The following is a 576,716-nucleotide window of genomic DNA, read 5'->3' on the forward strand; positions in this document are numbered from 1 at the left end:
ACCCAGATATAGCGCGGTCCTCGGGACCCAAAAAATCTTACCACGTTATAGGTGAAACAGCATTATATCGAACTTGCTTTGGCCTCGAGCATTTCCGCTATTAATAGTCACTTCCCGCCCCCTGACTGACCCCTCAGAACCCCCGACCCATCCAACCCCCCCTCCCCTGACTGCCCCCACACCTATCCATACCCCCGCCCCCTGCCAGGCCCCCCAGGACTCCCATGCCCTACCCAACGCCCCCGTTCCCCGTCCCGCCCCCCAGAACCTCCGAAACATCCACCCCCCCACCCCCCCTCGAGACCCTCTGCCCCTTATCCAACCCCTCGGCCCCGGCCCGGGCACCCTTAACACGCCACTCAGAGCAGCGTGTCGGAGCCAGACATGCTCACGCGCTGATCCACCAGAGCACACAGCCCGCCCACCCCAGAGCACTGCTTTACCGCGTTATATCCAAATTCGTGTTATATCAGGTCGCGTTATATTGGGGTAGAGGTGTATGAAAAATTCTAAACATGACCAAACCCAGCTTTTCTGCATGCAAAACAAAAATCACAGTTTGAATGGTCCAATATATTAGGACCTTCCAGGCTAGGAATAAATCCTGTGTGCCCCACTAGCAAGCTAGTGCAAACCTCCGAAACATCCACCCCCCCACCCCCCCTCGAGACCCTCTGCCCCTTATCCAACCCCTCGGCCCCGGCCCGGGCACCCTTAACACCTGGTTTCCATCTGTAGTCATTAGGCACTTCCTATGTGCTTGTAAGACCTCCCCTGAGGCAGAGGATGAGAGAGTTAGCTACTCTGTGCAGTAACTGAGGTTTTTCGAGATGTGTCACCCTATGGGTGCTCCACTTTAGATGTGCTGGCATCCCCTGCACTCCTGTGCCTGGGACTGGAGCTCTTTGGTAGCAGCGTCCATTGGTCCGCATATGAGCTCCTCCGTCACACGCTGTGAACAGCATCTATACAGCATGGTGCAACCTAACCACACTGTTTCTTCGCCACTGCCGGGTCCATGTTTGAACTTCAAAGCAGAGCAGAGGAGGGCAGGTAGTGGCGCACTCACAGAGACAAACATCTCGAAGAAACTCAGTTACTGCACAAGGTGAGTAACCCTCTCTTCTTCTTCGAGTGGTGTCCCTATGGGTGCTTCACTTTAGCAGTGTTGGAAGGTTGAGGCTTCGGAGCAGTACAGAAGAGTAAGGATAGGACGGTGTGTCCTTGTAATGTACTGGATAGTGCGTCATGGGTGATCGCATAATGTTGGATGAATATGTCCGATGAAGCCCAAGTGGTAGCCTCACAAATGTCTATTATTCAGGAAGGCTATTGAGGTGGACAGCAATCAGGTATAATACGTTTGAGTTCCTGCTGAGGTCTGTAGATTACGTTGTCGATAACAAAAATGAATGCACTGAGACATCCATTTTGAAAATCTTTGCTTTGACATGGCAGATCCTTTTGACCTTTCAGTCGTAGAAAGGAATAAGCACAGTGATTGTCTGAATGATTCAGGTCATTTGAGGTAGAAGTCTAAGGCTCTCCTTACTTCCAGAGTGTGTAGCATTGCCTCATGTTAGTTTTCATATAGCTTGGGGAAGAATGATGAAAGGTGGAGCGGTTGGTTCAAGTGAAAGGACGATAAGACTTTGGGCAAGAATTTCAGGTTGGGTCGTAATGTGACCTTATCCTTGTAGAAGACTGCACATGGGAGGTGCGCCATGAGGGCACCTATCTCACCTACTCATTGAGCAGAGGTGATTGCTATGACAAAGGCATTTGCATGGACAAGTGGATATAGGACTGGGAGGCCATGAGTTCAAATGGGGAGTTGGTGAAGCAGCACAGGACTAAGCTAAGGTCCCAAGACAGGGTTGGATCTCGAACCTCAGGATATTTTGGAGGGCCTTAGAAATCATTTTGGCATGGGATGGTAAAAACAGAATAGTCTTTTGACTCTGCAGTGGAAGGTGGTGATGGCAGCCAGGTGTATGCAAATAGAGCTCAGAGATTGTCCGGACTTCTTGAGTTCGAGAATGTAGTCCAAAATGGGTGGCAGAGGAGCGTGAAGCGCTGAAGTATGCATAGTGTCACACTGGTCTAGAATCTTTTCCATTTGTGTAGGTAAGTCTGGCAAGTGGTTGGATTTCTTGTACGTCCATAAAGCAGGTCGTCTCAGGAGCTGAAACCAGGAAGGAGTCAGGCCTTCAGGTGAAGAATTTCCAGGTTGGGGTGGAGAATTGTGCCTGCATGCTGAGAGAGGTGTGGCTCTGGGTGAAGGGTTATAGGAGGACAGACTGCCATGCACAGGAGATAAGGGTACCATATCTGTCAGGGCCAGTTCGGAGCTATCAGAATGACTCTGCCCTGTTCTACTTGTATTTTGTGCAGTACCCTGAAAAGAAAGGGAAAGGGTGAAAAGGTACACAGAAGAGATGCGTTCCATGCAATAAGGTAGGTGTCTCCAAGGGATTGATGGCCAAGGCCCGCCCTCATGACAAAATGTGAGCATTTGGCATTGTCGGGTGTGGCGAACAGGTCTTGCTCGAAAACCCCCACTGGTTGAAAATCGGCTGCATCTCCTCATATCTTGTGAGGACTTCTCGCTTGGGGAGTCTGCTGTGGTGTTCTGGTGACCAAGTATGTACACGGCGAAGATATGGATACTGTGTCAGATACACCTGTTCCATAACCTTATGGCTTCAGTGCACAGAGTCTAAGACCTGGATCCCCCTTAACCTATTGATGTAAAACATGCAAGAGACATTTGTCCCTCAATACTCTGATGCGTGTGTTCTTGATTAATGGAAGAAAGCGGAGGCATGCACTGCATGCACTGCAGACTGCACGTAGCTCTAGAAGATTGATTGGGGCATAGATTCTGAAGGGACCATTCGCCCTGTATTGTGTGGTTCTGTAAATGTGCACCCCAACCAAGGAGGGAGCTGTCGTCAGGAGCAATTACAGAGGAGGCTGGAAAAAGGGGACTCCCCCCTGCAGACATTCTGGTGATTTGTCCACCATTCTTCTAATTACAGTTTGATCTTGAGTGGTACCAATAGCAATTTATTCAGGTTGTGTCTGTGCGGTAAGTAGATCGTTGGAAGCCAGTTCTGGAGGCTGTGCATAGGCAATCTAGAGTGTTTGACAATGAATGTAATTGCTGCCATATTACCTAGTAGTTGCCTGCGAGTTCTGGCAGAGATCTGTGGACTGGTTTGCACCTTGGAAATTAAACTGACAATTGAGTCGAATCTGTGAGTTGGAAGGAAGGCTTTGACCTCTATTGTGTCCAACTGTGCTCTGATACATTCCAGTTGTATTAGCGTCAGTACTGATTTTTGCGTGTTTGTTTCGAGGCCTAGACCGGAGGTTCATTGTCTCTCCTATGGCCTGGAGTGCATCATGTTGAAAGGAGGCCTTTATTAGGCAGTTGTTGAGATAAGGAAATATCATGACTCCTTATTGTTTGCAGAGGTGTATTCCCAGAGCTGCTAAAACCTTGGAAAAAATTCTGGGAGCCGTAGAGAGGCCAAAGGATAGTACCTTGTATTGATAATGGTCCAACTGTAGGGCAAATCTGAGAAACCGTCTGTCTAAAGGGTATATAGAGATGTGGAAATATGCATCTTGGAGATTGAGGGTTGAGAGCCAGTCCCTATGTTGCAAAGCTGGGATTATCAATTACTAATGCGACTATCTTGAAGCACTGGAGTTTGTTAACTTATTGAGGTACTTCAAATCGAGGATAGGTCTCCATCTGCTGTTTTTCTTTTTTATTATGAAGTAGTTGGAATAAAAGCCTTTCCCTCTGTGATGTAACGGGACTGGTTCTATGGCTCCCAGTTGCAGAAGGTGGCTTAATTCCTCCCATAAGAGATGGTTGTGAGAAAGGTGAAGACGGACGGAAAGGGGGATGGGTGTATGGGAGGGAGAGGAATGGAATTGAGTAACCCTTGTCTATAATTTCCAACCCCCACTTGTTGGAGGTGATTGTCTGCCATGCTGGGTAGAACGGGGTCAAATGGCTGCCAAACTGGTGAGATAATATGGATGGTTGCTGCATTTGATTCAGGGGGAGAGCTCTCAGGGTCTCGACGTAACTTTCAGAACTGCTGCTTGGAGGTGGAAGGATGAAGAGCAGTTGACTGAGCTGGGCCCTGCTTACGTTTAGGAGAGGGGTCTCTGGCATCTACGTTGTGTGTTGTAGTATCATTAGGGGCCAAAAAGTGGAGGACGAGAACTAGCAGTAGTTTGACATCTTCTTTGTTTTGGTGAATAAATGCTGAGGGAGCATAGTGTTGCCTTGAATTCTTCAGGGAATGAAGGGACTCATCAGTAAGCTTGGTGAAGAGTTTGGGGCCCCCAAACGGGCTATCCTCCAGTATGGTCTGAACTTCTTTGGGGAACCCCAACAGATGTAGCCACGATACGTGTCTCATGACCACAGCTGTGGCTATGGATTGGGCTGCAGTGTCGGGCGCACCCAGAGAGGCCAGTAGCACTGTCCGTCCCAACGGCTGTCCTTCAGTTATAAGCACCTGAAATTGCTCCTTCTTGTTGTCCAGGATATGTTGCAGTAAGTCAGTGAACTTAGAGTAGTTCAAATGGTTATATTTTATAGAAGCACCTCGTGATCCTGGACAGGAGTGTGGACCCGAAGAGATCTAGCCTCTTCCATTCTTTATTGCAGGGGCTGTCCGAGAATGACGTTTTCTCCCTCTCTCATTCACTGCATTAACTATGAGGGAATTAGGGGTTAGGTGGAAAAATAAAAAAAAACATCTTTTTTTTTTGGCAAGGATATATATATTTTTTGTCCACCCGCTTGCAGACTGGTGGCGTAGATGCAGCGGTCTCCCAGATTACCTTAACTAGGTGTAATAAGGCTTCGTTGACAGGAAGCGTGATTCTTGCCTATGTGAAGGCCTGTAAGATGTCTAACAACTTATGTTGTTGCTCACAGACTCTCATGGGATCTGTAGAGTGTCCGCTACACTTGTCTGTGTCGAAAGAGTTCTTGGAAGTGTCTGAAGTCATCCACAGTGGGAGGCGATGGCATGATTGCCTCATATAGAGAGAACAAGATGTTGGCCAGTGGTCTGCTTTCTTCCTCTCATTTCTCCTCTTGCTCCTCCAGAAATTCTAGCTTTGGCTCCAGGGACCTGGATACCGAGGAAGATGGAGAGCAGCTACATAAGGCCCTCCTGTGAGAGGATAGTTGAGTTAAGCATCATTGGCATCATGTGTTGAGATGTCCTAGAATGAGGCATCAGTGCAAAGCTTGTCAGTACCAGCAGACAGGGTGTAGCTTGCCGAATGTCCACCAGATGGTGTTGACAGCTTCATTGGTGCCGAGGGCCTCTGTGGTGCCGGTGGTTTCATCACTCAGAGCCATATGTTTCAGTATGGATGGTGGAGCCAACTTGGAGGTTTTCACATTACCCTTGTCAGTCTCACATGGTGTAATCCTTTCATGTGGTCCTGCCCTCTTGGGGTCTTTGGGCCTGCCAATAGTGCCAGTACCGGAGGTACTCATGTGACAGAACAGCTACATCTCAGTGAAGAAGACATGGCAGCCACAGATCTCACAGGGAGATGGGGTGGCTCCTTGGAGTGTGAACCCAGGACGCATTTTTTGTCTTCTGGACAGGAGAGAGCAAACTTTCTTAGCAGCGCGCGAGCAGTCGGGGTTGGCAGTTGAGGCGAATCAGTGCTGCAGAAAAGAGGTGTCAGGACAAGGATCTCAGGCGGGCCGTAATGTGTTCTCCATCATAATTAAACTTGAGTTTGAGGTCACAGTCTTTTCTGGCCTGTGCCTTTAAATTAAGGCAGCGGGAGCAACTGCTGATATATGTGCCCTTCTTCCAGGCACAAAATGCACCGGGAATCCCCATCGCTCATGGGAATGGCCTCATGGCAAGAGAGGCACCTCTTAAAGTCAGGGGATCTGGGCATAGTTCCGTGAGGGAAGAACTTCCCGATTGGGAAGGACTCTGGAATCTCTACTAGGAAATAACAGGGAGGAAAGACATTTTTTTTCCCAGGGAGAATAAGAGAGAGAAAAAAACTGCTAACAACTATCTAAAACGGAAACTTAAAACATCTAAAGGCACTACAACGAGCGACGAAGGGATCTGCTAGAGGCTCTGTCGCAGACCAAGGACAGTTGAGAAGGAACTGACGGATGCTGGGTCACACAGTGCTATATAGACACCCTTACAGTCTGTGATGGGGATGAGCCCAACAGAAACTGCTATTGAAGACCTCCACTCCCAGGCACACGTACACCAGCACACACAAAGTGAAGCACCTCTAGAGACACCACTCAACGAAGAATCTAATATTTAATCAGTGCCCTTTTTGACAGACAAATCCAAGTGCAATAGGATCCAGATAAGCTTCCTTTTGCTACCTCTTTTTAGGAGGTTGAAATTATTCAGGATGGTCTGCATGACATTCTCAGTCTAAAGCCACCTTGGCTATAGGTAAAAAACCAAAGAATTAAAACAGAGCAATAAAATGAGATTAAAAGAAGCTGTATGCCCAGCATATTTAGTCAAAACTCTGTAAAAGCTAATTCCAGATAAATACAATCCATGTTGTTGAAGTGAAAAAAGCAATATCCTAGATTTCTAGAACGGACTCCTCTCTGTACCAGTTTCTTTCTAGCCCTCTAAGCAGGCCACACGTCTGAGACTCAACCAACCAGGTACGTATCACCTTCCCTTCTCCCCAAGATCCAAGTCCTTTGTAATAGTTATCCTTTTTGTCATTAAAACTATGACAATCCATCAGGCACACAGCACTGGATTACATCAGCAATTCAACAATGAAATGGTTGATTAGGTGTGCCATTGGGAGGGGAGAGATGAGGAGAAGTGGAATAGTTTATTCTCTGTACAATAACTATTGTTACCTATATCTGCTTACTATCATCATTCCTGTCCATCTCTGGAGTTATTCAATTTTCTCTCACACAACCTAAAATTGTAAATGCTTTTTTATCTTGCTTGCACCTTAGTCACCCTAAAGTATAAAGGTGACTGGATCCTGGTATGTATAACAATTTTCTCTGGCTATACGTGTCAAATTGAATCTAGCTCACTGTGCACCTTTAGAGAGGCAGGGCTTATAATTTCTTATTACTCCCTTGTATCTTTATTCTGCTGTACCTCAAAAATGAACAACTGACAGGTAAACATGCGTCACACACCCCTTTTCAATAATTTGAAGTAGTTTTTTTTGCCCTGCAGAGTTGTGTAATATTGGACCTTAAAACGAGTCCCTGGTGCAGCAATGAACAAATACAGCCACCCTTGGGCAACGGATCAGCGGGTCTTCAGAGCAGGAGCAGAGATTCCATAACTTCGGACAAAAGGAACCAACATTTCTCTGCCTAGCAGGTAGCTTAAAGTAATAAACTATGTGTATTTGAAACTGCTCACATTCTGAATGTCAGAAATATTCCCAATGAGAGATGGATTAGTATATAGAGGGCAGTCAAAGGTGTATGACAAAACACAGAACTTTGTAATAATGTAATGTAATCATGACTCCACTATTTTATCACATAGTTGATACCACTGCATGTGCGCACACACAATATTTGAACATACATACACAATAAGTGTTAGTGTACACCCTGCCCCACATACACACACACACACTTTATGCCCACAATTTTCAAACATGGGTGCCTAAAGATCAACATCTGAATCCATATTTAGGCATCAAATCAGAAATGGGCATAATTTTAGAGGTTCTCAGAACCTACAACTGCTGTTCACTTCAATGACAGTTGAGGATGCTCAACATACCTGAAAATCCCACTTCTATTTAGGTACCTAACTTAAGGCATCCATATTTGAAAGTTTTATCATATATTTTGCTAAAACCCTTAAAACTGATTTAAACAGTAGAATTCATTCTTTATAAGATACCCTGCTAAGAATGAGTTCCAATACGGAGAGGAAGTCAATCAAGTATTTGCACTTTACATTGTTAGTGATAACTAACTTCAAAACTGTACCTCAGCACAAAGGAAACATGGTCCTTTCTCTGAAGAGATTAAAATCCAAGAAAGAAGGCACCATTTGAATGGTAGGGAGTGGGATGTAAGCAAAATATGCACAATTTTCATATACAGAGGGGGGTAGTAAGGGAAGAAGGTGGTAAGATGGTTGTGGGATCATTTAAAACCACATTAACTTGCACATTTCCAGTAACATGCACTCGGGTTATCTTACACTGGTAAGAAATGCAATAGAACACAGATTTTTCATTTGCAGGGCCAAATATAGAAGTGCATATAGCCTCATTTTAGTTTTCTCTGCACAAAACATGATGCCTACTCGCAGAAGTATTGTTTCTGGTAGTTTTAAACCGAGAGGAAAAAAGACACCAATGGTAAGTATTCTTTCCCTGAAATTTAATGAATCTTTGTGATGTGTGAAGTTCTCGTTCCCTTCTTCCTCCTCCCAGGTGTTTTTATTTTTGAAAAGTGAAACAAAACTGTAAATAAGCTTAAGAAACAACATTACCGTATGTGAATTATCTGTCCTTTTAAATCTTCTCCCACCTTCTCTGTTACTCCCAAATCTACTTTTTTCTAGTTAAGGGCCTCTTGGTTCCTTACATAGCAATGTGGCAGCAGCTTTGCTGCAGATGGTGGATAATTTAGTCACATTTAAAAAAAAAAAAAAATTGAGGCCTCCTCTTCCCCCTCCTTTACGGATATCTCTGGCAGCAACACAGAGACTTCTCTGGGCCTGGAAGTCATTAAGGTTCATTTCAAGCACCCTTGAATGACCAGCCTTCTTTCTGGCCTTCAATCAAGCTGCCTGAGAAACAGATGTTTAAATTGGACTTAAGTTCTTAAACACTGACTCAGTAATTTGTAACACAAAACACAGACACACTACAGGACCACAACATCACAATGTCAATGTCTGCACAAAATAAGAACTAAGTTTTCTTGCATCTAATTTAGATCTTTAACAATTCTCTGATGCCTGTAATGATTGATAAAGATGATAAAAAAACCCCATTTCTCTCAACTAAGGTAATACTAATTCCTGGTGTTCTGCTCAGGTTCAGCAACATAAAACAATTAAGATGAAAATTCCAAAATCAATTGAATAGCTAATGTGTATATCCTGTAAATATGAAACCGATCAAAACAATTAACTGAAGAGTTAAGGGACTAATCCTAAAATATTTTGCAACCACTAGAAAAGCATGAAATAAACTGCCTAAGCAAAATACGTTTATACTAACTTTGTAAGTCTATAGCCCTCAACTTATTTGTGTCACATCCAATTCAACATTAAATGCTCTGTTCTTGTGCACAAAAACATACAGAAGATAGCAGTAGTGTCTAAGTTTAATCACTTAAAAAATAAAAATTATTAAAGAGTTGAAATGTCAATAAAGGAGTTATCTGTCTGAAAACAAAAAGTTCTTGACCTTTTCGTGAAGCCTGAAGTTCACAAATAAATAGCTTGGACAGAACATTATTCATTTCCAACTACTCACAAAACCCACCAAACTAATCAACCCAGCTTTAGCAGGCAGTAATACCACTGTTTCAAATTAGAGTCAACTGTATGTGGACATTGCTCTCAGAAAAGAAGTAGAAATTCCAGTTGTAAAATAATAGAGAACCCACAGATTCCACAGTTGTTTTTGGAATTAATGAGGTCAAAGACTGCTTCTCTCCCTCATACACAAAGCTTAAATCACATTCGTAATGCCTGCAGTTCTATAAGTAGTTAGTACATAAAGTATATTTTTACACTTCTGTTTTACATTTGGAAATTTTTGCTAGTTTCCAACAGAAAACAAAGGGAGAAGAAAACCCACACCCTCTAGTTCCTTGAGACATACAGCTGCACACCAAGGGTTTTAAGTGTTGAAGCACACTACCTAATATGGACACAACACTTAAATACAGTATTATAGTTAACTATTTTATTACTAACCTGTTGAAAACACTTGGAGTTGGGCTGTGATCACGTTCCCTCTCTCTCTCTCTGGTACGTTCTCGTTCCCTATCACGATCCCGATCACGATCCCTCTCTCGGTCTCTCTCTCTCTCTCGTTCCCTATCTTTCTCTCTTCGTGCATAATAATCCCACTGTTTGCTTGTGTCCACAAGACTAGGCCACGAAGGAGCAGAACCTGCAAGGTGCGGAAAGGTGACTAAAGAAAAAAATGCTGGTATTAGCAAGAACAAAAGCTGGTAAAATATAATATGATTCGCTCTTGAAATGAGAGAGAGAGAGAGTTTTGTACATGTACAATTTTTCTTTCACAAGTCTATATATTACTTGAAACTAGGTACAGTATTTTATTACGATGGCAATCCAAGATCTCAGACACGCTTCTGTTGCATTTTAATTCTGAAGACGTACGGTTACCAGTGTACATTTTGTTTATTCAGATGTAGATTATGCAGAATGTCTAAATTCTACATCACTACAAATAAAACAGCCAAGCAAACACTTCCTAAGAAGGGTCAGATTTTTTTATGTGATTAGCTTAGTTTTACTTTTGCAAAACAAGCAAATAGGAAATAAAACAGCCAGAACAAACAGATCCTTTTAAATGTTGTGGCTCTGAAAGTATAATTAAAAAAGGGGGAGAAAAGAGTGTTTCCTACTTTGCTCAGTTTAATTATTTAAAAAAATCATTATGTAAGTTAAAAGGTGCACAAAATAAAAATAGTTGCAACTAAATGTACAATTTGACAGTTACATTCCATATTTTCTCTCAGGAGTTCATATTCCACAATAGTAAATGTGGAAGTCTCTTCTGTAAGTTAGCCTTGGGGAAGCTATTATAACTAGCTAAAGGAAATAATTCTATTGTTTATCTCATACAAACAATACCATTATAATAAACATTCACAAGAACCACTGTTACTACTAAAACATGTTACATTTTGAGAAAATTAAATACGTCCTTCAGTTTAAGACTCTTTGTAAAATACAATATACTTGTTTAGAGGAGAAAAATTTTAATCAGACTTCCTGATAAGAAAACATCCTCTTGCACTCAAGAATTTTCTGTAACCAGCAGTGGGATAGAAAGACTCTCCAGTATGTTCTGCTGCCAGGAAGACACCAAAATGACTAGAGACTAGGCTTAGTAGCCCAAAGATAATGCTCAAAGGGGCAACTGGAGTGCCTCATTCTACCCAACAGTGACTGCTTTATTTTACTGAGACACAGCACTCTCTAGTGGACTTAGGGTCTCAAAGTTAGGGATTCCTGAGTGCTGATATCTGCCTTGCGACCAACTCACTGCGTGGCCTTAGGTAAATCAGTTTAACAGCAGTGAGTTACCACTTTTCTCCATCTGTAAAATAGAATAATACTTATCTAACTCATGTGTTGTTATGAGGGCAAGTTAACAACTGTACAGAGCTTTCAAAAATATGAAGTGTTATATAGTGCACAAAGAGGCACCACTAATGGGTTCTGATAAGAGTCATGTTTGGTCTTCTTTGTTTAAGATGCCCGTGAATGTTCCTGCAGCAGCGTGCTTGAGCAGAAGTATAAAATACTGGGTTCACCAAGGGCTCCATAAACTAATACAAACGATCCTTTACAGAGGGGAGAGAAACTTCAGCATTAAAATACTATTTCCAGTGACAACCCACATAATGCATAACAGCAGCAGCAATACAGTGCTTTACATCTACAAAATGCTGAACAAACATTAGTTAATGTTTGAGTTTAGGAATATAGGGAAAATGAGGAGTTAAAAAAAAAAAATCCTAGAACAACAGTGTTTTGTTTATTATGCTGCCAAAACTGAAATTCTTCTATGTAAGGAAAGCAACCAGAAATAGAAAAACACAAAAAAACCAAACAACTTTAAGGACTGCTAATTTCCTTAACTTGCCATGATTTCAACAAGGTATGTATGGTCTTCAGGGATTGAATACACTGGATGATAGAGACTATTCTAATTTAAAAATATGAAATTATATTTACTTAATTCTATTGGTTACATTAAATGTAAGTTGCGAAACACAAACAGTAATGGTTTTTACTTATTATGGAATCTACATCCATGCTGATTCTGTCTGGTCCCTCCTACGCCGTAACTACAGTAATCTCCATATCCTGCCAGACAAATACACCAGAAAATTTATCTGACATAAGCAAAATATGTCATTTGCATCGCAGTGACCTAACGTGACCCAGTGCTCTGGCTTTATATAGCTCTGATTGCAGCTATTTGGATTTTATCTATAAGAGTTCTCAACATGCAAGAAATTAAAAAATAGAATTGCTTTCAAACATAATCAAGACTTGTATTTTGTGTCTTCTACTAGGAACAAATCTCAATATTTTGTTACCTCTTGATGGATTCGTACTAAACTTCACACTGAAATTGCGCTACTGATCATTTCTAGATTGGGAGAGAGGCACACCAAATAAGTTTGGTGATGGTGATTTCAGGTACAGGAAACTTTCAATTTATTCAATACATCTGGAGTCATTAACTCTGCTTTGGAGAACAGTTTCATACAAATAAGACTATACTGTGTCATGTACAACAGCAAAACATTAGCTGATCTTATTTGTGTTGTAGAAAAAGCTGTTTTTAGAATTGTTTTTTGCAATACTTGTACTAAATTTGTGATTCCATTTTAAACATTAGTCTGGGAAGAGTATCAGTACTCACAGACCTATGAATAAAAACCACCTCAAAACCCACAGTTAGGGGGAAGATCAGGGGCGCCAGATTAGAAATTCTGATCATGTCTACCTCATTTTTCCTTGAAGACCCTATGGACAACTGGAGACCTAACAGCATTATGACAGGGAAATTAAGTGATTTTAAACTGTTTAAAATTTTGTTTTTTGTTAATACTTATACAACTGCAACTTCCAAGAGAAAAGATGTGTTTGTTAAGGATTCAAACAACTCTGGCCCTTTCCATTAAGAACTAAGAGAGCTCACAATCCATATTTCAGACTTCTAGCAAAGGCTGAGAAGGCTAGACAACATTCCTGACATTCTAAGATAAAACACCAGCAGGAAAACAAAATCAAAAATAAAAAGCCCTTTATAACATTAATTTATAAAATAGATCTAGCAAGCATTTTTTATACATTATGAAGCAAAAAAACAGTCAATTTTTTGTGCTTTGAAGTCCCCTTTAAACATCTTCCTTTAAAATCTCCTTCATAAAATTCAATCTAAAAAATCTAGTATTTTCAAGCAACATTAATGAAGTTGATTATAGTAGGCCAACTTCTGCCATGCATTCAAAAACGTTCTTAAGGAGTAAAAATAGATATTTAGTTGGTAACGATTTAAGACAGAATCACCAAATCAAATTTAAGACAAAAGTGATATTTCTCCCATCTGAGTCCGCTAAGGTGTTTGCAATGACTGCTCCACAGTTGTGTATTATGGCAGTAATTTCTGAGTTGTGATCCCCAGATTAGATTATTTCAATACCCTTTTGGGAAGCTAGGGCCAACGCAGTATATAGCAGCATCCTACTTTATAATGTCACCCACAGGGAACATTTTGTTCTCTGAAAACTGCAAACTTCCGAATTGCACCTGAGTGCAAATGCAAGATATGATCTATAAAGCGCCGCATGGTTTTTGTCCATCTTAATCTCTCCTTATACACTACTGTAACAATTGAGATCAGGTGGGAACCTCTTGCTAACAGTCCCTACACATGAACATATGCAGGTAAGTAACAGAAGGTCTATGTGGCAGAAACTCGCTCTCCACATTTGCCTAACAAAGTCAAAGTCTACTGACCTTCAAGTTGCAGTGGGGGAGGTTTAGGTTGGATATTAGGAAAAACTTTTTCACTAGGAGGGTGGTGAAACACTGGAATGCGTTGCCTAGGGAGGTGGTGGAATCTCCTTCCTTAGAAGTTTTTAAGGTCAGGCTTGACAAAGCCCTGGCTGGGATGATTTAATTGGGTATGGGTCCTGCTTTTGAGCAGGGGGTTGGACTAGATGACCTCCTGAGGTCCCTTCCAACCCTGATATTCTATGATTCTATGAATGATTAAAAGCCATCTATTACCAAGCTTTCATCAGAGAGAGTTTGTTATGAAATACATACTGTATCGAAGGCAAATATATTCATTAAGAAAGCAGCTTATTTTTTCAATACTGTAGATATCCCCAGTGAAAACTGATGGCACATTTTAGACATTTAGTAAATAAAAATTTTATGTGCACTAAAAACCAGGAACTAAACCTAAAAGAATTATTAAAATGTACATAAAGAAATTGACTTAATAAATTATGAATTAATACTTAAACTTGAGTGCCTTTACTAAATGGGGTCAAGAACTAAGCCTCTCATTTTCTCTCAAGTTACAGCAATTCCGACAGACAGAAATAGAGAGAAGCCATCCACTTAAAACTTGTATCGTATTTTGATAATTGTAAAGTATTTTGCTTTTTAGAAAAGAAGTTGTGAGGCTTGAAAAATCATGTTCTGGATTTTCATGTTTTAAGGAGCCAATACATTCCTACTCTCTGACATAAAACGTGATGCTCAAAAGTTAGGGTTTCAAACTTGTTGCCGGCACCTGAGCCAGCTATGCGCTCAGAGGGGACAAAAAAAGGAGAGGAAGCACCCCATGTTCCTCTCTAGTTAACTTTTCCAACTGACTTAATGAGCAACATTCATAGGTTTCAGGAGGGAGCCATTTACAGCTTGCCTTCACTGGAGAGAGATTCACCACAATGGATCATGTTTGAGAGAATAAGAGAAGAGAATGGGAAAAAAATCGAGACACTATATTATTTAATGTACAAAAGACAGTTTAAAAAAATAAATACTCACATACATGCATTAATTAGATCACATCTGTCTTCTATTACAGAAGTCAATTTGACAAACATCTGTGATCAGTTACTAGAAAATAAAATTTTGGTATGCCCATTCACAACTAAATGTCCCTTCAACCTTCCATTTTTTTTTCTCACTTGCTGCTTGGTCCTCACAACCACATATATGTACTGCTCCTGCTTTTACTTTGCCCATGAGACAGGAAAATATTTATTGCGAGGATAATCATCTCTGTGACACTTTTTTTTTTTTTTTTTTTTTGAGTCAATCTCAGTATGACATTAGTATCAACCCTGAAGGCCAATCACAGCCTTCTAAAGTAGAAAGTGCTGAGCTGGTTCTACCACTACCTAGAGCAACAATAAAGATGGGCTGGAAATAGCTTAGCCCTTGTAACCAAAAAAATTCCCCAAAGTGAAATAAAGACTGCAACTGAAAGTAAAGCTCCAGCCCAAGAGCAAAAAAGCAAACTAAAGTGGATGGATGATTTTTTTTTCTTTATAGGCAGTGTATTTAGTAACATCTATAATTAATGTTCAGCACTTTCCATGGTAAGACTCTTTTCCATTTGCTTACAACTTTGCAAAACTTTAATATTTGAGTTCAAATTTTCCATGCTCGGTGTCTGCCTTAGACTGAATTTTTGGGGGAAATTTCCGGAAGTATGGTTCATCTATTTCTGAGAATAAAGTTATAGACAAATAGGGTGTTTTGCCCATATTCAAAAATTCTTCCATTTCACTAAGATGCTCCAAGCACTAGGAAGCATTAAGAAGATGCTCTGGAGCAAGGACTTAAACTTTGGTAGGGAGATTGCCCTGAGGTCAGGGACATGTCTTTTGCCACTCCTATGAAAATCCACCCTAATTTGAGCAAGTTATGAGCCTCTAAAAATTTCAGTTTGCAAATGCTCAGTAGAGATTCATTAGGAATTTGGCAGGTAAATTTTCTGAAGACGTAGTCTGTACTAAGCATACTCTGTGCCAGGTCTGCAGGGTCTGAGCAGCACTTTCTTTGAAATTGCTGCTTTCAGCACCCAGGAGGCCCTGTGACACAGTAATTGAAAGCAGGGACAACTGGAATGGGGGAGCAAAAGAAGAGACAGTCATGGAAAAGACAGAGTGGGAATGCAGGGACCGAAATGAGAAGCAGAGAGCAGAGATGGTGACCAGCAATGTGTGCATCTTATCTCACTCTAGTGGCTGGCTCACAGAGCACAACCACCTACTACTGTTATAATTTACTCTTAGTTCAAGTGGCAGATACTGTGCATCTTAAGTTTCTAATCCTGAAGATCAATCATTTGGGTATTAATATGATTACACAGGATGGAATTGTTGGTTTTTCAGTTTGCTTTTTTAAAAATCGAGGAAATTTTTTTAAAAACCACAAAGAATACATTGATAAATGTTTGCAAACTCAAAGACTCAGAAGTTAGAAATGACAGAGTTAAGGTTATCCATGTAACATTAGTAAGATTTACATTAATTATTTGCAGGGTACATAAAAATGTCTTTTTAATTTAAATTAAATACAGTTTTATTTTTTAAATAAACCTACTTCAGTTTAAATTTCAAATTGACAACCTATGTTGAGGAGGCCTAACCTTATTATAATCACTTCAATAAGCTATTAAATAATTTAAATTAAATACAAAAAATTAATATTAAGCAGTACATGTTTGTTGCCAAGTTTTAAAGGCAAACCACTGGACTGGTGGACGTTACTGGCTAAGCACCTATAACCAAAGTCTGCCGAAGTGCTAGACCAGCTTTTGACACCAATTGCCTCCCTTTTGCAGGTGCAGAAAAAAAATATGTCATTTCAGTTTATTCACTTAACTCAGTTAAGTTACTCATTCAAAGTTATTAAACCAATTTGGAGTTTAAAAAGGAGAGCTCATCTTCCTCTTCCAATCTACGAATAAAAACTAAGTGTGAGAGGCTGAGATCTACTAGTTCTAAAGCCTTTATGGACATGGTGACGTAGAAACAATCATCTTAAATAACTAACTATAGACAATACTTCCTTTCTTTAATAAATCAGTTAGCTTTAAAAGCAAAACATGTTTTGATACATTTGGGAATTTTTCTTATGTTTCCAGCACTTACAGTAGTTTTATTTAATAAAAAAGAACATGCTGTTGTGCATTTTTAATTGAATTTGAATTACCATCCAAACAGAACTTGAAACAAATCACAAGTAAAAAAATTAATCCTCATCTAATAAATAAGAAATGCATTATTCAGAATTTTCTAACGTAAAAATTAAGAAACTGAATAAATGTAAATTAAGTTATATAAACTGCTTAAGTAAAAGTGTAGAGATATAGTGTATCCTCCTGGTTAGCAAAAAAAAAAAAAAAAGAGTATCAAACTTAGTATAAAGACTGTACTGAGTTTCAAGTGAACATGTTTTAATGGTTACCAACCAATGAGAATCAATCTTTCTTTAGGAAAAGAATGAAAGTACAAATGCAAAACACAATTAAAACACATGGTTTAAATCAAGGATTCCTGCTTGCTGATTTAAATCATGATTACAATCTGTGATTTAAATCAATCCACCTTACCTTTTCAAAATAGTAAATGAAAAACTTGCTCTAGAAAGGGCAAACACACACACACACAAAATGGGAGTGTTGGAGTGTACCAGATTATCTAGTGCCCCACAGCACACACACATACCGAGAAAGTACTGAACTACCCAACTACTTGCCTTCTGTTGCCATCTGCAAGTTTACAGCATGCTGCAGGAAAAATAGCTTAACAAAAAAAGTTTGCATCTTTCCAATCACTGTTACAGATTTTGTTGGGTACAGTTTTGAAGGTACATGAAGAAAAAATTATGTCTGTCCACCTGCTAGTGATACACACTGAATTCTATTTGTGTTTGCATGGTTTTTAAAAAACAAACACATTAGCACTGAAGCAGAATGGAAGGGTGCCCATCATAGAAATGTCAATTTAGAGGACAGAAAAATGAATGAACAGGTAAGCAGGTATTTACCAGTAGTTGCTAATATGAGGTGTTAGGTATTCAGTCATGATAATAATCATTTTGATCTTTTGCACCATCTTATTTTGATTAGTGGATAGATTCTTGTTTACATTTAAACTGAAACAATGTAGCTATAGCTATTTTAAACAATTTTTAACAAAGCTTAAGTAAAATCCTCAAAGCTGATAACCATACTCACACGGAAATGCACGAGCAGAGCGGCTGTCATAGCCAGAGGAATGTCCACTGTTGAAAGGTAAATATACAAGTCAGGTTCCTGCAAATCAGGTTCTCTCTCTCTTGCTCGCCTGAGCATTTTTTATATATATATAAATATATATACATGTGTATATATATATGTATATATATAGAGAGAGAGAACCTGATTTTATTCTTCACAATTCTTAGAAGTATGTGACTAAAACAGTATATCTTTAAAGGGGATTACATTTAAATAATATGCCCTCCATCGTAAGCCTTCCTACTATAAAAAACAATTTAATCATCAATTGCACTGAACAAACACAGATGTCTAATATATAAATATTTTAATACTGATGTAGCAAGGAAGATTCATATTCTCCCTTAACGTTCCTAATTTTTTTAAACATTTCTTCCCAAAAATGTCTGAATATGTTTTATATTATATATAAACTATTCTGTCTTGTCCTCACTGGATTTTCTATTTCAATATGTTGCTTATATTCCAAAAACAGTTACAAATACTGGCAGAGAAATCATACTGCATGCCCAATTGCTTGGCAACAAGCAAATCTGTGAATGAAAGCTTCCTTATATCCTTCCTGTTAAATAAGTAGGTATGGAAGTGAATCTAATTTTTTCAAACACATATGCATATAAAAGCAGGTGGGCTTCAAATGGATTGTTCTATAAATATTCTTCTAAATCAACTTCATATTTTCTAGAGCTACTTCTTTCAATGGTAGCCAACTTAAATAGGTAAAATATAGAGGTTGAAAAGGATGATGTGCACATTGGGCTTAAATTCAATTTTCTATAACCTTTGATAAGTTTTATCGCTTCCTAGATAGCTTGAATTAATCATGTACACCTTATTTAACACATTTACTTAAGTGCTACTTTTGTTCTTGAAGACAGCCTCACACTATAAAAAGACTTTTGGATCAGTATGGTTTTAAAAATAGATTAATGAAAGCCTTATGCAATGTCTCAACATTTTAGGGTATTTGTCAGAGCTGGAGATGCAAGGTTTTAATATAAACTAGATAAAGAATTTTACAAGTTATACTATATTGAGGAACCTATACAATTTATTCTCATAAGTAAAAATAGCCATAAAAAACACAATGACCCAAAGAAACAAAGTCAAGCTAGCATATACTTCATGCCTTTTCAACATTCTCTGTATTGCTATGTCTTCTTTACTGGCAAAAGCTTAAGAAAAGTACTTCCTGTATATTTTATTTCCTTCAAATTTTAACATTCCAGTTGGTGGGAATGTAAATCTTTGGGTTGTGCATGACCTATGTTAAAAATAATTCTTTCAGCTGTTTCACTGAGAAGCTTTATCATCTCCATACTGTGGAGATGGGTCTCGAAATCTCGCAAAGGGACTCTCTGATGTCAAAAATGTGCCTTTTACCGTCTCTGTGAAATTCCACATAAATTTTGCCAAATTATAAACCACTGTAAATCTCATTTTGCACATGCTCACTAGAGGTTTGTTAGAGGCTGACAGTGGATAATAGCCTACTGATATTACCAGTTACCCCATAAATTCAAATGGTAGAGGTCTGCCCTATGAAACTAAAGGTTCTGATAGTGCTGCTGACCTATGTGAAGATTAATACGGTTCTATAGGATAGAATTTCTGTGGGTTTTTTTTTCATTTAAAAAAAATAAATTTAGGATATTACATACAAAAACAACTGTATTATAAGAATCTTACGGTTGCAAAGGCAAGTACGCAGAAGGAAGGAAATGCCAGAGTTGAGGTAGTCTGTGCAACTTTAATTTGGCTCCCTTGAGCATATGCATTATGAAATCAATAGGAGTTAGGTGCCTATGCACTTTTGAGAATCCCACTAGGTTCATTCCTGCATCTTGGCTAGATATCTTTAAAAATCTGGCCCACCATCTTTAATCACATGACTGCATACTATTTTTTCCACAGGACCCTTAATTATTCAGCATACAAGATGTTCAGGACCATCTTAACACTATGAGCACTCCAGGGGCAAAGCTGCAGCTCGGGGGCTGTAGCACCATAGCGCAGATACTTCCTACAGCAATGGAAGGGGTTCTTCCATCACAATAGGTAATCCAACTCCCTGAGTGGTGGTCGTTAGGTCAACAGAAAAATTCTTCCAATAACCTAGGTGCATCTACATTGGGAGTTAAGTAGGCTTAACTATGCAGTACAGGAGGTTTGAATTTTTCATATCCTTGTACACCTGGCTAGGCTGACCTATCTTTTAAGTGTAAACCAGGTCTGAATTAGTGTGTTGTGATTTAGGATGCTGCAGGCAGGACTTGATTTGTTGCAAAGCAGGAAGGTGTGTAGTAAATAAGGTTGGGGACTACAGGAAGAGAAAGGATGGTCTTGTGGTTTAAACATTTGAAATGCCTCCCTGGAGAAATGGATTCTATCCCTCCCTCTCTCACAAAATTCCTAAGTGATGCTGGGAAAGTAATTTAAACCAACTTTTCACAAGTGGCCACTGTGCACATTTCATTATCTAGGGACCCATCTTGAGACATTTTGGGCCTGATTTGCAGAAGTGATAAATACTCACAACTGCAACTGGAGTCAATGGGGCCTGAGTTTTGAACAACAAGTGCTACAAAAATGTTAAGTGTTTAACTTGAGATGTCTAGGGCCTGATTTTTTTTTAAATTCCCAGTATTTGTGGACATGACAATTTTGGCCTTAATATCTCTCTCTCTCAGATCCTCCTCTACAACATGGGGATAATTTTACATCTTACCTTATGGGACGTTGTGAAGCACTCTGATACTATGGCTATCAGTATCAACAGTTGCACAGACAACCTGATTTGCAGAATTTCCTAGGCTTTGAGTGCTTGACTTTGCAACCTTAACTTTTTTTTGTGCGTAATGTATATGCTGTTCCAGAGAAACACAGTAAGATTAAGTTAGATAATCCACTGAATAATCTGAGAATCTCTGAATAATCAGCACCCTAACTAATGCAAGAGCTGCTCTGTTCTTAAATCTTGCATCAATATAATGGGATAGATCTACAGGATGACAGATAGCAAAATACTTTATACACAAACAATGTTAGCTGTATTACAGCCTTTTGAAAATTTAGATGACAGTAACTCTTGGGAAAAACCAAGACAGAAAATGATGACAAAAGCAGAATTTTTTTCTATATAAGGAACATAAAAGTTATTATGCTTACTGTAAGGATTTGTTTTTTTTAAAAAAGCCCCATGTTGCAAAGGATGAAAATTAATAAATGATTTCAAACAAAATTTACCTTTCTATTGTTGGTATAAGAGAAGGTGGCGGACCTCCAGGTGGGGGAGGAAAACCTGAAATATTTAAATTGGAAAACATAAAAAATTGGGTTAGGTATACAATGGCAAACTAATTCCAGAGAAGCTGAGCTGAAGCAAAGAATGACCATCTACACAGTTAACGATTATGTAAGACTGCACAATACACAACTACTTAACGAAAATCAGGGTCAAGTCCTAAATATGTGTCTTAATTTCATCTGTCATCAGTTTCAAAACATTTACTTTAACTATTTTCTATTGTGCTGCAACTCTTGAGAGGTTATCAAGAATGCTTTGCACCAGCAACAAGTCTCTCACTAATTTTAATGAGCCTTGGAGGGGAGGGGGGGAGGAAGGAGTGTAGTTCTTAGGGAAGTGGCAGGTTGGTCCCATAATCAGGAACATTAAAACTGTTCCATCTCTACCTTGCATAAAATCAACCAGGCCTACATCTACACATATAGTTTTATGTTTATGAACTTTATCTTGCTATGAACAAGCAGATGTAGGGAACTGCGTGTTGCACATTCAAATTTAAGTTTCACATTTCTTAACAATGCTTCAGAAAATATCTAAATAAGTTACCTGGTGGTGGCACAGTTATTGGTATACCTAAGACATAAAAATATATGATACATACTAAGTCAATTTTAGCAATAACTTGTGTTCTTTATCAGCAGAACTAATTCAAGTTATGTTATCAATACAAAGAACAAAAGTATCTAATTTCCCTGTCCTTAGAGTAAGAATCATGGCAGTCTCAGTGTTATCAACGCTTCATTTTATCTCACGTCTCATGATATTTGAGCTTTTATTTAAAACTTCAGCTCCTGAGAATTGTTTTCAATTAATACAACAAAAACCCAAGTCAGTTTCAAGATTTCAAAGTTGCAAATACTACCTTGAAAATGTGACCCAAGCACACCCAAAACATTCAAAAACCAGAAAGCAAATAAAAAATTCCCCAAACTGTTTTTTTGTTGTTGTGTTGTCATTTTGTTTAGTGGGTTTTTAATGTGTCAGAAAAGGAACTTTTGGAAGCAAAGCTGAATTACATAAAATAAATGCCCTTCAAACTCTAAACTAGCCACAGGTACAATTGGGTTTAATAGAATATGTATCACAATACTTCACCAAGTACACGTACCTATTTTAGGCTCTGATCCAAAACCCACTGAAGTCAATGAAAAGACTGACCAATCCTGCATCTTAGTGCCCAATCCTGCAAACACTTATGAACATGCATAACTTTATGTACAAGAGTAGTCCCACTGAGTTTTAAAAGACAAGTTTTTGCAGGATCAGAAGCTAAAGTACTAAGATCAAAATTTTCAAACTTGGGTGCCTAAAGTTCAACACCTAAATGAGAGCACACATCCCACTAATTCATTTCAATGCAAATCTTTTCACTGATTTAAATTGGAATTATGGATGCTCACCACACCTCAAAGTAAAGATACTTTGCTTAGATGTCTAAATATGGATTTAAGTGTCTTACTTTTAGGCATCCAAATTTGAAAACTTTTGCCAGAGGATCTGTGCAGATTGTATTAATGATCTTTTTCAGTTCTATACACAGGTAAAATAATATGTTTAAGGTTTTGTTTAAAGCAATATTTCCTGTCTAAAATTATAACTACAGATAATATAAGATTTTCTGTTTGAATGGTGACAATTTGTTAATATTTACAGAAAGTTCCTTGAATTATCAAATCATATCAGCTTTAAACGTTCGACTCCAATATGAAAGCATCTGCTAATAATTTATTTTTCACAAGACTCCAGATATGTATATCTTCTAGAACGCCATAAAGGACATTTTTAAAATATAAAAATCTAAAGAAATCAGGGGTAATTTGAAGCAAGCATATTCCATTTAGACATATTTCAGTAACTGCACCAAGAAATTATTCAAATAACCAAATATATTTGAGTATTTATTTTGATATAAAATCGCTAGCAAGTTTGTCCCTTCCTTCTCCTTTGTGTATGGGTGAAACAATACAAAAACCCCACCTGGCATTAGCACTGAAGATGTAAAAGCACAAGAGCCATGAAAATGAAAAAATAAACCCCCCCAAGTAATATTAATGGGCCACAATGTACTCTAAAAGGGCATTTACATTAATGGAACAAATGACAATTCAAAATAGGTCACATGGCAGACTTAACAGCAACATAAGGGTCAACGTGGACAACAGTGATTCCACTAGGAAAGCCAGCATCTGTGGAGCCTGACAAGACTCAAATCTCTCCCTCATATTATTCAGAAAGAGTGGTTGGAAAGGTGCTTTCATCAGCTTTGTGAGGACTACTTTAATATGCACACCAAACAAAGTTCAGACCAATCACGGAGTCCATTCTCAGACTCTCTCATGACTTTCACTAAAATACTACACATCTATAGGTAAGAAACCTTCACCTTGCAGAGGTCAGCGTTAAGGTTTTGCTTTGGGCAAGATCGACAGAAACGAGATGTATATATTTGAGTGGTTCTGTTCTAGAATTGAAAGTGAATATACTGTGGAGCAGTGGAGTCTGAGCATATTATGGCATGAAACGGAAATATAGCTGTGTCAGCCACATTCTGCTGGCACTGCAGCCTGTACTGTCTTACCAAATTTCCCAATGACTTATGCATGATGGCAGGGTGTTTAATATACAAGCTGAGATAAAGTACTGGATAAGACTTATATTAACTGGTGATGTGCTTGCTTTTTAATGCCTGAATTGACATGTAATGCATTTAAACAACCTTACTTCTAAGGCAATTAAATTGTTTATTTTGTAAAATATAGCTGTTCAAAACCAAGAAATTTAAAAACTAATTTTCCACCTGAAATGGGAATCAGGAGATGGCAAGATCAAAAAACCTAGTGGCTTTGGAGCTAGAGGTAACAGAACTTCTGAACTCAAGCAACTCCTTGACATCTGGACTAAGGGGATTACAGGACCCTGGCAATTCCAGAAATCCATTAGTTCCAGAGATAAAAGCTGTCAAGATCTGCTAATGCAACTAGTAGATCTTATAAACTGTGCTGTCTGTTCTACCTTCTGGCTGTGGGGTTTCTACACCCACCCTTATTAATAATCTAGGAAATCTGATAGAAAAAAAGTTAGCTGGCATTAATGTGATGGTTGAGAGATCAAGCACCAAGAGAGTCAGAAAATACTTCACATGACGGGCAAGTGGGCAATATTAACTTAGTTAAGTTGAATACAGAGTATTTTCTATTCCTCTTTTCTTGGAGAATTGTTAACATGTTGCACTTTATCAACATACACCATTAAATATACCGAAAATGCAACATCTTAGAGATGTTACTCAAGCAATACTTTTAGAATTCCAACTTAAATGACTGACATTTCAAATTTAACACTGCATGAAAGTTGTTTTTTTGCATGTAATTTTCCCTACTGTACTAAAACAGTGTAATTTGTCAAGTTTCAGGATAAAATAAGTTTTTCTCCCCTATAGGTAATGTTACATTTTATTTAACTATGAAAATCATCAGTCAACACCTTCTACAAAATGAGTCCTTTCAACAATTTGTACAATCTCAAGAAAATATACATAAATATAAAGCACTATACTTGAGCCCAGGTAAAACTAAGACTTTCATTTTAAGATATGTACTCTACAGAGACATGTGTACAAAGATCAAAATTAGACCTAGTCGTGCTAATTTTTATATCTAGAGACCAATATTACTTATAGTAATTGTCTCAATACTGAAATTTATTTCCAAAGTTGGAAAAGTTAACAAAAAGTAAGTTAGGCTCACTAACAGGTCTTTATATTAAATCATCACATTTCAGATTCTTCAACCTCAAGCCTTTAACACTAGGAAAGGATTATTTGTTATGTCACTTTAAATAATGGATTGGAATCTATTTGGTGTTAGCATAGCAGTTCTTCTTTATTTCAAGGTAGCAAACACCAAGTGAAAAGATCTAGACCAGCAGTTCTCAAACTGTGGTCGGGACCCCAAAGCGGGTCGCGACCCTGTTTTAATGGAGCTTGTTGAGGTCCAGGGCCAAAACTGAAGCCCAGGCCCCCCTGCTCCAGGGCCGCAGCCTGAGGATTTCAGCCGTGGGAGTCAGGGCTCGAGTTACAGGCCCCATGCCTGGGGTTGAAGCCCTCGGGCTTCAGCTTTGCCCTCCCTGCTGCCCAGGGCAGTGGGGCTTAGGCTTTGGCCCTCCAACCCAGGGTGGCAGGGCTCAGGTTTAGGCCCCCCTCCAGGGGCCGTGTAGTAATTTTTGTCGTCAGAAGGGGGTCACTGTGCAACGAAGTTTGAGAACCCCGATCTAGACAGAAAGTTATCTCCTACCTTACCTTCCATAGTATAAGTGTCAAAAATGTGTAACATAATAACAGGAAAATCAGGTAATTAGCATGAGGGACACACTAGTCCCTTATCTCTGATAAACAATGTTTAAAAAGATACTTTTAGGACAAAATGGTTAGCCAATGATTTCTTTTTGAGAGAGGATAGCACTGAAGCATGGATTCATTCCTTGCAATGCTGGACTTGACCTGAAGGCTAGTCTGAAAAGATGACCTAATCTACTTTCAGCACTTTATTTTGGGACCCTGCCTTTAACCACCCCACACAGTCCAAGTGTGTAGAATCTTCACAAAATGTTACAGCTTTCACTAAAGGGGAGCAGGGCCACAATGTGCTGTCACTAAGATTCCGTGACACCCTTAAAATTATGTGGCATGCTTGAATGAGACTATAACAATGTAAAAATATTTTTGTAACATCATAAATGTATAAATGGCATCTTTTTAAAATGCAATATTAAAAAATAAAAAGGTAATAAGCTTTAAAACTATCACAATAGCACCTAAATATATTTCCTCCCAGATCTCAATTATCCTACCAAATTAAAAAACCACACCTTTTACCACAGCCAATTAGAGTGACTTTTCTAGGAGTATTTCATTGGTTTCCAGGTTCAGCTTTCCAAACAACACAAGTACTTTTTCCTGAAAAGGCATTTGCGTCACAAGAGAATAAGTGAATACAGTACAAGAGACAGAACTTCAAAGCAGGATCCTTTTTCAAAGGAGCTTCTGGAGGATGTTTTATATTTGGAGTACTTAAATTTCCTGGCAAGTAGTCCCAGTTAATATGAGGTAACAACAGTAGATTTTTTCCCCACTGAACCTAGGAGGGATGGCAGATTCTATTTTAGTAAAAGCTTTGAAGATAAAGAGCTGGCACCAGCACAATTAAAGCACAGGACTGGAGGAGCCAAAGCCACAGCTCTTAATGGTTATTTTCAAATTACTCGAAGCACGGAAGGATGTTGAAGGAGACTTTTTGAACAAGTGCATGTTATAAACCTGTCTGTAAAACGTAAGACTAAAGCCAAACCTGCTTGACAGATCTGCAACACGTGTGCATATTTCATTAAATGCCTATTCTCGACATGTGAAAGGCGTTATAAAAACATTACAGTACACCTACGTAACATTAACATCTCACTCAGCTGGGAAAAAAGGGAGATCAGCCTAACTTTTATAGTATGCAACTCTGATTCTTTCCACCATTATAAAGAAGATAATTATTTTCAAACTCCTTCCAATGAGTTGTACATATTATTTAATGAAAAGGTCACTTTAAAGTTGAAAGTTTGATTAGCTCCGTTTTAAAAAAAAAAAACATTACTTCTACAAAAGCTCCAGAGCAGTAGCATTCTCTCATCAAATTAATATTTCTACATTTTATTTTTACCTATAATTTCACACACACATACACACGGAAAGTGGCAGGGGAATGATTTTATTTTTAACTTTTTCTCCTCTATCTCCCCTAGGTTGCACCATTTCCTAGATGCAGGCCATTGAGAAGGACTTTGTTTTCCAGGCATAGGGAGCTTACAATCCTAAAGGTCACCAGCAGCAGCGGCACTGGCATCCTCTTCCAAGAGAGGGAACCAGACCATGAAAAAGCCAAAAACTACTGCAGAAAGGAAGGGTGCTACATCTACAGCAGGTATCCCCATCCAGTTCATGTGTGGAGAAGATTAGAAGGGAGGATTCTAGAAGAGCACCAGACGGCAGGGAAAACTATTAAGCAAAGGAGTGGCTGTGTGGGATCTCCGCAAGGCCATGGAAGGGAAGGGAAACTGCTCGGCAGTGGAGACGGTAAAGAGCAATGGGGAGGCTAATTAAAAAATGTGTGCGCTTCTCTGGCTCCACGATGAATCAGGCTCTCTCCCCATGAGTAGTATACCTTTCCAATCTTAATGAGCTCCCACTCAGCTGCTCCTCTGCTCAAGAACTTCCTGACCTGGCCCCACTGCACTTTTAGTATTATCCCCTCCAGTCCTTTTGCCATCCACAGCTCCTCTTTAAAACATACCTCTGCAATATTAACAATAGCAAAATATTAATCATAAAAGCATCTGACTTAAAAGGGCACTTTCAAGGATGGAAAACTCAAAATTTGATAATCTCCCTGTTTTAGCTATTTCTATAGTATCCAGGTCTGTCTTTTATAAGTACTGAGGATGTAAAACCAGATTTCAGTCTCAGCCTTCCCAGTTTAATTCTGAATGGGGGAAGAGAGGGAGCAGGAATGTTCCGAAAAATCTCTCTTAGGATTTCAAATACAAGTAATTTAGGATCTAACACATTTAAAAAAAATCATTTCAAACATCACATTCCTGTTTCAATCATTCTATAAAATGATTGAAACAATCATTCATACTGTATTTACCTGGTGGGGGAATCAGAGGAGGAGCAGTACTGACAGTTGGGGGGGGTGGGAGGAAAGGAGGGGGTGGAAGGTGGGTAGGTGGAGCTCCTGGAGGGAAAAATGGAGGTGGCTTGGTAAAACTGTCTACATCAGCACTGGATCTTTCTGAAAGAACCTGTAAGACATGAAACCTACAGTTACAATGGTTATGTAGAGACAGAGAAGAAAATTATATTTTCCAACCTTTCTAGTTCTTTCCAGGGAAGGAACATACATGCATACAAAATACCTTCTTAAATATCTATGTAAGGAATATACATTTTGCAAAAAAAAACAAAAAAAACCACACCCAACCACCTTTCTATGAACCAAACTAAATATTAAAAACAAAACAGGAACATTTTGAATTCCTAGATTAAAAAAAAAAACTACATGAAGCTGGAGTTACGGTTGAGGCTACATATCAGTAATTTAAGAGTAAAAAACATTACAAGAAAATTGTAATTATTACATTCAGAGTTAGGATTTCTTTTAAAATAACCTGAACATGTGAAAGCATAGGAATACAGCTAGAGCACCCAAAAAACCTTAATTCTGCCATATAGTGATGCCATGAGGGAAAAACTAGACTAAAAACCCTGATTACTTTCAAAAATCAATTTAATTTAATCAGGGACCACAAACACTAACATTTCTTATTACATAGTGAGAGTTAGTGGAACAGTGACACAAAAATTTATTTAAATGTCTCCCTTCATTACAAGCCATTTATGCCTTAAATCAGATTTTTATTTCTTAAATTGCATATTAAGAAAACTCTCCTCACTTCTTTTTAACATCAGTGTCATTTGGGGGGCAGGCATGCATGGCAGATGACTACTTTCAATATAACATTCAATATAACATGCCATAAAATTGACATTTATATTTATAATATATGTGTGTGTTTCCAGACACACACGCATACATACACCACCACCCCCGTACAGGCCCGATTAAGTCAACGTAGCAGCCTGGAGTGTAAGTCAGCAAAGAAGTTGGACCACTGCTGCTTTTTACTAGAAAATACATTACAATGTTTTCTTTTGAACTACATCAATTTGGATTTCACAGAGAAAAAAGTTTCTTGGAGTTAAATTCAACACATTAATTTTAAATGATATTTGTTCCTTTTCCTTGGTTGTTCATATTATCATTCATCCATGAAGTTTAGAATTATTTATTCAGATGATAAGGTGAAAGAAAAAAAAGCCCCTCTTTGGTCAGTGACAGAACTTGTGAAAATCTGAAATACGAAACCTGTATGTTGCTATTTTCATTGGCTCGCCGCCTTCCTTCCACTCTGCTGATAGTGATGGTCTGTCCAATCACATCTATTGTACCAGACAATCTCCTGCAACACAGGACAGAATGGAATAACCAAAAAGTACTAAAGGACTTTTACAAAGCTTAGAACAAGCAAATTAAACAGCCAAGGCAAATAATATATGAATCAATTAAAGTCCGTAAGCTCCTTCCTCTGTACAAAAGCTATTTACAAGTCGCATAAGGTTTCTGCAGAATGCTAGATGCTAAAAACATGTTTCATTTATTGAATCTTACAACCTCAGCTTTCTTGTTTCTTTAGAATTAAGGAAAGGAGCAGTACAGCCTTCTCAAGAATAAAGGATGAATGTTTCCACATTCTACTCCCACCTCCCTTCAGTAAACAGCCATGTTTTTCTGCCTATGTTAAAAGAAAACGATCAGCAATATTGCAATTAAAGAGTACTGGTAACATGTAACAAGAAAAGAGTATCCTCAGAGAAATTCTATAAAAATTAGCAAATGCAATTAAAAAAAGTGTTACAGGAAACTATCAAAACACAGGAAATTTAGACCTGAGACTGCAGAAACTATGCCTGTAGTGGTCCATGGAAGATGGAGAGAATGACTAGGTATATAATGAGGCACTGATAAAAACGGTTAGCCAGCCCTACTGTGCATACTGTAGATATTGCAGCACATATTGCATGAAATCACTCATTCTCCTCGGGGTTTTGCAACATCTAGACATAGCAACATACCAGTTAGTGGGTAACGTCAAATGGAACAGGGTACTAGAAGCCAAGAGACCTGGATTCTGTTCTTGGGTTGATAAGTCTGCCTGAAACTCAGAAGCCACTTAGACCAAGCCACTTATCCTTTGGTACCTCAGTTTCCCAAAATGTAGAAGTGAAATATGCAAGGAGCTGCCTTTCCCTAACTGCTGTAAAAACAAAGTACAGGCAAACACTTAACTCCTTCCTGGGTTTGCCTTCATTAACAAAGAAATTAATAGTAGAATAAAAGTTCAACTCAAGCCTCTCGCTAGACTTTATTTTCATTTTTGTTTTTGGCAGGGACCCCCAGTGTTTCTCAGCCTTTCTTCACCCAGGATCCAAAATCCATCCGTAATTTATTGCCCAAATATCAAATACTTATGATTCAAAGGACTGATTCAGAGCATAAACCCATAAATGGTTTTGAGTGCAGGTAGGTGGGGGGACTGGTGTAAGTACTTCTCCCTTTCCTGCCTCCACAACAGTCAGGTCCAACAGCACCGTTAAGCAGCTGTGGAACCAGTTACACAATTTCTTGAAGTGGTGCTGCCCCCAGAGCTGAAATGAAAGCAGAGGTGTGGAGTGGAATGGCAGTTTCAGTAGAAAGAGTAGTAGAAGGGAGCAGAGTTTCTACTACCATCAACTTCATTTGTTCCTGCTGGGCCTAGTGTCCAAGGGATTTTGCTGTTTCCACCCACTTCAATCTGAGAGGTGCAACCTAGTGGTCACCACCTCATGAATAAGGCTACGTTTTAGTCACAAGTATTTTTAGTAAAAGTCATGGACAGGTCATGAGCAATAAACAAAAATTCACAGCCCATGACCTGTCCATCAATTTTACTATATACCCCTAACTAAAACTTGGTGGGGGCAGCTCGGAGGAGGGCGGTGGCCCTGGGGGCACTGTGTATACTCAAAGGGTGGCAGGGGGTTGTGTATGGTTGCACTGCGGGTGCTCAAGGGGGTTGCAGCCCAGGGGGTGCCACGAGTGCTGGGGGAGGGGGTTGGCGGGGCTGGGGTAGGTTCCCTTCCTGGCTCCTGGGAAGCGGTGACCAACAGCTCCTAGCTCCACCTGCTGCCTTCACTCCGCCCCAAGCCCTGGTTCTGCAGCTCCCATTGGCTGGAAACCACGGCTAATGGGAGCTGTGTGGGTGGTTCCTGCTGGCAGCGGCAGCACATGGAGCTAGGAGCTGAGTTCCTGTCACCCTTCCGGGGAGCCCCCCCCGCAGGTAAGCACTGCCCCACACCCCAATCCCCAGGCCTGAGCCCTCCCACACCCAAACTCCTGCTGCTCGGGGGTGGGGGCCTGAGACTGCTCCAGCATCAGCCGGTGCGACTGGCCCAGGGGCTGGCCGAGCTGCTCAGGCAGCTCCCGGGCCAATGGCCTGGGCCGCTGCATAAGTCACGGAAAGGCACATAATCTGTGAGCTTTGTGACAAACATGGAGCTTTACTCATGAACCACCAGAGGGTCTTAACCAAAGTTCTACTCTACATCCACTCAGAGATCCTTGAGATTTTCTGCATTTTTTGTCACTTTATATTACTGAAGATCTCTCACCACCACAACCATCATCCTTCTTGTCATAGAGGAATGAATCACAATCACAGAGATTTGAGACAGAGATGGGACAATAGAATTGACAATCAGAATTCCACTGATTGACAAACTTTCCAAGTACCTTAAATATCAACACAAAGGTCACACACAGTAGCTTTGTCTGAAAAACCATTAGTTTAAGATTTTTTTTTAACACAACATAACAGAAAAAAGAGACATGGTTGTTAAAGAATCTGTGGCATTTGTGTTAGAGCAGAGGGTATAAATCTTGGTACCCAAAGCAAATTCTAGCTCCAATAACTGTACCCTGGCTACCTAATTCCTCCGGAAATTTTCACTTGGCTAGTCCAGTCCCTTCCAGTTCTCAGCTGTCATATACTATTTCTCTGTGCCAGTAAACAGTTTCCACACGTCACCACAGAGGTGGCCATACTTCAAGCACAGTTTAAATGTCCTACATATATCCCCTAACGACTTAACAATGCTTTGAGAGATGCAGTGTTTATAATGCTCTTTGAGATCCTCATAGGAAACTCACCCTATAAGTGTAAATTATTAATAAAACATGCAAGTTATGCCAGCAAACAGAATTTTCTTCACTGTCTCATGAAGTTAACTAATCTACTTTCAGCATCATACTTAATACTCCCCCTACCTCTGTACTCTTTCCTCAGATGTGTTTCACTACATGCTTTCAAATCTGAGACGTTTTAAAATGTTCTCACAAGGTATACTGCTCTGATAATGTAGGAGAGAGGTTTAGCCCTTCACAAAACCTGGACTACTCATCTTCATTGGGCTTCAAATAATTCCCAAAGGTCTGCATTTTGGAGAGGACCTCTAAAACTAAAGGATACTAGTTCTGAGGTAGGAGAAAGACAAGGTCTTCTAAAAGCACATTTAAAAGAGGCAAACACAGACTAAACAGAATATAGCAACTGCAGTCCCTTAGAAATGTTGAGACATTTTTCATTTTAGAAGCAAGAGTCCGAAGGGTCCGTGTTCCCATTTTTCTTCTCACCCACACTGTGGCAAGTGTCCTAGTCTCTCTCTTTCCCTTTATGAAGTGGTACAGCTGTGAAACAGCTTGAGAATTTTAACATTTTGTCTTTCAATATGTTGCGCTTATTTTACTCCAACCTAATTTTTTTGCATGTATTCTGTGAACTGGAAACAGGGAGTAGACGAGGCTGCCTCTTTTCTCTAGTTTATTCTCTTTGGTATTAGACTCTTTAATGACAGCAATAAGGAAAGAAAGTGTGTCACAAGGTATCAAATCATAGAGACCGAATGCAAGTCTTTACTATATACAGACAATTCTCTATTACTAGTTAAAGACCCACCTACTAGTAAACCAGACATGTAACAGAACACTGCAGTACTTAGAATAATATCAGGATGTAAAGTCCCTTGGGTTCAAATGGAAATTCTGCTACCTTTTACATTCTGCCATCCTTCTGTTTTTAAGGACTAGCAATTTATATGGGTCACAAAAAGCACGACTGATTTAAGGGTGACATTAAACAAAGCTTTGGAACATACTGAGAGAAAAACAGGTATAATTCAAAAATCAACACTATTAGACAGAGGACTTTTGGAGAGAGAGTCATAGATTCTAAGGCCTGAAGGGAGCACTGTGATCATTGACTCTGCCCTTCTGCATAACAGGCCACAGAACTTACTTTAATTAATTCCTGTTTGCACTACAGCATATCTCTTAGAAAAACATCCAGTTTTGATTTTAAAATTGCCGGTGATGGAGAATCCACCACAACCCTTAATAAGTTGTTCCAACAACTAACTGCCCTCATTGTTAGAGACGTGCATCTTATTTCAAGCATGAATTTGTCAAGTTTCAACTTCCAGACACTTTGTCTGCTAGATACCTTTGTCTGCCAGATTGAAGAGCCCTCTACCATCAAATTTCTGCTCCCCACATAGCTACTTACAGATCGTCTCTTATAGAAGTCTCTTTAGGTCTACTCAGCTTCACAATTCACAACTACTTTGTCCTCAAACTACTACTACTAACCAGCTGGAAAATTAACTTTTGGAACTAAAAGTATTTTTTTTTTTTTTTTTTTTTTAGTTTTAGAGGGCAGAAAAAGCATAGATTGAAACTGAAGAAACTATATGCTTCCATGAGGAAAGCAGACATTCATCTACCAAAAGCTAAGCTTTATCAGTCTTACACAAATTCATTAAATCAAATGGAAGAGAACATACCACCACAGGTGAAAATCAATTATTACTTACATACAGTAAATTGCAAGATTATGTCATAAAGCTGCCAGACTATATCATAAAACGTATCAACAGAATATGAAAGTTTTAGTGACATTAGTCAATACAGTACAGGAGATTGAAACATTTTGGGAACAAGTGGGTTGACGTCGGGTGAAAAGAATGGAGGACCTAGCTATTCAGGTCTGAAAATGCAGGCAACACAGAAACTACACCTCACACACAGAAGTTATTCGCTGATTTTTTAAGCCAAAAAACCAAACAATATATCACACCAGTGTTTCACACTCAATTTCTAAAAGGAGGTGAAGAGCAAAATACAACTGCTGAATGCTATGTGAATATAAACCATAGTGAATATATAGTGCTTAGACAAAAACAGAGGTCTATTTGTGTTGTGTGTACATGTGCATAAGGAAGAAAGGAGGTGGAGGGGAGAGGGAGAGTAATATCTACCAGTATTTACAATTAAAACACAATCTGATGAAAGGTCTTGGATTACCAACCCTTGCATCTAAAGATTGAAAAACTGGATAATCAGCTAAAAAAATCAGAGTTAAACAGGTTTTGACTACTTAAAGCATGCTCCTAGATTTTACAATTAAGTCACCTACATGCTAAAAGCAAATTTGGGAGGCAGAGTTTGGAAGCAGATTGGCCCAGTTAGAAGTCAGTCTCCATCCAGAGACTATGCTGAAATTCACGCAATTACGATCTTTACATGTTACACAAGACCCCCAAGTGAAAGCACACAACAGGTCCACGAGATAGCAGCTGACGTTGAATATCTGGCAAAGCGAGAGCTGGCATTTATCGCCACATTCTAGGAACGTCCATGCACAGGGTGGTTCTGGGATAGCATTCTGACAAAAATAAATGAACCAGAGAGTGGATCTCCAGATCACCTACTTTACACATACAACCACTGTCCAAAACAACATAGTGTAGATTTCTTGATACTGAAAGAGGGATATGAAGGCTCATGGACCTTGTTTTCCTTATCTCAGATTGTTAACTTTCTTCTCCCCTTCTCCATTCAGTAAACTTTATCTGTTTTCTGTAGGAGTGAGGTACACACGTAACTAATACATTGGAAGCTGCAAGAAGTGTTACTTGACAGAATGCTTTAATACAAATTGAACAGTTCAAAATCCTTCCTTTTTAAAATTTACTTTGTATTTTGTTGTCTACTTCCTGAAAAACAAAAAACAGTGAAGAGTTCTCTCCTAAGTTACTTACCTTATAGTAACTTGGATTCTTTGAGATATGTTATCTACATGGATTTCACTCCTGGTGAGCATATTCCCCATGCACGCAAGATTGGATTATTTTGGCGAGTAATGTCTGTTGGGGCCATGCTTGCGCTCTAGGCGCCCTCTGTTACAAGCCCAGAAGAATATATTTCTTCCAAAGAGGGAGCTACTCTGTCTAGTGTCATAGGGCATACCCAAATCCTATCCACAATCTGAACAGGAGAGCTCATTAGTATTGTGGTGGTATTTGTAGACGGTATCAAGGCAGATGCACCTCTAGCCACTGATGAGTCCAGCAAGGGTGACTCCAGTTATGTGGTCATCGTGAGATCACTTGGTACTGAGAACCTGGGCTAGAAACATCTGCACCATGGAGGTCAACATCAGAGTTATGGGCACCAAGGTTATCAGTACCAAGTGTGCTGTGCTGACATTGGTACCAAGTCAATAGTACTAGGGGGGAGTATGAACCTTGGTTTCAGATGGTACCACAGATATCTTAGTGACCAGCCAACATACTTTGATCCATCATACTTAGATCTAGCCTGTGAACTCCCTTTCCACTGAAGAGCAAGAGCCAATACAGAGGCATGATGGGCCTTCTGCCTCATTTTACGAAGCACCAGAGAAGATGACCTATGCCTACACTCGTCCTTGCAGTGATGTTCCTTCCTATCCCTTTCTGATGACTGGGTAAAGGAGGTCTTGACTGCTCTTCAATACTCAGTAGTCAAAGAGTTAAAACTCTTCAACGAAAAAATGAGCCCAGGAGCTCACAGCAGAGCCAGTGTTCACAGGAGCACTAGCTGAAAGTTCAGGCTTCAAAGGTTCTTTTTCCTCATACTTTGAAGAGGCACTTCACTGAGCACTCCAGCAGAAAGAGCCTGACGCAGGCCTTGCTTGCTTTCTGTGTCAGAGTCACGCCCCTCGCCAAGGCACAAGAGGCACCTAGAGCGTGCCCATCACTGAAAAGGAGAGCAACCTCACAAGACGGACAAATTTTAAATCCTAGTGACTTTAATTCAGTCATAGTGTCTTGAGTTCCAGTACTGGGGATATGTCCTAATCTACCATAAAAGGGTTTGCTTTTGTTTTTTTGCCAATGGGCATAAATAAAACTAACTACTACTAACTAGCCTAACGAGACCATGTGTAAGTATACACTAAAGGGGTTCCATCTTGCTGCCATGGGCAGTAAGAAGGAATTGAAGGACAATTTTGCTTGCTCCACCCTTTATGCCCTAAAGGCATGTAGGGTGCAGACACTGCCCCAAAGGACCCTGCGTGCCAAAAAGAATCTAGTCGTGTGGAAATGGGGCACATGCACACCAGAAGTATTATCCACATGGACAGTCACTCGAAAATGAATAATGTTTTAGTGAATGGTTCCATTCTAAGCAGAGAATGGTTATTTATAAACCATTCAAATTACACTATCCTTATTCTCCAAGAAAATCTAGTTCAAAAAGGTACTCTCTTATATGGCAGGCTAAACTTGTTTAGGTTTTATAAATGAAAAGGAAAAAAAATACAAATGCAACTCTGTTAAGAAATTCCAAGTTGATATAAACTGCTTCATACCTTCACCAGAAATGAGACTATGAACAATGAAATGTGTTTTAACACAAACTCAACTTTTTCCAAATGTATAAACTAATAAAATCTGAAAGATACTAATTATTGACTAGGCTACTCAGTATCAACTGTACATTTATATTTTGCTCTTCATCTTCATAGTGCTTTAGAAACCATTAACTAATAAAAGTAATGCTTTTCTTTGTTTCTTCTTATCCTACCTCCATATGTACATTTTGTTCCCCTGTATCTCCTTACGAGGACCAGGGATTTGTTGAGACAGTTTTACTTGCTGTTAATTGTTGGGCACAAGTAAGCAAACAAACGTAACAAAGTAATCCAGGTTCAATTCTGTACAACATTTATTGAACAGACATACTTCAACCCTAGTTGATATTTCCCCCTTTAATCTTGCAATGTTGATTCAGGGAATGTGAAATATTTATCTATTTAATTATGAACAAGCACAGATCAATGTTCTATGGCACTTACAGTGCTTTTTCTCTGAACCATGCAGAACTGAGAACATGACTGTCTAGGTGACAAGTCATTTTTCTCCTAATGAAAATATCCATTAGAAACATAAAATAATAAAATTAACAGAGCAGACAAGGGATAAACAACATAAAAATACTACCAAAAAAGTAATGGAGAGTTAGTTACACTACATATTACTAAAAATGTGCTGTATCAATTACAATATAGATGCAAGAAATGTTGCACTTCACTGTTCACGTTCATACCTAGACGGTTGGAAACATACCATTTTTATAAATGTTCCACTTTGACCTGTGAGAATAGAATAGCCTACAAAGACCTAAACCTTCTGTGTGCTGGCTGTTAAGCTAGTCTGAAATATACTTCATAAATGTTCGATCTGTTCACAATCTAGCTATCAATATGTTCAAAGAGGTTCCTTCATTGCTTTATATTTGTTGTAAATAGTGCAGGTGGTATTTTTATTAATATGATGTGTAAAACATCATAGTTTCCCTATTCAATTTTATATTGGTGTCTGACCAAATGCAGAGAGCTGCAAAGGGGTGTGACAGGGTGCTGAGTGAGAAGCACTTAATCAGCCCCTGCCACTCCCGCACCAATCAAGGAGAATGAATTGGGGCTGGTTGGATAGCCCTGTGTCTGCCTGGTAACGGGCAGCACCTGCCAGCCTCATGAACCAGGGCTATAAAGGTTCGGAGGAAGCAAAAGGCTAAGCACAGAGGGAGTTGGGAGCTTTCTGGTCTGTTGCTGGCCAGGCCTGTACTTGGCAAAGTTGGCTGTGAAACCTATACACAGGTGGAAAGTGGTGGTGGGAAAACAACTGTAAATAAAGAACACTGGTGTTGCATCAAGCTGAGGTGTTCCTGACTGACTGGAGAGGGCAACAGGGTCCAAAACCAGAGGGGCCCATGGTGCGCCTTGTTACAGGGGGCTTCTACAGATCTGAGCAGGAAAGGTAAAACAATAACAGATATAATTTAGCTTTAGGTACACGCCTTCAAAGCAGCTAAGCACACAATAGCTGGGCTATCAAATGAGGGAGCAGCAGCTACCTAGCTGGCTTCATCCAGGCTAGAACTTTTCGCTTTCTATCACTGAGATCAAAAGACCGGGATCATTTTAAAAAAGAACTGAAGAGGTTTTTGAGGTGAGCTGGTCTTGGATGCTGTCAGCGGTGGGTGGGGAAAATAAGCTGAAAAGAGGATGCACTCAAAGACAAAGGGAAAAGGCTACAAGCAGTGTAGGCTGGTTCTCCCAACTCAGAGATGGGGAAATAAGCCAGACCCACCTGAGCGGTGGATAGAGAGATTAAGTTTAGGCAAGGGAATATGTATGTACAGCCTCTTTTTTTATATCTACTAATCTAAGTATTGTGTACCCTTTGGGCAAAATAAATCATGTTTTGTTTTGAAGAAGCTGATTCTGTCTCACTGCAAGTATACGCTGTCACAAGCTCCGAAAGAGAAACCCTTGTGGGGTCATACCCCAGTAGGACCTGCCGCATTAGTTACGGTTGATACCCAAGGGATCCTGGTGTGACAATGGGCAAACTGTGGAATTCCACCCCAGAAATTGTAATGGCCAAAGGCCTGACACCTCTAGGTGGTGCTCTCACAGAGACCCCAAAGAACGGACAGAGGTACACCTAGCCTAGTGACAGAACAAGACTCACCCTGTAATTATATCTGTCTCTGTTAAGCTGCTAAAAAAATCTAACTAAATACTGTATTATTTAGACATCTATTAGATGACTTCCATAATGTTCTAGTTCTTTCAGAAGTACATATTGTTTATTCAATAATCTTTAACCTTGTACATGATTAAATTTATACTGCAGTTTCTAAATAAACTGAGCTATCACGAAAGATATTCAATCAAATGGAAGTCTTCCATTATACAGGAGTATTCATATGATGTACATTCATGATTTTTTTTTTTTTCAAATGAAACCTATTACCATCTGGCTAAAACTGCTTCTTAGCTTTTTAGTAGCCAATGATAGTTCTATTTGTATCATTTGAACAACAGTTTCCATGCTCCTGGCTGACCACTATTACTGATTTACATACTGGAGGAAAAGCTATTTGGGTATTAGGGTTTTCTAGCTGATAAGCCATTGGATGGGGGCAATTAACAGGCTCTAAATTCAAACACTAGAGAAAATATTTTTAAAATGAAATGCTTTTCAATTTTTGCTTCTCACACATATATTATGTGGTCAGACCACCACCTGTTTTCAGACTCCCAAATAAGGGAAAATATGTGCTGCAATATCTAGGCACAAGAGTATATCCAGGAAACCACATGGCGGCCCTGACTAGGTAGATTTCCAAAAATCTGTCTAAGGGGGACAATGTCCCACCAATGACCAAAAAAAAAAAAAAAAATTAAAAAAAAATGGGGAGACGGAGGGGGGAGGGAGGGATTAAAATGTTAAATAAGGATTGTGCCCTAATTTTTTGTTTTTCTTACCTTAGTTCAGGTGATTCGGCCCTCCCATATCGCTCCTGCCACTTCCCGATGCCTGAACTGGCTTTTCTGGAAGCAGTGCTTGTCTGTGACTGAGAAGAGGTGCTGTTTCTGGTGAGATAAATTTTCTAGGTCTTTCTTTTCTTGTCTCTATCTTTTCTGTTCTTTGAGCTCCTCTTCTCTTCCCTGCTCCCATTTCCACTGTCATTCTTCCACTCCCTCCACCCAGCATATCAACTACTGTTAAAAGCTAGCAGGAGTTCTTATGTAAGACAAGAAGCTTTACTAGCAAATTTACAAACAACACTACTGCTAGTGCCTCATACTACACTGGGAATTTTTAAACAAGTGACATCAGACTGGGATTGCAGTGCAATCCTACCACCTGAAATAAGCTGTACCTAGTTAAAATTCTCTTATTTTAAGGGATAAGCATCTACAATAGTTTTTCCACGTTTTTTCATTAACCCACTAATTTGCAATAAAAAAAGTCAGAGTAACCTTCCCTCATATACAAACAGGGTGCAGGGAAGGTGCTGGTGGTGATGAGCTTTGTACTGCTGTTACAGCATTCTACCAAAAATGTTTTAAGTAGAAGCATGCATTGCAAATGATCCAAGACTAAGTTGTTTATAATAACTTACAAATATTTTTCTTTCAAAGTCTCATCTGACCATTTATAAGAAACATTGTTTTTGGCATAGCAACTTATAACTCGGTGTATTATAAAATAGCAGACATCAAATACTAAAAAAAGTCAGCTTTGCCATTATAAGGACATGCAATTACAATGATTTAAGCAAAGTTTATATATAATACAGACACACAATATACACACCTATTCTAAATGTGTACTGATGGAGAAGAAACAGATAGAAATATAAATGCTGGCATGCTGATTTGTGCTCTCTGTTCCCATACAAGAGAACCAGGTTAGATTTCTAATCTCTACTCCCAAAGATATCAAAAGTTGGGGAGTAAACCTGGCTCTTTAAGAAAAGGAGTGCACCTCCAATTGCTCAAGAATAACTCCTCTAATTAATAACAATGTTTACTGACTTTAGTACCACTGGAAAATCAGAATATGGTAGCTGCAAGCTGAGACTCAAAGATAAGGGATGTGAGGGGAAATGAAAGTAGGCAGGGGAACACTGGGAAAGGGAAGAGGCATGGCATGAAATTTGAATTCCATCTGCAGTATGTCAAAGGGATTTTCCTTACAAAATAACATTCAATTTCAATACACACACACACACACAGTGCTTAAACTAAAATTGCACACTCCTATAATATACATCTACAGAATATGCAATCCATGTCTACACTACAAACGTTTTCCACATATTTTAAGCTAATATATTTAAAAATCTAATTTCATAGTAGTTCATTAACACTATCTAAAGTATTTAAAATACCAATGTAAAAATGGGCTGTGTTACACAAGGCATCATATCATGGAACAACAATGGTACTCTGCACAGTTCTAAAGCAATCACACCTGGAATACTGTGTTCAGTCTGGGAATCTCATTACCAATAGAGACAAACTACAGGTAATTCAGATGAGGGAAGTTTAAAAGTTATACGGTTTCTTGAATAAATAAAGGTTGGTGGAGGGACTTGAAAATAACTACCAACATCTGAACAGTGTAAGCCCCAAGCACAGAGAAGAACTATTTAGTTTAGTACAATGGAGTATAACTCAGAGCAACAGGCGGGGAACATTTTGGCTGAATATCAAGCAAGGATTTCTTTACAGAGAGATGTATTTGTCTGTTAAACAGCCTTTCAAAAATGTGATAGAAGCCCCCTTCTTTGGGATATTTAAAATTACTCCTGACATAGTACTAAAAAATGAATAGCAAAAAACCTTGAATTGGGGAAGAGTGGGACTGGATGACTCAATACATTTCCACTGCCATCATCTGTAACGTCTACGATACTATGATAAAATGCCTTCAGGTTTTTTGAGTTGCCAGCAGAATTGCTCTTCAGGACCATTTGATAACTAGAACAAAGTAGAGTCATGAACTCCAAAGACAGCCAAGTTCACAATCACAAACACAGTAAAGCTTAGAGTTGAAGGGAGGACACAAGCAGTACATATTAAAGCCAGGGAGGTTGGAACAATACTACAGTAATGAAGTTATTTCCTCCACTTTTAAGAAAAGTATGCTAAGTGTCAACCAAGTGCAAGAAAGCAAGAGATACCTTGTAGGGCGGGGACTAGATCCCAGGAGCCCGGAGTTGTTTTTATTCTAGCTTTCCAACTCTGAATTTTGTTTATTTTGAAAAAATGTATGTGTTCGTGCCAGTAGTGCAGTATTAACAGGAGACATTCTGGTGGCTATTCTACTCTTTGGCAGCCAAATTAACTACATAGAAAATACCATATGAGATACCAACACTGGGATTTTCATTGTTGTCCTGTTTGGTCCTATCATTTTTTCCTGGTCTGTCATGCTACCACTTCTTTTAGGAACATCACAGGAGTCGCATTGCATGCACAAAGAGAAACGCTTCACTGAGAGCTGGTTACAAACTGAAACTGAGTAAGATCATGCTTCCTTGCATATTTTTAACTAGTCACATTTTTTTATTTCTACAACAGATCAAAACCTTTAAAAAGAAAACTCTTTATGACAAGTTATAAAATTACGACTGTCCAACTGACCTGTTTGTCGGGATTCCTGATTTGAACAGTGGGGGAGGAGACGTAAACTCAGCTTTGGTCAATTGCACTGCCACCTCCTTCTCCATATTTCCAGTTCTGCCCTGCTGTACCTTCAAGATAATGTTTTCCTCATTAGCTCAGCCTCAGAAGTTTAACAGCACCATCACTCAATACAACAATACACACTGGTAAGACAGACCACATGATTGTGGGGATTGGTCCTGCTTTGAGCAGGGGGTTGGACTAGATGACCTCCTGAGGTCCCTTCCAACCCTGATATTCTATGATTCACAACTTCAATAATATTAAAACTATTATTCTTGCACAGTTAATAAAATCCCACATTTTACAAGGAAGAGTTACTTGCAAGAAATTGTTTTTAACAATAAAAAAGGAAACTAAAGAGCTTCACATTTATCTATGAAGATCAAAATTCCTAATTTTTTCAAGGCATATGACCAAGGACAATAAAATCTGGGTTAAATTAGTCTTCCTGCAGACTCTTATTTTATAAAATAACATTTTGATTTAAAATATCAAAGTTATTTTCAAAGACACTCCTCATCAAGAAAACTAATGGAATGTAAAGTCTTCACATCAAAAATAAACTGCAAAACAAGGTGAAAACATTCTTCATTTAATGAGACAGTAACTACAGCCTAATTAACTTATATACTCGTTCATTAGCCCATTCATTTATAAGCTGACCCCCCAAGATGGATAGGTAAAAACAGTAAAAACTGTATGACCCTTTCATAAGCCAACCCTATATTTCAGGGGTTGGCAAACTTTGGCTCCTGGACCGTCAGGGTTGGCAAACTTTGGCTCCCACTGGCTGGGAACGGCGAACCGCGGCCACAGGGAGCTGAGGGGCTCCGTGCCTATGAACGCTCCAGGTAAACAAAATGACAATGTATTAGATATTCAATTCAATGATTTCATAGAGTTTAAAATCATCAAATTTTGGTATAGACCTGTTTATAAGCCCACCCCCGCTCTTTGATGTATCACTTTTTTACCAAAAATATTCGGCTTATGAACGTGTATATACGGTAATTACCTCACTGTTGAAAGCCATACCAAGAATATTCAATTCTTGTACTTTAACCATGCAGCTACTGGCATTTTCAGTTTAGTAAGAAATACTAGAAATGTAGAAAAGTTTGTAAAGTAGTGCAAGATTTTGTAGCATTTCTATTTTAAGTACTTCTGGTGCAAATACCTCTAACACTATTTTTCCCCACAGATTTGGCAGCTGACAGTGGCACAGTTTATAAGCAAAATATCTGAAAGATTTTGTTAGGGAAATATGTGAGCACTATGAAAGAAACAGAAGTAATAGTAATTCAGTAGTGGAATGACACACATATGCCACCTCTTCAGAGACTCTCTTTGGAAAAGCAGTAGCAAAAGTGGAATTAGGAGCCAAAAAAACCTAAGACCTTTTCTAAGTATACTGTATGAGATATGCATTAGCCAATAAGGTAGATCAAGAACCAAAATTTTAAATGCAGAATTAGAAATATAATAACAAAGAGTTATACTTTCCTATGCTTTTTTAACAATACACACTCAACTTTCCAGTCCTTAACATCTGTAAAACAATTTCCATTTAACAACAACATTTATTGGATGATTGTTTGGATACCAATATCTCAAATTATTATATGGGAATTTAGCTAAATCATGGTATACTTCCATATAGGCTCTGATCTTGTAACTTTTCACATGACAATGGACTGCAGAGCCTTTGCACAGCCCCAATGCCTTAAACAGAGCTCCACACAGGCACAGTAGTCCAACCTTAGATGGTAAGTTGTCTAACGCAAGGATTGTGTCTTCCTTTACGAATTTATGTACAAACACTTCAGAGACTTTCAGTGCTTAAGTAATTAGTAATGATAATAAACAATCTTGGATTCTTTAACCTCACAGGATATCCAGCTTAAAGAGAAATCATTGTGGAGCTATTTCCATGTATAGTAAAGTAATTTTGTATTCAACATTTTGTTGCCATGGTCACACTGGAATTTTAACAAATTTCTAATCAAACATGCAAAAGAGTGGCATAATTGTTCAAGTTTTCCTTTTAACCAGAAATAAAAAGGCATAATAGCTAGAAAAACTGAACTACTAATTATTACAGACCCTTCAGGTGAAGGATAAAATCCCTAAAGATTTCTACTGGCCAATCAATTCTGGAAAATGTGAAAATACTGAGATTTATTTTTGTTAATTACTTCAGGGCTAGTCTAAACCTATAATATGAAGGCAAATAATATTTTCGTTTTTATAGTTCAATGGAGAATGAAAAGTGTTTAACAAAATGATAAAATAAGCATGTTCTTCATTACCCTGTTCAGCTTACTCTATTTTCTCATCCTAACCAAATGTATGCCCTTTTATGTTTTAGACCCTTCAAATGATCAGCCATAGAATGCTATTTCAAAAACTAAAACCATACATTTACAAAATTGTTTTGTCACATTCTAATTGTAATCATACCTCAAATATGAAGTCTGGAGTGGTTATGAACAAACTGTATTCAAATAAAATTCATTCATGGTTCTATTACGGGGAAATTAACAAGATTAATATTAAATGATAGGTTCTGTACTAACCCAGACAGAAGTTATATTCTTCAAAAGAAAAAATGTCTTTGTCCTCAGACATCTATAGGAGATATGTACATATCCTCCTCATTACCAGAAAAGGCACGTAAATTGGAAGACACGCATGGCCAACAATCTCTTGTGTTTAGACAATGAAAATACTTACCTAAACAGCGACATATCACTAGCTCTTGCCCCCAGGCTGTCTTCCTGTTAGAGCTTCAAACCTCAATCCCCAGACTCAAGTGAGGAAGCCTCTGAGTCGGATCACTTAAATCTCCCCTTACCAAGGCAAGCAGCAGGTCCAGAAGAGAGTCTGACCTTGTAATGGTTAGTTGCAATGGGAGACCACACTCCTTGCATTTTCTGAACTCTGCCATGATGAACATGGTGGAAAGAAAAGCTACAGAAGCTACTGTAAAGAATATCCTCACTGAGACAGAGAAGAAAACTAGTGGACACTGCAGCAATGTAGGAGTGAGAAATGGCGCACTCCCCCACAAACAAACAAAAAAACCCCACCCACCTGGCTACAATTGCTGTTTCTGTTGCTGTAGCATGGAATAGAGAAACAGCAATCATCTATTCTGAACTGGTTTTAATGAAGTTCAAGAATGAAATACTTACCATACATTACAACTCAACCACCAAAATAAAATGACTTTAGTATTGCAACTGAATCTACAGACTTATTTATATTAAAAGCAGTTTTAATATAAATTGAATGATTAAAGAGTGACTTTCAAAAAAAGAGAAAATTTAAGTCAATGCTTCACTCCAGTCTACTGAAAATAAAAACAAGTAGCTAGGTTGTGTTTCTGTTAAAATACTGATATTTTCTTATGGCAGTTTGTCCTCATTTAGACAAATATCAGATGGAAATAAAGCAGAGTACATCTAACCCACATTAGACAACAGAAGAACCTAAAAGAAAAGATATCTTCACATCTCAGACTCACTGAGGATGAAGGGTACAAAATAAAGTAAAATAACTACAAGGCTGTTGGGTAAAATATCATGCCATAACATCCTCCAATAGCTTCCAAAGCCTCTCCAGAACCACTGCAGGAATTCTTTAACCTGAATAACAAATGCACTATAACTAAAAAAATAAAACCACCACAGAAAGCAAGTATAGTTTCACTTAGCAATTGTTAGTGCACTAGGCCATTAACTCACATGCTTGTAGCAGTGATAACAAAACAAACTTTTTTTTTTTAATTCAGCAACTTTGGGAGATACACTGAAAGTCACTGATGTAAGATAAGAGCTTAGAAAAACAGCTATGTCCACTTCAATCTTGCCTCTATCACTTGAGAGTAGTATGGGAAGCAATACTCAACAAAAATGAGAGCAACCAAGGAAAGTTTACTAAAATTCACCTTAAAAAGATTGTATCTGCCATCTTGAATCTCTGCACCTGGTGTTACTTCCATAGAATTGTCTTCGGCCTAAGTTAAATAACACATTGCCCATTAAGATACCACACAACTTTGAATTGATGGGCTACATCATGACTAACACATGGTTACAGCCTAGCAGTGCCACTATCTGCACAAATAGTCAACGAAACAACAGAGAAAGATTCTGGGTGGCGGGAAAAGAAAAAGTATGAACTTATTAATAATGATATTGTACCAGACAGAAGAGGTTTCTAACACACAAACAGTGACACAGCACCGTAACAGCTTTATGGGGGGGAGGGAGGGACGGAGTGTTTACATATTATGGAATACCACAAAAATGTTATTAATTACCATAATTTTATTTGTAGTTGAGGTAACTGGTAAAATTTCGAGTCCCATTCGTATCCTCTTTTGTTTTTCACAGTAAGCTTTCCAGGTATCTTCATTAAACCCATAATTGAAATAATCTGAAAGATCAGCACCTTCAAACAGAAAAGCACAAATTCTAAGAATTAAGCATTATAACTCATCCTTCCTTTTCTATTTCTGCTTTGTTTATAGCAACAGAAAGAATCAGAAATCAGGGGAAAGTCCCAATGTTAAGAATTATAGATTTCTTACACTGAATAATATGCAACCTTCTACAGTTCAACATATTTGATGTCTATTCTGGTCATGCTATACATTCCAATTTTGCAGAGATCAGGCTTCAAATAATAAATCAAAAAGCAATATGCCTCTTACATCTTTGTAAAGACATCATTTCCATCTTCAAAGCAATTTATAAAATACTCCAATGAGCAGTTTAGAGGGATAAAAAGAATGCAAATACTGGCCAAATCTGGCTTTACCATATGTATTGGGAGAGAGGTAAGCAGAAAACAATGAACACATGCAGAGACCCTAAGAGTCAACCTTCTCCTCAAAGTCTGTGGGTGCCCTGCATGAATACAATATATCAGAGAGTTCCAAGAGCTAAGGGGTAATCATTCTATGTAGCTTTTACTGCTAGTAACATTACTTTCTGCTTTATCTCTGGTAGCACATTCAGGCATGGAGCCAATGGCAACAACCCTAGAGAACTTTGGATTTTCCACTCATGGATCTCTCAGGATGTCCATGAATTTAGCTGGGCATATACCATGACCCTTTCTCCCCACCACTTGTTGACAGGTGTTTGCAGTGGATACCCTGGAACTCCAGAATAATACATTCTCATCAGAGTAACTCATCTCCCTTTACAGGTTTTTCAAGAAGGACTGGATGATTTAGCTCATTAATTGTACAATTAAACATGAATACTACTGTGTATATTACTTCCATTTGTAGGGCGTTACCACTAAATTAATCTGCTGTGGGTAAAAACTCTCCAAAGTAATCTATTAAATATATTTGTATTTCAACTGATGTATACATTATTATGCAATAAGAATGTCATGCAGAAATATTACCTGGTTTTCGCCAAGGTTTATCCTCAAAAGAATCTAAATCTACTTCCAGCAGTGGAACACCATTAATACTTCCTGGTGCATCAAGATCAACTCCTTTGACTTTTGCACCTATAAAGAAAAGAAACAAAAATCGTAACTTAACTCTGTAAAAGGGATTTTAATAAATGCAACACTTTTCATGTGACTTTCCTAAAATTAAAATTTTATTTTTGACAAGTTATACAGCACTAGAGTGCTAGGCATTTTACAAACAAGTAAGAAGAAAGAATCCTTGCTCAAAGAGCTTATAATCTAAATGAAATTATTTTCTTTACTATCTTAAACACATTTTATCCTTCCAACTTACCTACAGTGAATTAATAGCAACTACATGGTCTGTAATTAATTTTTGTAGACTAACTACTGTACACCAAATGCTCATAAAACAATAGTTTTATACATGTTTTTGTTTTATCAGAAATTTCAGTTAACATAATTGGTGTTTTGAGGACTGGTTTTAGAGGCATCACAGTTATTTCTTGTTTCCAATAAACTTAAGTGGATGACATGAAAAAAATCCCTGTGAAACACAAATCCTCCTCTCAGGAAACCCCTGCCCCAGAACCAAAAGGTCAGGGTACAGACCATCTCAACAGCCACATGCTGAAACCCTTCTATTGTAATCTGAGCTGTGCTCTATGCATGCACTCACAGAGCAGTCTCCAATTATGGCTTCTCCGTGCTGTGCCCTGCCCTTGCCATGAAGTGGCACCACATCTTTTCCACTGCACTCAGGACATCACATGGCCCTTCCACATTCAAGAATATATCATCCAAAGCTTTACATATAGTAGTAGTTTTATAGCAAAATGCAAGCATTGTATATTGGATCTTAAATTATATATATATTTCTGCCACATACTTTGACTCATTAATTTGTGCAGATCTATCATCATTACTTTATAGTGCCATAGATATAAATGGTGCTTTACAGACAGTTAAAAAGAGTTTTCTTCTCCAAGCTGTATACCATCTAAATTAGACATATAGCAAGGGAAGACAACGGTCCAAGTCATGACACCTGTTATGCATCTTGTTAGCTCATATTATCTAAGCAGTTGTAGCTCATTCATCACTGCTGGAATGCAAACAGAATTTTTACGAGAGAGCTGAGAGAATGCAATAGTAGAAATCAGCAACAGAGGTTAACTAAGTGTTACCCTTTAAGTGCCTTATGGTATAGATGGTAAATACAAAGGCAAACATAAAAAGAAAAGGAGTACTTGTGGCACCTTAGAGACTAACCAATTTATTTGAGCATGAGCTTTCGTGAGCTACAGCTCACTTCATCGGATGCATACCGTGGAAACTGCAGCAGACTTTATATATACACAGAGAATATGAAACAATACCCCCTCCCACCCCACTGTCCTGCTGGTAATAGCTTATCTAAAGTGATCATCAGGTGGGCCATTTCCAGCACAAATCCAGGTTTTCTCACCCTCCACCCCCCCACACAAATTCACTCTCCTGCTGGTGATAGCCCATCCAAAGTGACAACTCTTTACAAATCCAGGTTTTCTCACCCTCCACCCCCCCACACAAATTCACTCTCCTGCTGGTGATAGCCCATCCAAAGTGACAACTCTTTACACAATGCATGCACATTGTGTAAAGAGTTGTCACTTTGGATGGGCTATCACCAGTAGGAGAGTGAATTTGTGTGGGGGGGTGGAGGGTGAGAAAACCTGGATTTGTGCTGGAAATGGCCCACCTGATGATCACTTTAGATAAGCTATTACCAGCAGGACAGTGGGGTGGGAGGGGGTATTGTTTCATATTCTCTGTGTATATATAAAGTCTGCTGCAGTTTCCACGGTATGCATCCGATGAAGTGAGCTGTAGCTCACGAAAGCTCATGCTCAAATAAATTGGTTAGTCTCTAAGGTGCCACAAGTACTCCTTTTCTTTTTGCGAATACAGACTAACACGGCTGTTACTCTGAAAGGCAAACATGTTTCTCCAGGGACTTCTGCTGTACAATTGATAATATGCTATTTATATTATTTTTCATTATTTGTATTACCTTAAATGTTAGGATTAAATTATACATAATGCAACTATACAATTTTTACGGCCCTAATTCTGAATATATCAGCAGATCTAATACACTATAGCATTGGTCTCAAAACTTTTCAGGGTCTCGCCCCCCCCTTGCACCTGTCCACCCCACTTCCCAGCCAGGGGCCGAGGCTAGAGGTGGGGCCAGCGCTGGAGCAAAGCTAAGAGCAGAGGGGGTCTGGGTGGCGCTCCCTCCCCACTCCCCATGGGAGCTGGCCCAGGCCCCGCCCCGCCAAACATTCCTCCGTGTCCCCCTAGGCGGGTGCACCCCTCAGTTTGGGGACCTCTGCACTAAAAGCTAATGGACTAAAATGTTAATTTTATATTTGTCTAATTCACCAACACTGTGCAGAAACTTTAGGCAAAAATTGTTACTAAAAACAGACTATGTGCTGCTACTACCACAGATTACTGCATTGGTTACATTTTTCTATTAATATAAATGTGCAAACATTTTTTTTTTTTTTTACCAGAAGATCCATAAACTCGACCTCCTGTCTTGATGTTGAGATTCACAGGAGCTGTTCCATAGCTTCAAGAAATTAACAAAACTGAATTAGGTAGAGAAAACTGACAAAAATGGTTAGCTATATCCAGAAACAAGAGGACCTAGACTTGATTATCATTCTCAATCTCTAGCTCTCCAAACTAACAACGCAGAAGTAGAGAGATGAGTCTAGGAGCAAGACAGTGCATCACTCCAACACTCAATAGCAATATCTCCAATTAATAAATGGCACTGAAGTCTCAATCACACTTTGGGTGCTGAAAGCATAGTGACCATGACAGAGCCTCAAGAATTAACAGGACCAAAAAAGAAATAAAAAAGGGCCCACTTAGGGATACAGAGGATGCCAGGGAACTAGAACTGGAGAATGCTTTTGATAAAGAGTCTTTGTTGTTTCATTATTATCATTTGATCTGTACTGAAGCAGGAAGAATAAGCATTTATCAAAACTGACTGAAAGGTTATTGTAGTTTCAATAAGTACATACCCTTGTGTCTTTTGCTGAAAATGCTATTTTGTACCACCTCAAATACTCCTCAGTAAATTAAACAAATCTCATATCTTTACACTAACTATACGTTACAAAAACAGCAAACAAAAATTAGGCCAATAGAACTTTCTTCACAGATACCAACAGATCTTGAACTTCCAGTGCAAATATATAAAAATACCTTAACTATAAACAAGACACAACACTGCTCTAATAATAGAGTGCTGTCACTTGAAAAGGCCCAGTAATGGTGTTGTAACTCAGGACACCACGGAACAAGTTCTACCCCAGGATGTGTGCAACTGGCTCATCCTCACAGGTAGTATCTGCCCCTAAATGTAGTGAAGACACTTTTATTATATAATCTTGGTAAGTAAAAGGCAGGGTTCAATTTATGGTGTAACTATCCTGCAACATCTTTCTCATTCCAGTTCTCTTCCTAAATAAAAGTAATTTGCATTGCAATAATGCAAGACTGGCAAATAGCACTTTTCTTCTGGTATGACATGCTACATCAGTATTTGACTTTGCTGAGAAAATTTTATAGTTCTCTTATCAATGGCCAAAACTAAATATTATACATGGAGATAATTTAAGCTTGTAAAATAACTTACTGTACTAAAGTTTATTTAAACTAAAACTGAATTAATTTTAAAATCTATTTTCCATTCATAAAAGCAAGAGTGGGTGACAAATTAATTGTATAACCTTGTTCTGGAAGGGCTTTTTAGAAAAAATGTTCACTTTATTTAAAATTCCTTGTACTCAGTTTAATAAGCTTTAGTATAATATGCTAATAATCCTAGGTAGTCAGAGTAAGAGGGGTACCCTGGCCATGAAAAATGTAATCCTAACCTTCCTCCCTATTCCCCACCCCCCCCTCCAGGTTCTCCTTATCCAAGAGTGACCAGCTCCAGAGCATGCAGTATGCTGTTGAAATGACAATCAATCACAAATACTGATGACAGAGTTTGCATTTTTTAATATTGCACAGTTTGGCAAATTTAGTTATTTTAAGATATGAAATACTAAAAGCTCTGGAATAGTGAACACTTTGCAAAACTGAAGAATATGCAACATAATTCTAAAGTTAAGACTGTGTACGTAAGACTGTTAAGATAGTGTACATAACCCAGTAAATTATGCCTAGAAAAATGTACTACTGCAGCACATACAGCATTAAACTCTACTAGTTCTATTCACGTAAATAGTCAACTGGACTACACATATGAGAAAGGCAAGCAGAATTTGGCTCAGTATTATCATAGGCATGAGATTAATAGAATTTTATTCTACACGTGAACAGCAACCCTAAAGTAGACTTTCATTCTTTAATGGTGCTGTTCCTTCAGAATCCTTGTAAATACATAATTCACTTGGAAAATTGTATTCCATAATTTTAAGTGAACTTAGTACTCTTTAAAGTTGTTGGGGTAGCAGAAAGTGAAAATGAAGTCCTCTATTCACAGGAAAAAAAATACAGGACAGTGATAATGCAAGTTTTTCTACACAGCCCAACCGTGTGCCTGAGCCCTAACTTTGAGGGACCATCTCTAAGGACTGCCAGTTCAACCCTGAAGTCCACTAAATCCTCTATGAACATCATAAAAATGCCAGGTATGATGGTGTTTTAATATGCACCTTGTCCACTAGAAACTATATTGAGAACAAACATATTTAATGTTCTCTTTGTGCATAATACTTTCCAGTTTGCAAAGGAAGTCAATATATCATAAATATTAACCTAAAATTCTAATTTGGTTATATTGCCACTTAATTAAAACTGTAAGTCTCAGCCACCGTAAGTTTCTGCAATGCAACTGTTCTTCCAGGGTGGATAAAAATCAATGATTTAAAAAAAAAATTGATTTTTTAAATAAAATGCTTTTTGAGGAAGAAACCTATCTAAAGATAGTTTTATTTAAGATACATTATAGCTCAAAGATATCTCATCATGGAATAGGGATTATAAATTCCAATTCTATAGTATGAGACAATATATTCATGTAATGTTTAAGAAAAGTTTTGTAAATGAGTTCCAATAGTTCATGAATTAGGGACCCAATCTTATGGGGTTCCAGGGGCTTCTGTATAGATTATTTAGGTTAATTTTTCTATCTACCCAATGAGACTCAGTGCTCAGTCTAGAAGATACCATCAGAGATGCTTAGTTTTGCAGTTCTCAAACTATGGATTTGTGTCTCCAGAGATAACATGCTTGTTAACAGCAAAAATGGTTTCAAATATATAAATAAGGGGTGGGGGGAGGGCGTGCTGAGAAATAACTGACCTCATCCCTGTTGTCCCTCTGCAAATTTGTGTACACAGAGTCATTCCCTTACCTCTCTCTAAAAGTGCAAAGTTTCAGGAAGTTCAATGAATAGAAAAGATTGTTGGGGGCGGCATAGCTCTGGACAAGGAGAAGAAGTCTGGAGATAAATGCGAGGAGGGAGGGACAGGCAATAGAAACAAAAGTGAAACTGTTTGAGCAGTATATTTCAGAAGTCTTGAGGCCTTTTTGAGTGTACCCTTCATTGATTTGAGAACTATTATACCATTCTCTCACTAGAAAGGAAAACCTGTAATGGCAACAGACTGTAAAAGAGACCCAGTTTGGGAACGTTTCAATGAAGTTCCTCTACCTGTGAGTAAGACAGGCATGCGTGCAACATACAAACAGTGCAACAAAGAAATGCAAGGCCTGGTTGCCCGAATGAAACAACATCATGAGAAGTGTTCCTTTTCAGGAGGAAGCTGCGTTAAAGATGATGAAAAGAACATGTCTGAAGATGCAGGATCTTCAGGTTGGTAAACTTTTTTATTTCATAGTTCTGTCTTAAGGACTGCCTGTCTTCCTTCTGAACTATTTTTAAATTCTCATGTTTGAGCAAAAAATATAGTTGTTACTCTATCATTTTAGATGCAGTTGTGATAAAAATAAATAGAAGAAATAGGCAGATCTTCCTTTTACAATTTCACCTTTAAAATAGTACTGAGTGTCAGTGAATGCAATGAGTAATACTAAATGAGCAGTATGGTAATAATAATTAAATAACTGCATTATCTTATTTTGTTTAGGAGAATCCATCCTCAACATACAGGATTCTCAAAACTATCCACCTTCAAGCTCACCATCATTTTCTATAGTTTCAGAGTTATCTGCCAATGATAGTGTTTCAGTCACATCATGTATGTCACATAGCCACAGTGAACTCAAACCTGTAGCAAAAAGAAAAAAAATTCTCCATCATCCAGAAACAACCATAACTAAGTTTGTGATAAGAACCAGCAGATTACAAAAAGAGGTAATTGATGAAAAAATTGCCCTGTTTGTTTATGCAACAAACTCTCCTTTCCGTATGACTGAGAACGCACACTTCATTAACACGGTTCAGTCATTAAGACCAGAATACAGTCCACCCAACAGAGCAGATGTCTCAGACAAATTGCCAGATGAAGTGTATGAAAGAGAAATTGAGCGGTGTGCAAAAGGTCTAGAGGGTGAAATTGTTAACCTGAGTCTTGATGGGTGGAGCAATGTCCACAATGATCCTGTTGTATGTGCTTGTGTGACAACAGAAAAAGGGAATGTCTTCCTTACAGAAAAAATTGATACAACAGGAAATGCACACACAGCAGAATACTTACAAGAAGTAGCAGTAAAAGCTAGAACTGAAAAAAAAATTCAAATGTCTAGTCACAGACAATGCTGCAAATGTATCCAAGATGAGAAGAAATTATTTAGCAGAGAGTCCCAAGCTAACAACATGCCTCTGCAGTGCTCATTCGATGTACCACCTAGCCAAAGGCTTCAGTGTTCCAGAAATAAAGGCTAATGTTGTTGAAACTGCAAAATACTTCTGTAACAATCACTTTGTAGCAGCTGCTCTGAAAAAAGTTGGAGGAACCAAGCTAACTCTCCCACAAGATGTACGATGGAACTCAGTAGTGGACCGTTTTGAGCACTAGATCAAGAACTTGCCTAATCTGATGACAGTTCATGAAAAAACAGATGGCACTGTCACAGCCAAAGTTCTTAGCATTGGGTTTAAGAGAAATGTTGAACACATGCCGAGTACCCTGAAGCCTATTTCTGTAGCCTTTAACAAAATGCAGGGAAATAGCTGTTTTATTGCTGATGCTGTTGAAATTTGGAAGGAACTGAGTGAGATCTTAAAAAGAGAAATATGCAATGACAGAGTTAAATTACAAGCACTAAAAAAAACAAATGGGACAAGGACTATCTCCAGGTCATTTTCTTCCAAATATTCTCAATACTTGGTACCAGGGTCAAACCTTAACTGCTGAAGAAGATGAGCTGGCTAGGACATGGACATCCAGCAAACATCCCTCCATAATGCCAACTATAATAAACTTCAGACCTAAGGGTGAACCATTCAAGAACTATGTGTTTGCTGATGATGTTTTAAAGAAAGTCACTCCAGTGAACTGGTAAGAAGTCATTCAAGCTCTTGGATTCAGAGACTGTTGAAGTGATAATCTCACTTTTAACAGCAATAGCTTCTTCTGCTTCCGTAGAAAGAATATTTTCTTCCTCTAAACTAAATCATTCCGAAGTGAGAAATTTTTTGGGACCTGAAAAAGCAGGAAAACTTGTTTTTCTTTTCCAGATTATGAACAAACAGGAAAATGAAGGTGAAGACGACTGAGTTAGCAGCAGAATATTTTAAGTTTCTCATGTTGACCTGGCTCACATAGTTGATTTAAATGAAATATTTAAAAAAAAAAAAAATTAACTATTTTAATTAAAAACAATTTTAAAAAACAAACCTGATTTTAAAAAACTTGAATGTTTAACTAAATTCAAAAATTCATATGCTTGTTTTGTTAAAATATTATATGTTTGCTGTTGAAGAAAAAAAATCCAGAATACAGAACGTTGTTGTTTTAGTTAAATAAAACAATTTAAATGTCTCTCTGGTGATGTTCTCCTCCTAATACAGCCTGGCAAGAAAATCCTCCAAATATTAATGATTAACCCGTTGAATTGGAGATAGTTCGCCTCCCAATGTCTTCATAAATATCTGCTTCAGTTACCTTTGGTAAATGTAATAACCAAACAATCATTCATTTTCTGGTATAACTCTAAAACGAATCTGAAAAGTTTTCAAAATAAATCACTTTAAAAATGTATAGTGTGTACCTTCTAAAAATGAAACCTACATCTATCTCTGAGTTGTGAAAAATATGTATTAAGGTTATAACGACCAACAAGAATGCACTTTTATGTAGCAATCCATGATGAGATCGAGTCTTCCTGACTAGCGATTTACATCATGATTTAAATCAAACCCACCCTGTGTTTTTCAGAAACTGAAAGTGAAAATGTAACCCATCTGCTGGTTCTTCCTTGCAGAAATTCTATTTTACAGTTTTCTGTTTTCAGATCAATTTGATAATTAAATTTTAATTGATTAACCAGATGAAAAGGCTAAATAGAAGCACACAGAACAAATAGTTGTCCTCTATTTTAAGCATTATACTTGCTGCAAGATCTGAGTCAAACACTTAATATTCAGGCACTGAAAATAACTTACCCATACTGTGGAGCTCCTGTTTTAATATCTCCTATGGTGACATGAACATCATCCTCATCATCATCGCTGTCACTGTCACTGTCATCCTCAGCCTCTGTCACCTTCTTCAACAAAAACAGACATAAAAGGTACAATCAGATATTTGCCTAAAATATCATAGACTTAAGCATCCATTCCAGAGAACTTTGATGGAAAAACAAAACAAGTTAATTTATACTTTTTGGCTTACAGCTGGCATCTACTGCTTAGCACAACAGGGTGCTACCAGGAAAACCAAACTTATCCATTGAGTCTACGTAAACATTGATGATATCTGGATGCAAAGGGGTGATAAGACTTATGTATCTTGAATGTCAATACACTATTTGTGAAATGCAACATTTTGCATAGCAAAGAAAAACTGGTTTTGGCTACCCAAGACCGCAGTTTGTCTACCTAGTCCATAACAGTTCAGCTCTTCCATCACCTGCTCAACATGGAAAGAATACAAAAATAAGAGAAAACAAGTTCTCTGCATCTTTATTTACACTTTCTCAGCAAATCAAATACTAATATATACAAATGCTGGTAAAAACAATGGTCAGGTACATGAAATTCAGCAAACATCAAAAATTTTCATTAAATAATTTACATAAACAATTTCTTTTTTCTACAGCTGGGTGAATACTACTCATCAAATAACCTATTCAATGTATACCAATAATAGTCCTTGAATAAATTATCTGATTTTTTCCTGTTACTCAGGAATTCATAAAATTAAGGCATACTGTTGATACAATATGTATACCCTTCCTATTCCTCCTTTTCCCTTAATAATCTTAATTTTATTAACATGTCTTAATATACAGTTCTTCTCTGTAGCATACAAGTTAATTGCCTGGAGATGCAAAAGGGGGAAGGGGCAGACGTTATTAGAAATGAATATTAACATGCATACACATTTAAAACATTGTACTAACTAGTTGGCTCCATGTGTCCAAAATATTAAAACCATTGTTCATTTACAAAATCAGAATTATCCCCCCAAAAAAACGTTTGCAGCACTAATAGTAATTAGCATTTTCACAGTGCTTTTAATCCGACAACCACAAAACACTTTCCAAACATTAGATAAGTTTCAACATTCCTATTATGTCACTGTTAGACCCATTTTAAAGGTAATTCTTAGTGAACGGTTAACCCACAAGAGACACAGAAGGTGACAGAAAAAGTACCGTTTCGGGTGTTAAGAAATTTCTGGCAAGCATTGCACATAAAAAATGAACTGAAAATTAGCCAAATAAAGTGACAACTTACAAACTAACATGTAAAGTCAGTTACTTTAGCGAAGTTCTTTAGTCACTGAAATTATCACTGCCCCATGTGAAAGCAAAGCGTATTAACTAATGTCTGTAATATATATTTAGAATTACCGTTTTCACTACACCATTTTCAGCAGCTTCCTCTTCATTTGCAGAAGGAGGTGGAGCACTTAAAAACAGAAAATGCAAGCTAGTTACTACGTGTACCTACATGTTACAGTGAAAAAGCACTGATACAGTATTTTGAAGTACAGTCAATGTCCCAGCAGTCTTTTATATGACTGCTAAGCAAAAATATTCTAAGAGATAGTGTAAAGTTGACATTAAGTTATCAGGTGACACAAATTATGTGAACTAGATATTTTTGAGTACTGTATTTTCAATTTTTCACCATGTTTGGATCCTATACCTATTGAAGTCATAAGGGAGCTTTTTCATTGAGTATAACAGGAGGAGGATTTGGTCCTTAGTATGCAAAATGAGGACTCAGATTTTACAATGACTAGGTTGTTTAGACACGTCTTCGATTAAAATGGTGAAAGACGTGTGCCTAAACATCCAAGAATGCTTCAAAAAAATCTCTATCAAGGTTTCTTTTTCTTTTTTTATCTGGCACAATAGTATAAGATATTTTAAATACAACATTTGATTGGCCTTTAAATTTGTTGTAACCTGATTTGTAATGTCCACCAGTTTTGAAAATTCTGTTTGTTTTTTAAGTCATTGTGGCACTCAAATTTATAAACAAGTTAACGCAATAGCCAGTGTTTTGTTGCTTCTGAGACAGCAAAAACTGACTACTAAACTAAATTTCTAACACTTTGTTGACATCCTTGTTTATGTTGCTTAACAAAACAAAACAAAACATACAAGAGCCACGCTGACCAATGCTCCTTAACTGAAAAAGAGAATACTGGTACTTAAAATTATTTCCTCAAGCCACTGGCTGGAGTCTAGTATCAGGGGGTAGCCGTATTAGTCTGTATCCACAAAAACAAGAAGGGGTCTGGTGGCACCTTAAAGACTAACAGATTTATTTGAGATGGGGTCTGTTGTCCCAGCTTCTTTCTGGATGGGTAATCAGTCAAAAAAACAAATTCAGTACTAACTTAAGTTGGCAACACTCCCAATGCTTCAATGAGAGTTGTATCTGCTCGTTACCAGGACTGAATCTGGTTTTGGGATTCAAACCTAGGTGTTTCACATCACTGTTGACACACTGGCTACTGGAATTACAAGAATGGAGACTAGAGCATTAGTAGTAGTACAACCTTCCCCACTCTGTCCAAACCTGAAATAAGCCAATTTAGGGGTTAGGAGGTAGTTTAGTATCCATTCTACACACTGCCAACAGTGATGCCAATTACTGTCAATCAGGACGGTTTGTTTTGTGGTCAGGTGTGGCACTATTGACTAAAAACTCCAGGAACCAACTCATTTAACAGCTGATCATTTTAACTACCACATAGTCAATACTCTAAAAAGAAAACAGATTTTCCAGTGTGACATTAATTATGAGATCATTACAAAGCCTTAAAAATAACCAATACATCAAACAACTAGTCCAGCACATTTTATTACTATGGCAAATACAATTTAAAGTTTATTTGCCACAGAGCTGGTTCAATAAGCATGAAAATATTTTTGATTAGACACGCTCAAGTACAGTGAATCTCGGAGAATGCAGGTACATTATTAACTTTCCATGGCTCTGTGTTCTTTCAGTATTTCTTTTCATCATCAGCTGTACTCAAATGTGACAAATCACTTTTACTGCACACCTAACTAAGCAAACTAGCACGATAGCCATTTTGACAAAAGTTGTTGAAATGGAGCTGATGGCAGCAAGATTAGGAAATCAAACAACTACACTGAAGGTTAGATTCCCAAGGGGGACTTAAGCCCTCTGCCACCTAGTGGAATTCACAACCCTGAGTTGGCTCCCCACACAATGCACAGGGAAAGTTAGGTGCCTAAAAATAAGGGATTCACAGACGTCAGCATGCTTGGTGGAGAGCTGCCTAAGCTAACCAGTACAAAATGATGAGAGAGTGAAGCCTAAATACTATCCTTTAAAGGTGATTAGGCAGCAGCTGAGCAGTAGTTTAGTGAATGCCAGTGGCACGTAAATGTTGGACTTTGTGAATCTAGCCCCAAGGGTCTGAAAACCTAGAAAAGAAGAAAGCCTCACGAGCATTTCAATGAAACACTATGGGGAAGAAGAATCTGGAGATTATTTAGAGAAGATATTAGAAAATCAGAAGGCAACAAGATAGTGTAATTTCCACCATCAATATCAGAAGACTCACCAATATGAAAGTAGTATTAGAAAACAGATTGAAACAAAAGGGATTATTTCATTATAAGAAATTTGTTTAAATTTTCATTGACTCCTGTCCACAAATATGACCCCGTGGATAGCAAAACTGGATTCAAATGTTTACGAGTAATAGATACAGTGGAACATGATCATAATCGATCATATATAATGATTCTACTTCCATATGAAGGGAGTATGCAAGTCCGAAATTGCCTGAGTGCATTTTAGTGGACTTTCATTCCTCTTATAGTGAAGCTTCACTCCATTAGAACTGAATCCACTGTGGAATACAGAAGTCATTACATAACAGACAGCTGTAAAGCACTGAATTTCAAATCTCTACCCCACCATTGCCCTCTGGAGGGAGGGGTAAAAAAAAATTCAGTCTTGATGCAGTTGCTCCAGAAAATTCAGAGAAGAAAGGCCAGTCTTGCAATAGTTGTTTCCAGCAGGGAATAAAGCACTTACTACAGCTACTCCACATTGTGGCCTTGATGACACTGAAAATTATTAGCAATTCTTCCACCATTGGTTAAACACCAATGCAGCCTCAGCATCAGTGTTTGCAAAGGTGGAAAAGGTTGAATATATTGGTTTAGTCCTTTAACATTGTCATCTAACCCTGCTCTGAGCTAGTTACTATGGGTGACTATAAGCAGGCTTCGAAGGATTAGATTTTTTAATTGGTACACGTGGATTTCTCGATACACACACACAAACCGAAATACATTTCCATAGATGATAACCAAAATTTACAGATAGGCAGAGTATAGAGTCAACATCCAGTGATTTAGACTTTTTACTATTCATTCATAGTGAATTTGTAACAACAGGTATAATTTGTTGATTTCAGGATATTCATTTGTATATTTTGACATGTGCTGCTGAAAAGTTGTGTTTTAATGGTTTATAAAGCTTTAACTTTTTGAATCTCAACATCTACTTTCATTCAATAATTTCCTGACTCCCATAATTTCCTCCAACTGTGCTAATTTTTAGCATTTTTCTATTTTTATCAATGTAAGCAACATTATCTGCTGAAATTATAAAAGAAGAAAATTATTGTCACGCTTATCTATAGGTTATAGTGAAAAAAAAACCCCACACTAAAACAGCATGTCTAGATGACACGGTAAAAATGCCAGATCTCTAATCTACTTTAGCGCTTCCATCAGCAACAGCAGAACTGCATTGCGCTAGACTAATGATGGGAAAACTTCTAAAAGGCTCAGATTTGTAAAGGTACTTCGGCATTGCTGAGCTCACTGTCACGACACCTGATTTAAGAACCTAAATCTTTTTTCAAAAGGGATTTAGGCACTTAGGAGTGTAAAACCATAGACTGTGGGGATCAGACTCTAAAACAATTAAGCTCTGCAAATCTGAGCACAGCAACACCTAAATACCTGGGCCAAAGTCTTCAGTGTAGTTTCAGCCTAGAAATGAAGATGCAGCCTTCCCGAGTTATATCTTTGCACGATCTCAGTCTCCACACCCTGCAGTTGCAGGGGATACTGGGCACAGCTGCAGTTGTGGGGACGTCTGGATGATCTCTGTCACCAAGTTAAACCAACGCTTGGCTCAGATATGCTCTTGGATGAAGGAAAGCTGGTTGACGTTAAACCACTGTAAGACTTAGGTTATACTGACAGGTAGAATAAAATGCCAAGAAGAGTTTGTAGGCACTGTGCAATTTAGGAGGCTTTCCTGGATTTCTTGCTGAAGCTAAACTCTCACATAGCAGCACATACAAGTAACATGTTCTACTATCTCTCGCTGGCCAGAAGGCATGTCCTATCCTTGTGAATAACAACCTGGCTTTGGTAATTCATGCCTTTGTCATCTCCTGCCTGAACTGTAACAATACAATCTACGTGGGCCTGACAGTTCCACTGCTGAGGAAATTAGAATGCAGCAGCACATCTCCTCACTAACACAAGATACTGTGAGCATATCACACCTGCCCTCTGCTCGCTACAGAAAATCATATCAAGTAGAAGATTTCAGTCCTTACCATCAAGGCACTAAGTAGCCTGGTCAAGGGATAACCAGAAAACACTTACTGCTCGGGAATCTCAGTCATTCTTGACAATTCCACTCCTCAGGAACAATTTTAAAAGGGTTAACTGAAATCTAACATGTACATCCCCAACAAGTCAATCCCCAGGAACATTCAGTATATGTTTCAACCCTAGAATCTGACTTTAGGAACACTCTAATCAAGTCAAACGAATAAAAACCAAGAACTAGCAAAAATTACTTGTTCCATGCTGATATTTTTAATGTCATATTTATCGTTCTGGATGCCTTTATTGGTCAATATCTTTTGTGTCACGTGCCCTCCAAAGAGAGCAGTAACCCCTGGAAAACAGAGCGAAATGTTCTTATTTCACTGTAGCTTCTATGCTGAAATTTTATATCTTTCATGTTCATTGCAAATACTGTAAATTACAGCAGATATCCCTATGCCTCCTATAACAATCCATTTAAGTGGGGTGGCGGGGGTCCCTCGTTCTACAGTAGTAGGCTCCCAATGTAACAAAAGCTATGTTAAAGAAATCTGTTAGTCCTTTCTATAGTGATATAGATCAGTGCCACTCAAAGTGGTGGTCCGTGGACCGGTGCCGGTCCGCAAGCCATCGGCTGCTGGTCTGTGCGCACATTGGAAAAAAAAACTGCCAGTCCCCCACATCAGATAGCTTGAGAAGCACCAATATAGATAACCCTGAACTAAAAGTGAACTTTCATATTTAAGACTGAACATCCCAAATTCATTTAAAGTTAGACTTACAAGTGGCTATCACTTCGCAAGAAACAGGTGTGAAATGATTTGTTCTGAATACACTTTTTGCAAAACTACATTAGAAGATTCACAACTGTCAAGACACTCATAGAATCATAGAATATCAGGGTTGGAAGGGACCTCAGGAGGTCATCTAGTCCAACCCCCTGCACAAAAGCAGGACCCATCCCCAGTTAAATCATCCCAGCCAGGGCTTTGTCAAACCTGACCGTAAAAACTTCTGAGGAAGGAGATTCCACCACCTCCCTAGGCAACACATTCCAGTGTTTCACCACCCTCCTAGTGAAAAAGTTTTTCCTAATATCCAACCTAAACCTCCCCCACTGCAACTTGAGACCATTACTCCTTGTCCTGTCCTCTTCTACCACTGAGAATAGTCTAGAACCATTCTCTCTGGAACTACCTCTCAGGTAGTTGAAAGCAGCTATCAAATCCCCCCTCATTCTTCTCTTCCGCAGACTGAACAATCCCAGTTCCCTCAGCCTCTCCTCATAAGTCATGTGTTCCAGACCCCTAATCATTTTTGTTGCCCTTCGCTGGACTCTTTCCAATTTATCCACATCCTTCTTGTAGTGTGGGGCCCAAAACTGGACACAGTACTCCAGATGAGGCCTCACCAATGTCGACTAGAGGGGGACGATCACGTCCCTTGATCTGCTCGTGTGCCCCTACTTATACATCCCAAAATGCCATTGGCCTTCTTGGCAACAATGGCCCACTGCTGACTCATATCCAGCTTCTCGTCCACTATCACCCTTAGGTCCTTTTCCGCAGAACTGCTGCCCAGCCATTCGGTCCCTAGTCTGTAGCTGTGCATTGGGTTCTTCCGTCCTAAGTGCAGGACCCTGCACTTATCCTTATTGAACCTCATCAGATTTCTTTTGGCCCAATCCTCCAATTTGTCTAGGTCCCTCTGTATCCTATCCCTGCCCTCCAGCGTATCTACCACTCCTCCCAGTTTAGTATCATCCGCAAAAAACTCACCTAGCTTTTTGTTCCTCTGGTCTCTCTGGTTCATTTTCATCTGTCAAAAGAAAAACACATTAGTTAAGAATTATGTATTAGAAACCATGGAGTCAAAAATAGCAGAGTATCTTGCAAGTTCTAATTCTGATCCTATACCAAATGACTTTATGTAAACAATGATCCCTTTTAAATATGCCACTAAATAAAACTGTGGACCCTCCAATCCTGAGTTGGATCTGTGTGGTGAGACATGTGAGCCAACACAGCACCCCACTTAAGCCAACAGAGCTCCACAAACAGACCCTTTGTGGTATCAGGGTTTTAGTTTGCAGGCAGCATTAATGTGGTTAGGGTAAATGGGTATGTCTACACTGCAGCTGGAAGCAAGCCTCCCAGTCAGGGAAAACAGACTCGTGCTTGTGAGGCTCAAGGTAGCATGCTAAAAACAGCAGTGTTGATGTTGTGGCTTGGGCTGAAGCTCAGGCTCTCAAGCCCACACAACACCTTAGGTTTGACAGTCCAAGCTCTGAGCCCAGGCCACAATGTCCACACGGCTATTTTTTAGTATGCTAGCTGAAGAGTCTGTCTACCCAGTCTAAGACACTCACTCCCAGTGGCAGTGTAGACATACCCAAGGAAGTCAAGCTCTACAAGTTTCAAACCAAAAAGAGAAAGAGCAATTACAGTATTTCAAACTTGTTTTCATTTTTAGGTCACTTATTTACTGTTATCATTATATTGAAATGTGAGTTATGTACATGAAACTTTAATTTACAACAAGAAGCGTCTAAGACAGTTTATTGGTGTTGAGAATTCAAAGAATTTTAAGACAATTTATATAAAAGGCATGACAGAAAATAAGGCTTTGATCTTGCTATCTTTATTCAGGCAAGCAACCCCATGGATTTTGGTGAAACTACTCAGGTGAATGAAAGCTGCAGTAATGGTCCCTAAATATGTATTCAGTACTCCCATACCAATCACACCCCAGGATTTACTGGAAGCATCTGAACCACTACTACCTCTCAGAAAACGAAACCCCTCTTAGCGCACATCTATTATGAGCAGTCATTATATTCTAAGCCTCCTTTCCAAAACGAGTGGATTTGGTACAGATTATAGACTGAAGCATTATATGAACCCAGTGTCCAAACAACCTTTTCCTCTTAGCTCTTCTACAGCCAATGGTACAGTCGCTATACAGAATAGGAAACTACACTTGAAAATACACATTTTAAATCTGTGGTATTTCAGAGGAGTCTAGATATAGGAAGTGCCTAAATAGGATGGTGATGGCGAGGTTACGAGACCAGAGAGGATCATGGACTTTTTAAAAGGGGTCGCACACAACAAGCAGCGGCCTCAGGCCCGAGGAGGAGGGGATAACGAGGGGAGCGCTGAAGACCCTCGGGCGGCCAGGCAGTAGGCGGGGACCAGGCCGAAATGGGGCGGAGGGGCCCAGGGCCGCAGATCACTATAATCATCTCACTAGTTATTAGGAGACCCGGGGTGGGCCATGCCCAGCCCCCAAGCCGGCCGCATTAGCAGGTGGTTCCAGCACCAGCAGGCCCCCGGAGCGGCTCCCGCGGGAGGTGGGCACGCGGGGAGCGGGGCGGGAGGGAGCCGGCCCGGCCCGGCCCAAGGAGCCGGCCTGGCCCGGCCCAAGGAGCCGGCCTAGCCGATGGGGACAGTGAGTGCTGCGCACGCCGGGGCCTAGCGCTCCCCTTCCGGCCTGTCCCCGTACCGCGGCGCCAGGGAGGGAGCCCGCGGCGGCCGGGCCAGGCCGGGGCCTAGGAAGGTCCGTACCGCCATAGAGCCACTCCTCCTCCTCATCCCCGCCGGTCCCGCTCAGGTCCGCCGCCAGCCGCTCCACCTCGCCGGTCGACATGGCCGCCGGCCCCTGCCGAGCGCAGACACAGGCGCCGGCTCCCCGCGCGGGCCCCGCAGGCGCTTCTAGCGGCAGCCGAGGAGCTCCGAGCGGCGGAGGCCGGTGTGTGCAGCGCCCGCCCCTCCCCCCCCCGAGGAGCCGCCGCTCGCTCGCTCGCTCAGCGCTTCCCCTCCCCCCGCCGAGTGACTGACACACACACAGGAAAGGGCCGGCCCCGCCGCCCCCGAAGCACTAGGACGCCGGGCCGGCCCCCGCTGGGGGCAGGACAACGGGGGTTGGGGCGGGGAAACGGGGCCTGCCCCCTCACCCGGAAGGGCCTAGTGCGGGAAGGAGTAAGGTGGCCTGGCCCTTGCGGCATAATGGGGAGAGAATCCCCTCTGGGGGGGCGCCCCGCGGAGAAGGCTACAGGGCCGGCCTGCCTTAGGCCCACAACTATCGTGTCGGGCCCTGGGCCCGGGTAACTGGTGCCACAGAAACGGGGGCTGCTCCCTGCAGCTAGGGGCGGGGGGAAGACACACTTGCCAGCCACAAGGGTTACAAGAAATCCTCAGTGAGACCCAGCCCCAAAACAGAAAGATTAAACCAAGTCAGGGGGAAGTGTTTGCGGTGGGAGTCTCTCGGGGTGAACCCTTCCCCAGCTGGAGCATGCTGCTCGTTGCAGCTTGGCGAATCCAGCCCTGAACAGGCCCACACGAATGGAGGCCTTTCCCAGGCTACTGGCACAGGGGGAAGGGTTTAGTCTCCCTTATCCTTAGGGTGGGAGGCTGCCATTCTGTCTCTTGCTACCCACTCACTAGCATTATCCTGCATTCCTCCACACGGCAGCCAGGATCCTGCCCTCACTGTTCTCCCCCTTGCTCCCGCAATCTCTGTATTTCCCCTCCCATCCCCTTCATCGGCCCAGCATCCTCACCTTCTCTTTTTCTGTCACACCCCTCCCTCATTCCCTTTAGGCGTCGCTACTGCTCCCTATGTTGGCATGTCCTCTTCCTGTCCATTGAGCATGGGAAGTGAGACCATTTTCCTTAATGGCAGCCTTGCCTGAGTCCTGAGTTTTCAAAAACAGTAGGCAATGGCTGCCATCTTTGTTACAGGAAGCCTCCCTTTCAGGTGCAGGAAATGCTGTGGAAAAATGGTGGCCATCTTTAATGTGGTTTCAGCCCCGCACCAACTAAGGGAACGTTTAATGATAAAATGTAAGAAGAGGGAGGTGTGGAAACAAATTTGGCCCACCTTCCTGGGTCCACTTCGGCCCAGGTGTGAGGATTTTCCTCATCCCACTGCAAACACTGAAAGAATCTCTCATGGCATCATCCACGCTCTGAAAATCAAAACAGAAGCCTATGCAAATATTAAAAGCTCCACTTTGTGGCAGGGAGCTCATTCTTTGAATCATCTGCATGGACAACCTTGTTTTACAGCTTTGTACTTGGCATAGATGTAGTCTTGAATGAAGAAATTTCCTTTCGAGATAAATGTTTGAAAATGGTGTGATGAGTATGAATGGAACATTACTTTTGTTAATTATTTAACCATGCAGTGAAGTCAGGTCATTTTCATTGCTACAATCAGTTCTAGTTTACTATGCAATCATAAATGGACTGAGAAAGGTGGTTTGATTGGGAAAGTTTTCAGACGTAGGTTTCCTATACAACAAGTTTATATATACCTTAAGAAACTTGTATCTTTTATTAAGGGTCAGTACAGTATTTCTCTTTCCCCACTCCTCCCCATTTGTTCACTTCCTATATTTGACAGTACTTTGACCTTGGTCATACGCGGAACTCCATGTAGACACAATGGTCCACCTGAGAAGAGTGCTTGAAGGATTGGGCCCTTAGTCTATGCCAGTTACACTGTTTTGCCTGTAGAGTCAGTCAGTTTTACTTGTTTGTTTGGACTTTCACGCAGATGAGAAAATAAAAAATTGAATTAAAAAAAAACTGATACTAAACCCACAGAAATTGACAGGACTCAAAGGCCAGGTGCAGAAAATGAAACTACTTTTAAATCATTTTTTAAAACTTACAAGATTTCCAGTTTACGGTGAGTCTTCAAATCAATACTGATTATTTTAATTTCTGGAATACTTAAGTATTTGCACAGATAATAATTAAAACATACTACAAATAACTACCAATATAAATTTCCTTGTTAATAGAGTCACTATGAACTTCCACTGGTTAATCTGATTTTGTACACTGGCTAGTAGTCTTCCTTTCAAACTGGCTTATAAAGAGAAAAAATTGCACTCTGGGGTGTGTTGTTTTTTTTTTAAACCCTCATGATTTCTTCACAGAACTTCCATTGCTTTGACTCTGCATAACTGTGAAAACCATGGAAGTTAAAACACTGAAAAATAAAAACAACACTGGAAAAGCAGAAGGCAACAAAAACAAAAATTTTCAGCATTTGTGATATGTAAAAAAAAATAAAACCTTCAGGATTTTTAGCCTCCAAGATAATTCAATCTGACAAGGAATTAATTCTGCATGGGCATAGGCCCAGCGGCTTGGTGATCAACTATCACCAATCCCTTTTGGCATTAATTGTTCATATCGAGTAGTTTTCCAGCCTAATTTTCATCTTTCATATTGTTCTGCACTGTAAAGTTTTACACCACAGCTAGTAGGTTAAAATAATAGGTCACAGCTGAAATAAACAAAGATACAAATAAGAGCAGAGAATAGAGAAAAAGATGGATCAGAGTGGGAAGAGGAGGGAGACACATCAGAGCTGAAAGAAAAGGAGTACTTGTGGCACCTTAGAGACTCACCAATTTATTTGAGCATAAGCTTCCGTGAGCTACAGCTCACTTCATCGGATGCATACTGTGGAAACTGCAGAAGACATTATATACACAGAGACCATGAAACAATACCTCCTCCCACCCCACTCTCCTGCTGGTAATAGCTTATCTAAAGTGACCACTCTCTTTACAATGTGTATGATAATCAAGGTGGGCCATTTCCAACACAAATCCAGGTTTTCTCACCCCCTCCACTTTTTTCCATAAACCACACACACAAACTCACTCTCCTGCTGGTAATAGCTTATCCAAAGTGACCACTCTCCTTACAGTGTGTATGAAAATCAAGGTGGGCCATTTCCAGCACAAATCCAGGTTTTCTCCCCCCTCCCCCCCGCCCCACACACACAAACTCACTCTCTTGCTGGTAATAGCTCATCCAAACTGACTACTCTCCTTACAATGTGTATGATAATCAAGGTGGGCCATTTCCAGCATAAATCCAAGTTTAACCAGAACGTCTGGGGGGAAGGGGGGTAGGAAAAAAACAAGGGGAAATAGGCTACCTTGCATAATGACTTAGCCACTCCCAGTCTCTATTTAAGCCTAAATTAATAGTATCCAATTTGCAAATGAATTCCAATTCAGCAGTTTCTCGCTGGAGTCTGGATTTGAAGTTTTTTTGTTTTAAGATAGCGACCTTCATGTCTGTAATTGCGTGACCAGAGAGATTGAAGTGTTCTCCGACTGGTTTATGAATGTTATAATTCTTGACATCTGATTTGTGTCCATTTATTCTTTTACGTAGAGACTGTCCAGTTTGACCAATGTACATGGCAGAGGGGCATTGATGGAATTAAAAGAACATTCCCCTGCCATTCACTACAGAAGATCAGGAGTGTTTATTGTCAGGTCTGAGAATTGAATGTCATTAGATGAAATATGGTAGTTTGTAGCTTTTTTCAAATAAAGTGATAGATATTTTTAAGAATTTTTTTTTTAAGGTGGCCTGTGGACAGAATTATTTTTGATGGTTTCTGTAGGACTGATTTTCAACTACTTTACAAATTCTAAGTATTTATTTCTTGTAATTGAGCAACATGTGGAATAATTTTTGAATGACTTACCTTTCAATAATTTATTGTGCAATATTAAGTTGCATGGTGTAAAAGAACAATAATCTGTTTTGAGATAAGGTATTGTGGTTATGGCTGCCATCAAACAGTGTCATTGATCTATAGGCAACCACAGCCCCTTTAAAACTCATGGTCATGCTAGCCACCTTCCATTCAGACTAAACAGAAGAAGTAATTAAGCTCTTTTATGGAATAAGATAGCTGGAGACAATAGAAGCCACCCCCAAGGCGTTAGGGCACATGCAGAGCAGATAAACAGCTAAGCCATGCAGGCTGAGGATTTTCCTTGGGGACTGATTGGAAACACAGGGACTGGAGCATTGAGTGGCTGCAAATGGTTTGTCCCTGTGAAAGCCATCAGAATGCCATCAGAAAAGCTGAGAAACAGTCCTGAGAGGTTTCAGAGTAACAGCCGTGTTAGTCTGTATTGTGAGCTGTAGCTCACGAAAGCTCATGCTCAAATAAATTGGTAAGTCTCTAAGGTGCCACAAGTACTCCTTTTCTTTTTGCAATGGGGGGAATGCGGCACGCCCGGCGGAGGAGGCGGGGCCGGGAATTTGGGGAAAGGGTTGGGAAGGGGCGGAGTTGGGGCGGGGATGGGGGGGCACGGAAAAAAAGCGGAGGCGGCCAAAAAATGTTTTGCTTGGGGTGGCAAAAATCCTAGAGCTGGCCCTGACCATACCATTTTCTCACTAGAAGGGAAAACCTATAATGGCAGTAGGCCGTAAAAGAGACCCAGTTTGGGAATAAGAACCATTCAAGAAATATATGTTTGCTGATGATGTTTTAAAGAAAGTCACTCCAGTGAACTGGTTGAAGTTGAGCACTTGGATTCAGAGACTGGTGAAGTGATAATCTCACTTTTAACAGCAGTAACTTCTTCTGCTGGTGTAGAAAGAATATTTTCTTCCTCTGGACTAATTCATTCCAAATTGAGAAATTGTTTAGGACCTGAAAAAGCAGGAAAACTTGTTTTTCTTTTCCAGATTATGAACAAACAGGAAAATGAAAGTGAAGATGACTGAGTTAGCAGCAAAAGCCAATATTTTAAGTTTCTCATGTTGACCTGGCTGACATAGTCAATTTAATTTAAAAAAAAAAATTCATTTAACTATTTTAGTAAAAAACAATGTTAACAAAAACAAACCTGATTTTAAAAAACTTGAATGCTTAACTAAACTCAAAAATTCATATGCTTGTTCTGTTAAAATATTATATATTTGCTGTTGAAGAAAAAAATGCAGAATACATAATGTTGTTGTTTTAATTAAATAAAACAATTTAAATGTCTCTCTGGTGATGTTCTCCTCCTAATACAGCATGGCAAGAAAATCCTCCAAATATTAATGATTAACCCGTTGAATTGGAGATAGTTCGCCTCCCAATGACTTCATAAATATCTGCTTCAGTTACCTTTGGTAAATGAAATAACCAAACAATCATTCATTTTCTGGTATAACTGTAAAACGAATCTGAAAAGTTTTCAAAATAAATCACTTTAAAAATGTATAGGGTGTATCTTCTAAATATGAAACCTACATCTGTCTCTGAGTTGTGAAGAATATGTATTAAGGTTATAACAACCAACAAGAATGCACTTTTATGTAGCAATCCATGATTAGATTGAGTCTTCCTGACTAGTGATTTAAATCATGATTTAAATCAATTTGATTTAAATCAAATCCACCCTGCATCAAATATTGGCTAACTACTTTGATCAAGGGGCAACGCTGTTAGTGGTGGGATAGCATTTCCAAGGAGAGAAATTGTGAGCTGGCATTCTTGTTGAGCCATAATGGAGATGCTCAGAGAATACAAAGATGCCCAAAACAGAATTAAGACAAGGTTTACAACATGAACCAGAGACTTCTCAAAATAATTTAAAACAGGAGCTGAGGATCTCGGAAAAGAAATTAAAGAAACATCTAGAGGTTTCCCAGAAAGGACTGAGAGACCTGTGGTTGGAGATACAAAACTTTGTCTGGACAGATGTGGAAACCCAGTTACAAAACTCCCAACCTGGAATGGCAAGATGGATTGATGAGGTAACCAGCAACTTGATTATCATGGATAAGCCTTTCCAGGAAATAGAAGAGAACAGGAAAACTTTGTCCAATTTGGAGCTTCCTAACAGAGGTGAGCTGCTGCAAAGACTTAAGGATCTTAAAAAAAAAAAAAAAAAATCAGCTTCAAAATAGATCAGAATGTCGTAGCCCAGAGTGGAAGTAATCCATTTGGTTGAGGAATTGGGCTAGTCAAAGCACTTGGATAAAACAAGACATTGCAAAACGTTTCTACCGCCCCTTTATAACGGAGGCTCAGAGGGGAAGAGATCTGATTGTTGCAACTCAAGTAATACAAAAGCCAACTTTTTTTGAAGGATTAATTTCTTGGGAGGCTTCTTTGGCTCAATTTAACATAGTCCAGATGAACAGAGAAGGGGGTTTCTAGCAGCCAACTTGAATGGAGCAGGTCTTCAGAACTTACCCCAAGAAAAGAGTCTAAATCAATCATCCAGATTTGGTACTAGGCGTTGATACACAGTTTGGGGTCATCCATCAATAAAAGCTGCACAGGATGCAGCTGAGAGCAAGGAGATGGAAAGAAGAGACCCCACCTGAACTGGTAGAAGCCCTGAGGAGATTTGTGCTCCTGGCATAACTAGATACCAATGATATATTAGCAATGGACCAATTTATAGATGATCAACTGGGCTTGCAGATCAAGATCAGTGAAAGGAGGCCAAGAATACTCTGAGAGGCTGTGGAATTTGCCACAGAACTTGAATCTTTCCTTGCAGCAGCTCACCAGAAAATGTAAAAGCGGCAAAGAGTCCTGTGGCACCTTATAGACTAACAGACATATTGGAGCATAAGCTTTCGTGGGTGAATACCCACTTTGTTGGATGCAGAAAATGTAGCAGATGCTAGTGAGGAAAATGCAAGCTGATCTCCATGAGCATTCAATCAGTCGTTGGACCTCACCCATAGTTCTGGCAAAAGAAGAAGATGGCAGCACCAGATTCTGTGTGGACTATAGAAAACTAAATGAAGTAACTTTGAAGGATTCTTATCAATTATCATGAATAGATGATACTCTGGATGCTGTAGCAGGTTCGGTCTGGTTTTCCACTTGGGATCCTATAAGTATTGGCAAGTGGAAAGCTATCCACTAGGACAGGGGAAAAATTGCTTTCACAGCAGGACAAGAGGAGGCAGGCTTCAAATTCAAATCCAAAGTCAGAGAGCTAATTTACAACTTCTTTTGCCCTCTGAGACTCATCCACTAATCAAGATTTAATAAATGACCCTTACCGTGGGCCTGATCTTGCTCCCACTGAATATTGGGAGCAAGGGTTGGCCCCATCTCTGAATTAATCAGTTGAGGGATTATCTACATGTGATGTTACTGCACAGCAAGCGAGGATGTAAATCTACACCACATTAGCTTGCTGTGCAGTAACATCCAATGCGGAAACTGGTACAGTACACTAAAAGTTTGATCATTAGTCATTTGACATACTTTCCACTCGCTATACCAGTGTCCATATGGGACATTACTATGCAACAAGCTACTGCTCTGTAGATTTGCACCCTACCATGCAGCTGTGTTCCTTGTAGGCAAGTCCTGAGTCTAAGAGAGTCTAGGATTGTTTAATTCAAGGTCAAGGGGTTGAGAGAAGTGTAGCAGAAAAAGCAATTAACAGGAGGGTGTTAGAATATGCAAGCCAAAATATGTCACCTATTACTTACACTTTCTGTCTCTTCAGCATCTGAGGGCACGTCTACACTGGCAAAGTTGCAGCACTGGCAGTTACAGTGCTACTCAGAGAGCGCAGAAGGGAAACTGCTGTTGTGTGTTCACACTGACAGCTGCCTGCGCAATAGCATGTTCACACTTGCAGCAGCATTCGGAGCAGTGCGCTCTGGGCAGCTATCCCACAGAGCACCTCTTTCTCTTTTACTGCTAAGACTTGTGGGAAGGTGTAGGGGGGTGTTGTAGGGCATCCTGGGTCCTGTCCCAATGCCCCATGATGCATTGCTTCACATCCCAGCAATCCCTCTGCTTCTATCTGCATTTGGCACCATCTTTCAATGGTTTGTGTGCTGCACACTCTGCATCTTTTGGGCAGCAGGAATAGATCCTGAACTGCTGACCAGTATGCTGCTTGCTCTGACCAACATGTCATGAGTGGCAGTGGAGTTATTCCTTAAACTACAAAGGCAAGAGGAGTGCGCCACATGTTGATCTCACCTCATGTAGTAGCTACGACACGAGATTGCTTGTGGCATTCAAGGAGGTGCTGACCACAGTGGAATGCCGCTTTTGGGCTTGGGAAACACGCACTGAGTGGTGGGATTACATCGCGATGCACGTCTGGATGACAAGCAATGGCTGCAGAACTTTCGTATGAGGAAAGCCACATTCATGGGACTGTGTGATGAGCTTGCCCCAGCCCTGCAGCGCAAGGACACGAGAATGAGAGCTGCCCTGTCACTGGAGAAGCGTGTGGCGATTGCACTGTGGAAGCTGGCTACTCCAGACTGCTACCGATCGGTCGCAAACCAGTTTGGAGTGGAAAAGTCGACTGTTGGAGTCGTGTTGATGGAAGTGTGCAGGGCCATTAATCACATCCTGCTCCGAAAAACCGTGACTCTGGGCAACGTGCATGACATTGTGGATGTTGGATCATATTAAAGAAGTTCTGTATTAAAATCACAAATGAGTTTGATTCCCCAGAGTTTAAATTCCAGGGTATTACTAATTAAGAGGTCTCTTGGTTTTTGGTACTGTTTCTCTCCCTCTATGTGTGAAACTTGCAAGCTGCTAATTGTGTTAGTACATTCTAAGACAGAGTCTATTCTCAAAGCAATTCACAAGAGAGAGAGACTCAAAGCAATACTCTAACAACAGAAACAGCACCCAGAGACTCCCCACCCTTTTGTTGTATTAACAATTGTGATTAAAATAGAGATAGAGGATGTATGTGGATGGATGCTTGGTGTGGATAATAACTGAATGATCACGGAGGTGCCAGCCTAAGAATCCAGTGTCCATCGGCTGAAGAAGGCGTCAAGTGGAAATAACCAGATGACCCCCCCCCCGGAGGGCAGACTGGAATCCACCCAACAGCCTCAAGGATGGGAGAACCAAAGAACAAGATAACATCTTGGAGCCGTCAGGAATGTGCTATCTGCTGATTGATTCAGCAACAGCATGATGAAGCAATTCCCATAGACTGGCATAGGAAGAAATTCCTATAAAAATAGACTCTAAAAAGTGAGAACTTTGGGGTCTGATTCTGCAAACCAACTTCCAGGAGCATCAGATGAGCATCTGACAAGGCCCTGCTCCCTCCTCATGTCCAGGCCACCTGGCCAGTGGCTTGGCATGAGCAACTCTAAGGCTGGTAACTATGATAACAACCTTGCAGAACCTCTGTGTGTGGGTGTGTATGTGTGTGTTTGTATGAATGAATGTGTGAATAAATATGAGATTGAATGGAATGTTATAGCTATAACTAACTGCTTACTATGATTCTTTCTGTATTCACAATAAATGTGGTATTTTGCCTTTTTCCCTTTAATAAGATCCTGCTGGTTTTTATTTTATTGGTATAACATGGATGGCTTTGCACAAATGGGCTTCCCTAACTGCGGAGGGGCGATAGATGGCATGCACATTCCAATTCTGGCACCAGACCACCTAGTCACCAAGTATATTAATCGCAAGGAACATTTCTCAGTGGTTCTCCAGGCACCTGTGGATCACCGCGGGTGTTTCACAGACATTAATGGAGGCTTGTCCGGAAAGGTGCATGACGCATGCATCTTTCGGAACACTGGCCTGTTCAAGAAGTTGCAAGCAGAGACTTTCTTCCCAGACCAGAAGATCACCATAGGGGAAGTCAAAATGCCCATTGTGATACTGGGAGAGCCTGCCTACCACTTAATGCCGTGGCTTATGAAGCCATACACAGGGCAACTTGACAGCAGCAAGGAGAGGTTCAGCAACAGGCTGAGCAAGTGCAGAATGACTGTTGAGTGTGCATTTGGCCATTTTAAAGCCCGCTGGTGATGCCTGTATGGGAAGCTGGACCTTGCAGATGACAATATTCCTATACTTATAGCAGCTGTACACTCCATAATATTTGTGAAGGGAAGAGTGAAAACTTCACTCAGGGCTGGACTACAGAGGCTCTGAGCCTGGAGGCTGAGTTTGAACAGCCAGAGACCAGGGCTATTAGGGGGGCACAGCGTGGGGCCATAAGGATCAGGGATGTCTTGAGGCAGCAATTTGAAGCGTGGGGCCATAAGGATCAGGGATGTCTTGAGGCAGCCATTTGAAGCTGAAAACCACTAATATTTGTTGCTATGCTTGGGATTGCAGTGTTTGCAATGCTAGGAGGTGACTGGTGCACATGATGCAAGAAGGAGACTTACCATAATTGTATGTTGCTTTACGGTGCCCTTTTTACTTTCACTTGGTAGAATAAAGATTGCTTTCAAACCAACACAATTCTTTTATTAAAAGACAACAACCGGAGGAGAGAGTTAAATGAAAAAATTCATCAGCAGGGAGGGGAAATGGGGGAAGGAAAGGTCTCAGGAGGAGGAGGAGTCCCGGGACAGCTACAGATTTGTATACGTCCAGGGATCATGCCCAACCTTCTCCTTTGGAGTACAATGCAAAGGGTGCTGTACTTCAGCAGGGCCAAACTGCAGAGGGATGGGTGTTGAGTACAGTGGGTACTGGGAGTCCACAGTGTTGGACTGTGACGAAGGAGGAGTGGAATGCTGCTGGTAGAGAATGGAGCCAGGAGTTGATAACCGTGTGTGGGCGGTGCATGGGAAAGAGTTTTGCGAAAGCGGCTGCAGGGGAGGGCAGGTGCGGAGCTGCTCGGTTTGAAGAGCTAGTATCACCTGGAGTGTATCCACTTGGCGATCCATAATGATTAAGAGCCGCTCCGTGGCTTCTTTCTGGTGTGCCATGTTCTCCTTTCTCAATGTCCCACCACTCCTTCAATTCCTGTTTCTTGGCGGAGGAGTGCTTCATAACCTCATGAAGAAAGTCCTCCCTAGTTCTTCTTGGCCGCTTTCTAATTCTGTGCAACCGTTCTGCCGCCGATAACAAAGAGGGAGGCTGGGCTCCCAAGGTCATCTCTGTGAAGTTTAAATGCAACATTTTACAGAAGCAGTATGTGGCTCGCCTGTGTTCAGCAATGGTCAGCTCCCCGCCCCCTCCCCGCTCCCTTCCCCCTCCCCCCGTGATGGCAAAGTGGCGCGGGAATGTTACCATTAATGGGCCAAGAAACAAACCAGCTCTGCAGAGGAACCTGTGGCAGCGGAATGCCCAGTATCTCCACAAGAGTTTCCTGTAGATCTCTGAGAGAGATCCCTGTGAAGTGAGGGAGTCTATCAACAGCCTGTTCTGCTGCTCAGGCTAGGCATACGGTGGGAGACAAGCCTGCTTTCTGCAACCCTCCTGCTCCCAACAACTTGCTTCAGCAATTCACAGAATGAGATCTACCTACCAGGGGCCTCCTCTCCTGTTTGCAGTTCGCCAAGTTCCGAATGCTGTGACTGGCTAGGCTCCTCCAGGGTAGAAAAGAGCTCCTGACTGCATGCATTTCTGGCCTCTGAGTCATCCTCTGCTTTTGGGTCTCCCTCCCCTTCTTCATCCAAGATTTCCTCCTCCTGGTTCAGTCCACTCTCGACTGGCACGTGAGCCAATGAAGTATCCACAGGGGCCGTCACCGAGTATTGCATCCTGCTCTTTGTAGAACCGGCAGCTTGTGGGCACAGCACTGGATCAGTGGTTTGCCTCCTGCGCCTTCTGGTAGGCGTTCCACAGCTTCTTCACTTTTACCCTACACTGCAATGTGTCCCGATCATGGCCCCTTTCTGTCATGCATCATGAAATCTGTCCATAGGTATTGTAATTCCTACAGCTGGACCACAGCTGGGACTGCACAGCCTCCTCTCCCCAAATGCTGATGAGGTCTAGCAGCTCAGCATTGATCCAAGTGGGGGATCACCTAGTGCATGGGCAGGCATGGACACCTGGAAAGATGCGCTGAGACCACTGCACGCATCACTGAGGAAACAGGAAGGGGACTGTCAAATTTGCAAAGGAATGTCTGGGGTGGGGATGACGCTTGGTCACCTGAGGGCAGGGCAGTAGAGTTCAAACCGATCACCAGAGAGAGGTGAGAACGGGCATTGTGGGACACCTCCCGGAGGCCAATCGCAGCGCTGTAATCACCACGGTGTCTACACTGGCACCGCAGCGCTGTAGCCCCAGTGCAGAAAACTCTAAACCTCTCGTTAGGGTGGTTTTTTCAGAGTGCTACAACTGTGCAGTTTCTGCGCACTAAGTGGCTTGGCAGTGTGTACACCTCGGGAGTTACAGCGCAGAAAGCTGCTTTACTGCACAAGAACTTGCCAGTGTAGACAAGGCCTAAGTTTACCAATTTAGGCTACCTTAAAGTCATTGTGACTCCCTTAGACCTACTTACATTCCAATAGGAATACTTGCATGTGTTGTGTTTGCAGTCTTGGGACCTTAATGGTAAATGTCAGGAACCAGGGCCTGCAGCAGAGCTAGTTTCCAGGCAGCCTTATCAGTACAGGCGGCCTGCAGCAGATTGGATGGAGGAACAAGTAGCAATAGTATCTCAATGGCTACACAATGCTCATGCCTACCACTGTGATTGCTTCTGTATTACCTTGTCCCTGTTGTTCCTGCCTTGTACCCAGCCTTGCCTCTGTCCTGCCCCCACCCTTAGACCCCTGTGACATTAAGCACCGCTGTATTCACACCTTACACACTATTGTAATAATCTTTGTACAAAATAGGCCTTGTGAGGTATCATTTGAAAACTAATAACTCATTGATCATTAATAATCTTCCATCATGGATGTATGTGGTGGGTATTAAGAGTAATGGATATATGCTGGAATGATAACTAAGATATGTTCAAACCAGGTATGTCAGGGGAATTGTTAAACAAATCTATCCTAAACAAAGGAATGTGTGTTTACCTCACTTTACATATAAGCAGTAAAGAGACCCATCAAGTTAATCAGGGGTGGAGGCAAACCTCATGCTAACAAGAAGAGAAGACAGCATGGCATCTACACCCAGCCAGGGAGAGAAGGTTGGTCTGGGTTTCATTTTTCAAAGAATCCATTTCAAAGGTTTAGTGGTCTATAAAGACAGGGGGGGCTGAACCTCAAGTGGTAAGCAACTGAATCAACTGTATTATAAAAGTGTATAGAGTGAGGTCTTTCTGAAAGCTAGTGACACACTGGTGATTAATATCATTGTGAAAAAGTATGTATTAACACTATGTAAGGAATTATAGATTCTTATTGATATTAGGGCTCTACGGTCTGCCCAGACAAGAGTGAACGTCACAGCTCTCTACCGGTCTCCTATATAAATTAAGCATGACGGAATCAAGCAAGGGAAGCCCCATTTACATAGAAATCATGCAGGGGATGGGAAGCCTACAGAAAGGGAAGAACAGCACAAAGTCATCCTGCCACTTGAAACAAGTTCATTGAACTTTAGGAGATATCAGCAAGAAAAGAAGCCATCTTTGGCATCTCTCACTAGACCAGGGGTCGGTGACCTTTCAAAGAAGAAGAGACACTTTTTTGTTTTTGTCTTTGACCAAAATATTTACAAAGCCACATCACATGCAAAGCTACTTGTAGAGTTAGAATTTATCAACTAATAATAATTGAAAATCATAAAGTTATTACTACTGACCAATACCTTTAATGCGACTTCTGCTATTGGATAGCTTTAGAGAGTTGCTCAATGTTCGGTGAATATGCTGTGATTTTCATTTTCAAGCAGGACTCAAGACTAACATCTTGCAGTTGGCTCTTCAGTTTGTTTTTGATTAAATTCATGTTGGAAAACACTTGTTCACAGAAGTACATTGAACCGAAGATTGAGAGAAGCCCAAATGTGTATTTCTTCGGCTGACTGTACGTATCTGGTGGACAATTCCAAACATGGAATATAATCTGGTCTTGCCATTTAAGGTTGTCCATTTCAGACCATTTGTGTTGTAGCCCCAGGGTGGATTTCTGGCTTTCCAGATTTTCAAGTTCAATGACAAGATCTTTCAATTTTGAATTCCATAAATCTTTGTCTTGCAAGTCCATTAATTCAAGTTCAAATTGCGCTCAATCGATTCCCGCAAATGCTGAAAAATTCAGTGCAGAAGTGTCAGCTTCAAGCAGTTTCAACAGAAATTACAAAGTGGCCTTTTCCATTCTGTACTCTTGAAATCGAACAACAAATGCAGCTTGCATTCTGATGACTGTTTCTGCAAGGAACCTAATGTCAATGTCACAGTCATTTGTTTGTTTTTATTGCTTCAGTGTTGGGAAATGCACTAACATGCCCGTCTCAATGTCCTTTACAAAGACAGCTTTCGTTTAAATGAAAGAACTTCTTCCAAAAGCGAAATTGCAGTATTTCCTTTTCCCTGTAGCTTCCAATTCAACACATTTAAATGAGAAGTTAAATCCACCAAAAAACTGAATTTCTGCAGCCAGTGAGGATCTGTTAACGCCACATATTTAAGGCTCTTTTCTCGGAGGAACACCCTAATTTCCTCAAGACATGATGCAAACCTCACCAGGACTGCACCTCTGGAAAGCCATCTTACCTTGTTATACATGAGAAGATCAGAATATTGGCTGTTAACTTCTTGAAGACTCTCGCAAAACTACGAATGATTGAGAGCACTTGCCATTATTTTGTTAACAATCTGCATGACCATTTCCATTACTTTTGAGATTTTCTCTGGAAAGGTTTGTGCACACAGCACCTCCTGGTGGATTACGCAGTGAAATGAAATTACATCATGCTCCATACTTATTTTAAGTAAAGAAACAAAACCTTTGTGCGCTCCCTTCATGCTTGGTGCTCCATCTGTAGTAATAGAAATTATTCTGTTGATGTCAATATCTTTTTGTTTCAGACATGCAGTGACAGCAGATGCAATATCTTCACCCTGAGATTGTGCTTTCAGTGGCAATAACGTGATCAACTCTTCTTGAAGACCTTGATCATTAAAGTATCTGCCGAGTAAGACAACCTGAGTGATGTCATCCACATCACATGTCTCATCGCAGGCAATAGAAAAACCTGGTGCTGATCTAATGTCACTAACCTCCTGGCTGGTTACGTCTGTGCCCATTGTAATAGTTCTGTCCTTTACGGTCTTGCAGATAATGGCATTTATCTTTTCTTAACGATTTCATCTTTGTTTTAAAATCGCCGAAGAGGTACTTAGATGTTTTAATGAAACATTCTTTCACATATTCTCCATCTGTGGATGGCTTCCCTCGTTTAACGATTTCTTGAGCTGCCACAAAACCAGCAGTAGTAGTTCCACTTGGCACCTTCATCAATTTAGCAAACGTACATCTTGTTTGCTCTGCTTTGCGTTGGAGCTCCTCTACTGCTTTTTTCCTCGCATCGCCAGCTGGATAGGTTTCAGCAAATCTCCAATGTTTCTTTTCAAAATGTCTTTCTAGGTTTGATTTCTTATTGTTGGATAGTTTCTCGTTGCAAATGAAGCACAACGGGAGTCCGGCTGAATATATAAAAGCGTAAGACTCACTCCAACCATTTTGAAATTCTCGATGTTCATCTTCTATCTTTCTCTTTTCGGTTGTTATTTTTTTGATTGAAGGTATTTATTTGATCTATTTTATTTCTGACTTTAGACTTTTTCAAACTGTTGGACATTGGAACATACTAATAAAGACAGAGCACATCCGCTTCCTTTTCACAAGAAATTCCAAGAGTTTTATTGGTAGACAACAGTTGCCTTGGTAATAAGCCAATTGAATTTGAATATAAACATGAGGCGGCTCTGGGCTGGGGCAGGGGATTGGGGTGCAGGAGAGGGTGCGGGGTCTGGGAGGGAGTTTGGGTGCAGGAGGGGGTTCTAACCTGGGGCAGGGGGTTGGGGTGCGGGAGGGGGTGCAAGGTGCAGGCTCTGGCTGGAAGGTGCTTACCACAGGAGGCTCCTAGCCAGCAGGGCAGCAGGGCTCAGGAAGACTGCCTGCCTGCCCTGGCCCCACACCGCTCCCGGAAGCGGTTGGCTGCTGGCACATTTCTGTGCGCCCCTGGTGGGGGGGGCGGCTCCACATACTGCCCCCACCCCCAGCACCATCCTCACAGCCAATGGGAGCTGAGGGGGCGGTGTTGCAGGGGCAGGCAGCACACGGCGACCTGCTGCCCCCCTACTCCCAAGCGGCACACAGAGACGTGCCAGCAGCCAGCCGCTTCTGGGAGTGGTGTGGGTCCATGGCAGGCAGGCAGCCTGCTGGAGCCCTGCTGTGCCACCGGCTGGGAGCCGTCTGTGGTAAGCACCTCCCGGACAGAGCCTGCACCTCACACCCCCTCAAAAAACGGCTGGTTGCCCCCTTGCAGGCAAAGAACCACATGCGGCTCCGGAGCCACAAGTTGCTAACCACTGCACTAAACAAACAAGAGGCCAGAGCTCTTGCAAGCTGAGAAAGATGGGTCCTTCAACCAAAGGGAGGTTGAAGTCTCTGGAACTGAATATAGGTGAGAAACCTGCTTAGGTAAAAATCTTTCACCTAAGAAGACAAGGGAAGCCTGCACCTTGTACTTTTGCGGAAGGTTCTCCATGAGGGAAAGTCAGCCATGGCTAGGAAAAAGAATGACTGGTAAGAAGAACTACCTTGAACAAATCCTGTGTCTTGCTGGATTAAGTTTTAGACTTTTAGATGCATGTTTTCACTTTTGTTTGCTTGTAACCCTTTCTAACTTTATTCCTGTTACTTACCATCACTTAACCTATGTCCTATTGTTAATAAATGTGTTTTATTTTACTGTAAATCAACTCAGTTCTGTGTTTAAAAGAAAGGGTGTATTCATTCCCAGTTAAGTTAATGTGCTGTGATGTGTTTTTGTGTCTTTAAAGGAGCAAATAAATCATATTATTTCTCTCAACTGACCAGGATAGGGCTGGACAGTGCAGAGCATGTAGTTTGGGGAAAATCTGGGACTGGGAGTGTGTTGGGGTCATCCTGCTAGTAGTAACTAAGGCTGGTAGAAGCCAGAGTAGTGTTGTGGGGCTGTACACAGATCACAGGGTCAGATCTGCTGAACCAGGGCTGTCTAGTACACAGACAATCAGGGTGTGACCTGCATGCTCATAGGCTGGTTGTCAGTGGCAAAGATTGGCAGCTGCAACAGCAAAGCATTGTGAGGCACTCATGATTATGGAGCTAATGGTGACACAACTCCTCACTGGTCTGGATTGCATCCCAGACTGTGACACCCTCCTTGCCTACAACCTGCTTGCTCTAGTTCCTCTGGTTTGACCCTTGACTTCAGCTTCCAACTACTGACTCTGGTTCTGATTCTAATCCATGCTTCCCAGTGCCTGTTCCAACCACTAGGCCTGATGCCTGCTCTGACCACTAGGCTAGATCGCCCTCATCCCAGTTGCCTGACAGATTGAGCAGCCTCAAAAAATTAAGGACAAGGGTCTTCAGAGCAAGGTCCCATCAGGACTGGTGGACACTGTCCAGAATCTGCGGGTGCAATTAACCATTCTGCAATCACAGAATGTAGCTCTGCAGGTGCAGGATGTTCTGCTGGCTTATCTGAACTCTGCCCCCACCCCTCCCAGAGCTGAAGATTCCACTGCTTGATTAATTTGATGGCGATCAGGACAAGTTTCAGGGGTTCTTGAACCAATGTTGGCTCCTGTCCTTACTATGCCTTAGATCATTCCCCCCAGAACAAGCCAATGTGGGGCTCATCTTAAGCTTTGTCCTGGAACAGTCCAGCCCGCTCTTGTAACAATTAGACAAATTCATTCAAGCCATATGCATTATCTTTGATGACCCCAACAATGCACAGGTGACCAAGACAATCCTTCAAGCCTTATGGCAGGGCCCTTCACCAAATACACCACTGAATTTCATTGTTTGGCTTCTGACACTGGGTGGAGTGAGATGGCAGAGCACCACTAGTTCTGCCTGGGGTTAACAAGATTATAAAGGATGAGCTCACATGGGTGGAGCCTCTGCCCAGTTTGAACAAGCTGATCAACTTGTACATCAAAATCAAATAACCCCTCAAGGAGCAGCACTGCAAGCATACCTTGATTCTCTGGCGGTTGCGAGCCATCCTGTCCGCAATACCCCATCCGTACGGGTCTTCCCTGGCATTTGAGCTCTTGCAAGCCAACTAGTTTGATTCTGTGACTCAAAGAAACATTGACATCTGGTGTTAGGTTTGTGCTTGTATTGTGGGTAACTTGGCCATCTTGCCTTGATGTGTTCAGCAAAGACTCAGGCGGAACTAGGGCCAGGAAATGCCAGCTCCTCAACCCCAAGGGCAGAGCTGGTCTTCCCCACTCCAGTAGTTCCCAGCACCGACGGGCCACAGTTGGCACAGCAGGACCCCCAAATCAGTTTCCTATGCAACTCCGAATACCTCTATTGATTCAACTTTTGGTAAGTGACAAGATTCATGTAGAGGCCCTATTCAACTCAAGGGGCTCTGTCAGGGATGATTCCCCACTCTGGGACTTTGAGTGCAGAAGGTGGGGGCTCGCAAGAATTCTAAAAATTAATACTGGCCCCTCCAGGCTGGTATTAAACTCCCAAGGACACAGCTTCTCTCTGACCTTGGATGGGCAGATGCTGCCACCACCCAAGTGCAAACCTCCCAGCATTTTGAGAACCCAGCAAGGAGCACTTGGGAATTCCTTCCTGTGGGGTACCCTCAAGCCCTTTCACCCCCCTTCTAGGGAAGAGCTGAGAAAGAAAACAAATGAAATCATCTGTTGCCAACAGCTAATTAAACAACATATGCACAAACCTCTTAGGACACCAAAAATCCAATCCTGTTCTTAAAAAAGGTAAATTTTATTAAAAACAAAAAGAAAGAAAATACATCTGGAACTTAGACTTTTGCTAGATTTTAAAAACCCACTTACAAAAATTAAATATCAAGAATAAGCTTCTTGAGGTCCAGCTTAAAGGTTACAAGCAAAACAAAAGCATTTGGGTTAGCACAGAGGAGTCTACAAGCCATAAGAAATAAACAAAATAAACCTAATCGCATCTTCCTACACATTTTCTGATCTACTTACATATCTGGGTTTCCAAATAAGCAATTTCTAGGTATGATTCTGATGATTTTCATACCTGGCCTTCAGCTTCTCAGAGCATAACTGCTGCCCTGTTCTCCTCTTCCCTGAACAACAACAACAGACAAAGGGAAGTTTTCATCCTCCTGTTGCTCTGTTACCAGCTTCCTGAGGGACTCCACCAACAAACACCTCTCACAGAAGGTGGTTCCCCCTGCCTGATTTTCATTGACAGAGACATGAAGGCCACATTCCCAGCAAGTCAAGACCAGGGTGGAAGCCTCCAAGGTCAGGATGCCTGGTTGATGGGAGCAGAGGGGGGTGGCGCACAGGTATAGTTAGCAGTGATGTTGTCATGTCATTTCCCTCCCATTGTCAGGTCTTCCTTGTAGGGTACCTCAAATTAAGGAAATTCAAAATCCTGTCTCTGTCTTCCTCCACTGGTGAACTCCATTGGTTAACTCCCTAAGACAGAGGTCCCCAAACTGTGGGGTGCACCCCTCTAGAGGGGCATGGAGGAAGCACCACACAGCTCCACTCCTGGCCATGGACCTGGCCCTGGCTGCTAGCCCTAGGGCTCTGCTCCCGGTCCCAGCTGCTGGCCCCAGGGGTCTGTTCCCAGCCCTGGCTGCCAGCCCCACACCCAGGGCTCTGCTCCCAGCCTTAGACCTGGGGCCCCACCTCCGGGACAAGGGCCCCGGCTCCTGGCCTTGGCTGGGGCTCTGTTCCTGGCCCTACCTCCAGCTGTGGCCTCAGTCTCAGCCCCCTTACCCCTGCCCATGTCCCTCTCCCCTTCATCCCAGTGCTGCGACCCCACTCCTGGCCCCAGCTTGGGGGGAGGATGTGGACAGGGATAAACAGGGGCGTGTCATGAAAACTTTGGGGACCACTGTCCTAAGGCCTGATCTATACTTAAAAATTATATTGAACTGGCTACATTGGTTGCTCAGAGCTGTTAAAAATTTCATGTCCTGAGCACTGTAGTTAGGTCACCCTAATCCCTGGTGTAGATGCAGCCCAGTTGACACAGTTCTTCCAGAGACCTAGCTACCACCTCTTGGAAAGATGGATTATCTGTGTGGACAGAAAAATCCCTTCTGTTGATGCAGTAAGTCCCCCCCTCGAGAGGCAGTAACTAGGTCAATGGAAGAATTCTTCCATTGACTTAGCAGTGTCTACGCTGCGGCTTAGGTTGATTTAATCACATCTCTCAGGGTTGTGAATTTTTTATCCCCATGAGTGACACAGCTATGTCAACCTAAGTTTTAGACCAAGGCTGAGTCTTTCAGCTGCTTTCATCTTACCAGCAACTGGGCATCTGCGTGCTTTTTAAAGTCTGGGCCCCACACACAGTTGGAATGGGTGACAAACTCTCTTACTCATTCTTCTCTAATCACTGGCCTATTTAAACAAAAACTGCACTGCTCAGACTTCAGAGTTCCCTGATAGAGCCCTTCAAAGAGCCCTGCTAACTCACCTAACCGCAGGACAATCAGCTATCAAAACTAAATTTCAAAACACAACACACACAGTAGCCAAACGTGTTCCACCAAACTTGATGGAAGACAGCTGCAAGTATTATGAGCATGTAGAGGGAAATGTATGCAATCCTATTCTCCCCATAGAATCATAGAAGATTAGGGTTGAAAGAGATCTCAGGAGGTCATCTAGTCCAACTAAATCATCCCAGCCAGGGCTTTGTCAAGTCAGGGCTTTAAAATCCTTGAAGGATGGAGATTCCACCATCTCCCTCGGTAACCAAATCCAGTGCTTCACCACCCTCCTAGTGAAATCGTTTTTCCTAATGTCCAACCTAGACCTTCCCCACTGCCACTTGAGACCATTTCTTCTTGTTCTGTCATCTGCTACCACTGAGAACAGCCTAGCTCCATCCTCTTTGGAACCCCCCTTCAGGTAGTTGAAAGCAGCTATCAAATCTCCCCTCATTCTTCTCTTCTGCAGACTAAATAAACCCAGTTCCCTCAGCCTCTCCTCGTAAGTCATGTGCCCCAGCCCCCTAACCATTTTTGTTGCTCTTCACTGGACTCTCTCCAATTTGTCCACATCCCTTCTGTAGTGGGGCCCCAAAACTGGATGCAATACTCCAAGTGTGGCCTCACGAGTGCCAAATAGAGTGCCAAATTTCCCTCGATCTGCTGGCAATACTCCTACTAATGCAGCCCAATATGCCATTAGCCTTCTTGGCAACAAGGTCACACTGTGCCCATGACAGAAGGGGATGAACGGGGGACTCAGATGCTTAGACCAGAATGAACTAGCTTGACCATCTAGTTGAAGCCCCTGCACATCATTATATCTTATTCTGCCTTTTATCACAAGTCTCACACTATTTAGGGTATGCCTGCACTGGAGCTGGAATGTGTAATTTCCAGCTTGAGTAGACATACCTGTGCTAGCTCTTATTAAGCTAGTGCACTAAAAAGAGAAGTGGAGCTGTGAGTCGCTAGCCACCCCAAGTACTCAGGCAGCACTGCTGAGGCTACACCTCTGTTTAGCACATTAACTCAATTACAGCTAGTGCCAATATGTCTATGGAGCTGCAAATTGCACCTTCCAGCTCCAGTGTAGACATACCCCCAAGCTGTTGACTGTGGCTAAGCTACAGGGTTATGTTGGCAGGGTTAAGGTAGTCCAAGTCACAAAGCAGCAGCTCTTGGAGTCCTGTGATTACACGTGCATGCCATGTTTTTTTTTAAAAACTCTCTTCCCCTTCCTGTTGCACAGAAACGCTTCCAAATGTGAACCCTACAGAGGACTGAAAACATGGGCAAAAGCAGTATATCTTCTTACTATATGTTCCATGCTATGTATCCGATGAAGTGGGCTGTAGCTCACGAAAGCTCACGCTCTAATAAATGTGTCAGTCTCCAGGCTGCCCCAAGTCCTCCTGTTCTTGTTGCTGTCCCATTGGGGCCCATACACATTAATATGGGGGCGAGGGGGGGCTCCACACACACAGCACACAATAAAAAGCCATATAGGGCCCCCTTAAGCGGCTCAGGGCTCGAAGCAAAGTCACCGCGAGGGCTCCGCCCCCCAGCACACACCCGCCTCTGCTTCCTCCCGAGCGCCGCTCGCGGCCCCAGCCGCGGCCACCGCCAGCCAGACGAGCTGGAGACTGGACCACGACGCCGGAACCGGCGCAGCGCATCGCATCGCATCGCCCCACCCCTCCCGCCTTCAAGCAGCCAATCAGCGCCCTTCGCCGGTTTGGTGCGTCACATTCCTGCGGCAAGCCGCTCCTCCCCGGGCACGTGTGCTGTGTTGTGCCTGTCACAGCCGCCCCGACAGTACCTGTCCCGCCGCGGCTCTTCCGGGGCCTGGCTCGCTCCGCGGGGACTGGGCTGCCCTCCGCCGCGCGTGCGCGCCCCCCTCGCCCCAGCATGTCCGGCTGCCCCGCCGCCGCCGCGCTCGCCGCCTGCCGCCAGGCCTGGGAGCAGGTGTTGGCCAAGGCCAAGCGGGCCGTGGTGTTCGTGGACGCGGCGTGCGCGGAGGGCCTGCACTGGGCGGGCGGCGGCGCGGGCAGGCTGCTGGACGCCGGCGCCCTCGCCGTCAAGGAGTTCTCCAGCTTCGAGGCGGGCGCGGCGGAGCAGCCCAAGGCGGTGTTCGTGGTGAGCAGCCTGCTGAAGGGCAGGGCGGTGGACATCATTCGCGACATCGTCAGCCTCAGCCGCTTCCAGTACTGCGTGGTGTTCACGGCCGTCAGCCACGCCGTGCACCTGCTGGCCCATGGGGCGCCCGGCGGCGCCGAGCCGGAGGGGGGCAGCCAGGCGGTCTTCGAGCAGTTCGAGGAGAAGCTCTGCCAGTGGATGGGCAACATGAACTACACCGCCGAGGTGCGGCATGCCCCCCTGCTCCTGGCGCCCATCTCGCCTCATCTCTTCGTGACCCCGGCCTTTGCCTCGCTCTTCCCCATGACGCCCCAGGACTTGGCTCGCATCAACTCCTCCAGGCCTGAGAAGAAAAAGTTTGGCAGCTTGAACGACCTGGACTTCTCCTCTCTGCCTCCTGAGCTGCAGCTTCAGATCAGAACCCTGGTGTCTGGCTTGAACTCCTTGTTTGAGTGCCTAAATGTGAGAGAGGAGTGCTTTGCAATTGGGACCCTGAGCAAGATTATTGCAGGGGATTTGGCGAACTACTCACAGGCCAAAAACAGGAGGAAGACCGCACAAAACCGAGCCTCTGTCATCTTCATAGACAGGACACTGGATCTGACAGGTAAGAAGCTTAATATCAATATTACAATTGTGAGCCACGCTTCATTTACATTATTATGGTGATCACTGGATTTCGAAGTGCCTGTGCAGATAGGCGCTCACATACAAATGTGGCTGTAGTGGCCCGTTGAGAGTGGTGGAAATAAGAGATGTGACTACAAAGGCATGGGCTAGTGTTTAAAGCAGGAGACTGATTCATAAGTTCTAGGTTCTGCCACTGACCCTGTGACCTAGAGAGAGTCTGTGTACATCTTTGTTGCTCACGGTTCTCAATCCTGGGAGAGGAGTGCAGAAGGGAGAGAGAAATGTGCGGTGAAGTTTATTTTATCAGGGTTTGTAAAGTACTTTCAAATGCCAACATAAGGGAAAACAGTTTTTTTTTTATAATGAGAGATGAACCTGAGTTGTATCTTATTTAACTTTTAGTTTTCAGGTTTTATATGTCAGTTGTCCTGATAGAAGCTATTTTAGCAAATACAGTAGCAAAACAAAACACTCAGCTTGGGGAGAGGACGAAATAATGAACCATACATGCTGTATGTTCGGCATGTCACTTAATGCACTCCTGGAAGGTGCTTAAATATTACAGTGATGAGGGCAGTATAAGAACCTGTATAGGAAAGAACAGAACAAGAATAAAATGCCCAGTGCTTGAAAAATTTACAAGACATTTTCGAGTGAGATGTTGGAAAAAATGATATTGATAGGCAGAAATGAAAGACTTGAGTAGGGGAGTCACCAGCAAGCTCTAGGGACAATGACCCGGGAGAATGCCAAACTTCCATCTTTTGTATCAGGATCTGCAGGTTGTGTGTCTGATAAGTTTGAATGCTTCCCACCAGTGATGGAAAGGGAAGGATGTTTCTCTTTTTCTCCCCCACTCCATTTTATCTCAAGGTTTTGGGATTGTTCTGGAGACGGACAGTGATACACTAGCCCTCACCCCTTGGGAGATGGAAAGGAAAATGAGGGTCGGGGGGAAGAAAGCTAGGAAAAGAGTAGGACCTATCCACCTCACAGCAGCCTGGCTGCTGGTGAGAATTTTCCTTCCCCATAAATAGCTTCAGTGGATCCCAGAACTTTCCCAAGAAGCAGCAGAGGATAAGCTGCCATATTGAATCTGATAAACATTCAGAATCATGTCTGTGACAGTAGCTGCCAGTACTAGTGGCTTTGGTGGAAGGTATATACAACCCACTCCCTTAACGGATATTTTTATGATAACATGTCTCTGAGGCGATGTTTCTTCCTATTTCCAGGCAGTTTGTGCTTGGTTTATGAGCTTAGGAGAACAAGTCCTAATTTGACTTCAATGGGACTCGTGTTCCTAAATCATTCAGGCACTTTTGAAAATCTGACCCTTAAATCCTAAGTATCATAACTATAAATGTTTAATTTTTTTAGTCCTGCTAAGATCTCTGGCGCAGTATGAGTTTCACAGATTAATTTTATGGGATCTTTAAAAAGGATTTTCTTTTATGTTTGACATTTACCTATTAATTTAATTGTCCTCTTACTCTTGTATTCTGAAGCGTACATAGAAGCACATAATTTACCTTCTATATGCTATTTATTATGTTGTAAACTTCTGAAGTCTACCCTTTTATTCATCGCTAAACTACATAACGCTGATCTTTCAAAGCTCTCCATTTATGGAGCTCTTTCTATGCTAGCAATAACTTTTCTTAGTCTTCTCTATACATCTTATTTCTGTTGTATCAAAACTTAATTCAGTATCCAAGGTGAGGGTACACCATAGATATACATTATGATATAATATTTTCAGTACAATTCTGTGTCCTTCTAAGTGTATCCTTGCTTGACTATGGTCAGTTTCATAGCTCTGTTCACAGTTGTGCTGAACAGCAAATGTGAAACTGACCTGAGTGATATTAATGTCATGCTGATGTTTGGGAAATCTGCAAGCAGTTCACTGGTTCACATTGAGTAGGTCATAGGCTTAACCATGTGCTAAACTTAATATTCTTTAATAAAAGTTTAGATGAAACTATCAATTTCTGTAGGAGTCCTGTACTTTCTAGGGAAAGTTTCCTACTTGCTGTTGAATTTTTGAAGCTCTGATGGATAACTTAAAAGACAGCAGGCATCCAAATACTTCATCTATATTTTTAATGTCTCAAAGAGAACTGCATGAGAGCACACTCAGAAAGAAAAAAGGAGCAATTGCTTATTACCACATTTTGAAACTGGCTAAGAAGAGAAAAGAACAAAGTTATGCAAGAGCAGCCCCATACACTCTAACCATGGTTCCCATTGCAACTCAGCAATATCTAATAATCAAAGGCAGTATACATATTTAACAATATTGGCATGGTACTTGATGTGCATCCATTGGCAGGAGAAAATCAACTACGAATGCAAACAGCTATGTCTGTGCCAGTTTAGCACCCTGCCTACCAAGCATCAAGGAGATTTGAGGCAACAAGGTACCAAGAGTTGTTTTGTCACCACCTTTTCGATAAGCTTAAAAAAAAAAGAAAGATATTGTCAAAGTCAAGTGATTTGTCAATGCTTTCTTGAGAGAGAGAGAGAGAGAGAGATTAGGGCTGCTCTTCTTTTTTTTTAATATTTTTTATAAAGTACATATGTGGCTGCTGCTCCAGAAACAAACTCCGCCAATGACGATTCTTCACTGTTTTTCCACGAGCCAGGTACAGCGTAGGTCACGGTCAGAAGTTGTCGAACAAAGTTCTCCTACCACCTCCAGTACTTCAGATAGCAGCAGTGGCTGACACAAAAGCAGAAGAATTGGCATTTGTCCCCTAAATACATTTCCTTATCTCCACAGAAGCAGACATGTCTGCCTCCATCTGAACAAAATCTGCAAAATAAGAATTCTCACAGTAGCAAGAACTTAAGATCAGCCACTGAACACAAGCAGGTTGATTAAACTATCCCAGCACACAAAACAAATCTGATGATCAGATCTCAGAAATCTGTGCAAAGTTGAAGCCTTGAATCAAGTCGTGCTGTTGTAATTTACTGACCACTGATCTTGCATTAATCAAAATGAACCAAAGGCCACTCAAAAGAATTCTTCAGGTGTGGGGCATCTCTTGCATCTGATGTGAGAGAAGGACAGGACCGCTATTTTGGATTGTTGAATATTTTCTGGTGTGAGCTGTCTTAACTCGTCTGTGGGGACTAACTGATTAGCAGAGGATTGGTGGTGCATTAAACCAGGTCTTGGTAACAAGCAAGGTCAGGTATCTTGCCCAAAGTATCATCCAAAATCCTATTTACTCATAGTCAACTTTGAACAAGCTGAGGAAGGTGATATCACAGTTGTCTGAAGGATAGTTGCCCTGCTAATTATGCTGATGGGGATTGGAGAGGGTGAGAGGGGCATGGTGGTTAGAATCAAGAGGAGAGTCTCAAAGCCAAGTAACATGCAGTGATGGCAACCTAAAGTGGCTTTCAGAGTTCCTTCTCCTTCCACCCCTTCACAACTCTTCCCCTTGTCTACTAGCAGTTAAGACAGGAAAAACATATTTATTAATATTATGTGGTTATGAATGATTTTTTGTTCCAAATTAGTTACTATTTTATTTTGAGCTTGCATCCTGGTCTCTTCTGTAATACATTTGAGGCCTGCTCCTCACTTGTATGTTTGAATTGAGAACACAGTGCTCATGCCTGAGGCATGTTTGTCATGGAGGTCACAGAAGTCACTGATTCTGTGACTTCTGCAGTGGCCCACGCAGTTGGCCCAGGAGCTACCTGAGCAGCTTGGGCAGCCCATGGGCGAGTCGCACCAGCTGTTGTTGGGGCAGTCTCAGGACCCCTCGCCCTCCAGCAGCAGGAGTTTGGGCATTGGGGGGCTCAGGGCTGGGGATTGGAGTGTGGGGTGGTGCTTACCTGTGCGGGGGCTCCCCGGAAGGGCAACAGAAACTCTCCTCCTTCAGCTCCTAGCTCCACGTGCTGCTTCCGCCTGCAGGCACCACCCCCGAAGCTCCCATTGGCCATGGTTCCCAGCCAATTGGTGCTGCAGAACTGGGGCTTGGGGTGGAGCAGAGGCAGCACATGGAGCTAGGAGCTGGAGGTTGCCACTTTCCAGGAGCCGGGTAGAGAACCTGCCCCAGCCCCACCAACCTCCCCCTCCCCCTCAAGCACCCCGGCCTCTCCCCTCTCAGCACCCATGGCGCACCCCAGGGCTGCGACTCCCCCATCTCCGAATACTCATGATGCCCCCTGAAGCAGCGTCCCCCCAAGTACCCATGCCCCCCACCCCCGAGTACTTGTGTGTGGGTGTGGGGAGGGGGTGGCCCAGGCCATCCAGCACCCGTGGTGCCCCCGGGTCCCCCCTCCGGAGGTACCCCTCCCCCAACTTGTAGTCAGGAGTATACAGGCAGCCCTTGGACTTACGACACAATTGGTTCCTGAACATTTTGTCATAAGTCGAAACGTTGTCACTTGGAACTGCAAGACACTCCATTGCAGGACCGAGTGTTGTAAAGTCAACACCAATGGTCGTAAGTTGAATCGGTGTCAATTCAGAAACGTCATAAGTGCTGTTCGTCTTAAGTCGAACCTTGGAAAGTCGAGGACTGCCTGTATAGTAAAAGTCATGGACAGGTCACAGGGAGTGAATGTTTGTTTACTGCCTGTGACCTGTCCATGACTTTTTAGTCACTGGTATTTTTAGTAAATGTAGCATTACTCAAAGAGAGAGGAGGTAGAACCAAGAAAATAGGGTCTGGTTATAAGCAGAAAAGAAAGCTAATGTATAGTCTGACATGAGATTCCCGCCATAATGATGCCACTTTTCTGCAAGGTAAGTTTGCTCCATTTTTTCATGGCTTGCCCTACGCTGGGAATGGTTACCATCTTCCTTATGCAACAAATCATCACCTTTTAAAAACACACATTTGTCCAGCAAAGTCTTTCCATAACAAACACAAATTATTGGGGCTCAATGCAAAGGTACCGGGGTGAAATTTAATGGCTTGTGGTGTACAGTCGGTCAGAATAGCTGATTTAATGATCCCTTCTGTCCTTAAAATCTATGATTACCCATGCAAGATGAACTATGCATTTTGTTTCAAAATAGTGTTCTTAACAGCTGTAGTCTCTTTTATATAAAAAGCCAGCAACTCTCCTTGTTTGTTTATATGGCATTGTGAGCTAGCAGTGTAGATCAAATATACAGTATGTTGGATGATGGGAAAGGTTTGAGCTATTATTTAAGTTTGCTTCCAAGCATGGGAATTGTCAAATCCCTGAGCTAAACTATCTGGGTGCTGCTTTCTTTTAAGCATCAAAAGAACATTCAAATTATTCCATCATATTTTGATGATCTCTCTGAAACTGCTATAGCACTTTGTAACTAACTGCTGAAGAATTCGCGAATGCCTCCATAAAGCTCTAAATATAGCAGCTTGCTTAATTAATAAGTGCCAGATTCCTCACAAACTATATCTGAACACAGCCCACATCTTGTCAGACAGTACTGTGTTTGATCCTGTCTGAAATATTTTCAGCTGCTGTCAATCCCTACAGTAGAAGTCTAAAACTACTACTAACTGTAATAATTTAACTGTGAGGTAGTTGCCATTCAAAGAGAAGCCATCTGTCAGAATAAGGGGATGATTACAATATTGAGTTACAAATCATAATTTGTATCACATGTCCAAGGAGATATGGTCCTTGCCCTTTCTATATGAAATTGTACATTTTCCCTCCAAATATGTACTAATATGTAGATGGTACTAAATTGAGAGATGCTACTAATACCAGAAAGAACACAAATAATCTGAAGGGAGGGGAAAAAAGAAAATTAGGAACCTGGCCAGGGAATAATAAAATGAGATTATTTCTGGACAAATGCAAGCTAATATAACTGGTCAGAAATAACCCAAGAAAAGACATTCAGAGCCACATTATGCCAGAAAGAGACAGGTCCACATTAGGAGTTATGCAAAGCCACACTCCTGGAGGAGGCATGTGGCCTGTATAAGAGGAGAAGTTTTAGTTTATCACTGTTCATTTAGGTAAGAAAAGTGTGGTGAGTGTTTTGGGGTTTTTTGTTTGTTTTTGTTTCTTAAATAGCCACTGGAAGTCTTCTTGTCCACTTTTTTCCTTAGATAAGGAATTTAGATTCTTGTTTGAAAAAAATCTCAAGCATCTCTAAAATCATAAAAGTCCATTTAAATCCTACTTTTTAAAATAAGTTCTTCAAAAAAGTATTGTTCTTTCTAATTTAACATTGGATATACCCCCAGATTCTTATAGCAAAGTAACTTTAAAAATGTGTGTGCTATCTTTTAAAACAAGACTAACAATCTCCTCTCCCCAGTAATCTAATGGGTTTTTGTTCTCAATACTCTGGTTTTTTTCCACGTTTGTATCTGATTCCTTATTTCCTTATCTTTTCCCAGGGGCAGTTGGTCATCATGGTGACAGTCTAGCAGAGAAGATATTCTCTGTGCTTCCCCGTCTTCCTGGCCACACAAACGATGTGATGGTTAATATGGTGGAACTCACTGCACTGCAGACTAAAGATGAAACTTGCAATATTGTAGCACCTGGCTGCTTGGCACAACCAAAGTAAAACTGCTTTTTTTCTTTTCTTTTTAAATTACAGACTTTTTTGTGTGGTACAGGAGAAGAGAACAATAACCTTATGCCCAGAAAAAAGGAAGATTATGGTTTTAGTGCTATTGAAATAAATTCTGAAATAATAATCCATACATACACATGTACAGCAGTGGGTGAGATAAGCTCCTGATAGAGGCAGGATTTCAGTTCTTCAGGTTAAGTTTATTTTTTAAACCTAAAACATTCCAAAATAAATCAGAACAGATAAGCCGGGTCCTGTGGCCTGCCCTTCCTAAAGCCTCTATTTCACAAGACTTCTGTCCCGCATAGTGAGTATCTCTAGCCAGGTGTTCCAGCTAGCTGGGGTGGAGAGCCTGCTTCCAGATTCTGTCTCCGACAGGAACCTTCCTGCTCCTGTAGGTCTCTCCCTAACTGAGCTGCTTGCTGGCCTTCTACCTGAGGACATGGTGACTTGCAGCCTATCACCATATCCCTGGCTTCAAACACCTCACTGGCAGAGGGAGCTAATTAGGCACAGGTGGGGCTAAGATCACCTTTCTTTAAAGGCCATCCCACTCTGTGATAACACATAAAAATAACAATGATATTTAAAAGAAATAACTTTGCTTTGCCTGTGTTTAATTCAGAACTAATATTTTATTTTTGTGTATACAGTGCACCTAACTTGAAATTTCAATTTTTAGATGTAGTTGTGTGTCTGTGAATTGCTGTGTTACGACAGCTTCCGTTACAGTGTGAAAACAGAACATAAAATATCTATCTAATCGTTCAAAAAAATAAAAATAAAAGCTCATTAACTGTTTTTATCTTACAGAGTTATACCAGTCTTGCTCAGCATAGTGCTCTGAAAGTTCTAGGGTAGGGAACCAGTATGTTAGGTTATTTCCTTTTCCACCACATCCCCAGCTCATATTGGAACATGATTTTCTGGGAGAGGCTATCAAGTGTGTTTTGTTCCTTCTGGGCTGACAACTTTTGGCTCCTGCCTCCCCCCGCCCCCGAGATTTTGCAGAAAATTTCTCGATCTCCTACGCTTCATCCTATAACCTTTATTTCATAGGGGTCCTCTGTGCCCATTACCCTCTCCCCACTCCCACCCCAGACTAGCTAGGTGCTGCTGGGTCCAGCTTCTGAAGCAATGTACAGCTGTATATTTCTTCAGTCTGTTCTTCTGGGCATGGGGGGGGGATACATGTGCTCAGCTAGGTGAACTTTACCTTTACTGCTCTGATGACTGGGTTAGCAAAAATAAACCATTTGTTGAATCTTCACCAACCGTTTTCCAAGGTGCTAATTGGTCTTTTGAGCCTCGCTTTAAGAATGTGGCCTCCTCAGACTCTAGGGGCTTGTCTACACTGGCACTTTACAGCGCTGCAACTTTCTCGCTCGGGGGTGTGAAAAAACACCCCCCTGAGCGCAACAAGTTTCAGCGCTGTAAAGTGCCAGTGTAGACAGTGCACTAGCGCTGGGAGCCACCCCCCTTGTGGAGATGGGTTTCTTTAGAGCTCTGGGAGAGCTCTCTCCCAGCACTCTGCCAGGACTACACAAGCCACGTTAAAGAGCTGCCACGGCAGTGCTTTAACGTTGCCAGTGTAGACAAGCCCTAGGAAACAGCTCCACTCTGCTGAGTTATTGTAAAGCAGATTCTAGAGTGGCTGTTAGCACCTTTCACACTGTCTTTGTTCTTTGGCTTGCTGGACGTGCTTGTGTTATTTGTACAGCCATGTTTATATCTCCACATCACTCACAACTGGAGAAGTACTATATGGCCTGAAAAAGTTCACATCCCCAAATCAGATTGCTGTTCTGGATCATTCAGGCCCAATTTATTTAATCATTTCTATAAACTATGAAATGTTTGAAAACAGTTTTCAATTACTGTTGGCATTTCCATTATGCTGAAAGTAGCAGAATCTGTGACATTATCAGAATGGAAGTCTAACTATTGTAAACCAGTTTCCATTCTTCTTCAACACAAGTCTGTTTTAACTGTCACATTACAAACATTGACCAGTGTGAAATGCCTAAATTCATTTGCAATACTGAAATTGATTTATAATCCCTACAATGAGCTTCCATACTGATAGTGCTGTGAGTGATCTCATGCTTCATCAAAATGGCTGTTGCCAGTGGTAGCAAGCTCAAAAATGCTAGTTGTAATTAAAAACTTTGGCATATAGATATAAAGTACAGTTTATGCATGGCAAGAAGTGTTTCTCTGCTTGTAAATTTTCCAGTTACTGTATGGAGTGAAGGTAGCAGGACCTCTGTCAGGGAAAGGACTAGTAATTTAATGTGGCACAGCGGCTCTTTATACAATGGCTTTGGAACGGTTGTGCCAAATGCAATGGCATTTCACAAATGCTGACTTCTATATTCAGAATATTTTCAAATACTTAAAAATATTTTTTTCCCCTGAGTTAATATTAATATTTATTGTGGTGGGGAGGAGGAGAAATGTCAGCTCTATCCACACAGCTTGCTGTCTTTAACGTTTTAAAGGAATGTTTCTCTAACAGAAACATCTGGGCTCAGTTACGGGGTTAGCAAACAGAATTAATGAATAATTTATGGCTGGTGTGGTGAAATAAAGCAGGGTTCTTTTCTTAAACCTAAGGAAATAATGGGCTTCTTTAAAGATTTAAATGAAAATTTAAATGCCATATGCTGCTTAAGTTGTTATACTTTGAAGGTGATCTCTTGATGAGGAAAAAAGTTCAAGAATTGCTTTTCTAGAATTTTCAATTTTAATAGTGTTAGCAGTACAAAAAAAAGTTGGAGGAACAATTGTTGCATTACTGTAATTACGGACACATTGCTGTTCCAGCATGAATGGCTGCTAATCAAGAAATATTTGAAAAGAGCCCAAGAGTCTGTTATGATTTAAAGAATGAAACCGTTTATGGAATGAGAACTAAAGACATCCATGTTGGATCAGTACTGTGTGCTTCTCCATATTTATTAAGCAGAAAAACCTTGCTCTTCCAAACAAAGAATGTATAATATGAGCGAAATAATGGTATGATGGAAACAGTTGTAGACACTTCTAAAAATGAATGGCTGATATTGATGGCACCTTGGTCTTGGCATTTAGATGAGTTGTAGACTTTCGGAGTCGAGTTTGTATTCAAATCATTTCAGTTACTTTTCTCATTAAAGACAATGGCAGTTCTTTGGGGGGCGCTTTATGCCCGCTTTGGATGAATATCTGGGATTCTGTTGACTTGTGAACCATTTGGCCACTTGATGGCAGAATTTGGCTATTTATCTCAATGAAAAAAAGGTGTCAGTCTGTCTGTGGCCCCCCATTACCGTAGTATCTGATCACCTCACAGTTTTACCTTTATTCATTCTCACATCATCATGAGCTGTATTCTGAGGCACAGAGATGCTCAGTGATTTGTTCAAGGTCACACGGAGTATGGGGGAAAGCAGGGACTTGCACCCAGGTCTCACAAGTCCTAGGCTAATGTCCTAATCACTGGATCATGATAAATAAGAACAAAGAATACTGACTAACATGGTGCTGAAATGTGGTAAATTTAAATGGTACCTTTTATTATTCAACCATATCTTATATCATGTGTTTTCAGTATCAAATTAGACAAATTGTAATCATGTTGGTCAGACATATATAAGTGACTTCCTGAATATAGCTTGTTTTTCTTATCCCTCCAAAACACTTGGGAGCTTGTAAATATCTCCTGTGTATACATTTTGGACCAGCTTTGTGGTAATATACAACTCAGTAAAGGGCCAGACATGTATGCAGAAGATAAACAGTTTTTATAAAACATGAAACGGGCCATTAGCTACTTACTGTAAACATTTTGTCCATGAAAATGCAAAACCATACTCTAATACATTTCACATTTGGGTTGCTGTGCCTACAGTAATTCAATTGGCAATAGTAGCTAAGGTGTCTAGACATTTTTGACAAAGCAATTAGAGTTATTAAATCATCTGGGTTTGCATTGGTAAAAATAACAAGCTGAAAATGTGGTTATCTTGTTCATTGGATTGTGATTCGGTAAACCTTGAAGTGCAGACCAGATGTTTAAAATACAATACACGACAAAACTTTCTATTATTTTCCCCCATATAAAACATTGGCAGTGGAAACTTAATCATCCATTGAGAAACTTTTGGTAGACTTTTTTTTTTTTTAGTCAGTGCCTCATACTGAAAGAATACGCTGAAGCTGAAAGCATGTCTCTTCCTCAGTCCTAAAAACAGTAATGCACCTGTTTAACTTTAGGCACATACTATCTTTGAATGGAGTGTGGGTGCACACATGCATGTTCATTTGGTCTTAAACAGTTAGCATTTTTGTTTGGCTATGTACTCTGATCTTACTGTAATTGTAAATCTTCACATTTCAGAAAATACTTCGTTACAATTTAAACTAGGAAGAAAAAAAATCCTAAAAAAATCCAGCTCTTCCATTATATTTACATCCTTGCAGCTGATGTGGTTATAAGAGTTATGCAGAATACATATGGAACTCCCCATAACCTCAGAGGCAGTTTGAGTGCAGATCTGGGGCAGAATGTGGCTCCAAAATATCTTAGAGGCTTATGGTCAGTATTGGTGGTGGTGGTGGTTTTTAAGTGTCTTGTTAAAAGCTTTGACCACAATAAGGATGATAGTCCTTGTCAATAGGATTCTGGTCTGGGCGTGAGGTGACCTGGGTACTACTTCCCAGTTGTGTCATCAACTTGTTAAGTGACCTTGGGCAAGTCACTTCATCTCTTTGTGCCTGTTTCCCCTCACTGTCTGTCTTGTCTGTTTGGATGGTAAGCTCTCTGGGACAGGGACTGTCTATGTGGTTGTCCAGTGCATAGCAAAAAGGGTGCCTGTTCTCAATTGGGGTTTAATAAATAATAGTACTAATGAACATAATTAACAGTAAGTTATTGAAACTCTCTTTGCCTATGTTTATTTTTTCCACTTCCTTTTAACATTGCATCACCTACAAAACCTGCAAATCTTAGTTGTGTGCTGTTTTTAATGCATTAGACTTCTTATTGTTGCTGGAAGGATGAAAGACTATGTTAGAGCTACAGTGATACTTAGATGTAAGCATCCAACAATCATACAGATGTAAGCAGAGTCAGGATGAGCTCCATCCTGACATCTGGTGGTGAGGTGTGGCAAGTTGTGTAAAAGAACTTCAGGGGCTGATCTCATTTGCATAGGCACGCCCACTCCTCCTAGAATGAGGCCATAGCTGCCCAAATGGTCACTTTAGGTGCTGTGGGATCCCCAGTGTCTCTGTTATTGGGGCAGGAAGAATAAATTGTTATTACCCTGATTATGGGAATCAAGGACAGTGGAACTGTACGTGGCCTTTTGTTATGATGGAGGGACTCACCATCAACTAAGTAGCAGTCGCTGGGCAAGGGACATGGGTTCCAAAACTGTGAATTGAGAGAGGCTGGGGACAGGTATTAATACTTGGTGGCATGGGCCCCCTGGTGAGGGCCTTACATGCTAATTGCACTTCCTTCTCTCTCCACTGTGGAATATCAGAGCTAATTTTGATTCCATTAGGAGTCTAGTTACAGGCTGCTGAGCTGAATTCACTTTGGGCTAATGGTACACCAGCACTGAGGCTCCCCTACTACAAGCTGAAATCACAAAAGAGTTAAACTTACTCAGAGCTGAAATCACTGAGTGTTGTGTTAAGTAGTGAGGGAGCCTGAAGATATACGGTGGAGCAGTTTGCGGGATGGCGAGCGGAGCGGCTGGTGGAGCAGAGCAGTTTGTTGGATGCCTAGAGTAGCTCATGGGGCAGCTGGCAGAGCGGAGCCCCATGGAGAGGTGGGGCCATCAGCTTTGGACTATGTAAGGTGCCCCTTAACACACCCACCCCCCCACCCCCCCCATCTCCACCCAGATTGGGAGGTAAAACTCTGCAGATAAACTTTTGAACTCTGGGGCTGCCCTGACCAGGGACAGAGACTTTTGGGACTTTGGGTGATTTTGGGTTGCTGGACTCAAGAACCAAAGGGAAAGGACACGCCCCAGTTTGCTTGGGGTGGATTTTTTGCTCATGGGTTGTGTTATGAATCCTGTTGAATGTGTTTCCCCAACATAATGCCACATTGTTTCTCTCTGGTATTAAAAGGCTTTTTGCTACACTCAGACTATGTGCTTGCGAGAGGGGAAGTATTGCCTCTTGAAGGCGCCCAGCGGGGGTGGTATATATTTGTCCCAGGTCACTGGGTGGGGGCTCGAGCCGGTTTTGCATTGTGTTATTGGAATGGAACCCCTAGATACTGAACCCGGCCCTTGTTGCTGCCAACTCTGACAGTACACATAATGCAAATTAATGAAGATAGGCTTAATTGTTCTTGCATGGTGAAGAAAAAGAGCAACCAGCACAACCATTAAAAGGAAAAAAAATTTTCTACCTGTATTGGAAAAATGAAATGGGGGTGGAGGGAAAGCTTATTTCCAGTGGCAGGGCATTGATTCAGATATTGTACATACATGCTTTGTCCTTTTGACATATGTTCTTGAACACAGTTTAAAAAATATGAAGCACTGTTTCTCTTTAATGCTGAATAAATATGACACACTGAACTATAATAGTCATATTGAATAATTCTTTTTGTATTTTTCTTTTTTGGCATGTGAGAGAGAACTTTGGTTTTTAGAAGGTAAATCAGAACGGTTGCGTTTTTGAATGAAAATTTGTGTTTCATAATTAGAATAACTAAATTACATCATTAGCAAGCTGATGATATCTTGTTTCCTTCGATGATAGTATAATAAAATCCAGATTGTGCTTAATTGAATAGTATTGTTGAAGGACTGGGGGAAAATATCCCAGGATGATGGAGGGTGAGGCTCCTTTAAATGTAAAATATATGTGTATGTGTATTCTTGTATCTCTCTCTGTATTGAGCTTTTCCTCTTTTATCCATTGTGCAGACTTGCACTTCATCAGTTCAGTGCTGCTTGGATTTTCTTCCTTTGTCCCATGCGTTGGCATGTTGAGATTCGTCTTGTGACTCTTTTTCAGCCCACCTGATGATCACTTTAGATAAGCTATTACCAGCAGGACAGTGGGGTGGGAGGAGGTATTTTTTCAGATTCTCTGTGTATAAATAAAGTCTGCTGCAGTTTCCACGGCATGCATCCGATGAAGTGAGCTGTAGCTCACGAAAGCTCATGCTTAAATAAATTGGTTAGTCTCTAAGGTGCCACAAGTACTCCTTTTCTTTTTGCGAATACAGACTAACACGGCTGTTACTCTGAAACCTCTTTTTCAGTTGTGTGACAGTTCCCCCTGCTGTAAGGTTTGAGGTACTGCACTCATGTTTGGAAACCAGCGTCCTGCCTCAACTTTAAGGTTTTTCTTGAGTTCAGGACTATCCTGATTCCAGACATGATAATGGGCTTTTTAGCCTCCCTGCCTATACTAGCTGAAAAACAGTTCTGGTGAGTGCATGTGGGTGTTTATTGAAGGATTGATAGAAAGCAGAAAATTCCCTTAGCTCTTTCTTCCTAGCAGTAGCAGAAATTGCAGCAGATCCAATACTTAAAATCAAAGGTGCTTGCCCTTTCAGATCTATGTTCCTGCAACTCCTTGCTCCCTCCTGCCTGCAGGAGGATGACTCTGTGGACCATTTGGGGTTCTTTTCCAGAGACCGGACTTGTTTTTTTAGGATTTCTCTGTCAACTTCTCCTGCCTCTCCAATTATCAGAAGTCAGATGCCTTCCACGAGGAATTATCTGGTCACTCTGAGGAAAGGGTGGTCCCTCGTTCCCCCGCATTTGATAAAATGCATGTCATGGAATTGCCTTTCTGACTTAAAATAAAGAAAAATTATGTCCCTCCTAAAAGCCTGTTTATTGTTCCATCCTCAAAGAAATGGTAAGCTTTTAAAGACTCTTCTTACTGTGTGTGGACTGTAGCAGCATTTCTTCTAGAGCTGTGGAAAAGATCTGTTCATCCATCTTTAACCAGACTCAACCTTGTTTATTACTAGTAAACCTGACTTGAAAATTCTGTTTCGTTTGTCAGTTCTTTAGGGTTCTTCCCTTAGATATTTTATATTTTCAGTCGTTACTCAGGTGTGGCAACGCTTTCCTTTACCGCTTCATAATTTTTAGGGAACAGGAGGGGTTCATATCCTTACAAAATTCCTCTAAGCAGCCAACATGGGCACTAGTGTTTGTGTAATGTTACTATCTGTGTAATTTTGGCTAATATTGTAAGGTACTCTTCAAAGACTAGTTTCCACTTTACTTTGTATGCTGCCTTCAGGTTGACATGAAAATTCCAAAATGCAGTTGTATATATCAGCCTTATTACACACTGTGGAATTGTTCCTTGGCTCTTCTGCTAGGTACCAGAATAGCCTGTGTATGAGTGGAAGTGTGATTCAGAAGCCAATACAGTAGAATAAACCTGCTTTCTCTCAAAAGAGAAAAAGATGATATAATAAACTAATGGGAAGAACACACAAAAGCTTCTTATTTTGAGGAGGGAGCAATATTTGGGAAGGAAAACAAGGGTCTTCCTCATGGTTGGCAACTCATTTTGTTGCAGTTTTTTGAAGTATGGTTAAGAGTCTGTCAAGGTGGTTTTTTTTTTTTTTTTGTTTGTTTGTTTACAAACCAAAGCTTCCGTGTCTGCTGTTGCAAATTATACAGGCTAAAACCTAAGTTCAAGGCATGAAACATTTATCTGGCACTTAGCGGTTTGAAAACTAAGTCTACTAGCCAGGCAGCAAAATACTGTAATGCCACAACTCCTACATTTAAAAAGAATTATTTAATTCCAAAGCATTGGCAATCCCTTTCTGTTTAATACATAGGTTACTACATCTCTCACGTTTTTGTTAGGTCTTCTTTCTCTCCGTAGCGTCACACCTTTTTTCTTTTTATGTTCCTGTAATATATCAAAGTGATGTTTTCAGTGTGCCTCATTTTTTTTCTTTTTCCTTCCATTCTTTTATCATCTTTACTCCCCATATTTTTTCTTCTGCCTCTTCCTTTGTATTTTCTGTCCCTCCACTGTTCTCCCTGAAAGCATTCATTTCTCCCTGCTTCCCATTTCTAATTTGTAAGACCCTTGTAAGGGGCAGGTACTTGTATGCTGTGAAGCGCTTAGCACACTAGCGGGTACTATAAAATACTTAATAATTGGTCTCTCTCTTTTTCTGCCTTCTCTGTACCTCATATCCTTTTTACTAGGCACCTAATTTAATCCTCTGTTTTATAAAATGAGGGGTCCCTCTGTCCAGTGACAAGTCAGGTCATTTCCCCATTCCCACCCTCTAGGAGTGGGCTGCATTGTGGGCTTCCTACTGGGAAGCTGCCCCTTGACATTTCTCAGGGATGCCATCTTTTGTAGCCTCTGGCTAGTAGGTTTTTGTTCAGTTTGAAACCCCCATCCCCTCTGGCTGCCGGAAGGGAGAAGGAACGTTTTCCCTCTCTTTCACCACATTCGCACCCCAGTTCGGTGAGAATGATGATGGCTGTGGACCTTTCTTTAACTGTCCTTCAGTCTCTGATGGGTTCTAATTCCCAGTCAGTAGCTCCACTGCCTGCTCTACTGGTGGTGCTGGTTGCCTTCCTAAGATATACCAGGGTGCCTGAGCTCTGGTCTACACTTGGGGGGTCAGGGGGATCGGTCTAAGTTATGCAACTTCAGCTACGTGAATAATGTAGCTGAAGTTGACGTACTTAGATTGACTCACCATGGTGTCTTCACCACGGTGAGTCGACTTCTGCCGCTCCCCCCGTCAACTCCACCTGTGCCTCTTGTGGAGCTGGAGTACAGGAGCCGTCGGGAGAGCACTCGGGGGTCGATTTATCGCGTCTAGTCTAGACGCGATAAATCGACCCCCGATAAATTGATCCCCGCTGGATTGATCGCTGCCCGCCGATCCAGTGGGTAGTGTAGACATACCCATTGACATGATTTTTGTCAATTTCATAGCTGCTCTGCCAGATCCCAGTAACAGCAGTGAAAATTAACAAAGTGGGTCAGTTTTCACTTGCTTGCAAAGCTCTGAGCAGCAGCAGAAATACAAGACCTGTCTGTCTTCAGATTTTGGAAGACAGCTTTGCATTGGTTTGTACTCAGTTCATGTTTGGAAGGTTTTAATTGGCTCCATGAAGAACAGAATTTTAGTCTCATAGACTTTAAGGCCAGATGAGACCATCAAGATAATCTAGTCTGACTTTCAGCACATGGCAGGCTGCAGAACATTACCCACTCACTCCTGTAATAGGCTGGGTTACTGAAGTCCTGAAATCTTGTTTTAAAGATTTACTTCACTATTTGCTCTAGTTCAAATCAGCAAATGACCCCTGCTCCACTCTGCGAGGAAGGCGAACCTTCCTCCCCCCCCCGCGACATCTGCCAATTTGACCTGGGGGAAAATGCCTTCTTCACCCCAAACAGGATGATCAGTTAGACTCTGAGCAAAAGGAGAGACTCATCAGCCAGACACCCAGGAAAGAATTCTGTGTAGTAGCTCAGATCCCTCCACATCCAGTGTTCCATCTCTGGATGATATTTGCTAATCTCTTCATTTTTTTTTTTTTAACATAGATTCTGGAGAAGTTTGATACTCAACCAGGAAAGATTCCAATTCACTGTGGGAAAGTGGATATTTCAGGCCTTACTTAAGTTGTTCCCCTAATGTATTTATTTAAAAAAAATAAGTGTTAAGCCATTTTTAATTATTAGAAACAGCAATAGAATATAAAATGTTGGTAGTTCAACTTTTAGTCCAAGCTGTAGATTTACCATTGAGAAGAAGGAAATGAAACTTGACAGTGAAACTTGTAGGTCATATTACTGACAAGGGGCCATGTCCTGGCTTCAAAAACTTCTTACAGAGGCTAGAAAATTCAAAAATGCTGATTAAAAGGAGCTATGCTTTAGTCATAGCAAGGAGATAGTGGATATGAGGCGAAGTAGCAACATCCCTCAGTTGTCTTTTTTGTGTGAAAGCCATTGCCTTTTCTTGTCTGTCTGTACATGCATGCAAGCACATATGCATGGGGGTGGCACAGGAGACAATTGCTCAAATAGGAAATATCTCCTCCAACATAGATTGCCAGTGTTGAAGACTTGCATAAACCCAAATAAAATCCAAATATCTTGGTGTAGGTCAAAATTCTGTGTTTTAGTCAACCTGTGGTAGGCACTATACATCTGGTCCTTTGTGATAGGAACTCCGGAATAGTGGATGATCTTGAGCAAGGTAGGAACGGTTACCTCTGTCTTGTTGGCAGATCACTCTGAGTATGGAAACAGAATCTGAAGTTAGTGCTTTAGGCTTTATTAAGTTTGGATGGGTACAATCAGCCAGATTAGGCTTGCATGAGGTCAAAAATAAGACCATGGTTTGCTTTGCAGTCCTAGTTTGTACTGAGGTAATGACATATACAACTTTGAAGTAGGAAAGAAAATAAATATCGCATGTTCTATGCCCAGAGGACCAGGTCCTCAACTGGTGTAAATCAGCGTAGCTCCATTGAAGTCAGTGGGGAGCTACACTGATACTTAACAAATTTAAAATAGTAGACCTTGCTAATGTGGAACCTGCCTTAGATTAATGCATCTATTTATTTAATTTTGGGGGCTCTAAGTCTCTATTACTAGAATAGTTGGATTTGCAGAAAAAGTGTTGTAACAGATCGGTATCATCAAAATTCATATAAAGTTTGTGGCTGCTGTGTCATTTAGTTAAAGGATCATTTCGCCTTCTGTGATGAAAAAACATCCCCTTGCATTTACACACACAGCAGCTTCACAGCCTACAGTGGAATGAATTCCTAGCTGGGAGGTTGCTTCGGTAACTGTATTTAAGGCCAGAGAACTAGAGAGAGGTCAGAGGATCATGTACCAAAAGGTGGCCTTGCAAATAGAAAACATTCAGAGGCAAGGGGATTCCTGGCATTCCATGTATCAGAATTTCCATTTCTTGTTTTATACAAATAGAAGGAAATACAATTTTAGTGTTTGATGAACATTTTCAGTCATATTATCCACGTCTCCTGCAAAAAGTGATCCAAAATATTATTTTTACATGTATCAAGGACATGTATTGAATAACTAGCTAGTGTATCTGTAAAAATGGATTTGGCACTCTGAATATAATCCCTGAATGTAGATTCAGTTGTCAGCACCTCATTATTAACTGCTCTTTCATTGGAATTGTTTTTATTAAAATAGCCTTCTGTGACAAGAACAGAGGTTATTTTAAATCATTATTATGTTACATGTAGAATTCCCAAGTAATACATATGTTGTAAGGATCAAAATTTATTTTTAGCATAATTCATTTGCTTTGTCCAAAAATCCCTGACAAGTGATTCTTTAATATGCACTTTGTGAAGAGTTACTTGGCAAGAGTTTTAATATGTCTTGTATTGTGCAAAATATCTGACTTGTTAGCTTTCGGTTAACTAGATTCCTACAATTATAACTCAGTCTGGTGTTCTCTATAAAATTCTCTCGCAGCTTGTATGAGTAAAATGTTTACAGAATAATTTAACTGGGATAAGAGGCAACTAGTTGAAACTTGGACAGGTCTGCAGCAATGCTTATGAGTAAAGGGTTTTGCTGACGTGCTCATGCATACTGTTTTTTAGGGAGTTTGGCCATAACTAGAGAAACAGGTGTGGCATTTTGGGGTTATGCTGGCATAATCTCTCAGTATTAAGGCCCATATTGTATTGTTATAGTGGGTAAGAGTGGCTATTATGTTCTGCTTATCTAGAAAATGTGCCCATTTCTCTTGCATGTGGACTTCACCATGCTCAGTCACATTGGGACTAGATTGCTTAATGTCTGTCAAATTGTAGCCTCCAGCCCAACTGTTGTAGAAAAAAGCTGCTCACTTGCTCCTCAGAGTAGGAGGAAGGGGAATCTGTTATGACTACTGTCACAGTATACGCTCATTGCCAATATGACATCGGAAAAAAAATCCGGTATGGGCAGGATATTCCATAATCATCCAGTGGGGGGTTTCTTGCATTCCCTCCTGAAGTATCTGGTACAGTCCACTGTTGAGAACAGAGAACTGGACTATTGATTTGGTGTGGCAATTTTTGTGTTTTTTGTTAACTCATTTAAAGGTGAACTGCAGTACTTAAACAATGATGATGATTTGTGCCCTTGGCTTTTTCTGCTCCATAGTGAATAAAGTAGGCTGTCCCAATTTCAGGGTATCCCCTCTCTGTGGTCCATTCCAGGAGAGGAGTTGCCTCTCAGGTCTCCAGCCGTTGCCTGTCTCTGGGCAGGGACCCTTGTCCTACTCCCTTCTGACTGGGGGCTTTAAGGCTGCACACAACAAGGCTTCCGGCCTTACACCGTGATATCCCCAGCAACCCAGTGACTGCCTAATGCCCAGTGCCTGTCCTTTGCTTTCCCTCCAAGGACTACGAACCGAGTGTATTGCCAGCAGTTACAAGTTACCACACAGCTCTTTTTGAGCAAGCACTACAAAGAAAACATAGTAAAAACAATGAACAGTTTTAAAACTATGCAGAACATACCAAGGGTCACCCATCAATTTTATGGGGCCTAGTAGGTCATAGTCAGTCTAACCCTTCCTCAACGGTTGGGGCCTCCCTTGGACAGAAAGTCCTATCCATTTGCTGGATCAGAAAGAAGGCCCTGAATCAGTTTAAACCCAATCTTTAAAAAATAAAAAAAAAATAAAAACCCCTTGCTTTATTGTTGGTCTCTGGAAAACCAAGTTTGAACCAATATATACAAGCATCTCCACAGGGTGGTACCTCTCGGGCGGTGTTTTACAATCTAAGTGATTCACCTTAACCCCCCATTAGTGTTTTTGATTTCTGGAGGAGCTGTGATAACCCTCCCTCCTGGAGTTGCATACAGTCGCTGTCCCACAGTGATAAATAAACATAATACCATATAGTCCTGAAAGATATTGCAAAGGTGGGGGAGTAGGGAGGGACTGCAATAGCTGTGTACTCTCTACTGAATAATGTAGGCCTCAGGATTTTTACAGTTTGTTTTTAAACATTAGAAATATCCTGTCTACGCTTCCTCTTTTTGAGGGAGAATTCCATGGCCTAGAGAACTAGTGGATTTTATGGCATCACAAGAGATTGACATCTAAGAGAAGAAGGAATTTTTAGTCTGATTTTTTTTAAGCTTTTTGTTCTATCCATTTTTGCTTATACCAATTTAATTCAGATGCCTGATGAACACCTGAGAGAAAAGCTTTCTTTGTTGAAGATTCAGTTGAGAGGTTAGAACGTTTCTCACTTTGCACTTCAGACCTCCAGTAGAAACAGGAAAGTCAATTAAAAAAATTATTAGTATGTCTGTACTGCCCATAACGTGGAAGGCACCTTCCCCTCACACAGGAAGACTTAGTCCCTGCCTGTGGTCAGTATACCATATAAGAAGACAAGCAGGGTATGAACATAACTTTTATATACATTATTAAAACAAATACACATCACCTGTACCTGAGTGCCCTTCAGTCCACTGGTTATTAGTTAATCAATTTCTTTTAGTTATCATAGAAGTGAGTCTTGAGGAAGAATTTGGAGGATGAGAAGGTAGTTTTGGAGGATGAGAAGGTAGTGGCTTTATGGATCAGTTCAGGAAAGGTGTTCCATGCATGAGGCAGCACAGAAGGAGGTGCAAAGATGGTTGTGGAAGAAGCAGATAAATCACAGTAAGCAATATTAGTAGAGCAGTGGATATGTGGGGAACAGACAAGATAAAAGAGAAGAATGGATAAGTAGGGAGGTGTCTCTCTAAAGTTAGACAATTTATTTTTAAAATCTCCAAGGCCATTTTTTTACATCCATAAAGGGTGCAAATTAAAAACCCTACTTCTTCCTTTGAAGTTCACTTTTAAATACCTCTGTGTACTGTCAAAGATGAGTTGTATCCTCCAACTGGTATTTTATACAAAAAGCATCTTAATGACTGGTTTCTACTGAAATTCCAAAAAAGGCCAACTAGCAGTATCTGTCAGGCTTCTCCAAGGAGTTTGCAGTGTGAGGTTCAGATGTGGAAAGCATTTCAGTCTCAAGTGAAGATCATTCCTTATTTCTAGCGTTTGTTGTTGTTGTTTCTTGCTACTCAATGAAGACTTACTTCTTGACTGCAGATGAAGAAAAGACACTCAGATATGTAAACAAAGCCCTTCCCTCTCCCTGTCTCCACTGAATATCACAAGATCCTAAAAGCCCTAATATTAAATGTTCCTAGGCTCCTGACATTGAAATTAGAGTTAAAGTATGATGTTTCCTTGTAATTGATACTTTTTTTATACTGTACTTTGTTTATATTACACTGTCGCCTTGAGGCCCCAACTGAGAAGGGAGTCCTGTTGTATTAGTCATGCACAAATGCATAATAAGAGACAGTCCCTGCCCTAGGGAGCTTACAATCTCTTTTGCAATCATTTAAAAATATGTACGCAGCCTTTGGTAAGCAGGAAGGTTCTTGTGACACTCGGTCCAGATTATTCTTTAAGCATAGCAATTTGTTCTTTTCAGCTGGAGGATTGTATTAATTACTGTTAGTAACGAACTACTGGTAGTACATTGGTCATTGTTGTTTGTTTGCTTGGCAGATCAACTTCATTGTTACTTGTATGGCGCTACAGCCAAATATGGTGTTTTGCATGCAAAAAATAAGAACATTCCTGCCCCATAGTACATATTTTCACTGTTGTTTCTATATTTCTTCCTGTAAAATATAGTTCTGTTGGTAGAATTCTTTAAGAACTATACCCATTTGCTCTGATATAAAACCACACTGAATAGTCTAATTTCTTTAGGGAGCTACTGTCATCTGTCTTAAAATGTACCTCTCTAAAAGGTGCCAGTAACACAGTCCAAATCCTCTGAATTACAAATTCTGCTTCAGTTACTGTATGCTGTCTTCTTCCTTGTCTCTCAACATTCCTGAAAGTGAAGAATATAGAGGACCACAAATACTGCCAAAATGGCTCATGTGTTAAGTGCTTCACATCATATGGTTTGCTTATGTTTCACCTTCGTTTGACCTTGAAGTTTACAGGTTCAAGTGAATATTAATGGCCTTGGGAACAGCTAAACTAAACAGAATAGAAAGGCGGCGAGAGCTCATAGCTCACTAAACTACTGTCTGACATATGGTGTCATTAAACTGTGCAATTTCATTTCTGTTTAACATAGTAAAATACTATATTGTCTACAGTGTTTCACCTTTTATTTAAGGAATTGCAAAAACTTGACCATGCCTCTTTAAAAAAAAAAAAAGAAGAAGAATTTGTATACAAATAAGTTTAGATACTCTTTAAGAAATATTTCAGACAGCATTCAGTGCGCGTTATGCATTTTTTTTAATATTTGTGGTTAGATTTGAACAATGAAGTGTTTTGCCTGAACAGAAATGCTTTATTTGTCTGTCCAAATAAAGAGGTTTATAATCCCAGATTTAGAACCAAATTCTAGCTTTTAGTTTGTGCCTGCCCTTTCTTTTTAGGAATAATATGCATTTTTGACTACTGTTAGAATGTATAATATGGTTCCAAAGATAATTTTTCTAGGATTCTTGGATATTTTTCTTGTTGTGGGTTAGCACAGATCAACTACATTGAGTCTCACACTGTTACTAGTGAAGTTGGAGGATACAGTGAGCTGAGTTGAAATATGTTGTTATTCCCTAGACAGCTGGGTTATATCTTGCACATACAGCGATTAACATGTAAAGTTGTTCCATGTCACAGAGACTAAAATACATCTTAAACTTTGACATTCTAAAGCCTAGGAACTTCATGTGTGTTTGTATGTCTGAGCACACTCTTCTAGATCAGCATTAAGTAGGACTGTGGTTAAGATGCTTGTCCTAGCAAACTTACAAGATGCTGGGTTGCAGGAAATGATTGATTAAAACTTCAGATACTGTTTTTGTTGGTGGTTTGGCAAGTTATGAACTCTCTTAGAATGTTGGTTGACCACAGCAGACGAGACGGCACACACGTTCTGCCTCATACGTGCATCTATCTGTAATACAGATTTGAGAGGCAGCTGATACAATCAGTTTTCTAAGAACTTGGTAAACCTTACCATGCTATGTGATATTTTTCTTCCCTCTGGGGTCATCTCTGATATGCACAGAATCATAGCCAATCTTTTTGTATAGTTAAAACTTCAGTTTTTTACTTTATTACATTCCAGTTCACTCTCTGGACAAAAATATGCCAAATGGAGTAAAATTACTTCAGTAATGGTTACCTGTAAAGCAAGAATTAAAGAAATTATTGGTGTTCTGCAGTGGGGTTTGTGTTAATCAGAGATGTTTCTAGGGCATTTCAGGATTTCTTGCTCTGCTGTGCTTGTAAGAACTTTTTGAATTCTGTTTGTTTTCAAGTTCTCCCACGCTCCATAGATGACAGGGAATGCATTTTTTTTGGAGTGCACTGGTCAGTTTTATTGGAACACAATATTTTACACAAAACAGAACAATCTTGTAACTTAATGTTATCTCAAAGTAACTTTAAAACAACACCATAACTCTTTGCATAGTCCTTATCTGGCTGAAAAACAATTATGGTTTTATGCATTCTCGGTATCACTTAAACGTTTTGAGAGTACCTCTGTGGAAAATGGATCTCCTCAGCTAGTATGAGTGGACTCTGGCTACTCTGCTTATAACAAGGTGGACCTAAGTCTTCTGTAGAGGATCCTCAACAAAGTGAGACAATATTTGCCTTTTACTTTATTAAAAAAAAAAAAAAGTCACTGGCCCCACCCATGGAGTGTGTGATCTTCCCCACTCTCCCTCCAATGATATTCAGCAGCCTATGTGATCTTCCTCTAACAGTAGAGATGATTTGGGGGAATTAACTTTCTTTATTTTCCATCAATCATCTTCGAGATGAGTGACTAAACATGCCAATATAACTAACTTAAGTAAGGCCCCCATCTTCACTATATATTGTACTGTATCTAGGAAAGGCATTTGAAGGCATTCTACCTAAAACGCTTTTTATGGCTATTTGGAAGGCTGTTGTCCTAACTAATCTAGAGCATAGTTTTAAAACTTTTTGACTCCATTCATATTTTCTGGCCAAACTGTGATAGAAACCATTTTAACTGGGTCTGTATTTAAGCCAATTTTAAAGATTATACAAAATAAATAAATTAGTACAATAATATATGCGGGGGAAGGGTGCCTTAGTGTTGGGCATACGCTACTTCTTCGAGCTGATCCTATGTGTATTATGCTGTGCAGTACACCTATGCTCTGTGCACCTCAGACAGGAAAATTCTTGCAAGCAGTGTCTGTTCGTCTGTGCCTGCACACTTGCTCTCCTTATGCTCTGCACTGAGGACATAAGGGGAGGAGCGGACCATTCCCCGCTCCTGTTCTTTCTTACCACCACACAGCCTGTGTTGGAACCTCCAGTGTCCAGGTCATCTCCCTTCTCTCCAGCCTTCTCACCCGTAAATATTTCAAAATTTTATCTTTAATTATATTGTTAATAGTTTTAGTGGTAAAGTTAGTGGTTAGTTAGATTTTTCACTCCGGGGAACCCCTCTCGTTCCAGATATGGGAATTAGATTATGCCCAGAACATCGGGCTTCAAAAACAGTCTTCTGCTCTTGCACCTTCTCGGTCAGTGCTGCTTATACTGCGTGGGAAAGTGCGTATCTCCAGCAGGTGCAGTATCTGTCACTCCTTCCTTAGCTGGAATTGACAGGCACAGGAATTCCTCCTTTAAAAAGCACCTCATGGAAAAGCTATCAGGCTTCAGTCAGAGCCAGGTTCTGTGTGATCTAATAGGGAGTCATACCATCTCTGCCCATCAAGAGAGCCACTAGAGCTTCCTCCTGACCCAACAGAAGAGGAAGACTATGCACTGGATCTGCCAATACCAACAAAGGTGTTTACATGTCCTAGACTCCACTTTAGAATGTAGAACTATCCAATGCTGTTGACTAAATACAATTTTCTAAACTACTCAAAATTCCAAAATTTTAAGAACAAGTTACCTCAGCAGGACAGGGCTCAATTTCAGACCTTTATCAATGAAGGCATGTTGGTGGCTAGACCTTCATTGCAGTCTGCAGCTGACACTGCATTGAGGTTGGTAGCAATGCCGTTAGCATTCGGGAGTTATGAACCACTGTTGATGCTGTTTCCACCCAATCTTCCCACATCGTTTTGTGTCTGTCTACTCTTTTCTCACAGCTGGATTGCAATAACAATGGACAAGTTGGTGTTGGATATAATTCATTCTGGTTATTCCATCAAGTTCCTCACCCTGTTCCCTCAAAAAACCCCTTCCACATTCTACTTCAGGGACATTCTCACAAGGAGATCCTTTTCCAAGAGGTGGAATCTATCCTCCAATGGGGAGCGATAGAGTGAGTGCCTCTTCAACATCAAGGAAAAGGGTTCTATACAAAATGTTTCCTACTTCCCAAGAAGTGAGGGTGGAGGCTTATTCTTCACCTGTGACAATTCAACTTTTTTTCTCCATAAATTAAAATTCTGTATGGTTACATTGTCATTGATAATACAATCCCTGGAGAAGAGCATATGGTTCACAGCTCTCAGTATGAAAGATACATACTTTCACATGGAGATTCACCCTGCCAACAGAAAATTCCTCAGATTTATGGTGGAGCCCAACCACTGTCAATACAGGGTGCATCCATTTGGTTTAGCAACTGTGGCCAGAGTCTTCACCAAAGCATTTCTAATAGTAGCAGCAGAATTCATATGGAGCAGCTTCACCATCTTCCTGTATTTAGATGGCTGGCTTCTCATGGGCAGGACATGCTTAGAAGCCCTTGCACTGTTGTTATTTCATCTTATATCATCCCTAGGAGTCTGTGGGTATGTCTACACTGCAATTAAAACCCACAGCTGACTCAGGCTTGGGCTGCAGCCAGAGCTCTGGAACCCTCCCACTTCACAAGATCCTAGAGCCTGGCTCCAGCTCAAGCCAAACATCTACACTGTAATGAAACGGCCCCTTAACCTGAGCCTCGCGAGCCTGAGTCAGTTGACATAGGCCAGCAATGGGCGTTTAATTGCAGTGTAGACATGCCCTGTTTGAACATGGAAAAGTCTACCTCAGTGGTCCACAAACTGTGCAGCGTTCCCCACTAGAGGGAGAATGTTCAGGAAGGAGTGGCGGGGCCCAGGCCTCCAACTGCAGCGCGGCTCCCTTACTCTCAAGAGGGCAGGTCTTTCCCTTAGTTCTGTAGAGGTTCACCTCGTGGCAATCAGCGTTTGTCACCCACTGTCAGACAGTCATTCGATCTTTACTTACCCAGGGACAGCCTGCTTCTTAAAAGGTTTGATCAGAACTTTTCTGCCAGTAAAGAAACCAACTCCCCCATTGCGAACCTTAAATGAGTGCTTTCAGCACTCATTAAGTCACCCTTTGAACCACAGGCTACATGTTCCATGTCCCTCTTGTCAGTGAAGGATGCCTTCCTCATTACTGTCACCTCAGCCAGACAAGTAGTGGACTCAGGGCCCTAATGGCTGAATGACCATACTCAATATTCCATAAGGACAAAGTCTCACTTTGCCTACACCTGAAATTCATGCCTAAGATAGTTTCGGAATTTCACATAAACCAGGCAAGTCACTTACCTGTATTTTTTCCAAAGCCCCATACCTCTAGTGAGGAGAGGAGACTTCATTTCCTTGACGTGTGACGAGCATTGACATTCTATCTGCAAAGAACAAAACCGATCAGAATGTCGCGTAGGTTTTTCATTGCTGTGGCAGAACATGTCTGAGGTTAGACTATCCCATCTCAGAGGATCTTTAAATGGATCTCTGGCTGTATCCTATACTGTTATCAGTTGACATGGCTTCCTCCCCTACATGGGGTGAGGGCTCGTGCTCTCTAAGGGCAGAAGCGGCTTCAGTGGTTTTACTTCAAGAGCTAACCCTGCTTGACATTTCCAGGGCAGCTACTTGAAGTTCATGGAGACATTAAGCCTTAGTTCAAGACTCCCTGCTGACGCATCCTTTGGGGCAGCGGTTTTACAAGTAGCTATACTATCTGCATCCTTGCACCTTCCTCCTCTTTGAGTATTGCTCGTCAGTCATCCACAGTAGAATAGATAGACATAGGAACCAGCACTCAAAGAAGAAAGGGAAGTTACTTATCTTTGTAACTGGAGTTTTTTGAGATGTATGTACCCTATGTGCGTTCCACTACCCGTTCTCCTTCCCCTCTGGTTTGGATCTTGGCTAGATTTGCATTAGAGAAGGAACTGAAGAAGCCATTGGTCCCCCTCACCCTTTGTATCCTCTGTGTAGAGTACAAGGAGAGCAGGGGGAAGGCACGGACCAACTGGCACTGCTTGCAAGAATTCCAGTCTCGAGAGCATGCATGCGTACCCCACACTGGAATATACATAGGGACCACGCATCTCAAAGAACTCCAGTTACAAAGGTAAATAACTTCCCCGTTTAAAAGACTCAAGATGAATCCTGGCTTAGTAGAAGTCATTGGCAAAACTTCCATTGACTTCAGCAGGGCCAGGATTTCACTCTCAATGCAGTTATCTTTAAGTACATCTTATGAAACTAAATATTTTTTCTTCGCTCCTAAGCAAATAATTTCCCCTTTATCATGCCTAATTCTTTTACGATTAAGTACATTGTATGTTTTAATGTACATGCTTCTCCATACATGTAAATTTTCACCATTGTGCTGTGCATGGCAGTTAGTTACAAAATTAACTCCTTCAAAACATTGATGTAATAAAACAATTAAAAAATGTGGTATAAATTACTTTAAACTTCAAATTCTCTGATGGTGGCTGGCACTTCCCAGTGTCTATAGGTTCTCTGAACATGCAGCTAAAGGTAATGCAAGCAGACCAGCCAAGAGAAAAGATGCTATTCTGTAGTCAAATGATGAAAGTCTGTCTGATTACCTGCATTCCTATACTCTCTTGGTATATGGAGAACAAGATTCTTACAAAAAGAAAAGGAGTACTTGTGGCACCTTAGACACTAACCAGTTTATTTGAGCATAAGCTTTCGCGAGCTACAGCTCACTTCATCGGATGCATAAAGGGGAAAATGCAGTGAGGATGTTTTATACACACAGACCATGAAAAAATGGGTGTTTATCACTTCAAAACGTTTTCTCTCCCCCCCACCCCACTCTCCTGCTAGGGTTGGGGGGAGAGAAAACGTTTTGAAGTGATAAACACCCATTTTTTCATGGTCTGTGTGTATAAAACATCCTCACTGCATTTTCCCCTTTATGCATCCGATGAAGTGAGCTGTAGCTCGCGAAAGCTTATGCTCAAATAAACTGGTTAGTCTCTAAGGTGCCACAAGTACTCCTTTTCTTTTTGCAAATACAGACTAACATGGCTGTTACTCTGAAACCTGTCAAGATTCTTACAGCAAATTACCACTACTGGTCATTTGAAAATTTGCTTGTTTATTCTTAACCAGCATACATTTGTAAATACTCCATTTCATTTGGGGAGAGTCACAGTGCAGACCTATGTGCAAGCTCATGTTTGACCATAATACAGAACTTTTTCTAAAAGGCTTCCTTGTTCTTTCAGCTACCTCTAAAGCTGTGGGTACCCAAGAGAGGCCTGACAGGCAGCCTGTATTATAATTTTTTGTATTTTATCCAGGGCTTTGGAGCAGAGCCCACGGAAGAGCTCCGGAGCAGTGGAGCTGCAGGTTTTTGCCTGGAGCTGGAGCGGAGCTGGAGCACAGCTCCAAAGCCCTGATTTTATCTACTAAATGCTATGAATACATTTTAAAGTAAATGATCTGTACTGGATCTTTAAGAATTCACTAATTCAGATCTTGGTTTGTCTTTCCAATGCTTTCTGGAACAGAAAGCTAAAATATTAGCTGGATCTTTTGTCTTGTTAAAGAATACTTGGAATAATATTTACTAATAATGAAGCTTGTGAACCCCAGGCTGGTAACAAATATATAGGTTTTTGTTTGGGGAAATTTGTAGCTGTTCTTTTGTGTTTAAAAAAAATGTATAGGTACCATTTACTCCTTGCACATAACTACTGTGTTAGTCATTCTCATCTGATTAAGAAGAGAAACTTATCTTGAATGGAACTGGCACCACTGGTGAGAGGAAGTGGTGGGTCTTCTGAGTGACTTTTCCTGTTTGCTTTAAGAGTGTGGTGTTTTGAAAAATGTTGTAGCATAACATATTTTGAAAACTATTAACACACTTTAGCTGATAGATTGTCTCCTTCCCCCCCCCCCCCAAAAGAAACCTTCTTCCATCATCAATTAACTGAATAAAACAATATTCTTACTAGTTGGTCTCAAACCTCCAAATCCTGGTCACCACTAGAATTTGGAAGAATTCCAGGAATGTTAAAGCCTTGGGTTATTCACAGCTGTTTCCAATTGAAAAACCACTGTCTCCAATACACCATGCCCCTGAAATGTATGCCTAAACCAGTTAATCCGTTTGTACCAAAAAACTTATTCTCTTAAAGAAATTGAGGCATATTTTTTCTTTTTTGGTCCCCTTCAGCCACACAGTGGTGCAGCAGTAAGAGGAGCTAAAATGCAAGGTCCTCCTTAAAGTCCTTCATCAAACTGATACGCTGGTGTGAGTCAGCTTATTATAGATCTGTTGTTATCTTCCTGGAAATAAGATTTATTGCATTTTTCTCAGTATAAGCTCTCTTTGCTACTATGGATAGTTAAACTGGAATTAAACTACACTAACCAATAGAGCCAGCATATTAGTTTAATTTTCAAATGATATTCTCATTTGACATATAACATAATGAATATAACCGAATCAAATAATAACATTACATTTATATAATGCCTTTAATATAAAAGGATATCAAAACATTCTAGAAACTAGAACTGCACAAAGACCATTTGCCCAACAACTCTGGCAATTCCTAATCACCTAATAAGTCTCTTCTGTATCTCATAGAAGCCAGTGTTGGAAAAGGTCTATGAGGTCATTTACATTAATTCACTCCCTGTCAATTCAAGAATGATCCTTTACTGTGTATTCACTAAAGTCTTAGGCAGTCTAGTTTTAAAAGATTCAAGCAAAAGATGCTTCGACCATTTCTCTTAAGAGACATTCCACAGTTTAATAGACCTCACTCTCAGGAAACTTTCTGGATATTCAGCATGAATTTTCTTTTTCTTTAATTTCATTCTATAACACATTGGCTGAAGATTCAGAACTATCGGACTTTCCACTTTAATCAAAGTCATCTTATAAAAGGCTCCTACTTTCAGATACATTTTCATTTAAAATAAAAAGACTATAGGGCTCATTTGCTGCTAATACCCATATTCATGGTTTGCATTGGCCTATGTTAAACCATTTTAGTTTTTTCATACAAAATCTGTTGCTGTTTTTCTGATGTGCTCCTATTTCATTTTGATTAAAAACAAACTTGTGATTTCTTCTTCTGAGTCTTACCTTCAGTCTTCTGCCATGTGATTATTGCTTAAACATTGCTTTTCACTCTGTAGAAAAATGCAAATTTAAGAAAAATGTTTCATGTGGTTCAGACACAGAAAAGTTATGTTTTTAACAAAGGCAAGAGCACTTTCAGTGACTTTCAGTGAATTGCTAGACTTATCAATCTAGTTATGCTAACAATAGGCTAATTGGATAACTTGATCTTGATGTGACACAGTCTTCCTTGAGTAAATGCAGAAAGCGGGTGAGGGGCAAGTCTGTCCAAATAGCCCATGTAAAGGCTGAAGCTAGCAGCCTGTCACTAGTTCTTTATCTGTGGACTTTTGGCACATAAATCAAACAATAACCTCAAAGTTTTGAGACTGTGCCAAAATACACAGGCACAGTTGAGTCTAGAGCAGATTACACCAACCAAGTGGCTTGAGGGTTTGGAATGACTGGGAAATAAGCTTAATTTATTCAGGAAAACATATATATTCTTTAATATTGGATATCTGTTGTTTTTTTTCCAAATATATCCATTTGCATGTGGTGATTTTAGAAAAATCCATGCATTGAGGGCGTTTAAACACAGTAAATCCAAATGAGGATAAAGTCCTGTACTATAATTCTATGATTGTGAGACAGATGTTGTTAATAAGTGTTACATGTTGTAGTTAATGGCTCAACTGAGCCTCTAACTACTAACTCTTCCTGTAATCAACAAGGTGAATCATCATGAGTGGACTTTTCCCTCAAGTTAAAAGTTCAGCCAACTAACATGAGCCATCTTAGTGGTTTTAAAAAGTTGTCTTCGATTATCTTAGAAATAGTCCCATTAGTATTACAAACCCTGGATTAGCCATTATGTTAGTTCAGGAATTAAATGTTTTGTTCTTATTTTTAGTTTCTTTAGGCGAAATCACTGCCATGCACTCAGTTAAATAAATCCTAGTTAATTGTATCTGGCAAAGTGTACATTTGTCCTCTTGATGCATATACAGTAATGCCAGGGATTTATTTTTGAAAAACAAAATCTAAAAACATTAACACTTGTCCCTTTCTGGAGCCAGTTACATTATATATGTATGAGAGCCACCTATTGTCACTTTCATAAAAATGAAATAAAGGAGTGCAGTTAAGTCAGGACCAAATTGTGACCTGGATAATGCAGTGACTCAGGACCCCCGTTACACTCCTGTGCTAACTACCAGCATCATGGCTGTCTGCATGATAAGGCAAGTGGGTTCTGCAGAGCTGATATGTTCTTACATCATGCACTTGGGAGGATGAGAGCCTTGCACAGGGTATTCACCCACGAAAGCTCATGCTCCAATACGTCTGCCACAGGACTCTTTGCTGCTTTTTTGGAATATATATACTACACTAGATTTAGATTGAGTACTGTTACTGCTCCCTGAAGTAGCAAGGGAACTAGGAGGGAAATTGTGACTCTCTGTGCACTGGCCCTTGATTAGGGCTTGTAGTCAAACTCTATACCTCCAGTCACAGTCTTGGGCTTATCACAGTTCATCAGGGTTCAAATGACACATTGTTGATCATAGAAGATAGTTACAGCAAGAAAAAAAATCTAACAATCACATTATTATTTTTTGAACTACTTAGCAATTAATGTGGAAGTTGTTTCCTCCTTTTTAAAACAAACTTGGGAGTTAATGCATCATTTCTGTGAAAGATACTCTGGCTACCTGGTCATTTTCTGAGCAATCACTCGGTCTTGGGCAGCGATGAAGAATTCATGAAGCTCTAATTTAATCCGTACTGACTTTTTTCCTTTTTGCAAAAATATACACAATTAACTGAGCTTCATAAACATCAAGTGAAGTAGTTCTGTTGACTTGGAAACCACAGAATCTGTGCAATATGTCTCATGGTCCTTCCATTTTTATATATAAAAGAAATGATTAAAAAAGTGGTAAATGGTTATATTCAGTTATATTGAAATGCAATTGTGTGAGCTAATCAGGGCAGGAATGCTGTACAGTTACTGACTCCCAATGGTTCAGATGTTTTCTCACTTATGCAAACCCCTATATTCCAGCTGTCACCTTCAGGATTCCAGGAGCAGACATGAGTGCCACATTCTTCCCCATCATTTTTCACTCATACTACTCCACATACCCTCTTCTCCACTTCTTGCTCCTGTGCATAATAAGCAATTTAAACAGTAAAAAAAAGAAAAAAAGTTAAAACTTCCCCTTCTTCTTCCACTTGAGTAACAAGAGCTCCGATGCGGAAGCAAGGGCCACGGGTACTGTCTCCTAATTTAGTTTTAAAAGAGCTCTCCGAGGAGCTGGCAGGACTGTTACTGTTGGTTTTCCAATAAGTCCTGGAACAGTGAGGAGGTTCCAGAGGACTGGAAGAAAGCTAATGTTGTGCCAACACTTAAAAAGGGTAAATGGGTTGACCTGGGTAATTATAGGCCTGTCCGCCTAATGTCGATACTGGGCAAAATTGATGAAACTGCTGATACAGAATGGATTAATAAAGGATTAAAGGAGGTTAATATAATTAATACCAGTCATCCTGGGTTTATGGAGAATAGATCCTGTCAAACTAACCTGATTATTTTTGATGAGACTACATGTTTGGTTGAGAAAGATCATGGTGTTGATATAATGTTATATACTTTGTCTTCTGTTAGGCATTTGACTTGGTACCACACAACATTTTGGTTAAGAAACTAGAAGTATACAAAATAAACATAAGACACATTCAATGGATTTAAAAACTGGCTAAATGATTGGTCTCAAAAGGCAATTGTAAATGGGGAATAATCACTGAGCAGGTGTGTTTATAGTGGGATCGCACAGAGGTTGGTTCTTAGTTGTATGCTATTTAACATTTTATTAATGACCTGGAAGAAAACAAAATCATCACTGCCAGAGTTTGCAGCTGACACAAAGATAGGAGGGCTGGTAAATAAAGATGAGGTCAGGTCACTGATACAGAGCGCTCGGGATTGTTTGGTAAGCTGGGCGCAAGCAAACTGTGTTTCACTATAGCCAAATGTAAAGTCATACATCTAGGAACAAAGAACGTAGGACATACTTATAGGATAGGGGAATCTATTCTGGGAAGTAGTGATTCTGAAAAGGATATAGGTGTTATGGTGTATTATAAACAGGGGAACACTGAGAAGGAATAGGAAGATTACATTACCGCTGTGTTAGATGCTAGGGCAGGGGTTCTCAAACTGGGGGTCAGGACCTCTTAGGGGGTTGCAAGGTTATTACATGGGGGGTCATGAGCTGTCAACCTCCACCACAGACCCCGCTTTGCCTCCAGCATTTATAATGGTGTTAAATATATAAAAAAGTGTTTTTAATTTATAAGGGGGGGGGTCGCACTCAGAGGCTTGCTGTGTGAAAGGGGTCACCAGTAAAAAAAAATTTGAGAGCCACTGCACTTGGGCAACTGCTGCTGGAATATTGTGTCCAGTTCTGCTGTCCACACTTGAAGAAGGATGTTGATAATTTGGAGAGGGTTGAGCGAAGAGCCACGAGGATGATTATAGAATTGGAAAACATGCTGTAAAGGGGCAAGTTCTACTTTTTGTTAACAGTTCTTTGAGTTTTATTTATATTACCTCCACCAAACCACAATCATTACCCTGTGCAGCAACGCTGCAGTTCTCTTTGGTCCACCCTTTCTCCAGGAAGGGAAAGAAAGAGATCTCACTGCCCTGAGCTCTTACTTCCTCTGGACTCTACAGCCTCTTCCAGGGCTTTCTAACTACCTTCTCAGGTAATGGATAATTAGCTCTGTAGTTCATCAGACCCCAATCCAATCTGGGGGTACTAATTAATGCTGAAGTGATCAGTGCTCAGTCAGCTCCTGGCTCTCAGTACTCTGTCACATAGGCCTTATAGTGATGGACTCAAGGAGCTCAATCTATCGGAAAGAATCTTTAGGAGTGACTTGATCACAATCTGTAAGTATCTGCATGGAGGACAGAAATTTGGTAATAGAGGGCTCTTCAATCTAGTTTACAAAGGTATAAGAACCAATGGCTGGAAGTGGATGATAGTCAAATTTAGGCTAGAAGTAAGGTGCAACTTTTAAAACAATGGGGGTAATGAGCCATTGAAACAATTTACCAAGGGTTGTGATGGATTCACCATCAATGGACATTTTTAAGTCGAGTGGATTTTTTTCTATAATATATACTGTGCATCCGATGAAGTGAGCTGTAGCTCACGAAAGCTTATGCTCAAATAAATTTGTTAGTCTCTAAGGTGCCACAAGTCCTCCTTTTCTTTTTATAGTTCAAACAGGAATTAATTTAGGGAAGCCTTATGTCCTGTGTTATGCAGGAGAGCAAACCAGAGTCATCAGATGATCACAGTGGTCCTATCTGGCCCTTCATAATCTAAGAACAGGGACAAATGCTCTTTCAAAGGGGAAAGGAATTTAAAAAAATATATATATGTAAATTTACATACAGGCCAATCCTTTCTAAGCAGGGGTAATCGGGATGAGGAAGAGTATGTTTCAGTACAATACCTTCTGTATATGCCCCCTGTTACCTTGGTAATAAGTTTCCTTGTCTAATTACATGTCAGCTTCTAAGTTCATGTTGCTACTTCAAATGTGCGGAGCCCCCAACTTAGAGGATAACAATAGCATCCTCTGGCATGAAGTATAAAAATTGCAGCTTAACTTCTGTTACAAACCACCCTGTTTTCAGGATATAGTGTCACATACAAGAGTTTTCTGATTTAAACAAAACTTGTTTACGTGTAAAATTACACTGGATAGGCAATCAAAAATTTAGAATACAGAATGATGTTTTCCCCTTCTCATTTTTATGAAATGTATGAAGCCCTTTACGAAAGAAAGAGGAATCTGCAGTAAATTGGGTGTCATTAAAAAAAAAAAAAAACTTATTCTACAAGGATCAAATGGCATCGCTCTTACTGAGAAGTCTTGTTATATATGTCTATCTTTCTTAACCTTAATGATGAATGTGATGTTACATACTTGTTGTGTGTACAATTTTTTTAAAAAGCACAAATGTGGAATAGTAGCACATTAGCGATAGCTGGTGGTTGTACTGGTTTATTAGGTAGTGAGACTACATGGTAAAAATAAGACGCAAGCCTTAAAAATGTCTGTGGTGAAATCCCTGGCAAAACACTGATAGATGTCAGAGGCGGCCAAGGTTTCAACCCTGAGTTCTATTCTTTGCTTTTGTCAGGCTCTCTTTCTGACCTTGGGCAAGTTGCTTAACTTCTGTTCCTCCCATTTTCCTCTGTGTAAAATATGTGTTGTAATACTTAAGGGTTGTTGTGAACGTTAATATTATTAAAGTGATTTAGGGTTCTTTGAATGTAAGGTTCTATGAGTGTAAAGAATTTTGTTAATTTTAAGAATATTAAAACGTAATGGTTTATATTTTGTTTTGCTTTTGTAATAAAAAATTAAAAGTAAAATCCACTGTAGCCACAGGTAAGTGCGTTGTGAATATTGTGGTTCACAAAATGCCTCTGATAACATATACAGATATGTAAAGCAGCAGGAGATGGCGGGAAAGAGGAGCTGGGGGAGAGAACTGTATTTAAGTCAGTAGAGGTACAGAAGTGTAAAATCAGTGTGTGTGTGATCAGAATAAACTACTTGGGGTGAGAGTACAGGAACCAAAGATGAAAAAGGAGGAGGGTAAGAGCACTATGGGAGGGAATAAGAAGACAGTGAGCGGAGAGGGACTTTCTCTTCCATTCTTTGCTTTGAATAATAGTGGCAAATAAGATGATCCTATCTCTGTGTTTCATTTAGTTTGGGATTCTAAAACACAACTTGGTAACTTTGTCCAAGTTACAAAGGGGACAGGCAGCAAAGAAACCCTTCTCCATGTTGTTCTAATACGTTTACTATTGTACTCATTACATGTATATTCACTGGACAAATTGTGGAGCTAATTCTTTTTTAAATTGAAACCATTCTCTGGAGCTGCAATGGGGGAGAGGAACTGCAAAAGGGTACATCTCAACATTTTTGTTTCAGAGGAACAGCCGTGTTAGTCTGTATTCGCAAAAAGAAAAGGAGTACTTGTGGCACCTTAGAGACTAACCAATTTATTTGAGCATGAGCTTTCGTGAGCTACAGCTCACTTCATCAGATGTTTACCGTGGAAACTGCAGCAGACTTTATATACACACAGAAATCATGAAACAATACCTCCTCCCACCCCACTGTCCTGCTGGTAATAGCTTATCTTACATAGCTTATTAACATTTTTGTGTTACTCTTTAAATCAATCAGCTGCTAGCACTTGCTGCAATATGATGCACAATGCAAAAACAGGCTATTTTTCAGTGGTTTTGGCAATTGCGACTGAGTTGTTCTGTTTAAATTATTTTAATAACTAGTTTGTCCTAACACTAGGACACTAGGTTGTGCTAACAAAAAGTGATGTGACCTACTAAAACATATGTGAGTAAATTGGTCTCATGCCATGAATAAACAATACGTATTAGCAGATTCATTTTGGAAGATCAGGTATTGGTGACCCATGGGATATGTTTTCTTTTCTCCCTCTACTCACTCCATTTTTCTACTTTGCACTTCATTGAGTCATTCCCATGATTCACTACTTAACAACCTTCTTATAAATGAAAACAGACTCACATTTTATCTTATGATTAGCATTTCCTGTTAGTTTCTAGCAAACTCCAGTTGACTTTTATTGCATGCCATAACTATTTCAAGTGCTTTATCCAGATTGAAGTAGCACTGGTGAAAGACAGGATTTACTCTTGGTGCCAGGCTGTTCACTGATAGAACATTCTTAATCTATAAAGGTCTAGTTTAAAATCTTGAGGAGCCTTTTGACATAGATTGGTAAAGCTATACATTCTGGGTGGAGTCCACTTTCCCAGGACGATGCCAGTCTGCTGGTATATCTATGGATTTTACAGCTGTAAGAGAACACTGTAAAAATGTAGTATTTCACTTTATGCAAAGTTGCCACAGAGCAATGCCCCGTATAGCTTTATGTATGGCTGAAGGGATGAGAGAGAGAGAGAGAGAAAATTCTTTTGCTGGCCATATAATTTTTAAAAACTGGCACATTTTTGCTGTGTGCACATTTGCCTCTGCTAGCTTTCCTGGTTAATTGTTTCATTAGCTTTTCAGCCATAAAGCATAGCACATAACTGTTCATTAGGAAAGCAGCACAGCGTACTCCAGTTTTCAGTAGCAAACATTACAGTTGCTTTTTTATCGTCCCAAAAATTTTCTAATCACAAAGACCCAGATCCTGAAAGTTTATTAGGCTCCTAACTTCTATTGATTTCACTGGAAGTAAGGAACCTAAATACCTTTGTGGATCTGGGCCAAAATCTCTCAAATCTGCTCAGTGTCGCCTCTGTCCCTCAAAGTTTTACTCTTGGATGCTGTTGTTTTGTTTTGTTTTGTTCCCTGTTTGGATATCAGGTAATATTTTAATCTCTCTTTAAGCGGGGAGAAAGAATACACTGCTCACCCTTAAAAATTTGCCAATTTTACCGTAAATAATTAAATTACTTTACCCCAGGTTTTGCAGTATTCTCTCTATATAGGGAAATATAGGGCCTACTGCAAATACTTGATTTCTTTTATTTAGCATCTCTAGATATGTAAATTGAATTATCCTGTTGGCTATCCAAAACACTGAGAGGTATTGGTTGAAACCAGGAGATTGAGTTGACCAGCCCAGAGAACTGGAATGGAAAAGACTCTGCCTTCCTGGTTTTGGTTTTGGTTTCACACATTTTGAGACGACTGATGATATCTCTTTGAGGTCTGACTGTTTCAACATACTCTGCATGAGGATGCACCTTAACGTCATTTGGAATTGTTAAGTTCATGCCGCATATATTTACCTACTTATTAAAGAGTGTTTAACCTGAAAAGCATGTTACATCAGTGATCCAAAATTCACGTCAGATCCAGGATAGCTTCCAAATGGAATTTAAGAAGTTCTTTTTGACATAGAAAGCCCTAACTGGTTGGAGGCCCTGAAAGACAGCCACTCACCATGTATAATATTAGGGCAGTTGTGATCAGCAGAGGTGCCTGAGCTAATTGCTGTTGGGTTAAAATGGAAGGGGCTGCTCGCTGAGGAGTTTTCTTTGCAGAAATCCTAGGGTCTGGAGCTGACTTCCCCCTGCACCCTTGGTCTCATAGGCTTTGTCAACACAGCCATGTAAGTCCAGGGTTAGTGGGACTCAAGTCAGCTGACCCGTGTTAGGGAACTCTGGGCTTGAATGTCTACCGTGCATTTTAACCCTAGGTTAAGAATTTTCTAACCTGTGCTCAAACCTAAGGCTCTGGCATCCACACTGCAGTGCATTGACCCAACTCTAAGTAAATGTATCCCAGAGTGCCTAGTGCCTCTTCCCATCCCCCAGTATCAACACTCTCACCCTAGGAATGTATTGCCACTGTGGGAAATCTCTACTGCCTTCCCTGTTTCCCAGCTGTGATGATGGTATTGATAGGACTCACGTGTCCATAAGGAGCACATGAATAGATGACCACATAATTAGCTCCTCTCGTGGCTGTCTCAGTAGAACAGCAGCTTGAGAAGGCTTTATACTGAACTATCATCTAATCTGAGAATTGGACTCCACACCTCTAGGCTGAATCACATTGGCAGGAAAATGCCCCTATTCTGAGGATAATTAGGACATCTGTCTCCAGGGCTGTCAAACTATTAAAGTGAAACTTTACTATTCTTAATGTTTAAGATGGAATGTGCAATGCAGGTGTGTTTGGTTGTTTTTTTATTAATTTTTTTCTGTTTGTTTTGAAGTTTGACATAAAATGAGGGCATCAGAGGAAAAACACTTCCCCCTCCCCAGCCTGGCTGCTGCCAGCTATGAAGTGGAGAAGTGCACCCCTGAGCTTAGGTTGCTGTGTGCTCCAGCACCCTCCAGGGATCCCTTATCCCTGCCCCTGCCACACCCTGGGAGGCAGGGATATGGGATCCCTGGGAGTCTATGGGGAAGTTTGGGAGCTGGTTCCCACTCACTGACCTCACAGTGCACACTGCCCAGGTGCCCCTTCAGATGCAGCCCCGGTGAGGGTAGGGGAGACCCAGGAGTAAGGAACAGAAAGTGGAGCAGGACCAGGCAGCAGCTCTGTATGGGTGGGGAGTGGCTGCGGTGTTGGGAGTCATCCCTCCCACAGCTGTATTGAGCTGGGAGCTCTGCTGCACCCTTTCCTGCAGGGCAGCCACTTGATCCCACCCTCTTTGGGCTGTGTGAACTGTGAGGACAGTGAGTGGGAGCCAGCTCCAAAACTTCCCTGCACTGAGGAGGTACCAGGGCCACTGCTGCAGGAGTCTGCATGGAAGTTTTGGGGATGGCTCCCACTCGCCAGTGTGACAGTGCACGCAACCCCATGGAAGGCAGGCAGGTCCCAGGAGTAAGGGCCAGAGAGCAGAGTGGGAACCAAGCACCACCCTGCAGGGATGGGGAGTGGCAGGGCTCCCGGCTCAGCATGCCCAGGAGATGGATGACCCTCCCCCAGCATCCCGCTGCCTGGGAGCCTCCTCCCACCTGTCAGCTCTGTTCCCTGCTTGGGGCAAACTCCACACAGCAGTGACGAGGAGCTGGGGCAGGAAAGGGTAGCGCTCTCAGCCAGGCAGTAATGGTACTCGGACACTGGGCTGGCTGCCTGCAGCACTGCTCCTTTGCTGCCAGGCATTCTGGGATACATCTGGAGGACTTTCAGGACCCATGTGAAGCTGGGGCTGTTTGCATACAGGAAAGCAATTGGGCTCAGACCTTAGATCCCAGCTTATCATGGGCTTGAACTCTCCAGCCCTGCAGGGTCCTGGGACCCGGGGTATGAGCCCGAGGTTAGCACATTTGCATGCGATTGTCTAAGTGGGGTTTGGCTTGAGCCTGGGCTCAGATCCAGGCTTATACCCATAGTGTCTATATTTGTTCACTGTCAGGGCATGCTGCACGGCTTATTTGCTTTCTCAGGCTTTTCAGGAAGGGGTAACATGAGGGATTGGGGATTGCTGCTTGTGGAGTATTATTGATGAGGCATTCTGAATTGTTAAGTGAATTATTTTTGAGAGCGTTGGCCTTGAGCAATCAAATATTTTGGATTATGGATTCTTATTTCATTTTTTGTATTTTAAAATAGTTGTATACAGAGACCTAGAGCTTGGGTATTTGTTTCTTGGTACATCTGCAGAAAGAAAAATATCATCTGTGGTATCTCCACTGTTATTTACCCTTCTTGCTGTTTTTCTTTCTCAAGCAACCAGAATTTTGTCTGGAAATACTCATTGTAATTTGTGCAAATCTCCAGGCACATGGGAATATGGCAGGCCCCAGTCAGCTCTAAGACTTCACCACACTTGTCTTTTTTTGCTGTTTTAGCACATTAAAACAACCCTCAGTCCCACAACGTAAGCCAGTAAGAGTAAAGAAAACCCACTGGGTCAAAAGCTATGAGAAATAGCTGAAAAAAAATAGAGTTTTTTGTTTTAGTACAACAGTCAGCCATAAGTCTGGGTGGTTTTTCTTTTTGTTTTGTTTTTTAAAAAAAAATCTGTTATTTAAGTAATAATATCTAGCTCTTATACTGCACTTTTCATCAGTAGATCTCAAAGCACTTTACAAAAGGAGGTCATTATAATTATCCCCATTTTTCAAATGAGGCAACTGAAACACAGAGAGGGGATGTGACTGGCCCAAGGTCACACATCAGGATAGCGCCTGAGCTGGGAATAGAACCAGGGGTCGGCAATGTGTCCATACACGAACACAAGTGTCCGTGGTAAAAATTTTGAGGTCTGTGGGGGTGCTCACCTCAGGCAGCTCCCTGTCTGTGCTGTTGCTTGCAGAGGCGCGGCCAGGCGGCTCTGCAGGCACGCTGCCTCTATCCTGCTTCCCCCAATGCTGACTCCATGGCTACCAACCCATTGGCCGGGAGCTGTGGCCAATGGGAGCTGCAGGGAATAGGGCAGCACGCAGAGCTGCCTGGCCGCGCCTCCCCATAGGAGCTGGAGCGGGGACATGCTGCTGTTTCCGGGAGCTGCTTGAGGTAGGCGCCGCCCAGAGCATGCACCCCTGACCCCCTCCTGTACCCCAACCTCAGCCATGATCCCCCTGCTGCCCTCCGAACCCCTTGGTCTCATCCCAGAGCAGCCTTCTGCACCCCAAACTCCCCCAACTTCCTGCTCCAGCCCAGAGCCCCTGCCCACACCCCGAACCCCTCATTTCTGGCCCCACCCCAGAACCCACACCTCCAGCCCAGAGCCTGAACACCCCTTCCCACACACCAACCCCTGCCTCAGCCCAGAGCTCCCTCCGCCAATGTCCGTCACTAAGTCCGGTAATTTTGTCAAGTGTCTGTCGTGCAACATGGTGGGGGCTGACCCCTGAATAGAACCCAGGTCTCCCGAGTTCCAGTCCTGTGCTCTATCCACTAGACCACACTGCTGTAAAGGTAGACAGAGGGTGAGGGAAAAACATATAACATACAAGTGGAACATAGAAGTTCCATGTTTTGCTGTTTTAATGTATATACTTTTTGGTGGGTTTTCTAAATTTGATTATTTAAGTTTAAATATAATATACTGTAGGCCCAGGGTGGGAGAGAAGGAAAGACAGCTGTTCTTCCAACTCTCACAATTTTGTCAGGAGCACTGCTATATTTAGTGCTTTTCGTCCCTTCAGACCTTTAATGTCTATGTATAAAGCCCCAGCTCCTGGAGGCATGTGTGTGAAAACCTCAGCTTACTTTCATTAAAAAAAAAAAAAAAGTTTCTAGCCTTGTGGTTGTGAAGAAAAGCAGGAAAATGAGAATTCTGCTTTCTCGAAAACCAGAAAGCCAAAAAGACCGTCAAAATTCATTGGCCAAACCGGACAGTCTCTACGTAAAAGAATAAATGGACACAAATCAGACGTCAAGAATTATAACATTCAAAAACCAGTCGGTGAACAGTTCAGCCTCTCTGATCACTCGATTACAGACCTAAAAGTGGCAATATTATAATAAAAAAACTTCAAAAACAGACTCCAATGAGAGACTGCTGAATTGGAATTAATTTGCAAACTGGACACCATTAAATTAGGCTTGAATAAAGACTGGGAGTGGATGTATCATTACACAAAGTAAAAACTATTTCTCCATGTTTATTTTTCCCCCCTACTGTTCCTCTCACGTTCTTGTTAACTGCTGGAAATGGCCCACCTTGATTCTCACTACAAAAGTTTTTTTTCCTCTCCTGCTGGTAATAGCTCACCTCACCTGATCACTCTCCTTGCAGTTTGTATGGTAACACCTATTGTTGCATGTTCTCTGTGTGTATAAAATCCCCCTACAGTATTTTCCACTGCATGCATCTGATGAAGTGAGCTGTAACTCTCAAAAGCTTATGCTCGAATAAATTTGTTAGTCTCTAAGGTGCTACAAGTACTCCTTTTCTTTTTGGGGATACAGACTAACACGGCTGCTACTCTGAAACCTGTCAAACTTTATTATCTTCTTTAAAAAATAGATGATCTTAAGGCAATTTCCTGATATTTTGAGCCAGATTAATAATATTTGCAAATTTGGGGTTGGTAATAGAGAGTCTGAAAGGGATTAGCTAAAAGAATAAAAACAAAGAAAGGGAGGTAAGAGAAAGGGGGACAAAGAATGGAAGAGCATGGGAGAGGGTGCTCCAGTGAAGAGACTGTGAGGATCGGGATTATTGGAGAAAATAGTCAATCAGCAGAAGAGAGAGAATGTTCAGAATAAAAATTGTGTAAAACCATCTGATGATGTACACTCTAGATGGGTCCATAGATAACTGAGGCATAAGGGAGAAACAGACATGAGAAAAAGCAGTGGCAGGGAGTGGGGTGGGGGACGGTGGGAAAACATTCAGAGGAGGGCCGGGAGAATGATGAGAGCCAACCAGGGCTACTCCTTCCCCCTCACCCTTGAAGCACCATTGTAAATTATCACCGCGGAAGATTCCCCATCATGCTATGTGTCAGGGACCCAGTTACAGCATGGTTTCATTGTGTAGTGTGATGGGGATACAGCTAAGGTCCAGACAGAGTCTTGAGCAAATCACGTCCAAGGCTATACCATGGTTTGGGAAGTTGGTTAGGATCCCATGTATGCTGCAGAGTGTACAAGCGTTGTAACTAGAACAAGGGATAACTATGTAGGAACCTAACCCTCAGACACATTTTAAAATGATAGTGTAGACAATGCCCTATAAGAGTGGTCTGAATAGGGTCAGATGTATGATGATGATGATGATGATAACTAGAAAGGAATTTAAGCAGTAAACCCAAACAATCCAAGATTCATAAGTGTAAAGTAACATAGCAGTGCATTAATTCAAGGAAGTTGTGTTGAAGCATACAGTTACTCTTGGAACCTCTGCTTTGTCTTGAATTCTAGTCCTTGTATCAAAAAGTACTCCATTTTATGTTACAAGAGATTAGTATGGTGCTGGCTGGCCATTATGACAGTGCACTCAGACCATCCTTGCAAGTGGAGTGACTTGTATTGCTTGTGGCTGCATCACAAGTGGGCTGGGTGGTCTCTGGAAGGAGCTGTCCCCCCAGACCTCATTGGCCTGAGAGAGATGTAATAAGTGTCCTAGAAATTAGAAATGAAGAGACGCTTTAGGTCATCTAGTCAGTTCCTCTGTTGATGCAGGATCGTGCTGTGCAGGATATTTTTCTAGTACTTTATCAAGGCTAATTTTTAAATATCTCAAGTGATGGGTCTCCTGCCATTTCCCTGAGGAGACTATTCCCCAATTTACTCCAATTTTTCTCTGCTATTTAGCTTGGATTGTCTTTCTCAGAGCACATTAATGGGATGAAATGCTTGCGCTCTCATTCATACACACATAAAATATACACTCCCTCCCCCAACCTTGGTTAGCTGAGGGAGGTGTTTAATTTCCTTCCCGTCCTCCACTTCTCCCCATGCCCCCTGCCAAATCCAAATAGAGATTATGGGATTCTTGGGCTACTAATAGAGGGGCTTATAAAGTACTCTGACCTGCACTGGAGGATGATATGGTGGACTTAACATAACCAGACCGTATCAGTGGAGACAGCACAACACAGGTATCAACTCAATTATGAGTATTTCATAAAACAAAACAATTATTTCTGGCATACAGTAAACTTGTGGTACGGGTCTCTAGAGGAAAAATAGGAGGAAAAAATCTCCTGAGAGAAAACAGAAGGAAGCTATTTTAAAAAAACAAACAAGCAAAAAACCAACCCAGTAAATAAAATATGCGTGGACTTAGCTTAAGGCAAGTTTGTTCCAGAGAAAACACTGGAGCCATTCATTATATAAACTACAGTATCTTGGGTGAGAGAGAATACTGATGAGGAAATGAATGCAGATGAGCCAAATAAAATACTAGGTGTCTTTTATTAAAAGCTAACTATAAATCATTTTTATGTTCTGTAGATACCAAAAACGTAAGAACTGTTAAGATTTATTGCAGATTGTTCATTTCTTATATGTAAATATGAGGACAATAAACAAAGCCCCAAGATACCCATTGTATCAAATCAGCACACCAGCTCCCAAATTTTAGGAATGTTTGCACCAAGATTCAGACCCAAACTTTGGAGTTCGAGCCTATCTGTACTTCAGTTGCAGTATTTGAAAAACTTCAGAGTATTGTTGATATTTCCGAAGTGAACAATAGTGGTTACATCTGGGCTGTCTTGTTTGTTTTAGTTTGTTAGTATCTGTGAAAATGTTGGTGTGTGACTTGTAATGCCAGTTTGTAACAAGCTAGTATGAGCTTTTAATATAGAATCACAGTAACCATTTTTAAAAGTTAACACTGAATGCATCCGATGAAGTGAGCTGGAGCTCACGAAAGCTAATGCTCAAATAAATTTATTAGTCTCTAAGGTGCCACAAGTCCTCCTTTTCTTTTTGCGAATACAGACTAACACGGCTGCTACTCTGAAACCAGTCTATATACTGTCCACCTCATAGAAGTTACTACATATGAACACGCAGTTTAAACTGTAAATGTTGCCTTAAACTTATTTCATTATGCAACAGATGTTTAGTGTAACCCTCTTGTTTTTTTTACAGTGATCCAGCTGCCAAAGCTCTCTGGGAGTCCTTAATGAATCTCAGACAAAAGGAAGCTGTGATGGAAGTTAGGAGACACCTAGTGGAGGCTGCAAGTAGAGAAAACTTGCCCATTAAGATGAACATGGGTAAGCGTTATAATATACCCTTCACCAGGGGGCTATAATGTGGAATATTTCAGCATCCATATTTCCTTCAGTCCCAAGCATTTAAAGCAGTGATGCCCAAACTTTTCCTCTCATGCCCCGCCTTAACAGTAATGGCATGTGTCCATGTCCCCCTTGGCCAGGAGTGGAATCAGCAGCCCGGGTGCCGGGAGCTGTGGCCTAGGGACTGGGGGCTGGCGGCCTAGGGCCAGGAGTGGAGCTGGGGCTGTAGTTGTGGCCAGGGGCTGGAGCTGGAGATGGAGCCAGAGCGGAGCTGTGGGCAGAGCAGGGTTGGGTGGTGCTCCTTCCCTGCTCCCCTGCGCAGGCTGGCCTGTGCCCCACTGCGCCCTCCCAGATGTTTCTCCACACCCACCCTCAAGGGGGCACGTCCCATGGTTTGGAGACCACTAATTTAAAGCATTTACATTATTCTCTAAATTCTTATCCCACCATAGTTGGCCTCTGGTGAACTTTGAGGCTGCATGAGAACAATTTCTGCTCAAGCATGATGCAGTTGTGTTTTTGGAGCTTGCTTTTTTTTTTTTTTTTTTAAAGATTCAAAAGCCTATAAAGTGGTAGAGTTACGTGGAGGATGATAAATATACTGATGCAAGTGCTTAGTGTTGCCTCTTTCCTTTGTACTATGAAGTATGACAGTTTGGGGCATGTTTACAGAGAGTAGTCTGCTGAGCTTCTGTTCTCGACAAGCAGACAGTCTGGCTAGGAGCGGGACTGTTGGAATCTGTGCTGCTCGCTCTCTCGCTCTCTCTCTCTCTCTCTTTTAACTGAGCTTTCTGTGAGGCAAGGCCACCGCACAAAAAGCTGAAAACAAAATTTAATATGAGTCAGAGTCCTTAGAAATATGCTAGCTGCGGGATATAGAGGTTTTACAGCTTTTTGAGTATGTTATTCTAATTGGACAAAAACAAAACAAAACAAAAATACATTGAAATTCAAGAAGTTAATGGTAGGCTTACATATTTAAACAAGTCATGAAATACAAAAAAAAACTAACGCACTCATCTTACCTATTATATTCTTTATGCACCTGATACACTTAAAGTCTACATTAATAGACTAGTAATCAGAAATACTACATTTATGTTGAGATGCAATGTTAATATGCAAATATTAACATTCTCACTTCATGTGTAATTTATGTTTAACATTTTACTAACATACTTAGTTGTGTGTGTTTCTTGTTTGTTTTTGTTTTAAAGAAAAGAAAAAGAGATTAGGGAAAAATAGAACAGGTGAAGACAGCAAATGGAGGAGACTGATTTAAGTCCTTTTCCAGTTCTTGGAGAGGTTGGGGAGCAACTAGAGATTCTTTACACACACCCCATTAATTCTGAACACATGGACATATTTTAGGGATGTTAAAGAAAACCTTCATGTCTTGAGGACTTCCTTAAAGATCCTGAAGATATGTAGGAGAAGCATCATTGGTAGCCATCTGACCTTTCTGTGGGAGGGGGAGGAAGGGCACTGGAATCTCCACCCTGTCTCTAGCCGGCCTAGGTGGGAAGGGGTTGGAACTTAGGTGGGGAGTTGGGGGGAACAGCTCCAGTGCGGAGGACAAGAGAAGATATTATCAGATCGTAGATCAAGGAGATGAAGAGCTATGGCAGTCCCCAAATCTTCCTCGAGGCTGGAGGGAAAGCACAGAATGAATGAAATATCTCAGGGCATCTGATCAATACATTAGATACTAGTGAGACTATAAAGTGTTAGACCTGTGTCTTTGCATGGCTTTATGCTGTTGCTGGGTGTTTCAGTTATAGAATAGGACTCTCCTGTTGTGTGTACCTGGCAGTGACACTTTTTTCAAATGTCTGATCGCTTCATTGTTTATATTCATATTTTCCAAAATGTTGACACTGAACCGTGTCTAAGGATGGATGTGATTTTTTTTTTCCGTTTTGATCTGACTAGAAGTTAAAACATTCCTGAACAACTTTTTAGTTTAAAAATGTGTGTTTTGCTTTTCAGTGAACTTAATGTATTTTGATCAGTGTGCTAATCAGAGATGGAAAAAACAGATCTCTTTCAATAGAAGTTGTTGGATGAGCCGTAATAACCATTAATGTATTTTTTTTTCTAATGTATCTTTTTTAGGGCCATGACACAGCTCTGCTCCAAGACATCCTGACATGCAATGTGCCGTTAACACAAGTAGATGCAAATGAAGCAGCAAACCTGTTTACAAGGAAAATATGTAGATTTTTTTCCCTCAGTGTTTGTTTTTAAAAAGCAAAATTTGTATTTTTATTTTACTCTCGTGTGTAAATCAAGAATAGAAAACACTGAATAGGGAATAAAAACGGACTTGCTTTACCCCTAAGCTTTCATGAGCTACAGCTCACTTCACGAAAGCTTATGCTCAAATAAATTTGTTAGTCTCTAAGGTGCCACAATTCCTCTTTTTCTTTTTGCGGATACAGACTAACATGGCTGCTACTCTGAACCCTTAAACAGAGTTACTGTTTGTGAGTGTTGGTGATACCAACAGTACACTGCAGTCTTGGATGTTTTGAAAGAGTGGGAAGTTGACAAGTGTTGCAGGGCTGTTGTCACAAATCTACCTAGAAGAAAAAGGGTACAGTAAATTGGGAATATTTGCTTAAATAACCTCAAATGATGTGTGTGAGAGCATCCCCCAGGATGACTTGTTCATTTTTGTGTGATAGAAAGTATTAATTTTTATAATGGATTTAATTTTTGCTTTTAAAAATGTTTTTTTGCTGCTTTGTATTGCTAATAAACCAATAACCCTCCATCCTGTGCTCCGTTCTCCATTCCCACGGTTTCAAATTAAGGGTCCTGTGCTGTAGACTCTTACTCAAGTGACCAGAAACTTCAATGAGACTAGCAGCAAGGAGAAGCATTTTCTGGATTTAGGCCAAAGTAGAGCCACAACAACTCTTCCTCCTTAAGGATTCATGTTAAAAGTGGTTTCTGTTGAGTCCATAGTATTTACTTTTATTGTTTGGGTTTTTTTGTTTTGTTTTGGCAGTGGAGGTGTGTGAAATGCTATTTGTGCTTGAAATAATGTTTGAAGCACGGATATAAATTACTATTATTTGTACATCTCTTATTTATTTTTTAAACTGTGGATTCATCAACCCATAACTAGAAGAGCAACAAAGAAAAGCTTTGGGACAATCTTGCAAATGAAAAAAACGAAGAAATAAGAAGCAAAAGCTAGAAATGAGGGCAGAAGTGTGTGTGTCTGGTTTTCTAGAAACCATAGCTTCTCATTGGCTAATAAATGCAGGAAACTGCTCCTCATGTCAGGAACTAAAATTGTTCAACGATGCATAACTGTTGAATGAAACTTTAAAACTATACTGTGTCTTTTGAGTGTGCAGTGCCAAATTATCACGCTACAGAACACTTAAAGCCCCTTAAGACAGCAAGAAATTAAGTAGCATGTTGCCTATCAGTTGCTTCCTTTGCCTGGGACAAAACAATTCTAGCTACCTCTTTTCTGACAGATGCCTTTATTTAGTCAAAAGGCCACCTGCTTCCAATATGATGGAGATATGGGGCAGTGAAGGCTGGAGAGAAGATGGAGGTGCTTTGAGTCTCCACACCCTCTGCCTAGGTTAACTTTGCACTGTCATAGTTTGGGCTCTACAGATATTGGTGTATTTCAGTGGATATTGCACTGTTTTCTGCTGCTTAGGAGTAGCACCTCGGTCTCTCCAATATTTAGAGGGAATGTTTTGAGGACTTTTAGGCCCTGCCTCATATTAAATATCATAGCATCATTTTCCAACATGAAGAAAATCTCTAACACTTTTACTAAAGTCAGCTGTCACTAGGTGAAAACTGTTTTTATGCTTGACATAAGGAGTGAAATGCATTTGGAAGCAAAGATTAAAATTCCAGTTGGTATTTCTGAGACCTCCTGTTGTGGGCAGCTGGCTGAAAAACTGCATCATGTTTGACAGTGGCAGCATGGGAGTCCTGTCTCAGAGTTTATAAACCATATTCTATCCTCCTGTAATATGTGTAAAGAAAGTAAAAAAACTTCTGCTTCTTTCAGTGTACTAAAATATCCTTAACCACTCACTGCAATGAATCAAATCGCTCTCCTGCCTTCCTCAATGTATGTGTGTGTGTGTGTGTGTGTGCGCGCGCGTGCGTGTGTGGTGCATGTTTTTCCCAGACAGACAAATACTAAGGACCAGCTTTTTCCTTTCTTTGATGGTCTTATGTAACAGGAGCAGAACACCTGTCATAGGAGCACAGCTTATTCAGTGTGACACCCGTGTATCCTGCAGGGTGCTCAGCACCTCTGCGGGGTGTTGAAGAATGCATAAGCTCTCCCACCCTGGGGTGGGAGGAGAGTGAGAGAGCTTATGATACCAGCTGTGGAAGAAGAAAAGTCGTCATTGTAACTGTTTTCCTCACATCTGCTGGCAGCTCCATTTTCTCCAGTCTTCAAGCTGCAAGGATGAACAGAGAGAGAGAATTCTGAGTAGCTGCCAGGAGAGATAGCGAGGGAACAGGTGCTCCTTGCCCTTCCAGCAGCCAAGAGGGGGTTGTGAGTAAGACAGAAGTCTGATCTCACCACTTGGGCACTGCCTTTGAACCTCACTGGTGCTGGGATCCGTTTCCGTGGTCAGCCTTCACTAGTATGCAACTTTGAGTTTCATTTTAATATTTAAACCCAAATGAAGTTTTAAGCATTAACACACTCAATGAATGGTAAAGAGGAAGATTGGTTAGGAGAAGCCCAGGAAGCAGCAGCATCATTTTAAGGCTACATACAAATCACAATTCATAAATAAATGTGGAATTGTATTCATGCCTTATTAACCACTGAATATCTTCCTGTTGGCTGTCAGGTAAACCCCTTCTTGCTAACCTTTCTGTGTTGCGCACCTACTGCATATCAATTCCCTGCTATTGGGGCGCCTTGGGCATTGGTGGGACTCAGTTCCTGATGTTCTCTGTCTGTGGCACACAATAGTGTAATCTGTGGGCTGTAATACTCTGGTCTAATTTCAGTTGTTTGGTTTATTGTGCAAGTGCTATGTGGTGTTGGTGTCTGGTTATATCCAGGAGGTCAGACTAGATTATCTGGTGGTCCCTTCTGTGTGACTCGTATTGGAGAACTTTGGAAACTATTTTTCAGTTGCAGACATAGGGCCCCTGTACTGCCAATGTCCCAAATGATGTCGTTTTTCAGCAAAAGTTTCACCAGCTGCAGGAGACTCATTACTGTCCCTTTAAGCTTTCATTTAAAAATTTGTGGTGACTTTTACCTTCTGAACTCTCAAAACTGGACTGAGCTAAATGGATGGTGCCTTACTGTTAAGGGCTTGACTGTGGTTCCATTACAAATCCCTAATTGTAGGGAATTATGATTCACCTGTACAAACTGCCTCCAGGCTTCAGCTGAGTGAATTACAGTGGTTTGTTAGTTGAAAGGAGTGGAGGGGTAGGTTAAATCCCCCCTCTGAACTCATCCGTTTTAACAGGACTGTAGGGACTAATGCTTTAGAGAAGTGGTGGGAAACAACTTTGAAGACATAATGCTGAGCTGAGTAGGCAAGGTGTGGAGTGTTGCTTGTAGGTTCTTTTAGGCTGTGTAACATTATTGCTGGCAAAACTATCATCAGATTTGATGAGAGAGCTTCTGGAACAGCTGGAGGCTGTTGTGAGAGGCCTGGATGTCAAGGAAAGTGTAGCAGGATGGGGAGAGCAGCACTGGCTGAATTTTCTGGGAGCTAAGAAATAAATACAATTCCAAGGTGGCAAGATCTCCCTGGTGTCTACTGAGGAGGAATTTTGCTGTAAGTGTGCTGTTTTCTCCTCTGAATTCTTCAGTCAGCTTGTGCTGTGGTTTCCAGGTGAGGATAAGAGTTCTGTGGAGTATGTGCCATTTTAAGATGATCCTCCCCCCCCCGAAAGATGACAAAAGGAAAATTGTCCTCTTTAAGCTGCTGGTAACAGCAACATGGTCAAAGACACAGGTGTTGTGCCATAATTTTACAATCTCAGTGTGAGATTCCTGTCCAGCTGACTTGCTTGAAAACACTTCAGAAATGTTTATCAAACATACTGGTGCTTCAAAGTAGCATCTGGATGAACTTGAAATAATATTGTCAACGGAAAACTTGAGGGCCTGGGGAACCATCTCAAAGAACTAGACAAAGAACTAAGACTAAACTCGAAGGCCTACTAGAGGCCAAAAGTATGAGTTGGCCTCCCTTCTCCATAGGGGAGCCAAATGTGTTTTTTAGGAACTGCTAGATCAGGGAAAAGGGATTTTCTTTTATCCACATGCTGCTGCTTATCCAGTCCTGACTTCCCCTCTGACTCTTTCTATTCTTGTGTATCTCTTAGTGATCCTCTGAATGTGACTGTCCCTGAGTCTGTTGTTGAAAGCTGTGCTATTAACATATTACCTGGCAGTAATAGAAACCTTGCTACACATAGCTTTCTGTTGTCTTAAAAACAGACTTGTTTGGCAGTTTTAACAGAGGATGGTAAATCTAGCTTGAGTCTGAATCCCTTTATTATGTTCCCTTATTGATGTAGTGAATGATCAAAGTTGAAACACCTGTACAGTAACAGAAACAAAGTGCTCTCTGCTGTTACTTTAATCCTCATTAATGGGAAGAAAGCCTTCTCGGTTTCTTCTATTAAAGTATACAAAATGCAGCTTGAAAGTCTTAGTCTTTAAATTTTTAAAGATCCCAGGAGAGACCTACCCTAACTACTTAGCCCAGCATCAGGCTTTGTAAAAGATGGTGGGGGTAAGAACACTGTAACTCCCCAGAGTAGTGTGGTAACTCCCTGAGTAAAGTTTGAACAGAACTTCCAAATTTTGGGTAGGAGCCGGGGTGTGCCTGGAGGTTTGGCCTGGCTTTAGGAAGCATGAAAGAATAGCCTGTGAAGTAATTTAGAGAAGGTTGGGGGTGGGCATTAGCCTGGAGGATTTTTTTCCTATGGAAAACTGATTTGGAATACTGTTTATAGAGAGAAGACCAACAACTTTTCCATATGCTTGGGCAATGCAGTATCTGAAATCGGAAGCAGATATAGAATAGGAAGCAGACTTTAAAAAAAAATCACTTGCATGATATTCTAAATAATAATACATTTATTAATGTGCTATTTCTAGAGACAGCATCAGTCCAAAAGTATTAAAGACTCAATACTATCAAGTGGAGGGATCAAATAAACTTCAGAAATATCTGTAATACTTTTCACAAAAATTACCTGACTACTGTATCATAGCATTACAACCCTATTGCAAATTATTCTTGTGAAGGGGAATTCTGGTTGCCTGGCACCCTTCTGCCTAAAATCTAAACCTTAACAGTGTTGACTTAGCTTTGCATGCAGTATATAACTGTTCACAAATACACCGCTCCTTGTCTGTTATTTCTTAGCATCAGCATTTATATTTAGCCTGAGTGGCCTTGTGCTAATTCGGCCCACAACAGTACCTTCTTTGGCACAGTTCTAGGGTGATTATGGCAGCCTTCTCCATGCATGTGGCTGGCGCCTTTCCTTGTTTCCTTTAAGGTGGCAAGCACACAACTATATTTAGGGTCAAATTGTTCCTTTCTGTGTTAAAATTCATTGAAGTGGACTCTGGGGCAAGAAATCTCCAAAAGGATCCCCTTGCAGAGATCCCTTTTGGAAGAGATTTACGAAAGATACAGTGTTCTTTGAGAATGTCAGTACATACGTGGAATCTTAGTCATAATCTCCTCCCATTTGAAGTTGGTGATTATATAAATATAAATAGTGCTTCCTTCCCAACCCAAGATACATATGGAAATAGAATTTAGAGAGCCTTACCCTTAATAATTCATTTTCCCAATCACTGGTAGATTTTGTCTATGTCTTCCTCTAAAGGCCTTTCCATACAAATCTTCTTCTATTTTTTTCAGTTGATCTTTTTCTTATGCTTCTGGTAGCCTTTGTACATAAGACTTCGTATATATTTCTTCACTAATGGTTTTCTTGTATAGCCGAAATATATATGGTCACACTTTCGTAGACATACGTTCATATACCTATAAATGTAGAGTTCTCCTGAGTAGCTCATCTGTATAAGGCAAACGAACAGCTCATTTCTTCAGTAAAGGACAGTTTAAAGTTGAAGTGCTTACTTTAAAGATTTGTAGAGAATAGAAAGTAAAAAGTATGGGAAGCAAAATGATGAAGTATTTTTTTAATCTGTTCTTTCGCATTAAGGTTACACGCACTGTCTCAAAGTCTACAATTTGTGAGGCTCACTTGGAGCTTAAAACACTAATCTTGGTCTGTCTTGCCCTGAAATGTAATTTTTTTCCTACTTAAAATGTCCCTGTTTTTTGTTTGTAATTTCACAGCCTGATCTGTGCAGGTCCTGTAGCAATGCTTACACTAAAGCAGCATCTGCTTTAGTTTGTTTGTTTGTTTGTGTTAAACAAAAGTCAAATGTACTAATGCATGCAGCCCAACAAGAATCTGCACAGCCTGGCTTCCCAAGTCCACTGTGCCCTTCCTATCCCACTGGCCCCGTCCTAGCAATTTAGTGAGGCTGTCCTTCTTTCTCACTGGTGTGGTTGGACTCTATTTTATTAATTTTAAAAACACAGAAATATTTATTTTTGTAAAGGTTTCCCTTGGTATGTGTGCCCTGTTTTGGTATGTATTCCAGTGACTTCTTATTGCATGTTGATAGTTGGCTTGATAAATTACCAGTGCCCTCTAGAGGAGCATAAGAACTAAAGTAATTTTTGCATATGTGTATAAAAGAAAATTATTGGTGCTTTTCAGAATCAGTGCATGATAATCTGTCAAAACTGATTTCAGGAATTTATACTGGATCTTTCAATTGCTTGAAATGTATTATTTTAATCGAGGCTTTATCAAAAATTGTGACAAGAAAAGCCCTACTATCAATTTCTTTTTAAAAGGTGGGTTTCTTAGAAACTTCAGGGTTTAAAAAAGGCAGAGGTCATTATGTCAGGCTTCTCTCTTAGCTTCATTCAGTTTCAAGCTGCTATTGTAATTTTTATTATATTTTCATGAAAAGCTTAGAAAAGTTCAGGTAGGGATGAAATTCAATAGTATGAAGTATAAGGTCATGCACATAGGATCTAATAATAAGAATTTCTGTTACAAACTCCAGGCTACTTAGTTGGAAATGACAGAGGAGGAAAGACCTGAGTGTGTTGGTCGATTGCAGGATGACGATGAGCCATCAATGTCATGTGGCTATGAAAAAGGCAACTGTAATCCAGGCAAGGCATTTCCAGTGAAGAGCTGTTTAAGCTAAAGGACAATGTTGGCGCAAGAACAAATGGGAATAAACTGTCCATGGACAAATTCAGGCTGGAAACCAAAAGGAGGTTTCTAATGATCAGAGGAGTGAGATTCTGGAATAGTCTCCCTATGGGAGTTGTGCGGGCAAACAGCGTAATTAGTTTTAAGACAAAACTGGACAAATTTATGAGTGGGATTATATGGTGGTATTGCTTGTGATGGTGGGGGCAGGGCTCAGCAGCCCTTGGGATCCCTTCCAGTTTGTCCTAAAGCTCATGCTTCCTGGCTTCGGGTGGTCATCTACAGGGGTCAGTAAAGAATTTCTCTCTTCTCCCCTCAGTGTATTCTAGAGTGAGAGGTTTTTTGGTCTCATTCGTCTGAAGCAGCAGAGATGGCCATGGTGGGAGATGGGTTTGGGCAGTGGTCTGAGTTGGCACTGAGCATTCTCTTTACCATGAACTTATCTGGCTGATTCCTGCTCATATACTCAATATCTAACTGATCACTGTACGTGGGGTTGGGAAGGAACTTTCCCCAGTTAGCTTGACAGTGACCTCAGGTTTTTTTTCATCTTCCACTGCAGTGTTGGGGACACTTGCGAGGATTACCTGGAGATATCTCACTTAATCATTTCCCTGCCATTGCAGGGGCCTTGCATATTGGTCTTTCCTGGTCTCCGAGTGTGGCATATAATAGTTTAGTCTCTTGTGGGCTGCAATACTTTGGTCTGATTTTGTTTGTTGGGTTTACTGGGCAGGAGTTGGATGTTGTTGGGGGCCTGTGATATGTGGGGGGTTGGAATGGATGAGCTGATGGTCCCTTCTGACCTTAAACTCTAGGTAGACATACATCACTATTTCTGTTAGTAGGTTACTTCATGTTTTGCTCCCTAGAGTTCCTATCAGAGGTGTCTGGAAATTGTAGATGTAGCTTTCCTGTTTTATGTCTTGTAGTCAGAGGCAGTGTGGGCTAGTGGGTTGAGCATAGGACTGAGAGACAAAGATCAACCAGTGATCCTGTCATAAAGACAACTGAAAAAGCAAAGACTTTGAACTTGATAATAAATTTGCAACCTTCCTTTATGATGACTGTCTTCAGTATAGCATAAAATGGGAAGTGTTAAAAAATTGGATTGAAACGTTTCATCTTGAATATACTACTTTAAATGGATTTAAACTCACAGGTCCCTTACTAGATGCTGCAAATGAAGAAACATAGGAAATATTAAAAGTACTAAAAGGATCAACAAGATGGTAGCTCAGACATGAGAAATGACCAGATAATAGCTGCAAACATCCAGACAGGGAAGAATGTGTTGATTCTACAGAATATTGTGTCCAAGAGGTAGAAGGTACCACTCAATAATGCAGAGAAAAATATAACAATAAAGACCTTGCTATTTGCTCAAACAGTGAAAATAAACAAAAAAGATGAGAGGATTTCTTGGGTGCAATTATATTTATTATTTACTGTTAATGTTTGTTATGGTGTTGCATAGATGCCAACCAGAAATTGGGGCCCCATTGTGATAGGCACTCTACAAACACAAAAAAATAGTAGCCTCGAAGAGTTTTTAGTCTAAATAACATTAGTATGGGTAGAGGTTTGGCACACTGTTCAAATGTCATGAAAAAAAAGCAATGCCTAATGCAATCTTAAAGCACATTGTGGAAGTTCAGAATTTTGTTTGCAGATCCCATCAGACTAATGGTCGGTTGGTTGGTTTGTTGATTTGATTCAAAAAGTTGGATTGGAAAACTGTCTTAAAATTTACTCTGATAGTAAGGACTTCAATCAGAACACAAAACACATTTTTACACTTCTATTACATAGCCAACATGGCTTCTTTCTTCTCCAAAGTTCATAGGTTGAGCCCAGAACAAGAGGAAGAGGCTGAAACATAGCTATTGGAACATGATTCTAAGATTCTTCCTTGTCTACGGGCATCTAAATATGAAGATTCAAATTTCTACTCCAAAGCTGTTTGTGAAGGAGATTGTCTCTTAGTTCTCTGCATCAAAAATGGTGGACAGTTGTGGTAGTTACAGAAGAAAGGAGAGTTGAATTCTAATTTTGACTAGCTAGCTCTCCCTCAATCAAGGCTTCAGCACATTGTAATTGGCTTGGTTGAAACTTGGTAATTGTCTTGATATTAAGAAAGCAAATCTGAATTGGAGGACTTAAAAATTGATAGATTTACTAAATTAAGGGATTTTTAGCAGGGGGTTCTTTAATTGGTCATTCACTAGGTTTTGTTCTCTTCCAGACCAGGGAAAAACAGCAACCCCAAATATTGGAAGCTTTTTGCAGGTAGGGTACCAATTTTGGTCCATACACAGCAGACCTTCCTCATTCAAAATTCCTGCTGAAGTCTATCATAGCTGATGTACAGCCTTGGACATTAAAGTCTGGTCTATTGATCAGACAATCTGCGTCATTACATACCCTATCTGAAAAGTGCCTTGAAATGTTTAACTTTTATGTGAACTGTCTTCAGAGCATGGTGGACCATGCCACTCTGACCCAGAAACCCCTTTGTGCCACCTGGCCGGGGGCACGGAGCAGGTGCACAGGGGTTACAGGAATCTCCTGAGTCTGGCATGCACATTCTGATTCACCAATGAATGTCATATGTGGTCTCAGATAAAAACTGGTGTCACAATTGTCATCACGCAACACGCATGTATAGATGTCGTGTAAAGAGATACGAAAAATATGTTCTTAAAGTCTGTGTCTAGGTACTGGTTACCAGCAAAGTTGAAAAACAAGTTTTGTGTCAGAGAAGAGATGTCTAGCCATCAACCTGTTTACATGTAAATTGAGTGTAGTCTCATTCACAGTGAATATCCTGTCACCACTCTGAACTGAATGCAAATGAAAGATTGTAAGAACTTCAGAAAAAAACTAAAATGAAGAGAGAAACAGTGGGAGGGGAGAACACTTCAAAGATTTGCTCTACTATGTTTGGGGGTAAAGATACCCTGGTATCGCTCACCTCAGAAGCAACTGGACAGCAAATTTGCTTCATGAAAGTGGCGTCTCCACCAGGGTTGGCTGGAAATGCTGTAGAGAACTTTGGGTGAGAAACTTCTTTAGACAGTAGGTTAACCGATTTAGTTGAGTTTCGTCTCTAGAAAATGTGTTATGATTTTGGTTTATGTGTAGTCATTTGTTTCCAATATTTTCACTCACTATCACTTGAATATTTATTCTTTGATAATAAATTTATTCTTGTTTTCATTATAATATTATCTAAGTGCTGTGGTGTTAAGCAGAGTGCTGGTCCTGAGTTGGCATCACAGCCACTGTGTTCTGTGGGGCAACAGATATAGGTCATATGGGAGGTGGTGGAAATAGTTCTGGAAATGTTCTCACTGATTTAAAAAAAAAAATTAACTACAGAGAAGAGGCTATTTAAGGAAATTTGCCCTACATAGCCGGGAGGCCAAAATAGGTAAAGGGAAAGTTTATTCATAATTGAATGAAATTATGTTAACCAGTGCAAGTTAGCAGGAACATTTTAGAAGAGGTGGTGATGAACCAAAGACTGAATGAATTCAGCCTGTTCAGAAAAGTATGTATCTTGAACATTTAAAATCTTTATAAAATCTTCATAGGCTAAATGTAATTGAAGACACATACGTGAGAGCAGAATTTGGCCCCTGATATTTTAGGATGATATTACTGTAGTGGGTAAATATTGGGGTTGCCTTTTTTCTTCGTCTTACGTAAGTATGTTTAATAGTTGCTTAACTGTGTTCATTTACCTTGGAAGAGGCGATATTAAGGTCCATTATAATTTATAAGAAAATAAGATACAAAAATTCAGTTTACAATAAAATTCCAGTTCTGTGCTTGTATTACAAGAAGTGCATACTATATATATAGCCTATATAATTTATTGTGCTGCTTCGTCTTTTGCAGAGCTCATAGGCTAAACTGTATTTCAGGGTTTCAGATAAACTATTTTAGTCCTGTCTTTACTCAGTGAATAACCTTACAGCATCTATAATCTCAGTGGTGTAAAATGGGTAACAGTTCAAGCCCTAATAAAATTGTAAGGCATATCATACTTGTGCCGCCTAGCTCACTTACTTTGCGCTTTATTGCTGTAAAACTGTTAGCAGATGGAAGTGAGACGTTATTGGAATCCAGTGCAGTGATGTGAAACAGCAATATACTGGTAGTATGTTATCTTTGATTAAATTATAGTTGGCACATGGAAACAGTACTATTTGGCTAACCTTACTGTTATTCCTTTTAACAAGGGAGTTTGCTGACAATAGCCTCTTTGTGAGTCTGGAGTTTTTGGATAAAGCTCTTGTATTTTTAATCTCATTTTTTGTTGTAGACAGAAAACTCAAAGTACTTGATTTGAATTCATGGGCAGGTCTCTTTATATGTCTGGTTGTTATTACAGCTTAAAGGTAATTCTAAAAATTTAAAAGAAAACAGAAGTTTGTTGATCTTGTAAGAATGCTACAATTAAATCCAGTTTTATTATGTTGTTGTTGTAAAATTGCAAATAATGAATATCAACTTCATCAGAGACTCATAGACTTTAAGGCCAGAAGTCTGTCTACTAATAAAATAAAATTGTATTAGCTCTTTATTAATTTGCTCTTACTTTACATAATTAGTGGCCTGTTTTGCTATGATCAGTTATGGTAAACATTAATGCACTGATGCATATTTATCACGTTTTAGCTTCAGGAAGTCCAAGGGTTTAAACTAAACTTGCATTATCTTTCACGTATTGTAAATCTTTTCATGTAATTCCTTTGAAACTTGGATTAGCTTTAAAACTGGGAGGATTATGATTTTGTGGTATGAGAAACTGACAAAAATAGTGTCTTAGACTGCTTATTTAAAAATAATGAAATATTTGGTTCTTGGTGATCAGAAATACATAGTTTCAACCCCTTATAATTAGGATGACACTTTCTAATGTTTAGGAGAGGGGTAATACATGACAATATCTGCAAGAGACTTCTGACCCCCCAGGTCGTCATATAACATGTTGAGGCCACATATCTTGAGATATAAGACAGGCAAGATGTGCTAAAAATACCTCCATCAGTCTTTACTGATTATCCACTAACCAATAGTAGATATAAAACTCTACTTGCGCTACATTGATGACATCTTCATCATCTGGACCCATGGAAAAGAAGCCCTTGAGGAATTCCACCATGATTTCAACCATTTCCATCCCATCATCAACCTCAGCCTGGACCAGTCCACACACGAGATCCACTTCCTGGACACTACGGTGCTAATAAGCGATGGTCACATAAACATCACCATACACCGGAAACCTACTGACTACTATGCCTACCTACATGCCTCCAGCTTTCATACAGACCACACCACACGATCCATTGTCTACAGCCAAGCTCTGCAGTACAACCGCATTTGCTCCAACCCCTCAGACAGAGACAAACACCTACAAGATCTCTATCAAGCATTCTTACAACTACAGTACCCACCTGCTGAAGTGAAGAAACAGATTGACAGAGCCAGAAGAGTACCCAGAAGTTACCTACTACAGGACAGGCCTAACAAAGAAAATAACAGAACGCCGCTAGCCGTCACCTTCAGCCCCCAACTAAAACCTCTCCAACGCATCATCAAGGATCTACAACCTATCCTGAAGGACAACCCATCACTCTCACGGATCTTGGGAGACAGGCCAGTCCTTGCTTACAGACAGCCCCCCAACCTGAAGCAAATACTCACCAGCACCCACACAACAGAACCACTAACCCAGGAACCTATCCTTGCAAAAAAGCCCGTTGCCAACTGTGTCCACATATCTATTCAGGGGACACCATCATAGGGCCTGATCGCATCAGCCATGCTATCAGAGGCTCATTCACCTGCACATCTACCAATGTGATATATGCCATCATGTGCCAGCAATGCCCCTCTGCCATGTACATTGGCCAGACTGGACAGTCTCTATGTAAAAGAATAATTGGACACAAATCAGACGTCAAGAATTATAACATTCAAAAACCAGTCGGAGAACACTTCAGTCTCTTTTTGGTCACTCGATTACAGACCTTAAAAGTGGCAATTCTTCAACAAAAAAACTTAAAAACAGACTCCAACAAGAGACTGCTGAATTGGAATTAATTTGCAAACTGGATACTATTAACTTAGGCTTGAATAAAGACTGGGAGTGGATGGGTCATTATACAAAGTAAAACTATTTCCCCATGTTTATTCCCCTACCTCCTCCCTGCGCTGTTCCTCAGATGTTCTTGTCAACTGCTGGAAATGGCCCACCTTGATTATCACTACAAAAGGTTCCCCCCCCCCACTCTCCGGCTGGTAATAGCTCACCTTACCTGATCACTCTCGTTACAGTGTGTATGGTAACACCCATTATTTCATGTTCTCTGTGTATATAAATCTCCCCACTGTATTTTCCACTGAACGCATCCGATGAAGTGAGTTGTAGCTCACGAAAGCTTATGCTCAAATAAATTGGTTAGTCTCTAAGGTGCCACAAGTACTCCTTTTCTTTTTGCCTACATTGGGGCACCACTGTGCCCTACCAAAAGGAAATGGGTGCATTGCCACTTTTTGGTCTCTACTGAAAGTGGCACAATGTCGTTACAAGTACACATGGATACTTATTTATTCATTGGATCAAGAAAAGTCCATTACATCTTTGTAGTAATTATTTTTATTTTACATTTTCTCACCAGAAGAAAAATCTTGTTATACAGCAAAAAAGGACAACGCACTGAAACAAATACCTCCATGTAGGTGGAGGCAGCTGAATTGTGGCATCGGTGGCTTGAAAATGTTGACTGCTACATAGCCACTGACAACACCAATGATGAGAGGATAGTGCACTGATCTTAAAAGCATAGTACTAAAGCTACATGAGGTAAATAACCTGCAAGAAGATACAGAGCAATCAAACATACTCAATGTAGAAAAGATTCGCTAAAAATTTTGCACCGAAATGTAACTTATGAAACAAAAACTGTGTCTTTAGATTTACGAAGCACCACAATAGATAGATGTTAACCCTCTGAAGGCTGTGCAAATTTGGTTTGGCTAGATTCCGTGTTCTAGATGAGTTGTACAATAAATAATAGTGTGACCTATATGTAGGTGACTATCAAGACATGCTTGAAGAAACAGAAATGGCTCCTATGGCACTCTTGCAACATGATAGAGGACTGGAAATATTTGCCTTATGTGCCCAAGAAATGGTGGCCTGTTCTAGTTGCCGATGTTTATTAAGTGTACGTACGCAGCAAAAGGAAGACACCTGCTAGTCAGAAGTGAGACAATATTGCCATAATTTTGCTTAACCATATCTTCACAAAGGGGACTATCCCACATGAGTTAAGGTCCTACCAAATTCACAGTCCATTTTGGTCAATTTCTCGGTCAGAGGATTTTAAAAATAGCAAATTACAGTGTTGTAATTGTCGGGGTCCTGACCCAAAAAGGTGTTGTGGGGGGTTGCAAGATTATTGTAAGGGGGGCTGCGGTACTGCTACCCTTGTTTCGGCGTTGCTGTGGGCCGCGGCTCTGCCTTCAGATCTGGGCAGCTGGAGAGTAGCGGCTGCTGGCTGGGAGTCCAGCTCTGAAAGCAGAGCCACCACCAGCAGAAGTAAGGAGGGCATGGTATGTTGTTGCCAGCTTTACTTCTGCCCTGCTGCCTGCAGAGCTGGGCCCTCAGACAGCAGCTGCCACTTTCTGGCCACCCAGCTCTGAAGGCAGCTGCAGAGAAGTAAGGATGGCTATACCACAGTGCCCCCCCCCCCCGAAAATAAACTTGTGACTCCCCTGCAACTCCCTTTTGGGTCAGGACCCCCAATTTGAGAAATTCTGGTCTCCCCTGTGAAATTGGTATAGTAGCAGGCAAAAGTACACAAAAGACCAGATTTCACGGTCTGTGATGCATTTTTCATGGCCATGAATTAGGTAGGGCCCTCCACATGAGAGTGAACCTGTAGCCTTTGTGGAAGGAAATGTTTTTCTGAGGGGCTACAAATGCTAGCCTGGTTTTCAAGAACTATTTGTAAATAACACCTGTTTAAAAACAACACAACAAAAAAACCCATAATGTAGATGCATTCTCACCATCGCTCCTCTGACATCTGCTTTTGATACATTCCATCCCATCCACTCCCCATTATCTATTCATTATCTATTTTTATTTTAAATCTTCAGGGTAAGAGGCTGTGTCTGCCTGTCTGCAATGTACAGTGCCTAGCAGAGAGAGAGAGCACACCTTGGGTCACTGTGTCACAGCAAGAAGCCAACTGACAGTCATGTCATCACAAATTTTCAAACTTCTGATTTTCACATAGGAGACACAGAGAAAATGGAGTTTCAGAAAAATTAACTATGTAGGGACTGACTTAAAGTCTGAAGAAGCAGCAGCTATCTTTGTGTTAACAGCCTACCAAGATCAAAGGGCTAATGTCCCAAAACAAATATGCAATTATTAGACACAAGCATGGAGTCACTGATAATCTGGGTCAACTGTAAATCTAATATAAGAAATGCATCATCTTTATCTGCAGAACAAAACCATACTAGTTACAAAGACAAAGATTTAACATGTTCTGCAGAGAGCTGCGTCCCATGTTGAGCTTGTTCAAAATAAGTGACAAAGGGGAGGATCAATTGCAAAACGTATACTCTACATCACCAAATGATCCTATGGAAACCTGCTTGGAAACAGTGATACCACTGTCAGGTTGTTCCTTATACATAATAAAAAGGGTGGCAAATACCTTTGTTGGCCAAAACACTATGGATGTTCGTATTAAGTCTCCTAGTAAAGTACCTCACCATGTTTCATAACTTGGGGAGAAAATAAAGGACTTCCAGATTTATTAACACAAAGGTAAGACAGCCACACCTGTAGCCCAGAACACAGAAGAATTCTCTTTCCCATGAGAGAACTATCTGAAAGGAACAAGAAAAGTACAAGAGCAGGACATTATTGAAAAGATCTACCCTGTGGGGTTCTAAAGCTGTAGATATCTTCAAAGCACAAAACGAAGATGCAATACACATTTGTGTGGTCATACATTCTCCAAACATAACATTTAAAGTGGACCATCGTATGACACTGAATCTAGGTGGACCTGCACACGGCATTTGTTAATAGAATTGGAATCAAGACCCTACTTCAAAAAGTGTTATAAGAACATAAACTGTACCCCTAATCCATATACATCATCATGATTTCCACTCATCTTGGATTGCAACATGCCCAAGGTGATCCTTTAAGTATACTCAGCTGTAGAAGTTGTCCAAAGCATTATCAGACAGATAATCAGTCCTGTGAATAATGTACTGACCTATTGCAATGACCTGCTTGTCTTTGGAACAACTTGCCAAGAACACGATGAAGCACTGAAGAATGTCTGAAAACACACGACTTAAAGCTAAATGAGGATGTGTACATTTTAAAAAGCCACCTGAAATCTTCTGGGCATATATTTTTTCAGACAGCTCATTTCTCTAGAGGTCAAAACAAGCTTAGAGATGGCTCAGCCAAGTAAAGTTGTAGATTGCCAGTCATTTTATAGACATAGGTAAGTACTTAATTTCACTTTAAATTTTGCAGCTCTGGCTCCTCCACTTCAGTTGCTTCTAAAACCATGATTAAAAACCACATGCGGAGGAAAGTGTAAAATTTTATTTATGTACATGTAACAGGACAGCCTCCTTCTGAATGTCTCTTCATGGCGAGGTGTGGCTCTGCAGCAGCCTGGTTCATTTCCCCTTGTTGGTTCCTTGAAAAAAGGCTTTCATAAGTCTAATAGCCTTTCTTAGGGTCTAGTTTTATTAACATAAAGTTCAAAATAAGCTCAGAAAGATCATCCATTCTCGTCTTAAAATGGGCACAGCCCCTCCTCCCTGAGGTACCGTGTATAACTGTTCTGTAAGCTGTTAAAGAAGATACAAGGTCTGCTCTGCCTTTTTTTGCCTTCTCCCCAGAAGGAAAACAAAACTTCCAGCTGTATCTTTCTACCTAGCCACAGTTGCCTTCCTCAGGGACCACTGCAGGAGACTTCCTCTAGCTTCACACTGCAATCACCCTTTGGCTATCCACACACCTATTTTGTTCCCCCTCCTCCTCCATCCTCTCCCAACAGAAGACTGGTTTAGTCACATGATTGTCTGGCACGTGATTTAATTCACTTGGGGAGGCAAACCAGCTGTATCAGAGGTAGGGTGAGACCTATCTCCCTTTAGAAGGGCCAGCCACCCTTCTTTGTGCCATACATAAATATCTGCTTTCCCCAAGTGCCCCTCAGCTGCTTGATGAAGATGCCCCTCAGCTTGCCCACTAAATGCATAAGAACATAAGGACAGCCATAATGGGTCAGACCAAAGATCCATCTAGTCAAGTATCCTGTCTTCCAACAGTGGCCAATGCCAGGTGCCCCAGAGGGAATGAACAGAACAGGTAAACATCGAGTGATCCATCCTGCGTCTCCCCAGCATCTTTCTTAACCATTTTTATGTTCTTAAGCTATACAACAGCCATATGGGGTAGCTAAGCTACTAACTTCATGTTACAAGTAAGGAAACAGAAGCCAATTGAGGGAAGATAACATGCAACTGAAATCACAGAGCAAGAATTAGCCAAGCTCAAAGTAGAACAGTTCTCTGTTCTACTAGAAATGAACCTGCAAACTCTGTAGCCTAACTGTTAATAACGTTCAGCGCTGTTCAGATCCAGAATCATACTTCTACACAGTTCACGGTTTGATGAGAACTCAACTGTAATAGCCACCTTCTCTCCCAAAATAATTGTCAGTTTGCATTCCTCCTCTTTTTTTTTTTCACAAGATGTCTTTGAAATTAAATGATAACAAAATAATACAGATTTTTTTTTTAGTGGAACTTGCTGGCAAAGAATATTTATTAAAGCTTCCTAAGATGCATGAAAGCATTTCATATTTACATAAATAAGAATAACATCTGGAAGTTACACTAGCTAGGATAAAAGAAGTAAGGGCCATCAGTACTAATATTTTCAGGCATAAATTTATCCCTCAGTTCACAAATTCTGCTCCCCCAGCAATGCCATTACACAATTGGCTAGATGAATTACGACACCTTCCTCAGAAGCATCCATCATTAGGCACAGTTACATGCAAGCTAGTGGATGAGGTAGGTCTATATTTCTAAGACACTGGTGGGAGAAACATTCTATTTGATATTCCACAGCATTGCAAAATCCTCCTTGTGAACATAAGTGATCCAAGACAACCACAAGAAATTCCTTTTTCTTGGTTCTGTCAAGTGAAATATGGACCTCAGCAAATGTTTACTAACACTAGTCAATAAAGTTCAGTTAGTTCCACTTTATGCAAGATAACAAAGTTCAAAGTTGCAGATATTTGGCAGAACCTGTATGTTCAGGAAAGTATACACTTATTTAGTCAATTCCTCCCAAAGCTTACTCCCGTAATAACTTGTTTGCTGGTTTCTGTAGAGATCATTAACAAGATGCTAGATGCAAAAATAAGTACTACTGTGTATGTATTTGGAACAATCTGTCAATATTTCTGATCTCTGCTGTTCAAACACCGCATTCATCCATACATTTTTGGTGTAAAAAATAACTTGCTCCTTTAGGAGCCTGAATTTTAAAAACCTGTCACTTCTGGCACTAAATCTCTCTTGAAAAATAATCACCCTCTTGAAGTGAAGCCTGCATAACAGCATGCATCACAGAAAAGACAAAACAACATTGCAGCTGTAACTTAAGAAGAAGAAAAAATTAAACTAGGCAACATGATTACAAATCTTTTGTGGAAATTAAGTTTCACTTTTAAGATAGGACTTTCTGTTAAATAACTCATTTGTATACTTTTAATATGATTGAAGACATGTGAGCTTCAGCTTCATGTCTCAGAATTTAAAGCTGTGTACTTATTGCCCATTAATGCATGCCCCTGTTTTACTTTGTATATCTCTCCATACTCCTGAATGGAGCAGTATAACTTGATTTTTTAAAAAATTTGTAAAGTTGCATCCTTTCCCACTCTGCCCTACCAATGTGCCTCAGCTCTGTGCTTCAGACACTCATCTGAGTGATAAGAAATAGTAGTACAGTCCCTCTGCCCTGTCACTTCGTGGTCTTTCTGCTGAGATGGCAGAACAAATGCCTGTTTTGATGGTGATTTTTGATATGCATGCCTTCTGCTAGGAATCACACTGAGATCCACTACAACTACACCAACTGAGATCAACTCTGTGTCCCATAGGCTCTGTCGCTATTGGGCCCATTGCTGTGTCTAGACAATTTGGATGATAGTTGTGGTGTACAGTGCTTCTTTTGATGGGACAAAACTTGTGACTGCCTTTTTCATGGGGACCTTGCCACTGGGCCATGTGTTTGTAACTTTAAGGCTAAATTGCTGCATTGCACTTTAAGGGGAACCCTTGAAGAGGATTCAGAATTGTCAGTCAGTGCAGATTGAGTAAGGCGTTCTGAGCAAGGAACATGAGTGCTCCATTTTCTGTACTGGATTCCTGCTAACTTGTGAGGGAACTTGGGGTTCTAGTTCTAATCCTCCATTTGGTATGGGAACATGTTATCCGAGGGATTGTCTCCCTTCCTGTGTTCCTGTATCCGATGGAACACTGTTGTTATGGGGGAAGAGAGAGATTTTCCTCAGCAGGAAAGTATTCTTAGGGACTTCAGAGTGAACTTCTCTGGAGCCTACTCCCGCCACAACTCTAGAAGAACCAGAGTTTGAGGGCAATATAAGAATTACTTGGGTATTTTTGATAGACCTTTAAGCAGAAATATAGAATAGGAGGGGGGTTTTAAGTGAGCAGAAGGGTTTGTTATATTTTGTTTAATTGATGGAAGGCTGATAAGCCGAGGTGCCTCTGTAGAGACCTGGTAGATATTTCTAGAATACATGAACTAACTTCACACAGACTATTCACAGAACAGCTAAGAAGTTACGACTTTCATTGTCGTTAAGCTGAACTGGATTCAAACTATTAACTTTGAAGTAAAAGTCTTTCTGTTCCATTATGAGTTCCCTGAATCATCTGCTACCCTTCCACTAGGCTTTCTTCACCATAAACTTTAGATCAAGCCTCCAACATTGTCATTACTTTATTTGTATTGCCCAAATATGTTTAATATAACGCTTTTAAAAAATTTGTACAAGGGTTTATTCCTGGAAGACAAGTCACTTCCCCCTTTTCACTCCACCTCAAGCTAATGTAGGTCGTTATTTGTGCATTTAATACTCTTATCTTTAATGTGTGTTCTTGCATCTGTAGTTTTCAAAGCTGTTATAAAGTTATTTGAACACAACTCTGATAAACGAAAAAATCAATTATTTCAACAGAAGTTATTGTTTGTCTACGAGGCTTGTATAACTTGTAGTTTGGGGATCTTTATTTGATGCCCAGTAATTTCCAGGTGGAATTCAAGGTGTTGGTTTTAGCCTGCATGGTCTTAAAAGTTTTGGGGCCCAGTTTTGTGGGAAATAGCTTCTTTTCTTTGGACATACAGCCAAAGCTGAGATCAGCAGAGGTTCTTGAGCTGATTCTCCTTCACTCCAAACAACAAAATTGCTGTTAAGATGTTCTTTGAGAGGGGTCCTCAGATTGGAATTCACTCCCCCTGTTCTGCCAGAGCTTGGATCTGTTAACATTTCAGACATATTGCAAACCCCTCCCCCCTTTTTTTTTTTTTCTTCCCAGGCATTTGGAAAGTGGGTGGGCTGAGGTTTGGAGGTATTGTCTTTGTTATTTTGCCTTCTGCAGAGACATTTTCATTTATTACCATGTTTACTAGGGCATGTTTGTATATTTATTGCTGGAGTGGGATTTAATCCGGTCTATTAATTTTCATAATAAATATCTGAATGTAGTGGCGGCCAGAGTCTGAGATGAGTGCTTGTTTGTTTTACAAACCTAAATAAATGGTTGCCTCCTGCTGTATCCCTTGTCAAAGTTCACTTCCTAATCTCTACTTAGTTTTTAACTCTTGTGCAAGAAAGGATATTCTTAACTTATTTGTATCCCTTAGAAAGACAGTATGGACTCTACCTCCATTGTATAGGAGGACTTTAGAATTAGGCAGCTACTTTGCTAGCCTAATATAGGCCCTGAACCTGCAATTCATTCCTTGTGGTCAGACCCCTGTGTCCATACAGAACCCCTTCAAAAAGCAGCGAGGTTCCGCGTAGGTCCAGTGTTCTGGAGCTGAGTATGGACAAAGAAGAGCGGAAAGGGAAGCGGGGGGAGGAGGAGTCAGAGGGGGATACACACACTTCAGGCAGGTATAGAGAAAAATGTATGGAAATTGTAAATATTACAGGTGAAATCCCAGCTCCGTTAAATTCAGTCGAACTCTTGCCATTGAGTTAATGGGGCCAGGATTTCACCCTACGATTTCATATGCCATGGAACTTTCCCTTTTTACTATTCTAGAGCTAACAGAGATATTATACATAACAAATGCTAAATGGATCGCAAAGGAACAGACCCAATAATGCATCTGGATTCATTTGTTATAAAGAATAGTATAAATAATAGAATGAGATGAAATTATTTTTTCTGACTTGAAATCAGAGGTCTTGATGATCCCCATATTTGACTATATTGTGGGGGAGGAGAGGAGGACTTGCAACTTCATGTTTTCTCAATTGTAGCAAGTTATCAGATTTTGAATGAGCTACTATATATCATGACTGCTAAAGGTAAAAATGCTTTCTTTATCAAAGGTATGTTGCAAAGCATCATGGAGTGACATTTTCCAATCACTATCTAAATCTGCCTGACACAGCTTTAAAAGAAATAAAACACAACTAAAAGTTCCAATGTTTAGTCTAAAAACACATATGGCTGAGGTTGCTGTTTTAGGCTATGTGAACTGAAGCTGTAGAAGTCTTGTCAGCTTTTCATCCCACTAAAGCCTTGTCAGCATGAGTAATGTGTTAATTTGCTGACTTTTTGTCTTGATGCTTTGAGTTAAGTTTCCTATAAAGAGTTTATATTTTTTTGTTTTAATGGCTTTCCATGTTTTAAAGATACATTTGGAGAGCTGTATCTCCAATGCTTGTTCTTTAGAATCACTGGGATTAAAAGATTGTATTTTTGTGAAGAAATCTGAGGCCTTGTCTGCACTACAGAGTTTTGTCAGCAAAAGTTATGCTGACATACAGTAACCGCTTTAATTAAACCACTGTCTACACTATGCTCCTTGTGCGGCAGAATGCATCCACTTTAGCAGCTCTTGCATCAACACAGAGAGCAGTGCACTGTGGGTAGCTATTCCACTGTGCAACTAGACGCAGGGAGCTTTGGGAAGGGTTTGCAATGCCTCATGGGGCAGGTTCAGCATCACATGATGCAGTTTTCTTAATCCCATCATTCCATAAGCCTCTTACTATATTGCCAGGTGCTTTTCAACTGAAGTGTAGGGGGTGAGTGGGGGGGAGTGTGTGACAGGGAGTGTGTGTGTGGGCGGGGGTGGGGGGGGAGACAGAATGTGTGTTGGGGGAGGAGGAGTGTGTCGGCATGCTGTCTCTTTAAATTTGGACAGCAGCTGGAAGCACACCCCCCACACGCGCAATCCCTGCCTACCTGCCACTGTGATCCTAGTGCCAGAGAGAGCAGGATTCCATGTTAACAATTTGCTGTTTGCTGCCACATGCTCAGCTGTCAGAACTTCCCAAAGCTTTGAAAGGGGAGGGGCACGTGCCTGTGTAGCTGGAATGCAGGGCAGCCAAGCTCAAAATAGTGAGCAGAGTGGGCATGGTGGGCATTGTGGGATACTGGGGGAAGCCAGTGATGTCGACCTAATGAATGGCAGCATCTACACAGACGCTTTGTTGCTTTAACTTCGTTGCTGAAAGATTTTGCCTCTCGTTGAGGTGGGATTTTTTTGTCAGCAAAACAGGAGTTTTGCTGACAAAAGTAACATTGTAGTGTGTACGCCTCCATTGTTTTGTCAACAAAAGCTGCCTTTTGCCAACAAAACTGTGCAGTGTAGATAAGGCCTTAGAGAGAATAAAAGAGATGAGGGGCCCTGTAAATTGGTGAAGTGGCCAAACCAGGAAAAAAAAATACAGTTGCCATCACTAGGGGCTTTTCTTAAGGAAAAGTATAGATTATAAAAAAAACCAAGATAACATAAATAATAATTAATAAGAGAAAACTCTTACCTTCGTTTCAGCTGACTACCATGATCCAGGGTGTGGAGCCGTACCTAACTATGACTATAATACCAATATTATACCAAAGTATTCTCCCAATTTGATCTTACATAGATCAAATAGATATGTGGGCACAATTGGCAACGGGCTTTGTTGCAAGGATAAGTGCCAATTGTGCCCACATATCTATTCAGGGGACACCATCACAGGGCCTAATAACATCAGCCACACTATCAGAGGCTCGTTCACCTGCACATCCACCAATGTGATCTATGCCATCATGTGCCAGCAATGCCCCTCTGCCATGTACATTGGTCAAACTGGACAGTCTCTACGTAAAAGAATAAATGGACACAAATCAGATGTCAAGAATTATAACATTCATAAACCAGTCGGAGAACACTTCAATCTCTCTGGTCACGCAATCACAGACATGAAGGTCGCTATCTTAAAACAAAAAAACTTCAAATCCAGACTCCAGCGAGAAACTGCTGAATTGGAATTCATTTGCAAATTGGATACTATTAATTTAGGCTTAAATAGAGACTGGGAGTGGCTAAGTCATTATGCAAGGTAGCCTGTTTCCTCTTGTTTTTTCCTACCCCCCCCCCCCCAGATGTTCTGGTTTAACTTGGATTATGGAGAATGGTCAGTTTAGATGAGCTATTACCAGCAGAAGAGTGAGTTTGTGTGTGTATGGGGGTGGGGGGGATGTGAGAAAACCTTGATCTATGCAGGAAATAGCCCGACTTGATTATGTAAAGAGTTGTCACTTTGGATGGGCTAGCACCAGCAGGAGAGTGAATTTGTGTGGGGGGGTGGAGGGTGAGAAAACCTGGATTTGTGCTGGAAATGGCCCACCTGTTGATCACTTTAGATAAGCTATTACCAGCAGGACAGTGGGGTGGGAGGAGGTATTGTTTCATGATTTCTGTGTGTATATAAAGTCTGCTGCAGTTTCCACGGTAAACATCTGATGAAGTGAGCTGTAGCTCACGAAAGCTCATGCTCAAATAAATTGGTTAGTCTCTAAGGTGCCACAAGTACTCCTTTTCTTTTTACCAACAGGAGAGTGGGTTTGTGTGTGTGTTGGGGGGGGGGGAGGGACAGAGAGAGAGAGAGAAAGAGAACCTGGATTTGTGCTGGAAATGGCCCACCTTGATTATCATACACATTGTAAGGAGAGTGATCACTTTAGATAAGCTATTACCAGCAGGAGAGTGGGGTGGGGGGAGAGAAAACCCTTTGTAGTGATAAACACCCATTTTTTCATGGTTTGTGTGTATAAAAACATCTTCTGTATTTTCCACAGTATGCATCCGATGAAGCGAGCTGTAGCTCACGAAAGCTTATGCTCAAATAAATTGATTAGTCTCTAAGGTGCCACAAGTACTCCTTTTCTTTTTGCAAACTTGCTGGTGTTAACATGCTGGGCAAAACTCCCATTGACTGCAATGGAATCAGGAACAGGCTCATAGTTGTGAAGCTTATTTTCTGAATGAAAAGCACTGCATAAATATAATCCATCGTTATTAAAAATGTTTGTTCAGATATTTGATTATTCACTGTTGTGAAATGTTGTTAATATGCCCTGTTTTTCTTTTAACAGGTAGAGTCACCCCAGAACAGCTCGGTTCTCACATCAAGCTTTTCAAAAACAATTTGAAAGCTCTCAGGAACCACTGTGGACTTCTACAGCTTGTGCTGGCCACAATCCAGGCTTTAAAACACCCCCAGAATGCCAAATGGGACAGCTTCTTAGCCTTTGAAAGGCTACTTTTGCAGGTACAATATTATATGAGCCTACTTAACTTTATACTAAGTAAACACTGTTATTTTTAAGTAGTTAGTTTTAAATATTTTTGTGCAATTTTATTTTGCATTGTTTGTTTGGGCTGTGTGATATTGTTAAAAAGCTACCTCCTGAACTTTTGTTTTTCATATGTTTCAAACTATTTAAAAGAATGGGAAACTACACAGTTAATATTTTTTGTATTTTTTAGTCTAATAATTTTAGACACAAAATTAAATATTACAGATGAAGGTACATAAAATCTGAATTGGGGTTGGAATATTTGCATACTAAATTGCAAGATGACCGCATAGATTCATGTCACTGGTTAGGATCACTATTAAGCTTTAAAATAATAATGATAAATAATAGGCTTCTGGAGCCAAGACATGGTCAAATTCAGAGATAACTTAAAGTGGTAAATTGTATATCTTTATGTGAGTGTAAGCTTGTCTGATTTACATATTGAATGGGTGAGATTTAATAGGGAAAGCCACCATTAGGAGCACGCGATATTAATTTTGTTCCCTCACACATTCATACGCTCACTGACAACTTCTTACAACTTCCTGTTGGAAGTGACACTCTAACCAACATGTAATTTATATTTTTATCTATGCTACCACTGAACTTTCAGAGTAGATGGTGTAGTGAACAGACTGTATCCTGCTTAGCTTAGATACAACAGGGGTTTTCAAAAGAGTTGGGAGTTCAAAATGGTGACAAAATCCCATTGAAATTCAGTGGGAGCTGGGCACTCACTCCTTTAGCTAAACACCTATTTTGACAGTGAAGACAGCCTACCTTTAAGAAGATGAGTTAGTTGTCTCACTGTAAAATCCTAGTTGAGACAAGGCTCTGTAGTTTTTATCTTAAAGTAGCTAGTCAAGATCAACCCTGGGTAGGGGAGGAAGCATACCGTGACCTCAGCTACCTGCATCAAAGTGAGAACTAACTGTGGCTTGTCTCTACTTCCCTTGCTATAAAAAAACAAACCAAATAAAACGTCACCTTTATTGGGTAGTGAAGATCTAGTCCTCAACTCATCTGAAAATCCAGGCCTATGCAGATTGCCATCATTTATACCAACAAATGTTTCCTGGAGGGTAGAAAGACAAAAAATAATTAGTGTAGGCAAGTATGTGCTAGCAGTTAACTGAACTATTCACTCTTCTTAACGTTTAATTATTTTTTACTAGTGCCCATTGTCTGAAGTATTCAATAACATATACTGACTGACATATACTCCCAATAAGTAACATGACTTGGGTAAAACAGTTGTGGCTATACGAATCAATATTTATAACCACTGTTTAAGCACGTTTTCTGCACTTCAAATAACAATCATTTTGAATTACACAATCCATAATGTGTGCACATCTGTACAGATCTTATATTCTGAAGTCAGAGACTGAGATGTGTAGTTTATTTTGGGGACAATTCTTATAGCTTCACAGCTATGCTCCTTCCCACTATCACTTACTGTTTCAGCTTCTGTGTTCTTAGAACATGCTGGTAAACACTGTAAATAGGCAGCCTACTTCCAGATCTTTATCAGGATTAAAATGAATTAACTACTGTTTTTAGATTTACAGTATCATGGCATTTTTTCTTATCGGTCTCTAGGCCACTTTCATCTTTGGTATGAGTTGCTGAATTCTGCTGAAATCAGTGCAGCTGTGTACTTTACTCCATGCTGCATTTGGCCTTCTTTATTTATGATGGCTTGGTGCTTTTAAATAATATAACAGAATTAGGGTCCAGTGGCATTCTTGGCAACTTTGCCCTTGACTTCAATGCAAAGAGGATCACACCCTTGATTCAGAATAGGGTAATGTTCCCGTATTATAAGTGTGACTCCTTTTACTGTGTTGTGTTGTGCTGCTTTTCCGACAGGTAGTGTGTTAAACAGAACTGAGAACTATCATTACTCAGGAGATGTGTTTAGTATGTGCTGTCAATTTAAACTACATATCCTATAAGCAAAGTGAAGAGAGAACACAGATCCTCAGAGGCTCCCCACCGTGTAAGTTCCCTCCTTCCTTTTATACCCCACCACCCTAAGGTGGATTGCTGGGATGGGAGGGAGTGCCAAGCACTGGTGTGCACTAAGCAGTCTCAGGCCTTGTCCATACTAGAAATTGTTTCTTGGTGTAGTTATACAGGCAAACAGGTGTACAGGAAACCCTCCTAGTGTAGACTCATTTTACACTGGTAAAAAAGTACTTTTGTTAATACGGCTTATGCCAGTTTTCTGAACAAAATAAAACATCCTGGCAAAAGGATTGTTTTAACTGCATCTCCACTATGACTTGTGCCACCATAGCTATGTCAGTTAAGGGTATGATTATTTTTCACACTCCTAATTGATATAGCTATGTGGACAAAACTTTTAAGTGTAGACCAGGCTTCAAACTCCCCACTGCTCCATACTCTGCCACCTCCTTTCCCTCCAAGTGAGGGCTTAAACATGCAGGGAGAGAGGGTGAAAAACAGTGTTGTGTGTGTCCCCAGTTTTCATCCTGGGTTCAGACATGTCCCAATTATGCCCATACCTAGAGGCTTTTCAAGCAGTAGAAGCAAAACACAGGAAAAAGAGCACTCGACAGAGCTTAAACAAAGTGTATTTTTTGGAAAACTGAAAGACAAAAACACTTCATGTGAAACTTAGGGCTTGTCTACACAGTATATTAGTGCCCATCAACTGGGGTGTAAATTTACTGTGCACCAGCCTGTTGTGCACTGACTTTCCATGTGGACCCTACTTGTGCACCATAAACATTTCCTAGTATGCATTGACATAGTCCCGTTTCAAACAATAGTATATCAAAGTGCTGTAGGGAAGTTTTAGTGTGCATCAACAGGGTCCATATGGACAATTAGTGCATGACATACTACAATTTACACCCCAGCTGGTGTGCACTAATGCACTATGTAGATGAGCCCTTAGCTTGTCTTTTTAAATGTATGTTTATAGGACAGGAATTTGTCTCTTAAATTCAGCATAAAAGTATCCAGCAACAGCAGGCAGTGTAAAGTGGGTGGCTTAACTCATACAGGCCCTCTGCAAATTATCACTCTCTGGAACACTGCAGAGTGAGCACACAATTAATGTCTTGGATAATGGAGTAGAAACTATGCTTATAAAATTTTCAGTTGAGGGGTTGGCAGCATCTGGGAGGACAGGATAAGAATTCAAAATGACTTTAACAAATTGGAGAATTGATCTGAAATCAACAAGATGAAAATCAATAAAGACAAGCACAAAATACTACACTTCAGAAGGAAAAATCAAATGTACAGCTACAAAATGGGAATAACTGGCTAGGTGGTAGGTAGTACTGCTGAAAAGGATGTGTGTGGGGGGAGTTATGGTGGATCACAAATTGAATATGAGTCAATAATGTGATGCAGTTGCTTAAGAGGCTAATATTGTTCTGAGGTGTAATTGTCCCAGTCTGCTCGGCACTGGAGACCTCAATTGGAGTACTGCGTCCAATTCCGGGTGCTTCACTTTAGAAAAGATGTGGATAAATTGGAGAGAGTCCAGAGGAGAGCCACAATAATGATAAAAGGTTTAGAAAACCTGACCTATGAGGAAAAGTTAACAAAGCTGGGTATGGTAGGTCTTGAGAAAAGAAGACTGAGTGGGGACCTGGTAACAGTCTTCCAATATGTTAAGGACTGTTTTAAAGAGGATGGTGATCAGTTGTTTTCCATGTCCACTGAGGGTAGGACAAGGAGTAATGGGCTTACTCTGCAGCAATGGACGTTTAGGTTAGAAGTTAGGACAAACTTTTAAATTATAAGGGTAGTTAAGCTCTGGAACAGGCTTCCAAGAGAGATTGTGGAATCTCCATCATTGCAGGATTTTAAGAATAGGTTGGACAATCATCTGTCAGGGATGGTCTAGGGTTTACTTGGTCCTGCCTCAGCACATGACTTCTCAATGTCCTTTTCAGCTCCACATTTCTTTGATTCTATTAATTCTTTCTGTGGGATGCCCCTGGGGCAGCAGAGCTAAACACTACCCCTTACTATGGACTGTGTTCATCTGGCACAATCTAGCCCAAAAGGTTCTAAAGTATATGTTAGTGGCCAGAATCTGCCACCCTTATTCACAGTGACTAGCACTTTTAATCATGAGTGGTCCCATCTGTTTCAATGAGATTGTTCTAGGGAAGGATTGTTCACAATGAGCAAGGGTTGCAGAAACTTGTTCTAAAATATCATAGGTGAATAAATACATTGAGACGGCTTAAAATATCTATTTTTTCCTGCAAAGAATACAGTCCTAGGATACAGTCCTGGTAGCATTTAAAATTTTACTGCTGTATTTAGAACAAAGTTTAGAAAAGGGCAGATGTAATTTGACCACAAATTAATATAGATTGGCTTGACAAATAAATTTTGTTGAGTCATAAAAATAGTTTTACTCCTACTGGCATAATTTCTGTCTAACAACAGGTTAAATGCATTTAATCTACTGACATTGTGTGACATATAGTTGTTCTTCACACTTTCTCCTGAGCCAGAAGTATCCAGTGCAGATTTTATTATGTAGATATATCTAGTAAATAAAGTGGATTTAAATTGATATCTATCTCACCTATGATTGTTTTCCCATATTTGGTCTCATACAGTGGAAAAGACAGATTGTCATCTATGATGTTTAAAAATATAATGCTTGGAAAATTATTTAAATTGGGAAAGCAAAGCTTCTTGTTTCTATAATATATCTCTGATATTTTTGTAAAAAGAAAAGGAGTACTTGTGGCACCTTAGAGACTAACCAATTTATTTGAGCATGAGCTTTCGTGACTCATGAAAGCTCATGCTCAAATAAATTGGTTAGTCTCTAAGGTGCCACAAGTACTCCTTTTCTTTTTGCGAATACAGACTAACACGGCTGTTACTCTGAAACCTGATATTTTTGTGTTACTCTTTGGAAGGAAACATTTTATTAGCGGGAGATTATTGAATTTTTTTTCAAAGATGGCAGACATAGATACTGAAAGCAAACAGCTGTTCTCACAATTTTTTTTGTTTTTTAAAGGAAGATCCCTCTTTAGTAGGAGGTTGTTCTTCTCTATTATAATAGCTTTGGGATAAACTCATGGTAAGAAGTGTAAAATTCAACATAACAAGACTGTTAAACTAAAACAATATTACATTTAGAGTTAAACTGCCCAAAACAAGGAAAGGAAGTTCCCTTAACCCAGTCCTTTTGTCTAAGAATCACTACATAATACTGGGCCTTGTTATATGCTTTATTCTATTGTAAAATGGGGAACAAAATAGTTAAAAGTGCAATAACGTTGTTTTGCAAAGCACTTGGAAAGTCAACATGGATTAGTAGGCTCAACCCTGGACTAGGGGGCCATTACTCCTGTGGTCTGATCTCAGTTCTGTCAGTGGTTTTGTTGTGTACTACTGTGTAAGTAATGTAATCTAAGGGTTTGTCTGCACTTAAAACATGACGTTATTTCAATATGTTAACAATTGTCATTCATTCATTACTCTGAAAATTCTAGCATAGCCAAGGACACAAGTGTTTTGGTTGGTTTGGCTAACCTTAGAATCCATGACCAACTAAAACTCCCCCAGCTTTTGTCTACCACCCGACTTAGGCTGCGAGCTCTTTGGGCTGGGATTGTGTCTTGCTGTATGTGGACATTACAGGGCATATTGTGAGTCCGCCATAATTCAATAACAATTAATAATAGATTCCTGGTGCCAGAACTGTTGGCCTCTCCCCACCTACCATTCACTGCTGGAAGTGACATCAGGGAGCTTGGAGCTTGCTTTTCTTCAAAATCTATCAATGCCAGTTATTTAGTTGGCAAGAGTGGGGCATCAGAGAGGCAAGGTACCTCCAGCCTCTGAGGACCAGGAACAGTGGACCAAGACTGTAACCAAAACTCTTATTCTGTATGTCTGACACTGTATTATGAGGCTGTTAAACTTCCCGGCCAACTCAGGAATTAGGTTATTTTAGTAGTGTTTTAGGGTTTAGTGTCTCCTGGTAATGTGAGTGAGTCAAATACTGTGGTGATGGGAGCTAGAGAAGTACCTAAACAGATAAATATTGGCAGAGTACAATATTTTCATGGTCTCAGTGTCCACAACATAATTAGTTGTTTTAACCTTTGTTTTATTTACTTTGTTCTTTATCTCACAAAATGTTTTGAAAGGCAGAATAGTGAGCTTTTTGTTCTGCCAAGCTTCTTGAAAAAATAAGATTTTATGCATATATATTTGAAAAAGGAAAAACAGAAACTTAATGCCAGCTGGTCATTCCAGTGTTTGTATTCCTCTCCTAAAGGAAAGTTATGAGGTTAATAAAATTACATCATTCTCTCTCCCATGAATGCCATAGTGCAAGCTAAGGAAAAAGGAGTGGAAAAAAAACTCTAATACAGATGAACATTTTACATTACAACTAGTGTTTAAATGCATGCTACACCATACTGTGTGTCCCTAGCCTCCATTTTGCCAGAAGCTGGGAGTGGACGACAGGGAGTGGATCACTTGATGATTGCCTGTTCTGTTGATTCCCTCTGAAGCACCTGGCATGGGCCATTGTCAGAAGACAGGATACTGGGGTAGATGGACCATTGGTCTAACCCAGTAGGGCTGTTCTTATGTTTCAGTAACAAATATAAGTTAACATTAAAGGTAATAACTTTGAAGTATGGGTATGCAGTGATTCCACCTGGTGCTGTGATTCTGTCCCATCTTGTAAGATGAAACAGGGTCTGGCTGTCTCAGTCCTTAAACAGGTGACATGGTTATTATTTGTTTGTGTAGGCAGCACATACACGTGAAAACACTGTTCCTGTACCAAGGAATTTGCAAACTAAGGGCATGATCCTGCCTGTTGTGCTGCATGGACATAGGACTCCACCTGTGTGCAGCTCACTATAAGATTGGGACCTACACACCTCTATTACAGTACATCCTGAAGGAAGTGGTATTCACCATTTGCTGGTGACAGTATTCACTCTGGATACCAGTCCAAAGCCTGAGCGCAGTGTTCAGGAGCACTATTTAGGGTGCAGAATTGTTGACATCCTTAAAGGGCCCATGGCACGTCTCATTAATCAATTATAGATACAAAGTTGCTGCTAACACATGAGAAAATAGTAACATGCAGAATCTGTTTGTTCTGTTAGTGAATGAAGTAGCTTGTAGGACTCAGATGCATTGAGGCAGGATTACATTTATTTGCCTTTCATTATTATTCTGTAGAATCAGTGTAAGGAGTTTATAATAATATAATAAAGTTCAGTGTGACAAGTTGCCTTTATGATAGCCTGCAATGTTTACCAATAAGTATCTTAAAAAATATTATATCGCTGCTAAAGGGAAAAAAAACCCATAACCTTTTATTGCACTTGACCTTTGGATTTATAAAAACCCGATATAAAATATATTTCCTAAGATTAAGAGAATTCAATATCCCAGATCCTTGCATTTGACAAGTACCTGATTGTCAATACTTACATCCTGGTTAAACATAGCAGTTTAGATTTCTGTTATTTGGGTCACTGACCCACTATGTCTTCTACACTTGTAATCACCATGAAGTTTTATCAAATGTAGCTTAACTAGTAATATCTCCATTCTAAAAAACACTTTAGAAAAATCCACTTTGTAGTTTTAATGTCTCAGCTATGTGAGATTTGACCTTGATTTTGAGAAGAGGAGAGTAGCCATTAGATCAATAATTTTTCAACCATGAAACTGCATATGGAATGAATCTGCTGTGCAGCAATATTACATTCTGTCATATTGATTATAAAGGTCCTTTTCTGGAGTTTGGCATGTTGCTGGCTAAACTGCAGACTGGGGCAATCAGATTAAGAAATAACATGCACTGATACTGACTCAGTCTAGTACTGGAGATAAAAAAAAAGTACAAGTTTGTCAAATTTGGCAATAGCTTCTGAAAAGAAAATAGTCCTTACAACAATCAGATACTTAAAGTTCCTTGCCATTTACTGTAAGTTCTTACCTCAGCTTCTTATATCTATAACTCTTATGTTGGTTTATGTTGTGAATTTTGCATACTTTTGTTAGACTTATTTAAACCATTTTGCATTCTGCCGCATTTCCAGTGTTGTTGGTTTCATTGATATCTATTCTTTTTATAGCTGGATTTTTAAAAAAACTTTGCAGTTTATGCAAATAACCAATGTACAGGACCCACACAATCCTGTCACTCTCTCATCTCCTGACACAGATTTCCTCTGCTTGTTTATTACACACACCTGTCATATCTTATGTTAATTTAGACTGTAAGCTCTTCGGGTCAAGAATCCTCTCTTACTATGTGTTTTTACAGCATCCAGCAAAACAGGGCCCTGAGTTAATTGTGACTACTTAAGTGCTTCTGTAACAGAGATAATAAAATAATGGCCTAAATTTTCAGAAGTCACTACATACTTGGAGTGCCTTTATTTTTGAGTGCCCAGCTATGCACACCAGAGCTCATACTCAGCACTTTCTGAAAATCAGAAATGTATTGATTCAGGGCATCTCAAGTTGGACATCCAGAAACTGAGGCACCCAAAATCACTAGTCGCTTTTGAAAATCTAAGCCATATATAGAATTTTATTAGGTATGAATTAATTTCCCACCTTTAGAAGAATTTGTTTTTCTCTCTTGCTAGATTTTTGAACTTGAAGAAAAAAAAATAGGAGTAGGAATTATAACTCCTCCATATTTAGTGCCAGCATAAGTGCAGCTGTTTCTATGGATAAAAGGGTTAAAGAAAACTGTTTTAAGGATTTCTAAAACTACTTGACAAAGGCTGAAAATATCTTTCATTATGCAGCATTAGAACAATCATAATGAGATGTTAGCAAGTCCTTTTATGCCCATGTAGCAGCAGCTTGTTTGTAATCCTCTCGAGAAAATGAAAAGTATTCTGGCTGTGACGCTCTTTTAAAAGAAGAAATGTTATGCAGCCAAATAAAATTCATACAAAGCCTTTAAAGCGAACACCTAGTGAAGAAACAACTTTGTTAAATGAACAATTGTTTACAGCAATAAAACTTAAAAAGCCTTGGGAAAAGAGCGCTGATTATACTAAGCGAACTGGAGCTGTTGCATGAATTTCCTGTGTACCAAAACACAGGACATGTACTCTGAAATATTACTATCTTACTAAATAAATGATTGTTAGGGGAGCTAACTGTTAAGAACAGTACATACATTATTTTAAGAACATAACATACATTATTTTATAATAAGAATAAGCATTTAACAGATTTTTCTTGTCAGTATTCCCCTGAATAACATAAGAAAATCATATTGCAATTGATATGGCTTGCTGTCTAGTAGTACCATATAAGATTCAGTTTTATAAGAGCATTAGTCACTTGAGATTTGTTGGAGACATTTATCAGCTTCATGGGAATGTCTATTGAGAGTTACAGGTCTATAAACTTCTGTCAATCACATGTCACTCTTGCTCTGTTTCCCCAACACCCCCAGATGTATTATTAACTGTTAACTTCTGATTAAATATTTCACTAATAGGGATCAAATGCTAAGTACTGTGATTGTGTGAAGTACAGGGGTAAGGAATATGGGAACACCAGTGATATTGGGAGCTAATTGCCATGTACCTTTTTAAAAACATTTGTTTTCTAAAATATAATCTGAAAATTTTTATAGAGATTAATTTACTCACAAAGACACAGATTCTGCAACCCTTACTCAGTGTCAGTAGTCTATTACTCTGTGAGTAATCCCACTGATGGCTCTATTTAATGAATAAAGTATTTCTCAATGTGAGTAAAGGTGGGAGAATCTGGTCCAAAATCCCTACCTTCTTAAACAGATTATTGTAAACTTCGGCACAGTTTTTCTTCGTATAAAATTAACGAATTCCACAAGTTGTAGTGAGTGGTCAAAAATACAGAAACTTTTCAGAAAACAGGAAAAATGAGTCCAATGTGCCACCCAGGTTTTTTGGCTTACCAAATGTACAGAAAAAGGAGTTGGATGTATTTCAGAGCTAACAAAGTGATGGATTCCAAACCCCTGGCCAGCTACATCTTGTAAATGTATAATATGGAAAAGAAATGGTGTCTTTAGATGTGGCCTTTGTGGTCCCATAAAAACAAACACAACTATAAAGTATTCCCTGTTGTTCCTTTTGCCTCCTGGTAACATAATGCCCAAAGGAAGACACCCGTTCTAATCTTCATTTTGAGTAGTACTCCTTTTCTTTTTGTCAAACAGTTATTTTGGAAAGTTTTTCACAGTATTGAGTTAACTGCAAGTAAAATCCTAGAGAAGACAAGGCAGTTTGTAATTTTCACATGAGTTAGGAAATCAAGATAAACCCTAGATTCTCCCATAGTTTTAAACTCGGCCTGCTGTGGGAGAGCCTTGGGTTTACCTTGACCTGCTAACTTGTGTGAAAACAGACTGCCTTGTCTTCACTAGAATTTATCGTGTTTTAGTTACCTCAGGTTAAGAACACACCTATCTTCCTAGTGAAGACACACCTAAAGAGGACTGGAAAGGCACACTTTCTGTGGAATGAGTTCTCTGAAGGAAAAAAAAAAAGAGTCCACACAAAGCAAAGGTAGCATAAAGAGAGTGACTGGCTTTCAGTCCTACTATGCCAGATTTCCATTCTTTGCAGTACTGTTCTTTGTGCACATTGCAACAGTCCTCCCAAAGATCCATCCCTTATGTTTGGGTGATGTTTCTCTGGAGGCCAAATTCATTCAAGTTGGATTCCTCAATTTGGCATCTCTAGACTAGGAAAATAGGTCTTGTTTTAATGCACTTTAGCTAACATGATTTTAAACAGGGCTTAATACAGTTAGTGTAGACAGGGCAAGTAGTGTTTCAAACTAAATTTGGCTGGCCAGAGTCCTATTTCTGGGGGAGCCAGGCTTCCACTTTCTGTTCCCCATGACAAATTACTGGAGGCTTCGCTGCTTAAACAAAAGAAAACCCTCTATCTCAGAGAGGGGTAACATGAGGATTTAAATAATCTGAATGGTGGCCAGGCACAAATGTATCTCTTGCTAGTACACGAATAATTGATATATATATATATATATATACACACACACATGCTAATACATAAAACAAGCCAAACAACATGCAGTGTTATGGATTGATTTCTAGATCTGCCAAAGTAGAGAATTTCTGAACTTCCTGGGGAAATGGAGAGAGGTTTCTTTGTTTCTGTCTGTCTGTCTGTCTTTTCCTGAGAGACTCTCCTGTCCTTGCAGCTTCCTTTGTTATAGTGAGTCAAGGCACTTTAAGGCATTCAGACTTTCTCTCTGAACTTTCCTGAGCTGTGCGAAAGACGCCTCTGCAGCCCTTCTGTGCCTGGCTTACTCCTGAGATGCATGAGAACTACATTAAGCACACTTCAGGGGGGACAAAGGTGGCTCTGTGTCTAAGGCTGACTGTGGGCCAGTGTGGTCTCAGTGCAACTTAGAACAATGTTAGGGCTGATCTAAGCTACTTGGTAACAGCCCCGGAGGGCACAAAGGGGAAGACTTAGCCTAGGCCTGGATATGACCTCTAATATTTAGGCTGATGCTACCTTACTGATATTTTCTTCACCTAACTTCATTGGGCCATTGTAGCTGCTTTTGAATTTGGCCTATTACCTTTCAATTCAGTTCTTTAGTAAGAATGAAAAATGAAACAAATTTGAAAGGGAAAAAAAATCAAATTTCCTCTTTGCAGGTTACCTCTAAAGGAATTGTGCTTAGTTTATTTTGTGCATTAGTACCTTTAGAACAAGTACAGTGTGCTTCCATGAGTGTTCGAAGATTCTGATTAGCCAGGTCGGCTCTGGAAATATAGTGACGCTCTGAGATGTAAAACTCATATATTCTAACGAAGTCTGACAGTAGTTCATTTGTGTAGCTGTATCTGTTAAATCATGAAGATAGTTGACTGGCATATATACCCTCATACTCACAGATTGGAGCGCATAGGAGTTGACAAAAGTTTACTCTTACGCAAACTACTTTTGTGAAAGGGTAGCTTGTTGATTACTCCTGTAATAATCTTGCTTCCTTAGAGTGAGTTTATATTCATTTCTAATTTAGACTACTAATGATAAGTCATTTTCTGACTGGTTAAAATGTATGGTTGTAGTGACAGTAGATAGATGAGTTAGTCCATAAAACACTACCATGCACCAGAAGCATCTAGTCGATGTTTGATTTATCCTTAATGGGAGTAAAACTTAGGTAAATGATGGTAGTAAAAAGCCTTTTGTCTGGGTCTCTGGCTAGGGAAGAAGAAAAAAGGGTTTCAGAATATCTTCAGTTAGGAATATTAGTAAGAGAATAGGAAAAGGCAATGTGCTAGAGATGAGAAACTCTCCAAATATAATTCTGTTCACGAAAGGTCAGAGCATGATAGTGTTAATTTCAACCATTATTTTCTTTTTCTAGCATGTCTATAGACTTATTTCTAAAAGGCTTGAGAAATTAACATAATTGTTAGGCCTTAGGTAGAAAGGCATTCAGACGTATAGTAGTGTTAACTCTGAAGAAAGTCTTCATCTGTCCACTTCTTTTTCAATATTGCTTGCTCTCCTTTAGAGAGGGAAGATACATATCAATAGAATCATTGTCTTGAAGCAATATTTTTTTTCTTTTATTTGTAGTAATGTCTCGAGAGCCTCTTCTGAACTTCTTAAGGCACCCTTTGAGATAGATTCCCCCCCCCGCCCCATGTATATTAGTGGGTAACATGTGCCTCAATTATTTCATCCCTGCAAAAACTGCATTCTATAATAGTTAAGAAAGACACAGGAGTAATACATTCTCATTGATTTAGAGGCTCTCCTACTGTGTGGGCGCTCCAACTACCTTGTTTCAGCTTGTCTTATTAAGAGCCTGTCTTGTTTACGGATTTGAAGGATGTGAGTTTCTGTTTTTCCACAGGAAAAGAACAGATTTTTTAAGAGCAACCCATTGGTTCACACTTGGTTGGTAGATATTCTAGTAAAAGTTGCTGAAAAAGTATCAGTTACTTTTCACTGCATCTATGGCAGCAGCAGCCTAAGGGGGAAAAAAGCTGCTAACTATTGAAGTGAACATCAGTGATTGAAATAGGTAAGGAAGTTGATACCATATTATTTTTGTTTCCCCTTTTGCTTATTTCAGGAGCAGAGATTTACCATTGTATTGATGGTGTACCTGTCTGGATTTAATTGGCAGAGGGTTTAATATACACATCAGCTATGAATTTATACCCCAGAGAGCTGCCGTGCATTTGTGGGGATTGGGTAGCTGAGAAAGTTAATAATGGGATACTGCACCTTTGGCTTCTGGGCCATAGGTTCAGATTTCAACCAGTTCTGTAGTAGTTGTGCTGACAGAAGTCCTTGTGAACTCCATGCAAATTCAGTCCACACAGGGCTATCACATTTGGACCAAAAATACTACTACCTGAAGATGGTTTGGAGTCCTGTGTGAAATTGGGGGTTTCCTACTGGACAGCTCTCCACAAAACAAAAGCTACTTCTGTTCTGCTGGCAATTTTGGCAGAGATGCTAAGGACAGATTGATCATGGAAACTGAACTACCTTTTCGCTTCCTGGTTGGGACGCATAGATGGAGCAGTGTGGGAAAGCTTGTACTGCTACTTCCCAGGCTGTACTTGTTCAGTAAATCAAAGGAGAACTATAATCTCCAGATTTGTTAGTCAAGCATCCTTCGTGAGTACTAAAGTTGCCTTGCTTTTTCTTCAGTGTTATCAGTATGTTCAGTGGGAAAGGGTTCCACTTGCATGAAAGTTGTTGGGGCAGATGATGATGACTTTCTTTAATACAGGTTTTGCTGTATATAATGAAGAAGGAATTCCATATTTTATAAAAGAGGTACATCATCTTAAACAGCTATCTCACTGAAGGAGTAATATATTTCGTGCGGATCAACTCTATAAGAAGGGTGGAAACTCAAACTTACGTATGAGCAGGTGACCTGTTTTTCTGGCCTGAAGAACTATAAAACAATTTACATATTTTTTGTTGTTTTTAAAACACTTGCATGTCATCTTTGTGCAATTACTATTACATATTGAATTGATTAGATTAAACTTCATTGTCGCATTATTCTCTTGAGTCCAAGTGCCATATGTGCTTCACATCTGGTGAACATTCAGGGCCTTCTGAAAAGCTCCACCACACTTTGCTTGGAAATGAGTACTACAAATATCGTGCTTTTTAATCTGCTTCTTCTGTTGGCTGCAAGCGGAGCACACTGAAGTCTAAAGCAACTATTGCGAAATTATAGTACCACCAAGGATAACCATAATAAATTCAAGAGATTAGCTGCTTCACTATTGGTCCTCCTTTCTTCCATCTGTGTATGATAATGCTTCTTTGAAGTTCCATTGAAATCACAATGGATTGTAATGACTATACTGGCATTTCAGGCAGCATTGGAGAAGTGGTCCTTCTGGCCACGTCTAGTAGGTTAGGCATGAGTTAAGTGGCTAAGAATGGAGGGAAAAAATCCTGCTATGTTTATAGCAATCTATGCTTTTCCCCCCTCATTTCAGTTTTGTTTTGTTTTGTTTGTTGTAAATCCTGTATTACTGATGCTAAATGAATTCTGATGGGAGTATTCCATTAAAACTGCTAGCACGGTATGAAATATTAAAAAAGAGAGATGGGCAAGGAAACTAAATAGATACAACTATTAACTATAAAATTTCAGTAACCTCAAAAAATAGGAACACTTAGTAATCAGTATGTTAAACTATCAACATTAGTGCTACATGGAGTTAGAAATGAAGAAAATTTTCCAAACTGAAAGGTTCTCTTACATATCTGTGTGGTACAATTCCATGCATTTTTATAATGTGGTTACATAAACATTTACCATATTGCATGATGATGACATTGAATTTATTGTGAACTTCTTGTGGCTGTAAATATTTCCAGAGTGAACACCATCTGTTGAGAATATTTGGTTCCCAATATCAAATCCATTGCATGTAAGTGGTATTGCACTGTACTTTTCGCAGATTATTTATTGTGTAGGGCAAAGTTCAGACTTGTGATCGGTATCTTCTTACATTTCACCCTTAGGTGCATATAAAATAAAATCTCATTTGGAGGTGCACAATGCCAAACCAAAACCTAAAACATGTTTAGTTGGGCTTAGAATGAAGAAGGAGAAAAAATGCTCCTGACTTAATAATGAACTTCATTTCTCTTTTGAGACTTGACTTTTGACATGGAGAGAAGGCCAAAATAAAAACCAGAGTGAGGGAGGGCCCTGACATAAACCTGCTTTTAATTAGGCTTTGTAAAGGAGCTTTTCTGCTAAAACTCTCAGGTTGAAGAGTTCATGCACAAAACCCCTCTGTGGCTTATAAGGAGCCAAACTTGGGACATTCAAGCAAACATTTCTGTATAGTGAAAAGGTCTATGTTTTTCACTTAAAAGGCCATTCCCCTTTCCAGTTATCATCCCCTCTTAGGATACTGTGTGTTTCAGTTTAAAACTTAATGCCAATTCAAAATGCTTTGATATTAATAAACATGAAAATTTAATTACTTTGGTTTCCCTTTTTCCTATTTTTCCTAATTGTATGTGAATCTGACCTATTTCAGCCGGACACAGTTAACATGTACCAGAAATGTATGCACATTTAAAGTCAGGATCTTTATACCTTACTGGCAAAGGCTAAAGTACTTTTCTTGAAAAAAGTGATTAAAGTAATTTTATTGCATGGAAAAATGAGCATGCCAGTTGCAAAACCTGAGCCTAAGTCTACATTTGTTGGAGGGTTGGGTACATTTCAGAAGTGAAGTACATGCTCTTTATATGTAAGGTGACTTCCATTGTGTTTACTCAGTGCCCTCTACTGGATGATTCACAGTGACACCAGCATCAATTTCAAACAAAGGTTTATACTTCTGCAAAATAAAGCTGTGGCTTCAGTGTCATGATGTAAAGAGAGAGGGGAAGGATAAAACTAAAACCAGCAAATTAGGGCTAAACATGAATAAACAGCTCCCTTTCCCATGGAACTAACAAATGCCCAGATCCTAAAACTTCCTTAATCATCCTACATGACCAAATGTGAGCATAAACTGAATAAGAAAAATAAACTTAAGCTAAATTAAAGTTATCACAGTAAAAATCAACTTTCAACAAAAATTTTATCCAGTACACATATTTTCTTCTTAAATAACCTTTCTAATGTTCTCTTCCCACCTCCATTCCAGTACATCTAAGAGCTGTTCACTAGTGATAGATGTATTCCTTTACTCTTCCTCATCTGTCCTAAAGCATGCTTTTAGTTTTGCAGGAACCAGATGTTGGCAAGTTTTGTTGAGAAGCTAATTGCTTTAGCCTTTGTCTCAAAACTTTGTTTAGTTATACAGCCTTTGTATTTAAACACCAAATATCCTTGGTATTCACAAACTTAAAACTTACAGGGTCATCAGCTGAACAATGTAGCAACCTTGCCCAGATTGTGAGAAGCATACTACATTTAGGCTATATACCAAGAAAACCATTCTAAAACAGAGATCTATTAGACTGTGGAATAGACTCCTGACTTCCATTTCTCAAGTCTTTTAAAAAGCTGACTAGCCCATGCACAAAATATGTACTTTAGGGAGTAATCCTATATTGACAGGGAAATTGATTAGAAATTCTAATTTCTGTAATGATTTAATTTATATCATGGGGATTCATCATCCATTAGCTGATTACTTTATATTTAAAAGATAGGTTCTTGGGAAGTTAGATGCCACGTAGTGGGACTAACATTGAACGCAAGAGTTCTGTCTACAAGTAGAAAGCATAGAATCATAGAATATCAGGGTTGGAAGGGACCCCAGAAGGTCATCTAGTCCAACCCCCTGCTCAAAGCAGGACCAATTCCCAGTTAAATCATCACATTGAAAAATCAGCTTAAGAAATGGCAAACCTTACTAGTCTATTTTCATCTTTTTGTAGACCATTGTAAAAGACAAAGCCTCATATTTTGAGTAAAGAGTTCTACTAACTGCTGGCCATTGTCTGAAAAACAGAGGTTATGATGGGTCAACAAGTAGCAGTCAAAAATTTGGTTTGCTCACAGAACTCTAACCAAAAAGACCAGAGGCGTTAAAACTTTAAATATTCCAAAAAGACATACAGGGCAGCTAACAACCATGAAACATTTCACTTCTAGGTGACTGCTTTGAATTCCACCCAGGCTGTTGTTGATTGAAAGTCATTATCATATCCCAACTGTGCTGTGGCCTGTGAGTTGCAGATATCAGTCCATTTCTTAGAGGTTTAATTGGAGCCAAATTGGCAGAGGCCAAGGATTGAATAGGAAGAGAGTTTGAAGTACCTTCTATCTAACCCCTAATACTTCTGCATGCTTCACAGTGCTACCAGTTTGGCTTTCATAAGCACTAAACATTTATTTCTAAAAACAGAGCCTGGACTGGAAGTGGGAGCTGACATTCCTAGATCCATTTCTACAGCCCCTCCCCCCCGCAATCCCTCCAGGTCTGTTAGTTGCAAAGGTGATGGTTCCTTTAAAGTGATCCCACAAGCTGGGAGTAGAGGTGGTGTGACTGGGGTTCCCAGGGGGAGCCATGCTGAGATTGCTTAATTAGAGCAAAGTGCAAAGAATGGAGCAGACAATCCCTCAAACTGGTGGATATTTCAATACTTAGATTTACCAAGTCAGCAACAAAACAGCTTCTACAATACTTTACTGGTTACCCAGAAGCCAAAACCACAGTTCCCTGTAGTAAGAGGCCCTGAAACATAAACCCTTATATCAGAGGTCTGGTCTGAGGCCTAAAGCCTGAACCAAAGTACTTCCAGGCATTGCTAAGCAAAACTGGGCTGTGAGCCAGAGGCAGGCCCTAATTGCAGAACTTGGGAAGAAAAGGGCTCCTAGAAAGCACACGCTAATGATATAAGTAGTAATAAGAGGAATGTGTGCCAAGATGGCACCTGGACATCCTGATACGAGGACACTTCACAGAGATAACAAGGAACAGCCAGGTCCATCCCAAAGACAGGGTCAAAAGGATAGTATGGTGGACAGATCTGTTTGTTTGAACCAACGTGATCAAAGGGGGAGACAGCACCCTAATGAGTCAAGGGGCTGTACCTCAATACGTCAGTAGGGATGAGTAATCTGTCCTGCAACTCTGTAAAAATAGGTCCCAGAGTGCATATCTTTGTCCAGACTAGGGGGCAATAGAGTGTCCCACCACTGACTGAGCTGTGTCCATTGCCAGGGGGCACATATTCGTAGTATGTCCTGTAGAGTCTATAGGAAACTTACTGTGCTTCGTTGGACAATAAACCTGACCGGGTGCCTTCATACCTTACTAGAGTCTGTGGTCTTTGGGGGTTTTCTGGGTCTGCTGTATCAGCTATCTGCGCAGAGCTGGGGCAGCACACAGAGGGAACATGCACGCAGCTGACTGTTATCGAACAAGAGCAGAGCACCACACCGGTAGCTACCGACAACACTCCCTTAAAGCAACTCAGCTTGGGCTTCCACCCAGACAGCCAAGTTAAATATAATAAAGATTACAGAAAATTTTGTTTATCATATAAAAAGTTCTACCAATCCCAAAGGATTGGACACATTACCCACCAAGTCAATGAATATTTCAGATCTTACCCATATACATGCTTACCACCAGTTCTTTTTAACTAAAGTAAAGTTTATTAAAAGAAGAAAAGAGAGAGAGTATTGGTTAAAAAAATCATTATACATACAGACATGAATACAGTTCTGAGATCAGTTTCATAGTAGAGATGGTGAGCTTTGGGGTTGCAAAGATTTCTTAGAGTTAGCCCACAGATTTAGTCCAATGTCCAATACCAGGGTGATCCAAATGAATTTGGAGACCTCAGACTTGCAGCTCCTGCTCCCCCTGAATGAAGCATAAGCAGATTTGAGATAAAGCGGATCAGGTCCCAAGAGCCCTTTATACAGTTCCTGGGCAGCATGCAGTCCTTGGGTGAACAATAGGCTTTTGAAGTAGCCTATTTCCTAAACATCACCAGTAATTAACTACCTCGATTAACATAAGGTAATTATTCATTAAGCAGTTCATAGACAGTTTACCACAAACTTTTAAGAGACATATAGACAATGGTATTATTACACCCAAGTTTCTTTTAAATGTTAATATCCCCTTTTGATCTCTGAATTAATAGAATACAGTGATAGGAATTGTCTGGTTACATTGTTAACCTCTAACAAGATACAGATAAACACAGACAAATAAAATTACTGTTTTTTCTAATTCTATAACAGTACAGGTTTGCACTTCAAAGCTCTAGTGCATCTAACATTGCTTTGCTAACTGCTTGTAAGGAACAGCCCTAATTACCACTTACATACTTTCCTAATATGTCTTCAGAGGTAGACTTTGGGTCATTTACCCTGCTAGTTGCTTAACCCTTTCTGGCCCAGCATAACACGTAGTTTGTGAGTTGCAGTGGGTATTAGCAGTTGAAATGGGAGATTGGTCAGGCTGATTTTTGTAAGGATATAAATGGTTGTTTCTCTGTACTACTGTGTTAATAAATTCAGCTTCAGTGGGAGAGGCTGGGAGAAAGTTCTTAAGGGGATGAGAGTTTTATTATGAATGAGTGTTTTTTGGCTTGCTGTTCACAGCAGTTTAGGATAAGGCAAGGAAACGTATTTTCCTTCTCTGTTTAAACCTGTACACTTCTCTAGTGTCTGTAGAGCAGGGTTGGATTTAAAAATACAAACCAATGGCAGGTGAGAATGACAAAGGGTTGAGAGATCTCTTGAAATAGGAAGGGAGTGATATTTGTTCCCCTAGATATAATCATGTTCAGATCTTATCTGTGGAGTCAGGAAGGTTGGGTTGGCATTAGAAATGTTCTCCTTTCACCTGGGGGAGTGAGAGCCTCACAGCACTTTGAGGATTTGTCTATTTCAGGACAGGGTCAATGTGGTCGGTGGGGGATGGGGAGGGAATCAAAAGGGCTGAGAGATCTTGGGGTATAGGAATGTGTGGAGAAGCATCTGGAGAAAGGAAAGACGGGAGGACTGGGGAAGGTAAGAGTACCTAATATGGGCATTTGAGATCCTAATTTGCGGGACGTAGATTATGAGAGTTTTCAGAGGCTTTTTTTAGAATTCTAGATAATTTGGGGTGTGACAAACAACTCACAGTCATTATTCAGGTGCTAGGTATGACAGTTGCAGCACTTGGAGGGACATCTTATGGTCTTCAAGAGGATAAAATGATCCTGCCGTATGTTGAGGATAGGGAGGCCTGGCAGGGCCTCAGGGTTAGCTGTGATGTTTTGGGTCCTTTGCTTCTTATGATAGTGGGCAGCAGGTGACCACACAGATAAGGGTGAAGTGTAGAGCTCAGCTGAAATGTCTAGTTTTAATTCTATCGCGGCTTGTCTGTCTTCTAATGACTTTTCAAGAGGACAGGGCACTGAGATTTGTTTTTTGTAATCTAGGTTGATGGCCAGTAAAATTTATGGCTTAATTAAAGGTGAGGCCTTACATATTATACACTGTGCATAGATCATGAATAATTGGTTGAATGATACTGCAGGGCTCAGTTTGGCTCAGTTTATTCAGTCCAGGAACGCACTGCAACATAAACCAAAAGGGATGGTTGAGAAAGTGGTGGTGCTGTGTTGTTACGTATGATGTAATGTTTTCAACCTAAGATTGATTGAATGCAGCTTTTGACATTTTCATTTTGACATTGACATTTTCAAGTCAATATCCATCTGACATTTGAGTCCCAAGATGGAGTTACATAGAGCTAGTTTTGGCATCCCAGTTGTCTCCCAAAGTCACTGCATGAACTGATGACATTTGTAACTACTATGTCTTTGGAGTCACCAAGGCTGTGTGGCTTCAATATCCATGAAGTGGATGAAGTGAGCTGTAGCTCACGAAAGCTCATGCTCAAATAAATTGGTTAGTCTCTAAGGTGCCACAAGTACTCCTTTTCTTTTTGCGAATATCCACATAGGTGTTGCTACTTCTGATTCTGCTCAGGATTTCATGGCCATCGTCATAAACATGGCACATTCTCAGGAGGCTTAGGGTAAATTCAGCTCATGCCAGTAAGCCATGCTCTTATTCTGGTGTTTCAGTTGGGGTTGGAAGCCTGGAAGTTTTGCTCTTGTCATGACCTGATCATTGCTTCCTGCATTTTGAGGTCAGGACTCTCTTTTTCTGATTTTGAGTTTCGACCTCAGAAGTTAATGAAACAAGATGATTTTCAGAAGGGCCTCATAGAAAATGTAATCCTTCCAATAGAGAAGATAATCTTTTATGGACCCCATCAAGTAGGTGGCTTTCGGGCAGCCTCACCATTTACACATCACTAGCAACAAATTAAACAAGACTGAAGACCCCTATAGTGGAAGAAGTCTCAGGATGAATTAAAAATCATATGTCATGGCCATATAGGAGGCAAATAAGAGGTCCTTGGCCCCCATTCTAACATCCATAAAATCAGCTATTCCAGAGTATGAAAGTTAAAATGTTGATTTTTGTGCTTTTGTGTTTCATAGTATGTAATGTAGTAATTTGGTCATGATCATTCCCTACGTAAATAGCTAAAAATTAAGATCAACTAGTAGCTCAAAGAAACGTATGGAATCTGTTATTCCTTCTGTTGTTGTTTTATTCCCCTGTGTCCTTTCAGCCTGTTCACATATACCAAAAGTTTGTGAAGATAAGATTGTTACTTTAATAGTTTAATCATCAGTCATTCTCCTTCCTGCTTCTTCAGTGACCTTCAGGGAATCAGATGTGACAAAAAGATTCCATCAGCCAGTTACTTCTACAGAAATGAAGAAGACTAAGAGTGACTGTTCCCAGTGTAACATATACTCTTTGTCCATTATAAAGACTCCTCAGTGGACTGATTCTAGTGTCAAGACCTGGCAAAGGATTGTATTTGGCTTACCCAAAGGAAATGGAAGCTATTGAAGGCACTGCATGTAATACAAGCAGTTTCAGTTTCCTTTCTGAACACTCCTGCCAAGGTCTTTTAAGACACACAAAAGTTCAGTTAAATAGAAGAAAATTGCTGCACTTGTCACAAATATTTGTCAGATATGAAGTATGCAGGGTGTTTTTTTAAGAGGAATTATATTTGTAATAAGAAACATCTGAAGTGTGTAAACCACTGGGAAATTCTGCATTTTAGAAGATGATTTCTGAATATTATCTATCAGCTCTGCTTTCATCATTCAGCCATATGTAATGTGAAAATGAAAATTATAATTTTTGTTCCAATTTTATAAAACATGCTTTTCTGTGTTGAGTTTTAAAGAGTTAATTGACATTTTCTTTCTATAAATTAAAAAGAACAAAATAAGTTCATACTAGTAACTCACCAGCAATTTTGTTGTGTGGGAAATTACTATGAAATGGCTGAAATGTAATGTTGAAGGCTATTACATCATTTCAGATGGCAGTTTGTTTTTGTGTCAACAAGCATAGTGCAATACTGCCACCTACTGTAGTGCTGTGTTTTGAGAGATCTCACTTCCTGCAGTATCGTCTGTGCACTATAAAACTTACACATGCAAAGTATGATTGTAAGAAGTTAATAATAGCTAGCAATGATTGTAACCATTACATGGGGTACTTAAGAGTCCCAGTATATGACTAATGTTTTTTTTTTAATTCATAATGATAGAGTAAGATACTGTGGCATCATCCTTGAATTTTTTTTTTGGTAGTCTGAAATTGAACAGTATTATTTGGGGAAACAATACAGGATATCATTTAGGGCTGGAAAAAGAATGATACTTTTGTCTCTCTCCTGTGCTGCTTTGATTTTAATAATAAGAACGAGTCCTATGGTACAGTGTATCTATGTAATAAAATGTTACCTTCCTTCCAAACCAAATGTAGGAGTCTGCAAACAACTGTCATTAGCACAAAGAAAACTAGGAATTCACTTGGAAAAACTCATAGTCCTGATTACTATATGGGAGTGATTTTCATGTGAAAGTATAACTCCTTGCATATTTTTTTTTCTTTTCTTTGAATCAGTATTTTTATTAAAGTGAAGTTGGTGGCAATTCTGTTGTATATTTTCTGATGTGGAAAAACAAATCAAAACCCACTTATCAAATGAATCATTGTTAAAGTCAGCAGTAATCCTCTGTGTCAAATCTACCCGTAAAAGCTGGGAAGATGGGGGATTAAACCTGGAGCACATTAAATTAGTTCCAGTCTATCCAGAGCAGGCTGTGCATTGCTTGCTTAGGCAGGCACAACGGAAACAGGCAGTTTATAACAAGCAGTCTGGTTTAAAAACTGTGGGGTTCATTGGAAAAAGATTTATATCCCCCACTTATATAAACATTACAAACGTGGGCTGCGAGCAGCAGACAAATCTTTATCGAAAACTCTTTAAGAGCTTTCTCATTGTGAATAAAATGGACCTTGTGTTTGAAAATTCGCCAGTATTTGTACAATAATTTTTTTTCAATGCTCTGACTAATTAAAGTACATCTTAGTGTGGAATAACCAGACCACCAGCCAGTAATTTATTTGGATGCTGAAAATATTGGCATTGATCAAGGTGAGGGAAAACATGCAAAGAAGGGAAAAAACTTATTGTTCTGAGACAAGTTTAGCTAATTGCTTTTCTGTAGAGATTACTGTAAAAATTGTGTACATTTTTTTAAAATAAAAAATAGCTGTGACCAAATTTATATCCTTCATTTCTTTGCTTTTACCTATTGATATTTTTAAATGCTGTTGTGGAAATCCTGCTGTTGTGACCAGAAGAACATGGATCAGAGCCTGACAGCTAGTTCTGGAAATTTTGCTCCAATAAAATAGCAGGCTTGGATATGAAGATCACAATTTAAGACTAGAGTAGCTACTCTGATAAGACATTTTCAAGTCAATAACTATTATGTGCTGATGTTGGTTTGTAAGTTTATTTTTGGAAGCATACAATAATACGTCAATCTAGCAGAATTTAATTTATTTTTCTTGTTTATTTAATATTAACAGGTAATATGCAGTCCTCTTTAGTAATGTCTAGTTGCTATTAGGTCATTTTATTTTGTTTATTTAATATATTTGTTGAACATGTTGTCTGGATCCTGGTTTTAACAAAGTCTTTTTAATATTTTGTTTCAATGTTGTTAAACTATGGTTCCTCAAAGCACATGAATATTACTAACTCGCTTTCCTGAATACAGGTGCTAAGCACATTTCAAATAAATGCTTCAAAGTATATTGTGTGTTGTAACATATAACTGAGATCCACTGGATTCTCCCAGACACCATATAGTGTTTCTTGCCTCTTCCTTATTGATGGTAATTGATCTCCACAGGGAGTATGGGTTACCCAAAAGATTTTGTTGTATCCTTGCATGGCACTAAAATCTGATTCTTCTGTCCTTAGAATGAGTTAAAATGGCCTGTTCAGGAGTCAGAAACTCACTAGTATGGGGCGAGCTGGGAGCTTACTAATGATTGCCAAGCAGAAGTAAATATTTAGGCAATGTTACACTATAGTTTATGTCGGCATAATTTATGTCATTCAGGGGTGTGAATAAATCACCCCCCTTACATAAGTTACACCAACATAAGTGTTAGGATATAGATATTGAGGTCTGTCTGTAAAGGCCTATACTTTAAGAATGTAGGTATATGTTTATTGTTTAGCTAGTTATAAAGGTATAAAAGAGAGAATCTGTGTAAAGGCTTTCTTTTACTGTGACAGTCTGCGGCCCTGTTCTTAAGCTAATGCCTTTGGCGAAGCCAAAGTCTAATCGCCTTTTATGATGAGATTACTGGTTCTGTGGATGAAGGGAAAGCAGTGGATGTATTGTTTCTTGACTTTAGCAAAGCTTTTGACACGGTCTCCCACAGTATTCTTGTCAGCAAGTTAAGGAAGTATGGGCTGGATGAATGCACTATAAGGTGGGTAGAAAGCTGGCTAGATTGTCGGGCTCAACGGGTAGTGATCAATGGCTCCATGTCTAGTTGGCAGCCGGTATCAAGTGGAGTACCCCAAGGGTCGGTCCTGGGGCCGGTTTTGTTCAATATCTTCATAAATGATCTGGAGGATGGTATGGATTGCACTCTCAGCAAATTTGCGGATGATACTAAACTGGGAGGAGTGGTAGATACGCTGGAGGGGAGGGATAGGATACAGAAGGACCTAGACAAATTGGAGGATTGGGCCAAAAGAAATCTGATGAGGTTCAATAAGGATAAGTGCAGGGTCCTGCTCTTAGGACGGAAGAACCCAATGCACAGCTACAGACTAGGGACTGAATGGCTAGGCAGCAGTTCTGCGGAAAAGGACCTAGGGGTGACAGTGGACGAGAAGCTGGATATGAGTCAGCAGTGTGCCCTTGTTGCCAAGAAGGCCAATGGCATTTTGGGATGTATAAGTAGGGGCATAGCGAGCAGATCGAGGGACGTGATCGTTCCCCTCTATTCGACATTGGTGAGGCCTCATCTGGAGTACTGTGTCCAGTTTTGGGCCCCACACTTCAAGAAGGATGTGGATAAATTGGAGGGAGTCCAGCGAAGGGCAACAAAAATGATTAGGGGACTGGAACACATGAGTTATGAGGAGAGGCTGAGGGAGCTGGGATTGTTTAGCCTGCAGAAGAGAAGAATGAGGGGGGATTTGATAGCTGCTTTCAACTACCTGAAAGGGTGTTCCAAAGAGGATGGCTCTAGACTGTTCTCAATGGTAGCAGATGACAGAACGAGGAGTAATGGTCTCAAGTTGCAGTGGGGGAAGTTTAGATTGGATATTAGGAAAAACTTTTTCACTAAGAGGGTGGTGAAACACTGGAATGCGTTACCTAGGGAGGTGGTAGAATCTCCTTCCTTAGAGGTTTTTAAGGTCAGGCTTCACAAAGCCCTGGCTGGGATGATTTAACTGGGAATTGGTCCTGCTTCGAGCAGGGGGTTGGACTAGATGACCTTCTGGGGTCCCTTCCAACCCTGATATTCTATGATTCTATGAAGCAGTAGGGGCAGCCATAAGCTGGGAGGCGTACGGTCACATCCTCACATTTCAAACTAGTTATATTGAAATAAGGCAATTCGGGGCTGTTAGGAAGGTGATCTGATCTACCACCTCCAGAGAAAGGGAAGAGCCTAGAAAGGAAATTTAGTTCGATAGTTTTCTATTTGGTAAGAACTCACTTATCAATAGACACAGCTGGGGAAACCCTTATGTCTTCATAGGTATAGTTGTAAAATCCTCACTTCTGTATTGTTTTGTCATTATAGTTCCCACTTTGCTATTGGTTTATTTGCATGGTCTCTGGTTCTGTGATTGTTTCTGTCTGCCGTATACTTAATTTTGCTGGGTGTAAACTAATTAAGATAGTGGGATATAATTGGTTAGCTAATCATGTTACAGTTGGGATTGGTTAGGTAAATTTCAGTAGAATGATTGGTTAAGGTATAGCTAAGAATATTACTATATAAATTAGGGGCAAACAGGAAGTAAGTTGGGATTCAAAAATAAGGAAAAAGGAGCTTGGATTTAAGTTTGCTGGAAGTTCACCCCCAATAAACATCAAATTGTTTGCACCTTTGGACTTCAGGTATTGTTGCTGTCTGTTCATGCAAGAAGGACCAGGGAAATGGGAGAGTAAAGAAATAAGCTCTCTAACAATAAGTTATGGTGTAGACAGTGCTATATCAGTGGGAGAGCTTCTTCCGCCAGCGTAGCTATGGCCACTTGCAGGGGCTGGAGTAGTTAAGCCAATGGGAGAGCTCTCTCCCATCGGCTTAGAGCAGCTATCTAAGGCCTGGTCTACACTCGGGGGGGTTCGAGCTAAGATACACAACTTCAGCTACGAGAATAGCGTAGCTGAAGTCGACGTATCTTAGATAGACTTAGAATCACTTACTTCACGTCCTCGTGGCTCGGGATTGACAGCGGCCGCTCCCCTTTTGCCCCCCCCCCCTTCCGCCTCTCACCATGGTGGAGTTCCAGAGTCGACGGCAGAGCAATCAGGGATCAATTTATCGCATCTACACTAGACACGATAAATCGATCCCCGATAGATCGATCACTACCCCTGATCTGACGGGTAGTGTAGACATGGCCTTAGAGAGTTTACTGCGGTGCAGCTCCACCATTGTAAACTCTCTAGTGTAGCTGTGCACTTATGTACATTTACCATTCTATGGTGTCTGAGGTAGAAATTACTGCACTAGCTACAGGTCATATTCATCTGGCCCTCATTGCCATAGTATCTGGGTGCCTCACAATCCTTAGTGCATTTGTCCTCACATCACTCCTACGAGCTGAGAAAGTAGTAATGTTCCTCTTTCACAGATGGGGAAATGAGGCACAGAGAGTTTAAGTGAGTTGCCCATGGTCAATAAGTTTGCAGCACAGCAGGGAATCACACCTAGGTCTCCTGTTTCCCAGGCAAGCACCCTAAACCACTGCACCGTCCTTCCGCACTTTCCCACCAAAAATATGGAAGAAATACTCTGGCATCTCAGAGTCCAGCATGTGGAAACGAAGGGTAAAAGTTGACTTTTTTTATGGAGCACACTGTACATGTGTGTTCATAAATGTTTGGTTATTCTTAAAAGTCTGAATACATAAATATTGTAATTCAGAACCATGTGGCTTAGGGACAGTTTTCACAAATCTGACACCATAAAGGACCATAATGCTGGCTTAAGTAGTCAGCTGAGTGTGAGGAAATTCCTAGGAGGCATAGAACCAGCATAATTGTATCTGTGTCATAGAATCATAGAAGATTAGGGTTGGAAGGGACCTCAGGAGGTCATCTAGTCCAACCCCCTGCTCAAAGCAGGACCAATCCCCAACTAAATCATCCCAGCCAGGGCTTAGTCAAGCCAGGCCTTAAAAACCTCTAAGGATGGAAATTCCACCACCTCCCTAGGTAACCCATTCCAGTGCTTCACCACCCTCCAAGTGAAATAGTGTTTCCTAATATCCAACCTAGACCTCCCCCACTGCAATTTGAGACCATCGCTCCTTGTTCTGTCATCTGCCACCACTGAGAACAGCCGAGCTCCATCCTCTTTGGAACCCCCCTTCAGATAGTTGAAGGCTGCTATCAAATCCCTCCTCACTCTTCTCTTCTGCAGACTAAATAAGCCCAGTTCCCTCAGCCTCTCCTCATAAGTCATGTGCCCCAGCCCCCTAATCATTTTTGTTGCCCTCCGCTGGACTCTCTCCAATTTGTCCACATCCCTTCTGTAGTGGGGTCCCAAAACTGAACGCAATACTCCAGATGTGACCTCACCAATGCTGAATAGAGGGGAACAATTGCTTCCCTCAATCTGCTGGCAATACTCCTGCTAACGCAGCCCAATATGCTGTTAGCCTTCTTGGCAACAAGGGCACACTGGTGACTCAGATTCAGCTTCTCATCCACTGTAATACCCGGGTCCTTTTCTGCAGAACTGCTGCTTAGCCAGTCAGTCCCCAGCCTGTAGCGGTACATGGGATTCTTCCATCCTAAGTGCAGAACTCTGCACTTGGCCTTGTTGAACCTCATCAGATTTCTTTTGGCCCAATCCTCCAATTTGCCTAGGTCACTTTGGACCCCATCCCTACCTTCCAGCACATCTACCTCTCCACCCCATCTTAGTGTCATTGGCGAACTTGCTGAGGGTGCAGTCAATCCCATCATCCAGATCATTAATAAAGATGTTGAAGAAAACCGGCCCCAGGACTGACCTTTGGGGCACTCCGCTTGATACCGGCTGTCAACTAGACATCGAGCCATTGATCACAACCCGCTGAGCCCGACAATCTAGCTAGTTTTCTATCCACCTTATAGTTCATTCATCCAATCCATACGTTTTTAACTTGCTGGCAAGTTACTGATAGAGCCATATCAAAAGCTTTGCTAAAGTCAAGATATATCATGTCCACTGCTTTCCTCATATCCACAGAGCCAGTTATCTCATTATAGAAAGTATCCCTTTTGCTGCTTATTGGAGACACGAACAGGGAAGGAGTGTGGCTGGAGAACAATGGCCTTCATTTACTTGCTGATTAAATAAGAAATTATTTTCTTAACCAAACGTAGGCTAACTTTAATTTTTATTGTCATTCTTGTCCTGTAGCCACATATAAAATATATGGAGGTGAGGATTTCTACTTTGTTAAACAATTAAACAAAATGTGTATTTGAACAAATTAATCTGTGCTAAGGAAAAGAGAGAATAATTAGCTCTCCTTGTCTAGAGAGAGTGTCACCATAATGGGGTGAGAAGTGAAAAAAATGGATGGTCTCAGGAGATTTAACCCCTGCCTCTAACATAAGTGCCACCTTGCAAAACGATAATTATTCTTTAAATACCTACATTTGTTTATATTCATAACTCAGTATCCTATTGTTCTTGTCATTTTCCTACTTTAATGTGAAAAAAGAATAATACTAGCACATTTGACATACCACTCTAGATTCCCTCACACTCCCAAAAAGATTACTAAACTGATCTTATTTTAGTGGTGGGGAATTTGGATCTTTAACTTAATACAAAGTACAGGATGAAATCTGATATGGACACATACTATAGGTGGTGTTATCTTTCCTAGCCTGGGGAAAGGGGAAGGAAAATATGCTCCCTGATGAAAATCATACTGGACTGGGCATCCACCAATAAAACATGTCCCACAGATGAAGGATCCTGTTGACAAAATATGAACTAGGTGCTCTTAAATTACTGACTACTGATACATACATAATCACACTGAAAGCCAAAGTCCTGTTTAAAGCATGGTGGATCTTATACAGAGGCTATGGATGTCAATATTTCTCTGTGATAACATTTACTTTGTTAATTAACTGGCTTGGCACTACACTGCAGATTGGTAATTTTAGATACAATTAAACACCCATGCTGCAAACACACTGCAATTAAACACCCATGGCTGGCCCATGTCAGTTGACTCAGGCTCATGAGGCTTGGGCTACACGGCTGTTTAATTGCGGAATAGACATTTGGGTGGGAGCCCGGGCCCTGGGACCCCTCCCCCTCTTGCAAGGGGAGGCTTCAACATGCCTTTGTATTGCCATTCTTTTTCCTTTCAGTGGTTTGAGCAGGGACTGTGGGAGAACTAGAATACTTTCCTGCACGCACAAATACAGTGTAGACTTTCTTTGTATTTTAGAAGATACACTGTGTAGACATGTAACAGTTTCTGCAAGTATTTAAAATATTTCAAAGTTGGTTAATATTAGTCAATACTTGTAAAATGTGGACACATCTATCCCACTGCATAGTGTTCTGTGATCATCTAATGAAAGCCCCTATCATAAAAATGCTTACTTTGAAAGATGCAGAGATTGGGTTGGTACAGGAAATAGATCCGTGAATTTCCTGAGTTCTGTGAATTTCAGTTCCCAAATGTAATGGTTCATTCTTACAGTTTCTGGTGGTGCATTTTTCTTGTTGGTTTTGTACTGAATTCATAGAATCATAGAATATCAGGGTTGGAAGGGACCTCAGGAGGTCATCTTGTCCAACCCCCTGCTCAAAGCAGGACCAGTCCCTGATTTTTGCCCCAGATCCCTAAATGGCCCCCTCAAGGATTGAACGCTCAACCCTGGGTTTAGCAGGGCAGTGCTCAAACCACTGAGCTATCCCTCCCCCCGAATTCCTTGGGGTATTGGTAAGGGGAATGGTAAGAATGATAAGACAAACCTTTCTACATATTCCTCAGGATATCTGTGTGCCATTTACAAAATTTACAGCTTGAAGTTGCAATGAGTATTAGTGCTAATACTATTGTCTATAGACAGCAACCTACTTGAAGGGCCAAATTCTGCTGTCAGATCCTGCACAGTTGTATCTTTGAGGAGTAATTTAAGGGAGGACTGTTTTGGGTTGTACCCTAACTGGTATAATTTGAGATTCCTCCATATTTCCCAAATCTGTTCTGATCCTGATCTGCCTGTATGCCTGCCAAGTTTCAGGTGGTAGAACTGGAGAGGGGTGTGAGTGAGTCAAAAATGGGCATTTATGGTATAATGCGCAACGTGTTCCGTCATGTCTGGGAAACTGCTGATGTTTATTTTGAAGTGTGTATTAGGCCCTGCCTTAGATAAAATGATCCTTTACACATTTCTCTGATGGGAATTGGCTAGTCACTGGTGTTTGTGGAAATATATAATATCTAGCAACATTAAACGTTCAGTGGTTGAAATATTAGTCTTGGGTATATTTGTTAAAAAGTTTGATAAGCAAAACATAGGTGAGTAAAACACAGCAGGCAAGCAAAACACAGCAGTTGAGTATTGCAAAGGAAAAGGAAGAATAATGCTTTTTTTTTTTAGTTTGAGAAATTGGGACCAAAATAATAACAGCAAATTAACCAAGACACCCTGTTGTTTTGGTATGATTGTGATCAAAACAGCATCCTGAGCTTCATTATGGTCCAAGCATACTTTCCTGTACAGGACAATTAGCTATTAAACAGCAGCTTATCTTCTGACAGCCCAAAAAAATGATCCTTCACTAACAAACTCCCCTTCTCTCCCCAGATCTAACCCCCACCAAACCCTTCTCCTCTCAGCAGCATGCACAAATAGGTAACCTGCTTTAATAAACCCAAAGAACCAAGTTTCAGAGTAGCAGCCGCGTTAGTCTGTATCCGCAAAAAGAAAAAGAGTACTTGTGGCACCTTAGAGACTAACCAATTTGTTAGTCTCTAAGGTGCCACAAGTACTCCTTTTCTTTTTCCAAAGAACCAAGGGACTCAAGACCTATTTTGTCTGCAGCCTGCCTGGAGAAGATACATCTTTCCATTCCTCTCTATTCTAATCAGCATCATTTTCCTATTTGTGGTGCCTGTGGCTCGGACAGTAATGACTGCCAAAAGTCTGGAGGTATTCCTGAGAGTTTGAGAAATCCCTCAAAAGCTAGAGGTTGGACAGGTGCAGAGGAGAGAGATTGTAGATAGGGAGTATTGGTGAGAGACAATGCAGTGGAGATGGCTGAGAAAGGAAGGACGGGGGGAGACAACACAGGGTGGCAGGAGGAAGAAATACAATGTAGGGCCAAAAGGTGGGGCCATTTGTATTTATGAATAGTCTCCCTTATAATTTATTAATGCATGACAACCCTAAGAGTCATTTCCAATATTTCAAAAGTGGCCTCCCTGGTCCTTTGTGCAGTTCCTAAGTGATTTCCCTTATGCAGTCCACAATTTTTGTTTTGTTCTCCCCCTCCCGCCCCCGCTATTAAGCACTGTAAAGGGTTTACAGTTTTATTCACCAGGTGCTTCTCCTGCTTAGTGTTGTATTGCATGTATTAGTGAGGTTATGCTCTCTTTTCTTGTTTCTGTCCTTAACCAACGGTAACCTGACAGTGCTGAATGCTGAATTGTATAAGCCTCTTAAAGTATCTTCCCATATGATAGAAATGGGAAAACATATGCTGAGTTCACAAGAGAGAAGCCTACATCACTACATGAGTTTGCTTGGGGAAGATTTCTTCAACTAACTCCAAATGGCAAGTTGCCCAAAACATAGTCCCATCTATATATTAAGGGAAAATTAAAAACAAAAACAAAAAACACAATCCACCTTAATAAACTGGGGAAGCAGTAGTGGATTCAAGATCTACCCTAAATTAAAATACATGTATGCAAAAATTCAGGGTCAGTGATGCAAACTCACAAAAGTTTTCTTAAAATTCTGCTTGTGAACTTGCAGGGCTATATTTTTTTCTTGTTTATATATTTAACAAATATTTCTAAGGTCTTTACTATTGTAGTTTCATAGATTTGTAGAGTTTAAGGCCAGTCAGGATCATAAGATCATCTAGTCTGATCTGTATATCATAGAATCATCATAGAATCATAGGACTGGAAGAGACCTTGAGGGGTCATCTAGTCCAGTCCCCTACACTCAAGTAAGGACTAAGTATTATCTAGACCATTCCTGATCTTCCTTAACTACCCTGACAGTTAGGAAGTTTTTCTGTTGTCCAACCTAAACCTCACTCACTCAATTTAAGCCCATTACTTCTAAATCATTGATGAAGATATTGAACAGAACTGGACCCAAAACTGATCGCTGCGGGACACCACTTGATATGCCCTTCCAGCTTGACTGTGAACTACTGATAACTACTCTCTGGGAATGGGTTTCTAACCAATTACACAACCACTGTATAGTAGCTCCATCTAGGTTATATTTCCCTAGTTTGTTTATGAAAAGGTCATACAAGACAGTATCAAAAGCCTTACTAAAATCAAGATATACCACATCTTTTGCTTCCCGCCATCCGCAAGGCTTGTTACCTTGTCAAGAAAGGTATTAGGTTGGTTTGACATGATTTGTTCTTGACAAATGCATGCTGACTGTTACTTATCTTCTTATCTTCTAGGTGTTCACAAATTGATTGCTTAATTATTTGCTTCATTACCTTTCCGAGTACTGAAGCTAAGCTGACTGGTCTGTAATTCCCTGGGTCATCCTTATTTCCCTTTTTATAGATTGGCACTATATTTGCCCTTTTCCGGTCCTCTGGATCTCTCCCGTCTTCCATGACTTTTTGAGGATAATCACTAATGACGCAGATATCTGCTCAGTCAGCTCCTTGAGTATTCTAGGATGTATTTCATCAGGCCCTGGTGACTTGAAGACATCTCACTTGTCTAAGTAATTTTTAATTTATTTCCCTAATTGAGCCTCTGATCCTACCTTCACTGACCGTCACTATGTTAGATGTCCAATCACTACTAACGTTTTTGGTGAAAACTGAAACAAAAAAAGTCATTTAGCATTTCTTCCATTTCTACATTTTCTGTTATTGCTTTTCCCCCTCATTGAGTAACAGGCCTACCCTGTTCTTCATCTTTCTCTTGCTTCTAATGTATTTGTGGAATGTTTTCTTGTTATCCTTTATGTCTGTAATTAGTTTAATCTCATTTTGTGCCTTAGCCTTTCTAATTTTGTCCTACATACTTATCTTATTTGTTTATATTCATCCTTTGTAATTTCCACTTTTTGTAGGACTCTTTTTTGAGTTTCAAATCATTGAAGATCTCCTGGTTAAGCCGGAGTGGTCTCTTGCCATACTTCCTATTTTTCTTACTCAGTGGGATAGTTTGCTCTTGTGCCCTTAATAATGTCTCTCTGAAAAACTGCCAACTCACTTGAATTGTTTTTCCCCTTAGACTGGCTTCCCATGGGATCTTAGCTACCAACTCCCTGAGTTCACAAAAGTCTGCCTTCTTGAAATCCTTTGTATTTATTGTGCTGTTTTCCCCATTACCATTCCTTAGAACCATGAACTCTTTCCAAAATATAGTCCCTCATTCTTTAAACGCAGCCTGCATTCCTTGTTCCTTAATAGATAACTTTGCATTTGGCTGTATTAAAACACATTTTGTTTAAAATGGCTGTTTACCATGCAATCCTATCTTCATGATTATCATCTTCATGAAACTCTGCCAATCTTTTTGTCATCCACAAATTTTATCAGCAGTGATAATTGGTTGAATGTCAATTGGTTGAAACTGTAGTAAAGAACACAATTATCAGACACATAGATGAATACAGTTTGTTGAGGAAGAGACAACACGCTTTTGTAAAGGGAAATCATGCCTCAACAATGTATGAGAATTCTTTGAGGGCGTCAACAAGCATGGACAAGGGGGGTCCAATGGATATATTGCACTTTGACTTTCAGAAAGCCTTTGACATGGTCTCTCACCAAAGGCTCTTAAGCAAACTAAGCAGTCATAGAGTAAGAGGGTAGGTCCTCTCATAGATCAGTTACTGATTAAAAGATAAGAAACAACGGATAGGAATAAATGGTAAGTTATCAGAATGGACAGAGGTAAATAGTGTTGCCCCAGGGATCTGTACTGGCACTTGTGTTGTTCAACGTAGTCATAAATAATCTTTAAAAAAGGGTAAACAGTGAGCTGGCAAAGTTTGCAGATGATACAAAATTACTCAAGATAGTTAAGCCTAAAGCTGACTGCAATGAGTTACTACAGGATCTCTCAGTAAACCTAGTGGCTGGACAACAAAATGGCAAATGACATTCAGTGTTGATAAGTGCAAAGTAATGCACATTGGAAAACATAATGCCAATGATACATACCAAACGATGGGGTCTAAATTTTCTTTTACCACTGAAGAAAGAGATCTTGGAGTCATTGTGGATAGTTTTCTGAAACCATCTGCTCACTGTGCAGTGGCAGTCTAAATGTTAGGAACTATTAGGAAAGGGATAGATAATAAGACAGAAAATATGATAATGCCACTATCTAAATCCGTGGTACACCCACACCTTGAATAACTGCATGCAGTTCTGGTCTCCCCATCTTAGAAAATATATATTAAAATTGGAAAAGGTATAGAGAAGGGCAACAAAAATGATAGAGGGGCATGGAACAACTTCCATATGAGAAGAGATTAAAAAGACTGGGACTGTTCATTTTACAAAAGAAACAACCAAGGGGGGATGTGATAGAGGTCAAAAAAATCATGAATGGTGTGGAGAAAGTATATATGAAAGTGTTATTTACCTATTTACCCCTTCACATAATGCAAGAACCCCTCCCCCCCACCCCCAGGTCACCTGATTAAATTGATAGGCAGCAGGTTTAAAGCAAACAAAAGGAAGTACTTCTTGACACAATGCAGTCAATCTGTGGAACTTGTTGCCAGAGGATGTTGTGAAGGACAAAACTATAACTGGATTCAAGATAGAATTAGATAAGTTCATGGCGGATAGGACCATCAGTGGCTATTAGCCAGTATGGTTAAGGACACAATCCCATGTGCTGGGTTTCCCTAAGCCTCTGACTGCTAGATGCTGGGGCTGGACAACAGAGAATGGAACACCTGATGATTGCCCTGTTCTGTTCATTCCCTTTGAAGCATCTGGCATTGGCTACTCTAGGAAGACAGAATACTGGGCTAGATGGACCATTGTTCTGACCCAGTATGGCCATTCTTATGTTTTATATTTAATTCAGGATCATCTGTGAAAATGTTGAATAGCATTGGGCCTAGTGTTGGACTGATCTCTGTAGAACCCGACTAGAAACACTCCCATTCAATTATAATTCCCCGTTGACACCTACTTTTTACAATTGGTCAGTTAGCCAGTTCTTAATGCATTTAATATGTGCTCTACTGATATTGTATAGTGCTAAATTTTTAATCAGAATGTCGTGAAGTACTAAGTCAAACACCTTATGCACCTTATACGCCCTAAGAATGTTTCATCTACGTAATTACTTTTTATCAACTGAAAGTGTAATCTCATCAAAGAATGAAATCAGGTTTGTTGAACAAGACCTATTTCCATAAAACCATGCTGACTGCCATTAACTATACTCCTATCCTTAAATTCTTTATCAGTTGAATACTGTATCAGCTTTTTCCATTATTTTGCCCGGGACTGATGTCAGACTTACTGGTCTATAGTGATCCAGGTCACCCCGCTTTACCTTTTTGATAATGGCACAACATTAGCATTCTTCAGTCATCTGGAGTTTCCCCGGTATTCCAAGATATATTAAAAATTAACTTTGTAGGCCAGAGATGCTCCTCAGTCAAATGTTTTAGGACTCTTGGGTACAAGTTACCTGGGGGTGATGATTTAAAAAATGATTATCCCTAATAGATGTTGTCTACCCTCCTCCTCAGTTACTAATGTACTGGAAAGTAATTAATTGTCCTCATGTGGTACAAGTACATCATCCTGTTTTTTTCCAAATACAAAACAGAAATATTTATGTAACTCTTCTTTCTCTTTTACCAGCTCTGTCTAATAATGAGCCTGTACTGTAGTATCTAAGCACCCATTACTCTTAGCCTAATGTTCCTTGGCTGCAGTTCACTGTTGGTCTCATATTCTCATCACGTAAATCTGTAGCCCCCTTGCAGCTGGTAGTTCACACGTTGCTTCCTCCAATATTTCTGACAGATTTGCTCACTTTGCTGATTCATGTTTATTCTAAGCATGCCCTATGGAGAGCCATCATGGCTAAAGGCTTTTGACCTAGCAGGGTTGGACTGAAGCCCACATTAACTGTTTCTTGGTCGGTGATTCTCTTCTGTTGGACATTCAGGGTATGTCTATGCTTCAATAAAACATCCATGGCTGGCCTCTGTCAGCTGACTTGGGCTTGTGGGGCTATAGTGTTGCAATGTAGACATCCAAGTTCGGGCTGGAGCCTGGGCTCTGGGACCCTCTCCCCTCATGGGATCCCAGAGCCCAGGCCCCAGCCTGCTCTGAGATGTCTCCACTGGAATTTTATAGCTTCACAGCCCGATCCCCACGAGCCCAAGTCAGCTGACACGGGCCAGCCATGCGTGTTTTATTGCAGTGTAGGCATACCCTCAGGGTTTTATGTAAAATTGTTCTTATGCTAGCAGAGATTTGCCTAATAAAATCCAGACTTATTTTATATCTCCTTTTTTTTAGCATCCTGTTGCTATTGGGCCCCCATGAACTCATTAAAATATCTTAACACAGCTGTAAACTTATATTGTTTTCCAAAGAGAGACCAAGAGAAACTGGACATTGTGATACAATGATACATTGCCAGACAGCATAACTCCCTGACGTGGATTGATTTTTGTACTGCGTCCACTAGCAGATTAGTTATTTGTAAGTTTATTATGAGCCTTTGTGTTGGACAACTAAGGGTATTTAATTTTTTATTAGAACACATGTTTAAGCCTTGCAGGTATGGTATAACAATTAACAACTGAATCTGACAGGCATATAACTAAAGAGAAACAAGAAATGATTGAAGATGATGTCAGTTTAATGAAAGCAGGAAATTGCCACTTAAACAATTGGGGAGTTCAGGAGAGTCAGGGAGAGCAAGGTGGGAGAGAAAGGAAGTAAAGGGCAGTATTAATTATACTGTTCAAAAAGGGTTTGGTATGGCCTCTGGAAATTAGGTAAATTGGTGTAGCTCCATAGAAGTCAATAGAAGTCAATAGAATTCCACTCATTTATCACCAGTTATGTCAGGTGGCAAACTCAGACGTGGCAGGGCAGGTTAAGAACAGAGTTTATTAGTAAAGCTGAATTTTTAAAAACTCTTTTGTTGCTTATATTAGACTCTGAGTGTTGTGCCTAGTAGGGCTGGCTGAAAATTTCCCACCAAAACAGTTTTTTGGCAGAAAATTGGGTCTTTGACCAAATACTTTTTTTTGCTAAAAGTTTTTGCTTTCCACATTATTTTTTAAAGAGAAACAAAACACTTGAAAACTGAAATATTTCAGCCAGAAACAAACTATTTGGATTTGACTATGCTGCTGCAGTGCCTCATGGGAGCTGTAATTCAGTTGCTTCATCTCCCCTTTCTTCTCTGTGGGCTGGGGCTCCCCAGCCAAGCTGCATGTTGCAAGAGTAACAAGAAGGGTTTCTTCAGGTATGTTGGCAACAAGAAGAAAGTTCTTCTTCCTTCTTCCCAAGGAAAGTGTGGGCCCCTTAATGAATGAGGGAGGCAACCTAGTGACGGAGGATGTGGAAAAAGCTAATGTACTCAATGCTTTTTTTGCCTCTGTCTTCATGAACAAGGTCAGATCCCAGACTGCTGTGCTGGGCATCACAACATGGGGAATAGATGGCCAGCCCTCTGTGGAGAAAGAGGTGGTTAGGGACTGTTTAGAAAAACTGGACGTGCACAAGTCCATGGGGCCGGATGAGTTGCATCCGAGAGTGCTAAAGGAACTGGCGGCTGTGATTGCAGAGCCATTGGCCATTATCTTTGAAAACTCGTGGCGAACGGGGGAAGTCCCGGATGACTGGAAAAAGGCTAATGTAGTGCCAATCTTTAAAAAAGGGAAGAAGGAGGATCCTGGGAACTACAGGCCAGTAAGCCTCACTTCAGTCCCCGGAAAAATCATGGAGCAGGTCCTCAAAGAATCAATCCTGAAGCACTTACATGAGAGGAAAGTGATCAGGAACAGTCAGCATGGATTCACCAAGGGAAGGTCATGCCTCACTAATCTAATCACCTTCTATGATGAGATTACTGGTTCTGTGGATGAAGGGAAAGCAGTGGATGTGTTGTTTCTTGACTTTAGCAAAGCTTTTGACACGGTCTCCCACAGTATTCTTGTCAGCAAGTTAAGGAAGTATGGGCTGGATGAATGCACTATAAAGTGGGTAGAAAATTGGCTAAATTGTCGGGCTCAACGGGTAGTGATCAATGGCTCCATGTCTAGTTGGCAGCCGGTGTCAAGTGGAGTGCCCCAGGGGTCGGTCCTGGGGCCGGTTTTGTTCAATATCTTCATAAATGATCTGGAGGATGGTGTGGATTGCACTCTCAGCAAATTTGCAGATGATACTAAACTGGGAGGAGTGGTAGATACGCTGGAGGGGAGGGATAGGATACAGAGAGACCTAGACAAATTGGAGGATTGGGCCAAAAGAAATCTGATGAGGTTCAATAAGGATAAGTGCAGGGTCCTGCACTTAGGATGGAAGAACCCAATGCACAGCTACAGACTAGGGACTGAATGGCTAGACAGCAGTTCTGCGGAAAAGGACCTAGGGGTGACAGTGGACGAGAAGCTGGATATGAGTCAGCAGTGTGCCCTTGTAGCCAAGAAGGCCAATAGGGGCATAGCGAGCAGATCGAGGGACGTGATTGTCCCCCTCTATTCGACATTGGTGAGGCCTCATCTAGAGTACTGTGTCCAGTTTTGGGCCCCACACTACAAGAAGGATGTGGATAAATTGGAGAGAGTCCAGCGAAGGGCAACAAAAATGATTAGGGGTCTGGAACACATGACTTATGAGGAGAGGCTGAGGGAATTGGGATTGTTTAGTCTGCAGAAGAGAAGAATGAGGGGGGATTTGATAGCTGCTTTCAACTACCTGAGAGGTAGTTCCAGAGAGGATGGTTCTAGACTATTCTCAGTGGTGGAAGAGGACAGGACAAGGAGTAATAGTCTCAAGTTGCAGTGGGGGAGGTTCAGGTTGGATATTAGGAAAAACTTTTTCACTAAGAGGGTGATGAAACACTGGAATGCGTTACCTAGGGAGGTGGTGGAATCTCCTTCCTTAGAAGTTTTTAAGGTCAGGCTTGACAAAGCCCTGGCTGGGATGATTTAATTGGGTATGGGTCCTGCTTTTGAGCAGGGGGTTGGACTAGATGACCTCCTGAGGTCCCTTCCAACCCTGATATTCTATGATTCTATGTGGAATCTGAAGCATATGGGACCAGATTTTCAAATCTTCTCAGCTCATATTTAGGTAATTAAAGAAGTGGCTGGATTTTCAGAAGTGCTCGTTGGGAGCTGCTGGCCCCTTCTGAAAATTCTGCCCAAATTAGTTTATTGACGTGCTCAATTTCGTATAGTACTGTGATTTAGTGGCAGAGCTGGGAATAGATCTCAGGAGTTATTGGCTTAGTACTAAAACCTCATTTTTACAGTGTGTCAACATTTTCTTTGTGCTCCAATCAACATTTCCCCTTCTTTAGTTAAACCTCCAATCGATGTGATTGTTTGCATTTTAAATGCCAGGTGCCAGTTTAATTTGAGATTGTGTGTAGGATTATCAGGGGTTGGGGTGACGTTGGGAAGAGATAACAGGAGAGAGACAGGGACCAGCATCTTTTGACAGGCAAGGCCCTAAACTATGCTGGAATGGGCAGCCCCCAGCAAAGTTTCACCATAGAGGAAATGATGAGAATGGGGAAACCAGAATCTCAGAAGTTTTGAGGATATGGCTACCGAATGCTAGCATTTAAAGGGATGAAATGGCCAGTAAGCAGCCAGCTTTAGGAGGGAAAGCAAGGCTGACAACTTAAGGAGCAGCCTCCAGGGGGAGAAGACAATAAGAGTAAAGACAGAGGAGTCAGGCTAAGCCTGAGGATCGTGCTAGAACCTTTGCCCTTCACCAGGAGCATTCTCTCTTTACTGGCTCCAAGAGCAGCAAGCCAATCAGTCACAACCCCAATCCTCTCCATAGCAGAATACAGTGCCATCTCTGCCTTCGCTCTTAGTTATTCCTGTCTTTCTATCTGGAAGTGGCCTTTTTCAGCAGCACCTACCACCCCGGTGTCCTCAAGCCACTGCAAGCTTGCTGGATGCCACACTAAAAGAATAAAATATTCTTTATATCTTAAATCAAAAATCACTTGCATAATAAAGCAGTTTATCTAAATAATATGCATCTATTTTTTACAGAAAATAGATGAAACTCTCGTCTCTGTGTTCACCCCTCCCAAATAATTTTAATGCTGTAGTGTGGTCTGTTGGTGAGCCCATGGACTTGGAATTCAGGCTCCTGAGTTCTCTTCTTAATTCTGTGACCTTGAGTAAGTCACTGAATCCCTCTGAACTTCAGCTTCCCAAACTATAAAAAGTGTGTAATGATACCTACTGAACAAGATTTACATAGGCTTAATTAATATTTACAATAATTGTCCTTGGTTGAAAGGTTCTACAGAAGGGCAAAATATTATTATTTTTATTATTTCTTATACTCCCTCTTCAATACTATAGATTCTTGAAGTCAGTTTTAAATGTAATTTTTGAAGCACAATATCGTGTTCACTCTTTACAAACTGAAAATTATATTTTTACTTTCTTCTGTATTCTCCAATCTTCCAAAAACAGACCCTTAGCAGAAGTGAGCAAACTGACATCAGTTCATTTGCCTTTAGGGACAGTATATTGTTGCTCAGCTCAAGTTTAAAAAAAGAAAGAAAGAGAAAGGAAGGGGTGACGGGAAAGGGAAAAAAAATCTATCACTAACTCACTCTCTCTGGAGTCTGAAGAATGTTCAATCATAGGCTTAAAATGTCCAAACAGTGCAATTGAGGAGGGGGTGGTAGAGTCTGATTCTACGTTGGTGCCGACTTGAACATTGTGAATGTTCTTTATGGAGGCTTTGGAAAGCTTAGGATTGACCTGTTTTTATTGGCTCCCTTGATGATAGACAAACAGGGCTAACCTGAGGCCAACATTGCCAGCAGGAAATCTGGGTCATGGGCAGTTGCATTTTTAAAACTTGTGTTTTAGGAGCTGTTCAATCAGCGTAATTGATTGATTGTAATGAGGCACAGAGAGCTCCTTAATCATTAGAGGTGGTTAGATAATGACAAACTGCTAAGGGTTTTGTTTGAGACAAATTTCCCATCTCCCTGTGGTATTCTGCTTGGAAAAGAGGTGGCTTGGCCCTTATTTCATGGAGGTAACAGTCCAACTGGCCTGTTTTCACAAAATAGCCGCTTAAGTTTGGCATTTAAATTTGAAATCCACTGTAACACTATTTCCCAAGAGATGAGAAAAACATTTCAAAATAGACCATAACCCAAAAATCCAAATGCATGTTTTTAACTTAACAGTTGATTGTAGCTGCTTAAGTTATTATTTTCTTTCCTTTTTCTTTGAAGACGTGTTGTTGTTTTAAATTTAATTTATACCCTTTCTTTAGTAAATGTTATGTAAATATAGGTGGAAAGGCTCAGGTTTTTAAACGCATTTAGTCATTGACAGTCAATGGGATTTAGGCCTCTCGGGACCTAAATCACATTTGAACATGAGACATAGGCTCCTAAATTAGTTAGCTGTTGCAATGCTGAGCACCGCAATGCCTAAATACCTTTAAAAGTCTGAGCCAAAATTTCAGTCAAGTTTATGTGCAACATTGCACACAAACTTATTTTCGGTTCCTCTGTGTGCTCTCAACTAGGAGGTGAGCATGCTCTATTTTGTATGTTCCCAAGCAACACATCCGTTTTAGAGGACATGTACACTTAAACAGGGTGTATGCAAAAAAGAACATATCCTGTTTGAGAATTTGTTCCTGATTTTTTTTATCGGTGTTTATGGGACCAATAAAAATTTGTTGTTGTTCACTGCAGATGGCTTCCTCCGTGCAGCTCTTTACAACTGTTTTTCTTCAGTTGTGTTGTCTTCAGTTTTAGGATCAATAGTGATCTGAAATAATAACAACAGTGTATACATCCATGTGAAATAATGTGTGTCACCAAAAACATACTGCTTTCTAAAACCACAGTGAATTATACAAAATTAAAGCTAAGCTGCTAATTAAAAAACACCATGGGCGAGATTCTTTCCAGGTACACTGCTGTGCCTGAACAGAGTCAGGCAGATCCAGCTTCACACATGTCCAAGTTATAAGTCTTTGAAAAATTGTAGTTTGCACACAGGTACTTCTTCAGTATTAGAAGCTGAAATCTCCAAAGAGTTTGTCCTTACTGAGCATGCCCCAACCTCTCCCGGTTCATAGTGCTGACCAGACAGCATATGAGTTATCCTCACAGGGCGACTGAACATGCTCCGGGGGACAGGGAGGAGGACTGTCATAACACTTACGCAACAGGAAGTCAGATTAAAGCAGCACAGGCAACTTCAATTCTGACATTTCCTAACTTTCGAGTACTTGACTTTGCAACCTTAATAAATGCTTCTTTAAGGTTTTGTGTGTGTATAATACATAGTAATTGTTTCTGAAAGAAACTCTCAATTGGAAAATATTCAGATAGGGTAACAGTGCGTAGACGGAAAAACTTCTAGGGCCCGAGTCCATCACCATTACTTATGCTGAGGAGTGTATTGCTCTGCAAGTACTCCCAAGAGCGTGCTAGGCTTCTCACAGTCCAGGTGAGAGGACACAATCCTTGCCACAAGGAGCTTACAAATTTGATGCAGTGAAGGGAATAACAGAAGGAGAGGGGCAACATTAATGAGATTATGCACTTGCTCCATAAAGGTTAGTCCATGGCATAATGGAGGAGACAGTGCTTGGATTTGTTTTAAATAAATTACTTGGTTTGTTTTTTGGTGGTAGTGTGGAAGAAGAGGTCTTCAGGAAGAATCTGAGAACAGATGGGCAGCCTTGCAGAAGAACTCAATAGAGCTGTTCCCACACATAGGTAGCAGTGTCTGTCTGATGGTGACAAAAATTACCTGTTTATATTAAACAAGATCTTCTCTTCTCTGTTTTCAGAATATTGGTGAGTCAGAAATACCCAGTGTTTTGAACCAGTTATTGCCTATGATCAAGTCTCATAATGAGAGGACAGCTAATGACTATACCTCTGAGGACTTCCTTGTCTTGCTGGTGTATATTTACTCTGTGGTTGGGGAAATCAAAGCTGGAAAAGAGCTGGATCAAGCTGAAGGAGAGGTGAAAAAGGCACTAGTCCGGACTTTTTGTGATGAACCAGAACTATCTTCCTTACTGCAAAAAATAACAGGTGAGTTTATATTTCAGTGCAATGAAAAAACAGTAGGTATGAAATTTGTACCTAAAAAAAGCATTGAAATAGCATGACTTGTCTGGGGTGGTTAGGGTTATGTGAGTAAGCATGAGGATTTCCTGTAGATTATTCCATCACTGATGTGCACAAAAGCCAAATGCTGACGGGTTATCCTGAATAGTGCCGAGTCTGGTGAAAGTTCTGTAATTTGTTCTTTTTGTTAAAGAGTAGTTAAGTTTGTATGTTTTCATAAAGTAATCCTTTCCCCAATTTTCTTACATTGATCAGTGTAAAGTTGACCTTGGAAAGTCAAAATTAATCGTGGAAACATGTTCAGCAAACCACAGGGTTGTGAATGCTAGAAACTGTCCAGTCTGTCATAAAAAAATAATTGTGTCTTAAACTAATATTGAATTTTTAACTGAAATAATAAGCATAGTGAGTCCTTTTTGGCCAACACTATAACTTATTAGTGCCTTCTGTAGAATAGCCAAGTAATAACTTGCAGTTGTCCTTGCCACATACTTAAAAATTGTTCAAAAAGATTGTAAACACTAGAACTGTAGCAGAAGAATAGTATTTCAGAATGGAAGGGGGGCTGTGTTGCCCATGTACCATGGGTTCATCTGCCTGTTTGCAGGTATAATTATTATTTGTACTGCATTAGTGCCTAGGAGCCTCAGTCATAGACCATTGTGCTAGGTGACACACAGAACAAAAAGCCAGTCCCTGCCCCAAAGTACTAACAGTCTAAGTTTCTGGCATAATTATACTACTATAGTTATACTAGTGTAGTTCTCCATGTTTAGCTTATGTTACTCTGGGAACAGTATAAATTAACCATAAAATGACACTCTTATTCTGGAATAAGCATGGCCACGCTGGGATTTATGTTGCTATAACTACAGCAGTATAATTATACCAATATAATTATGCCAGTACATTTCCACATGTATAGAAGCTTTTAAGATTATTTTTGTGAGTGCAGGAATGGGAGGTGCGTGTTCCACCTTAATGTACATCACAAGAATCACTTACTCACACACTGCTCCAAAGCCCAGTGAAGATGGTTAGAGCCTTTCCGTTGATTTCACTGGGACTTGGATTAGCGATGATATTGCTGTTAGTGGCGTACTGCTTGTAGTTTGTTCATTTTGCCCTTTAGTTTCTAAGTAGGTGTGTGTGTGTGACAGAGAGAGAATGTGTGTGTTCTATATTTCTTGCATTCCATTTCTATGACACTTTTTTCAGTGCATGCTGATTGTCTTGTGCTCATATAATGTTTCCAAATGACCTCAGTGGTATTCACTGTTGGATATTGTGCAGACCGAACCCTGCTGTGCAGAGCTCCATCTTCATGTTTAGATTTTTCTTCTGTTGATCAATGTTTCGAATCACTGTTTTATAATTTTCCTTAATTGTGACTAACAAAGAAAGAAAACGGGGAGGTGTTGAATTATTTAACATTTAATTTCATGAAGACTCAGCAGGGAAACTGCTTTCTGATTTTCACAGAAACTTTGTTCATTGCCCTCTACAGTCTCACAGTCCATCAAAGTTGCTAGTACAATTAGAGACTGGATTACATAGCTCACTGGACTGGAGTAAGGTCTTCACAGTATTCACCAAGTTAGGTTAAATTCTAACTTGTATGTATTTCCATATTTTATACATAGATTTCCTTACTTTTTTCCAGTGTTGTGTGTCTGTAGGTTTGCTAAGTAGAAGCAAATGTCAGGATCTTCAAGGAAACAAACAAATAAAAAATGGTAAATGAAAGTCTAAGTACAAATGAATTGTATTTTGAAAAAGCAATTTTTTGTTTTCACATTGCAGACGTAATCTTTGAACAGTGGAGTTTGAGATGTGCTCCTAATCATCTAAATATTTTTTTACTAGTATGGAGTTGGATCTCATAATTTAGGCACATTTGAAAACTGAGCTCTCTGTCTGCATAATATACCTTGACTAGTTTGGAGCGTTTTAACTGTTTACCAAAAGTTATGACAAGTTCATGCTGATGTATTATAAAGACTTTTGTTTTGGATAAAGGGTTTCATTCACAGTCAAGTTAATTGTGGATCGTGAAGGCCAGTTGCCCATGGAACTACTGATATGTAGGAAACATTACAAACACATCATTAGGAGACAAATTGTGAGTGTAAAAGTCTATTTTTAAAGAGGTGGCTGAACTGTTTCTTAGTAGACATATTAGTTATATTATGCTCCTGCAGTTTCTTAATTACCTGAAGAAATATGGATGAAATGCTGGTCAATCTGTGTGTATGTCTGTCTGTGACTTACTATATAATGTATTGTCTGCTTGCTGGCATGTTTTTTGACTTGGTGCAATTCTGTGGTTTGTATTTTATTTAAAAGTGTCAGTTCTGCTGCCCCAATCACAAAGAAAAACAAAACAACAAACTGTTGGTGACATTTTATTGGACTAACTAAAAAGAACAAAAATTGGCCTACAGACATAGAAGGATCTTGTGAAAGAGAATAGTGGGTCTAGATGCTTAGCTCTGTAAATTGGTATCTCTCCTTGAAGTCAGTGTAGCTGTGCTGGTTTACACCAACTGAGGATCTGGAATATTCCAATTATAATGTCTCATGATTTTCTTTTAAATTAAAAAGTATGTTTTGCTTTTGAGTGGCTGCAAAACTTAATTAAACTCCAACCAATAAATTGGTTTTCATTAGTAGAACAAAGGGAAAAACTCTTTTTATCTCTGATTTGAAAATTCCAGAAAAATAAATTGTTGGGAGAACATTAAAATTGCATAGTTAAATATTCAAGTCAGGAAAAGACAAAGTTAAGGTTGTTTGTACCTTACGCACACACACACATGGACCCAGCACATTGCGGTATTTATCCCCTTGGGAGTACCAGAAGGGGCTGGAATTCCTATGACTCCCAAGGTGGGGAGGTACAACCAGAACAGATTTCCCCCAACGGCCCCTTAAACCTGCCCCTCCCCCCCCCCAGTGCATCCACCTTCTGAGATAAGTCTTCTGCTGCTGCCAGCTACCAAAGTTAGTCCTGAAGCTCAAGTAGTAGCAGTGCTGAAGGTTCAGGATTCAGAGCCGGCTGATGATTCATGATCAGAGGCTTGTTACAATAACCCTAGGAAATTTCATACCGAACGGCTGTGTTAAAATAATGTTATTAAGTTTGCTAAGTGAAGCACTTGAAAGTTAGGGAATGCCAGTATTTAGGTTGCCTGTGCAAGCTTAATTCAGCTCCCTTGAGTATGAATTATGAGACAGTCTTTAATTACATGATCACATACTAGATTTTCCACAGGACACCGCCTCATTCAGTGCACAGGATGAATGCACAAAGGAGTTGGGAAGTGTAGAATTAATTATTTATATACAACATACTAACAATGAAGTATAACGTCATAAATAAATAGTGGTAATTAGGTGGTCTATATAGGCTGCCTAAGTTTGCAGCAAAGTTAGCTTTAAAGTTAAAGTAAGGCTATGTTTATGTCACGGAGGTCAGGGAATCCGTGACTTCCAGAGACCTCCATGACATTCTCTGCTTCAGCCCCACGGACTGCAGAACTCTGGAGCTGGCAGCCAGCCAGGCCCTGGCAGGGTTCCAGTGACTGGGGGCCCTCCTCAGGGTTCCAGCTACGGGCAACAGGTTTGTGCCACCACGGTGGCAGGGGAAACCATGGACCCGCAGCAGCAAAAGTCACAGCCAGGCCAAGGCTTCCATGAATTTTTGTTTGTTTATTTGTTTATAAATTATTTGTTTATATTCACCAGCGACCACACAACAGAACCACTAACCCAGGAACCTATCCTTGCAACAAAGCCCGTTGCCTACTGTGTTCACATATCTATTCAGGGGACACCATCATAGGGCCTAATCACATCAGCCACACTATCAGAGGCTCGTTCACCTACACATCTACCAATGTGATATATGCCGTCATGTGCCAGCAATGCCCCTCTGCCATGTACATTGGTCAAACTGGACAGTCTCTATGTAAAAGAATAAATGGACACAAATCAGATGTCAAGAATTATAACATTCAAAAACCAGTCAGAGAACACTTCAGTCTCTTTGGTCACTTGATTACAGACCTAAAAGTGGCAATTGTTCAACAAAAAAACTTCAAAAACAGACTCCAACGAGAGACTGCTGAATTGGAATTAATTTGCAAACTGGATACTATTAACTTAGGCTTGAATAGAGACTGGGAGTGGATGTGTCATTACACAAAGTAAAACTATTTCCCCGTGTTTATTCCCCCCGCCCCCGTTCCTCAGATGTTCTTGTCAACTGCTGGAAAAGTCCCACCTTGATTATCACTACAAAAGGTTCCCCTCCCTTCCCCCCACTCTCCTGCTGGTAATAGCTCACCTTACCTGATCACTCTTGTTACAATCTGTATGGTAACACCCATTGTTTCATGTTCTCTATGTATATAAATCTCCCCACTGTATTTTCCACTGAATGCATCCAATGAAGTGAGCTGTAGCTCACGAAAGCTTATGCTCAAATAAATTTGTTAGTCTCTAAGGTGCCACAAGTACTCCTTTTCTTTTTGCAAATACAGACTAACACGGCTGCTACTCTGAAACCTGTTTATTGTCTGTGACCTGGCTGTGACTTTTACTAAAAATAACCTTGACAAAATCTTAGTCTTACTTATAAGTAAAACAGGGCCAAAACTATGAACTAGAAGAGAAGCAGCATGTTCCAGTGAACAGAGCATGGCACTAGAGGTCAAGACTTATGTGTGCTCTTCCTGACTGCTACAGACTTACTGTGCGACCTTGTGTGAGTCACTTACTTTCTTTGTGTCTTAGCTTCCAGTGTGTAAAAGGAATTGATACCAATCTTTTGTGAATCACTTTGGGAGCTATAGATGAAAAACACTATATGAAGGCTAAGATTTGTTATATATTGCGTAAATCAGCATCTGTACCAGATTACTGGAGGACAGCTAACATAATGCCAATGTTTAAAAAAGGCTCCAGAGGTGATGCTGGCAATTACAGATCAGTTAGCCTGGCTTCAGTACCAAGAATTGTTTGAAACTAGTAAAGAACAGAATTATCAGACACATAAATGAGCATGGTATGCTGGGGAAGAGTCAACACAGCTTTTGTAAAGGGAAATAATCCCTCACCAATCTATTTGAATTCTTTGAGGCAGTCAGCAAGGGTGATTCAGTTGATATTGTGTACGTGGACTTTCATAAGGCTTTTGACAGGGTCCCACACCAAAGGCTCTTAAGCAAAGTGAGGAGTCATGAGATAAGATGGAAGGTCCTCTCAGGGGTCAGTAACTGGTTAAATGATCAGAAACAAGTGTTTGGACTAAAGGTAAAGATAAATAGTGGAGCCTCCAAGGATCTGTCCTGGCACCAGTGCTATTCAACATATTCATAAATGATCTAGAAAAGGGGGTGAACAGTGAGGTGGCAAAACTTGCAGATGATACAAAATTACTCAAAATTATGAAGTCTTAAGTTGACTGTGAAGAGTTACTAAGGGACCTCACTAAACTGGGTGACTGGGCAACAAAATGGCAGATGACATTCAGTGTTGATAAGTGCAAAGTAATACACATTGGAAAACATAATCCCAACTATATATACAAAATGATGGGGTCTAAATTAGCTGTCAGCACTCAAGAAAGAGATCTTGGAGTCATTGTGGATAATTTTCTGCAAGCATCTGTTCAATGTACAGCTGCAGTCAAAAAAAATCTAGAATGTTAGGAACGATTAGGAAAGGATAGATAATAAGACAGAAAATATGATAATACCCTATATAAATCCGTGGTACACCCACACCTTGAGTATTGCATGCAGTTCTGATCTCCCCATCTCAGAAAAAGATATATTAGAATTGGAAAAGGTACAGAGCAGGGCAACAAAAATGATTAAGGGTATGGAACAACTTCCACATGAGAAGAGATTAAAATGACTGGAACTGTGCATCTTACAAAAGAAATGACTAAGGGTTATATGGCAGAGGCCTGTAAAACATGACTGGTGTGGAGAAAGTGAATGAGGAAGTGTTATTTACCCCTTCACATAACACAAGAACAAAGAGTCACCCAATGAAATGAATAGGCAGCAGATTTAAAACAAACAAAAGGAAGTATTTTTTGACACAACACAGAGTCAACCTGTGGAACTCGTTGCCATGGGATGTTGTGAAGGCCAAAAGTATAACTGGATTCAAAAAAAAGATTAGATAAGTTCATGGAGGATAGGTGGATCAATGGCTATTAGCCAAGATGGTCAGGAATGCAACCCCATGCTCTGGGTGTCCCTAAACTTCTGACTGCTGGGACTGGATGACCAGGGTTGGATCACTCAATAATTGCCCTTAAGAATCTTAAGAATCATAGAATATCAGGGTTGGAAGGGACCTCAGGAGGTCATCTAGTCCAACCCCCTGTTCAAAGCAGGACCAATCCCCAATTTTTGCCCCAGATCCCTAAATGGCCCCCTCAAGGATTGAACTCTCAACCCTGGGTTTAGCAGGCCAATGCTCAAACCACTGAGCTATCCCTCCCCAAAACAACTGTCACACAGAATGGCCCCCTCAAGGATTGAACTCAAAACCCTGGGTTTAGCAGGCCAATGCTCAACCCACTGAGCTATCCCTCCCCACTGTTCTGTTCATTCCCTTTGAAGCATCTGGACTGTCAGAAAACAGGATTCTGGGCTAGATGGATCATTGGTCTGACATAATATGGCCATTCCTGTGTTCTTATTATTAATCAGAAGCCTTTGAATTTCAGGGGCATTGTGCTGTACTCCCCAGATACGAACTTTTACTAAGCTTATTTTCTGGTTCTAGTTTGGTTGAAGCTGAAATCATAACCCAGACCTTAACTGTGATTCTGAACCTTGGCAGATACCCAATTGCACCCTCCTTGGTTCACCCCTTCGCTTGCAGATCTTGTAAGATCTGCAAGCTGAAGAGAGCCACATTTTTCCTTTCTCTGTCTTCTCCCTGTCCTTCAAAGCACTAGGGAAATTAAATACCAGAACCTAGTGTTAAAGCATTTTGTTGATGTCCTTTATTTAGATTGCAAGGTCAAGTAATCAAAAATCTGGAATTCTCTCACAACAATAACTCTTGTCATTCTATTGTCTATTCCTGTTTTCCCTTTAAGGTGTAAATGTACATTTATTATATATTGTGAGGCCAAAATTTGTAATGGTATAACTGCATTGACGTAGTAAACCCCTAACAGATACATTGCACTGTACCAGTGTTTTCTTTTGGTCTGGTACTCCTTGGGGAATTCTGTGCCACTGCACAATGCAGAATTTGCACAGAAATTAATGTTCCGCACAGATTTTCCTTCTCTTCCCTCCCCCCCGCCCCCAGAAATGGGCTGTAGTTTCTGGCTGTCACTGGGGCCCACTGGACCTGACAGAGCCCAGCTTGCAAATAGAAGACATTGCTGGGAGGAGGGAGACAGAGCTAGAGGGTTCCGGGGAGCTGCAGTTCCTGGCATGCCCTGAAGGAAGGAGGTGGCGTGCAGGAAATTCTGTACATGCCTGGGACCCAGCATCAGGCTGTTTCTCCCTCTGCATCTCTGGGCTCTGGGAAGCTACAGGGTGCATGTGAGTGTCTGGGTGGGGGCATGGCCTGCAGCTGGGCTCTGGAGGGTAGCAGATGCAGGTATCTGGGCTGGGGGGCACCCCGCAGCTGGGCTCTGGGGGAGGAGTGAGAATGTCTGGGGTGCCCTGCAGCTGGACTCTGAGGGGTAGCGGATGCAGGTGTCTGGGTTAGGGGGCACCCCGTGGCTGGGCTCTGGGGGGTAGTGGGTCTGAGTGTGGAGTATGGGCTGGGAGGCATCCTGCTGCTGCTGGGCTCTGGGGGAAGAAGGGGTGTAAATTTATGGGCTGGGGGGGGCTGCAGCTGGGCTCTGGGCAGTGGATGTGAGTGTCTAAGCTGCGGGGGGGAAGAGCTGGGGCCTGAGGGGTAGGAGGTGTGGGTATCTGGGCTGGGGGGCACCCCGTGGCTGGGCTCTTGGGGGTAGAGGGTAGAGAAACAGGAACTGGTTGTTGTAGGGGTTTGCTTAACTCTTTTTACTCCTGGGGGGAAATTTTTTTTTGGCATCTGTATTGTTACAGACATAGTAGCTGACAGGTATTTTGAAATAAATTACCAAAATAATTGAAATTGGAGTGATTATATAGTGTTATTTTGGCAAATGTAATATGCAGAATTTTGCAGAATTTTAAAATAATTGTGGACAGAATTTTTATATTTTTGGTGCAGAATTCCCCTAGGAGTAGTATGTTACCAAATTAAAGTGCATTGGTATAAGCCTTTCTTTGCAGTTGTGCAGCATATTTACAATAGAGATTTGCATGGGTGTAACTGTACCCACATAGGTACATTGCAGTGGATTTCCTTAATGCGGACGGGCCTGAGTTATTAGTGTATACTGTAAAATATATTAGGCTGCACCACTTGTCTAAGTTTACATTGTGTGAGAAACTTCGACATGTGGAATTTCCTTACTTTTGAATGCTTAATTTTCCACCCTTAACATTGCATGAACACAACATTTTTCATGTAAAAATGCATGATAATAATATTTTGTATTTTTATAACATCCTATATCAGCGAAGCTCAAAACATGCTGAAATCATTAATTAAACTAAAAACATAATGGGATAATGCCTACCTAAATCAAACGGCAAATCTGATATGCTTGGTACATGATATCCATTTTAAACTGTGATACAATTATAGCGTGTTTTAATGTAGCTGTTCAATAATATGTGTGATTGTGGACTATTTTAATACCTTGTATAATAAAACTGAAGGTTACAGTTCCAATATTTTTCAGGGGTGTAATTTACAACAGACGTAAGTTCTTCATCACTGTTTCCTACAGAAATCTTGGAAATCAGGGGGGAAATGATTAGACCAAAACAGTGATTTAAACTATAATGGAAAATGATCCTTTTCAACAAATGGGTTTTCTTTGGCAGATGTAGACAAATGGGATATAAAATACGCTCTTTTATTTATTAATTTATTTGTTTGCTTGTTTAGGTTTTTAGCACCCATCCAGAGCTGTACACAGTAAAAATGTGCAAAAAATACCAATATGCCCACAAAACAATTCCAGAATATGTTTTCCAGTTTCCACAAACAAGTCTTCCATCCCCCGCTTCACAGTGCAACCCTGGAAGGGAAAGTCTTGGAGAACAGATGTGACTTTATGGTGTGCTCGGAAGACCAAAAGGCTGTAAGGTCTGTTGGACTGAAGGGCAAGCCAATTTAGATACACTAGTGTAGTAATTCTAAACTTGTGGGATATCACCTGTGATTGGGTTAACAAGGGTACCTAATGCATTTTCCTCCAACAGTCACATCAGCAGCTCTATTCCACAGCACCTAAAAACTTCCTATTGTGTCTCTCTGTGACCCAACTTCACAATTCTTTATAGCCACAAAAGACTGGGGTATGGTGGATTGCAGGACTATTTTCTGTCTTGCTGTCTTGTGTGTCGTGCAACATGGGACGTACCACACTGTATCATACTCATGGTCCCTTTAGTCCAGTATCCTTGTCTCTAACCAGAAGTGTTGGAGGAAGGTAGAAGAAACCCCAGAGTAGGCAGGTATAGGATATTCTGCCCCAGGAAGGCATCATCCTAACCCCTAACAATCAGAGATTATCATAAACCCTGAACCCATTAGCTTTTTACGATTAGCTATTTTATTCTTTTTAGCCGTATAACCATCCAAGGCTTCTTTGAATCTTGCTGAATTCTTGGCCTTACCACCAACCTGTAGCAATGAGCTCCAGTGCCTGATTATGCGTTGTGTAAGAAGGCATTTCCTTTTATCAGTTTTGAATTTGCTACCTTTCAATTTCATTGAATGTTCCCTCATCTTGTGTTAGGAGTAAGGCTTTGTGTTTGTCACAGAAGTCACAGATTCCGTGACTTTCTGTGGCCTCCGTGACTTCTGCAGCAGATGGTGCCCCTGGTCTGGGGGCAGCCTCAGCAGCTTGGGCAGCCCCTGGGCCAGGTGCACCGGCCACTGCTGGGGGAGTCTTGGGTCCCTCCGTCCTCCAGAACAGGAGTTTGGGTGCGGGGTGGTGCTTACCTTGAGGGGGAGGTCTGCCTAGAAGGGTGACAGCAACTCCCCTCCCTCAGCTCCTAGCTCCACGTGCTGCGGCTGCTTGTAGGCACTGCCCCCACAGCTCCCATTGGCTGCGGTTCCCAGCCAATGGGAGCTGCAGAACCAGGGCTTGGCGCAGAGCAGAAGCAGCATGTGGAGCTAGAAGCTGGGTATGGAGTCCGCCCTCCCACCCCCCGCCGTGAGCAACCGCGGCTCCCCCCTGGGCCGTGACACCCCCTCCCCAGCACCCATGGCGCCCCCGGGCTACCCTCCTGAGCCGCACCCCCCCCCCCCAGTTTTAGTCAGGGGTATATAGTAAAACTCATGGACAGGTCACAGGCTGTGAATTTTTGTTTTCTCTCCGTGAACTGTCCATGACTTTTACTAAAAATACCCGTGACTAAAACATAGCCTTAGTTATGAGACATAGAAAACCAGCCCAAAAAGATTGAGAACTACTGCTCTAGTGGATGAAACTTTTATTTCAATGCATTACTAAGTGAGAGTCATGAAAAGGCTAAACCATTTGGCATTGAATCTGGTTAGAGGTGAAGTATATTTTTAAGTTTTTACATTACACAGGAAGAAATTTGGGACACTAGAACAAATGCCTGTTGAAGTATTAAGTATTTAAGATTATAAACACACAGAAACCAGGAAATGTAAAGTTGTGATCCTTAGACTGTGCATTTGCATCTCATGGAATATCTTAACTAGGTCTTCTGCCCTCCAGTCCCTCCCCAAATGCTTCCACTTTGTCTGTCTACTCCTGGGGGCTTGGCTGTCCCCATTCACATTGTCTGCTTGGAAAAGTGAATATAAAAATAACTCATTAGACTATTGTCAGGGCAATTTGGAATGGCCAGGATGCAAGGGCCTGGTATTGAGGGTTGCTCCTTGATTTCAGGCATGTTTGGGGGACTGCCTATAGATGGGGTTATTAGATACAGATCTGATTCAAGCCAGAGCTAAGATTTATAAACTAAACTGTTTATTTTAAAAGTTCATAGTGTGGTTACAGGGGGTGGGATAATGCCTCAAAGCATCAAACAGCAAAACATTTTGAATTTCCAGGAGCACTGCTCTCTCAAATACAGATTAGCTTTCTCCAATCCCTGTTTTTAGAGTAAAAGATTACTTTTTTCTCTGATGTAAGCAAGACGATGGCACATCAATTTATATTGCTAAGAAGATCTCGTTCCACTGGGTTATGCTCCAAACATGCTCAGTTGCAGGTGGTATTGTTGCAGGAATCTACTCTATTGCACAAGCCTCTTGCTATAAATGTTCCTCTGTAATGATAGCTAATCTCTGAAGACTCCATTGGGCAGGGTCCGTGTAGACCACCCTGATGTGATTTGAATGGAAGGATGTCATTGTCATGGAGCCATGATGTCTCTGAATGTCATAATGCTTTTATTAAAATAGAAGAAAATGTTGGTTAGTGACTGGCCACAATCAAATTATAAACTGAAGCCCTTCATAGATTATAACAATTTTTTTTCAGTAGCTAAGAGATTGGTTCATGGTCAGCATAGACCCTATTTATGTCCTATAGAGATAACAGAGTTTATTGGCACGATTTCTCTTTTTATAGTTAATGTCAAAATATAGCCTTTGCTGATCTCGCTAATTAGTTGTGCTGCCACAGTGCTGAAATCATTACAGCAGGACCAAATAAAACCAGATTACTTTGTTCAAAGCTGCATTGAAATCCTTTTTAGGTGCAAAGACCCCAGTTCAGGATGCTGTTTTTTTCCTGCAACACCAGTTGATATTAGCAAAACTTAAAATGCTCCTTTCTCTGCCTTGCAATGTGTGCATATAAAACTAAGCATAAATAATGATCTTCTGTTACTTTTCAAGCATTTACCTGACACATTTTGGACAAAATTCAGCTGAAAATATTTGTGATCAAGAAGCCCCAGAAGATAGTGAATCTGACATAAAACAAAGCTGCTTCATGGCCAAGTTATGGTGCTAAATGAGAGGTGAAGAGCTCATGCAAATTAGCTGCCTGCCATTTTCAGTGACTGGGTGTTCCAGTCCATCTTCTCATGGCTGTGCAGCAACTGGGAGTTCATACTACCCCAAGTATCTCAAAATACTTGACAAGTTTTAATTTGCACCTCACACTGTATTGTAACTAAGTGTTATCATACCCACTGTTACAGATGGGGAAACTGAGGCAGTGAAGTGACTTACTTCAGTCAGTATCTGAGCCAGGAACAAAATGCAGGACTCCTGACGCCCAGTCTCCTGCCTTTTCTGCAGGAACATGCAGATTTCTAAGATCCCAGTAACTTTCACTATGGTCTTTTTAAGGGCTTGTTGGAAAAATTCCTTTTGACTTGGATGGTGCAGGATCAAACCGTGTGTCAGCTGTGGTAGAATCCAACCCCATAATGATATCTGGTTGGTTTCCCTGAGCATTCTTAGTAGTGAACCCAGACTGTGTTCCCTAGAACCTAGTTATACATGATAATCAGGAAATAATACTCTGCTCTTGAAAATGAGAGGGTGTGGAATGTCCTATTCAGATTTCTCTGGCTTCAGAATGGGAGAGTTTCTCAGCAGATTCAGAATTAACCTCTGCTTCTGTCTAATCAGGATACCTGGAGAATTTTTGTAGGGGACCACCAGGGAGACAGTTTTATCTGTATTTTTGTTCAGCCTAACTCAAAATTAGTGTTGAGAAATAATAAAGTATTTGTTTACAAACTTCTTGTTGGATGTCTTATAACAAAAGACTCAGCTGAAAAACTGGTCAGTATCAACAGTAAAAGAATTAGACTTCTTTGTCCAGGGCGGGGATATTTTAGTTCAGATTTCAAACTGACGTTTTAAATGTAGCATAGAACATAATCCCCATAGAAGCCCAACTTTCATTCTGCTTTCATATGTAACCTATTTATTTTCTCTACAGCACCTGGTCAGAGTTGGCTCCAAACTGGATGGTAATTTTCATTGAAGTGTTTATAACATGAGACTTTTTAACATGAGACATATGCCTGCAGCTCTGCAGGCCCCTGAATCACTGCCAACATAACAAGACAGCCAACTGGAACAGGAAACTGATATGGTGCAATATTCATTAACCATTTATATTATTTTTCGGCATGCAGATGCAGTAGCATATAGAGGACATTCTGACATCAAGTATTCCTGTTTAAGTAAGCTGTGGAATGGAAACTAAAGCTCCTTTTTAAAATTAGGTGACATTTTTTAAAAGGTACTTGTGAAAATATATGTGGTGAAGTTAAATCTTATTTTTTCTCTCCTTCTTTTCCATACAAGTCACTTCCTTGCGAAGGTTCCAAGTTTTGGTAGGATATATCTTACTAATTTTAAAAATATGAGTAAATTCTTGCTAGTTTGCAGTGCACACCAAGCCTGGCAAAACAAAAACAGGGAGATGTTAGATAATATGATTAAAAATGTTCTTTTAGTGGTCACCACCCATATAAAATAAATCTGGCACTTGTTTTTGTTTCTCTTTTGTACACCAAAACAAATTTTAGGATATTTGCTTATGATTATAGAAGTTCGCCTCTTTGTTTTGTGTCAGTAACCATCTTTCAAGAATTTCAAGGTACTAAACTATTCAGCAAATATCTTCTTCTTCTTTTACCATTCTTTCAAATTTAGTATATTTTTAGGAGCCAGGAAGCAGTGCTACCAGTACGTGCTAACCCTTATAGCACAAGCCTCTGAACGCCTCTGAACAATTGCACACAGTGTTCTTGATTGTTTCAGGTTGTTCTCAGTGGAAATGCACAAGTGTAGAAAACAATGCATCATCTGAGGCAAACAGGAATAATTACTGGACAGAACTGGACATTTATAATTACTGGGTCAAATTTACTCTAGTATTATTCCAGTGCCTTCAGTGGAGTTAAACCAGAGATTAATTTGAGCCTTTGAATTTAGGGCAATTTTTGAATTTATGGCAGTTACAGCAAGGTAGCAGTCTGTACAGATTTTACTATGGATACAGTATATTGAAATACAATATTTCAATGTACAGCTGGGCACAGATGTAAAAAAGAATCACAAGGGTCCATAATCACAGGGTTATGTGCAAAGCCAAATAAATGTCCTGAATTATTGATCATAATCATTTTTTTTGCATAAGCCCATTTGTGCCTTTAGAGTCTAATAGTATGTGTGGAGTTAAAATTTAAGAACCTGAAAATGACACACAAGAACCTTTCTTAAAGCTGGTATATATTTTGACTATCAATAATGTAATATGTTTTTATTTTTATTAATAATTTAGGACTCAAATAAGTGTAGTTTTGCAGATGCAGTGAGTGTTATGTGTTCCCCTCTGTGCTCTATCCATAGAGGGTCTGAGTCTCCTATAGACCCTTATGACAAAGCCCCTGGCTCTTTAGGTCAGGGTGTAGCCACTCATACTTTTAGCTCTGGAGGACTCCAGTTTAGTTCCCAGTGTTGGCCAAGATGGCTTCTGTCCCTCATAATTAAGGGCCAGTTTTGGATCCATATGCAAATATACATTTGATGAGGTGCTTCTTTATTTCAAAAAAAGGCTGAGATCAAATTTGGCCTTTCTGATATGGACTATAAACTTATTCAGACCTATGAGCATAAGCTGGCAGACTAGTACCTCAGCTGATCTCTGAAACTTGATGGTACAGCTCTGATATTTTACTACCTTTACTTAAAAACTGTTCTAAAAATGCAATAAATTAACAATTATCCCACACTTTAATATAGCATATGGTGTTCTGTATATACTACATAGTGTTGCTGTTGTTTTTTAGTACCATTTAAAATACTACTATCCATTTCCTAATCTATTACAAATGATCAAATAAACTACTCTTATTTGGATTTACTCAAATATTGTCCTGTAGACATCTTCGTATATACTCTCTTCCCTATTCCATACCCAAGACTGCAGAGCAGGAAATGTCTCTGGAGTATCTTTTGAGAGACATACTAAATTGTCTTGTATTTTAGTTCAATATGGACTAGGTGGCTCCTGCATTCCCTCCTTCCCTATTTGTTCTGTTTAGTTTTAGCTGTTGCATAAGTGTCACCTCTGGTAGTTAAAGTTCAGGTCAAGATACGTCTTGCTTTGACCCTTTTACTCTGGTTTATGGGCATGTGGGCTGGCGTCTGTCAAGATGTAAAAGTTCACAGACCACAGTGCAGGATTTCTTTCTTGGATTTTCTTTTGGCACTCATTGTGAGTGACAGTGTTGCACAGTTAGACAGAGGCAGTTCTCTTACGTAACATTTTCATGTGAATAACAGAGTGCAGTGTTTATACACTTCATAATTTTAGAAAGCAACATGCCTTATTTATGTAAGCAAATGTATGAGTCTTGTTTTAAAAATTAGTTTCCTTTTTCATGACAGTAACATTATTTTGGAAATGCTTGTCTGATGATCAGTGGCAGCAGCCAGTCATAACCGATTAGGCATGTTTATATAATGAAAAACAATACACTGATGTGGTTGACTAATGCGGAATTCTTTTAAAGTGAGAAAAAAGGGGGTAAAGATCACATAGACTCCTTGTTTTGTGCAGATCCCCTCCCCCCCTTCACACACGTATCTATCATGCTATCTGTGATTCTGGTGTGTCAGAGCATGCATTAGGAAACATTACTTTAGTGTTGTATAACTTCATTTTTAGTTTTCATAGCTTAGCAATGTTTTGTAAGTTAGAGGTACATTTTCCGTAGCAATTTTTGCAAATTATAATTAGATTAGGTTTCTGTTCAAAGTTAACATAGATTAATTTTGTGCATGGATTTAGCCACATGACCCTTAATACACTATATAGCCTTTGATAAATACTGATAAGCACACATCTCTGCTGCCTGTTCAGCAAGCAGAGTTATCCAGAGAATAACTTCTTTTCCCAGGTCAGTGTCAAGTGTCCACGCTTCTGTGCCAAGAATGGCATAGGTCTGAGGCCTCTTTCAGACATCTTTCAATGTCATTGGGAAAAAACATTCTTCCTTTCCTGTGCTGCCATAGGTGCCTTACAAGCCTTGTCTGGAGATTTTCATACAGTAATGCTTCTGTGGCCTCACCAGTTTTCTGGGATTCCAGTCTCTGGATTTGTCTTGATAGAGGCCTCTTTCTTTTGACAATCATGCTTGACCTTCTCTTTCAGACGGGGAAATGTGTTACACCCAGACCTGATTTCCCTTTGGTGTAGATTATGAATTCAGCTTGGAATTATCAGGTTGAAACTTATATGTTCTTCAAATCTCTCCTGAAAGTACACTTTTTAGCCTAACCTTCCATTGTTGATTGGCTTGGACTCCAATTGCTGTCCTACCTTAACATAGCATGCTTTAAATGTTTGTATTGCTGCGATGCAACTTACAAAATAGGCCAAACTATAGCCAGAAGTGTGCACACAGCTTCCACTGCAGTCTACCTGAGAAAAGAATATAACAATTGTGTGATGTATATAAACAAACAACATCTAAACTCCGTGAACATATGGAAAGTGATCTGACTAATTATGACTAATAAAAGATTCTGAATCTAATTCTATGTTTCCAGCCACCATTAGCAATCAAGTAACAAATCTTCTGCTCTTCTGCAACAGAGAATACGGTTTGGATTTAGGGTTTCAGTATTTATTTCAGGTAAACAATGCTCATTCTTGAAATAAAAATGATTTATTATTTTTAAGGGTTTTTATTGAATTATATTGAAAAATAATATTTGGATTATGTGTGTATTTGATACACATTAATTAGTGAAAAAGCAAAAAACCTAAAGCAAGTGTCCAAAAGAAATGTAATTACAAAAGAAAGACGAGTAGGCTGAAAGTTAATAAATCACCCTTGTTACTCTAAGCAACATCTATAGCAAGAAGAAAGGAGAAAAGATAAGCTGTTTAAAATAATGCAGTAATTCTTTAATAATCTTTTATGAAGAAGATTATTGTGGTAAGTACTTAGTGAATGAATGTATTCAACATAACATCAATTAATAACAATGTAATCCAGTCTAATTCCAAAATAACTGTATCAACTACAATAGCCCAAGAAAAGAAGAGAAAATCCCCATCAATCAAAAATACTCAGAATGAGTCAGTATTTAAGACAGGACAAACTGTATGCAGTATAACTAAACGTACACCGTCATTGGTACAGTTTATGTGATGAAGCTGTGAAACATATGCCACATAACATGTCTTACTACACTTTTATACAGGCAACATATAACACTGATATTCAGGAGTGACAGGAACAAGCAACTTCCGGATTGTCTTATGAGAAAAGTTTCAAATGGCAGTATTTTATCTATTATATTACAATTTGATGGGACTGTGCTTGCCTTTTTTGTAAGCATCACTTAAGAAAGTATTTCTAGAGAGTGAAAAACACAGAGAAATTATGAAGAGTCTGAACAGAAAGATGACACAAATAAGAATGGAAAGATCTTTACCAGAAAGTTTGAAAGTGTGGTAATATATAAACCCCAGCCAACCAACCAACTAACCAAAAAACCCTGCTCATTTGTGTAGTATGACAGCACAGTATCCAAGCTTGTGGAAGATGATAGTGGTTTTCCATTTGTTTGATGCTGCATTTTAGCCATGCAGCTGGGAGTAGCACGAGCTGCTCATTTAACATTATTAATTGGTAAAATATGAGCTGTTTTGTTGAATTATCAATAGAAAAATTTGAAACAGGAGTAGGAAACTCCAGCTGTGTGTGTCTATTTTCCAGTTTTGTTTTTATAATATGCTAAAACTATTTCCTTGACAAATAGGGCATAGCTTGTTATTTCTACATCAAACGTTTTGCAGTTCTTCAGCTCTTATGTTTGAGTTTCAATTAATAAAAACAAAGCTGCTGTTGAGGGGCAGAACTAGCTGTTCTTGCTTTTAAGTGCACAGAGACTCCCACCTCTATTACATCAGTTCTCCTTTGGTGTATGCTGTCACAGTTTCAGGGTAACTGCGCCTGTATTTCTACCTACTCCCCTCCCCCTCTATTGTCCACTCTGGGAGTATCCAATCTGATCTCAGACCTCCAGCTGTCACCTGTCTTTGGACAGGGACCTGTGACCCACTCCCTTCTGACTAGGGATTTTTAAGGCTGCACAGCTCCCTGCTTTGTACTGTGATAATCCCCACCAAGCCACTCTGCCTAATGGCCACTTTCTCTCCAAGGGCCCTGAGCAGTGTATAGCCAGCAGTTGCATGTTAGCACGTAGCTCCTTCTAAGCAATCCCATTTATTCTTAAGGTAAAAGCCTTACAGAGAAAGCACATAAAAACAATAAAAGTCCATATGTGCATGCTGAAGGCTTATCAGTGGTTGCCCATCAGTTTTATGGGGCCCGAGTAGGCCAAAGTCTTTCCATTGCTTCCTCAAGGGTTGGAGCCTCCTCTTGGATAGAAAGTCCTGTCCATTTGCTGGATCAGAAAAAAGGCCCTGAGTCAGTTTAAACCTAGCCTTTTTATACCAAAAGCCCCTTCTTTGTCTATTGATCTCTGGAAAACCCAGTTTGAACCAGTTTATACAAGCTTCCCCAGGGGGTGCTACCTCTCTGGAGCTGTTTACAGCCTGAGTGATTCACCTTAGTCATCCCTCACTGTTTTTCCACCCTTGAGCTGCATACAGTCCCTGCCCCTCAGTGAAATATATACACCATTCATAACCTTGTACAGTGTTCCCCCAAAGATACAGCATGTAGTTGAAATATCTTACTTTTGAGTGTACAAAAACTCCCACCTCTATTGCATCAGTTTTCCTTTGGAGTATACCAAACACAATAAATCACAGCAGGTGTAAGAGCGTGAAACTGGGTGTGATTGATGTGGAGTGTTTGCCAATGTATTGTTTAGATGAACTCCTTTAGCTATACATTGGACAGTGCAATGACAATGACATTTCTATGTTAAATCACAACTTGGTAGGTGATGTGTGTGAGATTAGCTTTATATGTTCAAAAGCGCTCAGCATATACCATCACCTTCAGTATGAGAGGAGAGCTTGGCCAATGTTGGGCACTTTGAAAATCCAGTTTTTTAATCATTGTCATGGTTTAGACAAGGGGCTCCCAAACTTTTTTCCCCAGAGGCCCATCTGTGCAGCTGCAATAAGCATTGTGGCCCACTATTAACACTTCTTGAGGAAAATTATTAATTTTAATTATTACGTACATATGAACGGTAATGCTGTAAATTAACAGTGTACTGTACCATGTTTCCTTTTCATTTTAATGTAAATAATTGTAATGCTAGAAATCCCTAGCAATATGCACTCAAAGAAATGCTTCAAGATCTTTGAAACCAAACAGTCTGACTGGAGAATGCAGTTGCACTGGTGGACCACCCGGGACTGTGTCGTGGCCCACCTTTGGGCCACGGCTCACAGTTTGAGAACCCCTGGTTTAGACAATGGAACCATTCCTCAGAAAGCTGAACCTGATACATTTGATACAACAAAAATCATTTAAAATTGAGGGCACTTCAATACAATTTGTAGTCCAATTCCATTGTGTGGAAAATACTCGCATATAATCACAGTATCAGTAGAAATTGCTGCTATGAAATTTTCCGTAAACAGCAGAAAATTTTAAATCAAGTTTCTGACTGCTTATTGTACTAGAACTAGGCTCAATATAGGCACCATGCATCTTCAAGAAAATGTACAGCTTTGACTTTTCAAAGAGAAAAGTTAATCTGCAAGGTATGTTCTTTACTCATTTGCGTCTGTACTGTGTGGAATGTCAGGCTCATGACCGGTGATTAAAGTGAAGAAGATGCATAAAATATAAATACCAGGTTTGCTTATCAACCCAGTTTATCAAAGAAGATGGTACTTTTTAAGAATAGTCTTTCCACCGAAGTGGGTGTTATGGGCTGGAAGTAATTATTATCTGAATTTTTGCATGGAAGGAAGAAGGGAAGGAGAGCATTTTCTTGAGCATTCATCTCTCTCACCATTTCCTCTACATGATCTGTTTGAATTCTTTAAATGTGAAGTTTATTCTTTTCTTTTTCCCACTTGAGGAACATGGAAGAAGTAGATGGCGTATTTCTCGAAGTCATTCATCCTGGAACATATTGTTTTTATTCTTTTTAAAATTTTCTTGATTACGGGCGTTTACATGGTTTCAAACAGTATGGGCCAGTTTCAAGTGACCTCTGAAATTATGCATGCAGACTTACAGCACATACTCTCATGTGTTTGTGCAAATATGATCATCAGACACAGAATTGCCCAGTTTGCTCAGCCAAATATGTGCACATATACAGTTTGTAAGTGCCATTATGCAGGTCAATTTGACAATTAGATCCTTAGACATTTATGAATAAATTAATGTGAAGTTCTGGCCTAATATTCTTAAACATTTTGTAACACCATATTTGGGGTCAGAAAGGTATTTTCCTCCAGGTCAGATTGGTAGAAACCCTGGAGAGTTTTCAACTCTTCTGTAGAGTGGGGCACAGGTCCCTTGCCGGTTTGAACTAGAATATATGGTGGATTCTCTTGAACTTGGAGTCTTTAAATCAAGAGTTGAGGACTTCAGTAACTCAGCCAGAGGTTATAGGCCTACTACAGGAGTGGGTGGGTGAGGTTCTGTGGCCTGCGCTGTGCAGGAGGACAGCCTCGATAACCATAATGGTCCCTTCTGCCCTTAAAGTCTATGAATTGCATAGAAAGCATTTCAGTATGTAATGTCATTCAGTGGAAAAAAGCTCTTTCTGAACATCACTGTAATGGTAAACAGTGAAAAAACTTGCTTGCTTTTTGGGCCACATTCAGAACATACCTAAGAAGTTATACCTATTTATGCCAAGTGAGAATCTGGCCCATAAGCTTTAATACAGGTGACTAGCACTTTATAAACAATGATAGCAGATCTCATGGCTTTTCCATTTTTAAAATAAATGGGCTACGTGCACATGGACACTTCTGTTTCTGCCTGTCCTCTCCCAAGTCATTAAACCCATTGGTGGAACAATGTATCAGACTACCCTCCCTGTGGCAGGGGAAATCAGTAGGGGAGTGCTGAATTTGGGTGCTTCAGTTACCCAGTTCCTGTCCTCACCACCCTGTGCATTTTACCTTCATTTAGTTTCATTATAAATGGTCAGTTATATGAAATGATTAACACTAAATCCCACTCCTTTTCCCATCTCCACATTTTCCCATTCTTCGATCAGTGCAATTGGTCTGCAAAAGCTCTTGATTGTATCATTTCACTCTCTGATTTATTTCACTTTAATCTTCTCCATCTTCCTACATCATTTTCCCTTTCTGCCTGCATGAGTGCCACTATGCAGCTTTCTTGAGTGGTGTCTCTCTAATGTACCTTTACAATAAAATCTTCTGTGTTGCTTTTTATGCAGTGTTTGTTGTCTAAAAACAAATTATGTTGTATTTTGTAATGTGAAACACTATATTGTACAATATATACACTCAGAAATACAGCATAGGATGACTAGTCACCTATGGTACACAAATAGACATTCCTTACAGTACTAGGAATTTGTCCGGTATCTACAAAATGCACCAATGTGACATGATATAATGTACTTCATATTTTGGGTTCAGGAGTTGAGGTTCCAGACGTGGATTCTTCTCTATTGCACTATGCTGTGGTGTTGGTCTGCCAGGCTGAGCCCTTGCCATATTGTCACAAGTTATTGTGACCAACTGTAGTTATTCACAGCTGAAGTACAGTCTGTAATTTCAAAGGCTTCTGTGGAGTGTATTTTATGAAATGTTATTAAATGACTTTGCTTCTTCTGTGAAGCAGTGTCTATGCTGGGAGTTTCTCTTGTGAATATTTTAACTAACATCAGGCTCTCTGTTTTATTTTTGATCTGTCTGAGGCACTGAGGTTTTGTGTTGTGTTCACAAGCAGTGCTGTGTCTCGCTTGGGGTTGCTCTTTACAGGTAGTGAAGGTGAGACAGAGGTATCCATAAAAGAGTTGATAAATCAGCTGGAGAAATGCAATTGCAGTAAATCACCAGGAATGGATGGCGTACATCCAAGATTCTGACAGGACTTAAGAATGAAGTAGAGTTACTAACAATACTATGTAACTTATTAAAAACAGCTACTCGAGCACAGAAATGGAGCGTGGCCAGTGTCACACACCCAGCTTCAAAAAACGGATGGAATTATAAATGTTACTTTACTACCAGGAAGAACAATATAGATAAGTATTGAAGACAAAAATAAAAACGTTGGGCTATGTGAATATAATCTGATAGGAGCCAACCAGCACAGCTTTCATAAGGGTTGAGCATCTTCTCAAGCTTTGTTATAATTCTTTGAAAGGTTGAATAGTGTAGAAGAAAAGAAAGAACTGTTGGATATTGTGAGCTGCTGCATTGTGGACTTTAAGCCTGGCCTCATGTTGGAGGGATGTAGAGAAACTCTGCTACGGTTGGAAGCCCCAGGGGAGCATGTGGTATAATGACAGCTCTGCTACCCTTCCAGCACATGCAGCATGCGCTCCACATCTATGCCTAGACAGCTCTGCTTCTCCATGCCACTCTTTGGGGAGCTAGCACTGCTAGAGGTGCCAGCAGAGACAGAGTCCTGCTCCCCTGTGGGGATGTTCTTGTTCCGTGTGCAGGCACGCAAATTGGGGAAGAAATGGGCATTTAGGCCTGGGCACAATTTAATCTAATGTAGTCTTCTGACAAAGTCTTTTTGAAGTCCCCTGTAAAAGATTGTTAAGAAAACTTGGTATCCAGGAGATGTAAAGTCTAGTCATGGATTAAAAGCTGGGGTTGAGAGATGAAGTCAGAAGTATAAATAAATTGCTCGTTCTTATTGTGGAAAAAGCTTAGGAATAGGTGCCCCAGGAATCCGTATCGGGTCATCTTAACATCCTAGAGGAGGGAATGAATAGTAGGGGTCTAAATATAATGACTACACAGAATTATTTATGTTGCCCAAGATGAGGGAGGATTGTGATGACTTCTAGAGGAATTTAACACAACTTAAACACTGGGTGACAAAATAACTTGTGAACTTCACTTTAAACTAGTGCAAAGTAGTATGCATGGGAAAGAACACTTAAAATTACTCATATACACTGGTAAGTTTAAAAATTATTTGTAACCTCTCAGGAGAAAGAACTAGAAGACAATGTGAACTGTCCATTGAAAATATCTGTTCTATGCTTGCACATCAGCAGTTAAAGAAATATTAGGTTATATTAAGAAGAGAATAGACAATCATGGGAGAAATATTATAGTACCTTTTTATAAACGGATGTAATGTGCTTACCTAGAATATTAAATTCAGTGTTGGTCACATTGGCTCAAAGAAAACACAATGGTAATAGAAAAGATCTAGAGAAGGAGTGAAAATGATTGAAGGAATGGAGTCCATGTAAAGAAACCAGGCCTATTCACAATAGTATAGAAAGGAAAAAGGAGATGAAATATGAATTGCACAGAGAAACCTAGTCAAATTTTCTTATTTATCCTTGGTATGGAGATGCCCTGTGAAATTAATATGCTACACATTTAATATGGGTTCTTATGGCGTGTATCACTGAAATAACCTTTTCATCAATTTTCTGATGTCAGACCAGAATTTTAGTTTGTTTTTTAGGATATACCGAGAAGGTATAGGCATGTTTCCCTTACACTCTACCAGAGCTAGAATCTGTTTTGGTGTAAAGGCATGAAATAAAGTTGAACTCCTTTCTCAGGCTTTTGCCTGAGGAAATTCTGAATGACTGGGACCCAAATACCCAAGGTTGCAGTGTATATGAAGCTTGTACATATTAGCTGCCCAGCCTCTTCCATTTTTAAAGGCAAAGTGAAAACCAAAAGCATCACTCAAAGAGCTGAAAATTGAAAGTAATAGTAATTGGATATGGGTGAGATATGATCTATTAGTAGTGGTGATGTGGTAGTGATAAACGGGAAATAAAATGCAATATATCACAATTAGACACTTCAAAGGATACCTCTCTGGTAGTAATCCTTAGCTCTGTTTTGTATCACAGGTCACCTTAGCAGTGTTTACAAATCTCCTCACTGAGGCACTTATTTAAGATTTAAGGTTTTGTAATTTTCAGATGTTAAAAGTTAAAGTGCACTGATATTTTACAGAACAGTACGTCATAATTAACTTTCATTTAGATTTATTTTTATAAATATGCCTCTTCACAATTTAAAATTTCATAGGATGTTCTCTTGAGACATTTTTGTTTACAGTTCTACTCTGAACATGGTCCAGTGAATAGGGATGAAGACTGGCAGTCAAAAAACCTTGGTTTTATGCCTGGGTCTGCCACTGACCTGCTGTGTGACCTTGAGCAAATCCCTTCACCTCTCTGAGTCTGTTTTGCCATCTATAAAATGGAGATAATTTTCTATTAACACCCCCTTTGGGAAGCACTTTGAGATCAATGGATGGAAAGCTCTGTAAAAAAGACAAGTATTATTTCCTTTAGATGTTTACTTTGCTGAAACAAATAAACAAACTCTGTTCTTTTTAATCCTGAAAATTATTCAGAACTAGCCAAGAGCTAAAAATGTCACTCACTAAGTAATAATGAAATTATGTGCTCAACACAAAGCTATTTTAATTTCTATCTTTCATGCAGAGGGGTGATACGGACGGAATGGAGCTTTCCTTTCTCTCAGCTGTCCCAGGAACATGGGACAAGAGATGGAGATTCTCTTTCCCTCACACTCAGCCTTGAAAAAGGGGAAAAGAGCTATTCAGACCCCCAGCACTCATGAGAGGAGAGGAATTGGGAGAGAAACTTCTCCAAAATTTACCCACAGCCAGGAGGGAATGATGTAGACGTTAGAGGCACATTCTCTCTCCTAGGAGGGATGGGAGATAGAGAAAATAAAACTTCTACGTCCTTGTTCCAGTTGTTATTAACCAAAAGACTAAACCTATGGTATTCATCCAACAATGAATTCTGACCACAGACCCCAATTCAGGCCCATATTGGGTATTATCCTTGGCTGTAGATAAATACATATTTTCAAGTGTTCTAGTAATAAAAAAGAGGTTTGCAATCTCTTATATTGGCCAGTCCAAACCCTTTCTTTAAATAAGATGAGCCCTGTACTACTTTACTCTTTCCAGAAATCCATCTTACCTATCTGAAAGAGTGATAGTTTTAACTGTCTCTGGACCACTTAAAGTTTTCTGTAAACTTTTGCCATAGCAGAACCACTTTGCACAGCCTAAAAACTGGGCATACTTGCAGGCACTGTAAAGATAATAAATGGCATGCTAAAAATACTGCATGCAGTGTTGTTGTAGCTGTTTCAGTCCTAGGATATTAGAGAGACAAGATGGGTTATTGCAGTGGCTCTCAGCCTTGCCAGACTACTATACCCCTTTCAGGAATCTGTTTTGTCTTGAGTACATCCAAGTTCCACCTCACTTAAAAACTACTTGCTTACAAAATCAGACATAAAAATACAAAAATATCCCAGCACACTATGACTGAAAAATTGTTTACTTTCTCATTTCTGCCATACAATTGTAAAATAAATCCACTGAAATATAAATATCGTACTTATATTTCAATGTATAGTATATAGAGCAGTATAAACAAGTCATTGTCAGTATGAAATTTTAGTTTGTACTGAGTTCGCTGGTGCTTTTTATGTAGCTTGTTGTAAAACTAGGCAAATATCTAGATGAGTTGATGTACCCCCAGATGACCTCTGCATATCCCTCCGAGTATGTACCCCTGGTTGAGAACCACTGTTTTAGTGAACCAACTTCTGGTGGTGAGAGAGAAGCTTGTCCCCCTCACCACCAGAAGTTGGTCTAATAGAAGATATTACCTCCCGCACCTTGTCTCTCTAAAAATTCTACATTCAGGATGAAAGGGCCAAAGTGAAATAAAACTTCTGCTTGGAAACCAGAACCACTCGGCTGTAATTCAGGCGCACTCTAAAGTGGGAATAATATAAGCTGCCCTGCAAGAGATTCTTCCTTGGATATCTAACTGAATGGAATGAGTTTATGTTGGAACAGAACTCATATTAAGTTTGTTATCGACCGCTATCTTCTAGTTTCTCTTTTAATGACTTTAACTTAAGAAGATAACTTTCTTTCATCTTTCTTAATAGCAGTCTGCTAGTTTATATCAGTTTCCAGAAATGTGGATTCCTTTCTGTTTGTTTTTACCATCCAGAGTACTATTGATTCTTTGGTATCTGCTAAGTAGATCTGTTTTGAGGACAGCTTCTTCATAGACATGTCTGTTCAGACTTGACTTATTTATGTGTGATTTTTGTTACACAACAAGCCAGTCAGAGAAAGTAGGTATCTGTACATGGTGTTTGAAAAAGAAAACACTGTGTTGTAGAAAACCAGTGTGATTTAAAAATACATTTTGTTGTAATAGTGTATTTTGAAGAGTTATATACTAATATACATTTGATACTTTATTTGAAGAGTTGCTACTGGAAAAATGTAGCTTGTCTTTTTGGAACTAAGGACATGGGCTAGATTTTTCAAGAGACTTTGAAGGAATTAGGTGCCCGGTTTCCATTTAACTTCAGTGGGAGTCAGGCAGCTAACTTTCTTAGGGTTTGTCTAAATGCAAACACTCCAGAAAATTAATCCAAATTAGTTTTTAAAGCAGATTAAACTACACTAAACCCCCGTGTGGACACTCTTATTCAGAATTAAAGTTACCTTAATTCAGTTTAGCTTAATTCACTTTCAAAGTGAATTCTGAACAAGAACATCCATTTAGACAGCTTTTGAAAATCACAGCCTTTGATGTCAGAGGTGATTAGAGCCCTAACTGGTAAACTATGAGGTAATCTGATGTGGGGCTCTCCATCTTTCTTGTTGAAATCATTCCACTTTGTAATTAATAATAAAATATTAAGTGGGTTGGAAAGAGTGAGAATGAATCTCTAGTTCAGTTGTTAGGGCATTCTCCGGAGAGGTGGGAGATCCCTATTCAAATTCTTTCTTCTCATCAGGCAGAGGAGGGAATTGAACCAGTGTCTCCCACATCCCGGGTGAGTTTACCCAAGCACTGAGTTATAAGGGTGGCTGCCTCTTCCCCATGCCAGCTCTGGCCCCCTCAGCTGTTTTGTGTGGAGTTAGGCAAGCACCTGAACCATTCTCTCAAGAAACAGCTAAGGCACCTGACTCTAGCAGTGGATTCCCTGCTGTGGATTGCAAGCAGAAATAGGCACTTCCCTGTAGCCCAGATTTAGGCATCTAAATCTGTAAGAGGCGGAGCTTAGAACACACCCCTCTCATTGTTTTATACCTTTGGCTAGCTTAGGTGTCTCCCACCTGTTGTGCTGGCTTTTGTGAATCCCATTTTCAGGTGCCTGTCTCTCCCCATGTTTTGTATATGGAGCATGGGTGCCTAACTCAGGGTTTGTAGATTCCAGTGATTTTCTAGGCACCTAAAAGTTAGATGTGGCAACATTCAACATGACAATGCCTAAAACCCATTGTGGGTCCAGGGCCTTTCTGTATCTCATTTCCCCATCTTTAAAATGTGGATAATGGTATTTCTCTATCTAACAGAGATGTTTGAGGATGAGTACATTAAAGACTGAGACGTGCTCACCTACTACAGTCAGAGTGTCATATAAGTACCTAAAATAGATTATGTACATTAGAAATTTGGTAGGCCTTTGGCAATAAATGCTTAGTCGTTTGGTCTTTTTCCTGTAGCACTAGTCACTCTATCTAGATGTAGAAATTGTCAGCAGAGACTATAGCTTAAGAGGCATGGTTTCATGTGTTTTATTACATGCGGCTTAAAGATATATAAGAAAATATATGACTGCTGAGATTCTCTGACTACAAAAACATTGGCTTTATATAAAACTATATGTGTTGGCTGAATATAAAAATAAATCAGAATATTCAGGTACCATTTGTGACAATCCATTAGATAAAGAATGATTTGTTCTCCTGTATGGTTTTCAGGTAACATAATTAATAAAAAAATACTTAGTCAAACTATTTCTCATACAGTAGTTTCTTCATATGCCATTGTATGTACAAGGTTGGTTTATTATTTTAAGTTTGGTCATGTTTACTACTCTACTGGTTGCTTGTTTTTCAGAGAGATACCCATGAAAGTATTTGGGGCAGCGGGGGAAGGCGTAAGGCACGGATAAAGAATTATTTGAAGTTTGCAAGCATGTATGACAAGAAAGGTTGGCCTGCAAACCATTTGTGAGCATGTTTGTAAGCTTGCATCATTGTCAATTGATCAGACATGATTTACAATAAGCACAATAAAATGTGTTTTATGTGAATAAATGAGGAGTAGCATGAACAAATCTTATGATAGATGTATTTGTTTTTTCCACTGAGCAGATTATCCATACAAACGTACACATTCCTAATGAATTCTCAAGTGCCCATGGTATTGAAGATTTCTGCCAGTTGAAAAGTGTTAGAATTCCAAGCGCATTATCTTTAGGGCTCCAGAAGAGCTATAAAATTCCTCTTGCTATCTCCTTGTGGACGTTTTTTAAAGCACTTTCTAATAGGTTTTCTTTTACAAAACTGTATTGGTCATTGGAAAAATATGATTTTGCAGTACCAAACCAAGTTTTGAAAGTGGCCATAGCAACACGTTGCTTCAAAAGGAGGGATCCCATGTTGGTGGCTACAAATTAATGTGACACGATTTGGGAAACCATGCTTCCACACTTACAAAGTGACAGCACTGCATGTACATAAAAGCTCCAGCAACAGGAGGGGGAAAGTATATCATGGATTATAACATTCCAAAAGGAGGGATTGCTCCAATACAAAAACACTGAGAAATTAATCACAAAAATGCATTTTCCCTTCGGGCTAGTAAAAAGGTGAGAATAGATGATTATATGAATTTCTGGTGATGGCAAATATCTGTACCACAAAATATCAGAAGAAATTTTAAATCCAGAAATCTCCATCTGGACAGACCATTATTATATGAATAGGCTCTGTCCACTCCCTGCTTTAAGATAAATAGCAGTTTGAAATATTATTTCAAGTGCAGATTTAGTGGTGGGTATAATTTCTGTTTCATAGGCAGTTAAACAGAGCATAGTCTTGCGCACATTATGTATCAAAGCTTTCCAATTAGTTCAGTAACAGATAGCATTTAATCAATGGACATGAAAGAATACTGCCGTAGGTATTTCCTTCACTTACAAACATAGCTAACTCATTCATCAGGGAGGAGAAAAGGGTTTCCCAGGTCTCTTGCTTGACACAGGGCCAGCTTTAATATACTCAGGAGAAATGTTTGCATTAAAAGATCATTGCCTAGATATGCCTTATGTAAGTTCATGTAGCGTGTTTGAAAACTGGACATTGATATATCTACTGACAATCAAAAATAGTTTCAGAGAGTTAAATGAGAGCTTCCCACATCCCTTTCCTGTTTTCTGAACATTCAATAACAGTTCCATTCCCTTTGCCTCAAGGGAAGAAGTAAGGACCATTGGAGTCCTCCTATGTCTTGTGGTTTTAGACTCTGTTAAATAAGTGCCTGCTTCCGAGCCCACTCTGGCCTAGTTTCAGTTTGGGCAATGAGAAATGCTAGGCCACAAAAGTTGATTATGTTCTGAAGGATACTAGCTAATTAAATTCTCCAAAGAAATATTGCCTCTGTTTAGTGGCTGTTTTTCTGAGAGATGGGTAGAAGCAATGTCTGGAATGACCAGGGTCCCCTCGTGTTTTCTCACTGATTGCCACAAGAATGTCTCTGCATGCGAACAGAACAGCTAAGGGGAATATGTCGTGCTTACACAGCAGAAAGAGAGGTTTCCAGATATATGGCAGACTAAGGAATTTCATTGTTAGAACTCTTGGGGCATGAAATTGCCAACTTACAAGGATAGGTGCTCATTAATATAAATATATAACATAATGCTGCAGTTTACAGTGGCTATATCAGTGTCATAAGCAAGTGTGGAAAAAAATATATCCTCTGGGTCAGTGCTGGAGATACACATGTGTTTTGAGATCCTATAGAGCATTTGCAAACATGCCCTGTGGCTGTCTTAAATTCTACAGAGATTGACTATGAGCTGCCTGTGACCTGTGCAGCAGCCTCTGTGGGCTGCTGCTCCCCCCCCTGCACAGATGGGCAGTGTGTAGCCCCAAACCGCCTCTCCCCATGCACCGATCAGTGCAGCTTGCGTGGCCTACCTCACTTTCCCCCAAGAGGAAGGGGAAGCAAGGGCTGAATTGTGATACTAGTCACAGCTTAGTCCCCAGTGTACTCCTGGGGCATTGCCCCTTACTTTAGGGTTCATGGTAATTCCAATACCTAGCCCTGGAAAGTGTGAAAGTCAGCACTTTTTCCTGGAACTCTCATTGCGGGTATTAAATACTAAACAGAGCTTTCCTGAAAGGTGCAAGGAAATGAATGTCCCTCTTTAACACCAGAAATCTCCAGGATATTTTGATATGTTTGAGCATCTTCATTTTTCAGAAACTTATAGATTTGAAGTCAAAGAGTTTGTCTGCCAGTGCAGATATATCCTCTGCTTCTGTGATGGACTGCAGATTGCCAACTGTCAATGTAGATGGTTTCAGAAAGCCATTTTCCATTATGGACCTGAAGCAATCTTTAAGTATCAATGCTTTATAAGTTTACCCTACCTCAGGTCATGCAACTTCCTCTGGGAAACTGTTTAGCCATCCAGTAGACAGGACAAATATTTTCATATCCTTTTGGGCAATATGCATGGGAAGTTTTTCCCGTTTGCCAAACAAGATTGGTTTTCCACACATTTCTATTATTTGGGCCAAAAATATAATTTTTAGAAACTTAAACTGCATTATAAAAAGTTCATTGTGCCTAGTAGTTCACTGTAGATAGCAAGATAGTCATTGAAAAATCTGGAGAGGAAATTTTTTCTCTTTCTCAAACTGAAATTACGAAGCCAATTGGCTAAATGTAGGAGATATATGTGGAACATATTGTCCTTAATTTTAAATATAGAATTACTTCTGTACCATACAAACTTAATTTTACTTAATTAGGTCGTACTGGCTGTTCCATTCTGAAGCCCTGTTTTCAGATGCTTAGAACTTACTCAAAAGCTTTCCTTTTGGATTGAAATTTTCCCTGCTTGATCTCAGTCTAAAAGTGATTTTCACTCTGAATCCTCTTGATATTTGAGAGGAGACACACAGTAATGAAGTTCTAGTTCAGGCTTATCTGAATTTTCATGCAAATCCACTAACTGATGTGAGTTTATGAACATTAGCACACTTATCAATCAGACAAGTTACACATTATTTCAGGTTCCGTTGTGAACATCTTGCACACCCCTATTTGCAACTCCTTAGTACCCTACAAGTGAAATAGTTGTTTTTTTTTTAATCAAGATGGAGCGGTGCTCCATTTGTAACTTTTTTGCAAATATTTATTAAAATAATTTTCACAAGAATGCTAAGGTTGCAAAATGAAACTGTCAGAAGTCAGGAAGGGGCTTCTCAAACCATACACATTCCCTTCTCCTTCAATTTACCTGTAAGACTACAAGGCAAAATGTCTTATTTCGGTATTTCATAGTATCATTATTTGCTGGAAATACATGGCTTCAGCCAGCTGCTAATGCTCCTTCCCCAGAAACTGGAAGCCCTGACTAGATTACCGCAATATGTGTTGCTTGCTGAAACTGCAAAGCCAAATGAACCCAAGACAGGAGATCGTTGCGCAGACAGACTCCCCTCCTGCAAAGCTAGATCTCTGGTAGTAGCTGTGTGGCTCAAACTTCAGTCAGTAATGGATTCTTAGAGGCAGCCTTGCAGTCAAAATATAGATCACTGGGACTTCCATTGTAAGTCTGACAAATAAGGATGTGCAGGTCTAACAGGTCTGCTTGAGTACAGTCAGCACTCCGTAGTTTGGATTGCTCATATCATAAATGCAATAATTTTTCACTATCTGACACACGCTTTTAACAGACTGAAGGGCAGGGGAAAGGGCAGGAAGCAAGGGGAAGCGTCACATGCCTAATTCTCTTCTTCCACAGATCAGCTCACAGGAGTGGGGGGAAAGTGAATGAGGAACTCGTTGAGTTCACACTTGTGTTGTTCCAGCCAGATTCTTCTCTGAAGAGGGAAGAGTTTGAAGCCCTGCCTATCTATGCATTTATCCTGCACTCATCACTCTGGGGCTCAGAAAAGGAGCACAGTCTCCAAATTCAGTGGAGCCGGAGGTTCTGTAGCATAATCCTGTAGATCCCTGGGCCTGCACACTGTATACTGGCATCTTCCACAGTTCTGCTTGGCCTGTCCCTCAGTGTAGGAGACCCATTACCTACATCTCCACAAAAAGCCTCTCCATCAGGGATTCCAAGAGGATGCTTTCTAGTTCCTTTGTCTCCTGTCCTGTTGGCACGTGCCTTGAAATCCCATGGAGCATATACTGTCAAATGGGCTTCTGTGAAGGAAGAGGGGTAGTCTGCCATGTCGACATTGCTCTCCGCCTTTTGTGGGTATAGACTTCTTTATGCCCTTATTTCCAGTTTGCTGCTCCCTTCTGCACTGCGGAGCAGAGACAAGCATGGAGCCCCAAGTTCGTAAGCTTTTAGAAATATATATATCTTTGTAATTTTCTTTTTTCAAGTTAATTCTGTCCTGGTCCTCTCAGGGTTTGACTATGTGCATGTAATTTTAAATCTCCATAAGCAACAAAAATTGTAAATGCAAAACTCTGCATTCTGCTTTGAGGAATAACTTCACAGAAATTCCTGTTATAATCCATTCCCCAGATCTCTCACATTCAGGGACATATGGATGCAAAGAAGCACATTTCTAAGGAGGCCTCTAACATGCATCTACAGAGTTATGAGCATTTTGTGCATGCAGACTGGACAACTGCACAGGCAAATGTACATACATTAATAAATAGTGTTTTGTGATTGCATGTTGATGTATTCATAAATATTGCAGGAGCAATGCTAGAGTCTGCTTTGAAAATTGGGCCCAGACATTAAAAGGCAGAAGGAACCAATACATATCTTAATGACTTTCACTGTAGGATTTGTAGGTGTATGTGGTTGAAAATACATTTATATGAGCAAGAGTTGAAAATCATAAAAAGGCAATTGCACAGCAAAAACATATAGTTTTTAATGATGTATGATGAAATACAGACCTGATAAAAACTGCTTTTACAAGGCCTAACTGTTGTCAATTGAAACTAATATCATAGTTAAAACTTTCACTCAGAGTTCTTTATTTTTTTTTTAATTTAATTTTATTTTTTTAAGTCTTTTAACCTACATAAATATTCAGCCATTTTCCTTTTGGCTAAAAATAAATAAATAAATAAAAAATCAGTCTTATAAAGTAGGTGTTCTCTGCAGAATCAATGTTGATGAGAACCATACCACTGAACAGGAAGTTCTAAAGACAGAATGGCAGACGAGAGCTGCCCCATCTGCTCTGGAAACATATTACTGTACAGTGGAGGCCAAAACAACTGACAAGACGAAGTCATTATTTATGGAAAGACTCTGAACTCTGGCCATTTGTCAAGCTGACTCATCACTGCTGGACCTGATGAGCTAGCAAGTATCCAACATAGATTTGTGCTCTAATAACTGTCACATGCAGTGGTGTTACTGAAACAAATTGCTGAAGTATTAGGAAAAAAGGGGAGAACGTGCGTTGATCAGCCAGTGACCCTGTTGGTTACCTTCACTAATAAAGATTCAAAAGAATTTTTTAAAAAGCTATTGTAAAAATAAACAGAGAGAGAGAAATGCAGGGTGAAATCCTAGCAGCACTGAAGTCAATGGCAAAACTCCCATTGACTTTAGTGGGGCCAGGATTTCACCAGCACTATATGACATTTCAATGCAATACTCCTGCATGATTATATTTCATGTTACAGGAGCTGCCTTGGTTTGTATGCTAATGAAATATTTTCTTTGTCTGCCAATAGTAAAAGTTCCAGTCCTGAGGTCGGTGAAAGCACTCCTTGTTCTCTTCGAACATGTGCATCTTTTGGACCAATTAAACGTGATAAGGATGACTCTGCTTCTTTCTCAAGTTAACCACTGTTGAAATCTGGGAGTCAAAAGAATCAGCTGAAATATGCATAGATGCTGTTGTAGCCAAGACAGGGTTTGTGTATTTTTTCCACTGTTTGAGGGAGTCTGGAATTGTGTCATCATTTTGAAATTTGTGAATCATTGCGTGTTAGAGGATTTATCAAAAACATTGCTCTTTTCTCTCTCACCCTACAGCGTGCTGCTATGTATGCTGAGTTACCACTAATTCATATATATTGCAGCTGTTGTTATCTCATTGCTAGTCTACTGTCTGACTTTAATAGCATGGAGCAATGTGCTGCCATTTTTACAAATTGTTGCGGTATTCTTCTGATAGCTGGAGGCATTTCCCTAATTCAAAAATATATTGAAAATTTTTTATTTTCTGATTTTACTCCCTTTCCTGTTACATCTGTGGCACTTTTATGTGCATATTTTATTACAGTTTTGAATCTATCTCATTCAGTTCATTCTGTTGTTCATTTAATTTCTTTATCTGATACCTTTCATACTGTTTAAAACAAAAGTACCAAGGCAGCAAACAGTAATTATTAAAAACATACAGAGCTCCAAACTTACAACTGTGCCCTTCAGTAAAACACACCTAGGAGATCCAATCTACCAGAGCAAAACATAACAAAAAGAATAGAAAATAAAATATTGTTCAGCCACAGGCCTGACCGAACAAAAAAGCCTCGCATCCTGATCTGATTCTTGCCTAAGTAAAGCTCTGACAGGCAGTCATGGAGGAATCAGTTCAGAAACTGAGGGCTTGCAGCTAAGAATGCCCTTCTGCTGACCTGGGAAAACTGAATTCCAGGCATTGACAGCCTAGAGGACCTCAGCTAATGTGGTCGGATACTGGGATACTCAGTATCCGACCACAGGATCCTAGACCCATGTTGAATTTTAAATTGAGAATAACACCTTGATTTGTAAGTGGAACTGAATAGATAGCCAGTGTAGCACATGTAATGCAAACCTTACAGATAGAGCTCACTGAAATGTTTACGAAAAAGACTTTTCTATCAAAAAATGCCATTTTGTCAAAACCAAAATGTTTCTCAGAAACGTATAGATTTCAACCACGGGTCAAATGAGAGAGAGCTTTCATTTCCTCTTCCTGCCAAGATGGCTGCAGCCTGCGGTGGTAGAGCTGGAGGAGGTGCTATTCCTCCAGTGAGTCCTGTGGATGTAATGGTGGAAGAATCATCAATTGTTTGTATGGAGTCTGATGCAGAAATTTGCACAGGCTGGTAGATCCTGTGGTGCTAGCAGAGGATTAGTGGCTGATATTTTGAGCCTTGTTCCTATGGTATCTGGGGGTTTCTGCTCCCAGGTCAAAGGTATCTTGAGTGGGGAGGCTGGCTTGGGAACTCTGTGGTAGAGGAAGCAGGAAAGGATTCAGGATGGAGGGACAGGTTGAGACTGGAGTTACTGTGAGTATCCCAGGCAACCACATTCTTGTTTTACCTGTGGTTCTACCGAGTGCTGGTTGTGGGGTGAGGCAATGTGTGCACTGTGGATCACATGCCCAGAAGACTGAGGACAACAGGGATTTCATTAGCTGCAATGTGTATGGGAGAGGTGTGGACGTGTTTATAAACAGTGCCTAGAGGCATAGCACAATAGGGAAAGATTTCATTCCCATTTGTACAAACATTTCTTCTTCTCTGAGCCAGGGGGTAAGAGGCTGAGCAGCCCTACAAGAAGTGATGAGGGCCCTTTTTTGAATGTCATTGACTCTCTATGTTTGGGGAAAGGACTGATTTTTGTCCTTTCCTGATACAGGATTCAGAAGGGGTCAGGGAGAGTAAATAAGAACCATTGAGAGTCAGATTGGGATGAGCTCTCGTAAGAAGGGGGAGACTATCAGATAGAACCAAAGGGGCAGGGGAGAAGATGAAACTTGAGAGGGAACATCTGTAGGCACAGTTGGTTATGCGGGAATCTCACCAGGGATGGATATGCTACAGATATGGCATACTTTCTAGTTGGAGAGCAGGTTTTACTCTGCCCAACTTTAGGAAGAGGAGAGTTTAATGAAATTGGAATGGGAAAGACAGGATCCCAGGAGAATGGTGGGGTTATATTAAATGTGGGCAGCCCCCATTATCTGAACCACACAGCATGTTCACACTTCAAACAGGTAATGGATTTTCTGTATTAGGTACTGTCTTAGGCGAGGGAGAGTAAAGAGGAGTCTTTGGGCACATGAGAAGCACATCTCTTGGGGGATGGGGATTGCGGCGATTACCAGGCTTGCGCAACTTCAGAAAGAAAACTCTGAGTTGGGATCAGGATCTGGGGACTTGGGGAGCTCCTCCAGTTGAGAGTAATGAACCAGTCAACAAGAAAAAAGTGGCAAAAGGAAAGAGAGAGAGAGAGAGAGAGAGAGAGGAGTAAATTGGAGGAATTAAGAGCATCAACATGGCAGTCAAGTAGGTGAGGATCACAACTATTTGTGACCATTCAGACCTGAGCCTTTTTTAAAATGGTACTGAAAATAGCAAGTTGGAACATGGTCTCCATTCTGAGTTTGCAATAGAGGCAGATGATTAAGTTTTTGAAAGGGCATGAATTAGATCTAGTGGGCATCTAGGTGCAACATTTTGGGAGCTCGGTGAGATTGGAGGAAGAACATGTATCTTTTTGGTCTCCTGGGTCTGCTACTTATGATGGAGAGGTACTGTTTAATACTTATGCAGTACTGGTTCAGAGGGTAGTAGAACAGCAGACAGGAAGGGGGTTACAAATTGATTTCTTTTTGGATGTAAGGTATTGTGTAATTATCTACCACCCACCATGTCAGAAGCTGAGGAAAAATCTTTTTAAAGAGGTTGTTGCTTTCTTGTCGATGGCTCAACAACTGTTTTTTTTTTTAAAGGCGATTTTAATTGTTTAGCTGCAGTGACCAACAGAGCAAAACGTCCAGAATGGTTGCAAATTGATGAAACTTACAAGCACTATGTGATGCTGCAGGGTTAAAGGACATTTTGGGGCACACTTGTTTAAGAAGAGAGGGAGATTTCACATTTTTCAGAGGGCTCTTGGGTCAGCGGTTGGACGATAATTGGACAATGTGGAGAACAGCCTGTAGAGTTCTCTAACTGCTGCTTGGTCTAAATTGAAGTTGGGGAGAACAGGACATGGACTTTTGGCCAGAGTTATTGTAAATTGAATACCTGTTTACTTGATAATACAGTTGAAATTACAAAAGTTGTATGCATATGTATTGAACAAGAAACATTTCAGGACTCTTTGGCATCCCAGATGGAATGGTGGGAACTGTCCAGGTAGAGCCTGGTGGTCTCTCTATGTTCCTTTTCAGGGCATCTCTATATAATTGATTGCAAAGTCACTTGAGAGATCTTCATAGTCAATTGAAAGCTAGGGAATGCATGGACATATGAAGGTCTGAAAAGAAGTTAAGAAGGAAATGGTTCAGTATCGAAGGAGAAAGCTAGATTCACCTAAATTTGCCAAGGACTTTAGGACAAAAGGTAGGGCAGCCTTCTCTGGTATATTTTGAGGTTGCAAGGAAAAGGGAATGTAGTGGGATGTGGTAGTATTATTACTGGGTGGGCCTGCAGGAGGTTTGCTGGTGTGTTGAGGATAGTTCAGGAATATAACAGTGAGCTCTTTCTGGGACAGACCATTCCTCCTTTTCAATAGCAGCAGTTTTTGAATTGTACAGTGGACTTTCTAGCTTTGGTAGATGAGAAACAGGACTAACTTGTGAGGCCAATAGAGGAGATGGAGTTTCATGCAGCTATCTAGTCATTACAGGAGGAGACTTCCCCGGGGACTGATGGGTTGACAGCAGAATTTTATGAGAAGTTCATTGATTCCCCTTTCTATGGTACTTTCATGGGCTTGCAATTACCCTTAACTAGATGCTCATTCGGATCTTCCTTTTCTGGAGGCATTTTGATATTTTTTGGTCAAAAAAGGGGGTTTTGAAGATATCAAGAATTGGAGGCCTATTGCCCCTTTGCGCAAGGATTACAAAATTTTGTTTTCCATTCTAGTCAAGAGATTGGAGAAAATAGCAAGATAATTATCCCAGTCAGTCTTATGCAGTGCAGGGTTACAGTGTAATTTGCAGGACGTATTTCAAATTGAGCAACAGGAAGAATGGGAGAGTTACGTTTTGGCCTTGGGTCAGGCCAGAGGTGTCAATAGTGTAAATCTACCTTACATACGGTTGGTCCTGTCTTAATAGTGTATTCCTCTGCAGTTTATTAGCTGGCTACAGATCTTATATGTTCATGTACTATACATTGCTGTAGTACATGGACAGAGGGGATAGGTTACACAGATACATTCTGCGGTAGGAAAAGGTTCTTCTTTGAGGAGGGTCCCTGCAGGTGCTCCACTTTAAGTGTCTTGGCACCCTGTGCTTCTAGTCGGAGATTTTTGGTTACAGTGCCCTGGTTGGCTGCGCACGTGTAGCATCCGTCTTGCGCTGCTCCAAGTGGCTACACTTATGTGGCAACCAACCGCCAGCCAGCTCCTTCTCTACCACCTTTGGTTTCGGTTGGAACGACAGCAGCGCCATTATCTACTTTCATATTCCTTTAATCTCTGCCCTTTTCTCAGTTAATTTTCCTCATTGTTCATCTCTCCGTTCATTTTTCTTTTGTGTTCACATTAAACAAAAAACCAACTTTCCCCGTTTTTCTCTTCGCCTCTGGCGGGCAACCGCTGAAGAGGCATTAGACCGGGACTATTCCCATTCTTCATTCAGCTAGCCTCTCGGACATGCCTGGCTCTCCAGGTTTCAAGCGCTGTCTGATGTGCAGATTCTCAGTACCAGTGACAGACAGCCACTTGCAGTTGCCTGGGGGAGATGCACGTTACCCAAATGTGTCCCTGCTGCAAGAAACTCACAGCGCGGACAAGAAAGGCCAGGGACCTCCAATTAAAACTTTTAATGATGGAGAGATCCCTCCAACCCGCCTCCGACCCCGAGTCCAGGACACCTCCTCACTAGTCCTCACCTGCAGCTGCCTCAGATATGGGGTCCTCTGCAAAAATGGCTGCTAAGGACCCTGGTCCTACCAAAACCATAAAAAAAGCGGTCCCACTCCTTGCCACACTGGGATTCGCCTCCAAAAACAGCAACGCCTGACCGCAAAAACTGCCCTGGTACTGATGGCACCCAGAGTGCCGAACCATGAGGCACCGGGACCGTCCCAAGGAGCAAAAGACCCTATGCAGTCTCGCTCTCATAGCAGCAAAACTAAGCCTCATAGCTCGGCACTGAGGGAACAGAAACCTCAGGCACAGAGCAGCACTATGGCGCTGCCTGCTGCACCAATACAATCTGACAAGTCTGCGGCACCGACAACGCTCACTCTGGTTCCCAGGCTGAGCTTGCCTGCGCTGTCGGCACCGAGTCTCCCAGTACCACAACAGTTTGTCAGCCATGCGGACCTACTCATTGCTTCCACCCCGTTAACTCTGCTCTTTGGCACCGATGGCACCAGGACAGGGCCAAGCTTTATCACTACACCGGCTGGCTTGGCCCCTCCCGACTCCAGGGATGAAGAGGAGGAAGTGGAGACAGGAGTGGGCACACCTCACCATCCCTCTCCTAAACCTGGACCTGCTCAGTCACAGGGCATGACTTGGCAACTCCCACAATGGGTGCCCCCTCCCATGGCCTTCCCACCTCAGTGGGCATACTGGGACCTCTGGGCATTATACAGAGCCCCAAACACCCAGCCATTGAATCCACCTAGGTCCAGGACACAGTGATTGCCTCCGCCATCTGCTCCAGCTTCCCCAGAACTGCTGGAGGAGTAAGCTGAAGAATCTGTGGATAGGCCGGAGGGTGACCTGACTTCGTCTCCGGACAAAACAATAATGCCACCTCCCCCCACATCGGGAGATGACTTCAAATCCTTTCAGTATTCGTTTAAAAGAGTAGCTGATTCATTAGACATCTCACTGGCTGAGTTACCAGAGACTCAGAGTAAGCTGACAGATATATTGCAAGCTTGTCAGCCAAGATAGCACTACCCATTAATGCTGCCATCCTGGACCCAGCAAAAACCGTATGGCAGACTGCAGCCATGGCCCCACCCTCTTGTAAGCGATCTGACAAGAAGTACTATGTGCCGGCTAAGTTTTTGTTTACCCACCCTACTCCAAACTCACTGGTGGTAGAGGCAGTTAATCAAAGGGGAAAGCAACATCAAACCAAAACCACGCTCTATAATAAAGATAGGAAACGCCTAGACCTCTTTGGCAGGAAAGCCTATTCATTGGCGACCCTCTAGTTTTGCATAGCAAAGTATTCTGCATTACTGGCCAAGTACACACACACTATTTTTTCTCAGATGTCCTCTTTTATTGAGCACATCCCAGCTGACAAAAAAGAACACTATAAAGCTGATATAGCAGAAGGTTTCCGCATTGCCAGAAGTGCCCTGAAGGCTTCTCTGGGTTCTGCTGGCACGGTGACCTGCTCCATCGCCACGTCCATTCTCATGCGGAGGGCTTCATGGCTCCATCTCTCCGGCTTCCCAGGAAAGTTCAGGTGATAGTAGAGGACTTACCTTTTGACAGGCAAAAATTGTTTGCAGAGAGCACGGATGTCTCCTTACTCACCCTGAAGGACTCCCATGCAATACTGAAGACACTTGGAATCTATATCCCTGAGAACAAAAAGAAACGGGGCAGATTCAACAATTCCGTCCTGCCCCATACACTCAACCTCAACAACATTATGATCAATGCCACAAGCAGCACCAGACAAGACACCCTCAGATGCAGGAGCAGTCGTCTATGTCTCAGCCATCCACTTCTAGGCAAATATTTTGAAGTGTTGGTCAAGGACATGAGAGCCCCACATTCTCCAATTCCAGAGTCACCGCTAATTTCCAGCCCATTTGGGGAGTGCCTTATACCCTTTTACCCAGTCTGGAGAACCATCACCACAGACAAGTGGGTTCTGGAAATTATCCAAAAGGGCTATTCCATCCCTTTCTTTCCATTCCACCAACCCACCCCCCTTCCCTGTCCCTCTTTAGGGACCCATCTCACAAGTACCTATTACAGCAGGAAGTACACCATCGCCTGCAATTAGGTGCTATGGAACCAGTACCGGTTCAGCACAAGGGTCGGGGGTTCTACTCACATTACTTTGTCACTCTGAAAAAAACAGGTGGAGGGAGGCCCATTCTGGACTTAGGCAAACTGAACAAGTTTGTGAGAACACAGCGCTTCAAGATGGTAATCCTAGCAACCATAATTCCAGCATTGGAGAAAGGAGATTGGATCTTGGCCCTTGACCTACAAGACGCTTACTTTCACGTCACTATCCACCCAATGCACAGGAGATTCCTACAATTCACTCTGTGCAACCTACACTATCAATACAAGGTACTTCCCTTCAACCTGTCTACGGCTCCAAGGATTTTCTCCAAAGTACTGGCCGTTGCATCAGCACATCTTCGCAAGCAGGGTGTGACCATATTTGCCTATCTAGACGACTGTCTGCTAAAAGCACTGACATATGACAAGGCAGTTCATGCCACTCACACCACTCTACCCACCCTCCTCCCCTCTGCTTCGGAGTTTTGGCTCGAACCTCTGGGATAGAGAAGGAACTGGGTGGAGGTTGGCTGCGCGCATGTGGTAGCTGCTCGGAGTGGCGCAAGACCGGGGGTGTTGTGCATGGGTGGACAACTGGGGCACTGCTACCACAAGTCTCTGACTAGAAGCACAGGGCACCAAGACACCTAAAGTGGAGCATCCACAGAGACAATCATCTCGAAGAACCTCCAGTTACTGCACAAGGTGAGTAACCTTCTCTTGTCCCTTTAATCCATTGTTGTATTTTTTTCCCTCTGGACCCTTTGTTGTGGACAGTGCATGGTAATGGAGGATTTCAGATCTTAAAAGTATGGATTGTGGGGAGAAGAATTTTACTGCATCAGTGAAAATATTTGCTCATGCAGAGGATGTCACAGTGCTGGTGGGCAGTACAGAATATAAGGATGTATTTTTGACACCTTAAACAATTACTCAGCTACAACCAGAATAGTGGTCAACAGGAATAAGAGCAAGGCTTTGTGGATAGGGATTTCAGGATGCTCCTTTGTTCTGCCAGAGGATTTACAGTTCATGATGAGCCCTCTTTTGGATATAGATATATTGATATAGATATATAGGCTACAGGGTGACATAACAGTCTTCAAATATGTAAAGGGTTGTAAAAAAGAGGATGGTTGAAAGATTCATAGATTCTAAGGCCAGAAGGAATCATTATGATCATTATTATCATCTGACCTTCTGTATAGCACAGGCCTCGGAACTTCTCCAAAATAATTTCTAGAGCATATCTTTCAGAAAAACATCCAATCTTGATTTAAACGTTGTCTATGATTGAGACTCTACCATGACACCTGGGAAATTGTTCCAATGATTAATTACTCTCACCATTAAGGATGTAGTCTAACTTCCAGTCTGAAGTTGTCTAGCTTCAACATCCAGTCTTTGGATCATGTTATTCTTTTGTGTGCTAGACTGAAGAGCTGATTATCAAATATTTGTTCTCTATGTACGTACTTACAGACTGAAATCTTACCTATAACCCTTTAATCTTCTCTTTATTAAACTAAATAGATCAAACTACTATCACTATAAGGCATGTTTTCTAATCCTTAATCATTTTTGTGGCTCTTCTATGAGCCCTCTCCAATTTATCAACATCCTTCTTGAATTGTGGACACCAGAACTCGACAGAGTGTTCCAGCAGCAATCACATCAGTGCCAAATACAGAAGTAAAATAACCTTTCTACTACTACTCAAGATTCCCCTGTTTATGCATCTCTGAATCACACTAGCTCTTTTCACCACAACATCACCACAACTGGGCGCTCATGTTCAGCTGATATCCACCATAAGCCCCAAATCTTTTTCGGAGTGACTGCTTCCCAGGGTAGAGTCCCCTATTCTGTAAGTATGGCCTACATTCTTTATTCCATATTAAAATGCATATTGTTTCTTGTGCCCAGTTTACCAGGCAATCTAGATCTCTCTGTACCAGTGCCCCACTTTTTATGTCATCTGCAAACTTTATCAGTGATGATTTTATGTTTTCTTCCAGGTCACTGATAAAGACATGAAATAGTATAGGGCCAAGAACTGATTATTGCAGGATCCACTGGAAACACTCAATGATTCCCCATTTACGGTTATAATTTGAGACCTATCAGTTAGCCAGTTTTTAAACCTTTTAATGTGTGGTTTGTATCATTCTTTATCATTTACCTTTTTTTTTTAATCAAAATGGTGATCAATTGTTCTTCGTGTCCACCAACGATAAGACAAAAAGTAATCATCTTTATTTGCAGCAAGAAAGGCTAGATATCAGGAAAAACTTTCCAGCTGTCTGTGCTCATGGTTAACCTAAGATAGCTTGGTTCTCTGGTATGCTCCTTCCTGGGATTCTCCCTTTTCAAGGCTCTTCCCCCAAGATTGGCACACCTCACAGATGCAGTAGGGGTGGGCTGCCTGCCAACACTGTTCCTTAACCCCTTCTTGCTTGGTGTAGGGTTTGTATACCCCATCACAAGGATGCAGCTGCATAAAAGGTATATTTGCCCACAACAGCCCTGCAGGCTTCTTCTTATATAAACTTGATATAAGATGTATTTCCCATTGGCAAATTCAGGTAACAGCACTCCAGCATGGTGGCTCACAGTTGAGGATAGCGCTATCCCAGAGATTGCTTAAGGAATGTTTTTCAGAACATCAGATGACAATATTGAATTGTCCAGAAGATTGTTTTTATATCATTGAAATAAGAGCTCCCTTCAAGAATAGGGATATATAGTGGCAGGTATTTGATGGTAAATTGTATGTCAGAGGCAACCTACGAGGGACGCACATAGTAGACAGAGGTTGCCTGAGGAAGGCTGCTCTGGATCAGAGGAGATTATGGAACACTTTTTACTCTGCTGCTCCTTTAATGTCATTATTAGGGATCTGCTGTCCTCAAAACTGAGAGTTTCCCTGTTGCATGGCCAGACTTATGGACAATTGGCTTTTGGATTTTTTTCAGAATATTCTGCATCTGTCTTGATAAGGAAGGATAGACTTTTGCCAAGTATTTTCTTTGAGACCCTCACAGTTCTTAATGCAGCAGTTTTATATTACCTATGGCAGACCTGCTACTTGGCCTGTTTTCAGGCACAGGAAGACTCACCTGAAACTTTAGTTGGAACTATTTGCACAGTCATTCAGTTACTAGTAATGACTGAGAAAAAACTGATGAGTTCAGCAAAATGGCAGTTGGCATGGGGGCTTATGATGTCAAATTCACTTTTAGTTCTCAGGACAATGTGTTTGAGGTGTGGAGGGTTTGGGTGTTTTCTTTTTGTATCCATATACTGTCCCTTTTGTAATTTCTGGTTATAGTTTCAAAGCTGTCATTTAATAAACATGCTCAGAGCGAGATACTCTGGCTCATGGGCAGCATGTGAATTACCAGCTTGGGGAGGCTAGCCACAGCCCTACCCCATCCACCTGAGGCCCCGCCCCTTCTGCACCACCATCCCCGCCAGAGCCCCACCACCACAGCCATGCCCCCCGCGCCAGGAGGGCGGCTGGTGCGGCCGCAGCCTCCCCAGACCCAGAGCGCTGGGAGGGCGGGAGGTGCGGCCCCAGGCTGAGCTGGGGCCATGGCACAGGAGGACTGGAGCCATGCAGAACAGGAAGCAGGGGCGGGACTGGGGGCGAAGCGTGGGTGGGGCCACGCCTGGTTGTTTGTTTCCCCCAGCCTATGATACCTGCTGCCCATGTTCTAACTCTCTGTAACGCAGGATTGACCAGAAAGTAGGTCAGACATACTCTGTTTTTTAAAATGTCCAAATATCCTGTTCTATTCAACCCAATTTACTCTACGTACCCTTTCTGACGGTAAGCATAATCAGCGGTTTCTCCTCTGTTGACCTCATTCTCCCCCTCTCCCTCTGTTTTGTGAAACTTTCGAAAGATCTTGTTTTCATTATGCATTGGAACAAAAACAAAATGTTTTGTGAAACAGTACTGCTGTTTTCTAGCCAGCTTTAGTTATGGCCTTACCTTGACCTATCCCATTCAGAAAGCAGGCTGCTGTGCTCTGCCCACATGAAGCTTCTGAACTGCCCCAAAAGTTCATTCAGTAAACCAGCCTACAGGTTATGATAGAATGGATAGCTGTGGTAAAGTTTGCATGTTAGAGAAGTTACAATCTGCATACCCAGAGGCAGCAGAGGATCTAAAAGGGCCCTAGAGCTGTGAATTATTACACTGGGGAAGAATTGGAACTATGCCCCAAATTGAAAGTGCAGACACAATTCCCCTTCATTCCGGTGTATCTGAGGTTCCCAGACCTTTCCCTGTCATGGCCTTCTTTTTGGCTGTCTAAACCGCCCCAGTATAACAATACACTTCAAAACACTGTCCCAAATTCAGCAAGGTTATTACAGAGAGGAATAAAGTACATAAGTCATATGAATGATTTTACGTCAGTATTATACAATATATTTTATAACCCTGTACATGTTAATGAAATTGGGCTCGATTTTTACATTTTTCTTCCTTAATTTTAATAGGAATTAAAATTTGTTATTCTTTTTTAATTTCAGAAACAGTAAAATATTTTTCCTATGCTTCTACTTCATCTTTATCATATTTTGCAGCACAGAATGTATACTGAATGTAAGAAATTTGTAATTTATTGTGCTGTTCACTTGCAAAAAGAAAAGTAATAGCCAGCTCATAAATTCTGCATTACAAAGAACTTTGTGCATTTTTAATATTTTGCTACATATTATATTCCTTACATGTGATGTTCATTATACTGTAGTGTATATACTCTATTCTTCCCACAAAGAATCCTGCATATGTAAATGCTCATGCTATTGTTTGGATTAAATATAAATAAAGTGTCAAGGAATTTGGCACCTTTTTATTCTTAAATCAAATGACAAGTGTTAAACACATAGAGCCAAATTAATTGCTGGAGCCTCTGCATTAATTTCAGTAGAGTTACGTCAGGATAAATTTGGCCCAAAATGTTAGTTTGAAACAATTTTTTTCTAACTTCTCAAATTAATGATGTCGTCTAAAACCCTTTGGTAAGGGAAAATAACCCAGGATTTAGGGAAAGTGTATTGAGTGGGCTCTATTTCTACTTCTAGAATTATTTGCAAAAGAATTAGCTAAAAGTTTATATTTTGTTGATAGCTGAGAGTTTTGAAATCTGGTATAGGATTAATTTAAAAAGAGATTTTATGAATCATAGATTTCATTCGCAAAAAAGAGCTTTGGAAATCACGAAGGGCTGATTCTGCAACCCTTAGTTGAGTAGAACGTATGTAAATTGTTCCATTGCATCCAATAACACAGCTTGGAGGAGTAATTACTGAGAGTGAGGAAATAGGGCCCTTAGACTACAATATTATTGGAAAAGGTGCTATAAATAGCTGTTATAAAACATTTGTGAAAATATTTTATCTATGATTTGGTTTGAAAAGATCCTACTTTGTGTTAAGAGTGGTAAATGATGTTAATTTGTATGTGTGTCTAACCATTTCCAAGGTGCAAAATTAGCAAATGACTTGTGGAGTGAATCAGTAAAGCTATTGTGCCCTGTGAAGAAGTGAATAAACTAGCTATTTTAACCCAAGCCTGGGCTTCCCCTTCTCTGAGTTCACTAGCAGATCCTTTGAGATGAATCTTCTCCTTAAATAAAGCCACTTTTTATGCTTTTTTAGTCCATACTGAGTATTTGCCAAAGAATTCTATGAAGTATCTGTGAATTTACACTGAGACAACACCACACTACTTCCCCTGTTTCCTGTACTGAATGGCCAACACCAATGATAAACTGTAATACTACTCAAGGTAGGAAGAATATGCTGCCAGAACCTATTTATCACTTCACTGGCTTTGTAGCACGCACATCCGTCTGAAGTTAAACGGGGCTATAAGAAGAGTTTTCTTTTCTTCAGCTTTGCCAACGATAGTATCTTGCATAAAGATTAAAATAAAAGTTCAGTGTTTACCAATTAGATTTTCCCAGCCCTCTAAAAAGAAGGTGGATGGGATATAGTTTGCACTCAGATGCTTGCAACTACTGAGAGCATACTAATATCAATCTGTCTTTCAGGAGAAAAAGTAGCTTTTAGCCAGTAAATTTTGACTTAAGTTAACACTTACTTTTTATGGAAGCTTTTAAGCTGATTGTATAATATTATCCATGTAAACTCAGTTAAGATTTATGTAGAATTTTGACTATTTTCATACATATTTTAGGTTTATTTAAAATGTCCAAATATCCTGTTCTATTCAACCTAATTTACTCTACTTACCCTTTCTGACAGCAAGAGTAATCAGTGGCTTTCCCTGTCTGTGGAATCTCATTTTAAATCTTGGAAAATAAAGTGAAAATTTTTAAAAAATGGTGCGAGATATACTTGATCATAGAGCTGTGGGTAATGCTTTCGAGCTAAACCCTGTAGTAATTCTGTTAACCATGGAGCAGGATACTCTTGAAGATATTTCCTACAGTAGAATGGGAATTTGCCCTTTCTAACGTTTGTTTATTGCACAAAACTAGACATTTTACTTTTGCCTCCTACTACTTGTGATCAATGGGTTATTAAACAGAATAATCAGAGTAAGAAACCAAAATCCACATCACAGCCCAAGGATCTCTCACATTGGCACAGAAAAAGTAGATGTGCACCTCATCAGTTATCCAATATTATTATTATTATTATTTGTATTGTGGGAGCACCTAAAGGTCACTGTTGGCTGGAAAACAAGAATTCTGTTTAGTGAACAATTTCAAGGTTTGAGCACATTTTCTGTTTCTGCAAAACAAAAGCAAGAACTTTCTAAATCTTTGTGTGTGTGTGTGTGTGTGTGTGTGTGTGAGAGAGAGAGAGAGAGAGAGAGAATGTACCCCCCATACACAAATATTCCAGTAGCCCAGTGGGGTTAGAGTACTTGCCTGGGGTATGGGAGACTGAGGTTCAAGTCGTTGCTTCAGATCAGGCAGAGCACCCCTCTACTGTGAAAGCCAGCAACAGAGAAAGACCCCTGAATAGCCAATAGCCTGATATTTGGGCCATTCATCTGGCATGTGGGAGACCCAAATTCAAATCCCTGGTTTGAATCGGGCAGAGCAAGGCCTTGAAGCTGGGCATCCTCGGTGAGTGCCCTAACCACCAGGCTATTCTGAGCATGCACGCTCTCGCTCTCTCTTTCCACCTCCCTCCGCCCCCGGTTTTAATCCAAAATTCAGTCCTGGGCCTCAGAAACCTTCCAACTGAAGATTTAGTCAAGTCCAAAAAAAGTTATGATTTTGTCAAACCATTTCCCAACAAAAAATGCGTCAACAAAAACTTCCCAGCCAGCTCTAGTGACTGCCCTATTATGCTAGGCAGTGCAGTGACACTTTTTAAAATGACAACCCCTGCTACACAGAACTTGCGTTTGAATTATAAGACAACACTTAGATATAACATGCCTTGGTCACTATGAGGTTAGGTTACAGCGTTGCGCTCCACAGGAGGGTACACCTTGAAATAATTCAGTAATTTCAGCTAGTACAAAATGCAACTGTGTGCCTGTTAAGGGATATTTCGCAGAAGTAGCATATGATACCAGTGCTTTACTATCGGCCTTCACAGCCAGCTGCTCTCTGACAGAAGTTTCAGGTGTTATTTTTGGCCTATCAACTCAAAATGGTTTGGATATTGGCTGTCTCTCTCTTCAACTCTGATCAAGCCACTTGAATTGATAGCTCTCTTGTTTAAAGTAGAGGTGCCTGGGAGCAGGGCACTGTACTCGGAAACAATCTTCCCTCCCCATATTACCCTTTTTCTCTGCAAGAGCACATATTTAGTGACCTTCCAGTCACTCTACAAAACTTAGCTGTTTTCCCAGGCCTTTTCCAGGGGTTGGCAATGGTGAAGGGTTGAGTGGAGCTGAGGGTGTGACAAGAGAGTCTGAATATTGGACAGGGGGATGTAGGGATGGATTTTAATGTTAGACACTGGAACGGTATGTGTGTTGTATGGAATTTGTATTAATATTTTGCACATGTGCCCAGAGCTTTAAATGGATGCACGTTTAAATCAAAATAAATAAATATATTTATGCAGACTCATATGTATGAGCAAAAATCCATCATACAATCAAAACTGTAAACACACATTATATTTTTTAAGTTATGGAAACAGCACATTTATATTTATGTTCACGATCTTCTGTACTTGTTAAATACATTTAACGTATCACTTATAGAAAAAGTTTAGCACTATAGCTGTTTTATTTTGTATCCAAATATGAAAATATCTCATGGAATTGCCATTAGGGTTACCAACTTTGGTCGAATGAATTCCTGGAGGAATCCATCACAGGACATTATGACTCCAGGACAATCCTAGAGGGCTGGCAACCATAATTGCCATGAGGAGGGAAAAAATCTATTGCCAGTTCTTACCAGAATGACTGACTGACTGGGCAACATCCTCAAGTTATTAAATTGCTTTAACAACTGTAACAAGGTAAAAAATCCATTATAATCTACATACCACACAGACTATGCTGACAGCTTGTGCCACACGCTCTCAAAGAAACTGTGGAACCACCTGATCAACATTCTCTACAGCAAACAGGGAAAGATAAAGAATGAGCTCTCAAAAATGGATACTCTCATAAAAAAACAACCTTCCACACAAACTTTCTCATGGCTGGACTTTACTAAAACTAGACAAGCCATTTACAACACACACTTTGCTTCTCTGCAAAAGAAAAAGGACACTAAACTTTCTAAACTGCTACATGCCACAATGGTTCCCTCAACCCACCCAGCAATATTGTTAACCTATCCAACTATACTCTTAGCCCAGCAGAAGCAGCTGTCCTATCTCGGGGCCTCTCCTTCTGCCCTTCCACCCCCACGAACATGATACGGTTCTGTGGTGACCTAGAATCCTATTTTCGACGTCTCCGACTCAAGGAATATTTCCAACACACCTCTGAACAACATACTAATCCACAGAGACCTCCCTACCAACATTACAAAAAGAAGGATTCTAGGTGGACTCCTCCTGAAGGTCGAGACAGTAGACTAGACTTCTACATAGAGTGCTTCCGCCAACGTGTACGGGCTGAAATTGTGGAAAAGCAGCATCACTTGCCCCACAACCTCAGCCATGTAGAACACAATGCCATCCACAGCCTCAGAAACAACTCTGACATAATAAAAAAGGCTGACAAAGGAGGTGCTGTTGTCATCCTGAATAGGTCAGAATATGAACAAGAGGCTGCTCGGCAGCTCTCCAACACCACTTTCTACGAGCCATTACCCTCTGATCCCACAGAGAGGTACCAAAAGAAACTACAGCATTTGCTCAAGAAACTCCCTGAAAAAGCACAAGATCAAATCCGCACAGACACACCCCTGGAACCCCGACCTGGGATATTCTATCTACTACCCAAGATCCATAAACCTGGAAATCCTGGGCGCCCCATCATCTCAGGCATTGGCACCCTGACAGCAGGATTGTCTGGCTATGTAGACTCCCTCCTCAGGCCCTACGCTACCAGCACTCCCAGCTACCTTCGAGACACCACTGACTTCCTGAGGAAACTACAATCCATCGGTGATCTTCCTGAAAACACCATCCTGGCCACTATGGATGTAGAAGCCCTCTATACCAACATTCCACACAAAGATGGACTACAAGCCGTCAAGAACACCATCCCCGATAATGTCATGGCTAACCTAGTGGCTGAACTTTGTGACTTTGTCCTTACCCGTAACTATTTTACATTTGGAGACAATGTACACCTTCAAATCAGCGGCACTGCTATGGGTACCCGCATGGCCCCACAGTATGCCAACATTTTTATGGCTGACTTAGAACAATGCTTCCTCAGCTCTCGTCCCCTAACGCCCCTACTCTACTTGCGCTATATTGATGCATACATCTTCATCATCTGGACCCATGGAAAAGAAGCTCTTGAGGAATTCCACCATGATTTCAACAATTTCCATCCCACCATCAACCTCAGCCTGGTCCAGTCCACACAAGAGATCCACTTCCTGGACACTACAGTGCTAATAAGCGATGGTCACATAAACACCACCCTATACCGGAAACCTACTGACCGTTATTCCTACCTACATGCCTCTAGCTTTCACCCTGACCACACCACACGATCCATCGTCTACAGCCAAGCTCTGCGATACAACCACATTTGCTCCAACCCCTCAGAAAGAGACAAACACGTACAAGATCTCTATCAAGCATTCTTACAACTACAATACCCACCTGCGGAAATGAAGAAACAGATTGATAGAGCCAGAAGAGTTCCCAGAAGTCACCTACTACAGGACAGGCCTAACAAAGAAAATAACAGAACGCCACTAGCCGTCACCTTCAGCCCCTAACTAAAACCCCTCCAACGCATTATTAAGGATCTACAACCTATCCTGAAGGATGACCCAACACTCTCACAAATCTTGGGAAACAGGCCAGTCCTTGCCTACAGACAGCCCCCCAACCTGAAGCAAATACTCACCAGCAACCACATACCACACAACAGAACCACTAACCCAGGAACCTATCCTTGCAACGAAGCCTGTTGCCAACTGTGCCCACATATCTATTCAGGGGACACCATCACAGGGCCTAATCACATCAGCCACACTATCAGAGGCTCGTTCACCTGCACATCCACCAATGTGATATGCCATCATGTGCCAGAATGCCCCTCTGCCATGTACATTGGTCAAACTGGACAGTCTCTACGTAAAAGAATAAATGGACACAAATCAGACGTCAAGAATTATAACATTCAAAAACCAGTCGGAGAACACTTCAGTCTCTCTGGTCACGCGATTACAGACATGAAAGTTGCGATATTACAACAAAAAAACTTCAAAACCAGACTCCAGAGAGAGACTGTTGAATTGGAATTCATTTGCGAATTGGATACAATTATCTTAGGCTTGAATAGAGACTGGGAGTGGCTAAGTCATTATGCAAGGTAACCTATTTCCCCTTGTTTTTTCCTACCCCCCCCCTTCAGACGTTCTTGTTAAACCTTGATTATCATACACATTGTAAGGAGAGTGATCACTTTAGATAAGCTATTACCAGCAGGAGAGTGGGGTGGGGGGAGAGAAAACTTTTTGTAGTGGTAAACACCCATTTTTTCATGCTTTGTGTGTATAAAAAGATCTTCTATACTTTCCACAGTATGCATCCAATGAAGTGAGCTGTAGCTCGCAAAAGCTTATGGTCAAATAAATTGGTTAGTCTCTAAAGTGCCACAAGTACTCCTTTTCTTTTAGGGCACATTGGTTCAGCTAACATGATTTCACCCCAAAGATGCATCAATTAATTTCACCTGAAGTTAGTTTTGCTATAAACTAAAAACACAGAAGTAGTGTGTCAGAACCGCACCATAGTTTGTTTTTTTTAAAATGAAAATGAAAGTGTTGTTTTTATACCATTGTTTTAATGCTTGCACTTAAAGAACTTCAAGACTTAAGAGTTAGTCTTAGTCAGTGCTTTGATGTGTGGTGGTTTTTCTTTTATGAAGAAACGGTAGTATTAAAGCTACTCATGTTAAAGGAAACATTTTCAGATAAAAATCCAGTTCTCTTGATTTGCTTCCTGGTCTTGCCATACAGTCTCTTTTACTTTGAATTTTACTCTTACAAGAGTAGCTAAATAAATACAGTAGCATGAAAGCAATGAAAAACATATGTTGTTCTTACTCAGGAGTTTAGTGAATCAAGTTTTGTGAACATCTGAATTCATCAGTCTTACACATTTATAGTATTATCTGTATTTTAATCGTACTCTTAGTATGAAAAACATTCAAAATAAAGGGAATATAGCAGGATCTTACAAAAAATAACCAGAGTGATCTTTATTGAGGCAAAGGTTGTATAGGAACAAAAACAAATAATGTTTTTATATAAATTATAAGAAGATAAAATGATTCAGAATCTTACAAAGAGAATAACAGTATAAAGGAGGTGGAATATTTTGCAGTTCATGCTGGAAAGGGGCAAAGATAATCTGAAACAGACAAAAGAGATGAGACTTTGTGAGAGGACAATGCATGAGCTGTGAAAATATTGTAATGTGGTTTAATGAATGGGTCATTGTAATATATAAGATATGATATGGTAGCAAAGAAGAGTGATTCTAACTATTAGAAATGTTTTACTCTATAATATAGGAGATTTACAAAGCACATACAATTTTTCTTTCCAGTATGACCTACTCTCTATTATAATGGTGGTATTGTATAGCTTCTCTTGTGGTCTCTCTGTTTCTCAGACTAAAGCTTGTATGTGCTGTCTTTTTGTATCTTTCTCCACGTTACGTGAATTCAAACTCCATTCAGGACCTTATTCTGTGCAAATTTAGTTAGTTGATAAATGTATGCGTAAATGCCATGTAAATTACCATAGCTGGGTGTAAGATCTCTTTTGTGAAACCCAGTGTTTCCACTCCTTTTACTCTCTCTTGATGAGAACTACTACACAGCCACCCTGATCCAGTGAATTATCTCTTTACCACCTGCATTTTTAGAAGCCCTAAGGAGTGGAGAGGGTTATACCCTTCTGTTTCCCCCTGTCACTGCTACAAATGGGAAAGAAGAATTAATTTACCTTAACTTTGCTCATCTCATAGTTTATTTAAATCACTTTTTTTTAATGACAAGCAGCTTTTTCCTCACCAAGGAAATGTTGGAGGTGCATTTTCTTCTGGGCACAGCAGAAGTTCTGTGACATAACTAGAATTTGAGTAATTTGGAGAAGAAAAGAAGGATACAGCCTCTGAGTCTTGCTGTGCTAAATTCTGTAAGCCATGTGAAAATCCCATGTAGTACAAAGATTCTATATTGTTCCAAATGGCAGACTTTATTATTAGAATAAAACAATGCACCTTGGACCCCATAGATTTATGAAATATAAACATAGTAATTTAATGGATATCATGCACAGTCTAACTAGTGTATGTTAAAAGAACTCATACCCTGGAAAGTCTAGAAAGAATGTCTCCTACCAGAAGAGGCTATATTAAATTAAAAAATAATAAAATGTATAGGTGGGTAGTATATCTAGAGGATATGGCAGAGGTGGTATATGCCCACTCTGTCAATGAGGTTTGCAGTCTGGGGAACCTCCTGGATCCCAGCTGCTCCTTGATTTTTTTGTTCGTAACTGTGGCTAGAAGAGCCTTATTTCGTCTGTGGTTAGTCATTAAGTTGCAACCATTCCTCTCTGATGGGTTATCAAATGCTTTTTGATCTCCAGATTGGATTGCTGCAACATGCTTTTACATGGGGCTACCCGTGAAGCCCAGATGGAAGTATCATCTAGTGCAGAGTATGACTGTTCACTTAATGGTCAGAGCTGAGTCAGAGTGCACCTGTTTTACACTGGCTTCCACTTCCTTTTGGGGCACCATTCAAGATATACAATCCAATGTTTATTATCCATGCTTCAGTTATAAGAAACTCCCTTTGTTCCACAGCAGAGTCATGCCATCAAGCATTTATTATGCCGACAATTCCCTTCCTTGTCTAAACATGATGTCCATTCCCCCTCATGTCTTTGTGTTCCTCAAGGTTGCACTAAATAGTGTATATTGATCTAGAAAACCCTACGTAGTTTTGATGCATGAAAACAAAATAAAGAGCATTTTGTGGCTTTGAACAATACAATACCAGTATTTTCAGTTTCTAAATAACAGAGTGGAGAACAATAGAAGTTTCTTTATTAGTCTATGAATATGTGTGCATGTATTGTTGGACTCCGTTCTGTAGCTGCTCCATGCACATAACTTCCACAGATTTCAACAAGAGGCATGCGTGCTTAGTGGTTATTGAGTCAGGCCCACCCACAAATAGAAAGCATAATAGTTCCATAAATCATCCATAGTCCTGTTTGCATGTGCTAATTATTAGCTCAGACATGTGTATTACTCAGTTTTTTCTAGCAACAAATGTGGAAAAGTAAAAGGAAGTAATTTTGTGCTAAAAATAAATAACAGGAAGGGGGCAGAGGAGAGAGGGAGTCACAGGTTATGGATATATGCTAAAATGTTTAGTCACTTTATGCAACCAACAGTCTTGTTGGTTTAAAAAAAATTAAGTGTAAAAGCCACTAATATAAGTAATGCTGCCAAAATGGATCTTTTAGGAGTGATTTGAATGAGATGAGGGTGGAGGCTTGGCAAATAGATTTTGGAAGGACATTCCAGGCATAAAGGGAAGCATGAAAGAAAGTCTGGAGACGTTTGTGAGCGAAAAGACACATAGGAGGCATTGAGGAAGGCATCACTAAGGCTAAGGGGAAAGTCAAAGAGAACAGGTTATAGGTTATAGGCATAATCCGTTTCTTCCCCCCTCATTTTCTTTTTCTCCCCCTAATTTATTTCTTGGTCAAGCAAAACTTTCAATAGATGTCATTGTTAATGTTGTCTGAGTAAGGTCTTCACAGTTTAGTTCACAGTGAATTGGAAGCGGCCCTGCTTTAGAGAATGCAGAAACGGAGTGAAATTGTCAAATCAGCTGTTGTCTAGACAGGAGAAAATAGGCCTGATGGCTGCTGGGAAAACTACAGTAAATGTTTCTAATACCTTAGCGTGTTCTATAAGAAACTAATTCTTTGTCCATTTAAAATTGTTAGGTGATCTCACATCTGACTACCTGAGCCTCTCAACCTGTTTGTTTATCGCAGTTAGGATAGATTTTTGAAAGGTTACTTACTGAACTTCCATCAATATTCCTTTTTCCCCTAGGTACTGTAGAGTAGCTGTGGAATAAATTCCTTGGAATTCTCACTACACAGTAGAACATTATATGTAGAAATATGTGATATTTAATATAAAATGTATTCTGGTATACCTTTGTTGTTAGAATATCAGAGGAGTCTCAGATGGTACCGACTTTTATTTTGTATTATGCAAAGGCACAGGTAATCTTTTTGGTTTTTTGTTAAGAAGTGCAGTAAAGGTTCTTCACATCACCAGGACTTCAAGTAAAAACACAGAATAAATGGAACAGTTTAAATGATATATGTGCTAAAATTATAAGCTTGTTATTTCCACTTTCCTTTGAGAGAGGGGGAAGCAAAACATATTAAAGCAAATTAATCCTATATTGTACAGATACATGAGTACATGTGTGCACTCACACTATTCTTTCACTGCTACAACTTGAACAATTTCAGGTTGTCTTTTTCTATCCTAGTCTCAATATCTTGAGTTACACTTTAGACACTGATTCTGCAAGCTGTTCCACCACAGCAGAACCCATTAACATTGAAGTCAGTGGGCCTCTATGTAAGTCCAGTGGGTCCACATAGAAGAGGATGCACAATTGCGACCCAAGTTAGATAGCCTATTCTTCCTCCATGATATACAGTATATGTTAAAGCCAGGAGCATTTTGTGGCTCTTTCCAGATCAGCATATTACTATCCCACCCTAGGGATTCTTTTCTTTTGAGTTAGAAGTGCACAAGACATCATGCATCTTAATCTGTGATTCTTTGCAATTTATGGCAAAAAAATTGAGGCAATTCAGCTGGATTGAGCAGTGATTAATTTGGCAAAGCCCCTTTGCTGTTCCTTAGTGGTATTCTCAAGTTGCTCCATTTCTAGAGGTCCATTGTTATAATACTGGCCATCCTGGAATACTCTCTTAGGGTCAGGCATGGCACTGTGGGTGAGACCTACCTTGATTTCCCCTCACCCAGGATATAAACAAGTCCAGGAAGACCTTCAGATATAAAGAGCACCTCATTTGGTGGTTCTCATTTAGTATCAGAAAAAGTCAACACGTAGCGTAAGCAAAACCTTCATCCCAGCATTTTAGCTGGGAGACAGAGTCATTCTTAGTTGATCCGTCCAGAGGCCACTGCTCACCTCTGTCCAGGCCCTCTATTAGCAGGATTCTCTCAACTCAGGTCCCTTTCCTGGAATCCAGTCTCTTGCTGCTATCTGGGAAGAATTCTTCCTCAGAGCTCGGGAAGACCTGCCAGCTGTAGCTCTTTTCTAGGACAGCCCTGTAGTTCCTGACAGGCAGGGTTTCCTGCCACTGTTGGGAGATCCCTTCTCTGGCTCCTTGTGGCCTACCAACTGTAGCTCTCCTTTTAGGGATCTCCTTCAAGGCTTAGTGAGCTGTCCTGATCAAGCTCTCCTGAGAGCTCCCTGTCCCTAGGAGCATACCTTCTCTCTGTGAGAGTCTTTGTTCTAAAATTACCTATCCTAATCTCAGATATTTTTTTTATTAGGTCCAAGTACTTGTTTACCAATTAACCTTTAAGTTGGCCCCTGGCCAGTCTGTTGCCCCCCGTGGACCTTCAGACAGCGTTCACAGGCAGACTTGGCCCTCATTCCTTTTAAAGGGGCCAGTCACTCCAAGACATGCACCTATATTTTCTGCTTCACTTTTTGCACTTCCATATTTCTTCTTTTCCACTTCTTTGCCCTTTATTGATGATAATGTTTTCCTCCTGACCTTCCCTCCATGTTTCTGTTAATTTCTCACTTTTTTTCTTCCCCAACCCCTTCCACCTCTTCATTCCTGATTTTTCTTTTTTCTCCTTTTTCCCTTGTTTCCAAACCCCTCTATCTTACTTTTGAACTTTGCAGTAAAATGAAGCGGACCCCTTCCTGTGACAGTTGAGAAGGAGAATATAAAGGGCTTAAGGGTGAATGCCTGTGTGACTAAAATTACAGTATCCATTGCTACAGTAGTCAACTATTATTAAAAGGTACACCAGCCTTTTTAGCATTGGTGCATGTAGAATAAACTCCAGGAAATTATGAAGATTATGGGAGGATATAGAAAATCAAGAAACCTGTAATCATTTAACAACATGATAATGAATTAATTTCTAAAAACAAGGTTCTTTTTGTAAATTAGACCCTGGCCCTACAAATTATTCCTTGCATGTGACCTCTCCCCATGTTCAGAATAATGTTTAGAATTCATTCCTTATTTTACATTTAAAGTGATGCTGTCAATCAATTCCCTAGTTCATTGTAAAAAAATTTGGTGAAAGTACTATGTTGTACTTCTTCACATCCCCTGCCAATTTCTGTGAATTTTACAATTGTTTCCTATTTTCAAAATCTTTTTTCCTCCCACGTTGCTGTGTGAAAGACCCACACAATCAGCTGAGGGAACTGACTGTACACAAAGTGCTATAAAATCCATCAAGTAAACGCATTGAAAAAGCCGAGAAAATATTTTTTCCCTTATCTTACAGTTACAGAGACCATGTCATTTGTGAGAAAAGGTAAAACATTTCAGACAGAAGTGTGTGGGTTTTTTTTAAGTTGACCGTGTCTTGTTAAGTTGGTAAATATTTAGAGATAAGCTGAATTTAGAACTGAAATTTGCCAACCAACCTATTATCATCTGATGAAAATGTATGTATTACAAGCTTTGGTACGTAGACCTAATAATAAGTTCATCCTTGGTTTGGAGGAGCTGTCTTCTCTATGAGTGGCAGGTAATTCAGATTACATGTTTAGCTTCTGAGAGAAGATGAGGTCCAGATGTTTTAAACAGTGCAAAAGCCAGACTGCTGGTGATATGTAGACTGAATTCCCTTTGGGACTTGCCCGAGGTCACTTAATTGATTTAATCTTGCCTGAGGTCACTAAATTGATTTAATCTAAGTCTACTGGTTATGTCTGAATGCAGAGGAACAGTGAGAGTACAAGGCTTTATTGTGTCCTACACATTTTACATTGTTGTTTTCATAGTCCTGTCAGCTTTAAATTTTTTCCTTTTGGATTTGCATGCTAGAAAGTCAGCTATTTTTAAGAGTAGGAGAACACCCTGAAAATGTTGGTTTTGGAAAGTGTTTTTTGTCAAAATCTGGCAAAAGAATTTGGTGAATGTGCCAGGTTTAGAAGACGATAGACAGTAATGTTTTAGATTCTGCTTACCATTAGTTGTTCCCTTTAGTTAAGTACCAGGCCTGAAAATGGACCACAGAAAGAGGTTCCAAGAAGGTGGTGGTTCTTCTGATGGTGGTCAGTTTTCCACAGAGCAGTCATTATCATTGCAATTTGTTTAAAGACAGTCCAAACAGATAGGTACACTTTAATAAACAGAACACTTGGCAGCTACAGAAAATACATAGCTCCCTAGTCTTACCAAAAATATACAGGATACACTTCCACCCACCAGAATATCTAAAGTTAACCATTGTTTCTATCTGTTGTGGCTCCTAAGTACCATACGTTTCTTACAAGGACCATGTAAACCTGACTGGCTCTCATTCTGTGGATAATGCAGATATTTACTGATCTGTACTTTTCCTGTGTGGTTTCTTCACTGCCAGGCTGTTGGTTCTTACAGGTATTGGAAATGCTTGTTCCCTTCAGGGTGCTACTATGTGTGTGTTTAGTTGTATCACATACAGGTAATGGAGAGAGCTGGGCCATATGGCATTAAAAGTGACATGCTCCTACCTTGTCCTGCTCCCCAATTTAATTAAACTAGTAAACACAAACGTTGGAAATAGAGACTGCAGCTTTAATTATATGGTAGAAATATACAATCATTAAACCACCTCTAACTTGAGGCCTGCCCCAAAGTCCATTGACTACAGTGAGTTTCTTTCCATTGACTTCAATGCACTTTGGGTCAGGCCCATAATGGATACCAGTGATGCTATATAAGTAATAGATAATGTTGATGATCTTTCAAATAAATTGCACACATTCCAGCTACCTAAATTCTTATAGGAAACAAGATTCTTATAGGAATCTAGGTGTCTTTGTACTCTTGGCTTCACCAGTAGATAGACCTCTCAGTCTGGGAACAGTGAGCAGAGTCCCAGCTGGTGTAAATCAGTGTAGTTCTATTGACTTGGAAGCACCTATCTTGTTTTAAACCATTTAAGAATCTAGCCCATTATCTCTGTCTACTTTTCTAGGTACTTATGTAGAACTGGGCAAAAGTTTTCAGTCAAATAGTAAATTTGCTGAAAAATGCAATTCTGGAGTGAACAAATAGTACTTTCCATTTTAAAACAATGTTTTGATTAGAAATTTAGCTAGATTTGTTTAATTTTTTAGAAAGGTAAAAAAACACCCCAAAACATAATGGAAAAAACTGAAAAATCATTTTGGATTGAATTTTTTTTTTCAGTTTTTCGTTTTGGAAATAAAAATTGCAGCTCATATTGAGAGTGTAACTGAGAGTCATATCTTCTTGTTAATGAAAGGACCAAAAATTCCTGCTTTTGATGAAAGATGCATTGACTTCTCCAACTCCTGCAATATATCTCCCTTTAAAAGAGAAGTTTCAGACATTTTATCTACATTAGTGTCATAGGGGCATGACTTTGTAGCACCTGCTGTTGTCTCCAGTGCTCATTGTCCAACAAATTTCCCATTCTTTCTTCCTGGTCTGTGCCACAGGCCTCTCATGTGCAGCACATGTCTCCTATAGGTCCTTTTTTAGCTGGTCCCTTCTGAGGAGTGCCTCCTGCAATTCCCCCTGGCATCCATCCGCTACAGCATTTGGGCCTTTCCCAGGTGTGCCCTCCTGTACTGCCTAGGTTCCTATCTCTGCCACAGCTGCAGAGTCTGCCCTTTCTACTGCCTCTGTGTTCAGCCTTTTATTAGCAGTTTTTCTCTATTCACACCTCTGAACTTTTTGTCCAGAGCCCCATCTGCCAGTGAATGGCAGAAATCTGGTTCTCCAGACCCCTCCGTCTCTCAGGTCAGCTGCTCTTTACAGTGGTTTCTCTTTCCCTCCATCTTCCTCAATTGGGTCCCAAGACTCACCATCTGATCTCAATTCTTGGGGCCCCTAACTGTCCCCTGGCTACAGTTCTTTTCCTCAAAGTTCAAGCTCTTAATGGGACTGAGACTTTTAATGTATCCTGTCTTCCCACATAAGAAACATTCCTTCCCAAGGGACTTTCCCTCTCTCCTCTTCAAGGAGCAGATCCTCCTTATGTGCTGCATCTTTCTGCACCTAAAGCGTACCCAAGCATTTCTCCCTGGCCTGTGCTGGGCCACGCCATGCCAGTGCTGCTTTTGTTGACCCTCCAACAAGTTCAGGAGGATTTCCTCTGTCTGCTTTTCTTGTGCCACCAGCACACTGAAAATGTCTTTCCCTTTTGTTAGCAGGGGTTCATCAGACCCACCCTGTCCCTACATACACCAGCCTGGGAAGGTGGAGATTTCCCAGTCAAAGGAAGCATCTGTACCTCTCTGCCCCATAATCCCTCCTAGATCGGAGTGATCCCATTTCTAGTACCCACTTGTCATAGGGGTATGGCTGTCCTTTGGCGCAGCTGGCACACCCTGCCAGTTTTTGAGGTCGGTCTGCTCAGCTGCCCAGACACCAATCTGTGCTGGAGATTGTCAAGTCACAACAAACATAACCCCTTCTGGGGTACCAAGGGTCCAAACTAAAAAGTCCCAACCAATAAAAGGTCCCTCTGCCCTTGGGATTTTCTTTAGTCCGTCCTCTGGGCCCTGTTCCCAGGCCCTTTCTGGGCTGTGTGCCTTGTGTCCTTGCCAGCTCTGGAATAGAAGCTTGGGTCCCCAGGTTGGTTACCCTGAAATAGTACATACCCCTTTTCCTTGCAGAGTCTGGCTCATGGCTGTCCAAAGGAGCCTGCTGTTTCCTGTGGTTCCAACTCCAGATTGATCTCAATCAGTCATTTTGAAGGGCCCAGGTGTCCATTAATCTATCACCTCACCTTCCTTAGTCCTGCCCCTTGATGATTAGACACACATGCCTCCCTGCTCCCCACAGCTATATTTATTGCCAGTGAAGATTGACTAGCTGATCTTATAAGATTTTTCCATCTCTAATTTCTGTGCTTATGTGTCTGACGGCAACCGCCTTGGAAATCAGGACCACCTTTTCCAGGCCAGAGTTCTCTGCATCAGTAGAGAGGTGCAGTACAAAACTTGTAAGGTGGTGGTAGGCAACTAATGTGGTTTCAAGCTGCTCTGGCACCCTCCTTCTCCTGGGCTACTGGGATAGCAGGGGCTTCCTGGCCTGGGGCCTTGTTACAGTAAGTGACAATAGCCTTGTGGGACTGCACTGTGAGCTACTGTGCTGCCCACAATCTCTGCAGCACTATGTGATGCGGCCCTGGCCCTTCCAGCCCTGCTGCCAGCGTGCCCCATAAACGGTGAGGAGTCCTCAGAGGGCAGCCATACATCCCCATTTTACAGATAGGGACACAATGATGGAGAGGTTGTGATGAATGGCAGAGCCAGGAATAGCAACCAAATCTCCTGATTCCCAATTCGGTTTTCCAACCATTGGATTGTGCTTTGCCCTCTTTCACAGGCTCCTTACTCAGTCTTACTCTTCTCCTCTCCTATCTCAGGCACACGCAGCCACAACACAGTTTAATCTAATCCTTTAATCATTTTATGAATGAGTTTAAAATGTTCTTTTCAGCCTCAAGCAACTGGACACTGTCCAGGTGGGAAAACCTCCTATGTTCTATTTCCTTGTTCATCTAGACATATCAAGGCAGGCCCAGAACACCCTGTGCAAATTATTAGACTACAAGACCCTAACTCAGATTATAGCTTCAACAAATTTTAAGCAGATTTTTACCACCCAAGTTCACTGGGAGCACATCTGGATCTGATAAGTTTCCCTGTGTATGACTGTATTCCTTTCCAATTTAGTGCAGTTTGGCCATCTCTCTGACTCAGATTCCCAGCTGCAGTGTGTGGCTTCTTGAAAGTTCTGTTCTTTTCCACCCGTAACATAAAGAAATGACCTGAAATTCTGTTCCTTCTAATACTTGCTAGGGAGAGAACACCAGTAAATGCTAATGAGCTAGATTATGAGAGCGGTATGTAAAATAAATAGTGTTTTTACTTCTTGATTTATATATTGATCAGTGCATTAGTTTACTTGTATTAATGTATCTAACAAAGTGTCTTCTCAAAGGGTAATACACCGTCATGTTTCAGGGAATAAGGGAAACTCAAACTGTCTGAAGTTAGGAAGAAACTTCCCTTATGGGCAGGTTATTTCATAATCATCTATCAAGGTGTTCCTTGTACCTTCCTCTAATGCATCTGATACTGAATAAGGAGACCAGCCACTGGACTGTGCTGGGATTTTCAGAGGCGCTTACAGGAGTGTTCAGTGCTTAACTCCCTCAGTCTCCTCTGAAAATCCCAGTTTACATGTCTAATTCAGTAGGGCAGTTCCTGTGTTCCAAGCACATATCTGTAGCTTTATCTAGCTCTTGATCCTAACCAAACGAAAGCTACCAAAATTTCTGGTACTGTTATTTGGCAAGCCCAGATGTGCAGGTATGCACGAGTTGTGTCCCAATCAAAAAAGAATTGGCTGCTATTATCGGTTGGGAGCATTCTTCACACTGTTTGCTCAAAGTAAAATTTAGATTAATTTGTCTCTTTTACTCACTCTCAATTTTGTGCCTCCTGTCATGCTGCCCTTATGCTTGAAATAGCCACTCCATTAATATATGCAAACTCCATCACTCTCTTGCTTCATATAACCCATCCCCCCATTCCAAGATGCAGTCCCGTTAAAATGACTCTTTTTGTTATCATTATATCATTCTGTATTACTTTGTACTGTTCCAGCTTGTGCTCCTAAGGCTGATAGCTCTTTGGGGCAGAGGATGTATGGTTTGTTTGCTACAGCCCTGTTACATAAATGGTGCTATACCCTATACATAGAATAATAGTGGTACTAATGCATGCACTAAGAAAAGCTTGACATTATTTCGCAGATATTTGCCAGTAACTAAATATAGTTTTGACTCCATATTGTGACCTGTGAACCACTTCTTTGGCATTAATAAAAAATAAGACAAATAACTCTGTGTCTTTGCCATCTAAATGTTGGGGCCATCGTTATCTGAGACCCTTTCCCCTGCCCCCAAAACAAATCCACAAGAAAACCAGGTTAAATAAGACTTTTCTTAAATCACTGTAGTACGTATCTTCCAGAGATGACAGAGGGCTGTAAGCTCATTTCTTGCTTGCTTTGACCAGACACAGCAGCAGTTTTTTCATCACAAAAAGGGTGTCTTGGATTCTGGAATCCACCCAGTTTTAGAGGGAATTACACTGCTGCCAGTTGTGGTTGTAAAAATCTGTACGTCTGAGAGCCAGAAAAAACTACAGCTGAGAGCAAATGTGGTGCAATAATGCTAAAATGTTCCTCTCAGTTCAAGGAAAGCTAAATAATGGTCTTGTTCCCATTCTTCTTAAAAAGAAATGAATTAGCAAAAAGTTGGTTTGCAAATATAGGGGAAAAGTCATTGTGGGTTTTCTTTGGATTCAAATCTGACACCATGAAAGTGTATAAATGCAAGAAGGAAAGTTTAATGACTTGCTTGCTGAACTGGGACTAAGATTGGTGTGTGGCATTTCAGCATGGTGGCCTTTTTCTGCACTTTGAAGGAAGAAAGAGAGAATTTTAATTGGGAGGGTGGGGAGAAAATTTGATGCAAGCAGGGAATGCGCGTTGTAAGGAATAAGCGGTAAAGGATGAGGCTGCATCCAAAGGTGGCAGATGGTGCTTTTTTTCATCATATGGTAACATGGCAATGGAAATGTTTTGGAGTTAGGGAAATGAAGAGGCCAGACACATTTCCCAAATGCATGATGATTTATTTGTGAAACACACAGAAATGCAGGGAACAAACGTATTGAACAGCCCCTGGAGGCTTACATGAAAATGATACATTATTTACATGTGGTTTATACTGCGCCCCTAGTGAATCACTTGGGCTCTTCAACTATATCATCTTAGTTTGTCTGACAACAGCATCCTGTGTCCATTAGCCCTATGGTCAGTGCTTTCCTCACTCTGTCACCTATTCTGATAAGGTTTGTTTGCCTGATGTACATTAGCTTTTTCCAGCACCCTTTGACATGCTTTCTCCCTTGGTGGCAATAAAGTTGAGCTTAACTTGCAGAAGCATATACAGTAAAAAGGTCCTTTTAAAGTCTCAACAATGTCTATGCACCCATGAGAGAAGACTTCCGTCTGAGTCAACCTTCCATCAAATAGATACCCATTCTAGACAAGCCATAACTCTGTCATTGCAGCAACAGGCCCCAGTCTCCAGATGACACAGGTATTTGGACATTCCATTTTACCTCTGGACAGTGTTCCTTCTTCAGGAGGAACAGTGCTGTTTGTAAAAAGAAAAGGAGTATTTGTGGCACCTTAGAGACTAACAAATTTATTTGAGCATAAGCTTTCGTGAGCTACAGCTCACTTCATCAGATGCATTCAGTGGAAAATACAGTGGGGAGATTTATATACATAGAGAACATGAAACAATGAGTGTCACCATACACACTGTAAGGAGAGTGATCACTTAAGGTGAGCTATTACCAGCGGGGGGGGAGGGGGGAACCTTTTGTAGTGATAATCAAGATGGGCCATTTCCAGCAGTTGACAAGAACGTGTGAGGAACGGGGGGGAGGGGGGGAGAATAAACAAGGGGAAATAGTTTTACTTTGTGTAATGACTCATCCACTCCAGTCTTTATTCAAGCCTAAGTTAATTGTATCCAGTTTGTAAATTAATTCCAATTCAGCAGTTTCTTGTTGGAGTCTGTTTTTAAGTTTTTTTGTTGAAGAATTGCCACTTTTAAGGTCTGTAATCGAGTGACCAAAAAGAGACTGAAGTGTTCTCCGACTGGTTTTTGAATGTTCTAATTCTTGACGTCTGATTTGTGTCCAATTATTCTTTTACGTAGAGACTGTCCAGTCTGGCCAAAGTACATGGCAGAGGGGCATTGCTGGCACATGATGGTATATATCACATTGGTAGATGCACAGGTGAACGAGCCTCTGATAGTGTGGCTGATGTGATTAGGCCTTATGATGGTGTCCCCTGAATAGATATGTGGACACAGTAGGCAACAGACTTTGTTGCAAGGATAGGTTCCTGGGTTAGTGGTTCTGTTGTGTGGGGTGTGGTTGCTGGTGAGTATTTGCTTCAGGTTGGGGGGCTATCTGTAAGCAAGGACTGGCCTGTCTCCCAAGATCTGTGAGAGTGATGGGTCGTCCTTCAGGATACGTTGTAGACCTGAGAATCTCTTTGTGCACATTTTTTAATAACTCAAGGCTATGAAAGATTCTGAGTAAGTTATTTTCTGTAACTTAGTATTTTTAAAAGGACTTAAGCCATAAGAAAGACTCTGGTCTGCTGGCAATGATGATAGAAACGGATTTTGAAGAACTGTACAGCAAGAAAGTAATCCAGTCTTTAATTAAGAATTGTAGTGTATGTTTGAATTGAGTGACTACTAGGAAACTTTGTTAATAGCAGTGATTTGAACGCTGAGTGTCAAACTCATTCAGCTGTTAGGCATTTGAATACACAGAGCCTAATTTGCACAATGATACATAGAGGGTATGTGCAGCATATAGACCCTGTTGTTTGTTAAAATATTTTTGTGGATCTCTCAGACCTCACAAAGACAAATCAACCTTACAGTATTGTCATGAAAATTTAGCAGCTTACTCACAAACTCTGGTTGTCTTTACTTACCATCACGATCATGATGATAAAACTAATGATATTTCACAAATACATTAAAAATCACTTGTTTCAGCTGAGTGGGCAAGTAGAATTTTGCAATGTTGCAATAAAAAATGTAGCGTATGAACCTTCCAGAGTTGGAAATGTGAACAAAATCCTTTATGGAAGCATATGGACATTTAAAATCTTACTGAAAGTCTGCGAGGAAAAAAGGACGCTCAACATGTTTCACTCCACAATATTATAAAAATTAACCCTTGAAATATTAAGTTTGCAACTATTCATGGAGGGGAGAATGTTTATTTATAAACTGATAGGAATGTTGAGAATGGAGTTCTAATGATAAAATGCTTTTCAAGTGTTCCCAGAATAACTGATGTTCCTCAAGAATGAGGTCAAAGGATGTCCTTTAAAGCTGTTTTTTCTGTTGTGTATGATGCTCCTCTCCAAAGTGTGGTATTCTTCTTTTATGCAGATGTTCCATTACAGATTTGTTTTAGAATAGTCTTTATGACATTCTTCATGGCACCCCTAAGATATACATCAGTGAGATTCCGTGAGACATGCAAGGACACATCCCAGTGAATGGAAAGATACTGAGGGGCACAGCTTGTTAGGAAGAATCTTCAATAGAGAAGTGACCATAAATTCTTTGAACAGGATGTTCCTGTAATGCAAAATCATAGGCCTCCTTCCAAGATGTGACATGTTAGAAAAAGGGAGCTGGAGATAGAAGTAGTGTTTGATGGTTAACATACATTTGTAATTATGGAAAAAGTTTTTCCCCCTATAAATGGGACAGCATTACATCTTCTCTAGAATTGATAGTGTGGTCAGCTCTTTTTGAGTCCCTGATTAAGATTTGGGCATAGCCTTGCCTTAGAATTGACTTCAGTAAGGCTATGGTGCTTCAAACCAATAAGAATCTGGCCATGTGTTGTTCATATTTTAAAAATGAAAGGCAGGGAAGGAAATGGTGAAATGTATGTATTAAATTGTTGTTTAAAGCCATGTTAAGACAGCAGCCAAGAATTCCCATCATAAGGAAATCCTCAGTTTTACGGATGGCATAGGCAGCCCTGCACAGTCTCCCTCTCCAGCACAGGGGTGTTCCAGGCCTGGAAAGGGGAATAGTCCAGAGCACAAAGTGCTCCAGCAATTCTGGCCAACAGAGCAAGTCTCTGCTAGCTACTATCTACCGGCACACATTAAAGTGTACCTGCGACTGTCCTTACTTGGCCGAGGATGGAGGGGGCAGAAAGGTGGCATCAAGCTACCTAGCTACCGAGCGCTGCCCTAGTACATCTGGAGATCAAACTGTCTTATCTAGAGAAACGCATCTAATATGTCCTGATTCAGCTACATTCTGAATGTAGTTCTATATTGTGTTGGAGTGTCCTTTCTTTAAATAATAGAAAATACATTTCCTTCATTCCTAGGTTCTCTTGGTTGGCAGTCCTTTTGTTCTGTTTTTCAACACCAGCTTGAGTTGATTTACACTCAGCACTGATTTGGCAGCATTACTGTCTGGGTAAAGTAATTTGTAAGACTAGTATCATATATTGGCTTAGATGAATGCTGAAAAGTAAATCCATGTATCTAAATCTGAAATACTGAGTTTCAATGACCTTCTCCACATTATTGGTAAAACAGCAAAAAAGAATGTTTTAACACAGTTGCTCATAGCAGTCTTCTAATGCAGATTCCTTGATGAGTATTGACAAAGATTTCTCAGAGCTCTGTAATGATCATGTTACGAAACCATTCCATAGACTACCAAGCAGAGGACGATATCATGCTATTTAGCTAGGGACAAAAACCCTGTCCAGATTTGTCATAGAAGCCATGACTGCAAATGTTTTCAAATATAGTTTTCAATAACACAGTTTCAAACGTGGTATGGACAGGCCCCAATTTTATGTAGTGATATATAAACCCCAACAGCTTTTGTGGTTTGACTCAGGTAAGTACCTCCAAAAATTTAGTTCGTTTATCTAAATAAATCTGAGCCTTTGTAAGGTCTTGTCTCCCTTCTCTGCTTCCCATATATCTCACTCCCTCCTACCTAACCAACCAGAAAGTTTTACAAGAGCATCTCTCCTTTCTAATACAATTAGTCCTCTGGCTTCTTTCTTCATCTTTCTTTCTGAAAGCCTGGGCTACAATTTTGTGTTGTTCCTGACCCAATCCAAGGTCTGTTCTACCTCTCTTTCCACGCACATAAAATTTCTGATATTTGGTATCCATCATGGAATCTTAGCAGTTCTGACAATGTGTCTGTCAGGATGCTGTATTAAAATCTCATGAACTTTTAAGCTTTCCTGCTTCAGAGGCTTCATTTAATGTGTCCTTCTAAACTATGAATTGTATTTTTGTATCAGCACAGCTGGTGTCCATGTGTTGCTCTGAATTCACATGTTAAAATCCTTAGGAAACATTAGAAAATGTTCTGCAGGTGCTGATTAGCTCATCAGTAAAGCTCTATATCTTTTTTACTCCAACATACATAGTCCATCATAGCAGAGACTAATGATAGTACAGCTTTCTTTTTTCTTAAATCAAGACAGTTTTGAGTTATGCAAGTTCAAAATCAGATTTTAAAATCAATGAACTATTTTTATCCTCCTAACATTTAAAATAACAAAAACGTACAGTTAGTTTTTTTCAAAATACCTGAAAACTGTGGGTGAAATCCTGGCCCAATTTGAAGTCCTTGGCAAAACGTCTATTGAATTCAACAGGACTAAGATTTCACCTGGTGTGTTCATTCCTAGGTTGTATTGCATGCCAGTCATTAACCCCAAGTGAACTATTACAATCACATTATAAACCCCTGAAAACCAGGGTTTATGATGACAACACTAGCAGACACTTACCAACAGCAGCAGTATAATTGTAGGTCATGTAGACTGAAACACTCTTAGGAGTTACACAAATTGAGTTATTAAATGCATACATGATTATGAGCTATTAACCTTGGAAGCTATAAAGCTTGAGTAATGCAAATGTAAATCACTGGACATTTTCTAACAATGTAGCAATTATTTTTTCCAAATTACCTTCAGTTAAAGTCTTTGTTATAAACTCCTATATCGTGAAATTATCCACATGGCTTCTGCTATCTATAGTATAGTAAGAAGAGAAAAATCTTTTTAATGTCTTTAAAGAAGTGCCAGATGAGGAGCTTGTTATTTTTAAAAGTACTTCTTAACATTATCCGTGATAGAATAGCAGGTCAGTTTTGGTGGTTCCATACTCCTGCTCTCTTAAGGTCTTATCCAAGACAGGTGCATTTCCTTAGCTGTTGGACCATCATGAGTACATCTACACTGCAATGTAAAACTAGGGTAAGTGGGACTTGTCAGCTGGCCTGTTAGAGAACCCGGTGCTTGAACATCTACATTGATTCTGAATCCTAGTTAAGAATTTTCTAACCTTGGCTCAAATCTGGGGCTCTGGCATCCACACTGCAGCACACAGACCCGAGTCAAACCAAGCATATCTCAGATTCCCTAGCACCCTCCTGAAATGTGAGTGCTCTAGCCCTTTGACTGGGATGCACTGTGGGAAAACTTTACTGCCCACCCTGCATGTTACAGAAACTTTGAACAGCCCACCAATACAGCCTGCCGAACAACAAGGACCTAAATTGGTCATCAACATGTTGAGGCGAAGGTTTCTAGCCATCAGAGGAGTGAAGTTCTTGAAACAACATTCCAAGGGAAGCAGTGGGGGCAAGAAACCTAACTGACTTAAAGACTGAGCTTGATAAGTTTATGGAGGAGATGATATGTCGGGGTTGCCTACTATGTCATGTGGCCCATCAGCAACTGCCAGTAACAAAAATACCTTATGGAGACGGGCACTAGATGGAGAGGGATCTGAGTTACTACTGAGAATTCTTTCCCAGGTATCTGCCTGGTGGGTGTTGTCCACATGCTCAGGTTCTAACTTATCGCCATATTTGGGGTTGTGAAGGAATTTTCCCCCAGGTCAGATTCGAAGAGACCTTTGGGAGGCGGGGGAGCATTCGCCTTCCTCTGCAGCATGGGAAATGGATCACTTGCAGGTTTAAACTAGTGTAAATGGTTGATTCTCTGTAACTTGAAATCTTTAAACCATGATTTGAGGACTTCAGTAACTCAGTCAGAGGTTAGGGTCTATTACAAGAGTGGGTGGATGAGATTCTGTGGCCTGCAATGTGCAGGAGGTCAGACTAGATGATCATGATGGTCCCTTCTGACCTTAAGGTCTATTAGTCTTTGAGTATGGATTCATGTAAGGAAGTGATTGAAGAGTGGATTGCTGTACCTGACTGTATAGAGCAGGAGAGGGCAAACTATGGCCCGTGGGCCAGATCCAGCCCATCAGGGCTTTCAATCCGGCCCACGGGATTGCCAGCCCCTGGCGCAGCAGGGCTAAAGCGGCCCCTGGGGAGGTGGAGGGCAGAGGGCTCCATGCGCTGCCCTCACCTGCAGGCACTGCCTCCCACAGCTCCCATTGTCTAGGAACAGGGAACCGCAGCCAGTGGGAGTTTTGGGAATGGTACTCACCTGCCCCACTCTACACCACCCCCAGGAGCCACTGCCAGACATGCTGGCCACTTCCGGGAGCAGTGCAGGGCCAGGGCAGGCAGGGAGCCTGCCTTAGCCCCATTGCGCGCTGCTGCCACTCCGGAGCCTCTCGAGGTAAGCGTTGCTGGGCTAGAGCCTGCACCCCAAACCTTCTGCACCCCGCACTCCAAACCCCCTGCCCTGAGCCCCCTAACCACCTGCCACATCCCAAACCCCTGCCCTGAGCCCCCAACCCCAAAAGCTGCAGCAACACAGGAACCAGCAAACAGGGGAGTTTGAGTGGGAGTTTGCAAGAGGAGTTTGGAGGGAAGACTAAGACAGCCAGGCAGAGGAACAGACAGGCTAGTGAAGGGAGGGTGTGGTGTTCTGGCAGTGTTTTCATGCTCGTTGGGGGTTTGTTTTGCTCTGGGTGGGTGTTTTGGTTTGGTTTGTGTTTCCCAGACTAACAGGACTTAGGTCAGAAGGCTATGACAGACAGAGAGGCAGCTGTGGTAGTGACCCAAGTAGTGGAAGACACAATGAAGATGACTGGATGTAGAAGCTGTGGCATGTACATGATCCTGGATGGGGTACCTGAAAAGAATTTCGCCTGCATGAAGTGCCACCTGATAGAGCTGATGGAAGAGAAGATCCTAGGATTGGATATGCAGGTGGAGACTCTGATTCGAGCTGATGATGGAGCAAAGACATGAGGAGGCTGAAGGGGAAAGCTCAGACGTGCAGATGGAAGCAGGACCGAAGAACTCTGAGGGGATACTGCTGAGTGAGGAAAGTGGACAGTGGAGGCATGTGACTAGGAGAACCAGGCAGAGGAAAAGACGGGGCAGTGAAGGAGAAATAGAGCTCAGGAACAGGTTTGCGGAGTTGGAAAATGAAGAAGGGGCACAGCAGGTGGTTATTGAAGGTGAGAGGGCAAGGAAAAAGAGAAGAGCAGATAGTCCTATTGGAAGAGGGCAAGAGTCAATGGAGATAACACCAAATATGAGCCCCAGGAGGATACGGGATGGGTTGCAGAGGATTGCAAGGGACAATAGGAATCGAGAGGACTTGCAGCCAGATGGAACAGGAGATAGACTGGAGAATCGCACCATCGCCAGGAAAAGGCAAGTCTACGTGATTGGGGACTCATTACTGAGAAGAATAGACAGGCCTGTAACAAGAGCTGATCCAGAGAACAGAAGGGTGTGCTGTCTGCTAAGGTGCTAAGATACAGGATGTGGATCTAAAGCTGAAGAGGATCCTAATGGGAAAGGGGAAAAAATCCATTGATTATCCTTCCTGTGGGAACAAATGATACGGCTAGATTCTTGCTGGAACGTATCAAGGGAGACTAAGCCAGGCTGGGGAAGACGCTAAAGGAAATAGAGTCTCAGGTGATCTTCAGTGGGATTCTGCCTGTTCCTAGAGAAGGGCAACAAAGGTGTGACAAGATTATGATGCTCGGGCAGTGGTGCTATAAGGAGGACTTTGGGATGTATGGCCACTGGGAAGCATTCATGGACAGAAGACTGTTGTCTCAGGATGGACTTCAACTGAGTAAGGAGGGAAATAGTTTTCTAAGATGGAGGATGGCACAACTTTAACTTTAAACTAGGAATTCGGGGGAGATGGTTGGGAGATGTCCAGGTAATCTCCACGCCAGTTATTCTCTTTGAGAGGGAAGAAAACAAAGTAAGAAAGGGTACAGCCATGGGTAGGAGAATGGACATAAGGCGGAAAGGCAGTGTACATACCAATCTAATAGGTATTACTGGTGGTAGAATGTCTGTGCCCAATCGGGTAAAGAATGTGAGCGAAGCCAAATGGCAAAAATTAAGATGTTTGTGTCCTAATGCGAGGAGCCTAGGTAACAAAATGGAGGAACTAGAGCTACTGGTGCAGGAAGTGAAACCAGATATTATAGGTTTCAGAGTAGCAGCCGTGTTAGTCTGTATTTGCAAAAAGAAAAGGAGTACTTGTGGCACCTTAGAGACTAACCAATTTATTTGAGCATGAGCTTTCGTGAGCTACAGCTCACTTCATCGGATGCATACCGTGGAAACTGCAGCAGACTTTATATATACACAGAGAATATGAAACAATACCACAGAAACATGGTGGAATAGTCGTCATGACTGGAGTACAGATATTGAAGGGTATGTGCTGTTTAGGAAAGACAGAAATAAAGGCAAAGGTGGTGGAGTAGCATTGTATATCAACGATGAGGTAGACTGTAAAGAAATAAGAAGTGATGGAATGAATAAGACAGTCTGTCTGGGCAAAAATCACATTGGGGAAGAAAGCTACTAGAGCCTGCCTTGGGGTGTGGTATAGACCGCCGGGATCTGATGTGGATATGGATAGTGACCTCTTTAATGTTTTTAATAAGTAAATAACCAAATGGGAATTTTGAGATCATGGTAGACTTTAACTTCCCAGACATAGATTGTAGGACAAGTACTAGTAATAATAATAGGGCTCAGATTTTCCTGGATACGATAGCTGATGGATTCCATCACCAAGTAGTTGCTGAACCAACAAGACGGGATGCCATTTTAGATTTTGTTTTGGTGAGCAGTGAGGACCTCATAGAAGAAATGATTGTAGGGGACAACCTTGGTTCGAGCAACCATGAGCTAATTCAGTTCAAACTAAATGGAAGGATAAAAAAAATAGATCTGTGACTAGTGTTTTTGATTTCAAAAAGGCTAACTTTAAAAAATTAAGGAAATTAGTTAGGGAAGTGGATTGGACTGAAAAACTTGTGTATCTAAAGGCGGAGGAGGCCTGGAATTACTTCAAGTCAAAGTTGCAGAAACTATCAGAAGCCTGCATCCCAAGAAAGGGGAAAAAATTCATAGGCAGGAGTTGTAGACCAAGCTGGATGCGCAAGCATCTAAGAGAGGTGATTAAGAAAAAGCAGAAAGCCTACAAGGAGTGGAAGATAAGAGGGATCAGCAAGGAAAGTTACCTTACTGAGGTCAGAACATGTAGGGATAAAGTGAGAAAGGCTAAAACCCATGTAGAGTTGGACCTTACAAAGGGAATTAAAAGCAGTAGTAAAAGGTTCAATAGCCATATAAATAAGAAGAAAACAAAGAAAGAAGTGGGACAGCTTAACACTGAGGATGGAGTGGAGGTTAAGGATAATCTAGGCATGGCCCAATATCAAAACAAATACTTTGCCTCCGTCTTTAATGAGGCTAATGAGGAGCTTAGGGATAATGGTAGGATAGCAAATGGGAATGAGGATATGAAGGTAGATATTAACACATCCGATGTAGAATCCAAACTCGAACAGTTTAATGGGACTAAATCGGGGGGCCCAGATAATCTTCATCCAAGAATATTAAAGGAACTGGCACATGAAATTGCAAGCCTGTTAGCAAGAATTTTTAATCAATCTGTAAACTCAGGGGTTGTACTGTACAACTGGAGAATTGCTAACATAGTTCCTATTTTTAAGAAAGGTAAAAAAAGTGATCCGGGTAACTACAGGCCTGTTAGTTTTACATCTGTAGTATGCAAGGTCTTGGAAAAAATTTTGACGAAGAAAGTAGTTAAGGACATTGAGGTCAATGGTAAATGGGACAAAATACAACATGGCTTTACAAAAGGTAGATCGTGTCAAACCAACCTGATCTCCTTCTTTGAGAAGGTAACAGATTTTTTAGACAAAGGGAATGCAGTGGATCTAATTTACCTCAATTTCAGTAAGGCATTTGATACGGTTCCACATGGAGAATTATTAGCTAAATTGGAAAAGATGGGGGTCCATATGAAAATTGAAAGGTGGATAAGGAACTGGTTAAAGGGGAGACTACAGCGGGTCACACTGAAAGGCGAACTATCAGACTGGAAGAAGGTTACCAGTGGAGTTCCTCAGGGATCGGGAGTTTGGGGACCAATCTTATTTCATCTTTTTATTACTGACCTTGGCACAAAAAGTGGGAATGTGCTAATAAAGGTTGCGGATGACACAAAGCTATGAGGTATTGCCAATACAGAGAAGGACTGAGATATCATACAGGAAGATCTGGAAAAAGAAAAGGAGTACTTGTGGCACCTTAGAGACTAACAAATTTATTTGAGCATAAGCTTTCGTGAGCTACAGCTCACTTCATCGGATGCATACAGTGGGGAGATTTTATATACACAGAGAACATGAAACAATGGGTGTTACCATACAGATTGTAACAAGAGTGATCAGGTAAGGTGAGCTACTACCAGCAGGAGAGTGGGGGGGGGGGGGAGGGAAGGGAACCTTTTGTAGTGATAATCAAGGTGGGACTTTTCCAGCAGTTGACAAGAACAGTAGGGGGGGAAATAAACAAGGGGAAATAGTTTTACTTTGTGTAATGACACATCCACTCCCAGTCTTTATTCAAGCCTAAGTTAATTGTATCCAGTTTGCAAATTAATTCCAAATCAGCAGTCTCTCGTTGGAGTCTGTTTTTGAATATTTTTTGTTGAACATTTGCCACTTTTAGGTCTGCAATCGAGTGACCAAAGAGATTGAAGTGTTCTCCGACTGGTTTTTGAATGTTATAATTCTTGACGTCTGATTTGTGTCCATTTATTCTTTTACGTAGAGACTGTTCAGTTTGGCCAAAGTACATGGCAGAGGGGCATTGCTGGCACATGATGGCATATATCACATTGGTAGATGTGCAGGTGAATGAGCCTCTGATAGTGTGGCTGATGTGATTAGGCCCTATGATGGTGTCCCCTGGATATGTGGACACAGTAGGCAACAGGCTTTTTTGCAAGGATAGGTTCCTGGATTAGTGTTTTTGTTGTGTGGTGTGTGTTTGCGGGTGCATATTTGCTTCAGGTTGGGGGGCTGTCTGTAAGCAATTACTGGCCTGTCTCCCAAGAGCTGTGAGAGTGATGCGTCATCCTTCAGTTTAGATTGTAGATCCTTGATGATGTGTTGGAGACGTTTTAGTTGGGGGCTGAAGGTGATGGCTAGTGGCGTTCTTTTATTTTCTTTGTTGGGCCTGTCTTGTAGTTGGTAACTTCTGGGTACTCTTCTGGCTCTGTCAATCTGTTTCTTCACTTCAGCAGGTGGGTATCGTAGTTGTGAGAATGCTTGATAGAGATCTTGTAGGTGTTTGTCTCTGTCTGAAGGGTTGGAGCAAATGCGGTTGTATCGTAGAGCTTGGCTGTAGACAATGGATCGTATGGTGTGGTCTAGATGAAAGCTGGAGGCATGTAGGTAAGTATAGCGGTCAGTAGGTTTCCGGTATAGGGTGGTGTTTGTGTGACCGTCGCTTATTAGCACTGTAGTGTCCAGGAAGTGGCTCTCTTGTGTGGACTGGTCCAGGCTGAGGTTGACGGTGGGATGGAAATTGTTGAAATCTTGGTGGAATTCCTGAAGGGCTTCTTTTCCATGGGTCCAGATGATGAAGATGTCATCAATGTAGCGCAAGTAGAGTAGGGGCATTAGGGGACGAGAGCTGAGGAAGCGTTGTTCTAAGTCAGCCATAAAAATGTTGGCATACTGTGGGGCCATGTGGGTACCCATAGCAGTGCCACTGATTTGAAGATATACATTGTCCCCAAATGTGAAATAGTTATGGGTGAGGACAAAGTCACAAAGTTCAGCCACCAGGTTTGCCGTGACATTATTGGGGATACTGTTCCTGATGGCTTGTTCCATCTTTGTGTGGAATGTTGGAAGATCTGGATGACCTTGTAAACGGGAGTAATAGTAATAGGTAGGATGAAATTTAATAGTGAAAAGTGCAAGGTCATGCATTTAGGGATTAATAACAAGAATTTCTGTTATAAACTGAGGATGCATTACTTGGAAGTAACAGAGGAGGAGAAGGACCTCGGAGTATTGGTTGATCACAGGATGACTATGGGCCGCCAATATGATATAGCTGTGAAAAAAGCTAATGTGGTCTTGGGATGCATCAGGTGACATATTTCCAGTAGAGATAAGGAGGTGTTAGTACCGTTATACAAGGCACTGGTGAGACTTCATATGGAATATTGTGTGCAGTTCTGGTCTCCCATGTTTAAGAAAGATGAATTCAAACTGGAACAGGTACAGAGAAGGGTTACCAGGATGATCCGAGGACTGGAAAATCTGTCTTATGAAAGGAGATTCAATGAGCTTGGCTTGTTTAGCCTAACTAAAAGAAGGCTGAGAGGAGATGTGATTGCTCTCTATAAATATACCAGAGGGATAAATACCATGGAGAGAAAAGACTTATTTAAGCTCAGTACCAATGTGGACACAAGAACAAATGGATATAAACTGGCCATCAGGAAGTTTAGACTTGAAATTAGATGAAGGTTTCTAACCATCAGAGGAGTGAAGTTCTGGAAGAGCCTACCAAGGGAAGCAGTGAGGGCAAAAGACATATCTGGCTTCAAGACAAAGCTTGATAAGTTTATGGAGGAGATGATATGATGGGATAGCCTAATTTTGGCAATTAATTGATCTTTGCCTACTTGTGGTAGATATTCCCAATGGCCTGTGATGGGATGTTAGATGGGGTGGTATCTGAGTTACAACAGAGAATTCTTTCCTGGGTGTCTGGCTGGTGAGTCTTGCCCACATGCTCCGGGTTTAGCTGATTGCCATATTTGGGGTCAGGAAGGAATTTTCCCCCAGGGCAGATTGGCAGAGACCCTGGGGGGTTTTCACCTTCCTCAGCAGCATGGGGCACGGGTCACTTGCTGGAGGATTCTCTGCACCCTGAAGTCTTTAAACCATGATTTGAGAACTTTAATAGCTCAGACATATGTTAGGGGTTTGTTACAGGACATTGGTGGGTGAGATTCCGTGGCCTGCGTTGTGCAGGAGATCAGACTAGATGATCATAATGGTGCCTTCTGACCTTAAAGTCTAAGATTCTATGATTCAAACCCCTTACCCTGGGCCCCCCTCCTGCACTCCAACTCCTTGCCCTGAGCCCTCAACCCCCTGCTGCATGCCTCCTGCACCCCACACCCCTCCTGCACCCCAACCCCTTGCCCTGAGCCCCTTCCTGCACACCTCCCCCCCACACACCCCAGCCCCCTGCCCCAGCCCTACATTCATGGCCCTGCATACAATTTCCCCACCCAGATGTGGCCCTCGGGCCAAAAACTGTGCCCACCCCGGTATAGAGGAATAGTGTGTGCTTACTAATTCCTAACTGTTCCTGATCATATGCTTAGCTTTATTATTTCAAATACTGATTGCATGATGAGATGCAGTGATAGCAATAAACTCTCAATGACATAAAAAACTTTATTTGTAAACATGTTTAAACAGTACAGCAGTAACCCATTGCCAAGCAGATCAGCTGTCATTACAACACTCAAACACCAGTTATAAAAGAACATTTACAAAACAAATAAAAGCGCATGAAAAGGTGCAAACACAACAGAAATACCTACCGCTGCATTTCTCCTTTCTGTCCTCCCCTGCACCCCGCCCCCATTCTCCTTTCCCTTCTCTCCTTCCTGTGCACTTGGTGCTGGGGGAGGGGGATTCAAGACAGAGGACTACATAGGGTTTAGTTGCCCTGCCTAGGCGCTCATGGCAACACTGTTGGGGGAACTGAGTCAGGAGCACAGGGGATCCCTTAAATCACAGGGACACTGGGACCTAGGGACTGGGTCCTCCCTACCTCCCCCATCACTTTAGTACCAATCTCACAAACATAGCCCTCGAAACCAATAAATTGTCTGCAAATTAAGGGCCGGGTTCGCCTGTACTGGTGCTACCAAGCAACTGTAAAAATAGTTGAAGTGGCCAGTGCACTCTGGCTACTTTATGGTGCTTTGATGTACCAGTGAATCTGCCCTTAACAGTTAATTTTAAACAAATGATTTAAGATTATTCATATCTATCTTGTTTAGTGTTTGTGTGTGAACTTCTTAATAATTTTAAAGACTAAGGGAATTCCCAGGCTAAAACTATGGTAAAATGGACTTGAGGTTGAGTGTTCATATCAGTAATTTAAGAAGAAAAAATATTACAGGGATAGTGTAATTATCTCAAAATCAAGCCTAATAAACTCAAGAAATTCAGAATTAAATTTATGCTTTAAAGAAATCCAGACATATTCAGGTAAGATGCACAGCTGAGGCTCTCAGACAACCTTAACTCTTCCTGGTAGTGACACAGTGAGAGGTAAGGGAGAAGGGGACAAACAAATCTTTACAAAAGAGTTTAAACTAATCTGGGATCACAAACACTAAAATACCTTAACTCTAACTACATACTTATCAAATGACATCATGCAGAATTAAAGATTGTTGGAGTGTCTTAACTGTGCATTTTGTGCCTTAACATTTTTGGATTTCTTTGAAGGGAACCTTAACTCTGACTTATTCCTACTGTAAATCTGCTTTCTTTCCCCAGGTTTGTACCTTGTCTGTTACCTTTGTCTTTGACAAAAAACATAGCACAACAGTTCTCAAGCAGGGACAGCGATTTTTAATGCATAGTTGGGGTGGGAGAGGGAAGTCTCTTTTTCAAAATGTAGGAGAAATATTAGAACTGAGTAACCTAATTTCCAAAAGCGTTGAGCACCCATAAACTTCTACTGTTTATTTAGGTGCCTAAATAAGGACTTAGAAGCCAGCTATCTTGGCCACTAAATTTACTGCAGATGTACAGAATAGAGAGACAGAATTCTCAACATTTTTCTTTTGGGTAGTATTAAAGTACAGAGATTTTTAAAAAATCTTTGAATATAATATCTGGAAGATCCTTATGAACAGTGTGGGATGTGATGAGTGCAGTAAAAGGCAGATAGTGCATATTTTTCCATGAAGAAGTAAAATATTTTCAGATTTGGCGATAGGTTTATTTTAAATAAGAGATTGTGTGGAATCATATTTTCCAGAAAGTCTCTCCTATAAGAACTCTACAAAAACTCTTCAGAGCAATCAAATAAAAGACTTTCATTTAAAAATACTATTTTATTAGGTGTCTTTGACATCCCTTGTGTAAACTGATCTGGCATCGACCATATCCATGAAATGTGAGATCTGATTGCAACAGTTCTTGACACAGACACAAGCAAACATTCCCAGCACTTCTTGCCCTAATTTAATTTTGCTTCACAGTTAGATCATCACCTCCACCAGGGAATATAGCTCCCAACTTGTTATAAACATGCCAATATAAAACAATAGTGGCTGCGTAACCATTGTTTAGAATGTATAGTGTTCAGGATTGTAAACACCTCTGTTTCCAAAGTCTAAAATATACTATAAATCAAAGACAACAATTGGTTACTTTGTGTCATAATGTAGCCAGAGGGAAGCGTGAATTATGTAAGTGTAGAAAAAAATAAATAAAAAAAGGTAAAATAAATAAGTCCACAAAGTAAAGAGGCTGTTTTTATTGTCTTTTAAGAGGGAAATGAAAAATTCTCCCCATTGGCAAATGACTATTTTACACAATAACTTTCATGAAAATTCCCTTGCAACGATAAAATAGAAAACAAACCAAAGTTGGAGAGAAAACTACTGTTCATCCACTTCAAACAATTTAAACTACTTGTAGTGTATGATCAACAAGGCTGCTGCTCCTGTTCCTATTTAACTCAATGGGAGTTTTTTCCTTACTTTTTTGGAAGCAGGATTGGTCCCTAGGGTGCTCTTAACTAAGCGTCCGAGTAATCATCACATTTCATAGCTGCAGAAGACCAGGTGATATAAATGACAGAAAGAAGAGCTGTGGATATCATTTTATTGCCTTTCTTCCATCCAGGTTTTCCACTTGCTCCCTGATAGCTGTGTGACCAGGTGCATCCTAGTCTGCTCTCAAACACAGTCCACACACTAGGGAGAGCCAAACTTGTCCTCCCTGGGGTTTGACTTTTTAAACTCAGCCATAGGAGATTCTGACTGCAGCTCAAAGATTGGGTGAATGTCCTTTCTGGCTCCTGTTGGAGTCCCTGAATCCCTTTGTTTTCTCTCTGCTTGTTTCTCAGTCCTTCATGGCCGTAGCTACTGCCCAGACATTGCAGTCCCTTTGGCATCTCATTGTGCGTGTAGCCTCTGTGTGTCACGCAACTTCTGCTGGCATAGACAGCTGGTACTGATGTACCAGTCTGCCCTCCTAGTCAGACTGTCTAGAAACGGGTCTAGGATAACTAAATAGCTCCATTCTCTCACTGTCTGAGATTAAGACTTGAGCCAGAGAGTCATCCATTCAATCAGCCTCTGGGCAGAAATGTCCAATCATAAGCCTAAGGGGGAATGGAACCTCTATAACTGTTGCCAGTACTTTTCTCTTGAGATTCCCAACCAGTCCAAAATGGTAGATTTGATGGCCTTGGTGGTAGTGTCCTTGCCCACAGCCCAATGTGCTGCTTGGGCCTCTCCTGTTAATGAAAAGTAGCTAAGTAAATGGCCCAAGGCTCTTCCTCTCTCTAAGTGGCCTTGGCTGCCCACTGAACGGTGACAGGGAAAGACTCAGGGTCATCGTCTCGTCCCTGCTTAGGGTACATCTACACCACAAACGAAGGTGTGACTGTCATGTGTGGTGTAAGCATACCCTTAGACACTCTTACTACTAATCTAGGTGGTATCCCTGGACTTAGAAGCTCGGAACATCTGCTCCGGTAGCTGTGCCCGCTGTTCCTGTTGAGCTGTGGTTCCTTCCTTCAAGATCTGCTGCTGATGTTGGGCCTGCTGTTCCATCATCCACCTCAGATCTCTGCCACTTGCCCTTCTGATACCTCCTTTGCAGAATGGTTTTAAAAAAATTCCACCATATGTGAACTGGTGCCATTTCCAAACTGCTCTCAAACACAGTCCACATAATATGTAGAGTCCAAACTCTCCCCTTTCCTGGATTTGGTTTTACTGGTACCTACATTAATAGCAAGCTAACATAAAAGTTAGCTCAGATCTTCTTCTCAGGCCTGGATGTTCTTAGAATTCCTCCTTCAGGATTTCTCAGTCCACACATTATATCCTCTCTCTCTCATGAGAGCTTCTCTTGCCTCCCTTATATATGGGTAGGGTACTGAGGCACCTGCAACACTGACTCAGTGGAACATATTTAATATTCCCCAACAGGATCAACACCAGCGATTAGGACTAGGTGTTTCAGATAACACTGCCAGCCTGTTACACTCTTTCTCCAATTAATAATTTCAATCATTATTTTAGGCCCTTTAATATAAAAACATAAGCTTTGCGAACAGGGACCGCTAAAAGGGAGTTTTGAGAGGGAGTTTGGAAAGGGAGTGGGAGGGGGGCGAGGTACACTTGTCATTCTTTAAAACCTTTAAATTATAATCAAAACTTCTTGATTTAAACAAAAACCCTATCATTAATCTAGGTAGCTGCAGGAGAAAATGCAGGCAAAAGCCTAGCAACAGAGTGGGGGCTATCCTGTTTTATTGCACTCGGTGTAGCATGTATGATTACCTGCCCTGTGGGTGGGTGGTGTATGTGTGCATTCGGTGCAAGGAGCTCCTGGCCCTCAGAGACCGTGTACGGGCTTTGGAGGCCAGGGTGGCAGAACTGGAGGAGCTAAGGGAAGCAGAGAGATATGTTGATGAGGCTTTCTGGGACACTGTAGATTTGAATATGTTCCATATTGCTACACAGTATCCGCTGGACTTACAGCTTCTCATTTTTAGTCACTTGTGTTGCTTAGAACAGTGGCTCTCAACTTTTCCAGACTACTGTACCCCTTTCAGGAGTCTGATTTGTCTTGTCTACCCCCCAAATTTCACCTCACTTAAAAAAAACTATTTGCTTACAAAATCAGACATAAAAATGCAACAGTATCGCAACACACTATTATTGAAAAATTGCTTACTTTCTTATTGTTACCATATAATTATAAAATAAATCAATTGGAATATAAATATTGTACTTACATTTCAGTATATAGTATACAGAGCAGTATAAACAAGTCATTGTATGAAATTTTAGTTTGTACTGACTTCACTAGTATGTTTTATGTAGCCTGTTGTAAAACTAGGCAAATACCTAGGTATGTGGTTCTCAACCAAGAGTACGCAGAGGTCTTCCAGGGGGTACATCAACTCATCTAGATATTTGGTTAATAAGAATGAGGATAAGTGTTTGTTGTTGTTGTTGAAATGTCAAACTTCAAAACTTAGGTTCATTACAGCAGCACCAGAAATGTCCAGTAAACTAAAAATCTGTGGGATTCATGGGGATTTGGAAATATTGCCATTAGGATTGGTTTATTTCTGGCGAGCCCTGAAAACAGAAGGTTTCCATTGCTCTGCTTGTTTTTTTTATTATGCACATGTACAAACTAGCCAGCAATGTCTGTCTATCTCTGTGAGCGTTTGTACTGTTATATCTGATTGCCTGATAGAAATTATATAAAGTAAACAAGCAACAAAACATGTCTCAAGTATTAAGATTTCAGCGAGTAAGGTTTATATTCCTTATGGTGTCTTAGTTTTGATTTGGGGAGATATCTAGGTTGAAAAGATGGGTTTTGCATTTCATCCTGGCTGGGGGAAGATCTCTGGTGATTATCACCCTTAGAGTCCTACAGCCATTGTGGAGCTGCTGAGAATGCCCTGTAGCCTACAATGTGAGCTTCACCCTAGGAACAGCCAGTTCCTTAGCTCCTGGTGAGTGCAGTTCCACCATTTTCATGGTAATGCCTGAGCTCATAGGGAGAAGCAAGTCCTGGAGATAGTCCAGGCCCAAGACATGGAAGGCTGTGCAGATGAAGAGCAGAACCCAGATCAGGCAGACTGCTGCATTCTGAACCAACTGGAGTGTTTTCAGGGACTCGGCTTTCATTCCCATTGCCTGATGGAGGAGTTTATGTTCCAAACCAGCTTCAGAGTAGTTTTGAATTGCTTTGAGAACATTTCAAACATTACCTTGTCATCTAAAAACTTCCCATTGTTAAGCTCTTTATAATGTTTCGAACAAAACCTTTTTTTAAATGACTAATTTCAACTGCTGTAAGAAGTTGTATTAGTAATCATTACAGTAGTTAGAATCTAAATGATTGTTATTGAAAACAAATTGAAAACTGCCAGGTTAGGACTCAGCAGCAGCAGCATCATGGCTTCACTCTGGGGACCTTCAGACTCACACTCCCCTGGACTAGTGCTGTGCCAATAATGACTTTTTGGTTTTCTGGCAATTCTGAAAAATTCATTTCAGGTCAAACCAAAAATATTTGTTTCGTATTTTTATTTTACATTTTCAGGGAATTGAAAAGCCAAAAAATATCATTTGGGGTCAAACATTTCTCTTTCACAAAATCAAAACGTCCTGTTTTGATTTTGAACATTTTTTTACTGTTTTAATAAAATTAAAGCCAATTTTGAACCAAATTATTTTGAACAAAAAAAAAAACAATATTTTGTTTACAAAATGTAGAAGTGAGACACTATTTTTTTCTGAAATTGTTTTAAGTTTTTCTTTTTATCAGTGGTATTTGGTGAAACCAGCATGAGCTCGCAAGATATTTCAGTGTCACCATATCTATATTTCTCACAGAAAACAGTTTCAGCCAGAAAATGTTGTCCAGGACTAGTCAAGAGATTTTAACTAGCTTTGGTAGGAAAGTGGCTCTGACTACATTATTCTTGGGGGAAAATACATGGTTCCACCCTTTCCTGCCTAAATTATGGAACATTGCAGCTTGGCTGATGTTAGGTACTACTCCCATTCAGATCAGTTACTGGAAGGAGAAGATGAGAGATTAAATTAAATCAGAAATAGGATATTTGGAAAGCTTAAACTATCCCTATTGGACTGATTGGGACATTAAAGCAGAGAGAAGCCATCTTTTAATGCCTGAGACTCCTCAACAAAAAGAAATAAATTTAATCCCTCCTGTGGGATCTGATCTTGCCTCTGAGCATCCTCATTTGCCATTGAAATCCATAGGAGTTGGGAATGCTCACTGCATTGGGCCCAGTGATTAAATATCATCTTTTCTGCTTCACGTTCTTTGTGAAGCACGTTAGTCCATCATTATCTTTTTCTGCAATCCACTCAGACTCCCGACATCCTTTGGAATGATCAGCGGACAACATGTATCAAAAGCGTTAAGTGTGAGGAGGGTTTCCAGCAGCCACCAAAATTGCTTTGAAATGAAAAACTCAACAGCATCTCTAGTGGCATTAGCATTCATGTTTTCTAATGCATTGTCCTTTAACCTCTCTTTATTTGGTATCCTGGGATCCTGGCATTCAATTGTTTAAACAGAATTGTCCCAGTTCTGTAATGTGTTCCATCTGCTGACTTGGCACCATTATCCAAAAGGTGTCACTTGGTTCCTATCTAATTGTTCACAGTGCCAAGACTGGAGGCCTTGCAAAAGAACAGGCTATCCATTTCATCTCCTGGCAATGTTTATTTTATTTTAGCAAAACAAGATTGTGCTGATTTATGTAAAAGGAGAGAGATTATAGTTTTGAAGTAATAAGACGTCTATTGAAAGAGTTTTTTACTGAAGGAGCAAGATATTATTCTACAAAAATGTTTTATGTTCATTTTCATCAAAATGAGAAACATCAATTGTGCACGTGTTCCGAGTTGTGCCATACAGTACATGAGCATGAATTTAGCTATGATATTTGAGTCCAAGTTTGCATTCTTTTAAGCTTTAGCAAACAGCTGTCTTCCTCAAAACAAATCGTTGTGGATTTACCCCCAAGGCCTCACAAGTTTGCACTGAGAACTTGTGTGTGTGTGTGCGCACCGTGTGTTTCTGAAACAGCACCAAATGCCTAGGTTAAAATCACATTCTTATCACTACATTCAAGCAGTGATGCATTGTTTTGAAAAAGAAAAATCCCCTACTTTTTACTCCAAACACATTTTACTCTGTGCAAAGGACTAAAATCTTATTTGAAAGAGAAGTACAAAGTATTATTTACCGTCTGTTTTAAATATGTTAAACTTAAATGCTATACTGTACTTGGGTATGTTGAAACAAAACGTTTGTGGCACTATTTTTAAAATAATTACTGAAACAAGTTGAATATTTAGCACCACATGCTTAGCCTGACCATAAAATTTCTTAAAGGGAAACTGCAGTTTATTTTGCAAAAAATATGCAAATTCTGCTTGTGCAGTAATTGTAAAAATCATCAATATATTTTGAAAAATATCTAGATCTTATATAGCAGTTTCCATCAGTAGATCTCAAAGCACTTTATAAAGGAGGTATCATTATCCCCATTTTACAGATGAGAAAACTGAGGCAGGGGCGATGAAGTGATTTGCCCAAAGTCACCTAGCAGGCCATAGCAGAGGTAGGAATAGAACCTAGTTCTGGGGAGTCCAAATTCACTAAGCCACACTGCTTCCCCTAAAAATAAAAATACTGAAGAGTCCAGAAACGTTTGTTTTTCTGTCAGCTGATACAATTTGTTAAAGGAAGTGCTGCTCAGTGTTTGAATGAATAGGAAATACTGCAAACTCCCACCATTGTTTCGCAGTAATTTTAATTTATTCATAAAGAGTAAGCAGGCCTTTCACTTTTGTAGAGGTGGCAATTAAGATTTATTGGTCAAGAGATAAAACCGAACTCACTTGCCCCGCCTCTTTCCCAAGGCCCCCTGCCCTGCTCTCTCACTCCATCCCCCTCTCTCTGTCACTTGCTCATTTTCACTGGGCTGGGGCAGGGGATTGGAGTCGGGAGGGGGTGAGGGCATCTGTGGTGGGGTCGGGGTCTGAGAGGGGTTGCCAGGCTGGGACCAAGGGTTTCAGAGTGGGAGGGGGCATGAGCTCTGGGCTGGGGCCAGAAATGAGGGCTTTAGGGTGCGGGATGGGGATCTGGGCTGGGAAAGGGGGTTGGAGTGTGTGGGGGGGGGGTGAGGGCTCCGGCTGGGGGTGCAGGCTGTGGGGTTGGGAATGAGGGGTTTGGGGTGCAGGAGGGAGCTCCAGGCTGGGGCTGAGGGGTTCAGAGTGTGGGAGGGGGTTCTGAGCTGGGGCAGGGGTTGGAGTGCAGGAAGGGATTCAGGGTGTGGGCTCTCAGAGGGAGTTTGGGTGTGGAAGGGGGCTCAGGCTGGGCCAGGGGGGCAGGATGGGGTGGTGGGTTGGGGTGAGGGAGAGGGGGTGGGCTCTGGGCAGTGCTCACCTTGGATGGCTCCCCGCAAGCAGCAACAAGTTGCTCAGCTCCTACGCCACAGTTCCCGGCCAATGGGAGCTGCTGAGCCGGCGCTTGGGGCAGGGGCAGCACATGGAGCCCCCTTGGCCATCCCTCCGTCAAGGAGCTGAGAGACATGTCACCACTTCCGGGGAGTTGCATGGAGCCAGGTAGGGAGCCTGCCAGTCCCACACCAACCGGACTTTTAACGGCTCGATCTGCAGTGCTGACTGGAGCCATTCCGGTTGAAAGCTGGATACCTGGCAAGCCTAGTTGAAGTGTAACTAAGAGCAGAATTTAACCATAAATTTTTTCAGAGAAATATTGGAATATCTCGTTACCTAGGGAGGTGGTAGAATCTCCTTCCTTAGAAGTTTTTAAGGTCAGGCTTGACAAAGCCCTGGCTGGGATGATTTAATTGGGGATTGGTCCTGCTTTGAGCAGGGGGTTGGACTAGATGACCTCCTGAGGTCCCTTCCAACCCTAATATTCTATGATTCTATGATCTCATTGTGGCAATATTGTACGTGTGGCAGACATTTTAAAAATGTAATGTCCTAATATAGGAAGCAGTAAAAGCACACTAAACACACTGAGGTTATGTAAAGACTAGTGTAAGTTACACACTAATAAGTGTGTCTGTAAGTGTGCACAACACCACTGGAACAAAAGGGTGAAGTTGAACTGGGGTTGGAGCACGGAAAGCTAGTATTAGGAGATCAGAAGCTGTAAGATGAAATAGCCTCCTTCTGTTTAATCTTACTCTGCCATGATGGGTGGTTTTCAAGCTAGAAGCCCACCCTTCCATCCCCTTCTGCATTTAAGTTATATCAATTTACTGGTGTGTAAGTTACATCACCCCAGGATTTGACTCAGTATATCTAGTGCACTTTTACCTGCTCCTGAGTAAACTTCAGTCTCAGCTGCAAACTAAACAGAACTAAAATGAAACTGACAGAATCCTTGAGGGAGGCAGCAGCTTAGGTTGAATTTCTCTGTGGTGCAGGTTTCAGAGTAACAGCCGTGTTAGTCTGTATTCGCAAAAAGAACAGGAGGACTTGTGGCACCTTAGAGACTAACCAATTTATTTGAGCATAAGCTTTCGTGAGCTACAGCTCACTTCATTGGATGCATACTGTGGAAAGTGTAGAAGATCTTATTATATACACAAAGCATGAAAAAATACCTCCTTCCACCCCACTCTCCTGCTGGTAATAGCTTATCCAAAGTGACCTCTCTCCTTACATTGTGTATGATAATCAAGGTGGGCCATTTCCAGCACAAATCCAGGGTTTAACAAGAATGTCTGGGGGGCGGGGGCGGGGGGGGGGTAAGAAAAAACAAGGGGAAATAGGCTACCTTGCATAATGACTAAGCCACTCCCAGTCTCTATTCAAGCCTAAGTTAATTGTGTCCAATTTGCAAATGAATTCCAATTCAGCAGTTTCTCGCTGGAGTCTGGATTTGAAGTTTTTTTGTTGTAAAATAGCAGGGGCCTTTGCTGGTGCAGAGAGGTAGAATTTACACCTCCCTACTCCAGCACTAGGAAACATGGCCCTAACTTTGCAGGTGTTATGAATGATTGTTTCGTACCGTCACCCAAGGCCATTTGAACATTTTTTAGAAAATGTTTTGTTTCAGGCATATCTGTTGAAAGTCTTTATAGTGTCATTAAAATAATTACTTCTGGAAAAATGAGACTAATATATAGCCTTTGTGTTGACTTAACATTTTAACATGTGGGCACAGCACCTAGAAACCAGTCCTGCTTAAAAATGAGAGGTCTGGTTCGAAATAATTGGTGTCAGCCTAGTATTAGACATGTTAGAGGTGACCACGTATAGAAGGGAGATTGCATGCTAGTTCCTGGCATCGAAGATTGGGTTCAGATGGACAATGGCCCATGCTTGTCTTGTGTGACTTTAATACTTCATCTTAACTCACCAAACAGGGGGTGACACTCCTATTTGGTTGGCAGGACAATAAAAATTATAGGGAGGCTTCTGAGACTGAACTTTTAACTTTTGAGCTGCACATCCCATTCAAGTAATAATTAGCAGGGGTGTGAAACCAGCTGCAGAGATGTGGGCAGGGATGCTATGACTCAGTCTACTGCATTAATCTACATTAAATCAATGACTGGGAAGGTACCAAGTTGTTCCCTCCTCCGCTCTCGCCTTCCCGCCCAAGTTATTCTGAGGCATTTCTTAGTAAAGATTGCAAATATGAACAATTATTTCAATGGAAACACAAATAATTATAGCTACACAACAGAATTTAATCACATTTGTGTTGAGTATCGAAGAATGTTGAACTAGATTTAGAAGTTGAAACATTCAACTCTTATCAGCCTACTTTATTTTAGAGGATATTATTTCTGTAGTAGTAACAGCACTGAGCAGAGCACAGTATATACATTTGGAAACCCAAATTATGTTCCAAATGCCAGCAGTCCAAAGGTTAATTTGATTGTACACATACAGTCTACAAGTTCTTTATGAACATATGCTATCGTTACATGCTCATGCATTAATGAGTAGGGTCAGGCTGGCATCGGTTTTGTTATATTTCCAGGATATTCTTGGAAAAGTTTATATATGATCTTAAGCATAGATAATATAGAGTTCTATTTTCAGGAAATGCCTGTCTAGCTATAAAGAAAACACTGTGAATACAAATTGTTGGCCACAGACTGGATTAAGTCTTTACTGGTGCATGAACGATTTGATTGCTACCCAAGAGGGTGTCAATGACTTGGGCTGGTATTGCCCGATGAGAGCTCTGTGTGGCTGGAGAAGTCAGAGGCAGAAATCTCCGAAGCATTTGTAATTTGCAGTTAGAAGTAACATTGAAAGGGATGTTTAAGAAAAAAGTGAATGAGCCAGATTCTTGACTGCAGCTGAGTGGAGCTTAAGCCCCATCCTACCCATAGACACTCCTGACATGACTTCTCCTTCCCCATTCACCAGAGGAGGGGGGTGGTGGCGCTGCCTCGGCTGTTTTCGCTGGCAGATAGTTCCCCTGCAAATGGGGAGCCAAAAATCCAGCCCAACAGACTGAAAAGCCTACATCCTTCCCTGTGTTACCGGGAAGAGCTAACTCTACTAAAACTGGACACATTTGAAAATCTGATTTACCTTTCACTGCGCTTAGACACGTTGTCTTATTTAATATGAAGGTAGCACCCAGAGGCCCTGATTGGGACCAGGGGCCTCATGTGCTCTACAAACTGAAACCTAGATCCTGCAAGTCAGTGAACCTTAATGGAGCCCCATTGACTTTGCTGGGACTCCATGTAGGCATAAGGGTCTGCCCACATGGAACTTTCTGGAGGATTAGGGCTATCAAGGTAGATGCAGTTCTGTAAGTCCCCACAGCTCTTGAACCTCGGCCTGCAGAGCTGGCAGGCAGTAAACCTCCATGGTGCCACCCAGCAGCTGCAGTAGACAGCTCACGCAACACTACCCACAACCCACTACAGACAGACCACGGGAAGTCCTGCCTCAAGGGGGCTGACTGGCAGTAGCTTCATGGCTCCTGCCCTATATAAACCCAATGTGTATTCCAGGAAGTTTCCAGGCAACAGTGTGGATGTGTTGTAGCTACCAGGATCATAGGTAGCGACTCTGGGTGCCCCAGCCCTGGGGAAAGGAGGAAGCCAGCACCTGTGACCAGGACCAACTCTGCTCTTGAACTCCTGGCTTTGATCTCGGCTTGATTTTGACCTCATCTGTTGAGCCAGACCCTGAAACCTGACTCTGACTCTGATCCTTGGATTCCACCCCGACCTGGAACTTGACTACAAACTCTTCTCTATTCTCAGCCTCTGGATTGACCCTGCTCTGACCTTTGATCCTAACTGCCCATGTCAGGATCCTGACAGGTTCCTGCCCCAAAGTTTTTACAGAATTGGGCCTCAGTCTACAGTTGGATCTGTATAGGAGTTTGTCCGTGCAAATCCAATAGCAGGATTGGAGCCCAAGAAGCAAAACTAGACTTGTTTGTTTATATTCAGTTTCACTCTTTGACTACCCATATTGCTGTAGTGTTTGCGGTACGAATGTTCCAGGTGAACACTTACATACAAATATCTGTTTGTAGTAATTTTATATGATATGCTAAGATTAGATTTTGTAATATACATTATTACAAGACCTACATTTTGGCCTAAGCTGCTACTTGGCTGTATCTGTATAATATTACGTGAATATAACTTGTCAGTTTTTGAGGGGAGGATTCATCATTATTTTAAAATAGACCCTCCTGGGTCCTGAAGTTTGTCTAGATTATTTAGCAAAATAATGTTTTAGAAATGTTTTTGACTAACTGCTGCAAAACATATCCTTAATGAGAGAATACACTGGGTAGATGATATCACTCTGTGGCTAGCTTCTTGTGTTCATTTGGGGACCATTGTCCACTTTCATGTTTGGATATTGAACAGGTTACAGCAGTGCTAGGTGTAGGTCCTAAATTTAGGATCTCATAGCCACTGGACAGGGACTCAGGAGACCTCGGTTCAATTCCTGGTTCTGCCAACTGGCCTGCTAGGAGACCTTGAACAAGTGATTTCCCCATGCCATGACTCAGTTTTCCCATCTGTAAAATGGGGATAATGACACTGACCCTTCTTTGTAGAGTACTTTTGAGATCTATGGATGAAAAGTGCTATGTAGGAGTGTAATAAGTTAGTGGTGGCCCCTCCCCCTCTGGGTCAGAGGGAGGCCACTCTGCCTTACTATATAACGGGGCGTTGCTCGCGGGGAATCAGCTGAGTCACTCTTGGCCTATAGCTCTGGTCAGCAGTCTGGGTAGAGCGATCGGCAATCAGAGTCTCTAGCCAGCAATCAGGGCAGTGAAGGGTCAGTGGCTTGGACCTGTACTCAGGGGCAAACAGCAAATAAACAGTTCGTAAGCCAAGCTCTTCGGGCAGGGTTGTACAGAGTTTGAGTCTCAGGCCTGCCCTCAAGGCTGTGCGGCAAACAAATACTTCAGAGCCCAGGACCTTAGTCAGGGCAGGCAACAAGTCCTCTGGGCTTAGACCAGGGTAGAGCACCCAAACAGAGTCTAGGGGGGCTCAGGCAGGAGTACAGCCTAGTGTCCTCACTCAGAAGACTGTAGGCGGATGCAGGCCCTCTGGCCTATGGAAGGGGAGTACTGCCACCCCAGGGGTGGGGTGGCAGGGAGGACGCAGGCCTGCCCAACTCCACTGTGTCCTAGCCCAGGGCCTTAGCAGTGGTGGAGGGGTCTGCCACTGGGTCAGTGGGGATCCTCTCACAACATGCTGACCTGGTCACAGGCCAGCTCTCAACCAGATGGTGTCTAATTCCCCTGGGGTACTTCCTCTCTCCCCCTCAGCGTGTACCTGGGTCTGTACAGGGTCCTCCGCATCATCCAGGTAGAAGGCCAGCGGCAGTCCCAGCAGCTCCTCCTCAGGTTGGTCAGTGTGTGGCTCCAGCAGCGTCAGCCAGTCCTCAGCACCGCAGGGATCCATGGCAGTCTCCCAGTTCAGGAGCGGGTAGGAGGCATCTGGCTCCTTCAGCAGCTGCAGCCCACATGAGTTTGCAGACCCGCGTTCTGTACTTCCTGTTCCTCCCACTGACTTCCGGTGGGTGGGGTGAGCATGGCCTGGCTCCACCCACCAGGGTTTTGCAAGTGGCCCCTCCCCCTCTGGGTCAGTGGGACGCCACTTCTCACTACAAGGAGCTAGAGATTATTTTAACATTCAGGTTTTTTCCCTAGAAATGTCTTCTTTTACAGCATTTTATCTTAGGTGCCTAACATTAAAGTGTGTGTGAGAGAGAGCAAGACTGACTCTTACAAAGCTGAAAATAGTGGAAAATGCTGATTAAAAACCTCCAAAGCAGACATTTGGAAAAATATTCTGTATAATCTCCATTTCTTTATCAGTTCTGAGCAGAGGGGCCTGTGTGCACAGCACAGAGTGGATTTAAATCTGACAGTAGTGTTCAAATAGGTTTGAAAATCATGGAAGGAAGGAAGCAAAGCCACCCCTCCCTCTGTGTCTGAGCCAATGGAAGTCATTTAACGCGAGCAGGGTGAAACTGGAGCTGTATGAGAGCACTGGGGTGGCGGAGCACTTTCAGTCTGGAAGGTGGAGTGCAGCTCTCTGCAGATCTCTCTGCAGAACATCTTTTGGCTGTCTGAAGCTTGTCCGGCAGTTCCACTATCTCAGTGGGTGTCTGGTGCTATCTATCATGCTGCTCCTGAGGCTGAGACAGCAGTTTCTCCTGTCCTTTAGTAGCGTAGGTACATTTACTGGCACTGCATTTCCCAGTTCACCACACCATCATCCCCAAATGCAGATCTTGCAAGGCTGTGCTGTCTCCATATGTACTGTTGCTCCATGCCATCCATTTTGCACTGTCTCACATGGGAATTTTAGACCATGCCATGCAGCTTCCAGCAACTTGAGATGTGCAGATGTCTGAGAGGATGGGACCACCTCTTCATGTCCATATTTGTAAGGTTGCTGCTCCGTCCCATCAATGCTTATTTAAAGGGAAGTATAAGATATGGCCCAAGGAAAATATCACTGCCACTGATCACATCTTCTGCTTAGAACCGCTTGCTCATCTCTATCAGTAATTAAATCACTGGTCTAGTGGGAAGGAGATTTTCAATCTCACTTCCCCCATCAACAAGTCCAAGCCTCGATGAAAAAGACTGAGAAGGTTTCAGTAAAAATCAAATACATAAGATTTAAAGAAAGATCTGAAAATTCTTCCCAGCATTCAAACTTAAAACTCCATTTCTTTTTTGTCTGTTCTAATAATTTTCTATACCTTTTCAAAATATATGTCTCTGATATGTTGAGTCGTTAACAAGCTATTTTTAAAACAACCAACCTATTCCATTAATATTTGGTCCTGTACTGGTCATAATGGTAAATCTGTGACATCACATTTATTTCCATGACAACCAGCTGTGATGTTGCAAACAAAGGATTATAGTCTTGCTGTGGGATCAAGCAGAAGGAGAACTTGGCTTACAAGGGAAGAAAGCATCTATTCAGACACTCACATGATATATTTGCAAAGGGAATATAGAAAAGGTATAGCCAAATACATTTCTCTACCTAAATGTTCTCATTTTTCAAGTTTGCTCTAGTGTAAAAGTACCTCTTTGACGGGAGGTCCACAACAGCAACAGTTAAACTTTTTAGCCTTGTATAAGGAATTGTCTTAAACATCTAAACTTGAACTGGCCAAATGTCTGCATATCAACAAAGGCAGCTGTCCTTCATGTTGTTAGATAAGCCCACACTTCTTTTGGTGAGCCCTTAGCAGAAGTCAGCAAGAATGCAAAAACTGACAATAAACTCATAGAACGTATCAGCACATCTTTTATTTATTAACGCATAGTGCCGCCTTGTGGACAAAATGTCTTACTGCTAGATGAAATCTGCATAGTATAAATGTTGTTTCCCCTTTCTTTCTCTTCTCAGACAAAATGGCTAAAAGACCAAGCAGTGGCAAGCACACAGAGATGCACCAAGAGGTCTCTCACACATTACAACTTCATATTAATAAAATTACTGTTTTGAAGTATTTTTAATGTACATTTTAACGCTCAGCATAGCATCTGATTTTTCAGAGGTGCTGAGCATCCCATTTCCTGTTTTCTTCTGGAAGAAAGACTGTATCTTATTCCTCAGAAGTAGTTGTAGAAATAGCTCTTCCGGCACTCTCTCCTTTTTTTTTTTTTTTTTCCCCCCTTCTTCCCAATAGAATTTGTTTGACATCTAAAATTAGTCAAAACATATATAAATGCAAACGGATGCCAGACACCTCTCATTTTTAGGCTTACGAATGTGGCACTGGGTAGATCAATGCGTAATGTTGTTTGAGGGAGACTTTTTGCTCTTCTGTTTAAAAGTTGTACAGAGTAGGGTATGTGCCTCCTGAGACTTTCAAAATCAGTTTTATTTTACAAATTAATGCCCCAGTCCTGCAACGTGTTGTTCACAGCTGGGCCGCAGACTGATTGTCCACCCATACAGAGTCAATCACAGGTTCAAGTCCCTTCCCCCCACCTAAAAATAAATAAAATTGTAAAGTGAGTTAACTCCAAAGACGGTATACAATGCAGTAGTGAACACTGGGTATTCTAGCAATGCCCAGCAATGGTACTAGACTGAGTACTAATGACCAACTGATAATGAGGAAGCTTGGCTGTCAACACAGGTATGTGTCATTGTGAATACTGACAGAAGGAGCCTGTGGGACACTTTATGTTAAAGTGGGGGAAGGAATGATTACATTCTTACCATTTCATTATTGTTTTCAGCTGATACGCATATTTTGGTAAATTTGCTTAGTGACTATAACAGCAGGATATGTCCTCTTCTAAGGATTTTGAATGTTTTCAAAACTAAACTGCAAATGTGTTTATTGCTGTGATGAGGTTTCCATTTGAAACTGGTTCCTGAATTTGCAGCTTCTTTCAGACTGCTAGTATCAGTCCAAGTGTGGTGGGGTTCAGTCTAGTGAAGGCCTCTTCCTGTCATAAATAAGATTACTTTCATTTAACTTATGGAGTGTGTTATTCCTCAGAGTAATGAATTTCCTCTGTGCCTTTGAGCATATAAACATGGTTTTCATTAGGCTTCTCTAAAAAAAAAAAAAAAAAAAAAGTCTGAGTAAAATTAATAAGATGACAATTAACTCCATAAATGCAGATGTGTTTTTAACTGTATAACTGAAATAGACTCATGATCTAGGCTGGGAAAGGACTGCTTCATCTCTGAAAACTAAAATCTAAACAAAAATAATTATATAGGAGAAATTGGATTCTGCTTCATGAGAGTTAGAAAAATAGGTGGAAAATCTGAAAATCTTTTTAAAAATTAGTTTCTTAGAAAAAAGAATAAAAGGAACTTCAGATTAAATGTAGACCAGACAAATAGCCCCAGGCTTTCTACTTAATATGTAACACATGTGATAATACTAGATTCTAACCGTATATTTACACTTAGAATTGCAACTAACAGTTTCAATATTGCTTCTTTCTTCACCGGATATTTCTCTGCAATTTTATAATGAAGAATAGTGACAATTGCTAATATTTCACTAATAGACATATCCCTTGATAGTTAGACTCTGCAATTCATAAAGACTTCATGTACAGTTTGTATTTGTGGCTTGAAATCTCTGTCAAGTGGTGAATCACTACAGCATCATTGTGGTTTTCTCATAGCTAACAGCATTTCAATTATTTTTAAATCGCCATGCATGAATACGTAAGTGAGACGGTTTTGTAACATTGACCTTTAGGCTGCTACAATTTTTCCACTTTTCCAGTCAGATGAAAGTGGCAGAAGTCCATAAAGCCAATGTTAAAATACACAATTTATGCTCTTTTTATGTACATATATATTTTGTTAAAGACAACTGAGTTCACTTTCACAAAGTGCAAATGTATGTAGCTAGATAGCTATTCAAAAAACAAAGTAGGTTGGAACGCTTATCAAAATTAAGATGCTAAAACTTTATAAGATACTGAGAGCTGAAAGCAATATTATTACGGTAAATTAGACTGTTCACACATTGCCATTCTTGAGTACGGACTTGTAGTCTAAACCATTCTAAACTTTTTTTAGTTCTAGACAATCAAACTTATGAAGACTTTGTGCATAGTTTCCAAATTTGCTCTTCTTTAGGCAAATCTAATGCAAACAACCGAAAGGAATCACAAAAGAGTTGATGCTCTTAGTACTGACAGAAAAGAATAGCCTACAAAGATATTCTGCTTGCATGCAGAAATTGAAATGTCATCTTCATACCAAATTGATGCTTTCAAAATAAATCTTTCACTTTTCTGATTGCTCCCTTCATTAGTTAATCCCCAGGAATTCAGTTAGGAAAACTCTGCCAGATCTACCTGAGAGACAGTTTTAGTCTGAGGCTGACCTTATAAATATTGTTCCTTGTTACAATCTAAGTATTGCGTTGCCTTTGGTGTAAAAGTGCAGATGGTTTCTATTTAAAATTATAAGGCTAAAGTTGTTTAAGGAGCCGGTCTCAGTTATGGGTGAAAGTTGCTGGTTGAAACCTCGACAACAGAGGAAAAGAAACCTTAAATACAAGTTCCCATTTCCCTTAGCTTTTGGGCAGGAAATTGTTTTTGGCTTGTTTTGTTGCAAAGATAGAAAGGACTACACGTTAAAAATTCTCTATAGTTTAATATTTGCTCAGTAGTGTACTATTCCCCAATCAAACCCCTCTAGACTGTAAATCATATCCACTATGTCACTGTTTTGATTGGAAGCGTGAGTTGCACCATTGCAGATCTCTAGGGAGGGCAAACTTTTGCAGCTGCAGAAAGCTGGAACTATTTTCTGGTATTATTAAAGGAATCTGAGGATTTTTTTATGTAAAGATGTAGTGAAATTCATAAAGTGCACAGAGATTTAGTATGAAGGTTTTATTACAAGCAAGGCCCATAACAATACTGCTCTGGTAATAGAAACTGAATTGTTCTAATTGTCAAAACAGCAAACATGTAAAATTATAGCCCCTCTCTCCTCCCCTTTCCTCTATCTTGGGAGAAATGAAATGCAAAAAGTCACAAACTATTTCAAAATGTTAAAAATTCAGTCAGACTTCTGGTGCTGTCGTAAAATGTGTTCCTGTTGAATTACTGCATGGATGTTTTGTCAAGACGTGATCTGGAAATCTTGACGTATAGTTTTGTTTTCCTGAAGGTATTTATGTGTATTGCTTTGATATCTGAAATGCAGTTATTAGACATGGAACCAAAAGGATAAAATATTGACTTCACTAGAACAGGAATGTGAAGACTTGAGTTCAGAGTTGCTGGAACAATTTGTATAGTGGAGGTGCTGAGGTAAATGGTAAACCCCGTATATAATGGAAACCACTTCAAGCCAGGGGGTGCAGCAGCAGCACCTCCAGCACCCCTAATTCCAGCGGCTATGCTTGAGTTAACTTAATATATTTACCCGTTAAACATTGTCTAGAGATAGATGATAGGTTTCCAAAAGTGTGGTCTTTTAAGGATGTTCTAACCTCATTCTTGTGATTAGATATAACGGATTGTTCAGAGAAATTCACCCATGACACATGTAACTCTGCTGTCTGAATAGACAAATCTCTTGGTGGACTTATTACAGTATGTATTCTCATCTGTTTTAATAACGTTTTAGGGCTTGGTTAATTAAAGTAGGACTGTAATCACGGTGGGATATTTCTGACACCAAACCTGGGTATATGGTGTACCCAGTTTAAAACAGGGGAGAGTGGAGTGGTAGTATGCGTATTGGCATATGGCTTATACAAGCACATAGAATAATTATGTATCGTAATGAAATATGGACAAGTTAAAAATCATTCCTCTTTGGGTGCCAGAGGGTCTGATCATGTTTGAACATTTAAAACTAGCCTTTATATTTAGTGAAACAGCATCAGCTTTTACTGCTTCACCTAACAATAGTATACCTAATGGGCATGGTGTCATATCAACAGCTCGATCCCCCAGCACCATTTCTTTTTCTTAAAGTGTAACTACTTACTCCTCTGTATGACTTCAACCTCAAAACCTACCTACATGTATCTTTTCTCTTTCCTTCTACTGTTACAAACTGTCTAAGAAAGTGTATCAGACTGGGTAATGTCATAGAATCATAGAAATGTAGGACTAGAAGGGATCTAAAGAAGCCATCGAGTCCAGCCCACTGCATTGAGGCAGGACCAAGTAAACCTAGCCCATCCCTGACAGGTGTTTGTCCAACCTGCTCTTAAAAACCTCTAGTGATGGGATTCCACAAACTCCCTTGGAAGCCTATTCCAGATCTTAACTACCCTTATGGTTAGAAAATTTTTCCTAATATCTAACCTGAATTGTGCTTGATGGAAGCCAATTATTTCTTTTCCTACCTTCAGTGGACATGGAGAACAACTGATCACCATCCTCTTTCTAACAGTCCTTAACATATTTGAAGACTGTTATCAGATCCCACATTAGTCTTCTTTTCTCAAGATTAAACATGCCCAGTTTTTTAAACCTTTCCTCATAGGTCAGATTTTCTAAACCTTTGATCATTTTGTGTTGTTCTCCTCAGAACTCTCTTCCAATTTTTCAAGGTCATTTTGAATTCTCATCCTGTCCCCCAAAGTGCTAGCAACCCCTCCCAGCTTGATGTCATCTGCAAATTTTATAAGCTTTACTCTGCACTCCATTATCCACGTCATTAATAAAAATATTAAATGGTACCAGACCCAGGACTGGCCTCTGTGGAACCTCACAAGATATGCCCTGCCAGTTTGACAGTGAACCATTGATAACTACTCTTTGAATACAGGCTTTCAACCAGTTGTGCAATACAGTAACTTCATCTAAACCACATTTCCGAAGTTTATTTATGAGAATGTCATGTGGGACTGTGACAAAAGCCTTATTAAAATCAAGATATAGCATGTCTACAGTTTTCCCTCATCCACTAGGCCAATAACCTGGTCAAAGAGGGAAAATAGGTTGGTTTGGCATGATTTGTTCTTGACAAATCCACGCTGGCTATTTTTTGTAATTCTGTTATCCTCTGGGTATTTACAAATTGATTGTTTATTTGTTCCAGTATCTTTACAGGTATTGAAGACAGGCTGGTCAGTCTGCAATTCCCTGGGTCCTCTTTGGCAGGACTAAGTATTATCAAGACCATTCCTGATAGGTGTTTGGCTAACCTACTCTTAAAAATCTCCAATGATGGAGATTCCACAACCTCTGTAGGCAATTTATTCCAGGCTACCCTAACAGTTAGGAAGTTTTTCATTATCTTCTAAGTGTTTGCAAATCGATTGCTTAATTATTTGCTCCATTATCTTTCCAGAGTCATAGAATCATAGAAGATTAGGATTGGAAGAGACCTCAGAAGGTCATCTAGTCCAACCCGTTGCTCAAAGCAGGACCAACCCCAACTAAATCATCCCAGCCAGGGCTTTGTCAAGCCAGGCCTTAAAAACCTCTGAGGATGGAGATTCCACCACCACCCTTGGTAACCCATTCCAGTGCTTCACCACCCTCCTAGTGAAATAGTTTTTTCCTAATATCCAACCTAGCTAATGAAGTGGAGGATTTACATTTTCCAACATCTTTCTCTTGCTCCTAATGTATATGGATAGAACCCTGCACAGAAATAAAATTTGTATCTGCATCCGATCCGCGATCCACAAACATGGTCCGTGGATATTCACAGATATAAAACAGGTGTCTGCAGATTTGCATTATATATGGAGCAATAAGTGAATGTGGTATCAATAATAATAAAAAACCCACCACATTATTCCTAACCCTTTCCACAAAGGATTAAAAGATTATGTTTGGTAAACACCTCTCTAATATTAATGCTTAACGCACAGGATCTGATTCTCATTTACACTAAGGCCCCTTTACACTATTTTGGGTAGTATAAAGGAGTGTTGGTGTAAAGAGAGTCAGGCCTGTAATATTTTACATCTTCAAGGTGTAGTACAAACATTAGGTACTTTATGCTCATAACACCGCTGTGAGGCAGGCAAATACTATCTTCATTTTACAGATGGAGACATTGACAGACAGAGAGGGTAATTGACTTGCCCAAGGCCACACACAATGAGTTAATAGCACAGCTGGGATTGGAGCTCAGGAGTGGATTTCTTGCAGTCTTGTGGCCCATTCACTACATCACAGGACTCACTGGATAAAAAACATGTACTGGATGAAAAAAAACCCACTGGATGAAAAACTCTGATTATATATGTACCTACTCTGATTACTCTGGCTGTGTTCAGAGTATGTCATGGGGATTGCGGGAATAAATCCACCCCTCAAGGTTGTATGCTGGCCATGAGGCTGCAACATAGCCCTCCAGAGTCACTATTCCAGCATAAGGTCCATAATGCTGGCAGATTCCAGGTTTCTTCCCCAGTCCATCTCAAACAGCCTTTCCTATGCTGTCCTATATTACTCTGGTGTGGAATCCCCATCTGCAGTGTGCATACAGTCATTCTCCTACTTGTGCAGCCTCATGGCAACCCTTAGTTAAGGCAGTGGACTTTAGCCCTTCTGTGCTTGGGTGAATTTTAACCAGAAGAAAAGGCTCTGTTAAAATTCTGTTGACAAATGCAGCATCATTTGCTATTATTTAAAAGATGTTTGTTTTTATAGGGTAAGGTAAATGTTGAACAAAAATGCCCAGAATTCAACTCATGGCTGCTATTGTACAACCACCTTTGTTTTGAAAATATTCTTTTCTCCCACAGTTGCTCTCCAACGCTGGAGCCCACCAGTGTTGTTCCTGAAACTTTCCCAAGCGGCTAAAGTTAAATTGCAAACTCTGATCCCCATATGGTAGTACCAGACTATTTCTCTGTTTTGAACATGCAATTGTGTTTTGCCTGTTGGGGTATTGCAATTGCGTCTCTTACTTTATTGGAATGTGTTATGAAATGTCAGGAACCACTAACATCCCTAGAGCGTCAGTAACACCTATGTTTAATAAGGTCTGCATGCTATTTCACTATTCAGTTAGTAAAATGTTTTAGCATTTTTCCTGGAAACTTTGCTATGATATGGTAGTCCAATAATACATCACAAGCAAAACTACTTAAAGAAGCTACTGGGACTCAAAGACATCATTGTTGTTTATTTAATTGCCTTGTAAACCATCTTGAGAAATATCTAGTAGGAGAAGGCTGAGGAAACATATGCTATAGTTTTCATTACATTAGAGCCATTTTAATTCTTCCAGAGGCAGCTCTAACATTATGAGCCTCTTGCATATTGTATTTATTCATTTATTTACCTGTTTCATGAAAAAAATAATACATTTAAGTTGCACTTCCTGCTCAGCACTGCTTCCTGTTGTTTTTGTGTTTAACCATTTCTAAGGCTGTCACTCCCTAGTGACAATCGTCAAGTTGCCTTAAGACGTATATGAGTTTTGTAAAGTCAGAATGGCAGTCTGCTCTAACTTGTGTGGAAGGTTAACGTAACTGACCTATATTACATGGGAATCTGAGAAGTGTGCTATTTAAGATCATGCATGTCAGTTGGTATTGTATAAGTTGAGTTGCTTTTCACTTTAGGTTTTTATAAGTATATTTTCTTTCATGCCAAACTTTCAGTCACAAGGGCTTTATTTACAGGAGGGGGATTGGACAGCGTCTTGTTTTGGAGTTCTGAGTCAGACACACAGTCTCCTATAGTCGTTTAATCATTTACCAAGTGCCATATGCAAGTCCTGAGCATGTGCGTTATTGCTGGATTTCATTTTGTGGCTAAAGACTAAATGTCTAAATATGGCTTCTCTTTATAGAACACTGTAACTATCCAGTTCTCTAATTAAAAGGGAACCAAAGTATTCATTTGGAAGTCCAGGATAATACTTAAGAATCAATCAAGGTTATTTTTGACTTGTTGAACTATGTATTTACTCAAATAAATAGGCTCCCCCTTCCTCTTGTTTACTTTCTTCTGATGAGAAACTTCTTAAAGATTTGAAAAATATCGCTAGATTTACCCATCTCTCTTATGTCACATTCCAATCCAGTAATAATAAACAAATTAACATATTGCCAGGATCCTAGTGAGTTTTTCCTTCTGAAGCTAGACTAACAGTACTTCTAATTCTAATATACTAGAGAATTATTTTTTTCCTATTTTTTCTCTTAGCTTTTTTTTAAACTTACGTTACCTTCTTTAATTTTTCCATTTTTATTGCCAAAGGAATTAGTAACAAACTCCCTTTGAAAAAAAATATACTAGTGAAGAAGAGTACTTTTCATGATTAAGGACCTTCTGTTCACACACTTCCTGCCTACACTGTAGAATCCATGGACTCTGGAGATAGACAGGAGAGGGGTAGAAGATAATTAAGACATCATGGTGCCCTACGCAGCCCCCCACTGGGGGGCCGGCCCCAGGCCTCCGCGGGGGTGGGCCCCAGGCCTCTGCAGGGTGGGGTGGGGGTGAACTGCACCCCAGATCTGTGGGGGGCAGGAGGGAAACTGTCCCCCAGCACGAGCCGGCAGAGCAGAGAGGGTTGGGGCCAGGTCACTCCCCTTCCTGCTACCCGGTGGCAGCGGGAAGTGGAGTGACCCGGTCCCAGCCCGCTTGGCTCCCCTGGCTCCCAGCCTTGGGACTTGGGGGGCAGGCGGGAACTGCCCCCCCAGCACTCACCTGCAGCGCGGCTGGGAGCTGGCAGAGCGGGGCCAGCCGGGGCCGGGTCGTTTCACGTCCCACAGCCCGGTGAGTGCAGGGCGCCCCCGACCCCTGCTGGAGTCCCCCGGGACGTAGCTCAGAGGAAGGGATGGAGTGGGGGTGGGGCTGGGGTGGAAAGAGCTGGGGTGGGGGCAGCTTTCCTGGCCGACTCAGCCGGCCGGGGGATCAGGCTGGAGCAGCACGCAGCTGTGTAGGGCACCAGGAAATTTGTGGCAGTTTGGTGCCCCAAATTTCCTGGTGCCCTATGCAGCTGCGTAGTTTGCGTATGGCCCCGGGCAGAGAAAACTAAGGGCTCTTAGATCCATCATGTGCTCACTGCATTTTGGGAGTACACCTGCAGACAACTCCTTGAAAGACACTTGCCTTTCCTCCCTGTTCCTGCTGCCACCCTTCATGTCGCTGTCTGGGGGGCGCACTGTACATGTACCGGTCAGACAGCAGCCAGACATCCCACGTTTCTCTTTTCTGCTCCCTTGGCATTCAGCTGAGCTGAAAGGACACTTGCAGTCAAGTTCCACAGAGCCACCATTGGGTGCTCTTGGGTCTAATTTGGATGAGGCCGCCAGTGAAATGAGCTTCCTGGCTGCAGTCTTGTCCCTAGTGTTTCTTATTCAGCACCTCTGGCAGTCTTTGGAATGGAATAGAGAGGTTCTGCAGAAATGCCTCCCTACAGAGGGAGAGCTGACAGCAGGGAGAGAACAAAAACCAAGGAAGAGCAAAACTAGTAAAAGCAAAACATAAAGGTAAATAAAGTAGAAAACAGAAAGAGTGGCAGAGAAAATCCAAAAGAAAAAAAGAGATGGTGGCAAGCATGCCAGGGCCTGGAACGAAGGGACACAGAGAGAGAGAGAGAGATTAGCGTCTGTTAATCCATGTCTAGTGAGGCACTGGCAAAACACTTTTTTGGTGGGGTTAAAGGGGAGAGTTAATATCTGTTATGGCAATGTCCCAACTGGTGAACAAGTCTGAGGTTCACAGGCAAAGCTGTCACAGTGCAAGGATTTAAAAGGTCTGGTGCTTAGTGATCCTAAGCTGTAGCCTATAACAACTTTGCTTTTCCTTACTGGTGGTCATATGGTTCATATTTATGGAGTGCAATTGAATAGCTGCATGTTTACCACTCGCAGAGGAAAGAGATCGTCTTACTTACTGTAAAAGTCTTGAAGGTTTCTTTTCTTGCAAGTACAAAAAATACACTGAGGGCACGAATCCACGAAGCCTTGCAGAGCACACAGTGGGGAGTGCAAGGTAGTTGTTTGAGTGTGGGGCTAGGCCTGGGTGAAAGCGAAGTTCAACACTGAGCGTAGTCCTCCTCATTGATCAGAAACAACTCTTAGCCCCTTGGACAGCCACACTCCCATCTCTAAATTGTACAAGGTAAGAAAACCACAGAACGAGACAAGAGAATGGGGAAGTCTGAGGAATCCTGATGTGAAGTGTGATCCTCAGCATGCAAATGAGGCGCTTAACTAGCTACCTGCTCCCCCTGCTGCTAGGCTTAAATAACTTGGTGGTCACTAGCACTGTCATTAATGGAGGATCAGGTCCCCTGCACTCCCTGTCGTGTTCATCACCGTACAACTTACATTTATGCATCGCAGTGTTGCCAACTCTCACAATTTTTCCCCAAGTCTCACAATATTTTGGGTTTTTCTTAGAACATAGTTGTTGGATTCAGGTTGCCACCTGCATTTCTTTAAGGAAGTTTCTATTCCTTATGGCTGTGGAGGAGAGCTTGAAAATGTGACTCCTATATATTCCAACACCACAAGGTAAATACAATTTAATATTTTATAAATCCCATAATTTTTAAGCCACTCATGATTTTTGCAGCCTGACTCATGATTTTTGGGTGGTTTGGGTTGCCAATACTGTATGTGCAACACTCCACACCTGTCTTGAGTAAACTCAAGCCCTTAACACTACTTGTTTATATACAGAGCAAATGCAGAGAAACCAGTAATTAAGTGAAGGGTGTGTAGTCAGTGACTGCTTGTTTCAACATTAAAAATGGGAGGTTTAGGAAAGATTCATCCTTTGTATCACAGGCAGGAATAAGGGGACACAGAATAAGACAAATTCACAAAAATGTGGTTTACCTGCCTATTATGCTTTTTCTGTTGAGTTTTCTCCTGTTCTCTCTGTAATTCTTACGCAATTATTTACTCATTTTTCTTATCCTCATCTGGGTTTTCTTGTATTGATAACCATTATATAGGCTGTATTCTGATTTATCTTATGAACTATGTTCGAAGCAAAAGGAGAGCCAGTTATCCAGAAATTAATCGTAGAATTGTAGGACTTGAGGGAACTTCAAGAAGTCATCTTGTCCAGTCCCCTGCACTCATGGCAGGACCACGCCGACAGGTGTTTGTCTAACCTATTCTTAAAAATCTCCAACGATGGAGATTCCAAAGGCCAGCCAACTCAAGTGAAAAGTACCACCACACTGGAGGTAAGGGGTGTTTGTGTAGATGGGACTCGAGTTAGGGGTAGCACTTGAGTTATAACTAAAGGTAACTGTACGGTGAAGACAAGCCCTTTGATTTTCATTCGGAGCTGTGGGTGCTCGTCTCCTCTGAAAATCAGATCACTCACTCCAGAGTTATAATATACCCACTTTTGAAAAATTAGGCTACCATTGCTGGTGCCACATGAACTGTGTTCTGTTAAGAAGGCAGCCTTCAGGACAAAGGGGAGTTTGACCATTTCATTTCAATCTTCCAGAAGGGCTTCCAGTGCAAGCTTCAGAGAAAATTGTTTGGGCTTCCTCTTTGCCTTTGTTTAAACCTATTAATGTGCCAAGCTTTGTGATGCTTTTGGAAAGAAGGAAAGCATCCCAGAGTCTGTGCCCTGTTGTACCTTATTCCTATATGGAGGGACAGCCAGTTGTATGTGGAAATAGAAGTGATACTGGGAAGATATCAGAGTGTTTGGGAGTCATATTTGGACTGCTACCTTCCTTCAGAGCCCAAAAGGTCCCAGATGCAGGTCAGGTAGGAGCTCTTCTCACACTATGACCCTGAGGGACCACAAGGGGGCATCTGTTTGACACAAAGCTATGGAAATTCAAAGCCTAGACATCTCAGAGGAAAATTAATGTCTTGGTTTTGCAGGGTTTTAATTCATGTTTATTTTTTAAAAAATATTTGGGTCATATCATCAGTCTGAAAAATCATGAAACTCTCCAAATGAGACTTTGGAAAGGGAACCTTTAGCTTTAGTTTTTTTTTGTTCTCTAGTGTTGGCACAGCATCTTATTTCTTCCACCTAGAAGGGACTTTTTCCTGGGGAGGAGTAACAAATGCAGACAGCCTAATTTGTTCTTGGCAAGCCCCGGAATCTGCATTGCTGTGAGGGTCAGAAATGTAATAATTCATAGATCTCCTCTTGCTGAGCTGGCCTCAGTTAATCAGAGTCTGTCTTTTTGTACTATTTTTTTCCTTTTGGATGGGTAACAAGTCCCCTGAAAATGAGCATGAAACATGCCGTGCTGGTATGTAAAAACCATGGTGCAGTTATGTATATCAGGACAACTTGAGAGAACAAATGTAATAAAATGTTTCTAATACTTATTGTCCGTGGATGGAAGTGAATCATGGTAAGAAGGTCTAGCAAAAGTTTTTTTATTTTCTCCAGTCCATTGGCTGGTGCAGGGTGAAAGGTGCAGGTTGCACTGTCCACGCTAGTAGAGACTACATTTCACAGTGCTCCCTCCCCTGTGGGGGAATATGTTTGGTGTTAAAATAAACCTGAAATATACTCGTTACCTCCTTAAAACTCTAGAATTAAGGAATTAAAATAAGGCTGCTAGTGTTAAATATGAGTGACCTCAGTCATGTGTCATGTGTGAAAACAGAAAAAAGCCAGAATGAAATGAGACTGAAATTAGCAAATTGAGTACATCTAATGTCATGTGAGGGACAGCCTGTTCTTGTGGTTAAAGTAAGGGTCTGACAGCAAGAGATCTGGGTTCTTTTCTAGATGCTGCTGTTGACTCATCGTACGAGTCACTTAAACTTTCTGTGCCTCGGTTTACCCCATCTGTATAACATAAATAATAGCCTCATGTGAGAGCTGTGAGGTCAAATTCCCTAATTAATGTTTTAATGCACTCTGAAATCATTGGATGGAAATTGCTATAGATGTTCAAGTTATTAATATTGTTTTATTAAATAACTCTAGGCTGTTAAAATTTCACAATGTACATTCTAAAAATTAAATTTTAAAATGTATTTTGACCGGACCACAGTAAAGTATATAACTGACCTAAGGCACAGGTTTAAACTTTCTAGCTATTACCACCTCAGTGCTGGAGCTATTCAAAAAACGGTTGCAAAAAAATTTAGAATAGCGAAAATCTATTTTTGTTCCCACAATCTGTGTTCTCAGAAGTGGCTGAACTATTTTTGGTCCTGTGTTCCAAAAATATTGACCCTTTGAGAAGAATAAATTGTGGAAGATTTCAGGCCCAACAGTTAACATTTAACAGTTATGGGCAACTGGAAAAGGGCCTTTAGAATGGAAGCAGGCAGCCTTAACTGTAGCTGTTACTGACTGCTGCAGCTATGTTGAAGTGGAACGTAAAGTGGAAGTAAAGAACCGCCATAAAGTAGAACCCCATTTTCCTTGCATTCAGAGTTTGATGTGTTCAGAAGGCTGGACAAAATTCAGATCTGGTGTAAGTGGGTGCCACATCATTGACTTCTGGAGGAGTTCCACCCAAATACAGCATGTTTTAAATCGGTCCCCAATTTTGGTAATTTAAGCTCATGGGTGGACCCAGGAGCCACATAGATCCTCTATGAAGTCAACTGGTACCGAGTCTACCCAAATTAGTCAGATTGGGGTCTTGGTCAGTTTTCTGTAAATTTTGTAAATAAACTTTTAGTTGTAAAGAAGTTAGAACAAATAATACTTAAATAAAATGCTGTTCACGGTTATAATGTATGTCGAGTGAGTCTACAGCTCACCAGCATCTCTCTATTAACACGAGTAATGGCACAACTCTTCTGAACTGAACTGCATTTTTAAATCAAATTGCCAGCATAAAATTTTAAACCATCAGGTTATATAAAATTAAATAAGAAGGCTTAAATTTTTTATACAATAGCAGGTCATTTCTTATGTTAATATTTCCCCTGCATTTCATATATATGTGTCTGGGTATTTGAGTTGTGAACATTTGTTTCTTTAAGCTCAGTTGATATGAAAACTGCCCATCCATGATCCACAGAGCAACCCAGATTTTCAAGGAAGTCTCTCACTTTTTGTCCCTGGTCCAGCACTCTGATTTAAAAGATTATAAATGACCATCTTAACTGCTGCTGCTGCCTTTAGTTACTGTACTAGTGACATGTCCAAGGACTTTCCTGGGGTACTTTACTGAATGCTGAACTGTTGGATCAGCAATGAGGAAACGTGGGCAGGAAAAGGAGAGAGAGGCTGAGAAGTAGAGAATAAAAGAAAGGGGGAGAGATTAGGTGGGATGGGGAGTAAGGATGAAAATGAAGACATGAGGACACAGAGGAAGACTAGCGAGGGAAACATCGAAGAAAATATTGGGGCAGGAAGAAGAAAACAAAATGCAGAAAAGGGGTGGGGGTGGAGGAAGAGAAGGAGGAAAGAGATTGAGGGAGAGATAAGGAAAGAGGGAACAATTGTTTAACTTTATGGAAAACTTAAGTCAAAGCAGATTACTAACCAGTATTGAGGAAAACCTACTGTAAGGTACACTGGAGAAGGAAAGAAAAGAAAGAGTAAAAAAAAAGGTAAAAAGGAAAGAGAAAGCACAACAAATCAAGGGTGGTATTGCTATTTGCATTCTAATTGTTTTTAAAAGCATGTTGCCAAAATATTCATAAATAATCCTGAATTGTATTCATCTATTTTTATACAAACTGATGGTTTTGGTCAACTGATGGGTAATAAGCAGTCCTGATTTTTATGAGCCACTCAAAAGGCATTGGCCAAACTGTTTGCTAGTGCATAAGAAACCCAACTGAGATTCAACAATGAGGTAAGCTTTTCCTGCTTTGGGTTATGGTTAAAAAGAAGAGCCAAGTCATTCTGAATAGGATGAAGTTTAGAGAACTAGGATTTAAGGAGACTGGAAAGGAAGAAATGGCAGCAGTCAGGGTGAGATGGCTGAAAGCATGCATAAGTTTTGGCAGAGGAGTTGTCTGATGCAGGTGAGGAGATAGTAAGCAGGCTGACAGAACAAGGGGAGGTGGAATATTTAACTGCCTTAGCATCTTTAATGTAACTTAATATGCATTTAATAAAAGATGTAATGTTTGTTCCTAATGCCTTGCATTTAAGCATTTAGTTTATTTATGTTGTTTTTTGAGAGTTGCACAAAAGGGTACAAGTATAACAGTAACAGCAACATTACAGTGGACAAGTACAGAGAAATCAAACAAACCCAATGAAAATGAAGGAACTGTAGAGGAAAAAAGAAAACAGGGAGAAAAAAAAGTAAATGGAGGGGGGAGAAGAGAAGATAAAAGAAATGGCAATCTGAAATCTCCTGTACTCCAATGCAATTGCAGGCACTAAGTTTATCCTCATGTAAATTACTTTTATTTCCCTAATTCAAAATACTTGCCTAGAATTTTTTCTAGAACTAGGGTGTATCACGCCAGACAAATAATAATAATCAGAGCTCAGGCTCAGACTTGTTGCGCAGCAAAGTGACATTCCCTGTTATGACCGTTAGCATCTGCTCCATCACGCCCCTTAAATCTCCCTCCATCCCTTTGAATGGGAGTCCTGCAGGAAAACTGGGTGGTTAATGCAGTTCAATCTGCCCCCCACCAGGAGGCACTTGCTGCTATCTGGGGTCAGGGCTGCAGTGGTTTATCAGTGATTGTACGACTCAATAATTGCAAATGTATCATAATTAGTTTGTTTCATTCCATGCTTTCATTTATTATTATTATTATTTATTATTTATTTATTTATTATTATTTATTTATTGTGGTACCACCTTATGGCCTTAGTCAGGGCCCAAAATTTGGTCTATGTGTAATTTAATTTTCAAAAATCAAATCAAGAGATGATGAAATTTAAACTCCAACTGTTGCAGCCTAAATCTAGGAGACTAGTAGAAATGTAGGGTTGGAAGGGACATAGAGAGATCATCAAGTCCAGCCCCCTGTACTGAGGCAGGAGCAAGTAAACCTAGACCATCCCAACAAGTGTGTGTCCAGCCTGTTCTTAAAAACCTCCAATGATAGGGATTCCACGACCTCCCATTAAACCTAGTCCAGACCTTAACTACCCTTATAGTTAGAAAGTTTTTCATTCTATCTAACCTAAATCTCTCTTGCTGCAGATTAAGTTTTATAAGATACAATGTGATGGCAAATCAGCAATAGTGGTTAAAATCTGTATGTATCAGATACACCAAAATCATTGAAAGCTGCTACAGAATCCATGGTTATATTAGTTTCCCATTTATTTAGGAACTTGGGAGACACAACAATTAGCAATCATCTCAAATTGTTTCTGATTAGTTCGGCACTTCTCTGTCATAGTGTGAGTCCTGTTGGCTGCAAAAGCTCTGTGGAGAAGAACTAATCAACTGTGAACTTCCCTGTGTCTGTGACCTCTGTCAACAAGCTGTTTATGATTCCCAGAATGGATTTAAATTAAGGACCAGTTCTTCCTCTGCTGTGAGTGAGATGTGGCAGGGTTGCAATCCATGTTAAAAAAAAATCACTATATGACGGGAAGGAGTAAGTGCATCTTTGTTTTATTAGGGTTCTCTCAGATCATCACCTCATGCAGCTCATAACAGAATCACCACACTAGGATCCAAGCGCAACAAAATTGCCAGATTTCCTGCCTAAACAACATATAAATATTTGAAACAAGCATTCTTTTATTTCCTTTTTTCTTTTTTGTAGAAAGTGAATTCATGTAAAATTATGCTGCTTTTTTACCGAGAAAGGGAGAAAGCCTCTAAGTTGTGCTTATTGCTTTTCTAAACAGTATATCTTGCACAAAACAGCAGAGGTCACTGTTTTCATTATGAAAAAGTGTCGAAGGCTGTGTGATACACTAGCAGTTTTGAGTCCTTGATTTCTTAATAACAGAATATAAATACTGTAGTATATCCTAGACACAATCATGTTCCTCCCTGTAGAGTTGTGGGTGAAGTCATAATAACAGTTTAAAGCCAGATGTTTCCCTGAATGGCTATCCTAGAGGAGATACAGCATACAATTATAAAATGAAGGCTGCCTAAAACAGAATTAATGACAGTCATCATTTTAACAGGTCCGTATCTTTTTTTTTCCATTCCTCCTCCTTTCCTACACTCACAGGAATTTGTGTTAGAGATGCAGTCTCTTTAAACTCATAAAAGCTCTTTAAGAAGTAATATCTTTCTTTGAAGTATGATAAAGGTGCACATTTACTTATTTAGCGTGCAAGTAAAAGATGTCTTATTTTCTCTCTGCCCTGCAAATTTGGCTTGGGATCAGAGAATCAAGCTTAGTTCTGTCTGGGTTGTATATCTTCACTGATGACTGACTGTAAAGATACTTCGGATCCACTGCTACCTTCATTTCCCTCTGTACAAGCCTATTGTTCCAAAATTATGCCTGAATTTCACCTGTGCCATCCACTGACGATAATAGGGTTGCACTTGCATAACGCAGGACAGAATTGGAAGGCAGGGGTTTGTGGAGATGGCTGTGCAGTTGGAACTTAGGAAACAATTCTGGTGATAATGTGCTAGTCAGGTAAGAACTCAGTTTACTCTGCTAGAAGTATGTTGGATCTGGAGGGCTGCCAGTAGTAAAAACATACTTTTTGTCACTAAAGTGAACAGCTAAAATCCATACATGGAGCAGATTGACAAAGTAAGAAGAACCAATTTTTATATTGTCCTTTTTCAAAGTGAACCACACTTTAAATCATGTTTACCAGATTCCCAGTTTGAAAAGAGCTGCGGAGCATACTGAACCTAAGGTTACATCTGCACTGCACACCACTGGCCGCAGCACGTAGTGTATGTGTAGCTACGTACCAAAGTGAAAAGCAGGCTGTGTCCACACGGTGGTGTGTAGCTACTTGTGTCAGTGAAAGGATCTGGCAGAGAGACAGCATGGGGAAAGGCTTCAGCAGCTCCCCACTGCCGGAGCCTTTTGCCACAGCAAGGAAAGGCTCTGCCAAGGAGGAAGCATTGGGGAAAGGCTGCCTCCTTGCAGCCAGACCCTCTTCACTCTGCCAGACCCTTTTCCTGCAGCTGTGGAAGGGTTCCAGCAGTGGGGAGTTGCCAGAGAGTTTCCTTGTGGTGGGGGAAGATCTCCAACAGTGTGGAGCTGACAGAGCCTTTCCCCACTTCCTCTCCCCTTGCCAGAGCCTTCCCCCTGGAGAGGAAATGCTCCAGCAATGGGTAGCTGATGGAGCCTTCCCCCTCCATCAGAGTCTTTTCCTGCAGCGGGGAAGGGCTGCAGTGGTAGGGAGCTTGCAGAGCCTTTCCTCCCAGCTAGAGCCTTTCCCTGCTGGGGGAGTCTTTTCCTGCAGAGGAGAGAGGCTCTGGTAGCAGGACACTACACTGCTGATAGCAGTGTAGACAGAGAGGTATGGCTTGGGCAGATAGAGGAGTGTATGTGCTCACATATTTACTCACACCCTTCAGGAGTGTCTTGACTCTCTCTACTTGCCTAAGCTGTACTTCACCAGCTATACGGCTATTTATATCCATGCCAGGGGGATAGTGCAGGTATGTACTCTACTCACCGCCAAAAGATGTGTGCAGTAGAGATGTACCCAAAGGTTAAGTCTTCACTGCAGACAAGGTGGGGGTTTTACAGTGGGATAACTAATCACCAGGTAGCTAAGTAACAACAAAAGTATCCCTTCGCTTGGTTAACCTCACCATGTTTACCTCATAGTAAAATGATCGTGTCTTGTCTCCAGTATAATTTTGCAGAGGGATCGCTAATTATCCCATGGGAAAATTATCCTGGAGTAAAGTTAGTTATTGAGGAATCCTAATGACAGTGTTTATACTAAGGCTCTAAACTATCCCTTTTGCAGTCAGCATTAATAGCACCAAATGCAGTGGAGAGAGCCTTAAAACAGAGAGGAGGAAAGGGTGGGAAATTCAGACTGAAAATATTGTCTAATATAGGGAACGTGATATTTATTAGCTTTTCAAGGAGTTTCTAATCAGTCTTGTTACATGGGTAGCACAACTTTACAGTATGTACTTTAATATTCCAGAATATGTTTTTATGTTTGTGTTGCAGAAATACTTAAATTAAACCAGATCTGAGCACAGTTTAAAAGCACACTTTAAATGCCACTTTTTCACATGGTTAGATAGGAAGAGATTTCACTTTCCAGCTAATTTTTGGCCTAACTGTAGCGAGTTTAGAATTGAACAGCAGAGGGCAGAATTGTTCTGAATACCAAAACTGCATACAAATCTTTAAAAAACTATACTTAAAGATAAAATACAGGCACTTATGGAACTATGTTTTGTTTCTATCAGAAAAGCGATAGAAGCTTTTAAAGCTCCATATTGTATCATTAAATAGAGGTCTCTGTTTTATAGAAATGCTGTAATTTGAATCCAAAATTGTTTAATGGGCTAAAAGTCAAGAATGCCATTACTTATATTGATATCTTGGTTTTATTTATTTTAACTAATAGAGTTCTGTTGACTTTGGGGAATGCAAAAAATGTGGTAGTAACTTCTGTTTAAATTTAGAATAAGTCAGGATAATAGAATTACTTAGCATATCTATCCAGAGTAACGGTATAGTATAATACCACAAAGGGATAACCAGGCAAAAATTTGTTTTTGAGTGAAGATATATGTCTGTGTCCAGTAAATGCTGGGGCTGTATAAATATACCAGCTAGTTTGTAGCTCTATAGTGAGACTTATCTGAACATCCCTTCATAGGCAAAGTTAAATGTGACTGAAATTATAACACTGTACCTGAAATGGGTACTGCCCATCTTTGACTTCAGGCACTGGGAGATAGTTGAATCTTTTAATGTGGTTCCCCTAAATTATAATGGTGTTGTAATGGTTCCATAATCATATGCCATTGGGTGATCCCATTGATGAGGATCCAGGATTTTTGTGCGACTTCCCATTGTAATTAAAAGCCCGTGTTCTTAAAGCCCGTGTTCTTGTCAGGGCATGTAGGAGATACTGTGCCTGCAGAGGAAGGGAATTCTTCCTCTGCCTCATGCTATGTCTCACCTCCCAGCCAATGGAAGCCCTTCCATGTTGACTTTCCAGTGTTTCAGCACCACACAAATGGAGGTGGCTGGGGTGTAAGCAGAAGGAAGTTCCTCTAGATTCTTCCTCTCAAAACCATGTCAGACAAGATCAAAACAGTCCAAGGCCAGGTCACCCATCTTCAGTGGGATTGTGGCAGCAGCCACATTAGGTGGAGTGTGGAAGCTCGGTTCCTGCAGGAGACGTGGTGACCAGTAATCAGTAGAACTGGACAGCATATGAGAAGCACCCACACTCAAGCTTCCTGGTGTGAAATCTCAGGGGCTGTCTGTAGTTGCAAGGTTTAAAACCCAAATGGCACAATGTGGGTAAAGCTTCGGGAAGGAAATTAAACCACTTAGTTCAGCTAACATCTCCAACATTCGAGTGTAAAATTATGCATATTTCTTAGAGAAAAACATTTATACAAATGGCTTCTAAAATAAAAAGTTCTGTTGGCATAGTTTTGAAATAATTATCATTTTTTTCACCTCAGTCCCTCTACATGGGTAAGATTGCTCTAAAATCTGGTTGTTATTATTGTATTCGTGTTATATACACATACTTGATATTCTACATCACAATTCAGGCCTTTGTACATTTTAAATGTGAAGGACTGGCAGAAGCCAATTAATGAGAAACACACAGGGATTTCTGATTTTAACAATGACATGTTTCTAGATTTCAGAAAGCCAGCTATATTTTGAATCATCACTGGGCCATGAACTCTCCTCTGGAAAAACCTGTGTGTGTGTTTGGTGGAGAAGGACAGAAGAATCTTTGCAAGGAACTCTTCAGTGTCCTCCTAGAGCATCCCTGAGGGAAGTGGGGTTTGGGATGTGGAAGGCACTGAGGTGTTTAGTCTCCAAATTTGCAGAGCCCAGATAAACGCAAAGAATGGAGGTACTTAACTCCTGGCTTCTGGAGCCTTTCCATTGAAGGCCTGACCATCTGAGATGATCAGGTGCAGTGGGGCCCTCAGTGGCAACACTGATCCCAGAGAGTATGTCAATACTGCACACTAAGCCCGGGCTCTAACTCAGGTTTGAGCCCAAGCCCCACTTGTGTCCACACACAAATCAGTCTGACTCGGGTCAGCAAGTGCTCAGGACCTGGGTCCTAGGACTCTGCTGTTGGATTATTACATCCGGAGGGGGCAAACCAGACCAGTAAAGGCCAGGGCTGTGTCACCACTTGCCCTGGAACCCTGGAGGCCTTACAATGTTTTGCTGTTATAGCTCCCAGCCTGGGACACTCACTGTCAGCCTTCAAGCAGGCAGGTTACACCCTGAGAGTCTGTGTGTTAGACAGCCCTGGTTCAGCAGCTCTCACCCCAACAGCCACTCTACAGCCCACTCTGGTTCCCACCAGCCTTGGTTACAACCAGCTGGTCAGTCCTGAATCTCCCCAAAACATTGTGCCCTGAAGTATCCAGCCCTCACCTGGACAGCTCAGAGAAATGATAAGGTTTGTTGCTGCTTTAAAGAGATAAAAACACAGCACAGTTTATTCACTTAATGGAGGTAAATACACCCTTCCTTTCAAATACAGCACTGAGCTTGTTTATAGTAAAAGTAAAACAACTTTATTAGCAATAGGACATAGGTTAAGTGATGCCAAGTAAAAGAAATAAAAGTAGAGATGGTTGCAAGCAAATAAAAGTGAAAACGCATCTAAAAGTCTAAAACTTAATCTAGCAAGGTACAGACTTCGTTCAAGACGATTTCTCTCACCAGTCTTCTTTCTTCCCAGGAGATATGATTGCTATCTATAAATATATCAGAGGGATAAATACCATGGAGGGAGAAGACTTATTTAAGCTCAGTACCAATGTGGACACAAGTACAAATGGATATAAACTGGCCATCAGGAAGTTTAGATTTGAAATTAGATGAATGTTTCTACCATCAGAAGAGTGAGGTTCTGGAACAGCCTTCCAAGGGAAGCAGTGGGGGCAAAAGACATATCTGGTTTCAAGACAAAGCTTGATAAGTTTATGGAGGAGATGATATGATGGGATAGCCTAATTTTGGCAATTAATTGATCTTCAACTACTTGTGGTAGATATACCCAATGGCCTGTGATAGGATGTTAGATGGGGTGGAATCTGAGTTACAACAGAGAATTCTTTCCTGGGTGTCTGTGAGTCTTGCCCACATGCTCAGGGTTTAGCTGACTGCCATATTTGGGGTTGGGAAGGAATTTCCCCCCAGGGCAGATTGGCAGAGGCCCTCGGGGGTTTTCGCCTTCCTCTGCAGCGTGAGGCACGGGTCACTTGCTGGAGGATTCTCTGCACCTTGAAGTCTTTAAACCACGATTTGAGGACTTCGATAGCTCAGACATAAGTTAGGGGTTTGTTACAGGAGTTGGTGGGTGAGATTCTGTGGCCTGCATTGTGCAGGAGGTCAGACTAGACGATCATAATGGTCCCTTCTGACCTTAAAGTCCATGATTCTATGGCTGACTTTCCTGAGTCAGGGTCTTGCACAGAATACAAGGTACTGGCTTCCCTTGTCTTCTTAGGTGAAAAATCTTTGCATAAGCAGGTTTCTTGCCTATACTCAGTTCCAGAGACTTCACCTCCCCCTGCCTTGGTTGAAGGACCCATCTTTCTCAGCTTGCAAGAGTTCTGTTCCCTTGTGTCTGTCTAGTGTTGGATGCCAAAGATGGCTTCAGTCTTTGCTTATATCTTCCAGAACTGTATGACCTTGTTTCAAGAGGCAGGACGACCTAATGCTTTTTTCCCCATCTTCTGGGCTTCCCATCCCCCTGTATTGTAAATAGGCCTTCCATTATTTCTGGTCACGCCTTGCTTAATTTCACTGGAGACAAGTAAACAGCTGTCCTGTCCAGAAGAGACCTGCTTCTCCATTCAGTTTGTCACAGACTGTAAAGCATAATATTAATGAGTATCCATAATTCCTTATGTAATGTTAATACATACAGTTCACAATGAAATTAATCACCAATGTCATAAGCTTTGATAAAAGACCTCACTCAATACACTTTTATAGTACAGAAATATTGCATACAATCAGTTGATTCAGTTGCTTATCACTTGAGGTTCAGCCTCCCGGCTTTATAAACTAATAAACCTTTGCAATGTATTATTTGAAAATTAAAACCCAGTCCATGTTCCTCTTTCTTGATGGGTGTAGACGCCAGACTGTCTTCTCCACCACTTATTAGCTTGATAGCTTTGTTTACCTAATATGTAAATGGACATTCATTGTCACTGCCTGATGACCCAGCTGGTTAGAGAAGCAAACACATTCTTTTATCTAGGGCAGACCTGTTTATCAACTCCCCCTGACATACTTGGTTTAAACACATTTTAGTCATAGTTCCAGCATATATCCATTAACTCTTTGTACGTAGCCTGGGCGTACATCATGCAAGAATATTAATGATCAGTGAGCTATTAGTTTTCCAGTGACGTATTACATGTCACCTTTTAGATACAGATTATAACCATAGTGAGCTGGGGTACACTGAATTGGCCAGGCCAGCTGCAACTCATTATCTGATCCCAGTGAGCTCCTTTCCCTCTGGCACTGGGATGCTCTGCGTGTCACGCCTCCCCCCTTACAAAGCTGCAGCAGGGTTAGTCACTGGCTGTCCCAGAGACAGCAGATCAGAGCCCTCTTTTCTGGACAGGGCATCTGCCATTGTATTTTCTTTCCCCTTTATTTAGAAGGAACCTGTTTTGTCACCTTTGTCTGTTTACAGTCTCCAAGCCATAATACCAGTGAATATCCATAATTTCACCTACTGAGTTGTTACACAAACATTTCCCCGTGACACTAATGAACAGTGTGTTGTTAGATTTCAAATGATACATGTCACCTTTTAAATAAATATCAGGACACCCATGTGTGAGGTGGAATGAGTGTGTCAGGCCTGACAAGAGTTGCTGACACAGAGTAGTGAACTGCAAATGGGCTTCTGTGCCACAGGGGCTGAGTCAGAGCCCAAGTCTTGCTGTGGCTTGGGTCCAAGCCCTGACATTTTGCAGTGTGGACTCAGCTCAAGCCACAGACCTGTATCAGAAGTGCAGCATGGATGCATAGTGCAGCATGGATGCGTTAGTACAGCTGTGAAATGCAGGTCCAGCAACTGTAAGCCCAGGTTTACAATGTAATGTGGACGCTCAAGCACAGGCCTGGAAACAGCAAGTCCACAAGCCTGGGTCCCACAGACCCGGGTTTAGAACAAGTATAGAGCAAGTTTAGAACAATTTGCTACCCATGCACCTGCACAGCACAAGCAGTGGAGGAACTTCTGTGGGAGTTAAAGCTTCCTGGAGCAGCATTAAATCCCCTGCAAAGATCCATGGGATAGCCAGTATAGTGTGGAGTGTAGCTGCTTCTCAGCCCCCTCCACCTGTCAATTCAGACATAACCTTACTGATCTGTGGAGCTCATAAGCCACAGAGATGAGGCAGAAAAGGACCGCATGGTCTCAGGGTCAGAGGAACACATGCCACAAAATAGCAGCAACTCCTGTTCTGTAACCCGGGACATGTCCACCTGATCTGGTTCCCTTCCACCAGTGTTTCTGGAAGAGGACCTATGAATTCACTGAAAAAACTGTATGTCTTGTCCAGAGTGTGAACAGTATCCCATTAACAATACCTCTGACAAAAGCCGCCTTTGTTGTATGTGTGCATCCTGGCATAAAGTGAATTGGATCCATTTGTTGATTTCCAGGCTCATCCTGCTAGTAGCATCTCTACTTTCCTCCCATCCCCACCCCCACTAATCCTAGAGCATCTCCTTTTGATTGATTTTTGCTTTATGTACGTAGCAGTACCTGGTTATTTTCAGGCCATTTTCAAACATTTACAGCGTTCATTTCAGTCTTAAAGTTATTTTGCTGCCTATTACATTTACTTTTGTTTTTTATAATCATATGTCTCCTACCCCAGCACTGCACCAGCACTGTGTCCCGTGGTTCCCTTTTCTGGTTTGTAATAGCTTTTTTGTTATGCATGTTACCTTCCTGTCTGCACCTTATCTATGTTGATCCTGATGTTGACTGCTGGATAGTGTATAATAGTTTAAAAGTTTTAAAGTATTTCTGAGTCTGAGGGTGTTTTGGAAGATATATAGTAGTAGAGACAGGTTCTGTTACTCATTTTAAGTAGCACCTTATTCTGCAAGTAATTCCATTAAAATCAGTGGGACTACTTGCAGAGCAAAGAATAACTGAGTGTGAATACGGGTATCAGAATCTGGACCTTAGGGTATGTTGTCAATACAATAAAAGCCCTTTGGAAGAGACGCGGCTGGCTCAGGTTGGCTGACTTACGCTAGTGGGGCTCAAGCTGTGGGGCTATAAAAACTTCAGTATAGATGTTCAGGTATGGGCTGGAGCTGAGGCTCTGAGACCCCACAAGGGGGATGAGTCTTAGAGCCTGGGTTTTAGCCCAAGCATGAACATCTACAGTGCTATTTTTAGCCCTGAGAGCCCGAGTCAGCTGATTCCTCTGAGACTTGGTGCCGGGTTTTTTTTAATGCAGTGTAGACTTACGCTTAGTTCTGAGGGCAACATTTTCAAGTCTTACAATCCTTAGTTACGTTTTCAGTGTGATGTATGTATAGTTTCATGGAGTTTAAGGACAGATGGGACCATTAGATCATCTAGTCCAGGGATCGGCAACCTTTGGCACACAGCCCATCAGGGAAATCCGCTGGCAGGCCAGGACAGTTTGTTTACCTGCAGCGTCCGCAATTTCGGCCAATCGCAGCTCCTACTGGCTGTGGTTCGTCGTCCCCAGCCAATGGGGGCTGCAGGTAGCGGCGTGGCCCGAGGGATGTGCCTTTCCCCCTTATAGTTATATAGAGTACGGCACTGAGATCCTGATTCAGGAAAGCAGTTAAATTTGTGCTTAACTTTAAGCATGTGCTTAAATCCTGTTAATTAAAAGTTAAGCACTTCCCTCCTGACTCAGGACCTTTCTGCAAAATATCTCTCCCTGTTCACCATTGGGGAGGGGGGGGTTTGTTACTGAAACTCTCATGCTTCCTGATTCTCCTGTCTATTCTGCATTTTCCCAAAACTTCTTGTTGCACCACAATTAGTAATTTATGGTACTCACTATAATATCCAAAGCAAGATGCCTTGCCACCCAGGTGTAGTTATAAAGCCTGGTTTTCATTAGTTCACCTCTTTTCTCTAAGGCCATGCATGGAAACATCAGACCCTACAAAGAGACACTGAGGTAAGTTCTGCTCACATACAGCAGTATGTACCCAACTAAATCTAAGTCAGTGTTTAATAATTGCATAGACTTCTTTCTTTCTTTCTTGTCAGTTGAATTCCTTAGAAAAACCCTATTCTTTTATTGGGGCATTGTGGTTTTTATTGTCATTTTGCTTGAGATCACTGTTGTTTTGCACTGGTTCTTGTGCTAAATACCTTTTTTGCTTGCTGTGGGGGCAGTTATCTGTTATGATAATTAACCTAGCAACCTCCCAGATACATTGGTGATGTTGGAGGCATAAGTATAGCTGTTGTGATTTACTGACATACATTACTACATTAAATTACATAATGGGATTTCATCAAAGAGGTACTTTGAGACGCTATGCTAGGGCCTCTGTTCTCAAACTGGTGGTCCTTGGAGCCCATGCTGGTGGTCTGTGGAAAGCTGGCTGACCATGTGCCGCAGGTGCCTCTTGCTTGCTCGTACCTGCGATACATCATTTAAAGTTATCTAAAAAATAAATTAATTTTTTGCCTAATAGTACTTTACTAGGTAAGCAATTGTTGCAGTTACCAGAGGGATATTGTGTACAACCTATCTGTTACGATATGGTGTGTGAGAGAGCAGAGGGAGTGATGGAGCTGCCTTGCAGGAGACTTAAAGCCTGGAGCAGACATGTTCTCAGTGGTTCTCAACCAGGGTTACACCTACCCCTGGGGGTACACAGAGGTACATCAACATAAAATGCACTAGCAGAAGTCAGTACAAACTAATTTTCATACAGACAATGACTTGTTTGTCCTGCTCTATATGCTATACACTAAAATGGAAGTACAATATTTTACATTCCAGTTGATTTATTTTATAATTATGTGGTAACAATGAGAAAGTAAGCAATTTTTCAGTAATAGTGTGCTGTGACACTTTTGTATTTTTATGTCTGATTTTGTAAGCAAGTAGTTTTCAAGTGAGGTGAAACTTGGGGGTACACAAGACAAATTAGACTCCTGATTTAGTACTCTGGAAAGGTTGAGAGGCACTGTGCTAAATAAACCAACCAGAGACACCTGCTGCAGGGAGGGAAACCTCAAGCAACTGGTTCCTTATGAGAGAGATGAAGCAGTAGTTTGAGAGGGCTGACTCTGGGAAGGATGCAGGGGAGTCAGGACAGCTGCAAGCTGAACCCCAGGGTGGGTCACCCCCTAAGAATTAATTTTAAAAGAAGGATCCTGAAGGAACACTTCCCTCACCCAGGCTCTGAGGTAAGACCCTTGCCTCGGGACATATTTGTGGGCCTTTGAGTTTTACTTCTGAGTTATTTGTCTGAATAAACTTTCATTGACTTCAGTGGAAGCAAAGTTAGGCCAATAATTAGAGCTTTTGAAAATTCCATGCTAAATGACTGCCTCACTATTTTCAACACTGAAATTTATATTGTAGCAAATAAATGCTGTTCTCAAATGGTCTTCCTGTTGCTTTAAGTAACTTTAACACTTATGAAAGCGGCAAGTTGACAACCATGGCAGATTAAAATTCTACATATAAAAAATAGATGCACCATCAAACTTTACCGCACTGCCCCACCAATGTGTCTGTAGGGATCAGGTTAGGCTCTGTGCCCCTTCAATCTTTGGCTTTTGTACTGAGCATACTGGTTGTGATGGTCTTTTTTTGTGATGATGACATCAGTGCACCAAGAGCTGAACAGAGATCAGCAACTCATTTCACATAGGGCATCATACAACTGTTGGGTAGGGGGTGACTTTTGGTCACTAACAAGCAGGACCAGATTCAGAGCAGCACTCAAAGGTGACAAGTGCTGTGTCATTTACCAGTTCCCCTCAAGCATCTATCCCCCATCAATCAAGACACTTTGTTTTCCCCTACTCTCTGCAGACAAAACAACTACTGATCCAGATTTAAGTCTGTACTTCTGAGTAGATACATTCAGTTCTTTGACACTAAAAAACTTGGATGAAAGCTTTGGCTTTAGCAATCCTGGAACCTTTGGATTCTTAAAACCGCTGCCGAGGTTTACTGCTAAATCTCTTGATACAGAAACATATCCAACATGTTGTCACTTTTAAAAAAATTGGTGTCAATTTTGTGTGGAATTTTTCTCATAAAGACATAAAAATAACATTCTGATACTAATTAAAGATTACAAGCTAATACAAATTAATACTAGCCACGGAGGAAATGAATTCACAATATCCAATAACTATTCCCTTCTCGGCCCTCTCAGTCTGTTTTATAGCATTTAATGTGTTTTGTCCCTTTGGTAAGTAAATTTCCATTGCACTGGCGCGACAGACTATCTGCTAAAATATTGCATTGAGTTCAGTAGGAATTGATGGCTCACCATACCTTGCAGGTTCAGGCCCTCCATCCTGTTTGGATTGCTTAGAACTCAAAGAGTGCCCCTGATTATGGGCTTCCTAGGGTCTCTGCACCTCAGTGCTGTGGGCAACAAAACAAGCAGGAATGCTTGCCAGGGAATATCCCCCAATCTGAGAGGGATTTCCCAGTGACATAGGGCTGGCAAACCAGCCCTGTGTTGGCCCCTGGCCCATCCTGAAACTTGACACAAGGGCATTGTGAGGGAGGCTGAAGTGCAGTGCCCTCTGGCTGTTCTGGCCTGCCAGATAGCTCCATAGGGAGTCATCTTAGATAATACAAGTTAGACCAGTGACGGGCTGCTCTAGCTCACACTGGGGACTGACTTCTATGAGACTAGTCATGGTACTAGTGCTACACCTGGTAGCAAGTGTTGACAGAATCAGGCCCTTAGACTTCTACAAACCAATGGGGGGTATTTTACAACTAAATGAGTGATTGTGTGTGTTTTGTATGTCTGTGACTTCAACATTTTTAGAATGCTTCTATGATTTTTGCCCTTTATACTCTGCTGTGGCTGTGACTTTTCATAAAAATGAGCCCTGAAAAAACCACTGCCTTTGCACGTGTCATATAAATGATTGCTTTCTATAATATAATATGCATTCTTGCAGTGGCTGCCCTTAAAACTCTGGCAAGAGCATAAAAATATGTGCCCACAGGAAAAGGTGCATTCTTCATGCTTGTCTCATTTTGCTACTCTTACCTTTTTTTCCTCTTTCTGCCATAATTGTCTTTTATTTTTAAACACATCTATTTCTCTCGTGAACTAATTCATTCTCTCGGCTCCTCTGACCCCCTGTTAATTCTTTCCATATGTTTATTGTCCTTTGTTTGTGAAACAGTCAAGCCAATTTTCTGCTAAGGTCATGTCATTTTGTTTGCATTCCTTGTAAATGCAAAGAGTTTGATTGGAGCCATTTAGACATTTCAAGTATGAAGAGTTTGCTTGAGTCTTCTATAAAAACAAGATGTTAAATTTTGTGATGCTAACCTAGTGAGGAAAAGGTTTAATAAGGTAGACAGCAGGCTGGTATAGTTGTAACCATGGATTGTTCATTGACACCAGCATAAACTTGTTGATGAGTTTATTTTTTTAAAGTTCCTCTATATTTTAATAAATCTCCCTACATATTGAAAAAAGTAGTACTTTTCTGCTACTCATTTTCTATATGGACTTTATCTGTTCACACGGCTTGTTTTCTTAATAGCCTTTGCATACTGAGATTAGTGTGTAAAAGAGTCAATCCCATGATTAGACAGAATTAATTCGGCATCCTTGTGTGTTTGTATTATGATGTAGTCTTTAATTACATGGTCACATACAATTTTTCCACAGTGCCCCTGCCTCATTCAGTGTGAGATTCTTAAAAAAAACAAACCAAAAGAACAGAAGTTCCATCATGTGGCACTATATTGACACCCACATGGTTCATCAGCGGGGTTGGAATCTTTATATCCACACATCTCTGCCTCTTGAGCTGACAGAGAAACTGGTAGCACTAGTAGGTTGTCATTCTCTATATCAGGGGTTGGCAACCTTTCAGAAGTGGTGTGCCAAGTCTTCATTAAGTCACTCTAATTTAAGGTTTCATGTTCCAGTAATACATTTTAATGTTTTTGGAAGGTCTCTTTCTATAAGTCTATAATATATAACTAAAATATTGTTGTATGTAAAGTAAATAGGTTTTTAAAATGTTTAAGACGCTTCATTTAAAATAAATTAAAATGCAGAGCCCCCCGGACCGGTGGCCAGAACCCGTGTAGTGTGAGTGCCACTGAAAATCAGCTTGCGTGCCGCCGGTTGCCTACCCCTGCTCTATATGGACCAGCACTAGGGGGGACAAGACATACACTTTCCCAGTGGTTTTCACAGATATCTGCTGTCAGCAGAGAAATGGTGAAACTCAGGAACATTGGGTTCCATTCCAAGCTCTGGAGGTCAGTGTGATCTAATGGTCATACACATTTCTGTCCATTCCTCCCTAAGCTTAACCACTTCTGCCCTGTCCCCCTCAAACTTGTTCCTGTGTCAGTCCTGTCTTTTCCTCAGTCTCATTCTTCTTGCCTACCCAGTCCCAGTTTCTGCTCCACAGTATTCCTAGCTAGCTGGGTCAGCAGTGAAGTATGGCATTCAAGTTTTGACCCTCATGTTCTTAGCCTTTGGTCAGGATGTATTAGTGCCAATGTATCAGACCAGCTTGATTTATTTTTCTCTCTTCAGTCTAACTTTTTCTGAATGCTCTGAACTGATGCATTTGCTTTTCCATGCTGTATGGGACTATCTGATGAAAACCCTTCTCTGTGAGAATATATTGCAGATCAAACAGCATAACATGTTTGCCACATATTCAGACAAGGAAACTTCTTGTTTCCCTTTGTCTACTAGAAATAGTATACAGCAGTGTTTCCCAAACTTGGGACACCGTTTGTTCAGGGAAAGCCCCTGGCGGGCCGGGCCGCTTTGTTTACCTGCCGCGTCCACAGGTTCGGCTGATTGCAGCTCCCACTGGCTGGTTCGCTGCTGCAGAGGTAAAAGCGTAAGGCCTGCGCCACTTCCCGCAGCCCCCATTGGCCTGCAGCAACAAACCACAGCCAGTGGGAGCCGCGATCGGCTGAACCTGCGGACGCGGCAGGTAAACAAACTGGCCCGGCCCGCCAGGGGCTTTCCCCACACAAGCGGCGTCCCAAGTTTGGGAACCACTGGAACACGATAGGTTTTAAGCCTTATGCTTTCCTTTCAGCCTAGACTTTTTCCTAACGTTGCTTCATTGGTGACCTTTTTAATGCTTCTTTATCCCTGAAGTCGTTCAGCATCTTAAAAAAGTAAAACAGCTATATATCTGTGCTCTCTGATATCTTTACTGTTACTCAAAGTCTTTTCCAATGGCCAGGCAAGTTACCCGAGGGGTTATTTTTATATCCTGAGAGAAGGAAGGAGACTTGAAATAACTTTTCATGGGGAAAATATTATCATTTCTATTAGAGACCAGTTTCCAACATTCAGCGCTTTGTCACTAACGGATTGTAAAACTTTCAGATTGCCCATCCCACGGCTGTCCATGGAATCATTTGTCAAGATAGAAAAATGCATGTGACAAAACTTGCCAGAAGCAGCCTACAGCTAGTTTGAACTGGACTTCAACAAATGCTACCAGAATGTTTTTACTCCTTCTAATAATCAAAATGTTTCATTAGGACTTATGGCAGTGTTTATATAGATTGAGATAGCTCAAGTTATTTGTCCTTAAATAAACTTTTTGTTTCTCTGTAACTGAGATATAAAAATTGTTTTAAAGAGTTCAAGGATCTTTAACTGAATTCAGGTGGGTATGCTCAGAAAAGTGACATGCAGATGACATTGGGGGGTTCCAAGTGTATTGCCTCTATGATTCATATAAAATTTGCTCATCTTACAACAGCAGATATGTTTGTTCTAGCTGCTAGCCCTCCAAACACCCTTGGGGATCTGAAAGTCAAGCTGTGTCCTTCTTGGCTTGTACATCAGAGCTTCAGATCACGTTGTGAGGCTTCTTTGTTCCATCAGGCTTTTGGCTGAACATTATTTCATTTTGTTTTTATTCTGGTTCCTTCTCTCTGGAAGCCTTAGGCCAGGCAAATTTTTATGAGAATGAGGCACTTAAGAATTTTGTGCTCAGTTCAGTATGTAGGTATTGTGCCCTGTGCCGTCTTCTTTCCAGATATAAGTGGAAAATAGAGTTTTCTATTATAGTTGTGGCTATTTGGGTATCCAGAATCAGTAAGAGGTCCACGTGAAACCCTGTGGGGCCATTCAACGATCTGGTAATGAGGTATGGAGCTCTTCAAAGTGCTTCCCTGTTGTCATCAGGATCACCTCTCTTATTTCAAATTTCATCTTCAGCCAGCTGCTCTTCATCTATTTACAGATCTTAGCCAAGCCCTTGGAGACCTGAGAAATGGTGCTGTTTGCACTTGAGGTAAGGGACATTGCTTATGCTTTAATCTTTACTGAGGGAGAATCTGGATCCCTGTGAGGACTCTGCAAATAAAGGCTGTCAAGGCGAAGGAGAAGGTCTCCATGACCGCGCTCTCAGAATGGTCTGAGGAGAACAGCCAAAACCATCTCAATGCAATCCTACTAACTCCACATGTCCTCTACTCCCACCATTTCTTTAAATCCCAGGGAGGAAGCTTTGTACGTATGCTAGAATTGCATATTTGTGTAGGTTTACAAATACACTCAGCAGCTTGTGAGGGTTGTTGGTGAGTCACCTAACTGAAGATCTGAAATTAAAGTTTTGGGCTCTCAGCCTTGAAAGTATCTCTTTGAACCTCTTATCCTCTAGCTGTAAAAGTGGAAGGTTTTTTTTACTATTCAGAATGTCAAACAGTGACTGAATAGTTTGATCACGTAACAGAAACACACAAGCAATTGTTTACATATGACCTATGCTGAACTGTTCCCTACTGAGTCACTACAGTGTGTCAAGTAGCCATTCACAGAAGATGCTGTAAAATATAATGTGCTTTATATAAAGTGTCAAATGTAATGAAGATCTTTCAGGTCATTTTCCTCATTTTTTAATGTCAAAGAATGTTTTCAAGTTTGCTTAAAAAATCTAAAAACAGATTTTTTAAAAAAAAATTGTCAGTTTGTATCAGAACTGCAGAAATTCTGGAACAAAGCACAGGTCAGTGACTCAGAATGAGTAAGAGCAGAGCCACATCTCAATAATATTTCTTTGGCGAAGGTCCATGCCTGGGGTTCTTTTGTTTCATTTCCACTTGCCTTATGGAAGCCTGGTGTATAAAGGATCCACTTTTTCAGCAGTAGGCAATATAATATGAATGAGTGATGGCCAAAATCCTGCATAACAAATGTACTCAAAAACCGTGTGTAAGGCCCTACCAAATTCACAGTCCATTTTGGTCAATTTCCCAGTCGTAGGATTTTTTAAATAGTAAATTTCATGATTTCAGCTAGTTAAATATGAAAATTCACAGTGTTGTGGAGGGGTCGCAAGGTTATTGTGGGGGGGCTGCAGTACTGCTACCCTTACTTCTGTGCTGATGCAGGCAGTGGTGCTGCCTTCAGAGCTGGGCAGCTGGAGAGCGGTGGCTGCTGGCCAGGAGCCCAGCTCTGAAGGCAGAACCACCACCAGCAACAGCGCAGAAATAAGGATGGCATGGTATGGCATTGCCCCACTTACTTCTGCGCTGCTGCTGGCAGGGCGCTGCCTTCAGAGCCGGGTACCCAGCCAACAAGCGCCACTCTCCAGCCGCCCAGCTCTGAAGGCAGCGCAGAAGTAAGGGTAGCAATACCATGATTACCCCTAAAATAACCTTGTGACCTCCCTGCAACTCCCTTTTGGGTCAGGACCCCCAATTTGACAAAATCTGGTCTCCCTCGTGAAATCAGTATAGTATAGAGTAAAAGCACACAAAAAACCAGATTTCATGGAGGGAGACCAAATTTCATGGTCCGTGACACGTATTTCATGGCCATGAATTTGGTAGGGCCCTAACCGTGTGATAGGCACAGTAAGAGAACCTACGCCTACAGACATGGATAGATGTTACCTCTTCTCATTTGCTGCATGCTGCCAGGGGAACAAAGTTAAAGGAAAAAGTCATGGTATAGCATGATAGCAAGGAAACAGGATGTCTGTGTGACGTTACACCCCATATTCTTCATAGAAATATGATTATAATATGAATATGGCATAACTAAGATATGTTTTAGGCAAGATAGGTCATGTGAGATATCATTGGAAGGGTTATGATTTACTGAATATGATTATCCAATTTGTATGCATGTGTCATTTCTGTACCTAAAGTTAGGAATATTGACTATGTAACAATTACAACTGTGTGTGTATTTGGGAAACACCCACCAGACAACAGGCCATCAGCCTTGATGGGACATTAGGAAGAAACAATAAGACTTTGAATATACTAATCTCTCTCCTTCCTGAGAGGCGTCCTGGGACATAGCTGTGACATTCCTAGGTCAGGTCCTGTCACCTGGTACTAAACACCGTCTAGTAATTTTCCACTAAAAGGGGAAGGTCAAGACTAGGAAACAAAAGATTCCCACCTTTAGTAAATCTTATTTAGGGCTAGGGAGTAAGGCAAACAGGACTCTTCTCCATTGCCTTCCTGCCCAAGAAGAAAGACTGCTGAAAGTACCTGAAGAGACAAAGGAACTGAGCAGTGGAAAAGGCAAGGGCTGAGTCCAATAAGACAGGAGTCTAGTCTGTAAAGAGAAAAAACTGGAACCCTAAGCTACAGAAACTCTGCAACTTTCCTAAAACAACATTTAGGGTGAGAAATTACTTCTTGAAACCAGTCTCTTTAAGATCTTAAGCTTAGTATGCATGTTTTGTTTTATTTGCTTTGGTCCGTTTTCTATCCTTAATAATCACTTAAAATCTGCCTTTTATAGTTAATAAACTTGTTTTGTTTATTATTAAACCCAGTTTGTGCAATTTATAACACAAAATTGGGGTGGGGGGAAGACAATATTATTTTGGGTGTATTTTCCAGAGGGGAGCTGCACTTGTGTGCTGGGCCATTTCCTAGCTGAGGCTTCTCATAGAGAGCTGTTTGCAGATTCTGAGTGATTCTACAGTTGGTGCGTCCCTATCTGTGTGTGTGCGCTGCCAGAGGCCGGAGAGCCTAATTCAGCAAAACAGGGAGAGGGAGCCCAAGCTAGTGGAGCAGGCAGGCTCAGTGAAATCCCAGTACATCAGATGGCATCCCGGACGGGGGAGGGGGATGGGGATCCAGCCCATCAAAGTCTGCAGCAAGTCTGAGCAGTCCAGGAACAGAGGAACATGCTCAGGAAGCTGATGAAGGGTCTGGAGAGCAGCCCATCAACAGCAGATGGCAGCTTGGCCAGGAGCTGGCTGTGCTGCCATTGCTTGAGGTGGCCTCAGAGGAGCCATGACAGGAGAACACCCACATAGGCTGTAGTCAGGGTTGCACATGGACACCTGATCTCTGCTATTATCCTGGCCTTTCCCGTTGTTCTCTGTGCAATTCCAGTGGTTCCTCAGACAGGGGCAAAGATGAGAAGAATGAGGCCAAGAGCTTGGTTTCAAAACCTGCATGGAATTCTGATTTATTTGTTATCCTCTGTGTTTTTTATGTGGGAAGGGACCATAGGGGGAAATTAATTAAGCATTTTAGTAATACAGTGTTAAATAATTAGGTAATAGCAAACCATTGCAAAAACTGAAAGATTGGCCCTGACTTTGGCAGCTGAATTTAAACTCTGGGGAAGACTGTCTATGTTAAATTCAGTCTTGACTGTGTGTGTATGCAGTACCCTTAACTATAATCCTGAGATGCTTCTTCAATTATTACTCTGTGCTTACTCAGACAAATTCTCATTGACATCAGTGGGACTGGGCATGTGTAAGGACTTCAGGTTCAGAAGCAGTGAGTTATTCTGCCTCCTTAAAAAAAAAAAAAAAAAAAGGCAGGGTGAAAGTGAGGTAACATATCGAATCAAGATAAAAGAAGTGGTTAATGTTCTGAAACTTATTATGAACATTTACTTTGCTACAAGAAAAGTTGACTGTGAAGGCCTGATTTTCAAAAGTGCTGAGCATCACACCGCTCCCACTGAAGTTCAGTGTGGGTGCTTCGTATATCTGTATATCAGATCCAAGAGCCTAATTCTGCCATCTTGAGCATGCCCAAAGCTCCCTATGATTTCAATTAATGTTGTATTAATCCATGTCAGTTTAGGGTGGCCATTCAGGCATTCCCAAAATACCAAACATTCTGGAACTTTTGGGAATGGAGTGGGCCTGCTCCCATCAGCGTGATCCCTCCTCCCCTCTCCCCGCCCCCCCCCCTTCAGCATGACCTCACACACACAAGGAGGAGGATGCCATTTTGAAGAGCACAACACTCCACCTCCGCTGGCATGACTGCGTGAGGTCACACTAGCAGGGGCAGGGCAGAGAAATCTTCAAAATCATGCCCAGTTTTTTGTCAGTAGCGAACAGGGGATAGACCACCCAAAAAGAAGATTATCCAGTTTAAAACTGGACAAATGGCCTGCCTATGTCAGTTACTGTTTGTCCAGGGCTGGATTTAGGGACAGGTGACACAGGTGACTGCTTGGTGTGCCAGGCTTGGGGGGGCTCCCGGCTCTGGATGCTGCTTTTGTTGTTAGCAACAAAAGGGAAAATAGAATGTTTGAAGTAAAATGTTTCAGGTATTCTGTATGTGGATTCATTTTTCACTAACCTCCTAGAATGTTCTGGATTTTTGTAGTATCTCAGGGAACCTTTCAGACTTTCTGAGAACTATATTTTCCTTGAACCTCCTAGAATATTGTCAGCCATGTGTTTGCAGGTATGTAGCGGGTGGGGCATCGCCACTCAGTCAATGAGATATAAGAACAAAGTGAAGTGAGAGCCCAGCTGCGATATTGTGAATCTTGTTTTATTGTGTAATTGTGAAAGTGTACTTGTGTTTTAAGACTTGAAGAGCTTAAGTAGCAACTAATAAAGGACATACTTAATGAGATGCCAGAGATACCTATTGAACCCCTTTCTAGGCAACAATATAAAAGAAATATAATTATTTCTTTTGCCATGCATAACACATAATGTTTGATTACTTTCAAAGACTGCAGAATATAGAGTTTTGTTCTTCCTAATACTGTCTGTTTTCCCCCATAGAAAATAAAGGATGCCCCCAAAGAAGCCTTCAGGAGCTCAGTAGAGGAAGCAAAAAGCTCAATGGCAATCTAGTTTGCAGCAAGGGGCAAATTTGATGGGAAAATATGTGAAACAGAACTACATAGACCAGGCTTTAGGCAGTAGCTATCTTCCCAGTGCAGAAGAAATTGAGGAGCAAAGCATAAATGTTGGCAGTCCTATTACTAAGGAATTAGCAGATTTACCTGAAGATAAGGAACGGAAATGTAAGGAAAGTGATGGAGAATTGTCCAGCTTTCCTGACAGCGTAAAGGAGAGTGATGATAAAGAAGAATGTGGCTCACGTGAAAAGGAGAATAATGACAAAGAAAAATCTGGTTTACATGAAAAGGAGAGACACGATAAAGAAGACTCAGCCTTGCATGATGAGAGAAACAACAGTGAGGAAAAAATTGCACACCATAAATCATTATATCAGATCCTGCTTTCTGGCCGGCGATCCTAAACTCTGCCGATATTGATCATACAATTTTGAACGAGCCGGGCAAAATCGAGTATATAATGTTTCCAGTAAATGAGCAGAAATGAGACTTCTCAAAGTCACACTGCAAAAGAGTGCTCAAGAATGGTGAGAAACTTGGATCGGCATTGGCTAGTTTACTCAAAATCAACTGACAAAGAGTTCTGTTTTTGTTGCAAAATAGTTGATAAGAATGCCAAATCATTACTTGCACTTTCTGGGTACAATTACTGGCATAATTTAGCTGATGCTCTGAAGCAATATGAAAAGTCACCTGGCCATTTTATGGCCTACTCCAAATGGATGGAGGTCAAATTCAGGCGCAAGTTAAATAAATCCATAGACGCAGAAAACCAGCACATTATTAATGTAGAAATCAGCATTGGAGGAATGTGATCGAGCATCTGATCTCAATTACCTTCTTCCTTGCTGTAACTATGCTGGTTCTTGTGAGACCTAACTGTGAGTGCTAGTTCAGGACAAATTGCTTGAAGCAGGGCAGTTACAGCCCAAGGCTGGGGTTTTTCCACCTCTAAGGCAAACCAAACCAGCCAAACAGAGAGGACTTTGGTTTTACCCCACTGGCTAACCACAAGTCACACAAGCAATTCCCTTAGACTTTCCAGTTTCCCAGTATTACCAGCAGTGCCACCCATTATGGGGATGGATGGTTGTGAAAACCAATACTCCAGTAAAAGAAAAAAGGTTCTCTCGATCCCAAAGGACCAAGCCCCAGACCCAGGTCAATATACAAGTTAGATCTTAGCCACAAATCACGCTGTTGCCAGTCCTTTAGAATCTAAAATCTAAAGGTTTATTCATAAAAGGAAAAAAGATATAGATGAGAGCTAGAATTGGTTAAATGGAATCAATAACATACAGTAATGGCAAAGTTCTTGGTTCAGGCTTGTAACAGTGATAGAATAAACTGCAGGTTCAAATCAAGTCTCTGGAGTACATCCACAGCTGGGATGGGTCATTCAGTCCTTTGTTCAAAACTTCAGTTTGTAGCAAAGTCCCTCCAGAGGTATGAAGCAGGATTGAAGACAAGATGGAGATGAGGCAGCTGCCTTTTATAGTCTCTTCAAGGTGTAAGAACACCTCTTTGTTCTTACTGTGGAAAATTACAGCAAAATGGAGTTTGGAGTCACATGGGCAAGTCACATGTCTATGCATGACTTAATTCTTTACAGGTAGCAGCCATTGATCACATGCTACCTAGCACATTCCCAGCAAGACTTCTTATGTGGATTGGAGTTTTCCAAGATCCATTGTCAGTTAATAGATTTCCTGGTAGAGCGAGGAGCCGGCGTCAGGCTGCGAGCCCACCGTGGCCACCCTGTCCCCGTGGTACGTGCAGGCCAGAGTCGCGGCCAGGCAGTTAAGTGTTTCTTGATTGGGCACTTAATTTGCACATTTCTTTCTCAAGAAGCTGACCAAATGCTTTACTAAGGCTACTTCAGAATCAAAACACATTGGTGTACAAGTACCTGGCCAATATTAATAACTTTAACTATGAAAATGATACACATATACAGATAGCATAATCATACCCAGCAAATCATAACCTTTCCATAGATACCTTACATGACAACCTTTGTACAATGTTTGCTGCAAATATATAACAGTGGTTGCAACAATGATCTCTACGGTCATAGCTTATGTCAATAGCATCACACTTGCAAAGAATAATTTGTTGTTCCAGGGCTTGTTAGATAAGTTGTTCACTGAACATAACTGTAATTTTCTCAGTTTGGTAAAGCTCCTTGGGAAATACAACAATGTCCTGCCTGAGCACTTACGTTGAGTAGTTTGTAAAGAAGCTATGGACCATTACTGCAGCAATACAATTCAAAACAAATTGACTGACCTTATGGCAAAGAAGGTGCTTGATAACATATTGTTGTGGCTTGGCAAAGCGAAGGACTGCACTGTAATAATGGACATCTCTCCTGACATTAGACACAGTGAAAAGATATCATTTACAGTAAGATTTATTGACAATGAGGTTGGCTGTATCCAAGTAAAGAAACACTTTATCTGTTTCCGGTCTGTGGACGACTCTACTGGAAAAAGCCTGGAAAAAACAGAACAGTTTATAAAAGTTGTGAATTAGAATAAAATTAAGCTTCAGCACTGCTGCGGCTATGACAATGGCATGAACATGAAGGGAAGAAACAGTGGCGTCCAGGCAAGGATCCTTGCGCTAAATTCAAGAGCTTTCTTTGTGCCTTGTGAGACATTCCCTCAGTCTGATTGTGTCAGATGCAGCGTCATCTTCTTTAGATTCAATATCTCTCTTCAGAGTACTTCAAAGGATATATGTCCTGTTTTCAAGCACCAACTATCAGGTGGAAAATCCTCATGGACGATATTACAAATCTGACCATGAAGCTGCTAAGTGATAATTGCTGGGAGAGCCACATTGACAGCATAAGGCCACTGAGGTACCAAGTAACTGAGGTTTATGACAGCCTGATGGAACTGGCTCAGTCAAGTAAAGCCGAGGCCGGAATCTGACACAAGGTGCAAAGCCTGGCAAACCAGATCACTAACTTCTCATTTCTGGTCTCAGTTGTGGTTTGGCATGATATCCCTGTTCCAAGTAAACATTGTAAGCAAGGCATTACAAACTCAATCGATGGAGATGGCAACCCCTACTACTTTGATGAGAAGCTGTCTTGATTTCATTGGGGACAACAGATTTGAAGATGCCATCATTGGTGCCAAAGAAATGGCAGAAAACTTAGTAGTTGAGCCTGTCTTCAAGGAAACTCATATTCATCGGAAGAAGAGACACTTGGGTTACAACAGCAGAGATGGGAAGCTCGGAAGAAAAATTCAAGCGGGAGGGTTTTTTTGCTCGCTTGTTGACAGTGCTCGAGTGTCCATTGAAGAACGGTTTGGAAAATTTAGCACCATGAAAAGAGCTGCGGGGTTTTGTATGACCGTAGTAAACTGCTGGAAGGCAGAAAAACACTCTTGAACAATTGTACAGACCTTCACCGGATGCTGACATATGGGGAATGTTTGGACGTCAGTGATAAAGATCTCTATGTCAAATTGGACAACATCTGTCACATTTTGCAACACGGGAAGCACTCTCCACTCCAGGTTCTCTAGTTCATTCATGATGTTGAGCTGAAGGACACTTTTGCTAATGGATGGATAGCTTTGAGGGTTCTGCTCATGCTGCCAGTCACAGTTGCGAGTGGTGAGCGCAGCTTTTTGAAGCTCAGGCTCATTAAAACATATCTTTGAATGATGATGGCCAATGAGAGACTGACATTGCTTGCTAGTTTATTGCTTGAAAATGCCATTGGCCAGTCTTTGGATCTCTTGACGCTGTGCTTCAGTTTGTGAGGGCAAAGGTGAGAAAAGTGACTTTTTGAACTAAAGCAATGCTTCTCAACCAGGGACAAGCAGAGGTCTTCCAGGGGGTGTATCAACTCATCTAAATATTTGCCTAGTTTTACAATAGGCTATATAAAAAGCATGAGCGAAGTCAATACAAACTAAAATTTCATACAGACAATGACTTGTTTACACTGCTCTATAAGTAAGTACAATACACTGGACCCTTGCTAGAATGCAGGATTTGGGATCCATGCGCGGTACTGCGTTAATGCAGGGACCGCGTTAAAATGAATTGCAATTAAAGTAATTAAATTTGGGATCTGTGGCTGCGACTGCGTTATATGCGAATTCATGCTACATAGACTCATGTTCTAGCGAGGTTCCGGTGTATTTATATTCCAATTGATTTATTTTATAATTATATGGTAAAAATGAGACAGTAAGCAATTTTTCAGTAATAGTGTGCTATGACACTGTTGTATTTTTACATCTGATTTTGTAAGCAAATAGCTTTTAAGTGAGGTGAAATTTGGGGGTACACAAGACAAATCAGATTCCTGAAAGGGGTACAGTAGTCTGGAAAGGTTGAGAGCCACTGAACTAAAGGACTAGGGTTAACATTCTAAGCTCTCACCTACTGTAACACACTTTAATACTGGTGTTGGTGCACAGTTCAGTTTCTTGATGTTAGTACATTTCAGTTATTCTTAAAATTAAAAAGTTTCTGTAACCTTAGAGGAAACAAATTTTTATGTGCTTATATATGGCATGAATAAATACAGATTTACAGATCCTAGTGTCTAATAGGGCTAAATCATGCATGCAAATAGTGCATCAAAGTCATGAAATGGGCTACAAATGCAATAAAAATTAAGGTAGTCAACAGTTTAACAAATAGGGAGGAGTGCTGAAGACGCTCCTCACCTGGGGCACCATTTGGTCTAGGGCCGGCCCTGTGTCTGTCAATAATTTTTGGAATTTGCTCATTAAGATTTATTATCGTTATTGTTAATTTATTTTATGCTAGGCGCTGTACAAACATCTATTGTAAATAACAGTCCCTGCCCCAAAAACCTTACAATCTAGGACCGAATTTTTCCTCTGAGTTTCACTCTTGCTGTCCCATTGAGAGCAATAGGGTTGTACATGTCTAAGACAGGGCAAAATCTGGCCTTAAAAGACCATAGCCAGCACTTCAGGCTCTGTTGTTGCTTTTTCACACATAATCAGAGAAAATCCATTTTAACATTGAAACTGCACATAGCCTTTTGGAATTATGCAAGCACAATTTGATGAAAAAATTTTTAATTGTACTACTGTAATATACTTGACGCGTAAATCATTTTTATTCATTACTCTCTCTGGCAGAACAAACAAACAGGTGTTAAAATGTGACTACAACATTATGAGTGGTTTTCATTATTACTTTTTCCTGGAAATATTAACAATTTACAGTAAATGATTATTTGACTGGAAATCATGCACATTTTCCATCTTTTTATTCTACTTGAGCATATTTGAAAAAGAGTAGTTCCACTGAGGTGTACATTTTTCTGTAGCTATATTTGATTATTTTATCCAGAAAATATTAATTCATAAGACCCCCCAAGAGACAATAAAATATTATAAATTGGTTTCACAGCCATCTCAGACATTAGGGAAATAAAATCAGCACTATTACTTCTGACATTATAGTCTGTGTTTTGGCTCTGATTCACCAAGATACTTAAGCATGGGCCTAACTTTAATTCGCAGTGACTATTCACGTATTTTAACTTAAACATGTGTTGAAGTACCTTGGTGAATTGGGGCCTTTATTGACACCTTTTATGTCTTTTGTACTTATTCCATTAATTCTTTTATGACCATTAAAACTTTTGGCCTCTTTCTCCCCCTGCATACTTGTCTACAGCACTTACTGAAGTTTCATTTTCTTCATCACCCGACGTTTGCATGCTTTGAAAAAATGATGTGTAATCTGAACTAAAATGACTTCTCCACTAACTTGCAGGAGAAAGATAAAGTTCCAAAACACTTCTGTGCTTGTGTTTGTTCTTTAATATAGACCAAAGGATCATAATTTTGTGCGTGTGGAAAAACAATTGCTATGGATATACAAGCCATTGTGTTCACTGATTGACAACCAAAGGGTACAGTCTTTAGAAATGGATGAGCACACAGCTAAAATGCCTATAACACTCTGTTAGGTTAACATGTAACATGGCACAGTAATGTTTTGAGACTGAAGAAGACCATGTCACCCATCTTCCGGTCCTCCAGATCTCTCCTCAAAATCTTCTTCTTTCTTCTTGCTTTTTACCATTGCCCTCCACTCTTATGTTCTGCCTTAGTCTCCATTTAGAATTAGCACAGAACTTAAATTCATTAACACAGAACTTAGATTCACACATGATTTATTTGTTTTAACTACGGTCTCTCACTTCCATTCCATGGTTTCATTTCCTATTTGTTTGTAGATTGTTAGCTCTTTGAGGACTGGAACCATGTATCATTTCAATCTCTGTAAAGTAACATGCAAATCTATCGTTATTAATAGAGTTCATTAATACAGAAAGATTAATTTGTGTCCAATAGCTGTTTCAGAATTATCCGAGTCTTTTATAATGACAATTATTTTATATATAACAAAAATTTTCCATCAGTGCAGTTTTTATGAGATGCTTTTCTGGCTGCTGATCTGAAGAATTCCCAAAAAAAAGGAACAATAGGCTATCATGTGAAGCTTTAAATGTTATGTGAGGGAAAAATCCAGTTATTCCAAAGTGATAAATTCAAATGAAGTATCTGCACTGAAAGTGATCTAAGAGTATAAAGGTATAGACAAAAGGTCAAGAGAGTTTCACAAGACCTCTTCTTTTGTAATTCTCTGTCAAAGTGTAGTAAGTTTCTCAAATGGATATTTTCTTGAGATTCATGATGTATGTAAACGAGAGTAAACACCCCTGCAAAAAATGTTTTTGTAATCTCATCAAGGTGCAGTGTTTACTCCAACTCGCATAATCACCCATGCACTAGGCAAATGTGTCATCTACCGTTTTATCTTTTCAGAAAGCTCTTTAATATTAAACTCTCCTTGAATGACAGTTCAGCTTTCCTCCACACTGGAAGCTAATTTTCATGATTCATATCTTTAAAAAGTGACTGACACATCCAGAATCCATATGTACAGTATTTTGCTTTTTAGGCAGGCAGTTAGTTGTAAAAATGATGACTGATTTCCTCTGTGTACTGTGCATAGAAAAGCATGACGAACCACAGGCATTGCATTTAATCAGGTCAGATTGATATGTTGCCTCACTGGAAACAGAATTTTGTCTCCTATGTGTTGTATGCAGAAGATAAAGTACACTTGGTCCAATAATAGAAACTTGATGTCACTAGTACGTTAAAAATGTATGCTATGTTTGCGTTAGCCAGCACTTTTTCTGCTGTTATGTGACAATGTTGTAACTCTTCAAGTTATAAAGAAGAAAATTTTGTTTTTCTAAAAGTCTGAATGAAAAACAATTTAAGAATCACCCTTCTTCGGTATGAAATATAATAGCAAAAAGCATAAAATGCAAAGGCTCAAGAAAGCTGTACGCTACTTTCCCTGATCTGTATTCAGAATTCGGGAGATGCAGTACATCAAATTCTGCCCTCAGTTATACTCATGCAGCATCATTGAAGCTAGTGGGTTCAACTGAGGGTCGACAGTTGTCATGATGTAGATTTGAAGATTTGTAGTACTCAAGTTTTTGATCCAACATAGCTACAGTACACTTTGACATGTGTCATATTGACTTGACTTATTTTGTAGTAAATGACAATTAAGCTACAGCTAAAGTCTTTAGTGTGAAAATTATGGCTACTGAATTTATTTCTATACTGTGGGCTGCCTTAGATATAGTCTTCTTTTTACACAATGCAGTCCCCTACCATAAAGCTTCCAATATTTTCCCCCAAGAGTTACTCTGTTTCATTGAGGGTGATTTTAATTTGCAGGAAGTTAGGTGCAATGTATCTCTTTTCTTTGACTTGGCTGCTGTAATGCTTTCAGGAATTTTTCCAACATTTTTGTTTGTGTATATATCTATATTTATATATAATTAAATGTAGCACTTGAAAATTCTGATGAGGCTTCTGATGGAAGCTTAGCAGGAAATAATATAAGAAGATCTGCCGTGTCAGAAAATTGGCCCATCTAGTCCAATGGCAAATACCTGATCTTTCAGGAAAAAACAAACCCTTCTTCCTCCTCTTGTCCGGCACTTAGCATTGCACAGTGCAGTATGTCATGAGGAAGGAATTTCCAACTTGACTTCTTCTAGCAATCAGTTTATGCCTGAAAGCATGATATTTCATTATCCTTCTCGTTCTCTTATTCTGTCATTCTCTTGGGCTTTGTCCACACAGCCCCACAGCTCGAAATACAGGGGTGTGAATTGCAGTGCATGTTAGTGTGCGCTGTAACTGCCCTATGTGGATGCTGCTGATGCGAACTAAAAGGTACTTCATTTGTGTAAACATAGTCTTATTTCAAACAGGACTACGCTAACACAAACTAGGTACCTTTTAGTTTGTATCCACAGGGTCGACACTGGGGAGTTACAGCACAGCACGCCACTGCATGTTGCAGTTCACAGCCCCGTAGTCTGAACTGCAGGGCCATGCGGACAAGCCACTAGCCTTTTCAAAAGGTGGCATTGTTGTTATTTACTTGGATTACAGAGCATCTAATGACGCTGTCAGAGATCAGAGCCTCACTGTGCTATAGCCTGTGTTACTAACACATAAAGAGGGAGAGCTCCTACCCACAAGTGCTTACAGTCCAAACTGATAAGACAGCAAAGGGTGGGAAGACAGAAGCATTAGTATCCCCACATTAGGCAACTGAGGGACAGAGAGATTAAGTCCCCAATGCTATAATGAGATGGATGCATGCTGGCTGGCTCCTGCACCCCCATGATGCTGACTTAACACTATACTGCAAGTCAGTGGGACACAAGTTCAGAAATCTGCCTGCACATATCTCATTGCCCAGTGAGGGCCTGCGTGACTTGCTCAAGTTCATACAAGAAATCTGTGGTAGAGCTGAGAGTTGAATCTGTGGCTTCTGCGTTCCAAGCTACTGCCTTATCCACAAGACTATCCTGCCACACAGTGGTCATAAAGTTATTAAGCCTTTGGGAAATTCAGCCACAGAGTATGAATAGTCTGCCTCCTGTGGCAGCAAGTTCCACAGGTTAACTATACTGTGAATAAAAAGATATCAGCACCGTGTGTCATAAGGGAACCAGCAAACAATCTAGGAGAGGAATCCTCAGCTAAAATTTGAACCAATGTCTGTAGGAAACATTATGCTAAACTGGTTACTTAAAATAGGGGGGTATCTTTTGGCCATGATCACTAGTATGGGTCTCCTTTTGTTCATAAAAATACTGCTGTACAGCACTTGACAGCAACAACATTGGAACAGCAAAGATTTTATTTCTTGTATAGTTAAGAATGCTACTAAAAAGTTAAGGCTATTATAGTTGGCTTTCAGTGGGACTTAAATGCATGCTTAAACACCCTTCCTGGATTGGGCCTCAGAAATCAGCACGTGCAGAGCAAACAGTAGTTTTTCCTTTGAGAACATTATTAAAGTATAAAATTTTAATGTCACTAGAGTAACTATTTTAGCGTCACTTTGAAAGGTTTAGTGTTTATTAATGTCAGGCATATTTTTTGTTCTGTTTTAATCATAGCAAACTTGGCATTCATTCTTTCATTTTATCCCTGCTTAGAAGTATGGTACTAAGAATAGCACTTAAAACATAACAAGGATGACATGTTACTTAACAGATTTTTCATGCACTGAATTCAAACCATTTTAATACTGTAATTTGTGATGTTTTTATTTATTTGACAGTCCTACCTCTTGATGCGATCATGTTTGTAAACATGTTACCAAGTGTTAGTTTCCATCCAGCACAGGAGAATACAATACTGTCACAGAAGTTTTGTAGCCTCTTCAGTACTCTCTCTCTCCTGTAGGATGGCCTTCTAGTGTTTGGAGAATGTTGAGCTCTTTTACACTGTTTCTACATGCAGATAAAATTTTAATTTTAGAATACACATAAAATGCCGTTTATTCTTTTAAAAAAAACAAGAAAATCATTCTCAGCATTGCTATGGACTAGAGACAAAAAAGCATTTCATGGACCTGTTGTAATTCCATTAATCTGAATGAGGGAAAATAAAATGTTCAAAATTACAATTATTATCTACTATTAAGTAAATCCCATTAAATGGAGCCTAGTGCCTGTTATCCTTGTCAGTTTGCAAATGGGTTTTCACGATTGTATAACATGTTGGATAGAGGCTTTTTTGAATAGGTAGTTGTGCACTGCATTAAAATATTATTTTTGCCTTCATGTTGAGAATGTTTTATCTCATTACTTTATACATAGATTACAATTATTTATTTTTATTGTGGGGAAAATAGCAATGTGATCTCATCTTTTTCATACATTTATATTATTGAGCATAGCTCTACTATTAATTAAAGAATGCTGTCAGTTCAAATCTGGCTCAGAATTTAGATTTGTATGGAAGACTTGCCTCTCTTAGGTATTTCTACGCAACCATCACAACAGTAGAGTTTTTAAAAAGATTTTTAAAAAATCCAAGTGGAACTGTTGTTTTAAAAAATAAATATACCCCCGTTGTGCTTGCAACCCAAACCTTGCCAGCATGGACAATGTAAAATCAAAACGGACTATGAACACAAATGTAATTGACAGCATTAATTTTCATTGCCCACACTGAAAAAGATGGAAAAAATAAACATTAATAATAAATTAGATTAACAATTTTTGTTAGTATTAGCGATCTGAGGTGTTGTTGTTAACATAGATAAGGAAGTTAGTTTGTTTAAGATAAATTAATTTTAAGTTGACACAAAGGGGTCCTGATTTTTAGAGGTAGTTGCTCAGCACTTTCTGAAAATCAGGACCCTTTATGTGGTTCTGTGTAAAGCACCTAAAATCACTAGCCTCTCTTTACTGAAAATCTTGACCTGTCTCTTTAATTGTTTTTGAGGTGAAGTGGATGGGGCTCTGTCATACATAAGTTTTTCAGAATGAAAAAATCTGTTCAAGCTTCTTTCCTACTGTTCTGATTTTTCAATACAAAGATTGGGTAGGCCTATGACAGGTCTTCCTTATTAAGATCTTTTTTTAACATAGTTACTAAGAAACACTTCTTTCCCTGAACACAAGGTTTTCTTCAACAGATGTCGTGTGTTATACTGTAATAATAATAATAATTGCTAGAACTGGATTTTGTGGCCTTTGGATGGTCTGTGGAGTGCAAGACTTTGTGCTAATACCCCCAGGGAGGATATAGTTGGAGGGGCAAAAGCAGAATTAAGGCTGTGCCCCCTCTGTGCCAGTAAAGCTGTCCCAAAGGAGAATAATTACACTTGTTGTACAGGTGTGTCACGTATTCCTGTATTGTACATTCCAGCCAGTGTCCAAGAGGGCTTATGCCTTATAAGGCATACTGCCTTCACTGTTGCTAATTGGATGGTGCACCTCTTCCCCTTCCCCAGGCATAATTTTGCCCCTATAATATTCTAGATATTGTCCAGCCACCTTATTGTATGTAGGTCAGAGGCAACAAATCTCAGAGAGAACCTCAGAACTATACCATCAATACTGACTGTCACAGGCAGGTCACTCACTGTGTAGGGTCCTTGATGAAGAAAAATTAGCCTAACCATATCATACATGCACTGGGCTGCAAAAAGGCCAAAGCTTTCAAGAAAATAAGGATTTTTTTATACTGCAATAGGCTGAGAACAACCAATTGTCCAGGAACTGGAATGCGACATTGTCATTGGGGTTTATAGCCTTTTGTAGTATGTGGAGTTTTACTGATATCCTTCAAGAACCTTATTAAGAAACTTTATTTAGATACATAAAGCATTTACCATAGCTGCTTTTTTTAATATTCTAAAAGTGTGTGCTTTTTAAATTAAGATATAGACTACTTGAGGAAACAACTCAGTTGTTCCTTAATGAACTATTGCAATAATTTTCTTTAGAAACCCCATTTGAGCATAACTTAATTGCTCCTGCAATCAGTTTATGTAATTTATTCTAGTAAGTACTGTAGTCTTTTCTGTACTTGTTCATTAAATTGATAGGTTTAATCTCATGTAACATAAGAGCCTCCAGTATGGAATTTGTCAGTACTACATAAAAGTTAATTTTAGATGGTATGGTAGATTAAAATACAGTGAATTGGGAAGGGGATGAAACTTTGCTGTAATAAGACACGGTGTTAGAAATAAACGCTAAGATCAAGATTTTAAAAAATCAGACCCGAAAGTCAGGTTCCTAAAACCATATTTAAGTACCTAAATAAATGGCCATATTTTCAAAAGTGCTGAGCACCCAGCAGTTCCCACTGAATGTAAATATCCCAAATCAGCAAAGTGCTTAGGCACATGCATACCTTTAAGCATGCAAGTAATTCCATTGAAGTAAATGGGACTACTCACAATCTTAAAGTTATGCATATTGTTGTGTTGTTCAGTGGGTGACAAAGAGATCCTCTCAGTGCCCAGCACTTCTGAAAATTAGGCTACTTATTTAGGTGCATAAATACAGACTTAGAAGCTTTAGTTACCCATTTTTAAAAAATCTTTGCCCATGTCTCAAATGGGAGGTGTTTGTTGTGATAAAAATAAACCACATATTGCATTTTTGCTGCTCACGCTGCTAGTCCAAAAAGTTGCAGTGTTTGTTTTGGCAAGGTTTCAACTCTGCCTCGTGCTCCCTCCTCCAGTCACAGAAACCACATTCATGCCTTAATTTGAATTCCTTGATACTGTTGACTGCTCCAAAGTGTTTCTGCACGCTACTTTGTTTTCATTCTCTATATGCTGGTCAGCCTGGAAACTGACATTTATAGAAGTGTAGAGTTGACTGTCTCCATTTTGTGGCTTTTCAAGTGATCCCATTTGATTTCTTCTAAAGCTGTAATTCAACTGGTGTTTTATAAATAAGCCTGTATACAGACTTCAGTTTTTAAACGTATTTATGTCAAATGTTCATTTGTAATCCAGAACAGAAAAAAGTACTGTTTCTCCTCTTTCATTTCTACATCAAATCTATTACTATTCTCAATTTCTCTCTCTTTTCTTACATTTTTTCTCCATTGTACCCTGGTTTCCTTTCCTTTCCTTATCCACTCTGTTTACAGTATCTGTCTGTTTTCTAGCATTCACAGTGTGTTGTTGGTTATTATTTAAATGTAGTCTATATACTCGAGAAAGGAACGGCCTGACAACAGGATTCAGAGCCAGGCACTCCTGAGCTATAATTCTGACTGTGATACTGAGCCCTTCAGAGCCCTCGGGTAGTTTCTGCGTCACATCTTTAAATGGTAGATAACCTATCTCCTGCAAAGCGGTGTTGTGAGGGTCAATCAATTAAACCATGTTTAAAATGGCTTCTAAGATGAAAAATGTTACATAGGAACAAATTATTAGTGATTTTTAACTCGTTAGATTTCTTTTCATTATTGATGTTCAAATACTAATTACAACAAGATATAGTGATCAGTTTTGTCAGGGCACCCTCATTTGGAGTTAGAGTGAAATCTTCCATTGAAGTCAATGGCAAAACATCATTGACTTCAGTAGGATCAGGATTTCACCCCTAGTTCTCATTATTGGATATTGAGGCAGCATGGATCTATGTGTTCTCATAGATCTGATTCTTGTTTACTAAATAGCTGTGGGGGTAGGGGGAATTTAAAGTTCACACTTGAAAGCTAAATCCTGTTTTGCAAAATCTTCCCCTTTTCCCCCACTTCTTTGGTTTTCTTTTCCTTCTAGCCACTCTTGGTTGCTGTCGTATCACAACTGATCATTGATCGCTGATGAGAAGAGCAAGCCCAGTCCGAGTCCCCCTCATCTTGGCAGTGACTCAGTCTTTTTCATCTTATGGCTGTTCGGTGGCCTATGTGCAATAAGTTAGTGGGCCTCAGTTTAGTTCCTAGGGGAAAGCTGTCAAGAGCACAAAAATTACTTCCACAGCTGGCACTAAATGGCACCTTTGTGGACAATTTTAGCAAAGAAGCCAAGGGCTGAATGAGCTCTGAGAATGAACAACATTCATCCCTAGAGGCAGGGCTAGGGTGAGCAGTGTGGAAAAGCTTACACTTGCATTGTCTATATGTGCTGTGTAGATAAAATGGATGATTTCATTCTCCCAGGCTGTCAAGTTGATCCCTTTCCAAGCACTTAATTCACTAAGTACTAATTTGTGTAATTAAATTCTGACTCTACATTTCTCCTGTAATTTCAGCTGGGATATAGTGGTATTCTTCACTCCCTGCCCTCTCCTAAATTGTCCTGCAGTGTCATTGTGCAATGTTAAACAGCTTATGGGTTTGACCCCAGTAAGGAGTGAATTAATTCTTATGTATAATTACGATAGTAAAGCATGCTGGAATCCATCAGGGCTGATGGTGATATCCCATTAATACCACTTTAGTTCTGATTATTATGCCTCTTTTCTCCTAGCTGTTAGGTATAAAGACCTACGTACATGTAGTATGGATACCTAGATACACATTCCCTACGTATTTCTTAATAGCTTTCATGTTCTAATATTATGTTCTAATAGCTTTCATATTCTAATATCTAACAATAACTATCATGAAACATATGGGAGTGGAGGTGTGTGTATGTTTTTATATTAATCTGCTAGAAAATGAGAGGCATAATATTCCTCTAATACAGAGTAAAAGAACAAATGTGAGATTTTCATTAGTTTAAAAAATGGTGTGGTGTTCAATGTCTTGGCCCCCAAGGCCCTCTACCTGCTATTCTTTCTTTGTCTCTTGCTGATGCATAACAGTCCAAGTGAGCCAACTTTGCACATGTACAAAAAAGCAACATTCATAATGAGATCCTGGTGCTGGGATTTGTTGTTGTTCTGAGTGATGACTTTTATTTCAACGCATCATTTTGCTTGTGCTCTTAGAACAGCTTAACTTTCCCACCAGCCCCGTAGCATGGTTTTCAGGGCATTTTGTTGGTTGTTTTTTGCAGGTACTTTATATGTTCACTTGTCACAATTCTGATTATGGCTGCACTCTGCCTCAGTTGTTCCGAACAATGGCCTACGCTGTGAACCTAAGTGAACTCATGAGCTTTAAAAGAGTGTTTGATCTTTCCCTGAGTTTGCAGCCTTGAAAATAGCATTATCTTTATTAAGGGCATCTCTCAGAAAGAACATCGGCTAAATGGCAATGATTGTGTATTATTTTTGAAGAAACAAAAGCTTACTTATAATGCCTGTACTATATATTAACAGACACAAAGTATAGTGACAATGTGTGAAGGTGATTTTCTGATACACAATGGCTCTTCTCTAAAGTCTCAGTTGGGAGTTTATCCCCATAAAGGAAAATAAAACAGTGACATACTTAAAGAACCACTGACAAAGCTGATAGGTTCACAGTACAGATCTATGTTGTGTCTTCCTTTAAAGTAGGTTTTTATTGATTTTTTCTGTTTTAGAAATCTGTCAAATAACAAACATATTACAGATTGGTTTCTGTAATTACTGTAGGTTAAAAAGAAGAACATCTCCATTTTTCTTCTGTTCTAAGCTTTCTGTGGCAATCCACTGGTTCTAGTTCTCATAGTTCTGCTATTCACGAAAGAAAAGCCATGATATGACTCAGAAGGAGATCTAGGGAAAATCAAAAGTAGGACAACACATGGGCCAACCACTGACTGAATCCTATTAGTTGCTGAATGCAGACTGTGTAGTTCTAAACCCCCTCAAACTCCTGTTGAAGTCAGTGGAAGTTGAGCAGGCTCAGATTAGCACAAAGTCTGAAAGTCTTTTTCCTGTACAATATCAGAATTTTTAGACAAATTCTACTTCTTGAAGATCTCCAATCCCATAAGCCATTAATAGGAATTTTCCCATTTTCACAAGTGGGGTTATTTTATATTTGCCAATAATAAGGCAATATCCAAAACTTTCCCATAGTAGATACTCTTTTACACCCCTTCCTCCGCATGTAACAAGTTTGATATGCTATGTTAATTACCTTCATTTTATAGTGAAAATTCAGTAACAGCTAAGGTTATTTTAATTAACACGTATTGGGGGGGAGGTAGCCGTGTTAGTCGGTATCCACAAAAACAATGAGGAGTCTGGTGGCACCTTAAAGAGTAACAGATTTATTTGGGCATAAGCTTTCATGGGTAAAACACCACTTCTTCAGATGCATGGGTGCCACCAGACTCCTTGTTGTTTTAATTAACACATAAGCTATGCTCCAGTTAATACATTCCACCTCTGCATTATTGTAAAAAGGAACATATTTCTTGATAACGTCGGAAAGCTAGAGTATAAATATTCTGTTCTTCTCTCCATACACACACGCAGCTCCCGCTGACATGAAAGGTGTGAATAGGACGTGATTTGTCGGAGCATGTCATTTGTACAACGCAACTGCCTTTGTTTTCCAGATTTTGGCAACAGATCAGGGCAAAGTTGCTCTCATTTTACAGACATATTATAGTACAGCAAATACATAACAAGTTTCAAAGAACCTGGGATTTTTTATTAATGCCTAGTATAAGGGATTAAAAAACTAAAAATACATTTAAAAGGAGAAGAATGTAACTATTATGCTGCCAAACAGAGAAAAGAAGGACTTGATTTCCCCAGGCATTTGAGCTTTCTGGATCAACAGAGTCCCAAACTAGCCACTTTTCTGATGGACATGGGGGGCTTTTCTGATGGACATGGGGCTTTAAGCCCCATGTCTCTCCTTCCCCCACTGTGGGGCAATTAAGAAAGGCATGACAGACAAATGTTTTCTGTAGGCTCTGCCACAGAACACTGGAACAAAATACCAAATCCTTACTGTAGATCAAGAGTACATGCATATTCATTGTCCAGCACAGGCCTGCACCCCCTCTTATCCCTGCAGCACTTCCTGTTACTCCATAAAATGGTGGCGTGAACAATTTTTATCTAGAAGACTATGGCCTGCTGGTGCCAAGGTGCCCAAACCGCTAACAAGGACAAAGCCAAACTCTGATTCCAAAGAGAGAACGATCTGAAAAAAGTCCAACTTGACGGGAGTTGTCTGATTTACTACCATGTGAAAGGAGGTTTTTCCGGGTGGCACAGAAGGAATATATACCATTGAGGATAGCTGAAAGAAAGAGATTGGAGATGGCCCTGAACTGGAATTCTGGATCCAAGCGCCCTCAGACTCTAAACTGGATCCAAAACCCGGGAAATGCCAGCTTCTACTTCTGTGTATGAAAGCAGAAAATACTCCCCCAGTACCCATCCTTCCCAAGGCATGCTTTTCATCACTCTTTTCTTCTCAGGGCCCACAGGCCTTTACCTCAGCCCCACTGTCCATTTCCATTTCATCCCACTTCACAGGGCTACGAGATGAAGCTACCACCCTCACTAATCACGTCATATATCAATCACTTTGCACATTAGTTCTTCATCTCTCTCTAATATGTATGGTGCACTTCAACAATCCAATATGCTAATGAAAAAATTATCCCAGAGCGTTGAATGCCTGTGGTTCTAGTTTACAGCAGAAGCTTCTGACGCTGATGCATTGAACGCTAGGGACTGTAACATGGAGTCTGCAGGACTCTAAAGGTTGAAGTGGTGGGATCTGAAAAACAATTATTGTAACAGTTTAAAGAATGTCAGGAAGATGGTTTTCATAACTGTGTGCCTTAAATGCATTTTAATCCAATTAGAATAATTGTTAGAATTGACTATATTCCATCCCAGGGGAGGTTACAGTGGTTTATAATCTATACCCAGCTGTGCAGTATGCCATGGATTTCTAAATGTGAAAGAATATAGCTCTAAAATGGGAAAGGTCAGAGGAAGAAAATGATTGCTTGAAATGGAAGTACTCACTAAATACTTGTAATCAACCTGACTCCTCATAACCCTGAGCAGAATATTTATTATGAGCAAGTTTCTCTGTTTGAACTCGACAATGTAAATTTTTCTTATGTAAAGTATTTTCATAATATAAGGTTTTCTTGGTGTCTCAGATTGCATACGTATTAGGTCACTGTAAATTGTCTTGAAGATTCTTGGCTGAATTTTTGGAATCTGTTTCTAGGCTGAACAGAAGGATTCCTTATTTCCTTTCCTGGAATCAGAAGTGCAGTATAAAAATTAATGCTTCCTTTTTAATTTTGAAGCCAGTGAATCCTAGAAAGTACACAGGAATTTATACTAAACAAATTAAAATATTTCATAAAATAAGGTCCTTTAAAATTCCATCTTTATAATAGGTAGAAGTTAAAGCTAGACAAATATAAAATTCGAAATATGGCATTCATTTTTAACAGTGAGGATGATTAACTATTGGAACAAACTACCAATGGAAGTGGTGGATTCTCCATCTCTTGAAGTCTTTAAATTAAGACTAGATACCTTTCTGGAAAGCATGCATTAGTAAAATATATATATATATATATATATATATTGGGCTCAATACAAGTATGAATGAAATTATAGGGCCTGTGTTATACTGGACATCAAACTAAGTGATCTAATAGCCTTAAAATCTATGACTCTGTTAACATAAACTGTAAAAGTAATGGTACATGTAAAATCAATGTTTCTCTATAAATAACATGGGTAGTTAATCAAGTAATTAAAGGGCATGCAGTTAATCAAGAAATGCATTAACAAAAGGTTGATCTCAACAAAGAAAGCAAAACAGGATGTGCTGTGATTATATGCCAAACGCAGAGAACAACAACCAGACAGACAATTGCCAGGCTCAAATAAAAATAAATAAATAAACAAAAAGAACTGTGGCTAAAAAATATGAAAATAGAAGATTCATTAAAAGCAAAAGAACACAAAATGATAATTGATAGTGTTTGTGACTGTCTTAGTGTATCTATATGGCGTCCCTATCCTGTGGCACCATATACATCCAGGGCCTGATTCTCACTGCCTTGCCCCCAGTGCAGTCATTTGCACCCATGCAATGGAGCTGTAATATGCTGCCAAATAAGAACTCTGCACTCACAGACACTTGTGGTAGCATTTCACGCCCATTTTGCACAGGCATAAATGGCTGCACAGAGTGCAAGGCAATGGGCCTCAGTGACTGGTCATTACATTTCAGAAGAAGTGGAGGGTGGAAAGTTTAAAAATTCTTATTTGAAGATCGTTTTTGAAGTAAAAAAGCTGTCAATGGAAGAAGGAAGAAATTGTATACAGAGCAATCTCTGCTAATGAGAAAAATAAGTATAAGAACAAGACAATGAACTTTGAAATGACAAAAGATAAAATCTCTTTTAAAAAAGAAAAAAAAGAAAATGTCCAAAGCAAAAGCAACCAACTTTGTCTCATGTGGTTTTGCTTTACCTGACCTTGCTTAACAAAGAGTGCTGAGGTTCACTAGCAAAAGAAAACATTCCAGATGTGTTTTGGCCAAAAGTGATGGCTTTCTTCTCAAAAAGGGTTGAAAAAAGCACTCTATACAAAGGAAAAATAACTTGTGCTAGTCAGAAAAAGCTTACCTCTAGCATTTACATACCAGGAAAAAGCTTGGCTCTTACAGAATTTAATATAGCGGAGAGAGGGGAGACCACCCTCACAACCCCCATCAAGGCAGATACATTTTGAGTACCCCACTGAAGTATTAGGACCCTCATTTTACTCACTGGGAAAACAAGACAGAGATTAAAAGGACATTGTCAATTTAAAATCTCTCTGAATTTTTTTAGCTACTATTGTTAGAAATAATATTAAAACTTACTACAGCTAACAGATATTAGAGAAAAAAACTATTTTTTTTTCCAGTTTACTTTGTACATTCAGTAGCACAAATTTGTGTATTTGGTAGTTTCACTATAGAATCAGTTAGGCTCCATTCCTACAAACACACACATGCTTAACTTTACCCACAGGAGTAGACTGATGTCTATGGGACAGCTCATGTGAGTAAAGATGTGGACATATATAACTGTCTGAAGGATTGGGACCCCAGGCCTGTGATTGGTAGGAGGCAGGTACACTTGTCAATTGAAGGATTAGGGCCTAAATTAGTTTCCTTGTCTGTGCAGATTGTGCACGAGAGAGATAAGCATGTTTTAAGAACAGCAAATCATTATTGTAAAATCACAGTAGTTTGCAGGGGGACTTGAACAAACACAGTACCTAAAACAACTTTTCACTCACTTTTTTAAAATTTACTAGATTTCAAGTGACATGCCCAAGGACTTCTGAGTGAGTGTCAGTGTTGGGGTTAGAATGCAGGAGTTGCTGTCTCTCAGTCCCAGTGCATTACTAGACCACACAATGGCTAGAGCCAGATCCTCAGCTGTAGCACAAATGAAAATCCAATGGAGTGTTGCCCTGATATACCAGCTGTGGATCTGACCCAGATTCTTTTTCAGCTAGTATTTGAACAAATAAAGAACCCGATCCTTCAGTCCCAATATCTAATAATAATCTTGTAGGAATATCTTCAGCCCTATAAAGTTCTTAATGTTTGCTGTGCAGAATACAAAGATTGCTGTGTCATTGGTGGTTTGACAGGTAATGATTCCAAAGGCCTTAATGTTAGGCATCTCTTTAAATCTACACAGTTTTGCTTTTCTTGTTGTCTGTATTTTCTGTATAGGAACATTTGGCCACTATTCCATTCATGGAAAACGAAAGTCTTTAGTGTTAGGCAAAAGAATCTTTTCCCCAGAATCAGGCAAGCACAGAGTTGAAGAGGGTTTAGTCATGGTACCGGGAAGACTGACAAGCAGCTTCAAAGATATGGTGTCATAGTGGCCAGTTATATACATTCTCTTATCAATTCATTTGCATTTATCTGTACATACAGAGTCAGACATTGTTACAAGTCAAGAGAGAACCCTGAACAAAGATAAAAATAAGAACAGTACGTACATATAGAGGTCATCCTAATTGCATCAAACGTCTATGGCTACCTTACGGGGGAAGGAGGCGGGGTGGGGGTGGGGGGATAGGCCTGAGTGCTTACAGACATCCAGTGGGTTGTGAAGGGAGGGTTAGCATTGTTCTAAGAGCTGAGTTGCTGGGCAGGCATTGACCATATAAGCTGAGCTAAGTTATCAGGTATTGACAGAAACGATGTCCTTGCTTCTCAGCAGTTTGTCTTTTCTGCTGGCTGAATTTTAACTCTTTCCTGACATTGGTATTGATTAAGTATTGTTACAAGACACCATCCCAAGGAGTTTTCATCTAAGAATGGCCCATTCCTGCAGACTGATGCATGTAGGCAGTCCTTCATGCCTAGAGGGAGCCCCACTTATGCCAATGGGATTGCAGGCAGATGTAAGGGCCTACCCATGTGGATCATATTGCAGAATCTGGATGTAAATCAGCAAAACAGAATGCACCCTGAGTCCCCAGTGGCAAATTATTTGTGAGGATGAGAGTGGGGATTTGTCTCACACTCTCTTTGTCCTTTACTATTAGGGGCGGTGGAGAGAATAATGAAGAAATGAGAGCAGAAAAGAAGGCAGGGAGAGAGTTGTGCAGACATTTGGCAGGAACGACAAACATCTCAATAAGAAAAGGAGTACTTGTGGCACCTTAGAGACTAACCAATTTATTTGAGCATAAGCTTTCGTGAGCTACAGCTCACTTCATCGGATGCATACTGTGGAAAGTGTAGAAGATCTTTTTATATACACACAAAGCATGAAAAAATACCTCCTCCAACGGAAATGGCCCAACTTGATTATCATACACATTGTAAGGAGAGTGATCACTTTAGATAAGCTGTTACCAGCAGGAGAGTAGGGTGGGAGGAGGTATTTTTTCATGCTTTGTGTGTATATTAAAAGATCTTCTACACTTTCCACAGTATGCATCCGATGAAGTGAGCTGTAGCTCACAAAAGCTTATGCTCAAATAAATTGGTTAGTCTCTAAGGTGCCACAAGTCCTCCTTTTCTTTTTGCGAATACTGACTAACACGGCTGTTACTCTGAAACCAAACATTTCAATATAAATTATCCAGCAGTTCTCTAACTTGAGCCATTTAAGTTTAGAAAGCACAGTTTCCATTCCTTTTTGTAATATAGGTCAGATGGTATGGTGATTAGCTCCAAGGACTAGAATCTTTCCTTACTAAGTCATGGGCTTACAACTGGATATGGCTTGGGGAAATCATTTGACCATCCACTCCTTTGTGCCTCCACCTGGTGGAGAGAATTGGGTTAAAAAGTAAGGCCTCTATGAAAATTAACATTCACATCTTAGGTTGAGCTGCTTTAAGCAAATAAATTTTTAAAAATGTAGTAATTATGAATTAGTGAGGAACATATCTCCTTTTGGATAATGCATCTTCCTTGGCAAGTCAGAATACTTGTCACTAAGTCATCCAGTTAGTTCTGCACAGCTAAGAAATGCCTTCTCAGTCACTGGGCTGCAGGCAAAGGTTCAGGTACTGTGCTGTGAGTAAACTTCCTTGCACGATTGTGTCACAGTGAGCAGACTGAAAAATGAAGGGTTCTTTCCCTTAAAGATCTAGTGACATAACTACCTTTTCTGCCTGCTGTAGCAATCAGAATTTATGGTATTGCTGTTAAATTGTTTCATAATCCAAGATACACATGTAACTCAGCCATGGTTGGCTTTGTTTACTCTCTAGGATTTGTGACTGCTTTACCAAGCTGTTCTATTGCTGGGAGCATGTTGTATATACATGTTGATTTCTAAAGTCTAAAAATATTAAACTAATTTAAAATGTCTTCCTCATCATCTTTTTCCCACTGCTCATTATCAAAAAATGAAAGACCTTTACTCACATAGCCATGTGTTTCTGTATTGTTTCAGGCTGTGAATCGTCTCTTCACCTGACATTTCAGAAGGCCACGGTTGCAGTGGACAATATCTTTAAGTCCCTCAGGGATGTTACAAAAGCTCGAATGCACATGAAACAGTTTAATTCTGTGTATGTCCCAGGAAGTAATACCTGCCAGGTAAGTAGATAATCCTTTTTCCATCTGTGTTATATTGTTCTAGCATACGGTCAAAATTACAGTTTCACAGCTGTGACTAATTTACTTTTGTATGAATACAAAACGTATTCTGCAACCCCACGGAATGTTTTTGGAAATAGGTTTTAGAACTGACCTAATCAGCAGCAGCCTCCTGAAGTCCTTAGTCAGTCCAGACTCAAGCAAATTCCCCTTGATTTTATTGGATTTCAGTGGGAATTTGCCTGAGTAAGGACTTCAGGATTTGGTTAACAATGATGTTGTGATATTGTATATATTTTGTGTGAGTGGCAGGGCTAGATCAAGACTACACAGGGCCAGAATCCACTACTGTATATTGAAATGATGTCTAGGTATCTACATGGGACTGTGTTTCAAAGTATTTTTTCTCAGATTTCCACAATTGCAAGTGTCTTGCTGTAAAAATTGCCTGATAATACAGCTTCTGTTTATTGAAAGTAGTGTGATTTTCTTTTAGCATAGGTCATCCTGGCCAAAGTTAGTTCCCCCCCCCCCCCAATTACATAACTTCTTCAGTTGGAAATGGACGTTTGCCACATGGAAAGCACATGTAGTAATTTAAGATTTTAAAAGACCATTAAACTTGTCCCTGGTCCTTAGCCAGAAAGATTCCTTTGAAACTTCAGTGTACCGCAGACTAACAAATGGATAAAATTACTCCAGTGGTGAGTCAAACAATGCTGTGTAGCAATGGAGCTTTGGCTATTACACAACATTGCTGAAGGGGCCTTGCAGTAGAAAAACTGTAGGAGAGGCAAGTGAAAGAGTTACAGGGATCAAGTTGCAATTCAATGGCTGTCAAAACATAAAACCTAATGCTGACATCTTCTGGCACTTGTGACCAGAATGATGGCTGATATAGCTAATATCATCAAAATATTCATTAGGTAGCTCTGTGCAGAATACTCAGCATAATAAAAAAAAGTACTTCTGAAAGTTTCCTAGAAATGTAGTTAGCATCAGTATGTTCTTTGGTTTTTAGCCCACTTCTACTCATTTAGGGCCAAGTCCTGGAACACCTTTTGTGGAGGTAAAGAATCCTTACAGCTGCCTAACCTGGCTCTGTACTGGGCTAGCTGATCATGCAGAAGGAGATTAGGAAGAGATCTGCAGATTCACTGTGGTCAGGAGCTGTGGGGTGGCTGCGACATACAAACAACTCTCCTTTTCTGTCAAGCATCCCTCTGTGGATGGATCCCAAGTTCTCTCCCCCCGTGTTTAGTTGGTTTACTGCCATGCTAAAGCTGTTATAAAGAGAGAGAGCTGCAGGGACTCAGGGCCCCTCTCCTTTTAAATGGAAAAGAACAAAAGTTGCCATTTTATGAGTTGGGGCGCTCTGGGTTTTCTGAGTAGAGGGATTTTTCAGAGCTACCACCAAGGAGTGATGTAATAGGGGTGCACAGCTCTGTATATATTCCTCCCAGTGTCAGTCAGTCGGAGAGGAGAAACCCACGGCAGGGAATCGGGAGGCACTGCATTTCCAGGTGGGACAAAAACATGAACTGGGAGGAGTTGAGTGGCTTCTTGAGCATTATGCTCTTCTCTGGGTAAGACTATTGTTTACCACCTCAGGTTTGATTAAGCCACAAAACAGAGCCCAGCCTGTGGCTTCTTGAGCCAGGAGCCTAGCCTTAAAACCCCTAGTTTAATCTCTATTATGTACAGATAAAGTCCCCAGTGTTCAGCCCATCTTGCCAGGGTCCATATCTATACTGAGATTTGAAACTGTGTTAGCACCTATGCAGGGTTCTTGATATTTCATAGACATTTTGTCAGCATTGATAAGTTTTGGGGCAGTTATTCTGATTGAGTTCATATCCCAAAATATACTGATGCTAACAGAGTTACTAGGAAACTTTTAAGAGGACTTTTCTTATCACCATGAATGTCCTGTGTTAAATAAGCTAATGAATGTTTATGCAAAGTTAGCCAATCAGTTATCCTCGTGGTTACATGTGTCACAAGATTCCACAACTAATGTTTCTGCTCTGCCTGCTCTTGTAACTGCTGCTCTGTTCCTGTCATTCCTCATCCTGATTACATACACAATTTTTGGTAACCTGGTCTGTCTATATGGGACAGGTCCACTTGTTAGCGACTTCCTAGCAAGAACTGTGTTTAAACACAGTTTTATACAAAAATGTTAGCAGTGTCAAATCTCCAGACACGATTTTAGTGTAGGCGTTAGGATATAAGTTTTGTTATTGTCAGTCTAATGTAGAAATTAAAAGAGATTACATTATTTTTTGAAAAGCATCGTAAATATTGTGGCCAAGATTTTCAAAAATGACTAGTAATTTCATGGCTCTCATTTTTTGGGTGGCCAGCCTGAGACGCTCGAAGGGCCCTGATTTTCAGAGCCTGGGTATCCAGGCACCCAGAATTAGGGCTGGCCTGAAAACAAGAATTCTGTTTTGCAAAAAAAAGTTGAGGTTTTGACATTTGTTTTTGTTCCAGTGTGGAACAAAAATGTGACCCTTTGAAATTTTTCACAAACCAACATAAGGGAAAGAAAGGAAACCTGTCCCAGGAGTAGCCAGTGTCCTGGTAGCTAGGGCACTCATCTGGGAAGTGTGAGACGCAAGTTCAAGTCCCTGCTCTAAATCAGGCAGAGTGGGATCTTGAACCTGTGTATCTCACATTCCGGATAAGTGCCCTCCACTCTCCACTGGGCCATTGGCAATTCTGGGGTGGATCTCTCTAGTAGTTCCATCCTGGACCTGAGAAACCTTCACAGGGAAATTTTCCTGTAAGCTGATATGCTCCATGAAACATTTTGGTTTCCACAAAACGTCATTTTTTGCTTGGAAAAAAGTTTCAAAAATATTTTGACCCGCTCTACCCAAACTCATTAGTCACTTTTGAAAATCTTAGCTGGTAAGTATTCATCTCTGATGGCATACAGATGATATCTATCCTCTATTTCATATAATAGGTTTCTGATTAACATTGGTTTTGATCTCTACTCCAAATGTTTCCTTTTTTTATGCATTTCTATTGCTTATATGTGGCTTTAAGTGGATATTACATAGAGTTTTACACTGGACTTCAAGCTTGTGAGTGGTGTTTAAGGCACTTATTCATTGCATAACTAGCTTTGACACAAGTCTTGGAATGTCCTACTATGGAAAGAATATAGCTAATGTCTGTTATGGTTTTGGTTTAATTTAAAAGAATTCTCACCTGTTGTAGAAGAACTACAAGAGATACATAAATCTTCTTTGATGTGATTGCTTACCAAAGTGCAAGATTTGTTTCTTACATTGTAAACTGCTGGACAAAAAAAATCTCTTTAATTATAGTATTGACTTGAAAAGATCCAAGTTGCATAGTAAATGGCTAATTTTTTACTTTTTTTTTATTGTATGTGTCATAAATGATGCTTCTGTCATTCATCTTTGCAAAGCATGAGTGAAATTGCACATGAATCTTCTAAGAAAACTAGAGAAGTGACATTCCTGGAATAGCACAGTAGGAAAATATTGTGTACTAGATTTGGAACCAGCTAATTTTCTAAGATCATTGCACTCATTCCTGAAACTATTACAGTTACTTTTTAATGTTTTAATCTTCAGCAAACCTATGAAAACAAAAAATGCTATCCCCAACTATAAATTGAGTAAGGTAGATTTTTCAGTAAAAGAAGAACTAGTTAGTGCATGTCAGCAAGACCCACGTGGACAGTTAGTGCATGGCAGGCTAGTGTGGGGTAGATTTACTGCTTGCTGCAAACTAAATGGTCATGAGGACAATCCCTTAGAAATCATCTTTAGGATGACTGGATGGCTCAAGCCATTGATAACTGAATATGGACCCTTTCATCTCTAGATCACCGGTTCAAATTCAGCCCAGGTTGATAGATACTGAAAGTTATCACTTGATAGCTATTTGGTGTACCATGAAAAGAATTTGTGGTCTCAGTCCGTTCACTAATTGACAGCTGTCCATGTCACAAAAAATACCATTCCTCTCATCTATGTTGATGCAAATAAAAAGAAAATCAGACCCAGTGTCTCAAAATGGTTGAGGGCGTGTTTACAGAGTGTGAGTGGTATTCGTGTCTGGTGTTTTGATGTTTGGATGATATTCATATTCAGAGGGATCTGATACTCTCCAGCTCAGACCTCTAAATAGCAGAGCTGAGTCTGAGCACTTCCCCCACCACCTCTGCTGAAGATCTCTTCTCTTCTGTTGAGGGGAGGATTCCTCTACTCTCAGATCATCAGGGATAGTTTGCTGGACTTTTCCTGTGTCTTCAAAGGCAGCTGGCAGACCCCTTCCTCTTTCTGTCCTTTTCAAGGGATGACCGTAGGCTCACTGCACCCTAAATTTAAATAAGTATCTTCGGGAGAACAGGAAGTGATTTACATCTTTAAATACTCCACCTGTACTGACCCCTTAACACTTGGAAGTTCAGGCCATCCTAGAGTGTGCTAGAGACTCAGTCAACAGACAAGGTTTCCCATTGGTCCAATGTCACCTTGTGTGTCCTAGTAGACCATATGAGTTAAAGGAGTAGCTTAGCAGAAGCAAGAGGCGTGCTTCCATGTGCAGTTGCTGCAGGGGGCAGGGTAAGGCAGAGCAGAGCAGATTTCAGTGAGGACATGTCACTCAACTAACCCTGAAGTTCTGGGAAGGGAACCAGCTGTCCACACCCTGAAGATAACAGAGATGAAGGGGTCTTTCCCTTCTTTTCCCCACATGGGAAACGACATCAGAATCTCCACTTCCATTTAGAAAAACAAAACTAAGTTTTTAGCCATCATGTGTGTGAATAAAACCTATGAGTTTGCAGACAACCTGAAATAATAGCTCTAAGGGATGTGAACAGCCTTAGGATCACAGCAGGGTGTTCACTCCAAGACTCACTAACTCCAGGGGAAAGGAGTACTTGTGGCACCTTAGAGACTAACAAATTTATTTGAGCATAAGCTTTCGTGAGCTACAGCTCACTTCATTGGATGCATGCAGTGGAAAATACAGTGGGGAGATTTATATACACAGAGAACATGAAACAATGGGTGTCACCATACATACTGTAACCAGAGTGATCAGGTAAGGTTAGCTATTACCAGCAGGAGAGCGGGGGTGGGGGTGGGGAGGGCGGAAACCTTTTGTAGTGATAATCAAGGTGGGCCATTTCCAGCAGTTGACAAGAATGTCTGAGGAATAGCTGGGGGGGCGGGGGAGTACATTGGCCAAACTGGACAGTTTCTACATAAAAGAATAAATGGACACAAATCAGACGTCAAGAATTATAACATTCAAAAACCAGAAAGAGAACACGTCAATCTCTTTGGTCACTCGATTACAGACCTAAAAGTCGCAATTCTTCAACAAAAAAACTTCAAAAACAGACTCCAACGAGAGACTGCTGAATTGGAATTAATTTGCAAACTGGATACAATTAACTTAGGCTTGAATAAAGACTGGGAGTGGATGGGTCATTACACAATGTAAAACTATTTCCCCCCACACTGTTCCTCACACGTTCTTGTCAACTGCTGGAAATGGCCCACCTTGATTATCACTACAAAAGGTCCCTCTCTCTCCCCCACCCCGCCCTCCCACTCTCCTGCTGGTAATAGTTCACCTTATCTGATCACTCTGGTTACAGTGTGTATGGTAACACCCATTGTTTCATGTTCTCTGTGTATATAAATCTCCCCACTGTATTTTCCACTGCATGCATCCAATGAAGTGAGCTGTAGCTCACAAAAGTTTATGCTCAAATAAATTTGTTAGTCTCTAAGCTGCCACAAGTACTCCTTTTCTTTTTGCAGATACAGACTAACACGGCTGCTACTCTGAAACCTGTAATAAATCTACCTCTCCGAGAGGCAGTAGTTAGGTCAATGGAAGAATTTTTCCGCAACCTAGCAGTGTCCACACCGGGGCTTAGGTCAACTTAACTATGTCTCTCATGGGTGTGAATTTCACATGAGCGACATAGCTAGGTTGATCTGAGATTTAGGTGTCATGCAGGCCTTTGTGTGTGGCAAACATGCCCACCTAAGTAACTGACTGCCAGGGGAAGTATGGGGGTTCCCTCCCCTGCCCCCTGACTCTGTGTGGGATAAGTGATCCCTGCTGCATCCAAAGGGATGGGGGCTCCTACTGCAACACCTGCAGGGGAAAGGGGCCCCTGGCCCTGCCACCATCACTCCAAATGGAGGGTTGGGCTGGGAGGACAGAACCACAGGAGGCTGCATGTCATTATTATGCATGTCATTATGGCCCTCGGTCCCCAGATTGTCTTAATCTGTCCCCGTTCTCCTATGTAGCTAGGAGGCAGGAGTGGCTGGCTGTGCAGAGATGGAGAGCTAGAGGTACATGATCATTCCTCCTATAGCTCTTCCTGGCCTAGGAGTAGGAGCTGAATTATTATTTCACACTTTAAGTGATGTGCCCTTCTCTAGCTGCCAGGACAGCCTGTTTCAAGTGCACTAAATTCTCTTAAAAATAAACAAATCATAGTACTCATTTCTGTTTAAGTGTTCAACAAAGCCACATGTCTCCTTGAAATTATGCCTGGATTCAAGATAACCTACAGGTATGGTGACAGTTCGCTGCCCTCTCTGTATGACCCTAAAGGAGCTTTGGGTTGGAGAGAAACCTAAGCCCATATGCTCTACTCTGCTAATAATAACAGCCTTGACTGGCCGCTTGACCTCTTCTCCCACAAGAATCTTCACACTTTTTTCCTTGCCTCCCTTTACACATGGAGTACACACAGCACCTGGGTAAATATAGCACGTATCTCTCTCTTCAATTAGATGAGAATTCTGTGCACATCATTGCTATGTAATGTTGCAAATACAGTTGTTGCTTCAACCTTCTAAATGTGTCCAATTTCCATTCTGTGACAAAAGCTTTTGTTTCCTTTAATGGTAATGAAACGCTAAGAAAAGCAACTCGCCACAAGTACAGGCACTTTTATTTTCAGCACGTTTTACTTTTGCAGGCCACTTACAAGCCATTGCTGAAGCAGGTGGTAGAGGAGATATTCAATTCTGATCGACCTGACCCTGTTGATATTGAGCACCTCTCTGCAGGTCTCACTGATCTCCTGAAAACTGGATTCAGCATGTTCCTGAAGGTAAAGCAACCATCCCGAGTTCATGTATAAAATCTGCACCTGTCCATAGTTGAACATCTCAGCCACTGCTACTATATGCAGTCATGTATCACTTCCATTAGCTGCCCAGGAAGTGGTACACAACTGTATTTGCCTTTGTCATTGTAATAACTGGATGAGACTAATGCTCAATTAAATGAAGACCTAATTATTCCAGTAATACATATACATATGTATGTACATAGGTGAATATATCTATATGAAACGATATAAATGTGGGTCTATATTATTACACATATGTATTTATTTCAGTTTTTAAAAACTATGTTAGAAAAGCAACTCATGAATTATGAACTCCGTGTATGTATCTTGACCAAACCGTAACAACTCAGTTTTGAAGGATGTAGCCTTTTGCCTTCTCCCTTGTCTGTTACTTCCATGTTGGGCTGAAATTCAAAAGGCTGGTGGCAAAAGCATAACAAGAGAGGGCCATTGACATTAAGTGCTCTCCTATCAAAATGGAATAACTCTAAACAATAGGCTGGCTCCCAACCCACAGAACTAGGTTAACCGTGGACAGGTCGTCTTGGCAACAAAGTCAGCAGGCAGGAGGCTGTGATCACTGGGAGAAGCTGAGGAGGATGTCACCTGACAAAGAGGGCAAAAAGTTATAAAAAGGGCAAGAGCTGCTCTTCTGGGGGCCATTTTTTTCCAGCTCAAGATGGGGGAGGGTTAACCCAATCTGCAGAAGCCTGGGTGAGGCAGGGGACCCTGCCTACCTTCCTAAACGCAGATGGTCTCCAAGGACTCCCAAAGGAAGGGGGTGCTAGTGAGGGGCTAGTGTTCTCTATGATCTGTACTCTTTCTTAGGCATCTATGATTAAGTACAAGAGAGCGGTGGTGTTAGAATCTGCCTCTGTGTGTGTGTGTGTGTGTGTTTTTTACATGCTTCACTACTGCAATGTGCTTCCTGTGAGAGTTATATGGTAAACCAGAAGGCTCACATCTTGGGGGTAGTCCTGGAAGAGGGTGTGTTTAAGCAATCGGGGAGGCTGAAGGGTCAGCACTGAGCCCAGGAGCTAGGCAGCTGGACAGGGAGTTCCAGACACAGGGTCTGCAATCCAATAGTGTGCCTAGGGACTGCAGAGACTGGGGCAGTGTCTGGACTCCATTCAGGCTCCAAGAGTCTTAAACCATCCAGTGATCTAGAGCAGGGGTGGGCAAACTTTTTGGCCCGAGGGCCACATCTGGGTATGGAAATTGTATGGAGGGCCATGAATGCTCATGAAATCGGGTTGGGGTGCAGGAGGGGGTGAGGGCTCCAGCTGGGGGTGAGGGTTCTGGGGTGGGGCCAGAAATGAGGAGTTCAGGGTGTGGGAGGGGGCTCTGGGCTGGGTCAGGGCGTTGGGGCATGGGAGGGGGTCAGAGGTGCAGGCTCCAGGAGGCTCTTACCTCAAATAGTTCCTGGAAGCAGCGGCATGTCCCCCCTCCAGCTCCTATGTGGAAGTGTGGCCAGGTGGCTCTGTGCGCTGCCCCGTCCGCAGGCACCGCCCCTGCAGCTCCCATTAGCCGCAGTTCCTGGCCAATGGGAGCTGCCGGGGTGGCGCTTGGGGCAGGGGCAGTGCACAGAGCCCCCTGTCTGTTCCTAAACGTAGGAGCTGGAGGGGGGACATGCTGCTGCTTCCGGGAGCCTCGGCGTGCACACACAGAGTGGCCTCCAACCCCAATCCCTGTCTGGAGCGCAGGAGCAGGGCAAGCCCCAGACCCACTCGCAGCAGGAGCTCAAGGGCCGGATTAAACCAGCTGGAGGGCCAGATGTGGCCCCTGGGCCGTAGTTTGCCCATCCCTGATCTAGAGGCTTGGATTCCCCTCTCAGCCATCTGATGGACGACCAGATCTGTGACAGGAGGATGAGCATGGGTATTATTATGCTGGAAGGTATTAATGGGTTCCATCAACCAGTTGTTTGATCGATACACAATTGCAGAAGTGCTTAATCTGTAGCTCTGCTAATCAAATGCCAGAGCTCCGTGTGTTTCCGTTTTTCCCTCATTCAGTTTTCCAATGTTCCCCAAATCAAAAGATTCGGCCCTGCCTAGAACATCCCCTGAAATTTTGGAATTGATTAGATGTGGTATTCAAAAGTTATTGTTTCAGATTAACAGCTATGTTAGTCTGTATTCGCAAAAAGAAAAGGAGTACTTGTGGCACCTTAGAGACTAACCAATTTATTTGAGCATAATCTTTCGTGAGCTACAGCTCACTTCATCGGATGCATCCGATGAAGTGAGCTGTAGCTCATGGAAACTTTTGCTCAAAAGTTGTTGTGTTAAATACAGACAAATAGAAATGTCAGAGTTGAGTGTAAGACCTCAGAAACTCTGCCAAAAATGCTTTGTACTTGCTATCAGTTTATAAGAGGATTCTTGTTGTGTTAGTTTAGAGTAAATTATTATCAGCCAGAAAGTGTAACATGCCTTTATTTTTTTGCCCTGTTTTCATGTCTCTGCCCCACAGTTGGATCTACATTTACAAAAGAGCCAGCAGCCCATTTAGGTGCCTAAATGAAGTGGCCAGATTTTCAAAAGTGCTTAGCACCCAGCAGCTTCCACTGTACTCAGATCCCTGATAGAAATCTCACATTGGTACCTTCTTTGTATTTTGTCAAATCTGTAGTGAAAGTGTTCTTAAAATGACCATGTTCTGAGTCATCATCTGAGACTCCTATAACATGAAATATATGGCAGAATGTGGGTAAAACAGAATAGGAGACATACAATTCTCCCCGAGGAGTTCAGTCACAAATCTAATTAATGCATTATTTTTTGAATGAGCATCATCAGCATGGAAGCATGTCCTCTGGAATGGTGGCTGAAGCATGAAGGGGCATACGAATGTTTAGCATATCTGGCACGTAAATACCTTGCAACACCAGCTACAAAAGTGCCATGCGAATGCCTGTTTTCACTTTCAAGTGACATTGTAAATAAGAAGCAGGCAGCATTATCTCCCGTAAATGTAAACAAACTTGTTTGTCTTGGCGACTGGCTGAACAAGAAGTAGGACTGAGTGGACTTATAGGCTCTAAAGTTTTACATTGTTTTGTTTTTGAGTGCAGTTATGAAACAAAGAATCTACATTTGTAAGTTACACTTTCACGATAAAGAGATTGCACTATAGTACTTGTATGAGGTGAATTGAAAAATACTATTTTTTATTTATAATTTTTACAGTGCAAATATTTGTAATAAAAATAATAATATAAAGTGAGCACTGTACGCTTTGTATTTTGTGTTGTAATAGAAATCAATATATTTGAAAATGTAGAAAAACATCCAAAAATATTTAATAAATTTAAATTGGTATTCTATTGTTTAACAGTGCAATTAATCATGATTAATTTTTTTAATCACGATTCATTTTTTTTAGTTTATCGTGTGAGTTAACTTTAATTAATCAAGAGCCCTAGTATAAAGATACACTGTCAGGGTTGGCAGCCCTAAAAACTGACCCACAGTTCTTTGCCTCTGGAAGATCTTTCCACACCTGTGTGATGTCTGAAAAACAATCCGTGCTGTAATTCCAAGAAAGAAAGAAAGAGAACAGACATTCCGCTATCAAAGTGTATAAACGAGCTGATGCACACATGATGTTTGAAATGACTGTTTTTATTTACTGGAGATTTCCCTGTAATTCACACCTGCATTTATTTGATTTTATTTGCTTGGGTTTTGTTTGGTTTTTTTTTTTGAAGCAGGAACAATCATTAGTTTTTCTAAAAACATACGTGTGGTCTCCAGAAAGTATAACATTCAGATAGAGCCATTTTCAACATTGACCAATTGTTAGGTCTACCCAATTGTTGTTGTTGTTGTTACACTAGCACCTATATGCCATCTAAGTCGGGGTCCCATGGTGCTAGGTGCTGTACAGTCATATACCAAAATCGGTCTCTTCTCCAGAGAGTGGATGATCTCAGACCACACTCCTGCAGCTGGACCTGTGCAGGCAAACCCTGAAGCAGAGAGCCCCATTGCTCCATGCTGACATAAATGGTGAATTCCCATGGATTGCTTAAGGCAAGATGTAACTTGTTGAGGGGGCACTAACTAATGGGATTAGGGAGGGAAAAGAGTGGGGGGTGGGGAAAAGGAGTGAGTGAAATCCTTGAGAAACGGCAGGAAAGGGAGGGAGTTATGGGCACAGCCAGTGACTGAGCTGTAAGTTGACATCTCCTGAAATACGTTTTTTCTGAAAAATGTGAGACACTAAAAGAGATTTGTAATCATACATGTGTTCACTCTCTCCGTAGCTGTCATGAATCATTCTCTGTTGTTCTGCCAAGGGTCTCTTCTGTCGGTTGCTCTGGACATTTTTCATCTGTCTGCTCAATGTTTTAAGAACCAGTACCCAGCCACCAGTTAGTCTTTCAAAATGCATTGTATCAACAAAGCTCTCTTGGTGCCAGAATCACCCATGTCAGTAGGGCAAGCAGTTGCTTTGACTCCAAGATATTGTTGTTAGTTACACAACACCAAGATATGCCTGGCATTTTACAGGCAAATAAGACGGTGTAATCAATATGGTCCCCAGCATGACTCATTGAGTGCTGTTACAGTTCAGCATTTATGGTATCACACTTTCTCCCATGATAACAAATTATGATGTCACAAACACTTTACTGAGACATCACTGAATGAAGCAAGTGAATTATAAAGGAGAGAGCTTTTTATGTGCACCCAGATATGGGGACCGGCTATGATGAGTAAGGAAATATTTCTATACATGTTTCAGAGTAGCAGCTGTGTTCATCTGTATTCGGAAAAAGAAAAGGAGTACTAGTGGCACCTTAGAGACTAACCAATTTATATGAGCATAAGCTTTCGTGAGCTACAGCAGGGGATGTTGAAATGCCTATAGTTACCCCTTAATGCCATGGCTCATGAAGCCGTACACAGGCAGCCTGGACAGTAGTCAGGAGCAGTTCAACTACAGGCTGAGCAAGTGCAGAATGGTGGTAGAATGTGCATTTGGATGTTTAAAGGCGCGCTGGCGCAGTTTACTGACTCACTTAGACCTCAGCGAAACCAATATTCCCACTGTTATTACTGCTTGCTGTGTGCTCCACAATATCTGTGAGAGTAAGGGGGAGATGTTTATGGCGGGGTGGCAGGTTGAGGCAAATCGCCTGGCTGCTGGTTACGCGCAGCCAGACACCAGGGCAGTTAGAAGAGCACAGGAGGGCGCGGTACGCATCAGAGAAGCTTTGAAAACCAGTTTCATGACTCGACAGGCTACGGTGTGAAAGTTCTGTTTGTTTCTCCTTGATGAAACCCCCCGCCCCTTGGCTCACTCTACTTCCCTGTAAGCTAACCACCCTCCCCTCCTCCCTTTGATCACTGCTTATGGAGGCAATAAAATCATTGTTGCTTCACATTCATGCATTCTTTATTCATTCATCACACAAATAGGGGGATGACTACCAAGGTAGCCCAGAAGGGGTGGTGGAGGAGGGAAGGAAAATGCCACACAGCACTTTAAAAGTTTACAACTTTAAAATTTTTTGAATGCCAGCCTTCTGTTTTTTGGGCAATCCTCTTTGGTAGAGAGCCTGGTTGGCTGGAGGCCCCCACACCGCGTTCTTGGGCGTCTGGGTGAGGAGGCTATGGAACTTGGAGAGGAGGGTGATTGGTAACACAGGGGCTGTAGCGGCAGTCTGTGCTCCAGCTGCCTTTGCTGCAGCTCAACCATACACTGGAGCATATTGGTTTGATCCTCCAGCAGCCTCAGCATTGAATCCTGCCTCCTCTCATCACGCTGCCGCCACATTTGAGCTTCAGCCCTGTCTTCAGCCCACCACTTACTCTCTTCAGCCCGCCACTTACTCTTTTCAGCCCACCACCTCTCCTCCCAGTCATTTTGTGCTTTCCTGCACTCTGACATTATTTGCCTCCACGCATTCGTCTGTGCTCTGTCAGTGTGGGAGGACAGCATGAGCTCAGAGGACATTTCATCACGAGTGCGTTTTTTTTTCTTTCTAATCTTCACTAGCCTCTGGGAAGGAGAAGATCCTGTGATCATTGAAACACATGCAGCTGGTGGAGATAAAAAAAAGGGACAGCGGTATTTAAAAAGACACATTTTATAAAGCAATGGCTACACTCTTTCAGGGTAAACCTTGCTGTTAACATTACATACATAGCACATGTGCTTTCGTTAAAAGGTCACATTTTGCCTCCCCCCACCGCGTGGCTACCCCCTCAACCCTCCCCCCTCCCCGTGGCTAACAGCGGAGAACATTTCTGTTCAGCCGCAGGCAAACAGCCCAGCAGGAACGGGCACCTCTGAGTGTCCCCTGAAGAAAAGCACCCTATTTCAACCAGGTGACCATGAATGATATCTCTCTCTCCTGAGGATAACACAGAGAGATAAAGAACGGATGTTGTTTGAACGCCAGCAAACATACACTGCAATGCTTTGTTGTACAATGATTCCCGAGTACGTGCAACTGGCCTGGAGTGGTAAAGTATCCTACCATGGAGGACGTAATAAGGCTGCCTTCCCCAGAAACCTTTTGCAAAGGCTTTGGGAGTACATCCAGGAGAGAATGCCAGGGCAAATTAATCCTTTCACATGCTTGCTTTTAAACCATGTATAGTATTTTAAAAGGTACACTCACCAGAGGTCCCTTCTCTGCCTGCCGGGTCCAGGAGGCAGCCTTGGGTGGGTTCGGGGGGTACTGGCTCCAGGTCCAGGATAAGAAACAGTTCCTGGCTGTCAGGAAAACCGGTTTCTCCGCTTGCTTGCTGTGAGCTATCTGCAACCTCATCATCATCATCATCATCTTCGTCCCCAAAACCTGCTTCCGTGTTGTCTCCATCTCCATTGAAGGAGTCAAACAACATGGCTAGGGTAGTGGTGGCTGAACCCCCTAAAATGGCATGCAGCTCATCATAGAAGCAGCATGTTTGGGGCTCTGCCCCGGAGCGGCCGTTCGCCTCTCTGGTTTTCTAGTAGGCTTGCCTCAGCTCCTTAAGTTTCACAGAGCACTGCTTCGGGTCCCTCTTCTGGCCTCTGTCCTTCATGCCCTGGGAGATTTTGATAAAGGTTTTGGCATTTCAAAAACTGGAACGGAGTTCTGATAGCACGGATTCCTCTCCCCATACAGTGATCAGATCCCATACCTCCCGTTCAGTCCATGCTGGAGCTCTTTTGCGATTCTGGGACTCCATCAGGGTCACCTCTGCTGATAAGCTCTGTATGGTCACCTGCAGCTTGCCACGCTGGCCAAACAGGAAATGAGATTCAAAAGTTCACGGTTCTTTTCCTGTCTACATAGCCAGTGCATCTGAGTTGAGAGTGCTGTCCAGAGCGGTCACAATGGAGTACTCTGAGATAGCTCCCGGAAGCCAATACCGTCGAATTGTGTCCACAGTACCCCAAATTTGACCTGGCAAGGCCGATTTAAGCGCTAATCCACTTGTCAGTGGTGGAGTAAGGAAATCGATTTTAAGAGCCCTTTAAGTAAAAAAAAAAAGGGCTTCATCATGTGGACAGGTGCAGGTTTACATCGATTTAACGCTGCTAAATTCGACCTAAAGTCCTAGTGTAGACCAGGGCTAAGGTGCCACTAGTACACCTTTTCTTTTTATTTCTATACATGTTAGTTAAAACATAATTTTAACAAAATCCAGTCTTCTAAAATTTACTTGACTGTGTCATGGTTCTTAAAAAGTTCCCGTAGATGAATAAACTAAATTACCTATCAGCGTATCATTGGTCAATATAATTACCAGGCTAACCCTCCAGTCTCCTGATTGCACTCCTGTCAAACAGAAGGGTGCCACTTTCACAAAGTGTGGAAAAAGAAGAAAGAGGCAAGGGTATGTGAAAAGAAGATTTTGCCACTTTTCTCTGTCTTCTCTCACTTTTATCTCCTTTCTTCGATTTCTGTCTCCTCTGCTTTTCTTTTTCTACCTTGCTATATTGGAGTCATTCTAGGCTTTTAAGTTTTCTTTTTATGGTCTTTCAGCAACATACACTTACCACCTTAAATGCCTCTAACTCTGCTAGTAATATAAAGCAAATATAAATGTATAACAGATGTGCAGGTATGAATATTTCATGGACACAAAACTGTCATCACGTCCCTCATATTTTCTCCTCTGCATGTTGTTTAGACCTTTGGCTGGTTGGCAGGGTGCTGCATTACAGTGTGAGAGATTCTGAGCCAGCCAGTGATCTGTATTCATCACATAGGAGATGTTTCACAGATTTCCCCCTTTTTGCATGACTATCACGTTTCGTGATGATTTCACAAGCAGCCTTAAATTTGTTGTCCCTTAAATGTGTGACAACTCAAACAAATCAAACAAGTGAAGTTTGATCATTAAATTTAAATTGGCTGAGTTGTTATGTGTTAAGAGTCCAGCCAAAAGCAGCCTCTCCTAGCCCGTGTCCAGTAGAGTACATCACCCTCCTGGACTATACAGCCACACTCGAAGGGACTAGTTCTTCATTCAGTTCACGTCTTCCTAGGACAATTACTTTCCATAGACCTTGCTTTCTCAATTGCGTCTTTTAAGAACATAACATCTGGGGACATGCCAAGCATGCTGGATGACTCAACAGTAGTCAGTCAGGGAAGGATCCAACCACATATTACCACGCTCAGTGTATCCCCTTGCCTGGCTGAATGATATTTGTTCAGCCAGAGAAGATTAAAGATGCCACTCACCCAATACTTGTGTCTCTGGCTGACATGTCTGTTCTGGAGCTCAGCCAAGGAGACAGGGAAGGGCTCCTTTGTGTCCAAGATTCCTCCTTTTCTAGTGGTACTCCAAACCAAATGGTGATTTAAAGAGGACCCATTTCATTTATATCAATTGCCTTATACAACAGTATACCTTGGCTACCTCCCTACTTCATTCATGGGCAGGAGAGATTCCCCTCATAAATAGATGCTGTCTTTATTCTAATTGTACTCCCAAGGCCTGGAACTTGGGAATATCTTCCCAGAGAACGTTGCAAGTGGGTTACTCCTATGGGCTGTGTGGCCCCAGTGAGGTGTTTAAAGACTGGTATGAGGGAGTGTAGGTGGAAAAAGCTCAATTCCATACATTCTCTTAACTGCCAAACCACTCCACAACTTCCTACAGAGGAGCTTTTCCCTTTTAGCCATTCAGGGTGGGTTTTTCTCTCCATTGCATTGACAATCCCACATCACTGTCTGCCTCTGCTCTTGTTCTGCCCAGAAGGCTTACAGATAGTCTTTTCAGAATTGAGCTCCTTCTGCATCTTTTTTTCCTATTAGGGATATTCAGAAATGTTTTCCCTCCCTCCATCTCATGAGTCACAGCTTTCAAGGGGAGGTCCTATCCCTAGTGCCCAGCCCAGTTACTCAGCTGGGTGTTGAGCATCTTTTTGGGAAAAGGAGGGAGAGGCTTTTTCCTAGACCAAAGGACAGTGGCTGGAGTAGCCTCCATGACGTTAGAGGCCCCCTGTCTGAATGGTCATGGGGAATGTCTGGGGGATCTGTGCTGTGATGTATCCTCCAGCCCATCCCTGCCCCCTCTGTGGACAGCTGCACACAGGGATCCCCTTTGGTGCACACAGGGATCCCCATCCCTTTACCTCTGTGCTGCACTGAAAGAAAAGCCTTATATCCCAAGGCTATTAGATAGACAGAATAACAGGTTTGTTTTGCGACAGAGGCCTGCCCTATACCACTACAGCCACCTTTTCTGCATTTATATTTCTTGGTGTTAAATTATTGCCTCTGAGAGTTGCTTTTTTTTCAGCAGTTGATTCAAAGAACTTTGTATCCTGCCAGAGCATGAGGTCTGTTCTCATTTGAATAGTAATGGTGTGTTGTGTAAAACTATTTAATTTATTAATGATATTTTCTTATCTTGGTATGTTGTTTGGTATAATAGCTGCTGTCTATGGGTAGATATGTAATCAGGGTCAATAACTTCAGTTTAATCAGTTCTTAATGGCACTTCAATTGTGCTCATTCTGTATGAGGAACCATGTCATTGGACACAATAAAATGGCTCTTGGCTTACACATATCCCAAAATATCTCTTAGGGGGCCTGCCTCATATGTTTTATATCAACAGAAAATGGGCATGCATGATAACTGTCAGCCTTCTGTTTTTCCTGACCAGAGGCTCAGCTATTCAGATATCCAGATCCCAAATTAACTCTTCCACCATGCTAGCTGATGCATAATTATCAGTGCAAGCCAAGGTATTGGGCCAGATCCTTAGCTGAAGTTCATTGGAGTCAATGGAGCCGCACTGATTCACACTGGTTGACTATCTGATGACTAATACTGTATAGCTCAATTAAGAAGAAAAAATAACAAATTATTAGAAATGCTTATATAGAGAAGTGGGTAAAATGTTTATAATTAAAATTCATTTAATGGAAAATCACCTGATAGATGGATGTTTTGCAAAGCTGATAAGTGATTTTACTTAGTCTTAAATTTTTGGACAAAATTCAATGCAAACTTTTTTTAAAATTTTCAGGTGATTATGACACATTTCCATTTTACTTTTTCCAATTTTGATCTGGGTTGGTTGGTTGTGATGGTCACAGAAGTGATCTATTAGGTCTAGTTTCCTGGTTGCCTGAGCTGTGACCCTTCTGGGTTAGACAAGTCATTTTAACTGATTTTTCTCAGAGGAAATGTCTGCATTTTTGTGACCTCTAAATTAGTAAAAACAAACCTGTCAACTGAGCCACTTCCTGCTGCAGTTGGGAACCTGCTTTGCCTCCCCATTTCATGTGGTCCGTACAGTGTTGTCGAGGGGCATTGGCCCTGCCTGATGATCCCCAAAACACACCAAAGGGAAAGCACTCCAACCACTAAAGTCCCTAGGAGAAAATACCAGGACTGGCGATTGTAGGGACAAAGGTCCTCATGACCAGCTAGGTTCAGATAAGTATCCAAACTCCAAGATTCCTCCTTCACTAGATTTATTTGTTAGCTTGGCTATGTTGATGTAGTTTTACAATGTGTTTTTATATGAAGTCTGGCTATATTGAAGCTGATTCACTCCGCATCTTTATCTGTGGTTTGGTTACATTAATGCTGGGATTTTCATGTTTATTTTATTCTCCTTGTAGTTATAGTATATTAGTCTTAGGAGTATTGGGTACACTATAGAATCCTGGTGGCACATAGGCTGGCTTCTCTGATGCCATGCTATATCAATAATGCCAGCAACCATAACCATCATGCTTGCAGTGTCAATCTCTCTTTTCATACTTTATCTGCCCAAACTTGTGGTGTAAAGTTATATGTCTGGTCCATGGTGTCTGCAAGACATGGGCTGGGTGTGTGTTCCTGCACTACTTCTGGAGGTGGAGCCAAAGAAAAGGTGTCCCTGGCCACGTCTGTCACCATCTCACCAAATATGTGTCTCGGCATGTGCCTCTGAATGGAGACTTTCTGTGCGGGACCTTGTCTTCTCCTGTCTTCTCTCCACCAACCTAAATTACCAAAGATGGTTGCCATGGTAATTTCTAATGATTTTTAGACTGGGGCAAAATTTCTAAATCAAGATGTTTTGAAGTGATAGGTGATTTGCAAAACATTTTGGGGTCACTAACAATTCATATTAAAAATGAGATTTTGAGGACTTGAAAACCTTGTGAAACAAACTGGTGAAAAGTGTGTGCTATTTTGGAAAAGGAAAAAAATCTCCAATTTTAACTAGGCATTGTTTGCAGAAGCATGACAGAATGTGTGTTGCTTTTTGTTACAGTTCACTTTTATTCTTCTTCTGTAACACAGGGTTGAGTTGTGTTTAGCCACATGGAGCTAGCCTCTTCAAAAGAGAGAGCCTTGGGGGGTTGTATTATCAAATGGAAATATGTTGGCAGAAACCCACATTCTTAACACAGCCAAATATTTTGTACCCAAAGTATTGTCCTCCTCCAAAACACTTGTGCATAGCATAATAAAATTACAGGTTCCAAACCCTTTTCATGGCAACTTTAATTTAATTTAGAGCTTGCATGCCTAATGGTTGGTATTTTTTAATCTGCATTTCTGGAATTTGTGGTTTGAATTTCAGTTTTCTGAAAAATAATACATTTTATATATGAACCATGTGTTTGGATAGAGGCTTATTTTGACTGATGGAAATGATTTGTCAAATATTTTCTCCCTTTCTGTACCCATGAAAGGTTACGTTAGGTAACCTTATAATAAGTTTCCAGATTTATACGTACATGTTTACGATGAGTTTCTTAGTCACTTGGTAAAGTTCTTGAGGACATTCTGAGGCGAATATCTAAGTTTAAATTCTTCAAATCTAACTCTTTGATCACCACCTTTGTTCTGGGTGGCAGCTAAAATAACATTAGGAAGTGGGAAGCAGCCACGTAAAGTTTGTTCACAGCTAGCCTCTGGACTGACATCTTAAAGCTAATAGTTCTTATACTGCATAAGAGTACCCTAGCCCAAGCACTTTGGCCAACATTCATGTTTACCATCTTTGTGAACAATTGCTCATCTTTGTGAACAGAACCCCCTGCCCCGAGTCCCCTCCCACAGCCCACGCCCACACCACCTCCCGCACCCCAAGCTCTAGTCCTGAGCCAACACCCAAACTCCCTCCCTCCATTGATAAGTATAACTCTTTAGTTAACCAGAATTTTTGACTAACTAGCACCCCTGTTCCCCCAATATGCTGGATAACAAAGCTTTTCCTGTATATGGTAATATATGTAAACACATTTGATTCATTAAAAAATCATTGGCCTGATTCTCAGGTCTGCTGAGCACACACAACTCCCTTTGACCTCAGTGGGACATGTGAATATGCCACACCTGAATATCATTCCAGTGATTTTTAACCTGCCAGCATCTCTTTAATTTTCTATCCAACTTCCATAGAAACCAGCATTTTAAAAAATCATTTCTGAGTTTCCTCCTAGTCCTTCAATACTCTGTCTTGACCAGTTGTCAAGGTTCCTTCCCCACTCTGAACTCTAGGATGTAGATGTGGGGACCTGCATGAAAACCTCCTAAGCTTACTTTTACCAGCTTAGGTTAAAACTTCCCCAAGATACAAACTATTTTACCCTTGGACTTCCACTGCCACCACCAAACTTTATCTGGGTTCCTGAAAAAACGTAGTTTGGAAACGTCTTTCCCCCCAGAATTCTCCCAACCCTTGCACCCCACTTCTTGGGGAAGGTTTGGTAAAAATCCTCACCAATTTGCGTAGGTGACCACAGACCCAAACTCTTGGATCTTAGAACAATGAAAAAGCATTCAATTTCCTTACACAAAGACTTTTAATAGAAGTAAAAAAGAATCATCTCTGTAAAATCAGGATGGTAAATACCTTACAGGGTAATTAGATTCAAAACAGAGAATCCCTTTAGGCAAAACCTTAAGTTACAAAAAAGACATGCAGACAGGAATATTCATTCTATTCAGCACAGCTATTTTCTCAGCCATTTAAAGGAATCATAATCTAACACATATTTAGCTAGATTACTTACTAAAAGTTCTAAGACTCCATTCCTGTTCTGTTCCTGGCAAAAGCATCATACAGACAGACACAGACCCTTTGTTTTTCTCCCTCCTCCCAGCTTTTGAAAGTATCTTGTCTCCTCATTGGTCATTTTGGTCAGGTGCCAGCGAGATTACCTTTAGCATCTTAACCCTTCACAGGTGAGAGGATTTTTCCTCTGGCCAGGAGGGATTTTAAAGCGGTTTACCCTTCCCTTTATATTTATGACACGCCCCCCAAATCTCAGCTAGGGTGAAACGCTGGCTGGGATTTCTTCCTGGAGTTCTAGGAAAAAACAGAGTTAATAAGACACATGCACCTCTAAATATACTACCAAGTACATAAAGACTAACAATATTTTCCACATCTCAAGGACGATTTTAACCAGTTGATTCTGGGAAACTTTCATGGGAGAGTGCATCAGCCACTTTTTTAGAAGTTCCTGAGATGTGTTGGATGTCGAAATCAAAATCTTGGAGAGCTAAACTCCACTGAATAAGTTTTTTGTTATTTCCCATGGCGGTATGAAGCCACTGTAGCGCAGCATGGTCGGTTTGCAGGTGGAAACGCCGTCCCCAAATATATGGGCGTAGCTTTTCCAGGGCGTAGACAATGGCGTAACATTCTTTTTCACTGACTGACCAGTTGCTTTCCCTCTCAGACAGTTTTTTGCTGAGAAACACTACAGGGTGGAATTCTTGATCCGGTCCTTCCTGCATTAAAACTGCTCCCACACCACACTCGGACACATCTGTGGTTACTAGGAACGGTTTGTCAAAGTGTGGGGCCCTTAGTACAGGGTCAGACATGAGTGTCGCTTTAAGCTGGTTAAAGGCCTTCTGACACTCTTCGGTCCACTGAATGGCATTTGGCTGTTTTTTTGGTTAGGTCTGTCAATGGGGCGGCAATTTGGCTGTATTGCGGTACAAATCGTCTGTAATAACCGGCCAAGCCTAAGAAGGATTGAACCTGTTTCTTTGACTTTGGGACAGGCCACTTTTGGATAGCATCCACTTTGGCCTGTAGGGGGCTGATAGTTCCTTGACCCACCTCGTGTCCAAGGTAAGTCACTCTGTTTAGGCCTATTTGACATTTCTTAGCTTTAACAGTTAGTCCTGCCTCCCTTATGCACTCAAGGACTTTTTGTAGATGTTCCAGGTGTTCTGCCCAAGAATCCGAAAATATGGCCACATCATCAAGGTAGGCAACTGCATATTCTCCTAATCCTGCTAGGAGATCATCTACAAGTCTTTGGAAGGTGGCGGATGCGTTTCGCAGCCCGAAAGGGGGTACATTAAATTCATACAGCCCAACGTGTGTGGTGAAGGCTGACCTTTCCTTGGTGGATTCATCTAGCGGTACCTGCCAGTACCCTTTGGTTAAGTCTAAGGTAGAGATGAACTGAGCCCAAGCCAGTTTCTCTAATAGTTCATCTGTGCGTGGCATTGGATAGTTGTCTCGGTGAGTTACAGCATTTAGCTTACAGTAGTCCACGCAAAAATGTATCTCCCCATCTGGTTTGGGAACTAGAACCACTGGAGATGCCCACGCACTTCCAGAGAGATGGATTACACCCATCTGTAACATATCCTGGATCTCCCGTTCTATAGCAGTTTTAGCTTGAGGAGACACCCGGTAAGGTTGGACTTTAATTGGGTGAGCATTACCTGTGTCAGTGGAGTGGTATGCCCGTTCAGTCAGTTCTGGGGTGGCTGAGAACGTCAGCGCGTAGTTAGTGCACAGCTCCTTGATCTGCAGTCACTGCATACGCCCAAGGGTCATGGAGAGGTTCACCTCTTCCACACCACCAGCACATTTCCCTTCATAGTAGACACCTTCAGGCCACTCAGCGTCGTCTCCTCCCTGGGCTGTAAACTGACAAACCTTTAATTCTCTGGAATAAAAGGGCTTTAGAGAATTAATATGGTAAACCTTAGGCTTTTGGTTGGAGGTGGGAAATGCTATGAGATAATTAACAGTTCCCAGGCGCTCCTGGACTGTGAATGGCCCTTCCCACGATGCTTCCATTTTATGGGCCTGGAGTGCCTTTAAGACCATGACCTGGTCCCCTACTTTGAAGGAACGCTCTCTGGCATGTTTCTCATACCAGGCTTTTTGCTCTTTTTGAGCATCCTATAAGTTTTCTTTAGCAAGGGCTAAAGAGGTTCGGAAGGTGTTTGTAGGTTGGTTACAAAGTCCAGAATGTTAGTTCCTGGAGAAGGTGTAAGTCCCTCCCATTGCTGCTTCACCAACTGTAATGGCCCCTTAACCTCACGGCCATATACAAGTTCAAATGGTGAAAACCCTAAACTGGGATGTGGTACAGCTCTGTAGGCAAAGAGCAACTGCTGCAACACTAGGTCCCAATCACTGGAGTGCTCATTTACAAATTTACATATCATGGCCCCCAAAATTCCATTAAACTTCTCCACCATGCCATTTGTTTGATGGTGGTAAGGAGTGGCAACCAAGTGATTTACCCCATGAGCTTCCCAGAGGGTTTTCCATAGTTCCTGCCAGGAAATTAGTCCCTGCATCTGTGAGGATGTCGGAGGACCAACCTACCCTGGCAAAAATGTCTGCTAGTGCCTGGCACACACTTTTAGCCCTGGTGTTGCTTAGAGCTACTGCTTCCGGCTATCAGGTGGCAAAATCCATGAAAGTCAGTATGTACTGCTTTCCTCTGGGTGTCTTTTTCGGAAAAGGACCCAGAATATCCACAGGTACTCTCTGAAATGGAACTTCAATGATGGGGAGTGGCTGGAGAGGGGCTTTGACCTGGTCTTGGGGTTTTCCCACTCTTTGGCATACTTCACAAGACCAGACATAGGTAGAAACATCCTTGCCCATTCCCTCCCAGTGAATGACTCCCCCAAACGGTCTTTGATCCTGTTCACCCCAGCATGGCCACTAGGATGATCGTGGGCTAAGCTCAAGAGCTTGGCCCAGTATTTAGTTGGAACTACCAACTGTCTCTGAGGATGCCAGTCTTCCTGGTGTCCACCAGAAAGAGTTTCCTTGTATAAAAGTCCTTTTTCTACAACAAACCTGGATCGATTAGAAGAGCTGAGAAGCGGTGGGTTGCTCCATGCCGCTGTCCAAGCTCTCTGGAGGCTTTCATCTGCTTCCTGTTTGGTCTGGAATTGTTCCCTTGATGCTGGAGACATCAGTTCCTCATTGGCTTGTGGACCTATGCTTGGTCCCTCTGGAAGCGATGTAGGGGATGGGGCTGTTTCCGTTGACTGTGAACCGCTCTCCGCTGGGACATTATGTTGGGGTTCAGGCTCCGGTTGAGCCTCTTGTGTAGGGTTATGGGCTGCTGCCAGTTCAGGTTCGGTGGGGCCCTCTGGTGTTGAGTTTGCAAATACTGGATTCAGTGCTGGCAATGGATCTGGTGCTGGTTGTTCCGCTGGTTCTGGGACTGGTTCTGTCTGGGTCTCTGGGACTGGATCCACTACTGCTGTTGCAGACATTGGCCTGGGGTCCAGGTCCATCTCCTCTGACCGGGTCCTGATAGAAGTTTCCGGAACAGAGCAAGGCGTTGTACCAATAAAATAAAAACCAGCAGGATCTTATTAAAGGGAAAAAGGCAAAATACCACATTTATTGTGAATACAGAAAGAATCATAGTAAGCAGTTAGTTATAGCTATAACATTCCATTCAATCTCATATTTATTCTCACATTCATTCATACAAACACACACACACACACACACACACACACACAGGTTCTGCAAGGTTGTTATCATAGTTACCAGCCTTAGAGTTGCTCATGCCAAGTCACTGGCCAGGTGGCCTGGACATGAGGAGGGAGCAGGGCCTTGTCAGATGCTCATCTGATGCTCCTGGAAGTTGGTTTGCAGAATCAGACCCCAAAGTTCTCACTTTTTAGAGTCTATTTTTATAGGAATTTCTTCCTATGCCAGTCTATGGGAATTGCTTCATCATGCTGTTGCTGAATCAATCAGCAGATAGCACATTCCTGACGGCTCCAAGATGTTATCTTGTTCTTTGGTTCTCCCATTCTTGAGGCTGTTGGGTGGATTCCAGTCTGCCCTCCGGGTGGGGTCCTCTGGTTATTTCCACTTGACGCCTTCTTCAGCCGATGGACACTGGATTCTTAGGCTGGCACCTCCCTGATCATTCAGTTATTATCCACACCAAGCATCCATCCACATACGTCCTCTATCTCTATTTTAATCACAATTGTTAATACAACAAAAGGGTGGGGAGTCTCTGGGTGCTGTTTCTGTTGTTAGAGTATTGCTTTGAGTCTCTCTCTCTGTGAATTGCTTTGAGAGCAGACTCTGCCTTAGAATGTACTAACACAATTAGCAGCTTGCAAGTTTCACACATAGAGGGAGAGAAACAGTACCAAAAACCAAGAGACCTCTTAATTAGTAATACCCTGGAATTTAAACTCTGGGGAATCAAACTCATTTGTGATTTTAATACAGAACTTCTTTAATATGATCCAACATAATCCCCCTTTTGACACTAAGATTTATAATCGTCAGTGTCACTTTCTATGTAGCCTATTCAAGAGAAAGTACTGTGAGGCAATTTGAGTTTGTGATTCCAATTCATGCCACATACATGATCCTAGTGATGTATCTTTACTACAAGGTTCTGGGGCAACAGGCAAGGTGAGGCACACCCACTTTTGAGGAGTCCATTCGGTACAACCTCTAGTGTCCAATAGCTTCCCTCCCTCCCCAGCCCACTGGCTCAAGGTCCAGGGTAGCCAAAAGGATCCCATGTGTAATATGGGGAGTGGGTTAACCTTCAATACCTTTGCCTCCAGGGACTGTTGGTGTGCAATTTTGACAACAATTTCTCCCATTAACAAGTCTGGTTTACAATACTGGAAACATATTGCATCCATTCATATTGATAAGTGTAAACAATGATCTCTTTCTTTTTTAACAAATGCATCAAACCCTTAATATTTCCCAGTATGACCCAGAACATTTTGTGTTCCAAAGTAGCTAGTGCAAGTATCTGCATTTCAGTGCATCCCATAGCTATGGCTGTGTAGTTTCCTATTTCTAATATTTTTTTTTTCTTATGGATAAGCCATGTGGTAGTATTAAGCCATTACTAAAGATTCCATCGGCCTTTTAGGTTACCCAGACCAATTTGGACCAAGTCTACATTGGCATGTACTTGTTTTTGTATCAGGCTGTCCTGTAGCTGGGACAGAAAGCTTAATTTATTTTTAAGTTCCTGCAGGTCTTCAGTATTTTTTTTTTAAACACACAACAGTGCTAGCAACAACACAAAACACAAGACAAAACATAGAACACAGAACACAATTTCTATTGTGACAGTAGATTCATGGTATTGGGTTGCTTTTCAGCTGGCAGCTTTTCCTGATTTTCTGAAAGACAAAAAGAACATGTTTCTACCCCTTTTGGGGTGGCAGATTATTGCTTAAAATATTTCTTTTACAAATACCCTTGCTGATTGCAGGCAAAACAGAGAAATTGCCCCCATATTTTCCTGTTTTTGTTCTATAGGCAGGCCAGGTTTCAAAGGCTTTTATCTTTTAAGGGTTATGGGGAAATTATCCCACTGTTTAGTCATTAAATCCCTGAGTTTTCCTTCTTATACAGCAGACCAAGTTTATAATGTTTTTCCTGCTGTGTTAAGCTTTAAGTTTTATTTACAGGTAATAACTGAGAAGCATCATTACCACACGACCTTAAAGGATTTTTCCAAAAATCATACACACTATACGTTGTTACAGGGATACTTATTATCATTAAATTTATTAAAATTATCTTGTTATCCCATGCCTTTTATTTAGATAATTTGTTTGCTGACCAGGTATGTCCTTTATCTGCAGCTCCTTTGTGCTGCTAGTTCTTTCCTTCCTTTATCATTTAGGTAATTTGCATTTTCACAGAAACTTCCTGCTTTTGGATTTAAAGCCATCAGCAGCTCAGAGACTCTGTCTTAGGGACACAATCAACTTTCACCAGAGTTTTGATTACTTTTAACTTCTGCTTCCAAAACACACAGCAATCTGAAAAAGAAAACCCAACCTATTGTGGCTCCCTTTGGAGCCCTAATAGCATTTTAATTAAGTAGCATGGTATGTTTGCATTTCTTTTGACCCTTCTACAATATACCCTGCACATGTTCTGGGGCAAATGCACATTTCTTCCATAGTTTAACTTCTATAACATTATCCAGATCCATTTTTACATAAGGTGTCACTATTTCTTTTTTTTGCTTACAGAGTTTTCATGTACCTTTATCAAAGTGACAGTCTGATTACTCAGAGCCATTTTAAGACTCAGTGTTTCTAACATTGCTTCTTTTTGTTTTGTGCACCTCACCCCTGCTGTTGCTTCAGAGAGGCACTTTCTTTTTTTAATTTTTTTTTTTACTACAACTCTCATCTGCTATTTTGTTACAAAAACAAACAAACAAAAAACAAACAAAAAGAATCCAAAATTTTTTTTTTTATATTCTCCTGATTTTGACTGCCCTGCTGCAGCCACAACTTAAAAACATTTTAAATTTTGTAAAGCATTGAGTTACCTTTTAAGGGTTAAATGCCAAATCCCAAAGCCAAACAACACTAATTACCTGTGTCTAGCAAAAAGGTCTGTCAGTTTTGCAACTTTGAATTAAAGAGTCAAATAGATTTTTAGTGGCATTATTTAAAACAAAAACAAAACTAACTGGTCCTTAGAACTTTACATATTTACACACACACAGACAGATACATACACATTTTCTTTTCCTTAACATCCCTTCCACACTGCTCTGTTTTTTACATCTTACATTCCCTTTATACATTTGAGGCAGTTAAGTTCCAATAGAACCCTCTTATGTTCTTTTAGCAAATTTGACTAAATTGTCCAGTCAAATGATTTTAATCAGTTTATTTTTGCCTGGCTAATTTACAGACATTCCTTTGGAAAAGGGCCCATTTTTCTTTCAGAATGGCTGCAAAGAAACCAAGAATGCTCTAACACTTTTCCTTTTTAACATTTTTGGGTTAAAAGTTGTTTGGGTGAAATACAAAGTTTAACTGCTTAATTCCCTCCAGCCTCTGCAGAGTTAACTTTTTTTTTTTTTTACTCTCTTTTCTCTTTGTAATTATGCCTGGGGGTGCCGTACATAGGACCTTCTCCCCCTTTACCTGCCTCCCTCCAGCCTCTGCAGAGTTAACTTTTTCACTCTTTTTGTATTCCTGGAGTGCCTCTTTCACTATTTTCAGCTGGCTTTGGATATTTGTAGCCAGCACCTTCCAATTGTCTGCTCCCTTTTCCATTTGTGCCTTTTCCTCTTTACATGAAGACAAGCGGAGGGAAGAATCCTTACATGCCTCCCACAACAACCAAACTGCTGCTGCATCTCTTTTGGCAGCACTAGAAGGTTTGTATATGAGGATATACTGAGCCAATCTATCCTCTAGGTCCGAAATAGTGCAGACATCAGCTAGGGCTTGTTTAGTCCAAGGACTGTGCCCAAATTTTTTTTTGAAGGATTTGTTTAAAAGGTGTAATTTCTTTAACAAAAGGTGAGGTTGGAGTTCCTTCTGACTCCATTCCTCCCTCTAGTACTGGCTTACCCTGTTTTCTTTTAAACATCTTAACATGGATATTTCAATCTCTTTGTCACTGCTGGTATTACTTAGCAAGTGACACAGCCTAGATTCTGAAATCATAGCTTAATCTATGTGTTTTTCCCCTGCTACCTTCCCGGAGGCCAGCAGGTCCCCTGCTACCTTCCCAGAGGCCAGCAGGTCCAGTTAACCTATTTCTCCCTGCTACCTTCTCGGAGGCCAGCAGGTCCGGTTAACCTGTTCTTCCCTGCTACCTTCTCGGAGGCCAGCAGGTCCCCTGCTACCTTCCCAGAGGCCAGCAGGTCTAGTTTAATCTGTTTTCCCTGCTACCTTCTCGGAGGCCAGCAGGTCCCCTGCTACCTTCTCAGAGGCCAGCAGGTCTGGTTTAATCTGTTTTTCCTGCTACCTTCTCGGAGGCCAGCAGGTCCCCTGCTACCTTCTCGGAGGCCAGCAGGTCTGGTTTAATCTGTTTTTCCTGCTACCTTCTCGGAGGCCAGCAGGTCCCCTGCTACCTTCTCAGAGGCCAGCAGGTCTGGTTTAATCTGTTTTTCCTGCTACCTTCTCGGAGGCCAGCAGGTCTGGTTTAATCTGTTTTTCCTGCTACCTTCTCGGAGGCCAGCAGGTCCCCTGCTACCTTCTCGGAGGCCAGCAGGTCTGGTTAACCTAATAGAAATGCCTAGCTCACTAGAGCTGGCGGTGTGCACACCAATATTTACAATAACTGAGGTTTTTTACCAATATTCCCCCTTTCGCAATTCTCCACCAAAATGTTGTACCAATAAAATAAAAACCAGCAGGATCTTATTAAAGGGAAAAAGGCAAAATACCACATTTATTGTGAATACAGAAAGAATCATAGTAAGCAGTTAGTTATAGCTATAACATTCCATTCAATCTCATATTTATTCTCACATTCATTCATACAAACACACACACACACACACAGGTTCTGCAAGGTTGTTATCATAGTTACCAGCCTTAGAGTTGCTCATGCCAAGTCACTGGCCAGGTGGCCTGGACATGAGGAGGGAGCAGGGCCTTGTCAGATGCTCATCTGATGCTCCTGGAAGTTGGTTTGCAGAATCAGACCCCAAAGTTCTCACTTTTTAGAGTCTATTTTTATAGGAATTTCTTCCTATGCCAGTCTATGGGAATTGCTTCATCATGCTGTTGCTGAATCAATCAGCAGATAGCACATTCCTGACGGCTCCAAGATGTTATCTTGTTCTTTGGTTCTCCCATTCTTGAGGCTGTTGGGTGGATTCCAGTCTGCCCTCCGGGGGGGTCCTCTGGTTATTTCCACTTGACGCCTTCTTCAGCCGATGGACACTGGATTCTTAGGCTGGCACCTCCCTGATCATTCAGTTATTATCCGCACCAAGCATCCATCCACATACATCCTCTATCTCTATTTTAATCACAATTGTTAATACAACAAAAGGGTGGGGAGTCTCTGGGTGCTGTTTCTGTTGTTAGAGTATTGCTTTGAGTCTCTCTCTCTGTGAATTGCTTTGAGAGCAGACTCTGCCTTAGAATGTACTAACACAATTAGCAGCTTGCAAGTTTCACACATAGAGGGAGAGAAACAGTACCAAAAACCAAGAGACCTCTTAATTAGTAATACCCTGGAATTTAAACTCTGGGGAATCAAACTCATTTGTGATTTTAATACAGAACTTCTTTAATATGATCCAACACAGGTCCATCTCCTCTGACCGGGTCCTGATAGAAGTTTCCGGAACAGAGCAAGGCGTCACGGCTTGTTTAGCCTGGCTGCGGGTGACCATTCCCACCCTCTTGGCCTGCTTCACATGATTGACCAAGTCTTCCCCCAAAAGCATGGGGATGGGATAATCATCATAGACTGCAAAAGTCCACGTTCCTGACCAGCCCTGGTACTGGACAGGCAACTTGGCTGTAGGCAAATTGAAAGAGTTGGACTTGAAGGGTTGAATCATCACTTGGATCTCTGGGTTGATTAAATTGGGGTCCACTAAGGAAGCATGGATAGCTGACACTTGTGCTCTGGTGTCCCTCCACGCGGTGACCTTCTTCCCGTCCACACTCACAGTTTCCCTCCGCTCCAAGGGTATCTGGGAGGTATCTGGGCCTGCGGATCTCTGGTGTGATTCCAGTGCAATGAATTGTAATCTGTTGGGGTTCTTGAGGCAGTTGGCCTTTACATGCCCCAGCTCATTACATTTAAAACATCGTCCAGCTGATGGGTCACTGGGGCAAGGCAGGTTGCTGGAGAACGGGGTGGTGGGACAATAAGGTGTCTGGAGGGTTCTTTGGGAGGTAGGTGGGGCCTTGGGCGGCCCCCGGTAATAGGGTGTGGTCTGGGGTTGTCCGTTCTGGTCTCCGCTCTCAACTTTACAGGTGAGAGGATTTTTCCTCTGGCCAGGAGGAATTTTAAAGGGGTTTACCCTTCCCTTTATATTTATGACACCAGTCATAAATAGTCATTGCATTATGTTATTAATCGTATGCCCTACATGGCTTTGTATCAAGAGCACTTGTGTTACAGAATAAATTTGAAGCAATGTGAATAATGCTTTCTGTTGTTTTATAGGTGAGTCGTCCTCACCCCAGTGATCATCCTCTCCTGATCTTATATATGGTTGGTGGAGTGACAGTCTCTGAGGTCAGAATGGTGAGAGACCTAATATCAGCATACAAACCTGGTATTCAGGTACGAAACCTTAAGTACTGTGATTTCTGTCTGAGCCAGGACAAATTAAGAGTAACAAAGAAAATGCTTTTTATAGTGCTGAATACTGCCCAGGTACAGAACACGTACCATAACAAATAAATAAGGTTAATAATGGTGTCAGGTCTCTGTTGTGGAACATCTGCAGGCAAGCAGCTTTCAGATGCAAGTTATTTAAAGTTTGTTGTGTGCAGTAGATTCAGTGAGACCCAGATCATTCCATAGGACCTCAGAATTTGCACACGCAGTTTTCTGTGAATGAGCATTTGCTTGGGAATCTGCATACACAAATTGAACTGCAAGCAGCGATTCCACCAAGCGGAGCAGTAATGACTCTTCCCAAAATGTTCAGTTCTCCTCAGCCAGAAAGAAAATGGCTCGGATTAGGGGCCTCAGAGGTGGAAAGGGATGGTGTTAGAGACTTACATGTCAATGTCACAGGGTGATGCTGGCCCTTTAAGAGGGAAAAGGCCTGTGCACCTGTGACTGCTCAGCTGCCTCCTAACTGGGCTTAAAAGAGGGCACCTGGGCCACATGGGAGAGAGATCTAGTGAGGCAGAGCTGCCTGAGAGAGGCAGATGAGAGCTGCCTGAGGAGGAAAGGAGAGTTCCTGGCAGCAGCGAGCTGTTACAGAGAGCCATGAGGTAGAGCAAAAGGTTGTTGGTGAGGACTGGCCAAAGCTGGGGAACCCCTGATGAATTAGAGGAGAGCTTGTGCAGAAGCCCCTAGGAAGAAGGGAAGGTAGGGGAAAGTAAGCCCAAAAGGAGTGTTGATCCTGGAGTGTGGATCCCTGGAGCAGGGGCAGGACTCACAGGCAGATTCTGGCTGAATGGAACACTGTGGGAAGTCTTCTTATAGTGAGCCTGGGAAGGTCCTAGCTGCTTTGTGTGGACCTCAGATCCCAGGACGTTTTCTGTAAGAGTTTATTCCAACTTCCTAGGTTAAAATGTCCCCCCTCCCACCTGCAGTTCAGTGTGCTGTGCTCAAGTTGACAAAAACCTGGCTGCCATCCTATCCCTCAGAGTAAAAAACCCCCGTCTCAAAGAGTTTACAGATGAATAAACAAGACAGACAAAGACTATAAGCAACCACACAGGCAACCTGTCAAATAGTACTTATGTTCCCTCCAGGTTTGTCTCTCCAAATCAACTTCCCCCCATCTCTTGTCCACATGCCCCTGGCACCAAGGTGCCATTCATTGACCCTGTCCACCCTCCAAAAGAACTTTGGACTCAGTCAGTTAAGGGGAAGGGAAGATTGTTGGCAAGCATCTGAAGGTCTGCTGCTCCTGGACACACTGACTGCCTCTGAGAGGCGGGGTAGCTCTGTGTGGTGGGGTTTCCGAGGAGAGGGGATAAAAAGTCCATCTGACTGGTCCCTGCCCCTTTCATTCTCTGGCAGGCTCCTGGCTGCATTCACTGTCATTCCAGTGGAGTGGGGAGGGCAGGGGTTACTTCTGGCAGGGTCTAAGATACAGATAATTGTTAATTTGGAGGAAGGTGTATGGGAGCAGCTGGATTTCTCCTGGGTGGAGCAGGCACAGAGGGTGATCCTTATAGCTGCAAAAGAGATGCAAAGAAACACTCCATAACCAGCTGCCTGTGTCATTAAACAAGTCTTGTTCCAACAGCTAAATGTAAACTCTCTTGTTTTAATTCCTGCAGAATACAGCTCTGACTAATGAAAAGTCTGTAGCAAAATGGAGCCAACCAAGGCAGAGCAGCCTGATTGATAGCATGTTTTCCACAGTTTAACAGCATCTTTGAGTTGAGAACTCAATATTTTTATAAGATTAAAAGCCCTTTCCAAGAGCACTTTTTCATCTGATAATATGTTTCTCTCCAATTAGCTTCTCACTTGTCTCCTTAACACAGTGAGTCAAATTCTTTGCTATCCAGAACGGGGACTGAATTGTGACGTACTGATGGACAAGTTAATCCAGACTCTAAATGTTTTAATATAGCTTGAAAGATAAGCACAGAGTTAATGAGGGAGATGGTGTAAAACTATGCAAGAATTCTTTTGCCTAACTTTCTAAAAGGGATTGAGGTTTGACAGTGGTGACATGGAATCTGGTGCTGCTTTGCTTTTGTTGACCCTGGTGGCAGGTCACCCTTTGAGGCAGATTCCCAAAGAATTTAGAGTTGACGCAGCTTTTACTGCCCCTTGCCTTTGTGTAAAATTGTTACATTAGGGGCTAATGGGCTTTAGAGGAGAGTCCTGAGGGGGGTAAAAGGAAGAAAAGAAATGGTTGTTTGAGTCTCACATATAAAAGTGTCTGAGTTAGTTGGATTTACCTGGATTTCAGCTGTGAATATGCACCACCTGTTTGGGATTATTCTCTTTTCAAAGAGCCAGGCATTCATCTACCACAAGCCAGTGTTTAACAGAGCTGTTTTTGTGATGTTCAGGCGATCAGTTTCAGACATCAGGGCAAGATGAAAACATTGGCCTCCCTGTTCCATTCCACTTAAACAAAACACTGACATTTGCACTAATTATTGGCACTTCTTTTAAATCGGAGTTGCGCTGTGGATGTGAAAGTAAAGAATTTTATAAAACAACAACAGACAACCTGTCAGCAGATTGGTTTCCCCACCAATTGCTCCAACAGTTGTTTGGAGTTTAGGCAAATGAGAATTGAGTCTGGAGATTGGAAACATATATTTTTATCCACATACGCAAATATATATTTTAGTGTAGATATGGGGACATTTGGATCATCTCTTCTCATTGTGAGACACAAAAGAGAACAGTGTGTTTCAGGCATTATTTGTTTTCAGATGAAGCTGAATAGCTCTGCCTACTGCTTCCTCGCAGATACCACCCCATAGGTGTAATGAATTGGTACCTCTGAGGCATCTAAATTGGGAAGAGGCAGGAACAACTGAACTAACGAGAGGAGAATGACTTTAAAAAAAATAAGAAACTAAAGAGGAGGAAAGAGGAAAAAGTGGATGTTTTAATCCCTTCCCTGTGTCACATCACTAACTACCCACAAATGTTTGAACACGTACCAGTACTGGTACATGTTCGCATACACACACACTCCAGAGATCTGATCTACAGCAGAACATGGTGACATATGACAATCCCTGGGTCCTGCACCTTGTTTACTGTATGCCAATGAAACAATGACACAGATGAGAACAGAAATATAAAGACATGCCCAGTTTATAGAAACTCAGTTCCAGTGATTTACTTCTGCTGGCCCAGATTATTTCTGTGAGGTCTCACACATGCCTTACATGAAATGCTGTAAAACAGCATGGTTATTTATGAAGTACAGTTATCACCCCTGGCAACCATGATTATCATTTGGGTGTGACTGGTTTGTGTTCTTTAGCCGCTCTGAAATATTGGGTGAAATCCTGGCCCCACTGAACTCAAAGGAAGTTTTGCGCAGGGGATTTCACCCAGTGTTGTACTGCATTTTCATTAGTATTGCTGCTTGCATCATATTGTCTGAGCAATGTAGTCTGAAATGTCACAGCATGTGCATTCAGCCTCCTTGCAAGCCAGATATCTGGTGATGTCCAAGATTACCAGCTACCATCTCATGGGATGTTTGCATTGTGGGATGATTAATTTCCCAAATTAATTAGTTTCTGTTTCACAATTCTCTTCATTTTTTACACAAACCTTCTCCTCTCCTTCTCTTAGTTTACCGTGGTGCTACTCATTACATTGTAGTGGATCATGGAGTGACCCTCTGGCCACTTTATGGTGGCTGTCATGACAAAATGTAGCCCTCAATTAAAGTGCCACAGACAAGGACACAAATGTTAAGATGAGTAAGGATCTGCAAAGGAAATTTATCCTCCTAAAGAGACTTTCTTGGACATTTATTTTATGGGCAATTGTACAAAAGACTGGATCATCTGCTTTCCATAGAAACAGAGGGCCATATGCTGTCCTCCATCCACATCTGAAACCACTATTGATATCCATGTGCATGGAGGGAGACAGCAAGACTGTGTCTTAATGTCAGAATAAGTTACAATCATCACTCTCATTTGTTTGTGTGGACTCATTTTATCAATTGCACATCTATCCTTCTAGTTTAGTGATATTATTATGAAGATGAAATTGCTTTTATCTGTGCGTGGTGGTGGTGGTTTGGCCTGTATATTCATAGACAAAAAACATTAGTAATATGTCACCTCATATTTCTTAGATTTAAGATGAGTACACAGGAAGAGGAGTGCACAGACTGTACCGTACTCTGATTCCTCCACAACATAACTAGGAAAGTGGCAGCCTTTGGCACCAGCGAATTACAGAGACGGCCTTAAGCAATGGGAAATAGAAGAGATAATCAGTGTCATTTTGCTGCAGTTTGTGTGGGAGAGCACAGGCGGTTGTTAGCACAAAAGAAAGTGTAGTAATTTAAGTCCAGATTCTTTTCGTTATTTAAAGCGAGGATGAAAGAAAGGGAAAGAATGTGAAGCAGGCATACGTGTAGTACTGCTGAGATCTGGGGCATTTGGTATTTAATATCTTTCTTTCTAAAATCACCTGCAATGTTTGAATATTCAGATAACGACACATTCATGCGTGTTGCTTTTTACCTCAGATGAAGTGTGTGCACAATTTGATCAATTACTAAAAGAAAATAGGTACATGCACACTCCATGTTGCTGGCATTTAAATTACAGTTGCCATAATTTATGCCTCCTCATTTTGGATTTTTCTAAATTAGATATCCTTAACCTTACATTGAGAAAGCGAGTTCATTCTTAAGTCTGGTACAACCCTCCCCTCCAGTTTGTCCTGTTCTTAATCTGTGGGCTTGATCTTACAAACACTGCTGAGAGTAGTGCTTGTTATACTCAGTAGTCCCATTGGCTCTAATGGTAGAAAAGCCCGACACTCCATTAGATCTGCAGGATTGAGAATTTAGTAGCTAATAAAATCTAGTTAGGGACCTAGGGGAGAAAAAACATACATAAATATACGTTGTGTACAAAAATCCGTTTGTGATGGTCTGCTGCTTAAAGGATGAAAACAACAATTCTGCTCTGTGAAAAATACTAGTTTTTGAAGTGTTCCAATGCTGGATGTTGGCACTGATATGTGTAAAGAATTAAATATTCATCGATCCAGAGAGAGAGAGAGAGAGGCTGACTCTAAAGCCTGGTGGTTCGGGCGTTTGTCAGGTTGAAGTCCCTGCTCTGAATCAGGCAGAAAACAGGCTTCAATCTGGGTTTTCCACACCTCTGTCTCTGACTAGAAATTCCCTCCTTGACCTGAGAAACCTTCCCAATGAATATTGTGTCAGAACCAAGATATTTCTGCAGGACACTTTTGGTTTTGACAAAACAGTATTTTTCAATGGAAAAAAGATTTTATTAAAACTGTTTTGACCAGCTATAGTAATGGGTGATGCTGCCTTTCACTAGGGTCATATTTTCTCCTTATGAAAAGAGTAACAACGATAATCCAAACTGTGTCTGTGCTTGAACCACGATCCTGCTGGCTGGAACACCATGCTCCTTGTCTCAAGTGGCAAGTTTTTGACAGTTGACTGTATTTCATTGACTAGCCACAGCAGGCAGACAATGCTTTCTGTAATTTTCACCTCAGCGTAAACAAAGAAGAAACAGCTGCAATTTTGAGTCACTTGTTGACAAAATTCAGTGCTGGTGCAAGGGAAACTGCTGGTTGATCAACACAAGTGAAGGCAATGTGAAACATAACAAATCACTGTGCTGCCCTAGTAGTGTGTGGGATGAATGAGCCAAACTACAAATGCATTAGGAGTGGGATAGTAATCACCATTGTGCTGCCACTGGTGGGTTCAACTATAATTATTAGCTGAGCAGGTGGTAGCATTGAACAAGCTGTAGGGCCACCTCACAGAGAGCGTAAGACGCCAGTGATTCCTCTGCCGTTCTGTAAATGAACGGTACGTGTTTAGAGACCTTGTTCTGATTGCAGACAAGATTAGTCTCCTGAATTGTATTTCTCTTATTTCTGTCTTCAGGTAATTGTGCTCTCCTCAACACTCCTGACACCACTTAACATTCCTGAGTTGTTGTTTGCAACAGACCATCTACAGCCAGACATAGGCCTCTGAAGAGTGCAGATCTGCAGAGAAGATAAGTGATTTGCCTTCACTGGAAATACCACCCTCTTGCCTGTCATCCTTTCTGATATTCTTCCAAAAATGAATTTGTCTAAAAACTAATTGTGGCTGTAACTGAAAACTGAGTCGAGTGATTTGATAGCTGGCTGCAAGGGGACTTGAATGGATTGTGGGGGAACACTTAAAAATCGTTCATTTGTTCAGTGACATCAAGCTGACACTCAGCTCCTCCCTGCTGAACGATTCTGCTAGCATGGGCCCTCCCCACCGCATTGCCCAGAGAACGATGGCTGCCTGTAGTAGTTCCCCGGAAAGGGGGTAATTCTGGAACAGCTGCAAAGGGCCAGATTCTGCCACCTTACCTTCATGGAGTAGTACTTTACTACTATTCCCAAAGTGGGAATCCTTGTAGTGTAAAGTGGGAGTAAAGGTAGCAGAACCTAGGCCTGGTCTGTTTTGTCCCCCTGCAAAACACATGTGCCTTAGTTAGTGTTTAACTCTGTGACCCTAACCCCTGGGAGAGGCCATGAAGCACAGCACTGAACTGATCTGTCAGTAGTAGAATAGCTACAAGCCCACCGATGGCTTTACTGCTGATAGGGTAGAGGCGGAGGGAAGCATGGATGGAGAATCCCACCATAATCAAGATGGTGAGCCATTTACTGGCTTTCTCACAGGTCCCTGGTTTCCTCTCTTGTTTGCCTCAGTCATAGTCCCATGAGAAAAGTCACTTTCTTTGATGACATTCTCCTCTGCATGATTTTGCACAGGAGAACATGTGGGCTGAGATGATTGGATGTTTCACTTTATAAATCCGAGAGGAATGATTCTCTCAGGCACATCAAATAAATAACATATTCCCATTTGCAAAAACATTAGGGTTCCAAAAGTAGAACACTCGTTTAAAGTTGTATTTCTGAATAACAAGGGTAGGAAGAGCTTTTGATTTTAATTTATGATTAGGCAACAGCCTTTAACAAGGCAAGCTGTCTGAGTTATGTAACTTCTATTTTTTTAATTTTGCTTTAATCTTTGGAGGAGAAAAACATAAGTTCTTGAGGATTCCAACTGTGTTCAGCATTGAGGTTAATAAAAATGCAGCATAAAATAGTGGTGCCCCAAAGATGCCGCATATTGTCTCAGTTTGTTCATCCCAGGGATGCTAAGACTACATTCTACACTGGAAGATTATTTACAGTTACATTTTAAGGCCCTCTTTCTATATATACAGTGAAGTTCCCCCATTTTAGCATTCTTTATTATGCCCAGAGGCTAGGTTAAATAGAAACTAGTTCTTTAATTTTTGCTCACTAGCTAGTTTAAGTTCTGTTATATGTAACCTTTTTTCTGAAAACCCTTCATTTTGTTTTTATGGTGCACTTTGGTGACCAGAAGGGAACAAAGGCCTGATTATAAAGGTTAGACTGAAGCATGGACAAAGTTGCCTTTATGAAAACAGATTTAGATGATGAATATGGAACTTTACGTTTCACTGTACTTGATAGGAAAGTAACGTATCAAACAAAACACATATGTAATGCTAAAAGCTTATGAAGTCTTTTTGACTGAGCAAGTTAGAGAAATGACAGCAAACAGCCTGTCTCTGTGGTTACATTTCTTCTTCTTCTGCACTGTTTACATTATCAGAATGTAGATGTTTTGGAAATTACTTAACAATAAAGCAAAGATTACAGAATCGGCTCATCTTCCTGGCTTTTTCATACACACCAACCCCTCATCTTATTAGATACATTTTGTTGCTCTTCCCCCACACCACCCCATCCCACACCACCCACAACATAACCAGAAAGGGGCACTCGGTCATGTGTCCGCTCTGCTGTGTGGCTGTCAATTCCTCCACATCGTATGGCCCTTCCCGCGTCTTTCAACTGCCCCAGGGATTCTAGGCAGGAGCTCCTGGCACAGAGGACCCTCCACCCCTCAGGGAAGTGGTCACCAGTCCTAAGAAGCTGTTGCAAGTGTGACAGTTTCTGTCTTCTTCCTCTCCCCCCCCCCCCCCTTAGCTGAACACTCTCAGACCCCTGACTTGGTAATCTGAGGACACGCTGCATGAATTATTGGGTGGAGCAAACCAGTGAGGGTTGGGGTTTAAATAGACTTTGGTGTTGGAGGTTCCCACAGCTCCTGTGGTTCCACGGGTCCCTGTATAGGGGGGATGCCTAATCTTCTACACCCACCTTGGGGGAACCTTCATAGCCAGTTTGCCATGGTGGAATGCAACAGCAGGCTAGAGCAGTCAAGCAGCCAGGGGCTGAAAGGAGACAAAGATTATTGGCTGCTGTTCAAGGGCAACAAGGCAGACCTTGGGCCTTTGGGGATGATTTCTGGAAAGGAGGGTGGGGACTATGTCCCCTAGTTTGGGGGAGGAGGGCAGGGTGAGTGGTTTTTGGTTGTATTAGCAACAGAAGTTTTGAGGGAGGGTGAGATAGAGAGAGCTAAGGCAGAGAACCAGTTCCTATGTGGGGGTCAGTATGGGCACTGCATGCTGTGAACTTGCAGGAGGATGCTTGCTGTCCCAAAGTGAGGTCATGGCTAGCACCCAAATTTTCTGTGAAGGCCAAGCATATATCCAGGTGTCTGTTGCTTTTCCCTTGGTGGATTCTTTCTCGTCTTCCTCCAGCCACACACACACACACACACAACAGGATTCAAGGGCCTTTTAGAGTTCCCTCCAGTCATCTGCAAACAGGAACAGCTCAGCAGATGCTGCTGCTTCATCAGGCAAACCTCATCTACATGGTACGAGACACGGCCGTTTTCTGCTGCAGTAGAGGATTGAATTTTGCATGTGGAGGTGTAGGATGCTGGCCAAAGAAATGGGGAGGTCAAAGGATATTATACAAGACTCGTTGCTTTTGGAAGGCTTCCCTATCTTAGCAGTTGTAGAAGTGGATGGAAGGGAGAGGATCTTTGAAAATAAGAAAGCAGCGGTCTGGTTAGATGGTTGGTAATGCATCGTGTTCACCAGCACCTCTCATCCTCTTCCATCAGCCCCACCACCACCCCTTTTGCCATACCAGCACCATGCCAGGAACCTGCTCCAATTTAGCATCAGGGAAAAGGTGGGATGCTTGCAACCCTCTAGCACCTGACCTGGTTTTGGCTTGTATATGGCACTTTGGCCAGTCTGACGTGGACATTACTCTTTTGGATGACAATGAGTTAGTTGACACATCTGTGTTAAAGCTCAAATGAGACTAGATTACGTTATGGTCTGTGATCCTTCTGGCCAGGCTTGTATAATTGCACATTACTGCAGCAGATGTGGTGGGGAAGCAACTCCCCTATTGTAAGTGATAAGTGGAAGATAGTATAGCTTAGCTTGGCATTAGGTGGGGATGCCCTAGGTCAGGAGCGAAGTTGGGAGCCTGACTCCCAGGGGTGGCTTTTGATCACAGCACTTTCCTTCTGGTTGGCAGATTGGCTGCAGGCAAACACTTTGTCCAGGTGACCACCAAGCAATGACTAGTAGCATCTTGGGGCAGGCTAGTCTTGCAGGTGACATTTTTGTAAGCAATTGGAAATTAATTTGGGGTAAATGGTTACTGGCTCCTGCTTGGGTGATAGAGAAGAAGAGAATTTTGATGTTTCGGGACAATGAAACCCAGTGCTATAAGCTCTTAGCGATTGGCCTAGGAAAACTGTAGCCCTTTTTAAGAAGGCAGAATGGTTGCTGGCTTATTGTCTAAGCCAGCTGGCTGGGTCTGCGGGGTAGTCTGTGGTTAGATCAGCCACAGCTACCTCTTTTCTCAAGAATTAGTCTGTGTTTCCCCATGATTATTATTGTGTGATAAAGTTGGGGCCTAGGTGCCATTCGTTCCAATCAGTATGTCTCAGCAGTCTAGTTCTCTATGTGAATAGAATGAAGTCAGAGGTTTGTGCTGATTTACTTTACCCAGTAATACACTGATCAAGTTCACTTCCATTCTTCAAGGCATCGTATTTATCGCTAAGCAAAACTGTAGTGCAGATTATGCTAATACTGCCAGTTTCTAACAGAAGAGTTGAAAGTGGTAGAGGCTGGTGTTTAGCTCATATCTAAGTAACATCAAGCCTCACTCACTGACTATGGCCCCATTATTAGGATTTTTATGCCAGAAGAGGGAGGGATGGATCCTGAACCCTAGTTTGAAAGGCCTTGATTTTTTCCTGCATAATTGCATCGAAGGACAATATCTGGTACATAAAAGGTTCTGAGTACTTCCCCCAATACCTAAGGTCCTTGTGCCTGTAAGAACTGAATACATAAAATATGCAAAGGAGGAGGACTTAATTCATATTTCTGCCTATTGATTTTTAAAGAGTGGTTAGTATATACCACACAGGAAATTGTGAGAAAAACAGATACTTGTAAAGCAATGCTTTGTCCCCAAGGTTCACAGGTTGTTTCCAATTCTGTTTAAAACAAAAAACACTACATGAGAAAATGTGTAGTTCAAAAAAATTTAATGCTGAAACAGACTGCAAGTGTGAAAAGTCTGCTCCAATTAAGGAGTTACTGTACACAAAATAAATAAGTTACAGTTTAAGCAAAAGCACAAGTGGCTTTTTAAAGTGCATTTGTATAAGGCCTTTAGCCTATATTCTCAAAATCCATTGGCTCAATGTAAAAATGCATAAGTCTGCTATGTGTCATTAAAGATGAATATCCCACTGAACTTGGGGAGAGAGAGAGAGAGAGAAAGAGGGCTCAGCTAAGAAAAATCCAACCAGCTTCACTGCCTAGAACCAACAGTGTATATCATACAATACTGAATTGATAAAGTGAGCTCCTTCCATGCTTACTACACACACTGGGGCTAAGAGAGAAATGGAAAAGGTTTTGCACTGAGCAGTTACCAAGGACCATCATTCCAACTTGGGACTTGCATCTGAAAAGCAGCAGTAGTGTAACATTTTAAAATTAATCTAGACAATATTTTTCAGGCAGTAAAAAAAAAAAAGTTATTTGTAATGATAAAATACACTTAGACCCTGTGCACAATATTTCTATGTACTAAAATTCTGGTCAAACCCCCGGTAATAATGTAGCAAGTAAAAATAGTGTAGCATTGTTTTTACAGTCATGAAACCCAGTCACAGCCACTCATTTTACACTGACTTTTCAAAACAAGCTCATTTGTGCTTCAGAATACAGGGATAAAATCAAGCTCTACTGAGCAATAAAAATACACATGCTGTCCTTCATCCAATACCAAAAACAAGCATACAGCTGTAAGACTCAAATGGTTATTTCCAGTAAGTAAGCTGGAGTTCAGGGTATTTTTTTTGGTCACCAAACTTAGTTAAGTGATGTGGTTGTACATCAAGCCAATGTGTCCCATTCTAGGAAAGCAAGACTGAAGTTCTGTGGGTTGTTTTCTTTTCAATTACTAAAAGTTTGGTTTTAAAATGAAGATAGATGTTCTACCATTCACTTACTAGAATCACTGAAGGAGCTTATTCAAGCCTCATGCTTGTTTCTCCTTTAAGCAATGGTTTATTTCTACAGCAGTTCAAAAGAACCTCTGAACCATCCTTCTTTCACACTGCCTCAGACTCCATAGTGCCAGTGTTTAACATTCCAAAGTTGGAACTTTACAACAACAACAGGTTGAGAAGATAAAATCCCCACTTAGCTTTACTTTCAGACAGAAGTGACAGTCCTAACTTTAGCAGACAAAGCTTGCTTAAACCTTCTCTTCAGATCCTGCATGTTTGGTGACTTTGGCCTTGGGATAAGAGAGGTTCTTCTTTTCTCAGGGGTGCTAGTTATTTGTTGTTTACTAACTTCTTTACACAGGACATGGAAGGCATTGAAGACATCATTGTAGTTCTCACTGACAGAAACTTCATAAAAAGTGCAACCTAGCATGTTCGCCAGTTGAAGTCCATGCTGTGGCTCCACCTCTTTAATATGTAGGAGATCAGCTTTGTTTGCTACAACAACAACAGGGACTCTGTTTCCTGGGTGTAACTGTCGAACTTGCTGGTGAAGGTGACTAAGTAATTCATAGCTCTTATAATCTGTGATGGAGAAAACAATCACAACAGCATCTGCCCATCGAATGCATCTGTTCAACTGTTCATTACAGTCCAGACTGTGTTCATGAATCTGAGAAAGAGGAATTGTTTTAAATTAGATGGTTATGACATAAAATTTAAAGTAATCTGACTCTCATTTAAAGCCTGTAATGCTAAATGCATTTTATATTATGATAGATTTGTATTTTGTATTGTAAATAAAGCTATAATTTTATTTTATTTTTGCACCTTCATAAAGTATGTTGATCCAGCTGCAGAAATCTGGAATAAACAACACTAGAGTTTGCCACACTCCAGTGGAAAATTGACCTGAGTAGTTCTGCACGCAGAGAAAGCTTTGTAGTTCCACAGAATGGGAAATTAACTGGCTAGACAGTAAGTCTAGGGAAGCAAAGATATGAGCTGGAAGCATTTAAACCTGGAGAGTTGCCCAGTGCAGAAAGGCAAAATCCAGCATTACTCTTGTCTACACACTCAAACTTTCCATAATACAAGATTAAGTCATAACAAATCTTAATGAATGCAGCCACAATACTACGGTTTTTAGTTTCTATTGTGTACGTTTGTGAAATATTAGAGTTTATTAGGGCTGTAGTAATGACATTTTTCCTTCCAAGTTTTTTTCCAATGCATTTCTTGTTGACACAAAAATAAAATGTTCTTTCTTCATAGCTAGTGTTCTTAACACATTAGCATGTAAATCCGTTCTGGATAAATCAGCCTTCCCATACAAGATTGCTTGTATCTCCAAGAGTACAAAAGATTAATCGAAATAGTGGGTTGTTTACTTTTACTGTCAATGCACTATATACCTGCACTAGATAGAGCTTTCACTGTTTATAAACGAGGTTACCAGTTCCCCCATTCAAAACACTGGATACTAAAATGGATAGTGAACCATTTTCTATAAAGATTGATAAGTGGTAGAATAGCTCATCTGGCAAAAGACAAAGACTGAAGCTTATTTTACTATTTTAAGAGATATATGGATGTGTAGCTCACCTGAACGCCTGGTGTATCTTGCACTTGAATAGCAAGCATCTCTCCATCTATTTGGATCTGCCTGCTATAAAGGTTACCTAACAACAACATCATTTTGTTACAAATACACTCACAGCTATATGAACAGACACAAAAATTGCCTGAAGGGATGGTATGTACGACAGCACTTCAGAGCACAGGACAGTAAAAGTGTTTTATCGCTAACCACTCAATTTATAAACTGTAAGCAACTACAATAAGAGACTGACAACTTTAACATAATGACAGAGAGAAGGTTGTAGTGGTTTGTGGTTATCAGAACCCACAGGAGTTAGTTTTGCATTGACTTGCTTGCAAGTTTTCAGTTTAATTTTATAAAAGACTTGGAGCTCATTACACCTTTCAAGAGAACTGGACAATTTTAATTATCGGCAAAGACAAACCAACTTTTATTATAGGAAATCAGTTGCTTTGACAATTAGGGGTTCTGCACTTGAGCAAATATTTTCTCTTTGAAATGTTTTTGGATTGGATGCATTTCGAGTCTATATAGTCTTGAGATGTTTAAAGTCACATATCCCTACAACAACAGCAATGTCTGATTGGTTTGTGATGTCATTAGAAACACTTGGATATATTCCCTTATTTCTATAGTATTACCTGGATCTACACTTTTTTTTTTAATGTTTCCATCTGTCACTCATACCTCTTACCTAGTTTGGCTAAGTTTGTTTGCTTGTCTGTCTTCCCTGGATCATTTACTTTTAAAATCAAAAGAAAAAATGAGAACAGGTCCAGTGGTGTTGGAACAGTTTTTATAGTGGAGGTGCTGAAAGCCATCGAACAAAACTGTAAACCCTGTAGAGGATGGAAACCATCTTAAGCAGGGGGGTGTCAGCAACCCCAGTTCCAGCACCCTGAAAGGGGCAAAGAATGAGGCTGGATTTCCCCCAACATCACTCAGCTGGGACAACATTGAACAAGCTAAAGTAGGTGCCTTATGGGTTTAACAAGTCAAATTTCAGATCAAACGCTCTTTGTGAAAGGCCTCTATCCCCATCACAATACCAGGAGGAATGGATGCTCCTAGTTCGCTGCTTTTAGCCAGAATTCAGCATACCACAGTGCAAGAATACGGTTTGCTTCCCTGATAAACTGATGCGTGGCCCCTGACCGTGACAGTTAGCCAGGCAGATTCGGTGGTTATTGGGGGCAGGGGTATTAGATTGTCACTGTTTACTGCACAAATTACATTTTCTAAGTGGAATCCACCTCCTGACGTGCTCGGGGGAGCCTGCAAGGGGGCGTTTATCCTGTATCAATGTACCACCGCGCAGCCTGAGGCTGTGCCCTAGACTCAAGGCGCCCAGCCACTTCCCCCTTACCTGCGTTTCTCTCGTAGTCTCCGATGAAGCGTTTTGTGAGGAATCGCACCACCAGGGCTGCAATGGACCCAAGGAAAAGCCGGTTACAACCTCTCCTCGTGGGATGCGTGCGCACAAAGCCCCCTCCCGCAGCCCGGGGGCTCGTAGGGGGCTGGGAGAGGGTCAGTGACGGCGGCACCCCAGTTTGCGGGAGGTGACAGGGGAGTGGGGCAGGCGAGGCACGGGTCTCGCCGATCGCCCGGCCCTCTGGCTGCGCCTGGCCTCTGGCCCCGCTGACCCCCCGAAGCGATCGCGCCCCGCCAGCGCTAAGAGGCGCGCCGGGCGGGCAGCACTCACCGGTTTTGCCCACGCCGCTGGCTCCCACCACCGCGATCTTGATGAGGCGGGGGCGGCCGGAGGAGCCCCCGCTGCAGCCGTCTCCGCTGGCGCTGCCGGCCTGGGGGTACTCGGCGATGGTGCACATGTTCTGGACAAGGCGCATCGCAGCTGCCCCGGGAGCAGAGCAGCAGGCGGCGGGGAGCGGGCGCTGCAGCGGCACGGAGGGAGGTCGCCGGGGGCTCGCTGCTGCTGGCGGGGCGTGGGGGCGGCAGGACCCGCTGTGTCCGCGCTTGGAGCGGCCTGGCGCGTCTCTCTCGCTCGCTCTGTCCCGCCGCTCTCTGAGCTGCCGCCGCTGTCCCGGCTCTTTTCTCTCCCCGGCTACAAACCCCGCCCCGCCTCCTCCGGCCGCCACTCACAGCTCCCGAGCCGCCCGCCCCCGCCCCCGCCCCTGCAGCGCCGCGGCTCCGCCGCTAGCTGGCTCGCTGCTGGCCGCCGCCGAGCGGGACCGGCTCCTGCTCCAGCCGCCAGCACTGTGAATGCGGGGGGGGCTACTTTTGAAGTTAGTGCTGATGACGCCTTATCATAGAATATCAGGGTTGGAAGGGACCCCAGAAGGTCATCTAGTCCAACCCCCTGCTCGAAGCAGGACCAATTCCCAACTAAATCATCCCAGCCAGGGCTTTGTCAAGCCTGACCTTAAAAATGTCAAAAGAAGGAGATTCTACCACCTCCCTAGGTAACGCATTCCAGTGTTTCACCACCCGCCTAGTGAAACAGTTTTTCCTAATATCCAACCTAAGCCTCCCCCACTGCAACTTGAGACCATTACTCCTCGTTCTGTCATCAGCTACCACTGAGAATAGTCTAGAGCCATCCTCTTTGGAACCCGCTTTCAGGTAGTTGAAAGCAGCTATCAAATCCCCCCTCATTCTTCTCTTCCACAGACTAAACATCCCCAGTTCCCTCAGCCTCTCCTCATAAGTCATGTGTTCCAGTCCCCTAATCATTTTTGTTGCCCTCCGCTGGACTTTTTCCACATCCTTCTTGTAGTGTGGGGCCCAAAACTGGACACAGTACTCCAGATGAGGCCTCACCAATGTTGAATAGCGGGGAACGATCACATCCCTCAATCTGCCGGCAATGCCCCTACTTATACATCCCAAAATGCCATTGGCCTTCTTGGCAACAAGGGCACACTGTTGACTCATATCCAGCTTCTCGTCCACTGTCACCCCTAGGTCCTTTTCTGCAGAACTGCTGCCTAGCCATTCGGTTCCTAGTCTGTAATGGGATTCTTCCTTCCTAAGTGCAGGACTCTGTACTTGTCCTTGTTGAACCTCATCAGATTTCTTTTGGCCCAATCCTCTAACTTGTCTATGTCCCTCTGTATCCTATCCCTACCCTTCAGCACATCTACCTCTCCTCCCAGTTTAGTGTCATCTGCAAACTTGCTGAGGGTGCAATCCACGCCATCCTCCAGATCATTTATGAAGATATTGAACAAAACCGGCCCCAGGACCAGCCCTTGGGGCACTCCGCTTGATACTGACTGCCAACTAGACACAGAGCCATTGATCACTACCCGTTGAGCCCGACAATCTAGCCAGCTTTCTATCCACCTTATAGTCTATTCATCCAGCCCATACTTCCTTAACTTGCTGACAAGAATACTGTGGGAGACGGTATCAAAAGCTTTGCTAAAGTCAAGGAACAACACATCCACTGCTTTCCCCTCATCCACAGAGCCAGTTATCTCATCATAGAAGGCAATTAGATTAGTCAGGCATGACTTGCTCTTGGTGAATCCATGCTCACTATTCCTGATCATTTTCCTCTCCTCTAAGTGCTTCAGAATGGATTCCTTGAGGACCTGGGTGAGGCTGACTGGCCTGTAGTTCCCTGGATCCTCCTTCTTCCCTTTTTTAAAGATGGGCACTACTTTAGCTTTTTTCCAGTTGCCCGGGACCTCCCCCAGTCGCCATGAGTTTTCAAAGATACTGGCCAACGGCTCTGCCATCACATCCGCCAACTCCTTTAGCACTCTCGGATGCAACTCATCCGGCCCCATGGACTTGTGCATGTCCAGCTTTTCTAAATAGTCCCTAACCACCTCTTTCTCCACAGAGGGCTGGTCACCTCCTCCCCTTGCTGTGTTGCCCAGTGCAGTTGTCTGGGAGCTAACCTTGTTCATGAAGACAGAGGCAAAAAAGGAATTAAATACATTAGCTTTTTCCACATCCTCTGTCACTAGGTTGCCTCCCTCGTTCAGTAAGGAGCCCACACTTTCCTTGACTTTCTTCTTGTTGCTAACATACCTGAGGAAACCCTTCTTGTTACTCTTAATGTCTCCTGCAACTCCAGGTGTGATTTGGCCTTCCTGATTTCACTCCTGCATGCCCGAGCAATATTTTCATACTCTTCCCTGGTCATTTGTCAGAAACGACCCTAGAGACCAATGTCATTTCTTCACCCATTAAACAAGTAGAGTCAGTGGTGGATTAACACATGGGCCCAGGGGCCCCTGCGTGAACACTGGAACATAGGAAGAAGTGTGGCCCAGCCCCCCCTTCTCCCCTTCCCCCTGGAGCCCTGCCTCCTGGTGGCCAGGCCAGAAGCCGGAGCCAGGCCCTGGTAAGAGTCACCCAGGGAACCTGGGTTGCTGTGGTGAGCCCTGGACCCTCCACCTGCCCTAGCTGGGAGGCCAGAGGACCTGAGAGCAGCCCCTGGCCCATGTTGTTGGATCATATTAAAGAAGTTCTGTATTAAAATCACAAATGAGTTTGATTCCCCATAGTTTCAATTCCAGGGTATTACTAATTAAGAGGTCTCTTGGTTTTTGGTACTGTTTCTCTCCCTCTATGTGTGAAACTTGCAAGCTGCTAATTGTGTTAGTACATTCTAAGACAGAGTCTGTTCTCAAAGCAATTCACAGAGAGAGAGACTCAAAGCAATACTCTAACAACAGAAACAGCACCCAGAGACTCCCCACCCTTTTGTTGTATTAACAATTGTGATTAAAATAGAGATAGAGGATGTATGTGGATGGATGCTTGGTGTGGATAATAACTGAATGATCAGGGAGGTGCCAGCCTAAGAATCCAGTGTCCATCGGCTGAAGAAGGCGTCAAGTGGAAATAACCAGAGGACCCCCCCGGAGGGCAGACTGGAATCCACCCAACAGCCTCAAGGATGGGAGAACCAAAGAACAAGATAACATCTTGGAGCCGTCAGGAATGTGCTATCTGCTGATTGATTCAGCAACAGCATGATGAAGCAATTCCCATAGACTGGCATAGGAAGAAATTCCTATAAAAATAGACTCTAAAAAGTGAGAACTTTGGGGTCTGATTCTGCAAACCAACTTCCAGGAGCATCAGATGAGCATCTGACAGGCCCTGCTCCCTCCTCATGTCCAGGCCACCTGGCCAGTGGCTTGGCATGAGCAACTCTAAGGCTGGTAACTATGATAACAACCTTGCAGAACCTGTGTGTGTGGGTGTGTATGTGTGTGTGTGTGTGTTTGTATGAATGAATGTGTGAATAAATATGAGATTGAATGGAATGTTATAGCTATAACTAACTGCTTACTATGATTCTTTCTGTATTCACAATAAATGTGGTATTTTGCCTTTTTTCCCTTTAATAAGATCCTGCTGGTTTTTATTTTATTGGTATAACAATGTCCCCACTCCCTGGGCGCACCAGCTAGGGAAGATGGAGGGTTTAGGGCTCCCCACAGCAGCCAGGGCTCCTTGGGCAGCTCCAGGAACAGCCTCAGGGGTGGGCCACTAGGGTGACTGTCAGAGTGCCATGGTCAGTGGGGCTCCATGCGGCGACACAGAGGTGCACACTGCTGGATGGCAGGGGAATGCTGTAAATGCGTAGAGGCAACATGGGTGGGGGGCAGATTTCTCCCTGCTTCTTCCTGGTGGAGAAATGGGGTGGGAGCAGTGACGCAGATACTGCCTCCCGCCCCACGTTCCTCTGCGCCTCCCCAGGGGGATGGGGGGAAGCGAGGAGCAACACCAAGCGCTCCCTGCGGCCATGTCACTGTCCCCACCTGGGCTGTGTTCTGAGGCGAGCATCAGGAGCTGCTGCTCTCCAGTTCCTGCCCTCCCCTTACAAAGCCCAGGTGGGGAAAGTGACCTGGAGGCAGGAAGCCCAGATATTGCGCCTCGCCCCTCCCTTCCCCCACAGCCACCTATAGGGGAGCAGCATTGGGGGGGAGGAGCAAGCAGCAGTGCATCCCAGTCGGTTTCCCCACATGGGTGCAGAAGAGGAGCGCAGGGGTTGGGGCCCAAGAGGAGTGTGCAGGGGTTAGGGCTGAAGGGCTTAGGGGCAAAGGGGGTACAGTGCAGCACGAAGTAACGGCAATGCAGCATATACCATGCCACTCTTACGGCTCCCCTGCAGCTGACAGCGGCACAGCCTTCAGAGCTAGGTCCCCAACCAGCAGCTGCCACTCTCCTGCCACTCAGCCACTGCTTAATTTGTACCAGGCCTTGCTGGGGCTGAGCCCTGGCACCTCTTTCAATACAAATTAAGCACTGGGGGCAGACAGTGGGGACCTCGGGGGGGGGGGGGCGAGAACCCATGGTGGCCTGATGTGATGGGGGGGGGAGCCTGCAGGGGCCAGAGGCAATGGGAGGCACCCATGGGGGCCAGGGGCAATGGGAGGGCACCGTGTCCACATGACCAAGGGTGACAAAATACAAGTTTGTCCAAGGTACCATTTTCCCCAAGGCTGGCCCTGGGTAGTTCTTACCGTGGCCTGGCTCCTGGCCTGGCCAGGGCCTTGGGGTTGGGAGGGGAGAGAAGGAACAGGGGGCAGGGCCCTGCGGTGAGAGGAATGTGGGGGGGCCCAAAAGTTCTTTGTGCCCAGGATCCCAGTCAATCTGAATCCACCTCTGAGTAGAGTATGACAAGCAGCAATAAGCTTCCTCACAATGAAACCAATCTACCCCACCAGAACGGGAGGAAGTAGCTCTACAGGAGAGAAAGCAGTGCTCTCCCATAGCCATTCAATTCTTGGCCTGTCTGCGGAGACTGCCAACATGTGGCAATGATAGCTGGATGTGTGATACAGACCATCAGTCCACTGGGAACTGAACTAAATCCATACAACTTATTTCCCATAGGGGAGGGCAGAAAAAGCCAGCAAAGTGCACAATTTCCTTCAGGCATTTTTTGTTTGTTAATGTCATTGGCTGCTGCTGTGTGAAATACTGAGCTAGTTACACAGTGTCAGCCAGTCGTTCCTGTGTTCTTTACAATATGTTTCTGCTGGAGGTTCATGATAAAAAGGCAACTCCCGCAAAATAACTATAACTGTGGAATAGGAGCCAGTTGGGAGGTAGGGGTGCAGAGGGTTTGATGGAGTGACAAGAAGGAGGAAAGAAAAAAATGAGGCAGGAGGATAAATGAGAGCTGAGGTTTATAGAACTGGGGGGGCTTACATCAGGGGCTGTGTCCAAGATGCACGTTGCACCATTCCAGACAGCAGGGTTGTTACAGTGGCTTTAAATCAGTTTTATGCATCTCTTCTTCTTGTTGGGCTGCCTAGAGAGGAGGCTGATCCCTGGTGTAAAAGTAGTGTTCTGGATCCTTTTGCTCAACTGCTCATGGTCCCAACAGGCACTGTGCCAGCTCTGTGTCAATGGAATATATAGAAACCCTGTCATAGATGTCTCATGCCTCCCCATACTAGGCCCAGAGAAGAATTGAACCAAGGGCTCCCACATTACTAGTGTTTACCCTAGCCCCTCTACTACCGAAGGCCTCTTGTACTTAACTTTTGCTTTGGCCAAATAGCTAAAGTGGAACAGCTTCAACAGGCAAGCAGACAGCACTCCCTGTTCAAATCCTTTTGCCCCAGCTGGCAGACAGGGGAATTGAACCAGAGTATTTCACATCCCAGATGAGTGCTCCTAACCCTATAGAGGGCTTTCCACACTGGAATTTTGCTTTGGCCCAATTAACAGATAATTAAAGTAGAATATTTTTAACATGAAAGCATCAGTGTTGTCATGGTTCAAATCTCATCTCAGGAGGCCCAAGAAGGAATTGAACCAAGGTCTCTACTAGTGCAGGTGCTTACTCTTGCCATTGTACTCTCAAGCTTTCCAGAGTACTGTGTCCCTTTCCAGAGTCTGATTTGACTTGTGTATCCCCAAGTTTCACCTCACTTAAAAACTTACAAAATCAGACATAAAAATACAAAAGTGTCCCAGCATACTGTTACTGAAAAATTGCTTACTTTCTCATTGTTACCATATAATTATACAATAAATCAATTGAAATATAAATATACATTTGAGTGTGATATTCGAGTAGGGTGACCAGATAGCAAGTGTGAAAAATCAGGACGGGGGTGGAGAGTAATAGGAGCCTATATAAGACCCCAAAAACGGGACTGTCCCTATAAAATTGAGACATCTGGTCACCCTATATTTGAGCCTGTTTTTCCACTCGTGAGCCTTGTCTGTAGCCTGAGCCCCGCCACCTAGGCCTGAAGCATGTCCCTTAGGTTTGCGCAGCCCCCAGTGGCGTGGGGGTGCTGAGCAACTGCCCTGCTTGCTACCCCCTACTGCCAGTCCTGCACTTGCAACTCTCCTGAACCTGTGCTGTGACAGGTTGCAACCCCCAGCTTGAAAAACACTAATCTAGATGCATTGAGTACCCTCTGGAAGACCTCTGAGTACCCCCAGGGGTACACATACCCCTGGTTGAGAACCACTGCTATAGGGCACTTAACCTCATGGCCACACCCACTGCCCCCCAGGAATGTACACTTTCTCCTCCTTAGGGCCTGAGCTAACTCTTACTGAAGTCAGACTTTGCTTTGCTGCCTTTTTGAAAATTCCATGACTACATCAGTTCCCTTTACATATGTGGTCAGGTGCAAACCTCCATATTTACACATCTAGCCAACCTTGAAAATCCTGGTCCCACTGACTTCAACTGGTGCAAGAGCAGGCTCAGGGGCTGTACAACATTGGGGGGGATTAAGTAATCTACCATTCCTCTACTATCGGATGCATCTTACAGGAGGATTCTGTATCATCTTGGAAAAGGGCTCTCTAGTACTGTATCATCTCCGAAAAGCACATCATCGTAAGCTGGACATCATCGTAGCCAGCTAACTTGAGACCTCTACTGTATGCAGCGGTGATCAAAAAAAGGAAATAGAATGTTAGGGGTGCATCAGAAATGGAATGGAGACTAATACAGAGACTATAATGCCATTATATAAATCAGTACATTACCTCAGCTAGAATAAGGTGTGCAGTACTGGTGACCCCTTCTCAAAAAGGATATTGCAGACTCAGAGGGTTTGGAGAAGGATTCAGAGGCTGAGAAGGGAGCTAGGAAAATGCATAAGAAGTGGAAGTGAAAGACCCCCCCCCCCGCCACCCCACCCTCAAGAGATTGGGATTGTTTACCTTTAGGAAGGGGATGCTTAAAATGGGAGGTGACCAGAGGGTGCTGGAACTAGGGGTGCTGGGGATGCAGCAGAACCCACTGGCTTGAAATGGTTTCCATCCTATATGGGGGTTATGGTTTCAGTCAATGGCTCTCAGCTCCCCCACTATACAAATTGTTCCAACGCCACTGGGTGTGACAAAAGGCACAATAATGATGGGTCTAGAGAAGGCAGCTCAGGAGCTGCTGTTCTCCCTGGGTCCAGTCAATGAAACTGAACGGTAGACAATTCAAACCTGGTGAAAGGAAATACTTTTTCACAGAACATGGTTCAACTCTGGAACTTGTTACCATAGCCAGTCACTGAGGCCACATACTTCGGCAGACTGGAAAGGGATCAGACATTGCTATGGATAACAAGAATACCAGTTAATGCTAATATGATTTTTGGAAGAGCTATGAAACCTCATGCTTCAAGGTTTAAACCAATCTCTAAGTATTAGGGAGGCAGATTATCCCAGCTATTAAGTGGTCTAATGTCAGGTTTCTTTCACCTTCCTCTGCAGCATCTGGTACTGGCCACTGTCAAAGCCAAGACACTGGATTAGATGGACTATGGGTCTAATCCAGTGTGGCAAGTCCTATGTTCCTATGAATGCTTCCCATTGTAGGGTCTTTTAAATACAATTTTGTGTTGTTACTCAGAGTAACAGTTCATGCGCAATTCTCTGCAGCTTCATAAAGATGATAATTTATTGGCAGTGCTGACAATGAGGCAGAGTTTAATTTTATAACTCAGATTCTGTCTTTTTTTCTAATGTGTGTGGCATTTAACATCTAACGTATGTCTTTAAAGCAAAAAAAGCTGTGTGAACAGAGTGTTCAGAACACAATGTGTGTTCTTCCCAGGTCAGTGTTTACTTTCCAAAGCATCCTTGACCATGTGTACAATTATGTACAAGTAACCACAGTCAAAAGGTCCAGTAGTACCTCCATGGGAGAGTACCCATGTTCCAACCACTGGGGAAGACAGTTAAACCATGGAGACTAGTTTAACTGCTCTTCTGGCACAGAGATACATCGTTGTCAATAACAGAACAAAAGAGGGACAGAGCAGAGATTTTAAGAGAAATTCAAGAAATAGGAAAACAACTTTTCTTTATACTGGGAATGATCTGGGCAACAAAGCACAAATCTTATTGAGTAAGATAAGATCTTCATTCCAAGAAAGAGGGAGGCAGGAGGAGAGAAAGATACAGACACTCACACCCTCACTCACCCACATACCCTACTTGGTTTCTATAGCAGCATAATAGCAGACATTTTTCTCTTTCCACAAGGAAAACTGACTAATGTTCTGCAGTTATATTAGTCTGCATTTTAATCAGATTTTATCTTCTCTTATGCTTTTGGGTCCCATCCCTCTGCCCATTGCCCCTTCCCCTCCCCTCCTTATGTACATGCAAATTCTGGGCCAAGAAGTGAAACAGAAGGTTTTTTTCTTTCCCATCCAGAACAGCCCATGTGCCTCTCATTTTATTGCATTTGTTTGTGTTTTCACAGTACACGTAATTCTCAGAGCATGGAACGCTTGTTTGAGGAAGAAGCTGATGACAGCCTCTAAGTAAACCCAGACTAACCTTCAGGCAAAACTTACTAGTGAGCAGTAAGCAGGATTTTTCTTAGCAATAAGTCCATTCTGTTGTTTATTTCAAAAATGCCTTGGGGTCTACATGAAACTCTATAAGCTGGTATTACTACGGCATTAGAGTGCCATCCCTTGCCTGTTTTCATCTCTTTTGGTGTCAAGTAGGCTAGGCTCCTTTAAAATCCAAGGGCCGAATCTACTTTGCAAAAGGTCTGCTTGTATAGCTGGAGCTGCAGCTTCTATTGGTAAGAGTGTTTTGGCAGTATAGCTTATACTGGTTCCCTAAGTGAAGAAGGCTACATGGGCAAACACTTCTGTGGTGGTGTTTCTGTATCTACAGTAGGACATTTACTGGCATGGAAATGGGTTTTTTTAAATGACATTCTTAACTGACATTACTATTGCTGCAAAAGTTTTAAGTATAGGCCTGCCCTCTGGGTGTTAGGAGCCCAAATCCACCTCCCTGAGAGACAGGGAAGAAGCTCTCCCATCAACATAGCGATGTCTACATGGGGGGTTAGGTCAATATAACTGCATCACTCAGAGGGGTGGATGAAAAATCCACACCCCTGAGCAATGTAGTTATACTGATATTGGCCTGTAGTGTAGACCTGACTTCTATAATTATATGATCTTATGCTATTTTTTCCCACAGAACCCACTTCATTCAACGAAAGGGTAACTAATTATTCAATGTTCATTTTTATCCTCATCACAACGTGTGGCCCTGTGCATTATTTACTACACACCATCCAAACCTGGTACTGAATACAGAATTATTAATTTCCTCTGGGGAGGGTGGGTTTCTATGTTGTTCTCACTGAAGTATCTTAGTTCTTCACAATTTACGTTCACAGCACCCCTGTGAGGTGGGATTATTATCCCAATTTTACCCTCTTCTGTGAGGCCTGTAAGTATTGTGGGAAGGGGCTGATTAGTTAACAGTGGGGAAGAAGCTGGCATTAAACAGCTCAAACCAAAACATTTAAAACTCTTGACCCCATAACTTCACCAATTCCAATATTCCCAGGCCCATCAGGTACACTGATGGAAAACACAAACCTGGGTGCAGTGCTCCAGAAGGAATCAGCTGCTGCCCACTCACATATGGAAGGCCCACTGATGTGAGAAAAGACTACACGTGTGAGGAAGTGTTTCCAAAGTTGAACTCATGCATTGTGAGCTCTTTAGAGCAGGGCCATGTCCTTTGGTTGTAAAGCACCAGGTATATCAATGGCTCTATGAGTGAGACTTTCGAAAGCGAATCAAGAATTAGGTGCCCAATTCCTATTCTGTTTCAATGGGACTTGGATACCTACTCTGACCTCTGTAGGAACCTTTGAAAATCTCACCCTGTATCAAAAATATATATTTGTAAAATTACCACTAATTGGCTCTAATTAATGGCTGGAAAAATGCCCACTTATTTTGCCTCCAGAAATCAGATCACATTAAGCATTTCAAGGATAATCAAAAACAGCCAAACAAACAGGAGTTAAGCCAACCCGGGGACTAACTGGGTAAGTCATTCCCACTAGGGAGACATAACTACACTCCAGATAGGGCTAAATGAGGCTGGATAAACATGGCTGTGCTTTATATGAATATGAACCATTTTCCTTCAGTAACTCTCTTTATCCCCTTTCATCTAAGGCAAGAGCCTCATTGTTATAATTTGAGAGGGATGCGGTTTACGGTATGTAAATGAGCCAGCACTGCTGCCTACAAGGTTGTATAACAGCCTCAAATAGTCTCTATTCATCAAAGACAGTCATTAGTATTCATACAATTATTATTCAGGCAGTTGACTACAGATATGCAGCCAAAAGTTGACAAAAAACCTCACTATTCAGTTTTATTGGCAAAAATGAGAAATTGGAGCTATCGCAGCATCCAGCACACTAAAACAAGCCACTTTTGAACATACTGTGAAGACAGTTAAACATGAACAGGAATTAAACACAGGAAGCTTGAGACTGGACTGTCAAAAGTGTTGGTATTCCATAAATCCTTCTGTGATTATGATGAAGTGTACCATAACAGAGAAGGGTAATTCAGTGCTATAATAGAGACATGGCTCAAATAATCTCATATGGTGTGACAAGAGCACTGTTTTTCTGTATAAAACATGGAGTCAGTCCAAAAATAGAAGTAACACTTAGAAGAATGCAGCTCCTGGACGAATTACAAATTCCAAGTACCAAAAAACAAAGGTTGGTATGCTAGGGCATCTCTGCTGAGAATATTGTATAAAAGCCATTAATATTTCATCTGGAATGTAAAGCTATCAAGTCCCACTTGGGATTTAAGTGTCTCAATGTATAACTTCATTTGTTTGCTAGAACCAGTTTTAACTGGTTATACCACTTTCATGAACATTATGATCTTCATTTTCTTGTTCAGAACTCACACTTTTTTGCCCCATGATAGCAGCCATATATTAAATTCCAGACTTTTAAAGATTTAGGAGTTCAAATAAAATATAACCACCTTAGTAACATTTAAAGAGATGAGCGAGACAAGGTGAGTGAGAACTCTGTAAGATCAAAAGTTTGTTCCTTTCTCCAACAGAAGTTGTTCCAATAAAAGATACTACCTAACCCACCTTGTCTTTCTAATATCCTGAGACCAACACAGCTACAACACTACATTTAAAGAGATTAGTCATTTTCTTTTCTTTCTTTTTTAAGATGGTCTTTATCTCTTTTAGGAAGCAGGGTATAACCTTATCAGATGGATGCTCAATTCATGGACATTTTCCCATCTGCTCCATTGCCAGCAAGTAGTAAATAGAGCAAAGAAAAAAGGACAACAAGAAGACGTAACCATTCGTTTTCCATGTAGTTCTCTTCTTGTCTTCCTCCTCCCCCAAATACTCAGCATCTTTGAAAACAAGGTGTTCCCCTTTTCCCATATTCATTGGAGGGATCAAAGCAAAGGCTACTGCCACTTGTTGGGGGTGGTTTAATTATGCCAGCAGGAGAGCTCTCTCCCGCCAGCATAGAGCGGCTACACAGGAGACCTTAGAGCGGCACAGCTGTAGTGGTACAGCTGTGCCACTGTAAAGTCTGTAGTGTAGACATAATCTGAGAGTTATACAAAAGAGAAATTCCAGCCATTCACAGTCCAAAAACCCGAATAGTATCTTCACAAATGACACGGAAACCCCCAAGTACAATAACGGTGTTTGATTCTGATCTCACTTACACCAATGTAAATTAGGACTGACTCTCCAAAAAAATCACTGAATTTACACCACTATAAAATTGGTGAGAGTGCAATCCAAGTAAGGCCCACTGTGTCTATTAACATTATCTCTTTTCCACATAGGCAGCTCCCATTAAAAGTGCTTCCCTTTTCAACCTACTCTCAAACAATTATTCATGTAAGTTACACCCCCTGGAGGGATCTGAGCAAAGGACAGTACGGAATAACTCCTTTCCCCCAACCCCTCCCCCCTCCCCCCCCCGCAGTTGCTTCCTCCCCCTCCTTCCTTTTCTCCCTGTGGTTGGAGGGGTGTTAATGGGCCACTTCACCTTAAATGGTGCCATGAAATATGTTAACTACTTATGCTAAACAATCTGTTACACCTTGTAGTTAGCTTGATTACGTTTCCTAGACCCGAAGAAGAGCTCTGTGTAAGCTTGAAAGTTTGCCTCTCTCACCAGGAGAAGTTGATCAGATATGTCCTCACTCACCTTGTCACTCTAACATTTACCCTAGTTATTCAGCTCCATGGTCTGTTAGCACTCAACTCTATATCACACTTTTCATTCATATATGTCAATGAACTTTGCCAAAGAAAGTAAGTATCATTACCCCTATTTGCAAGGGGGTAACTGAAGCACAGAGCCGTGAAGTGACTTATCACCGGTCTCAAAGCAGACCATTGGCAGAGGCAGGAATAGACCACCAGAGCAGTCCCCTACTCACTGAACCATAGGAGTAACCTCAGTTGCTCTTTAAGTAAATATCTCAATTTGACTTTACAACTGAAAAAAAATTCCCATTTTTTCTTAATATACTCCATAGCAACAAAGGCTGTTACATGAAAGAAAAAAATTAACTTTGTAGTGAACCACCAGTTTACAGAAAGAAAATCCTGGCTTGTGAATGGCTGAAAAGTCATGTGACCAGCCAGGAAATTTCAGAGGTCAGCAACAATGGACCAACATTTACCATTCCAATTCCACATGTAAGTGACTTCACTGTCATTGGCTGTAACTAAATTCAGTAAAAACTATTATTCACTGCTGAGCCAAGAAGGTGTATATGTACATTTCTGCTTCCTGACTGGCTCAGAGATAAAGATTTTTTCCTTCCCTTTTGACTTCATTAGCTCTTTACAATCTTAGTTTAAAACAAAAACCAAAAAATGCTTACACTTAATATCTTGGAGAGATTTATAGATATAAAATATTCAGAATATATAAACACTATTAATGTACTGGTTTCAGAGTAGCAGCCGTGTTAGTCTGTATTCGCAAAAAGAAGAGGAGTACTTGTGGCACCTTAGAGACTAACCAATTTATTTGAGCATAAGCTTTCGTGAGCTACAGCTCACTTCATCGGATGCATTTAATTAAGATGTGGAAAAATTGGAAAGAGTCCAGCGGAGGGCAACAAAAATGATTAGGGGACTGGAACACATGAGTTATGAGGAGAGGCTGAGGGAACTGGGGATGTTTAGTCTACGGAAGAGAAGAATGAGGGGGGATTTGAGAGCTGCTTTCAACTACCTGAAAGGGGGTTCCAAAGAGGATGGATCTAGACTGTTCTCAGTGGTAGCAGATGACAGAACAAGGAGTAATGGTCTCAAGTTGCAGTGGGAGAGATTTAGGTTGGATATTAGGAAAAACTTTTTCACTAGGAGGGTGGTGAAACACTGGAATGTGTTACCTAGGGAGGTGGTGGAATCTCCTTCCTTAGAAGTTTTTAAGGTCAGGCTTGACAAAGCCCTGGCTGGGATGATTTAATTGGGGATCGGTCCTGCTTTGAGCAGGGGGTTGGACTAGATGACCTCCTGAGGTCCCTTCCAACCCTGATATTCTATGATTCAATGCCCTGGAGTACAAGCAGAATGATGAAGTTAGCAAATGTCACAGCTTCATTTCAGCATCCATGAAAGCAAGTTACTACTTAGTATGCTCTGCCACCGAGATTGTGTATGTTCGAGTGGTTAGAGCAGATTGTAAGGTGGCTGTGGGAGTCACAATTCCTACATTCTAATAATGACTTTGTTAGTAATTCACTATTTGTCCTTGGGCAAATTAACTTCTGTGTCTCCTTTTAGCCCTCTGTAAAATGGGGATGCATACTTTACAGTAGAGTTGTGATCTTAATTAAATGTAATCTTGAAATATAAAGAACTTTGAGTTCAAGATGAAAGGTCAACAGAAGTGCAAAGTACTATCATTACTATATTAAAGTATTATGTAGTAAAATACATTATGTATTGCTAAATATTTTGCATTAATATTGCATGCAGTCATGAATAAAACATTAAAAAGTTGCTAGAATGCTTTTCCAACATATATTTGAACAGTAAGTGCTATCTCAGTGGTTTCAAAAGATGTACTCTTTCAAAATACCAAACGGCACCGAATACATAAAAGACACACAGTCTCTTGTGGTGCATGATACACCCAGAAAAGAGTCCAAGTTACACTTCATTTCCTGACCTGCTCATGGGGCAATGCAGCTACCTGCTGCCCCCTATTCGTGGCAGAATATAAGGTTAAAATTATAGCCCTAAAATAAAAACTTCTGCAAAATCAGGGTCCAGCATGAAAGTACTCACAAAAGTATTGGGCATGATTATAAAATGATATGATTGGTTTTAATTCATATGTAGTATTCTCTAAATTAGCATTTGAATTGTTTATAATCATTGTCCTTTGTTCCTTGGTTAGCATATCATCTGACTGGCCAAATGGAAAGATTTGTTGTGAGTTATATTAAGCAACCATGGAGTTTTAACAAAAGCACCTGGCAAATATTCAGCAAAGTTATGATGTCTTCAATTATGAATTTTCCTTATGCAGGAACAGACTGTCCTGTAGTTAGCAAGGAAGTTTAAAAATTAAGCAAGATATTTTATTTATCATGTTTTATTGTTTTAAATCAAATACAAACTCAAAAAGTACGTCAAGATGATGCAAGCCTTGGTTTGTTTTGGGGCTTGTAGCCCCACTGTATTTGAAAAAGTGCTCGAAAATACTTTCAGGGATAAGCTTTTCAAACACTGGGGAAGACGAGGGCAACAAATCTAATTTGGGGAATGGAAAGAAAGTTCTGCAATAAAAACAAACCAGGACCAGCATGGGCTTAGACTTAGAGTCTCCTGTACCTAGTAGCACATGAGGAAACTAGTTTTTCCCTACTGCTTTCTGTCCAAAGTAAGATGTTTGAATCCATCATACATTGTCTCCATGATGGCGGCATCCTTGTCGATCCTATGGTAGGTCAATCTTTATCCTCCACACCACCTCCTCCCTCCACATGGAATCCAGTCTAACACATGCCTTGTGCTTCTGCCAGGGGGGAGCCTGATGACATGGCCAAACCACCGTAGCTGTCTGTCTAATTATTGAGTCTGCTGACCTGTGTGCCGCACCACTTCCACTTTGGTTACACAGTCTCTCCCATGAATTTCCAAGAGTCATCTTCAACTATGTTGGTGCATTCAGCTTCCTCTGATGTACCCACACCAAATACCACATTGCCAAAGTGTACAGTCATAATGAGAGGATAATAGTATTTTAGTGTGTAGATGTATCTTTCTACTCTTCCCAATGTTTGACAAATGAAAGAGTGATCCACTTGCTTTAACAATTTGACAGGGGTGGGTTGGGGGCGGGGGAAGAAAGACCACAATGAGGTGTCCAAATTATATAGCATACATAGAAATAAGGAGTCCCGAAAAAGACAGTTCCAATCTATAGTTGTTTGCATTTTATAATCTCTAGGTTTCTTACAGAAATTAATATTGTACCAGGAAGATAATACTTAATGTTTGCTCCAGGCATTATATCCTCAAAGCACCACCAATTAATTGTTGTGACATCACTGAGGTACATAAGTATATTGTTCACATTGTATTATTTCTAAGATACAGTGATATTATCTCAGCAAAGGACCTAATCCAAAATCCACCGAAATCATTAAAAGTGAAGCTGGGCAGGATATGGTTTTCCTGTACCACTAAAATTTTCACAACTGCATCAGGGTGAAACCAAGACCTTTTGACTTTTTTCTATGAAAAAACAAAGAGAACACCCCTCCTCCCAGAACAGCCAATAGCCCAGTGATTGGACGCTCATCTGTAAGGTGGGAGACCTTGGTTTAAGTCCCTGGATACACACCTGGGACTGGAACCAAGGTCTCTGCCCTTCCAGATGAATAGCCTAACCACTGGGCTATTGACTATTCCAGGAGGGCTTGATCTTTCTTGCCTTTTGACTGAAATTCTGTACCGGACATGAGAAATCCTTCCCAACTCAGGATTTGTTGAAAACTGAAATAGTCCTGCAAAAAGTTTGTTTTGATGAAGAGGCATTTTCCAATGAAAAACTATTTCATCAAAAAATTCCCCAACAGTCTCAGATTAGGAATCTTCCCACTAACTTCAGTGGTCTTTGGATCAGGCTCACAGGGAGGTTAAATGACCTGCTAAAGGTTACACAGCAAGTCAGTGGTAGACTCCGGATCTGAGCCCAAGAAAGCCTAGTTCCCAGCACTATGTTTTAGTCCACTAGCCCAATGGGTCTCAACTCGTGTCCCCCCCCTCCTTCTCCCCCCGGACACAAAAGCCACTCCTGGTTTCTTGGCACACAGGGTTATGGAATTGTGATTACTGCAAGAAACTGCAAATGGTTTGTGGATACTGGGGCTGGATTTAAGTGTGGCTGTTGCCAGGATATGGTGTTGTGCTGGAAAATTGGAATAGCAGGGTGCAGGACTGGTGGCTCCTGCATAGAGATGCCACCATGCTGCTATGTATCAGAGGGTGTCAAGATTTAATATAAAATATAGTACAAATTAAATTTCTTCACAAGTCTTGAAGGCCGAACACTTGAGGCTGAATACTTCATTTTTAGGAAATTAATCTGTTACAATATTACAATCCCCATACTGTAAGATTTATTTTTGGCTTCGGCATTAGACTTTGCTCACAAAAGAAGAGAGCTGTTGTGAAATTGTAAGGGACATGTAGTGAATCACACTGCGCATTCTAGAAAGGGCTTTTAAGCTGTGTAGCAGTTGTGTTCCTTATCGTTTCCAAATAGCTTTTGTTTGCCTGCCAATTCAGCTGATTTGTCCTGCCTTGCAATCCTTTGGGAAGAAAGAGCAGACTTAACTGGCATCCTTTGGAGGCAGAACTAATGCAAGCTCGTGACCTCTGAAGTGTTTCAGAATATGCAAAAAGACAAGACAAATTGCAGGTAAAGATATACAAGATCCTTTATGTAGGCAAATAGAAACAGCATGTGTTGTATCATAAGTTCTATGTACAAGGGTTTTTTCTTCATGATATATATTTGTTTTTCAAGAAAACCACAGTGGGATAAGTGAGACAATGAAAGGAATTCCAAACAAGACCAATGATACAAGAACCATATGAATGTTTGGATCAGTTTCAGTACCCTGGAATATACTTTATATACACCACTAGTATCTTTGCTAGATGCTAGTCTTTTTGTGAGGCTTGACTACCTAATACTCAATCTAGAGGAAACTGACTAAACAAGAACAGAACATTAGAAATAAAGCATTTCCTTGTCTCAGGAAAATCAGAAACACATTATTCACTGTTCCAGAGGCTCCTTCCCCCCTCCCCCGCCTATAATTTTGCAGTTGGATTTTAAAAAGCACATGTGGATTGTGACCATAGCAGAGTGTGCATTTCAAACACTCCATCTTTTGTTCATTTAGCTTTAAAACATTTTTGTGACTTCAGCTGCTCTGAAGTATTAAAACATTCATAATATTTTATTCCATAATCCTGTAGTATTTCCAATAATCAAGCTTAACTGCTTTGGCCCTCAGTTTCTCCATGTGCAAACTGAGGATACTAATCCTAACCCATCTTTGCAAAGTGGGAGACTACACTGTTAAGTGTGATGTATTGTCATGATTAAAATGGTGGATTTTTAAAAGTTAATAAGTGGTTTTTAGTGTATGCTTTGGATCAGATTAGTCTGTCCAGGGGTAAAAGTTTCAGGGGAGCTTTTTGCAAAGGAAATTCCATGTTTTCCTTACAGAGATTCTCATGCCTTATCCCACTGGGGAGGCAGGATTTGCCCCCTGTGGAAAAGCCACAGCCCACATCTGCTGGAGCCCAGGCCAGGGGATCCATGGGAGGACAAGGCAATCTTCATGGACCAAGCATGAAGTGGCTCTGGTCCCCAACAGCACCATCCTCCAGTGGAGCCACTCTCTTGCTGCAATTTCCCCCAACGATAGGAGGATCCACAGGAAAGTGAATACATCCTATAGCTGCAGTAACTTTTTGGACACATTTTTTTAGGCCAGAGTGTGTGGGGAAGATGTGCAATCCCCCTGACAGCCTACTCCCCCTCCCGCCTCCTGGCTTCACCCCCTTTGCCCAGATGGTTCTTGGGCTCCAAGGAGATCCCTCTGCAGGTTCTATGGCGTGAGGGAGGATGGTCCAATGAAACGACAGGGGCAGAAACTTGAGTGCCAATGGGTGGAAACAAAGAACATCTCCAAGCCCTATACTGAGGCTGTATTACAGGCCAAGAGAACCTTCCCATCAGCCTTCAATTGACTCTTCATTGAATCCCTTATTATGTCACCCAGCTTGTCTGTCTAATCCCCACCTGAAGGAGCTACCCAGGGTAGTAAGCCACTTTATCAATCCTTGGTGCCTGCAGCCCATAACAGAACCCAGAACTATGAACAACTATCATCCTACTTGCTGAAAAGATCATGCACAACTGGAAAGGCTTCTCAGACAGCATGAATCTGCTCCCTCTATAACAACCAACAAGCAGCTAAGGCATCTGCATTCCCACAGTTCACATTCACTCATCAAGAAGTAGTGGATACCCTCAAGAAATCTCCGCCTTAGACCTGTTAATCTAATCCAGGCCCTTCCTGGCTTGTGAAAGAGTCATGAACAGCTGGAGCCACTCCTGACTGAAATAGCCAATGCCTAATTCAGGGAAGGAATCTTCCGTTCCTCCTTCAGACACATAATAGACCAGAAACTGAAGAAATCTACCCTGAATACACTGGTTCTGTTTAACTATCACCCAGTATCTTACCTTCTGTTCCTGAGCAATCTCACAGAAAAGCTACCCAAAGACCAACTACAAGCTCATTTCTTTGACGCTTCTATCTCAAACCTGGCACAATCTGGATTCAGGTCAGGACATGGGACAGAAACCACTTTAGTGGCACTGATGGATGATAATCTGCTGTTAATGGTTAGCAATCGGACATCCATTTTCATTCGCCTGGACCTCTCTTCAGCTTTCAGCACTCTCTACTATGAGATACTGCTGTCTTGCCTGAGTGAGGTGGCAGGGGTGCAAGGGAATACACTAAACTGTGATAAGTCCTTCCTGAAGGGACAAACCCACAGAGTATTGATGGGAAATTGCACCTCCACAATATACAGATGACACACAACTCTACTTATTCTTCACCACATACATCCATATCACTACCATCAAGACAGCCCAGTACTTGGATGAGCTCAGCTCATGGATAAAGAACAACTGATTCAAGCTATCCCTCCCCTGACCAAAAAAAGAGAGAGAGGTAATGCAGGTGGGCAGAGGAAAGCACTTTGAGGAGTTTGAAGCCATAGCCCAGTCTCCTTTGGTTGAAAACACCCACCCACAGTTGGTCAGTTCAGTCTGTGTTTCAAGGTGCCCCTGGATTCCTCACTGATGCTAAGCTCTTATATAGGAGCATCGATGATTAATGCCTTCTACCATGCATGGCTAAGAGACTCCAAATCAACAGTGGACAATGACAGCCTGGGCATGAAGCCATCAGCCCTATACTAGAAACTCCATCTTGTATAGAATGCTGTAGCATGTCCCCTCAGTAACACAAGTTACCACTAGCACATCAAACCTCCACTCTTGACACAGGCTTCCTATAGTATATCTAATAAAGTTCAAAGTCTTGGTCCTTATCTTGGAGGTGTTCAATGGCCCGGGCTCAGGGTATATACAAGATCACCTAAAACTCAGAGATAATGGCAGCAGCTGACAACTTCACTCCTCTGGCACAACAGAACTGTAGGCTGGTGGACCTAACCACCAGCCTGGGAAAACAGTCAGCCACCCCCAATTCAGTTTGTAGACCTTACCTCTGGGCTTTACTTACACTTGTGCATGCACACCAGGCGGGGTGAGGGATTGAAACAATAACAAAAAGCAACAGTCCTGTTGTCAGCTGAGGCTGTAGGGCCCTCTGGCAGCTTAATGGTTCAGACCTTCACCAGTCTAAGGGACTCTGCAGGGCCTGCTTGCCCTCTTGCAGTCTTCTGCTGCAGCCTCAGGAGAGTCTACTCCCAGCCCTCTCCTGGTTCCAGGCTCCCAGATAGCACTGGGGCTCTCTTTTATATCCCCTAGCTATAATCGGTGACACTGGGTGCGGCACTAGGTAACTCGAGGGGGTGGAAGACCACGAGTGTCGAGGAAGCCCCCCCGCTCTAGGCCACCAGGTAACTCAGGAGGGTGGAAGACCATGAGTGTCGAGGAAGCCCCCCCCTCCCCCCCCGGGGCCCAGGCTAGCCTGAACACTTCTCCCTCCTGAAGGCTGCTGTGTTATACCTTCTGTTTGCTTTGTTTTGTTGCATAGTTTTGCTTTATTCTCTTTGGTGATTCTTTGTAAGTGTTACACAAATAAAATTCTTTTCTGCTTCCAAAAAAAATATATATATATATCCCCTAGCTAGGAATCGTCAGATCCAATCACTTGATACTGTCCAGCTGGATCTGATGATTCCCAGCACCTGGCTGCTGAGCTCTTGTCCAGAATTGCTACCTGTCGTGACTGCTCCCCCTCAAAGGGGCAGCCTGCCCTGTTACAGGAACTTTCTTCCATAAGGGTAAAGTTCATCTGTGCAGGAGACAGAGTTTTCTAAGGACCGTCACAAACCTCATCACATTCCAGTCTAGGTGCAAGGCGCCTGCCTTCTTTAATATAGAAGCAGCTTGTCCATATAAACAAAAAGAATCCCCCAAACAAAACCCTACCAAAACAAAGCGTTACTTCACAAGCACAGTTTTCCTCATCCTCATCCTGGACTGAGGAGGAGAGAGATAACAAACCACATGTGAGGGATGCTAGTCACACCACTTAATGCACTGCTGGAAGGTGCTCAGATCAGGGCAGTGATGAGGGCAGGATAAGAACTAATATAGAATAGACCTTATCAATCTGGTACTGAAGTTGCAGTTCCCATTTTGAGATAGGTGAAATATTAAATATCAAGCAACGAAAAATCCATCTGTATGCAGTGTTTTACGAAGTTGCTTTTTCCCCTTTAAATCTAAACCCAGATCACAACCATTGGCACTTGCCAATTCCTAACTTTGAGAGAACAGGAGTTTGATTACTGTAACCTCTCATCCCAGCTGTGAGGGTAATAGCATGAATAGAATCCTGCCTTACTGAAAAATACAAGATTTTCTCTAAATATAACAATTCCGTAAATGCTGCTAGTCTGAAAACCAGTCTGAACAGAAACAAGCCAATGACGCATTTATATTCATAACTTGAAAAATATCAGCTTTGTATGCTGTTGATGAATTCAGCCTCTTATCTCTTTTTATAGCAATGATTCTATAGTTAAGGCTGAGTCAGCTTTTATCATTATAATATTATGATTTAATTGTATAGTGGTGGTGTCCAGACACCCAAATCAGGACCAGAGCCATACTGTGCTGGTTATTATGCAAACATGTAGAAGATATGGTCCCTGACCTTAGGAACTTACAGGATGGAGGAGAGGCATACTGTCAAATATATACACACACACACACACAAACACAGAGCTTTTATAGATCAATTTTGTGCTTTAAAATATTATACTTTCACTCTTCCAACTAGAGCCATCCAACAATAACCCAAGCAGGGGACCAAATTTATTAGGTTCTGGGCATGTACATGCATTTTGCACCATTCATTTTCTCTCCCCTACTGGCTCCATTCTCAAGATCCAGCATGGGATTGAAAGTGGCAATGTTACGGACCTCTGAAATTCTTGGAGAGCAGGATTAAGGTCAAGATCAATTCCCTTCTCAGGGATGAAAATAGAGCCAACAGAGAGCATTGGGACAGGGCAACATGCTTAATATGTGTCCCTGACCCTGGATTTGTCATTGTGGGCGTCAGCTTGCCAAACTAAGGAGCTGGACTTTTAATGCTGTTGCAGCCCTTATTTTGAAGGCTGGTCATTTTTTCATTGTCAGTGTTCTTGCTAAAGCAAAGAGTCAAATTCTACTCTTGAATGTACATGCTGGGCTCCCAGAGAAGTCTCCAGAGTTTATTAATCTCATATGAACCAAGACACTTATCTTGGAACATTAAGCTCCATTGTTCATCTAAAAGATGAGAATGTGTCACCTTTAGTTTTGTGGGACAAGGGATGGGTTGGTGGCTGCTATTTAAGAGCAGGGGGGAAAACCACTACAAGAGCCACTGCCTATTACTGTGAGAAGACATAAGGGAAACAAAGTCACTGAAGATAGAAGATCAACAGGAGTTTTACCACTGAGCAGAGTTAGGACAATACTGAGTGTTTCTGAAAATCTCATGCACTTTATTGGGACTTTCTACTTAATCAAAGCAATCAAGCACATTAGAAAAAAATCAATGACTATCTCAAAAAACTCATGACAGAAATAGACAGGTTAGTTATGGATTTTGTTGATGCTCAGATGTGTGGGGCAGCCCCAGTTCCCATGGAGTTCACCATTTCTCAAGATCAAGCCCATTATCAGTGATAAGCGACAGCACTATTGTATGATAAAGACTCTCCACTGTGTTTATACATTGGATAATCACTCCCAGACAGCTACAATGCCCAGAAGAACTGGAAGGCCAAGGAACTTAAAAGATGAATTCTTGCCTGACAGTTAATGGATTTTGAACCATGCAAGAAGCAAAACTAGAGAATGAGGTCAGATCACCCAGATTGGTTTGAGGGGGGAGGAAAGGGAAGGCAATTCATTTTTTAAGAAGCAGGATAAGAATAGGAAGCCTTAGAACTTGTTATTAAAACTTTCCACATCTTCATGTATATGAGAAAGTATGTGTGAGAAACAATGAAAACTTTGGTGTAATACCAATATTTTAAGGCACAGAGGGAAGGAATTTTCAGAGATGTGTGACCCTGGACTCTCAAAAACTGCTCCCATCTAAAAAAATGAGGTAAAACAACAAAGTAACCATGTAACTAGCTATCAAATGGAGGGAAGAAAATTACAGGCAATCTTGTTCCCATCACCATTTTCTTTACAATTATGAGGGAATGCATTATATTACCTGAATTAGAGTGGAGTGCTGTGAAAACGATCCTCTCTTAAAAAACACTATGTGCCTGAAAAAGTTTAATGTCTAAATATAGAAATTGCTCAAACAATGTTTAGAAATAAATCACTTGCTAACTTCTTAACTGAGCTTCCCTCTAAGAGAGTGAAGTCTGAGCAGAGACATTTCAGGGTGTGATATAGACAGAACTGATTTCTTTCAAGATCTAATAATATTTCAAGCACTCAATAGTAACCATCCCTCTTCAGAAAGCATCTTAACAGTGTTGCCAAAAGGATGGAACCTGTCAAGGACAATTTTCAAAGTAGGGATGCAAAGACCCTTCTACATCCCTGACCAATACATATTGAAGGATTCATGTCAGTTTGAGGTTTTATGATTGACATCTACCAGGAAATCAAAACCATTGCAGAGTACACTGGATGGGAGAGAGGAATAGTAACGGTAAATGGAACTTTTTACCTGTGGCCACCAAGTTCAAATCTGGTCCAAGTCAGTACTGACCAAAAGCTGTTACTAGCTGATGGCTGCTGAGTAGTCTATTGATTATGTATTATTTGCATTACTATCGTGCCTAGGAGTCACAGTCACAGACCAAAACCCCAATGGTGCTTGATGCTGTGCAAACACAGAACAAAAAGATGGTCCCTGCCCCACAGAGCTTACACCTAAGTGTAAGATGAGAGAGAACATGGCCACCACAAGTTTGCACTAATTGGCATCCGTACAGACAGTCTCAGCAAAGAAATCAAGGCTTGCAAGTGAATGGAGACGTATCATGCATAGACCAGTGCAGAAGCGTATAAAGAGGACTGGAAGGGAAATCTCACACTCTTCTCGCTGTTTGAAGTGAGCCTGTTCAGAGGACTATCAGGCCTGTCCTAAAAACTCTGTTTATATATAAAAGCTAATTCACAGGTTAGAACGCTCTTCACATACCCCAATCACAAAACAGCACCACCACATTCCCAGCCATATCAGCATCAAACTCAAATGGACAGCCTTAGCTCTGACACATAATTTTCCTTTAAGAGCCAAGAGTCTTTTACAATACTAAGCCGAGCTGGTTAGAAAATGGTCCCCCTCTGTTCCCAATGGAAAAATTTCAACTTTCCATTGAAAAAAACAAACCCCTTTTTTTCTGGTTTCTGTGGTTTCGGTTTTCTAGTGAGAAAAATTGAGAAAAGCAGTCCCCAAAAATGTCATTTAGGTTACAGCGCTGTAGGAGCACAGCTGCACGCGTCTGGTGAAGACGCTCTATGCTGATGGGAGAGAGCTCTCCTGTCAGCATAAACAAACACCCCCGCAAGCAGTGGAAGCTATGTTAGCGGGAGAAGTTCTCCCGCCAACATATAGCGCTTTGCACACAAACACTTATGTCGGTGTAATTTATGTTCCTCAGGGGGTTGAATATTTGCACCCTGAGCGACATAAGTTTTGCCAACATAGGCTGTAGAGACATAACCTTAGTCAAAAACAAGTTTCAGTGGAAATTTTTCAGCCAGCCCTATCTACTACTAGAGCCCTGTTTACATAAAAGGAATTTGTACTTGGGTAACTATCAATGTGCAAATCCCAGATGGGTTTGTCCTTCACCAATGTAAAAAGAGGCCTACAGTAATGTGGCTTACTCAGTCACATCAGCGTAAACCTCATTTTACATCAGGCTACATTAAGGGCTTTACAACTGTAGCCCACACACCTCCTGGTGTGGTGTGCTGTCCCTTCTAGTAGCTCCAAGACCACTTAGAGATTAAGGAGTCTGCTACTGGCTTAGGTAAGGGCCACGTGGCTTTTACCTCATGCAGTAGAGGCTCATGCATTTAACTCCAGAGGTCCACCAGGGTCTGTTGGTGTCCCACAGTTGAAAAAGTTATGCTAGCACAGATTTCTCTAATGTAGCCAGGGTCTGACATGTTATCTCTTCACCACTGAAATAGCAGAATCATATTGCACTTTTTCTTGTCTGTTCACACATTCACTGTAAACCAATTTTGACTTTTTTTTTAATTAAAAAAGAATGTATTATAACTTTTCTATTAAAAAAATAGCAGGAAATCTTTTGATTTGTAGTTCAAAATAGATACTTTTCAAAATCAAATGTCTTTCTTAAAAGTGTGAGCACTTTGTGTTGGAGTTAAGATTGTGAGTTTGATTCTGATATTGACAATTAGATGTGTATAATTTGTGTGTTGGGGTCATTTGTATAGGAAGGGCATATGCTGTGTAGGGTGGGAGTGGGCATACGTATTATCTCAGGGGTGAAGATAGAGAGCAGGTGGTTGGCTTGAATGTTTCCTAGCTAGTGAGTTCCTCGATTTTTAGGGCCCAATTCTCAGCTAGTGTAAAAATTCTATTAACTTCAATGGAGCTGTGCCAATTTATACCAGCTGAGAACCTGGTCCTTTGTGATTGTGTTGGTGGGAAATGCACTTGCGCAAACTTGATTGTAAGTGAGCTGAATTTTCTGTGGGGCTCATGCTGCATTCACTACCATGGTATCTAGCACTCCATAAATATCAGTTTAAATGGCAATCTGGCAGATGAACATAGAAATATTGATAATATAAGGAACTGAGAAAATATGAAATATCTCTTCATCACCCATAGGATTGAGAGTGTCCTTACAAAAACTTCCTCCTCAATGCAGGCATTACTGCCAAAATGTTCTGATCACAGGAAACATTGGAAAGCATGGACAAGCAGGAAAATAACACTGATCAGCTAATGTGACACAAATACACTTATCATCATGGTCCCTCTTTGCAATCTTCTGCTGTGAGGTATGCATGATGCCAGTAAAGGGTTGAATCGGTAGCCCTAAGTCCCAAAATGCAAAAAAGCCATTTTCTTATGATCCAGAATGGAACAACATTCTGTCCATTTTCAGTCTGCAGGCTTTTTAGGGCTCCTGTGAAGGGCATGGATAGTAAACACTTAATAAAAAAGTGGGGGAAATGAAGTCTCCTGCCTATTTTCTCATCATATGTATTAAACTAATTACTCTGTTTTAACAAGGGGGACTTTGTTCTCATAATTTCCAAGTTTCATTCCAAGCCCTGAAGCTAATCATGACTATGGTCACTGATAATGAGTAGTAAATTGTTATAGTCCTCAGAGTCTGATAGGTACATTCCAGTCTGCATCATGCAGCCTTGCTTTTCTATACATTATTGTTCACAGATGGTAGCTGTCAAATGCTGTCAACTTCATATACACACTGAGAGAGTCACATCCGCATTCCTGGAATTTCTGACTGCACAGACCTCACCTTCTAGGGCCCTCAATTCAATAACATGTCATGTCCCTTCAGTCTCACCCTGATCTAAAATACTTTCACCCACTTATGGGCTTTCCATTTAGAAAAAAAAACCTCACTGAGTTATTACAATGTAAATATTTTAATAGAATAGGAAAAAAAGTTTATCTGGCTTAAAACAGCCTCCATTAATACACTAAGATTAATAGTCAGGAGCTAATGGAGCATTTGTTTTTAAAAGTTTATTTAACTTCATGGTACAGGAAAGTGGATATATATTGGGTGTCATATCATCAGGTCCCTGGGTAACAGTACGTAATGTACGGGATATGTGCTGTAGTTTGATCTTTTAAAGGAATTTATCAACTTAACTTTGGCCCAAGTTTTAGAACCTAAGCCCAGTAGAAATGTTTTCATGGTTGGTTTTAAATTCCATTTTAAAAGCATTTGTTTTAAAACAAATATTCCCCTGAAGTGTTTGAAGCCCCAAAATTGCAGCACTAAGAACACGAAAGGGAAACAGACTACAAATACAATGGAAACGGACTCCCTTAAATGTTCATTGTCCAAACTGAGAGAACTGTGACAACTAAATAGCATGATTGGTGACAAGTAAATTTTAAATTGTACATTTTTATGTTTAATAACTCAAATGTAATTAATAACCAGGTAAAGGAATGTGCTTGTTTACAATTTATGGGTCCCAAATCTCTGTGCCAACCAAGCTAAAGTTTATGCAGGAAAAGAAGTGTGCAAAGATGAGTTTCCATTTACTCATAGTCCAGGGTCAACCTCTGGCATAAATTAGAGCAGTCTCAGAGCCCTGCAGCCACTCTAATTTATGTAAATTATTATTTGTATTGCAGAGGCCCATCATAAGAAAAGAAAATGTCTGGTATGGGCTACTCTTCAGGGGACCTGTAATTCTAGGAAGTCCCTCCCCCGTTTTTTTTTAAATGACCCTAAGATTTCTTCCAATCTCCCTTGTAAACTGATTTTGAGCTGGAATCTTCTGGAGGGCTTATAGGTCACATATGAATACAAGTTTTGCTGTCATGTCCTCCGTCACTTATATCTCTTTGAACTCTCATAACCATAGAGATGTGTATGTTGGACAAGAAGTTTGTGGGGGGCTGGATTGATCCAATCCAGTGTTACACATTTTGAGGCCACAAAGGTTGTGACCTAGAGAGCATTTCACAGCAGGACTCCTTTAAAGTCACTTTCAAACAAGAGTTCATCCTGCCCCTTTAAAAAAACCTAGCCTGGGACAGCTGGTTGTGGTTGCATAATGGGGGGAATAACATTCTGTAAAACAATGTGTTCTATTGTCTTGCTTCACCTCTCATCTCTTGTGCCTCATGTTACTTAAAAGGGGTGGTAACATATCTTGCAAAACCCTGAATAGAAATAACTGGAAATGTTGCTGTTTTTGTTTTGAGTAAGCGTACAAAATAATTTCATTTAGTTGCTGGATTACTGGCATTCATTTGTTGCTGGATTACTGGCATTCATTCAGGGGAAAAAAGAGAGAGAGAGACACAGTCCATTATGAGCTTTAATAATTAGGGCTCGGAAATACATGCTTTGCCATGTTGCAACATACCACTATAAATAAGTACAATACATATAAACATTGTACATTTGTTCTTATTAAATGACAGTTTTTTAATTCCTCGTGACCCAAATTAAATCACAACTCTTCTAACCCTGCCCTGTTCTCTGTTAAAAAGCCAAAAGATATGGCATCCTTTTCCACTTTTTTCAAAGTTCTTTTTAAAGATAAACTTGTATTGTGAAAGTTTTTTGGTTTTGACACACAGAAGGATATTGTTTCCAAAAGGAAAGCAAGGAACCCGCCGCCCCTCCCACATACACACAATTTTATATAGACAGAAGTACAAGTGGTAAGAAAGTCAATTAAAACCAATTTGACTATATAATATTTTTAAGGGAATTTAGTGCTTGTGAAAGGTGACAAATTGACAGCCCTGGAAACTAAAGGAGCTCTCTTTATCCATAGACCATCGGCAAAAGCAGTGCAAGCCTCCCCACAGAGCCAATGGACTATTTCTGGCAGAGCTAAGAGAGAACCCAGGTTTCTTAGGGTGTGTCTACACTGCAATTAGACACCCACGGCTGGCCCATGCCAGCTGACTTGGGCTTGTGGGGCTTGGGCGGCAGGGCTGTTTAATTGCTGTGTAGACTTCTGGGCTTGGGAAGTGAGGCGGAGAGTCCCAGCGCTCAGGTTGCAGCCCAAGCCTGGAAGCCTACCTTGCAATTAAACAGCCCTACAGCCTGAGCCCTGAGAGCCCAAGTCAGCTGGAACAGGCCAGCTGTGGGTTTTTATTTGCAGTGTAGACATAACCACATGGGATGAAAGACTCAAGTCTTGTCTGCATATCCAGCCTCTCAGAATGAATACTCCAAATCTGTGTGCTTGTCTATGGCATCTGTAATATGGGGCTACTCCTGCACATCCACTGACATTTTGTTTTGAGACACACATATGAATGCACACTCTTCAACTGCAAAGCATCATTAACAAACAAATAGCACACAGGAGTCCTAACAAACAAATGTTACTCAGGAGGCCTCACACTCAGTCCCCTGTTTTAATCACTAGACAACATTCCCCTATCAGAGCCAGGAACATACATGGAATTCTGATTCCTATCTTTCTAATGCTTCCTAGCAAATAGTTATGTAACCCAACAGCAAAATGTCTGTCGTGCCCCTCTCTAACAGGAGAGTCAAACAAAGGATAACAGCCTATTACAGCTACCTGCTAATAGAGTTGCTCCCTTAGCTTAAGTGGTAGAGGTCTGTGCTGTGGGTCTGAAGGGTCTAGTAAACACTTCGCTGATGATCCATAGGGGAAGGGGAGGGATGTTACAGTGCCATATGCTGGAACTTCTTTTTTCTTCAGATTTTTTTGAACCTGGAGAATTCCATTCCAAAAAAAATCTGTTAAAAGAACATTGTTGAAGTTGCAAAGTCGAGCTAAGAAATGCCAGAATTAAGGTTCTTCTACAACTTTATTTCTCTGGCCTTGTGCATTATGATACAGTCACTAGTTATCAGGGGTGAAAGTAACTTAAAGGACTTACCGGTCCGCCGGTGTCCTGAGCGGGGGCGTGGCCTCAACTGGAAGAGGAGTGGCTTTGACCGGAAGAGGCAGGGCCTTTAAAAAGATTTAAAGGCCCCGGGGCTCCAGCTGTAGCTGGGAGCCCCAGGGCCTTTAAATCACGCCGGAGCTACCAGCTGCCAAGGCGGCTGGGAGCCCCGGGGCTCAGGGGCAATTAAAGGGCCCGGGGCTCCGGCCGCCACTACTGCAGCGGAGCCCTGGGCCCTTTAAATTACCCCTGGAACCCTGCTGCTGCTACCTCGGGGCTCCGGCAGCCGGGCTTGGGGGGCAATTTAAGGGCCTGAGGCTCTGACAGTGGGTAGCCCTGGGTCCTTTAAATCACCGCCCGAGCCCCGCTGCCGGAGCCCCGGGGTAGTGGCGGCAGGGCTCCGGCAGTGATTTAAAGGGCCAGGGGCTCCGGCCGCTGTGGGGAGCCCCGGGCCCTTTAAAGCTCTGCCCGAGCCCCACTGCTGGAGCTCTGGCGGTGATTTAAAGGGCCCGGGGCTCCCCACAGCGGCTGAGGCCCCGGGCCCTTTAAATCACCACCGGGGAAGCCGGTCCGATCTGGCACGGCGAACTGGCTCTTGCCGATACATCATACCGGCTTACTTTCACCTCTGCTAGTTATATATATACCACAGGACTCTTGGCTCATTCAGTGCACAGTTTGGATAGTGCTCAGTGACTGAGGCAGCACCTAATATAATGGGGCCTTAATCCTCTTTGGAGCTTTTGGATGCTACTGTAAGACCAATAAAAAAAATCAATTATGATTTTCTTAAAGATAAAACATTATGTAAGTACTAAGTATCCTTCTTACTCCTGGCTCAAGGACTATAAAGGGATATTTGGGCAGTACACAGATTCCTACAAGACCAAACAGAAGCATTGAAATCTTTTCTTTAGTGTCTGCCATAAAGAGCACCTGAGACATTCACAAAGGGAGCACACAAATACCTGCAATTCAAATGATGAGTTATTCTAGATGCCATTCAGAAGAACAAATCATTAATAAAAGAGTCTTGAATTGTACTCTAGCACTTAAAACAACACAAGCTAAAAATGGGACTCAAGGGACTCGATTCTAACTGTGAGGAACCTTTTACATACATATTTTAAACACCAAAGACATGTCAAACTGGAACATGTCAGAAGTCCACACAGCCCCTTAGGAAAATGCTGATAAACAAGATTAAAAATGTATTAGCTGTCGCTTGCTTTTAAAAGGAAAGACGGTCTAATGATTAGGGGCATTAGCCTGAGACACGCAAGTTCGATTCCCTGCTTTGTCACAGGCTTTCTGCGTGACTTTGGGCAAATCATTTTGGTTTCTCTGTGCCTCAGTGGGAATAATAGTACCTCCCTGCCAACCAGAGGTGTTGTGAAGATAAATACATTAAAGATTGTGAGGTTCTCTGACACTATAATAATAGGGGGCCTTATAAGAACCTTAGATAAATTAGAGACTAGATAGCCTTTTTCAGACTCTCTTTTCACTCTGTCTGTGACAAAACTCTCCACCCTTGCAGGGATAGATTCCTCTCTTCTGCTAGCAGCAGCATCCTCAGCTACAGAGGAATCTGTGGTCGAAAGGTGATGGACAGAGAACCAAGCAGCAGCAGCACGGCTCTGGGCCCGACTCAGGAAAGCATCTCTATTCAGGAAAGCACTCAAGGTCAGGCCTGGGTTTAGTGAATTTGCGATAAATGCTAATAACTGTACTTTTATTTGCCCTTATTAAGATGTACGAAGGCCCAAAAGCAGTTCTGAGGCCTGATTCAGGAAAACAATGAGGCAGGTGCTTAAGTCCACCCCTCGTCAAGACAACCCTTCAGCACATGCTGATGTTTAAAGCTTGGGCTGAAGTGCTGCCCTGAATAGGGTTGCATTCCCAAAGCAGGGCTGTGGTGGGGGAAGCCCCCTTGCGTCCTTACCAGAACATGATTTGGGGTTGCTTCTTTCCTCTGGCACTCACAGAGTCCTTCCCCTGCTTGTGGTATACAAGATGTTCTCCAAACAAAGAAAAAGAGATTTCCTCTGTCCCTCCCAGGGCCAGGGAGAATCAAAATAATAATTTAAAAAAGGTGTTCAGTCTCAGGCAGCATTTCAGGCACCCTGTTAGGGCTCAGCTCATCGGTAAGTTTTATTGTCCTTGATCAGGGCTAGGGTCTGTCTTCAAGCCCCCTCCTTTTGGTAACCCCTGCTCTGTATCTGGTCCCTGAAGTCTAAGGGGTGCTCTGAAACGATCTTCCTCTTCACTGAGCTCCCAGGCACAGCAGCCTTCCCCCGAGTTACAGCCTTTTCCTTCCTTCCTTCCACGTTTCATGGTACAGCAGTCTCAGCATGTGAGGCTATGACCACCACGTACTGCAGTTTTTGCATAAGTAAATATCCATGTCCTGTCAGCCAATCCTGTGTCTTTAAAAAAGGGAAGTAATGCTTTTTAATGCTACTCCCCTGTCCCGGTGCTCTCACCAATCCTTTAAGACTACTTTCTTTCAACTGCAGCGGTCTCAGTTCTTCATAAAGAGTCTTTCTTTCTGTGTAATTCTCCCTGTATTGTCACAGCAGATGCTCAACTGTTTCTTGGATTTTGCATGTGTTGCAAAACCCATCTTTGTGCTTATTTAGTAAATGTAAATTACCATTCAGATTACAAGTGACCTGTTAGCACTTTAAGTACAGTTATGTCATTTCTTCTAGCATAGCTATTAAGTGTACCATTAGCCTCATGTTTAGGACATTTTTCATAGAACCTTTGTCCTTTTTGCTCTTTGGTCCATAGTTTTTTGCCGTTCCTTCTTAAATTCTCTCTTAACCAAACCTTTGAAATCCTCTTCACTCAGCAGGATCTTTATATCAACCGCCTCATTTTTTAAGGCCTGTGTTGGCATCTCTAGATTTCTAGAGCTGTCAGTATACATCTGGCAATGCTGATCCCATTTGTCATATATAAACTCACAAATCATAGACGTCATATTTGACAATCCTGCTCTTCTCTTTGTCTTATCGTATAATTCCAAATCCACAGCTGGAGAGACAGCTGTCCAGCTGTAGTTTGATTTCCCATGACTACAGATTTTAATTTCTTCCAGACCTGGCTCTTCACCTAAGTCTTTTACACGCCTTTTGACCCTGTTAGGAGCATGGAGGAGTTTGTGGCTCCCAGTTACTTCTTGTCTACTTAATTCCCAACAGTCCTTCTATATTCGGCTAATACTCTTATCTTCACTATTTCCATTAACCTTAGCCCAAAAGGTTAAATCTAACCAGTTCACCCTTACATGTACAGACATTTCTCCACTTGCTAGCTGCAGCACACACAATGGAGTCAAAATACTCTCATCACATGTGATTTACAGAGCTTGGGCCTGGATTAGCTCTAATTTTTTTAGTGTTAATTAAGAAGCTGAATTAAAGGAGTGGCATCCATAATGTATAACTGGTTTTATTAATTTCCTCTACAGCATCAACAATTTGTTCTTATCTGCATCCCAATTGTTCCCAGCAAAACTTTTAAACAGATTCATCCTATCTTTACATTTAGTTTTGACCCTTCCAAGTTGGTTTGTTACCAGAAATAACTCCTCAGAATGTAAAATTTTGAACTACCTGTATTTTTTTCTGTATAGAGATATAAGTTCCATTCTTCTCAATCTTCCTTTCTGTGAAGATCGTTCCCTTTGCTTTAGCAGGTGAGAACTTAAATCCCCAAGTATCTTCCCATTCTGAAATCCCTGAGTGCCTGATTGGTTCTCTCCACAGCTATCTTAAGTCTTCTGTGTTTGGCCCAAACAGCACAGTCGTCTGCAAATACAGTAATACCTATGCCTGCTCTTATACTCTCTGGGAGATCATTAATCGTAATGTTAAACAGGGTTGGGCTGATAACATTCCCCTGTGGTGTGCCATTAGTAAGTTTATAAATATTTGACAAAGCCGCCCCCCACTCTGACTTGTATGGTTCTATCATTTAAGATGTCTTTTATCAACCATGCATCCGATGAAGTGAGCTGTAGCTCACGAAAGCTTATGCTCAAATAAATTTGTTAGTCTCTAAGGTGCCAAAAGTCCTCCTTTTCTTTTTGCGGATACAGACTAACACGGCTGCTACTCTGAAACCTTTTATCAACCAGAACATTCTTTCTCTTATTCCAATTGTGACCAGTTTATACAGCAAGCCTTCCCTCCATAGCATGTCATACACTTTTTCAATGTCCCAAAAGACAGCTGTCATAAACTCTGTTCCTCATGGTTTTTTGTATTTCTATTTCTAATCTTACCACATGATCAACTGTGCATCTTTCTTTCCTGAAGCCACTTTGTACACATTTATAATTTAATATTTTTCCAGCCATGCTACTAATTTCTCATTTCTCATTCTTTCCATAATTTTGCCCACACACAGTGGACGGCAATAGGTCTATATGCATCAGGTCTTGTTCGTAATTTGCCAGGTTTTCCTATCAGTATAACCATCACTTGCTTCCATTTTGCCAGTAGTATTCCTTTCCCCCACATATTATTACATAATTTCAATAAACTCCCTTCTGGTAAACTGCTAAACTGCCTTCCAGTAGGTGCTTAAGCATTGCATTACATATGCTATTTCTACCTGGGGATGTATTTTTACTTTTGTCTATAGCTTTTTTGAGTTCCTGTATGCTGAAATTTTCATTCAATACATCATCTTTATGTTCTACCCAACCATGTAAGAGCTCACAATTTTCTTCAACAAGTATTAGTTTTTGTTCACAAAACTCTTTCCTTTTAATTGTGTCACTACTAACTTTTTGGAACTCCTTTGATAAAATGTTCACCCTTCCTAAATTAGAACTTTCAACTTTATCATTTACTATAAGACTGGATTTCTGAGTTTGTGGAAATTCAATGTTGTACATATAGCTAGGATGGCTGCTGATACAATTCCCTTTATTAAATCATCATGAAATTCATCTAGATTATCACTTATACAATTGGTGCTTTGATACTCAGCACACTGACTCTTAAAGAGTTCCCAATTTGTTTTTCTAAGATTCCAGGTTCCAATGTTACCTAGGCCTTGATAAATAATTAGCATAGGGAAGTGATCACTTTCCATTCCATCTTCTTTATAGATTTCCCAGCTGCATTTACTTGCTGCATTGCTTGTTGCAATTCCCAGATCGAAACATGAAAAGGTTCCATCCGCCAGATCAATACCAAGTTGTGCATGTCAATGAACTGTTCCAGGCATTTGCCATTATAATCAGTTTTTCTGCTTCCCGATATTTCATTATGGCTGTTAAGATCTCCACAAATAATATGCAGGCCTTTGGCACCCTTAACTAACTCTTCCAATTCTAGATGATCTAGTTTTATTTACATGGATTGTAAACATTATAGATTTGTATAAAGGTGCTATTATTCTGCAGAGGAATCTCAACAGCTTTATACTCAAAACTTAAGTTCTGTACATCTATGTCAATGTAACTAAGACCTTCCTTTATAAATATACAGACCCCTCCTCTGCTTGTTATTTCTCTGTCACGTCTGATTACATCAGTTTAAAACATCAGTTTTCTCACTAATCATGTTTCTTGTACACATATCGCAACAGGTTTGCTTTCCATTTCAAAACCGGTTTTCTGTAATTCCTGATCATGTATTGTTAAACTATGTGTGTTCCAGCAAAACAAGCTAGAACCATGCCCTTTAAACTACATTATTACTTTCGTTTAAAATTGCATGAATGTGGTCTGTTGAAAGATTGCCTATGTGCAAATACTTTTAAGAACATAAGAATGGCCATACTGGGTCAGACCAAAGGTCCATCTAGCTCAGTGCCCTGTCTTCCGACAGTGGCCAGTGCCAGGTGGGGGAATGAACAGAACGGGCAATGATCCACTCCCTGTCGCCCATTCCCAGCTTCTGGCAAACGGAGGCCAGGGACACCATCCCTGCCCATCCTGGCTAAGAGCCATTGACGGACCCATCCTCCATGAACTTACCTAGTTCTCTTTTGAACCCTCTGTAGTCTTGGCCTTCACAACATCCTCCGGCAAAGAGTTCCACAGGTTGACTGCGTTGTGTGAAGAATACTTTTCTTCTGCTTTTGTTATAATTTTTATTCTTTCAGTCTTCGTCCTAGTCTGTAAATGGCAATTAATCACATCTATCATACATGCTATACATTCCTCTTTGCCCACAAGCAGTACGTCTTCATCTGCTGTATATAACAGTCGTACAGTACATCCCCTGCCCTGAGCTGAGTGTTGTTGTACCAGTACTTCTTTGCCCTCACTGGCATTTTCCTCCTTCTCCACGTTCTGTTGTGAATATCTTTTGGTAGCTCCTGCATAGGCTATTTTATGGCTAGTTTTAATTTTCTGTATCTCTCTAGCTCAGTCTGCTGCCCCACAGGCTTTGCATCCCCACACTTGTTGCATTTTAGTTCTATTCCTTCCATATAGTTCTCAGACTAGTTTTCTCTTCCACATTTACCACACCTTGTTTTCCCCTGACAGACAGCTGCCATATGCACTAACCTTTGACATTTACAGCATCTCAACAGGGTTGGCCTATATGATTTAATCCAGAAGAGTTGATATCCTATAGTAACCGTATCGGGTAGTGTTGCATCTTTAAATGTTATTTGGATGATTTTACTCTCCCCTTCTCCTGCGAATTTGTCACTTAACAAACAGCACTAGGCCTTTACCTGTATCCCTTTTAATTTCACCCTCAGTCAAGCCTGGTGGAACCTCATACATTACCCTTCTTGCTTCTTTCATAAATTTAGGTAGCTGACAATTTACTTTTATTTTCCCTGTACTGTAGTTTTAAGAAGTTTCTCAACCAGTTCCTTATGTATTCTACTAATAAATCTCCTCCCTGCATTTTTATAGCTCTTAATATATTTCTGATACTTCGCCTAATCCATTCTGCTGTTTCTGAGGGATTAACATCGTTTATCTTTACATCTTCAGCCAGTGATTTGATAATTATAAGACATCATTCCTTTTCCTCACTCTTTTTTTCATCTCCACCTGCTCCCTCTTCTTCAGATACAGATACTTTTATTCTTTTTTTCCTTCTTCCTAATCTGAAGCCATTCCTTATGTCTTCTCCCTCATTTGCCAGTATAACTTCTCAGCCTGTATTTCCAGCTCTGTTCAGTCAATCAGCCACCAGCCCAAACTGCCCCTGACTTCCACGCCCCAGTTTACAGCCAGCAGCTGCCCCAGGCCCAACCAGTCAGCCCTCCACTTCCTGTAGGGGCTTTCCCCTTCTAACTTCCTCCCTCCAGGCAAAGCAAGCCTTGCAGGTGTGTCCGGTTAGTGCTGGCTGAGCCCAAAGAAGCTTGTTAGCATCCTTTCTATTAGGGCAAGGGCAGGCCCACTCACAGGACTGCAGAGAGAAAAGATGGCACTCAGGAAACCTGAGCTCAAATCCAGCTCTGTCATGGACTTCCTATGTGATCTTCATCATGTCACTGAATTTCCTTGGCCCCAGTTCAACAAGGTAGTTAAGCATGAGAGTAATCCCATTAATGTAACAGAACTACTCTGGTGCTTAAGTTACCCATGTGCTCAAGTACTTTATAGAATCAGGGTCTCTGAGTCTCGGTTCCCCACCTCTAAAATGCCCCTATCTTTTATATGTCTGTTCTATTTAAAGCTGTAAACTTCTCAAGGTGGAGACTGTCTCTGACTGCAAGTACGTACAGAATCTAGCACCATGGGGCCCTGATCTCAGTTGGTGCTGGTATATTACAAATAATAATAAATAATTGTTTTTAGTGTGCATAACAAAGGTGATAAGACTTTAGAATACTGGTTTCAATGGTTCCTAAATGGAAACACAGGAAAAGCTCCCTGTCACTCTGAGTCATATTAAAATTCAATATGGTATTTTCTCAGCATGAAGAGGCACAGAACAATTTAAAGAATAAGGCTCTGAGTTGAAAAATTAAAACGGCTTTTTATAGAGGAGGGAAAATATTGCTGTGTCTTAATCACATAAGAATGTTTGCTTTATATCTTTAATAGCTCTAATTATTAGTGTATTATGGACTGTGGAGACAAAACGTTTAAAATAATTATTAGAATTGGGCCGTCAGTATAACCCAAATCTAAACAACCAAGAGTTCTCAAATTCTGGATCCAGATCTGTATAAAAACTTTGCCAGTGGTCCCCATTGTTATAAAGTCTGAACCAAACCCCTGGATCTGAACATTCCTGACATTTCAAACTCTAAATCCAGACTTTTCAACCTGTGTGCATTGCTAAATTGGATTATTTCACCCTAAACATACATTGATCATGCTTGTTACAAACAGAAAAGGCAAAGCAGTTTTTCCTGTTTATATACTGGTTACAGCTTAATTCTAGTCCTTCAGTGGAACCATTGTACTGCAGATTTCATGCTGACATGCACATTCCTTCAGGTGCGATAGGGTAAAGGAATTAAGATCAGGCTTATCAAGACGAATTGTGCAGGTGCACAGAAGAACATGTTGCTCCTACAGCGATGACGGGGCAGCATTCTTCTCACATATCATGGCCCAATTTACACAGCAATTGCTGAGAAACACACACAACAGACTCTATTTTCTGATCCAAAGTCCACAAATAAAATCATTTTCTAAGGTGAACAGAAATGATTTTCAACTCAGACTGCATCTCTTCGCCCTTGCCAAGAGACTTGAATAGGAACATTCCACTGCTGAACAATCCATGGCAAAAAGGATTTATAATTAGATGCAAAGGCAACAGAGTAAGACAAAATTTAAAATTTACTCACAAAACCTGCCAAAGATTGGTTTGGAAAAACACCTGATAATTCTTAGCACAGTCGCGATTTCCCAGGTGACATTTAACTCCAGGAGATTTAGCCAGTTTCCCATTATTTCAGCTGGGTTGCTGGGAGTGGGTAATGGGTGTTGTGATAGGAAGAATTTCTGTTTGGGAGGTGGGGCAATGTTGGGATTCTTGGAAGGAGAGTATTCAACCCAATCCAACCCTCTACCTCTCTCCTCCACGGCATGCCTATTGTGGCTGGCATCCCCACCTGCTGGCAGCTCAGGATGGGAACAATGAAGGCCGGAGAAGAAAGATCACATTGTAAGGTCAGGCCAGGAGCAGAGAAGACGCCTCATGCTGATAGCTTAGGAGAGACAGAAAGAGGTTATTGGTCTGCTCAGAGGGAACATGTGCACCAGCACTCAGCAGAGTGCCTGTAAGGTCTCATATGGTAGCAAGGAGGCCCAAGAAGCTGCGCCCCTGATAGGGATAGATAATGAATAGGACTGGATTCAAGTGTGCTCTTTTCCATTCCCTCAGTAAAGCATGTCTAGTGCTCTAACTGCCTGTCTAAACCAGGTAAATGATCTCAGGAACACTCCATTCCCAAACCAGTGCTGAACAGAGTTTGGCCCTACCTATATTATTATCCAGACTAGAGTTATTTTCACCCACTGAGACCAAAAGCATACAAGAGCCCTGGTGGAACATGGTGTCCAGCATGCTTTCTGGGAAGTCATTGAAAGCATCTGCCTTAGCAGTCAAACTATTCCGGACACCATCTGATGGGGGTCTGGGAAGAATCACTGTTACCAACCAATCATTTTCTGAGTGCAGACAGGTTAGGTGCTCAGAAAAATGTAGTTAAGGAGGCAGGTGGCGCTATCCTTGTAAGCGTCTAATGCAATTTTAAAATTAGGGATTTTGTGTGTTCTACTGTTCACTGGCACTTCGGGTGGATACAAACAACCACATTTACAAACAAAAACTAAGGGGGAAACTTTGGTGCTCACAATTGCACACAGCCTATTTCCCTTGCCATATCCTGCAGACAGCTGTATGGAGATCCAAAGAGACTCGTGCGAGAGAACCTGCACCCCCATGAATACCTCCTTGCAGGATCAGACCCTTATATTTTTCCACACTAGGAACTTCTGTAGTGCCTTTCCCCCTCTGGCTTTCTCTCAGACAAACCTTTGTAGCCAAAGAGAAAACAAGCAGCAGGTAAAAAGCTTACTTTACAGACGCAGAGATCAAAATCTTAATCATTTTAAAATTAACTTTATTTTCCCACCATACCTCATTGCTACTTCTGACAGACACTTGAATTTGGGGTACATTTAAGTCCACATTTAAGTCCCTCTTAAAGACTCACTTGTACTGTTTTCAGTGAATTATATTAACTTGTACATAAATTGCAGACTGTTGTTCCGCTCTCCTTAACATCTGTCTAATTGTCTGTCTGTCCATCCAGCTTTGGACTATAAGATCCCCAGAGCAGGGTTCATCCTTCTTGAATGTTTGGAAAGTCATAACATATACCATGAACCAATAACAACGCATTAGTAATTGCTACAATTAATATTATTATTATTAAGCATATTACACTGTGCATCAAACGGGTATGTTTTACAACTAAGTTAGATCCGATTTACCCTGTCATGCTATCGTATTTTTATACTTAATTCCTGCCTCAACCCCCCAAAGATAATTTGGTCTTTTATTAACAGCAAACATATATTTTCCTCTCCAGCTGACTATTAGCACTAGGAACTAGGGCTCAGCATGCGAGCGCCCTCTTCTGTAAAGGGACAGTCTCTGGGCACAGGCGCAGTTCAATCCTTAGGATATCAGCCATGTGAACCTTAAAGCAGTTCTCCAGCAAGAAAATTATTTTGATGACTGAATCAGAGTTATTCATGACAAACACAGTATAAATCAAAGTCTTCCAGTTCCAGTTGCTTAAGCCAAAAGTTGTTACCAGCAGATGACTAATGGCCTAACTGATATTAATTTGGTGGTCAGTCTAGTCTCCAGCAGTTGGCCACATCAGAACTAATGCTCATTGGGCTGGAAAGTGTTTATTTTTGCATTTCCTCTTCCTCCATCTGTTTCCCGCCACCATCCTATTTGTTTGTTTCATGGACCTGTTGTGTTCTATCATAACCTAGCTCTTTGGGACTGGGTTGGGATCGTTTTACGAAGTATTTGTACATTATCTAGTGCAATCCTTGAATCAGTCCCTATGGCACTGCTGTAGTACAGTTAAATAATAGCAACAGAAATCACCACAGTAGACATACTGGTCAGTAGTTTGAGTAGACACACTTCGGACAAACTGGCTCCTTATCTTCATCCCAGTCAAGGTTTTCAGCACATACCCTTGTGGAACAGTAGGAGAAGGCTCACATTGTTCTAGTTCTATGGACAAACAGAAGGTTTCAAATGCCAGCACTGACAATCTGACATCATTCACAAGAACTGAACATTTAAATAAAAAAAAATGTAAAAAGTACAAGATGTCTAAGAAGCTTCACTGGAATGGAATGCGTGTTGAATTGGACCCTTGGAACATTTAATTTGTACACCAACAACCAGAAGAGTTACTCAAACAGAAAAAAGAAAAGGAGGACTTGTGGCACCTTAGAGACTAACCAATTTCAAAGAAATTGGTTAGTCTCTAAGGTGCCACAAGTCCTCCTTTTCTTTTTGCGCATACAGACTAACACGGCTTTTTACTCTGAAACCTGTCAGACAGAAAAATAGATCACCAAGAGCTAGGTTCACAAAGTGCTGAAGTCCAACATTTTAGGCTCCACTGGGATTCACAACCCCCCTCAGCTACTGCCTAACCCTATAGGCACTTAAACACCTCAGGCACCTACATTTCCACCATTAAAGTTCCCGCGGTGCCTAAATTTCAGTAGCTGAACATGCGCAGTCACCTAAGTCCTGAAGCCACTCAGCAACTCAGCGTCTACCTCACATTCAAGTCCCAGCAGGATTTACAAACTAGGCATTCCCCTGCCCTTCTTGCCTTTGGGACCCGGTAAGTAGGTGTATTCAGCACATGTGAATCCAGCAAAATGGCTGGAGAAGGAGGTGGTGCTGCCTTCCACCCCTGATGATCTTCAGGGAAGTGACCTAACCACTGGAGTCTCTCTCTGGCTCTGTGCATGTTTGTTTATTTCAAGTGGAACAGCTTCAGCAGGAGAGAGGGAGAGAGCCCCACACTAGAATATCCCATAGCCTAAGGGGCAGGACACTCACTTGAGAGGCAAAATATGTAAGCTCAAATCTCGTCTCTACATCAGGGAGAAGGGGAAACTGAACATGTGTCTCCCACATCCTGGGTGAATGCCATAACCATTGGACTAAAGATATAAGAGTGGGAGGTACACCACCACCGCCTCCTCCAGTGTTTACTGCAAACAACAGCTTAGGTGCCCAAATCCAGGAGAGGGTTCATGGCTGTGAATCCCAAGTGGAGATAGGCACCTAAGTCCAGGGCAGAAAGAGGCACCTAACTACTTTTGAGGGGCTGGCCTTAGGCCACACCCATCTCCTCAGCATTTCCTGCTGGGTAGTTTAGGTGGCTCCTCACTCAGCAGGCTGGCTTTTGCGAATCCCATTCTTAGGTGACTAACTCTTTCCAAGAATTGTATAGGAAACCTGGGTGCCTAACTCAGGGTTGTGAACATCAGGGCCCCTAAAAAAGTTGAGTGCTGTGACACTCCCCATTGCAGGACCTAAGTCCCCTTTGTGAAGGTAGCCCCAAGAACACAAATGGGAGTTCACTTCTGATGTATCCTTCACCTTAATGTTCAAATGAGATTTCTCTTACAGAGGAGTCTATAAGCACTCTAGTCACAAATATAAGTAGACATCATTTTAAAATGGAATCCTAATTTGAACTTTACTGAACCAGTAAGAATTATACGTGAAAAGTCATCAGAAATTTTGAAAACAGGTTGACTTGGGTATCTGATTTATTGGCACCCTGCAGTCAGTTCTTACTTTCATTGTTCAATACTTCAACATGTCAACTGAAAAATAATCATAAGTGTTACAGTGTGATGGTGCTGAGGTCCCTGTCCTTATGCCACAGCAGGAAGGAAAACAGCCTGAATTGTTTTTTCCATCCATTAGTGATATGTGTTATGGATGGGAAAAAATAGTTCTCAGGTTGGCTCAGGATAGACCCTTGAATTCACGCAGTGAAAGGGCCAGGCCTAGAGACTTGTGTCCTCTTTTTAAATGGGACTCTGTGAACGAAGATGTAACTTCTTTCCCTGGGTTATTTTAAGCTGGGTTTGCAGGACACAGAGAGTGGAAAACAGCACCCATGTATTCAGACAGCCTGTTCACAGGGGGCAGCAACACATAATAAAAGGGATGGTCTAATTAACCACAAAGGTCTAGGGAAAATCCCTACTGGTTCTAAAATGGGGCTGATAAGATTATTAGTGACTATTTAGCATGCTGACCAAGTACCTCAGTCACCAAGCTCTTGCAGTTATGGGCTATAAACAAAGGCAAAAGAGGTGAAACTCAGCCCTGGTGACAGCAGATGCAAGAGTAAAATTTATATTTAATCAGACATGGTACTAGATCTCCCGGATATGTTTTTAAGTTAAAATCAGATGCCTAAATGGGGGCGACATTAGGAGTCCTCCCCATAAGAGTCTCTAGTAGCAGCAATGCTCACCAAGAGGAACCAGACCATAGTAAAGTGGGGATGTCAGCATGCAGGAAGGCCTAGCCAGAACAGGTAAGGGTGTGAGGGAGGAAGAGTCCAAACCCAGATGATAGAACATACAAAATAAGATTTTAGGAAGCACATTTCATAAGAAAAGAGCAGAGGTCAATCTTCCATTTGTGTCCTAGGAGCTAGATTCACAAAGGGACTCAGGCACTGCAATGCAGAGTGTTGCAGTATCCAGCCTGTTTAGGTGCCCTGATGTTCACAACCCTGCGTTAGGCATAGAAATTAGATATGGATGTGACTACTTGGGCCAAGTTTAAACCTAACTGAAGCAGCTGCAACTCCATTAACTTCACTGAAGCTGCATCTGCCTAGATCAGGTCTGAATTTGGGCCATTAAGTCCTTTCCTTTGTGAGTTTTCTAGTACTCTGTCTAGACTAATAATTGTAGTACTCTGTCTAGTCTTGACAAAGCTTCTACTATTTCCCTTAGAAAGCTATTCCACAGTCCAATGGCTCTGAAGTGCTACGGAGTCTAAATTTTCCTTTCCTTTCCTTTATATCATCTTATTACCCTTGTGCCAATTGAAACAATTCTTCTCCCTTCATGGTGGTTATACCCTTCAAGTATTTATAGCTAGTTACATAGCTTGGGTAAATGGTGACTTTGGGGGCGGACATAGAATTCTCTTACTCTTTCTTCATGAATCAACCCCTCAAGTACTTTTTATCATTGTCATTGTTCTTCTCTGTATTCCTTCCAATTAATCTGTCTCTTTCGGTGCTGAGGTCCCTAAACCTTAACACAGTTACATGCAGCCTTACCAGGGCTAGAGTGAAGGGCCATCACCTCTCTGCTTCTTGCATATACACGCATACAGCAAAATGAGTGGGTTGTGGGTTTTGTTGTTGTTCTCATTTCCTGCCATATCACACTGCAAACTCTGAGCTAATCTACTATTAATCCTAAATTGCTTTTAATGTTGGGTTTGGATGCTATAGATCACTTTCAGCTTTATGGCCACCGAGGGATCTCTGTAGATTCCAAAATATCCCCGCTGCTATGTGTACTTTGGCTAATGTATTTCTCAACAAAAGATTTTAAATACTAAAAATTCAAGTGTTATTCTAAAAGTTTAATTTTCCAAAGAAAATATTCCCCTCTTAAAACTGATGTTATAGTAAGTTAAAGCAATCAATATTATGCTCTTTATTTTGCTTGGTTGGTAAACTACTCAGTAGAACATTTTTGCTTCCTTCTTATGCCCTTTTTATTCATTATTATTCCACTATTTAAGGGCAAAAATCATTGATTTTCATAAGCTTTTTTTTGCCACTTATTTCCCCTTTTCTTCCCTTCCCACCACTTTTCATCCTCCTTTTCAGCCAGCAGTGGTGAGAAATGGGGCATGACACAACTACTTAGGCCTTTCCAAACATTCCAGCACTGCAACATTCAGTTCCAGCAAGTGTAAGCTTATGTAAACTGAATAACACTTTTAGATTTGCTTGTAATAGTACAAAATATGCTGTTTTACATGGTGTCTTTTAAATTAGGCCATCCTCTAAGAACAGGGTCATAGATGAAGCACATCTGGAATTCATATCCAATGGCTTGGCATAAGCTTCATAACCAATCTCTTAACCCTACGATAAGACCCCCTGGCACAAAGTTCTTTAAATACCTGGCACCTTTTGCTGCCATAAATTATGGCACAAATGTCTTTCAAGTGAACTGCTGAATGTTCTTCAGGGATGTACAACTTAATTCTTATTTTTGTTGTGTCATCACAACAGAAGAAATATATTAATGTTAGGAAAATCTTGGAGCCTGTGATTTAAGTGTTACAGTTTATTTAGGCAAGGCAATGGCAGTATAATGAATATGGTGGATTAGATATACTAAATATATTTTTCAGAGGCTAAAAAGCTTTTATGTTCCAGTTCATTAAGTCTTGAAATCCACGATTTTACATTCCTTGAACCTGATGAGACTTCTTTGATGTTGCTTCAAATCATAATAAACCAGTTGTAAAAACTCTCTGGGTAAGAAGCAGCTTATTATTATACTCAGGGAAGTGAACACTTAAGATGTCCTATATAAATGGAACATAGTGCATCTAGAAATAAACAGGTATATTCCTCTCTTGGTAGTCACGACAGTTGCACAGTGGTGTTCATGTAACAACAATAATAAATTGAATTGCTCATCACGATAAAATCTACTTCTTCTTAGTGGCAGGATGATAAGGAGACACATTTGCACATATTGCATTAAGACAACTTTAGCCACTAAAAATAATTGCGGTGCTATTTAGGATTGAAGTCTCCACTACAGCGCAGTTGTTGTATCTTCCGGTTACTGAGTGTTCAGCACTTTTGCAATTCAAGTCACTTAGGGCTCATTTGCAGCTTTGCCATGGCAGCCCAGGAAGCTAATCTTCCCCCAACACATATACAGCCCTAATCCCCCCTACTGCCCAGGACGTGAGAGGGGAGAATGAACCCTGCGCCGGCCCTACGTGACACAGCATATGTCTCCGATGCACTGGCACAGCTGGACTCCACCCATTCCTCATCCTTTCCTGCCTGCTCCCTCCCTCGTGTAGGGATGTAACAGCTCACAAAGGCTATGCATGGTATGGATAACCCATGCAAGAGCATAAAGAGGTGCCTTACGTCCCTTACTTTTTGGGGCAGGTGTGCAGGATGGGCCACAATCTGACCATTTATTACAAATATAGATTTAGGAGCCTAATGTCACAAGCCTATTTCTGAAATCGTGGTCATCTCCATTTCATTGTCAAGTTGCATTTGTACTTTCAACACCCACTCAAGAAATATTTGTTAAGATTCAATGTGGCCACTCTGAGGAGTCCTGCAGAAAATAGCCACCGTCAGTATCAGAGGCAGGTCACTAAGAAGAAGGAATTGAAAATGAGCATCAATTTGCAGAGTGTTGACCTCCTGAGAAACAGTAAGACCGTGCTTTTGTGACAATCCCTTCGTGATATATTGCCACAGGTGACATCAGTTCATGGAACTCTTGTAAGGGCTTGTACCTTTCTCTTTTAAAAGTGGCATATGGCTTAGTCATTCTGTCATGGGATGTATATACCAGCAACCCAGGGATTAATGCAAGTACGGCCGGCCCGTGCTGATTGGCAGCCTCACAGCAGCTCCGAGGATAAAAAAGCTAGGAAGCAGAGGGGTAGAGCAGCTGCCAGAGGAGCCAGCAGGCTGGAGGAGGGAACTTCTGCCAGCAAGCTGCTGAAAAGCTGCTCAGAGAGAGTACCCTAAAATGGGACAACCGGCCTGACAGGCTGAGGAGCCTGTAAAAACTAGGGGCGGTAGAAAGGAGCTCAGAACTCAGCTGGAGTCCTCGAGTCGACTGCCCTGCCAAACTGAGGTGCAACCCTCCGCCTGGCCAGAAGGGATGCTGTTGTACTTAAAAAAAAAAAAGACCCACAGTTCCCACATACAAGCATCTTTTTTTTTTAAAATTAATCTAGTCACAATTCCAAAATAAAAATAAAACTGATACAGTCTCATGAATGTTACACATGGAAATCAGGCTTCATGGTCAGGAGGACCTTACCATGATTTCATGGATTCGTAGATTCTAAGGCCAGATCATTATTGTGGCCATCTAGTCTGACCTCCTGTATAAGAGAGGCCATAGAACTTTCCCCAAAATAATTCCTTGTGCATATCTTTTAGAAAAACATTCAATCTTAATATAAAAATTGTCAGTGATTGATATTCTACCACGATCCTTGGTAAATTATTCCAATGGTTAATTACTCTCACTGTTAAGAATATACACTATTTCCAGTCTGAATTTGTGTAGCTTCAACTTCCAGCTGTTGGATGGTGTTATGCTTTTCTCTGTTAGACTGAAGATACCATTATTAAATATTTGTTCCTCTTGTAGATTCTTATAGACTGTAAACAAGCACCCCTTAGTGTTTTCTTTGTTAGGCTAAATAGATTGAGCTTGTTATGTGGATTATGTTATTGTGGATACCTGAACTGGACACAGAATTCCAGCAGCAGTTGCACCAGTGCCAAATACAGAGGTAAAATAACCTCTCTACTCCCACTGGAGATTCCCCTGTTAATGGCTCCAGGATTGCATTAGGTCTTTTGGCCACAGCATCACACTGGGAGCTCATGTTCAGCTGATTATCCACTATGACCCCCAATTCTTTTTTAGACTCACTGCATCCCAGGACAGAGTTCAACATCCTATAAATGTGGCCTACATTCTTTCTTCCTAGATGTGTCCATTTACATTTAACTATATTAAAATGCATAACGTTTGGTTGCACCCAATTTACCAAGCGCTCTACATTGCTCTGAATCAGTGACTTGTCCTCTTCATTGTTTATCACTCCGCCAATTTTTGTGTCACCTGTAAACTTTATCAGTGAAGATTTTATGTTTTCTTCCAGCCTCCGGGTCAGTGTTAAAAATGTTAAACAGCAGAGGGCCAATAACCCATCCCTGCAGGACCGCACTGGAAACAGACCTGCTTGATGTTACTCCAGGTATAGTTACATTTTGAGACTTATCAGTTAGCCAGTTTTTAATCCATTTAATGTGTGCCACGTTCATTTTATATCAGTCTAGTGTTTTAATCAAAATGTTCTGTGGTACGTACAGAGCTCTAAAAGTAAAAGCACAGAGGGAGCCTTGGGAGCACAGAGTGTCTCAAAGGGAAACTGACGGCCCAATATGGAACTATTACAACCAGACACAACAGCAGAGGAAAATGCAGCAGAAGTGAGCAAAGTAAAGGGTAGTTTGATTATTAATGGGGAACTACTGGCAAATTTGTAATTATTTATTTAGTATTTTTACTATACGAGAACCCAAAGGTCTCAACCAGAAGTCCTAGTGCTGTTCAAACAGAGAAGACTTGGTCCCTGCCACTAAGAGCTTATCATATAAGGGCATGAGTAAAATGCAAAAGTTGGGGGAGAGGGAGATTATATATATAAATTGTACATACTGGATTGTGTACAAACTACAATGGTTAAACATCTGTTACCATGGGAAAGGCATATTGAAATGCTTGAGAATCAACAATTTGCCAATATTTTGAAAGCCTAATGAGAAACCTGGAAAGGAAGGAGAATCTAAAGACCATTTTGATTATGGAAATATTTCTTTCAATTCTTTGGATGTTTCTTTCATTTCTTTGGATCTTCAGCCCTGATCCTGCACCACAGAAGCCAGTGGGAGCAATATCAATCCCTCAAAGTAAATCCATTATTCATTCAGGACCTAAGTGCCCTCTAAGCTGTGCGACCACGCAGCAGACTATCAAGGGCCACGCAGCGAGGAGAGGTGCCCCTCCCCCGGCCTGGCCCCGCTGGAGCTGTCGTGGCCAGGGAGAGGCGCCCTTTCCCCAACCCGGCTCAGCCCAGCCAGAGCTGCCATAGCCAGAGAGAGCTGCTCTACTCCGGTCCCGAGCTGCTGTGGCAAGAGAGGGCTGGGGGAATTCCTCTCTCCCCAGGGTAGCCTGCACCCCAAACCCCTCATTCCCAGCCCCACCCTGGCCCCTTCATCCCCAGTCAGAGCCCTCATCCACCTGCACCCCAACCCTCTGCCCCAGCCCTGAAACCCCTCCCACATGCCGAACCCCCTTGGCCCCACCCCCGCCACACATCACCTCCATGTTGGTGCACATAACAAAATTCATTCCCATATGGACATAAAAAATTGGAAGGAACACTGCTCAGGAGCCAATCCTACAAATCAGCAGGGCTCCACTCATGCAGAGCTCATTACAGATCCAGTCCAAGTTACTTCAGGGAAACTGATGCCGGGGGGGAAAAAAGTCTGTTCCTGCATTCTTAATTGTGGTAAAATTCCTATCATGTTCAAAAGGAGTTGTAGCTAAGTAAGGAGTGGGGGATCAGGACCTGTGATCTCAACTGCTTCTGAGTAGTGAGATAAGGACACAACACAGGCAGCCAGAAAAATAATCTTATTGAAAACTCAAAGGCATTGTTCTTCCTTCCCAAGAACAGATAAAAAAATTAATGAATTAGGTGAAAATGGCTTCTGTAAGATGCAGCAGTTCTGCTATCGTGGCTGCTGCCTGGAAAATTGAGAGTAATAACTTTAAATTATCAAAATTTATTTCCTGGGAGTAGCTGACTGTAAACGTTTTTGGGTAGTGGGTGGGAAATCCATGATCAAAAAGACCAAATGAACCTAGAAAAGGACTTATGGGCTAACACTTGAGATGTTCATTTAGTCATACCTCAAATTACAGGAGAGCCTGAAAAATACATTTATGAGCTGATGTAACTGTGAGGTTACTTTTGACATACTATGTGAATAAAAAGATGTAATGCCCTAGAGAAGTTCAAAGAGGACTATATACATACAAACTGATGAATATAGTTTGTATATTTTAATACATTTCTTTGTTAGATTGTGGCTGTGAACAAAGCACGATTCTCTATTTCTGTACTTTAACCCACTCCTGGGTTGACAGCAATGGAGTGTGCCTTGCACCTGGAAAAGAATGTGAACCAGTCACTCCTTGATCTGCACAAGCTGGCAACTGACAAGAATGACCCACATTTGTGTGACTTCATTGAAACTGGGGATGGGAATGATCACCTGTATCTCTTGCTGTTACTGAATTTACCATCTATTGTAAACACACACTGGTGAACTGGGGCTCAATAGTGTAAAGAAGATGTGTGATTTTGTATGTTTAATTTGTTTTTTATACATGAAACACTTGTAGTAAGAAAAATAAAGACGATTCAGAGTCTAGTCCACATTATAAGATGTAATACATGGTTTTGTTATTTGCAAACATAACTTTAAATTAGTCCTGAATAAATTTTGATTACCCACATCAGTTCTTAAGATGAATTTGACGTTATAATTCACATTATATGATTAGCTTGTGGGTGGACTAGAAGGTGCAATTTGGATTATCACAAACAATACCTCTCTCCAACTGACTGCCTATAAATTATGGGCTATAGTCAGTTGCAAAAACATGGGAATTTACTAGCTACTGTGGATTGTGTAATCCCATTTCGAGGTAGTTTTCCTGGGGGGGTGGGGTGGGGGAGGAAATTAGACATTCTGTTTGCAGTATTCAGTGAAGTATTCCTTTATTTTGAAGTCAGGAGAAACCAAATCTAGTGCTCAGGATTCTTGTAAACTATGTGAAGTCACTGCTTTGTTGCTTTCCGGTTTCATTATTTGGCATCATTCACACAATCCTATGAACATCTTTTGTCAGTTCATGCCAAAAATATTTGAATTAAGTAAGTTGTAGTTTTCCAGCTTCAGAAATGTGCAGACCTACAGAAATAATACTGTAATAGCAGCATCTCCCCCTACAGTGACTGTGCATTATCAGGTAAGATTTTTTCCCCCTTCTCTTCCTCAGAACTTTCTTAGAGTTTTTTCAGGACATCATCTTGTAACTGAGCTTCTTTCATTATTCTTAACTTTAAAAAGGTCTGCCTGCTTTTTACTTACAATTAAAGGGTTTGATTCGAGGACCATTCTTTATTTTTTCCTCTAATGACACTAAACACACACTGTCTCTTGAAAGTGGCTATACACCTTGCTTCCATACAATTCACTGTGCAAAACCAATATTAAATACTCAGTACAGTGTGTTGTCATCAGTGATCACTTTGATTTTCGACTTGGCCATGAAATGTTATGCTTGCCCTGTTTGTGTGGGCATAACCTGCAGGCAGCAGCTCTAGTCCTAAGAAAGTTATTTAGAAAGAGAAATCCAAGCAGGAAACAAGCTTTACAGGGAATAAACTCAGCTTCTTAAAAGAACTGCACCCCAGGTCACAATAAGCAATTACCCAAGATCAAATGCCTGTACATTCAGATAAATGCTAGTAGCAGCAAGACCATCTGCAACAGCATCATCTGATGACTCCCCAAAAATGAGTCCATGAATTAAGCCTTCTTGAAAGACATTCACACTTTTAACTTTATCTCAAAATGTCCTCATTTTATAATGCTTGGTTTGGGGATAATTACAACATCTGCAGATGGCTGATGAGGATTCTGAGGGGCCTGGGAGGAGTGTGATCTCTGGAGGCAGTTCAAGTGCTTATTGGGGCCTACTAGCTGAAGTACCTTTAACCTGAGTCATGGTACACCTGGCATACTATGAAGTACTGGGTCTGAAAACAAGCTGGTGTATCACTCTGGCAACCCCACTGAAGGGAAGATGATTACACAAAGTTACCAATATGTCTCATTATGGGGGCAATTTCTTTAACTAGCATTCCTGGTAAAACATAGCAGGGAAATGATGGTGCTGCCATTTCCAATGGTCCATGCACCCTGTCCACTGATTCCTGTGACTTTAGAGCAGACATTTCTCTAAAGCACTATGATTTGCTGAGGTGAATGATTATCATCATGTCCACCAGTCATTTCTTTGCCACATTGCCACCTCAATCCTGTAGCCGGCTGAAGAGCTTGGAGCAGGGACAAACCACCAAGAATTCTACATACATGTGGCACATGACCTCCTGGGGCTAGTGGTTCCTGGGAGGTCTTCATCAGTGACATGCCAAGGGAATTTGACTTCCGTCATGGCAGTGACGCTAATCCCAAGATGCCCTAGGCTCCACACCGAGGTGGGAAGGACCCTGGAGCCCATGCTGGGTCACAGAAGAAAGGAGGAAAAAAGGTCCATCAGCCTTACAAGCAAACAAACCAAGCTCCTTCTTCCCGGCCCCTGCTCCAGAGGGCGAGGGGACTGGCAGCTGAGTGAAGGGGAACTCTGTTCTTGAAAAAGCAGCTCACTGAGATCCAGTATGACAATTCCTATGTTCTGATCTCTCTGCTTAGTGCTGACTGATTATATGCACAGCATTCATCTGTCACTTCCCAACGGGGGGAGGGGTATACATGCAGTACATAGAGAGAGGGAGGAAAGCTCCCCAAACCCATTTCCATGATGAGGCTCAGAGCCACACTGTGGTATTTGAATCTTACAAGTGCCACTTATCCCAGAGATGTCTGGTTGGGGACAGGAGAACTCTGTGAGACAGAGATGGCAAGAGAAGACAAAGCACTCTGCCCCTGTTCCAGAAGTCATGGTCATGCAGCCAAGTAAAGGCCAGCAGAGGGTGTCAATTCTCTATGCCATCATTTCAATGCTGAGTCAGAGTTGTGAGATAGGACAAGGAAATTATTACTTCTGCAAGTTCCCATTCCATAGTGCTCATTGGAGTGAGCTCTCAAACATATAGCTGAAGATGGATTTGATGGCATTGAGGGGCTCTGATCTTTAAGAGCTGTACCTCTCTTGTGTCACCAGAGGGAAGAAGGACACTCTTTGTTCCAGACCTTCCTGTCCTGGTGTAGATTTGGGATTGCAGAGAACTGAGAGGAGCTCACCCTGCACCAGAGAATCTTGAGGCATGAGAGTTGCTGGCTGGCTACCTTCTTATTCTCCCCATCCCTCAGTTAGCAGTTTCAGGGGCAGCACAGAGCCTGTAGCTGGCACTGACAGGAATGGAAGATTACTCTGGACAGGGAGAAGCCCCTGAACCACTGAGGTACACTCATCATGATCAGCAAAGCCCCAGCACAGCCAGCAAAAGCTGCCTACCACCCAGAATCCATGAAGACATTGGATCATAGGCTACAAAGGGTTAAGCGGAGTAACAGCTAGGACACAGAGGCCAGCAGATAGGTGAGATTCCTCCCAATGCAGGATGGGATGATGAGAGGGAGTGAAGCATTCTTCTTTTGTGGAAGCAGAAGCCACTGTACAGGTGGGGCACCTACCATAACTGTTTGGGGAGCATCTGAGGGTGAAATGCATGCAACCACGGGTCCATAAGGCTACCAGGTGCTGGGAAGCATGCACCTAGAGTCACCCAGGCCACTGGATGGGTGGAGTATACACCAACACTGGGCGACAAGGTCACCAGTAGGCATGGTAATGTAGTATGGGGATGTTGGTGCCTGGGTGAGAATCCACTGCAAGTTGGGAAGCATCCCGGAGGGTTGTAGGTGAGCAAACCCAGATCAATCACCAAGCAAGAGAAGGTGTCCAAGTGTTTTAGAATCTATCCATGGTGGGGCTTGTAATCCTGTTTGAAACAGTTTTCAAACAGTTATAGCCAAACATACTGTAACAAGGCTTGAGTTCCCACCCAGCACACTTACAAATCAGGTTCCAACAATGTTTTTGCAGACACAGTTAGGTGTTAAAAATGTACCCACACACTCATTGGAGAAGAAACTGTGCTAGAAACATGCTAGCTACCCTTGAATTGAGAAATTATTGATAAGCATGATTTACACCTGTGTGCAGGTAGGGGGGAGATAGGTATCCGGATACCTACAGACAAATGGAATCAAGTTAAGCGTAGGCCCTTGCTTTGCTTGTCCAGTAAAATGTAACACTTCAGAGCATTCAGTCTTTGAGATGAACCCTAGTTGGCTCTTTCAATTTTAAAGATGCTTCCAGAGGCCTTGGTAGAGTGATGGGCAGCGGAAGCCTTCACACTGAGCAGCTATTTTGTCTTACTGAATCCCACAGAAAGCAAAACAGATTACATAAAAGCTAACCCAGACCTCTATCCAGTTCCCCCACCCCTATTATGGAAGTAAATGGTGGACCAAGAGGTCCCTTACCATCTGCTTGTTTCTCCAGCTCTGGGCTACTCTCACTCTCCTCCCTCTATGGCCAATGGTGGGGTGTAGTGGCTTACACAGTGTGCAGAGGCTGGATGGCTCCATTAGCAGGGCACGGTGGGATTGTGCAGTGGATAGCTCAGTCAGAAGGGCATCATGGCTCACAGGGGGAGCAGAGGCCAGGTAGTCTAGTTGGCAGTCAAGGGGATGTGGTGGCTTGTGGGGTGAGCAGCTGAGGTGGATAGCATAGTAGGTGGACATGGTGGCTTGTGTATGTTAGATAATCTGGTAAGTAATTGGCAGGGTGAAGGTAGCCTGGGTGTTTCTAGGGGCTTTCCTGATTACCTCTCTATTCCTCTGGTTTCCTGGCTGACATCAGAGAGGTTTGCCTAGATATGCTGGGCTAGAAACTGCTGCAGCCAGCAACTTTAGTGGCTGAAGAGGTGTTCCCAATAAGCTTGCTGCACAGTTGCAAACTTGGAACCAATGAGCTGAAATTTATGAATAAGATCTCCTTTTGGTGATGCTCTGAGCAGGAGGGTGAGTTAGGCCTGCCTGCAGCTGCTGGAGGCAGACTGAACTGATGAAGTCTTCAGGGGTGTGGGTAATCCCAGTCTGCATTGATTTACAGGTCTGGTTCTGCCTCTAAGGAACTGCAAGCAGGTGAAAAACCCATTGTAATAGATCTGCAGACTTTCATTGCCAAGGATGTCAATTACTCAAATTATTAATATGTGCTCTCATTCTTAACATAGACTTTTGGATGGAATATATAACTATAGTTAGTTTCACTTACTTCAGGATTTGCGTATCTTAATTTAACAGTTTCCATTAAATTGCATTTTCAATAGTTATGTTACCTTCAACTATAGCAGGGCAAGGAGGGCTTGCACCTGCCCGCCTCCCGGCTTTTTAATAGGTACAGCAGGGCAAGTTCTTTATGAGCAACATTTTAAACAGGTTAAAATAGTTGGTATTTATTAGGATCAATGCTATGAGTTTCAGCTAAATTAACCTTGTCTGAGTTTTAAAATACATATTTAGATGCATAATTAATCTGGAAGTAGCAAATCATTCTGTTCATTCTCTAGAGATTTCTCATTTAATTAGATAATGCTGAAAACAATCGTACTTTTTATGTTCAGTGTTTACATATGTTATATCAGAGCAGTACCATTTGAAAACATCAGAAGCATATGTGTGAAAGAGAATCATTTCTGATCTTTACTTCAAAGACCTCTAAACAGAAAAACCTTCACAGCACTACATTTCAGTTAATGTCACTCAGCCTCTAGGCTTTGCTTGTCTATACAAAGAAAAGTGAAGGACTGACTTGCTAAAGCATCAACTGTTAGCTGCTTCTGAAATGAGATGTAAAAAGGATGTAGAACAAAGCATTATACATTTTTTAAAAATCTAATATGTATGCAAAAGAAACATTTCCAGCCACAGAAACAGTGGTTCTACAGGCATTGCCATGGTACAGGCCAGACAAGTGTACAACTCTTGCACAACTGCCTATGTCTTCACTGCCCAACCACCACTCTGTTCCTTCTACAAACTCAAGCATCTCTTGAAAGATTAGAAAATAGTGGGGAACCATGGCAGGTTGGTTGCATTGATTCTCCCTACCATCTCAAAGAATAAAGAGTTACTATGGTAAGTAACCACTCATTCTCCCTCAAGCATTGCCTGCAAGGCTGCCTGCTTTAGGTAATTAATAAGCAGTCCCAGGACCTAAAGTCTGAGGAATCTTACTTTAATAAAGACTGCAGGACTCAGGTATAGGCTAAATTTTCAGAAGTGACTTAGGAGCCTAAGCCTCACTGAAAGTCAACAGGAGTTAGGCACTTTTAACATGAGAGGTTCCGCTACTCAGGCCCAAGGAAGAATAGGACTAAGAAGAGGTACAGAAAGAGCCACTTCCAATGGGGCTCAATCCATGGCCAGTGCTTATCTTAATGGTAGAGATGACATGGGTAGTTGTCAACACTTGGACCCAACTCCTCAGCGCCTGAGGCTCACATACCCGATGCCCAGGCAATAACACAGAAAAGCTCATGGCTGACACACCCATTGCCAAAGCAGCTGGTGTATAGGCAACAGATTTTGAAAACATCCAGAATAACTTGACATCAGGGTCAGGAGCAAAAGTCAGTCAATATAGGCACTTGACATCAAGATGCCAACAACACCCCAAAACATTAGCTTTGAAGAGGGTTTATATGCGGACAGTGAGAAACCCAAATGATCATAGTGTTATCAACAATCATAAGCCTCATGGCTTTGTATCTTTTTCCTTAGTGCAAAAAAGAAGCCAAGAAGCAGAGTCGGGACTGAGATGTGTGGAATGATTTGACATTTTGGGGAAACCAGTTCCCTATTACATCCATTATCCAGAATTCAAAAAGTATCCAACGTGAAGAAAACTAACTGGTGGACTAATTAAAGTTTTATTGTAAGGACTAAATCACAAACACCATAATATGCAGTATGTAGGGGTATACTTTCCTTTTGAAAGCATGCCTGTAGTTTTGTATATTACAGGTCTAAAAAAGACAATTCACATTCATGCAACATTTATACATCTGTAGGAGGAACTGGAACATCCTTCTCAGTATGTTATAAAAGTTTAAAACTAAACAAACTGAATATATTATTTAAAATATTTTATTACTTTCATACAGTCATTAAAAAACAACACTAATGACAGACTTTAACCAGGACACCATACCTAAGCCAGCTCACATTTCAGGAAGTTTGTATCTGAGTTTCTCTGCTCTGGCCATCTCTAATAAAAACAGGTTGAACCCAGTTGTGGAACTGAGTTGTCAATACAGTATTTGTCAGAGCCCCAAATTAAATGGTTGCCTGAATGGTTAGTCTGATAAATAAGTTGTTCAAAAGTTTTGTATTTTTTTTGTTGATCAAAAGACAATATCGAGTATACTGCCAGATTAAGCAAAATCCTCTGGCATAGATGAACTACCATTTAGTTTACCTCCTTTAAAAAAGTTCTTTAATTGCCCCATATGTTTGCTGCAGAGATTATGAGCATTGTTAATCAGGCTAAAGAAATGTAATTTCTTAATCTACCCTTTTTGGTTTTGATCAGTGGTTCTCAAACTGGTGGTAACAGCCACTGATTTAAAGAAAGTGGGCCAGATGACACAGTAGCTTTCATTCATTAATGGGCTGCCAGCACAAAAAAACAAATGAATGGATGTTCAGCTATCATTTTCTCAATGTCTATTTGATTGACCATTAGCTCCTAAAACTGGACTTGGAGAAACATCTGCTAAATAAATTTCACAGCAATCTTGTATGTTCAGTCAATTCCACTCAAAGCAGGAGCTGATGCTTGAGCAGTCAGTCAGGGCTAACCTAAATTTGCAATCACCAACCAGATTCAAAACAGGAGACACTCAGAGTGCAGAGAAAACGGGGGGAGGGAGAGGAGCAGTAGTGATCTCAGGTGCACAAGCTATACATTCTAGCAAAGTCTACAAGATGTAAGAAAACACATATCAAGCCCAAATCTGCCATTAGTTACACCAGCGTAACTTTACTAAGTTCAGCTGAATTACTTCAAATTTATATCTGTGTGACTGATAATAGTATTTGGCTCTTTGTGATTTAGAGTAACTATTTTCCAGTGCCACCTGAGAATGTATGCCCTCCACCTCTCCTTTATATCTCTTCCAGTGAACTTAGAGAAAAATGAAATTTTTTGTATTATCATAGTGCCTGGGAAATTCTTATAGATATATAAAATATAACTATATATATAAAAAAAAGTTTAAAAAGACACTATCCAGTTAGTCACTGGCACACTATACAGCTGGAAGGATCTGCCTGCAGAATCACAGCCTATGTAGTCCAACAGTTTTTATGTTTCCTCACTGATTGCATTTGCTCCAGCTTATTCCTGGATGTCAAGTCACAATATCCACGTAATATCATACTTTGTTGCTCTACATGTTAAAGTTGCCATACAAATATAATTAATCCAAATCAGTTAATCAGAGTGGGGGTTATAATTTTGCATGAATAGGAATAAGTCATTGACTCCTTTTGTTTGTGTAAATGTACCTAAAAATTAAACAACATCCGTTCATTCCATTATTTTTAATACAATATTTTTTGCAGCTTTCCATGAATCTCAATTACTCCAAAATTAAATGAGTAAATTGTCTAAGACACTGGATGTTCACTGAAGTCAGCTGTTTTTTCAATCAATTTGTATTATACTTTTAAACATCACCAATTCAAAACCACAATCTATGCACAGCACTTCTTACAAAATATAAACCATATGCATGTAACATAGAAAGGCCACTAACGGATTTCTCTCATAATTATATTAACGTATTGTAAAGTATTAATTTTCCAGAACACTAAAAGTGCTCACTGTATAATTGACATTTCTGTTTAATGTTTACAATCTAAAACTATTTTGATTTTGTAATAAAACCAATTTTACTGTAAACCTTGTCAACCATTCTAAAAGCTGTGCATTAAAAAACTCTAGTTTCCATGTAAACAAGTGTTGGCAGATATTTTCCGTATATAGAAAGTGGCCAGTTTCATTTAACTTACATGTGCATTAGTTCCAAGAATAGTCAATACTCATTTGCACTGAAGACTTTGGAGCAATAAACTAAGTTGTGGGTGACTATATTCTCTGAACTATAGTTCTCTTGGTTACAAAGGAATATTTGTCTACTCTTATCCTTACAATCCCTTCTAGAAGGAGTATGTTCTGAAACAAAGGTTTTCCTTTTATCTGCAAAAATAAAAGGAGGACTTGTGGAACCTTAGAGATTAACAAATTTATTTGAGCATACGCTTTCGTGAGCTACAGCTCACTTCATTGGATTACTATTTCTCTGCACACCCCTCTCATGCCACATCATCTGCATTTGACATTTGTAATTACTGAAAAGTTAAGAGTTAGCTAGTGGTAGAGTGGAGCTTACTGAGAAACACCTGCTTTAAGTACACCATTAGTGTACAGAAATTTGTACATTAGTGAAGTAGCAATAAAGTCCTATAGCGAGAGCAAAAAAGGTTCAAAGGAGGCAGATAACTGGGGGCGGAAAATGCTTTCACCACAGTAAAAGAATAAACATTTGTAAAAGGTGAAGACTCTGGTCTTGGTAGGTAAATAAAGAGAGAGGAATAGGTTTTAAAAATACTCGCATTTTAAGTCTATATACATTCAGTTATGGAGTTGGTATCTTAGAGTTTAACATTTAAAAGGTATTTTTTCCAAAGTCCAACTCTAACTACTTGCATGATTGTTGGATCTTATGCTAGAAGACATCAATTCAAGCTGGTAAAACCCAATATTACAAGATATTTTAGAGCTCCCTTTTTAGTTCTCATTATAGCCAGCAAAGGTAATCTATAGCACAATATGGCAGCGCTAGCTAATGTGCTGAATACTTGCTCCAAAAGCTCCCAGCAGTACTGTAGGGAAGGGGTCTGGATTTTGGGCCCAAAAAACTTAAAAATTAAAAAGAAAAGGGGTACTTGTGGCATGTTAGAGACTAACAAATTTATTTGAGCATAAACTTTCGTGAGCTTCATCATCCAACGAAGCGAGCTATAGCTCACAAAAGCTTATGCTCAAATAAATTTGTTAGTCTCTAAGGTGCCACAAGTACCCCTTTTCTTTTTGCAAATACAGACTAACACAGCAGCTACTCTGAAACTTAAAAACTAAACTTATTTTTGAGCATTTAGGTCTTAATTCTCAAGTGTTACGTTTTGGTGATTCTCCTACACTGCTTTCAACAATTTACATTTTTTCTAGTATGGTCTCCATCTACTAATGGTCCTTTCTCCTCCCCCCAAAATTTTTTTTGAAGTACTATTCAAGATTTGTCTTTTCTTTTTGCATATAACCTAGGATGTAATGTGGACATGAAAAGAAAATGCACTATCCCCTCATTAACAGTTTATTCATCAGGTGCACAACCTCTTCAGAAACTCTATATAAGAAGCTAAAGTGGAACATGTGCCCAAAAGAAAAAATATATATAATCCAGCCAAGCCCTCCAAAACTGTACTGTGCACAACAAATCTGAGATGAATTTTTATAAACTGGCTTAATTAGTCATTGAAACAATTTATCTAAGGGATATGGTGGCTTCCCCATTCCTTTAAGTCAAGACTGCATATCTAAATGATGTGTTTGCTCTATAGCATGGGTTCTCAAACTGGGGATGGCGACCCCTCAAAGGGTCATGAGCTGTCTCCACTTCCAAACGCTGCTTTGTGTCCATCATTTATAATAGTGTTAAATATAAAAAATGTTTTTAATTTATAAGGGGAGGGAGTAGGGAAGGTCACACTGAGAGGCTTGCTGTGTGAAAGGGGTCACAGTTTCAGAGTGGTAGCCGTGTTAGTCTGTATCAGCAAAAACAAGGAGTACATGTGGCACCTTAGAGACTAACAAATTTATTTGGGCATAAGCTTTTGTAGGCTAAAACCCCACTTCATCAGATGCATGGAGTGGAAAATAGTAGGAAGATATATATATACACACAATATATGAAAAGATGGGAGTTGCCTTATTAAGTGGGCGGGGGGATCAGTTCTAATGAGACAATTCAATTACAGTGGGCTATTATCAACAGGAGGAAAAAAATCACTTCTGTAGCAGTAGTCAGGGTGGCCTATTTCAAACTGCTGACAGGCAGGTGCAAGTAACAGTAGGGGGAGAATAGTTTTTCCTATGCCTGTGGGCCCTGTGCCTAGGAGCTGGACCTGCTGCAGGCCACTTCCAGGGCACAGGAAGCCTGCCTTAGCACCCCCACTGCACTGCTTACTGGAAGCCACCCAAAGTAAGCCCATGCCCCAATCCCCTGCCCCAGCCTTGAGCCCCTTCCTGCACCCCAAGCCCAGAGCTCCCTCCCACAACCTGAACCCCTTATCCCAAGCTGTTGGTCATAGGCAAATGCCTGGTTATACTACTTTATCTAGTTAATTCAGTGGACAATTGCAAGACCATTAGATGAGTTTTGAGACTAAGCCCTGGTCTACACTAGGACTTTAGGTCGAATTTAGCAGCGTTAAATCGATTTAAACCTGCACCCGTCCACACAGTGAAGCCCTTTATTTCGACTTAAAGGGCTCTTTAAATCGATTTCCTTACTCCACCCCTGACAAGTGGATTAGCGCTTAAATCGACGTTCCCAGCTCGAATTTGGGGTACTGTGGACACAATTCGATGGTATTGGCCTCCGGGAGCTATCCCAGAGTGCTCCATTCTGACCGCTCTGGACAGCACTCTCAACTCAGATGCACTGGCCAGGTAGACAGGAAAAGAACCGCGAACTTTTGAATCTCATTTCCTGTTTGGCCAGCGTGGCAAGCTGCAGGTGACCATGCAGAGCTCATCAGCACAGGTGACCATGATGGAGTCCCAGAATCGCAAAAGAGCTCCAGCATGGACCGAACGGGAGGTACGGGATCTGATCGCTGTTTGGGGAGAGGAATCCGTGCTATCAGAACTCCGTTCCAGTTTTCGAAATGCCAAAACCTTTGTGAAAATCTCCCAGGGCATGAAGGACAGAGGCCATAACAGGGACCCGAAGCAGTGCCACGTGAAACTGAAGGAGCTGAGGCAAGCCTACCAGAAAACCAGAGAGGTGAACAGCCGCTCTGGGTCAGAGCCCCAAACATGCCGCTTCTATGATGAGCTGCATGCCATTTTAGGGGGTTCAGCCACCACTACCCCAGCCGTGTTGTTTGACTCCTTCAATGGAGATGGAGGCAATACGGAAGCAGGTTTTGGGGACGAAGAAGATGAGGAGGAGGTTGTAGATAGCTCACAGCAAGCAAGCGGAGAAACCGGTTTTCCTGACAGCCAGGAACTGTTTCTCACCCTAGACCTGGAGCCAGTACCCCCCGAACCCACCCAAGGCTGCCTCCTGGACCCAGCAGGCGGAGAAGGGACCTCTGGTGAGTGTACCTTTTAAAATGCTATACATGGTTTAAAAGCAAGCATGTGAAAGGATTACTTTGCCCTGGCATTTGCGGTTCTCCTAGATGTAGTCCTAAAGCCTTTGCAAAAGGTTTCTGGGGAGGGCAGCCTTATTTCGTCCTTCATGGTAGGACACTTTTATCACTCCAGGCCAGTAACACATACTCGGGAATCACTGTAGAACAAAGCATTGCAGTGTATGTTTGCTGGCATTCAACCAAAATCCGTTCTTTCTCTCTCTGTGTTATCCTCAGGAGAGTGAGATATAATTCATGGTCACCTGGTTGAAATAGGGTGCTTTTCTTCAGGGACACATTCCTGCTGGGCTGTTTGCCTGTGGCTGAACAGAAATGTTCCCCGCTGTTAGCCACGGGGAGGGAGGAGGGTTGAGGGGGTAGTCACGCGGTAGGAGGAGGCAAAATGCGACCTTGTAACGAAAGCACATGTGCTATGTATGTAATGTTAACAGCAAGGTTTACCCTGAAAGAGTGTAGCGACTGTTTTATAAAATGTGTCTTTTTAAATACAGCTGTCCCTTTTTTTTTCTCCACCAGCTGGATGTGTTTCAATGATCACAGGATCTTCTCCTTCCCAGAGGCTAGTGAAGCTTAGAAAGAAAAAAAAACGCACTCGAGATGAAATGTTCTCCGAGCTAATGCTGTCCTCCCACACTGACAGAGCACAGACGAATGCGTGGAGGCAAATAATGTCAGAGTGCAGGAAAGCACAAAATGACCGGGAGGAGAGGTGGAGGGCTGAAGAGAGTAAGTGGCGGGCTGAAGAGAGGGCTGAAGCTCAAATGTGGCGGCAGCGTGATGAGAGGAGGCAGGATTCAATGCTGAGGCTGCTGCAGGACCAAACCAGAATGCTCCAGTGTATGGTTGAGCTGCAGCAAAGGCAGCTGGAGCACAGACTGCCACTGCTGCCCCTCTGTAACCAACCGCCCTCCTCCCCAAGTTCCATAGCCTCCACACCCAGACGCCCAAGAACGCGGTGGGGGGGCCTCCGGCCAACCAGCGACTCCACAACAGAGGATTGCCCAAAAAAAAGAAGGCTGTCATTCAATAAATTGTAAAGTTGTAAACTTTTAAAGTGCTGTGCTTAAAGTGCTGTGCGGCATTTTCCTTCCCTCCTCCACCACCCCTCCTGGGATACCTTGGTAGTCATCCCCCTATTTGTGTGATGAATGAATAACGAATGCATGACTGTGAAGCAGCAATGACTTTATTGCCTCTGCAAGCGGTGATTAAAGGGAGGAGGGGACGGTGGTTAGCTTACAGGGAAGTAGAGTGAACCAAGGGGCAGGGGGTTTCCATCAAGGAGAAACAAACAGAACTTTCACACTGTAGCCTGGCCAGTCATGAAACTGGTTTTCAAAGCTTCTCTGATGCGTACCGCGCCCTCCTGAGCTCTTCTAACCGCCCTGGTGTCTGGCTGCGCGTAACCAGCAGCCAGGCGATTTGCCTCAATCTCCCACCCCGCCATAAACATCTCCCCCTTACTCTCACAGATATTGTGGAGCACACAGCAAGCAGTAATAACAGTGGGAATATTGGTTTCGCTGAGGTCTAAGCGAGTCAGTAAACTGCGCCAGCGCGCCTTTAAACGTCCAAATGCACATTCTACCACCATTCTGCACTTGCTCAGCCTGTAGTTGAACAGCTCCTGACTAGTGTCCAGGCTGCCTGTGTACGGCTTCATGAGCCATGGCATTAAGGGGTAGGCTGGGTCCCCAAGGATACATATAGGCATTTCAACATCCCCAACAGTTATTTTCTGGTCTGGGAAGAAAGTCCCTTCCTGCAGCTTTTGAAACAGACCAGAGTTCCTGAAGATGCGAGCGTCATGCACCTTTCCCGGCCATCCCACGTTGATGTTGGTGAAACGTTCCTTGTGATCCACCAGAGCTTGCAGCACTATCGAAAAGTACCCCTTGCGGTTTATGTACTCAGCGGCTTGGTGCTCTGGTGCCAAGATAGGGATATGGGTTCCGTCTATAGCCCCACCACAGTTAGGGAATCCCATTGCAGCAAAGCCATCCACTATGACCTGCACATTTCCCAGGGTCACTACCCTTGATATCAGCAGATCTTTGATTGCGTGAGCTACTTGCATCACAGCAGCCCCCACAGTAGATTTGCCTACTCCAAATTGATTCCCAACTGACCGGTAGCTGTCTGGCGTTGCAAGCTTCCACAGGGCTATCGCCACTCGCTTCTCAACTGTGAGGGCTGCTCTCAGCCTGGTATTCATGCGCTTCAGGGCAGGGGAAAGCAAGTCACAAAGTTCCATGAAAGTGCCCTTACGCATGCGAAAGTTTCGCAGCCACTGGGAATCGTCCCAGACCTGCAACACTATGCGGTCCCACCAGTCTGTGCTTGTTTCCCGAGCCCAGAATCGGCGTTCCACAGCATGAACCTGCCCCATTAGCACCATGATGCATGCATTGGCAGGGCCCATGCTTTCAGAGAAATCTGTGTCCATGTCCTGATCACTCACGGGACCGCGCTGACGTCGCCTCCTCGCCCGGTATCGCGTTGCCATGTTCTGGTGCTGCATATACTGCTGGATAATGCGTGTGGTGGTTGATGTGCTCCTAATTGCCAAAATGAGCTCAGCGGCCTCCATGCTTGCCTTGGTATGGCGTCTGCACAGAAAGAAGGCGCGGAACGATTGTCTGCCGTTGCTCTGACGGAGGGAGGGGCGACTGACGACACGGCTTACAGGGTTGGCTTCAGGGAGCTAAAATCAACAAAGGGTGTGCCTGTACATCAAGGAGTATTTCAGGCAGGACTGCACGGAGGGTTCCAATAAGAAATGGTGCACCAAAGTTATCGTTGTTATTGGAACAAGGAGGTTAGCCTGGCCTCTGATTGATACATGGCTAGATTAACCTCGCTGCGCCTTCTCTGTGACTGACTGCAGTGTGATCTAGACAGGGGAGGAGGCAAATGAGTCCAAAACAAATCTGGTCTATTTCTTGTTCTGACCCACTCCATCGATCCTTTACATCTTTGGCTGGCAGCAGACAAAAAAGGCACGAAATGATTGTCTGCCCTTGCTTTCATGGGGGGAGGGAGGGTGGGAACGGGGTCCTGACGCTATGTACCCAGAACCACCCGCGACAATGTTTTAGCCCCATCAGGCATTGGGATCTCAACCCAGAATTCCAGTGGGCAGCGGAGACTGCGGGAACTGTGGGATAGCTACCCACAGTGCAACGCTCCAGAAGTCGATGCTTGCCTCGGTACTGTGGAAGTGCTCCGCCGAGTTAATGCACTTTCTGTGGGGGGACACACACTCGAATATATAAAACCGATTTCAAAAAAACCGACTTCTATAAATTCGACCTAATTTCGTAGTGTAGACATACCCTTAGGAAGACAATACAATAGCATGCTCCACCCCTTTCTTTATAGGGTGACAGAGTAGGCTTGTAACTCACTCTTCTATGGCCTGCCACTACAAAGAACACAGGATTGAAGCACAGGTTATCTTCATTTGCTAACTGGAATAAGTGTAAGGACAGCACTTCGCAAACATTTCTCTATTTTACTACATAAATGTCTGTAGGAAACCACTCGCACGAAAACATTAAGGTCTCCTCAAGTTTTATGAAGACTGACTTTTCACAAAAGGTGACTAAGGTTGGTGTGTCTTTCTACCCTAAAACAAAGGTTAATTTTAGCGTTTTAGGGTAAATTATGCTTTTTTGTAATTTGTTTTATATTTTGACTACACAGGGTTTCCCCAAGTCATTAATTAGTGGAATCTGCCCCAACTGATAAATTACTCCAGCTTCAGTCTGTGGACCACAAGTGACCTGTTTGTCTCAGTGTGTAAGTGGCCTATTGCCTAGATTGTAACCCAGATATGCAAGGTGTAAGCAGAAATACTAATGCCTGAAAAGGTCTGAGTCATCTGCAATGAGATGCTGGGATAGGAACTGTATCTAATGTTTCAGGTTCATCCGCTTCCTCCTCTTCATGCTTCAAATGCTCTGCTGCATTTGTATGCAAAAATGCCCAGGTACATTGTACTTCAAAATTCTTTATTAGTTGAATATAGTGTAAAAAATATTCCCCAAACACTAATTTTGTCTCAAAATCCCAGACAACTTATTCAAAGTAAATTCAAAGATGAATGACTAGTTTTATTCCATTTCAGAATGGAAACATGAGCTGGGTCAAAAATTTAACCATGCAAACTGAAGTGATCAACTGTTGTGCTTTTCTAGCCATTACTTATCTTACTGTTTTTCTACACATTATACATTACTGATTTCATCCATAATCATTTAATTGTACTCTAATCACTACCACACTGTCACCAAAGCAGGAGCTGCAAGTTTGAATCCCTTATATTTTGTTCGTTTTTCCCTGTGGAAGAAAAAAAATTTAATCATCAGCAAAATAATTCACAATTGCAATATATTTGTCATCATGCCTCCAGCTTTCCTCAGCCATTTCCAATTAAAGTGGAGGTCAGCTAAATCAATTTAAGCCAGGTTTCAATTTTAGAGTGTTCACACTAGGATTTAAACTATAAGGCATGTTAAAATTGAGCCATATCAGCAAATCTAGCTGTAATGTAGACAAGGCCTTTTAGTGCTATGACAACATTCAGAGAGCCAAGAATGAAAGTCAAGCTACCAAGTTTATAGCTTACTTTATGCCAATAAATTGAATTGAGTAGTCATGTGACATGAATTATAGCTCTAAAGTGAATTACACTGTCAGCTATTACTAGTAAACAGTCACTGCAAAAGAAAGTTATGATGCAGAGGACTCCCAGACAATCTTACACTGAAATGTTTATTCTCTTGAGACACAGAGAAGTTTCCATGAAAGCGCCTTGGAAAGTTGGCTAGGTACACAAATTTACTTCAACTGGTGACAAATATGTCCCCACCCACCTCAGTGTGATGCTCCTATTTACATTACATACCTGGGGAATTTGTCACTCTTTAAGGGTAGTTTCATGTTCAAGGAGATTCATGTTAGTGTCTTGCAAGTTCTATGAAGTACATCTAGGCACCCGATAATTGTAGATATATTCTGGAGGACTCTGAAACCAGGAAAAGCTTCATGTGATCACAAGAAATTCCCTAACACCATGAAGTAAAGCTAAGCATGGTAATCTGATGCTAGCACCCATGGTTCAAGTCAATGAACCTGAAGAAAACAGATACAATTTTATTCAAAAGGAATTGAAACACATTAAATGGATTTCTCATGAGTTTGTTCCTCCCGACAGGATCCAGAGAAGAGTTTTAATCTCACCTCTGGGTTTTAGAGAGAACTACTATACCCCCCTGTGTTGGCCACCTAAAGCACAGTCTGCCTTAAGAGGGCAAAGCAAAAAAGGGGAAATATTACTAATCATAAAATTCCTTTAACATATTATTCTCAACAAACTCACTGTAATTTAGTGTTGATTTGTAGGTATTTCATAAAAATTCCTACAATTTATCAACCAACCATCTACCACAAAGTAACCATCAAGGCAAACTTTCATCCAATTAGAATCCCTTACTTTCCAGCAGAGGAATTTCTTCATTCCTAAGAGGTGTCTTCATGAGCATTTCAGTCACATGTGACCATTTATCTACACAATATTTTAAAGGACACGTTAAATATGTTTTAAACATAACATAGTAAAGTTCAACATTTTCAATAGATAAGTAATGTAAGTTCACTTTTTAAAATTAGTGATAACAGCCAGCCATAATTTAGGTTTTATTCTATAGAATCCCTTGTATACAATCCAACTATTAATAATCAATTCAGATTCTAAAGCAAAAAGTCAATGGTTCAAGTTTAGAAAAAAATATCTGTTTTCCTAAACTGGTAGCCATTTAAGCCATGGTCAGCCCTAGTAAGTTAAAAAAATCATAGCCATGTTTCTGCAATAGATTTCTTATTCTAAAGATGATAATTTTGTATTTAATTCATACTTAATGTGGCTATTAAATATCTAAAAAGTGAAAGTTCACCTTTCAAAACTTAGTAACTTTTCACTATAATCACAGATACATATTGTAACAGCATACATGTAAGTGTTCAAGCAGTGTTACGATTAAAGCACATGGCAATAGATACACACAAGAATCAACACTGTTAAAGGTTTCAGGGACACTTTTAAACGGAGTAAAAAACCAAAAAAAAACCACCACCCAATACACAGCAGAAATGATCCTTTTTTTAAAAACAAAAACAAAAACGGATCAATGGACAGCTTTGCTGAAGAATTTATCCACCGTGTGATAGACAAGAACCAGTAAATGAAACGGCTTACAGTACTCAATTTTAATTGTCCACATGGAGACAAAATGCAATTTGTTAAATGAACATTAATTGTGCAAGTTGCTTCCCCCCGTGATTTCCAAGTGTTTACAACACAGTAATTTAACGCAGATTGAGCACTTTATCTATCAAAATGTTAATTTCAATGTGCCACTGTCTCTCTGAAGAGAGACACAGGACTAGACTCCGTTAAAAAAAAAAAGATGCTAAATACTTTGCAGTAAGTTAGCTCCGCAGTTTGTGAAACGAATTGTTCAGGGAGCCAAGCGCAGGGCGAGATCAGTGGGTGAAGATTTTTAGTTTGTTACGGTAATATCGCCAGCGTTTGCTAGGAGAAAGACCACGGCCCTGCTGGGCAGCACAGTCCCGCTAACAACGCCCAGCGCACAAGCCAACCCCCCCGCTTCCAGGGAGCCATCCGAGGCGCGGGCAGGCACAGGACGCATCGGTCAGCCCGAGCCGGCCTGGGGTGGAGGCCTCTCGCCGCCAGCCCCGTCACCCCCCCCCCCCCCACCGCGGCAAGGCGCCGGCCCACGCGAGCCGGCCCGTCTCTACCTCCGCAGAGCTCAGTCCTTTCTGCCACCGCGTCGGACGCGCTTCCGGAGCGGCAGCCTCACCCGGCTCCCGCATCCACCGGCGACCCGGGGCGGCGGGGCAGAGTCGCACGCGAGTCCCCGGAGCGGCGTCCCCCGCCCCCACCGGGCGGAACGGCCCCGCCAGGCTGGGGCGAGGGGCGCTCCGCCGCCGGCCCGGGCCCAGCTCCCCATGGAGGAGTCAGGCCGCACGGTCCCTGCTGCCCAGCCGGCGCGGCCCTCAGCGGGGCCGCAGGACCGAGGAGTCACCTCACCCACCAGGACGGGGAGCGAGGACAGAGACCGAGCCCATGCCTCCTCAGAGCTTAAATACTGGCGGGCAGTTACCGCGAGATCTCGCACTCTCATCCTCTCTCTGGTCGCTCCGCGCGTTGGGGGCGGGGCAACCATTGGGGAACAGTCAGTGGCACGGGGAGACGCCGTCCACTAGTGCGCAACTATTGGTGGAGAGGAGGCACGTGACCTAAGCCAACCCGGCGAGTATGGTCCTGCCCGCTCCCCGCCCGACGCGAGTCTCAGGCTGCTGCGAGTGCGGGGCTGGCGGAGTCTGAGCGGCCGAGACCCGCGGGGCGGGGTTAGTTGGCGCCAGACTCATCGCCCCGCCCGGCAGCCGCTGCAGAGGGCGCGCGCGCGCAGACTCGCCCCCCCCCCCCCCGGCACTAACCGCCGAGAGGGGGGCTGGGCTAGGCTGTTCGCTGATGCTGCTCGGGGCTGGCTGCGGCCAGGGGCCGGGCCTCGGCCTGGGACGTACCAGGTCACCAATGGCGTGACACAAACGTCGGGCGTCGGGGGATCGCCAGGGGCGGGAAAACAGGACTTCCCCCTTCCCCGCCGAGAGGGAGCTGGCAGCAAAGAGCCCGAGGGTAGCCGCTGAGGAAGAGACCTCGGTCAGGCTCGCCCCTCAGCCTGGAGCAGAGGCTGCAAGAGCTCTGAAAACGAGCTGGGGATCGGTGTCTGTCAGTCTAATGACAGGTTTCAGACGAGCAGCCGTGTTAGTCTGTATTCGCAAAAAGAAAAGGAGGACTTGTGGCACCTGAGAGACTAACCAATTTATTTGAGCATGAGCTTTCGTGAGCTACATCTCACTTCATCGGATTCGAAAGCTCATGCTCAAATAAATTGGTTAGTCTCTAAGGTGCCCAAGTACTCCTTTTCTTTTTGTCAATCTAAAGTACATGTATGATTCCCCATTGCTGCAGGAGGCTCCCAATGTATTTATCCTCAGAGGCCCCTTGTGGGTAGGAAGGGGTAATGACCATTACCTCTTCTCCCAGACAGGCGCTCTCGCTCACCCCACATGGGGAACTGAGGCCCAGATCCACCGAGGCATTTTGGTACCTAAATACCATTTAAGATCTGGGTTTAAGTGACTCATGCAAAGTCACTCAGGGAGCATGTGGGAGAGCAGAGAATTGAAACCTGTCTCCCAACTTAAGGCCCAAGCTAGTGCCCTAACTACTGGACAAGCCTTCCTCTCCTAGTGGAGCAGAGAGACTTGTGGCACCTTAGAGACTAACAAATTTATTTGAGCATAAGCTTTCATGAGCTACAGCTGAATGCATCCGATGAAGTGAGCTGTAGCTCACGAAAGCTTATGCTCAAATAAATCCGTTAGTTGCTAAGGTGCCACAAGTCCTCCTTTTCTTTTTGTGGATACAGAGTAACACGGCTGCTACTCTGAAACCTTTCACCTTTAAGTCACTGATTTGAATCCAGCTGAATAGTACTGAAGGAAGTGATGCTGGTCAGCAGAGGAAAGTATTTTGAGGAGTCTGCAGCCATCCTGCAGTCCCTTGTGATTGAAGTTTTCACATCCACAATTGGTCAGGTCAATCCATGGTCAGGTGTACTCGTGGATTTGCCGAAGCTGAGCTCTCACCCTACAACAGCCACAAATAACACTTTCTACCATCTCCGGTTAGCTAGGAGACTCCATCTCATCCTGGAGGACAAGGATCTGGCCTCAGTTATTCATGCTGTAGCGCATCTCTTCAGCAACACAGGCTACCATGAGCACATCACACCTGTTCTCTACTCTTTGCATGGGCTTCCCATAGAATTTTGAATCAACTTTAAGGTCTCAGTCCTTATCTTCAAAGCACTCTGTGGCCTGGGCTCAGGATGCCTAAAAGGTTATTTAAAGCTCTGTGATGAAGACAGTTGAAAACTTTGTTCCTCTGGCACGAAGGAACAGTAATAAGTAAGGATATGATTTAGGCACAGAGGTCAGGGATTCCATAACGAACCTCCATGACTTCTTTGGCTTCGGCCCCCATTGCAATGGCAGGGCTGGAGCTGTCAATGGCTGCAGTGGGGGCTGGAGTCCCCTGCGGATGGTGGGGCTCGGGCTGTCAGTCCTATCCCCCCTGCAGGGCTTGGGCTTCAGTCCCATCCCCCTCAGGGAAGTCCCTCCCCTGTTATTTTTAGTAAAAGTCAGGGACAGGTTGTGGGCTTCTGTGAATTTTTGTTTATTGCCTGTGACCTGTCCGTGACTTTTACTAAAAATAACTATGACAAAATCTTAACCTTAGTAATAAGAGTAAAGCTTATCTGTGGGAAACAACCTTCTTCTGGGAATTAAGGACTATCATAAACTGCATCACTTTCTGCTTCATGTGCAAAGCACATTTCTTTGACCTTACCTTCTCTAATATAACACATAGAAACAGGTGTATTTTTAAAAAACCACTACCAAAACAAGAAACTCTACTCCACTGGGAGCACAAACAATGTGACAGATTTGCAGTCATGTAGCTTAATGCAGTACTGGAAGGCACTCAGATATTACAGTGACGGTATAAAAAGTTAGATAGATTAGAAAGTTACCCATATATGTCCTAATTGCTGACATGAAATGATGATTAGAAAGTGCTGCAGACTTTTATGTATTTAAAAAAAAGTCTTTCAGATGAGTTGGAACCACCAAGTTGTGCAAGAACTATGCCACTATTTGATATTATATTCATTATCTCCCTACTTCCTTACTTCGTCATGGTCATTTGTTACATCTTTTTTCAAATTAGGCCTAGTCTCGGCAGTTGCACCATGTGAGCAAACCTTATGCTCAGATAGATGAATGCAGGGATATACCCACATGGAATAATTTGTAGGACTGGGACATTCATTGTAGGAACCTTGTCTATTACATATACGTTTCTACAGTATCTAGCACAGGGGTGGGCAAACTACAGCCCGTGGGCCACATCTGGCCTGCCAGCCGAATTAATCCGGCCCTCGAGCTCCCGCTGGGGAGTGGAGCTGCAGCTGCTCCCGTGCTCCAGCCAGAGAGCAGGGTCGGGGACCGCTCCGTGCGTACACGCACTCCCAGGAGCAGCGGCATGTCCCTCATCCTGCTCCTCCTCCTCCTGCCCCAGCCCAGAGACCCCTGCTGCACCCTGAACACCTCATTTTTGGCCCCACCTCAGAGCCCTCACCCCCAGCCAGAGCCCTCACCCCCTCCTGCACCCCAACCCCAATTTCATGAGCATTCATGGCTCACCATACCATTTCCATACCCAGATGTGGCCCTTGGGCCAAAAAGTTTGCCCACCCCTGATCTAGCACAATGGGACCCTGATTTTGATTTGAACCCTTAGATGCTACTGTAATAAAAAATGATTTCATGAATTTATATTACAATTTGCATGCAACTACAGGGTTATTTTAAAATCATGCTGAAAATAGATCAGGTTCCATTTACAGCCCACATACTGTCAGTATATCCTCTTAATTTTGTTTCCAGAAGTTATATTCCCTACAATTAGCATATATAGATTAGAGTGAAAAAAAATCTGGAGGAGGAGAAGAGGGCAAACAACATTAGTATTCAGAGTAGCAGCCGTGTTAGTCTGTATTCACAAAAAGAAAAGGAGTACTTGTGGCACCTTAGAGACTAACCAATTTATTTGAGCATAAGCTTTCGTGAGCTACAGCTCACTTCATCGGATGGCCTTTCCAGAGACAAACAGCATTTTGCAGTTTTGTTACAAATTTTAATTTTATGTTATTTTTGTTCTTGTTTGGTAAATTGCATATTTTAATGACTTTGAAGGGTTTGGCTCAGATTTTTGTGCAAAATGCCTAATAATTAGCACTTATAAAGCACATTTTGCATATCTAAGAAACAAACTTGTAAAATTCACCAGTGCTTTTTTTTGCTGAATAAACTACCTGGTGAAGAGACTGTTTTTGCAACAGTATGCAAGCTTCCACCTGGTAGAAACCAGGGAATATTTTTAATTGAGTGGAGCACCACTAAAGATAAATATTATATAAACAGATGAAGCGTAGTTCCATATGCAAAAGCTGCCTTGTTGTTATGTTTTGTACAAAATTACTAATTTACATAAGGAACAAAGATTTATGACATGTAATTAAGCAGAAAAGTAGAAGCAGGAGTAGGTATATTATTGGATAATCGCACCCCTAGGGTATTGCACCAAACTGATTGTAAAGGCTGTTCAAAACAGACTGTTTATTGAATAAACCTGATAACTGTTACTGCCATAAAAATATAAATCCACTTTATTGACTTAGCCAGGCCGGGTTATATTTGGCGTGAATATATTTGCATCTATTTCATTTTGTAATCTTTCATTTTTTAAAAAATCTTGTTATATTTTAACTACAAAAAACTAAGGTGCTTCGGCTTTGTTTTGTTTTCTTACTGAAATAGCAGTCTCAAAGGGAAAGAATAAAAAGAACATTTGTTTCAAAAGACTGTCAATACTTTCTCACTACAACCCAGTGTAATTTTAATGGCACCAGTTAACCAAGGTGGCCATGTTCGGAGATGAATTTGGGCCAATATTTCTAACAGTAGAGTTTAATTCTCTGTGCATCATATTCAGCTATAAGAGGTGGTGGTAAGACTTACTACTTTTTTGTAGCAATAGCTGGAAAGACAATGTAACTCTAGCAGATAACCACCCTTTGCATCTGGGAAAATATCTATTCACTTTTCAGACCCTTTAAGAAAGGCAGTTGAGATTAGGAACTGCCATAAAGTTGACCCTATCCTCCAATGGATTCCCGGCCTGCTCCATGGTGGGACTAAATACCCAAAAACAATCTGTTGGAAACATCATGAAGAAAACACCATATATTTTTCCACCTGCTGTTTTTATATTAGCCTTTACTCAAATTCCCACTGACTTTAGGAGGACTAAAAACTGAGTAGTATGAGCTATATCATACCAATAATTTTTAAGTAGTCTTTCCCATTGAAATTAATGATGAAATGTACTTAAAAACTGATGGCATAATACAGCCCTGAATAAGAGGCAATAAAGGATTTGGTCCAATATTTATATAACATATAGGTTTATGTTTTGATTGTTTTAATTTGGACTAGTAAGAGACTATTAGATACTCCTCTATTTCAAGACAAAAATCTAGATTTGAGGACATAAGTGAATGGCTTGTGTTGCTGAAGTGTGCCTCTCCCACTTCCCTCAACTGATGCTCTGAGTGATAGGAGCCACACCCAACTCAGACCCCACTAACACTGATGGTCCCTCTGACACAAATTTTATGAACATTAGTGGTAAAGTAATAGATGGATTTTGGAAAAATCTCACCCAGCAAAAAAAGTCAGCCTCCAATATAAATAACCTTTGTATTCCAAAGAATTCATCTTATGTATGTATTCTTAGTCCTTCTGGTACTTCAGTTAGTATACATATTTCACCTCCTTCCAACAAACCCTGACTATTTTAACTGAAATTACATTGATGTTCTATACAAGATATGAAACCTGAAAACTTTAAAAAATCCAAACACACGTTCAGTATTGTTAGTGTAACGAGTCAATGTTCACTTTCTCTTACTCTTAAATTTGTAAATATTGTACATGATTTTGGCTGCTAACTCCTAATGAATGCTCTTTTAACAGCTTGAAAACAAATCCTTTAGTATGAAAGGGGCTAATTTTGCTTCTTGTTTAGCACGTTTTTAGCAGCTGACCCATTTCTGAACCATGTTTTGTTGTAATAAAAATTAAAAAAAAATCCTTCAGTAGAAGATTCTAATACTTCTAGAGGAGTGGTTTTCAACCTTTGGTCCACAGACCACTGGGGGTCTGCAGACTATGTCCAAGGGGTCCACAAAAGGTTGTGTGGAAGTATAACATTGTATAAGTATAACGTTGTATAAGGGGACATGCTGGATACATTGTATATGAGAGGGCATGCCAAAATATGTTACAAAGTATCTGAGGGAGCACACGTAGGGACAGTTAGCTTTTGAATGGAGAAGCAATTAAGATAGAGCCAGCACCGTCTAAGAAGCAGGCATCAGAATGGAAGGTGTGAAGGGCAATTAGTTAAGTTAACTGGAAGCTGTTAAAGGAGATTGTTAAGGGTGGCAGGTAATTGAAGATATGTGACTGGTCTCAGGGATCTCGAAGGGTGGTGACTAAAATCTTTTTCTTCTTTTGTCTGTAACTTCTCTGTAACTTGTTCTCCAGCAAGCTGTATAAATTAAGAGACACAAGCCCCACTCGGGGGGGGGGGGGGGCTCACTTCTAAATGTATTAGCAGAGCAGCTTTGCTAATAAAACAGAGTGGTCTGACAAATTGTGAGTCTGAGTCAAACTTTGACAATTTGGAGGCCCTCAGAATGGAAGGTGTGAAAGGCAATTAGTTAAGTTAACTGGAAGCTCTTAAAGGAGATTGGTAAGGGTGGCAGGTAATTGAAGATACGTGACTGGTCTCAGGGATCTCGAAGGGTGGTGACTAAAATCTTTTTCTTCTTTTGTCTGTAACTTCTCTGTAACTTGTTCTCCAGCAAGCTGTATAAATTAAGAGACACAAGCCCCACTCGGGGGGCTCACTTCTAAATGTATTAGCAGAGAAGCTTTGCTAATAAAACAGAGTGGTCTGATAAATTGTGAGTCTGAGTCAAACTTTGACAGTTGTCATTACCATAGAACAGTGGTTTTCAACCTGTGGTCTGCAGACCCCTGGGGTTCTGCAGACTCTGTGTGAGATTTCCAAAGGTTGAAAACCACTGTTCTAGAGGATAAGGATAATCTTGTGATTGTAGCACAGGATGAAATCTGGGTTCTTTTCCTGCCGTCATCACAGACTTTCCTGTGTGATCTTGGGCAAGTCACTAATCTCTCTGTTCCACACTTTCCCTTGTTGTAAAATAGACTAATACTTGGTACACATGGGTGTTGTGAGATTAATGTAATGTTTGTAAAACACACCTTTCAAATGTCATCTGGAGAGTGTTACATAAGTCCAAAGCATTGTTAGCCCAGTGGGATATTTGCTATTGGCATTTATTTTTATACAGAAAAGAGGCTTCAGGTAGCATTTTTGTTAGTAGTTTTGTAGCCAAATGACCAAGATTGATCTAAAGGAAATGCAGAGGTTCATAAATTATGTAAGCACTATTGGGTTATAAATAGTTCTTTGTTTTACTACAGAAGGGAAACACAGCTAGTTTTTCATTATGAAGAGATAGAGCAGTTTGTACTTTCATTTTTAATACAGTGGAAACAATTGTTCATTGTTCTTTATTTGTACTGTTCTGAAACTGTTAAGGAACTAGTTTTGGCTGCTTTTCACATCATTTTTTTATCATTAAAAAGCCACAAGAATATTTTTTTCTAGATCTGCCAGAAAAACACCATTCTAACTACTATATTGTCTTGCTTTTTTCTTGTTTAAAATTATCTCTAGCTGAAAAGCAATAAAGTCAGTGATACCCTGCAACTAAAGTGGAGCAAGAGCATCTGCACTATTCTCTTATTTTCTTAAATCCACCAATAAATAAATAAATACCCTACACTCTGAAATGAGCGTGGGGTGAAATGTCTGTTTAAAATCTTTGAGATAGTCAACTGAATCACAGTTCTCTCTGAATCATATTCCAGATGTTGCTATTTATTTTTCTGCTTATATCCTGTCCATAGGACTCTCTTTGATGTCACTGCAAGTTTGGTGCACAGAATGATTATACAATATCCGATAGAGATCTGCACTGCAGATAACAATATGCCTTGTAGGTTAGAAAGGGGAATTTGATTGGAAGCCTTGGTTTGAGAGGAATTTACAGATATAACGAGGACTTCCATTTTGTGGTATCACTTCTTAGTAAACGATAAACATTTCACTCTTTCCTTTCACAGTCCTGCTACCCCATGATTTTTTCTCTGGTACCAACTACAGTCATATAAATGGTTTTTAGATGATCTTTTCATCTTTCATTCAAGCCTTCTGCTCCCTCACCCCATTATTTCTGTTATATAAAGTTTTAAAGGTTGATTTCTTTCATGTTTCTTGCTTTACCTTCAGATAAAACTGGCCCTATATCAATATAGTATCTTTTATTTTTAAATGTTTCATATTAATTTCCATCTTAATTCCTGTTCCTGAAAAACACCCCTCACCTGAACAATTCTGATTGGGAGAAACATGAGGCAGGCTTTGGATTTTTCTTTTGAATGTTAAAAGCTAAATCAAGAGTTGTGGAATGCTGTTATTCAGCTTTGTGGTTTTGCTTTGTTTTTTAAAAGCAGATGTCAAGAATTGTAACACTCAAAAACCAGTCGGAGAACACAAACCTCCCTGGACACTCAATTATAGACCTAAATGTCGCAATTCTTCAACAAAAAAACTTGAAAAACAGACTCCAATGAGAAACTGCAGACCTGGAATTAATTTGCAAACTGGACACCATTAAATTAGGCTTGAATAAAGACTGGGAGTGGATGAGTCATTACCAGAGGTGAAAGTAAGCCGGTACACCCCGGTATGGCGTACCGGCAAGAGCCAGTGCACCGTACTGGGGCAGCCCGGCTTCCCCAGAGGGCAATTTAAAGGGCCTGTGGCTGCAGCCCCAGTGGTTGGCCCTTTAAATTGCCTCCAGAGCCCGCTGCTGGAACCCTGGGGTAGCGGCTGCGGGGCTCCGGTGGCTATTTAAAGGGCCCAGGGCTCCCCTGCTTCTACTGCCCCGGCCCTTTAAATAGCCGCTGGAGCCCTGCCGCCGCTACTCCAGGGCTCCGGGGGCTATTTAAAGGACCAGGGCAGTAGAAGCAGGGGAGCCCCAGGCCCTTTAAATAGCCCCCAGAACCCTGGGGTAGCAGGGGCTATTTAAAGGACTGGGGCTCCAGCTGCCTCTGCCACCCCAGTCCTTTAAATAGCCGCTGGAGCCCCGCCACTTCCCCAGGCCTCCGACGGCTAATTAAAGGACCGGGGCAGTAGAAGCAGGGGCGCCCCAGGCCCTTTAAATAGCCCCCAGAACGCCGGGGGGCTGCTGCTGCTACCCTGGTTGGGGAGGAGGAGGAGAAGAAGGGGGGGCACTTACCTTACAGGGTGGGCTGTGGCTGGCTCTGACTCCCCCTCAATCCTGCCCCTTCCTCCCTAGGCCCCACCCCTTCCGGGGGCCAGAGCTGGCCCCAGCGTACTGGTAAGTCACTCAACTTACTTTCACCCCTGGTCATTACACAAACTAAAAACTATTTCCCCAAGCTAATTTTTCCCCTACTGTTACTTACACCTTCCTGTCAACTGTTTGAAATGGGCCATCCTGATGATCACTACAAAAGTTTTTTTTCTCCTGCTGATAATAGCCTTTAATTGATTAGTCTAGTTAGAGTTGGTATGGCAACACCCATTTTTTCATGTTCTCTGTATATATATATATCTTCCTAGTGTATTTTCCACTGCATGCATCTGATGAAGTGGGTTTTAGCCCACGAAAGCTTATGCTCAAATAAATTTGTTAGTCTCTAAGGTGCCACAAGGACTCCTCGTTCTTTTTGCTGATACAGACTAACACAGCTACCACTCTGAAACCTAAGCTCAATATGACTGTAATTGCACAGGTATCTAGTAGTTTCTGTTTTTAAAGACATTTCATTCTATCTGGGCTGTATGTTTGTGGCAATCAGCACTTTATTTGCATGTGTGTGTGTGTGTAATCGGGTGCACCTTTGCGCCTGTCAACTTGCCCCACAGAAACTGCACAGACTCCACTGATTGTGCATTCACTGTACCACTTATTTGAGTTCCCTCCACCAACACCACTACAGTCCCCACACAACAGTCTATTTAATATAGCCTATGTACTTTTGGCCCACACATCAGGAGCTGAGATAAGCAGAAGTCTCTTCCCGGAGGCCTTTGAGACTAGCTAGCCCTGTTCCTCTCACCCAGCACTCCCTTCCTGTGTCTCTTTATCCTTCTGAGCAGATGGGCTAACTGGTTCTGTCTCACCCTGCTTTCAAGCCTGACTATCTAATTACCTCAGTCAGCTTGGGGGAAAAGAGGGTTGGGGAAGGAAGGCATGGCCAAAGCATAGAGCATACAAATGATCCTGGGCTGCTGAAATGACCCCTATGTAGCTAGTATGTATTAGAACTTCTCACTGGCTGCTCTAATGTGAGTTGGAGGCTAACTCAGGCTTCAACTGCCCTAGGATTGAGGTGTGGGTTGTAGAATGCTACCTCTGCTTCTCCTCCACTTCCCCTTAGCTGTGCCAATCAGAGCCTGGTGCAACTGAGAATCCAGCCCTCAAAGTTTAATGGACTTCAAGACATGGGGCCAAATTCATCAGTAGTGTAACTCCATGAAGTCAATGGAATTACACTTAAGATGAATTTGTTTCAGTGTTTCTTTATGTGACGTTCTTTATGAGGTTAATTTAGTGCTTGTGGAAGAAGGTGGCCTGAAAACCTTGGCTCTTTATCCACAGAGTAGACATTAGAAGTGCAGGTTTCCTCACGCTGCCCTTCAAATGTAAATCCACCATGATTTGGAATGACTAATTCAAGATACCATGGATAAAAAGGTAGTTCTGTCTCCACAATTACTTAATCCTTGGCCTAGGCTAAGACTGACAATTTATGCCAGTTTTGATGGTGACGTTTGTAACGTGGGCACCTGTCCACTAGAAACTGGACTAAGGCCAGCAACTTATTTTACTTAGGCCACCTAATGGCATTTTGATGGTAAGATTTAATTTTTCAGTCACTATTGACTGGTGTCAGATTTTAATTAACGATCTAAAGCCTGATCTTGCTATGCTTGAAGACATTACTCTGGAAAAACTCCTTTTGACTTCAGAACGTTTTGCCTAAGCAAGGTCTGCCGGGTTCAGGCCTCTACAGATTGAAGGTGCTATACTCCAGTATCTGTGGTCAAAAAGGCACCCTAGTGCAAATTTGCCATACTTAATTTCCTGATTTTTATTTCTTTATCATTGAAAATGAGGGCATAGGGAAAACATGTCCTCACATCTGCATAGTGATGTTTGCAGTGTATGGTTTCTTTATTAAAGTTCTCTTTCTGCATTTGAACCACTCCCTCGACAGAGAGGAGGAACAATAAGATGGCAAAATGTTTCTGGTGATCGTTTATACAATGTGTGTTAATTAAAAAAATGGAGAGGAAGGCAATGAGAGTTAAAGCCCAAGATGTGGAGTCTGTATAACTGAATTCCATTCTTGCTTCTCCTACAGACTTAATGTGCGGACTTAGGCAAGTAATTTAACATCCTGTACCTGTTATCTCATCTGCAAAGTTGTTATACCAGTGCTAATCTCCCTCACAGAGTGTTGTGAGCCTTAATTTATTGATGCTTGTAAAGTGATCTGAGATCCTTGGATAGAAGGTGCTATAAAGTATGTGAGCCTGTATATTAATCTTCATTTATATCTATCTATCTATATCTGTATAAATATGAATGTGTATATACATACATGTTCACCAAATGTTAATATTTATAAAGCTAAATGTTATACTTATAGTACAATGAATGTATAATTATTAGGGGTGTCAAGAAATTTTAAAAATTAATCTCGATAAATCGCATTATTCAAAAAATTAATCATGATTAATTGCACTGTTAAACAATAATAGAATACCATTTATTTAAATATTTTTTGATGTTTTCTACATTTTCAAATTTATTGATTTCAGTTACAACACAGAACACAGTGTACAGTGCTCACTTTATATTTATTTTTGATTTCAAATATTTGTTCTATAAAAAACAAATGAAATGGTATTTTTCAATTCACCTCATACAAGTACTGTAATACAATCTCTTTATTATGAAAGTTGAACTTACAGATATAAGAACATAAGAATGGCCCTGCTGGGTCAGACCAAAGGTCTATCTAGCCCAGTATCCTGTCTTCTGACAATGGCCAGTGCCGGGTGCCCCAGAGGGAAAGAACAGAACAGGTAATCATTAAGTGATCCATCCCCTGTCGCTCATTCCCAGCTTCTGGCAAACAGAGGCTAGGGACACCATTCCTGCCCATTCTGGCTAATAGCCATTGATGGACCTATCCTCCATGAATTTATATAGTTCTTTTTTGAACCCTGTTGTGGTCATGGCCTTCACAACATCCTCTGGCAAGGAGTTCCACAGGTTGACTGTGCATTGTGTATATAATTATGTACAAAAACATATAGAATTATGTAGAAAAAATAACTGCATTCAAAAATAAAACAATGTAAAACATTAGAGCTTACAAGTCCACTCAGTCCTACTTCTTGTTCAGTCAATCACTCAAACAAGTTTGTTTACATTTGCAGGAGATAATCCTGCCCACTTCTTGTTTACAATGTCACCTGAAACTGAGAACAGGTGTTCACATGGCATTGTTGTAGCCCGCATTGCAAGATATTTATGTGCCAGATGGGTTAAAGATTTATATGTCCCTTCATGCTTCAACCACCATTCTAGAGGACATGCATTCATGCTAATGAGGGGCTCTGCTCGATAATGATCCAAAGCAGTGCAGACCGATGCATGTTCACTTTCATCATTTGAGTCAGATGCCACCAGCAGAAGGTTGATTTTCTTTTTTGGTGGTTTGGGTTCTGTAGTTTCCGAATTGGAGTGTTGCTCTTTTAAGACTTCTGAAAGCATGCTCCACACCTCATCCCTCTCAGATTTTGGAAGGCACTTCAGATTTGTAAACCTTGGGTCGAGTGCTGTAGTTATCTTTAGAAATCTCACATTGGTACCTTCTTTGAATTTTGTCCTATCTGCAATGAAAGTGTTCTTAAAACGAACGACCGGTGCTGGGACATCATCCGAGACTGCTGTAACATGAAATACATGGCAGAATGTGGGTAAAACAGAGCAGGAGACATACTATCCTCCCCCAAGGAGTTCAGTCACAAATTTAATTAATGCATTATTTTTTTAATGAGCGTCATCAGAATGGAAGCATGTCCTCTGGAATGGTGGCCGAAGCATTAAGGGGTATACAGATGTTCAGCATATCTGGCACGTAAATACCTTGCAATGCCAGCTACAAAAGTGCCATGTGAATGCCTGTTCTTACTTTCAGGTTACATTTTAAAGAAGAAGCTGGCAGAATTATCTCCCATAAATGTAAACAAACTTGTTTGTCTTAGTGATTGGCTGAACAAGAAGGAGGACTGAGTGGACTTATAGGCTCTAAAGTTTTACATTGTTTTGTTTTTGAGTGCAGTTACATAATAAAAAAATCTACATTTGTATGTTGCACTTTCACGATAAAGAGATTGGATTATGGTATTGTATGAGGTGAACTGAAAAATACTATTTCTTTTGTTTATCACTTTTACAGTGCAAATATTTGCAATAAAAATAATAATATAAAGTGGGCACTGTACACTTTGCATTCTGTGTTGCAACTGAAATCAATATATTTTAAAATGTAGAAAACTTCCAAAAATATTTAATAAATTTCAACTGGTATTCTATTGTTTAACAGTGTGATTAAAACTGCAATTAATATTTTTGCATTGATGGCATAAATTAACTGTGATTGACAGCCCTAATAATTATCATTATACATCTATATATTGCAATCTATACATTTGCCCCCTAAGCCTTCAAAACATTGGTACATATTACTGTATTTCACACAAATATCTGTGGACTGTATAGGTCAGCTAAGTAGGCACGGATTGTATTTTCTAAACAGACAACTAACCTAATTCTCAATTACGGAGGGACAATCTCCACTCATTGATATATTTTGCTTTCCACAAGCAAGTCTCTGTACAACTTCTCATGAGTGATGTACCCGAGTATTCAGATTATAATATCTAAACTGTATTGTTAAATCTAGTCACCTAAAATTTGGGTTATTGCTGATTACGTACTCTATGTATTGTATGACTTTTAAAAACTAACTTTATATTTGTGGATAATCTAAGCACTATACCCAGATGTACAGACACTTTTCCCAACCTATGTATTATATATATATATATATATATATATATATATTTTAACATTAGCTTTAATAAAATTTGTATTTCTCTTAGCACACATCACAAACAACTCAACTGAAGCAGCAAATAAATCTAAAAGCAAACGACCTTTCCCCAGCTAATACCCCTCAGCAGCTCTGCCTTCTGCTTTTATGTTGTTACATCATAGACGCAAATGGGGACCGGGACACTCTTCCCCTTCCTGGGGCTCTCAGCCAGATCCTTTCGTCCCTTTCAATTCAGCGGGAATTTCCTTTTGCACTTGTCAGAACTAAAGGATCTGGGCGGGGCGCTGGGACAATGTGTATAGTTGGAGCGCTCTGCCCCATTGAACCAAACTGTAAATCCTGTATGGACTGGACCCCCCTTCAAGTCAGGGGGTGCTGCAGCACCTCCCGCACCCCACCCCTACTTCCAGCACCGACGGATCTGGGCCCAGGGCCCCTTCAGCCTGCGGAGTGCGGAACGCCCGGAAGCCCCGCCAGAGCCGCGGGGAGCGAGGAGGGAGCGATCGCCTTCTCCGCCCATGCACCGCATTGGCTGCCGCACCAGCCGCCTCCGCGGGACGCGCTCTGCCGGTTGGTGCCGGGGCACGCCAATTACCAGCGCCGACCTGCCCGTCGCCGGCGCTGTCAAAGTTGATCACCGGGCGCCGCGCTGCAATGGAGCGAAGAGCGGCAGCAGCGGCCGCCGGGGAAGGCGGAGGAAGGGGGCGATTGACACGGCCCGGGCTGGCGCAGCGGCGCGGCTGATCTCCCCATGCAGTAAAGGGGGAGCGAGCGGAGCGGGGGCGGGAGGGATGCTGCTGGGGCAGCGCTGTTAAATCTGCCGGCCAGCCCTTCGGAGGAGCAGCCGCCGCCGCCCGCCGCCGGCTCTTGGGCTTTGAGGCAGGAGCGGGAGGAGTCGAGGCGCTTTCCGCTAGTTGCCTCCCTGCGGCAGAGGGGGGTTTAGCGGGTGTTTACCCCCCTGCACCGACTTTTCTCCCAGCCCCCCCCCCCCCCCAGCGTAACCTCGGGTCCTCCTCCTCCCCTCCTCGCGATCTTCCAACCACGAGCATGTCTGGTTTTACCTTATAAAGATGGCGGTGTGGGATCACTGCAACCTTTAGACTAATGACTGTCAGAAACATCGCCTCCATCTGTAATATGGTGAGTACTCGCTGACCTGCAGGCTGGCTTCAGGGGCGGGGGTCGCAACTCGACAACCCCCAGGGGGCAACATCAGAATGGGCGGAGGGAAGGGGCAGGGAGGAGACTCCTCTCCAGGTGCACCGGGGAGTCAAGTTAATGGCTATTCCTGGCTAATCCCCTCGCTGGAGGCTGGTGAGATCTGGGAGTGGGTGAAGGCCATGTAAAGATAAGCATGAGATTTAATTCAAAACAGGGTAGTCAATGGCTTGAAGAGCTTCTACTGACTCCTTGCATTGAATGGAGACATTCATCCTGTCTCCCCAAACCCCAAGGATGGGAGAGTTCAGAGCTCAGCTGTCCAGCCACCCCACTGGATCTAGGTATGGCAAGGAGTTCAGAACAGTGGAGGGTCTCATCCTTTGTCCTGTGACATTTACACAGGCTGACAACTTTGCAGCTTGTGTCCCCACCTTGTGGCCCCAAATTAAACACTTGAGCCAATATTTCTAAAACTGGATTCCTACAAGTAGGTTCCTAAATCCATACTGAGGCTCCAAAAAAAGTGGCCTGATTTTAAAATCCACTGAGCACCCAAAGACTCCTGCTGAAGTCAACAGGAGCAGGTGGTGCTCAGCTGTTTTGAAAATCAAGCCACTTATTTAGGCTTATGACTGTGGATTTAGGAGCCTAGCCGTAGGCACCCATTTTTGAAAACGGCCACAGGATCAGAATCTGTTGATTTTATACACCAATGGGGATTGCAGGGGATATACAGTAAATGAGAATTGGCTTTGGCCCAAGATGTTTCTGTTATATTTTTGAAACACTTAAGGCCCCCCACCCCCAGTCTAAAAGGTAAGAAAAATAAATTTAAAACATTGTTTCATTTCAGTTTGTGTTGGGTCTTGCTGCTTTTAGCCCCTATAAGATATGACAGGAAGATTTCTTTACACATTTGAATACGGTTTTCATTTTGACTCTACAGATTTTGGGGTTTGCTTATTAGACCACATTGTCTTTGGATTTTTAAGATTCGATTGGTTATAGTTTAAGGGCTCAAAGGTTTTAATGGACCTGCTGCGAAAAGCAATTTATGGGGTAGGTGATAAATGCCCAAAATAAATAGGCTAAGAACACATTTCAACACCCTTTGTTGTTGTAGTTTATGTTTTCCCCCCTTGTTTTCAGGTTCTGCAAGAACAGTTACATGCAGTTGCCAGCTTCCTTCCATGTGGTGCCCCAGCATGCCCTTTGCTGGTGATGTCACACCCACCATTCATCAGCACTGGAGAATGGAGCCTGCCTATAGGGTAAGGCAGTGGTTCTCAACCTGTGACTCATGATTCCCTTGGGGGCCAACAGCAGTTGTCCAAGGGGGTGAGGGTTGTAAGTCTGCTCCCATTCAATGTCTCCAGTCTTATGCTGAAGTCGGTTTGATAAGTCACTTGCAACCAGTCATTCTTGGATGCTAGGAATGTCCCCACCCCCACTTTTCCAAGGTCTTCATTGCCACCTTTGGAGCACTTGTTCTGAGGTGCATTACTGGAGGATTGAATTTAGGGGTCACATTATGAAAAAGGTTGAGAATCCCTAGGGTAAAATAATCTGAGTTCTTGCCTCCCCTCCCCAATGTGGTTTCCTAAAGTTTTCATTGTTCTTGTTTTGAATCCTGTGGAATAGGAGGCAAGTATACTACAAAGAAATATATAGGAAACCATACAGTATTTGGGGAGAAAACCTGGAGTTACTTACCTTACCCTATAGGCAGGCTTCAGTTTTCAGTGTTTGATGAATGGTGGGTGCGATCACGCCTAGACTGCATGCTACAGCACCGCATGAAACAAAGCTGGAGATTGTTAGAGGGCTACAAGAGTTTAACATTGGCATGATGTCTTAAGAATCCTATGTTTCCACCCCCACCTACCCACATTATTTTAGAGGGATGCATTTGTGCTTTCCCCAAGGTCTAGAAGAACCACAGAGCAAAACCAACTAGGCTTGCATCAGTTTTACTTGCTCTTGCCACCATCAGTAGGCAGCTGTACAAGTAGCATCCTACGAGTGTAGGACTAAAGAGGAGAATTAGGCTCTCAAACAGGAAAGAGACACAAGAACAGAAGAAGGGGATGGTCTAGTGAAGCCTCATGTTCAGGACCAAGTTTGGTTTCTTGCTCCCTTCATGGTATTGGGGTTGCAACAATGCTTTGTTTCTCTACCAATGACTTTCAGCTGAACGAAGGAGCTCTATCAATGGACTCCAGAGGAAGCTATGTCAACCCCATATGGGAGGACTGCTGCAGTGGGTGGCCTGTTGCAGGGGGAGACATGTGGATCATAAAAGGCTTCCAAAACAGAGGGGCAAGAGAAGTAAGAAGTAGGGAGGAGAGAGACTGACACAAATAAAATGGAGGGAAGACAAGAACAAAATGCATAAAATCCAAAGGAGAGAAAAAGGCACTAAGAGTGGGATTGGAGAAGGGTGAATGAAGATTGATTTAAGTCAACCCTAGAGATCGGTTATTATAAATTCCAGCTAGAACTATTAATGCCCAGGTCTTAATCCCAGACCATATCTCAGTGCTTGACACCAAATGGCTCAATTCTTCTTTGGCCTAAGAATTAACCAGTTAAAGAAGAAATATATTTGGAGTTCATTACCTAGTTGAAAGGAATTTTAAAAATTCACTCTGTTCTTTTCCCTTTATCCTTCTAGTTCCCCTTCCATTTGAAGGTGTGTACACAGAATGCACGGAATAAAAACCCTTGCTTACTTGGTGTTTGCTCACCTACACTGCTATAAATATTTGTCATGTAATGATGGATTATAGGTTTTGGATTCTAATCCTCTATTAATCAAGGATTTTTTGTTTGGAAATTTTTAAATGCTGGTCTCTAGATTAAATGAATACAGTGAGAATTAACAGCGTGAAATTGGCTGGATCTAACTTGGGTTAGTCAGAGTCGCAGGAAGAATGCTTGTTATGATTTAATTGGCTGCCTGAGGGTATAGTATGTCAAATTGTAAGTCTGGTCTCCTGGTTATGGCGAGGCACTGACCTCTTCCAGGAAGGCCAAAACAGGTGTAGAGAAACAAGTGTGTGAAGGAGAATATTTTAACTTGTTAAAAAAAAATAAAAATCTAGTACTGCATATTCAATAGATGAGTCCTCATTTATTGAGCCCAAAGCAAAAGAGTTGGCAACACTAACTGAGCAGAAGTGACCCAGTAAAAGAACTTAGCAGATATCCCTGTCCAGGTGTTAAACAAATAAACCCACAACTTCCAAAACAGACCAATAAAGGCCACGTGCTTTGTCTTTGTACTGTCCCCACAATTAGAAACAAAATTGTCATCACTGGTAGGTGAGGTCTAAAGCCCTGATTTTGCAACTTGTTCTGCACAGGTGTACCCCTGCATTCACATGGTGCTCCAGTGAAGTGAATGGGACTCTTGTGTGACTGGTGGGATCCACCCGCTCTGCTCAGATGTATTGTAGGGGAGTCCAACTCTCTCTTCTTACATGCCTGACAGATGCTATGAAAAGTTGTTAGTCAAATGTGTGTACAGTGCTCTAATCATGTTAGGTGATATAAAAGTGTTTATTAGCAATATTGCTTGGGGAAGAATAGTATGATATATTTGAGAAACTTGGTTCTAGGGAATATCCATGCCTTAATGATACCCCAGCTGAAGGGAGTCCAGGTGAAATTAGGGACTTTTATTTTTAGTACCTGTATTTACTCATATTGTACCCATATTAAACTTGCATTGTAATCCTCTTCTGTAAAGCTCCTTGAAGACAACCAGTGTGACTAGAGCATCGAATGTTTGGTCCAGAGGTGAATAAGCATGTTGGAATTTTTAGACTGTTACTGAAATCCTCTGCAGTGCGTTTCTCTGTTGATGGCCTTCTGATTCGGCCTAGGACTCTGAGTTCAGCTCAGGCTGCAGCATAGAGAATGTTGCTGTCTTGTGTAAGAACTACATCTAATAATTTATTAAATGTATATGTTTGTTTGTTTGTTTTTGTATAGGGAGACCTGACAAGCTCTGTTCTGCTCTGAACAAGAGAAATACACCTTTGTGTTGTCCTGCTAAAAGCAGGTTTTATATCCCCTTCCCAACATTTTTCAATAGCGTTTGAAACCACCTGATCTCCACTGAAAGATGATATGTGTCAGTTTCATGCATCCTGGTAGCATGACACAACTTGTGAGGATCTCTTGTCATACAATGTATCACAGATGTCACATACATTGTAGTTACAGTAGACTCTGACATGTTTGTTTGGTAATCCTATACAATGTATAAATATGAGTTCAGTAACAAGTTACAGTACAAAAAACCCCCTTCAAGTTAATTTGGTTTTCTACTCTATATAAGCATGGCTTTAGTTTTTCCAACTCAAGATTTTATCAAGTCTCACAATAACTGGTGCTTTTCTTAAAGTCCCAGGCCAGCTCCAGGAGTTATGTGAATGCATGAGAATCCCAGTTTTCATTAAAAAACTAAGCTTCTAGCCCTTGTGGTTGTGGAGGAAAGCTTGAAACCATGAAAAGCTCAAAACCCAGAAGTCAGATTAAAAATAACTCAATATTTTATTATTTTTTAAAAGTGTCAGGATTGTTTGAGTGATGGGAGTTAGCAATACCAGGATCTTAGCTACAGAGACAAGTTTGAAAAATGTTAGATTCTGGAAACAATGTAAATTCTAGTTATTTCTATAAACACAGGTTCTGAGCCAGATTCTGCTCTCTGCAACACAAGTATACTTGAGGTGCAGAGGTTAGTACCATGAGTTTTAAATTGACATTATACTTGATAGTGGTTAAAATTATTATAGAACAGATGATGTGACCATTTTAATTTTGGAAATTTCTTCTAACAAGAAAAACTTTGGGCAATCTCTCACTGTCTAGGCAATAAACTAGCTATCTGAAATTATTTATGGGTAGATAAATGAAGCACTGTGAACATTTAGTTGTGAAAATATAGTTGCAGGCACAATTTAGATTCCAGTTTTTAGAAGTGTGGTCTCCAGTGTGCATAATTTTTATACATACGACTTGTTTCTTCTGATGAGCTTTGCTCAGCCAAAAGAAATTACATTATTTTGGTTAGTTGTTTTGCTGCTGCAGCTATTATAATAAGTGCCATAAAATGCACTTATTATAACATTAGAAAAAAGCAGGCTGATATACTTTGAAGGTTGATTAACTTTTTTTCACTATCTGCTATATTCTTTTCTGGATTGTAAATAATACAGTCCACTTTACTCTGTCATGAATTCTGATTCTGAGATAGAAAAACTCCTCGTATACTTCTGCTGCCACTATTCTGAATGCCATCTCTATAAATGAGAGTACAGTACAAATAATTACGCATCTTTTCTTCCTTGCCCAGGTTTCTGGTCGGTCTCTCTCTCTCTCTCTCTCTCTCTCACACTCACACGTATATGCTTATCGCCTATGAGAAATCAAACCACATGTAGTAGGTCCCTAATTTTAGGCAACCACATTTAGAAACTTTGGCCTCAATTTTGACACAACTTTATTTTAAAAACTTACTTTTCCCTCTCCAGCCCCTTCATTTTAGGTAGAGATATAGTTTGGAGATACTGAAAGGAAAAACTGGTACATTTTTGAAGGATGCTGGTGAGGGAAAAATAAGAGACCTTGTATAATTCCATGTTAATAATTTTCACTATCCATACTGGGGGGCATGGATCAGCGTTCACGTCACATTCCCTGTCAGTACCCAGCCCAGGCTGGGGAAGCTAATGAGCCAACCAGCAGATCAAATTTGGTGATGAATCCTGGTCATGTGCCACCTGAGGCATGTTGTGCATATGATAAGAAGACTATCCATACTTTTCCTCTGCAATTGTTCTATGTTGTCCCTAATCAGTTAGTTTAAAACAGGGGTGTCAAACTCATTGGGTGACGAGGGCTGAACTACCTTGTCAGTCAGTCTGTTCATTAAAAAGAAAAGGAGTACTTGTGGCACCTTAGAGACTAACCAATTTATTTGAGCATGAGCTTTCGTGAGCTACAGCTCACTTCATCAGATGTTTACCGTGGAAACTGCAGCAGACTTTATATACACACAGAAATCATGAAACAATACCTCCTCCCACCCCACTGTCCTGCTGGTAATAGCTTATCTAAAGTGATCAACAGGTGGGCCATTTCCAGCACAAATCCAGGTTTTCTCACCCTCCACCCCCCACACAAATTCACTCTCCTGCTGGTGCTAGCCCATCCAAAGTGACAACTCTTTACATAATCAAGTCGGGCTATTTCCTGCATAGATCAAGGTTTTCTCACATCCCCCCCACCCCCATACACACACAAACTCACTCTCCTGCTGGTAATAGCTCATCTAAACTGACCATTCTCCAGGTTTAAATCCAAGTTAAACCAGAACATCTGGGGGGGGGGTAGGAAAAAACAAGAGGAAACAGGCTACCTTGCATAATGACTTAGCCACTCCCAGTCTCTATTTAAGCCTAAATTAATAGTATCCAATTTGCAAATGAATTCCAATTCAGCAGTTTCTCGCTGGAGTCTGGATTTGAAGTTTTTTTGTTTTAAGATAGCGACCTTCATGTCTGTGATTGCGTGACCAGAGAGATTGAAGTGTTCTCCGACTGGTTTATGAATGTTATAATTCTTGACATCTGATTTGTGTCCATTTATTCTTTTACGTAGAGACTGTCCAGTTTGACCAATGTACATGGCAGAGGGGCATTGCTGGCACATGATGGCATAGATCACATTGGTGGATGTGCAGGTGAACGAGCCTCTGATAGTGTGGCTGATGTTATTAGGCCCTGTGATGGTGTCCCCTGAATAGATATGTGGGCACAATTGGCAACGGGCTTTGTTGCAAGGATAAGTTCCTGGGTTAGTGGTTCTGTTGTGTGGTATGTGGTTGTTGGTGAGTATTTGCTTCAGGTTGCGGGGCTGTCTGTAGGCAAGGACTGGCCTGTCTCCCAAGGCTTGTGAGAGTGTTGGGTCATCCTTTAGGATAGGTTGTAGATCCTTAATAATGCGTTGGAGGGGAGAACCAACCTTCCACACAAACTTCCTCGTGGCTGGATTTTACTAAAACTAGACAAGCCATTTACAACGCACACTTTGCTTCTCTACAAAAGAAAAAAGACACTAAACTTTCTAAACTACTACATGCTACAAGGGGCCACAGCAATGGTTCCCTCACCCCACCTAGCAATATTGTTAACCTATCCAACTATACTCTCAGCCCAGCAGAAGCAGCTGTTCTATCTCGGGGCCTCTCCTTCTGCCCCTCCACCCCCACGAACATGATACAGTTCTGTGGTGACCTAGAATCCTATTTTCGACGTCTCCGTCTCAAGGAATATTTCCAAAATACCTCTGAACAACATACTAATCCACAGAGGTCTCCCTGCCAACACTACAGAAAGAGGGATTCTAGATGGACTCCTCCTGAAGGTCGAAACAGCAGACTGGACTTCTACATAGAGTGCTTCCGCCGACGTGCACGGGCTGAAATTGTGGAAAAGCAGCATCACTTGCCCCATAACCTCAGCCATGCGGAACGCAATGCCATCCACAGCCTCAGAAACAACTCTGACATCATAATCAAAAAGGCTGACAAAGGAGGTGCTGTTGTCATCATGAATAGGTCGGAATATGAACAAGAGGCTGCTCGGCAGCTCTCCAACACGAGTTTCTACAAGCCATTACCCTATGATCCCACTGAGAGTTACCAAAAGCAACTACAGCATTTGCTCAAGAAACTTCCTGAAAAAGCACAAGATCAAATCTGCACAGACACACCCCTGGAACCCCGACCTGGGATATTCTATCTACTACCCAAGATCCATAAACCTGGAAATCCTGGGCGCCCCATCATCTCAGGCATTGGCACCCTGACAGCAGGATTGTCTGGCTATGTAGACTCCCTCCTCAGGCCCTACGCTACCAGCACTCCCAGCTACCTTCGAGACACCACTGACTTCCTGAGGAAACTTCAATCCATCGGTGATCTTCCTGATAACACCATCCTGGCTACTATGGATGTAGAAGCCCTCTACACCAACATTCCACACAAAGATGGACTACAAGCCGTCAAGAACACTATCCCCGATAATGTCACGGCTAACCTGGTGGCTGAACTTTGTGACTTTGTCCTTACCCATAACTATTTCACATTTGGGGACAATGTATACCTTCAGATCAGCGGCACTGCTATGGGTACCCGCATGGCCCCACAGTATGCCAACATTTTTATGGCTGATTTAGAACAACGCTTCCTCAGCTCTCGTCCCCTAAAGCCCCTACTCTACTTGCGCTATATTGATGACATCTTCATCATCTGGACCCATGGAAAAGAAGCCCTTGAGGAATTCCACCATGATTTCAACAATTTCCATCCCACCACCAACCTCAGCCTGGTCCAGTCCACACAAGAGATCCACTTCCTGGACACTACAGTGCTAATAAACAATGGCCACATAACCACCACCCTATACCGTAAACCTACTGACCGCTATTCCTACCTGCATGCCTCCAGCTTTCACCCTGACCACACCACACGATCCATTGTCTACAGCCAAGCTCTGCGATACAACCGCATTTGCTCCAACCCCTCAGACAGAGACAAACACCTACAAGATCTCTGTCAAGCTTTCTTACAACTACAATACCCACCTGCAGAAGTAAAGAAACAGATTGATAGAGCCAGAAGAGTTCCCAGAAGTTACCTACTACAGGACAGGCCTAACAAAGAAAATAACAGAACGCCACTAGCCGTCACCTTCAGCCCCCAACTAAAACCCCTCCAACGCATTATTAAGGATCTACAACCTATCCTAAAGGATGACCCAACACTCTCACAAGCCTTGGGAGACAGGCCAGTCCTTGCCTACAGACAGCCCCGCAACCTGAAGCAAATACTCACCAACAACCACATACCACACAACAGAACCACTAACCCAGGAACTTATCCTTGCAACAAAGCCCGTTGCCAATTGTGCCCACATATCTATTCAGGGGACACCATCACAGGGCCTAATAACATCAGCCACACTATCAGAGGCTCGTTCACCTGCACATCCACCAATGTGATCTATGCCATCATGTGCCAGCAATGCCCCTCTGCCATGTACATTGGTCAAACTGGACAGTCTCTACGTAAAAGAATAAATGGACACAAATCAGATGTCAAGAATTATAACATTCATAAACCAGTCGGAGAACACTTCAATCTCTCTGGTCACGCAATCACAGACATGAAGGTCGCTATCTTAAAACAAAAAAACTTCAAATCCAGACTCCAGCGAGAAACTGCTGAATTGGAATTCATTTGCAAATTGGATACTATTAATTTAGGCTTAAATAGAGACTGGGAGTGGCTAAGTCATTATGCAAGGTAGCCTGTTTCCTCTTGTTTTTTCCTACCCCCCCCCCCCCCCAGATGTTCTGGTTTAACTTGGATTTAAACCTGGAGAATGGTCAGTTTAGATGAGCTATTACCAGCAGGAGAGTGAGTTTGTGTGTGTATGGGGGTGGGGGGGATGTGAGAAAACCTTGATCTATGCAGGAAATAGCCCGACTTGATTATGTAAAGAGTTGTCACTTTGGATGGGCTAGCACCAGCAGGAGAGTGAATTTGTGTGGGGGGGTGGAGGGTGAGAAAACCTGGATTTGTGCTGGAAATGGCCCACCTGTTGATCACTTTAGATAAGCTATTACCAGCAGGACAGTGGGGTGGGAGGAGGTATTGTTTCATGATTTCTGTGTGTATATAAAGTCTGCTGCAGTTTCCACGGTAAACATCTGATGAAGTGAGCTGTAGCTCACGAAAGCTCATGCTCAAATAAATTGGTTAGTCTCTAAGGTGCCACAAGTACTCCTTTTCTTTTTGCGAATACAGACTAACACGGCTGTTCCTCTGAAATCTGTTCATTAACTTACCTTTCTGTGCATGTGCATTCCCACTATGACCACCTTCCCTCCCTGCCCTGTCGTGTGAATTTCTTGCCTTCTCCTTATGGACACTTACACTCCTCTTCTTTCTCCACCCCTTTTCCCCACCCAGTTTTAGGCAGTTGCCTTAGGTCTCTGAGCTTGCTTGCTACCTATCCTCTGGGATGTTGGTGCTGCAGGCTCAGCAGTGGCAGTAGGCAGTGGAGAAGGAGACTCTCTCCTCTGATCTCAGAGCATCAGAGAGCAGTGATTGAGGGGAGAGGCAGCTGAACCTGCTTCTGCTGGGCTCAGAGGCATCAAGGATGGGGAAGGAGACATTGGGAAGCAGCCTCCTGTTGGAACCAGAGCTGGGGGAGTCCAGGCAGTGACAGCTGCTCAGGAGACTGTTCAGCTGCCTGTGACCAATTGTGATCAAGCTCCTTCTGCAGCTTTCCCGCCTTATAGATCTGTAGTTCACTTCTTCCTTCCTTGCACCCATTTGAAATATGTTTGGCTCATCTCTTTTCATTCTCCCAGCAGAGGCAAACCCCAAATCACTCAGTTGTAGAGTTGGTTGAAAATTTTCCATTGGAGTGTTTTCCCATCAGAAAATGCCAATTTGATTAAATAAAAACTTTTGTTTGAATGTGTTGATTTCATCAAAATATTATATGGGAAATTATCAAAATGTTTCATTTCAATTTGATAATTTTGACATTTATATTTTATAATATCGTATAATAAAAGTCCAAATGAAAGTCAAAACAAAACCTTTGGATCTTATCAAAATGGAACATTGCTCTGAAGTTGAAATGAAATTTTTTGAAATATTTTGTTCAATGAAAATTTCTGAATTTCAACTTTCCATTCCATTTTGGGATGAAATAAAATCTGGAACTCTTGGAATTTCCTGTGGTATGGGAATTCTGTTTTTCAAACAGCTATACTCCAGCCTGCCCTTATCGGTGCTACTACTGCTATACCGATTGCTGGTCACTGATGGGTGAAAATGAGTTGTTCCTGAGTGTAGATGAGGCCTAACTCTTGTCAGTGCTACTTTGTGTGTCTGTTAGGAGGAATAGCTTGAGTGGGATGTAAGGTGCACTCTCTCTTGTCTGGTTTCAGAGTAACAGCCGTGTTAGCTTATGCTCAAATAAATTGGTTAGTCTCTAAGGTGCCACAAGTACTCCTTTTCTCTCTTGTCTGCACTCCCTTTCTGCTCATGTTGACTCTGGGAGCTGAGCTCTGATTTTACACACAATAGCTCTTTCTCCTCCCTATTACATTGCACTGCTGTTAGCAGACAAGGCTGGCTTGCTACACACAGAAAGAAAGGTCTACATCTCTTTCTTTCTTTCTCCTCCCCTCTTATAGACTACCATTTTCAAAATTCTGAGATGAGGGCTGCCTGGCCTTGCAGCCATTTCTAGTTTTATTATAATTTCTCTTTTACCAGTTCTGGTGTCACCCTTCATTTGTTTTAAGCTTTCATGTTCTTCCCCCCAGGAAACTTCTTGACTTCTAGCATGTTTTGTTCACTTTCCCTAATGAACAGTAAGGCAAAAAGGTGTTGTTTCGTTCCTAGCCATGTCTGACCCTTACTTCCTCTCAGTGGCAGTTTCTTTTCATTAATCTCTTGCTCCTTATATATTTATTTGTTAAATGTTTGTTTTCACAATTTACTTTTATCTGTGTCTTTCATGATCATTTTCTTATGTTCTTATACTTTTCATTTCTCTTGCAGTAGCAACCCTATTACTATTTCTCATCTTCCCTTTTATTTCTCCATGGTCATTAATACTGAGTTTACAGTTCTAATATATTATTTTCTCAGAAGAATATCTATTTGTTGGGCTCCCTGAAGTGAACATTAAAAAAACTTTTAATTTTCCCTCTGGATTGACTTTAGTAGAACTATTCATGTATTTAGAGCAAATATGCATGTGCTTAACTTTATCACACTACAAAATCATATCTAATTTGCATCCTCTGTCCCTAGTTTTTCAGATTCACTGGTTTCCATTTTTTAACTCCCAATAAATATCTGGATTTTAATTATTTTAGCCAAGATACATTAGTTTATATTTTTCAAAAACAAATATTTTGTTATATTTTTGCCCATATTTTTAATATCAGATTCTTTATATCATTTTTCTATCATGACTGGTATTACTCTATTCTAAATGATTAACGAAGAAATCAGACTAGACATAACACAAATCTTGCAGTATCTCCGTAGACAGCTGTTCTTTGCCATTTAAGTCAGTGGGAGCTATGCACATACTTCCATGAGAAGAATTCAGTTTTTAGTCTTGTTCTTGAGATTCTCAACTAATTGGCCTCTTGCACTTATGTACAGTAATGACCTAGACTACATTGTCCAAAAGGCAGTATTTTGTGCCTTGGAGGTAGCTGATAAGCCCTTCTTCCAAGGAGTACATATCAAAAATTTGCCATACTTGGATAGTGTTCCAGGGTAATCTATAAAATAAGGGGCAGAATGTGAAGACTCATAATCAAAATAGGAGGCAAAGTAATTACAACTAATTAACTATACAGTTCTGAAAACTATGCTAGGTATTTGCAAACAAATGAGAAGATTCTCTCCTTGCCTTGCAGAGTTTACAATCTAATCTGATTTAATCCTGTTCATCAGTTTGGGTTTTTTTGGGGCTGTTGGTTTATGTATGCAATAAACTAAACATTGGTCTTTGCTTCATTATTTCCACAATAATTTTGAGAATGAACAATCATAATTTAGTAAATCTTCTATTCTTTCTTGTTTCACGTGGCCCTCCAGTGCAAAAATCATTATCAGCCATTTGAGTTGAGATGATATTTAGCAAACTCAAGTGCAATAGGGCCAGGGACAAAACAAGAGAAAAGATTAAAGCACACTCATGGGCTATGGTTCTATTGCAGAAGTCTTGGTTTAACGCAAACTGACACAAACTTGACAAAAGTCTCTAGTTGTGTTCCTTCCATGCTGGTTTATGAGCAGTAAATTTCAAAATGCTAAAGGTGAACTCCTGACTCTAGTGAAGTCAATGGCAAAACTCCCATTGACTTCAGTGGGGCCAGGATTTCATCCAGACTACAAACTATAAGCGTACTTTGTCTGTTTCCCAAGAGCTCCATGCCCTGAGTTCTGGTCACCACAGCCCCCTTTAGCAACATACTCTTCTTTTAAGCTAAATATGTTCAGCTCACCAAATCTGTTGCCTCTGAATCCTGTCTGGGAATTAACACCCTAAAATCCCAGTCCTGTGTCTGTCTCTGTAGGGCCTCCTCAGTGCAGGATCCTTGTCTATAATTAGGACTCCCACCGTTGCTACTTCTGATGGAACTGAATTGGATTAGCAATATTAGGAAAACTTTGCCAAAATTCCTGGTGGAGATACAGAATAGGATCATGTTTACAGTGGGAAAAGGTATTATACAGTTTAATTAGTATATTAATAAATATGATTTTGCTTTGAGTATAAACCATAGGGTTGCCAACCCTCCAGGATTTTCCTGGAGTCTCCAAGAATTAAAGATTTTTCTTTAATTAAAGAAATCTCCATGAATTTGTCCAACCAAAGTTAGCAACTCTGTGTAACCAGGACAGTAATAATTTAAAAATTATTAATTGGTTATGGATAACTCTAGGGTAGGTTAATCACAATGACTAACATGTTTTTTTAAACATGACTTGTCTATTTCTACACTGGGGTGAAATAATGTTTAACATCATGTTAGTTGAAACATTGGTTAAATGCTTGTAATATGATACATGTTCCTAGTGTAGATATGTCAAAACTTTTCCCTTCTTCTCTGAGCTCCATTGCTTATTGGGGAGCCTTCCTATCCTAAACATTTACAATGTAAAGTCGGAGGTTTTTTTTTTTTTAAATGTATGCTGTATAGATCTTTCTTCCTCTATATGGGAAATGCATCTGCTGTTAAAAATCAGTTCTCTAGACTTTTCAGCAGTTTACAGCCTCCAGTCTCTCTATGTAATTTTGACAGTACCTTCTCAGGCACATTAAAGTAGTAGCTACCAAGCTGAATTCACCCTTGATGTAAGCTGGCACAACTCCCCATGAAATCAGTGGATGTTGTGTTAGCTTACCCGATGGCTAAATTTGGCTCTCCCTGTTTTATTTTCTCCAAAGATGATGTAGAGTATAGTGTATAATTGCCATGTTCAAGGCCTACTTTTGAAACAGAAGGGGGTAGCTCAGATTGCACAATACACAGCTGGATAGTGCACATCATGGACTACTTGATTTTCAGTGGTGGTTCATCTATTAAATCCTCATTCTTGCAGTTTCTCACAATGTTTAGGAGATATTTTAAATAATAGGAAGATCTGTCCAAGCCATTGGGCATTCTCTCAAATAAGAAACCATGGAGTCAGGTCTTTGAGAATTGACAAGTGGACCCTACAGGAGTAATTTATAAGCATAGCATTTGCCCTCTACAGGTTTAATGATACACCTACCCTCTACACAGTGGGTTACAAAAAAAGTGGGATGTTACAGGTCATTATTTCCTAAGGCCTTTTAGACTTTTTTTTTTTAATAGGTCAAGAAACTTTCTGCAAAGCTAAAACAATGTTCTGAACTGTCTTTGTCCAGGGGTGATTTGAATGCTAGTCACCTAACAGAAGAAAGTCTATTGGACAATAAGATGAACTTAAACTGCCAGTTTTTTCTGAGCCCTTATACCTGTGCTTTGATCTGAGTAACTTATCAACCCAAAGACAATTTAGTTCCAAAAGAAACGTTATACTTCCAGACTTACTCATGAGAACCTTTTTTTAAATCAGGCAAAGATTTACGACCAACAATGATGGCAGTTTTCTTTCCTACTAGCCTTTTATATATCTTAGATTAATACCTTTTCCTCCCTCTCAGCAACAGCTGTTTTGTGCTTTGCTAAATCAGTGTGTCTTTGTTGAGTAGTAGCTGAGAAATGGAGGCTGTCATTCCCAGCAAGTACACTTATCCTCACGTGGAGTTTGCAATGTATGCAGCATGTCATATTTTCTTCTGCCTTGAGATGCAGCCAATAACAATTTCATATGAACACTTCTCTTTTTTTGTCATTAAATGTGAGTTTCTGATAGGAGTCTGTCTCAACAGTGAATGCATTGCAGCTACTTAATTCATTTTGATATTTCCTGTGCCAGCTTCTCTTAACACCCCACAGTACAGGGAGAATACAAAGGCATGTCTGGAATTGTGGGGGGCAAAAGGGGGCCACTTCCCTTGTTCCTCTACTGGTGTAATGTGACTGCATGCTAGTGGCAGAAGTTGGAGTACACCCCCTATTGCTCTAACTTCTGCTGCGGCAAGGTGGCTGACAATCAAGGAACCACAATTGGCTCCCTGTTCCTCCACCCACACACCCTCTACATCTGAGCTCTGCTAGAACGAACTGGAGAACTGAGCCCCATTGTGGCTTGACAGAAATGAAGTAAAGTATTTTGTTTTTAGGTGGCACATTTGGGAAATATTAACACACTCAAACATGTACTTGCCCCCCACGAGTTAAGATGAACGGTGTGGGAGGTGGAAGGGTCTGAAAAAGGGATATGACATGCAAGTTATTTGAAACTGTATTGGAAGCTACTAACTTCAAGCAAGTTGTTTTACTTGGAAGGTTTCAGGGTCACCAACAACATCTGTGTCAATTTTCAGACCGCTGATTCATCTGAAAAGAAACAGCTTCTTGCAGTGAGTGACAGGAGATAATAATCCAGTATGACAAGGAATTGGCTGATGATGGGAGTAGTACAGAAATTTAGATCAGACTTTTTAGAAAAAAAAGTAACATTAAAAAAATCACTGAAACCTATAATCGGCATATTTAAAGATATTGGCCGAAGAGCTCTCTGAGGCAGTAATATTTGTACTGAACAAATTTTGGAACCCTCCGGAAGCTCCAGAGGCCTGGAAAAAAGCTAATGTTGTGCCAACATTTAAAAAGGGTAAAAGGAATGACCCGGGGAAATATAGGCTGATTAGCCTGACACTGATCCCAGGCAAGATAGATCCATGGAGGTCACCTTACAGAACCAGGGACTGTACTTTGCAAAGCAGTGACTCTGAAAGTAACTCGGGGACCATGGTGGATAACTAGTTGAACATGAGCTCCACGTGCCAAGCAGTGGTTGAGAGACCTAACGTAATCCTTGGATTTATAAACCCAGGAATATCGAATAGAAAAAGGGAGGTGGCATTATCACTCCATATGGCATTAATAAGATCACTGCTGGAATAACTGTGTCCAGTTCTGGCGTCCACAGTTTCAAAAAAGATGTTGACAAATTAGAAAGGATTCAGAAAAGAACTACAATAATAATTACAAAAATCTACCTTATAATGAGACTAGTTTAACCACAAGAAGGTTGAAAAGTGACGGATCACAATCTTTAAGTACCTGATATTAGAGGACTGTATCTAATAAAGGGCTGCTTAATCTAGCAGAAAAAGACACAATGAGATCTAATGGCTGGAAGCTGAAACTAGACAAATTCAGACTAGAAATAAGGTGCAATTTTTAAACCGTGAGGGTTATTATGTGTTGCAGCAGGTTGCCTAGGGATGTGGTGGATTCTCCGTCACTCGAAGTCTTTAAATCAAGACTGGATGTCTTTCTTAAAGATGTGCTGTAGTTATGGGCTTGATGCAGAATTCACTTGGTGAAATTCCATAGCCTGTACTATGCAGGTAGATGAGGCAGTCACAGTGGTTCCTCCTGGCCTTAAAATATTGGCATGTTATATACAGCAGGGAGATAGACTGGGCTTTTGGATGATAGAATGATCAATAGATAAGGGTAGAGGGAACTATGTGGTTGTCAGTTCCAACTCAGAAAGGAAGGATCCTGCACTCTGCTTTTTATTTACTTGTCTCAGTGGGAATATAACTAATGAACATTGTTTCCTCTGCCTCTCCTCAAACCGCATGAACTCCTTCATGCAGGGAAGTTATGGTGGGGAGACTATCAATACAGTGTCCTGCTCACCTGAAATCAACCATTACTTGAGACTACAGGATCATAGAATATCAGGATTGGAAGGGACCTCAGGAGGTCATCTAGTCCAACCCCCTGCTCAAAGCAGGACCAATCCCCAATTTCTGCCCCAGATCCCTAAATAGCCCCCTCAAGGATTGAACTCACAACCCTGGGTTTTAGCAGGCCAATACTCAAACCACTGAGCTATCCCTCCCCTCAGTTACAGCCAGGCAATTATCTAGAAATGCAAATATCTTTGTTGGCCTGAGCAGCTCCCAGATTGTCCATTCCTAACACCAGCTTTAGCTTGATTAGCTTTTCCCAGGAAAGGGGAAATGGTTTCCATCTGATGATTATTCATAACTTTATTTTGGAATCTGAAATGGAGGATAATTGGCTTTTCCCCCCCCTTTTAGGGCACCAATGCCTCTGCTCTGGAAAAAGACATTGGTCCAGAGCAGTTTCCAATCAATGAACACTACTTTGGGTTGGTCAATGTAAGTACATATACTTCCTGTTTTATATTGAGCGATTGTGATGAGGAACATATAGACTCTTTTATGGTTTGATGCTGCTTTAATTTCAATGCTCTCCAGTGCAGCACTGATTTAAGGTTAGAATTTGGGAGGGTGCTCCTAGTGTTCCAGGGGAAATTTTAGCTAATATGTTGAAAGTTGGTTGCTGCTAAGTCAAACATTTTAGGACATCTACCCTTTGAGGAGAACAGCTTAGTGAAATCCGAGTAGTTTTAACATTTTATAAACTACTTCTTTCCCTGACCCCAAGTAAAGTTAAATAATATCTTTTTCTAGCTAAAAAACCCCACTTTGATATTTACTTTTTAAAATCAGGATGCATAAAGTCAATGGGAATGGAGTTAAAATTTGGCATATGCTTAGGTGTATCTGTCAGAAAGCATTATTCACCTGATGAAAGCATCCAGTCTAAAGGGTGTTTTTCGTGTCCCGAATGAAACTGATCTAAGTTCTGCTCCTACTGCAGTCACTGGGAGTTCTGCCATTGATTTCAGCAGGAACAGGAGTGGGCCATTCCAGAGCATATTGGTTTATAGGAACTCTTATCAAAGATACTCTCATTGCAATGAATACCATCTAACCAATGCCCTACATTTGGAGCTTTTATGGTCAGTCCTAGCGAGTTAAGAATTTTTAATATTTATAGTTTGTTTTTGCTGCATGACAACAGTAAATGGTACTGAACCTATATTCAGGCAACAGCTGCATGGTAATTGGTGGGGTATTCTACTGGGGATGCAGATTGCGGAGGCTGGATGAAGTGATTAGTTTATATTACCTTGCATAGGGATTCAGGGCATTTTTGCTTTTACATTGGCAGTTTGGGAACACCTGCTACTGTAACTCTGTGCTGCAGGCATTGTATTTTTGCCGGCCATTTCGGGAGAATGTGTTGGCATACAAGGCCCAACAGAAAAAGAAGGAAAACCTCTTGACATGCCTGGCAGACCTTTTCCACAGTATTGCTACTCAGAAGAAAAAAGTTGGAGTGATTCCACCAAAGAAGTTCATTTCAAGGTTACGAAAGGAGAACGGTGAGTGCAAACTCTGATTCTTTTCAGAGACTCAAGTAATACCTAGCAGTGTGGTCAAATCAATCAGTCAATCAGGTTAGATTTGTAATAAGCTTTTAATTCTCTGTTTCCTAAATATTAATTATTTAGTGTATACATATACGTGTGCGTGTGTGTGTGTCTGTAATGTTGTAGTTGGCAATAACCATACTAGGATTTGCAATTAAGGGCCAAATCTTCCATGGGTGCACAGCTGCCCTACTGATATTTCCACTGCATGGAGGGGCAGGCTGTAGAAAGCCAGCAACAGACAGTTGGGTATGGATGAGGGGCTCTGCACATTGCAGAGGAGTGCTCTGCAGTGACTTTCTATATAGTACGATGGAGATGGATATTTTGGGCAGCTAGAAGAATGAATGTGCTGTGACCAGTAGGTTTGTGGATAGTACAGATCCAGTAGCCCAAAACATCCTGGGGTTCAGTATGTGCACGCATGCAGTGAGCTGCATCTGCTGCTCCTCCCATTCCCAGAAATAGTGACTTCACAGGAGAAACAGTGCCCACTCCTTCTGGGGAGATTCCCTTCTAAGTGGGTTCAAGGGCACCAGAGGCGGAGGCAGTCCTGGTAACATAGCTTCATTCTGCACGGTCGCCATATCAGTGGGTGTGGCCCAAGAGCCAATGCAAAGGGTCTACACACAGATAGCCCTGTGCCTCTGAAGGAACGCCCTGGGAAGGGATTCACATGCATCTTGGCTGGAGGGGGTTGTAGGAGATAAAAATACATATATTTGGGGAACAGAAGTTCCTGCTTCTTCAACAGAGAGCGGGATAGGGGCAAACCAAGCTGCTGATGGAAAAATTCAAAGGAAATTCTGAAATAGGAACATCTCATATGACATCACCACAGAGATGCCTCCCATGAGTTTCCTTCTGGTTTGTGACTGGGCATGTGAGCGCACCATCTGGCCCATGATTTATTGAGCTTTATTGACAGAAACAAAGATTCAGGAAATGTTTTTAGGAGCAATGCACTCACCAAATTACTGTGGGAAAACAATATCTCTTTGAAAAAGCCCCCCCATCTTTCAGACTCTCCCACCCTCAGTCCTCACCCATGTTTGTTATCGCCCCAATTAAGCACGTTCCTAATATAGAGCACGAACTCAGTGGGATTACTCACAAGTTTAAATTAGGCACGTTTGTAAGTACGTTCCTGAATTGGGGCTTGTAATTGTATTTGGGAGCAAAACCTGAATGTCAGTATATCCTTTCCTGCACGGAGCAAAGGGACTTTAGAAAGAGACAATTCTGCCTCTCTCCTTTGCAGATCTCTTTGACAACTACATGCAGCAAGATGCACATGAATTTTTAAATTACTTGCTAAACACCATTGCAGACATCCTGCAGGAGGAGAAGAAGCAGGAAAAGCAAAATGGGAAACTAAAAAATGGCATCATGAATGAAGCTGAAGAGAACAATAAACAAGAACTCACCTGGGTGCATGAGATTTTTCAGGGAACACTGACTAACGAAACTAGATGTTTGAACTGTGAAACCGTAAGCATTGGGGTGGTTGATATTTTTACACGCTAATAGATAGATAGATATGTATAAATATGTGAATCTGTTCTGCCACCTGAGAAATGTGGATATTCCTGTATAATTTCACTTCTTGGACTGAGTATATTATTTTCCAAAAATACATTTTTGTAAACATGACTAACCTGTCCCAAACTTTGCAGTTATTGTATATAGTTAGACACCTCATTAACTAATCTTACACCCTTTTCATTCAAGCCATCGTATTTATAAACAGTTAAGTATATATAGAGGCTGCTGCAACTGTGGACAGTGAATTTGCCTCATTATTCCATGAGTTAGGGATAACTGCATAACTCACAAGTGGCAAAGTTAAGATCAAATAGTGCTAATGCATCCCTAAGAATGTCATTAATGGTCAAAGTATTTGCTAACAACACACTGTACATTATCAGGCTTTTTTTTCAGTATTTTAAAAGGATGTCAACTTGAAAACTAGTCAGTTTGAAAAATGAGTAAAATAGTTCCACCTAATATACCTGAGGGTGAGTTCCCTGCCAATTTTTGTAGTTTTTCAATCACACTTTCCTATTTAAAAAATGTTTTGCTCTCCCTTGTTGCTGTGTGAAAGACCCATGCAAACAACAGGGAAACTGGCTATTCTGGGAGAACAGTGGAAATTGATATAAAGTGCTGTCAAATGCATAGAGGACCAGATTCAGCTGCCCCTGTTCATGTGGAGTAGCATTGTACTCCACAGAAAGTCTCCTTGAACTAAATAAGACTACCTGCAGAGTAACAATATCAGAATCTTGCACAAAGTGAAGAAACAATGGGAAAAACTGAAAAACAGTGTTTTGCTCTAATGTATTTAAGTTATAATAACCCTAGTAACAATAGTAGGTTAAAAAAAATACCAAAGGCTGGTTTTTAAATTGACAATGTCCCTTTAAACTTTTGAGATGAAATCCTAAATTTATATTCAGTGTTTACTCAGGGAAATTCCCACTTAAGCCAGGATTTTGCCCTAACTAGCTGAGCAGAACTACAAAATACCCTATTTGTAAAATCTTACAGTGGGTCAGGCCACTGAGAGAAATTTGGGGCCCTGGAACATCATGTTCACTGGGGTCCCACTCACTCCCATTTCATTTTATTTACACAGACGTTACAGATGTTTTGAAGGGCCTCCTGAGCTTGGGATCCTGGTACAATTTTCCCCCTTTCCCTCATTCCTGTTGTCAGCCCTGCAGTTGGTCCAAGATTTGGTGGAAAAATTAACTTCTGAGGATTCCTAATGTTGTTATAGGAAGGTTGATCCTATAGCTTCCTGTGACTACAGGAAAAATATATTCATACACTTTTCTAGTTTGATTATGTATTTTTTTTTTTATTTACTGTCTCATACTTTTTGGAAAGCAATAGAATGGATTAAAAGATGTGGTACAAGTATACAATCTACATAGAGTTATTCAGATACAGGCAGTCTTATTCTTACTTATGAATGCAGATTGAATCCACTTTTCCAGTTAATTTTAGTACAGTATATATCACTCTGCTTCCAGATCAACAGGCTTTTTCCTCCCAGGCTCTCTAATCGTTTGAAACTGCACCCATTGAAACCAATGGCAAAATTCCCAGTGACTTCAGTGGTAACAGAATCAAGCCAAAAGACTGGGTATCTACGTGAATTTTTAAAATTTCATAAGCCAGACAGACTTTAGTTGGCTCTTAGTTTCAGCAGCAGAGACAAAATGTTCTCTAAAGTTTTGTTCCTCTGTTTTTTTTTAATTCTAGCTGTGTGTTTACACTAGAGACAATTGTTAAAGTCCTGTTGTTTCCTGTCATTTTGCATGGAGTTGGTCACAGAGGGGATTTTTGTTTGAAGAGTTGCTGTTAGTTTTATTTGGACATATTTTATGGCTAACCACATCTTTGAGAATATTAAAATTCATCCCAAAACATGTTCCCATGGGTTCAGGGGTTGGTGGTTACTTTAAAGATGGACCCAGACCAGAACATTAATTCCAGAACCCCTTGAATTTAGGGGATCTGAATCCAAGCTCAGATCCAAATCTCTGATATGGATCCACAGCAGAATACAGGATCCAACCCTCTCCACCTTTGGAGAAGTTTGGATCCAGATCTAGATTTGAACTTTGCTTCTCAGTCCCATCTCAAGTTATTCTAATGAGATGCAGACACACGTGGTATTACTAACAGTTTAAAGTATTCAATCAGTGTGTACTACTTTTTTTTTTTTTTTAAAATAAACAGGATTTGATTTTCATGAAGATGCCCAAAATCAGTTCATGTGGCAATGTTGCTTCAAACTCAATGTTTTTCAGAGCTGCCGAATACATGGCTGCATTTCTGGATTTTGAAGTTTTCCCTCAGCCACCAGCCTAAACCTCTTGTACTTATAATGAAATAAGAGGCTAACACATGAATATTGGAGACCAGTTGAAAAGAGCATATTTTAAATCTTAAACATGTGATATGTATTTATATACTGAAGAACCTCTGTGGTTGCTGATCTGGGATGAATCAAAGGCCGGGGGGGTCTTTTTCTTATTTGCAATAAACTTAGATCCTAGGAAGATTTATTCATGTCTGTCATTCTCAAGTCTCTTCTAAGGCATATTCTGTGTTGATTGGTGATGGGTCCCAATTAAAACCTAAGACCTGATCATTCCTGAATTTTGGAGAAGTCTGGATCCCAATCCAGATTTCTCAGCTGGCAATTCTAAAATAGGCTAAACTAAAACCCTGGCCCTAAACACCTCCCACTCCAACAATTGCCCCAAATTTGAATCCTGTAATTGACTGAAATTCTTTAAGGTGGCCTATAAAGGACCTGAGCAGAGCAGGGCAGAGAACAGAAATTCCATTTTGCAGAGCATTGTGAGATTTCAATTTTTGTTTTCATTTGGCTTGGAGTGAAACCTGAACATGTAAAATTATGCATGAAAGAAAATGACAGGGGAAAAATTGTTTGAGCTTGATCAAAAATGTTAGCGCAATTACAGGATTCATTTCATTTCAATTTTAATGTCACTGTATGGTATAATGCAAAATTAAAAAAATTCAAAACAAAGTTGTTTTAAAGGAAAAATTGAAATTTTTCATTAAAAATATTGAAATTAAATGGGACATTTCAATATTATTAGAACTCCCTCCCTCCCCCTTTTTTTGTCTGAAATAAAATTTTGATGAAATAGGCATGATTTTGCAAAGCATTTCACTTTCTATGGAACTGCATTTTCTGAGGGAAAACTATTCTATTGAATTTTTTCCAACCAGATCTAGCTGCAAGACTAAAGATAAAAAAATAGCAACTAGAAATTTGGTACAAACATGCTATGCTTACCTCTGTGATCGTCCCTGAAGATGAAAGAACACAAAATTACATGGTATCCATTTTGGTGAACACAATATTTCTCCATGCATGCCCATTCTTGATTTATACCAACCACTGCACTTTCATTTCAGTCCTGTCCACAGGAGGTGAATATAATTATGTAGATCTTTAGCTGTGTGCATATAATGCAATATATTATATGTAAAAGATGCAAGTAAGCTCTGGTACAATGTACACTTAAAAAATTTAAAACCAGCTAAAGTCATTTCATATTGTTTTAAAATTCATCACAGAACAATGTGTATAAATTATAGGAGCATCTCAAGGGGAAAGAGGTGAAACACTTAGGGCTGGTCTACACTACACAGTTAGGTCCACGTAAGGCAGCTTATTTCGCCCTAATTATGTCAGTGTCTACACTACAGCCTTGCTGCCACCAGTGTAAGTGCCCTACTACACCGACATCATAACTCCACTGCCACAAGAGGCATAAGGCTTATGTCAGTGTAGTGAAATCAACACAATGTCTGCCCTTACATCGGCTGCCCCCCTTACATCTGTCCCCCTTACATCGGCTGCCTTGTCAATTTCACAGCAGGAAAGCCCCAGGTGGCTTCCCTTAGCTCCCACTGGGGAAGGGTGGGGAGGGCACCAGAAGTCCCAGGCGGCTTCCCCCATGCTCTGTGCAGGGAATGGGGGGGGCGGGAGGGGAGCCTAGTGGGAGCCTGTGGGGCTGGCCTCTCCGCCCCGACACTGCCCCTCTTAGGTTGGTGAAAGCGCTCCTGGTGAGCATGCACACCACTGACCCAGGGTGGCAGAGGCACTGACTTCTACTGGCGCCAGTGGGTGCTCAGGGGAGGAGGCGGAGGAAGAGGTGAGGCAGGGTGAGGCAGGGAGCTTAGCTGTCGGTAGGTGCAGAGCACCCACTAATTTTTTTTTCCTGTGGGTGCTCCAGCCCCGGAGCCTATGCAAGAAGGGTAGCGTAGACATGCACCACTGCAGTAATTACTAATATAGGTCAACTTAGGTTTGTCGTGTAGACATACCCTTATTCTTTATATTTACATCAGTTATTTTTCCTTGCACGAGCATCTGAAAACCACAAATGAACTAACATTTGGCTGCTCCAAATATATGGTGGTGAAAAGCCATGCCATTTTAAGGACTAGAGATAGATGGTCACTTGGTCCTGGTCAGGTAGTTGGGATAAGTGCCAGAAACTGAACTGAAATCGTGTGAAAGGTGGATTAATGGACTTGCTGACCGACATGGGGAATCTATTTATACAAAGCCAGAAATCTGTCTGGAAAATATTCAAATTAGTTATTTTGTACAATTTGTATTGTAGTGATTGATTAAAGTGGAAAATTTGTGTATGGGATGCAGGTGCATTTAGACATGTGTTTATCTTTTACGTACGTATTTTTTCCTACAGGTTAGTAGCAAAGATGAGGATTTTCTTGACCTCTCTGTTGACGTGGAGCAGAACACATCTATTACGCACTGTCTAAGGTAAATGAATGGAAGATTCATAAATGTATCTGTTTGGGAAACATTTCTACCACTCTCCTAAATCATGTTTTCTTTCTGATTCTCTAAGACCAGTAAAGATTGAAAGTAAAAGTTCTAGGAATATCCCTGAGTGATGACATGCAAGACAAACTGTTCAGTGTTAACTGAGCTTTTGCTGAGCAAAAGGAAAAGGGAATAATTTGGATGTTCATGCTGCAATGGAACCTTTAATAAGAAATTTACTTTAAATTCATTGTGTGAGGGGGGCGGGGGGGGGAGAGAGAGAGAATACTGTTCCCTATTGGGGTAAAAAATTGATCATCCGGTTCACTTGGAAGAGTTGCTGCTGAATACCCGTTTGCTTCTGTGGGATTTAAGTATGTGTTTAACTTTAAGCCCATGCTCAAGTGCTTTAGGACTTATGTCCTAAACATACTAAAAGTTAAGCATATGCTTTGCTTAATTGGTCCCAGAGTCCTTAGAAACAAGGCGTTTTAAAAATCTAATTTTCTGCTTTGTAAATTGCAATCTGCTACTCTGCTTGTAATCCTAAAATTATAGAGGGAAAGGAATCTTGACTTTTATTGCAAGTTCCAATTGTGTAGGGAAGCTGCAGTGCACCAGAAACCGACAATTTTTTAACCATTATTCCTGAAAGATTTTTAAAAAAAATACCATTTCCAGGTTCACATGGACTGACTGCACTGGATGGATTTAAAATATCATGAGTCCTGGCACCAACTACGATAGATAGGTATCTATGTTCAAAACAATGTTATTTTAATTAAATAATATCAGAAGGCCAAAATAGTCTTTCAGGGTCTAAAGTTACTTAGAAGTTTTAAAAATACATTTCAAATGAAGTCTAAGTGTCGGAGAGACCTCCTTACATAGTATACCACACCTAAAAACACACCGAAAGAGCAGCAACTAGGATATAAACAGATTCCTGAATCAGATGCAAGTAAACCATTCCGCAGAGTATTGGAGATGGGGGATTGTTATTGCATTTTGGAATGTTACTTATGCTTTGCTTTGCTCAGTAACTACCATTTCATTTCAAAACTCGGGATTCTGGAGAATTCTCCCTTTCAGTTTCAGGCCAGTTTATTTTAGGGTTTTGTACTGATGCGCATCAACATAATATGTCTGCACCAGTGGAGCTAGTTTGTGACCGTAAAGGACTTTGCCTTGGAAAACAGGATGTCTTTTTTTTCTATTCTTTTAGAGCAGTGTTCTTGACCACTGGTAATCACATTGGTATTGGTACTTCAGTCTTTTGTCACTGATACTTTAGGCTCCTGACCATCATCACTGGTTGGGGCCCAAATGTGCCACCATTGATCATCTCTCCTTCAGCTGTATGCTTTCAAATAGAAGGGTATACAAAGACTGTAAATAGGAGGCAGGCGGCACTGACTTTTGCAGCCAAAATCTGGAAAACCTGTCAGGAACTGCTGTTCTAGAAAACTAATACCTGTATGTGAAAGTACCCTAAACTATACTTCTGAGTGCCTGCCTGTGAGATTTAAACAAAAAATTGTATCACAATCAACCATATGTAAAAAACAAATTGCACGAATAAGTTATACTAGATATTCTAAACAGCTTAATATTTTATCTAACCTCTTGGTTGTTAAACTCATAAGAAATATATTGTTTAAAAGGACCCCTCGTCTTCCAGGCTACATAGTTCTTCAATAAAGGGTACAGTCTGGAACTGAGAGCCTTCCTAATGCTGTGATTTGAATCTGTTCAATCCATTCCTTTCCTTCTACACTTTGCCAGTATCATATGTCTTTCAGCTAGAACAGAAGTTAGAAAGTTGAGTAGCCCTGCTGGACAACCTCCCATACACATACAGTAGTTTACAGTACTGACATAACTAAAACCCCAGCAGCGTATGTATAACAGCCACATGCTTTTAAGTAGCCTTTCCATCCTCCATTGCAGGAACACAACAGGATGAAAATACTCCAAATCTTTGAGAAGGTGGCTACAGATAGTTACCTACAAAACACACAAGGCAGAGAACCCACAGTTGTTATCCTTTGTGATGGCCTTTTAGAAGGACCACAACTCCCTCCTTGGAAGAAAGAGAAACCCTATTTTAATTAAACATTTGTAAAGCTAGAACACGGGCCTTACATAGCTGCATTATTATACTGTTACGTATCAGAGAGGTAGCTGTGTTAGTCTGGATCTGTAAAAGCATCAAAGAGTCCTGTGGCACCTTATAGACTAACAGACGTATTGGAGCATAAGCTTTCATGGGTGAATACCCACTTCGTCAGATGCATGTACATGCATCCGACGAAGTGGGTATTCACCCACGAAAGCTTATGCTCCAAAACGTCTGTTAGTCTATAAGGTGCCACAGGACTCTTTGATGCTTTTATTATACTGTGTCACTCATGATAAAATGGACAAACGCCTCTGGCAGCCTTTTTCAGCAGGGAACTTCAAATTATGTTACTAAATTTCACTGCCTGTTTTCTATAACAATAACTGCTTTTTCTGCATCTTCATGATGTAGATACTGTAATGTTGAAAAGAGGAACAAGTAAATAGAAATTGTTCAGTATTTCAATAAAACGTATTTCTTCACCACTGCAGATGAAACTTTTCTAGTTATTTCTGTCTTTGGTCAGATGAAAAGGTCTTTATGTGTTTAAGTGCTCCAAAAAATACATGCCTCCAGCATAGTCTTTCTCTCCTGAGTATAAGGTCTGGCAAAGAGCAGGAGAGGAATTCATCTAACAACAAAATGAATTATGTATCAATTATTTTTATTTCCATTCCAAGTTATAAAGGCCAGTTGACTCAGTCAATTTGATCCCAACTTTCAACTCCAATCTCTTTGTTATAATTTTTTTATCCCATTAAAAGATATTTATATTGGTTACATGACTAAATAACACCAACACACTTTCTATTTTAGAAGGCACTTCTCTGACTGTTGGATAAATCTTGCAGAGAAACTTGTAGGTTTTTTTTTTTTAATTATCCAGATGGGGCTAATCCGGAAATAGTTTGGAGTGGGGAGTGTGCATGTGTAGGTATCTAAAAATTCCCCTCTGCTCCCTATGAAAAACCACACAAAGAGAATTCAAAGTCTTTTTTGGTTCAGTCACATGAGGGAGAATTAGGAGTGTCTTAAGTGCTGCATCTGTTGGGAATACCTTACCCAGTCCTGGAGCTCTTTAATCCTGGGGGAATTCTGCACTACTGTGCACATACAGAATTCATGTCCCCTGCAGATTTCTTAGCTTCCCCACAGAAAAATGACTTTCTGATGGGGAAGCAAAGGAAAGCCGCAAGAGCGGTCACATATCCCTCCCCAGCAGTGCAGGTGCATTGTTTTGGGCACCCGTAGCAGCCAGCAGAGAGGTAAATCAAGCGGAGGCTGGGGATGCTTTGGCTGGTGGCTCCTACCGTGCACCAGGCTCAGCTGCTAGTCCCAGATTGGCTGGAGGTGTCAGAGGACAGGACTTTCTCTTCCCCTGCAAGGAGCAGCCTGGCTGGGTCAGACCCACCCCTAGGAACCTCCCCGGCTGCAGGAAGTTCCGCTCCCCCTTCCTGCCCCTATCTCTCCTCCTCCGCAGGAAGAGGGGTCACTCTATGGGGAGTTGCTCCCCCATCCACCCAACCCCCACACCGACCACCTGCATTGGAACCTTCCTGCACCCAGACCTCCCCACTGAGTCTCACCCCCCTACATCTGGACCCCCAGACCCAGACTACCATCCATTGAGCCCCCAACCCCGATGAGCCCCCCACACCTGGACCCCTACCACACTAAGCCCCACTCTCCCAGACACCCCCCGCCAAACTCCATCCCCCCACACCCATCCCCTCCCCCGCTGAGACACGTTCACCTGGACCCCCTTGCAGAGTTGCTGCTGCAGCTGGAACCCCCACAACAAACTCCTGTGCAGCCAGATGTCCCCACACTCGGACCCCCCACTGAGCTGCTCAGACCCAGATTGCCCCACACAGTACCTTTTTGAGCCCACACTTGGATCCCCCCCCAGACTAAGCCCCTCCCCACTTAGATCCTGTCTGCCCACACATGGTGCACCTCGGTCAGGCCCAGCCCTTGTGCTGTGTCAGGGTCCTTGTCCGTGTCCCAGGGTTGGGGGGAGAGGCAGAGGTTGATCTCCCACCTTGCACAGTCAGAGGCCTCTGCTCCCCATTGCCATGCTGTAGCCTCCACATTTATTTATTGACAAATAAAATTTGTGCACAGAATTTTTATGTTTTTTGGCAGGGAATTCCCTCAGGAGTACCTTATGCACACACATCTGGCATGAACTTCAGTGTGAGTTACATGTATGGGATGGAACCTGCATGTTGAATTGAATAATGTTGAAAAGTCTCGTTTGGTGAAGTAATTGCCAGAGGAAGCAAGTAGCAGCACAAAACTCTTTGTACTCACAAAGAAAAGTAATTCTTAACATTCCACCAGCAAAGCACTTTAACACATGCTCAAGTTTAAGCACCAGCAGTCACACTGAAGTCAATGGGACTACTCAGGTATTTAAATACGGTTTAAGTGCTTTGCTGGGTCAGGGCCTTTCTAAGTATAAGCTGTGATGTAAATAGCATGTTTTAGAAATTGGATGAAACTCCTATTGATTTCAGTGGGACCAGTGTTTCACCCATTGTGTCTTACTGGCTTTTCAGCTCATCAGTCCAAGTGTGATATTGGAGGAAGTTTCAAGAAACGTTAAGAACTTTCCACAGTATGCATCCGATGAAGTGAGCTGTAGCTCACGAAAGCTTATGCTCACACTTTACATAAGCTATTACCAGCACGAGAGTGGGGTGGGGGGAGAGAAAACCTTTTGTAGTGATAATCACCCATTTTTTCATGGTTTGTGTGTATAAAAACGTCTTCTGTACTTTCCACAGTATGCATCCGATGAAGTGAGCTGTAGCTCACGAAAGCTTATGCTCAAATAAATTGGTTAGTCTCTAAGGTGCCACAAGTACTCCTTTTCTTTTTGCGAATACAGACTAACACGGCTGTTACTCTGAAACCTAAGAACTGATAGTTATATTTATTTACAGAGACTTCAGCAACACAGAAACATTATGTAGTGAACAGAAGTACTACTGTGAAACTTGCTGCAGTAAACAAGAGGCACAGAAAAGGTGGGTAAAGAATAGTGCAGTTCAATCCCTGTTCAGGTAAACTGAGCTCTTAGGATACATCTACCCTGCGATAAAAGACCTGCAGCATGGACACAGCTGCCCTGGGTCAGCTGACTTGGGCTCATGGGGCTATAAAATTGCAATGTAGCCATTCGGGCTTGGTCTGGAGCCTGGGCTCTGAGATTCCCACAAGGGCGGAGGGTCTGAGGCTCTCTGGGGCATGGGTTGTTTTTTTTAATCATAGCGTAGACCTATTTTTAGTAGAAATTTAAATGACTGCTGAAGTGTAGCTTCACTCAGTGCATTACTGATACATTAAACTACAGTCCAGTCCTCCAACTTCTGTGTTTGTACAACCTTCCCAGTCTCCTGCCTGTGATATCCCTGTTGCTGCAGTGAACCTCCTTCTGAACCTGTTTGCAGTTTCTTGGCCTCTGGTGGCTGCAACCCTCTCCCACACACGTACCCTCCGTATGGACCTTGAAACCTAGAGGTGGCACAACAGCTGCTTCATACATCTCTTAGGTCTCCAGTTACTGCTGATAGAATACCTCTGTTTACAAAGTGCATTTCTAATGTGCAGGCCTAGGATTGCAAGAAAAGAATGACACTGACCTGAGCAGCACTTCCTAATATACACCCTTATTAATGATTTCACAGGATGAGAGTAAAAAAGCTGCCAATGATCCTTGCATTGCACCTCAAGAGATTCAAGTACATGGAGCAGTTACACAGGTACACCAAACTCTCTTACCGTGTGGTGTTTCCTCTGGAGCTGCGTCTCTTCAACACATCCAGCGATGCTGTCAACTTGGATCGCATGTATGACTTGGTGGCTGTTGTCGTTCACTGTGGCAGGTAAAGTGCGTTCAGGTGTATTTAACCTGTTATTAGACCAGTGGTATTGCCAATTCGGAACACTCAAAAATCATCTGTCAGGCTTCAAAATCTATTGAGATTGGTTTAAAAATCGTAAGATTTTAAAAATGCATTTTGGGTTCTTTTGTCTTTGGAGCTTTTTACCCAGGCTCCTCAGCCAGCCTGCCCACCTGGTGAGGAGTTTACAAACTACTGTAGAGGCAGGGCTCCCCGGGAGCCAGGAAGGCAACTTGTTTGGGAAACACCAAAAAGGTTCCTGGGAACATTTCATTGTTTCCAAAACAAGATTTAACAAAATTTAAATTCTGCAGAAAAATTTCAACATTTTGACTTTTTGCCCTAATTTAAGACAACACAATTTCCGAAAACCTCAAATTCTTCATGGATGTCAAATTCCGTTTCCTGACCACCTCTGCTTGAAACTGGTATCATAGGACTACAGAAATGAGACATGGAAAAGGATCAATCAAGCTGTCTAATTCAGCTATCTTCCAATACATGTATATATAGAATGCTGACTCTGGGCCTGATCTTGCAACAAATTTGAACAAACAGACGGTTACTACTGTGCAAAGTCACATTGAAGTCAATGGGATAGCATATGAAAGCCAGGGTCTGCCTGTGCCAAGTTGTTTACATAGTTGAGACCAACTTTAGATTACCTAAAATTGGATTATGATGAAATACTTAGGACAAAAAAATATATAATTATAGGCCAGCCCAGACTCATAGCAGTACTATTCTGCATTGCCATATGAAATACCTATATCTCACTCAGATTTTTGTAAGCTGGTGTAAATCCAAGTAATTTAAACTGAGTTACTCTGTTTATATACCAATGTGACGAAGATTAGAATCTGGCCCTCTGTGTCTTACTTCCGTTGGGCTGGAAGTATGTGGAGACAGCGTATTCAGCCTCTAGCAGGAGGCAGTGGTTGTATTTTTTTTTTTCTGTACTAACTGGTGATTGCTTCAGCTGGCTGATTTTAAGGACTGGTAATGATTGGTTAGAATGAAGAATCGTAGCTATAATAGGAGTTCTTGGATATGAGGGATTGTCAAGCATAGAAAAAACTGGAAGAATTTTTAAAGCTCAAAAAGAATGTGAACAATTGTTCTCCCCACCCGGAAGAAGATATATAATTGCATTTCCATGTTTAATATCAGCCTGTTTTCTCCCTATTTAAATTCCATTGAGCAATTTTGAAAATATGTCATCGTTTATGTCTGCCACCAACTAATTGTCAGTTACTTTTTAGTTAGATTTATAAACTACCATAATGCAAATAATGAGAGGGCATTCAGTTTTCAGTTGACCACCCATTTTAGATAACCCAGTATAAGAGAAAGAAGAATGCACATGTCTACTTAACACTGCAAGCTGGCTTACAAGGGACTTCAGTGGAAATATAATATCTATCTAACATATGACTTATCAAAACCAGCCCATTTATATCTGATTTTTTTTAATTACTTTTTTTTCTAGTGGACCTAATCGTGGGCATTATATTACCATTGTGAAAAGTCACGGATTTTGGCTTTTGTTTGATGATGACATTGTAGAGGTCAGTATGCTGATGATCATGAGAAGATTATTGGTGTGTAAGTTCCCATGTCCATTTGGTGTGGCTTACCATTCAGAGATCATCAGCTTTTGGTAGTGACTTGATTTCCCTCTTCCCTTTTCCCCCAATTTAAGAAAAGATAAACAAGCCAACCTCTTTCAGTCTCCTCTCATCAGCTAGGCCCTTCAGTCCCCTGATCATCCTAATAGCCCTTCTCTGCACCTGTTCTAGTTTGAATTAATCTTTCTTGAACATGGCTTATCAGACCTGTGCACAGTATTCCAAATGAGGTCTGACCAGTGCCTTGTACAATGGCATTAATACTTCTTTATCTCTATTGGAAATGCCTCCCCTGATGCATCCTAGGATCATATTTACTTTTTTCACAGCTGCATCACATTGGTGGCTAATAGTTATCCAGTGATTGACCTACACACCCAGTTCTCTCTCGTCCTCTGTCACTTCCAACTGATGAATCTCTGGCTTGTAGCAGAAATTCTTATTATTAGGCCCTAATTGTGTGACTTTGCTCTTTGTACTATTGAATTTTATCCCTTTTGTTATTCCAATCTTCAAGGTCATCCAGATCTTCATGTACAATGTTCAGATACTCCTTTGTGTTGATGGTGCCTCACAACTCCATTAGTAACCTCCCCCCAGTCTGAAAGTTCACATTTCAGCACAACCTATTGTCTATAAATCAGAGCAGAATCTGGCCTACAGTTGGTGCAGATGCCTTCTGCTCATAGTGCAGTAGTGTCTCAAGCAGACACTAAAAATCGCTGCAGTATGTTGCCAAGACTAGGGGCTGATTCTGATCTCACACTAGTGTAAGTCAGGAGTAAATTCATTGCAGTTATAGCAGGATAAAACTGGTGCGAGATCAGAATCAGACCAGTTGTTCGGAAGGAGAGAGCATGGTACTTCTTAAATATAAGGGTAGCAGAATCTGTCCCCAAAGACACAGTGATGAGGAAAATAAAAGGAGGGGAGTAGAGGACCCCTAGAGGAAGGCAAAAGTTAAGTGCAGTATCGCTATTTTAGCACCGTTCTACCATTACATTTCTAGAAAACTAAATCACATCTTACCTGTGTTTGCTATTATGTAACAGAGAAAAGATTCTCTCCATTTACCTGTGGCAAATCCTGCTTGGATTACTCAGAGAAGTAGTCCCATTGACTTCAATGAGTGAAGCAAGCAGGATTTGGCTCCTAAACTATTAAACTGCCTATTCACTTCTTGAATCACTAACAAAAGTTGCTAATCATTACCCTGAGGCAAATAACTACATATGTGTTTTCACATTTTTATATTCATTTAATCCAAGCTTAATTTTTTTTCTTAGCAAACATTTTAAACAACTCTGTTTGTTTTTGCAGAAAATAGATGCTCAAGCTATTGAAGAATTCTATGGTCTGACCTCTGATATATCAAAAAATTCAGAATCTGGTTATATTTTATTCTATCAGTCAAGAGAGTGACTTGGAGAACTGTGAAATGTTGCAAGTGGAGAAAACTGATCAGCACTGTCAACTGACTTTTACACAGAGCACATCCTGAATAGTTGAACAATGATATGTCTTCTCTTTTACTAAATGGTTTCTGTGTTCTTGACTATAACCCTTCATTTCTGACATGCAGCACTTTGGTTTTTTAGTATGACTCAGAATGAATTGCAGTCAGCTCTTAGTAAAATTTATATGGACTAACATTTACAGATAATAGGATTTGGGGTCATCTGTGAAATCCAGCTGAGCTAGAATAGTATTTTCTATGGAAGTGTGCATTACATTTAGGACAAATTGTTTAAACTTTCTAAATAGCTTTGGGATATCTCTTTATGAAGCATTCCTTTAAATATGTACTAATATGTATTGTTATCCGTTTTAGGTGTAGAAAAAAATCTATTTTATATCCATTGGAATTGTGGTTTCATCGGGGATTTTGTCACATGTTACTCTCCACCACTAGAAAGCCATTCTTCCCAAATCCTTTGAGCTTTGGGTTATTAAAAACTTTAAATGGGTAACTTCAAGACTACAATTCACATAAGGAGATTTAAATCACTTTGGAGCAAGATGATACAATGTGTCCAGTCTTCCTGTTTATTCTGATGAGAAAGCACAGATAAGCTGAGCTGGTCATTTTGATTCTAAAAGCTACAGAGGCACTGAGGGTTTTGTGGGGAAAAGTGGAGGGAGAGGTTCCTCATATGAGGTCCTTTTCTAAGGAGTGATCATATGTTTCTGCCAAAAAGAACAGAATGTGTGTGTATGCTTATTGAGTTTGCAGATATTCCAATATTGTGCATACAAAACATCTCCTTCATCAGGGCGAGCATTACATAGTGTAGTTAAGTAATGTTATTGATACAACAACTATCACTGGGCTCAATCCCACAATGTGCTGAGCACCCACAGCTCCAAATGACATCAGTGGCAATGGTAGGTACTTGGCACCTAGGACAAGGCCCATTGCTTATCAAGGTAGAACACTTGTTATGTAATAATCCATAGTTTACACCTGCAGTGATGTGTTGACCATGCTCAGCATCAGTAGTCATGTTTGTCAACATCTCAATCACTGTGATATCAGAAAGGTTAAAAAGTACATGGTTCTAGAGATATCAAAAGGCAAAATGTGACTTGTTTTAATTTTCAAAGTTGGTTGGCAACTGGTCATGTTTTGGCTAATAAATTGCTATACAAGGAATACTGGAAATACTTGGCAAAGAAGGAGGGTAGGAGGAAGTATCAATAGGGCATGAGAAGGGATTGATAGTGTGTTGAGAGTAATTTTCTGTCTGACAGCTGACTTGGTGGATTTGACAATAATATTTCACCATTTAGTGTATGGACTTTAAGGATCAAATCTTGATCTCGCTGAAGACAATTGGTAAAACTACTGTTATCTTCAATAGAATCAGGATTTGGCCCTATTAGGGGGAGAGGAGAGAAAGAGAGGGGGAGGAATTCTAGAAAGAAGCATTATCATCTCACAATATTTACTGTTACGTGTTTTTAACTTTGTATATTTATTAGAAAGTGTCACTTTCAGTACTTTTTTAGAAGTCCAACTGTAGTTTTGTCACTGAGCCTTTTATTTCAACAAATATTGTTTAAAACCAATGTTGAATCTGATAGCTCCGTTTCTCCTGGGAGAGCTGGGGGGATGGGGGACGACTTACTTGTGTTACAATCTACTGTGAAAGTGAACTTGTTTTTGTTACATTTTAGTGAGCATGCAATGTTAGCCTCTGGTATAACATGGTTTGAAATTTATTTGGAATTATCGGTGACCATTTTGAAACCTAAGGAGTATAGCACTTTACCTTGGAAGAAAAACAAAACCGGATTTTCATCTTCAAAGATTTGTGAATTTATCATGCTATTGTATTGATCCAACAGATCAGACACAGGATCTAATCCTACAACTCTTCTTATGCGAGTAGTCCAAGTGTTTCCAATGGAATCATTCACATGAGTAAAGGTTGGAGGATTGGAGTCCAAACAAGTGCACTTTTTTCTTTTACTCACAGTGGGATGGAAGTTTCACCATTGAGGACTATGATGTTTCTTAATTTTAGACTGGCTTAATAAGAGGTTTCAACAATCTCTGAAGTCCATTGACTTTAATGGAGCCTGGATCAGGCCCTAAATTCAGTAAAATCACTTGTTTTCTTTATTGGAATATTTCTGAACATTCACATCTTTCCATTTAATAAATGTGGCCATCTTTTCCCTGGCAAGTGAGACGGTGTTCTGGTTGTGAATAAATGCACTTTTTAGATCAAAGTTAACCAAGGTCAGACAAACATTCTGTACTTTGCAATTTGCTGCCATACATTTTTAGGATGTGTGAGAAACTTTACAACAAAACAGCAATGTATAACTTGAGTGTTCAGGACTGATGTTTGTATAAAGAACAATTGTACATAAAGAGATTATTTTAAAATGAGTCGGATTCTAGGAAATGGTTTTTATGTTATTAAGGTTTGGGTATTGCAGCAATAGTTAAACACTAACATCTGAGATTCAGCATATGCACATTTTTGTTTTTCCCAGGCTGGAAGACAAGACTTTATGTTGGATAATAAATTCAGATAATTACAATTTATTCCTTGACAGTACAATTATTATGGCAGGCTTTTTTCATACTTTATGGGTTAAAAAAAATGCCCATCAACATTTCTCTGATACATTAGGGGGACCCAGAGGAGTTATATGAAAGTTCTGCAGGGTTGTTAAATCAGAGGGTTTTGCTAACTCAGGAAAAGATTTACAGTAATGATGTAACACAAGTAGAAAATCAATGGCGGAATTTCAACTTAGGAAAAATCATGGAAAGACTACAAAGTACATATGTCAACATGAACTATATTTTAGCACCAGTTAAATTACTGTGTATTTGTTTTGTCTGTCAATCAAAAAAATTGCAATCGTGATGCAGTCCTAATTGTCAGTTCAGACTCCATCCACCACCCTGTCTCCAAGCCAGCAAAACTCTTAACCATGTGCTCAACCTTAACATCTGAGTTGCCCCATTGAAGTCCATAAAGCTATACACTTGGTTAAAGTTAAGCACATTTGTAAGTGCTTTGCTGGATTGGGGCTCAGCGCCTTGCAGGATGATGTAAATTTATTTTACCTGGATTTTTAATATATGCATGGTACATTTTTCAGACATTTTATATACTTATATTTTTTACTGCCAGTGCATCATGAAAAGAATGGAGAAAATCTGGGACAATCAAGACTTTTCTAGCCAGCAATTTTAGAAAAAAATTGTAGCAGATCATCTGTGCTCCTGTATAATGTGATCTTTAGTTTATTGAGCTCTAACTGGATTAGTCCCAAGAACAATTTAAGTTCATTACTCGTTTTGTGTGCCATTGCATGAGATGTATTTTCTGTGCAACATTGTTACTTGTTCATCTCCACAATTTATTACATGTCCTTACTGATAGAAAAGAACATTTTTACTCTCTGTTGGTATTCCGCTAAACCCAAGGAACTGTTACTGTGCACTGTGTAAATTAGGTATCGTGGAGGATAAGCTCAGACCCAAATTTTATGCATCACAGAACAAGCTGTCAGCATATTATACCTTTTCTATTTTTGGAACATAGTAGATGGGGACAAAAGAAGGGATCGGTGAGGAAGAAGGATCAATGAAAGCAGAATATCTAGTTGAAAATAAGATGTGCACAACCACCCCAATACTCATCCAATTTCAATAGGGTACAGATGTGGTTCAATAAACTAACATTTTAACGTCTGACTCCCTTAGCAGTTAAAATTAAAAAGCAGCAGATGTTTCCTATGCATTGAATTTAACAAAGACATTAAGGGCTTGTCTATGCTGCTGCACTGCAGTGCTGCCGACAGGGGTGTTAATTGTAGAGTGCACCAAAATGCTACAGTCTAACCGCCCGGTGTGGATGCTGTAGGTGCAAACTAAAAGGCTAGTTTGCATTAATGTACTCCTGTTTGAAAGATGACTACGTTTATGCAAACTTGGTACCTTTTAGTTTGCACCAGCAGTGTCCACAAGGATCAATTGATTGCATCAAAATGCTTTGCTTTTACAATACATATCCCCACAGACCATCCTGTGGTGCAGTGTAGCCGTAGCATAAGACTTGAATGAAGATGTAACTGGAATTTATGCAAGGGTTACAATGGATTCTAGCGTTTTATTACACATGGCTTTTATCTTCAAACTGTTCATTTCATATACATTTGCACCCCTATGTGTTATGATATTGTGCACCGGGGCCTTGATCCTGAGTGGTGCTGACCACTTGCAACTTCCAGCGACTCTGCACCACTCGGCAACAGGTCCTTAATGTTTTGTTTCTTGTTTTCTGTTTTGTGGCCAACGAGTTTGAGCACTATCTTTTACAATTTAATGTGTATTAGAATTTTAGGGGATTCTTTATACCTATTTTACTCTAGTACCTTTTATCAGTGTTGTTTTAATTTATTTGTCTTCTATTTCTCAGTAACTGTACTATTTACTGTATTTCTATAATTATTTGTGTAGCTAATATTGCTTAACCTTATGTTTTAATTATGTACTTTGATTTTTTAAATTGATCCAAGCACTTTAAGCAATAATGTTAATCTTGTGAAATTTCAATCAGTTTAACACTTTGCCTCTAAAATAAAGTTTTCAGAACAAACACACACAAAAACCTATCTGGAGAATTGTCTATGGAATATTGTATACAAAGAGACAAGGTGGGTGAGGTAATATCTGTTATTGGACCAACTGCTGTTGGGGAGGTCAGGTCTACACTACGGCAGGGATCGACTCTCTGAGATTGATCCACCCAAGGTCAATTTAGCAGGTCTAATAAAGACCCGCCAAATTGACTGCAGATTGCTCTCCAGTTGACCCCTGTACTCTACCCCCGACGAGAAGAGCAAGGTAAGTCGACGGGAGATTTTCTCCTGTTGACCCCCTGCGGTAACTCGACCTAAGTCACGTAGCTGGAGTTGTGTAGTGTAGGTTGACTTACTGCGGTAGTGTAGGTTTCAGAGTAACAGCCGTGTTAGTCTGTATTTGCAAAAAGAAAAGGAGTACTTGTGGCACCTTAGAGACTAACCAATTTATTTGAGCATAAGCTTTCGTGAGCTACAGCTCACTTCATCAGTAGTGTAGACATAGCTTTAGAAAGACAAGCTTTTGAGCCACACAGATCTCTTCTTCAGGTCTGGGAAAGGTACTCTCAGCATCACAGCAAAATGCAAAGTGGAAAAGATTGTTTAGGATAAGTAGTGAGCACATATTGTGAGGGAGCATTCAAGGTAGAGTGGCCCGCTAACCTCTCTGCAGTCACAGGACAAAAAGAGGTAAGTGGTAGGTTACAAATTATTGTAATAAACCAAAATCCACTGTCTGGTTCAATCCATATTTCTTATAAACAGCCGTGATAGTCTGTATTCGCAAAAAGAAAAGGAGTACTTGTGACACCTTAGAGACTAACCAATTTATTAGAGCATAAGCTTTCGTGAGCTACAGCTCACTTCATCAGATGCATATCGTGGAAACTGCAGCAGACTTTATATACACAGAGAGAATATGAACCAATACCTCCTCCCACCCCACTTGTCCTGCTGGTAATAGCTTATCTAAAATGATCATCAGGTGGGCCATTTCCAGCACAAATCCAGGTTTTCTCACCCTCCACGCCCCCACACAAATTCACTCTCCTGCTGGTGATAGCCCATCCAAAGTGACAACTCTTTACACAATGTGCATGACAATCAAGTTGGGCTATTTCCTGCACAAATCCAGGTTTTCTCACATCCCCCGCACCCCCATACACACACAAACTCACTCTCCTGCTGATAATAGCTCATCCAAACTGACCACTCTTCAAGTTTAAATCCAAGTTAAACCAGAACATCTGGGGGGGGGGTAGGAAAAAACAAGAGGAAACAGGCTACCCTGCATAATGACTTAGCCACTCCAAGTCTCTATTTAAGCCTAAATTAATAGTATCCAATTTGCAAATGAATTCCAATTCAGCAGTTTCTCGCTGGAGTCTGGATTTGAAGTTTTTTTTGTTTTAAGATAGCGACCTTCATGTCTGTGATTGCGTGACCAGAGAGATTGAAGTGTTCTCCGACTGGTTTATGAATGTTATAATTCTTGACATCTGATTTGTGTCCATTTATTCTTTTACGTAGAGACTGTCCAGTTTGACCAATGTACATGGCAGAGGGGCATTGCTGGCACATGATGGCATATATCACATTGGTGGATGTGCAGGTGAACGAGCCTCTGATAGTGTGGCTGATGTTATTAGGCCCTGTGATGGTGTCCCCTGAATAGATATGTGGGCACAATTGGCAACGGGCTTTGTTGCAAGGATAAGTTCATGGGTTAGTGGTTCTGTTGTGTGGTATGTGGTTGTTGGTGAGTATTTGCTTCAGGTTGCGGGGCTGTCTGTAGGCAAGGACTGGCCTGTCTCCCAAGATTTGTGAGAGTGTTGGGTCATCCTTTAGGATAGGTTGTAGATCCTTAATAATGCGTTGGAGGAGTTTTAGTTGGGGGCTGAAGGTGACGGCTAGTGGCGTTCTGTTATTTTCTTTGTTAGGCCTGTCCTGTAGTAGGTAACTTCTGGGAACTCTTCTGGCTCTATCAATCTGTTTCTTTACTTCTGCAGGTGGGTATTGTAGTTGTAAGAAAGCTTGACAGAGATCTTGTAGGTGTTTGTCTCTGTCTGAGGGGTTGGAGCAAATGCGGTTGTATCGCAGAGCTTGGCTGTAGACGATGGATCGTTTGGTGTGGTCAGGGTGAAAGCTGGAGGCATGCAGGTAGGAATAGCGGTCAGTAGGTTTCCGGTATAGGGTGGTGTTTATGTGACCATTGTTTATTAGCACTGTAGTGTCCAGGAAGTGGATCTCTTAGCCCAACTTGATTGTCATGCACATTGTGTAAAGAGTTGTCACTTTGGATGGGCTATCACCAGCAGGAGAGTGAATTTGTGTGGGGGGGTGGAGGGTGAGAAAACCTGGATTTGTGCTGGAAATGGCCCACCTGATGATCACTTTAGATAAGCTATTACCAGCAGGACAGTGGGGTGGGAGGAGGTATTGGTTCATATTCTCTCTGTATATATAAAGTCTGCTGCAGTTTTCACGATATGCATCTGATGAAGTGAGCTGTAGCTCACGAAAGCTCATGCTCTAATAAATTGGTTAGTCTCTAAGGTGCCACTAGTACTCCTTTTCTTTTTGCGAATACAGACTAACACGGCTGCTACTCTGAAACCTGTCATTATGCAAGGCACTGCATTTAGCCGTATGGAGTGGAAAACTATCAACTGCATGAAAAAACTTGTACAGATACAGACAGACATCATCTTCCTTTCCAAATGCAAACAGATGGACATCGTACCAAAAGGACTGAAGGTAAAAAATCCATTACAATCTACATACCACACAGACTATGCTGACAGCTTGTGCCACAAGCTCTCAAAGAAACTGTGGAATCACCTGATCAACATCCTCTACAGCAAACAGGGAAAGATAAAGAATGAGCTCTCAAAAATGGATACTCTCATAAAAAACCAACCTTCCAGACAAACTTCCTCGTGGCTGGATTTTACTAAAACTAGACAAGCCATTTACAACGCACACTTTGCTTCTCTACAAAAGAAAAAGGACACTAAACTTTCTAAACTACTACATGCTACAAGGGGCCACAGCAATGGTTCCCTCAACCCACCTAGCAATATTGTTAACCTATCCAACTATACTCTCAGCCCAGCAGAAGCAGCTGTTCTATCTCGGGGCCTCTCCTTCTGCCCCTCCACCCCCACGAACATGATACAGTTCTGTGGTGACCTAGAATCCTATTTTCGACATCTCCGACTCAAGGAATATTTCCAAAATACCTCTGAACAGCATACTAATCCACAGAGGTCTCCCTACCAACGCTACAGAAAGAGGGATTCTAGGTGGACTCCTCCTGAAGGTCGAAACAGCAGACTGGACTTCTACATAGAGTGCTTCCGCCGACGTGCACGGGCTGAAATTGTGGAAAAGCAGCATCACTTGCCCCATAACCTCAGCCATGCGGAACGCAATGCCATCCACAGCCTCAGAAACAACTCTGACATCATAATCAAAAAGGCTGACAAAGGAGGTGCTGTTGTCATCATGAATAGGTCGGAATATGAACAAGAGGCTGCTCGGCAGCTCTCCAACACGAGTTTCTACAAGCCATTACCCTCTGATCCCACTGAGAGTTACCAAAAGCAACTACAGCATTTGCTCAAGAAACTTCCTGAAAAAGCACAAGATCAAATCCGCACAGACACACCCCTGGAACCCCGACCTGGGATATTCTATCTACTACCCAAGATCCATAAACCTGGAAATCCTGGGCGCCCCATCATCTCAGGCATTGGCACCCTGACAGCAGGATTGTCTGGCTATGTAGACTCCCTCCTCAGGCCCTACGCTACCAGTACTCCCAGCTACCTTCGAGACACCACTGACTTCCTGAGGAAACTTCAATCCATCGGTGATCTTCCTGATAACACCATCCTGGCCACTATGGATGTAGAAGCCCTCTACACCAACATTCCACACAAAGATGGACTACAAGCCGTCAAGAACACTATCCCCGATAATGTCACGGCTAACCTGGTGGCTGAACTTTGTGACTTTGTCCTTACCCATAACTACTTCACATTTGGGGACAATGTATACCTTCAGATCAGCGGCACTGCTGTGGGTACCCGCATGGCCCCACAGTATGCCAACATTTTTATGGCTGATTTAGAACAACGCTTCCTCAGCTCTCGTCCCCTAAAGCCCCTACTCTACTTGCGCTATATTGATGACATCTTCATCATCTGGACCCATGGAAAAGAAGCCCTTGAGGAATTCCACCATGATTTCAACAATTTCCATCCCACCACCAACCTCAGCCTGGTCCAGTCCACACAAGAGATCCACTTCCTGGACACTACAGTGCTAATAAACAATGGTCACATAACCACCACCCTATACCGGAAACCTACTGACCGCTATTCCTACCTACATGCCTCCAGCTTTCACCCTGACCACACCACACGATCCATCGTCTACAGCCAAGCTCTGCGATACAACCGCATTTGCTCCAACCCCTCAGACAGAGACAAACACCTACAAGATCTCTGTCAAGCTTTCTTACAACTACAATACCCACCTGCAGAAGTAAAGAAACAGATTGATAGAGCCAGAAGAGTTCCCAGAAGTTACCTACTACAGGACAGGCCTAACAAAGAAAATAACAGAACGCCACTAGCCGTCACCTTCAGCCCCCAACTAAAACCCCTCCAACGCATTATTAAGGATCTACAACCTATCCTAAAGGATGACCCAACACTCTCACAAATCTTGGGAGACAGGCCAGTCCTTGCCTACAGACAGCCCCGCAACCTGAAGCAAATACTCACCAACAACCACATACCACACAACAGAACCACTAACCCAGGAACTTATCCTTGCAACAAAGCCCGTTGCCAATTGTGCCCACATATCTATTCAGGGGACACCATCACAGGGCCTAATAACATCAGCCACACTATCAGAGGCTCGTTCACCTGCACATCCACCAATGTGATATATGCCATCATGTGCCAGCAATGCCCCTCTGCCATGTACATTGGTCAAACTGGACAGTCTCTACGTAAAAGAATAAATGGACACAAATCAGATGTCAAGAATTATAACATTCATAAACCAGTCGGAGAACACTTCAATCTCTCTGGTCACGCAATCACAGACATGAAGGTCGCTATCTTAAAACAAAAAAAACCTTCAAATCCAGACTCCAGCGAGAAACTGCTGAATTGGGATTCATTTGCAAATTGGATACTATTAATTTAGGCTTAAATAGAGACTTGGAGTGGCTAAGTCATTATGCAGGGTAGCCTGTTTCCTCTTATTTTTTCCTACCCCCCCCCCCAGATGTTCTGGTTTAACTTGGATTTAAACTTGAAGAGTGGTCAGTTTGGATGAGCTATTACCAGCAGGAGAGTGAGTTTGTGTGTGTATGGGGGTGGGGGGGATGTGAGAAAACCTGGATTTGTGCAGGAAATAGCCCAACTTGATTGTCATGCACATTGTGTAAAGAGTTGTCACTTTGGATGGGCTATCACCAGCAGGAGAGTGAATTTGTGTGGGGGGGTGGAGGGTGAGAAAACCTGGATTTGTGCTGGAAATGGCCCACCCGATGATCACTTTAGATAAGCTATTACCAGCAGGACAGTGGGGTGGGAGGAGGTATTGGTTCATATTCTCTCTGTATATATAAAGTCTGCTGCAGTTTCCACGATATGCATCTGATGAAGTGAGCTGTAGCTCACGAAAGCTTATGCTCTAATAAATTGGTTAGTCTCTAAGGTGCCACAAGTACTCCTTTTCTTTTTCCATATTTCTTAGTAACTAGCAGAGTAACAAATTTTAGGTCCGAGGCTCATCTTTAGAATGTGTTGTGCAAGTTTCCTTTGAGTAAGAGGACTGAGAGATCAGATATAGAGTGATTGCTTTGTGAAAAGTGTTCACCCACAGGTGACAGGAAAATGATAAAAAAAAAAAAACACAACCTGTGTGAGTTCATTCGAGAGCATAGCGATTGTCTAATTTCACCCACATAGTTGTTGTTGGGGCATTTAGTGCACCAGCAGAGTACACCACATGTGACAGGCATGTAGGACCCATGGATCTTGAAAGGTGTGTTGTGGGGAGTGGTGATCAGTGTAGCAGTGGAGATACGTCTGCAGCTTTTGCATCTGTTGTTCTGGCAGGATCTGGTGCTGCTTTGAGTTGGTGTGTCCTGGGTCAGCTGTGTAGCTCAAAAGTTTGTCTCTCTCACCAATAGAAATTGGTCCAATAAAAGATATTTCTCACCCAACTGGTCTCTCTAAGCGCCTGGGCTGAACACAGATACAAGTACACTGCATATTGTATACAAAGAGATTTAAGTTTTTGACATATGGCTTAGCATGGTTTGCTTAGCCAATCAAAAACTGATTTCATGTCTAAAATCTAAATGAATAATACATACAGTAGAAATCACATATGTGGTTGTAGCATCTACATGAAAAATTGTATTTGTCATACACATTTGACAGCTACTTCCACCCACTGGTCCATCTGGGAATATAAATGACCACCACATAAAAAATACACCTGCTACAGAAACGTTTCCTTCTTTTCTCCAAATGAAGGATTACCTCTCCCCTTTGCCACCACTCCCCCATTACACTGGTTCCTGTACTCCCCTTATCAATGAGTCATACCTGTAAGCCCCCCTTCCTCCATGCTATAACTTCCAAGCACTTCACAATCTTTAATGTACTCAAGCTGCAATTATCCCTGGCCCTTATGTTGGGGGGAGAATAAGTCACTTTGCTCCCTCCTTCCCACCTGCTGTGCCCATATAAAGGAAAGAGAGAACTGGGTAGGGGTAAGTCTTGTAAACACCTTACATTTCTTTCTAGGTCAGTGCCCATGGCATCTCTGGGTTATTGTAACATGCCCCTACCAAGCTTGTCAAGAAAGCTCCTCTTGTATGGGTGTGCACTTATTGTATATACCAGTGCTGAGAATAACCTCGTCACCATTTTAGACAGTCCTCTTTGTGGTCATTAAAAAGACCAGGCTATTTCTCAATTGCAAAAGCTTTGAGTAAATTCTTCATGTGATGTTTTTTCTTCACAATTTAAGATAGTAGTCAATAGCTAAATGATGCTTAGAAAGCTTTGACAAAACAGGCTTTTAATATCCTTCCCGTTAACAAGAGGTACTTCAAAGGAATTATTTGAACTTGGCTACAGGAACCAGTTAGATAAACATATTCCTTTTGCATATAAGGTCAGGTAATACCTATTAGAAGGTGTTCACCCTCCTGGTATGGCCATCTGGGCTAATCTTGAGTCTTTTTACAAGTTAGTGATTCTTTTCCCCCCAGGAGGTTTGCTTGCTGGCTTTGCCTGAGTGCTTAGACACGAGACCAAACTTGACTCCCTTTATTAATGGTCTTAGTTACTATAATTCTTTAATCATTCCACTTCATTGGACTAGCAGGGCTTAGATGATCACACAATGTAAAATAAATTAACATCCGTGGGCCAATCACAACTGTCAATTTAATAGCCTAACACTTCTTTTCAGCTGAAGGATTCTTGGAGATGGCAGCTCCTGCACATGTAATAATGTTAAAAAGTGATTTATCTATGATAACTAAGCAAGTCTGGGGCAGGACCTGGAACTCAGGGCTCTCACGGCAAACTCCTACCCCAACTAAGACCTTTACTCTAACCACTAGGCAATGTGTCCTATGTATTCCATTAGAGGACTCCCAAGAGGTAGAAGCAAGTTTTTTAGGAAGGTACCTGCAGTCCTCCAATGAACAACTTGTCAGCCACAATAAAGGTACTTTATTTAGAGGTACTTTCAAAATTCCTGAGTGCAGTACCCTGTCAACACTACAACTTTGTTACGGTTCGCTCTAAATATGGTTTGTATTCACACACCATATAGTTTATTAGTATTCGCCTAGTAATTGGTGACAGCTTCTCTTCCCCAATAGTGCATCAGTATGAGGTCTGCATATTGTAGGCCCAAGTGATTTTTCTCATGGAGTCACTCTTTCAGCTCTGGTGGCTTCTATTAGAGAATACTGACCAATGGAAATTACATAACTCCAACGTGCCTTGTTAGCTGACCTTGAGAGTTCAGCCACTGTATGTATACAGAGGAAGAAGGGAGGTAGGACAAGGGTATTGTTGAAGGCTATAGAATGGTATGTATATGCTGCTCCTACTCCAAAATCATTCACTTAGGTGGAGCGTGAGGAAAATGAGTTTAAAATGTTGGAAACTTCTAGTCAAATCTGAAGTGGTGAACATGAGCATTACTATGTGTTACACTATAAAGACAAACTAAAAAATGTTAACAATGGAAATATACCAAACTTAGAGTGTACAGTAGAAAACTGTACACTCTGGGGCATTGAACATGCTTGTGATATTTTAGGATTAATTATAAAATTCAGCATCTCAAACTTAAAGAGAAATAATACTTTTCAGAATTAACTATTTCAAGGATGTGGAAGGTTTAGTTATTATAATCAAGATGAATCCTTAACGGAGATACACATCAAGAGATAATTTCCCTCATGAGACTATTTACTGCTGCTTCAAAGACTGATCTTGCTTCAATTCTTTATGTTTCATAATTGTTGTCTTTATTATATTTTCCACAAAAGGGAAGTATTAATTTGGGAATGATCCAGACTGGCCAGAGACAAGAAAGTAGCAGGGATGAAACCGTGTTATTTACTTCTGGGGTTTTCCTTTCTTTTAAAAAGAAAAGTACCCGTAAGTTATTACAATACTTTTGATGTACTATAGCTTTCTTATTGACTAATTTATAAATGGAGTATGAAGTATTAAAGTACTACCATGTAGTCATGATCCACTTTAAAAATAGTATGGTGAGACCTCATGTGTGGGTATATCATCAATAGACCATACATAACCCAAATATGGCCTACTCGATAGAGCACTAGACTGGGACTCAGGTCACGCAGGTTCTATTTCTGGCTCTTTGCTGGGTTATCATGGGCAAGTCACTTTATCTCTCTGTGCCTTCTCAAGAAAGCACTTTGAAATCTACTGATAAAAAGTGCTATATAAGAGCTAGGTATTTTTAGGAGGATGATGTGACCCAGGCACCTCTTGATGTCAAAAGGTACAGGGGGTATATAGGGTTTTACAGGGATCCCTGGGTCGGATAGCTGCATAATGGTTCATTGAAGGGTGACATGTGAGGTCTCTATTGAGGGCAGGTAGCCTACTGATTGTCACAATCATGGCAAAAACCTATATATGGATAATATTGAAGGAGTTATTGTGATGGGTTCAGTCACAGAGATGCTCCCGAGACTGTCACTCGATGAGCTGGGATACCACTGAGAGCAGCCCTCCTGCCAGAACAGGCTCCCCTCCACTCCTGTCTTGCTGAGTTAGACACTCCAGTCAGCTCCAGCACAGATCAAGAGGTTGGGCCATGCCTCTCTGCTGTTCACTGAAACGGAGATTCACTCAGCCCAGTGGCTTCTCAGTTAACAGGGACTGTTCCAGCACCCAGTGTTCAGCCTTTCTGTGAGCCTGAACCCCAAATAAATCCGTTTTACTCTGTGTAAAGCGTATATGGGGTAAATTAATAAATTGTCCACCCTCTATAACACTGATAGAGAGCAATGCACAGCTGTTTGCTCCCCCAGGTATCAATCACTTACTCTGAGTTTATTAATAAACAAAAGTGATTTTATTAAGTATAAAAAGTAGGTTTTAAGTGATTTCAGGTAATAACAGACAGAACAAAGTAAGTCACCAAGCAAAATAAAGCAAAAAACATGCAAGTCTAAGTCTAATACATTAAGAAACTGATTACCGGTACTCTCTCACCCTCAGAGATGTTCCAATAAACTAGTTTCACAGACTAGACTCCTTCCTAATCTGGGCCCAATCCTTTCCCATGGTACAGTCCTTGTTAGTTCCAGCAGCCATCTCAGGTGATAAGCAGGGGTTCTCTCATGACTGGCAGCCCCCTTTGTTCTGCTCCACCCCCTTTTATAGCTTTGGCACAAGGCGGGAATCTTTTGTCTCTCTGGTCCCCATCCCTCCTTCTAAAATGGAAAAGTATCAGATTTAAGACAGATTTCATTATTAGGTGACATGGTCACATGTCACTGTAAGACCTCTAGTCTCCATTCCCCCTGGGGTGGCCCACCTGTACACAGGAAGGCTTTCAAGTATCTAAGGCCATTTACAACTGATTGTTTCTGGAGCACCCTTAATGGCCTCCATTTAATATGTTTACATCAGTGATACAATTTTATATCTTATTCTCCTAACTCCAGATATAGAAATACATGTAAACAAATAGAATGAACACACTTAGTAGATTACAAGCTTTCTAATGACAACCATACAAGGGGTATTCAGAGTAAAGCATATTCCAGTTATGTCATATTCATAAGAATATTTCCATAAAGCATATGGAGTGCAATATCACAGTTATGTATCTATTCTGCGAATTATGCTCTTAAGTCTTGAATTTAGGCCGGTCACCAGAAGGTGACATACCTCAGAGATGTTCCTTTCAGGCAGGCGGTAACTGACACCGATCTCCCAGTCTGGCCATTTGTGTATTGTCCACCTCATGCTGTATGCCTATTTGCACACTGGGCCAGGAACAAATTGAGAGATGGCAAAATCTAAGAGAGAGGAAATCTACAAGCCAAAGCAAAGGCGGGGAAGGGTGTCCTGTTTATGAATAAAGATGAAGCATTGGTCCGATGTATATGGAATGCAAAGACACACATTGAATCCTTCACCTAGGCGACTAGCTAACAGCATGCATGTGTCATGAAAGAAGAAGCTGTAAAGTGCTGCAAGGATTCTGGATGAGCAATATCCTACTAGACATGAGAGTATTAAATCCGGACTCTAGAATGTGTTATGATTTTTTCTATATCCATTTGTTGCCAATATTTCTACTTGTTGTCACTTGAATCTCTGGGCTTTGTTAAATAAACTTATATATGATTCGCTATAAACAAATATAAGTGCTGTGAGTTACACGGAGCGGTGGTCTGAGGTGGAACCAGTAAGCTGGGCTGTCCTGTTCCTCTGAACTATGAGTTTCCAGTGGACAAGAGTGTGGACACTCCAGGGGGACACTTGGAGAGCTTGAGAGCTAGTAGGTGCCTATCACTAACCTGCAGAGTAACAGCAGGGTCTTCAAAGCCTAGAGGGGAGCGCTTGTGTTGCCAGTGGCTGGTGGGGTTGGGGAGCTGACGCATGGCAGACACAGACAAGGCTTTCTCATGCTAAGGGCAGGTGGCAGCAAGGTCTCTCTCAACTCTGAGTAACTCTGGGAAGCATCACAGGGGAGTAACAATTAGAGTTATAATTCTGATGTAACATTAATGTTTTGTGTCTGTTTGCTCTAGTCATTCATGTGTGTCACAACCTGCAAATATCCTCAGAGGTGTGATGTACATGTCGGTTTGATACCAAGGTAGTAACACAGGAAAACAGGTGTTTTCTGTTTGCTAACTGTATTCACATTTGTAAATAAAAAGAACGCCCTAAGTTGATTATCTTGGCTAGTTTTGCTTGGATTCTTGCAGGTATGTTTAAACAAGAGACCTAATCCTGTTTCCATTTAAGACAGTGGCAAAGCTTGCATTGAATTCAACAGGAGTAGAATTGGGTCTGTAGATGGACTTTATTCAAGATGTAACATGCTTCTCAAATCTCAATGTAGATTGTTTATGAACTGTTATGAATATGAAGGCACCTGACTTTAAAAAAAAATTATTTCCTTCAGCAGTACTGTTGACTTTTAAATGTCTCTCCTTGCGAGAGAATATAACTCCACTTGGGTTAACAACTTGTAAAGTGTCTGTAGTGAACAATTTTCGTATGCAGCCCTTTAGTTGTTTTGGTGGAAGACACACACGGTTCCATCACCTAGCAGTAGCTGTTCAAATCACATGATGACCTTGCCAACAGGAACATTTGCTGCTGAGAACAGCTGAAACTGAACAGAATGAAAACCATGCAGAATGAAGCTACCCATATCAACAGGGGAGCAACTAGGATCCAAACACCTTCATTTTCCTGCGACTTCTAGAGTGGGAAAGTGCTTGCTAATGAAGTCTGAAATCATGTCAGAGAAGTGAAAGATTCTCTCGGTTGGCTCATATCCTTGAAACTATTCATTAGCAAACACTATTTACCTTCTATAGTGGCAGGCAAATTTCCTTGTCTACATGGATTCTTGTTACTCTTCTGGAGAACCAAATTCAAACATTGCTGTAAGACTATGTTAAAATTATAGCAAAGATGCAACAAGATTTATGGATTATCAAAGGACTGGAGAGTGAGAAACTCCACATCTAAGGCACAGAAATTCTGTGCAGACAAAAACCTAGAATCAGACTCAAATTTCTTTTTTAGATTATTAGAAAGAAAACTTTTAACTGAGTGAGCCAAGGAGATTTTGAAGTTTAATGAAGAACGAGGACTGGAATCAATCTCAACAATATAGAGAAACACTTTTTACAAGCCAAATGTGTAGTATAAAACATAAATTAGCCAAGCAATTCACACAAGATGACTTGGGACCAAGTTCACTGGTGTAGTATGTAGGCACAATTCTGTTGAGATAAATAGAATTGCTGTCACTTACAGAAGAGAATTTGGCCCCTTGGTTATGATGTGATGCTTAACCAAATGGTTTTTGGAGGGCTTTTTATTTTTTTCTGCAGATGTGAGCTAGATTAATCTTTTAGATTATGGTGTCTATTTCATGCATATTAGCAAAATTTACAAAATGCTGAAAAATATGTTATTTTGCTAAAAAATGCAACAAATTCTGGGGAAAGTATTAGTATTGTCAGTTAAGTGTACACATCTGACTTAAAATATCACACATCAGGACCAGCCAAACATTTGAAATGATGATTACACTTGCCAAGAGCCTCATGGCAACATCTAATTTCCTTGCAAATCTACATGCATTTCAAAAAAAAAAAATCGTAACAAATATTCTCAGGCAATAGAACCACAAGGACACTAACTCAAAGTTACATTTCACACCCATAACAACTAAACACTGCCCAGTCAGGCAGGATACTTATTACCTTCCTGACAAAGTGTATGTTAGTTGTCTTTATTTTAACAACAACCCCAGTTTTATTCCGACTTCTCAAGCTTGGAACTTAAAAATAAGGAAAAATGTGTATTTCACACTTCTGTTTGCACAGATGGCAATACCATATCATCACTGCTTCTGTTTTATATGTTTTGGTCTTGTTTCAACACAGGGTGGGATTTTATGATGTGGTAATGCAAAATACTTGTTAGAGAAAAACCTAGTCATCAGATGTTGAGCTAACTAATGAAATAATAAACCACTGTGAACTTTTCTGATGCCTATTTACTTTCAGTTGAAGGAGATCGTTTGTGTGGAAAGATTGCAAAGTGTCTAACTATTAAAGAGTAAATAACCAAACTAGTAGAGCTGGTTGAAAATTTTCTGATGTAAAAATATTTTATTGGAAAAAGCTAGTTAATCAAAAGTGAAATGTTTTGTGACACTGTGTTAATTTTGAGTAAATTTTGTTTGGAAAACTATGGAGTGGAGCGTTGTGATAAGGTCAAAATGTTCTGTTCTCAACTTTTTCGGAATGTAACATTTTTGTTTTCCATTGTGAAATTACTTTCCTTTAAAAAAATTGTATAATATAATATAAAATGTGGAAATTAGAATAAAACATTTTGATGTTTATTAAACCAAAACATTCTGACCTGAACTTTTAAACTTTGTCATTTTGAACTTTGTCATTTTGTGGGACATTTTGACAGTTTTGGTTTTTATTCCATTGAAATTGTGTTGCTTTCTGGGAAATAGAAAATCTGGTGCCTGCTCAGCTCTACAAACTAGACATCACTTGCATTAGCGATCAATCACCAGGAAAGAATGTATTTGCAGATAGGGGCCAAATTCTGTTCTAAGTTACATCACTGTAAACCTGGACTAACTCCATACACGCTTATACATTTGTACCAGGGTAAATGAGAGAAGATATTAGCACATGGTTTCTTACAAAACCTACACAAAGCTTTAGGTACAGAGAGTTCTAATTTGTATGTAATTATAAGTTACACTGATAGGTGTTTCAGAGTAGCAGCCGTGTTAGTCTGTATCCACAAAAAGAAAAGGAGTACTTGTGGCACCATAGAGACTAACCAATTTATTTGAGCATAAGCTTTCGTGAGCTACAAAGCTTATGCTCAAATAAATTGGTTAGTCTCTATGGTGCCACAAGTACTCCTTTTCTTTTTACTAATATGTGTAACATTGTGAGGACTGGAATAGATTTCAAACTGAAACTAGGAGTTAGCCCTGCAGTTTGAAAATGCAACTCAAGACTCAGAGTTTATACAGAACCTTACACTTAGTTAAATCACTGGTTGAGTTAATGATTATACTTGGCTTTTATGCAGCATTTTTCCACCTTCAAAGTAGCCTACAAAGTAATTAAATTAATGTACCATTTAAGCTGATCAAAACCATAGAAACCATATCATTTGTATTAAAAGTAACATGTCTTAATATATCTACAGCTAGTGCAGAATGTGGCTGCCTGTCAGTTAGCCAAGAGGGACTTATTTCAGCAGTTCTTCAACAGCTTCATTGGTGTCCTATTCGCTGCTGGATATAGTTCAAGGTGTTGATTGTGTTTCTATTTAGCACTATGTGACTTGATCCCTGGCTATCCAAGAAACCACCTCTCTACCCAAGAATCTGCCATGGCAGTTGAGGTCAGCTGGGCAGTTTACGCTAACAATCCCTTACTTTCTGAAGCCTGAGTTCAGAATTCTGTATCCCCTGAAATAACCAATCACATCACAGGCACCTACATGGACATTTTAAATGAGATGGCCTAGCTCAATCTATTTGGTTTCTTTATATTTTTCAGTTCTAGATGTTTCTTTTTCTATTTTTAGATCTGCACAAGTACTCTGGTGTCTTGTATAGTGACCTTAATAGCAACTGATCTAGTTCCTGCTAGATGAGTGACCCAGGCAGAGAGTTAGACCAACCAGTACCACCAGACCATTCTGGAGTCCAAGCCATCTATCAGAAGCTGGCCTTGCTGACAAAGCACAACCTAAAAGTAACTATCCGTTACAGCAAGGATTTTTTTAAAGTGTTTAAGCACTGGTTGGCAATTCATTTGGTTACATAAAGGAGGCTCTCTCTGAACAAAACCACATATCCACATTGCAGCACTAGGCTTAGGGCTTCAACGAGCTCTGTAATAACACACATTACACCTAGCCCTGCAGTATTTTATTCTGGAGTAACCTGACAGTTTTTAGTTCTTTCCACTGTAGATCACTGTACATTTGCAGTATTTTATCATCAGAAGCCACAGCCCAGTCCCAAACAGTCTTTGTAGCAGATGTCCCATGAGTCATGGGCCATTTTTCATGAGTTTCCCCTCCTGAGGTCCAAAAGGTTGCTTCCCGTTCTTAAGGGGAAAGATTTACTTATTCAGCCAGAGGAGACCTTGCCCTGGTCATTTCAGGATCCTATCTTTGAAGCATAGGAGGAGGCCAGCCGCACAGAGAAGCGCACACCAGAATACAGTGCAGAGGAAACTAGACTGAAGTTAATCTTTAAAAGGTCTGGAGGCAGCTAGAGAAAAAAAGTGGGGATGTAGTGTCTGAGGAAAAGATGATTTTTAGGAGGACCTGGAGAGTAGAGGCTGAAAGGTTAGAGAAAGCAGAAAAACTCTATGCAGACCTGGATGGGTGGGGTGCATCATCTTCTGATTATGGTCTGTAACCTCCTCTTCTCCAGCCTCCCTGACACCGACAGGGCATCCTGCCATCAACAGAACACTTCTGCTATGATCTTTCTTGCCCATTGTCCTGATTGTGTCACCACAGTCTTTGAATGCCTCCACTAGCTCCTTCTTCTCCATTACATGAAGTTGAAGCTTCTTATCATCACCTTCCAAGCCCCTCACCCTTTTGCCCCTCCCTACTTACCCACTTGGGTTTTTATTGTGTCACCTCTGCCCCCTTTTCTCTGCCATTGAATCTTGACTGCTAAGAGGATTATTTTATGTGGTGCAGACTACAGTCAACTGCACCACCAAGGTCTATACTCTTGTGTTTATTACCATGGTCCAGAGAAGACAGCAAACAAAAAAGATGACAGTTTTACTTGACAGCAATATTATACATGCATTTAGCTAGAAAAGTTAATGTGCATTCTCACTCAATTAGCATCCACTGATGCAATTACAAAATGGCCCTGGATGAGGAAGGCCAATTGAACCATCACAAGATTAGGCAGCTCCCCCCCAGTCCCTCACTTCTGCAGGAGAACCTGGTCTATGTGCAAGTGGAACTATGAAATAGACAAGCTTGGCTTACTGTGCTAATTTAGTAGTGACTATATTGGGAAGAGATCCACCGAGAGCAAACATTTTCCTGTTATACTGGGTTAGTTGCTTTGCTTCTCCTGAGCTAACACCCATCCCTCACGCTGAAATAACAGGGAGGACGGAACAAGCATTCCACTGCACACTATTTATTACTCATATGGTAATAAATTTGTTTATCCAAACAGCACTACTATCTCAAAATATGCTGCATCGTCAACCTGGAATCATTTGCACTGAAAAGTTCCTCATTTATCTGAAATGTCATTAAACTGAATAAGTTCTATGCACCCATTGTATTTGAATCTACAGTTGTATATACGGTAGTTTATAAATTACTTAAGGATTCTTCAGGATGGAAAGTACTATATAAGTGGAAGATATTATTGTTAAGGTAGTATTACCCATTTTTAGGCCAAGTGGTTAGCCAATATTTGGGGACCTGCAGCTTGTTTCTGTGGGCAGGAGAAATCTAAAAATCTGGTAATACAAGGGGAAAGGTAAATAGGGATTTTCAGATTATTGCTATTTTTTTCTTTTCAGATGCCTTCTTTTCAGAAATACAACACAGCTTTCAGTGATGGGGATTTACAGCCTGCAAAGATAGTTGACCATTACTTGACAGGAAACGAACTTTACAAAAAGAGATCAAAAAGCACTATGGACTGTCAGGAGTGGACTCACTGAGGCAAATATATTCTGAGCATTTGCTAGAAGGTTAGTGGTATTGAAATTTGTTTCTAAGCACCATGGTCTACAATCTTGATTCCAAACAAAGTCAATGAGAAAGGATCAGGCCCAAAGTGAGGAATAACAGGCAATCCAACAGAGGGGTTGTCTTATCAGATCAGACTAGTGGTCCATCAAATCCAGCATACTGTTTCCTACAGTGGCCAGCTCACATGCTTCAGAGGAATGGATAAGAAACCCCATTATGGAGGGAAATTTCTTCCCAAGCCTAGGCAGTTAATTGTTGCTGTATCCACAAGTACAGGTATAAACTCACTGGGCTATTCTTGTGGTAATTTCTGGTCCATTATGTTTTCTACTTAGCTCATGCCCTTTTTAGAAGTTGTCTGTAGAATTTAATTTAAACAATCTTCAGTGGTCGCCCTGAAAAGCATTCTGGTTTTGCTTTAGATAATGAGAGGTTACCGTGTTATTTACAGTATTGCTTATAATATTACCTTACACAGTAGACAAGATTTCAAGGGCAATCATTGTAACAATAACAAAATCAGCCAAAAGAGGACAAGATAATTCATTACAATATTGCATAGCTTTTCCCTCTGAGGCTTTGTACAGTTCACTTAATCTTTCTATTTCACTTTCCACAGCTGTAAAAATAGAGCTATTAGCTAATTTATGGGATGTACTGAGGAACAAATGGTTAATTTTTAGGAAGGAAGGGTTTGGAGGATGAGAAGTGCTAACTTCTGTTTTCCATTCTTCAGTTTTGCACTTATTCTCTGTAGAGTTATAGCATCTGATTGTGATCTCATCTATGCTGATTTTACACCAGTGTAACTCCACTGACTTCTCTACAGAGTTAGTCCTGATTTACACCTAAGAATGCAAGATCAGAATCAATTGTTTTGTCTTTTTCATATAGATCTGTAAACAAACCAATGGGGCCAGATCCTGCATTGTCTGTGCATACAACATTCTCAGCAAAGTCAACAGGAGTTTTGCGTGCACAAGGAATATAATAGCATTAGGCCCACTACTAACTTAAAGTTACTTAATATATATTTTCCCTTTAGGGAACCAGTCAAATACAGCAGTTTCACTCCCCAGCCAGAGGATGATTGATTACATTTTGGCCAGGAGAAGCATTTAACGGCTTGACAAGAAAAAACAAACGGTCAAAATGATCAAGTAATAACATATCTGTTTTGGTCAAGCTTTCCGTAAAGTTACTTATGACACTTTATATTATTGATACCCCCATGATTAATTCTTTATGATCTCTACAGATACCTTATGTAACTTTGATATACTAGATCTTATCTATTTAGCCTAGTCTTTTCTTGAAAGGATGAAAAGAAATTGAGTTTTCCATTTTGGAAGAAAGCACCTTTTTGGAGGTCCAAAGAGAAATTTTAAGCTTTCCCCACATAGCAAGTAAGTATAGAAATGGGTCACATACTAATCAGAAAAAAAATAGTTTGATCCCATAATAAACTTGTGTAGTCTGTTACTGGCATCCTGACTAAGGAGCTCTAAAGTAATTTAAGACAAAATTTGCTGCTCTTAATCTAGTTTTTACCCTTTGAAATATTCTCTGAAGGGGCTAGAAGACTAACAGCAGAATCCGACAGTAAGTGTATTGTGTGCACTTTTCATTTTAATCTCTTCCAGGAGAATGTTTCTCTTTTTGCATTGTAGGAGCAATGGCTTTTGATTAATATTAGTCTTGTCGTAAATCCTACCAAAGTAAAACTATACAGCAGTCTAGAAACAGGGAAAAATAAAACAACCCAACAACACTGAGTCTATTTGACATAGTGGAAGTATTCAGTCAAAATCTAAGGAAGAACCAGAATGCAACCTTTTAAGAAAATATCATCTGTTTTGGTTTTCCAGAAAGCGGAATGAAGAAAAAGTGTGTTTGGAGAAAATGCTCCAGGAGTTACAATTAGAAAAGAAATCCTTTAGGCATGGTATGGTATCACTCAAATTACATGACTGTAACCCTTCTGCCAGGTGGAGCCAGCAGCAATAAGGGCTGGGTTCAGTATCTAGGGGGTCCTTTTCAAGAATACAAACCAAAACTGGCTCAAGCCCCCACCCAGTGACCTGGGGAAATTACACACCACCCTCTAAGAGGCAATACTTCCCCTCTTGCAAGCACAGAGTCTGAGTGTAGCAAAACCTTTTAATAAAAGGAGAGAAGTAACTCAGCATTAATTTGGGAAAATACCGCAACTAGGGTTCATAAACACAAACCATGAGCAAAAGACCCACCCCCAAGTAAGTTGGGCAGTGTCCTTTTCCCCTCAGATTCTTAAGTCCAGCAACCCAAAAGTCCCTTTAACGTGATCATCCCTTCTCTGTACCCCACTCACAGTTGCTGTCCTGTTCAGAGGTTCATCCGCAGAATTCACCTCCCACCTTGTGTGGAGGCGGGGTGGGGGTACAGAGGCATCTTGCATGCTCCACTGCTCAGGCACTCACTCATTGCCCCAATGGCTGATTGCCATGCCTCCGCAGGCCTCTGCTCTGGCCCTTCTCGACCAGACTACCTGCTGGCCGCTTGCCACACCTCTCCACCAGCGGCCCTGCTAGCTGCTTACCGCACCTCTCCGCTGTCTGCTTGCCGCGCCTCTCCACCAGCGCTCTATTAGCTGCGCCTCTCCACCAGCCACCCTGCTGGCTGCTCACCAAGATGTCTTCAGGGCCCCCATAATTTAACACAGCTCTCAGTGATTCCAGCTGTTAGTGGGGGAGCCTCACTGCTGGTACACATTGGGCAGTCTCTTGCAATAGAGACATTCTCCCAAAGTAGGTCTAATACTTAGACTTAGGTATCAGTGATTTCAGCTCTACAGCATGTAACAGAACTCCCAATTGAATCTAAATTAGCTCTTATTATACCATGGAGAGAGAAAGGATTAAATTGTGTCTAAGACCCTTAAACAGGACCCACCCTCTCTCAGCTCATTGGGCTTTGGAACCCATGTCCCCTGCCTAGCAAGTGCTGTTCAGTTGAGCATGAGTCCCTTCATCGCGGTATGCCAGGCACAGTTCCGCTGCCCTCGGTTCACACAACAAGGATAACAACCCTTTATTACTCCTGCCCCAATAACAAGAAGACTGGGGATCCAACACCAGCCACAAGTGATAATTTGGGCAAGCAATCCCATCATGCTGAGCACCTAGGCAGGGTGGGTGTGTCCATGCAAATGAGATCAGTTTCTGAAGTCTTTTCCACAGCTCACCACTACGTGTCAGGGGACAGCTCATTCAGACTCTGCTTACATGACATTTATATAGAGCCTTGAATACCAAATATGATTACCCTGATCTAGATTTCTAAGTTAATAGGTTTCTTCTGTTGTTTATTCTGCCTAAATTAAAAACTTTTTCTGATTGCATTTTGATGTGCTAATATATGGGCTCCCTATGGTCCTGCTCCTGCAAACATTTATGCACATTGTCACAGTCCCAGAATAACTACACCTCTGACCTCTTCATGGCCTCATTGAGAGCATCCCTATTTAGGCCTCTGGCCACCACCTTTCTCTGGGAGGGAACTCACATCCCTCTCCCTGCAGATTGCGGATTTAGATTGCCATTCCTTCTCTTCTTCATAGTGATCATTTTAGCATGTTACTTCAGCACTGTTATCTCCTAAGAGCTATGACAGGGAGATGAGTCACCAGCTAGCTTTCACAAAACATAGTACATTTATTTAGGACAAAAGCAGTACAGAGAAAACATATCATGAAAACAATAAACAGTTTGGATGCATGCCTGTCCCACCTGGTGTCACCCATCTTCCATGTGGAGAACCTGGTAGGTTTCAAAGTCTTTCACACCTTTCCAGCAGGGTTTTGCCAATGCTGGTTAATGTCTTGTATCAGTTCTTGATTCCAGTGAAGGTCACCACTCCTCTGTAGTAGGCTGTCCACTTTATACAATGCTCAGTTCTTTATCGGCTGGGCTTTCTGAACCAAGTCAAAACCAGGGGCAGTACTTCTGCAAACTTGTTAACCTGTCTAAAAATTTGCAGTAATCACCCTTATTCCCCTGCATGGCCATGTGGCATGACTCACAGCTGAGCCCACTCTGATTATAAATTTAGTAAAAGGTTATTGCAATCAAGTTGTTAGTTTGCAGGGACTGGATGGCTCCAGAGATTTGTAATGGGTTAGAGAGCTTTCACCTCTAGACTGCCAGTTGAAATCAAGAGCTTGTCAATAGTTTCCACATATTACTATCATCTCATGGATGAAATAATTTGGTGGACACACTCCAATTTCCCAGTAGACAAGCTAAAACCATTCAGGAAATCCTACCAGAAGTGGTACTAACTGGCAGGCTTGTTTGCAGCTTCAGTGGAGAGGCCAAAGACTGAAGAGTCTAGAGAGAGATCCTCTTGCATTGCAGAAATGGTTCCTTTGAGGCAAGCCTGAAGCAGTTTGTCAACAGGGAAATCTGGATAGCTGCACAGTGCTTTACCTGTTCTATGAGTAAAGAACATTAGCCTTAAGGGCTGTTAAATTGTCACCTTTCACAAATATTGACTTCAAATTATTTTTTTTAAATCTCATGGCTGGATTTTATTTTATTATTATTACTATTAGTTACACAGAATGCTGTAGAGATCTTATAGTCTGTGATGTCCATGTTTATGAAATTTCTGGAAAATGTGTGTGGTTAATTTGTAGGATCCTGCACAAGATGAAGCTCCCTCTACTAATTTATGTTGTGCTTTCAGATTTCAAAGTATCTCCTCGAGATATGGAAAATAAAGGTACTCTTCAGAATCAAATCCACTCTACAATGGAGTGTTTGCCTGAACTAGAGGCCAGAGTCCAGAACCTCAGGTAGGTTTCTACTTGATTTTCTCTACTGATGTAAAATAAGAATTGGGGCAAAAATGCAGTATTTCTAAGACTACATCTCCATGGAGAGCGTTACTTTACTAAGAACTTCCCTAAAAGTTGTTATGAAGGTTTCTGATTAATTATTAATTCAAGTTCCAAATTTATGGCCCAATCCTCTGCACAATGGCTATCTCTGTGCATAGACCTTGGATTGAAGTAAACAGCAGTTCCCAAAGTCAAGCGGCTACAGGATCTTGGCTTGGGACCATTTCTTTGTTATATGTTGCCTCTTGAAGAAATATTTGCTGTAAGCATTAGCTCCATTTCATTTGAGAAATAACTGATGTTTGCTATATTGTGCATCTGCCTTCAGGCTCTCTGGATCTATGATTTCACTTCATATCTTAATTTTACCATTTCACCTCATAGTCATGTCACAATTGACTTAGTAGCTAAGAATATGCACATATTTCTCAAAATGATAAATCTCAGTTGTATTCTTTATATTATAACACATAAAATATACACTAAGTCACAATGTGTGTAAGACTGTAAATATGTGAAATATGATAACATCAGGGTGAGAGATGTGGTATATGGGAGTATAATGAGGAACTATGGCATGAAATTTACAAAGAAAAATTTAGGCTGAATATTAGGAAGTTATCCTGGCAATGAGAGAATTAAAGTCTCTGAGAGATGGATAGTGAAATATATAAATTAGGCCATAGAATACTAAAGATGGTCAGAAATTATTCAAACAAAACGGTTTGTCAAAATCATAACTTGTCAAAACCAGTCCTTTCCCATGAAAAATATCTCTACTTGAAATTTAAAAAAAAGTTTCTAAATTGTTGAAACTTCCTGTTTCAATATTTTCTACATTAAAAATGCTGGTTTTCCAGTTCAAAATGACTTTTTGTATAGAATTTGTAGCTAGTTATAGAGAAAAAATGTCAATATCAAAATGAAACATTTTGAAGTTATTGAAATGAAACGTCAGTTGACCTAGACCAATTTTGGAGGGTGGAGGAGGATCACAATTCCCCCCCCACCCCCCCCAATTTTTGACTTTTTATAGATTCACAGATACTAAGGTCAGAAGGGACCATTATGATCATCTAGTCTGACCTCCTGCACAACGCAGGCCACAGAATCTCACCCACCCACTCCTGCGAAAAACCTCTCACCTATGTCTGAGTTATTGAAGTCCTCAAATTGTGGTTTAAAGACTTCAAGGAGCAGAGAATCCTCCAGCAAGTGACCCGTGCCCCTGCTACAGAGGAAGGCGAAAAACCTCCAGGGCCTCTTCCAATCTGCCCTGGACGAAAATTCCTTCTCGACCCCAAGTATGGCGATCAGCTAAACCCTGAGCATATGGGCAAGATTCACCAGTCAGATACCCAGGAAAGAATTTTTGTTCCAATTCAAGAAAATTTTCATGGGACAGGAGAAACATTGCCCACCCAGCTCTGTAGAATAGCCTTCCAAAAGAAGCCCCATTACTTGGGACTGGACAAAATGCTAGAAAATGTACTGTGGTGACCCATCCTACATTGGCAGGGGAACGGGCTTCCAATAGCTGGTAATAGATATTTTAGCCAGAACAAGTTTTTTGGTTTTAGAGGGCAATTGGTTCTTTATTTAAAAAGACAGAAAGGGGCATTTAACATGAGTAGCAAGAACTTTTTTTTTTTAATATTTTTGATTATGCAAAATAAGCTTAAATGATGATATGTTACTGTACAGAGAGGAGTGTTATAGAGAAGATCAGAAGAAGCTAAGGCCTTACGTTGGAGAGTCTTTGTCAGTTGGTGCTGAGCCCTATCAGCTATGAGACATGAAAATGGTTTGTACTTTGAATTTCTTATGACTTTTTTGTACTGTTAGAAAACCCAGCATTTGATTCCATTTGAGAAACTAAGAATTAGAGTTGGTCCTGAACCAAAATATTCATCTGAGGACTCCTGAACTTTGGAAAAATTCATATCCCAATCCAAATTTTGTGCCTTTAGCTAATCATTAGTAAGGCTGTTGCATGTGTCTTTAAGCCAAAACTGTAGATGGAATCTAACTGAATGGCTTTTAGGACTAATGTTGATCAAACTTAGAAAAAGACAGCTTTTTAAAATCTGATAAATGGTGATATAATAGGTAAATTTAGAAGAATAATTAAATCACATAACACAAGAACCTCTGAATTAAAAAGATTTTTTCTAACAATGTGGTTAGCAATTTTACAAATAAGAAATATCCTGTCTCTAAGGTTCAAGAACTACTTGGTGAAATGGTGGAAGATCTGATTAATGACTACATAATACATGTACCTCAAGACATGTATCCTTGCACTGTAGAATATTCTTTCGAGCTAATCAGAGTATACTTGGCAGATTACTTTCAAAGCCTGTTGTATGTCCAATTGTGTTTTAATGGTGGCTTCCCACACTGCTTTGGTTTCCTCTGGATTGTACAACTGAATATCAATCAAAAGAGAACAATAGTTGTAGGAAAAACTGCTGTCCTATTTATCCAATGCAACATATTTCCTTAGTGGGAGATAGACCAATGTCAAAAACTAATTCACATTGTTAATGTATTTTTATCACCTCAGAGGTTGTTTTCAGTGTTTCTTTTCCCCATTGAAAAGCCAGCTTGCCCTATCTTTGTTATCTGAATTTCACAAAATCAAGGGACAAAATATATCTAACAGTTTTGATGAAAACGTGATGATTAAAGAAGGGCCCAAACCAGAACCTCAAATCCAAATACCCCCAAAATTATATTAGTCAGTTAGTCCCCTACACTCATGTAATGTTTATTTGACACAAGTGAACAGACATTGGGACAAAACCACAGTACAACCCCACTGTCTTCAATGGTGTAAATGTGGACAGAACTTATCCCATTGTGGTGCCAGAACTGGTTATGAGAGCTCATAACTGGTATATGGTAGTAAACTGAAACACACAATGCAATCAGAATTTTTGGCACCTCAGCAGAACATGGCTTTTGGTAGGTTATAAACATTTTATCATGTCTGCCTGTGTATTCCATGACAAATTCCAGACAACCGGAGTGTGAAAAGGATAAACGAGTCAAGATACTTGAGGAAATGTCATTTGAAAGAGCAGTTCAGCTCATCATTGAGGAGTTGGTTTTGGAGGTCAGTATTTTTGGATCATTTTGTGCCTGGCTCTCACCTATCTTATGTAAGCAAAGCAGCTTGTCTTTTAGTCAAGAATCTGCTTAATGAAGGGATCACCTTTGGTCTGGGTGATGGGGAGGGCTGAAGAGAGTTTAGTGGAAATCGGCATTAAACTTTCACAAAATATACAAAGCTCTCTTTCTGTTCTGAGACCGTATGTTTATTTTCCACTGCCATAAATGCATTCAAAAATAATTCCTTCTTAATCTGAGTCTTCTGTTTTATTGCCCTGTATTTTTCTTTCGTGTTGCTTAAAGTTCCAGTTTTCATTACTGTGGCATCTGAAAGCCAAATAGTTAAACTGAAATTGATGTCTAGTCTTTAACCTCTGGTTATCTTATAACTATTTTCACATTACCAAGTAAATCACAAGCCTGTAAACTAACCACTAAAAAATGTCTTCTGCAAAAGTCTTTTGTATGCATCTCTATAGCAACATACAAACCTGTAGTTTTGACTGTGTATATTCAGTATAAACCTGTGTTTTTACACGCTAGCACATTAGGTAGGTCACTTTCATTAGTTATCTTTTTTGACAAAGGCAGCAGCTGTTGCAGGTTCTGCAACTAGAAGAGAAGCAGTGAGGTTCAAATCCTGAACCCCACATTAAACTCAAGTGAAGGGGATTAAGGCAAAAGGGTTCCATGGCAGTTGGGCTGGATGTAATCCTTGGATTACAGACCATTGAGGGGCAGGGACGGTACCTCTAAAGGTACATTGCATCAGCAGATCTTCTTACAAGATCATCAATATTACTAGTATTAATTCATTCCACCTCAGACCTGGCAGGTAAGTAAGTATTTGATAGATAGTGAAACTGAAGCAGGCAGAATAAATGACTTGCCCAGGGTCACATAATGAGTTAGTGACAGACACCAATAGAACCCAGAACTCCTATATTCCAGAACTATTTAGTTTTAAACCATTTCTTTATTTACAAAGTTTTAACAGGCTTAGAAATCTTAGTCACCTAAATATCAGAGACAAGAGTGAACTTTTGCACAGAGAAACATTATACAGTAATATGATCATTGGATCTCCCTATTTAACAGTATTACCATGTTACACAGTGAGCATCTTTACACTGCTCACATCATTTCTAGTAATTTTATTAAATTACCAAGACCATGGATCTGATCGTGCTTCCACTGAAGCCAAAGACAAGCTTTCAATTGATTTCAGTGGGAGCAGCATTGAGTTCAAGACACTAACAAAAATGTGGGCTTCACCAAAACGATGGTTTGGTTTAAAATATTAGAGAATCACAGGTTAACATGCAATTATAGTCAGAAAGGCAATTCTTTAGAAAATATTTTTGATTCTATAATTGTCTGACTGCAGACAATTCCTTGTTTATTCTAGTGATGACTTGATAATAAAATGAAAGCTATTAAACTAAAGGATATCCTTTTAGATTCTCATTGTATCTCAGCTGACCATGCAGTCAAAATCAAATAGTTTTTCAAGGAAAATTGAGTGAGGGAAATAAAAGATTATTTTAATAGTATAGGTAAGAGAAGTTTTAAACTCTGCAATGAAATAATTATGTTGGAAGCCTATAAGTAGATATAATATTTTGTGCCAGCACTTTCATTATAAACTCCTAAAATCAGAAGCGTATAACCTGAACACAAACTAAACCTCTTTTGTTGAAACTTGCTATAGAAGGTCTCAACCAAGATTAAATGTTTAACAAACATTGGCAATGTTATCTAGTGGTTAGAGCAGGGATTGGCAATATTTGGCAAGCAGCCCACCAGGGTAAGCCCCCTGGCGGGCTGGTCCAGTTTGTTTACCTGCCACGTCCACAGGTTCGGCTGATCACAGCTCCCACTGCCCATGGTTCACCGCTGCAGGCCAATGGGGGCTGCGGGAAGCGGCGTGGGCAGAAGGATGTGCTGGCTGCAGCTTCCCACAGACCTCATTGGCCTGCAGTGGCAAACCGCAGCCAGTGGGACTGCGATCGGCCAAACCTGCAGACATGACAGGTAAACTCTGGCAGGCCACGGGCTAAACATTGCTGATCCCTGGGTTAGAGTACGGAATTGGTAAAGCCCTACCAAATGTGCAGCTGTAAAAGTATACAAAAGTACACAGCATTTCTCAAACTGGGGATCACAACCCGAAAGGAAGCTGAAAGCCTATTGCAAGGGGGTTGCGGTATTGTCACCCTTACTTCTTGGCTGCCTTCAGAGCTGGGCGCCTGGCTAGCAGCTGCTGCTGACCGGCCTCCCAATTCTGAAGGCAGTGCAGGAGTAAGGGTGGCTTGGTATGAACATATCTGTGAAATTTGCTATTTATGCCATGACCAACCCATGAAAAATGTATGATATCTCCATGACTTAAGTAGACCTCTAAGAATTAAGAGTCAGGAGACTTTGGTTCTATTCCCAGAACTGCGACTGAGTTACCGTGTGCTATAAAGCTGATCACTTAAGTGCTTTGTGTCTCCATTTTCTATCTGTAAAATGAGAACCAAATGCTTAAATGCCTTTGTAAAGTGCTTTGAGATCCTCAGATGAAAGGCTCTGTGTAAAGTGTCAAGTATTATTGTTATATCACCAAAATGTACTGGTGCTCTAGCAAAACAGAACCTCACTTGGTTTCCAATACCTATATTGGCTCTGGAGTAGTAAGAACTTATTTTTGTTCATCAAGTAAGCAGCAAAGACACAGGGAACAACATTCAGTATGTTGATTATGAGACTATTCTTCTTACCAAGTTGGTTTTCAGGTCATAACTATATTTTACATAAAAGAAAACAGTCTAATATAAATGTGTATATTGTTGAGCGGGATGTCTCATTTTTTTAAAAATTGCAGCTGAATTTGGATTAAACCTGTCTTTGTATAATTCAGGAAGGACACTGCAAAATGAATCAATGAATAAATAAAAATAATTATAAAAATTATTCAGTTTTGCTTAAGTCTGGATGCTGTATTAGGGAGATTGCTATTAGCAGTGATAGTTGAGATGATATCAGTACATGCACCCTCTTATTTTATCATTACTATATTTTTTCATACAATCCTAAAGTTTGCTGTCCTACGAAAATACACAGCACCATCAACTATGCTGCGGTAGCACCCATAGTGCAGACATGGCCTCTGTTCATTGGCAATTCTGTATATGTATCCTGGTTTTTCTGTCAGACACATTTTATGGCATGTAATAGCTTAATGCAGTATCTTGTTAAAAATAACTTTGTTTCATTCTGGCACACAAGCATCACATTCACATACCATAGGTATTACCAGGTAATAATGTTTTGGCTTTTAAAATACTGTTTCTGAGTTTGTCATCCCATCCACAGCTTGTAATTCTTCTGGATAAATATGTTTCTGATTTGTGATGGTATCCCTGGTGACAGTTGCTATGGTGCTTCCCAGGATTTCATTTCTGCTCATTCTTCAAAAGTAAATCTTTGGATATCTCTGTGGGAGGCTCTGAGTTCCACTAACCTCAGATTTTATTGGCTTTACTATTCTGCCCCCACTCTGGAATAATCTTCCTGTATATGTCATTATCATCTCTTTCATCTTGTTCCCATCTAGCTTACCCAAATGTTTCTACCAAAACAGTCTCTCTCTCTCCTAATCTAGGACCATACCACATGCCCGTTCAAATTCCTTTACTGGTCCCTGCTTGCTTTCCATCTCAAGTTCAGGCTACTCTCCCTTAAAACACCATAAGGCCTTTCCAATCAAGTCCCACCAAATACTGAATTTTAAAATTTATTTAACCTATATTAAATAAAACATTTAATAATACCAAGTAACTAACAAAAAATGTGATACTAATTTCCTCAAGTGATCTGCTCTACACCTCCTGCAAGACCAGATCACTGCTCACTGTGTATACAGATGTCTTTCCCAACCCTCGTTCCCTATTCCTACTCAAAATGTCTTTTGTAATTTTTGTTGTTGTGCTCTTGATCTAACTCCTGCAGCCCAATTGCTGATGGAACTACTGGTGTAAGGTCTAACCACACAGAGCCAAGTCTGCCACATTTACTCATGTTGAGTATGAGTAGTACCTTGCACCATGACTTAGTCCCATTGAAATTAAAGTTGCAGAATCACTGTAACCATGGCAGAATCTGGCCCATAAGAGTTTGCAGGATCAGAGGCATGTTATCTCGCTAATCTATATAAAATGTCTATTACCAGCATTTTAGGGCCAGGACATGATGCCTCTACTCACAGTGAATACACCATACTCCACAGAGTAGTCTTTTTATCTGATTGTAATAGTCAATGCACCCTTGGTGCTCTGTATAAATTATCCTCTTGTTCAGGGCAGGGTTTGAATATTTGAAGTGATTGAGAAAAAGACAAAAATTATTCCCATAATTTCAGAACTGAATTTCTGAAACTGTTTAACCAAGGGCAAAGAACAAATTTACCATGAAAAAAGGGCAGTGAAAGAACATTAAGGTTGGGATAGAAGTTAATGAAGATGAGGAAACTCTCAGTCATGGTTGGGCATAGCAGGACAAGCCTATATGTGGAAAAGCTATGCAAGTCTCTGTGTATATAATGTCTTCTGCAGTTTCCACAGTATGCATCCGATGAAGTGAGCTGTAGCTCACGAAAGCTCATGCTCAAATAAATTGGTTAGTCTCTAAGGTGCCACAAGTCCTCCTTTTCTTTATGGAAGAACAGTTTACAACTACTTTTGGGAAAGACTCTGACTTTAGGCACAGCCCTGAGCAAGGGTGGTGCACAAATTGCACCACTTTAGGAGCAGCCCTGGGAGGCATTGTGCCTCTGACACAAACTGAATCACTATATCTCCCCTGGTTCCTCCTTTCTCAGGGGAGGCAAGATGAAACAGTAGTGGGGTTCACTGCTGGTATCTATACCAGCATGCTTAGGTGTGCTGGCCAGCAGTGATAAACTTTGCCTATTTCCCACCCCACCTAATCCACCTGCTCAAGTGGTGGGTGGTGCTAGCTATCTGAATTGAAAGCCCCTGTCATTGTAATTTAAACTGAGACCATCTGTCAACTACTGCACCAAACAACTTTTCAGAACTTTTCAGATTCAAAATATCCGTATAGAGGCAAAAAGGAATTGGGTAAAACTGTCTGTTTTAAAATGTTCTAGGAACGGGTGTATTTTTAGGCTTGCAGAACAAAAAACTAGAGACAGGCTTATGCTAACTCCCTGATTTTAAGTCCCTAAGCTTTATGGTCAGGGTGGTAAGGTCTTTCAGGATCCAGATGTGAATCTTGAGGCATTGGCCTAACTAGACGAAAAAAAAATGGAAACCGAGCAATCAGGCACATGATGTTTATCAATAAGCTTCTGCCTAAGTTACAGTTTGAATCAAAAGGGAAAACACTGTGTTAGCAATCCTTTCCTAATTAAACCACTCAGTGTTTAGTTTATTTCAAGCCAAAATAGAACTTCTCGCATAACTGGCTTCTTCTTTTATTTTGTATTTCTACCTCAATATAAACTCTTGTCATCCAAGAGGAAATTTCCGGAGAAGCTAAAGTCAACATTTATAAACATATTGTAGCAGATTTATTTTAAGACCAATTATATAATGTGTGTCTCTTGGAAACACCCAATAAAGATTTATAAATACTTTAAAAGAGGTTATAAGTGCTAATGAAGTAAATGGACCCGGTGCACTAAAAAGAGCCAGCCAGGCGCCATATAACCTTCCTTACATAGTTCTACCAATGCTCCTAAAATGTGACCTGCAACAACCCTTCTTTTCCAGTGATAGGACTCGTGTGATTCAAGATCACCCGGGGGATTGTTTGCAACCTACACACCAGCTTTGAAATGTCTAGATTCCAACCATGGTCCAAGCAGTGAATGAAAAAGATTATTACATGAGCTGCAATGTTTTTGATACAGTGGAGGGGTATGTGATGGATAGGGCAAGTAAAGATAGAGGAGAGGATATAGAGACGAGCACAATATAGGGACAGGCTAGTTGGCTTTTAAAGATGACTGTTAAGGCTGGTATGCTGGAGTGAGAACAGAAAGATTAGAATATGGAATTGATGATAGGACCAGTTGAAGAGAGAGACTGTCTAATTTGTGCTACAATTTCACTGACTATCACAGCAGCAGATGGCAGCGTTAAAGAATAGATGGCAAAATCAGTTCATTGACAAAAGTGATCAAATGGCAATAATCAATGTGTAAAGTGGTTAAACACAATAAAAGATAAATGGCAGATCAATCAGATGGAGGGGGATCAGTTAATATGGCAGAATCAGTTACACAGCAAGAAATAATCAGATGTCAAGATCAGTCAGTCAGCTGATAAAGATCTCAGATGCTAAAGTGTGTCAAAAGAAAAATCGATCAGCTATATATCAAAATCAGGTAAGTGGCAAATGTAAGGGCAGAATTATTTCAGTATCTGTAAACAAAAAAAACCCCAATAAGTCAGTCAAATGGTAAAATCCTTTTAACTGTTCAGGTTGTTGCTCACTTTCAGAATCATCAGAAAATATTTATTGTGGGAAATTATTCTATGTCTCACACAAAAGGTCTCAGACACAACACGACAAATGTTGTAGTTCTGCAGCCACTCACTCATCTGTAGTAGAGTTCATTTGTTTTTTAAATACTATGTAACAGCTCAAATGGGAACCAAGTCCCAGACCCTCAGAAGCATTTAGGTACTAAATCCCCACTGAAATCAATGGGACTTAAGTGTCTAAATACCTTTAAGGATCTGGGGCCAAAGGACTGGCGCTTGGCTTCGCAAGACCCTGAATTAAACCATGTGCATGAAGCTCAGATAGATTCCTCTACCCAACACATCTGAGGACCGGATGAGAGTTTCGCAGTAGCGCAGGTTGGGGACATAGGTATTGCTATTTCGTTGTGTCAGAGGGAGGGAAAAAAAGATTTGCCAGTGCTCCTAGGGTGACCAGAAGTCCCGATTTTATAGCGACAGTCCTGATTTTTGGGTCTTTTTCTTATATAGGTTCCTATTACCCCCTACCCCCATCCTGATTTTTCATACTTGCTGTCTGGTCACCCTAAAGTGCTCCTGACAAGAAGCATGAGTATATGGACAGCGCAACTGTCTGGACTAGTCTTTTGAGAGAATGTGTGTGTGTGTGTGTGTGTGTGTGTGTGTGTGTGTGGTGTGTGTGTGTGTGTGTGTGTGTGTGTGTGTGTGTGTGTGAGAGAGAGAGAGATTCTTTGTAGAAACCCCTCTCTCTTTGACTTCTTTTGCTGTTAATGAAACTACATTCTTTTGAAGATGAAATAATTTTAGTCATCCTGGTTTTTTCTTTTACGTCCCTGTTGCATTCACATTTAAGTTAATTAAAAGCATATTTGAGTCAATAAAAGCTCTTTTATGTAACATGTTCAAAAGAAACATCCAGTATAGCCTAAGTAATTTAAAGTTGTAGAAACTGAGTGCCCCAAGGGTCGGTCCTCGGGCCGGTTTTGTTCAATATCTTCATAAATGATCTGGAGGATGGTGTGGGTTGCACCCTCAGCAAGTTTGCAGATGACACTAAACTGGGAGGAGAGGTAGATACGCTGGAGGGTAGGGATAGGATACAGAGGGACATAGACAAATTAGAGGATTGCACCAAAAGAAATCTGATGAGGTTCAACAAGGACAAGTGCAGAGTCCTGCACTTAAGATGGAAGAATCCCATGCACCCTTACAGACTAGGAAATGAATGGCTAGGTAGCAGTTCTGCAGAAAAGGACCTAGGGGTTACAGTGGATGAGAAGCTGGATATGAGTCAACAGTGTGCCGTTGTTGCCAAGAAGGCCAATGGCATTTTGGGATGTATAAGTAGGAATATTGCCAGCAGATCAAGGGACGTGATCGTTCCCCTCTATTCGACTTTGGTGAGGCCTCATCTGGAGTACTGTGTCCAGTTTTGGGCCCCACACTACAAGAAGGATGTGAAAAAATTGGAAAGAGTCCAGCGGAGGGCAACAAAAATGATTAGGGTACTGGAACACATGACTTATGAGGAGAGGCTGAGGGAACTGGGATTGTTTAGTCTGCGGAAGAGAAGAATGAGGGGGGATTTGATAGCTGCTTTCAACTACCTGAACGGGGGTTCCAAAGAGGATGGCTCTAGACTGTTCTCAGTGGTAGCAGATGACAGAACAAGGAGTAATAGTCTCAAGTTGCAGCGGGGGGAGGTTTAGGTTGGATATTAGCAAAAAAATTTTCACTAGGAGGGTGATGAAACACTGGAATGCGTTACCTAGGGAGGTGGTGGAATCTCCTTCCTTAGAAGTCTTTAAGGTCAGGCTTGACAAAGCCCTGGCTGGGATGATTTAGTTGGGGATTGGTCCTGCTTTGAGCAGGGAGTTGGACTAGATGACCTCCTGAGGTGCCTTCCAACCCTGATATTCTATGATTATATGATTCTATGAGAGCTGTGTATTTATCTTTCCTACTGTTGCGAAGTTTCACTATTAATGTGGCTGGTTTTAAACAACAATCAAGGTATCTTCATAACATAAATTTCACCCAGTGTTTTAAATTCTTTCTTTAAGAAAGAGCCATTTTTCTTTTTGCCTCTGCTCCCATTTAAATTCACTTTCTTCCCATGTGATAGCAGACAGTTGGTTTTTTGAGCAACTGGTATTTTTCTCTTAAAATCCTTGGTACAGCAGGGATTCCACAGTTTCACTGTTCTTGGGATTCTTCCCCATCTAAGTCTGTTCTGAATTGTTTCTCTGGAACTTCTGTGTATACCCCTGATTATATTTTCTGTGTTGAAAGTATTCAGAGTAGCAGCCGTGTTAGTCTGTATCCACAAAAAAACCCCAGGAATACTTGTGGCACCTCAGAGACTAACACATTTATTAGAGCATAAGCTTTCGTGCACTACAGCCCACTTCATCGGATGCACTGAATGGAACATATAGTAAGAAGATTATATATCTCTCTTATTGAATCTATTATATATATTATATGAATCTATTATATATATCTTATCTTATTGAATCTATTTCCACATCTATTTCCACATCCTCACACCTTCTTGTCAACTGTCTAAATGGGCCATCTTGATTATCACTACAAAAGTTTTTTTTCTCCTGCTGATAATAGCTCATCTTAATTAATTAGCCTCTTACAGTTTGTATGGCAAATTCCATCTTCTCTGTATGTGATTATATATATATATATATATATATAAAAATCACATACAGAGAAGATGGAATTTGCCATACAAACTGTAAGAGGCTAATTAATTAAGATGAGCTATTATCAGCAGGAGAAAAAAAACATAGAGAGAAGATGGAATTTGCCATACAAACTGTAAGAGGCTAATTAATTAAGATGAGCTATTATCAGCAGGAGGAAAAAAAACGTTTGTAGTGATAATCAAGATGGCCCATTTAGACAGTTGACAAGAAGGTGTGAGGATACTTAAGATGTGGAAATAGATTCAATATGTGTAATGACCCAGCCACTCCCAGTCTCTATTCAAACCCAAGTTAATGGTATCTAGTTTGCATATTAATTCAAGCTCAGCAGTTTCTTGCTGGAGCCTGTTTCTGAAGCTTTTCTGTTGCAGAATTGCCACCCTTAAGTCTTTTACTGAATGGCCAGAGAGGTTGAAGTGTTCTCCTACTGGTTTTTGAATGTTATTATTCCTGATGTCAGATTTGTGTCCATTTATTCTTTTGTGTAGAGACAGTACGGTTTCGCCAATGTACATGGCAGAGGGGCATTGCTGGCACATGGCATATATCACATGGGTAGATGTGCAGGTGAACGAGCCCCTGTTGGTGTGGCTAATGTGATTAGGTCCTATGATGGTGTCACTTGAATAAATATGTGGACAGAGTCGGCATCGGGCTTTGTTGCAAGGATAGGTTCCTGGGTTAGTGTTTTTGTTGTGTTTTGTTTTGGTGTGTGGTTCCTGGAGAGTATTTGCTTCAGGTTGGGGGGCTCTCTGTAAGCGAGGACTGGCCTGTCTCCCAAGATCTGTGAGAGTGAGGGATCATTTTTCAGGATGGGTTGTAGATCTTTGATGATGCGCTGGAGAGGTTTTAGTTGGGGGCTGAAGGTGACAGCTAGTGGCGTTCTGTTATTTTCTTTGTTGGGCCTATAATATAGTAGGTGACTTCTGGGAATGTTGAAAGTTGAAAGTAGTTATCCTTGCTGATCTTATCTTAAACCATTTAACATTTTCATATACTTCAATTAAACCCTCCTTCAAATCCACCCTTTTACATTCCTTCTCTAGGTGGTATAAATGAAAGGTCTTTAATTTACCCTCCTTGCTCCTTTCCTCTAATCCACACTATCCTTCTCAGTATGTTTTCCACTGGAATGTGTTGGGTTTTATTAAACAAGGTCAGCAATACTTTTGTTGTTGTTTTCAATGTAATGTGGTTTTGGAAGAATAATAAGTTTTGCCTTTTCACGGAGTTTAGAAAGGAAGTTTTAACTGTGTTGACCTGGCAGCAGGGAAGCACTGTTGTTCTGATACCTTATTTTAACTTGTCTAGAAAACAAATAGTTTCTGTTTCAAAACCCCAAATGTATACTGCCCCAGAAGGGAGTTGGTGCTTTATTAGAGACAGATGGAAATTTCATTGGAAAGTCTGCAGGTCAGACTTTTTTGATAAATAACAAAGAGTTAGAATCAGAATTAAATAAGGAATGGTTCTATGGGGAAAGTAATTCACTTCCAGAGAGCTGTGTTTAATTTAGAGATGGGCTCAAGGGACAAAATTCTGATTCCAGATTTCAAATACCCCCCAGTTTGAGATGTTTGGATTGGCATGATGGTGCAATCAAATGTCAACAGAAGAGGGCATTTTAAAATGGAGATCCTTGGCTCTGCTGGAGCTGTGCCAATTTACACCAGCTGCAGAGAATCTGGACGAAGAAGCCAGTTGACCTATGCCAGTTTACATCAGCTGAAGAGCTGAGGCCCGAAAAGTTAATAGAGCTGCACTGATGAACAGCAGCTGAGGATCTAGCCCATTTTGGCTCAGAGAACGAAAACCAAAAGCCCTCCAAAAATAATGAAAAAGAGGAGTATCCTAAGTTGCTTTGGTGTGCAAAACTCCCAGTGACTTCAGTTGGAGTTCCATGTCCAGCATCTCAGGAGCAGACATACGGCCAAACAAAATCTTGCTCTAGGTGTGCTGGGAAATGATAATACCTGTTTTTCCCATTTTCTGCTTGAACCCTTATTTTATATTTGTTTTTAAAACAGTGGACAGGGTAAGGAGAAATTGCAATTAAAAACTAAAATAAGTGCATTAGAAATTCGTTGATGTTTGCCTTTTTTCTTGCAACAACTACTGAACAATTATGTGTTGTTATTTTTTTTAAAAAAAAGAAAGAAAGATTAAAGCTTCCCCTGGAACCAGAACCAGAACATTTCTCTGAGCTCAGGGTTCAATCAAGGTCAGAGCTACAGTGAGTCAGAAGGGAAAAACAACTGCCCTCTGCATACACATGCAGAAGCTACACTTCCTGCCAAAGCCATTATCTGATCAGAAATTACTAAACTGTTAACCAACTCACATCATAGGAGGGAGATTGCTAAAAGCTGTGAATGCTACTTTGTGGATGGCAAAGTTGAGGCAGCCATTGTAAAGGAAGGACTTTGTGCGGAGGATCAAATTTCATAAAAGCCTGTCTGGCACTTGCTAACAAGAGACCAATAGTCTAATCAGGCTATTTCTAACTATTGATTTGTGTCCTAAAACCCTAAATTCCGGCCAAGGATCCTTCAGCTGTCCCAACACCTTTCATATTTCTGTACATACTATAATGGATTAACCGTCCATCGGGGTGCTCTCCATTGGTACTTCATGTCCTTAGATTGCCTGCTTCCTGCCATCCATCCCAACCCTTCACCTGTAAATATACTGTATCACTCTCTTTCATTCTTCAGATTAAAATGGGTGATTTTCAGCCCTCAAAAGTATGTTATTAAGAGTTAATTTAGTTCTGTCTATTCAGAAGAAGCCACTTACCAGCCACTGCTGGTTCTTTGAGAATCACCTCTGTGCATTCACAGTTGCAGGAGTCACTGCTAGGAGGCAACTCCTAGCAGTGGGAATTCACACAGGCCCCCAAAGAACACCTGCTCTCTTCTTATACTAACTAGGTCCTCACGTCACTGTGGATCCCCACAGAAATTGCAGAATGCCAAATCAGACACCAGCCTAGATCTTTAGAAGGGTTAGAGCTGGTCAGAACTCAGAATTTCCAGCATTTCAAATTTTGTTCTCATTTCAAATGAGAACAAAAACAATTTTTTCCTGCGAAATGAAAATATGTTAAAAGCTAGTTTCTGGTCAATTGGCATGTTTTGTTTTGATAATAATCAAAACTTTTTGTTCCTTTTTTGACTTTTGAAAATAAATTGTAAATGTTTTTAAATTAAAAAAAGTTTTAAAAAAGTTGTTTTGAAATGAGAAATCAAAATGTTCCATATGGATAATGTCAAACCAGAATGTTTCAGCATGATTAAAAACACTTTGCTTTCATTTTTTTCACTAGGAAATGTATGTGAAATAGCCGTGTTTCCACAAACATTTCAATTTGGACAAAATGGCATTTTCTGATGGAAAAATGTCAGAAAATTTCCAAGCAGCTCTAAGAATGATACTGATGATGGGCTATGACTAGTGTGCACCTATTCCATTTTTTTGTATTCAGGTGACATGGACGTTGGTACACTCCACTTCATATGGAGAGATGACTGGCATAAGGAGGCTCCCAAGAGTTTAAGCCTGCCACACCATTACTTGATTTTTCTATTTCTAAGTGTCTGCTTTGTAGGCAGCTCTTGCCTAAGTCTACCAACAGTCCAAACTATTTCACTGTTCCAGAATGAGACCTTTTAGGGGAAAGCACATACTTTCCACCATCTTTAAAGTGGTGGGTGCCATGCAGAGAGTCCAGCTAGAATGGCAGGATGGGTGATCAGAATGAGAAGAAAAACAATCCACATACCAAGTAGCACTCTGTAACAGGTTTAATTCATGCTGGGTGATTAATACTGTCTGGGGATTAGACCCGGCACATATAACTAGACAATTTCGTTTTGTTTTATGCCTGGAAATTTTTAGAATAAATGACATTCCACCTCAACCTCTGCTCCCCTTTCAGCACTATTCTGTCAAACAGCTTTCAAATAGTTTATTTTAAGACTTCTAGGAACATTTTGTAGAGTTGAAAGGCATTTTGTAACATACTGTATAAACAAAGAAACTTCTCAAAAAAAAGATCTACAAAGGTGTATTCCAAATAATTTCATTAAAGTTTTTATTGCTCGGTATTGTTAAAAAAATATGTTTTAGATTAAAGGGTACACTGAGAAAAATTAGATAATTTTTGCTATTATATTTGCCCGTTTAAGGCCCCAATTCAGCTAAGCACTTGAGAGCATGTTAACTTTAAGCATCTAAATAGTTCCACTGAGATCAGCAGGAATTTTGCTGGAGTATAGACTTCAAGATTAGACATCTATGCCTGTAAATTTAAAATTTCATAAAAATCCAGCTGTTTTGGGGTTAAGAAAAAAGAAATATACATGATAATCACAATCTCATCCTTCTTTCTTAGGCAGAGAAACCTATACATGATTATTAGGCACTCTTCTGTTTTAGTTGACAACACCAGCGTATCCCCGATTTTTCTGTGTACAATTCTTTCACATCTAATAGAAGGACATCTCCTTTAAGCACATTTTAGTCTGAGTAGTTGCTAAAAACAGGTTTCATTGTATTTTGTGTTCATAGGTAGCTCGGCTAGGGATTTCTTCACGAAAGTTTAAAAAATGATAGTTAAATGAGTCTTTTGTTGTATTCTAAAGAGTGGTTTTGTATGTGTGGGTGTGAGGAACTGTTTTACAAATAAATCTGTTATAAATGAAAAAAAAAAAGAAAGCAGTCCAGACCCTCAGCTTCATCCAAAGAATGCACAGAGCAATTTAAGAGGAGGATGAGGAGCAATGGTGGCTTCTGCAAGACTTTCATTAGACACGTCATTTAGAGACTAGTGATTAAGGGTATTGTGTTCCAGGTAACGTTTGAGATGGCAAAGAAGCTGGGGCAGGAGACATTCACTACAAGAGCACAAGGTGGACTTTAGGTTTTGACATAATCTTCAGAGCAACAGAAGTAAGCAATAAAGACCAGAAGTTAATTTACATCCTAGAATACAATATGTCCTGTGTTTTATGTTATGGCATGTATACAATACTAGTGCCGTGCACTTTTTCTAGCGAATGTATGTACCATATCTTAGGTATTTCTAGATGATATCTAGAATCCACTCATATAACTTTACTTTTTCAAAGAGTTGTAGAAGCTTTACATAAACAGCACCTTTTGGGTTGGGGGAGGGGTATGGGATATATGTTTTATTGAAACTGTACAGTGGTGTATATGACGGACAATAGGATACAGTCAGATATAGTGTATCAAGCTATTTTATTCTGAAGAATAAACTTTTTGTGGTAAGTGGCCTCAGGCATCTTAGTCTTATCGTGAACTGTCTTTTCGATTAATATTACCTAATGGACCGCTGGCTCCTTGAGGCAGTGACTAGAGACACTAGACGGTGTTCAGTTCAGTCACAGTTTTTTTCTTTTAATCCTTCATTCCAGCCCTCACTCCATCCTACAACAAAGCTTTATGGGGCTTGATTGCTGAGGTCACAAGATTAGCTTTTAGAAACCACTAATGTTGTACATACCTGTCTTCCTGGTAATCTGGGAGACTCGAATTAATATTATGAGTCACATTATTATTCTGACCACTCATAGCTGCCAAAAATAGCCATAATTTTACCATCTTATGAGTGAGTATGTTTTTGTACTTTCTACTACACCCTGGTTCTCAGGTGACTTCATATGCCTGGATATCCATTCCCTCACACCATGTGTAGGACTTTGACATAAGACACCAGCTTTGCCAGACTCTTGTCCTTGTCATATTCTATGTGATCTGATGGCAGAAGTGCCCTCCATCTGCTCACCAAAGTCTATCACTTGCCTTTGGTACTTTCCTGTACTGAGCCATGAAACACAGAATGAAATGTCCCAGCTGTAGGAAATGCTCATTTGATAATTAACAGATAATGGAAAGCAACCACTGGAAACGAAAACAAAGCTGCATTTTTTACCTCACTCCTTGATTTTGTGCAGACCTGGATAGATGACTTGTTAGAGAAGAACTTTAATCCCCCACATACATTTCTTTCACTCTGCTTTCAGCGACCACCATGCTCTGTTTTTCCTATGACATTTAAAAATGCGCCTTTGGCAGCTTTTCAGAGACAGTCCATGTGTTCTAGAAAGCTGCTGCTGTGTGGCTCACAAGGGTAGTAAACAGTTGTATAAAAGCAAGTTCTTGGACACATAATGTTTCATGAATAATATAAAATGGGGCCCACTCTGCTGAGCAATGCAGTAAACTAATGCCAACTTGAGCATTGGCTAACACTCATCCCAGATTCATTCAATGACAAAGACCTTCACAGCAGAATTGCAAAAAAGGATCATCTCTCTCTCTCTCTCTGTTTATTCACCTCTGAGCGAATTGTGTTCCGTAGATATAGACAAATGAGTGTTTCATGTACGAAACTCTCCATGCTTTGAGAACTGTATGTCTGCAAGGCAAAAATATACTTATCCATGGGGAAGGTAGACTAAGGTAAACACCAGCTCCAGGTGCTCTGCTTTTGTGCTTATATTGGTGTGTGCTGGGAATGAATGAGTCTCTGTTTAAATGCTGCAACATGGGTGTCATGTTCTGGTTTTCTCTTTCATAATTAATTCCATGTTAAGCTGTTCCCCATCTCTCAGTCATTACTAAATTAGCTACCTCCAATGCTGCCTTTGATGCTACTGGTCCCTGGGGAGTAATCTGGATTCTGCTTCCCCCCTCTCCCTCCCACCCCATATGTTGATTTTATCACCTTATTGATGCTCAGAATTGCTCGCATCCCCACGGAGAGCCCTATGATCGATCGATCATTCATTCATTCATTCATTCTAATTTATATATTTTTCTGAAATGGTTCTTAAATTAAATCTTGTTACTTTATCCAGAAAGCAAGATCTGATTTTTATATGTCTTCTTTTTTATAGTTTGGAGATTCAAAACCCCACCTGCATAACAGAACTGTTCAAATAACTATTTTAGATTTTTTTAAAAATTAAATGGAAAAGCAAGAGTAGGAAGAAATCAAATACACAAAAGGAAAATTAGTGGAATTTGTATAATAAAGATTGATAATGCATAAGAAATAAATACAGTCCTATCCAAAGCGTAAGGGATAAATCTGAGAATAATTTCGGAACACTAGAATGACTAACCTTCATGGTTGGAAATGTGGAAGAATCGGCAATAAGTAGTGTTATTTTTCTTCTTAGGAAGCAAGTAACGCCAGGAAGCAGAGAGAGAAAAATCAAGATGATGTTCAAACCCATTTTATCCTACAACAAATCAAAGTTCGAGATCACCACAGGTACATGACAGTGTAAAACGAAAAAAAAATTGGTTATTACAGGGCATTCATGAGAAATGCCTATGAATTTCCAGGGTGAGAATTAGTGTTTTGCTTTGGCATGTTGAGCGAATCCACTAACCTATACATTTTGTTTTCCTCCTTAATTAACAGGAAAGAAATGTGGAAACACACACTGGAGGAACATGCTGAGAATGCAGATGTGCAGAAAATTGGCTATATTGATGGTGGGTTGGCATAACTTCAACATGTTTATCTATAATGGCCCAATTCTACTCCCTTTGTCTTTACTGGGAAGAGGATCATGCCAAATTAATTACCTAGTTAATGCCAAAATGCTATCTTAAAGACAGTAATTTCATATTAAATACATATGAACATTCAGTGGTATCCGAAATATTGCCTGAAGCATCTAAATAATCTTTAAAAGTCATTCATATACCTACATTAAATTTATTCTGTTATTCATTTTCATTCATGACTCACAGCCTGATGGAAGGATCTTTCAAAAATCCTATGGGGACAGGCTGGTTTCATGGCGGTCAGCACAGACACACGATTGACTCTACCTTACTAATCAGCTATCTGTTCCCCCCCACATTACGTGTGCATTCCAAACCTTGGCCCAGATCCTGCAAACACTTATGCATGTGCTTAATTTTGCTCACAAGCAGTTCTGTTAATTTCAGTGGGACTACACACATGCATAAAGTTACTCATATGCTTAAGTGTTTGCAGGAATGGGCCTTTTTATCTGTCTAAGAAAGCTAAACTGCACCATGCTCTCTTACTACAATGGATGCATTAGGATGTTTTATAACTGACATAAAGTCAATGCACTGGCCAGGAGCTTTCTAGACAACTGTAAAATATTTAGTCTTCTTTTTTTTTGGAGTCCGGACATTTCCTGTGCTCCAACCCAAAGCATAAACCAAGGTACAGTGAAAGATTTCCAGACAAATAGCAAAAGTAAACTTCCAGTGAAAGCAATAGAAAACTGGCCTAACTAAAGTAAGATATAGGAAATGAACATTTTTTCTTTACATACAAAGGTAGCAGAATCTTCATAAGCCAAAGAAGTGGACTTGTTAGAAACTTCTGGGCCAAGCAGGTAATTCATTTACTAGGTACCACCTATAGTAGTTACATTAAAATCTGCAAGACAGAGATTTTCAAATTAGAGTGCTCTGGTGTAGAAGATCCTGCTGTTGGCGCAACACAGCATTAGGTCTTTCAGAAACCCCTCACCTGGGGATGATTTGAGGAAAGCTGCCAACTCATAAGGGCTCAAAGGTGGGAAATGCCTGCAGACAGTCCAATATTAGAATGAGGCCCATGTAAATTATGTCTGAATAGTGGCTCTCTGTTATCATGGTGTATTTTTTTTTCAGGTCAGTGATGGACAAAGTGCACTGCCGCTGGGCTCAGACGTGGCTTTAAGTGTCTTGAGTCAGCAGTCTGAATCCTATGGCAGTGCACCTAGTTGCCTAGTCATATGAATAAATACACCTATTTGATCACTACTTCCTTTCCTCATAGGAGATTCAGTCCTGCAGTTTTGTCATTGAAATCAGTGGGAGCAGAACTGGACATGGAGCAGTAGGCATTATAAAGGCAGCTTTTCCTAACAGTTACTGCATGATGGTATCTGACATACCTCAGTTTTCAACAGGGAGCCACTATTCAGACCTCATAGAACAGGAAATGGTAACAGTGCTGTGTCTTTTGTGAGATGTTTTTAACGGTGACTGCTGAGTGGTGCACAGTATCCCTGTACATATGCTTTTAACAACTGTTAAACTTCTTGATGACAACATTCATAGATCCAGTCCATAGTTTTCCTTCTGTCTTATGCAAAGGGCCAGAATGTAATTCATTGAGATACCAGCACTTGATGGGGAAGGTGATAGCATATGCTATCATGGAGACAGCTTTATCCCACTTTCCATGCTGAATGTCCCTTTCACAAACCAATCTGATGGGACCCATCAGTAGTTAAATTAAAATCTGCAACAAAAGGCTTAAAAGCTAAAGTACAATCCATTGCAGTTTTATTGTAAGAGGACACTTTACAGGCAGCCAGGCAGACTCGTATCAGCCTCCTTCCTGACACTGCAGTGGTAAAGTCTGCTGTTAGCAGTGATATTATCATCAGCCGGTGGGACCAGGAGAAAGGCACGTTGGTGTTCAACCCCATTTCTAAAATATTTATTCAAAAATATGTATCTTAAGTCAAGACATCTTTGGACTGACCAAAGATTAGTAGGCTTGGCTAGTTCTGCAGCTGTGGCCACTATGTAAGAGCATCATTTCAGAGATGCAGAGCATCATTTCAGCTTTAATCTACAACAGACGTTGTAGCAAGAGGGGCCATGTCAGTCCAGCCTAAAAACATGAATAAAAATAATTATTTCCCTCTGTGCATTTTGCAATTTCATTTTATTTGAAATTTTTTACTGTATTCATTGGTTGTCTCCCTTAATGTCTAGTATGGGATCCCCAGTGATTGTGGTCACTGAAGCATTTTTTCCCCATTGCTAATGGATCTGTGCCTCAAGGAAATGCAGTGGCAACTGGCGGTGGTTGGGATTTGAAGAATTACCCCCTTCTTTCATCATGTGGGTGGAGGAAAAACAGTGACATTTGCAATGGAAACATACCACTGCTGTTCAACTAGTGCTTTGTTAAGCAAGACAGCAAACATATCTGGTTCTCCAGAGGCCCCTGTTGCTCAAACCCTAGAAAATGGTGCTGATTGAGAAGCTTGTAAGATAGAGAGGAGTGAAGTCAAATTACAAAGAGAAGCAAAATAAAAGCAAAATTTGATATCAAGTAGTAATTAGGTAAGGCCAACTAAAAACAAGCATAGAAACCAACCTTAATTATGAATAGTCCATAACAGTGCAACCTAAACTGAATATTGGGAAGTCTTTCCTGTCAGTGAGATCTTTTAGTCTGTGGAAGACTCAAAGGGAGTGATTGTGTGAGACATTTAAGACCAGGCCAGCTAACATAATAGAAAAGATATTGTAGGATATAATCCTGGAGTGGAAAAGGTTGGACTGAATACCCTGAGCAGGCCTGTTTCATTTCTAATACTTTTGAACTATGCCAAATGTACCTAAGGAAACTATAATTCCATTGAGGGATTCTGGTGACATTTACGATACACCAGTGTACTCAAGGGAGTCCTCTTCTAGGCTTGTGTAGTGAGGCAGTGTGGTTCCCCGCTGCCCCGGAGAGGGACTAGCCTCTCCGGATACCAAAGTGGGCAGAGCCAGTGAATCCTGCGCCCGCCCCCCGAGGTCAAGGCACAGGAGAGTAAGTATAAAAGCCCAACCCCAGAGCTCACTAAAGGAACAGCTGCCAGAGAGGCCAGACGCCTGCATCCTAGTTCCTGGTTGGGAAACCCCGGCAATCAGCGGTGGACCCAGAGACTGACCTGACCTGCTGGCAACTGACACTGACACCCCCCCCCGCCCCCCCCCCGGAGGACACCGTCCGGACCCAGGTACCTCTAGAGGGGGAGTTAGGACGTAGCCCGGGGGCAGACGACTCTAGCCTGGCTGCAGCACCGCCAGTGCCTATGTCAGTGTGTTGCGGCCAGGATCCCCACTGACTCAGCAGCAGGCCTTCTGCCGCTGCTAGGGCCCCGGGCTGGGACACAGTGGAGTGGGTGGGCCTGCGTCCCCCCTGCCACCCAACTTGTGGGTGGCAGTCTCCCCCTCTCCCAGACTTTCGGAGCCAAGAGTCTGGACTTGCTGTTTACCTGCCTTTGCTCAGCCCCTGCCTGAGGGCCTGAGCCATTGACTCTTTGCGGCCCCGTCCAGATCTATGGCCTGGGCCTGCTCATTATATAACAGTTGCCGAGCTCCTGTCTGAGGACCTGAGCCTGTGACTCACTACTGCCCACCGACCAGGCATGAATAACTGTTTGTGTTTTGCCTCTACTGCTGTTGTGGAGAGAGACTCCCGTGGCCAGGCTAATTCTTTGTTACAACTGAAAGGAAGTAGCGAGATGGTGTGGTTCCCCACTGCCTGGAGAGGGATGAGCTCCGGTCAAACCCCTCTACAGCTTGTTACTGCCTAGTTCTTGGTTACGTACAGTACATACTGCAATGTGAAGGGTAGAGCTTGGTGAAGAGAAGAAAAGAGTCAGGTATCACAGTCAGAGAGAAAAGAGAATGGGGAGATGTCAGCTAGGTGTCAGTAGTTAGCAACATGGAGTGAGAGGGGAGAGCCGTATGTAATGAAACGTTCTTC

General features: G+C 41.2%; 4 protein-coding genes, 2 long non-coding RNA genes and 1 other non-coding gene across 31 annotated transcripts in view; 3 read left to right on the plus strand and 4 right to left on the minus strand.

The window, feature by feature from the left end:
* Positions 1 to 65,989, minus strand: part of FIP1L1 (factor interacting with PAPOLA and CPSF1) — a 70,703-nt gene extending 4,714 nt beyond the window's left edge. Inside the window, exons 1-17 of one of the 18 annotated variants that reach the window (XM_073342034.1) lie at positions 65,749 to 65,924; positions 63,961 to 64,000; positions 57,965 to 58,022; positions 56,553 to 56,653; positions 50,467 to 50,528; positions 47,897 to 48,004; positions 46,797 to 46,927; positions 46,422 to 46,490; positions 42,428 to 42,537; positions 41,624 to 41,761; positions 39,758 to 39,865; positions 29,371 to 29,464; positions 28,093 to 28,246; positions 21,947 to 21,973; positions 21,340 to 21,394; positions 18,052 to 18,098; positions 9,987 to 10,206 (exon numbers count right to left, since the gene is read on the minus strand). In XM_073342034.1, coding sequence (XP_073198135.1) covers positions 9,987 to 10,206; positions 18,052 to 18,098; positions 21,340 to 21,394; positions 21,947 to 21,973; positions 28,093 to 28,246; positions 29,371 to 29,464; positions 39,758 to 39,865; positions 41,624 to 41,761; positions 42,428 to 42,537; positions 46,422 to 46,490; positions 46,797 to 46,927; positions 47,897 to 48,004; positions 50,467 to 50,528; positions 56,553 to 56,653; positions 57,965 to 58,022; positions 63,961 to 64,000; positions 65,749 to 65,830 — 1,604 coding nt within the window. In that variant the 5' untranslated portion in view covers positions 65,831 to 65,924. Of the gene's footprint in view, positions 1 to 9,986; positions 10,207 to 18,051; positions 18,099 to 21,339; positions 21,395 to 21,946; positions 21,974 to 23,365; positions 27,738 to 28,092; positions 28,247 to 29,370; positions 29,465 to 39,757; positions 39,866 to 41,623; positions 41,762 to 42,427; positions 42,538 to 46,421; positions 46,491 to 46,796; positions 46,928 to 47,896; positions 48,005 to 50,466; positions 50,529 to 56,552; positions 56,657 to 57,964; positions 58,023 to 63,960; positions 64,001 to 65,748 lie in introns of those variants that run through there. The other 17 variants (XM_073342035.1, XM_073342033.1, XM_073342039.1 and 14 more) reach the window with 17 other exon arrangements.
* Positions 65,990 to 88,145: 22,156 nt separating this feature from the next.
* SCFD2 (sec1 family domain containing 2) lies at positions 88,146 to 400,710 on the plus strand. Of its 4 annotated transcripts, XM_073342054.2 has the most exons (9): positions 88,148 to 89,123; positions 95,521 to 95,689; positions 135,244 to 135,371; positions 162,471 to 162,646; positions 206,640 to 206,889; positions 361,833 to 361,978; positions 368,982 to 369,116; positions 392,789 to 392,908; positions 398,913 to 400,710. In XM_073342054.2, exons 1-9 carry the CDS (start codon positions 88,289 to 88,291, stop codon positions 399,003 to 399,005), a joined length of 2,052 nt encoding a protein of 683 aa, XP_073198155.1. In that variant the 5' UTR covers positions 88,148 to 88,288; the 3' UTR covers positions 399,006 to 400,710. The 4 variants fall into 4 exon arrangements, with proteins under 4 accessions (XP_073198157.1, XP_073198156.1, XP_073198158.1 ...); XM_073342056.2 differs by lacking the exons at positions 361,833 to 361,978; positions 368,982 to 369,116; positions 392,789 to 392,908; positions 398,913 to 400,710 and adding exons at positions 216,032 to 216,156; positions 219,959 to 243,438 and having other exon boundaries at positions 88,146 to 89,123; XM_073342055.2 differs by lacking the exons at positions 361,833 to 361,978; positions 368,982 to 369,116; positions 392,789 to 392,908; positions 398,913 to 400,710 and adding exons at positions 216,046 to 216,156; positions 219,959 to 243,438 and having other exon boundaries at positions 88,146 to 89,123.
* On the minus strand, positions 106,523 to 120,280 carry LOC140910630 (uncharacterized). Its single transcript, XR_012158675.2, has 6 exons — positions 120,154 to 120,280; positions 116,331 to 116,413; positions 112,576 to 112,720; positions 111,541 to 111,637; positions 110,585 to 110,829; positions 106,523 to 106,972 (listed from the first exon to the last, which is right to left on the minus strand). It is a non-coding gene; the product is annotated as an uncharacterized LOC140910630 (long non-coding RNA).
* On the plus strand, positions 150,924 to 153,312 carry LOC140910625 (uncharacterized). The gene is made up of 2 exons (XR_012158674.2): positions 150,924 to 151,936; positions 152,874 to 153,312. It is a non-coding gene; the product is annotated as an uncharacterized LOC140910625 (long non-coding RNA).
* A 2,579-nt stretch (positions 400,711 to 403,289) lies between the features above and the next one.
* On the minus strand, positions 403,290 to 408,113 carry RASL11B (RAS like family 11 member B). The gene is made up of 4 exons (XM_073342064.2): positions 407,762 to 408,113; positions 407,426 to 407,482; positions 406,062 to 406,138; positions 403,290 to 405,129 (listed from the first exon to the last, which is right to left on the minus strand). The coding sequence occupies exons 1-4, from the start codon at positions 407,904 to 407,906 to the stop codon at positions 404,662 to 404,664; spliced, it is 747 nt and encodes a 248-aa protein (XP_073198165.1). The 5' UTR covers positions 407,907 to 408,113; the 3' UTR covers positions 403,290 to 404,661.
* A 67,012-nt stretch (positions 408,114 to 475,125) lies between these two features.
* LOC140911018 (small nucleolar RNA SNORA26) lies at positions 475,126 to 475,243 on the minus strand. Its single transcript, XR_012158811.1, has one exon. It is a non-coding gene; the product is annotated as a small nucleolar RNA SNORA26 (small nucleolar RNA).
* Positions 475,244 to 491,630: 16,387 nt separating this feature from the next.
* On the plus strand, positions 491,631 to 527,398 carry USP46 (ubiquitin specific peptidase 46). 5 transcript variants are annotated; one of them, XM_073342058.2, is made up of 10 exons: positions 491,631 to 492,164; positions 493,335 to 493,456; positions 509,525 to 509,605; positions 510,465 to 510,678; positions 511,988 to 512,217; positions 516,996 to 517,072; positions 522,146 to 522,229; positions 522,890 to 523,087; positions 524,595 to 524,673; positions 526,054 to 527,398. In XM_073342058.2, the coding sequence occupies exons 2-10, from the start codon at positions 493,376 to 493,378 to the stop codon at positions 526,153 to 526,155; spliced, it is 1,146 nt and encodes a 381-aa protein (XP_073198159.1). In that variant the 5' UTR covers positions 491,631 to 492,164; positions 493,335 to 493,375; the 3' UTR covers positions 526,156 to 527,398. The 5 variants fall into 5 exon arrangements, with proteins under 5 accessions (XP_073198159.1, XP_073198160.1, XP_073198161.1 ...); XM_073342059.2 differs by lacking the exon at positions 493,335 to 493,456 and having other exon boundaries at positions 491,631 to 491,780; positions 492,095 to 492,164; XM_073342060.2 differs by lacking the exon at positions 493,335 to 493,456 and adding an exon at positions 495,937 to 496,121 and having other exon boundaries at positions 491,632 to 492,164.
* Positions 527,399 to 576,716: the final 49,318 nt, after the last annotated feature.

This window comes from Lepidochelys kempii, chromosome 4 (assembly GCF_965140285.1).
Source record: "Lepidochelys kempii isolate rLepKem1 chromosome 4, rLepKem1.hap1, whole genome shotgun sequence".
In the NCBI taxonomy this organism is placed as follows: Eukaryota; Metazoa; Chordata; order Testudines; family Cheloniidae; genus Lepidochelys; species Lepidochelys kempii.

What these genes read in the sequence shown, in the direction of transcription:
- SCFD2 (XM_073342054.2), top strand. Translation starts at nt 88,289, where the DNA reads ATGTCCGGCTGCCCCGCCGCCGCCGCGCTCGCCGCCTGCCGCCAGGCC. An exon ending in GGCTGCTTGGCACAACCAAA is followed by an intron (nt 95,690 to 135,243) that starts GTAAAACTGCTT and finishes TTTTTTTTACAG; the next exon opens with TGATCCAGCTGCCAAAGCTC. An exon ending in CATACAAACCTGGTATTCAG is followed by an intron (nt 392,909 to 398,912) that starts GTACGAAACCTT and finishes TTCTGTCTTCAG; the next exon opens with GTAATTGTGCTCTCCTCAAC.
- RASL11B (XM_073342064.2), bottom strand. Translation starts at nt 407,906, where the DNA reads ATGCGCCTTGTCCAGAACATGTGCACCATCGCCGAGTACCCCCAGGCC. An exon ending in AGACTACGAGAGAAACGCAG is followed by an intron (nt 406,139 to 407,425) that starts GTAAGGGGGAAG and finishes TGTTGTTGTTAG; the next exon opens with GTAACCTTTATAGCAGGCAG. An exon ending in AAGATACACCAGGCGTTCAG is followed by an intron (nt 405,130 to 406,061) that starts GTGAGCTACACA and finishes CCTCTTTCTCAG; the next exon opens with ATTCATGAACACAGTCTGGA.
- USP46 (XM_073342058.2), top strand. Translation starts at nt 493,376, where the DNA reads ATGTGGTGCCCCAGCATGCCCTTTGCTGGTGATGTCACACCCACCATT. An exon ending in GATGTTTGAACTGTGAAACC is followed by an intron (nt 512,218 to 516,995) that starts GTAAGCATTGGG and finishes TTTTTCCTACAG; the next exon opens with GTTAGTAGCAAAGATGAGGA. An exon ending in TTGATGATGACATTGTAGAG is followed by an intron (nt 524,674 to 526,053) that starts GTCAGTATGCTG and finishes TTGTTTTTGCAG; the next exon opens with AAAATAGATGCTCAAGCTAT.